Source organism: Ochotona princeps, chromosome 16 (genome assembly GCF_030435755.1).
Source record: "Ochotona princeps isolate mOchPri1 chromosome 16, mOchPri1.hap1, whole genome shotgun sequence".
Lineage (NCBI taxonomy): Eukaryota > Metazoa > Chordata > Mammalia > Lagomorpha > Ochotonidae > Ochotona > Ochotona princeps.
The window spans coordinates 4,288,439-4,861,909 of NC_080847.1; the positions used below are offsets into that span (position 1 = coordinate 4,288,439).

The window sequence follows — 573,471 nt, forward strand, 5'->3', positions numbered from 1 at the left end:
TAGGGGGGTCTAGCCCTGCCTCAGCACTGCAGCAGGTGTCCTTCACTCTGCCAGGCTGTGCCCGCCAATCCCCATGCGCCCTGCCTCCTGCTCAGCCTATGTGTGGCAGGGGCGAGTGGAGGACAGAGGTTGGTGTGCTCAGCTTACAGGGAGGCAGAATCTACATGCCACACAAATCGCTGTGGAAAAGGGTGCTTGCACTCCAGGAGTTCGTTGTAAACTCAGAGATGGGTGGCCACTGCCAAAGTCACTGTCCTTTCATTCTGGTCCCCCTCCCCTCTTCAGGGACATCACTCTTATTCCTGTCACCACCGGGGTTGCACGCTTCTAGAATCACAGTGTGGGCTTCTTGCACCTAGCACAGCATTTCCAGTGCTCCATGAATGAATGTGCCTGAGACCCACTGAGTGGTCACCCAAGGGGTAAAGGACACGCCCTCAAATGGGGTGGAGTTCTGCCCCCACCCACAGCTTAGCCAGCACCCATCTACTGGTCTCCAGCCGGAGGTCAGAATTCCAGGCACACTGGCTGACCCAACTTTATGTGTAGCTGGGTAGGAGGCTGGCCTCATTGCTCCCATCACCTCAGCAGAGCCACTTTCCGGTGTCCACCCTGGCACCTGCCACTCATTGATTCATTCCTGCACCATGTGAGCATGTGTGCTGACGGTCTGGGAATCTTTGCGCTTCTGTCTGTGCAGACATGTCCAGACATTCTTGTCTTCAGCCTCCCAGGAGGATGTGGAGTCATGTGTGCAGAGATTAGTGCCTATGGGACTCCTGGAAACAGTGCCCCGTGCAATAGAGGGAGGACTGTATTTATTTTGAGAAAGTCACACACAGAGTCTGCTGTTTGCCCTATGAACCTGACTTCTTGCTATGCAGTTCACAAGAACCTATCCCTGGGGGTATCTGGTTGGCTTGGGGAACCTGGCTCAGAAATGATGATTCTGTCAGTGGCAAGTGCTGCCTCCCACCTGCCCGCCAGCTGTTCCCACACTCCTTACCCTCAGGCCTCTACCTGGCTGCTCCTCAACAGAACTCACGAGCCCACACAGCAGTCACTGGTCATGGTGGCCATCACGGAGCACTTGAAGGGTGGCTCCTCAGAGCTGACAGGTGCAAAATACACACCCAATTCCTTAATTAAAAAAAAAAAAATACCGATTGGGCCCGGCATGGTAGACTAGTGTCTAAAGTCTTCACCTGGCATGTGCCAGGATCCCACATGGGCATTCGCTTGTGTCCCAGCTGCTCCACTTCCCTTCCAGCTCCCTGCTTGTGGCCTGGGAAAGCAGTAGAGGACGGCCCAATGCCTTGGACCCTGCACCAGCGTGGGAGATCTGGAAGAAGTGCCTGGCTCCTGACTTCAGATTGGCTCAGCTCCGCTGTTGTGGTTGCCTGGGAGTGAACCAGCAGACAGAAGATCTTTCTGTCTCTCCTCTCTGTAAATCTGCCTTTCCAATAAAAGTCTTTTAGAAAAAATTGATCACATGTTGAAATAATGACCTTGGATGTGTTAGACTCATGAAAATACATTATTTTACCTGCTGGTTACTAGAACATTTTCCATGCATGATATGTGTGGACAGGGCAGATGGTGCCCAGCCCCACACCTGTGAGGGCTGGAACTCAGGGAGAGGGTGTTGTGAATGTTTCCCTGCTGTCTACAAAACAGCCTGCAGGGAAGTCTGACTCCACCCCTGCCCAGCAGACCCCCAACAGCCAGTGGTGGGAGAGGGGCAGGCAGAGAGTGGACACTTCTGGTCCAATCCTGGCCCCAGGAGACAGCTGGGTTCCTAGCACCTCATCCCTTGAGCTTCTTTCCCACCAGATCTGATGGCCCCTTCTCCCATGGCAAATCAGAGAGGAGTACGAGCCTGGTGTCTGGAGGACAACCCGTTGTTCTTACCGTCACTTTGAAGAGGAGTGACAGCAGTCAAGAGGTCTGTTGGCAGCTTCTGCAGTTGCAGCTCCCATCCCAGCCTCCTGCTGGCTCCGTGGGGATGACTCCTCTGCTCTGGGCTGGGTCTCCTCTGTGCAGGTGGCTGTGAAGACCAGGTATCCATTGCCAGATGGGCATCTTCCAAGCAAATTGGAGGGTGTGAGCCCAGGCCGGGGAGCTCCCCCGGGCCACATGTAAGGGTACCTGCTTAGCTCACACTCTGCTGAGGCTGCCTTGAAGCTCAGAATGGCTTTTGCACAAGGAGCCTGCATTTTTCCCTTACACTGGACCCTGGGAAATGACCATGTCAGCTATGCACCTGGGGCATCTTCAGGTTAAACGCAGAGAGGAATCACCTGCAGATCTTGTTGGACTGCGACTGCCTTAAAGGGGCAGGGGCCTGCTTTGAGGTCCAGGGTTTCTAGAATGCTCTCAGCCATTCGTGCGCTGTGTATTCTGGGCAGTATCCTGCCCAGGGCTGTCAACCCTGACTGGGTTCAATTTCCCAAAGAGCTGGTTAAAGTCACAAGTCCCCAGGGCCAGTGCCTTGGAGTAGTGAGTAAAGCTGCTTTCCGTTGGGTGCCAGGTGAAATGGCAGCTGCTCCACTTCCCACCCAGCTCCCTGCTGATGGCCTGGGAAAGCAGTGGCGGATAGCCCAAGTCCTTGGGCTCCTGCACCTACATGGGAGACCTGGAAGAAGCTCCTGACTCCCTGCTTTGGACTGGCTCAGCTTTAGTCATTGTGGCCATTTAGGGAGTGGACCAGTGGGTGGAATCGTCTCTCTAATTCTACCTTTCAAATAAATAAATCTTTAAAAAAATAAGAGGAGTTACATGTCCGGGCAGCAACCCAGACCCACTTACTCAGACTTCTGACGGGAGTGGTTTACAAGCGCTCCAGGTGACCCCACTACATAGTCACGGGCTCGAGGATGGCGCTGCTCACGCACCACCTGGGAAGCTTGTTTAAGAACAGCACCTGATTCGCTGCCTCTCTGGGACAGGCATGGCTATAGACCACGCTGATACTGAGTGCACAGGGATCACACTCGGGGATAGCAGTGTTCCAGACTCCATCATTTCCCATCAGCATTAGAGCAGGGACAGAAAGAACAGCCAAAACCAGGGGTCTTGGGACCTTATGCAAATCAGGTGGGACCAACGTTACAAGAGGGAACAGCATCTAAGTCTGTGCACACGTCTGGCTGGACAGCTACATGGACAAGTTCCAGCAGAGGGCAGTAGAGTGTTTTAAGGAAGGGACACGTTCACCTAAAGACTTCATACAGATGGACAATTATTCTCTGCCAGGTCAGTGTGGTACATTACCAGCCCAGACCCAGACCCAGCAGAGAGAAGGGCAGCCATCTTGGTATTACTCTCTCTCTCTTTCTCTCTCTCTCTCTCTCTCACACACACACACACACACACACACACTGAAATCCATGAACACAACCACTACAAAGTATCAATTTCAGGGGCAGAGTATTGACAGCCTTGTGTTACTGCCATCTCTGGTTCCAAAACATTCCAGTACCCCAGTGAAGCTCCATTCCCAGTAAGTAGATCTTGATACTCCTCCCCCAGGCAGTCCCTGCAAACATGCAGGTGCCCAGCTCTCTGCAGGTGGCCACTCTGGACATTTAACACACATGGATCCTGTAGGGTGGCAGGTCTTCTGTGCGTAGCCTCTTCCACTCAGCATCATGTTTCAGGCCGTCCTCTGCTGCTGTACCGGGTGCATTAGCAAGGAGCTGAATCAGAAACGGAGCAGTCAGGAATTGAACCACTACCTCATGGGAAGCTGGGATTGTAGGCAGTGGGGCTTAAGCCATTGTGTCACAAAATGCAACCTCTAGCATCATGTTTTTGAGGTTTGTCTGTTGCAGACTGGGTCAGTACTTCCCTCTTTTTACTGATCAGGTAATATTCCAGTGCCTCTCTATAGTGCACTGATGTACACATTCCCTGGGTAGCAACATTTGAGTTGTTTCCAATTCTAAAGTTGCTGTGTAACCAGCCATGCAAATCCTACTTGCGAAGTCCCATGAAGGCGGGACCCTCCCTGTGAACACAGGAGGCATGCATTGCCTTCACCTCAGATTCCCCTCCCAGGCTTCCCCTGTGAACAGCAACCACTGGCTGACCTTGCTGATCACAGATGACTGGTGCCTGTTTGTGAACTTCCTATAAACGCAGTCACCCAAGTGCATCCTCATTTGTGTCTGGCGCCTTCCATAAACACACTATCCACCCCACTCCTCCGTGACTGTGTATGTGTGTGTGTGAGATCTGCTGCTGCTTCTCTGGTCTGCAGAATTTCGTCATGCGATTTGTCAATATTTATTCCTGCTGTGGACAGAGATGTGTGTGGTTCCACTGGATGGCCAGCCCACAGTTTGTTTATTCATTGTCCGTGGACATGTGGGTCGCTTCCACTTCTTGGCTAACATAAACAGCACTGCTTGTCAGCACCCCTGTTTGTGTCTGTTGGCAGATGCCAGGGCTCAGTTCTCTTGGGCACACACCCAGCAGAGTGGCCAGGACATAAGGTAGGATGTGTGAGTCAGGAGAGGCACTTTCCCAAGGGGGTCAACCTGTGTACATTGTCAGCAGCTACCAGCCCTGACTCTGAAAAATGCCTGCTGACTCCAAGCCGCCCCTCTGCCACTATGGGGCCTGGCAGTTGGAGCAGGTGGCCACAGAGTCCCTTTGCCAAGTTTTCCCTTCAAAAGGTCTCTCCCTTGAGCCAGCTCACTCCCAGTCTGTCCTTAGCTGAGGGCTGTGGCCTATCCTCAGGGGCAAGCTGAGGAATCCAGCAGGCATTGACAGCACCCCTCCTTCCACACCCATCACCATGTGACCTGAGCACAGGCCCGCCGACTTCCGTTCACCAGTGCAGCAACACCCACAGTGACCCAGGGCCCTGCTCACTGCATGACCCAGCCTCCCCAACCTCTCCTTCTCGAAGCATGGGGCCCTGTTAACACTTGCAGACTCCAGGAGAAGGCCATGAGCTCAGGTCTACAAACCCTTGTGACTGTGGCTGGCACAGGGTAGGGGCTACACCTGCTTTGTTTTAAAAATGAGCAAGATAATGGCTACTTTCCCCACTATTCCTATCCCTGAGGATAAACCCTAGAGAGCAGAGGGGGACTGACAACACTCGGTGCCCCACAGCATGTTCTGTGTGGAGCCCACCCACCCAGGGAACCCTGGAAGCCACCTCCACCGGCATACAGTTTCTTGCAGGTGTGAACAAGGGTCTGAAATGAGACCACCGTGCACGTCTGGAGTCAGAGGGGCAGTGGTGCTGCCAGAAGCCAAGGAGCACCAGGAGAGGATGCAGCCCACCTTCAGACCTCACAGTCCATGGGGGACTTGGGACGGCCGCCCTGGGAGATAAGACTCACTCTGAACCCACAGTCTACGGCCTCCCACCGAAAAACCTCTTATTATCACTCTGTAAGGGGTGGGAAAGATGGCGGAGTAGGGAGGAAGCAGACTGAAGAGGCTGAGTCATAAATACCCCTAATGAAGTGGCTTAAAATAATACAGTCCGCAGGCTGAACGCTCCAGGCCCAGGTGTCAGCTGAGTGGGTCCCCTCTGGGGGCCGTGCGGGAGGCCTGCTCTGTGCCCTTCTCCAGCTCCAGGGGCTCACCAGTCAGCTTGGCTGCTGGCCCCATCTTCCCCACCTCCTGCCCCGCCCCGTGGGGCTCCTCTCTGCCTGCCTGCCCATGCCGTTTCCCTTCTGTCTCTGGGGCCAAATCTGTTTGCAGGACACTAATGACCTGGGACAAAGTGACCTCCTGTGACCTTCCCCCGGTGAAAACCCTGGCTGCCAATGAAGTCACATGCCAAGCTATGGGGACTCCACCCCCACAGACAACCTCAACCTCTTTGTAATTTGTCTCTATCAAGACCACAGCCGGGCCCAGCTCTCTGCTCAGTTCCCACATGGATGATCCTCTCTCGTGCTCTCCTTGCCCGAGCTCTCATCGCATTCTCAGCCTCGGCTGCTGCCTCCTCCAGGAGACCTCCTCTGCCTGCTGCCGGCCTGGGCACCCACTACCGTGTGCTGGCACAGTGCTCACCACACGCGGAGCCTGACAGACACACCAGCTTGCTCAGAGTCCTGGCCAGCAAGTGCTGCCACTCCTGCTTTTACCAACCGCTCTCTCGAGGCAGTGAGTGGGCACCTGGGTCCCCTCCATGGTCTATCTGGTGAGCACACCCAGGCCTCCTCCCCCTCTCCCCCCACCCCTGCAAAGGGAGGAACAGAGGTAGAACAGGTTGAAGGGTCTCAACCATGCATGTACACGCCTGGCACAGCCAGCCCTGCAGTGGCCATCATGCAGCCGAAGCCATCTGGCCTGAGGCTTGTGCTCCTGGAGCCTGCCCAGCATCTGCCAGTCCAGGGCCAAACACCTCTGCTCCATGTGCCTGCAGAGTGGGGTGATGGTGGCCAGAGGCCAGGGGTGCCATGTAAGCATCGAATTCAAACTGGATTGCCCCCTGCTGCCCCAACCTCAATGGGCAACAGCGTTGTGGGAGAGCCAAGGTACCACCTCCAGCCTGCGCCCCCTGCCCCGCACCCCTCAAGCCACACAGAGAGGCAGACGGTGATGAGTCACTTACAGTTTATTTTTGCCTGAAAGTATTTCACATCTCTTTGTACACAGCTACGCGACAGTAGTATTAACCACCAGGAAAAGCAACAGTGCGGGGGAAGGTGGCATGTCTCGCTTCTTCTTCTTCTTCTTCTTTTTTTTTTTAAGATTTTTTGTTTTGTTTTTTGTTTTTTTTTTGTTTGTTTGTTTTGTTTTTGCTTCTGCTTCTTCCTGCACCAGAGTGCTGTAAAGTATGGGACTAGAAGGAGGAAAAACAAAACCAAACAACAAAAAACAACAACAACGCAGAACAAAACACGAAACAGACACACTCACACACACACGAAATAAAACCTGGCACAGAAAAGGAATTAAGACTGAATCCCAATTTCTTTTTTTTCCTTTTTTAAAAAAATGAAGGCATAGTAGGGGGGTAATAAAGTCTACCTAGCAAAGTATAAAACGACAAAAGCATGGTTTCCATCGAATAGGATTAAATAGATATAAAACAATTACGTCGACAGTGGGCGAGGCTTGGAGGTGCTGGGGTGTGGGGGGCAGGAAGGAGGGACATATTTGTGCTAAACCAACAGAAAAAGGGCTGGGGGAAAGAGAACCCCAAAGAAACCATCAAGGGGACTGTTCTGTACAGTAAGGGCTCATTAAGAAAAAGCCGACTGTTTTATAAAAGAAACGGAGGTTGGCTTGTCTCGGCGCAGGGGTGGGGCGGGGCGGAGGGCGTCTGGGGAGCAGTGGTCACATTTACAGGGGAGGCTGGGCGGTCAAGGCTGTTCTCTCTCTTCTCCCAAGAGACCATGCAGAGAGGCGGGCATGCATGAGGGGGCCACGGGGCACACACGATGGCGGGGAAGGGGACAGCGGAGAGCTCTCTGGGGGGAGACCGTGGGGTGCAGGTGGGAAACCCCCTGCTTCCAAACCTGTAAAGGGGCCGAGGCAGAGGTCGGCTGGGAGGCGGCCACCCGACCCTGGGGGTACACAGACGGACGGAGGAGAGCACATTAGAATCCATTATGAAAAAGCAAGTCAGTGTCCAAGGAGGGTCATCTTCCCTTTTTTTTTTCATGTTTTGTCTTTGTTGTGTGTGTCTGTTTCCTTTAAGAAAAAAATAACAATAACAACTACCACTAACCCAACAGCTGGATGGTTTGTACAGTACTACATGGGGGGGGGGGGGGCGGGGGGGGCCAAAGACTTCATAAATAAGAGGTGGGTCCCAGACCCACAATTTGTCAATGTTTCTTAAATAGGTGCATTATTTAAATCTTATGTACAACAAGAACCACTTTGCATAGCAATGGTGAGTACACAGGACAGGTGTGATGGTATGACGAGGTCTTAGCCCACGCTTGGCAGCGGGCGCTCAGCTCGGAGCCTCTGGGGAGAAAGCGCCCCTCGTCCCGCCTGTGGTGGTGGCTTTGGAGGTGAAGTTCCCCGCACGGCGTTAAAACACAAAGGCAAAGAAAATCCACGAAGGGGCCCTCCCCCCACCCCTCCCCGACCCGCTGATGCTCCTCTCGTTGCTACAAAGTCCGCTTTAGATCAGGTCAAAAGGTTCCGATGATGAAGCTAAAAGAATTAGGCGGGGGCTGGGCGTGCTTGTGGCCCCCTTCCCACCCCCACCCCCCTCTGCCCCAGAAAGACTCCCCCATCATCTATCTTGCAGCCAGGGCTCTGGGCAGGACCCCAGGACTGGCTGCTCTACGGCTATGTGTCGAGAGCCGTTGGTCGCGGTGGCGAACGTCCTCTTGCCGCCGGCAGCGTCACCAGGCCTCCGTGTAGCGGACATCCACCTCTTTCAAGTTGGGAAGTTTGGCCTGTGGGCGGCATGAAGGGGCCTCATCACGTGGGCTCTTCTCCTCTGGAGCCTGAGAGCTTGGCTGCACGGACCTGAGGTTCGGGGCTCAGCCAACTCCTGCTATGGTGGTACCCTGGGTTTTCTGGGGCTGTCACTCCGCAGAGGTCTGGAGTAGGGGTGCAGGGGTCCATGCTCCTGCCTCAGGCAAGATCTTGGGACCTTGGGCAGACCACCCAGCATCTCCAAGCCTCAGTTACCCCATTTGGGGGGTGGAGCTGAGTCCAGTCCCTGGCTCAAAGGATGGTACCAACTACCAGTGCCCAGCATCTGCAAGGTGCTGTTCTCATGTCTGCTGCTGGGAATGCCCTCCCACATCTCCCCACACAGGCTGCCCCATGTCAGCCAGAAGCAGACTGCACCTGCCATTTCCCAGTGCTGCTTCTTGCTTCCTGCTCCTGCTATGCACAATGCACTTCGACCCTTGTAAGTAGCTGCCTTGGTTCTCAACAAGTGCTCACTGTTGACAGGCATCTGTCTCTCACTGGTCCTTCCCCCACCATCCTGCACCCTGGACAGCACTCCTCAGACACACACGCATGCAGTTCCTCACTGCTCTTCTCCTGAGCCCCACAACCCTCTGCTGCTCCCCACGGCAGTGCCACGCCGTGAAGTGTATTCAAGCTGATCTTTCTAAATCAGGAGACTTAGGGGGGAATCTAAATTTGTAAGTTCTCTTGAAAAACTAGAAGATCTGGCCAGAAAGGGCAGTGCGTGGTACAATGTTGCCAGACACCGAGCAGAGTCCTGTCCAAGGCCAGCAGCGTCATCTGTGTGTCTCTCTCAAAAGTGTAAGAACAATTAGTCAACTGGCCATGACTTTTCTTCCTAACCAGCCCCCCATCTCCTTTTCCTGTTTGGTCTCCACAGTCTCTGAAGTTTTGGTGCTCCGAACTCAGGTACCCCACAGTGGTGCTTCCCAAACTTGCATGTGCACAGCAATCATTCGGATTTAGCAGGTCCAGGACAGCCCTGGATTCTGCATCTCTGCCCAGCCCTGAGGGAAGCTACTGGCACTGCCCAGGGCCCACACTCTGAGGGTCCCTGCCTGCAGTCTGCAGCCCCTCTCCCCGTGCTCTCTGAGGAGTACTGTCTGTTCTCGGCTCACTGGCCTTGATGAGCCCTGCACCTGCCAGGACTCAGTGTCCCCCGGGCAGGCTGAGGGGCAGCTGCACAGTGATGTCCCATTGCCAGCATGGTCTGGCCCACAGCAGGTGCTCTGGGAGCGTCTGGAGGCCTGAGCCAGTGCAGAGCTGGCTGTGGGAGGCCCGGCCAGGCAAGAAGTGACAGCCTCAGGGGCTGCCCAGATTCCCTGCTCCAGTGGGCCCTGGCCCAGGGCTCCCGAGGACTTCCTCTCAGTGGCTTCCAAGGCGTGAAGGTGCCAGGGCAGCTCCCAGGCGCCATCTGTGCCCTCCAGCCTTTGGGCCCAGCCCTTCCTTCCTTCCAGGAGGCTGACTCTGCTGGCCTCGCCTGCCCGTCTGGAGCAGCCGGCGTAGGCTGGGAGGACAGCCCAGCTCGGTCCCCTCCCGGATGTGCTGTGAACAAACCAAGTGTCCCTGTCTGTGTCCTTCAGACCCTCCTGCAGTGTCTCTGCCAGTCTGGCCTCAGCTCTGGCTGTACCAATCCTGTCAACTCTCTCCCTGTTTCTACTCTTGCCCTTTGCAGAAGTGCCCATTTTCCCCAACAGCATGGAACAGGCTTTTACATGGGTGCTCACCACCTGTTCAGAAGGCACCAGGCTGGCAGGGGAGAACCCTGATGTCTGAGGCTCCTTGCATCCCCAGCTGAGCCACAAATCTTGTGCTCCCCACACCCCTGCCTGCTTGGCCTCTGTTTACAAACGGAGGCATGGATTCCTCATGGCTACCTTCACCTCCCCTTGGTTCTACGAGTGGGTGTCTGTGGAGTGAGCCCACTTTGGTCAGAGGGAGCTCCCCAGGGGCTGGCACTGCCCTGGGGCTGTGGGAGGGATGGGAAACATTACCTTCAGGTCCTCATAGGTGTCCGCTGAGAGCTTGGTGCTGTTCATGTTCAGGCTGCAGAGACTCTTCATGGCTGTACATGGGCAGGTAAGGCCATTAGGCAGAGAGACGTGGGTGGCCCACCTGGGGACCCAGGGAGTAGCAGGGTGGGGTGGCACGGGCAGGGGTCTGCTTCAGGCTCTTGCTGGTGGGCATGGGTCTCCTGTTCTCTCTGTGAGTCAAGCTGCCCACCCTGCATGCAGACCTGGCCTCGCACCCAAGGCTCCCTGCAAGCTCTCCCTGTGCCTGGGGTTCCTGCTTGCTGATGGAGGACCTCAAGCTTAAGTTTGCCTGGGGGCCACACAGGCATTGAATCAAGACACTGTCCACGCCCAGGGAGAGGAGGCCAGGGGATCTGCACCCGTCCCCTCCCTACTGGGTAGCTCCAAGGAGCATGGCTGCAGGGCTTGCCCCAAAATGTCTTCCCCTGGTCCCATGAGCTGCCATCCATACCTCCCCCCAGGCCACCGGGACCTGGCTGAGGACTTCACCTCACTAGAGTTGGCACCAACTCCCTATACACCTTGACCCAGGGTCACGTCATCTAAGCTGTTGGGCCTGACCAGGCAGGGAACCAATCACATGCAGATTCCCTGGCCTAGTGGCTCCCAGACCCCAGCTCAGCTTAGGCTCAGGGCCCAGGACCAGCATCCCCAGGCTGCCTGAATGCCCTGTGGCTCCTGTAGCACAGTAACCTGTCTCAGCCTGCAAAGGGCACCAGAACAACCTGGGCATCAGGCCAGAATAAGGCTTCTGAGGCAGGAGGTGTGGGGTGGGGCCCAAGAATCTGCATTTTAGGCTAGGTAGGGTTGGGCAGTGGGGAGTCACTTTCCATGTACTTGGTGGCCACAGAGAGGGCTGTGAGTTGAGAGGGCAGAGAGGGACCCCGGCCTTTGATTCTTTTCCCTCTAGAATGTAAGCTCCATCACGGCAGGGCCATTCTCCCACCGCACTCTGCTGGCAGCTGGGGGCTCAGATATGATTCCCTGAGAGCACGTTGGTCCCCTGTCCCACGCAGCGCCCCAGACACTCACAGCTGAGGGCCAGCAGGCCGGCGTCGGTGACGGGGGTCTCGCACAGGTTGAGCACCTGGAGCATGGTGAGGTGTTCCGACAGGAGCCGCAGGCCAGCGTCTCCGAACTGTGGGACACACACACATAACGCTGTCAGCCCTCTGCCAGCCACCCCCCGCGAGGTGATCCTGAGGCTGGTCTGGGGCAGAGTCCCAAGACTCCGAGCCTGGGCACTTGGGCTGTTCTCTCTGCCTCTCCTGACTCAGGGCCGAATGTAGCTCCTGCCCTGAGCCAGGGCCCAGCCTGGGAGTCAGTGTGGCCACCTGCTAGGCAGGCCTCTGGACTTGGCGACCTCCAAGTCAGCTCAGTGGACACTGAGCACATCTTGGGTGCTTTTCGGGACAGTGGGAAGGCCCATGAGCTACTGGTACCCTCTGTGTGTGTGTTGGGGGTAGAGGGACCAATGGCACCTGCTCCACTGCTCAACCTTTTGAGACAGCAGGGCCAGTGCCTGCCTGGGCCTCAGTGTTCCCATCTGTGAAATGGGCTCTGGGGACTTCACAAGATCCTCCGTGTCCTCTGGCCTGGGGCAGGGTGAGGGAAGTGGGCCGTAGCGTGGGGATGAGGAGGCTAGGCCCCGAGGTTCCACACAGAAAGGCCATGGTGCAGGCCTTTTCCCTCTAGAATGGTACCTGAGTGGACCACAGGTTGAGCTGCTTGAGAGAAGGCAGTTTGATGAGGTGCTCCGCGCAGGCACTGGTGACGTTGGTGAAGGCCAGACTGAGGTTCTCCAGGTTGCCAAAGGAGCCAGAGCTCAGCAGACGCGCCAGGTCAGCGTCCTGCAGACGGGAAGGCAGGGCGCTAGGGTGGGGCCAGGGCTGTGGGAGCCCTGAGCCCATCCCCGGAGTAGCAGGGACAGAGAGGGCTTGGGCTGCCCCCTCCATTCCCGTGGATATAGGGGCTGGGCGGGGGAGAATGCCTCCGGGACTGTGACTCACCCTGAGTCACCAGGCGCCAAGCACTGGGTGTTCCAAGGCCACGTTCCTCCCACAAGCCTGTGTGCCTGACCCACTGCCCGCCTCTCCCAGGCAGTGGCATGTGCCCACACACAAACCCCAAGGCCACCTCAGCTCTGCTGCTGGAGGAGCTTGTGGCCTGCCAGAGTACTGGACAGCAAGGTCCCCAAGGGCAGTGTTTCCTTCCCATCCTAGAGTGTCAGCTGCCACCTGCCTGCCTGGGATGGAGGCTCATTTCCCAGGCTCCCTTGCAGCTAAGTATGGCCACAATGAGGGTAAGTGGACTTGTCCAGCAAATTTTTAGAACGTTTCTTCAAGAGAAGGGGCATATTTTTGACATTTCTTTTTCTCTGCTTGCTGGCATGGAAACAAGATGGCTGGAGCTTAAACAACCTTCTTGGTTTCTGAGGTGGGAGCCACAGGTAAAGGACAGTGGGGTGGCAGGAGAGAAGATGGCATTCCCTGAGACCTTGTGAAGCAGGAACAGTGACATCCATGAATCCCATAGGGTTGTTGCAAAGTCAAATGGACAGCACAGTATCAAGTGTGTGATAGGAGGGCCCAGTGCACAGGAGCTATCATTACTATGAGCACCAGCAACAGCTGGAATGTGACACCTGAGTTTCCCTGATCGTCTTTATCATAAGACGTTCACTCGGTTTGGTTTTCAGCTTTCTCCTCCATACCCTCTATCTCCTGGAAGAACAGCCTGTCAAATGCGGGGGGGAGAGGTGGGGTCCTGTTCCCCTCCTTCTAGCAGCACATGCTGCTGGGCAGGGAGGATGGACCAACCCTCTGCCCTGGCCCCCAGAGAGAATCACACCAACTCACCGTGGACTTGGAGGGCAGTGTTAGCCTGGTGGGCCCACCTTTCCTTTGCTGTAATGGAAACCAGACAGGTTATGACCCATTCTCTCCTTTTCCCTCCCTGCACTAGCCTCTGGCAACACGACTACTCTCAGAGCCATCGCCTTGGTGGCAGAAGGCAACATTGGTCTTAGATTCAGGACAGACTCCTGGACAAGGCTAGAGCCTAGGGAGTTTCTGACAGGCAATCCCAAGGAGAACCAGTAAAGGAGTGGGCCCATTGGGGATCCCTAAGGGACAGGGAACCTGGTAAATCCAGCTGTTACTGGGAGGTGGCTGGTGCCAAGTTCCCTGGCAGTGAAATACATTTCAGTGGTACCCCACCTCAGGGAGGGAGCTGGGACCCTCACAGAGCTCTCCCAGGAGTCCGTAGATGAGGGCTGCCCCAGGAGATCCGGAGGCGTGGGCATGGGCATGGCTGGTCAGACAACCCTTTGGCAGAGAAGGGCAGGTGCTGGCACGGGACGTGGGATCGTGGGCTCTAAGGGACATGAGGGACGGGGCTGGACGCCAGTGGCAGCGGGGACCCACCAGCTCCTTCAGCTCCCGCTGCCGGTCACACAGCTGCTCGTACATGCGCTTGCCCACATCCGTGCTCTCCAGGGTTGAGATGATCTGCAGCTGGGTGTCGTTGTTGTCGATGATGTTGTATTCCAGCATCAAGCATAGGATCTGCCAGGAGCCACAGGGGTTACGTTCAGCCCATGACCCCAGCAACAAGTCGTGGCTCAAAGGCGCATGGCTTGACTCCACGCAGCAGGCCCCCATAACCCTCAAGAGGAGCAAGATGCACTGTGCACCCCCAAACTAGCAGCACTGTTCCCCCTTTCTATACCCCTGGCTGTGTGACCTTCCCATCCATACAACGGGAACAGCAGTGCATGCAACCAAGTACAGAGTGGACCCTTAGAGACGCATGCGGGAACCAGGCCTACTACGTCTCCAAGGTCAGGCAGAAAGTCCCGAAGACCCTTCCCCTTTCTCCCATCCTTCTGCTCTTCTCCACTGCCTGGTCCAGGAAACTCGCTGATGGAACTGCAGCCCTGGGCCACAGCTACGTGTGTGTTTCCGAGAAGGCCTGGGTGCTGTCCTGCTTGGGGTCCCCATGCCCAAGTGCCCTGGCCAGCTCCTCACCTCCACCATGGTCTGGTTTCCCCTCAGTGCCAGGAGCATGCAGGGACCCAGCTTATTTTCCGCCAGGGAGAGCAAGAATTTTTTGGTCTTGTAACAGGAGCCCATGAGGATGTGCACCTGTAAGGGAGAGATGGCCCAAGTGAAGGGAGAGGCTCCTGGGGAGCCCCTGCCCCAGGTGCCAGCATCCCACAGGCTGGGAGGAGCAGGCAGCCAGGTATTGTGAAAGGACCTGTCCCCAGCCGTGTCTGGACAGCGGGGTTGTCAGTGGTTACCTGGCACTCCGCCCCACCCCACCTGCCTGGAAGCTTGTATTTCTGGGAAACGGTAGCCCCAGCAGGCCAGGAATAGGCCAGCTTGTCCCACTCTCTATCTGGAGTGAAAGTGAGTTCCCGTGGGCAAGGGTCCCTGATCAACAAAGTTGAGGAGCCCCCAACACCCCTATTTCTCCTCTGTACCACACACAACAACAAAGATTCTAGAGGTTGAAGCCTGCAGCTGAATCAGTACCAAGGCCTGGCCTGCGTCTCCATGGGAACGATGTATTTCCATGTCAGGAGCTGCCTGCCTCCCCTCCTGCCCGTCTTCCCTGACTCCATCATTAACAAGTCTGGCGTACAAACGGGGTTTCTCTGGCTGGGAGGCTGCCAGCGCACAGGGAGTTGGGGGAGGGGCACTGAGCATTGCCATGGTGACGTGGTGACGTCAGAGGAAGCCCAAGAAGTAATGGCAAGTGGGAGAGAAGGGGCGGGGGGGTTCAGCCAGGCAGGGCTGGGCACATTTCTGGGGTGCACGGAGCACTCAAAAGGGAGCCCAACGGCAGTAGGTAGGGTAGGCCAGAGACTGCGTAAGGATGGGGACCTAAAAATAAGTCCCTTTCAAGTGGGTTCTAGAGGCTGTGCTTTGGTTTGTCGTCATCGTGCTACTGCCCCTGCTCAGCCTGCGGTGCTGAGCCACTGGCCCGCTGCCAGGTGAAGATGAGAAGAGCCCAGCTGTCCGGTCCATGCCTGGCTAGGCAACTTGCAGCTACTGTCGCAGATAATCACCATGGTAACCTCGAGAGGCTAAGGACCAGGCTTGTTTTACAGTCCAGGAACCGGAACCTCAGAGAGGCAAAGAACCAGCTCAGGTCAAAGGCCACCTCGCAGCTCTGCCTGGCCCATGTCCATTGCTTCCCTCCCAGCCTCTTGGGGCCTGTTTTAACAGAGGTGTGAGTAGCAACTGCCTAGAAAGGGGACTACCTGGGATGTGACCAACAGAATACTCAGCACCAAGAAGGTACTGGAAGTCACCAGGGTACGCTTATCTGCTGGCTGACCCAGCCCCTCCTCAGAGAAGGAAAGACCACGCTGAACTTGACTCTCACTGCAAGGAGAAGTGAGTCACTGGACTTGGTGGTGTCTTCTGGAATTCCCGGCACTTAGTTGGACACTCAACCCGTTATTGTCAATGCTGTGCCATGATAACTGACTGCCTGGACCTGGGCAGCGAGCGCCTTGGTCTTCAGCTGCCTCACCTGTAGGATGAGGTCACTGGCAGCATGGTCTCCTTCCGCTGCTGTGCTCAGAGCCTGGTCCCCAGCAACAGTGCCCTCCCCAAGACCTGCACCATGTTGGCCTGGATAGTGTGGGGCACACCTGTGGTGGCTGGGTCGGCTGTCTGACTAGTTGGGAGAGGCACATGCAGCTGGGGCTGGCATACCATGCTGGCGAAGAGCTCCCCGTCGTCGTCACAGGCCACCCCTCCAGGGCTGTAGAGCTGGAACCAGCCATCCTTGCCGGCCCGCACACTCAGCAGGCATGAGTGCACCTGCGGACAGAGAGGGCACACGCTCAGTTCCATGTCAGCCTGGGGACCGCAGAGATCTCGGGCACACGAACACAAGGCTCTGCAGAAGTCCTGCAGCCGGGAAAGCTGTCTGCTGGGCTCAGCGGTTCTCAGCCTCCTCCCAAGGTCCATGAAAAACTTGTGGGTGCCACGGGGCTCCGCTTGCCCCAGGAACCCCAACAACTCCCAGGTTGTGGCTGTGCCAGGGCAGATGCCCAAGCCCCAGACTCCAACCCTGCTTTGGCCCTGTTCCTCCTCCTGGGAGGGGCGGTCCCTTTGGCTCCCCTCGAGCCAGTCTTGGTCCATCTCTCCCATCTCTCCCCATCCTTACTCTTGTGGACTGCTCCCTTTCTCTGTGTCTCGGCTTGTCTCTCTCTGGGGTTCCCGTTCCCTCTCATAGTATCCGTGCCCATTCCCTCTTGCAGCTGGCAAGGGCAGTCTTTCTCGCAACATCCTCTGTGACCTGCAACCCTCTGTGCCATCTCCTCCTCTGAGTCTTGTGTGTGTGCATGCGCGCGTGTGTAGAACCCCACATCCACCGCAGCTCCCCCACCCCTACCTGGCCATGTTGTTACAGAAAAGGCAACAGGCAGAGTGAGGGGTCATTGGCTATTGGGAGGCCCTAACTCACAGACGGGAAGTCAGTCACTACCACTCACAAGAGGGCAGAAAGGGACGGCGGCAGCCGGGAGAATACCCTCATACACAGTAACCTATCTGCTTCACAGCCAACCTAATGTTCCTCAATGAGGACAGCACAGAATCAAAGAGCAGGCAGCTCTGGTGGAAGAAACGAGGCGTGGGGAGGGAAAACAAGCAGCAAAGAGGGAGAGAAAGACCAGAGTAAAGGAATGAAAGAAAGGGGCGAATGCGGCACAGGGCCACGGACCCTCTGCGGGGGCACTGCTCCCTCACAGCCTCCCATGGCCTCCCTCACACGGGGTCATCACGCCTGGAAATTCCCTCCCAGCAGCTGGTTCTGTCTGTTCTGCCTTGGCGGCTACTGTTGCAGTGTCCAAGCCAGTGTTTGGAATAAAGGCTGCCTTCCCCAGGGAGTTCTGAGAGCTCATCTCCCAACATCACGGAACAGCTTAGGTGTGAGGACATTCACTGCGGCTGGGCCTGTTCAAGGCTCCCCTGGTGTTTCTACTCTTGCCCAACCCACCTGCGGGCCATCTTGGGAAGCAGATCTTTCTAATTCCTTCGGAACTACATATACAGCGTGGCCTGGGGATGCTTGTTCAGAGTGCAGGTTCCAGCCACCTGCAGCCAGCAGCCAGAGCCGTGCGGGGTGCAGCGGGGAGTCTGTATTCTGTACAAGGTCCTCGGATAATCAGGTTTGAGAACTACAGCTGTAGTACCTGCAAGCTGAGAGGATGACCAGCCGGGCTCTGAGACAGGGTGGGGCCTGGGTATTCATGTGTCCCCAAATCCCCGTGAAGCCCTGGTTTTCCAGACCCAGGTCAGCTTTCCCAGCCTCATGTACAGCTTAGTTTAACCAGCGAAGTTCTACCTCCTCTGGGAAGCCTTCCTGGGTGTTTCCATTGAGCACCAACCTGCTCTCTCCACTGCCCATCATCTCCCTCAGCTGCCAGGTGTCCAGGGCTAGCCCTGGTTGGGGAGCAAGGCTTGCATCACACCCCACAGTCCATGCACACAGGGAAGCAGGCCAGCAGTCCTGGAGCCAGACTTGCTGGGCTTGAATCCTGCACTAGCCGTGCTTCACTCGTGGACTCTGGGTGATGGTGCCATGGCTTGAGGACCAGGACAAGGCTGCATGGCCTGACTCGGGGAGCAGCTCAAGAAGCTAGTGCTGATGCACAGAGGAGAAAGGTGGTGGGAGGGTACTAGCCCCATTCTTGCTGGGGCACATGGGCTTCAGCACCCCACGGTACCCTGCTTCTGTGATGGGCAGTGCGCCCCTCTCAGAGAGGCCCTGCTTCTTCATTTGGCTGACTCACAGCACAGCAGCACCACAAAGGATCTAAATAGCTCAGTCTGGTGCAGAGCCCCTTGGGCCAGCCCGCAGACGGCAGCTCAGGTTCTCCAGCATCCCCCCCACCCTCGACTCTGGCATCACAGGCAGCAGCACCCAGCACGCTGGTGCTAGTGGCCAGATTTAGGCATGGGCCAGGAGTCTCAGTCCCCCATTCTGGACTCCCCTGGGCGCCATGCAGAGAGAAAGCCTCACCTCTTGCCGTGGGTCCTCGGCAAACCTCTGAATCACGTACTTCAGCTCCCTGTAAGATAGCAGCCATGGGCCCAGTCACTCTTGGGTCTGAAGGGAGGGACGCAGCAGGTGGAATGGGCTGGGAAGGGGTTTCATATCACTGAAGGAACAGGGCTCTGGGGGAGTGTTTTCGCCTTCATGGGGGGCTGCCAGGAGGCTAGCAGCAGAGGGCTGCCTGGAGAAGGTAGTCAGGGAGTTGCCCAAAATACTCACTTGGTGAACTTCTCGTGTGCAAGGGCTCTGTGAAAAAACAAAGGGAAGGGGCAGTTAGGCGGGCACTGGGAGGAGGCCCAGTGTTCCTCTGGGGACGTCTAGACTGCGCGTCTGATTCTAAGAATGGAGGGGAAGTTAAGAGGGAAATGCTAACATTTCTGCCCCTGCCCCAGGCTCCTAAACAAAGGGCTCTTTACAGGGGACCAGCAAGTGTCCCCCACCCTGGCTTCCCACACAGGCACCACGGGGCCATGCCTGCAAACAGGACTTGGCGCTGCCCAGTGCACAGGCTCGTGCGGGCATGCGAGGGCTCCAGAGACCCAGGTGTGTTCATTAATTGTGCCACAATTCAGGCGCGGCTGCACTAATTACTGCCACACAGCAGCGTTGCCATCGGGACCATTCTCCAAGTGAATTGCATCATGGGCTGCTGTCAAATCCGTCCCGGGGGCCTGCGGGGGTAGGGCTGTGGCCAATGACGCCAGGGCAGTTCCCAGGAGTTGGATTTCTCCAGTCCCCAGTTCTGGGGACCCCATGGGGAACAGCCAGGCCAGCAAATGGGGCTATTACCAGGTGTAATGCGTCCCGTAGAGAGGCCTGGTTCATAAACATAGGCTTGGTAATAGGCTCCTGAGAGCCCGGTGCCTCCGGAGGCCTAGCTGCTCCAAATTCATCAAAACACAGGCCTGCTGGCATCCGCAGGGCTGCTTATTTGGACCCAACTCTCTCTGGGTCATTATCCACCCACAGCATGCTCCCTGTTGTCCTGCAATAAACTGGATCCTAGGAGAAACGTCCACAGGCAAGACATGAAGGAACCACATGTGGCAAGTTCACTGTGCAGCACGAGCCAATGACCACTATGGGTGTGACAGGTGCACCTGGTAAATTGCCATGTGGCCTGTGGGCGGCTCCTCACTGTGTGCCTGAACTAGTTGCCTTCCCTTGGTGCTGGTCCATCTGGGGCTAACCAGGCTGTGCACAAGGTGCTGCGGGCAGGACTTGACTCTCCAGGCCCCTGGATCCTGGGAACTCTGCATGTACCCCCAGAGAGTAGGCCGAGACTGGGCCTCTTCTGGGCCCACAGCTGGCAACCCAATTATTAGTTGTTAGTCCGTGATGACTCAGTGTGTCCCTGCATGCGGCCATTTGGCTGGGGTTATTCTTGTAGGTGTGAGGCTCCCAAGGGCAGTGAGGGACTTACTCTTTGGGGAACGGAATGGGTTGAAGCAAGCTGGCCAGCGACGGCCTCCAGTCATCGTAGTCCGACCTAGGGTGAGAAGGGGCAGCAGTCAGGCCGTGTCAGGGAAGGGAGGCCTTAGGTGGTGTTGTCCCAGTGGGAGACCCACAGTGCCTGATGGCCTCGCCATGGCATCTGAAGGGCAGCAGCTCCCTCCCCATCTCTCAGATGGCCCTGACTCTGAGCTAAAACTGCCTTCTCAACCGTTTGTCCCTCCTGTTCAGAGTTCAGGGTCTCACAGACTTCATTCCACCGTCCCACCCTTGCACACTTGCACACTGGCAGACGTCAGCATCGAGGGAGGTTTCATCACCACAGGACAAACGTTCCCTTGGCAGCCCCCTCTGTGGTTCAGGTAAGCCCAGCACGAGGGCTGCCCCAGCCCACCTTCCTCCACAGAAACCCCATGCGTGTGTGGTGGGGGGCACCCTCGAGACCCAGACTGTGCCCTGGAGGTGCCTGAGGCAAGGCTCAGAGGCCAGACACATGGGAAGGAACCATAAAGGCGTGCAGGCCTGAGATAAGCCAAGATACCCATGTCAGAATGCAACTGCAACTTTCTGGGCTCTCTCTAACACTCAGCGGCCTGACCTTCCCACACTCTTCCTCAGCCTCCACTGGCTTGCTGGTGTCCTGAATGTGGTGATGCCTGGCATGTGCCACCTGCTCTTCTGGGCAGGTCTCCTGGCAGCCTGGTTAGTGGGTACTCCCCATTCTAAAGACAGTAAAACTGAGGCCCAAGGAGGATAAGCCGTGGCCCATGTGTCTCCGGTGGGTGGCCCCGCTCACACCCACAGACTGTCTCCCCAGATGGAAAGTTTATGTCCTGGTGCTTCTCTCCCTAGGTTTCAGATACATTCAAAGTGAGCATCCCATTTAACACAAATCCCTCACAGTCACAGCAAACTCAGGAGGCAGAAGAGCTGGGCTCCTGCAGGTGACATGGGCCTCACAAGGCTGGGTCGCTGGTCCTCTGTGGGCACTCAGTCCTGAGGTGCAGGGCCTCCCACTTAGCTCCTGGGGTACAGGCTGGCTTGCAAGGCTCCCAGGCAGGAGCTGAGCTTCTGGTCAACTCCTTCATGGGCAATACCTGCAGGTCCAAAGGAGTGGCAGGTTTACAGAAAGAGGAAGAGGATGAAGGCTTCCTTCCTCGCCCTGGCCCAGCCCTGCCTGAAAGTCTGTGGTCAAGCAGCTGGCCCCACCGCAGTCTGAGCTGTCTGGAGGCACCGTGCTGTGCTGGTCCCAGGCCGGGTGCTCATTGGCCAGACCCTGAAGGTGGGTCTTTGCCTCACTGGCCCTGGCCCTGGCTCCATTGGCCAGAGTTCCTCCATGAGTGCTGGGACAGCAGTACCTAGTCAAGGGCAGCAAGCACGGCTGCTTCTGCCCTCTGGGCCACTCTCCCTTTTGCTAAGGCTCGCCTAGGACAGGCGGTGGGGGGTGGGGTGGGGAGGCAGGTGTGGCTGGCAGGCAGGGTCTAAGGGGTCTGACCGTTACTGGAAGGAGGACAGAGCAGTCCCTAGCTTGGGAAAGCCTACACAATGCAAGGCAGGCAGGCAGGCCCAGCTAGTGCCCAGGCTTCAGGCCTCCAGATGATGGGGCCCTGTTAGCTTTGGAACCCCACTTCACAGTTGCAAAGCAGAGGCATCAAAGATCCTAGAGCTAAGGACAGAACTGAGCCCTTGTGGCCTACAGACAAAACGCTTCCTTCCGGCCATATCCCCGACTCTCAGATCTTGTGCACCTGCCTTGTGCCTATCCACACTTGAGAGGTACCAGGCCTGGAGGCCTAAGTTTGGGACACATTTTGGTCTACGATGTCCCTGCCATGCAGGCAGCAGGCAAGAACTGATCAGGAAAGGGCACAAATGCACCTTGCTACAAGGAACCCCACAGTGTGCCAGTGGCTCCCTGCCGCCTTCCCCAATCCTCCCCCACTCCTCCCCCCATGCTACTGTTCTGGGCACCGGCAGTTCTCACATACTGCATGGTTGCAGCAGCATTCCACATAGGACTGGCCACATGTGGGTGGTGCAATCATTGTTGGATTGAAGAACAGATACACAGGTGGACGAGGGACGGGAGGACGCAGGCACCCAGCAGCTGCAGTGGCTCCTGTGGTCCGGGCCTCCCGTCACACCACAGTCTCACTGCCCAGGACAGCACTTCTCAACCTCAGCCTTCAGAAGTCTTCCTTCTTGAGGGGCTCCAAGGAACTACAGAGCCTTAGGCTACTGTGCAAAGGTGTCCACCAGCTCTGATGGTGCCACTGGGAACTCCTGTGCATCCTCTAGGAGCTGGCAGTCTCCCCCACCCCTCACTGGCTGTGGGTGGGTTGAGCTGGCCCAGGACTCTAGGACTTCTGCAGCAACCAAGCCCTCTAACACCCTTGAGTGCCACACCAAATCACCTCTTTTTCTCTTCATGTACTACTGCTATGTGGGTAGCCTCTCCATAGTGACAATGGCAGGTCATCGAATAAGAGCCAGAGACTGGGCCAGCTTGGGAAATTTTCCACATTCCTACAATAGTCCTCCAAGGAGAGAAACCAGGGCTTGCAGCAGCCAGCAATGCTATGCACTGGTCACAGCAGACAAGCCACAGGACTTCACCAGCCAGTGCTCAAATGCAAGCTTCCTACATACAAATCCACACTGAACGCCACCGCTGCTTTTTCTTCCTCTCAAAGCACTGTTACTATATCAAAGATGCACACTCTTCTCAACAGTATCTTTTCAAAAAGAGCCAACACTACACACTTGTAACCTGTGATGTGTCCATTTTCCCAGGTGTCCACCTCACGGAGCTGTGTGCTCTGTAGTGGGAGCTCAGAGCAGACGTGTAACCATGTCCCAAGCCAATACATGGCACACTCAGACTTTGAACTCCAGCTTTCCTCCCTCATCACATGCAGGCTCATCGGAGTTCTGGGTTGTTTGAATGCGACATCTCTGAGGTCCCCAACAAGCCAGTGACCTGAGCAGCCAGCCAGCTTAGCAAAGCAATGTTAGAAAAACAAAGTTATCTGGCCAACACTGTTCTGAGCTCTCCCAATGCTTCTGGGAGTCTGAGCCCTGCTTTTTAGAGACCTCAGCTGAGTGTGAATTGGTGTTCTGAGCAGGAGACTGCTGACCCCACCGCCCAGCCCTGAGGACACCTCCCAGTGGCCCTGGCCCCATCCACGCTCTTGCAGCTGGGCTGCATGGGCAGGCAAGAGGTCTGAAAGCAGATTAGGGAGAATAGGCTCCTCATCCATGAGTGTGTTTATGAAGAAGGAGAAAAGATGTGTGTACACAGCATGATGAAACTGAAACCCCCAGCGCTGCAGAACTTTGAGTCAGAGGCCTGGGGGCTCTCAGTGCTGCAGCAAACGGCTGCCATCGGGGGGCTGAGGTGTGGGCACAGGGCCAGGCTCAACCACAACAGGGAGCCCCTCTCGAATGCACCTGTGTGTCCCATTCCCTGAGGGCTGTCTTGATCTGTCTCTGCCAGGGCCAGTGAGTAGCTGAAGGTGGCTATACCCTCACCTGCCCCTGCTGCTGCTGGCACACAGGGCAAGAGTGGTATCATCCCTAGGTAGCCCTGGCCCTTTCCTCTCCAGAGCCAAGGCAAGGGCAGAGGAAGCTGCCTGGGATGCTGCCTACTCCGTGTCCTCTTTCCAATCAAGGAAGCTGCTGCATGACTGTGGGATGCAGGTGCATGTGTGTGAGTGTGCGCGCACGGGGCATTCCCAGGCCCCTCCTGGCTGCTGTCACCTGGGCCTTGGAAGCAACCTTCCACCCCTCAGTGCTCTGAACACACTCTGACAGCAATATGGCCATGAGAAGGATGAACAACATTATTGCAGCAGCTGCACGGTGACAGCCATACAGGGGCTAAGCAAGGCAACACAGCCTCACAACACCCCAGTGGCCAGGCTCTCAAGTCCCCCTCATCAGGCAGGGCCTCTGGCTCTCTACAGGCTCCAGTATCAGTTAAATTTGACAACACAACCAGCCCAGACCCTCAGAAAAGTCAAGCAACCACCACTGACCACCTCTGGAAACCAAACTTCCAGAGCTATGGTTCCCAAGAGTGGACTGAGCTCCATCTTGCACGCAGGGGTTTGCAGGGGCACGGAGGGGCAGGGGGCCCCATGAGGGTCCCCAGTCCTTGGCTCACCCGTGGAGCTGGAGCTCTATGTTAAACATGGACTGCCACACAACCCAGGCTGGGTCAGGCCTCAACTGCTCAGTAGCAGTGGCCCTGCCCAGAGTAGACCACGGGCCCCGTCTCCTGGCTCCCTCTCCATAGCTTTTCTGCCAGCCCAACGAGTACCCTGCAACCCAGCACAGCCCAGTAGGGCAGTTTTCCAATGAGATATTCCTGCTAGGTAAGGCTCCTATATGCAGGCACACACATGATCCCCAGTAGATACACACATGCACGTGCTGCTCACATAATGCGGAAACACAGATGGCATCTCACATGTACACGTATGCATAACAAATCCTGTGCACACGTGGTCACACTCACAAAAGTACACAGCCACTCATGCACAAAACCAACACAAATGCCTAGAGACACCCACACCTGTGCATCTGACACACCCAGAACAACAAAAAAAGAGGTAGGCTGCTTTTGAGAAATCCACCCTTGTGTCTGTATCCAGTTCCTACACACACACACACACAGACACACATGGGCAGCCCCATGCTCCTGCTGTATGCAAACACTGTGTAAACACACACACTTATGTCTGCACCCTATACATGTACCAGGTGCTCAAGCATACATGTACACACATGACCAGGTATGCACCCACAAATGCATGTACACAGCACTTAGTCATAGAAATACACACACTCTCGAATGCCCTTACATACTCATATCCCTGCATCCTGCACAGCCACTACCTCAGCTTTTTCACTTCCCAGCTCCCCAACTCAAGCATGTACATCCACACACACATCCTCAACCCGCCCACAGACCTCCCGCACCTCAGCCCCAAGGTAGGTGGTGGGCTCTCAGAGAGGGGACACTCACAGCAGCTTGAGGATTTCCACGTAGCAGCCGAGGGTGCGGTCAGCCTGGGGGCCCAGCTCGATGCTCATGGTGCTGCAAGCAGGGCTAACCATGAGGCAGTCGATGAGGTTGGGCTCGCTGTCGTTGCCCGCGCTGGCCGTCAGCGCTGGCTTGGCAGTGCTGGTGCGCTCCACCTCCACGTGGATCTCACTGGAGGCCACGACCACCGACTTGAGCCGTGTCTCAGACAGCGTGGCTTCCTGAGACACCAGGTCCGGGCTGGGGTGCAGAAGGCGCAGAGGTAAAGTGGGCTTCCGGTCGCAGGGCTGCTGGCAGCCGTTGCGGATCTCTTTCAGGCTGGGGGAGTTGTCGCGGCTGCAGGCAGAGGTAGGAGAGGACCCTTGAGTAGAGGCAGAGGTCCAAGGCGCTGGCCAGCAGAGTGTCACGGAGGCCGAGAGCTATGGCTTCCTGAGCTCACGCTGCGCTAGGCATGGCTGTGCTGGGTGCTTCCCTGGATTCCCAGCTCCATCCTATTGGCTTGTCCTGGGGAAGCAGCTTGCTCTAGCTGGCATACAGGCAAAGGCTGCCTGCTTGCAGAGCCCAAGAGGCTACCTGGCACACAGCAGGTTCTCAGGGCCTGGGGTGTGGGTGGTGGGACACATGAGTGCCACTCACTTGGCATCCACCTCTGCTGGCTGTCTTCCTGTCATGCCCAGGAGACCTCCAAGGACACTTCTAGCTGCTTCCTGAGGTCCGGATACTCCTCCGCGCTGACCCTGAGGCCCAGGGTCACCCAGGCAACAGGCCCAGCCCCTAGCCATTTGAGGAAGTAAAACCTGCTTTGGTGGGATCCCAAATTCCGGGGTACTGGTTTGTTCTGGAGCCTACAGGGCCCTCTTGTTTGCAGCTGCCAGGGGTCTATGACCTTCCTGTGAGTGGACTGGGTTGGCATTTTAAACCAGATTTCAAGTGAAGCCCATGGGTGCCCCTGAGGGCCACTTCAGAGACACTTGCTTACAGCCTTGAGTTCTTCCTGGCCCTAAGTCCTTCTAAAGCAGCGAGTCCCCTGGGGCTCTTGTGGCTACACTGAAGCCAATTTTAGATTTCTGGGAAGAGCTGGATTTATGGGGTGGGGTCTCTCCTGTGTAAGGGCTGTCACTGCGCACAGAGAAACGATTACAAACAGCCTAGCCTACCCTGAACGTGCCACATGCTGGTGCCCTGTGCCTGCCGGGAGAAACATGCAGAGAGGTCCAAGCCATGCGTCTCGCACTCTACAGCGCTGAGGAGACGCACACACGAGGGCCCACGTTGATCACGGTGCATGTCACGAGCTGGGCAGAGCTGAGCCCACCAAGGGTGCTTCACACACAATGAGTTGCAAAGAGGCAACCCATTGGTTCAAGCCCGAGAAGTTTGGTGGATGGAAAATCGTGTGTGGTCTGTGGGGGGAGGGCGGCCTGCCTCCCTCCTCTGCTTTAGCTCTCATATGCTCCTCAAGTTCTCAACCTGTCACTCATCTTTGTTTGCCTTCCGCTGGGATTCAGGAACGGATTTTTCAAGGCTGTTTGGCTCTGATGGGTGATTTTCCAGAGAGCCATGCTAACCTGGGTCAAGCTGTCTGTTCTCTACAGTGTGAGTACATCCTGTGCCCACCGGAGCACGGAGGACGGCTTGGGGGAACGTCACGGCCTTTATCTTGCAGGGACTGAGCAGTGGGGGCGGAAGGGACCTGGGCTAAGAGATACCTCAGCAGCCCAGCTGACAGGCTGGAAGAGCTCGGGGCATCAGCTGGGCCTGCCAGGTCAACCCCCACCTAGCTCCTTGCCAGGCAGGCACCTCTCCCCAGTGAGGCCCGCCCCACAATCCAGCAGTCTCGGGTATAGGAAGACCTCCCCTGCAAGGGCCCTCCAGCTTCAGCAGGTTACAGAACCACCCTGAGTCTGTTACAAATACAGATTCCTGAGCCTTTGCCCAGAAATGCGGTATCCAGGAATTTGCATTTTGGCAGCAGCAGCCCAGGGTATTCTGAGGCAGGTATTTAATAGGCGACAGGAGTCCTACCTGGCCTCTGCGCACATCTTCTCTCTGCCTGGTCTCAGCTCAGGGGGGTCTCAGCCTAAACATCACTGCCCTGAAGGATACTTCCTTAGCTGCGGTCCCCGCCCTGGCAGCATGCTGCTGGGTGTCTAACAGCCAGCTCCTCCTGATTCTGAAGGTGAGGCTGTGAGTCGGGAGCAGGTACATTTTCAGAGCAAAGTGCCATTGCAGTTTACCCGGGTGTGACTTAAATAAATACAGGGACAAGCCTAACTCCTAGGGTGGGGCAGGGCCAAGCGTTACACCAACCCCAGTGTCATGACTACCAGGCCGGGTTCTTTGTGTGGGCTTCACGCACATTTGGGGTCAGGGTGGTTGGTGGCTGTTTAGAAGCTTCCCTGCCTTCTACCCCACTGGATGCCAGCAGTGTTGCGTGGTGACCAAGAATGCCTCCCGATATTGCCAAATCTCCTCCGGGAGGAGCTCTGATGCAAAGCAAGATGACAAACGCTTCCAGGAACCCAGAGGTTTCTTGCAGCCCTCCCCCTAGGTGGCCCCTCTTCCGGTCTCTGTCACCACAGCTAGCCATGTCCAGTCTTGAAGCTTCACTCAGCACGTACTTGCCAGCCCTTCCCATCAGGGTCATGGGTTTGAGACTTACTTATGGCTTGCCTGTTGTTCTACTTTACTCACTCCTGCTGCCACAGACTACTCCTAGGGTGAGTGGGTCATGGGGACAGCCAATTTGTGGGCACTGCATTCCTAGGTCCTTCCCACCATGCTGGGAGCAAGCACAAAGCCACTGCCCTAAGTAAGACTGAGCAGAAGCACAAATGCTAGAGCTGTGGCTTCACACTGTGGTTTGTAAAAATCCTGCCCAGGGGACCCCAGCACGCCACCACAGCAGAGATTCCCATGTGGACATGGTAATTTCGTTCTGGGTCCCTCCTTCATTATCCAGATCAAAGTGCATGGCAGTGGTAGGCCATAATGGACCTCCAGCCTGTGGTTCTGGCAGGGCAGAAGCTGAGCTGGTTGCCTCCCCTCTGCATCTTTGGCACCTGCTGCCCTTGGGTCTCTAACTGGGTATACAGAGAAGACCAGCACTGCAGCTGCTTGGCCTGTGCCATGTGGGCAGTTTGTAGCCCAGGGCCCCTCCACCAGGCTCCCTGTTCCCAGTGCAGGGCTGTTGCATCACACATGGAGCTCAATGGCATGTCCTACCCTTGCTCCTGTCTGCAGTCCCAGCTAAGGGTCAGGAGAGTGGCTTGGGAAGGGAAAGGAGGTGGAGGAAAGAAGACTAGCCAGCGGTGTCCTTATTGTGTGTCTGTGCATATGTGTTGGCCCTCAGGGGTCTGTGTGCATTTTCCTGTCTCTGTATGTTCATGTATATCTCAGTGTCGGTGTGTGATGTAGCCGTCACTGAGGAAAGTTCTAGACAAGTTCCTGGCATCTGCATTGCAGGGGTGGGGCCTCACACAACCAGGTCTGAGAGCTGGCAGGAGCCTGTCCCATATCACGTCCCCAGGCAACACTCTGAGTGACAGGGCAGGGTGGGGTGGTCCCAAGGGAGCAGTACAGCTGCCCATGGGGCTTACCTGCTCACTAATTCCCACCTGGTGGCTCTGTCTCCTTTTCAGCGCTTCCTAGGAGCACCTATTTCCCCAGTAAGCTATCTCCACCTGAATCCTGGACTACAGTTTGCTTTGGGGGAACTCAAGCCCAGGCAGACCTTCTGGTCATGTGCTACCTACGTTACTATTTAAACTGCACTTCCTACCAAGTGACACTATCCTGCAGGCTTGCTTATGAGCGATGGCCCTCCTCCTCCCTTTCCATGGAAGTGAGGCTCCTGAGGGCAGGAACTAATAGAGCTCTCTAACCAATGCCAGATGCTGTGTTCTGAGACAAGACAAGAGGGGCAAGCTGCCCTGCCCAGCCCCTGTGCCCATCACACAGGCACATGCATGTATGTGTACATGCATAGCCATTCTCATGTGTACACCCACTCATACTACTCATGTATACACACACACACACACACACACACACACACACACATACACATACACACACACACACACACAGAGTCCCTACCTGCGCAGAACATACTTCCCAAGGAAAGAAATCTTCAGCACCCAGCACAGTCCTCATGGCCTTGCACTGCTGGTGCTGGGTCAGAGACCCACACCAATGGGTCCAGGTATGTGACCAACAGAAGCCACTTCCCTGTCCCAGCCCAGCCACTGTGGCCACCTGTTCCCACAACAGGGGTGGCATGGACCCCTCCCAGGCCCTCCTGGGGCAGCTGACCTGTTGATGAATTCTTCGTAGCAGGAGTAGATGGCAGCCAGGCACACAGCCACCAGGTTGGGCAGGACCCGGGGGTGAGGGCAGTGCCCTGTGGGGCCGTGCATACTGGAAGAGAGCAGAAGTGCTGGTGAGCGGGTTCCATGGGTAGATGGGGTGTTGGACATTACCTAGGCATGAGGCTGCCCCCTATTTCCATGTATAGCTCAGTTGGGCCTTGGGAACTGTGGCTGTGCAACTAGAGACACCAGGGTCCTGGCAGTGCCACATGCAGGTAGTGGGGAGCCACACTCTGGGCCATGGACTCCAGACCCAGAGTGCCTGGGTTCGAATCTAGCCAAGGGCCTTGCAAGCTCATGTCTCTCCCTCGGTCTCTTTAGTTATAGGGGACAATGAAGACCAAGTTCACAACAGGGTTTCATGCACAGTGGCCATTGTCCAAGGGCATCTTGTTGGTACCTGGTACTTCTGGAGTTAATTATTCCTAACACCCCACTGCATTCTCAAGATTACCTTGTTTCAGAAGAAAAAATGTTGTGTCCATCGTGGCTTAGCATGGAATCTGGGAGTGTCACTAAATTCCCAGCAAGGGCTTGCCATGGAGATGGCCAGGCCTCAGTGTTACCATTTGTAAGATGGGCTGTGAGTCTGGGGCTCACACCTGTAACACTCCTGGAAAACTGCCATTGTGGCTGCTGTCACTAAGAGGCTTCACCTGAAAAGACTGTGTCGACTATGATGGGTGCTGTGAGAGAGCCTAAGTCCTCCGGGCTCTGGCACAAAGGCATGCTGGGTGGACATAAGGGCATACTTTGGAAATCCATGGCTTCAGACCTAGTTTAAACTGATATTTTGATATTCTTAGAAAATTGAGAAGAACAATAATGACAGCCAATTCCTATACCATATTCTGCCATGTTCTCAGTATTGACCCAGGTCAGTCGCTGGTTCCCACACTGTCTAGACCAAGTCCTTTTTCGTAGATGAGGACATGAGGCACAGAGCAAGAATCTAAATACAAAAAGCAAAGCAAAAAAGAGTCTATCGGAAAGAGTCAGAACAAAACCATAAGGCTGCAGGGCTGGGTGTTGATCACAGCAGTTAAGTTGCCCCTGGAGACATCACACCTTGTACCGTGCCTGGCTCAAGTCCTGCCTACTCAGCTTCCCATCCAGATTCCTGTCATGTGCACGCTTGGAGGCAGCAGAGGATCGTTCAAGTCTCTGCCATCCATGTGGGAGTTCTAGACTGAGTTCCAAGCTCTTGGCTTCAGGCTGGTCCAGTCTCAGCTATTGGGGGAAGCTGACGGGAGATCTCTGCCCTCCAAACAAAAAGGAAAATAAATACACATTTTAAAAGATCTAGTTTCCTGGGGCCAGTGCTATGGTGTAGTACGTTAAGTGTCCACCAGTAGTACTGATATCTCTTATGGGAGCCAATTCAAATCCTGGCTGCTCCACTTTCCATCCAGCTCCTTGCTAATGTACCTGGCAAAGCAGCAGACAATGGCCCAATTGCTTGGGCCCCTGCACTCGTGTGGGAGACCTGGATGGAACTCTTGGCTCCTGGCTTTGGACTGGCCCAGCCCTGGCCACTGTGGCCATTTGGGGGGATGGGGGGTGGTATGAAATAACATGGAAGAGCTTTCTCTCTCTCCCCTCTTTCTTTTTTTTTTTTTTTTTAAAGATTTATTTTATTTTTATTACAAAGTCAGATATACTGAGAGGAGGAGAGATAGAGAGGAAGTGGAGCTGCTGGGATTAGAATCAGCGGCCATATGGGATCCCGGCGCATTCAAGGCGAGGACCTTAGCCACTAGGCCACGCCGCCGGCCCTCTCCCCTCTTTCTTACAAATAAGTAAAACAAATCTAAAAAGATACTGCTAATGTTAAAAAAAAAAAATCTGACGTCCTTTTAGTCAAGTTTGGGGGGTAGCTGTTCAGGTCCCTAGGGAGAGCTCTCTGGGGGCACCTGGACAGGCACCGCCGTCTCCCTTGCCTAGCACCCCTTGGTCCAACAGCTGAAGCACCTACAGCTATGCTGGCACTACCAAGGGTCTTCAGAGCATCTCAAGTTCCCATTCTGCAGTGTGCCAGGCAGTTCTTCCACAGCAGCTCGCTTAACTGCACAGAGACCCCCGGGAACCGCTGAACATGGCTGGAGCTCCACTGGTGCCAGGTGGCAAGTGGGATGCAGAGGACATGGCAGCAGGCAGGGAGGGGAGAGGCAGGAGACTCACCTCTGGATAAACTTCTTCACCACCTCCATCCCTGCATTGAGCTCGTTCAAGGCGAGGATGTACTCCTGAGTGAACAGCCTCAGTCGCGGGCACTTCCCAAAGTCCTGCAGGGGCAGCAGAGGACAGTAGCTGGGATGAGGGGAGGGGTGTGCTGGCAATGCTGCTGTGAGCCAGGGCAGTGGATGTACAGAAAGGAGAGGGTGGCGAGGCAGCTCTGCCCGGAGCCATGGCAGAGGCAGAGGAGACAGCTGCTACGTACCAAGCTTGTTGTGCCCAAGCTTGATTTGTGCCCAAATCACTACAGAGCTTTCAGCCCCACACCCTCACTTCCATCTCTTAGCAGCTGTCCCCGGAAGCTGGAAACAGCCTGACCAGGAGGCCTCTAGACACCCACCAGTCTGGACCCCAGAGTGCACACACAAGAGTCAAGGGTAACCTCTTTTCTGCAAATGTCTAGCAAGTTCCGACAACTCCTAGGGATATTGAAACTCATCACTTGAGGCCCCCTGAGAGTTCCCAGGTCCCCTGCTTTCTGAGGACCACTCTCCGGGACTAGAGGGGTGCTGACATGGGGTTACTACCATGGTGGGGGGCACAGAAGAGGGAAAGGCATTGCTGGATGGACGAAGCCCCCAGGCCCCAGCCACCAGTGCTTAGGTGGGGCAGTCACAGGTCTTTTCCCAAGAGAGGTCAGAATGGGTGGAAAAGGGCCTGATGTAGGTTTCTTGGGGCTCCTGTTGAGCTGGCTGACCCACACCGCCCACCTGTGGGCTCCAGCTAAACACAGGAATGTGTGAGGATCATGAACTTTAGTAAAAGGTACCCTGAAAAGGCACTGGGGCTACAGAAAGGCAGAGGAGAAAGCAGGACACAATCTGAAAGGCTGGCTGGCCAAGAGAGAGGAGGGGGTGTGCAAGGATGAGACCATGTACTTGGGCGCCCAGAAATAGGTGATGCAGGACACAGAGCCGACACCAGGAATGGACCCTCGCAATCTATCCAGTGGCACTCGCTCTACCATCATAGTTCAGGCTAGGAAGGGGTGGGGGCCTGAGAGGCTTGGAGCTCAGCCTGTGTCATGCCCCGGGCATCAGCACTGCGGAGGTGTGGCCTAGTCTTGCCCTCTGTGTCTAGGGAGATGATGGGTTGACCAGTAGGGAGACAGGGGAACACACACGCCTCTGAATATCCTGTGTTCCCTCCCTGCTCCTAACTCAGACTCACAGAGAGGCCACTTTCCCTTTAGTGTCCACCACACCCACAGCTGGTTCATTGCAGCAGGTCAGTTCTGCTTCCACAGTAAGGCCTCGTGTTGACGCCTTCAAGGGCTATGTCTCCACACGGAGGGCAGCAGAACTGGAACACACATGTACATGCAGAGTACATGTATGCACGTGCTTGCACACATGTGGAGCACTGGGCTAGAAAATTAGGCTCCTGCATCAACAGAAGATTGAGAGGTCAGTAGCAATGCTTGCAAATTAAGGAGGATGTAGAGTCCCCAGTCTCCTGAAAAGGGAAAGGGAATCAGTGTGGTGGCTCTGGGACCCCCACCGTCCCTTCCACCATAAGGGTTTCATAATTCTAACAATGCAGCTTCAACAGTGCCTTGTCAAAGCTAACCCTGGCTACCTTTGCTATCATGCGTCTAGATATTCAAGGTTGTTTCCTTGAAATAAACACTACAGAGAAGTCTGATCTTTGAAAAAGTCACATATGCTCCCCTGAGAACATGAGGGTCCTCGGGGAACTACAGCCTCATCTCTGTGTCTCCTCTTGCTAGAAGGACATCTAAGGAATGGCAGATGGGCTTAGGGACACATGTTCACAAAGCTGCTTGGATGGAATCTTGCGTCTTAAGCTCCAGTTTAGCCTGGTGAGAAATGCTCGTTGAGACTCTCCAGGCTTTGCTCCGTTCATCCATGAAATGGGGCATGTGCCATTTTTGCAAGAGAGGCATTCAGGACAGGAGATGCCTACCCCTCACCTCCCAAATTAAGACCACCACTGCAGGGTCTGACCTCCTCATTTCTCAAATGTTCCCGAGAGATGTTGCTGTTTACATCAACATACACATGGCTGACAGCAGGTGAGGTTCACTCTCAAGCCTGTGACTCAACCTCCCTATAATAATCAAGAGTGCCACAGCCCCAGCCAGCTGCTAAGCACGAGGGGACGTCTGCTGTGCCAGGGCCCGTGTCTTGTCTCCTGGAGCCTGGCAGGGCTACCATGACACAGAACAGTCTGCTCTTCCGCAGGTGGAGCTTGCCTGCCGTGCACAACCAGGAGACAGGACCGCAAGGAATGTGTAAACTGCAGATGCCCACTGCAGCTGCTGCCATCAAAGCCCACCGCAGACTTCTGTAAAGTTAGCGAAGGCCCTGTTTTTATTCAGCTTCTCTCAGTGGTGTTCACACTTTAGGGTCCCCATCCAGGCTCCCACCTGGCATTTGGTCCCCACATCTTTTCAGGCTCCTTGGGGCTGGGGCAATTTCTCAGATTAGACTGGAGCTGTGGCTTACTGTGAGGAAGACTGAAGATGAACGTCATATCTATCACGACACATCAAAGAGGTGAACAGCCTGGAACGTGGCTCATCATATGGCGTGACTTTGTCCACTGGGACAAGGTGTGAGGGCCAGGTCTCTGCCTACGGAGTTCATTCAGGCTCCCCAGTCCGCACTGTGTTCTCTGGGCAGATTCATGGTGCACAGTCCGTGCTGCCTGCCCACAGGAGTCCTTCCCATGCCCCAGAGCCAGAGCATCCCCACAGGCTGGGCCTCTATGCTGGAGATCTAACCACCTCTCCCCAAACCACGTGCCTTTGCCATTCTGACCACTGTGGATGTGCTAAGATGGGAGCCCGGGCTGTATCAAGCTCCCCAAATCATCCAACAAACCTCCAACCTGTCCCCACATCTGGAAAGGTGAAGGCAGGTGCCTGGGCGCAGGAGACTCACCATGTTGTGCTTGAGGATTCTCTGGACCACGGGGGTGAACACCTCGATGACCACCATGGACCGGGGCCGCTCTCTGCAGTGCTGCGAAGAGAAGGGCGATCAATGAGGGCTGGGGGCTTCCAGCAGAGCCAGGGATAATGCAATGTTTGGTAGCAGTGGGGGCAGGGGGTCGAGTCCCATGGTATAGGTGGTTACAAAGCTTCTTAAAAATACACTTATTCCCAAATAAATAAGTTCACAGCAGAGAGTGAGAGAAAGGGGAGCTCTCCTGGGTGTGCCCTGCTATGCCTCCTCCACACTGCAGCACGGTGACTGCTGCACCTGGCCGAGCCCACAGTGGACAGCAGCAGTCCCTCATGGTCCTGGATATGGGTGTGCCACTGCAGGGTCACGGAGAGTTGTTTCAGGGCCCTAAAAGCATTGGGTCTATCAACCTTCATCCCCCTAGCCCTCAACAATCACTAGTCATTTACTCTCTAACAAAATTATTATAAACATTTTATTTGAAAGGCAGAGACTCAGACAGAAACACAGAGAACTAGTTTACTCCTCAAACGCTTACAATATCCAGGTCTGGACCGGGCAAAGTCAGGAGCTACAAACCTCCTCTGAGTCTTGCTTGCAGGTGACAGCAATCCAAGGACCTCAGTCACCACCTGTCACTGTCCAGAATGCACCTCAGTAGGAAGTTGGATTGCAAGCAGAGCTGGGATTTGAACCAGGAACTCTGATATGAGACGCAAGTGTTCCAAGGAGGGTCAACCACTATGTCAAAAAATGTGCCTTCTTGTTTTGTTTTTTTGAAAGGCAGGGGGACAAAGAGATATCCCATCTGCTGGTTCATTCCCCAAGTACCTGCTGAAGCTGGACCAGACCAAAGGCTGGAACCAGGAACTCAATCTGGGTGTCCTATGTGAGTGGAAGAGATCTAAGTACGGGGCCATTACCTGCCGTCTCCCTGGTGTGCATCAGCAGGAAGGTGGAGTCAGAAACCATGCTGGGAGTTGAACCCCTGGTTGATTTAGAATGCAGATGCCCACTGTGCCAAATGCCAGCCCTGACCACTGATCCTGCTCTGTCTCCACATCTTTGCCTTTTCCAGAAAGTCCCACCATGGGACCTCAGGAGAGTAGGCTTTAAGTCCTCTTGGTGTGGCCTATTTCACTTAGTAACGTGTGTCTATGGCACCTCCTTTTCTTTTCAATATGACTATTTCATGATCCATTCACCTACTGATAGGCACCTTGGTCGTAAACAAAGTTGCCAAAAACATCTGTGTGGGGGCCAGTGGTGGCCAGTTAGGTCACCACCTGAAATGCAGGTATCCCATTTGAGCCCTGGTTCAAGTCGTGGCTGTTCCACTTCTCACTAGTTCCTGCTACTGTGTGCCTGGGAAAGCAGTAAAAAATGGCTCAAGCACTTTGGCCCCAGCCACCCACACGGGAGACCTAGATGCAGTTCCAGGCCTGCAGTAGCTCTGACTGTTGGTGCCATTTGAGGAATGAAGCAGTAGATGGAAGATCTCTATATATAACTATTTCAAATAAATAAATAAACCTAAAAAAAAAAGAAAGAAAGAAAAAGAAAATCTGTATGCTGGTTTCCATGTGGACATAGGTTTTTCACTCTTTTGGCAAAATCCCCCAAAGCATGGCAGAGCTTTTTAACTTTCTTTGGTGGTAGTGGGGCATGGGGGATATAACAGAGGACAGAGAGGGATACTGCACTTTTTCTGGTCTGCAAGTTTAAGACAGTTTGGGATGGTTCACACGGGCATCTGGTCTGAGACAATCCCTGTCTGACTTATGATGAGACATGCCCAGCTGTACTATGGCAGGCCTGGTTTGAGGGGCGTGCTGACATCGCTGGTTCTCCATGACTGTCTGTGGCAGCCTGTGGTCTCGCACACACTTATGGCCTGCCTGGCCACTGAAGCGCTGGGATCCTAGCCTCTGGCCGAGGACAGTCCTCCTGGGAGGAGAAAATCAGGACTTCCCTGGGAGATTCAAATACAACAGCTTTGTCCAAACCTTGGGGTACCAGGCTCCCAAGTCCACAGGGGGCATCTTCCGGGCCCAGAGAACTGACTCTGAGTAGGCCCATGGGCTCTGACCCTAGTGGGAAAGCAGACTATAGCTCAGGGCTCTTGACACTCAATCTCTACTCCCAGAAGCTCCCAGAAGCCCATTGTTCTAGAACAGAAGCCTGGAAACCACATGAAGGAGCAATAGCCTGAGAAGAAGGCATGGGCAGATCTGGACTACAGCTTGCAGAACCTCAGATCCTTCCCCAGGAGTCCCATGTCTGGGCTATCTGACTTAGTGCTGCTAGGACGGGTCCCTCTCCAATGCTGGGACAAAGAGGTCCTTGGTGTGCCGCGATATGTCCGCTTGCCTGTGCACATACTGCATGCACTCACCAAGAAGGAGTCGGGGAGAGGCAGCCCGCATGGGCACTTAGGGTGGCAGGTGTATGGGCTGCAGTTTCCTGATGCCAAGACAGGGCCAAAAAAGCTACTACAATCCTACATCTCTTTTGGAACTCCTGACCCCCACAAGGCACTCTGAGCAAGACCAGGGTTTGTGGGGCGGGGCAGGTACATCACAGGTGAGCTCTCCCCTCCAAGAGAGCTTCTATTGCTGGTGGACACAGCCTGCACCTTCCACAAACAAGCACGGGCCTCACAAGCTGCTGTCCATGGAAACAGAAAAGGGGAGGGGCCAACGCAGGCGGTGTTTCTTTCCAAGAACATCAAATCCCAACATCAAAAATCCCACATGACAAAGAACAAAACGGATTTGCACACTGCCTCTGACCCTAGTCTGCTGAGGCCTCTGCCATGCCCTGGGCATGGACAGGGTGAAATTCGTGGAGAGGTCAGTGCCAGGTCCCTGGGAGCGGTGTCTGGCTTCTGTGCTCCTGCACAGCTATGCTCCTTTCTGTCCCCCCACTCCCCCCCCCACCCCCAGGCCCTGGCTGGGGAAAGCCCCATGGCTGTGCCTCTGCTACGGGACAGCTGGTGCCAGAGCAGCCCGGGCTAATAATAACCCAGCCTGACGTCAGAAACCGAGGAACCTGCTACAAACGACCTAAGATAGCCATGAAGTCACTGCACAGGAAAGCCAGGTGCTTCCCACATACCCACACCCCTGGACCCAGGCGGAGACCCTTGGTCTTAGCCCCTGCCTGCCTAGCATGACTTCCCCCTGTGCCCGGGACTCTGATACAAACAGAGGACTGGGTTTCCTGCCTTGGCATGCACACAGAAGCACCTGCATGCAGACCCACAGCAGCAATGCCATACCTTGCAGAAGAATTCACAGAGATCTGGTGGTGGATGGTTGTTCTCCAGCAATGGGGCGATTGCCTGGAAGACAGGGAGCAAATGTGAGTGACAGGAACTAGGTGCTGGGCTGAGGAGAGCTGGGCTGACTTTTGGGGTATGTGGGGGAAGGCAGGTGGGGAGGGGGCATAAATGCAGGCTGGCTGCAGACCAGGGTACGCCCTCCAAACCCAGGAGCTGATTCAAGCTCCAGGTTGCTCCCCAAAGCAGAACCACACAAGAATGCATTTAATGCCAGGGCTTTCATGATGTGTGCATGTCCATCCAGATACATTCAGATCAACAGCCCTAACAGAGAGTAGAGACATCCGAGAGGGCACCAAGCACAGCTGACCCTGAAAACCCTTGATTTTTCTATTTGGGGAGTGAACCAACCACACAGAGAAAATATAACAACAGCAACAACTTCCAGAACGCCCAGATTGCCACCAATCCCTGTGCTCTTACACATTTCATGATCAATTCCTCTCCCTGTTCTGTTATCTGGTCAACTCCTATTGACTCTCTGAAGCCCAGCTTGGACCCTGCTGCCCCTACCAGGCTCTAAAACCCCATCCCCTAGTGCACAACTCTATTTTTGCAGGGTTCACCCCTGTCTGCCTACAACACCCAAACGACTCGGCACTGCTGGGGTCATCTGCAGAGTCAGACACATGGCCAGAGCTTGGCACCCTGGTGTGAGAGGTGCATTCCAGGGTCTAAGATCACCCCGAGGTATATTTTACCCTGATGAAGCCAACATCATAGTGGACTCTAAGAACACATCCTCTTACATTCTGCATTGTAGGGAACAAAACCCATCTTCCATTTGGGGATTAATTATGAGACAAGTCCTGGGGCAAAAAATGAGACTATTGGTCTTCCACCTTTGCTCATATTACACAGTCTTGCCCAGCTCCCTGTTGCAGACCCAGGGAGGGGAGTCATTGCAGCCGCACTTGCTGTAAATCTGAGATACAGATCATAACGACCGTCTACCTACTCACTGGCAGCCACCATGGGCCACACTGTGTGCACTGGCAGGGGCGACCTGTGTGGCTGGACAAAAGAGACAAGGCCAAGCAAGGAGCAGTGGCCAGGAGAGGGACGCGGGGTGCATGGAGCACGCAGTGGCCAGGAGAGGGACGTGGGGTGCATGGAGCACGCAGTGGCCAGGAGAGGGACGCGGGGTGCATGGAGCACACAGTGGCCAGGAGAGGGACGCGGGGTGCATGGAGCACGCAGTGGCCAGGAGAGGGACGCGGGGTGCATGGAGCACGCAGAGGCACTTACCACAATGATGTTTTCATGCTCCTGCGTAGTCAAGTTCGTGTTCTAAAATAGGGAAGGGAGAATGCAGGAAGAAACACAAGAAAACGCAGTTCAGGAGAACACTAGGACTCCCAGGGTTCAGAGAGTCTCCAGCCCTGCTGCCCAGGACCCAGCGTGGCCAGCCTCACCCTGGTGCCTGTTCCACTGCCACCTGTGAGTGAGGATACTAGGGCTGAGGGCTCAGGGGTTCAGCTTCTGCTCTGGCCCAGGGGGCCCCTACTCCACACTGGGATGCCAGAGGCAGAGGGGGCTGGGCCCTGGGCCATACAAAGTGACTTGGAAGCCACAGCCTGGCCTGTGATGCATACATACATCCTAGAGTGTGTGGGGTTGGCTGCCTTTGAGATTCTCTGACGCCCATCTGCTGCCCTGGCCACTGTCCTGACGACATGCCTGGCTACTGATGGGGGAAAGGTGGCCTGGCTTGGTGGGGCTGAAAGGGTGGACAATGTTGTCTTCCAGCGGCATAGTGGCAGCCCTATGGGTGAGTTCCAAGCCTACTACGGCCTGCCAGCCCCTCAACACTACAGAGGTTGGGCATGAAGCCCTTGGCCCAGCAATTCCAGGTTTTTCCCCTGATGTATCTCACAGTCTCGGTTTTCCTCTTGGGTGGATTGAGGTTAGTCTCCAGCTAGGGAGGACACAGCTTTTGTCACAGCCTGCTGTAGTTGCCACTGCCACCTATTTCCACTTCTGGTGCAACACCTCCAGGGCTGAGGCAGCCTCTCTGTTCAGCTATCATGCAGGGTCTGGGCCAGGTTCTTGGACCAAGCAGGAGTAGCTAACCTGGGCCCATGGGAAGGTCAGTGCTCTGTGTGGAGCTGCAAGCAGCAAGTGGGAGCTCCCCAGGAACTGGGCACAGCTTTCAGGGGAGTGGGAAAGCACCACGCTAGTGGCCATGCCTGGTTTAAAGCAGGAGCTGCAGAAGTTGATGGCCCCAGAGGCAGCTTAGGCACATAATATTTGCGAAGTGCTAAGAATAGTGCCTGGAGCAGGATAAACAGAAAGAAGTATGCTTCTGAGGCACCTGTGGTCTTGGAACTCACTGCAGCCCGACTCCCGGAGGGAACTTCTTGTTTACCACCTACACCCTCCTGGAGGGCAGGGGGTTCATCTGTCTGCTAATGCCCCAGCCAATGCTGGACATGCTGCCCACACACCCACGTGGGCCCTCCTAGCAAGAGTTCATGGCGTAGGCCCATAGTGGTTGGTGCTTGGTGGTGCTAGCTACACACTGTTTGAAAGACAACCTGGACTCCCCGCCAATGCTGTGAAATTGCCTATGCAAGTTAAAGGATATGGATCCACTGGCTGCTTTGGGTGACCTGGGACTATGGGGGCTCAAAAGTGCCAGTTTTAGGACAGGGAGGTAGAAAGCAGGGGGGACCCAAACGGGTCACCTGCCCTAATCACCACAGGGCAGGTAGGAGGGGCCGTGTTAGGATCAAACTGGACAGTTTTGAAGGTGGCACTGTGACCCAGGGGCCCAGGACCAGTGACTGCTACTCCCACATCTGCTAAGATTCCCCACCTCCCTGAAGGCAGCTCTGTCATGGGCATCACACAAGCCTCACTCTCAAACTCCCAAGCACGCTGCAGGTTGGGGAACGGCTCACTTCCTCCAGCCCTGGTGAGGCCCCTCCAGGGCCAGGGTCCACATATTGTGGAGGGAAGTGTAGGTGCCGGGGGCGAAGCAGGGGCGGCTCACCTCTGAGAGCAATTTGGAGACGATTTCCAGTGGGGCCTGGTTGATGGAGTCATCCTGCAGCGGGGATGTAAGGGCCATGTCCACCAGAGTCCGGATCTCTTTCAAGACCACTTCCCAGCGACTGGGGTTGCTCAGGACTTTCTTGTACTTGTAAATCTTTTTCTGGTCAGGAGAGAGAGACACATAGAATGACATCACTGCGCGAACAAGGGCAGATGGTCCGAGACGATCCCATAATCAGACATGCCAGGTGAACGAGGCTGCGAGGGACAGCCCCTGCAGATCCCTCCCAGGCAGGGGAACTGACACACGCGGTGGGCTTGGGGAGGAGCAGCACTGCCCAGAGCCACCAGGCCTCAGCCAGGCTTGTACACGCAGTGGGAGAAACCTGCCGCTGCTTCCAGCAACTCGCTCTCCGAGCCTGCCTTCTGCCAGAAAGGAAACCTTCCCATTCATGGCCCACCCAGGGGGGCTCTGTGCCAGCATGGACTGTTCCCAGGAGTCCCTGGGAGAGCGGCATTCATCAGAGCAATGTGATAGGCAGCAGCAGCCCAGGAACTGAGCTCCTTTCAGCCCAGCGGGGACGGAGCCTGGAAGGGTCCTACCTCCCCTCAAAAACCCAGAGCTGTCTCAGCACTACCCAGCACCGCCTCACCTCTGCTGAGGTGCTGCATTGGGAGTCAGAGGGTGGATGGGTAGGGGCTGCCACCTCCCCCGACTACAGGCCCAGCTGTTCCGCCTCTCTGACATCATGGAAACAAGGGCCTCAGAAGGCGGGTCCCTGCCAAATGCTCCCTCCCAGTTCCCCCACTGGCTGGATACACTCCTTCATTAACTGCTCTGCTCCTCGGGGAAAGCCTGATTTTAGTGTCACAGTGCCAGCAGTCAGCTGGGATGACATGTCACAACCTCTGAGCCAAAGTCTGGACAAGGGCTGAAGCAGGGACCCCCTGACGGCTGGTGAGAAGCCCTGGAGAGGTAGGGGGCTGGTGCTGGCATAGGAGTTGGCTTTGCCTACTAAGTGCCCATGCCCTGGGCCCCAGACTCCCCTCTTGGAACTGAGGCACCAGCTCGCACCGGCTCTCATGGTGTGTAACTCACCAGGGTCCTGCACCACAGCCAAAGGTGGAACAGAGCTCCCCTCAGAAACACAGCCACTGAAGGGGAACACTGGCATTTCAGTGGTCACTTTAGGAAAACTCTAAAAGGGATGAAACGCTCCATGTGAATGGACCGCCGGCCTCCCCTCTCCCCATCTCACACCCTACGCTCTTCTGGGGCTTCTTAGGGCGACTGGGGCACCCATTGCCACAGCACAGCCCTGGGGGACATGCATCATGAGCAGCTCCCACTTTCCCCTCAGCGTTTCTTTCTCTCCTGTCCCTCCATATTTCTCCCTGCCTGTGTTCCCTGCCCATCATCTGTGTTCTGCAGTACACAACAGGAAGCCAGCTGCAGGGGTGGACACATTAGTTTACATCAGGCAGCAGGAAGGTGAGGATGGGACCCACGGATGGCTCAATGTGCTTAGATCCTTAAGGACTGGCAGGTCCGGTCTGGGTGGACGTCCGGTGATGAGGCTGAACTCACGGTTGTTGCACTAAGTATACCCTGCAGTTGCCACCAACACCTTGGCAGGTTCCCAAAACTGAAGCTACCCTGCCTGGAGTTGTGAGCAGGTGGCTAATGCTGCCCTCTCTACACACCTGTGTCCATGCACAACACAGTGGAGACGCAGGGACCAAAGAGGGACCCTGCTCCAGGAGAGGAAGGCCCCTTTGAACCGTGGAGTGTGTGGCTTCCGTGTGAACTCAGACAACAGCTGACTTTTCCCATGGCCATGAAATGGTCACACAAAGTTCATTCTGCCTGAAGCCCTAGAGCAGAGTGCAACAACACACACACTGCCTCCTGCAGCTGACTCCAGACTTGGCCTGGGTTGAGCACTCGGGGCCCTCTTGGATCAGTTGTAAGCAACTTCCTTTCCAAAGGATAATGGGCTTCATTCTTTTGGTTCAGATGATGTAGGCTCATTGTGAGAAATCCAAACCACACCGAAAAGCACAGAGTGGGGTAGTTTTAAAAAGGTCTCATAAATCCTGCCACCAGAATCAAACACTTTCATACAGTTACTCTCCTCCGGCCGCTCCCCACTTACACTCTGCAAAAAGCAAGTTGCCTGTCTCTCCTACTTGCCACACTGAGGTGCACAGGCAACGTGTCCCTGTCACTTGTGATCCCCAGTCCTGGTGGTGCCCATCACCCCCTCTCCTAGCTGTCTTCCCCTGGATGCCCCAAGTTCTGGTGTCAGAGGCATCTGCAAGAGCAGGCTCACAGACACTGCATTCAAAAGCAGAAGGAGCCAGTGGCTATGACAAGGGTAATATTTAGTGAGCACACTGTGTGAGCTCACAATGCTGAGCATGGACAGATACGGCCTCACCTCACCTAGTCTCATAGCGACCCTATCAGCTGGGCACTTACTGCTTCAGCAAACCAGAAAGTAGACCTAACACAAGGAACTAACCCAGGATGTGATTGGAGGAGAGTGTGGCGAAGACTGCCAATAAACAAGACACTGCAAGTGTGTGGCAAGGCCAAGCAGCAGCAGCATCTATTGTGAGCAAAGGTGACACAGTGCTGCAGGATACTCTCAGAGACAGGGAGGGCATGCACCCAAGAAACAAGGGACCTGGGCACCTGCCACCCATTCCCTCGACTCCCCATAACTTTTCGCTGTCCTGTGCCCAGGATATGAAACCCTACAGCCAGTGACCCAGGAGCTTGGGCACAGGCATAGGTGTCAGGAGCCTGAAGTCTATGGCCTTGCATAAGGCCAGTGGGGTTAATATCACTATCCTCTATTTATGTATGAGGCAGCCACAGCCCACAGTGGGGATTTGACCTGCTCAAAGTCAAGTGGCCAGGAAGGAGCAAGTCAGCGGTCAAAACTGGCTCCTGTAGATGCCAAAGTTCTCATTCTTGCCATTAGTTGGCCAGTGGAGCTCGTAGGAGAGAGGCCGCAGATTTGTCAGGAGACACTGAAGGAGGCAGGGTCTGAGGGTCATGGACAAACCCACGAGGCTCTGTGAGTTGGAGGACAGGTGAAAAGAAGGTGGAGGAGCTGCAGGAGCAGGAGGCGGAATAGAGCCTATGAGACCATGAACATGGGGTGTGGGCAGTAAGCAGGGGGGTGGAGAAGGCCTGTCTAGGGCCTGGCTCCTCTTCCTCAGTGGACAACCTGGAGTGTCTCATCCCAGGAATTCGGCTGAGTTCATCAGCAATGAATCATGCAGGGGCTGGGATCAGAACACTTCCAGAACCCCGACTCCAGTCTCCCCAGGGCTGGGGCCCCGCTGTGCTAGGAGCCTCCTGCTGGGCCCTGTCTGCCACAGAGGGTAGGTGGCCTAGTAGTTTGTTCCATGTAGACTCCACGGGCAATGGATTCCCTCAAGTGGGGGTAGACAGGGCCTGGGAAGTGTCTTGTGGCCGGGCACGTAGCTGGTGTAGTGTGAGACAGGTCTTAAGACCACCAAGCCCAAAAATGGCCTCGCTCCCTGCAAGGTGTGCAGCCACGGGCCTGGCTTCAGGATGCAGAGCTGCTGCAGTCACCTTGGGAGAGGTCTGCATGGTTTCTGGCCATGTCAGACATGCATTCCTCACACAACTCAGCTGTCCTGCCCGTCAGAAGAGGAAGGAAACTGTGCTCCATACAAAGACAGGCATGTGGATACCCAGAGGGGCATCCTTTGAGAAGGGATGTGAACAGCAAATAGTCCGAACGCCCACTGTCGAGGAATGGACACGCAGAACCAAATACAGCCAGACATTGGCGCAGTGTTAGGCGGTCGAGAGACCTAAGCTACTCACATACACAACTGGGTAGACTACTCCACCACATGCTGAGCAGAAAACAGAGAGGCTAGGCACGGGAGATGCATTACATGGTCTAGAAAAGGCAATGTGGGAGCTGGCACTGTGGCACAGAAGGTAAAGCCACCACCCGCGAGGCCGGCATCCATATGGGCAATGGTTCAGGTCCTGGCTGCTCCACTTCTGATTCAGCTCCCTGCTAACACACCTAGAGAAGCAGCAGAGAATGGCTCAAATGCTTGGGCCCCTGCCGCTCATGTCCCAGGTTTGGTCACTGGGATCATCTGGGGAGTAAACCACAGATAAATTTCTTTGTCTGTCCCACTCAGTGATCCTGACTTTCAAATAATAAATCTTTAAGAAAGAAAAAAAGTTAAGGCTGTAGGCAAAGACAGTACAAGTGTCACCGCAGGAGCTGGGAAGTGGTGACAGGAATGACCACTACCAAGCACAGGTGCATATCCAGAGTTGGCAGAAATGTTCCAACAGATGATCACAGTGACAGCTATATGATCACACATGCACAGAAGCCACTTAGCTGCACACTTGCAATCAGTCAGTCTCACGGTATGCAGAACAGTCTTCAATGAAGCTGTGTTGGCACAATGTCATCCTAGGGAGGTCCGTCACAGCACAACAAAGATGGCACAGCTCAGCGGTACAAGTGCAGCTTTTACAACATGCAGACTTCAGCACAAACGGGACCTCCACTCACACTCCCACATATCTTCTGCACCATCCATCATCCACTCACCCCTCTATCTGCCCGCCCATCAGTCTAATGACCCACAGCCACGACTGGGAACCATCTGTTACCCTGTACCACCCATGGTGCTAAGTAATCGAGCCCTGGTGCTCCTGGAACTCAGAGTGGATGCTCCATGCCTCAGTTTCTCCACTTGCAAAGCAAAGAAAGAGCAAACACCACCAAACACTGGCTCTGACTACTACGTAAGATAACGTCACATGGAAATCAGCAGCAATCACGATCATCATCACCTACCAAGTCCTGGGTGCCAGTGGCCAGGGCAGGCAGGCAGGCAGGTTCAGGAGGGTTCCCAGCCCCTGCGGCTGAGCCCCACAGCTACCAGCCGACAGAGCCAGCACAGTCTCTGTTTCCCATCTGGCACAGTTGCCACTTCATCGACACCCTCGCTCTCTGCTTGTCAGGGAGCATCGTTACCTGGGCAACATCCGCCATCTCTCCGGTAACCGCTCTCTCAGCAGAGGCAGGCACAGACACTAGGGTCCTCAGGCCTCTTGGCTGCACCACAGGAGACGAGCTGTCACCGGGAATGTGCCCCTGGCAAGGAGAGGCGTGGCTTGGAATGTACTGGAAGCCTCAAGAGGCTGGGACCGCGGCTTTGTTGCCTGCTGCAGCTACCGAGGCTCACGCAGACAGAGGACGCATGCTCCCTACCACCTGTCATAGGCAGCAGAGTCGCAGAGAGGAGGAGGACCCCACAGAGACAAATGGGCCTGGCAGGATGCGGACTGGCTCGGACAAGTTTGCAGCAGCTCCTGGGGTGGAGCTTCCTGGTCTGAAGGCTTCTGGCCCCAGGTGGCTGCTTACGCTGAGCTTAATTAAGACTCAGTTCCTTGGTCATGCTGTCACGGCAGTTGCTAGTGGGTACCATGGTGATGGCTCAGAGGGCGCCCTCATATTGCAAAAAGTTCTAACAGCACTGCTGCCCCTTCTATCACCTGCCCCAAGGCTCCGCAGCATGCTCCCCACCTCACTGGGGACCCCACCACCACGTGAGTCATGATGGCTAGATGCTTGCCACCCTGACCCATGGCTGCAGGACTGGGCTGTGTGCGAGACGACTGCCAGTTCTGCCACAGGAGTGGCTTCTGCGGCCCAGAATGCCTGCTGGGATCTGGGGACCAGGAGAGGGCTCCTCGCTAACTCTGCGGAATGGCTTCCTCACAGAAGTCATTTTGCCTTCAGATACAACATAGGCCCAGTGACTGTCCCATGACTGTCCCCTTTTCTCCCCTAGAGCAACATGTCAGTTCCTGACCTCCCAGCCCTTGCTCATGACTGCACAGGGAAGGCAGATGCAGCATCGTCGCCCTGTTCCCACTCAGCAGGTGACATGACTCCAGCACCTGTACAACTGAAGGGCTCACATGTGTCCATGTACAGGGCTTAAACCCACCAGAAGATGCTCAGCTCAACTAGAAATAACATCTTCTATTATTTTCTTAAAAGGAATTAATTTATTTGTAAGACAAAGTGCCCAGGGTTGGTGCTGTGGGGCAATAGGTTAAGATTCTGAGTGCAGTGTCAGCATCCCACATGGGTGCAGGTTTGTGTCCCAGCTGCTCCTCTTATTATCAAGCTTCGTGCTAATGGCTTGGGAGGGCGGTGCAGGATGGCTCAAAGTCCTTGGAACACTGTAACCATGTGGAAAACCTGGAAACTCCCAGTTCCTAGCTTTGACTGGCTCAGCTCTGGCTGTGGCAGCCATCTGTGGAATGAACCAGAGAATGGAATATCTCTGACCCTCTCTCCTTTTCTGTCACTCTGCATTTCACATTTAAAAACAGACAGACAATCAAATAAATAAAGGCAGAGTGACAGAGAGAGGAAGGGAAAGGCAGACATACAAAGATCTTCAGGCACTGGTTCACTTTCTGAATGCCTAGGTCAAGGAACTCTTACCTAGGTGTGTCATATGGGTGGGGTTCAAATACTTGGATGAGTTAGCGGGCAGCTGGATCGCTGGATCAGAAGGGAACAGCCAGGACTCAAATTGGCACTCATATGGATGCCAGCGTCATAGGCATCAACCTGTTCTACCACAACACTGGCTTGGTCCTTCATTTTAAAAGAAATACTGTAAATGTACACTTGTGCCTGGTATAGAACAGGACTTTGCGGCGTGAGCTTCTGTGATGGCATTGGCTACTGTTTCTTTCTCCAATATGAATTCTTCCCTGGCTTCAGGCTTGTTGGGGGCAGCCCAAAAGTGCCTCGGAGACAGTGGTCAGAGAACTAGGCTCTGCATGGGACCAGGCTGTGTTATTGCTACACACACAGACATCTGCACACATTTGTTCCCAGCCACTGGAAGGAAGGGCTCATTCTAAATGTGGGAGGCTTGTGGTGCCAACAATCCTGCCGTCTAGTTCCAGGAGGTTCCATTAGCCCAAAGGACGCCCTGGACGCATCCAGCAGGTTCCTCCTCTACGCCCCTCCTCACGCCCCTGGGTGTACCCATCTGTTTCCTGTCTCTATTTTGGACATTTCATACAAAGTGAATCACACGACGTATGGCTCCAGTATATAGCTTTCCCACTGAGCACCAGGTCCTTGCAGTGACTGGATCAGGATGCAGGCTGCTATTGCTTTCTGTATCCAATAGCTGGATGTTTGCTCCCTGCCCCATGTTCCATCCCGCACCACTGGGTTCAGTGGATCTTTCAGGAGACTCTAGCCTAGCCAGGACCATCCCTGTTCCCTGTTACTGACAGGCAAACTGATCAACAAAGACCCTCTGGGAGATTCATGACTAAAGACAAGTGGATAGACATCCATTCTGAATGGGGCACTGGCTCTAAGAGGGGTAGGGAGCGGAGGAGACAGCCCTGCTCCCACCACTGCACACCCACATCTGCCTGGGGACCCAGGTCCAGCACAAATCATTCTAGAAACAAAGCTACTAGAGACGATGACAACACTGCCTGATACACGACGGAACAGGTGACCTGACAGCAGTGCGAAGACCATGCACTAGAGGAGCCTGCACCACATGCAACTCCAATACCACTCAGGGAGGTGCATGATACAAAGAAGCTCACTTTACAGATGAGAACAACTGAGGATGGGTGTGGCAAAGCCACACAACTGGGGAGGCACAGGCAGGATAGGCACCTAGGTATTTTGGGGGATCTCGAGCCCCAGCCATCATACCACTCCCGAGGAACAAAGGAGTATCCCTGTACCTGTTGGAGGCTGTGGCCTCGTGCCCAGGGACATCTGCTGGGGGGCTGTGGCTAGGTGCCCTGTCCGCTGCCTGAAATTGGCTCTAGTGGGTTGGGGTTGGCAGCGTGTCTGGAGGAAGAACAGAACCTGGGCACTCTGCCCCTGAGTGTCCACCGGAGGGAGCCTCTAGGCACCCATCACCGCTGCCAGGGAAACGGACTCAGTGGGTGTCCCACTCCAGCGCCTGTGGGGCACGGGCTGGTTGCCTAGGCAACCGTGGGTATGGCTGGCTGGCTGGCTGGCTGGCTGGCGAGGAGATGAGCTGGCTGCCATGTCAAGCTCCCATGTGGGAACCACCCTCTCTACCCTAGGCCATGGCATCATTACTATTCCAGCGCATTCAGAGATGGCGCGTAGTGTGTTTCTCATCAGGCTACACAGAGCTGCTTGGCCACAGGGACAGTGTTTCGGTGGTGACCACAGCTGGGAAGGGTGTGTTTTTAGAAAAAGGTGGGGCAGGCAGAATGGAGAGCAGTGATCAGGAATGTGCCTTGGCATTTCAGCATCCAGTTCTGCACCCTCAAAGCATCCAGCCTGCCTCACACTTTCATGGGAGTCTGGTTAAAATGCAGACTGTGTCACTAGAGCTGGGCGGGGCTTGGGAATGTGCATTCAGCAGCTTCCAGGAGGACTGGTGTGCCTGAACTCCCCCGTACCCTGCTGACTCAGCAAAGCCCACTGAATTGTCTCCAAGGTGGCCTTGCCTGTCCTACCTCATTCCTATGATGTGGGGGAGATGGCATCAGAGAGGGGGACTGCCTTGCCTAGGGTCACACAGGCTGGTCTGTGGGGTCTCTCCAGAATGTAGGACCAAGATCTAATCTCTGGGATCCTGTCATGACCTCATTTGGAATCAAGGTTTTTAAACATGGAATACAGTCAACACAAGGTCATACTGGCTTCTTATGGGCCTCATCTTCATCACGAGGCAGGCCAGCATTGTGAAGCAGTGGCTTCAGCTGCTGCATGTGATGCTGGTACCCCACACTGCAGTGCTGGTTCGAGTCCCAGCCGATCCACTTGCAGTCTAGCTCCCTGCTAGCATGCCTGGGAAAGCAGCAGAAGAAAACCCTGACAGCCACAAGGAGACCTGGAAAGAGTTTTGGGCTCCAGGCTCTGGCCAGGAGTAGCCACAGCTCTTGCAGCCATTTAGGAAAGTGAACCAGCAGATGGAAGATTTGCCTGTCTCTCTCTGTAACTCTTTCAAATACATAAAAAAAAATTTTTAATAAAGGCCTTTTGGAGACACATATACACACATACATGCACACAAATATGCACATCTGAAAGAAAGGCAAGTGAAAATGAAGGCAGAGATGGCAGAGTGGCATTTTCCAGCCACGTGGGCCTGGCACATTGGAATGCATGAGCCGGGAAACCCACCTGAGCATCCTAGAGGGCATGCAGCCCCAGGCACAGCTGATGTGGGACTCCTGGTGCCTGGGAGAGAGCAAATTCCTGTTGTATGAAGTCACCCAGTGGGTGCTGCTTTGTAACAGCAGCCATAGGAAACACACACAAGGGGGAAGCAGGGACAAGGACCAAGTTGGAGGGCCAGGCTGTTTGTTCTGTAAAGATGTGGTGGGTGCTGGCTGGCCCCTTTGGGTGCACCTGAGGAGGCATCAGCTCTCGGGCTAAGCTGGGTTTGGACACAGCTAGATCCCTCGCCCTGGTTGGAGGAGGGGGAAGTGAACTAACATCTGGTCCCTTCCTGTTCTCTCAGGGGACATTTGCCCTCACAACCCTCTGTCCCAGCTTGTAAGCTAATTGCATAAGCAGGACGCAGGCACAGCTAGGCACCTGCATCGCCAGTGACGTTAGAAGGAGCCACCTGGAGACCCAGGAGGTTGCAAGGAGCTGCCAGGAGAATCCAGGCAGGGAGGGGAGTGTGCAGCTGACGCAGAGTCCTTGACAGAGAGGAGCCATGGGGAGGCCTCTGGCTCACAGCTCATTTTCCAAGAAGGCTGCCCATCAGCCTCTGTGGGCTGACAACCTGGGCCTCACTTGGGCCAGGCACTGTGCCCAGGCTCACCAGACAACCTGCTTAGGTTTCTTGGTCCTAGACACATATCTGGACAACACCCTCACTCCCTTTACGGAGTTTCAACAAAATTCCTTACCCGAGTCCAAGCTCGGGTCCCCATTATATGGGGGGGCAGTTGCACGCAGGCCTCAGTCCATTTAAAAGCACATTCGCACAACCACATTCATAGTAGCATTATTCCCCAAGGCCAAGAGGAGGAAGCAACCAGTGTGCAGTGCATGCCCCGGGGATGTGCCCAGCCTCTGACAGGAAGCCAATCCTGACACCTGTTTCAGCACACCTAAACCTTGCGGGCGGTACAGCAAGCATGACAAACTGCCATGGAAGCACAAGCCCCGCACAATTTCAGAGTGGGCATACCCATACAGAAATGGGGCCGGGGGAGCCGCACAGGGACTTAGGGTTTAATGGGGGATAGAGTTTCATCTGGGGAAGAAGGTTCTGGAGGCAGATGGTGGTGAAGACGGCCCAACTGGAACAAAACATGGGGAAAATAATAAGTCATGACATTTACAGCTTATTTAAATGGCCGTGAGTCTGTGTGGCCAGGATCAGCAAGGGGTGGCTCAAGACACAGGAAGCAGCACGCACAGGTCAAGGGTGACATGCTGGGTCAAAGAGGCTCCAGCTGTCTGAGAACCTCTCTCAGGGCTGCCTCTCTGTCCTGGACCCTCAGCTCTGAGCCGGGTACACAGGTGCAGGCCTGAACATGCTCCGGCAGAGGCTAAGAGGCTCTGGCACCTGCACAAGCTCCTAACCACACAGAGTACCATTTTTCTGGGAAACCTGTCAGCTTTCCATAGCACCCTACAGGTGTGCATGGCAGTGGGCATTCCTCCCACAGCCTGCTCGCCTCTAAGCAGTCCTCCCAGAGCCCTGTGCACAGGTGGCCTGCTCTGGTTCCCAGCAGCTGAGCCTGGTAGGACAGCTTCAGGTCACTCAGCAGGCAGTTCTCACAAAAGGGCAGGTGATACAGCTGGGCAGGTTTCCTGTCTCACTTTGCCCCCTGGTTTACCAGGTCACCCCTCCTCCACATTTTTCCTGCTTCTCTAGGTCTTGGACTGTGAACCTCTAAACTGTGAGTGGAAATAAACCCCCCTTGCTGAGATGCTCCTCCTGGGGCCAGCAGCATTGTGTTTATAGTGGGTTGAACTGCAATCTTTCATATGGGAGTTGCTCCAAGTACCAGCTGGATCGTTTCTAGCCCAGCTCCCTGCTAATGTGCCTAGGGAAGCAGCAGAAGATAGCCCAAGTACACAGATCCTTCCCATCCATGTGAGACACGTGGATCAAGTGTCAGGCTCCAGGCTTTGGCCTAGCCCAGCCCTGCTCACTGCAGCCACTGGGGAAGGCCGTTAGCTCACATGTGTGCTATTCTCTCTAATTTTGCCTTTCAGATAAATAAACCTTGAAAAACAAAGAAGCCTTCCTCAGGTACTTCAGTGAAGGGAATGAAAAGCTGATGAACCCAGAGAGCTCTGCCCCTCCTAGCACAACAGGACTTGTGGGGAGAACGCTGGCTTGGGTCCAGGAAGCAGGCCCTTGCAGGACAGCGAGCCTGCCTCGTTCTTGAACTTCAGCTGCCAGGATGGGGGGTGGAGTGGGGTGTGTGTATCTCCGGGGTCTGTTCCAACAGCCCAGGACACTGACGCAGCTGTGACATCCCAGGCCTCCTGTGGGCCCTGACCCTCCACACCTGGCAGGCCCCCTAGCCCTCACACTTTCCATGTTCCTTGCTCATTCAGAGATTTTTGGGCTACAGCTTAGAGGCTTGGGCATGGCTATTTGCCCTTGGGCATCTGCAAGCTTTACAAGGGACACATCTAGGTGGGGGCTTGTTTTCTGCAACCTTTTTTTTTTTTTCCCTGAGTTAGGCAGCCTCAGGCTGGTTATAGCTTCTCTCTCTTATCTCAGTTTCCTATTCTGCAATCTCCCACACACAGACTGGGGCTCTGGGAGGCACCCACTGCAACCCGGGGGCTCAGCAGTATCTAAAATGTGTCTGCTAAGCTATATCCATGTGCTGCACACTTAAGAAAAATGAAGGGGAAAAGTCTCCCCATAATTTCAGAAACTGGGGTGAATCTATCTATCATCTATCTGCATCTCTCTGCCCTCCCTCCTCTACTCTGATATACCATAACCTCACCAGGTGTGCGTCAGGTGCAAAGAACACTTTCCCAAGGAACAGGGAACAGCTATGACTTCAGGGCTCTGCAGGCCACTCCACAACCTCGCTCAACATCTATGCTGTTGTAGCATGAACAGGTGGGGCTGTGTTTCCCACTGATACAGACAGGTGGTGGCCCGGTACCTGACAGACCCCTGGAGGGTGTCACTTCATCTGTCTCCAGGCTCTGATGTCATCAAATACAAACAGAAGGTTCTTTCAGGTGCCCCTCTGTCTGACAAACATGGCATCCCATTATACCTACAGCTGTGCACCTGGCGGGCATTGCTATAAGCCACCTGCTATCAATCCCCAGTTGGGGATGCGTTATAAGGCTCCTCCAGAAGCCACCAGGCAGAGGGGTAGATGTGCTGAAGAAATGACAAAGAAGCTCACAGAATCCCACCCATCTGACTCAGTGCAGAGTGCCTGTCCTCTCAGAGGTCCTGCGGGCAGAGCCCCCGGCTCCAGCTCAGGCACTGCCACGACCCCAGAGTGCCTTGCACCCCAAATCCAAGACTGCACTGGAGACCGCCTGCTCCTCATTAACCTCACATGACATTTTCTGAGAAAATATTCCTGGTTAGTAGCAACTCACAAAATCCATAAGCAACTGTGAATGCTATCCCAGAGGGCAGTGCCTTCTGTGTCTGCTCAGCTTCCCGGCCTGCAATCACAAGCAGCAGCCGGGCGCTCTGCTTCCTTCAAGCCTGATAAAGCAAACTCTGTCCCGAATAAGGACTTTCCTTAGTCAGTCTCAAGATGGTAGCATCTCTGCAGGGGCCTCAGCTGTTTATTTTACTAAGAACTTATCAAGCACACAGCACTTCAGCAGTGAGCATTTGGTCTGCTCACTGCTCCGCCTGCAAGACTCCATTCCTAGCCAGGCTGCCTCCTCAGGCTGCAGTCAGCACTCCAACAACACAGGGCCTTAATTTATGAGAACAATGCAATGGGATCCAGATCCCCAACAAAGGAATTCTCATCTGGTTCCTAAAGTGAACCTCAATACGAGCCATGCAGTCATGCTTGGACGAGGCGTACTCCATGCTTCCAAGCTTCCAAGCCCGGAGCTGCCACACGAAGGGCCTGCGTTCTCTAGCAGGAGTCTCTTGATGGCCACGCTGAGGGCTCTATTCACATGGGGGGTATTGTCTAGTCTGACAGTCGGTTTTCCTGTCTGTAAAACGAGGAAGCAATGCTCACCACTTGGAGACACTTGAGCAGCCCAGGCGTGGTAACAGGATGAAGAGGATCATAAACAGCAGGAACTCAATAAATACTCATTGTGTCCTCCTCTCTCAAGCTGCTACAGTGGTTCTCCAAGTGTGGGCGGGTGTCAGACTTGCCCAGGGGGGTGGGAATAACGCATCAGGTTTATACAACAGGATACCTACACTATCTGGAAAGTTCTCAGGGGACAGAAGTGTAGCTGGTCTACAAGCCCCATTTTGAAAATCACGGAGTGACTTGTTCTAAAACCTCTGGGTATATGCAGAGGTCCAGGGGCTAGGACAAAAGCAGAGCCTCCCAGATGGGAATGCAGTGTGGAATTGGACAAGTACCCTAGGACTGAGAACCAGGAATGTACTGCTTGGTCTTCCCTTGATTTCTGGGGGTGCACTGAAGGTCATCTGCAGCCCTAGACATTGTCCTGGCTGAGGGCCCCAAGTCAGCCCAGCCTTCCAAAGGCCCTCACCTCCCATTTTTCCAACCCCACCAGATGGCAAAACAAACTTGCCTTCTGTTGCCCCACACAGTGAGTATCATTAGCAGCAGTCTCATGTGCCCCCAAAGTGGGTCCTATGCATCTTAAGGCTTCTGGCAAAATTGGCTGCTGGTCCTCAGGGTACACTGAGGCTCCCTGGGGAGTAGGACATGGGGCCATGGCCACCTGGGCCTCACAGTTTAGGCATCGCCTCCCATACATACCAGACTCCTTGGCTCTTGGGTGAGGCTTGGACCTAATTCCTCTGTGGGCAAAGCGTTGCTCTTTTCAGCCTCTGTTTGGCCCTGTCGCCAAGGTGACAGGCACTGGCACAGCGGGCAGCCCTGCCCTCCCACGGGTCCTCCCCCATTGTGGATCTGCAACCTGCTGTGGGGGTTCCATGGCTCTCAAATGGCTGGGATGGGGAAAGATCGACTCTGGGCTCCCATGGCACAGGTCTCGTTGACCAACAGAGCCACTGCTTCCCATTTATGTTTAAGCTCGTGTTTCAAGAGGGAGAAAGAAAATTCCACCTTAAAGGGCAGAAAACAAGGTCACCCCTAAGTCATTCATGTGCAGAACTTCCTTGTGTGGCTCAGTGAGTCATCGGCCCCCATGAGTGTGTGCTGGATGATACATGGAAGCCTGGTGCCCACCTCACCGTCTGGAGAAAAAAAACTAGCAGCCCACAAACATGATTTCTTCCTTGGGCACTGGGAGAACCACTGCAGTCCTTCCTGAGGCCTGAGGGCTGGCACACAGATGGCGCTGGTGGGCATGTCTTTGTCATTAGCGTTCAAAAATGTTCACTCTATATGAAAGGCAGCAGAGAGACACAGATAGAGAGAGATCTTCCGGCTGCTGCTTCACTTCTTAAGTACCTGCAACAGCTGGGGCTGAGGCAGGCCAAAGCAGGAACCTTAACTTTATCAGGGTTTCCCACATGGGTAGCATGGACTCAGCTATTTGTGCAAGAGCGGGAAGCTAGACTGGAAGCAAAGCCAGGACTGAAACTAGACACTCCGATCTGGAATGCAGGGCGATCCAAGGCCCAATTCTGGCTGCTGGAGTGCAAGGAGCCTGGCAGGGGTGGGGGAAAAGTAGAGTCTGGTGACCTGGACACATGTTGTAAACCAGCACTGGCCTCTGGCTGGCAGGGTGAAGACTGGGCAGCTAAGTGCCTTACTCTGCCTCCAGCCTGTAGACAGACAGAGAGCAGCTAACACTGTCCTCTCCCTCCTTTGCGGGACTGTATGACTTCATTTAGATAAAGTTCAAGTCCATGAGAAATGACCATGCTGCCTGTGGGTGGGATGCGGTCACCACCCAGGAGGTGGATTGCTTCTCAATCCTGTACTGGGTCAATTTGAGAGAACTCATACTGTTTCTTTGTGCACTCTCTTGTATGTTTATTATCCTTTTAGGAAAGGTTCACTGTAGAAAGGGACCAAGAATTGTTCCCAAGAGTACTACAGATAAGGACATATGGTGCCCTCTGAGTTCAAGGACTAACCAACCTGCACCCTCACTCTTTAAGTACATGACAAGGCCAAATCCAAAGTTGTAAGACCCAACAACCCCTCCACCCAGGCCTGTTGCCCCCATGCTAGCTTCAAAACTCAGCTGTTTCCAGGTGAGTGACGCTGACCCTGTCCCTCAGGTTCCAGTGGACCTCAATAGGGGCCTGTGATGGGTGCATCAAGTTAATGCACTACTTGCAATGCAGGCATGCCCAGTGAATGCCAGTTTGAGTCTCAGCTTCTCTACTTCAAGTCCATCTCCCTGTTGATGCATTTGGAAGGCAATGGGAATGGCATAAATACTTGGAACGCTGACACCATGCATGAGACCTGGATGGAGTTTCCAGCTCTGGCTGCTCAGGCCCTTTAGGGGAGTGAACCAACACACGGATGAAGGTGCACATTCTCACCCTTACCCTCTCCAACTCTGCTTTCAAATCAACAGATCTGAAAAACAATGAAGTCTTGTCAACAACAGCAGGGATCTCAGGCAGACAGCAGTGGGTGGCCAGCAACTCTCTCTCTCTCTCTCTCTCTCTCTCTCTCTCTCTCCTTCTTTCGCAGGGAAAGCTGGGGAGAACAGGAGCTCTCCTCCCGAAAGGCCACCCAGCCCTCTGCCACTTGCTAATTTCAATCCCTGAAGTTCCCCTTGTCATTAGCTACAGGGTCCCCAGTGGCCCAGTGAGGGGCCCAGGCTGTTCTGGGAGCCGCTGCCGACTGCTGCCTTTGCAGGGAACCAACAGCTGGGGCCCCACTGAGCACCTGGCAGGGAGAAGCCCCTGGCTGGACCTCTCTGACCTCTGTGTCTCAGTTGAGGACCCTCCTGAGGGCTTGTGGGTAAGCCCCTTCTTTCCCAGCTCTCAGTGAATGCCCTCTGATCCCCTTAAAAGGTCACAAAGCCTTCCCTGACCAAGTGCCAACAACTAATCTGTTCGGAATTCTTGCCTATCAGCCTATCACCTGGGAAGCCAGAGGCCAAGGCCTGGCTGGCCATACCCCATGGTCTGGCTAGCCATACCCCGTGGCCTGGCTTGCCATACCCTGTGGCCTGGCTTCATCTGTCTTTCTCACCCAGCAGGTGCTTGCAGCACTCCCGTGGCCCCATGCAGGGCAACTTGGGCCCAGTGCACCGACCTGGATACTCTGCAAGGCTGGCACAGGTCACAGCCAATAGCATTGGACCTGGATTCCAGCAACACTTAAGGCTGCATGGGCCTGGGGGCACTACAACAGGTAGTGGGGACATGTCACTCCCTGTCAACTGAGGCAGTGATAATTCTGAATCAGGGGAAAATGTGCAGTGACTGGTGAGCGATGCCTGCTGTGGTCACTGGTGGTCGGTAGCAGGTGTGCTGAGTATGTCTCCTGTACCTGCCTTCTGTTCTCTAGAGTCTGCTGTTCCCCTTTTAATTGTGTAAAGATTTTTATTGACAAAGAGAGAGAGAGAAATCTTCCATCTGCTAGTTCAGTCTCTAAATGGCAGCAGTGGCCAGAGCTGTGGGCCAGGCTCAAGCCAGGAGCCAGGAGCTTCTTCCAGGTCTTCCCCACGGTGGCAGGGACCCAGTATTGGGACATCTTCTGTATTGGGACATTTTCCCAGGTGCATTAGCATGGATCTACACTGGAAATGTAATGACTGGGACTTGAACTGGTGCTCACATAGGATGCCAGCATGGCAGGTGGTGTCTTAACTCACTATAACCCATTGCCAGCCCTTAGAGCTTTCTCTTCTAAAATCCTCTATGCAAAGGGAAATCAGGTTCCTGCTCATCACAGAAGATGAAGAATAAACATGTCCTGGGGGGTCATCACTTCACAGGTGCTGCTCAGATTCTTCACAGCTATCAGCCTACTCAATCCTCAAGAGGACTTAAGTGGACTTGGTTTTGGAATGAATCCATCTTATTCAGGACAGGCAATCCAAAGAGGACAATAACTGGTCCAGGGTCACACAGCCAGCAGGTTGTTGAGCCAGGACTGAGAGTTCAAGGCAGGTAGCCCTGACTGCCAAGCAAAAAACCAAACTATTCCTTTGGAGACAAATTATCCAAAGACACAGACACACACTCCACCCCCAACTATTAATCTGGAAACTGACTGCAGTAATTTAAAACAAATAAAAGCCTAGCTAGGGAGCCTGGCGTGATAGCGTAGTGGTTAAGTTCCTTGCCTTGAATGCACCGGGATGCCATACATATTCCGGCAGCCCTGCTTCCCATCCAGCTCCCTGCCTGTGGCCTGGGAAAGCAGTCGAGGATGGCCCAAAGACTTGGGACCCTGCACCCATGTGGGAGACCCAGAAGAAGCTCCTGTCTCCTGGCTTCGGAATGGCTTAGCTCCAGCCATTGCAGCCACTTGGGGAGTGAACTATCAGAAGATCTTCCTCTCTGTCTCTCCTTCTCTCTATATCCACCTTTCCAATAAAAATAAATAATTAAAAAAAAAAGCCTGGCTAGGGGATCCTCATGATGGCTCCATGTATCATTGGAGAACATGGGGAATGACACCAATGGCCACCAGCAGAGAGGCCCCTGGTGAGTGAAGCATCAGGCATTAGGAAAGCCTGCACCACTGCACTCTGGACACCTGCTGAAGGTCACACAGGAAGGCCCAGCGCTAATGGCAGCTAGCAGAACTGTTGGCGTGCCCTGGTCAACAGCTGCCAAAATGTCCGGGTCTGGTGGAGGTTAGGGTGGAAGGCGGTGTGTAGGAGTCAGGAGTTCTGTCATTGCTACGATTGTAACTAGAGAGACAAGGAGAGAAAGGGTGGCCCTGAAGTGCTTAAGACATGGAACCATGGGGGTCAACATGCCATGGGAGGTGGCAATGTCCAGGGCCAGGAGCAAGGCAAGGCACCCAGAGTGGAACACGGGGGCACCCACACAGGGTACTGCATTTGGGGTCCAGGTGGAAGCAGCCTGGTCCTTGACCTTCTGGCCAGGGAGAGGTGACTGACAGCAATTGGACGGTGCTGACAGAGCAGGACAGGATAAGCCACTGGTCCCTGCTCATGAGAAACAGGACCACGCCAAGCCAAAGGTTAAATCACAGTGACGTCTGTGAGACCTAGAGAAATATGTAAAGCTCTCATGCAAGACCCTGTGGTGTAAAACTCCCAGGGCACTGCTGAGGAGTGAGAACTGCAAAGGGGTGGGGTGTGGGCAGGCACTGACAAATACACTTCTGCACCAGGAGCCACAGTCTACGCGCTTACAGCCCCAGGTGGTTGACAAAGACTAGGGCTCAAATCCCACCTCTGCTGCTTAAGCACAGTGTGGCCTTGAGTCCGTTATTACATCTGTAAAATGGAGGACCTGCCCTTACCCCCCAAGGTTGTGCAGAATCCCAGAGGTGAAGTGAGATCCAGGCACCTGACTGGCATGGAGCAAGTGCCTCATTGCCGTAGTGAGGATCACGTGCTCTGGGTGCTGGGGCTCATCGAGAGGATTTGCAGTCTGGTGCAGAGGGGGAATCTTGGCCCTGGGTCTGCCCCAGGAAGGCCCCCGTGCCCAGGAATGAGGAGGAGGTGGGTCAGAGCCAGAGATGGTGCCACTGGCAGGTCTGGGCTACAACCACTCCCCTCCCGGCAGTGACTTCCTGCTCGGCCCTCACAGCCCTTGGTTGTGCTGATCTGGAGCCCAAGCCAGAGCCTTTCTCCATGCACGGGGTGGAGTGGGAGTGAGAGGATCTTACCTTCCAGAGGGCATGACCAAGAGGGGAAAGGAGAAGCTGGGCACCGCCCCTGGCCCCGTGGGGGACACTCTCACCCCCACAGGGGCTGCCCCCAGTGGTGGCTCTGAACATGCAGTGAGCACGTGATCCCTGCTGTGCTGCAGCTGATCAAGAGGAAGAGTGGCTGTGACCTTCACAGGAAGGAGCTGGTGGACTCAGGCCACTGACTCAATAGGGGGCAAACAAGTGGCTCGAGGGTGCAGATGTCACTCAGGGCATGGGGCCACTTTGGGCTCCTGGGAATGGCCTTTGTCATGCGGGCTACCCTCCTGGACTCTTCTGGGACACTTAGGCCAGGGTTGGGATAGGACTGCAAGGGGGAGAGGGGCCTGAGCCAGCTCACTCCCTGCCTCTGACCCTTCCCCCTACCCCCACAAGGCTCTGGTTCCTTGCAGGATCACCTGCTCCACAAACAGCAAGGCCACTGCACCTCACGCAGAAGCAGTGTGTGAGGAGCCACCTCTATCCCCAGTTCACAGATGAGAAACTGAAGCCCAAACACAGCTGTAACAACTCCACAGCCCACGCTCAATACTCACTCACCACTCGGACACACACGTACTCATACACTCATCCTTACATCTGTTCACACTCACTTTATCTCATACAGTCTCTCACTCACACTCATATATTTTCACTTATAGGCACACATGTTCACAGCCTCACACACTTTCACACACTCATATCCTCCCCATCACTGTAACACATCCACATTCTCCCCCAGTCTCATTTACACTTTGTTACTCTCATATGCTCTCATACACACACACACACAATTTTCCACACCCCCCCCCCACTGGTCACAGGAGGAACAGAGGCCTGCACAGGGTGATGACGAGGCTACGGCTGCCCCAGAATGTTGGGAAACCCTGCTGGGGAGAAGGCAGGGCTAGGGTGGATGGCCAGCCAGGATGCCAGTCCAGGGCTGGGATCTCCCTAGAGCCAAGCACCTCGGCCTACAGCAGCCTGCTCCCGGGCCCAGCTTCTTCTGGGGTGAAATGGCCACTCATACTGCCTGGGCCTGCCCCTCACAGCCTTGCCCAGGCAAAGACCTGTCTCCACAGGACCCAGCCTCTGCAGGCAGGGCTGGCATGCACCCGAGGAGAACGAGGCCTCATGAGTCAGGGGTGACTTGTTGCACTCCTAGTCACTCCAAAGTGAGCCCCCCAAATAAACTGGGCAGCCTCTCCAGGGAGCCCTCAGGACTGGGGCTCTGCTCTAGAGGATGCTGGGAGGGCTGTCCCTGTCTGTCTTGGCTGCCCAGAGCCTTCCAGGGCATGGAGTACCACCTTCCTGTTGCAGGGCCTCCTGACCACCAACTAAGAAGTGGCTGGCAAAGGGTTCAGTCACCACCTACAATGCCAGCAATTCCATACTGGAATGCCAGTCCACGCCTGGCTGTCCTGCTTTTGATTCAACACTCTCCCTACTAAGGTGCCTGGGAAAGCAGTTCAAGATGGCCCAGGTACTATCTGGAGTACTAGCTTCTAGCTTCAGATGGGCGATTTCTCTCTTTCTGCCTTTTGTACAAATGAAAATAGATCTTTAAAAAAGAAGAAGAAGGCCGGAAGGAAACACAGTGGCAGGGACGTGGTGGGTCAGGGGTCACATCCCATCCCATCCCATCCTTGGGCAAGTGACTCACACACGGCACTTAAATTCCCTGTGAGCAGATGTGGGGAATGGTAGAGTCTATTCATGGGGACAACAAGGTCACCTCCAGAGCGCAGTGGCCAGGGAGTTGTGGGGACACCAGGACACACGCTGCTTTGAGCTGAGGCCAGGGGGCAACGGCGAGAGCCATGGTGACGATTCCCAAGCCGAAGGGCACATTCTGCGTGTGCTGCAGCTCCAACAGACCAATACCAACTGGTGCAGGGGAAGGCAGGACAAGATGAACATTGGTTCAGAGAAGTCAAGGTCTCGAGCTGAGGCTGTGTGATTCTCGGTGTCCTGAGTGCTGACATTTCACGGTGTTTTCTTCCATTAGAGAAGGAAAGGGAACAAGGGGAGAGGAAGACAAACCCAAAGCAGTTGATGGCAGCAACAGAGGAGGGAGAGAGTGGCTGAGCCAGGGTCTTGGGGGCTGAAGGGCCCCCATCTGAGAGGCAGACTCAGTTTGATAGGGGAGGAAGCCAGGTAGCTCCCTGGAACTGGACTGCACTGGCTGTGCACCAATGAGACAAACCCTTGCCTATTCTGGGCCTTGACTCCTTTGTTTGCTGACTGACAGTGAATCAGAAAGCCCTTAGCCAGGCAGGCCTGGCATACTGTGGGGACTCAGTAACTGTCCTGAAATAAATGTGTGCTTGCTGTAATCTACATAGACCACAGGACCACAGAGCAACAGACTAGGGATTCAAACCTACTTCTCCAAGCTCACTGCCCGGCAAACGGTCACCGGACTCAATCAGGGTGCACTACTAAGATACCACTGCCACCTGGTGGCAGCATACCTAAGTTATTGCAGGGGGGTGCTGAGGGCATCTGCCAAAGGGATAAACAGCCAGTGTGGCATGTGTACCAAAGATACAGCCCACGCTTAAACAGGGACCATAAAGCTTACCTTCCTCTGCCAGGCAAAATGGCTGGCAGGCCACTGGGCATCTGACAATTGCTGAGCATCCCTGGCTTAGGTTCCCTTGCTCCTTTTGTTCTGTTTTGTTTAACTGATAAATTTGCCAACTACCAATAGAGCCGGATGCTGTCATAACTGAGTGCAGGTGTCCAGATCTGCTTGAGACAATTCTGACTTCTGATTGCTGCAAGTCTGTCCAGTGTCCCCTGAAACTCTGCTTTCCGTGCCCAGGCCTGTCATCCCTGTGGCCAGGTGACAAGTCAAGACTGCACGGGTATGGCCTACTGGCCGTTGCTGTGGAGAACGTTCACCAGGGCCATGCAGAGAGCAGAGCCCTGTAGATGCCACAGAAGACAGCCTCCCCCACAGCCTTGAACTTGACCCGGTTTAGATGAGGCATTCTCCCCAGTTTGCCAGGGAGATGGTGTCTCTCTACGTCCATTCTGCCCTGTTGTGAGCTATGGAAGTCAGGCTGTCACTGACCAAGAGAAACAGATGGCCAATGGAAGATTCTCCGAGGAGGTCCAGGGGGTCATTTGGCCCCCATCTACCAACACCAGCTATGTTTCTTGCTCTTGATTTCTCTGGCTTCTAACTGCCACACACCACCAGCAGATCCTGACCTGTGCCTGTCTATCCTGGGGCATTCCTGTACCTGGGCACACTGAGAACTAGTCACTGGGGATGTTCCTCCCATGGAAATGAACTCTCAGCAGCACCTGCTGAGCTCATGAATATGTATGCTTCCCAAGCCTTTTTGTGCTTTCCTACTCAACTGCACCCAGGACAGACAGGTGCTGGGAAGATGGATGTGAGCTGCGCCTTGGTTCCTTACTATCCCCAAGGGGTCTGGACTCCATCTGCCTCGTCTTTCCCATGTGTAAAATGGGAGCAACAGTGGCAATGGAGCTCACGAGGTTGTAGAGCTAGCGAGATGGATACGAGGGGCCTGGCATGGACCCTGGCATGTTGCAGAAGCTCATAAGAGGTAGTTTCTTTTCCTTTGCAGCTAAACTGGAGATGCCTACTCAACTTCTGGGGTTTTCCCAACGGATCCGAAATGAGAGCATGGGCAGCTGACTGGGAAGCAGGGGAGAGGCCCCTCTTGGGCTGGGCGTCACAGTTCCCCAGGGTTGTATCTCTGCATCCTGCCTGCTGAGGTGAGAGTCCCTGCATAGGCATGAGAGAAACCCTGAGCCTGCCCGTGGCCCTCCCATGTCCATGTAGGCCGGCCGGCCATCTTCCATGGCTCTATGAGGACAACAGCTTTGGATGGCTACCAATCATCCTGGTCACGCCTGTTGGCTTCCTGGGGCCACAGTAGCTTGTCAGAGCTTGTGTCTAGAACCATCAAGAGGTAGAAAGGGACAGGGAGACAAGGCAAGGCTGAGCAGCGGGCCCTAGAGTGGAATCCAAGGCCAGGTGTTCAGGGACCCTGCTGGAGACATCTGCCCATGGCACTCCCTGTGCCAGGGATCCCGCCAGACAACCAAACAGAAGGGAAGCCCAGGGAAAGAGGGAGTGGGCGAGCACACAAGTGTGCAGTTTTCAGAAGTTACGTCCAACCAGGCACCTGGAGCCCCTGAAGTCTGGGCTTCCATGGTCATCTCACTACAGGAGGGAGCAGTCCCACGACCCTTCAAGAGGCCGGCAAATAACTGCTGGGCTCCTGGATATCAGGCCAGCAGGCACCAGGACAGGGTCAGTATGCAGAGCCAGAGGAGGAAGTGGCTGGCATAACACACCTGGCTGAACTATCCTCCTCCCAGTAGTGGATCACACAGGACTCACACCCTCCCAGCCATGCCACAGCTGAGCAGCTGGTGCAGAACTTACCTTCCACTGCAGAGAATGGAACCACTGGTCTCGCAGGTAGCTGTTGGCAGCCTGCAATGACAAAAACAGGATGGCAAGGTGGTTACCAGCTTATAGCATCTCAGAGTATCTCGTAGGCCCAGCAAGCAAGCCCCAGTCTGCCCTGCCCTGTGACCCTAGCGAGCTTTTGGGAGATGTGTGTGCTCACCGTGGACTTGGTTGAACATGAGACCTGGCCGCTGTTTGTGTGTTCTGTGTCTGCTTCCACCCTGCTGGCTGGATGGTGCTATCCGGGCAACACAGGAGGAGCTGGGGTGAACTGGCTTCAAGCTAGGTGGTAGCGATGCTGGGAACTGGGGCCTTCCATGTACCAGGCTTGCCTTAGGGCCTGGCCTCTGGCATCTACCTATGCTCTTATCAGTCTCAATGATGCCTTGCTGGGGGTGTCTATGGCTATACCGGGTTGAACCCATGGCAGCCTGGCTTCTGAGCCTGTGTTTCTCACCAAGGCAGGGTCCTGCCAACAGCAGGAGGCCACCATGGAAAGCACCCAGCCCTCACTTGGGCAGATGCAGGTGAAAGCCAACAGGACAGGAATGAAACCTGATTCTCAGCCTGGCGCCCTGAGCAGCTCAGACTGCATTCTCCCACCAGCACAACATGGTTAACCTCACCTTTGCAAGGATTCTCTGAGTGGTGGGAATGAGTCCTCCAGAGGACATGGAGTGGCATTCAGCCACCTCTGCCATTACCACCCTTGCCATTGTCAAGTTTACTCAAACACGATGTAGCCTGAGGGAGCTGCAGCCTGCCCGCTGCCTGCAGTGCTTCCACCTTCCCTGCTAGCAGCCCTGCTAACAACAGTGATGTTGGCAGCTTTAGCTACATCAGATGCAGTGCCCACCTCATGTTTATCCTTATAGCCCTGAGAAGTGATTACTGCCGTGTCAGGCTGACCCCTTCCCAGTGGGCTCACGGGCACTGAACCCAGCTGGGCCAAAGCATGCTGCAGTTCCACTGTCGCCATGTCCCACAGAAGCACAGTCTTCACTGCCCACCAGACCCCTGGACTTGGCATTCTGCTCACAGGGATCTTAACCAGTCTACCTCCAGTCCACACAGATTCAGCCACCTATACTCACAGACATCTGGGTCTTGCCACAAATGACCCCTCCTGTCCCCCAATCATCTTAAACAAACAAGCCAGCTGGGTGGAAGGTGCAGCTAAGACTGATTGCAAACCCCACAGAGGCTCACCCCATACTCTTGGTGGCCTTCAATGACACAAGCTGAGGCTATCTGTCAGGTCAGAGAGGAGAAGCTGCCCAGGCGGGGGAGGGGGGATGGTTGCTGGGCTCCCACCCATCAACACTGACCAAGTGTTGGGTCTCATGACACTTCTTGTTCATTCAGATGACAAACTACATAGCAAATAATAAACTGGTCCAGGGAAGGTGCTCACGGGACACAGCACCTGTGACACATGCAGATGCTGGACGAACAGTGGCTGTCTGGGGCAGTCATGGCCAGTGTGTGCTGATCAATGCTTAACAATAGACCCCCGGCCTGGGCTGATTCCACACCAAGGGGGTGTCCTTGGGCCAGAGCTGGGGGGAGATGCACAGGGTTCCTTGCCCATAGCTGGCCCCAGCACCTCTGGCCTACAAGCTGTCCTTTTCCTAGTGAGCTGTGAATGAGCTCCCTGATATGGCAAGGAACCGTGGAGGTGGGGTGACGGGGAGAGGGAGGTTATGGATCTTTAGGATGGGCAGTTTGGCTGGACTATCCAGGGCTAGAGGCAAGCAGAGGGTGGCCAAGAGAGGAGGCCGCAAGTCAGACAGTTGCACAGGCTAAACACGGCAAGGAGAGGTCCTCTTTCAGAGCTTCCGAAGAAACCAGCCGGGCCCGGCGGCATGGCCTAGTGGCTAAGGTCCTCGCCTTGAACGCACTGGGATCCCATAAGGGTGTTGGTTCTAATCCCAGCGGCTCCACTTCCCATCCAGCTCCCTGCCTGTGGCCTGGGAAAGCAGTTGAGAACGGCCCAAGGCTTTGGGATCCTGCATCCATGTGGGAGACCTAGAGGAAGTTCCTGGCTCCTGGCTTCGGATTGGCACAGCACCGGCCGTTGTGCTCTCTTGGGGAGTGAACCATCGGACGGAAGATCTCCCTCTCTATCTCTCCTCCTCTTGGTATATCTGACTTTGTAATAAAAATAAAATAAATCTTTAAAAAAGAAAGAAGAAGAAGAAATCAGCCCACTGACACCTTGGTTTCAGCCAGTTTAGACGTGTTCTGGACTTCTGACCACCGTGACTGTGCTGTGCATGATTTTAAGCACCGAGTCATGCTCATCTATCTCAGCAGCAGAGGACACAGGAGGTATGGCCTCCTGTGGACGTGACCCTGAGGATGCACAGTGGGCCCCGGGAGTGGCGCTGGATGGAATGGCCAAGTCTCACAGGGGCAGGAGACAGAGGAGGCCATGCTCCTTCTCTGCATCCACTGATCACACCACAGGGAGGGGACCAAGCACATTCTACCTTCCACTGTCTCCATGGGGCCTGAGAGAATGAGTGGTGGGCTAGCAGTCCCTTGGAGATGCTGATAAACAGTGCCTGCTTCTGCCAGGGAGGGGGTCCTGGGAGTGCAGGAGACATGAAGAAAGAAGCAGAAAAGCCTCAAGGGCAGCAGGTGGCAGATGGTGACCAGGAGACTCCCTAGCCTGCTGGGGCAGCCAGATCCACACAGACACAGCCTCCCTGATAGCTGAGCCCAGCTCTTCCCAGTCTAGCACCTCTGACTTTGGAATCTTCACTGGGCTGGACAGCCTACACCCAGCAGCCAACAGCATGGGCCAGGCCACCAGGGCTGGGTCAGTGACTTTGGCTATGGGACAAGTGATATACAGATAGGCAGGGGTGAGTGCATCCTGGCAAGCACTGTGGGCTGCCCACACCTGTCCCATTGCACACCAGTGATGCGGAGGGGCTGTGAGGATCTCCCGGCCCAGGGTCTCAGTTTCTGACTTTAGAAAACCCCTCTGAGAACCTGAGACAAGCTATGGATGCCCACCACACTAACAGACCCCCACATGTATACACTCCACACAAACCCACATACACAGGCTCACACATACAGGTACACACCCACAGACCCCCACACATTCCACAGACTCAGGCTCACATACCCAAAGAAGCCCCCACAACTCTACACACACCCCTCAGACACAGAGTCACTACACACACACACATATCACACATACCTGGCACAGACTCACAAATACCCACAGACTACCCTCCAAAACACTCCACACAGACCAACATACATAGATACACACAGAAACACACATGCATCCCACACTGCAGACACTGTGTGGGCAGGTGTGGGCCACACCATGGATGACAGGCCAAGCATCCAGTTCCAACCCAGCCTGATGAACTAAGACTGACTGCAGCTCATCACCAGTGCTGGCCCATCTTTCCCCTGGTAACACAGGTGTGTGGTATGCATGGCCACGTGACCTGCTTAGGCCACTATAAGGTGAGCTGAAGTGATCCTGCCATGACCTGGCCCCTCTGGGCAAAAGCCTGAAGGGACCAGAGTACGTTCTCTGCCCTGGTAGCCAGAAACGTCCCATAGCAGGCAGCATACGAGTAGGGCTCAGCAGAGCACAGCAGACCATGGCATAAGGGCAACATGCTGCTTTTGCCATGTGGAATCTGGGCTTCTGCTGGCTCCTCCTTCAAGGGACTATGACCTTGTGCTGACCCCCTGCAGCAGTCACCCGAGATGCCACTTCTCCAGATGACTGCTTGGGGTTGCCGTCCCCTCCTCCACCATGATCCTCACTTCCATCATCCATATCCTGGACTCATTTGTCTTGTGGTTTTCCTTCCTGAGACGGGGGAGGTCAAAGGTCAAGTGGGACTTCTGCACTACCACATTCAGGGAACCTGGAGGAAGGCTTGAGGAGGCAAGCCTGGCTGACATGTGAAAGGGATGAATGACAGGCTATGTGGCCACAGGGGTACATAGATACAGAGGTATGTGGGAGGATGCATGATAAGCAGACAGATGGGCACATGAGAGGGAAGGACCAATGGACCACGGAGCGCCACTGCCTCCACTCTGCTCACTGAACCAGCCCTGTGAGACCCCAACACCCTCTCTTCCCTAACTCAAATCTAAGGTTCTAGATGCAATCATGGCAATGCTTTCTCAGACATGCACCATGCAGTAAATGTGGTGCTAAATGTTCACACAGACCCTGTCCCCACAATACCCAACAAGACAACCACTGGGTCCAACCACAGCTAGACGAGGCCCAGGGTCAGTGAGAGGCACAACACCAGCATCACATGGAGGCGCTGGTTCGGTCTGGCTGCTCAGCCCAGCCCTGCCCTTTACAGCCATGTGCAGACTGGACCAGCAGATGGAAGAGCTCTTCGGGTGCCTTTCCCTCTGTCACTCTTTCAAATTAATCAATAATAAAGAAAAACAAAAAGGAATATGAGGTTCCCAGAAGTTCTTCCTGCCTTCTGGGGTGACATAGCCATGGTGGTGCTGAGGTATAGTGGATTGGAGCTGGAACTCAGGCCAGTCTGAGTCCCAACCTGCTCTCTCCAATGCCACTCCTGAGGTCCTACGACTCAGGCTGAAAGTCACAGGGCGTTATTCCCACATTGTCCCATCAGGTGACTGCCCTGTGAAGGAAGTAGCAGAGGAGGGATTTGTCTCGCTTCCCTGAAAATAAGGGAATTGCCTTCAGCATCTCCAACAAGAGGGGGCTGTGGCTTATGGAACCAGACAGATCACGCTTAGGTGGTTAACTGGCTGCTTCTCCCACCAGCTCAACCAGTTTCAACGAGGGAGAGAGACTGCAGGGTGGTGGCACTCTGGAGCAGCTTCAGCTGTGGGGAAAGCTGACTGGACCGTGTGCAGGCTGGGTCTAGCTCCACATCGTCCAGCTGGTGGCTGACCCAGGGCAGCCCAGTTTGGCAGGAACACCAGGCACAGCTGCGCACCCGGGGTCACCTGGAGGAGGACTCATTTACTCATCTGTGGAACAGGCCGCCACACTAGGACAAGTGTCAGGCCAGCTCAGGCCCTCTCTCCATTGCTCCTGGTGATCAACCTCTCAGATACGAAAAGGGCCTGTCTGCAAGCAATCTGTCTCATTTCCTCTTTGAAAGTTGCCAAGTTCTCGTTCATTGTGCATTGTATGGGGAAGGGAGGAAAACAGTCAAGGGAGCAAGGTGGGGAACTGTCCCAAAGTCCCAGGTTCCCTTCTCCAGCCCAGCTTCTCATGGGGACAACAGTGCTGCTGGCTGATCGGAAAAGTCTCTCTCCGCAGCTTCTAGGAAGCAAGGGATCCACCCTGTCACTGCCCTGCTGCCAATGGGCGAGATAAAGAGTTGCCTGGCCAGCCTCCCACGGGGCTTCTGGGAACATGGCCAACAAGCAGGGGCCAGATATGCAGAGGGCCCAGAAAGCAGCAGGTGCTCCTGGGGAAGGTGGGGTCTCCTACTCCCACTTCATCTGAGCCCTTCCTGGTGGAGCAGCAGGCTTTGGCCATCCTCCCCTGACTGGTGGGAAAATAAACTGCCAGGCCCAGTGCTGGGAAGACATTTGCACTCCCTGTTCCCCTGTGCTGAGAGCCCGCAGGCAGCAGTCCCAGGACGCCCCTGTTACAGTGCTGCACTCATGCAGTGAGATGCTAGCAGAAAGGGTGTTGGGGAGACAGGAGGTTGTACAGGCCCTTCCTTCAGGCACAGCGTCTAGTAACTGGCCTTGGAGGAGCCCCTGCTGGGAACACGGGGCTTCCAGAAACAGTGGCTAGATCCTGTGCAGACACACTTCTCAGGGTCTCCAAGCTGGGGAGAAGGCATGAGTGCGGGAAACCCTCTTTGAACCTGTCCTGAACTAGCAGGTCAGGCCTCTGGGCAGCACAGGCTCAAGCACTAACCAAACAGCGGTTTTGTCAGGAGGTCCTGGAGAAACCGAGAGAAGAGGTGAATGGGGAGTGAGATGGGACTCAGGTGGGGGTGCTCTGATGTGGAGAAAGGCCTGAGGAAGACACTAACGGGGAATGGGATGCAGGGGAATGGGGAGGGGGAGTGAAAGGAGGGATGCTGCGATGGAGTAGCAGGAAAACACCAGGCCAGCTGGGCCGGGGAGGGGACACAGGGCCCCTCCCTGGGGCATCCAGAACCCCCTGCACGCCCCTAGGGAGTGAACACCCAGGGCCCTGTACTTTGGGTGCTACCCTCACCCCCACTTGGCCTAGGCCTCTTCAAGACCACACCACCTCCCAGCCTGCAGTCCGTCTCCAGAGTATAGAACAGGAAGGCCACACAGCTCCCTGAGAAGTGGTGGGGGGATGAGAAAGCAAGGCAGGAGCTGAGCCCTCAGCCTTCACCTGAGGACAGTAGCAGCCAGAGAGAGACCCTCAGCCAGCAGGGGCCACTCCCACCTGGACTTGCCTGGGAGGTGGTGTCTGCTTCCGTCGCTCTGCCTGAGCGCAGCTCTGGGGCTGAGGAGCTGCTGGCTGTTGCTGTTGCTGCTGCCTCCTCTTCCCCTCCTGCTCCTGTTTCTGGTGGTGCCAACCACAGGAGCCAGGGGACAGTGAGTCCCCCTGCCCGCCGACCCACCTGGTACATCCACAGTGGCAACTCTGACACGAAGCCACTGCCTGCCACAGACCCTGCCAGGCCTGGCAGGGCAAGCTGTCACCTTCTGCCCTGCAGCTGTGACTCAGGTTAAAGGAAAGCCCCCATACCCACCAGGAAGCTGTGACCACCAGGCCCAGGGAGGGGGCTCAGGCACCTCCTTCCAATCTGCTTTGATCACAGACACATCCCGCACAACCACTCCTCCCTTCAGTGCCCACCCCTGCACCTTAACAGCTTTCAGCGGCTCAAACAAGGCATGCAAAATGAGGCCGCCCTCCCCAGTATCCCAGGTTGTGTACACAGCCCTGAATCTGGCCCTCCAACCACAGCAAACACCCACACACTCAGGCCTGCCAAGAGGCCCCAGAGAGCTCCCACAGCTCTCCGCCCCAAGTGCTCCCCATACCGCTCAACCCCACTGCATGCTCCTACACACCCCTACATGGCCAGTGCTCAATGCCTACCCTGGGCAGCCTGCTCTGGTGAGACGGTGATTCAGCCCCAGCACCACGGCACGATCCACTGCCGCTTCTAATGTCGCTTCAGGGGCATCTCTCTGGGCCAAGGGCAAGTTTCCCTGGAGAGATGCAGGATTTGAAAGCAAATGCTTCTGCAAGGCAGGCTGCGGCAGCTCTGGGTCCTGCTGGCAGGAGCAGGGGCGCCGGCACACTTGCAGGGGTGCGGAGTCTTTACTCGCTGACATGTCTTGCTGCACGTCTCCTAGATGCACCACAGTCACCCTTCGCTTTGCTTTACCACCTCCTGCAGGGCTGACCCACACCTCCTGACTGTGGAACCGGCAAGGAGGCTGGTCAGAGCACACAGCTGCCTGGCCAAGGCGGGTGGGCACTCCAGGACAGGGCCTTCTCCAGGCATGGAGATCCCTCCCTAGGATTCTATCCCGGGTACTAGAAGTAAAGGGGGTGTTCATGCTTTAAGGATGTGAGTGGGGACTGACACAGTGAGAGCCCACCTGACAGCCACAGAGCCAGGAACAGCAGCAACTGCTGCTGAGTATCAGCAAGATTATTTGACCCCTGGGTCCAGCTAAGCCTGAAGATGACATTGGGACTTCCCTGATTCTCGGACAGTCATGGTGTTGCACACTGTTTCAGCCTCACAACGCTGAGTAATGCTTGTGTCACTTCCAGCCATGAGCCTGACCAGACCACACACTCACAGGAAGTGCGTTTGCTTCTGAGAAGACAGCGTATGATTCCTTTGGACTCCAAACACCGAGCTCAAGGAGGAGGAAGAAACTGCACTCCTCGCAAACAGCAGCCCGTTGCTCCCACTTTTTTCACAGCCCTCGAAGGCCTGGCAGCTGGCCGGTGTGCCTTCGTTCCCCGACGTGAGAAATGGAGGTCATCTACAAGGTCACGAAGGGAGCTCAGCGAAGAACACATAAAGCCCCTGGGCTGTGCATGCATGCAGCAAGCGCCTGACTCATGCACACTCTGGTCTCTTCGTCTCCAGCTGAGGGCGTTCTACCTCAAAACTCAAACACCTGGGTTCATCCCACTGCCACATGTGCTTCCTGACAGCTGGTCCTGTCCCTTGCAAGATGGGGGGGGTAGCATAGTGACATGTGTGTTCACATGCTCCAGGACCTACCTGCAGTAAGACGGTCCCCCCAGGAATCGTGAGCTGCAAACAGTACTTCGGGGCATTCTCCCAGGACAGCAGCTGCACGTCTTCGATCGCGCTATAGGAGACGGAGTTCTCCATGTACCCGGTTGGCTACGGCAGAGAAAGAAAAGAGATCCCCGTGGTTAGGAGGGCAGGCACAATGTCCCTAGCTTGTGAGAGGGGCCCTGTGACCATCCCCACCCTGGCGACAAGCAGGTGAGACTGGGGTAGCAACTCGGCTATCCCAGGGGACCAGGGGCTGCAGGGGATGTGTAACTGAAAGTGCAGTGTTGGGATGGGCTGAGCAGCGCCTGAGACCACCGAGCCAGGGTTTAGCTCCAATCCGCAGGGAACAGCTGGCAGCCCACAGGTCAGAAAGCAGCAACAGCTGCCCCCTCCCCGGCCCGGGGGAGGGAGGAAGGGTTCCCTCCTTCCTCCTGTTTGCCAGCCACACATTTCCCATTCAGCATCCACACCCTTGTTTGCAGAAGACAAACTCCACACTCCCACTCTCACGCACGATGCCCTTCAATGGCTCTCAGCAGCCCAGCCAAAAATTCCATGCCGGGGCTCCCCACACCAACCTACTGACACCTAAAACTCAACCCATTCCTGGTCCCCCAAAAGGCCATGTCACCACCCTGGCATCTCCTATTTTGCCATCACCCCTGGGGTGAGGAGCCCACTTCCCCCAGATCCCATCACCCAGCCTGGCTGCAGCCTTCCCCAGGCCTGCCCTTGGGTGCTCATTACCACCCAGCACAGGGGCCACCTGCACTGCACCTTTAAGGCTGAGGTTCAGGCAGTTCTTCCTCTGAGTGCAACCCAGTCAGGACTGGGCACAGTGTCCTGCTTGCTACGCTGTGCCACAGGGGAGGGCAATGCTGCTTGAAGCCCATGGCCTGACGTGGGGCTTTCACCCTCAGACTAAGGCCCTCCACTTCAGTGTCCGCCTACCCAAGTTGACTATGGTGGTGGCCAGGGAAAGGCCGAGAGCAGACTCCTGAAAATATCTCAATTCTCCTCATGTGATCAGGCACTGGGTTCAAGAAGGAAGAGTGACCAGTTTTTTTCTTTTTCCATTCATTCTTTCATTCACTCAACAGGTATTTACCTAATATCTATCACACTGTGTAAGCTGTGAGTGGTCAGGACTGGCTGAGCCACTTGCAGAGGCTAGCAGGCCGGTGTGACGGAGCCTGCAGCTCCAGCTGCGGCCTAGGTGTCACAGGGCTATCACTGAGTGCTGCAGGAAAACAGACCTGGGAGAAGGGCAGCAGAAGGGAGATGGCCTGCAGGTTCCCACCTGGCTGCAAGTGGGCAAGAGGGCTGCTTAGGCCTTGGGGGCAGGCAGGGAGGTGGAGGCAGCAGTCCACTGTATCCTATCCCTTCTCCCCAGTGTATCGACAAGAGGTGTCCAGGCCACCATCCCAGTGGCTGCTGCGACCCATGACACACTGCTCCCCAAAGTCAAGTTCATGGGTCTGTCCTTCCTCTTTCTGCCCATCCCAGTGCCCTGTGAGTGTGCTGCCACGCTGTCAGTGCCCAGCAATCAATGACTCAGCGCTAACGGCACGACCTTTCCTGGGCACTATCAGCGAACACCAGGGCTCAGTGGTTGGCTCCACACTTATGTCCCTAACCACCATGTTCAAATATTGATCATCTGTCTCCCACGCTAGAGGCTCAGTCCATCGAGCAGAGACCTTCACCTGCTCCGTTTTCTGTGCCTACACAGCTGGTGCCCGCCACTTAGGAGATGATTGCTGTACTAACAAGTCGATGTGCATGGTACTAAATAAACTGAGGCAAGTGGGCATCTCTGTATTACAACCAACTGATGCCAACACTCTCAGGAAGATTTCTTGCTACTCTCTAAAAATTAAATGTAAAAGGACCAGTGTTGTGGTGGAGAAGGCTGAGTTGCTTCCCACAACACCAGCACCCCATATCGAAGCACGGGCTTGAATCCCAGCTGCCTTACTTCTGCTCCATGTCCCTGGTGATGTGCCTGGGAGTGCAGCAGAGGACAACCCAAGTGCTTGGGTTCCCGCCATCCAAGTTAGACCATGGATGAAACTCAGGGCTCCTGGCTTCAGCATAGACCAGCCCCGGCTGATGTGGGCATTTGGGGAGGGCTCTCCTTCCTCTCCACATAAATCCATCTGTCTTGAAAAATTTAAATGGAAAATCCTATTTTAGGAAGCAATGGCAGCTGCCCAGAGTCTCAGGAGGCACCAATGGCCTTGCCTTGGTGCTGCTGGGGAATCCCATGAGAATCTGAGAGGTGGCCATGAGCAGGTGTGGAGAAGTCACCAGACTACAGGGACACAGATGTAAGATGGCACTGCATGCCCCTGCCAGCAACCGTGGGCACTGCCATGGTGCCATGGAGCACAGGATGTGCACAGCGCAGTGGAAAGGGGAAACATGCTGGATTACCTAGCCCATGCAGACACTGGACCCGCTACCCTGGGTACCACGCAGTGCGCCTAGGGGCTTTTACTGGCCATCACAGCCTCCTGGGAGAGGCTGAGATATGTGACCTGCAGGCGCCAAGCTCATGACCACACACTCCAGGACATGAATGCGAGCTCCAGTCGCCTGTGCTGTTTCACGGGAGCGAGCTCCAGGCCACTGCTCCTGTCTGCTTCTTTCCTGTGACCCTATCTGAACTGCAATCAAGGCTTTTGGGGGAAAGGCTGGGTATAAATACACATGGCTGTAAAAAGGTGCATGCATGACATCCCCATTGTTCGGAGTGGGGCTGGGTCACTAGTGGAGCTTTCTTAGGGTCCGATAAGACCTGTGTTTGGGCCAACTGCTGTGTGTCGTCAGGCAAGTTGTGCACCTATCTGAGCCATCTTCCTCCATCGGTAAGATGAATACTTGACTGACAAATTTACTGGGAGCATTAAAGGACAAACCATTTGCCAAGAGCTTAGTCCACTTGGAACTCTGACACGCTCTATAAAGTGAGCAATAGTGAAAAAGACCAAGTCTTCCTCTCATTCATGCCCGCCTTCAACCATGAGAAAACCACCAAACTCTAGCTGAGGGTCTTCCCTCCAAATATCTGGGTGGTACTCAGCAAAACAAGGCAAACCCAAGCCATTGTCCCTGTCATGGGGTCCACGACAGGAAAGATACGCACTCAGGTCTGGGGACACTGAAAGCAGCCCTGGCTTCAGTGACAGCGGCATCCAAAGTAGGGGTGAGGTGTACGCACCAGAGCTAAGTTGTGAGCACCTGGGAACGCCACACCAACTTGCCCCCTCCTCCCCACACCCAACACTGCTCTACAATAAAACGCTGATCAGGAAAAATTAACTGCTGCCACCGCCCTTGTTCTTCTTACTGGGTGGGGACTCAGGAGGCTTGGAGGGAAATGGGGAGGTCCAGGAGTCAAGGTCTTTGAGCCATGCTGCTCTCTGGAACAGGTGTGGCCAACAGGGAACAAGCAGCCCTGCTGCCCTGGGTACTTTCACACCATGGGGACAGTTTCACAGGTGACGGATAATCCCCTGGTATTCTGAACAGGACTGCTATAGCGGCAGTGGGGAGATTCCCACATGGGGCAGGAGCTGTCACTAGACAGGCAAAGAAAGAAATTCTCCCCCACCGAGGGAAGAAGCTGGGAAACCCAGTGCTAAGCAGTGTGTCGTAGAGAGCAACAAGCATATGAAAACCCTTTTCTAAATGCAAGAGGAGTTCAAGGTGTACAGGAGGAGGCCTTTCATAGAATATACAGGGTCACTTCAGAAAGTCCACAGAGAAATGGGCATTGTGGTGCACTAGGTAATGCCACTGTGCGATGCCCACAGCCAATACTGGAGTGCCTAGGATTTAGCTCCACCTCCACTTCCCATCCACCGCCCTGCTAGTGCACCTGGGAGGCAGCAGGTGAGTAGGTGATGGCTAAAGTACTCGGGTCCCTGTCACGAGCATGGATGCTACTGGCTGGGGAGTGAACCAGCAGTTGGGAACCTTTCAGACACATAATAATTTTTTTTAAGCCCAAGGAAAACAGAATTAAAAAGTAAACTTATTTTGATACACAAAACATTTGATAATGATGCATGTCTGATAGCCTTCAGAAAGGCTCTGGAAAAATGTGTATTGTGAGAAAACTTCATATAGGGGCTGGCAATGGGGCACTGCTGTTGCTTGTGACTCTGGCAACCCATACTGGAGCTCGGGTTTGACCTGGCTGCTCTGCTCCCTGCTGCTGTGCCTGAGAAGGCCCAAGTGCTGGGCTCTCTGCCAGGCTTCTGGCTTCATCCCAGCCCTGCCACTATAGGCTCTGGGGTTGCAAACCAGTGCTTCCTATAGCCCTCCTTAAAAATAAAGGAAACAATCTGTGGATTTCCATTTTTTATATCCGAATAAACTTATCAGTAAATTCCAGTTTTCCATAAGCTTTTTGAAGTATCTTTATATGAAGTAAAACAATAAACAGACCAAAGAACTGTTTATAATAGAAACCATATTGTAGTGCAGTGGGGTTAATCCATCGCCTGTGACACTGACATCTCCTATGAGCACCAGTTCAAATCCCAGCTGCTCCACTGCTGACCTAGTTCCCTCACAACGCACCTGGGAGAGCAGTGGGAAATGACCCGAGGGCTCCTGCCTCCCACACAGGACCCAGACAGAGCTCCAGGTCCACTGGCTTGCGCCTGGCCCAGCCCTAGCCCTTGTAGCTATTTGGAGAGTGAACCAGCAGATTTAGAAGGTCTTTTTCTCTCTCTTTCTCTGCAACTCTGCTTTCAAATGAAACACAACAGAACTAATTAAATAAATGTCTTTAAAACAGGTGTGCTTTTTCCCCCTAAATATAAGAGCAGAACAAGACATCCTGTGTGCTGTGTTTATAGGACACTGTGGTTGCCAGTACACAGGTGGGTGAGGAGTATCATAGGAGCAACTGATTCTCTGTCTTGTCTGTAGGGAAAGGGGTCAATGGTGCACATGTGTCCCAACACCCAGATCTGGACACCTTTTAATAGGAAGAAACATCTGCACATCCAAACTCAGAAGTGGCCAACCAAAACCACTCCTGGGCACCTCTGGGATTGCCTGGCTGATCATCTCCAGGCATTTGTAAGGGGGGGATGGCAGACAGTACAGCTGTTCTCACAAGGCCTTTCTCAGCATTCCATCTTGAGGTGTCCCATGTCCCTGCAGAGTGCCCTGCACAGCCATTGCTGCAGAGCCCTCCACGAGGGCTCCCCCAGCGCACAGCACACAGCACTGTCATCTCAGTTCACTCGACTATAAACAACTCCACTGTGAACATCCTAGTGAAGCACATTTTTCTGCCCTATATTTAGGATTATTTCCTTAGGCCAGATCCCCAGAAGTGGAATTACCAGGACAAAGGCTAAGAGCATATTTTACACCGTTGCCAAATTGCCCTCATTAGAGACATATTAAAGAGAACCGGGGAGCCCTGGGCGAGAATGAGGGGGGCCTGTGTGCTGGGCCCTACTAGGCAGGACGTTCTAACCTAGGCTAGTTCAGTGTGCCTGTTCAGCAGCCAAGTGCCCGCCGGTGGGTGTTGGACACCAGGAAGCCCAGCAGCCAGGGTGGTCCTGGATCTTGGGGATACTGCCTTCCTGCGGCAGCCAGAAGACACATCAGTGATCTGAATTCCAAGGTTTGATGTGGTCTGGGGTGTTGTGTTTACAAAGAGAGTAATCCTCCCACCTTTATGTCTTCAGGGAGCTTCTGGCCCAATGACCCTAGAACCTGGGGATACTGAGGCCTTCTAGGGTGTCATGCATCCCCAGATGGGTCCCTTGGCCAACTTCCCACTTAGAGCGGGCAGGAAGAGGGTGTTCAGCGCCTTCCCCCACCACACCAAACAGCTGGAGGCCCTCAGCCTCCCTCCCCTGGCTCCCTCCACACCCATACTGCCTGCCCGTGTCCATGGTGATCTCTCCAGGAGCCACCACAAATCAGGACTCTGCTGCCCCTCCAAGGAGGCTACAGGGTGCCTGTGTTTGGCCCAGCAAGGGGAAGGGGGCCAGGCTCTGGGATCCCTGAAAGGAGAAATGCTCCAGAAAATCCTGCCAGGGGTTTGGCCTTGGGAGCCATGGCAACCTCAGGCAGCAGTTCGGCAAGGGCTGTCCCAAGGGTGTACAAGTCCTGATAGCAGCGATGGCACCATGCAGTGCAGCCCAGGGAAGCCCACAAGTCAGACACAAGAATTTGCTGTGGGTGTGAGCACCCACAGGTCAGATGGAGGGGCGCCTTCCAGCCTGGTCTTGCCCTAACAGGAATGAGCATGACCCAACCTTGTACTCAGTGGGCTCATGGACTCAGTCTGGAGGGGAGTGGCTTCAGGCCTCCTCTCCTGTGGCTGCACATGAACGAGACCACTAGCCATGGTAGAGTGTGTCATTTCTGGCACATTCACAGTGCTGTGCACACCTTCTCCTATCACCCGAAGGAAGTCAGCTCTCTGCCACAGGCACTCACCGCCCAGCCACCCCTGGCCTCCACAAGCCTGCTCTGTGTCTGTAGGCTTGTCTGCGTGAAGCATTATGTAGACCAAGGGCCTACAGCACACCATCCGTTGCATCTGGCTCACTTTATCTAGTGGATTTTTTAAACCCATGTATTTCTTTAAATTATTTAAATACTTATTTAAAAAGCAGAGAGAAATGTTTCTTTCATTGGCTGCCTTATTCCCCAAATGCCTGCAACAGCCAGGAGCCAAAACTCCACCTGCAGGTAGCAGGGACCCAAGGACTTGGGTCACCACCTGTTGCCTCCCAGGGTGCGCCATCAGCAGGAAGCTTGGAGAGGCAGCAGAGCCAGGATATGGGGCATTCCCAGGAGCCTTTAAACTGTGGCACCCAAGGCCTGCTCCTTACACAGTGTTCCTAAGGTTGCTATAACCTGTAGTTAGAATCAGAACAATACTCCTTCAGACAGAAGAATAAATGTCACCAACGGAGAGGCCGTGCTTTGCTCATCCTCTCACAGACACCTGGCTGTGTTTCTGCCTTTGGACTACCTCAAGCAGCCCACTACATGGCCTCTCAGTGACCATGGGAGCATAGCTTGATGTATGCTCTACCCTCACTAAGTCTTGCCAACTCAGCAATGCACAGATACCCCTGACCACATCCAGGGAACAGCTCCCTGTGGCCAGTGCGATGCCAAGAGCTTGCACAGATGAACTCATCTTCATAGCAATGCTGGGGCAGGGGGCAGCGTCCTTCCCCGTTGCTCACATGCTGTAGAAGAAATAGAGGCATGGAGAAGAGATGCCATGTCACAGGCACCCTGTGGGATTCAACGACAAGGACCCAAGACGGTGACCAGCTAGAAGCAAATTTCAGCCTCCATGTACATACACACATGCCACACACAAGGGACACAACGGAGCTGAACAGGCACAGCAGGGCCTCAGAATCTGCCCTTGCACAGCCACCCAGTCAGGTGGATCCCCAAGACATTCAACACAACCAGAAGGTTAGAAGCCCATAGGAGCTGAACCAGGAAAGGCCGAGGCCGAGCACAACACCACAATGCCTTCCAGACTCCCAGAGGGTAGGGCGCAGAGTCAGGGTCAGGTGGCAAATCCCCATCTGCTGCTGGTCACACCAGTCTGGGATTTCTTTGCAGACCTTGCAAACTACCCCCAACCCTTGCTTCTGCCAACCAAAGATGCCCGCCAAGTGCAGTGCAGTCTTCCCTGGCTGCCCCAGAGTTGCCAGTATTACCACCATCTGTGGCATGCCATATCCCCACCAGCAGAATCTCAAAGTCAAGGTAGACATAACTGCCACTGTGACATGAATACTTAGTTCTCCACCTGCTCTCTCACTATCTGGTGGCTCGTCTCTCCAGCTGCTGTTGCTAGCGTGCCTGCCTGTGCCCCTGCTCTGCGACAGCAGTTACCCCGGGAGGCTGGAATGGCAGGCTGGGAAGAACCATGTGCAAAGGAGAAGATCTCTTGTCACAAGAACGCAGCCCCCTTGCATGCTATTTGGTCAAGCATGAGTAGGAGCTCCCTTCCTGGGTGGCTCTGTCCTGGACAGCACCCTCTGCTGCCCCAGCACATGTCCAGGCAGCTTCAGGAACTCATGTTCCAGCCTTGGGGCCACCCCGGCTGCACAGCCACAGAACTAAGGGGGTCATTTATATTTTCCTCTCTAGGGCCCTCCCTAGGCAAGAGTTGCCTGTCACCTTGAAGTCAGGTGGTCATGTAGTCATTCAACAAGCAGAGGCCTCCCATGTGCAACTCTACACTTAGGCCTGGGGGCAGAGCAGCAACAGAGGGCTGTGGCCCTGCAGCCATCTAGCCGCTGAGCAGCAGAGGAGAAAGATGAGGCACAGAGACAGTGGCTCACCCAGGCAAGAAGCTAAGACCTCACGCCCTGCCATTCACAGCTGAGCAGCATCAACCCACAAGGGACCCGGGAAGGAAGTCTCAGTGAGGGGACTGGCTCTGTCCCCACTCAAGCTCCAGGGTTGGCAGTGCCTTGGATACCAGATATCCCTTCCACAGTCCTACAGCCAGTCCTTCCCAGGTTGGGAGCACCAAGCAACCCAGCCTGTTCTCCTTTCTCACCTCTCCCACCTGCACGGCTGTGCTCACCTTCACCAGCCCTCCAGACCCTACTGCTACCTAGGGAGGCAGGTACTGTCACTGTCCCCAGGGCGGATCAGAAATGGTGCATGACCCGGTCAACCACACACAGAGACCTTCAGAACTTAGGCCCTGCCTTGGTCTACACAGCCTAGTAGTAGGTCACTTTCTGCCAGGTCATTATGGCCCCACAAACTCTCCAGCAGAGCTCCGTGAGGGAAGACGGCAACAGGCACACTGTGGACACCCAACTCCCAGAATGCTCCCCAGCCATCGAGGCAGTGAGCTCCTTAAGCAACTTCTGCAAATGGTACAGAGCAGTCAGTAAAAGCTGTGCACATGGGTCCCCAGTGGTCCAGGGGTTCTTCTCCCACGCAGAGATGCCAACATGCATGCTCCCAAAGACCTGTACATAAACCTGTCCTTCAAAATTGCCCGGGCAAATGGATGGAGCAACTGGGGTGTGCATATCCAGTGGGCATACAAAGACTGAGGGAGGCACCTGCGGCTACATGCAGCACTGAGGTGATCTACCCAGACAACTGTCTGCTGACACAGCTGTAACAGGGGAAGCCGCTGCACATTCCCACTTACACCAAGTTTAACAGCAGGAAGCTGTGCTGGGACAGGCCATGCGCTGGCTGTTCAGGTGGCCACTGTCTTGTCTGCCTGGGGACCAGGGGTCTGGGATATTGGATGTTCAGTCTGACACCTGGCAAATCCAGAGACCCTGTGGGTGCCCCAGAGAGAGGCAGGTCTGACAAAGGGAAAGTGGGTGCTTCCGGGTTCCTGCTCAGGTTGGTGGCTGCCTGGGTTGGGGTCTTTGTATAAACACCACAAAATGCTGCACGTGCTTTTCCATGTGTCCGCTTTAGTCCAAATAAAAATACATCTGCCAGAAAATCAAATATTCTCTCAAGGCCAAAGATGGACTCCACCACAGCTGGCTGTATGATCTCAGGTCTCTGCTGAGCCTCTGCCTTCTTTTTTGTAAAACTGAGACCGCGGCCACCTCCACCAGGTGGGATGTGTGGAGAACCACACAGACAAACCATGTGTCAGAGGAGAGGTGTGCCTGCACCCCTGTGCAACTCAGGTGACTGGATACACCAAACATGCCCGGTCCACATGGTGTGCCAGTACCCAGCCACAAACAGAAGGGAAGCACCAACACCTGCTACAAAGTGAATAAACTTCGTGAATATGGGGCTGAGTGCTTGGAGCCAGACACACAGCCACGCATGTGTGGCTCCACTCGTCCGTGATGTCCAGAACAGCAAGCTGTGGAGTGGGTGCCAACACTGGCGGGAGGGACAGGAAGTTACTGCTGAAGCATGTGCAGTTTCCTTCTCGGGGAAATGGGCTAGAATCAGATGGTAGTGGCAGTTGCACAACCTCGTGGATAGAGTAACAGCCGTTAAATTGTGCAACTTTACACAAGGAGTTTTATGGTATGTCAGCTACATTACAACTGGGGAAAGAGACAAGAGTAGGCCTGCCTTTGGGAGAGTTGGTGGAGCATGATTCCATAGGACTGGGCCTGTACAGCGTGCTCAGTCCTCCCCAAGGACTTGGCAGGAGTCACTATGATCACGCTGTCACCCGGACGCCCCAACAGGATGTGTCGCATGGAGTGATGGTGCTGGGCAGGGAGTCACTGAGGAAGGTGATCATTCTCAAATCTCAGGAGATGGAACAGGGGCAGCTTTGCTCAGGACTTACCCGGTTCCTCCATTCAAAGTGGCTTATGCCAAAATGCTGGCACAGGCAACATGTTCCACTGCCTGCCCAGGAGGGACCACCCAGCTCTGCCAACCAATGTGAGTAGGAGGCATCAGCTGCCAATGGCCTGGGGCCAGACCCCTGATTGTATTGAAAGGGCCCAGATTCCCAGGCTCTCCCATCTTAGCTGTGCCCCTTCTTTGGAGACTGTGGGATCATCTGGATGGCAGAAAGACCCTCCCTGTCCCCCCGATGGCCACCCTATTGCCAAGGCCTCACCAGAGCAGGCCTTAGTGGCTGCCAGGGCAGGGCTTGTCCCAGGCCCCATGGCGATGGCAGGAGGCAGGTTGCAGGCTCATTAATCATGGGTTCGGTTGCAGCAGCTCCCCCCTTTTATGGGCAAATGGCGCAAGAGGTTTAAAATAGAACCAAGGACCGATATTTCCATGTCAGATGCTTCCACCCCCAGCCATCTACATGGGCATAAGAAGACAGACCTGGGTATCCAGTGTGTGATGTGGGCATAAGAAGACAGACCTGGGAACCCAGCATGTGACGTGGGCATAAGAAGACAGACCTGGGTACCCAGCGTATGATGTGGGCATAAGAACACAGACCTGGGTATCCAGTGTGTGACGTGGGCATAAGAAGACAGACCTGGGTACCCAGGGTGTGACGTGGGCATAAGAAGACAGACCTGGGCACCCAGGGTGTGACGTGGGCATAAGAACACAGACCTGGGAACCCAGCATGTGACGTGGGCATAAGAAGACAGACCTGGGCACCCAGGGTGTGATGTGGGCATAAGAAGACAGAACTGGGTACCGGGGTGTGATGTGGGCATAAGAAGACAGACCTGGGTACCCAGCATTTGACGTGGGATATCTCTGGCAGTGAGTTTCTTTGCCAGCAGAGCCGATGACCAAGTGACATAGAGGTACCCTGTGTTGGCACCTGCTCCACACCCAGGTCACACGTTTCTATGGACAATGGCAGCCAGGAGGCAGGGCACATGCCGAAGTGCCAGGCCCTCAGGCACTCCAGGGAAGAATTGCCAGGACGCTCCTCGGCAAAGGAGGGGAGGGACTCAAGCTGTCCTACAGTGAATTGCAGGGTGCAGCTGGTCAGTGGAAAGGCCACGTAGAAGCCAGAACTGCTGACTCGGGGCCACTTCCTTGGCCACTGAACCATGTCCCCGACTGCTTTTCAGGAACAGGCCTGTGGGCCCCTGGCTAGTGAGGGCATGCAGGAGGGGACTTTGTCACAAGGTAGAAAGGCAGATATTTACAGAGGTGATGACAACACAGGTGACAAGCACTGCCCCCCATGGAGTGGGTCCAGAGGCAGAGAGAAGAGGAAAAAACAGAAGTTAGGCAGTCAGAGTGTGTGCGACTGTAGCCTGGAGCACAGCCCAGCTAGGCGCCCAAGGTGGGCTAGACAGGGCACAGCCCTCTACAGCCCAAACCTCTCGATCCTCTGAATTTTCTCATTCCTTCCTTCCTTCTCCTTTTCCATCACCATCTCTTTAAAACAAAGCATGGATGGGAGAGTGTATCAGGTGGTGTATGCACAACCCCCAGACATGCCACAGACATGCACACCCCAACGTGGTCTCCGGCCAGCCTGCGGTATGAGCGCCCCAACACTCCCAGGAAGGAAGCAGGACACAAGCGTCCATAGCAGCACGTGAGCTTGGCCCATTCCGGAACTTCTTACAACCACCCTCCCAGAGGAGCTGTGCTTTTGTATCTGGCTGGCTTGGTTCATCAGTCCCCTTGTGACACTGCTGGTACTGTGGGAAGCTGCAACCCACTCTCCTCACTGCTGAGCGGCTCCCCCTCCTGCACGTCACGTCTGAGCCGTCTGGGCTACAGGGAACATTCTTCTACATAAGACGAGATGGAGACAAGACTATTCTTATAGCAGTAGGACTCCCGGGATAGAGGGCAGGGGGCTTGCGTCTAAGCCCAGTAACACACACTTTCAGGGAAGCTTATCAAGACAAGCTCCTGAGGTGGGCTACCATGCAGCAGTAAGCTCATTGCTTGGGGTGCCTGCATCATATGCCAGAGTTCCTGGTTCAAGTCCTGGATCTACTTACAACGAGAGCTCCCTGCCATGCTCCCTGGGAGGCAGCAGGTGATGGCTCAGCAACCAGGGTCCCTGCCACCCATACGGCTTTTGCCTGGGACAGCACTGGCCCTCAAAGACATCTATGGAATGAACCAGTACAAGGAAGAACTCTTGAAAATAAACACATTTAAGACAAACAAGTCCTCCAATCTCCCCTGCAGTGTTGCCCTTTCTTAGATCTTTAATTAGGCCTTGGGGAAGCTGCAGATTCCGAGTCCAGGGGATACTAGCAGGCCCGGGTCCTGGAGGAGGAGATGACAAGCTACAAACCTTTTCTCCCATGTGCTGATGGGTAGAAAGGGCCCTTTCTGACCCCTCGTCCCTGGCCTCCCACCAACATGTGGCTCATATGGAAAGGGTGAGTGGGCTCCCACGAGGCCAGTGACTATATAACATCACAACTATTTCAACTGTAGTCATCGCAGGAGCCCTGGGAGCAAGCATACCAGTGATGTACCGAGGAATCTACAGAAGACAGGCTTCTAGCTGACACCAGGGCATGTTGTGACTCAGCCAGGGACGCGTGGTTGGTGGTAGCTCTGTAACAGAGGTACCTGGGCTCTGGGACCTCCCGGCACCAGCTGCACCCCCTCCCGTGGAACCCCAACTCCTGGGGCCTGCCCTTCCGCCTACCACCTAGTTCGTGTCCTGGGAATGCTTCCCATGTGTCAGATGCCCTCCCACTGACTCCTTAGGATGGCCCATGTGACGTGGACCAGCAAGATCCCACAGGACAGCTGAGAAAAATGAGAGAAAATGAGCACATTGCTTGGGCCAGACTGCAGGTCAGCCATGAGGCCACGTGGTGTGCTAACCAAAGGCTGGCCAGTGTTTCTGGAAGGAGCTACATGGCACATTTTTAGGCTTTGCTGGTCACACGGTCTCTGCTACTACCCAACTGCTCTAAAGATGCAAGTGTTTGTGTCTGTGTTCCAATAAAACTTTATTTGCAAAGATAAGCAGTGGGCCAGCTTGGCCCTGTCTGTCACGGTTTGCCAATGTCTAATCTCAGTCATTCAAAAGCGAGGACGAATACATAACAGGTTGAGTGGGATATGTGCTTTTTCCCCCAGGAAGCCCACGAGACACTGCAGAGGGTGCATGGGTGAACTTGGAATGTTCTGCGTCTATCAGGACTGAATCTTGCTGACAAGTGCCCAGCCACTTCTGCCTCCCGCTATGCCCCTTCTCAGGGTTGGCCTTGGCCCTAACCCTGCATTCAGTGGAAAAATCAGGCAAGTTCTGCAGAACTCCCCCCAGGGAAAAGCCTGGAGGATAAATCCCTCCAGCCTACATGTGAACAAAACCATATGGCCCACAAGCTGAGGCGCATGGGACTCTCCCAGAGACGCTATGTCCACTTGGGGAACTGAAGCTGGTGGAGGGACCTCAACAGACACCTAATACCCTAGGGCAGAGGCAGAGGAAGGGGGAGACCAACATCTCTCCCTAGTGCCTGATGTGATGGGAATGGATCATCCAGAAACCCCTTGTAGCATAAAGCAAACTGCGGACAGAGCCTTTCAGCAAATACAGGAAGAAGGAAGAGAGCAGGAAGGAAAGCATGATAATGAAGCTTTGAACCAACAATGTGGGAAGGAACCGGAGCTCAGAGAGTGCAACTCCCCAGAGTCAGCCAGTAGCAAGTGGCTGGGATGGTATACACAGGGACTACCTCTCCCAGGTCCTGCTGTCACTCCGAGGGCCCTGAGTGGGCTGGGAATGGGAATGGACTGGAATGTCAGAATCACAAGTACCTGGTCTCACCCTGTAGCAGCTCAGAGATCTGCTGGGTAGATTCACAGGAGTCCAGGGCAAGTGCCAGTCAATGGTCACACATGCCATCACTGGAGGGCCAGTTGAGCGTTTAATGCACAGCTAGCAAAGGCCGCCTTCGCCATCAGGCTGCAGGAGATCCACCTGTCATGCAACTGCATATACGAGCGTTCCCATAGGTGGTACAACTCCGCCCTCAACCCACATAACACACGAGCTCTTCCAAAGCACCGTGTGGCACTGGCTTGATGGCTGTGAGTCTGAGGACACAGATCATGGCCAGAGCTCAAGGAATTTCTTTGATGTCTCTTGCCAGGCATGCTAGCACCACCTGAGCCGGGACCCCACCTGAACCGGCCTGTGCCAGGCTCCGAGTACTGCAGTGTACCTCGGCCCACAGGCGCTGCCTCACACACTCAAGTAACAAAATACTTCCATGGCATTTTACATATTTTCTCCAAGTTTAATGGTGCAGATACAGAGGTTTGGCATTCAGAAAATCTGGCACACTGCCTCCTACAGGCTGTGCTGGCCTGAACTAGACAGCGAGTTAAACCTTTGGAACCTCAGTTTCCTCATCAGTGAAATGGGAACGAGAAGGGGGCCTCACTGACAAGGCCACTGTGAGGACCACACAGGAGGACATGTGGTGTTCACTCAGTGCAGGAGCCGGTACACAGCAAGAGCTCAACAAGAGCAGGCAAACACCGCCGTCCTTGAGACTTCCCCTGCAGAGGCAAGCAAGAAAGAGGAGAGAGAGCTACAGGGATATGAAGGTCTGAGCCACCTCACAGGGGCAGCACGGCCACTGTGCTGGGGAGGGGCCTGGAGCAAGGGGTGGAATCTGCAGAGGCGCCCTCTGAGTCTCTAGGGCAGGCTGCAGGTGATAGACAGGTTCACACAAAAGCACTTGCAGAGGCCTCGTTTGTGACTGGAGAACAGAGACACACACAAAAGCATCCATTCTGAAAGGTGGATTTATGAACTCTTTCTGGCCAGAAGACAAAATCAAAAGACAACATCATAAACCATTTCCCATTCTGCCGCCTCCACACCACACCAGGCTTCAGGGCAGCCGGCCTGTAACACGGAACTCCGGCCAGTCGGTCCAGGAACCTGAGGCTCACCCTCTGCTCTGTTCTCACCAGCCCACTTCACCCACATCTCAGCTGCACAGCCTGGTCCCTACAGGCAGGCAGAAGCCGACCTCAGCAGAATTCAGAACTCAGAATTCGGAACTCGGTGTTTGGAACTCAGAGTTCGGAACTCGGTGTTCAGAACTGAGTTCTGAACTCAGAATTCGGAACTCAGAATTGGGGACTCAGAATTGGGGGCTCAAAATTGGGGACTCAGAATTCGGGATTCAGAATTCAGAACGCAGAATTCAGAACTCAGAGTTCGGAACTCAGAATTTGGAAGTCAGAATTCGGGATTCAAAATTGGGGACTCAGAATTGGCAGCGGCCATCACAGCCAGTGCTGTGGCCTTGCGCAGGGAGGGCTTCGAGTGCACGGGAAATCCTGGGGGTCTAATCGCAGGTCTTGCCCAGGTTGCTGCAGGGCTCCACCTTCCTGGACATGTGACAAGGAGGTTTGAGTCATCTGCAAACTTGTGACCACTTGTGTGAAGACCTGGGGATCTCTTCCAATACAGGCAACTGGGATACTGAGGCCAGAAACGCTTTCTGGGACCTGGCAAGTTCTCACCACCCCGAGGGGATGAGCATTTCCCATAATCACTTTTTTTTTTAGGTGTTCCTGAAGGTAGAGGAATTGGAAGGGCCAGGCCCACGGTGATGCCAGGTGTAGTGTAAGAATGTTCTAGAATGTGTGCTCAGACCATTTGGGTCCCCAGGGGTTACCACCATGCTCAGGTGAGAATGCCCTGCCTACCCTACAGAGTCACTATGAAGGCACTCCAACTCCAGCATTCCCCCATGGTGAGCCTAACTGCTCAGGGACACAAGTTTCCACATGTCCAGGGGACAGTCGGGCCACCTCATCAACCAGCCCAAGGTGCAGCACTGCACGAACTGCACTGCAGTAAGCAGAGGAGATGGTACACTCGTCCGACAGAAGGCAGAGCACAGGAACAGACCAATGGGAGTGGACACTTTCTGTTTTACTTTCTGCTAGCCCTGGCTTGGGCAATGAGCCACACATGTTCCCAAGTGCATGTGCCAAGAGCCCCTCCGTGCCTGCTGCCTGGCATTTCAGATCCACATCACACAACTGGGATTACTCAGTCACATTGAACATATCGCATCCACGACAGAAACCAGAACCCACCCCAGCCCTGTTCTTTTCACTTGCCAAAAAGTGCGAACAGCTTCAGGGTCCAAGCAGACATTATGTGGACACCTGGAGTCTGAGCCAGGATTAGCCTTCTCCCCTCTTTGAGTCTGCCACTTTCTTGCCTTTCTTATAGTCACACATTCACCTTTAAGCATTTACATCAAGGAAAAAACACCTGTCTGGAAGCACCTTCCCTTAATGGCCCTGTAGTGGGGTGGGAGAGTCAACCGTGTCATAGACGCTGAGCACTCCGCACAGGTTTGTGTGCACACAGAGCTTCAGCAGCTCCGGGAAGGGTGGGGGAGCCTTCAGAGCTGGGATCTGAAGGGTGAAGAGGAGCTTAACAGGCACAGGAGCAGACTAAGGGAGAGAAATCAGGAAATCCAGCGCACAAAAAGCAGCAACAGCAGGAGCGATGGCTGAGCTTGCTTGGGACACTCATGTGGACCCAACTCCCCCAGTGCAAGAAGAGCTAGGGCAGAAACCTGTGTGTGTGCGGTCGCCTCCTGAACAGCAGACGTGGGACTGCCCCCAGGACTCCTGTGGCTATGTGTGAGCTTTGAACTAACCACCCTTTCTTATCAATGCTGCTGCCAAAATAGTAACCAGCAGTCATCACCATCAGTTGATGGCAAACACACTGCACTCCCACTGGGTCTTCCCTCTTGGGCACACAAGCCAAGGCCTGATTTCTGCAATGTCCATAAAACACATGGCTGAACCTGGCATTACCAACACATGGCATAAAACCTGCTCTCAGTACTGTACCAGTGAGCTCCCCAAGTCCCATCTCTGCATGAGCCAGAAAGAGCTGGGCCCTGAAGACAGGGCTATGGCAACAGCATGTCCTACAGACCCAAGCACAGCCAAAGCCCTTTCTGGAACAGAACACAGGTGTCTGAATGACTCAAGTGAGAGACTGCCATCCACCTGTTTAATGGATCACTGATTCAATGAACAAACAATTACTGCTGTGCCCCATGTGCCCCATATGCCCCACGTGCTGCTCCTCGGGAACTAACGGAACATGGCGGCTAGGATTAGCATGCATGGGACAAGTGTGAAGAGAATAAGAGAAGGGCACTGACTCGCAGGGTGATAAAGAAAAGGTTAAGACAGCTACGCACTCTGCTCGTGGCTGCCTCGGGAGAAATGTGCAGGAACTGGTTGGGCCAAGGAGGCGGGAAGGCACTGGGGCAAGGACAAGCATATTTGGACCATGGTGGGAAGCTGAGTACATTCTGCAGTGTGGCACACAAGAAGTAGGGGGTTGAGCCACCAGAGCAGAGATGCAAGCTGGGTTGGAAATGGGGAGGCAGCCCCAAGCTCCAGGAGCGGCTTTGTGCCACAGCTGTGTCCAGGCTGAGAAGTCAGTTGGGTGACTGGGCGGGAGAATTGAGGCAGGTCCTCCTGCAGCCCATGCCTCTTCCAGATGCACAGGAACATCTTAAGCTCGGGTAGGAGGGCTGACCCAAGGATGCTGCGATTTCGCGTGAACTTTTGTGCAGAATGACACACGCAATGGTGTAGGTGAAATCTGAAGCTGTGAGGCTAAGCCAGACACAAAGGCCTCAGGATTAACCACTCTGTTTCTGAGAGAGTCCTAGGACTAGAGACAAAATGAATAGTAGTCAAAGGGCTGGCAGGAGGGGTACAGGAGGAGTGGGTAATGGGCATGGGGCTTTCCTTAGAGGTGAGAGAATATTCTGGAACTGGAGATGGAAGTGGTGTTTGACCCCACTGAGAGTGCACTGAAAGTCACTGAATGGTACATGTTCATGTGGCTTTTACAATACATGCATTTACATGTCAATTACAAAAACATTCTAAAGGAATGCAAGAACTCTGAAAACGTCACAAATGCCAGGTGGCTGGCTACAAGACTCTGTCCCTTGTGAACTGAGATAGGCACGGTCAGAGAAGGCTCCCACAGCATTCAGGTCCAGAGGCTGCACTGCAGTGTCCAATGGAACCTCTGTCTTTCCTTTCCTAGACAAAGAGCCAAGGCCTCAGGGGACATCCTCAAAGGCCACTTCCAGAAGGAAGCAGCTTCCACACCTGGACCTAGTTCGGCAGGTACGCAGGGGAGCTCGCCTCCGAGACCACGGGACCTCCCTTGCAGGATGAACCGCAGCAGGTGCCACCATGTGTGCCTACAATAGTTCCATACACAGAAGCTGCCAGCACCATTGGTGGCTTTGTCAATATTCAGGGAAGGCGATGGCCACTGCAGGTAAAGCCAGGGCTGCTCTCTTCTTGGGCACTGCTGGCTCTGCTCCTGTTTGTACAAACAACGCCTCACTCAAAGCTGCACAAAGATCACCAAGAAGTAGCAACTGGACTACTTCCCACACATGGAGCTCACAACCCGACGCCCTGCTCAGTTACAGAGGGCTTCCCGCGTTCCCAGACAGATCCAACAGGCTGAGTGCCTCACCTTCGTTGGGGGAACTCCACTTCAGCAGGTGCTGTACACGCACATGGAACCACCAGGTCCTGCCCTAGGGCCCTCTGGTTACCCACCCAGGCCCTGCCTGTAGTCACCACACCTGGGCTGAGCCGTTTGCTATGCTCCACACACCGATGCTGGAGTCCAGCTGGTCATGAAGTGGCATCCCACACCTTCTGCCCTCTATTCTAGCTCTGGCTCCTCTCATTTTCCTTCTGGAATCTTAGCAGAGCTTCAAGCTGGGAATTTCTGTTTCCAGTCTGATGCACCTCTTCCTTTCTCAATTGTTACCACCAGGGTGTTCTCTTCCTGAAATGTGCCTTGGCCATGTCCATGCCATACCTTAAACAGTCCTACTCCACCAGCCCAGGAAGCCCACCAGGCTTGTCGGGCACTCTAGATCTTCCTGGGGCTGCTAAGGTGTATCCCAAAACCCTCTGCAGAGACTCACAGGGGAGAAAACCCAGCTCCAAAAAGGGACCCCCAAAGCCTCAACTGGGGAGACAGTGAGATGACAGGGGCTCCTTGGCCCCACCCCTCTACCCATTGAGGAAGAATTCCACTGACATGGGCCATTGCCAGCTGGCCCCTTCCTCTGCCCAGGGACAGGGACTCCCAGTGACTTATCTTTGACAAGCAAAGTCAGGCACTAAATCAGAACAAAGAAGGAGAATAGACTGGTGGCTGAGCCTGTCCCGGGGAAAAGAACAGAGCTCCCTTTGCCACCAGCAAGACAGCTGGAGGAGGGGCCACGGCCTGACCTCGGGGGGACGTCCACACAGACGTGAGGCCAGGACTTTCCCAACATGGCTGCTGTCCACGGGCAGACAAAGGGGCAGCCCAGATGCTGTCAGGGGCCCGTCTGTAGCTCAGGGAACAATTCCCTCTTTCACTGCCTGGCTAGGCAGCCAAGGTCAGGGGCAATGCCAGACACAGCTTACCCTCTGAGTGCCAAGGCCCTTCAAAAAGTTTTAGTGATTTTAAACAGAAATGCCCCATCTTTCATTGCTTTGAATCAACCACACAGTATGGCCTTTGACCTTTCCCTGACAGCATCCACTGCTGCACCTGCCACTGCCAGCAGTTTGGATGCACTGCTGTGTGCTTGGGGACATGTCTGTGATTTCCCCTCTACCCAAAGGTTTCAAGGCTGTTGGGCACTCCTGCTCTGAGCACAACGAGCAGTTCATGAAAGTCTCACTGCCCCGTCCTAACTTGCTGCTTCTCGTTGCAAGGTCTTTGGGATCTAAGCAACACATTCGTCAAGACTGTGCCCAGCACCGGGCAAGGACCCCTGGGGCTGAGGCTGGGGCTCAGCATGCGATGACTTCCATTCCCAGGGGACCCTTCTCTCTGGACTTCCAGGATGTATGTGGGACTGGCGTGTTGGCTGGAAAGCAGCCTCAGACCAGGTAGGTGTCCCTGTTCACCAGCAGGAGTTCCTTGACACTGGACAACTGAGCCCTGTGACACCAGGAAGCCATGAACAGCCACGTGTTACCCTGGACTCAGGCCTCCAGGCCCCAGAATTGGCTGTAAAAGCTTTATCTTTTCTTCCTGATTGCTTCTATTGTTAATCCTCATTGCCTTATTATTGTTATTATTATTACTAAATGCATTGCCCTGATCCATTGTATTGTGTGAGACCAGGACAATCTGGCCAGCTAGCCGGGTTCTTCAGGGAGCAAGGCCCAGGGTACTGGGTTGTCCCTGTGAGTGGGGAGAGGACCTCCAAGACAAAAAGCAGGAACTAAAGGGTTCCAGGACAGACTCCCAGGGTTCCAACCACAGCTCTGCCACTTCTGAGGTGTCTGACATGCAGTGAGTGGATTGCTCCATCACGCCATGCCTCAGTTTCCCCATCTACATTTGCTCAGGCACCAGCATGAGGATTCCAGGAGACACTGCTGCCAAGCTGAGAACCAAATACAGGGACTAAACAAACACCTGTGTGAGCACATCCATGGATGCCCCTTCTCAACAGCACAGAGGTGAGAACAACTTGATGTCTTTGACTCACAGCTGGATAAAAAGGTTATACACAGACCACAGAGAGGTGCTTAGCCACAAAACAGAACGCAATGCTGATCTGGACGATGGGGAGGGTGGGGACCCTGAAGACATCACACCCTAGGAAAGACAGAACTGCCAGCACCTGGACAGCAGGTGAACCTGCTGAGACAGAACAGAGCAGGGCAGCCAGGGCCTGGAGAGTAACTGCTGACAGGTTCAGGTTTCCTTCTGGGGAAAATGCCATGAAACTCAGAGGCAACAGATGCACAACATGGCAAATGCACTCATTGCCTGCAACCCATTCACTGTAAAAGTGCAGCTCCAAAGAAATTCATCTTGCCTCAGTGACAAGAAACATGCACAGTAGCTGAGTACCCAGCCCACGGCTCCCTAGGAAGTCTAGAGGGTCGGGAGATCCTGGGTACCTCCTCCATCAGATGCAGTAGCCCTTGCTGGGCCAGGAGGGCAGAACATACAGCAGGTGTGTCCCAAGAAGGTGGCCAAGCGGGGAAACTCCTGGTCCCGCCCCTCCAGAGGCAAGTGCAAACTCAGGAGTTCACAGACAGGCTCCATTCTGCTGCAAACACTGAGCTTTGGAAAGACTGCTGCACTACCCTTATCCTGGCACAACACTTTGTAGACCTCATCCCACTGTGCTGCTGCACAGGCCAAGCCCTGCTTCACGGGACGTCTCCGCCCACAGGGTGAAGGATGCAGTGCTGGTCTCACAGTTACACGGCCTGGGCTTCTCTCCTTACCACACGTCCAAGCACTGATGGGCCCTGTAGCAGGTACTGCTCCTTTCCAGTTTGGCTGTGCGCCCTGCAGCAACTTACTGTACGTCTCCATGGCCTATGTATACCTCATGGCATTTTACTTTCAAGACACGGCTGACTCTCCCTTAAAGCTCACAGGTAATTAAGCTCTGGCCACTCATTCCTTCTTAGAGAACAGGGTGGCCCACCACCACTTTCAGGTCTGAAGGCAAACAGCAGTGCCAGACCCAGGAGGTTGTTACGGGATTCGATGGGATCATACACACTCAGTGCTTGCAGCAGTACTAGCTCCCACACAGGCACAGTAAGAACTTACTCTGAGCAAAGCCTGAGAGTTCAACCAGGCTACAAAACCCCATCAAACACTCATTAGGGGATCAAGGGCTCAGACATGGAGCCAAACCCTGTGTCAGGAAACGCCCCCGCCCCAGTCACAGACACCATCCACTCACTTCCCTGTTAGTTCCTGCAAGGGCCAGAGGCAGCACTGGAACCCAGAGCCCAGCACTGCCCAGCAGCTCACATGGCCGTCTCGGGTGCCAGCCTTGCTGCCACCACCCTGGCAGGAATTCCAGTGTCCCCAAGGGACCCACACAGAGAGGAGTGGGAGGAGCTGCCCCTGAGGCCCGGCGCTGTTTACTCTGCACTAACTGATGAAGTCAGTGTCCATGTGGGATTGGCCCTTGTGGGGCCTGCATCATGGCCCTGGAGAGCAACCAGCTCGACTTGGGCCAGCGTTTTATGTTCCCTGCAGCCCTGCTTGCCCCTGCTCTAAGGCTGCCAGAGAGGGTGGGCAGAGCAGTGTGGGAGCCCACGCCACTGACTGCAGAGGGAGTAGCAGCTGAGGTCGCTCCAACGTCATGGAAACCCAAGTTGGTTGCTCAGGAAGGTTCTGGGCCCAGCAAGGCTCGGAGGCAGCTCCAGCACCCCCATCCCACCACTGTGTGACCTGGGGGTGCTCTCTCCTTGGTTCCCACTGTGAAGTGGTGATGAGAAGACAAGGCTCCCCAGTGGGCTGTCGGGAAAGCTGAAGCCTTGCACTCGGCAAGTGGCTGGCACAGAGCAGGGGTTCAACAAGTCTCAGGCCCTGCACCTCCTTGGTAGTGTCCAGCAGCAGCAGGCACGTCTCTCAGAACCCACTGTGGCAGACGGCCAGCCACCAGAGAAATGGGCATCCTTTCCGTCCCAGACAAAATGAAACAGACACTCACCAGAGCACTGAACAAGCACCTACTGTGTGCAGAGCCTGAGGTCCCTGGGGGCCAGTGCAGTCCTGGCCCATTTTATCTTTTTGAAGACTTGGTGTGAGTGGGTTTAGCAGGTGATCTACTACTTGTGTTCCCTGTTAGTGCATGGAACCTGTGTGTCCAGCAGCACAGAGCCCAGCATAACAAACCTGCTCACAGAAGGATGAGGAAAGTGGAGAAGGCTAGGGACTATCCACACGTTTCAGGCCCAAATAACAGCTTTGTTCATGTGGCAGTCTTTCCCTCCCTTCCTAGCTGGTCTGCTTCGGAAACTTCCAGCAGTTTTAACCAAAGTCACACAGGTACCATCAGCCTGGGGCAGGACCTTGCAGGGCTAGGATCATGGGCTTCGCCTGGTCCACTGAGCCAACAGTACCAACTGCCAAGCCTGGCACCCCAGCCGCATCCTCCTGCCAGCAGTGAGAGGCCTCCTGGGGCTGCAGGACTGCTGATGCCAGGCTTTAAGCATCCCAGGACAAGCCAAAAAGTGGGAGGAGGAAGGGCAGCAGCTGGATGAGAGGGCCACAGGGTTACCAGGAAAGGCCCTCAGCTGGGGACAAACTCACAGCCTAGAAGGGGGGGACAGGACCAGGCAGGCCCTATGTGCTCCGAGCTAGGGACCTCAACAACACTGACCTCCAACACCAATGCCCAGTGGAACTTCTCACAAGAATGGAAATGTCCACATGTGGCCAATAAGCCCATGGAAGGGGTAGGAGCTGAATTATTCCAGGTGTGGCTGGTACTGACAATGCCACAGAACAGGTTCAGACTCTGGAGGTTATCTGGCCCCCAGGATGCAACAGAGGAAGCCAAGCAGGTGGAGCAAGGCCCTCGATCCCCACTCAGGGGTTCGGGTGCTAACAGCTCACGGCCAGGACCCAGGAACCCTGGTTCCACACACTGCCCATGTTAACTCTGAACTGGTTACAACCACTTCCCAAGATGCCCGCTTCACAGAGGAAGAGAATGAGGTCTGGAAAGCTTGAATCCCAGCTTGAGGGACACAGGATGTGGACTTAGCTCTAAGTGCTGCAGCACTTCAGGTAGGTTGCCCCACTCCAGCCCCCACCACTGCCATCTCCCAGGGGTGGTAGTGGTATCCCACTTTCCTCACCAGAAATGGTGATGTGGTTCCGGGGAGGGGGCTGACGGCCAAGGCCTTCAAGAAGAATCCACTTCTCCCCTGTGGTTCTATTCCTCAGCAGGAAATGGCAGCCCTTGCCCAAAGAAAAGAATTAGCCATTTAAATTTGGCTCTTTCCATCAAACAAACTGTGCCTCTCTATCTCCCTGAAACTCTGGGCTCCTGCTGGGTTGGTGGTCTTCTGAAAAGGGAACCCAGGGGTGTTGTCCAGCTGGCCTGATGGTGGTCCCCTCTACCTCCCACCACACCCACACAGGCAAGCTGCTGTTCTCAGTGGTGAAATCTGATCTTGGTCAGACCCAGGTCGCTGACCTTGACCACGGGAGGCTGTCACTCTCCGAGAGAATCCCTGTCCTCGCTGATTCCGGCACTGTGGGCCAGAAGGAAAGGAGGCTGTGCACAAAGGAGCCTGGGTGTGAAGTAAAATCAGACGGGGTTTGGGTGGACCCCAGTCCACTACATGTAGGCCACACACGCTGGGCAAGTAGCTTCTCAGAGCCTGTTTCCTGTCTGCAATACAAGGGCACTGGGGCCCATCTCCCAGGGCTGTGCTGTGTTCAAGGAAATGAAGCACCTGCTCCTCTAGGTCCTTTTTATTATCACTGCAGGCACCAGCAGAGCAAAGTGATTTTTCTGAGTAGCCTCATGCAAATGTTCCAGCAAATGTACAAGGGATGCTGGGAGGGTGGGAAATGCCAAGCCTGCCACACAAGTACAGCAGTTCCCTCTGCTGCCCTAAGCGAGGCACATGGTTCCTCCTTTCCTGCTTCAGTACCTACCCAAGGTAAAGTGTAGGAACCATGTGGCAGGGTGGTCCCAAGGACCGTGGATCACCCATAAGCTCCTGGCTTGTGGGAAGGCTCAGGAAGCTGTGGTGCCCAATGCTGGTGGCCTTGGCCTCTTCCACACTGGCCTTCCCATCACTTGGAAAGTGCTCAGCACATATCACAGTAAGGAAATCAGATCTCAGAACTAGGCAGTGTGTGCCCAAGGCTGTCCACCCATCAGTGGCCCCAGCAACTGCTGCACCTGAAAGAATCAGGCCACTCCCTCCAGATTGACACTGGGGAAATAGGGTGGCTGTCAGAGGGCAGCAGACCCATCACACAGCCAGGCACCCAGGCAACCATGCAAACTGACATTTTCAAGATGAAAAAATTATGGCTGCCCTTGGGTCAATCACAGCAAATGGGGATCTGGCCATTGTGGCTTTGTGGTAAAGTTGTCTCCTGTTTGCTCTGGTCCCACAGGGAAGAGGACAAATGGGAGATTCTACTGCAGGACTGGAGTACAGAATGTCCTTGATGAACACACACTGACGGATTAAGGCATGAGAGAGAGCCACACGGGATGGACAGGTGGATGGCCGGAAAAATGGACAGATGGAAGGAAGGAAGGATAGATTGTGGGTGGGTAGGTAGGAAGTTCGATGTACACAATTACAAAGGTTTCAAACACCTACTACCTTCAGGCACTCAGCACACACTTTGCCTGTTTCAGCCCCACAACCACCCTATAAATATTATTCCCAATGCAGGCATCTGGCATGGTGGCTACGATACAGCTGGGATGTCCACACTTCATATTAGGGTGCCTGGGTTCCTGCTCAGCCTCCAATTCCGCCTTTCTGCTAATGTACTCCAAGGAGGCAATAGGTGATGGCTCAAGTGACCAGGTCTCTGCCACCCAGGAGGGAGACCTGGATGGAGTTCCTGGCTTCTAGGCATTCGGGCATGACACAGAAGAAGGAGGTCTCAGTCTCTCTCTCCTTAACTATACTTCCCAATAAAATAAATAAATCTACATATTGCTCCCACTTTACGGATGAGGAAACTCAGACTCACAAGGGTACCACTGGAGAGTGGTGGAGCTGGGGCAGTGAACACAGCCAGGCCACAGAGGCTCTCCAGAGGAAACTGTGACCACCTCTGCCTGACTGCATTTGGGCTCTCTCTGGCCACCAACAACTGCACATATCCCTAGAAAGCGGGTCCCACAGGACATCACGGAACCAATGAAGGTGGTCTGAGTCTCCCAGGCTGGGGGTCTGTGAGCACTCACAGGGGCGTGTGTGTGTGTGTGTGTGTGTGTGTGTGTGTGTGTGTGTGTGTGTCTGCCCTGGCAGCCTCTGGGACCTCAGAACACCCGCAGTGCTATAATGGGGCTGGGCTGGGGGGTTGGGGAGAGTAGCTTCAAACACACAGGACTATTTGGCCCTAGGAGTGACAGCACCATCAACACACAGCCAAGACGCAGTGGCTGCAGACCCACTACCCGGCAGGACTGCTCCCATGCCCTGGACTTTTATTCTGGGAGCTTGCCCAGCAGCCTGGCATGTGGCTCTGAGGATGCACCAAGCATCTGTGGGACCATTCTTGGGGGCAGGTGGGTGCCAGGAGTTATGAGAGTATGGCCTCTGCAGAAGCATAGAGGGCTGACCTACATGCGTGACCACCACCCAGCACCCCTCGTGCCTTTCCCAGCAACTCCTCCAAGAAGTCATCACCATTCTGGCATCTGCCACTAAGGGCTAGTCTTGCCTGCCCTTGGACTTCACGTGCAGAGGATCACGATGTACTCATTTGAGCCTGTCTTCTATGAGCTGTGAGGTTCACCCAGGTGTATACTATTGTTTACTTCCACACAATATTCTATTGTGCAATGATGCCACCAGTTATTTGATCTGTTCTACCACTGACAGACACATATGGGTTGTCTCAAGCTTTACACTGGCATCACTAAGGGTGCTCTCAACACTCTCGTCATGCCTTCCGATGAGTAGAAGCACTCAATTCTCTTGGCAATGTCTCTGCAAGCAGAATCTCTGGGTCCTAGGAAAAGGAACGACTGCATTAGCTCCTTGCCAAGTCTTGGAGGAAGGATCAGCCTCCTTGTCTACGAGGGAACAGACAGGTCCAGCAGCGGATCCAGATCACACGGCCAGGCCAGCATGCGTGCTCTCAAGCCTGGTGCAGATGGCCACCATGAGTGTGACCAGCTGAGGACGTGCAGAGGCAAGGGTAGAGGGCAGTTGGGGCAGGCGGGGGCGGACATGCTGCTCTGCTGCCTAGAAGCAAGTGAGGACCCGATCTGTCCCCAGGAGGCAGGATGCCAGGGACGGACCTAGCAGGCTGAGCAAACATAGATGCATGAATGAGGCCTAAGTCCACCCAAACCCCAAGCACATAATTTTATCTGGAAGCAAAGCTCTGCCTGGCTGGCGCGCCTTCCTTCTTGAGGAGTGGGCAGCCTCCGATCTGAAGCGCCTTTGTCTTGTCGAGACTGTCCGGGCTGGAATGGCAGGAGCCTCCTTGTCCAAACAAATGACAGGCCTCCCGGGTCCCTGGCAGCCTGCTGTCAGCCTCAAAGAACCAACTATCTGTGCCCATGTTCAGGGTTGTCGCCTGTAGCGTCCCAGGGGACTGTGAGCATCCATAGGAGGCTCTGCAGTTCTGGAACTGACCACAGGACAGGCTGAGGTGACATGTCCCCCCAGGACAGAGGCTGAGAGTCCAGGTGTCCACAAGGCAGTCCCACTCTGCTCCACGGGAAGTCAAATATGAAAACAGCAGGAAAGGAGGCTGCAGACGCAATTCCAGAAGAGACCAGGATTTCGTGTCACTGCTTCCTTGAGTCCCCCTGCCCCACTCACTCTGAGGGGGCTGTGGGATGCATAGCCCAGCCAGTGGCCACAGTGGCAGGTCCAGATCAGCATCTGCTCCCAGCCCTGGAGTGGTGCCCCCTCAGGCATCTAGAAAAGGGGTGTGAGAAAATCAAGGGGCCACCTTCCACAGCTGAGTACTCTGGGGATCATGTTTGGGCAGGAATGGTTTCGGGGTCCAGCCAGCAGCTCTCTCATGGTGCCAAGCTCTGGGAACAGCACCTGCAGGCCATATACTTCCCGGGCACTCCCGGAGGACAAGTGGGCATGCAAAGAATACTCTCCCTGGGATCCCCTTGCATGACCACTGGGGCTGAGGCCCACAGTCCTGTCCTTGGAAATGGCACTTGCAGCTCTGGGGCGCTTTCCTTAAGGGTGTGACCTCCCCTGTGTGATCCTTCTCCCAATCTCCATGAGCCAGGAGTGTTTGAGTGATCCCTCCACATGTGCTCCCAGGGTCACCGGAGAGTTACTGGATGCCCCTGGTCTGTACAGCAGGCTGTTCAATTTCTGGATGCCCAAACCAAGAGTCACCAATTTCACAACCGCTCCCAGGGCCTGTTCACCCAAGATTCAGAGCCACTAGACCCCATGCCCGCTGTCCACAGGAGTCCGTGTTGGTGCACCCTAAGCTTGAGAACCACCACGCAAACCAGCTTTGGCCTTGCTACTTCTTGACCCCAACCCATGCAGCTTCCACCTCCCAAAGCCTGCAGGACGCAGGGAGGAGCTCAAAGCACGTTAAGGAAGTCCAGAGTCCCTCTAATAGCCTCGCAGTTTCATTTCTGCACCAAGGGTATTAAGTACATAACATGCGCATGTGACTTGACACACATATACACACACACATTTTAAACCCGGTCTATGCAGGTCTCTTCACACCTGTTGAGTAGAGGGCTGCAATGCAGACTGGGGGCGGGGCGAGTGGGGATGTGACATCGCCCAGGCCCCACCTCACGTATGAACCAGGGTTCCAATCTTCCCTCCATGATCTTCCCTCCAAGGGGAGACTGACTTGACTGACGATAAAGTGGACCAGAAAAGATATAATGGTACTTGCTTCCCTCCCATCCTCCCACCCACTCCAGGGCGTTCCCAGACCATCTATTCACCTGTCCTAAAGCAGCAAGGCAGAAAGAGAGCAGGAGGCAACCAAGCAGCTCCCACAGGTCAGGGCTCAGGCGCTGCACTGGGGGGCCAGGCTCAAGATACTGGACTTCAGCGCGTGGATAGCAGAGGAAGCTGGCTCTTCCAGGGGTGTGAGTGCCCTGGCAGCGCTGACCCCTGCAAGCGCAGGGCTCACAGGTTGAAGCTCTCCAGGGAGCCTCCACCCTGCAGCACCACAAAGGCCAGAGGAGCAGCAAAGACACACACTCAGAACTGCTACAAGGTGCAGTGTTGCACTGTGTGAATCCGGAGCTATACGGCTTAGTCCATACCGCAACTTCCTGAGTGTGAGTCACCTCAGAGGGGACCGCAGGGTGTGGGGGTGGAGCCTGAGACCGCATTCTGACGAGTGCCCAGGTGAGACTGACGCTGCTGGTGGGTGGACCACGCTTAGGCACAGGCAAGTTCCTAGGGTCCTCATCCCTGTGAGTGATGGAAGCACACACACATACCATGGTTCGGGAGGCAACAAGAGATCTTCCCTCCACTGTCCACTCCTCAATATTCACACAGCAGCCTAGGCAGAGCTAAGTCGAAGCCAGGAAGCCAGAACTGCATCCTGATCTCTGAGAGGCTTGCAGGTGCACTAGTACTGGAGCCATCACCTGATGCTTCCCAAGGGTGCCAATATGCAAGATGCCAGAATTACAGGCAGAGGCAGGACTCAGAAGCCAGGCACTTCGCATTGGGAGGCAGGCACCTCTTCTGCAGTTTGTAACCTGCACAGAGTTCCAGGAAGCAAGAAGAGGCATGGCCAAGATCTGGACAAAGGACTGCCTGCTCCAAAGCACAATGCAGACCCCCGAGCATGAGTCTTCCTCTGCGTGGGCCTGGTGCTGCCAGCTGGGCTGTGGGGAGCCCAGAGGTCACGGATAACGAGTGGGGAGGTTCTGTGGGAAGAACAGGATGCTCTCTACTCTGGAGAACCCACTGGAGCCCTGAGTTCTCAATTCTGACAACCCTGAGTTCAAATCCTGCCTCCACAATTTCACCACCATGTGATCTGACACAGGTAACTAAGCCTCTTGAAGCCTCAGTCTCCACCCTAGAAACACCCAGCTCCTGCAGGGGACTGCTGGAGCTCAGAACAACTCAGAGACCACAGGCGCAGGCATATGGAGAGGAGATGCTGCTGGGAGAAGTGTGCACAGAGTCCCGCGAGGGCATGGTGCCAGGGAGAAGTGTGCATGGAGCCCCACCAGGATTCACAGGAGGGGAAGGTGTGGCTGGGATGCAGCAGAGGAGACAGCAGAGCTGGGGGTGGAGGGCATGGCTGCAGCCCAGGGACCACCACCTGTGCAAAACCTCTGGCCAGAAGCTGCAAGTCTGGCTAGTACTAGAGCTTGGCCTAGAACAGATATGTTCGGTACAGAAGGGTCTAGTGCCCTGTGGGCTATTTCTGAAAGCAGAGGTCTGCCTATCTGGCACCCCCTGTGGTGTATGAGCCAGGGAAGACTTGGGCTCAAATCCTGGCTGTGTGAACCATGAGTTGAGTAAGGCAGGCAGGATGTGGCCACCGTGGAGCCTGAGCTGGCTCCCCTGTGCAATGGAGGCTGAGGATCCAGGGATCAGGCTCGGCACTCAGCCTGTGCCTGGCCTAGGCTGCACTCACATAGCCCAGGTGGCATCCCAGACTGCCCGGCTCTGGCCAGTGGTGCCAGCATGTCTTGCACAGGAACAGGAGGTCCTAGCATACCAGTGCACAGTAGAGGCTCACAGCCCAGTTGCTGGGTAACCCCCAGTCAGTCACAAACACAGGGTAACTCAGCCACCACCAGGAGGGGCCTTGTGTTGACATGGCTGTCTTATCTGCTGGGTTCCACTGGTAGTGTGTGTACCTCGCTTCTCAAAGGACAAAGTTCTGGGGTACAGGAGAACTTATGGCAAAGGGACTCCACGTACCTGTGGGACCGCATCTGCAGTGCCAAGCAGCTTGAAGCCCACCCTGTGGTAACGGGGAAGGTGTACTGTGTTTACTAATTTGAGGGACAGAGAGAGACAGAGGCAGAAAGAGCACACATCCCAACCTCTGGCTTACTCCCCAAACACCCACAATGGCTACAGTTAGGTCAGGCCTTCAGTTGGGAACTCAAGCCAAGTCTCCCACATTGGTGGCAGAGACCTAACTGCTTGAGCCATCACCACTGCCCCTCCCCCGGGTCTGAATTTGCAGGAAGCAGGGCTAGGAGCCAGAGGCAAGTCTCAAACCCAGGCCTTCAAATATAGAAAACATGCACCCTAACCAGTAGCTAAACCACCAGACCAAACACCAGCCTGGGTTAGGGTCTAAATGAACAAAGCAAGAAAGGTGCTTCCATGATGGGGGCACATAAAGGAACACTCTGAAAATCGGAGCTGCTGGCACGGCAGCACCTGTCACTCTTCGGCACGGCAGGCTGCCTGATGGGAATGTCCTTACCTCCCTGCAACCTCATTATGTCTCACCCTCTGCCTCACTCCCTTAATCTGGTGGTTTTCACCTTGGCACTGGGGACTCGTGGGGCTGGGTCATTTTGTGTAGGTGGGGCGGGGAGAGGGTTGGAGTGATAGCCCTGGCCTCCATCCACTGCTGGTCCCCACGAAATAGCTGTGCATCCAGGCTCACAGTGGCTCATACCTCTAGAAGCCAAAAACTGAAAGCACACCAAGTGTCCAATGACAGAGTATGGGAGCAACACACTATGTCTGCACATGGCAGAATATTACTGGGCCAGGAAAAGTAAGGGGATGCTGGCCCAGGTACCTGGCTGGACCCTAAGCATCCTATGCTGGTAAGTGACACACCAAGTCATGAAGGCAAACACTGCATGACTCACGGAGAGTCAGATTCACTGAGACATAGGACATAGCATAGGACAGGGATGGGGCACGGGGAGAGGGTGCTGAGCAGGGGCAGAAAGAGCTCTGAGGTTGGATGGTGGTGACAGTTGGACCAAATGGGAACGGGCCTCATGCCACGCAGCTGCAGGCATAAAATGCTAATGATATGGTAAAAAGCGCCGTAAGGCATGCTGCTTCACAATTTTTAAAGGCTACTGTGCCCCCTCCCAGGGAGCACCTCCCTGATAGGCTGCCCCTGCCTACCCTGTGCCAACTCAGATCACTGTTGGGGAAGCAGCTCCCCCTGAGGGAGCAAGGCAGTCCCCACCGCTGAAACAGCCATCTGGCTCTCAGCTCAAGGAAGATCACTCAAGAAAATGAATGGACTCATGGCAGGGTGGGCAGGAGGGGAGATTAAAAAGGAATCAAATCTGTCTGAACTACCACCCCCCAAGAATAATGGTTTCTCTCTCTCTCTCTCTCTCTCTCTCTCTCTCTCTCTCTCTCTTGCAGAAGCCCAGGTATCTCTCACCTGCCTTCTTCTGCCCCATCCCTGACACACAGGTGTTCTGCTTCCTTCTCTCTTTGCGCTAAAGTGAACATTTTGCAAAAATAGAGGCATTTCATTCACAAAGAAAAAATCCATGCTCAGAGGACTAGTTTTCCGAGGCCAAGAACAGGGCATGCACACTGGAAAACAAACAGAAAAACAAGCTGCGAGCACCAAAAATATTCTCTCGGGTGGAGCAGTAATGAAGGCAACAGGGACTCTGCTTGGCACCGTCTCGAATGCACAGGATGGTGATGAATTCTGAACTGCCTCACTGGCTGTTCCCCCTGCCAGTGCACTCTTCCCTCCCCACTGGACTGGGTAGTCCTCTGCCACCTGCCGGGCCTCAGTCTAACCACCACTTCCTCCCAGAAGCCTTCCTCCACCACTTCCACCTAGACTAGGCTCTTAATACATATCCTATTTTAAAGCAGTTTTTAGATTTATAGTAGAGCTGCAAAGAGAATTCCAGCATGACTGTCGTGTGACTCTCACTCATGTGAATAGTGTGTGTGACCACGACGCCCCCGTCCTAACCGAAGACCCAGCACTGGCACTGGCACCAGCCTTGACATTCTATGTGGGCTTCACCTCATCTCCCTCCACTCTTGTGCAATCTGCATTCCAGGGTCCTTTTTATTTCCTAAACTCTGTCCCCTACCCACAGCCACTGCGACTGCACCACAACAGCTGTGAAGACAGCCACCAGCAAACAGAAAAAAATGCATGCTAAGAAAGACGTGGCAGCGGGAGCCCTCACAGCTGCCTTGGGAGGTTGGAGGCTTCTCTGAAATCCTGGACACCCAGACACACACTCCCAACAGTGGAAGCAGGTCCCCGAAGGGCCACGTGTGCATCTGTGTGCAGAGGAGCATGAGGTGAAAGCCCTGCACACCCTTGATCACAGACAAGCCCTTCTAGTGGCCGGCTCAGCCCCTGCCCAGGCACCCTTCTTGAGGTCTCTGGAGCAGAGCACCCAGTTCATAAGAGGGGCTGTGCTCCCCAAGTAACAATGGCTCCAGACAGGAAAAGGCAGGGTGCATCTGTTGGACACTGCACATGTGTGTCTGTTTAGGAAGCAATTGCTGTAAGCCAACCCTCTGCCTCCCAGCTGGCCCCTCAGCAGACGATTCATTTCAGAGGTGAGGAAGCTGAGGTTTGGCAGATTAATCATCTGCTGAGCACCAGGCTTCCCAGGTTGGGACGCGTGATAACGGGCACCCGGGGATGGCCCGACAAGCTGCAGGCACAGCCACTGTAAGCCACAAGGGTTCACCGGTGACGACGGGCACCCAGGGACCACCTGACAAGCTGCAGGCACAGCCACTGTGAGCCACAAGCTCACAGAGCCTCATTCCCAACTCAGCACTCGCCCCACCCACTCTCTCTACAGTGGGACTTTTCCACAGTCCGAGACATGAAGGGTCCCGGGCCCTCCCAGACCTGCCCAGGTTGTCCCCCACCTCATCCCCTGGGGACCTGGCAATGACGCAGCCAAGTGTGTGTAGCCACCTGGCTGAGCCATGGGTCAGTACTTCCCTGTATTCCCCATCAAGGTGCACTCTGCTCTCCAGAACCAAATCAGGAAGGAGAAAGAGGCCCTGCCTAAGGTGGGAGGGTGAGTAGGGGCCCTGGCGTCCCCAGAGGTGGTGACCCTCCCGGGGTGGGAGGAACTGGGGTGTTTGTTTTCCACAGGGCTCTGTCACGTTTCTCCTCCCAGATGATGCCTGCTGCTTATTATAACGATGACAACAGTGGAAACATGGCTTGTGGCTTTCTTTGGGGAGAGTGGGGGGAGGTGCTGGGTGCTCTCCTCCTTCTGCCTCTGCAGTGACTGCCACACACCTGAAATGAGGCTCACGCATGGGATGGAGAGGTGTGAGCATTTCTGTGGCTGGGAGGAGCAAGTGAGGGGACAGAGCACTCGGGTGCAGGGCTGTGCTGTGAAGGCCACCCTCAGGGGCTGAAGAAGATAAGTGTCCCAAGCCAGGGATTAGGAGAAAAAGATGAACCTGATGATCTGAATCCAATCTGGGATTAGGCAAACTTCTCAAAGGCCTGGGAGTGGCTTCTAGGAGATGCATGGTGAAGGATGCTTCAGGGCATCTGGGCTCATAGGGAAGAGTAGTGATTGATTATTGATGTCTGCATTGAGCACCATCACGGGAAGTATAGAACAGATGCCACATCCACCATTGCACATCATTCTGCATCCTGAAACATCTCATGGATTTCCACAAGGGAGGAATATTTCAGGATATTACTGGGAATCCTCCTGCTCTGTAGCTCCCCGACTTTCACACCACATGCTCAGATGCAGGATAACAGGAAGAGATGACTTTTCCCCAAATACACACCTGGCATTTGTTCATGCACAGACAAAATCCACTTCTCTAAGGAAACACTCACACCCTGGCCTATGCCCCTGGGAGGCCACTGCATACCTGGGGACCAACCAGTGGCCTACCTTGGCTAACTGTAAGCTCAAGCTTCTGCTTTGACTTTTCACACCAAAGAGGAGTCCCAGCCAGGCTGGACAGAGCTTTTGACAACCGTACAGCCCCGAGCGTGGGCAAGAACATGGCGGCCCTGTGCAGCTGGGAAGGCATGTCTGAGGCCACTAGGCAGCCCAGCCTTCCTCTCCAGAGGCCCCCAGCAGCCTCATCCACCACCGGTGCATCATGGGCACCTCCCCTAGGTGCGGCTGGCATCGGGACAGGCAGTAGCAGAGTCTGCTTGGAGATGTGTTTCCCATCCGAGGTATCTGGAACAGTCATACTTTCTGGCCCAAGGAGAGGAAGGCATCCAGGGCCAGCGCTGCCCCCAGTGCAAACAGCCAGACAGGTTCTGCTTTTGCAAATAAGGTCCTGGGTCCTACTTCCCACTGTCCTGTACCCAGCCAAGTCCCGCCATCCTCCTGCAGGTATTGCCTGTTCTAGTGCCCAGACCAGAACACAGAAAAAATATCACCATGCTGCCTTCCAGAACAGAACGCAGGGGGGTAAGGGAGTTAGAGGAGTGGCATGGGAGTTAGAGGAGAGGCCAGCGGGAGGCCAGGACTCTTGATGTTAGCACCCTAGCAGCCAAGCAGCTCATCTTTCTAACTTCTATTCCCCAGTTCCTCTACCTGACTCCTCTTCCTTTCCTAACACCTGTGCCAAGGGTACATAGGCCTCTTGACAAAATACTCCCAGGTATGTGGCCCTTAGAGGTCAGTGTCTCCTGTGGGACACATTAACAGCACCAAGAGGCTGACTCCCCCGTCCCTTGCGTACCCTCCCCCTAGCCCTAGAGCCAACAGAAAACCAAGTGAAGTGAACTCAACTTCTATAAAGGCTAAAGGGACCCCAATGTCATCCAAGAGCCTGGAGGGAAGGGCTTTGCAGACATTGGTCAGTTGGGGGATCGCCCTGGCTCAACCAGACAAGACCAGGGTCACCCAGGGTCCTTGTGAGAGGTGTATATGCAGTCAGAGCAGCTGTAACCACAGAGGTAGAAAGCAGGTGGATAGCAGCAGCCCTGTGGGCCCAGGAGCCAGGGAAAGCAGGCAGCACTTCCTGGGGCCCAGGAAGAACGCTGTCTGGCTGATACCTGCAGGTGGTCCAGAGACCCCATGTTGCGCTCTGGCTCCAGGACTGAGCCATGATGCACACATGCCATTCCAAGCCACTGACTCGGCCAGTTTGTCACTGAAGCCAAGGGAGACATACCCCATCCTGCTGCTTGCAAGACACTCTTAAATCTCCACCTGCCATCGCCAGCCAACAGAGCACATGGCAGGGATGTGGCAGATGCTCCCGCTGATCACTCAGTTTTGGCATCTAATTTTAACAACACACAGGATAAAGATTTCTGCCTCCTACAGCCAGGCCACTGCACCACTGCCTCTGGCCAATTGGAAAGGAGAGGAATAACAGGTGTGATATGCAAGGCCAAAGGATTGTGGGGCCCGGCTTGGCTCCCCAGGCTTCCTGAACCTGCCCACCAGGCCATCCTTGCTCTGTGCCCACCTGGCACTGACTCTGCTGACCAAGCCAAAGGGTCTTTGAGTCAGTAGGAGAACTTCCCCTGTCCCACAGACACCCATAGGGGACCCGACCACGAACGCAGCAGAGCCATCCATACATCGGACACACTGGCCACATACGCTTAACATCCATAGTCCTGAGTGTTTCCACCCGGAGTGCTGGAAGTTCACTAAGTGCTGGGTCCTTAGTCACTGAACGACCGTGGAATGAAATCACTGCTTCCAGACAGTGTGGAAGGAGACAAGGGGGTGGGGAGGTACGGCTCCCACACCACCCACTGCCCACCCTCCAGCCCACATGTGGCCTTGGGGCAGCTACCACGGCCACCCCAATGCCTGCAGCCACTGGGGTCCCTGGGCTGCCGTCTTTGGGCCCCCACTCTTCTACTTCCTTGCTTCTCAGCTCAGCCTCCCAAGTCTGTGGCCAAGATTTTAGGAAGTCATGGATATTTTCAGAGCTTTATTGTCCCATTTGTCACTGGCTAATTAGCTAGGAGTGACTAATCAGAAGACAGTGATGAGGCAGAGGAAAAACTCCTTCTCCTTGGCTTTGGGTTGCCCATGGTTACTCAGATCCCATCGGCTAGACCCAACGGAGTTGGGGGAAGGGCACCCACTGGAGGCTGGATTTTCCTTGCCCTGCCACTGCCAGAGGAGAGAATGACAGTGCCAGTCAAAACAACAGTGCGGTGGCCACCCAATGGATAATAAGTCCTCAATTCAGCCCTCCAGGGCTCTCCACCTCTGACCAGCTGAGCTACGAAGCACCAACAGCCCCACTGGGTTCTGGCCTCTTCTGGCAATGGCAGCCTCACGCCTCAGAGGGTGGAGGCCGTGTAGATGGTAGATGGACTGAGACCTGTCTACACTGCCCTACCTGAGTCTGCCAAGATTTCAGAGTTGAGAGCAGAAGTGTCAGTGGGAGAAGGAAGCAGTGAATGCCTGCTGAGCTCCTGCACCCAAAGGGATGAGCTCCTCTCCCCCAAGTTGGGAGAACGTGCCCGTTACATGACCTTCTCCAAGCTCCCACTCAGCACACACTTCCGATACACCCGCATCATTGCAACTGCTGCGGTTATTCTCCCATTTCACAAATGAGAACACTGAGACTCAGCATGTAGGGCCACGCTCGGAGCATAACGGGCAAAGCTGAATAATAAATCAGGTCTCTGTACCCAACATGTGGGAGAATAAGGAGAGGACAGCTGGTGTTGGCTGTACTGGGCTGGCTGCTGGGGTGAAGTGGAATCACATATCATCTGAACAGTAAGGCTATGCACATGCACGTGCACACAAGTGGCACACATACGGACATGTGTACAAACATAACACATGGTTTCTAAACAAAAGAATAGGGATGCAGGCAGTTGCCTTTCAGGGAGGACCAGAACCCTGAGGGGAAGCTGGGTCCTGTTGCAGGCTCTGACTAGCCAGCCTGCCAGGCTTAGCAAGGCCCAGGTCTGGCCATATCTACCCTCAGAGAAGGCTCCAGCCTCTGCCCTCTAAGGAGCACTGGGGTTTCACTCAGCGGCTTCCACACTCCCGCCCACACAGTCCCAGCAGACTGCTTGCACAGGCAGTTTCCTGAAAGGGGGCATAGGGAGCACCTAGGCTGGCCAGAAAAGAGGGAGGCAAGTACCCAGGAAGAATTTCCCAACTCTGGCTCCTGACCCCCGCCAGTAATAAAAGCGTGATGAAGAAAGAGCAGACATGAGGCCAACACTGGCATCTGCAGGGCTGGCGATTTCAAGGGTAAAGTTCTGACTCTTATGACTGGCCAGCTTGCTTGCTTAATTATTACCTAAGAAGAAACACAGGTGACTGCCAACATCCTCGGACAGTCACCCAGAGGCTGCTATAGGGTGAGCAAGCCAGACGGGCTCGGAAGGCAGGGACCATGCTCCCTCTTTCATCATACTGTGGCACCAACGGTCTGGTTTGGTGAATAGTGACCAGTCACCCCAAAAATTCCCTGTCCCTGGCCACATACTAGCAGCCGGCCTTGGACCTTGCCTCCACACTGACAGTAAAGTAGTTCAGGGCAGAGGCCAGCACCCTCACCTGCAGACCAGCACCTGTGCATGGCTCATTGCAGGAATGGATGGGTCAGTGTGTGTAAAGCAGTGGTTCTCCTTGGGAAGCATCTGGTAATGTCTGGATACATCTGCATGCCACTGGACCCCAGTGACACGTGGAACAGTCCCAGCACAGCGAGCACAGGCAATGATCCAGCCTCAGCTATCCACAAGCCATGGGATTGAGAACTGTGCGTGTCCAGGATATAGTGTAACGCTTGGCTCAAAGTTAAGTGCTTGTTAGCTGCTTCTGTCTTGAAAAGGCTGTATCGGCCCGCGAGCACAACACTGCTGCCCCACACCACAGAGAAGGCAAGGACTGGGAAGACTGAGGCCTTCCTGGCTCCTGGCATTTCTCTGTTCCCTTGGTACCTGGCCCTGGAGCACAGGTGGCCCCAGGCCTGGACCCCACTGTCTTCAGAGAGCCTCAGTTTTCCTCATTGGCCTGAGATGGCACACAGCTGCTCCAAGGCCTCCTGGGCTGTGCAGTTGGGCAGGGGAAGCAGGCCCTTTGCTACTCTGTCTGCCTGGGCACATGCAATGGACATGCCCCAATGTCTGGACCCTGCAGACAACTTCCTTCCGCTTCCTGCTCCCACTGCTGTTGTCTGCCATGCTTTTGCACAGAAGACTGATCTGTCTCTAAGAGCCCCCTTCAAGCAAGACGCCTGGACCTGGAGCTCTGAACCAGTCTTTCCTCCCAGTGGCCTGTCCCCATGAGCCCCCCATCCTGGTACAGCCAGGAATGAAAATGGTCTTGAAATACTCTTTGTGATCCAGCATGGTAAACTCCTTCCATCTCTCCAGGCTCCCGACACTCAGTTCTTCCCCCAACCTGGGAAGCCATCCCTCCTCTTCTGCCCCAACTCTCCACTTCACCAAGCCTGCAGCAAATCTGCCCAGCACTAGGGCCCAGGGCATCTGTGCACCCACACCTGTGCTGTCAGGAAGCACCTGCCAGTCTCCGCTTCGTGCCTGGCCTGGAGGCCTCCCAAGCCCAGTGCCTTGTTAGCAGAACTCCTTGCAAGGCTCACGAGGTTCGTAGCGGTGCTGTTGGCTATGGCAGCTGCCAGGCATGTGCAGCGAGAAGGACCTGAAACGTGGCTCCCGCACACCAATGGCTGCATTTTAAATTTAACTAAACTAGAGAAGCACTCATGGCCAGTGACAACCTGCTGAACAGTGCAGGCAGAAACTGCTCAATACTCACTTGGAGAAGGAACTGCTGAACAGTGCTTTGTTCCTGCCCTCCTTGACCTCCAACCTCCCCCACAAGCCATGACAACCACCTGATAGGAATCTCTTCCTCTAGTCTAGAAGCTTCCCAGGGCAGGACAAATGGCTGGTTCTGCTCATGTGCATCCCCAGGAAAAGGATGTGTCCGTGCACTGGTGAATGAATGAATGGATGGATGTACGGATGGCCTCTGTCCTTTCCTCGCCAAGCCTGTAGAAATCATCAGGAAAACAGTTGCTCTGGGCCAAATGACCACCTGTAGCCAATAGCTACCCCTGCTAAGCCCACCCTGTACCCCTGCACCCCCGCACCCCACTCTGTCCTGGGTGGCATCAGCAAGGAGCTCCTGCTGCCCGCTAGTCACACCTCCTGTGTGCACTCCCTTTTCCCCGAGCTGCCACAGAGCAGCAGGAAGGACAAGGATGCCTCGCTGCTCTGGAGGGGGTGACAGAATCCCCAGGGAACTCCTAGGAAGGAGGGCGAACCTGAGTCTGTCTATTGTACGTCAGATGCCTCTGGTTCCACGACATTGGCATTCATGGCCAGCCATGTCACACCCTTCCCACTTCCTTGCAATGTAGGTCACAGTGACACCTCCATCTCCCTTCTTTGATCAGACATACCTGTGATGAGGGCGCTGACCCTGCGAAAGGCAAGTTCAGGAGTCCTCTTGAGGACACAGGGACTCTGTGTTCTCACGTTCAGCCAACAACCCGATTTGCAACCACATTTGGAAACTCTGTGCAAAGATCCTGAGGCACATGGGAGGGCAGACAGAGTGGCTGCTGTGTCCAAGAGAGTGGATGCACAGGGCCTGAGAGCAACCATCCCAAGGCAATGACGCCCGAAGGTTTGGTTTGTGGCACAGAAGCAGCTCATCAAGTGGCAGCTTGCCGTCATTTTGCAGTGAGTGTCACAGATCCACCACATACTGTGTGACCCAAGCAAGTTCTGTGCCTCTGGAAGCTGTGTCTCCATATACAAGTGGTGGAGGGGGAGTGCCACCTCCCTCACAGTGTGGCACGGTGCCAATGCATCTCTCTTTACCTTTAGAAGGGCTTAGCACAGGGCCAGGCCCAAAGGGAGCACAGTGCTGTGGTCATCACTTACAGAATTCCCTTTGGTGACAACACAAGCACTTCCTACTACAAACACCTCACTCCGCACAGCTGAGATCAAGCCACAGTGGCCTGCAGCTGTTTGCCAGCATCGCAGTGTTTGCAGGATGATGCACACGCTGGATCAAACATGACAGTGTGTACAAGACCCCTGTCTCCAGAAGCTGGAGAAGCTAAGGAACCCAATAGGGAGGACCCACCCCATCTGGCCTAGGAGACAGGAGAGAAGGGCCCCCTGGTCCCAGACCTGGGCCTTCAAAGGTCTACAAGTGCACAAGATCCCAGGCACTTTGGGCAACAGCTAAAGGTCGCTTGTGGCTAGAGCATGGGGTGCTTGGGAAGGAACTGGCAGGAGATGAAAATGGAAAGGCTGAGCTGGGGCCACATTCGGCCCTCTCTGCCAGGAAAAGGAGGAGTTCAACTCCGGCCTGCAGATGACAAATGGGTTTTAAATATCACTCATAAAGTTACTCAGTTCTGCAGAGTGGGAGCACAAACTTCACACAAACACGTGCACATGCATGGCATGTATGTGCATGCACACACCACACACATGCATAAACACAGTGTATACACACTCACATCCTGGATCAACTTGGCACCCTGAACTGGATTCAGAATGGAAATGAGAGCTCTGGGTGTCCAGACACAGCAAATGGGTGGTGCCCTGACAGCCATGTGGAGGACAGGTTCAGGCCAAGTGGAGGAGGCAATGTTTAGACACACACATGTCCATGCACGCACACACACTTGCACACATACATACTCACCCGCGGAAGACAGGCGACCCCTCTGGGTGAAGCACTCTCAAACTTTAAGTCCACCACACACAACACCAAAGAGACTTAATCAGCTCAACTCAACCTTTCTCCCTTGCACTACTCTCTGTGCTGGGTCTCACCTTACAATTACTTTCCTCTCCTCTCCATCACCCACATGCTAAAGTTGTGTATGACCACACACTTAGGGGTCTGTCCACAAACTCAGACCCAATGTGCAGTAGGTGAACTCCACAGGTCAGGAACCCTAAGAATGCTGGAATGTGGGTGAGAGTTGCTGCAGCACGTCAGAGGCCCACGTGGCACTCTCTGTCCTCCTCTTCCTCTTTCCTGGGCTGGGACCAAAGTTTCCAAAGGAGAATGTGTACCCCAAAGAGGCCCACTCACCAAGAGCATTCCTTATAACAGGTGGATGTAAATAAAACTACACAGAAGTTCTTAAAAACAGCTGTGTTCTACTGAGCAGGATAAACCTCCCCCCACCCCATGGCCTGACCCAGCAAGGAACTGAGCCAATCCTCTTCTCAGAGAGGAAGCTGGGAGTGAAGGAAGGGACTTGGGGCCATCGCTAGAGTACTGGGAGTCCAAACTATGAACAAACTGAGTTATTGTTTTGGAACAAATGGCTGCCTGAGACAAGCAAGCCTCTCTCCTTATTCCAGAGAATTAAACAGAGACCAGGCTCTGTTCTCAGACTACAGCTGACTGCATCTCCACCTTCACTGTAGGTGAGGAAACTGAGAAACAACACACAGAAGCAACCTGCCCAGGGCCTCAGAGTGAAAGCCAGGGCCTGAATGCAAGGCTCAGACTCGTACCTCCCCCACCACTTTCTTCCTGTGCTTTCCACACGTCCATCCCACCACTCCGTTGAGATGAGGGGGCCAATCATACCCTGAGCAATGCCCAGCAGGACAGCTGGCCCACACCATGGCTAAGCAGGGCCATGTGCATGTTCTGAATGCTCTCATAAAGCCAACAAGGAAGGCTCTCTGGCTGCCATCAATATGGCATCCCTGACTCATGGCCAAGGTAGCCACCAAGTCTGGCCACAGATATTGCTGTGTGACATTGCAGTAACACACGTCTTTGGGTCTCCTGTCAGAGAGCTCGCCAGGGGAAGTGGTTGCTCCCATGTCACGCAGCTGTAATCAGCAGGACCAGGGACAGGGAGCACACAGATGACAAGACACCACACATGCACCCCGCAGGTCTCACAGGTTACAGAGTGCTAAGACAGAGCAGACTGTTGAACTCTCTTCTCACTCAGCCTTGGACAAAGAATGCACAATCCCCTCAAGAACGAAGCCACAACAGATGCATATACTCCACAACTTGAAGCCTAATTTGACTCGTCTCTCAAGAACAGGCACCTGTGCTCTGAACTCCCCATCCCAGTACTCAACAGGACCCGGCTTGCACAGGGGTTCACGAAATACTGGCTGAGTGAACAGACATTAGCCATGGAGAAGGACTGAGCAGCTGAGAGCTGGCCCCCACCCCAGCCCCATGATAGGCAGAAGATACCGGTTCCTGTCCCAATGGGGCTCCTGGCCTGGCAATCTGCCAGTTCAAAATCAACGCATGCCAGACTCTTAAAATTAAGGATGCCCGTTCCCGGGGATCCTGAGCTCCCACATGTACTCTAAAGCAATCTGCAAACAGGCAGCTCAGATAAGACCAACTGCTTCTGCACTATGCCTAAGAGTGAAAATGAGGAGCCAGCACTATGGTACAGCAGGCTGTCTCCACCTGAGACATCCCATATAGGTTTCTGGTCAGGCCCCAGCTATACCACTTCTGATCCAGCTCCCTGTTAATGTGCCTGGGAAAGCAGCAGAGGGTGGCCCAAGTCCTTGTGCCCCTGCACCTATGTAGGAAACAAGGAAGAAGCTCCTGGCCAGCTTCAGAACAGACCAACTCCAGCCAACACAGCCACCTAGGGAGTGAAGCAGGAGATGGAAGATCTCTCTCATGCTCGCTCGCTCTCTCTCTGTCTCTCTCTCTCTTTCTCTCTCTGTAACTCTGCATTTCAAACAGAAAGTAAACAAACCTCTAAAGAGAGAAACAGAGAGAAAGAGAAAGTAAAAGTGAGCAGGGGCTTTTGTGTCCAACACACTGGGGTAGGGGCACTGTTTCATAGGGTGTGACATGGCAATCAAACAGAACAAGGGAAGCCAATGACTATCAGAAAATGAGTAGGCTGCTAAAGGGGGGACGCTTGAGAAGGAGAGATAATACACGAGCTGCCTCCCAGTTCCTCCAGTCTCTTGTGTGGCCACATGGTTTCCGCTTCTCTGAGGACCTCATGCATGGTTCTCCCATCCACAATAGCCGGCATTTTCCTTCGACTCTCTTATTTGTTTTGCATACTTTCCATATAAGCGGCTCCTCTCCTTTATACATTTGTGCCATCCACAAGGAAATGCTGTGATTATAGTCGCACCTGTCGTCGGTATTATAAAGTCTGGAAACAAGCATAGCCATGCCAGGTAGACCAATAAGCTCCTGGCAAGGGTTTCCTGTGAGCATCTGCAGGGAGAGGGTGGCGGACAGGGCTGTACCAGCCACTCAGTGGGCAACAATTAGGGGGTAGCACACAAGCACAGCCTTTTCTATGGCCCAACCACAGAAGGCTGTAGACTGCACAGTGCCTTTCTTGTTTAAATCATGATACGTAAATAGAGCCACACCGTAGACTCTCTTCTTAAAACCAGAAAAAGAGTTACAGAGAAAGAAAAAGGGAAAGACAGGAAGAGAGATCTTCTATTGGCTCTTCTATTGGCTGGTTCATTCTCTCAATGGCCACAACGGCCAGGGCTGGTTTGGCCTGAAGTCCAGAGCCACAACTTCATCCAGGTCTCCCATGAGGGTTCCAGGAGGCCAAACAGTAGTGCCATCATTGACTGCTTTACCCAGGCACATTAGCAAGAAGCTGGATAGGAAATGGAGCAGCACAACTAGAACCAGTTTCCCCACCCAGCCAGGCAGGTGTCACCCTTGACAAATTCCATCAGAAGGGCCTAAGTGACAGGCTGAGAGTATCCCTGAAATGGGAACGGTTCTCAGCCTTGTCCCCCAGTGAGACAAGCTGTTTGTCCCCCAGTGATGGGTGGATCCGTCCCTCGGCCAGGCAAAGGGTTCAGGGCCAGGGGCACAGCTGGACCCAGGGAGATTGTAACTACATAGGCATTAAGCAATAAAGGGTGGAGAGAGATTTTATGTACTTTGTGCCTGTGCTATGGAATAGCCCATCAAGTAAACCACCCAAAGTCAGCATGTGACATGGAGGGTTTAGCCATCGCCTGTGCTACTGGCATCCCACATGCACACCAGTTCAGCTAATCTACCTGAGAAAGCAGATGATGGCTCAGTGCTTGGGCCCCTGCCACCCACACAGGAGACCGAAATAGAATTCCAGGCTCCTGGCTTCAGCCTGGCCCAACCCCAGTCACTGTAGCCACCTAGGGAGTGAATCAGCAAATGGAAGATCTTTCTCTGTCTCCCCTTCCTTCCATGCCTCCCTTTCTCCCCCCTTCTTCACCCTGTAAATTAAACATATAAATAAATCATGTTTTAAAATACACTACCATTATGGAAAGGGGAGGGTGTCATACAAGGGTGGCGGTGGCAGGTGTGGAACCAAGGATGAGAAGCAGAGAGGGTAAGGAGCTGGGGGCGGGTGGGGCAAGTGCAAGAGGACAGCACACACTCTGGGGCACCTGTGGCCTTGGCGTGATCACACAGAGAACGCAGGGCTGCCCACCGGGACAGGATGATAACTCAGCGGCACAGATCCAGGTAGAAACTGGGAAGTTTCCTGAAAGAAGCGGGGCTATTGCTCAGACTGGCCTTTTTTAAATGATTTATTCATGTAAAAAAGAGTCTAAAAAGCAGAGAAAGAGAAATCTTCGATCTACAGATTCACAATCCAAATGGCTGTGATAGTAGGGATTGAGCCAGGCTCAAATCAGGAGCCAGAAACTCCATCCTGATCTCTCATGCGGGTGGAAGGGGTCAGGAAGCTGGACTGGAAGAGGAGCAGGAATAGCCAGGACTTGAACCTGCATTCTGACACACGATGTGGGCATCCCAAGCAGAGCCTTAACCCAATGTGCCACAACACCTGCTTCCTGACAAAGTTGCATGAGCAGAAGTTGGGTGCTGAAAACAGGGCTCTGGGAGCCTGCGCTTCCAAACAGCCCCCGAGTGCAGCTGCACCTGCAGCCTCCCTGCACCTCCCCTGACCCCGCTCCTCCCTGGGAAGCCCCTTGGCAGCCAGGCACAGAGGCAGCACTGTCAGGGGGCTCTCCTGTGTGGTGCCCCGGCCGCAGGCCTTCCTTCTCTGGAGCAGCTGCACCCGAGCACTCTGCGTCATATGAGGGATATCCCTGGCTCTGATGACACGGGGACACGGGGACACTCGGGGCCCAGCGGTGTGGGCACTTCCTCGGCCTTATCTAATCGAATTTCCTGTGCATGTGAATATAAACACTGTTGTGTGACCCGTGCCGAGCTTGTAAACAGCCTGATTATATCAGCTTTAATAGCTTAGGTTTCCACAAACAGATGGACACTGCTACTTGTATTTTAATTTAAAATGAACACAATTTCCAGTGGATGCAGATAAAATTAATGACCTTAAAAGGAATCAACTTGCCTGAGGGGGGAAAAAAGTCAGATAATCGTATTATTGGCTGAGATTGTAACACAGTCTCGGTTTGAGCTACTGTGCACTGCTCTGCCCTGGATTTTTTTCTGATTTCTTGCATTGAAGCTACTGCAACCCACTATTTGGGGTGAGCTGACTACCAGTTGAACCTGGCTTAAACAGCAGGGAATCAATCATCAACCCCCAAGTTGCAGAAACCAACAGAAATCCCTAGGTTTAAGCCCAGCCCAGGAAAATGGCACAAAATAATTCACCCAACTTCCTACCAAAACCAAGCTCTTCCTAAACTGCAGGTTTCAACTTCCCCAACTTCTGAAGTAAGAACAGGGAGACACTGACCAGCCCTGAGCATCTCCACAGAGAAACAGAAAAGCACAGGAACTCCCAGTACACTCGTGGGTACCGAAGGAACCATGTAGACTCTCATCACTCTCTCCTTCTAAGCCATGCCCCAGAGTCAAACATGGTAGATGGGGCTCTGGCCACACGGGTGGGAGCGGTCAGTGGGTACCTCCATTCATCCGTCTGCATGTGCAGGCCACATGTGTCCCATGCTGTGTGTGCAACCTGGGCTCTGCTCACTCAGTCTTACCACCAGACTGAGAAGAGAGGCTCCTGTAATTATAGGTTAATTCCCTCTCTCAGTCCAGATGGGTCATATCTGCCCAGCTTTCCATATCGGGGTCTTCCAGCACTCCAAGTGACTCTCGCAGTAAATGAGAAAGCTTTAAAGAGACCTCATCATATACAAAGTCTATTAAAAATGTATTATCTGGGGCCCGGCGGCGTGGCCTAGCAGCTAAATCCTCACCTTGAAATCCCCAGGAACCCATATGGGCGCCAGTTCTAATCCCAGTAACCCTACTTCCCATCCAGCACCCTGCTTGTGGCCTGGGAAAGCAGTCGAGGACGGCCCAAGGCTTTGGAACCCTGTACCTACGTGGGAGACCCAGAAGAGGTTCCGGGTTCCTGGCTTCGGATCAGCGCAGCACCGGCCGTTGTGCTCACTCGGGGAGTGAATCATTAGATGGAAGATCTTCCTCTCTGTCTCTCCTGCTCTCTGTATATCTGGCTTTGTAATAAAAATAAATAAATCTTTAAAAAAAAAAAAGTTCTTCCCTGTTTAAAAAAGACAAGGACCCCCAACTAAAAGAAAATGCACTAAAAATCTCACCAATTAAAAAGGACATGTGGGCCCGGCGGCGTGGCCTAGCAGCTAAAGTCCTCGCCTTGAATGCACTGGGATCCCATATGGGCGCCGGTTCTAATCCCGGCAGCTCCACTTCCCATCCAGCTCCCTGCTTGTGGCCTGGGAAGGCAGTTGAGGACAGCCCAAAGCTTTGGGATCCTGCACCCACGTGTGAGACCTGGAAGAGGTTCCTGGTTCCCGGCTTCTGATCGGCATAGCACCGGCCATTGTGCTCACTCAGGGAGTGAATCATCAGACGGAAGATCTTCCTCTCTGTCTCTCCTTCTCTCTGTACATCTGACTTGGTAATAAAAATAAATAAATCTTTAAAAAAACAAAAAGGACATGCAAACAGTTAAGAAAGACTTAGGAGGAGAGGAGCAAATGAGGCTGAGCCAGCACATCCCAAAGGAGGGCCAGGTCCACCTACTTCAAAGGGCTCAGGGTCCACCGCGATCGGCATGTGTGGCCTTGCCCAGGCGGCAGAGAGGTGCATTCCTGAGAGGCCTAACCACGAGACGCAGCCAGCCGCAGGCTGTGGGGGACGTGCTTGGGGGAAGGCGACCCAGCCCAGCTTGCAGGAGACACTCAGAGCTGTGGTGCCACAAGCAGGGGCTCCCTTGGGTTCTGCCCTGTACTGCCTGCAGTTAGGGAGCACTCTACTCCAGGTCTGTACCTCCCACCCCTCACCTCCTGGGCCTCCCACCCCTCACCTCCTGGCCTTCCCATCCCTCACCTCCTGGGCCTCCCCACTGCCACAGGCCACTAGAGGTCACGGCAGGGGAGTCAGTGGGATGGGCTCTGCCGCCACTATCCTCCTGCAGACTGGTGTGCCCTGCTGCCTGCGAGAAAGGCCCCAGCCATACTCCAGAACCTTTGGATGCTGTGCTTTTGTTCTCAAAATAAAGTCCACAATTAGAACATAAATAATAATACAAACAGCATACTTGCAGCAAACTCAGTGGGCGAAGCTGACCCCAATGACCATAGTGAAGCCAGGTGGATCTCATTCATTCAAAACCCACTTCCCTCCCTTCCCACTGGCCAGGCCCCTCCCTCCCCACTCCCAGGCCACAAGAGTGAGAGGAAACAAAGGAAACACCTGCCGAGACGACGACAAGAAGGAACATACACTCTGTTGGGTTGTGCTGTGTGAAAGAGACAAAAAATAAGGCAGTAACAAGAATTAGAAGATTCAGAGGCAGGCATCTGGCCTCACAGTGAGGACCCTGGTAGCAAACACCAGTCTCCCACATTGCAGAGCCTGATGGCCAGTTCTACAGTCGCTCCTCCCGGAAGGCACAAAGGTGGCTCAGCGGGAGGTCCCTGCCACCCACATGGGACACCCGCTTAAAGTCCTGGATCCAGCCTTCACTAGGCTCAGCTGTGGCTGCTGTGGGCATCTGGGGAGTGTGTGTTCTCACTCTCACTCTCTTTCAAGCAAACAAATAAACAACATACTTGAACAGTAGCAAGGGCACCTTCCTCACTGGCCTGCCTTAGCTTGGTCTGATAGGAACAGGTATGGCCACTGTTAGAGTCTGAATGGTGTCCCTTTCCCCTCAAACGACTGTCCAGTCCCTAACCCTGGGAGTGTGGGCAGGCCAGTGAGGAAGGTGCTAAGCTCCAGGGAGCAGGGACACAGGCAGCGAGTGGGCAGGCACTGGCCTTTCCAACCACACACGATAGCACAGGAGGGAAATTTGTTTTTCACGCAGAAGCGGGTGTTCGGATCAAATAAGAGAACCTACATCGATGAGAGCAACTGTCTAGCAAACAAGTGCCACTCAGGGATGCCACCACAGCTGGCATCCGGAGGCGACTCCCGCCTCGCTGTGACACAGAAAGTACGGAGGGAGCAGGCAGCCCCACAGGCCCCCAGCTTAAAGTGAGCAGTGGGAGGGGGTGCGGAGAGGCTGTACTTGGCCTGGGGGTGGGGAGCTGGGTAATGGGGGTGGGGGGGCAGGTTCCCGGAGCAGGAAGCCGGGAGGGAAAGGAGCTGTCAGGAGTGTCAGCTGCTGAGGGTGCTGGGTGAGCCGTGAGTCAGACGTGCTGCGCGGATGCCACAAAAGATGAATCCTCCCACTGCAAGAAATCTGTTTGACTTCAGCAAAGTACAGGTTACAGTGATACTCACTAAACACCCCACCTTCCAGCTCAACAGACGCAGGCAATGAGAATGGGAAATCCACCAAGGTCCCAGAGAACTCCACCTCTTCTGCCAGCCTCACTTTTCCTCAAGACAGTCCTGCGGTCCCGATTCCCACTGCATCACCTGGGGAGATGGATGACCCATGGCACCCCAGGCAAGAATTGGTGCTTCTCTGTGATCTCCAAGGAAGCTGGGTTTTGTCCCTTGACCTTAACTGTAATGCTAACTGATCCACAAAGAAAACTGTTTGCCCCTGCCTGCTGAAGAGAGAAGGACCTCTTCAAGCAGATCTTCAAGCAGTGCCTCACTGTCCCTGATCACAAAGCCACATCCTCCCCCTCTCCAACCCAGACTCTGCCATAGAAATATTCAGTGACCCTTGGCCTGGCCAGGCATCATGTTCCTGTAGCAGGCAGAACAACCAGAACAACTGCCTGTTCTGGGGGGTTACATGCCCAGAGGAGCTCCCCGAGGGTGACCACTGAGACATGCACAGTATGCCCGAACCCCTCCAGAGGCTCCAGGGAGAACTTGAGAGCTCCTCAAGTTTCAGTCAGGCTTCCAGAAGAGCCCACACCCCTGGGCTAGTAACCCCTTCCCATCTTATAAGCCAGCAACCACAGCGCTCCTGTACTGCCTCCACACCCCTCCTTCTCTCTTCCTGACTCTTGCCTCGTTCCTTCCCTTGACAGGGATCTCTGAGCAGTCAGGACATGGTCCCACAACCAAACACAGATGGCATTTGGTCACAGCTGCCTGCTGTGTCGGACCCTGGAGATCAGGACACAGAGATCTGTCTGGGGAGAGGTTGTCTGTGGACCATCTTGCTAACACACCCCGCAGATGCAGAGTCCACACTCCCTAGAAAGCCAACAGCTCTTCCCCGTCTGTCTTACAGGCCCCTCACACTCTGCCTACCCACCCACCTGGGGACCGAAGGTTCATTAGGCTCATCAAGGGTTGGGAACAGGCTGGGCTGGTCCAGACTGTAGCACACGCAGACGCACCCAAGAATTGGGTGTGGGGTGGACCAGTCTGCAACATTCACCAGCACAAGCAAAGGCTGACACTGTTGGGAGCAGACTGTGCTGGACAAAAGCCTACCACCCACTGGCCTAGCACCCACTGGCATGAGATCTAGGTCTGGGATGGGTCTGGTGGGGGAACTTTGGAGAACTCCCCTGGTAGTTCCCGCTGATGAGCATGTGAGCCAGTTGGGTGTTGGTCAGGCTGGGCAGGACTGCTTCACTTGTTGGCAGGTGTGTGGGCTGTTTCTAAGAGGACAGACCAGGCAGGGCCAGGCCAAATCCTAGCACACTGGCATGCACAGGAGCCAGGATGGAGTGTGGGCCATGCTGGGCTGCACTAGGCTAGCTATCACACCTATTGGTTTGCATGAAAGTCATGTTTGGGGGCAGGTTGATCAGGCCTAGGCTGCAGCATCCAAAGGCAAAGGCCAAGCCAGGTGACAGGTTATGCAGGGCTGGGTCGGAGCAACTACCAGCACACACAAGATCTGTGGCTAAGGCAATGCCCTGGCTAGTCTACAGTTCCCACTGGTGAACGTGAGAACTGGAGTGGGGGCAGTAAATGGGGCTAGACATAGCTGCAGCCTCCCTTGGCATGGGTGTTGACTGGGTCTGGGTTGTGCCAGACTGGGCTAGGCTTCAGCACCTGCTGGTGCTTGGGGGAGCCAGGCTGGGTTAGGTCTCTGTACCCACTGGTCTGGAAGTAGACCAAGAAGGATTGGATTGTGGCACCCAACAGTAAGAGCCAGAATGGGTATGACCTGGTCAGGCAAGACTGTTGTACCTGCCAGGGCAGGAGGTAGACCAAGTCAGGCTAGGTCAAGAATCCATTGGTGGGCCCGGCGGCGTGGCCTAGCGGCTAAAGTCCTCACCTTGAAAGCCCCGGGATCCCATATGGGCGCCGGTTCTTATCCCGGCAGCTCCACTTCCCATCCAGCTCCCTGCTTGTGGCCTGGGAAAGCAGTTGAGGACGGCCCAATGCATTGGGACACTGCACCCGCGTGGGAGACCCGGAGGAGGTTCCAGGTTCCCGGCTTCGGATCGGCGCGCATCGGCCCGTTGCGGCTCACTTGGGGAGTGAATCATCGGACGGAAGATCTTCCTCTCTGTCTCTCCTCTGTATATATCTGGCTGTAATAAAATGAATAAATCTTTAAAAAAAAAAAAAAAAAAAAGAATCCATTGGTGAGCGTGAGATCTGTGCCTAGGGGGTGACCTGATAGCGGAGCCTGGAGAACTCCTCTGTCTGGATGCAGGTGAGTGCAAGAACTAACATGGGGAGTAGCCCAGACCAGGCAAGGTTACAGTACCTGCCAGCATACAAGCAGATCAGGTCTGGGGACAGGCCAGGCTGAGCCAATTCATAATACCCACTGGCAGATGTGAGAACCAGGACAGGATGCATGACAGGCCAGGTCAGGACACAGCACCAGCCAGTTCACCTTAGGGCTGGGAGTGGGGGCATACCAGGCTGAGCCAGGCTGCAGCACCCTTGGAAAATGCCAAGATGAGGCAAACCAAGCCAGATTAGGCCGCAACATCCACCAAACATGTAAGACCCAGTACGTGTGTATGGGGGAGGGGGGTGTGAACCAGGCAGGGGGACTGCAAGAACTCTCCTTTTGGGCTACTGCTCCTGCTGGCAAGCATGAGAGCTGGGACTGGGGGAAGACCAGGCTGGGCAGGGTTACAACACTCATTGGCCTGCATGTGAGGCGAGTTAGGGGAAAAGCAAGGTCAGGTTAAGCAACCATACCCATTGGTACATACTTGATCCAGAGTAAGTATAGGCTGGTCAGGCTTTACCGCAGCATCGGCTAGTAGGTGCTGAGACTGGGGAGCCAGTCCTGTCAGATTAGACTGGTAGAACCACCTGAAAAGTGCAAGATCTGGCGCTGGGAGTGGGAAATTATGGGCACCCATCTGATAGGATGCAGCTCCCACTGGTGAGCATGAGAACGAACCAGTGCTGGGGGTGGGCCTGGCTGGACAGGTAGTGGCAGTTCCCAGCATGAGCGTCAGCTGGACAGTGGGGACAGCTGAGCTAAGCTCCAACACCCATTGATGTATATGAGAGCTGAACAGCTTGCGGGACAGACTGGATCAGTTTACTGCACACATTGTCATGCACAAGAACTGGGGCTGGGGGAGACTATTGGGGGTTGCGCCAACTAGCTGCAGTTCCTGCTGGTATGCGTAAGGCTGAATGTGTGGTAAGCAGTGATAGGCTGGTCTGTAGCATCCATTGGTTTGCATATTAGATGGCACTGGGGACACAACCAATCAGATGACTACAACCACCAGTGTGCATGTAGGCTGATTTGGGTGACAGACTGAGCCAGACTCCACATTAGCTAGCACACACAGTAAGGTCTGGAGTCACTGGAGACGAGATTTCTTTGGGGACCCCTCAACTGGACCACTGAACTCAAAACTCCAACTACAGGGAAAATCACAAGATGTACAGTCTGACTGTGGAGTGCATGTGTCAGAACTGGGTCTCTTTGGCTGTTGAAGCCTTTTGCAGCGGACAGCATGCCCTGATGCACAGGGGGAGCATGACAACCAGTTCACTGAGGCCTGCAGAGGATGTCTCGTACCATGAAAGGCAGAATAAACTAGACAGCTCTCCTAGCCAAGCTTTGATAGTGAGTATCTGGGCAAGTAGAGACTCTAAGGTAGACTATATCAACAATGGACCTTGGAAGGAATTCTTCAATCTTGGAACAATGAAATCAACAATAACTCAGAACTATCAAAGCCACCTGAACCTTGGAACATGCTCTACACGGGGATGACATCAGATGGCCATCCCCCATCCCCAGGTACTGATGTGATTCAGCTGCTGGGAGCAGCCTTGTCCCCTTCTCTCCCCACTTTTCCCAGATATGGGAAGAGAAAAGAAGATTAAAAACAGCTGTCTCACAAAAAATAATAATAATAATAAAGAAAGAAAGAAAAGGATAAAAAAGGAAGTGGAATGACTGGAACTTGAAACAGGATGCAGCTGTCTCAAGTGGCCGCTTATGCTGCTGTGCCACAATGCCCACCCGTGTGTAGGAATTTCTTTGGAAGTAGAGTTGCTAGGTTGTAGGGTACACGAACATTAAATGCCAAATTGTTAACAAAAAAAAAGTAAAACAAATTTTTAAAATGAGATGAGAGTCAAAGAAAGATCTTCCATCTGCTGGTTCACTTCCCAAATGACCACAACTGAAAGAGGTAGACCGGGCCCGGCGGCGTGGCCTAGCGGCTAAAGTCCTCACCTTGAAAGCCCCGGGATCCCATATGGGCGCCGGTTCTAATCCCGGCAGCTCCACTTCCCATCCAGTTCCCTGCCTGTGGCCTGGGAAAGCAGTCGAGGACGGCCCAATGCACTGGGACCCTGCACCCGTGTGGGAGACCCGGAAGAGATTCCTGGTTCCCGGCTTCGGATCGGCACAGCACCGGCCCGTTGCGGCTCACTTGGGGAGTGAATCATCGGACGGAAGATCTTCCCCTCTGTCTCTCCTCCTCTGTATATCTGACTTTGTAATAAAATAAATAAATCTTTAAAAAAAAAAAAAAAAAAGAGGTAGACCAGCCCAAGGCTAGGAATCTGGGTCCCCTTCCAGGTCTCCCATGTGGGTGCAGGAGTCCAAGTACTTGGACCATTCTCTACTGCTTTCCCAGGCACAGTAGCAGGGAGAAGGATCAGAAGTGGAGCAGCTAGGATTCAAACCAGCACCTATATGAGGCATCTGCACCGCAGGCAGAAGATTAGCCTGTTATGACATTAGCCATTAGCTCCAGAAGTGTGTGTTTTTTGTTTTTTGGTTTTTTTTACAAATAAACAAAAGCCTGAGTCAGGTCCAGCCATGTCTTCTGCTTCCTAGTTCATCATGGGACTGTCCCTCTGCTCCTACAATCCTCTGTTTTCAACAGAGAACCAACAGGGACTGCCCAATCAAGGATCGAGAACTTCAAGCATTGTGGACCAAAATGAGACTCTCTCCTTCATAAGCAGCTTCTCCAGGGTGTTGTGCTATAACCATGAAAAGCTGAACAATATGGACAGATGAATGGATGGTTGGGTGGATGGAAGGAAGGATGGATGGATGGAATGAGGCGGGGATGGAAGGGATGGGAGGGAGGGATGGGAGGAATGGGAGGGAGGAGGTGAGGGAGGAAAGGATGACAGGAAGAAATAGGAGGGGGGACAGAAGGAAGGAAGGGATGGAAGGAGGGAGGGAAGGAAAGGAAGAAGGAAGGAAGGACAGGTGAGTACCTAATATTAAGCCTATGCCACAAAAGAGTTGTTGAGTGAAAGAGAAGAATGGAGGCAAGAGCATGGAGCAGGCCATCATCCCCGCTGGGAGAAAGCCGAGCAGTGGCCTAGAGAAGCAAGAAGCTCACGGCCAGGGCGCTACCTTGTGCTAAGTCAGAGGGAGCCCCTGTGAGCAGGCAGCTGTGACCTCAAAGCAGTTCTAGGGCAGATGCTGGCAACATGTACCTGGTGGGTTAGAATGAGCCAAGAGCCAATGGAGTGGTTTCCTAGGCTGACTCAAACACATCTCTCTAGGAACAACAAGAAGTATCGGAAGCTCCTCAAGGCCTGGAACCAGCTCTCTGCTCCCTTGCACACAGCACAAGAGCACAGTGCCACACAAGAGCCCACGGCACCTAGGAAGCCGCACAGCAGGGGTAAGGTTATTCTGAGCCAAGAGGGAAGTCTTCCCACCCAGGCCAGCTGTGCCAAGTTCTTCTGTGAAGCTGTCACACTGGTGTGAATGATGTATTTTCCAACATTTTATTATGAAAAATTTCAACATATAGAAAAGTTGAACATCACTATACACCCACCCACGTGGCTAGGATTAAAAAGACTGACAATGGCAGATACGGGCACAAGTGTAAAGCGACAAAAAGTTGTACCTGCTGCTCTCAAACGTGCACACCCTCAGCAGAACGGCATATTCTTACAGATAAAACCTTACTTGGCTGGCAGCAAAAACACGTACCCTTCAGCTATCAACAGACTATGGACAGAGCTCATAAACAGAGCACTGAGCCAGAATGGCCAGACACAGAACATGTGTGGATTCACATTCCATAAAGATACAATCTGGTTAACGGTCAGAAGAGTTGGTTTTGCAGAAAAGCAGCTGGAGTGGTTGTTGGGAGGAGTCAGCAGGGACACCTGGGAGCAAGCCATGTTCCACTGATGGCCTGTGTTCTAGGCACATGGCACAGGGTGTTTGCTGGGCTGTCCATTTAAGTTGGGTGCTTTCTAAAACAACTAATACTTCAATAGGAAGAAAGGGGCGGGGGGAGTTGATAAAAATCTTACAGTGGATACTCACACAGCACTGTTCAGGAGGTGGCTCTTGCTTTTTCTGTGACCTGTCCATACCTTCATCTGGCAGGCACCATCATTAATACAGGTGATGAGTGGTGCTTCTGACAGGCAGGCTAGGAGACCCTTATTTCTCAGCATAGCCTTGACTCATCCAGCCCCACAGGTTCTCTGCCAAGCAGGGTCAGCCACAAACTCAACTCTCCACCACTACCTTTTCCCTGGCACCCCCTTTCAGGGTCATACTTTGAGCAGCTGAGTTGGAAAAGGGAGATTCTGATACAGGCAAAAATCAAGATAACGCATTCCTTCTCATGTGCAGACCTGCTGGGCACATACTTGCTGTCTGGGCTGCAGCGTCCTCCCCAGCACCAGGCCCCAGCTGCAAAGCTCACACCCCAGTGTGCTTACTCTAGAGATGTCCAAAGCCATCGTGGGGATACAGAAAAGAGACCAGTGATTAGAAGTGAGCTCTCTGTTCTGATTTTAGAGCAGCTGGAGAACAGTGCAGGGCTCCCTCCTAGACACTGACCATGGACATGACCCCTTGTGAGTTGACCCCTCTCCCCTGGGATAAAAGCAGTCTGCCACCTCTCCTCTGGGATACAAGTGGTCTGCTTAAGCTTTTTGTGTCTTGGACCCACTATCTGGTGAGGCCTCCAAATCCCCTCTTACAACAAACCTCTTAAATTGAAATAAAAATTAATGAAACAGTAACACTGATATTAATTTAAATTACTCACTATGATATAGCAGGTAAAGATGCCATCTATGGTGCTGACATCCCACACGGGTGCCAGTTCTAGTCCTAGCTGCTCTATTTTCTACCCAGTTCCTGTTAATGCACCTGGGAAAGCAACAGAAGATGGCCCAAGTGCTTGGGCCCCTGCACCCATGTGAGAAACCTGGAAGAAGCTCCTGGCTTCTGGCTTCACCATTTTAGAAAGTAAATTACAGGATGGAATTGGGTAAAGCCAGCAGCTGCCACTGCAGCATCTCATATAGGCACTGGTTCCCACCTACTCCACTTTCCATCCAACTACCTGTAAATGGCCTGGAGAGCAGCAGAAAAGGGCCCATGAACCCACATGGGAGACCAAGAAGTTCCTGGCTCCTGTCTCTGACTTGGCCCAGTCCTGGTTGTTGAACCAGCACATGGATATTCCTCTGTCTCCTGCAGCTCTTTTAGCTGAATAAATGAATGTTTAAAAACAAAGTCCCCCCGGGCCCGGCGGCGTGGCCTAGCGGCTAAAGTCCTCGCCTTGAAAGCACCGGGATCCCATATGGGCGCCGGTTCTAAATCCGGCAGCTCCACTTCCCATCCAGCTCCTTGCTTGTGGCCTGGGAAAGCAGTTGAGGACGGCCCAAAGCTTTGGGACCCTGCACCCGTGTGGGAGACCCGGAAGAGGTTCCTGGTTCCCGGCATCTGATTGGCGCGTACCGGCCCGTTGCGGCTCACTTGGGTAGTGAAACATCAGATGGAAGATCTTCCTCTCTGTCTCTCCTCCTCTCTGTATATCTGGCTTTCCAATAATAATAAAATCTTTAAAAAAAAAAAAAGTCCCCACTGAGATGTGAAGAAGAGGACAGCTTCTTGTGTGGCCTAGGACAGTCACCTGGTGGCTCTGAGCAGGACCCAAGCTGTGGCACACTGCTCCTGCTAGGAGCTGAGCTCTCCCGGGCCTGTCCTGTAACTTCTCTGACATCTGCGGCGCCTGAGAAGTTGGCCAGCGCAGTGACCAGGTGCTCTCTCTCCAAGAAGACTCCCAGACAATGGATGCTGCTGGTGGTCCCACAGCTGTGTGTTACAGATTACTCTGTTAACTGGCCCCAGGGCACTAGACTCCCATGCCTCTGTCCCTCCAAGCTACAGCAGCACAGACCCCACCTCTGCTTCGCGTCCCAAGGGAGCTCCCTGCCCACCCAAGTGGGAAGTACTCAGCAACAGCTGCGAATTTGAGAGTCAAGCTGCCGGACCCAAGGGCTGCGAGGCATCATGGCATCCACTCCCAGTACATGTCGCAAGAAGGCTGCAATGTCACAGGTTACAGTGCTCCCCATAGGACCTATGACAGAGGTGGGGAAAGAGGGAGCCACATGAAAGGGATAAAGAACTACATCCCTCCCAAGGTGTCCACAGATAGGGTGGTCACAGACACACGCCTGGTGCAACGTCTGACTTGGGAGCCTGCAGCTGTGTGCAGCAGGGGCTTGCTTCAGGTTCCAGAGGCCTGAGATCCTCAGAGAGCTGAGACTCCCTATTGGAGGCAGCTGGATTGAGCAAAAGGTCAGGGTTCTCACTGGTGACTCAGCCGGGCTGTGGGACTGCTCCCCCAGCTCCCTCCCAAGGGCTCCTCGGAGAAGGGGGCCCCATGTTCTGCACAGGAAGCACTGTCCTCACACTTCTTTCCTGATGGGTTCTGAGGCCACCATGCCCTTTCAGGGAAGGGGGGTTGGCAGTGACCTAAATGAGGCAAAGAGGGCTGGGCCAGGTGACTGGAGCACTTAGATTCGTCAGACTGGATTAGTCAGTGGCTTGGCCGGGGCCCAAGAAGCTGCCAATGTTGCAAGGAAAGCCTCCAGTGTGGAGGATGGGAAATTTACCAAGCCCACCTGTAGCCATGCAACCTCCGCTCAGAGCATGGTGGTCCCAGCCAGGGCCACCACATGGAGGGGAGCGAGTTCATCAACAGTTCCTCAGTAGCAGGTCAGACCTGTGCAGGACCACAGAGCACTCGCAAGCTCACGGGCACACCACAAGGAGAGAAGGGGCAGTTATAAGCGCAGGTTAAAAACACCCTTGCAGCAATGCTGCACACACTGCACACAGCTACGTATGTGGGTGTGCACTTAAGTACATGAAATGCAGCAGATGATGCACACACACACATAATAAAGGTACCTGGAGGGAGAGAAGTCCTAGAAGTGAAAGTCAAACTCAACTCTTCCTTTCCTGATCAGCTTTTTCTTTTACTTAAAAAGGCAATGCTGAGAGGGCAGAAGACCAGCGAATCGAGTCTGGGAGGCTTTGGTGGATTTTGACCTGAGTTTCTGCTTGCCCGCTGTTCCCTTGCTCCACTGGTTTGCCAGCTAGCCTGCGAGTCCCCCTGACATCAGTGTGCAGCCTGACTGTGTTCCCTAATTCAAAATGCAGGTGTTGCCCACTAAATGGCACCTTCTCAATGAGAATTTGGGGATCAGGTGCCCCAGTTCTGCTAGGACAAGCTGCTCTGGGTTTGGGCTGTCTGGAGGGGAAAAAACAAAGTGCTCAGCCCTGAAGAGCTAATGGAAGCACTGCTCAACACGGCAAAAGGGTCCACATCCAGGGGCCCTCTATCCCTCCTGTTTCAATCCAGGAAAGGCCACCAGGCTGAAGGCTCTAATGACATAGTCCAATCTACCAATCCCAATCCAGCAAACCCAGTGACATCATGGATCACCAATCACAGCTCCCGATCAGCATGAGCAAACCGGTGTTGCCACACTGGGTTGACAGGATTCACCTGATGGCTGCCTCCTCCCAGCAGCAGTCTTAACCAGTGCAACTACACTGACACCGGCCAGCAGCTGGCAGGCACTCACAAGCAGCTCCTTCACTTCCGCGCCCAGACTCGGCCACTGGAACGGTGCCCCAGCAGTCCTGCCGATTCACCTGCCTTTCCCCTTCTCAGATAAGTTAGAAATACTGTGCCTCACTACATCAGACACTCCCCTTCTTAGGCAGAAGATAGCCAAACGGAAAGAAACACTCCCCATATTCTTTCTCTTCCCTGATGTCAGGCCACCCCAAGTGCAGACAAGCGCCCAACTGGGGCCAAGGTGAGATCCGGATGTCAGCTACTAGCAGTTTCTAGAGGCATCTAGTTTCTACTGTCAGCTCATTGGCCCACAGCTGCCTGCAAACCAACAACGGGGGATGGGGCTTCCTAGAGGAGCTCCACAGACCGGTTGCAGTGTGCCGGACCTGGCATAAGTACCAATCTGAAGTGGCCTCCTCCTTTCCTAGGGACTGGGTCCTTCCCAGAGCCATCAGTGGCATTTTGGAGAGGCAGTGACCTTGATGGTCACCACTTACAGAGCAGAGCAAGCAACCATGGGAGGGCAGTTTGTTTGCTGTTCAGAGGGTGGTTAGTGCAGCCACTAGATAACTCAAACCTCTTCTGTCTTCCTGCGGTGGCCGACCATCACCATAGGAACCACATCCTGCTGCTGCCATGGCAACCGTGCAGTACCATTCGCTCAGCAAGCCATGCTGCTGAGGCCACCCAGCAAAGACCGTTGCAGGGCCATGGCAGGGGGAGGGAACTGCAGTCCCCAGTCACGGGGACCAGGGGGTGATGAGTCTGCTGAAGCAAGTTTTCTCCTCCTCCCCTTGCCGGCCTTTTCTGGCTTTTGGAAAAAAACCCTCCTGCCCTTTGAGAATGCCTGTACCTCCAAATCAAATCCCTTCTCAGGTACATCCCTGTTCCTGTGGTGCAGAAATCTGCAGCACAAAATGTGCCAAGTGAGAGCTGGACTCTCCTCTGGACACATGGCTACGGCTGAAGCGGAGAGGACACGGGGCTCAATGTGGACAGTTTCAAACACCAGAGCCACCAGGGTAGGGCCCTGCCAGGAGCAGAGTCTGCACAGAAACTAAACATCCCACTTTCTACCCATGTTTCATAGGGAATAGGGCTCAAAGAGGTGAAGTGACTCGTCTGAGGTCATACAGCAAAACTCCAGGGTCACCTGAGTATCTGACCCACAAGCCCTACGAAACTCCAGTCAACTTACTTAACCACTGATTAACAACATCTCCTGTTGACTTCTAATAAATATTTCAAATAAATGTTCAGAGCCCCTCTACAGGGATTGTTGGCTTTGTGCTAGGCACTGTATCATCATCTGACAGGGGCACCTGTTGTCTCCCAGACCCTGTGAGATGGCAACTGCCACCCAAGAGGAGACTGAGACACAGAGAACGAAGCAACTGCTGAGGGCACACAGCACAGCCAGCGGGTCTCCGGGGCCTGAGCTCCTAGCCATTTGCCTGTGTTTCTGCCTGCTGGACCAGTGGAAACACCAGTTCCCGGCCACTGAGCACAGTCTCTCACCCCTCTGGGATGCTCCTGCCATCCCAGGAAGCTGTTTGAAATGACCCCGCTGGTGTGCATGGGCATGGCTGTGTCACCACCCACTGCTACACCCCAGGGTCCTGGCCACAGCCAGGGTGATGACAGCTTCGGGCCACAGCCATGACTGCACAGACAAGGTGGACCCTCCTAGGCAGTCGCGACAGCCCATGGACAGGAAATGGAGGTGCATCAAGAATCCAGCATTCCTAAAATGTATCCTCGTGGCTGGGCCATGTGACACTACCACTCTGTAGGCTGAGTGGTCACAGGCTGCCAAGTGAGCGTGCTCTACCTTAACATCTGAGCTGCATAGCAACTCCACTCTACAGGAGAGGAAACAGGCTCAGAGAGGCTCAACAACCACCTGGGCCACAGAGAAGCAAAATGGGAGGCCCGAGAGTCAAGCTTCAGTCTGGCTGGCTTCTAGGTATATGGCCCATGTCCCAGGCGGGCAAACACACATTCCCACCTGGCCCAAGCCTCAGCCCAGCCAGGGACCTCCTCAGTGGGAAAAATAGACCAGAGAATCCACTTCCTCTGCTGGGTACCACCTGAGTCACTGAGGACAAGGCTTTGTCAGAGAAGTTTGGTTTCCTGTTTCTTAACACAGATGGACACAGAACACAGGCAGCAGCACAAGAGGGACTTTAAGGACCCAGGCCCCTGGCCTGCTGGTGCAGAGGGAAGAAGGCTCACACAGATGGCACAAGACCAGCTCAGCCAGGAGTCCAGCCCACCCTGGCCTCTCCAGCGGTGCTCAGCACGTGTTCCCTCCCAGCTCACTGCGGGGCTCCGGCCCTCTGCCAACCTGGTATGGGGTGGGGGAAGTAGCCCCAGCCCCTTTACTGCCCAGCAGGGCAGGGCTGTCTGTGCTCTCTGCCCACCACAGAGGCCACTGTTATTACTCACCACCCCTGTGCCTCTCCCCACTTCCCAAACACAGGTGCCAACACGCCCATGCACCGGGTAAACTGGCTTTAGGCAGATGGCAGGTCACATTCACACAATGAGGAATCTTGTAAGCTCAGCTATCTCCTGGAGGAGGTAGGAGACTGAGATGCAACCCCGCCCCAGGTTCAACCTAGGTACTCAAGAGTATCCCAGAGGACAGCACCCCAGTGACTCCACAGCAGCACAAACCATGGTGGGCAGGGGACGAACCTCTCAGGTATTTGTCCTGTGAAGGAATTCCCAAAGTTTACTAGTGTCTGTTTTCCTGGAAGATCCACCCCCTGTGACAGGACCCCGATCCAGTGGCAGGAGGTCAGCACTGGAAATAGTTTTAGTCCCTGCCAACTTGACGCCACGGCTGGACCTTCCAGATTCCAGAAAACAGCAAACTCCACCGAGAGGGCATTCCCCAAGGACAGGCTCATTTCTGAGCCCCCCACCCCTCGGCAGCAACCACTCCCCAGCTCTCCTGGAGAGAGCGCCTCCTGCCTGCAGAGTCAGGCAGGTTCCCAGGATAGGCTCGCTCAAACACAAAGCTTTTGCTTCCTAGTCCATGGCCAACATACAAACACAGCACTGCCACTGAACTCCAACTACACGGAGCTCCCGGGGGGGAAAGCAGCAAGACCTCCTTCTCCTGGGTTCAGGGCATCCCTACTGCCAATATAGGGCACGTTCCTGGAGTCATCTTCCCAGGCACTCATGGAGGCAGTGAAAACACCGGTGCTTTGTGCTTGTGTGTCCTGTGGAACTTCAAGCCACAGCACGTCCTGGACGTCGTCACAGAGCAACGAGTCTGCAGTTTCACTTAATTTCTCATTGATGTGTCGAATTCCATAGAACAAATATATAAAGAACGTTCTGACCCCTTCTCTTATGAATGAACTTGAAAGCCATCTCTAGCTTGTTGTCTTAGGTGTCCTGGAACATCCGCTCTGCATGCGTGTGCACACACACACATACCCCTAGGAGACTTCCTGGATGATGGACACCTGAATGCTGTGATACTCACTGCCAGGCACCTGGCACAGCAGGCAGCAAGCCAGACTGGCTCCATTCCCAGGGGAGCCCACAGTCTGGGTGCAGATGAGTCAATCAGCCACCACGCAGGGAGGCAGAATCCCAGCAGGAACACGAGGGGCTCAAACGTCACTGACATGCTCCAGGAGTGCAGGGACATCCGAACCAGATCCTGGAGCTGGAGCTGGCCAGGGCAATAGGGCTAAGTGTTCAGGGTGCCTGGTGAGCGAGCAGGACAGCCAAGCCTGGACAGGGCAAGCACTGCAAACAGAAGGGAGACAGCAAAGCACAGCACTTTTAGGAAAAAGAGCAGCTTGGGGCTGCCCACAGTCCTACCAGGGAGGACACGGGAGTTCTGGGAAGATGTGGCAGAGGAGTAACATGCACTCTGCATGTCAGAAAGCTCCGGAGGAGCCCAGAGGAGAATTAGGCCAGGATGGAAAACAAACCACAGGGTCTCGGCCAGTGGCAGGTGCAGCCAGAGAGACCTCCAGAGACAGCAAGGAAACAATACCCAGTGCTGGCCAGCCTCTCGAAAACCTGGGGGTTTGGGACACATAGAGGTCAACCCCAGTCACACTCAAGACCACAGGAAGGACAAGGACGACACCCAAGGTCAAAAACCCACCAATCTCCAATGCTGCTCTAGGACACATCAACAAAGCAACTGATACATTCACAGTACCCCAAGCCTCTCAGACCCTGGCTCTGCACTGCCACACACTCCAATCCATCAATCGAGCACTCTCTGAGACAGCCCAGGGGCCACCTAACCATTCTCAAAGCCAAGGTCAGATGTGCCTCTCTCCAGGTCTCCCCAGGCCACTAGATTTCCATGTTTTGAGGTGTGACAGACCCCCAGGGTTCAAAGACAGAAGCCACAAGCTGAGGTGTTTTCTTTTTGCTTCAGTCACCTGGAGGCTTCCAAGGGCAAGGGAGAGGACCCAGCCTCACCTGTGCAGTCAGCCTGCCCCAAGGCACACTCTGGGCACAGTGCGCAGATTCAGGGCCACAGGCCATGTTCTCTGCAGAGCCCCAGACAGGCATCCCTGCCAGGGCCCAGGGAGCTGGCCATCCTCTGGCTCCAGCTCTGAAAACTGAGGGCTGAGGCTTCCCTCTAGGGATGCCCAGGACTCAGCAACCCATCAGGTTCTCCAGTAGCCTAGATGCTCTGGGGAGAGCATCTATGCTGCCTCTCCCAGCCCTGGAGCAGAGGGTCCTATGCTTGACACGTGCAGCAAGGGCTACAATGCTGGCATAAACGGAGCACATCCAGGCGCCAGGAGTCCCTCTGAAGGGGTTGGGTCTGTCATGAAGCTTCCTCTTCACAGCAACTCTGGCAGGTAGGAAACACGGCTATTCCCAATGTACAGATGAGGAGACTGAGGCAACATATCCACTGTCACAGAGCCACAGGCCACCGCTGGGCACTCTGGCTCCTGACCACTGCATGGGGCACCCAGCATGGTGTTCCTACCCCAAGTGCCATCAGCTATACTTGTCCATGGTCACAGAGCCGCAGCTACTGCTGGCACCTGGATGGTCCTGAACTCACACCAACACCCCCTCTCCCAACCAGGCTTAGCTCTGCTCCTCAAGTTCTTCCTCCCTCCCTCCTGCCCCGTGCCATTTCAGGAAGCTTCTCTCACCTCTCTGGAAGAGGTCACTCCTTCCCCCACAGCCACTCTCCTCCCCCTCCTTGCTCCCAGCTGCTGGCTGGGACACCTGTGCTCCTCTCCATCCTCTGACAAGCCCACATGTCGCCAGATTCCAGCCTCCTGCACAGCGAACGCAGTCAGTCTCCATAAACAAGCACCTCATTTCAGGGATGAAGACCCTGGACATCAACGGAGCTGAGCTGGCAGCAGTTGTTCTCTGTTCTATTTTTCTCTGTCGTTGTTGTTGTTTTAACTGCCGGCAGCAACCACAACAGAAACCTCATGGTCCATTTTGGGGCCAAAACATAGAATCTCCCCTCGGTCCCCTCTCCTTTCCCTGGCTGCGCCAAGTGGTGGGGGCCAGCTCACCAGACCAGGGCTAGGGGAAGCACAGCAAATCCTGCATGGGCAAACGTGCCAGTGGCAAGAAGCTGTGAGTTAAGGGAGTGAAAACCAATCCCGGAGGTTCAGGGTGCTGGAATCCGAGCGATTCACACCAGGAAGGAGCCACTGTTCTCTCAGAAGCCAGCCCAAGCCGGGCATGTTCCTTCCGTAAAAAGCTTGGCCTCCCGCCAAGTGTGGAGCCTAAGGCTGTCTGCATAGCAGTGAGACCCTAAGGGACCCAGCACCCCCACACACATTCCACACGATGCTGGTGTTTAACACCAGTTCCAGGCACCCGAGGGCCACGGGGGCACAGTGGCTGGCTCTGTTTGCTAGTTGGCTTCCCAGGGAATCCGAGTGGAAAGTGCCCAATCCGGCCAGGTGGTGTGACGGATCAGCTTTCAGTCCATCCGTTCACTCGACAGCTGTTTCCGGAACACCTACTATACGTGGGACCCGAGCCAGACAGGCTGGCCCGCTCCTCAGCTGCAGCCTCTCACAGGGACCTCTGCAGAACCCGAGATGGAGGTGGCTGGATGGAGTGGGCAGGCAACACAGTGGGGAGGCCCTGGCCTGCGTAATCTCCATCTGGAGCAAGGGCAATCTCCCTGCCAGCCAAGAGGAGGAAAGGACTTGCAGACCCACAAAAGGGCAAGGGGTCACTATAAAGGCTCAGGACTCCCACCCACCCAAACAGTGAATAACTGGAGCATCCAAATAAAGTCTTCATGGCAATGAACTAAAACTCTCCAAACATAAATTCAAACACAGCACCTTGGCTGCCCCTCAGGGACACATGGAATATTCCCACGGCGGAGTAGCAGATGAAGAAGGCCATCTGTAGAATAATCCCACCCAACACAGGAGGGAGAGGGAGGCTGCACTTGACCAACCCCAAGGAAGTGGCACTTCTGGGTACATGCTGGCGCACACAAAAGTTTTATGAGAAGAACCTGTGGGTTTGGTGGCAGTGGATGGGCCTGGCTCATCGATTACACCCACAGCCCTCCAAACCCTTCCCCCAGGACCATGAGGGACCCTGGAACAAGGCGATCAACAATGTTGACACTTGTTCTGCTGGGAATTTTAAACCAGATCTCCAGCTGAGTGCCAGTCCCACAAGTAAAATTGTCTAACCAACAACATTTATAAGAAGTCAAACAGGGCCTAGTGTAATAACTTGGTAGCTAAATTCTCACCTTGCAAGCTCTGGGACCCCATATGGGCACCAGTTCATGTACTGGCTGCTCCACTTCCCATTCGAACTCTGTTTGTGACCTGGGAAAGCACCATAGGATGGCACAAAGCTGAGGGACCCTGCACCCACATGGGAGACCCAGAAAAAGCTCCAGGCTCCTGGTTTCAGATCCGGTCAGCTCCGGCCATTGTGGCCACTTGGGAAGTGAACCAGCAGATGGAAGGTCTTTCTGTCTCTCCTTCTCTCTGTAAGTCTGATCTGCCTTTACAATAAAAATAAATAAAACTTTTTTTTAAGAGTCAAATAGATGGGATGAAGTCAGAGTTGATACATGTTTGGGTAACTCACCAGAGACAGCATGCTATCATTTCAACATATGACCAGTATAGACCATTCTTTGTTAATAATGAGTTTTCCATCAATATTTAGACTACGCACTAGGTACACAGGGTGAGTAGACACAGGCCTGAATAATACAGGTCTGAGACTAACCGGAAACTCACAGGATGTGCATGAAACTCACAGGAAAGACAAGGCCCAGAGGAATGTGTGAAATGCCATCATGAAAAAATGATCAGCTGCACGGGGACACAAGAACTTCTGCAAGACCAATGCCCTGATTCAAAAAGATGAAAACCCCAAAAGACATAGACACTAGTAACAGAATGTGTAGTCTCTATAGTATTGTTACCTGAACCAACAGACAGCAAAAACCACAGGGAGGCAATTGGAGAAAATTCAAGACTGGGAATGGACACTTAGTATTAAGAAATTACTGTCAGCTTCTGACTTTGTTTAACTGTACTAGAGATTCCTAGTGAATGAGATGAAGCCAGGGAGCTGCACACACTTAGTACTAAGGAATTACTGTCAGCTTCTGACTTTGTTTAACTGTACTAGAGATTCCTAGTGAATGAGATGAAGCCAGGGAGCTGCACATGAAAATCCTGCAGTGGACGTGGGAGAGGGGAGGACATAGGGACCACTGTGCCACAGGACAGGGATGGATGGGTACATGGGGCTTGAATTTATTCTTCTATGTTCTCCACGCATACCTTCCGGTCCCAAAATAAATCTACATTTTTTTACTGGAAAAACCAAACAAAGCCCAAAGCTGGATGCTACCCAAGAAGCGTAAGCTTGGCGGGGCTTGAAGAGACCATGCCCCAGAGCTGCAAATGCACCCAGGAGGGAAATCCTGGCCTTGTCCCTGGCCACTTAGGCCACTCCATACGGGTCCCTTTGGCTGCTGAACCTCAGTTCACTCATCTGCTAAGTAGAGCTGAAGATAGTTTGGGACTTTGCATAAACAACCCAAGCCAACTGCCTGGCCAAGGGCACGCGCAGTGATGCCAGGAGGTACTGATGCTATCGTTACTGTCTTTGTTCCTGTTATCACAAGAACGGGTACCAGTGATGAGGGTGCCAATCACAGTCTTGCCCAGGCAGCTCACATGGCTAACCTTCGGCCCGGGCCTTGACACCCGGCCTAGGAAGTCCACAGAGGCTGTGACAAGAGAACAGCTCAGAGTCCTCAACCAGACCTGAGACCTAGAGGTGACATCACAGAGAATGCAGTGTAGTAGTGTGATGTCACCAACACCTTGATATGGGGGTCAAATACAAATTGAATGCCCCATCAGAGATAGAAGAGAAGAACCCTCTGATAAAACTACACTGCAGACATGTCAGAAAGGAGCTCCAAGACAGCCACGCGTGGCTGAAACTCCACTCCTGCAGACAGAACCTGTGCATGGTGAGTGGGATGTCAGGGATGCCAGGCCAAGGAACCCTCATAGTCCCACTGTATCCCAACAAGCTTGCTTTCATTCATCCTCCTTCTGGTCAGGACAGACATGAGACAGAAGCCTGGAGTCTGCAAAGGGATGGGTAGCTGCATTAGGTAGGTCAGATTCTGACCCTGAATTCTGTCAATACCAAGGTCTGGGCCCCCACCCAAGGCTTCAGCAGAGTTCTGCCTGCAGCCACACCGGCTCAACCTGCTCAGGACAACCACAGAGGTCAGCCAGACCTCAGTGCTCACCCACAACAGCACCATCATGAAAGTCACTCCCATGTTCAAACCAACATCTACCAATTGAAAGGTGGAATTAAAGAGAAAGAGATACACACAAAGAGAGAATCTTCTATCTGCTGGTTTAGAAATAATCTTCTATACACAAATGGTTCCAATAGCCAGAGGTCCAGACTGAAGTCAGGGGCCCAGAACTCCATCCAAGTCTCCCACATGGGTGCAGGGGCCCAAGCACTTGGGTCATCTTCCACTACCTTCCCAAGGGCACTAGCGGGGAGGTGGATGGGAAGCGGAAGAGACAGGACTCAAACTGGTGCTCAAGTGGGATGCCCATATCTCAGGCAGCAGTTTAACCCTGTACCACAATGCCCTCCCCAGCCCACTCCTTGTTAAAGTGGACAGAAACTTTGACTCCAGGGAAACTAGGGAGGCAGTGGCAGGAAGCAAGGAGCTGCCTCAAGCTCCTGAGTGCCCACCTCTGAAGGCAGCTTCCCCAGCTCCACAGACATGCTCACAGCTTGTCCCACTGCTGTGTAGTATACAGCTGGGCATCAGGGAGCAGAGCTGACAGCTGACGGAAGCCCACCGCAGTGTGGCTCTGCTGCACGCAGCAAATGTTCTCTCCTGGAAGAGCAGGTCACTATTCTGAGAGAATGATGATCCCCTTCCTGCGGCTCTTGAGGTGAAAGCACCCTGAATTGCACCCAGGAGATCAGTGCTGTGAGGCTTCGCACTGAACCAGAAGGGGGTCCACCATTCAAATATCCAAAGCAATGTGCTGCATGTTCAGACTGGCAGGCGAGGCTGGAGGCCACCCAGGGCCATGACACCTGTTCCCGTAGGCATTTTCTAACCAGCAGTGCACAGCTGACAAGGTACATGTCAGAGCTGCCCGGGGCACGACGAGGATTCCCATCCAGCTATCTGCTCATTCTGCACGTCGCCCCAGGCCCACACGTGTGTCTCCTGAGTCCTTTCCCAGGGAGCACCCTGTTGGATCAGAGGAAGGGGTTCCATGTCAGTATTCACAGGATGCACAACCTCTGCCTCAACCTCTCTACATCTGGGAATTTGTTCCAGAGACATTCCTGCATTGATCTCAAAGATATGTGAACACAATGAACACAGCAGCCGCATCACAAGAACAAAAGACTGGAAGCAAACCTGCCTGGTGAAGAAACAGCCAAATAAATGTCTACAATGGAGCCTGTGGCCGCTGCACGAGGAGTTTGGGAAGGCTGCACCAAGATGGCGATGGCTTACGACTACTCAGATTAAAGCCGCGTTCTGGACCTGAGACTCTGCCCTCTGCTTAAACAAACAAAACAGAAGTTATGAAAGACGTGCGTGCAGTTGCCTGTGTGTACCTGGAATAGCTCTGCCACGAGATAACCCGAAACAAGAGATACCATCGCCTGAGAGGGAGGGGCTGGGGCGGCCAAGCAATGGATGGGAAGGAGATTTTCCATACACTTCCTGTCCACTGTCTGAGATTGGCATCAGACCAACACACTCTTAGGTCAGAAATAAATGCACATATGCATGATTTCAACACAGCTTTAAGCAGGGGTCACAGTACGCGTTTTGCCTCCAGAGCAAGAGCAGGAAGCTCCTGCTCAGCTCTCTGCTGCTTCCCACCAGGAGAGTCACTAAAGCATGGGTCAGGTGCATGGGCTGACATTCACCCTACTGCGCTTGAAGGCTTGGGCAAGAATACCAAGAACAGTGAACATCACCAGGACGACAGGCTACAGGCTGGCAGACCACTCCCTTCCGAGGGCCCAATCCTTTCAGCCCTCACAGCACCCCAAGCACATGGCAGGACAGACACAGAGTGACCCGCAGGTAGCCAACCAGGGATTTCATTCAGGTGCCACGGGATGCTGCGGTTCATCATGATAACCCTCGAGAAGTTCCCATTCATGCGTACCTATGACTGCCTTAATTGCAAAATAATTTTCCAAATGAACCCCTGGTTAAAGAGCTTAACCTTTCCCCCTTCTGAAATGGATCTTCCAGAGAGGGACTGACGTTTGAAATTACATGCAAGTTAAATGACTTAACCTTTCCACCCTTGAGTAAGATGCTCATCCCGAAAGACAAGCCATGCCTTCAATTACATGAGAGTGAAGTCACTTAACCTTCTCCCTCAAGACTGGAAAGGCCACTGTCCACACAAGAACATCCCGCACTGCTGCAGTCTCTGCACCTCCTGGTGCCCAGGAGGCTATGTGTGCCCTCACCTGAGAAGTGGTTTCAGACTCATCATAAGAGAGGGTCCTTAGGACCCTAGGACATCAGGGCTGGGCAAACAGTCTTTCTTTAAATGAACATTTAGGAACAAGCTTTTGCACCACTTGAACCTCAAAGATTCAGCTGCCCTACAGAAATCTTCCCCAAAACTGCTGCTCCTATATCACTGTTAGCATCACTTTGCATAGCAATGTTCATTACAAAAAAGAGAGAATCACAGATGGAACACAATTGAGAAATACAAAAATGCCATGGCAGTGTCAAGTTGCTAGAAGTTTCTGCATGTTTCCTCTTGCTTTCATTCTTGTCTCCTCCAAGAGTGGTAACAAGCAGTCTGCAGCCCAGCCCTGGGTGTGGTGGCACCATCTTGCAGGGCAGCAAAGCAGGCTCAAGCCCCAGCCTGTCATTTTCCAGCACCAGAGAAATGAGAACCTTTCCAAGCCACAATCATCCATTCAGAAAATGAAGGTGAGCAGAGGGCATCTGGTGTGGTACATGACATCACTCCGGGTGCCCATGCCCCACTCTGGGATCCTGAGTTCAAGTTCTGGCTCCTTCTCCTCCCACCCAGCTTCCTGCTAATGTGTCCCTGAGAGGCAACAGGTGATCGCTCCATTAGCTGGGTCCCTACCACCCACAGAGAGACTGAGTTTGTAGTTGCTGGCTTTGACCTGGTTCAACTCTGGCTGTTGTGGGTATTTGAGGAAGCAAACCAGCACATAAAAGACCTCTCTGTGGCTCTCTTTGTCTCTCTGCCTTCCAAACAAAAAAATTAATAAAAATAAAAATTGGGGGAAATTTTAAACAAATAAAGTGTAGGTGAATATTTTCAGGTGAGGGTTAAAAATAAAGCACATTAAAACGCAATGCTGGGGACGGTACAATAGTGTAGCGGCTAAATTCCTTGCCTTGCACACTGGGATCCCATATGAACACCAGTTCTAATCCCGACAGCCCCACTTCCTGTCCAGCTCCCTGCTTGTGGCCTGGGAAAGCAGTAGAGGATGGCCCAAAGCCTTGGGACCCTGCACCCACGTAGGAAACCTGAAAGAAGCTCCTGGCTTTGGGTCAGTGCAGTTCCAGCCATTGCTGCCTCTTGGGGAGTGAACCATCGGACAGAAGCTCTTCCTCTCTGTTTCTCCTCTCTGTATATCTGACTTGCCAATAAAAACAAAATAAATCTTTTTTTAAAAATGTAATGCCAGATAACAAGTGATGCTCAGTAATTGTCAGGTGTCCCCATGCTTTTCTGTCCCCAGGTGACAACAGCTGTATCACAGGCCAGCCTGACTAGCTCCTTGGACTCCAAGTGGCCCCAAAGAATAGGACAGTGGATTGAGACTCAATATTTATGTCCGCCCTGCACTAAGGACATCAGAGATGCAGACTGGCAGACCACAAGATGACACCTACTGCCAGCTAGCATGGGAAAGTGCCAAGAGAATGTTCACAAAGAAACCAGCACTCAGCAGCCCTCACAAGACCCTTCTGGGCTGGCTAAATGGCTGATGTATCACGGTAGCCATGTGAGACAGGAACTGTTAGTCACCTTCTGTGGAATGGGAAGTGGAGGCTGAGTGTCACACAGCAGAGTCATGCATGGAGACCCAGGGTGGCATTTGCTATAAGCAGGGGGACAGGTCACCCTGGCATTCCTGGAATAGATATTTTCACTTTCCTAATGGACACAACCTGAGCAAAGAGGGAAAGACAGGTCACCCGACTGCAGGGCCCATGTGCCATGGCCTGTATGCTGAACTGGGGCATGTCTTTAATAATTAAACATGAGCCGGGAGGCCAAGCAGATCTACCCAGGAAAGCTGCCTCTCACACCATTCTGCCAACACATCAGAGCACACAAGGGCACTCACAGGGTAAACTAAGGACCGCGGGACAGCCCAGATGTCCCCACCAAACGCCTGGGGAGAGCCTACCTAGAGGCTGCTATGCGGACAGTAGCTTCTATCGCCACTCAGGGTGAGACACCTTTCTCTTGTGCATTGTTTCATGTTTTACATTCAAACATCAGATTATCAGAGTATGCTGAGGTATTGGCCATGAGATCAACATCTGCAAGGCAAAGTGATGGTAGCAAGCTCGTAGAGGCCATGCTTTGTATTTCTTGCAAGGGCAGCTCTTGGATCTGCCTTCATTTTCCAGAGCTGCTGGCCATACCTTCTCTCCGTCGCCCCCTTCCCATCTTCCACTCCATACCCCTGCCAGCATGACGCTATAACTGCCGACATGGGTGAGAGACCCCGGAAGGCTTAGGTGAATGAGTTAATTAATGAGGACACTGCCACTTTGCAAGTAAAACCTGCATACCCAGGCAAGGCAGGTCTGGTGTTCTCTGGCCTTGTTACTTGCCTTCCACCCCTCACATGGACCCACAGCCGTCATGCCCTGGGGAGTGTTCTAAGTGCCCATCATTAAGTTGACTGTGTAATCTATCCCTGTGAAGTGGGACACAAACGATCACCTCGCCAGCACTGAAGACACAAACCCATCAGTCTCACCAAGAAAGGAGTGCAGCCCCGTTGGAGCAAAGCCAGGCCTAACATCCAGCTCTGGTCCAAGGAAGTTCCTTAACCTCTCAGTTTCCTCATCTGTACCATGGATCTGGGCAGCAGTTGACCCATGCAGATCACACTGCTTAACAGCTGCAGTGACAAGAGGGTCCCAGGTAACAGCAGGTGCTGTAGATGTGTTTACTGAAAATAGTCATCCTGCCATCCCAGGGACAGTCCTCCCTGGTCACTACTGTTTCAAGGGACTTCAGACCTAAGACTAAGGGCCCCTAGCCACCCAGCCTGGGATCAGCAGAGACCACCTGCCACAGCCCTCTCCCCATTCAGAAAGGTAGGTAAACACAGAGAGCCCGTGTAGGCGGCCCAAGACACTCCCCGAGCTCCCCTGGGACACAAGCTGCTGACTCAGAGGTGGTGCTCGGGTTCCCCGGGCTGCAGGGCACATGCAAACCAGGAGGAGGCTCTGGCCCCGAAACAGGAAGGGCATTGGCCGCCTGTGCGTCACAGCCCGAAGTTCCCTTTCTCGTGTCTTGCCAAGTTACTCGAGCTCAGAAATTCCTTTGCAAAGCAAGAATGAAATGCAGTCTTCAGCTCCAACGGCCTGGTGGGACATCACCAACACCTGTCTCCAAGTTTTCCAAGAAGACAGAGGCAGGGGTAGGTGCACAGGTTCAGGGTGCTGGAGGCTCTTAGAAAGCTCACCACTCAAGAGGCTCCTGGGAGCAGCGGGAAGTGGTTTTCTCTGCTTATTTTCCAAAGGGTAACCACCAGGTTTGCTCGTAAAAACTCCTCGATCCACTAGAAGAGGGCACCTGCATTATCCCCACCATTCTCGTCCATGCCTGGGGCTTCTTATTCTTTTCCGAGTTCCATTTACGGGACCTTCCAAGGAGCTGATCCTCAGGGCTTGGCACAGAAGAGGGAAGGAAGGAAAGGAGCAGGGATCAAGGGACAGAGGGACATTCTGATGAAAATTCATCGGGAGAAAAAGCCACTCACAGCCCATGGCTTCCAAATCAAGGGTGCTCAGCTGGGCCTGCCAGTCTGGTCTGAAGAGACCAGGGGCTTTAAGGGAAGGGGAGAGTGGCAGAAAAGAAGGAGGGGCTGCAGATGACCCAGGCTCCCTGGGCTGAGGAAGTAAAGGTTGGGGTCCTCCAGCGGGGAGCCCTCCAAGCCCCGGAGACACAGGTAAAGCCAAGGACCGCCAGGCCACAGACCTGGAAGCTTCCCACAAGGCCAAAATAGAAGAGTCACCCGGACCAACAAGCCTAGACTTGACTCTGGAAGCAACAGGCACCAAGGTTGGCTGCTGGGCCGACCTGAGCCAGGCTGCCCTGGGCCAAGTCACCCTAGGCCAGGCTACCCTGGACAAAACTGTCCTGGGCTGGGCCAGGTGGGGGAGAGGCTGGTGCCACAGAGAACTGCCAGGGAGCAGGCAACTAAAGGAGGTGTGAGCTTTCCTCCACCACCTCCTGGGAATCACTTTCTGCTCCTGGGATGAGGCTGTCTGCCAGCTCCTGTGACTGCCCAGATCCTTGCAGGGTACGGCCAGGGGCTAGGGTCCTGGACCAGACAAGAAGCCGATGGGAAGGAAGCCAAGTGGAGACCCTGACTCAAGAAAGAGCCAGGAATGCTGGGCAGGCAGACACGAAGGTGAAGTAAGGTAAAGACTGGCTCGGTCAGGGCTACCACCCATCCTGAGGTCATCAGAAGGGAGGAGAGAGGGTGAGCATCACGAGTCAGGTGGGCCAGTCCAGACCTGTGGAGTCACTTTTCTCCCCGAGTGGGAGAAAACAGAGAACAATCTAGAAGGAACTCTGAAAGAGAACTGAAGATGTGGGCAAGGTCTGGAGCACCTATGAGTACATGTGCGTGTGTGCCTCCAAGCTGTGCGTCAGGTGAGAAGTGCGCATGTCTGTGTGAGGCGTGTCCAGCCATGCCTATGCATGGTTACAAGCACACACACCTTCATGGGCAAATGGCTCCATGGCAGGGTCACAAGCCTAGACTAGAACCATGCTACAGATGAACCCTGTCCCTTCCTTGGGCTAGCCAATGACCTTGAGCAAGTGCCCCAAACTTCCTTATACTCCAGTTTCCTCATCTGTTAAAACAGGGGTGGTCAAAGTAACCACCTTCTAGTGCTATTGGCAGGAGAAGGGAGGAATGTGGGTTATACAAACTGTAAAGCACTTCCTTGGCCCCCAGAAAACTATATGTGGCAAGAGGGGAGGGTGTCCATGCACAGGGGCAGGAAGCCTGGGCTGCAGGTGCAAGCAAGAAAGCCACGGCTGCCTCTCCAGAGTCATGTGTATCTGGACACTCACAACACCCAGGGAGGATACGCACACGTGGACAGGTGTGTCATGGAGTGTGTGTGCGTCTGTGGCCACCTTTGCAAAGGTATGCAGGCATGAGCTAAGTGGAAGCGCTCCCTAGGAGTTGATCATGGTGCCCTCCGACCCTATCAGGGATCAGGGCAGCCGGGCAGACCACAAGTGCAGAGTATGAGAGCAGGGAGGTAGGGGAGGGCAGGCAGGGTACAGAGGCGGTCAGACTCCACCCTGCACTGGCCCCAGGCACTGGCCTGAGCACAGGAAGTCTGATAGGAAGGAAGGAAAGAGGGAGGGGTGGCCAAGGGAGGGACATCAACACACACAAGAACTATCAACAGATCAGTGCTGTGCCAGACCTCCCCATGCCTTACTTCATTTAACCCTTGGATGGCGCTGCAGGGAGAATCACCCTTAAGTTTGCAGAAGCCAAAACTGAGTTGAGAAATTAGGGGTCTGCCCAGGGAACTGTAGTGAGCAGTGTACACACCACAGCTCCAGGCAACATTGGGATCCATCCCCTTGGCAACCACGCCGCTATCTGGATGAACAAATCAATCAGTGAGCACCTGCAAGCATGAATGAATGAAAGAACAGAACAAAAGGAAAACCCAACCTCGGTGCTCAAAAAAGGAACAAAACAAGGGAAGTCCTGGGGAAGGTGGAGGCTGCTTCAGAGAAAGCTCACAGCAGAGTGCACCCACACCCCACACGAGGCGGGAGGGCGGAGGATGGGGCCTTTAACACGTCCCCCCAGGGTACCCGTGGGGATCACACTGCCACAGCACACGTCTACCCACTTCACCATAGGACCCAACCTCTTGAGCCTCCTGAGCTCCACTCAGATCCCGTGGGCTTTTAGACTAACAAAATCTAAACTGCCAAGGCCCAGAAACCGTCAGGGAGCAGCCCACCAGGACCAGAATGCCACCCGCAGCGGGAGTAGTCACCCTGAATCCTCGGGGCAGGCAGCACTGCAACAGCCTGTGCGGCTCAAGTCCAGGAGCAGAAGCAGCAGCACTGCCAGCCAGCTCTAGGGGCTCTCCACAGGCAACTGCCCGAAGCATCAGCCTGCTGGGCGTGGCAGGCCTGAGCACCAGCTCTGCAGCGTGCAGTGAACTTGGCAGTGACTCCCGTGTGCTGAGCCCCCAGAACCCTGCAGCTGGGAATGGGCCTAATGAAGGGGCTTACCAGTGGAGAAGGCCCACAAGGAAATCTGACACCAACAGCAGTCAACAAATGCATGTGGGAGCTGTTGGTCTGTTCAGTGCTTCACCCTCAGCACACAGTGCCAAATTCATATTCATCTTAATCACATATATGAAAGGATTACAACGACCACACTCACTATGGGCCAAGCCTTGTCCATATGGTCAACGTACCCTCCTCCCTCAGATGTAGGTCCCACTGTTAGCCCATTTACAGATGTGATAATGGAGGTACTACTGAACTTATGACCCCCAAGTTCACAGCATCTTCACAGCCTGGCACTCAGACATTGGACCCTCACTAGCTCTGTCACCTCCAGCTGCACCCCGACAAAACTCCAAGTGATCTGCTCATAGTCGCGAGCAAATGTAAGGGCAGCAGCCAGGGGTTTGCTCCCGATATGTCTCTGCCTGGCATAGCTACCCCTTCCAAGGAGTCCCTGCTGGCTCTCCCTCTGAGAAGGCCCACTCTGCCCGTGCAGCCTGCTGCTCCCGAGGGCCAGGGTGTAGCCACAACAGCCATGAGGATAATGAGGACTGACACTGAGTGAGAATTAGCCAGAGACAGGCACCTGACAGTTTGTAATTCACAAAATTAATTCACATGTGTCACAAAATCCTGGGGAACACAATTAGGCCAGGGCTACAGAAGAAGGAAAAGGGGTTGAGAGAGGTTATCCACTGGCCCCAAGCTATCCAGCGCCCAAGGACAAGGCTCTGGCAGTCAGTGTCAGCTGGGAATTCTTGTGTGTCACCAGCTCTAGGGTCTGGGCCACTCAGGTAAGTGTCCTGGGCCTCACTGTCCCCAGCCACGAAATGAGACCACAGTGCCCAGCACCAGGCTGACTCAATAACTGGTCATAGTTTTATCTTTCTTACCAACGCAATTCACAACAAAAATGATTGCCTAAAATTAGAGAGCTGGGCGCCCAGGGACACTCGGGCAGCACCAGGAGCCACAGACACATGGGCTTTGATTTTGGCTGCACCTGATCTAATCCAGGCCACCACTTTCTGCCGTGGGACCATGGGCATCACTGCAGAATAAGGGCAGCCCTGGGAGGTCGCTGATCCACATGTCACATGTAGCAGCTGACACAGACACACACAAGGGGGCTATGGAGGCCCTAGGCACGCTCCTAAGCAGGCCGAGCCCTGTCCCCAGACCATGGCCACCCCTACCCACACAATGCCAGCCCTCCCACCCTCTGTGTCCACGAAGCCAGCTCTGGGGACCTGCTCTGTTCTACCCTGGTCATGTCTGACACCACAGCCTGCTATGGGCTGGGAGGGGACAACCTAACCCCACCACAGCCTCCCTGGCTGAGAGTTCAGCAGGTGAGGGTCGCACCTGGAGGGACATTTCCAGAACATTCCTTGCCCAGGTGGATGCAGCTGTTACCTTTGAGCCAAGGACTCTGGCTTCAACCTCCCAGATCACATGCTGAATCACGTTTCCACATACACAAGCAAAAAGAAAAAAAAAAAAAAAAAAAAGCTCATAAAGTCATCTTCCCTAAAACTTTCAGAAAAACACCTGTCCACGGGCGAGGCCTGATCCTTGGATGGGAGAGCAATATCCAGGCCACATGGACTGGACTTGGGAGAGGCAGATGTGCTGGAGCCCCAGTCTGGACCCACTGCCGTGTGAATCTAACAGGTGATTGCACCTCTCTGAGCATCAGGTGACTGTCTAGTCCACTGCTCTGAGGACAAGTGTCCCCACGCCATGTGCCGCAGACCCTGGCCAGGCTGCTCCCACCACCCTCTGGCCTTTGTCATCACTGTACTAACATTCTGATTCCAGGTTATCCCACAGGTCAGGTGGGACCACTGGATCAAATCTCTTCTTATCCAGAAGGTTCCATGAGACAAGCCCAGGGCAGAACTCACACACTGGCTGCCACACTGCTGCCACTGTCTTTGGCACAAGCCACATCACAGCCATTTGTACCACATGCCAGCAGCCTTTGAAAAAGCTTTATGGAACTTCATTTGATTTTCATGATAGGCCAAGAAGATGGATAAGCAGCTCTCAGGGCCCCTAACTGTGGACCAGGCACCCTACACACCAAGTACTATCATCTTGGTTGCCAACAGCAATGTTGGCAGCTGAGTGACAAGGGACAGGGCAGCAGACACTAACAGCTGTGTCAAGGCCAGGGGCTGAGTAATGACACTGAAAATGGAACTATTTTCAAGACATCTAACAAATATAAGAAAATGAAGCACAACAATATCCGAAGCCAGTCTCTATCACCATCATCATCATCACTAGCATCATCATGGAAGGCAAACGACACAGGGTGCCCGGATCTTCCCAGGGGCAGGACCTGGAGAAACAGGCCAAAGACACATGCACCCCAAAGGCTCTTGGTCAGGGACCTAGGGAAGGATGAAGGGGAAGACGACAAAGAACAGTCTCACTCAAGACAGAGGCAAGACTGAGAAAGAATCAGTGTGACCTGCACAGACCCACATGTGTGGAGAGGCGGGCTCCAGAACAGAGATCTCTGTCTGGAGCCCACAACAGACGAGTTCATAGCAATGAAGGTGACCATTCCCAGTCAGTCTGGGTGCAGGGAACGGAGCAGGCAGGAACAAGGGGCTGGAGTGGAGGAGCCTTGGTGAAATCCAGCCCATCTGCCACTCACAGGGGAGATTCCAAACTACGCTGATGCCAGGTTCTTTCTCTCTGCTAAACTCCTTCTAATGTGTCTTTGATACTGGTTTTGCAATTAAATAAAAGAAAAAAAATCCAGAGTTCTCATGTATGAGGCTCTGAGCCAACAATGAGCATGCTCAGCTGCAATCTCACTTGATCTCAGCAAAGGCTCTGGAGGCAGGGACCAGGGGCTCCATAATATCAGACTCATGGGCCAAGGCCGGTCTAAGGCCGGGTCCTGGAGGGCGGTGGCCTCGTGGGTCTGGGTGGTGACAACATTGGCCAGGTTCCTGTACTCCATAGAGTGACACAGTTAAAAACACTCCTGGTGCAGTGGCACTCCTGGTACAGGGTATCACTGAATAAACCTCTCTTGCAGTCTCTCACCACAGTGTCACACTTCCATCCAGGGAAGGAGCATAAGCAGCCTGCCCAGGCTTGGAATGCAGGTAAGCTGTCCTCTTAACCCAGCCAATCCTAGCTCCTCCCCTAGGACCGTGTGGGTGGCTCCTCCAGGAAGTGGTCCCTGACCCCTCAAGTCAGCCTTGGAGAGTCCCAATACCACCCACACCGGTGTATGGTATGGTTCTCAGCTCCTTCATGCTGGATGGGCCTTACACCTGGCTGGAGAGCACAGCCAGGACACAGTGGAAAAAAAGAATCAATAATGACAGAAGAAAGGGGACAGCAACAGAACAAACAAAAAAGCAAACAAATGAAGACCTAAGTGTGAATGAGGCACCCAAGAACAACATGGACTGGTAGAAGGCTCTCCTTCTCCCAGGGCCCATCTGGTGGGCATTCTAGCTCGTGATAGTTCCCAGAGAATGGCATAGCCCCACTGGCGGGCACAGAACCAGAAATGGCTGAGGCTTCTCATCATGAGCTGCAGCTGGATGGGCAAGTGATCACCATAGCAATAACCCATGCCAAGCACTCTAACACGCTATAACCTGCTCTACACACTGCCTCCTTCAACACTGTCAAGAACCCATGAGGTAACAGGACTCAGTCCAGGCCTGGGGTGCTGATACCCAGCGATACCCAGCTAGTACAACTGTGCATTGGTGCATGGGGGAAGAGGAACATGAAGCTGTGCAGAGGGCTTCGGAACTGGTGCTCTCAGCCCCCACAGCCAGTCTCTCACCTCTGTGCAGTAGGGTCATGGAGCCATCAACAACAGCCCTGACAATAACAGCACACTTGACTTTCATGTGGCAAGATCACAGAGCCAGTTACAAATAATCACAGAGGTGGGAGCTGGTTGGACAGTGAGGACGACATGTGGGACGCCACCTCCCACACTGGCGTGCCTGGCCAGAGTCCCATCCCCACTTCAGAGGGGGCAACAGGCGATGGCTCAAGTCCTTGGTCCTAACACCCAAGTCCTACTTCTCTCTCTCTCTCCCCCTGCATTTAAAATACATAAAATTAATTAATTTTAAAAGTAATAGCATGAGTACTCTCAGCTTAGTGTGAAGAAGGCATCCCACGGCCCTTCAGGCTGGCCCAGTTTCAGGCTGGGCAGAGCCACCAGCAGACTCCAAGGTTCAGCTGCCTAGGCTCTGGCTCAGCTTCCTTCACCTTCAGAGGGCAGGAGCTGCCCAGCCTGGCCGATGCCACCAAGCCAGTTCCCTCAGTGCCAAAGCTTTGCTTCAAAGGGATCTGCCTTGCAAGCTTGGGTCTGGGGTCTCAGAGAGCAGAGCAGTCAGCACCATGCTACCCCTGACTACCCAGGTCTGACCCAGGTCACCCAGGACTTCATGAACCAACAAAAGACACCCCTTAGGAAGCCATGGGGGTGAGAGGAAGGCTCCCAGGCAGGCCAGAGAGGCTAAGGGGCTAGGCAGGCACGGATGCTCAGCCTGCCCTGCCTCTGTACGCACCAGGGCCTCCCCTGCTGCAGCCCCAGACTCAGCAGGTGACTGGAGATTCAGCTGTCTCAGATGCACTGTCCTCCAGAATACAGCCATGTCCCGCACAGCCCTCTCCCACCTCACATGTCCAAGCCCCAGGGGGCCAGGGAACACTGGAATGTGTGAGCCCTGAGGTCAGAGCCCCAGTTTGCCTTGAATTGGGTTGAGAAGGGGGAAAATGGCCAAGAACAACTCACTCATTTACTTCATTTTCAGACTTGGCAGCTGCTGGGCCCGGCCTTCCAAACCAAGCCGCTTTGGCCAGGACCTCTGCGGAGGTGCCAGCCGCAAGGCACATCTGGATTCGCTTAAGGAACCAAGAGCCAGCAAGTTCTCTTAAGAAATTAGTTCCTGGGGAACCGGGTCTCTCTGGGGACTGGGCAAGGAGCCGCCTGCTCCAGCCTCACCCAATTTGGGCTAAGGACACTGGGAAATTGCCTGTCAGGGACTGGAGGGGACCTTGAGGTTGACTTGAAGAACCACCACGGACATCCTAGTGCAAGAGGGCTGGAGAAAGCACCCAGGCCTCCAACCACTTGGGGACACTCTATCAGCTGAGCCCTGTGGGAGCCAAATGCTAGGCATCAGCCAACATAAATGAGTAGAGGATCCCAAAACAAATGACCAAGCCTCAGTTTCCTCACGTATCAAATGTGATGATAGGACATGCCTTCCAGAGCTGCCCTGTGATTCAAGGGCAACTGGGAGAACCCAGGATGTACACACTCATCTCCAGAGTTCCTGCAAATTTCGCTTCTGATCATTTTTATGGATATACAATGACTGCACATATAAGACCCACAACCCAAGTCCTGGGAACCTCAACTTCCCCAAGAGTCTTGCCTGCTATAGACCCATACCTTCCTTCCCAAGCCTGCTAACAACAGGCCCTCACACCAGCTCTCTTGGGCCAAGCCAGCAGCAGGCATTCAAAGACCTGTTGATGGCCATGAGGACAGCCTCCATGGACACTCCCCTCAGAATGCCAGGGACCACACAGGACACTGTCCTCTAGCACCAGCAGGTTGGGGCAACAGCTTCATGACTTGCCCCAGGAAATGGTCGAAATGTAGAGGCAAGCCCAGGACCCCTACATTTGTGGCAAGGGGACATGGGAAAGATGCACAAGTCAGTTCCAGCACCGCCATTTGTTAACCATCCTACTTTAAGTGACAGCTCAGCCTCAACGTCTCCCCTCTGGTTCTGCAGCAAAAACAGTACCCAGTCCATACCCAGTCTCCTTATGTAAAAATATACCCACCACGTTAGCCAAATGAGAAGTAATATCCTCAAAGAAAAAAAATCACCTGGCATAAATGCTCTGTAAATTACTCTACTGGTTGTCCAAACACAGGGCTAAACAGCCTGGTCAGGGGATGCCTCTGGGACCCAGAAAGGCACAGGATGGTGGGAGAATCCACACCAGCGTTTTCAGCCTGGCTGTCCTTGAGAACCAGCGAGGGGTGGGAAGCACCATGATGAGCAGCAATTGCCCACCACACGCCACTGGCTAAAGGAGCTTGTCCTAGCACATGCACAAGCCTTTGCTTTCCTTGCAGCTTCCTACTGTAAGAGCTGTAAAACAACTCAGAGACAACACAAGGCAGAAAGAGCTCAGATGGGTGAGTGAGATGAGATACCCGTCATCTTTTTTTCACCCATCTCAAAGTCATTTACAGTATTCCTTGACAGACATGAGCTCACAAGAAGATGGATACAGACACATTATAGGAGGAAAATCTAGTAAGAGCTAAAATGTCTACCAAGAGGAGGCAGGCCTAATCAATTCTGCCTATACAGGCAACAGGATACTCCGAAGCTATTTAAACAGATGGCACCAACCCCATCACACCAAACCCCAACCCTATACCCAGGGTTGTGACTGGGCAGCAGGACACTTCCCAAACTTCCCCCGCAGAACTCTACCATGCAGCTAACAGGGGAAGCTGAGCCCCAAAGGCCTTGATAAAGCCTCAGACAGAACAAAGATGGTGTGGGTTTCCACTGCTGCCATGTGGCAAGGGGGAGGGAGGGAGTAGTGGGGCAGGGACAGAGGACTGAGGAAGACAGCCCCAGCAGACAGAGGAGAAGAAATGGAAATCCTGCTCATGTTCTAGAAGCCACCTGGCACCTTCTAGGGCCTCCAAGGCCAGAACTGCCCAGAAATTCCCTCACTCAGTGGTCTACATGAGTCTCATCGTGGCCCTGACTCAGGGGTCTGTTCGTGCAAACTACAGTGGCCAGACACGGTGACCCAACACTACCACTGACAACCAGAGAGCCCATGTCTGCCTCACGTCCCACACCCACATCCCCATAAAGAGGGGCCATGGCAGGGAGACTATAACTCAGTAATTCCTCTACATTGGAATCAAGATGGAGCTCCAACTGCAACATCCTTCAAGCTAGGGAGGTAGGTTGCCATGACAATCACACCCCCCAAGCCAGACTCATGAGCCATCTCCAGGGCTCCTGCCCCAGCCTCCCACACCTGCTCCCTGGTTGCTATGACCTGTTCATCAGAACTGACACTGCCAGCAGGGACAGAGTCAGACAGGGGCCACTAGGAACCATGACTCTGCCTGGGAACTCCAAATACTGTGACCAAATGGTGACATCTCAGCCTGTGCAAAATCAGCTCTCAGCTCATGGCAGGCAGGTGGCCCAACAGGGAGGAGCATCATTAACCTTGAGATTTGAGTAGGAGTTCTATCTAACCCCCAGTTCTGTCTGCTGCTTTCTTTTCTGCCCTCTGCTGTGGATAAGAATCATTATTCGTCTGGAGAGAGAACGCACTATAGGGTGGATTGTGACATTTTCTAAGTAAAATAGCAAAAGCCACGGGCAACAATGAGAAGAACACCTGGAAGAAGTTAACAACTGAGTAGGTCCTCAGATGGACTGCAAACACGGTGCCTCCCCCCACTCCAAGTACAGCAGGCCCTAGTGCATGCAGCCATAGTCAACAAACCAATGGACAGTGCAGAGAGGGAAGCGGGGGGAGTCAGCAGGAACTGACCTCACACCACCCGCCCCCCCGTCCTTGAGGCTTGCTTTGCTCAGATCCTGGTGTTCTGTGGAAGAGCCAGGAGCGGCTCTGCCCCAGGCCTTTGCACCTGCTGTAGGTAGTTTCTTTTCCTGCTCCAAATCATCGGTTCAGGAACCCTTGCATTCACCTCCTTTGTGCTTCTGCTCAAGTGGTATCCAGACCTTCCCTGCCACTCTATTCAAAGGGCTGTCACTCAGCACACACTCCACTCTATGGTTATACCAATTCTCCTGTCCTTCCTGACCCTGTGCATCTTTATCCATTGCACTGCATCAGCACCTGACCAAAGTCCATGCTTTCTTGCTGATTTTCTTCTTCCCAGGTGGAACAGGAGCCCCAAGAGGGCCAGAACATTATGCACTTTGCCCTGTGCCTAGACTGGTGCCCGGTGCCCAGTGGACAGCCCACCACCACTGGCCCGTGAAGGAGAGCAGCAGCTGTGCACTCACCAGCCCTAGGGCAAAGCAGTCTCGCATCCTATTCTACAGCAGAGATTGGCTCAATGTAAAATGTGGTGGAGTTAAACTGCGGGACCCAAGGCAGGCCCCGGGTCTGTGGTGGAGTTAAACTGCGGGAGTTTCCTCCTGGAGCAGAGCTCTCAGCCCTTGTCTCACTGCCCCAAGTCAGGAGGAAGGGGTTCCCTGGTGGGTGGCTTCTACTCTGAACTCCACACTTCAGGGACACTCAAAGCCCTCACATCCCCGGCCCCACCTCCCCTGCTTACCCAGTCGCCAGCATCCCTGCTGTATCTCCTGCAGGCCTAAGTCACTACCAGCTAGCTCCCTCTCTCCACAGCTGCCAGGGTACCTATTGCCTTGAACATGGGGACACATGACATGACAGGGCAGAGAGACTCCTGGGGTTGCAAAGCTAAGGACCTGGATCAGCAGGCTGGCCTCCACATCATCATGGGGGCCTTTGCTGGCAGGAGGTCAAGGTCAACGGAGGAGGGAGGCAGAGGCGTTGAGGAGCTCTGGGCTCTGCACAAGGCCTCAAGCACCCTGATTGTGCAGTCCCTGATCTGTTTTGGACCTCCGCCGCCTCCGTGCTGTTTAAGCACAGCACTATAGGAAACCTGTGGCTGTCCTGTGCCTCCTTCCCACCCCAAGAGCCTCCCCACCCACCAGGGCCCCTCCCATGCAGACACTCCCAGCACTTCCTTACATGATGATTACAGCTGAGCTCTGAAGTCTGCGACTCAGTTAAATTTTAGTCTGTGCTACTGCAGAGAGACTCCAGGCCCCTCCAAGCCCCTCCCCTTGCCTGTGATGGGGAACCCTGCTGGGACGCAGAGACAGGGGACCCTCGTAGACCACCCGGCTTGCGGGCAGGGAGGGGGCACAATGACTGGGCGGGGAAGGACAAGTCTGTGTCTGTGTTGACTGCGGCACGTCCCTGCGGCCCCGGACAGGCCCAGGATAACAGTGTGCAGGGAACCAACGGATGAGGCATGCAGCATCAGTAACATATAAACACAAATGTGAAAAGCACACTAACTGAGTGAGCCTCAGCGGTGACCGTGAGCCCACACCCTCGGGCATGTGTGGCTTCCCCAGATGGACCCCAGGGCGCAGAAGCTCCCCACTGGACAGAGCAGTACCAGCCACTGTCAAGCCTTACCTCAGAAATGCTCAGTGCAGGTGCACCATACCACAGCCTCCTTCTCCTGTGGCAGCTCAGTCCCCTTCATCAAGACTGTGGGAGAAACTCCCCACCCTGTGTTTCTCTCAAGGCCTGAGTAAATTTAGATCTTTTAAATTTTTTATTTGAAAGTCAGAATTACAGAGCTAGACACATAAAGATCTTCCACTCCTGATGTTCGCAACAGCCAGGAATTTCTTCTGGGTCTACCACACGGGTTGCAGGCCACCCTCCACTGCTTTTCCCAGGCCATTGCAGGGAGCTGATCAGAAGCAGCAGCACCCACATGGGATGCTGGTGCTGCAAACAACTGTTTTACCTGATAAGCCACAGCACTGACCCAGAACAGATCGTACAACAACCTCCTGTTCAGAGTTGCTGAGAGGGAAAAACAGAGACTGTGAATCAAGCACAAATGAGGGGACCTCAAGTCATTAGGGAATGACTTTAAAAGAGTACTTCCTGTTGGCACAAGGGGAAAAGGTTAGACACATGTACAATTCTATATTATACATTTTTCTTGAACCTTCTGAAGACCCTTAAAAATGCAGGGATTAAAAAAAAAAAACTTCTCACTGAAATAAACTTGCCTTTCAACTCCACTTTCTATGACCTCTTGAAAAGCCCTCGCACTGTGTGGCACACAGTGATCCCAAAGCATACAGCCACAGCACTAGGTCCCCTTTAAAAAACATTCCCTGGAACCTAGTGTGGTTGCATGGTAGCCTGTTCTAATCCCAGCAGTCCCACTTTCCACCCAGCTCCCTGCTTGAGGCCTGGGAAAGCAGTGGAGGACGGCCCAAAGCCTTGGAACCTTGCACCCATGTGGGAGACCCGGAAGAGGCTCTGGGCTCCTGTCTTCAGATCAGCTGAGCTCCGGCTTCTGCAGCTGCTTGGGGAGTGAATCAACGGTTGGAGGTTCTTCCTCTCTATCTCTCCTCCTCTCTGTATATTTGACTTGCCAATAAAAATAAATAAATATGAAAGAAAGAAAAGAAAAGAAAAGAGAAGAAAAGAAAAGAAAAGAAAAAGAAAAAGGAGAAAGAAAAGAAAAGAAAAGAAAAGAAAAAGAAAAAGGAGAAAGAAAAGAAAAGAAAAGAAAAGAAAAGAGAAAAGAAAAGAAAAGAAAAGAAAAGAAAAGAAAAGAAAAGAAAAGAAAAGAAAAGAAAAGAAAAAGCAAGCAAGCATACACTGAAGAACCAAGGGAGGAAGGATAGGTCCAGGATTCTGGCCTCAAACAGCTGAAGTTGTGGGAGACCGGTAGGGTACTTAACCTCTCTGAATCTGTTTCCCTACCTATAAAATGGAGACAATATTACAACACAGCCAAGTGACACCTATCAGTCACTGTCAGGCTGCAATCACACAACAAGCTGCTACTTCTAGTCCTGCCTAGATCAAAGCAATCAGCATCTCGGGGCTAGGGATGGTGCGGGGGTATAAGGTGGGTTATGAAGATCGTCCAGAAATATAAAACACCAGGAGGGGCATGGCACAAAGCAGGTGCTCAGGAAACCCAAGCTTTCACGATGGGGGTTGGGGAGAATAGCCCTTCATTTACAGAAATGCACTTGTAGAGGTGTTCCCAGCTCCTACATGGAAGGAGAGACAGAAAGATCCTCCATCTACTGGTTCACTGCCCAAGTGGCCACAACAGCCAGAGTTGAGCCAATCTGAAGCCAGGAGCCAGGAGCTTCTTCTGGGTCTCCCACGTGGGTGCAGGGTCCCAAGACTTTGGGCCGTCCTCAACTGCTTCCCAGGCCACAAGCAAGGAGCTGGAAGGGAAGTGGAGCAGGCAGGATACAAACCAGTGCTCATATGATGCATGCAAGGCAAGGATTTAGCCACTAGGCCATCATGCCAGGCCCAACACACAGCTTTAAAACCCTCTACAGCCAGCCAGGGAGTGGGCAGCAAAGATCGCTGAAGGGCACAGTTTCCTCTCAGGGATGAGGACAGGAAAAGGCACTAGACCCAGGTGGAGGCAGTGGCCATGTGACAGCACTGACATTACTGGCCACTGCTGTGGGATGGCTGGTTCCTCATTAGGAGACTCTTACCTCACTCAGCACAAACCACCCTGTGTAGCCCACACACACAAGAATGACTCCTGTTTGGCTCCCAAACAGTGTCAAAGTCACAGACACAGAAAGCAGGGAGGTGGCTGCAAGCTGGGAGGCTGGACAGTGTAGTGTCTAACTGGGACAGTTCAGCTGGCTGAACTGTGAAAATGAGAAAGTCCTAGAGATGGACAGCAGCGGCACAGCGTGCATCAACTTGGCAGACTACAGGCAGACGTGGGGTTGAAACAGGCTTTGTGTACAACATGCATTTTTCCACTAGAAGAAAAAGATCACGGGCTGACGGTACAAAGACACCAACACCACGCTCAACAGAGAGGCCTGGTACTGCCTAAGCTGTCTGCAGCCCCAGGGGCGCAGGAACAGGCCCAGTTTTTCCAGGCGAACAACCTGGAGTAACTGAACGCCCTCTTGACAAACATGACAGCAGCCACACACTTGTTTTCTCTGCAGGGCTAGGCCAGGTTAAGTAAGGAAAACACAGCCACGCCTCCCCTCCCCCCAGCACAATCTCTGGCCAAGCAATAGCAGAACTAAGGGCTGCCACACACTTTCACTTCCCACTGGTGTCTGCCGCAGACTGGACCCAGGGGTGGCAGGGGCTGCCCTGGTACCCTTCTCCAGGTGAAGCCCTATCTCCACTGGGCACCAGCAGACATGGAGTGGCTGCACCAGCTCCAAGAGCCAACAAATATGGAGGACAAGAAACCTGAAGAGCAGCCTGGGTTCTGGAGCCTGTGTCCTCTGCTATCTTCAGCACGTGCCCCTTGGCCTGTCACTGTGGCCGCAGCCCTGTAAGTGTGAGAACCAGATTCATGCAAGAAAGGTGAGTGAGTTTATCTCCACAGGGACACCAGGAGGGCCCAATGTTGGCTACCGGGGCAAGGGGGGGCAGGGCCGTGACCATGCTCCCTCACTGTCTTTCGCCATCTCTGGATGAGATCCCCTGCAGTTTCATCCCTTGAAGCAGCTTGGTGAGCATCCTGGACCAGCAGTGGGCACCTGGCACCCACCACCCCCACAGACAAAAAGCAGAAACTTCCACCTATGAACTTTCTCAGAGGTCACCAACACCGTTTGGAGCAGGACAGTTCTCAACCCCACCCGAGAGGGTCCCTAGTGCTGAGCAGCTTATGGCAGAGCAGACAGGACTCCTTGTGGGATGCCTACATCCTGTACCCATGGGCCTGGATCAGGGCCCACTTCAGTTCCATACTCCTTTCCTGCTAACACATACCCTGGGAGGTAGCAGGTGGCAGCAGGTGATGGCCCAAGGGCTTGAGTTCCTGCCCCTCCCAGGGGTGATCCAGACTGAGCTCCAGGTATTTAGACAGTGAACCACTAGACAAAAAATCTCTTTATTTCTCTTTCTTTCAAATAAATTAAATAAAAAGGAAAGCCTTGGGTCCTTCCACTGCTGCACACAGGAGCAGACCTGGGTATGTCCACACAAAATGGCCCTAATAACAACACACATGACAGCCCTGGGACTCCAGAGTCTGACGAGGGTTTCAAATGGCTCTTCCTCACTCCATCCCTGTGCAGTGAAAGAAGTCCAGTTTGTAGCAGGTGCACTGTTCCCCTGAAAAGTCTCCACTTCCCAGACTCCCTTGCAGCTGAGGTTGCCATGTGACTTGGTCTGCTCTACAGGACAAAAGCAGAAGTCCCCTTAAGAGGACAGAGGTCCTTCTCCACCTTCCCCTTACTCCTACTTCCTGTTGACTAGAATGTCGATGTGACAATGAAAGCCCACTTCCCACAAATGACAGAAGGTAAAATGGCAAGGACTAAGCAGCTATCTTGGGCCACAAGACAAGATGCTAAGAATGTTGGAGCAGCAGGACAGACCTTTTATAAAAAAAAATTATTTTTATTGGGAAAGCAGATCTATAGGGAGGGCCAGCGAGAGAGAAAAAAAGAAAAACAACCTTCATTCATTGGTTCACTCTCCAAATGGTCACAACAGCTGGGAGTGAGCTGAGCTGATTCAAAGCCAGCAGCCAAGAGCCTCTTCTGGGTCTCACATGGGTGCATGGTCCAAGGCTTTGGGCCATCCTCCACTGCTTTCTCAGGCCACAAGCAGGGAGCTGGATGGCAAGTGAAGTAGCCGGGACATGAACTGGCAGCCGTATGGGATGCCGACGCCTATGGGTGGAGGATTAGCCTGTTAAGCCATGGCGCCAGCCACAGGAAGGAAGATCTTTAGGTCTGCAAGGTAGAGACCGGCCTGACATGACAGCCCACACTATGGTTCCTTTCATATGAGACAAAATAAGCAACTTCTGCTGCACATGAGCTGCTGGAGTTTCTGAGTGTCCTGTGAGCCCTGAACTCAAGTGCAGGGCATGCCCCCTTCCATGCTTCAGTATTTGCCCCTTCAGAATCCTGGGTCACCTCCTAGCTTGATGGACTTTCTCAAAATCAGCAGTAGGTCATGCTGGGTCAGAGATGATGATATGATGAGCCACCACCTGTGCCGCACCTACCATGTGCCACCTTCTGCATGAACTGCCCACACAAGATAAAACAGCTCATGACACAGGAGTTGTATAGAAGGCTGAGCCCCAGAAGGCAGGGTCTCACTCCATGTTCATTCTTAGGTGAGCCCAAGGAAGTGAACTTGTCTGCCCTTAGGAAATGAGCGCGGAGGACATGGATGGGCAGGGTCAGGGTCAGGGAGAAGAATGAGGAGAATGGGGAGAAGCTGCCCTCCCACAAAGGGGCTTGGGTAAAAAGATGCTCATTAGGCTGTGGTTTATAGCAGCACACAACTGGGAACGGCCCACCAGGATGTCCAGAGAGTAAACACACACACCCTGGCTGGTCCACACAGGTTAACCACAGGTACCTGTGGCTCCCTGGACAGACAGCATGCTCTCTCTCTCTTTCTCTCTCTCTCTCTCTCTCTCTCTCTCTCTCTCTCTCTCTCACACACACACACACACACACACACACACATGATCATAAGCAAACAAACAAGGCATGCTGCACAAAGATGCCCACGTTCTAACTTTATTTACACAAAAGTTTCAAACCTGAGAAACAAATGGCGTGCCCTGCAACACCAGCATGCCATAGTAAAAGCACATACAGATGCCTGAGGAGGATATGCATCAAACACAAGGCAGCAGAAAAGGGCGAAAGCAGAAAAGGGCTACCTGCAGCTGGAATGCTTTACTTCTTACACTTGATTGTGCTGTTTAAACATTATATATACGGGTCCTTCTTTGAGGTGCAGTGGGTTAAGCTGCCCCTGGTGATGCCGGCACCCCATATGGGCGCCGATTCATACGCCAGCTGCTCCACTTCTAATCTAGCTCCCTGCCGATGGCCTAGGAAGAGCAGCAGAAGATGGCTCAGGTGTTTAGGTGCCTGCCACCTATACAGGAGTCCCAGATGAAGCTCCTGGCTTCAGCCTGGTTCAGCACTGGCTAATGCGGCCATCTGGGGAGTGGACCAGCAGATGAAAGATCTCTGTAAAAAGTTTTATTTCATGGCTTCTCATTTATGGGAATATATAGAATAGAGTAATAGAGACTACCATACCCAGATGTGGGGATACAATGCAATATGCATCCCTGCTTCCAAATCAAAGATGGACTCCCAATGAAACTCTTGGACATGAGTAGACAATGGAATGCTGGACTATCTAACATTGTCTGCACCAGCAATGTCAGGGCACACTTAAATATCAGACTGATGGAATCATGACTCCTTAGGAAGGATTATACTATTGTAACAACATGGGGAAAATCTGTTAGGAGGTGGGAGCTTGGCGGGGGCGGAATCCCAGTCTCTACAAAATTATACCATAAAATTCAAAAATTCAAAATAAAAATTTAACCAAAAAAAAAGTGCACTATACAGATAAATAGGATGATTTTCCAATGTCTCAAGCTGGAGACTCGACCCTGTGTGAACTTAACTGCTGGTGTTTGTCTCGACTAGAGGCAGTCTGTATTCACCTCTGAAGTAGGTTTCAGTAGGAGAGCTATTCTTAGTTATTAATTTATGTTTTCCTTCAGTGCACAGAAAATATCAATGCCAAACAGAGGCAACATTGGATTACCAGAAAGTTACCAAGGGAAATCAGTCCTGAGTCACAAAGTTGTGTAAGTAAATATATCAGACCACAACTGATCCCTAAGAAAGGCAGGGAATTTATTGAAATATGTTTTAAAACTTATTGTGTCAAAACTTTTGAAGTAAAATGCTTCTTATATTACTTAAAATTTTAAAAAATGAGAAATCAAATTGCACTATTGATTTAGTATTTACTAGCAAGAGGAAGGCATAACTAAGGTTAGGAGAAAGTTAAATTGAGTTAAATGAACCTGTTCTAACAATTATGAATGTTGATTATTAAGCACTCTTTTCCTGCTTTGTCACTATTAAGTTACAAATATGCTCCTGGATAAAAATGTGATTGAATTATTGGAAAGATGGTCTCCCCAAATCAAATTATGCTTACTTTATCACAAATCTTTTTCATGATTGAGCATATATGTTATTCTCCCAAGATTTTGTGGGTAGCACAAATCCACCTGTTCAAAAGAATTTACAGTAACTACAAAACTAGTATGAATCCTGTAGTATGGTGGTTCATATTGGATTTCTAAATAAAGGCTCTTAAAATCTCAAAAATAAACAAATAAACAAAAAGGTATTTTAAATAAATACCATATATGCTGCTTAAGATGGCTGACACGCTTACCATTTTTAGGTTTTTTTCTCCTTGTATCCATGTGAGAGGCAGAGGAACCAGACACCAAAGAAGTTCTCATCCAGCAACTGACTCCAGAGGCGGCCACCAAGGCCAGGCCTGGGCTGGGGCTGATACCAGGGGCCAGGAACTCCATCCAGCTTTCTCACTTGGATGACAGGGCCCCAATTACATGAGCCAACGCCACTGCCACCCCCATTCTGATATCAGCGGGGTGCTAAAGCCCAAAACCAGAACAGGGCAGCAAACCCAGAGAGGAGGAAACACTCAGTGAAGGTCCTCAAGTCAGGCAGCAGCCGCTCGGTCGGGGCCTGCCACCCACCTGGAGCGCAGCAAGCTCAGAGTGGACAAAGTCCACGCCCACACACTGCACAGAGCTAAGGAACCGGATCCCGGGGGGAGGCAAGGCTGCGGTCAGGGGCAGACACCCAGCCCAGCAGGGGCACAGCCAGGGTCTGCCTCAGTTTCCCCAGCTGAAGAATGGGAGCATATACAAACACCCACCCTAAAGACATGTTCCAAGAGTCTGAGGACAGTGCCTGGTAGGTTGTATAAGTGACCAGCAATGTTCATCTTTGTTGTTACTAGAAAATGAAACTCCAGGTTCTTGAAGAGGAATGCTGCTGATTTTCAAATGCAAATGACTTGCTGACTTTTTTTTCTTGTTGTTGGTTTTCTTTTCTTTTCTTTCTTTTTCCTTTTTTTTTTTTTTTTTTTTTTTTTTTGGTAGAGGAAGAAAAAAGAAAGAAAGGAAAAGAAAAAAGCAAATCCACACAACACAACACTGTGCAGGCCAAAGAAAACACACGGGCAGACTGGACTTGGCTCGCGGGTCGCCGGCTCGGCTCGCAGCCTCCACTCAGCGTGTTCCCGGCTTCCCGGCAGTCACTGCGAATCCTACACAGGACCGGAGATCACCCCACTTCCAATGCCAGCTCCTGAGCCCCGGACCTCCGCATGGGAAATCAGTGTTTAAACAACCCAGTGTTTCAACCCCTACCCAACTCCCAGTCCAAAGTACAGGAACTGCTAATCCTCATCTCACCTACCACATCTAAGTCACCAGTTATTTCATACAGGGGAGGGAAAACATCCCATTAAAAAAAGAAGAAGAAAGGAACAAAGCAGCCAAGCGAGGCGAGGCCAACTTGCAAACGCGCCGCTGTTGACTTGGGCAGCAGCCCTCGCTGGTCAGAGGCAAACAGCTCAGCCCTGACAGCCGTCCCAGACATGAAAATTACAGAGCAGCACCCGGGCACCCCCTGCCCACTCTGTGTCACTCACTGGGGAGGAATGCACCTCCACGCCCTCCATGGCAAACAAGAACGAGGACACGTCAGGGACAGCCGCAGCCAGCTCATGTCCTGCAGAAACCAGCGCGCAGGGAACCCACAGCCAGCTCTGCCAAGGATGTAGGGGGAGCAGAGTGGGGGCGTGGCCGAGGGTTCCCAAAAACACACACCCGCTTTACAGATCAGCACCCCAAGAACACAGAGTGGAGAGAGCCATAGAGCCTGGGACCCTTTAGAGCCAAGACAAAGGCTCGCCACGGTTCAAGGCAAGCAGCACAACACACCAGCCCCTACAAGGCTCACTGGGCAGCAACTGCACAGCAATGACCTCCACTGGGACAAGAGAAAGCACCAGGTGTGGAATGCAGCCGGCAATGGCTGCTACAACCAGTCCTCATGCAGGTCCGGCCCCAGGGCCCTTGCACTTGCCATGTTCATTGCCAGAAACATCCCTCTCCCGATGACCCTGCTCCCAGGGTGCCTGCTTAACCACACTCTCCAGGGTCTGCCCCCAATATTGTCTCTTTACACCACTTCACAGCCACTGTCATCCTAACACTACCTGGCTAGTGGCCACCCCAACCCCCGTGAGGGCAGCATGTGGTGGCCTGGGGCTGCCGCTCAGCAGTGCTGAATCAACTCCAGGTTGAGTTCACCACCTACTCAACCCCAGACAACCACAGCAGAGAAGGGCCAAACCTCCACCACGCCAGGGTAGCACCAGGAGGTGGCCCAATGAGACACTGTGAGGAACGCTGGATTCTGGGCCTCATTCTGTGCTCATTCCATTCTCCTCCTTGTCCCTTAGTTCCTACCACAGTCCAGGCTATAAACACTGCTCCTGATCCCACTGTACAGATGAGGAAACCGAGGCACAGAGCTACAAAGCCTGCCCAAAGTCATACACGCACTTAGTAAGTATGACTGCAACAAGCACAATGTCAGAGATGACATTTATAGCCACACAAGCACATATGTGCACGCAGAGGTGAAAGCAAATATGCTGTGTGGCATGTGTGTGCATACATGTGTGGGCTATGTATACATGGCTACTGTGTGTATATATGCACATGCGTGGTTGTAGAAGGGTATGTGTAGATAACTGTATGTGCACGTGGGTATGGTTATGCTTCTGCGTGTGCATGTGCTGGCACACCTGTGAGTGCACAGGTACATGCTGCATGCACCTATGTGCCTATGTAGATGTCTGTGTTCTATATGAAGATTGCATGTGCACACATTTGTGCATGCATGTACGTGGAGCAGCCTCCACATCCCCTTCTCTGTGTGATTCTGTTTTGATTGTAAGAGGCTCAGCCACGGCAGAAAGACAGCCTCTGGAAGGCAGAAGCTGTTTAGTTCCAATCCACTAGGTAACACTATAGGAACTGCATTTAACCGTTTTTTCATTTATAAAAATCTCAATTTCCCAGGCACAGCCAATACCTCCCAAGACCCCTCATCCTCTGTGGAGGCCTGGTAGGCTGGCCGGGGTGAGGGGAAATGGGCCCTCCGCTGGCCTCCACCTTAGCACTTTCTCCAGACAACACAGGGCGAAAAGAAAGCCACTGCGGGGTCCAGCACTGAAACACCCCTCTCAACGCGGCCTACATGTGCAAAAGCCAGCTCACAGGAACAGACCCCAGGCAGGTGCCCGGAAGCCCCGCTTCCCTCAGAAGCACGTGCTACACGGGGACAGCCACTTTCAAGCCCCAGGCCCCTTTCTCACTTGTCCCAGGCACCTCTGTCTGTGGAAGCAGCAGAGGCTGGGGGTCGCTTTACCTATGCAATGCTTGCAGCTCTTTTTCTCAAAACTCTCTCTGAGCTGAAGCTGTCAAAAGTGGTGCCTGATAAATCTGAAGGCTGTGGAGGAAGTGGTTTGTCCTTCCCCTGCTTGCGATCTCTGTACAAGATAACACAGCACAGTACCCGGTGATCAGGGCCAGACCAGGTTCCAGGCAGCGGTTGAAGGAAGCCTGGGTAGAAACCCTGGCCTGCTTCTCGCCTGCTGCCTGGAGGCCAGGGTCAGCACACAGACAGGAGGGGCCAAGGGCCTTCAGGAAATATCCCTCCAACAGGAAACTTGATCTGGCAGCTCCACATCCCCAGAGCAACCTGGGAGTTGAACATTATTATCCCATTTCCCAGGCCGAGTAACTAGGGCAACCGGGCTGTACATAACACGCTCAGTTTCATCTCAGTAACTTGCCCATGGAATACGCAGCTAGAAATTGGCGGAGCCTGAAATTAGGAAAGTCTGATTCCAAGGCCGGATGTCACCTGGAAGGCCCTCTCTGGCCACTCCCTTCCCGGGCTGGGGCAGGTCCCCTCTGTAATTGTGGTGAGGATGGTGACAGCAGTAATAACAAGGGCCCTCTTTCTTGCTCCGATGTCCTTTCTCTGTATCCACACTGGGTGTGCATGACCTCACGGAGCCCATCCCAGAAGCCCACGCAGGAACACCACTGCCCGCCCACTGTGCTGACCAGAAGCAAAGGCTCTGAGGATGATGTCACTCGCCCAAGGTCACACAGTGGGCAGGTGGCAGGGCCTGGGGTAGGACTTCCAGCTCGTTGCTCAGAGCCCCAGCCCAGGGCTGCCCTCCTGTTCACAGACCCACACAGTGCTTTCCACTACTATGGGCCTAGAAGCTTCCATGCCAGAATGACCTCCAGGCCACCAAGCTCACAGGGAGAAGGAGGGAGGCTATTCCTCCACTGACAACCCACCGATTCCCCTTACCACCAGTGTAGCCTTCTCAGGCACTCAGGCCCTGGATAACTCTCTCAGTTTGGACTCAGGCTTTTCAAAGTTGGGGTGGGAAGGCAGGTGCAGTGCTATGGCACAGAATATAAAACCAGTGCCGATTCCAGACCTGGCTGCTCTACTTCTAATCCAGCCCCCTGCAAAATACACCTGGGACAACAGTGAAAGATGGTCCAAGTACTTGGGCCCCTGAACCCACATGGGAGACCTGGAAGGAATTCTGGCTCCTAGCTTTGACCTGACCCAGTCCCAGCTGTTGTGGCCATCTCGGGGGTGAACCAAGAAATGGAGGATGCCTCTCTCTCTCTGTAACTCTGCTTTTCAAACAAATCTTTTCTAAAATAGAAGAAAAAGGGGCTGAGTAGGGCACAACAAGCAGTTCAGAAGCATTCCAGGGACTCACTTCCCATGTTAAGTCCAAGCCCTGAGGCCAGCAGCAGGTCCACTCCCAGGAATCACCCTCTGCAGCTCCAGCTCCACCCCACCCTCACCCCCTCCAGGCCTCGGAAGTCAAGGGGTCCTGTTCTCCCAGGCTGTGCCAATGCCATTCAGCCCAGAAGGCACTTCTCTGCTTCTCCAGCTGACCCTGCCAATGGTGCCAGGATCAGCAGCCTTCTCTTAGGGTACCTCATAATTTGCTCCTGTTGAGAGCCACCCTCCTTGCTGCTGGAATCACATGGGACACGGACTCAAGTGTTTCTGGGTGACCTTTGTATCCTCAAACCTGAGCACAGCACCTGCCACTCAGCATGTGCCCTGTAAGTCTGTGCTTTGGGACAAGCACACAGGGAGACGCAGCAGGTACAGGCTCTAACTAAAGGTCTTGTGTGTCTCTACACTTCGCTCCCAGCTCATCTTGGGCAGGAAACTCCATCTTGGCCTCTACTTTGCCAGTAAGGAGCAGAGGCTCCCAGAGCCAAAGCGCCTGCCCAGGCCATGCTCATGCGAAAGGGCTGGGAAAGCAGGCCTTGCTGAGTCTGTGCTTCCAGGACACGGTCCTGGGTGAGAGCAAGGAACAGAAGTGTGCTGGCACTTCACGGGCAGAAACAGGGTGGCAAGCTGCCTCTCCACACTCTGTCCCCAGTCCACTGAGGCTGGTCTAGCACAGTCTCATTCACTGGGGTCACGGCCCACATGTAAAAAGAGGAAGCAACAAGGAGGAGGTTGTGAAAAGTAAACATCCAATTCCGTTTTTTTCCCCAGGATTGAACATGGAGGAAAAAGGCATTTGGGGGTAGGAGGAGCCCTCCCATCACCTCTTGGTGTACCTGCAGGGAGGTGAGACACTCTCATGGGGAGGTCTATTGTTGAGAAAGGGGGTGCCCGGCAGAAACTGCACAGTGATAAGCCACCACATATTAACAAACTGCAGAGGCTGAGGGACTGGCCCTGGTGCTCCCGAGTGGCAGGGCTAGGAAACAGGTGCAGGTCCAAGTCTCACCCTGGGGCTGGGCCTGCACAGGCTGGGCAGATGGTGGGGGGGCCTTCCTGGGCTACTGCCTGGTGACCAGGGCTTACTGCTTGGGCTCCAGGAATCACTCAACTGAGCACACACGACAGGCAGGGCAGGGGCCACCGCACGTTTACTGTGCTGCATGTTCTATTCATGCCCATCACCAGACTAGAAGAATCAGCCCAAAAGGAAAGTAGAAGAGGGAGGAAGAAGCCTCACTGCCACAGGCCTCCTGGACCAGCCTCAAGGACTGACTCGAGCTTTTCAGATGCAGGGAGGCAGCAGCAGCTGCAATCAAGCCAGACATCAAATTCCATGCAGCAAAGCATCCTGGGGAAGCACATGCCACCACTTGACTCTCTCTAGGCAGCCTGGGCTGCTGGTTTTGTGACTTTAAAACCATGCAACCCTCAGGCTTTACCTCATGCTGGCGGGTAACTATGGAGTAGGAACAGTAGCGGCGAACACTGTCAGAAGGGAAATGCAGGGTGGTGAGCTAAGCGCTCCCGTGCATCTACATTGCTCATTAACCCCAGGACAGACATTCATACTCACAGCTCATTACTGGTAAGGACACTGGGCCTTGCAAAAGCTCAGGACCACTACCCAGATCATCACTAGGAAGTGGTGGGGCTAGGATTCAAACCCAGGAACTGAACAGCCCTGGTCTCTAACCAATCACGAACACAGCCTATTGCATTAGTTTTGTTCTTGTTAAACAGAAGGAAACACCAAAGAATAGAAAAGAGGAAAAGGAAAAGGGCTGCGATACATCTCCTGCCATCAGACAAGCTGTTCTCTGCCATCACCACCCTGCTTGGTGCCAGCAGCCTCACCCCACCTAGAACAGAGGCTGTTCACACATAGCCCAGCCCCAGCCATGCACCGACTCCCTGGAGGCTCTCAGCAGATGCCTGTCAATGGAGGGAATTCACCGCCAGGACCTGCAGCTGAAGCCTGCTTCCCAAACTCAGCCTGTACAGTGAGGAACACCAGTACTCTCGGCCGCCCAGTCCAGCCACCTCCAATATGGAGCCTGCTGTAGGCAGTGGGCACAGTGGTAGGTTCAGGAAGGACCCTGCAACACACAGCTGAGCATTCATTCACTCATTCATTCCATCAATTTACTCACTCAACAAATATTTGCAGCATGCTGATGATGGCAGGGAACTATGCTAGGTGGCCTTCTTGGGACCTGTATGGTCAGCCAGGGGAAAGGCCCCGGGACAGAAGAACAAGCAAAGCAGCCCGGAGCAGTCAGACGGGGGGAGCACAGCACACAGTCAGACACAAATCCAGAGCCCGGCAGCAATGCCTCCCGCCACCCCAGTGCCTCTGGTTGAGGTCTTCCTACTTGTAAATGAAGCTCCAACCTTCACCACCCAGGGACCTGACACACACAACAAAATCCTGGGTGCCGGGAAGCCTGCGCAAGCAAAGGAGCACCCTACAAAACATGCATCACCAGCTCTGCCACTGTCATTCTACAAGCCTCTGTCCTCACATTCTGTCTGTGAGGTCTAATGCATCTACAAAAAGCCTAGGTTATTTCAGTAATGGGCTTGGGGGCGGATCCATTCCTAAGTAAAGTGTATATTTCAATTTGCTTAGGGCAGGCATTTAGACCCATGCTCCTGGTGGCATTAACCTACAAGAGCCAAAGGTCCCTGGAAACAAGGCATGCACACATGGAAGGAGGAGCTAGGGTGAGCGCTGTGGCACAGTAGATTGAGCTGAAGCTTGGGTCACCCGCAGTCCATGTTCAAGTGCTGGCATGAGTCTTGGCTACTCCACACTTTCGACACAACTTACCACTAATGCACCTAGGAGGCAATAATAAAGGCCCAGTACCTTGGGCCACCCATGTGGGAGCCACTGTTGGAGTCCCAGGCTCCTGGTCTCAGCCTGGCCTAACCCTGGCTATTGCAGGTATCTGGGGAAGTGAATCAACAGAGGGAGAGATAGCTGCATCTCTAGCTCGCTCTCTTCCTCCCTCTTGTCCTTTTACTCTGTCAGGCTGCCTTTCAAGTAATATTTTTTCCAAGAATGTGATTTACAAACACACAGGAGAATACAATTCAGATTAAAGTTAGACAACTGTGCCACGTGCTCCACAGTGGGTGCAACTTGAGAACACCAAGCTGCGTGACACAAGCCCAGACAGAGGACAAGCCCTGTGCAACTCTATTTACACGAGGCACCTGGAACAGGCAAACACAGAGACACAAAGCCAAAGAGCAGCTGTCAGGGCACAACGGGACTGTTTGGTGGGCACACAGTTTAGGCTGTGGACAACGAAAAGACTTCAGGTATCGGGGCCAGTGTTGGAGCACAGTGGGTTTGGACGCAGCATCCCTTATGAGCTGCTCCACTTCTGATCACACTCCCTGCTAAGGTACCTGGGAAGGTGAAAAAACACTGGGGGTACAGACAGTGGCAATGCAATGGTTATACAACCCCGAACTGATTCAAAGCCACGGAACTGTACGCTCACAGATAATTAAAGCAAGCATTACACTATGCACACTTTAAAACACAAAAACGTAAGAAAAATCTCCAGAATCACAAATGCCAATGTGAATGAACAAGTGAATGCAAGAACTGGATGTTCCATCTACCCAGAAGAAGGCTCTCCAGCTGCCCGTATGTAGATCCAGTGAGAAAGTCACACCCACAGAGGGCCAGTGTACTGACTGGGATGGCTTCTTTCCCTGTGCCTCAGTTGCCTCAAACGTCAACACCACAACAACAACCTAGACCCTGGGCCCCGGCAGCTGAGCAGCCACTCCAGGGCCAGCCTGGACTTCTGTCTCCTTGGTGTCAGAGCTGATTTGGGGAGAGCACGGGCCAACACAGGTCTCCAGCACAGAAAGCCAACCCGCAGGTAAAGGCCCTGTTGTCACACCTACGCACACCTGTCTCTGGCAGCCGTGCAGTCTCACCCGTGAAACATGGAGACCAACGACAAGCCCGCCTTCTCAGCACCCCCACACCCTTCCGCCCCAGCCAACCCAAAGGTCAGGCACATGGAGTCTCAGTGGCAGTGGCAAGCCAGCAGCACCCTGGCTGGTGACACACTTGGGACTCAGGCAATCCTGGCCATGCCCAAGCTCAGCAGGTAGGCTGAGGGGCTGAGAATGGAAGCAGAACCCTCCTGGGCTATCCACTGTACCATCAGTGCCCGCTTCATCTCCCTCTGAGTGGAAGTTCACGAAGGTGGGCACATAAAGACACCAGAAGAAGCCAGACCTAGACTGGCACTGGAGCTGCAGTGCCCAAGAGCAGGGGGCAGAAGGCCAGGGCCTCCCAGGATCTGCCGGGAGGCTGCTTCAATGAAGTGCCCACACAGTACCTGGCACACACACACCAGCTGCTCAAGCAGGTGAAGTCCAGCCCATGGTGGTAGCACCCAGCCCGGCACACCCTGAGAGCCAATGTGATAAAGGTGGTGGAATAACGAGGCAGCCACAAAGCAAAGGTCAGCTTTCTTTCTTTTCTTTTCTTTTTTTTTTTTTTACTATAGAATCTACAGGGGCCACCACTGTGCCATAGCAGGCTAAACCTCTACCTACAACACCAGAATCCCATAGGAGCACCAGTTCAAATCCTGGCCATTCCAATTCTAATGCAGCTCCCTGCTGGTGCACCTGGGAAAGCAGCAGAGGATGCCCTAAGTGCTTGAGCCCCTGCACACAGTGGGGAGATTCAAAAGGAGAGGATCAGCCTGGCCCAACCCTGGTAATTGCAGCCGCCTGGGGAGTGAACCAGTAGATGAAAGATGTCTCGCTCTCTGTCTCTGCACTGTGACTCTGCCTTTCAAGTAAATTTTAAAATAAATAAATCCCTAAAAAAAATAAAAATACAAGAAGATGAAAATGCAAAAATTAATGGCAAGCAAATCTTGTTCCCTTTAGTCTTTTACATACTGAACATACAAAGACAATGAGGAAATCATGGGCCTTTATAAGGATACCCAGTAGGCCCCACAGAGCGGCAGGGAACCCAGGGAAAATGATGCTTGGGGCTTTCAAACTGTGTGCAGCGTCCCCCAGCCACAAGACAGTCAGCTTACTTCGTCTGCATTTGCCAGGCAGTCTTCCCAACACTCACCATAGCCAATACCACACCCCCTCCCTGCCCTCCATCCATGACACGACACGGGTCCGCGGCTCTGAGTGGCATTCCAGGAGTTCAGATGCAACGCCCACTGCCTCATGTGAATGCTTTCGGGCATATTTTGTCACACTTATCCTTCTTCATTCCTTGTCCATCAAGAGTTAGTGATCACCCTGTCCTTTTGCTTGAAAGGTGAGAGAGATGGGCAGCCCAAGACCACGCCGTGTGCAGGACTAAGCAGTGAACCACTGTCTGACCCACAGATGCGCTGGCCCTATGGAAGAGGGGAGAGTTTGTCCATATCCTAAAGCAAACATCAGAGGGGTAGAAAGTCAACCTTGAAATTCCAGACTAGGATGCAAGAAAAAATATTTCACCATAGCCGAGACAAAACACAGCTCCAACAAGTATGGAAAAGGCTATGCAGACAAACTCTACTCCTGGGCCACAGGGCTGGCCAGGGAGTCAGAATAAAAGCCTGGAACTCGCCTAGCTAATCCAAATTTTGCTCATCTCCATGGTTATTTGCATGCCAAAGACTTCCCTGCTTTTGGCAGGGGGAGACGTGGGAGGCGTGGGGGATGGCTCCCAGACCCCCTTCTATAACCTGGTTTTGTACCCAGAGACTCAGGCACTAACCCTAACCCATGTGACCGACCGTTTCAAAGTCACCTCTCCTTCCAGCGGATTTTCAGGCTGTCACTCACAAAGGTCCAAGTTTAGAACAGTGTCCTAGGTCACTTGTCAATTCTTCTTTCTGCCACCAAGAAGCAGACTCAGGGACCACCCGCCATGACAAGAGGATGGAAAGGAGACCAGAAGCAAAAGAAAAAAGACATCCTCTCCCAAGACGCGTCAGGTGAGGCACACACAGGGACGCAGCAGGAGAGAAGTTCAATGAGGATGACGACGTGACCATTCCGCAGACCCTTGGGCAGAAATGAGCCCTGGGCACAGCCTGCCTCTACACGCACGCTGCTCACACTCAGCACTCGGGGTATCTGCTGAATGTGCAGGGAACACGTCAAACATCCATTCCTCAGGATTCTGGTACTGGGGATTGCAATTTCCAGTTCCACAGTCACATGACCCAGCCAAGCTGAGAGCTGCAGGAGGAAGCACAGGGGCATGACCCCAGATCTACACGCTGCCATACCAAACCCAGGTCCTGTCCTCCTCACCACATTCTTTTTAGATGCCAGCTTTGTAACCTCAAGTCATTTCTTCAGGTCATGTGCCCTGGCATGTGTAAGGCCACGCACCGAGAATCTCTCTTGAGGGTCATTTCACTGCTCCGGGACTTGGGTTCCTAATGCCTGAGTGGGAGAAGCTAGATGACCTCGTGAACGACAAACAGGTATCGCACTGCATGCCAACCATTGATTAGTGGTGGCTGCCTCCTGGGGAAGACTGATTTTCCCAGATTGATTAGCAATGTCTACCACAGGCCAGGCAATGAGGACAGCGGCACGCGTGTCACATATTTACCTCCCAGAGCACCACGACCTGCGTGTTCTCCTCCAACTCTGGACAGCTCTGAATTTAATTATAAAAACAAAAACGGGGGGAGGGACAAACGGAAAAGGAAAATGAGACAAACATTTTCCAACCATGACCATGGCTGAATTTGGATAAGACAAAACCGGCCGCCCAGCTGGTCCCACACACTCCATGCACACAACCCTGCCACATGAGAGGAAGTAGATGACGTCAGACCCCCTGCCGGCATGCCCAGCAATTCCCCCAATCTTGAACGTCCAGGCCATGAGCTGCATCCTGGCTGTGAGATGTCTCCTCGTGAGTGTACGAGCCTCACGGGGAGCTCCACCTGCAATGCAGACCCTGGCCAGGCCTCTTGCCCATTCTGGGCCTTGGCAACAAAAGACCTGCCCCTGCTAAGCCCTTCACCCAAGGAAATCTGCACAGGCGTCACAGCCACCCAAAGTGACAAGACGCCAGAGGCCTCAGCGGCAAACACAGGCGATCACTCACAGCAGCGCTGGCGGCACGCTGCTCTGCAGATGGCTGGGCACAGGAGCGGTCCCTCTGCCCCAGTCTCAGTACCACGCCCACTGGGTCTCCACGCACAGGGAAGGCGGGTTCTCAGCCAACCATGCCATCCCTGCTGTGCTCCTGCCGGATCAGCCCAGGCCCGAGAGAAAGCAGCCAGCAGACACAAAATGGTGTAATTTGAGGAAATTCCAACAGAAGGTCAATTATACCGAGGTGTGGGTGGAGGACAGAGGAAGCACAGGAGACAGTTTTTCTACCTAGGGTGACCAACTGGGCAGCTTTTCCTGGGACATGGGACACACAGCTGCCTTGGGCCCAACAGGACAACTGCTCAGTCTATCTCTGGACCAGGGTCTCAGGACGGTGGTGGGGTGGGGGGAGCTGTCCCAGAAACCTGGTGACAGGACAGGGGATGTGCTGAGTGCCACTGCCCTGCCACTCTCCTCCCACCTCCAGGCCTCCACAGGGGCCCACCCGGGCCTGGGGGCTCTAACACCTGCTCACAAAGCCGCACAGCTCAGAGGGTGGGGTATCTAGGGCAAACACAGGGAAGGAAGAGACAGGACGGGTGCTAATGCTGGGCACCAGGAGAGCCAGCCCTGCCTCCCATGAGGCTCCGTGGACTGCTGACTGCTGGTGCCAGAGAACGAGACCCTGAGCTTCGAGGAGCCTCTGTGTCCTAAGAGTCAGGCAGGTGCTCAGGGCATTACAGACCAGAGCGGGAGGCAAAGATGGGATGGGGAGCGGGGAACCAACTGGCATCCAGGGGGCCGGGGCAGGGCTCCGCCACCAGCCCGCTCAGACCAAGGCAACTGAGTACCTCTACAGTGAGTGTCAGTGGCAATATCATTTAGAAAACAAAAGCAACTTTCAATTCTGTTTTTAAATCATATTTTCTGAGCTCAAAATCTTGTTTCCCAAGCACTGCTGCCGAAAGCTGAAGTGAAAATCACCAATAACACCTTAATCCTTCCAAGTGGCCAGTTTCCATCTGCAGGAGTGAGGGCTGGGGACAGAGCAGCAGCTGGAGGCCACTTCCAGATTCCTAGGGCCAAGGGTCACAGCACGGGGTCACAGTACAGCCCACAGGAGCCTCCTTGGATAGCAAGGTCACCAGCCAAGGTGGGGATTTCCAAGAAAACTGCGACTTTGTGTATCCTGGGAGTTCCCTGCATAGAGCTCCACCATTCACTCAGGGCCAGCCAGGGCTGGCAGTCCCAACCCCTACCTCCAAGTTCACAATCCTGCAGGAAGCAGGTACTAGGGTGGGCAACAAGGCAGGCTGGCAGCCACACCAATGATGGGAGCCAACATTCCCTAGGCACATACTCTGAGACGGCTTTATCCTGGAACAAGAAATTTTGAAATCTATAATTATAATGAAGGGGGTCTTCAAAAAGCCCACAGGAAATGTGTATTATGAAAAGCACATTATACACGGATTTCAAAATGTTTCTGCCCCACAATCAACTTCTCTTTCATTCCATTTTCCATGAACTTTGTGAAGTTCCCTCATACTCCTATCATCTCCTTTATTCTCAGGAAAGAGCTAGATCACACCATGGGTCCCACAGTCTAACCCGTACCATCCTGGTCCAAAGCAGTCTGGTTCGCACCCTTGGTCGACGCATGTGCCTCGTTAGAGAAGGCCTGTCGCAAGCAGTCAGGAGCCGTGAACCTCTGCATCTCTCTAGCAAGGATCCACAAAACAGGGGCTCTCGGGCTAGACTGGGGGCCCTGTGCTCTCTGCTGGTAGGGCCCTGCGAGTCAGCATGTCTGAATTCTCCAGCAGGGTGGATACTCGGAGGAACAAGGCAACAGCGGGGCCAGAGTTGGAAGCCTTGCCTGTCTGGTCTAGCCATAGCCCCTGCAAGGTCCGTGTCTACCCAATGGGAGCCTGCTTACCCCAGGGACCCAAGCAGAGCCCCTGATCATGCTTCTTTGCAACTCCCCATGGCCCTGCCCACAGAACCCACACTCAGCTGCAATCCTTTCCTCCTCAGAACCTGACTAGAATTGAATTGGCTCCAAATAGCAGAGAAACTCCACACACAGGCTTGGGGAACTCGGGCCTCCAAAGAGTCCAGAATCCTAACAACCCTCTCCGCCCCCACTCCCTTTCCATCCACCTCCTCAACCCCCACCCCAAACCCTGCTGCAACTCAGACAGGAGGCAAGAGGCTGGTTTCAAAGCCACCGTGCCTCCACTACAACTTTCTAACGCTCATTCTTTTTTTGTTATTGGCATGATGCAATTCCCTTGTTCACCATCCCATATCTCAGAAGTCCTGAGTCATCAGGGTGAAGGCAGGGACAGCAGGGAGGGATCAAAGGTTGGGGGGGAAGGGCAGGGCAGCACTAACAACTTGGCCAGAAGGAAATCCCAGTATCTAGGGCACGCCTCACTTTGGGCCCCACCTTGTGCCAGGTCCAGGGCCCAGCAGCCCTGAAGCCCCATCCCTGCCCGGTTCCTCATGACTCCGTCCAGGGCCAGGGCAAACACAGTGACTGTGGGTCACAGCCAGGCTGGGCAGTCTGCTCCAGAGAATAGGACCCCACCAGGTGGGATTGATGAAATGAAATAAGTAGGTGGTTGTCAACCAGGAGTGGTGTGAGCCCCACGTGAGACATGTGGCAACGTCTCCACAACATTCTTGGTTGTCAAAACTGTGGGGAGCAATGTACCAGCATCCCATGGGTTCAGGCTGGGGACACACTACTGCAACGAGCAGCAGAGTCCCACCTCAAACAATGACTTGGATGAGGAATCAACCTGGGGGTGACCAGGTAAGTCTTCAGGGTACCGCTGGGAGGTCATGTTGTTGTCCCATTTTGTAGATGAGCAAAATGGAGGCTCAGAGAGGCTCAGTTACCACTTATCCAGCTTGTAACTGTGGAGCCAGGATTGAAACCCAGGTTGTGCAGCTGCAAGGCAGAACCTTGTACTGCTGGTAAGCAAGGTCCTTGGGCTCAAGAGCAGAGTGTCAGAATGATCGAGAATGACCCAAGTATCCACAGTGAAATATGATTCAGCCATTAAAAAAAGAAATGAGGGCCCGGCGGCGTGGCCTAGCGGCTAAAGTCCTCGCCTCGAAAGCCCTGGGATCCCATATGGGCGCCGGTTCTAATCCCGGCAGCTCCACTTCCCATCCAGCTCCCTGCTTGTGGCCTGGGAAAGCAGTTGAGGACGGCCCAATGCATTGGGACACTGCACCCGTGTGGGAGACCCGGAAGAGGTTCCAGGTTCCTGGCTTCGGATCGGCGCGCATCGGCCCGTTGCGGCTCACTTGGGGAGTGAATCATCGGACGGAAGATCTTCCTCTCTGTCTCTCCTCCTCTCTGTATATCTGGCTGTAATAAAAATGAATAAATCTTTAAAAAAAAAAAAGAAATGAAATTATCTCATTTGCAGCAAGATGAATGGAAACAGGGGACACTCAGGCTGAACTGAGCTTCAGCACCCATTGGTGTGTACAGGGACAGGACCAGATCTGTCTGCGGCATCTACTGGCATACACAGGAACTGGGGCTGAGAGCAGACCTGGTGGGGGTTATTGGAAATCGCCCCAATTAGGCTACAGTTCCCACCGACATGTGTGAGGACTCAGTGTGTGGTGAGCAGGGTTAGGATGAGCCACAACGTGCATTGGTTTGCATATGAGACAGGGCTGGGGACTGATCATGTGACTGCCACCACCCGTGTGTGCAGGCTGATGCGTTAGATCCCACACTAGTTGACACACATAGGAGTCAGGTCTGGGGTCACCTCAGGTGAAGTTTCTTTGGGGATCCCCTCAACTGGACCACTGGGCTCAAAACTCCAACCACAGGGGAAATCCTAGGATCTGCGGTCTAACCTTGGAATGCATGTACATAGGAACTAGGCCTCCTTGGTTGCTGATGCCTGTGCAGTGGACAGCATGCCCAGATGCACATATGGGCCATGACAGTCAGCTCATTGAGTCCTGCAGAAGGTGCCTAGTACCATGTCAGAGGATGGAGAACAAAACAAATTGGACAACTCTCCTGGCCAACCTTTAACAAAAGTATCTAGATGAGTAGATACTCTCAGGTGGACTACATCAGCCGAAGGACCTTGGAAGGATTTCCTCACCTTGTTACAACGGAATCAAGAGCATCTCAGAACTACTGAAATCACTTAAGCACTACCCTTGGAATATGTTCCACTTTGGGGATCCTAGGATGACATGAAGTTGCCATCCCCCATCCCTAGGTTCTGAGGCAGTTAGGCTGCTAGGAGCAGCCCTCTCCTCTCCCTACTCCCCCATGTACAGGAAGGAAAAATAATTGGAAGCAACTGTCCTCCCCATAAATCAATCCTCCCCACCTTAATCAGTGGTCCACATGGGCATACATCCTTCCCAACTACGTAAACGATATCAAAAATAAAATAAATTGGCCCCAGCATAATGGCACAATGGCTAAACTTCTTACCTTGCAACCAATAGGATCCCATATGAGCACCAGTTTGTGTCCTGGCTGCTCCACTTCCCTTCCAGCTCCCTGTTTGTGGCCTAGCAAAGCAGCAGAGGATGGTCCAAACCCTTGGGACCCTGTACCCGCATGGGAAATCTGGAAGAAGCTCCTGGCTTTGGATCAGCTCAGCTCTGGCCATCATGGCCACTTGGTGAGTGAGCCAACAGATGAAAGATTTTTCTGTCTCCTCTCTGTAAATCTGCCTTCCTAATAAAAATAAATCTTTAGAATAATAAATTGATTAATAAAAGAAACAGAGGATACCATGTCACATGAAATAAGTCAGACACAGAACAAACAGGGCATGCTGTCACTTGTAAGTGGAAACATAAGCTGGCTCCACCCAAGCAGAGAATCAGAGCTGGAAAGGGTGTGGGGAAGGAGAAGGGGTGGCCAACAAAGAATGGGTGCATCTGGAGAGGAGAGGTGATTCCTAATATTTTCAGCACTGAGGGCAACCTTGGTGACAACCTATTGCCCTGAGTACTGACAGGGCCAGAGTTTGGCATAGCAGAGATTAGGACACTGTATCCTTAATGGAGTGTTCAGGGCTTGAACCTTGGCTCCACTCCTTGTTCCAGCTTCCTGCCAATATGCGCCCCAAGAGACATCAGGTGATGGCTCAGGTACTTGGGTCCCTGTCACACAAGAGGGACACTAGACTGATTTCTTGACTCCTGGTAAATCTTGCCCATCCCCAACTAATGTATTTGGGAAACAAACTGGAGATTAAAATCTCTCTCTCCTTCTCTCCATCCTTACAAACAAAAACATTTATATTGAATTTTTCAAAACAGCAGAGAGGATTTTGAATGTTCCAAAAGTAAACAGGGTTTGCCCGAGGTAACAGACACCACCAGTTACCATGACCTATCAGTAACGACTGTCGGCGTGGACTGAAACATCATAGATGCCACAAACACACGATTACTAAGCATCAAGGCAAAGCACCTGGAGACAAAGCATAACTACTCAGCCATGCATCACACTCAGGAAGGTGATTCACTGATGGACACACCATGATGCCTGAACCCACTGCCACAGTGGTGGATGTGGGTGTCGGGGGCACTAGTGGAGACAGCTCCACCCCAGTGGGATACCATAGGTGACTTCTGGGTGGTGGGATTCTGGAAAAACATCTTCCCCTTTATTAGACAGAGCATCGCCATTCCAATGTAATTAAGTGTGCCTTGTTTTTTGTCATGTGCAGATGCAGACAGACAAACCCCCTCCCCTCACACACACACACACCACCAGTGGGGAAAGGCAGGCCTCGAAGGCCCCCAAGGTAGAGGCAGGTGCTCCAAGCAGGCAGCAACAGAGTGCCAAAGCTCAGAGGTCGGGAAGGGCTGTGGCTAGTGCTGAACGCCAGTGGACTTTGGACTTCATGCTCCAGGTGGCTGCCAGAGCAGTCTTGCAGGGTCAGGTCATCTCAGGTGGGGAAACTGAGGTTCCCAGAGGACCAGGCAATCATGCCACGTTCAAGGAAGAGTAAGGCAGAAGCAAATCTACAAGTGTGCAGGAGGAGGCTAAACCAGAACAGCAGGGTCCCTTGGGGCTGCCGGGACCCACTCCTCCCAGGGCAAGCCCTCCCGCTCTGCCCGTGTGCTCCTGCTGGCACGAGACCCGTCCCTCGGCTCAGAGCCAGCCCTGCGCACCCTGGCTACTCTCAGCCTTTCTGACAATTTGCTGTTGAGCTTTAACCCTGCTTACCAATCACACAATGCAGTTATGCTCTGGAGCCAGAGAGCCTGAGTTCTACTTGAAGTTTCCCCCTTACAAGCTGGGCTAAGTGGCAACAGTCTTCAGGCCTAAATTTGCTCATCTGCAAAATGGCGCAACAGCTTCACCTGGCAAGGGCTCCATGTGGAGCCTGGCATAAACAGCAGGTTCAGCACAAGCACCTCACCTTGGACTTAGCCATTGCTGCCAGAGTTGTTGTGGAACCACCGGGGCAACCAGAGGCCCTAGATTCAAACCATCTACACCCAACTGGGTAACCACAAAGTCCTAGGACTCTTTCCTCCTGCCTCATGTGGCTGCCTTGAGGGTTAATACAGGAACACATCTCAGTTTCACAAACAGCTGGAGACACGGCCACTACTATCCCACAGTCACCTCGACGCCACACTGGACAAGCACACACTCAGCCTCTGGGGGTACTCTGGCATGATACGGATCCTCAAGGCCCATCAGCTATCTATGGCACTGCCCACCCCTGCAGCCAGCCTCAGTCACAGGATCACGAAACATCAACCGGCCACAGTGACAGATGTCAACAAGTTGTTCCCCTTTCCAACAGGCAGCCCAGGCCCCACCACCCCCCATGTCTGCAGGTAATGAACTTGCTGCAGACACAAACATGGCACCAATGGGCATCATCTACAGGTGCCTAGCCATCCTCTGACCCCCTAGGGCAGTGCCGAGTCTCTGCCCCAAGGAAGGGCCGGCTGAAGAGTAGAGGCCTGGGTGCTGGGGCTCAAAGCAGAGGGCAGCCAGGCTGCTGTGGAGAGCCCATTTGAGCTCCCAGGGCTGGCCCAGGGTGGCCTGGCACCGTCCCGCCATTCTTCATGAGCCATGGTGACAGGCCAGGAATCTCTGGGCCTGTGGCCACCCCAAGGCTGGCCACAGTAGCTGCAGTGTGGTAGTAGCCGCAGTAGCACCCAGGGCTGGGCAGTAAGTCAGGTGCACATGACACTTGCTCCACTTCCATCAGGCAGCACCTGGGATGATGGGGGTGAAGGCCAGAGTGGCAGGAGGGCAACAAGCAGTGGCAGCAGAGCTGAAGGCACTTCCCTCCCATATGCCCCTTCTCTTCCAACAGGACACCTGGGGATGTCTGTGGAGAGGCACTGCCTCACTGCCCCACCTGGGACGCAGGAACTGACAGCACCTTCCCAGGTTGCTGTGATGGTCTGTGCAAGCAGCCTGGCTCACGAGGCACTCCCAGGGCTGACTCAATAGAGCAGTTTCCCTGGGTTATTAGCTGGCCGACCATACTTCTGTCACTGCAAATTCAACTGCCACACACCTCACCAGAAGCTGCCCACGACCCTCCCTGTGCTGAGGGCCCCTGGTGAAGGCTCCAGGGACCACTCCTTCCTCTGTGGTTAGCTCCTGCATGTTCTTGGAGTGCCCACCACTCAAGAACCATGGGACATCTCCCCAACACACTGCAGCTACTATGGTCTCCAATTCCCCACCTCCATTCATCTCAATCTGGTCTCCACACATTCAGAGGTGCCTCTCAACCCAGGGCTCCTGAAACCACCCACCCCAGGAGCTGGCATGACCCCTTCCCCGAACAGCATGCCTCTCTGAGAACATGGACTCTGCTCCACAGGATGTCATATTAGTCACTGTGAGCCCCTGGGCAGGGGATATTACGTCTGCCTTGCCAGTGTACTACTTGGGAGCACTTGCTTTGCACACAGGCTATGTGGTATTCAATCTGTAACTTCAGTAGCTGATATTTCTCCTTATCAAACACTTGGCATTCACTTTTTGACACCTATTCCCTGAAGTTACCTGACAAGTGCACACAACAACGTTTGCAAACACCCACCAGACAAGCCCACTCATTTTCAACTAAGACATTTCTGCAGGAGGCAGAGAAAAGGCTGCATGTCCATCAGACACATACACATCCATGGACATCCACACACAAACACAGGTTTACACCTGGCTCTTGACTCTCAACCGCACGTCCTCCCTCCTGACTGGCTATTATATGTGGGAATAATAATACCCACTCCCCCAGGATTGCTCTCAGACTCAAACAAGCACTGTGCTTGTGCAGATGTACAATAAAAAGCACAACCACGAAGAGTCACTTTGCTTCCTACCAAGATCCAAAGAGGAGGAGAGGAGGCAGGAAAGCCATGCAAGCCATGCCTGGATTTACCCAGACCATGAGCCGCTCTGTCTAGCTGCTCAGCTTCACTAAGGGGCCTAACACGAGCCCCAGTGTTGCTGCCCCCTCCACACCTGAGCTGGACCCAGCCGGCCCGGCCCTACTTTCTCCCTTCCCTGCCTGACTCCACTGTATTTCTCTGCCTGGGACTGGAGAATCCAGCTCAGAATTCAACTTCCCTCCAGAAACAGCCTCCCACCCTGCCAAGTTCAGCTGGGCCCCATCACTTCCGCATGACACCAAGGATGCTGCTTGGAGGCAGGGGTCAGAGGCAGGGGTTTTTGGACGACACGCTTCCCCTCCAGCAGAGGGGGAGGTGAATTTGACTCGAGGAACAAAGGGAGCTGGGCTTTGGCACTAAGGCACTCTGAGGCACTGGTAGAGTAGTGCAGTGTGGCTCTCATACACACTGTGCTCTGAGGCACTGCTACAACACTTCCCTCTTTATTTGGACGGAACAGGGCTGGGGGGAGGGAAGGAAGCAAGGTCAGGAAGGCAGGCAGGCCAGCCAGCCGGCATTTAGGTATAGCGGGTAAAACTGCTGCCTGTGGCACCAACATACCAGATGGTTGCCAGTGTGTGTCCTGGCTATTCCACTTCCATTCTAATTTCCTGCTAATAGATGGCCTGAGAAAGCTTCAGAGGATGGCCCAAGTCCTTGGACCCCTACCATCCACATGGGGGACCAACTCTGGCTATTGGCAGCCACCTGGGAAGTAAACCAGTGGATGGAAGACACCCCCACCAGAACCCCCAGTTCTCCCTGTTTTTCTGTAGCTCTACATTTCAAGTTAATTAATTTTATTATTTTTTTAAAGATTTATTTATTTTTATTACAAAGTCAGATATACACAGAGGAGGAGAGACAGAGAGGAAGATCTTCCGTCCGATGATTCACTCCCCAAGAGACCGCAACGGGCCGATGCCATGCCGATCCGAAGCCGGGAACCTGGAACCTCTTCCGGGTCTCCCACGCGGGTGCAGGGTCCCAAAGCTTTGGGCCGTCCTCAACTGCCTTCCCAGGCCACAAGCAGGGAGCTGGATGGGAAGTGGAGCTGCCGGGATTAGAACCGGCGCCCATATGGGATCCCGGTGCGTTCAAGGCGAGGACTTTAGCCGCTAGGCCACGCCGCCGGGCCCAAGTTAATTAATTTTAAAAAGAAGAAAGCACACAACAGAAGCTCTGGAATGGATGCGTCTAGTCAAGGAGCTAGTCAGGAACTCAGAACAGTTGGGGTTGGGGGACACCAGGGAGTGTGCGCCTATCTGCAACGTACTGGTGCTGGCCACGTAGCCTCAGGACCTTGGCAAACATCACACCTCCAACCTGACGTGCTCTCCTCCTGGCCCGCCAACAGGCACCTACCTGCCCACTGCCTGTTGCCTCTACCATGGCCCTGACGGCCAGCTTTTGCATTTGCTTGCTGAGCTGTCCACCGTGTGTTACATGCCACCACCAACATACAAGGGGAGAACCCTGCTTTCTCCCAAGCACCTAGAACAGGGATTATTTATCTGCAGGAAGAAGACACGGAGTGAACTCCCTGCTGTTGCCTCCCTTAACCCTGACATCAATGCTGAAATGAAGTCCCTGTAATCCTCACTCTGCTGATAAGGACAGAGGGCAGATGACCTGCCCAAGGTCAGCAGGTCAGCAGTGGAACCCTGCAGGTACAGGGGTCAGGCTCACCTGGTGGATTCAAAGTCTGTGTGTGCGCTACAACCCTGGCTGGGCCCACTGTATCCTCCTTCCTTTACTTCACGGCCCACTATAGACATTCGTACAAATGCCCCACACATGATGAAGGTCAAGATACAGTCCGGAAGATGAGACCCAACTTCAGCACCAAAAGCAACTTTCTCCACACCTGGGTGCCTCTATCTGTGCCTCAGGCATCGCATACACACACACGTACGTGCACACACACACATGCGTGCTCACATTCCGTTAGCACCTTGCTAATGGGAAAGCAGCTCCCTTTCAAAAAGTACCCAGCCTCCCCCGTGCCTCCTGCACACACAGGGCGCCTCACCTGAAGCCAGCGTTGAGCAGCAGCCCAGAGGCACTCATGGAGAACCTCCACCTGGGACAGAAGGTGGCTTGTCTTTGTCAGAGTGGCCCTCCTGCAAGGAGCAGTGATGCCATCTGAGGCCACCAGGGACAGTGACATCCACCAGGATCAAAGCACAGCTCCAGGCTGTATGGCCTTCCTGCCTCCCAAGGAGAAAAAAAAATTCTCAAGTAAAAGCAACCACACAGAATACAAATGGAAAGTGTTTTTCTGAAAGAAATGACCAGAACTAAGTTATTGAGGGATGGCTGACCCTCAATAAAGAAACACTAGGCAGCAGTGAAGAACTCCAAAATATGCTGCCCAGTGAATCCCAACACTGTGGAACTGTGGGGGCACAGGGAGGTGACACAGGAAACGGGCAAGAGGGGTGGGCATTTTACCTAGCAGCTGTCAGTTAAGACACCACGTGCTGTACCACAGTGCTGGGCTCAACAGGCAGCTCTGGCCCTGACTCCAGTCCCTAGAAAGCAGTAATGGAGCCAAAGGCCAAAGGACCCCTTCCCCAAGTGGGACTGGGACACGACCACTGAATCCCCAGGTATCCATTTCAGCCCTTCTCCAACCTGGCCACTGTACAAAAATGAGGAGTGACCAGCAAACAGGAGCTCATCTTTGTGTGTGTGTGTGTGTTTCCTAAATAAATAAAACATTTCAGATCATCAGAAACAAAACAGGTACCAATACTGGCCTCCAGGGAGCAGAGTACAATGTCTGGGGACACAGAGTCACAGAGAAGCCCCTCTACCTATCTCCCACAACCTTTGACAGGTACACAGTTGCTGCCAGTTTTTAAAAAGAGCCTTCTCCTTGCTTAAGAAACTAGACCATGCCCCCTGGAGAACTGTTCCTAAACTGCCTGGGACAGCCCAGAATGGGAAAGCCACACACCACACATTACACAGCCAAGAAGCTGCAGGCTCAGAATCCAGGCCCCATACCCCCTTGGTGGGCACCCTCCACCAGGCAGCCTCCCTTAATCTCACTTAATCCTTTAATCAAAGGCACAACCAAGCCATGGAAAATGTCAACTCAGACAAAACACCAGGCGGGATTCCTAAGTGTCTAGTCCTAGCTGGCTTGGAGCGGAAGCCAAGCTGCTGTCCCAAAGCCAGCCAGGAGGTGTCCTGGGACAGTTTCATCTTCAGGACAAGGGAACTACCAGGCCTTGCCTGGGCCAGCATCCTGGAAACACCTTTTCCCATCCGTCACGTGAGGTACCAAGGAACACCTGGGAGAGAAGAGCCCGCCAGCAGCAATGCCACCTCCATGGTCAGCTGGGAGAGACGTGCTGGTGGAACACTGAGTGGCACCTTGTACCTGGATTGGCATCAGTTTTCAGGATCCAGGAGGGACACCTCCGGCTGCACAAGGCAGAGGGCAGCACCAAGACACACTCCCTCCTTGCAGGCACTTCCACGCTGGCCGTTCAAACTGTTAACAGGACTGGGACGCTGTCTCCCTCTACCCCTACCCTCCACCATCTCCAATCACACAAATTATCTAAGGAACAAACTCAGTAAGAACTCCCAAAGGTTGTCAAGGCAAACGGCATTGGGAGAAAACACTTCTCAGTTCGCTGCCACAAAAACCATCAAAGAAACCCAACGAGCGGGTGGGGGAGGGGAGAGATGGCAAAAACGAAACAGCCTGAAGACGCGTGCATGCTCGCACGCACTGGTGAGTTCCCGTGGGACACAGGTTCCTCAGGAGGACACACATTTGAATTCTCACACCAAGCGGATGTGGGACTCAGCTCTGCACATGGCACACGGTGGTACCCAGTACACTAAGAAGCCCAGAGGCAGAAGGGACCCGTATGCGGCCAGGGGGCTTTTTCCTGATTCCGGACCAGAGGCCTGGGAACAGTCCCAGCAGGTGGCAGAGGAGTGAAAATGCAACAATGAGCCATGTAAGGAGGAACGTTACTGTCACCTGGTCCCATTCTGGGATATGGTGCGACACATTTGAACAACAGGCAGACAGAAGCAAAGGTGAGCAGCTTGCCTGTACTTCCTTGATGCAGAGGAGACAAAGCCCACAGACAAAGCCCCGCGCCAGCCGACAAACATATCGAGCAGGTGATCCAATTCAGCCCAGGGATGACGACGAGAACAGCAAAATGAATTCTGCTCTTGACGAACAGGATGCGGATGCAGAGCCCCTGGCTGCTGGCTACAAGGCTACGATCCCTGCTGCAGCCTACAGACACACACAAGGACCCTGGGGAGGCCCAGGACCGGGAAGTCCGAATGCAAAAGGGGAACAAGACACCACCCCCAGGCCACAGCCTGGTCAGGCAGGCCCCTCCCCGACAAGGTCTGGTCCTCAGGCCCAGGGAGCGGGCCCAAGCCTCCCCATCTCTGTTCCACCACACAGCTTCCTTCTTTGTTTACCAACTTTCTGGATCCAAAGTCTCCAAGCACAGGGTGCATCAAACCTGGCCGGCTGGCTCTCACCAGCCATGGGAAGCACGCTGTTGGCTCTGCAAGGATTTAATCAGTAACCGGCCCAGGAGACAAGGCACAGGGCAGCTCCCACAGAGGGCAAAGTTTGCAGCCAGGCCAGGCAATGGCCCAGACCCCTTAGAATAGTCAGTCCCCACAGCCCTGGATCCCTGCTTGCAAGAGATCAGACTACAGGACGTACCCAGCTGCAGCCCCCTGCCCGGCAGGCCTGGGAGCCCCCCCTACCCGAGGCTGGCAACCCAGCTGGATGCAGCTTGTTCTGGAAGCCTGGTCTTCCTCGCACATGCTTCAGTTAATTGGATCAGTGTAGACAGACTCTGCAGAGCGTTTGGGCCAAAGAGTGTATTTAGTTTGTTTACTGGTTTGAATCCAGATCAATCACTCTGGGTCTTATTCCTAAAGCCAGCACAGTTAACCAGATAATTACCAGATGGTTTCAAGTTGACTTAAAATATGGACCACATACATTTCACAGAAGGCTACGACCCTATACAAAGCAGCTTAGACACGTGGGCAGCTGGAGGCTGGGCCCAGGGACAGTGCACTTGATGCACCTTTGTTTCTTTCAAGCTAGTATTTCTCAACAGGGTGCCTGGGCCGCACTATAAAATGCAGACAGATTACATAACGCCCAGGCCTCAGGGAAACCCTTAGGGGCTCCCCTGCTGGGAGCCTGGACACTCACCAGGTGGTTCATAACCAGACAGGGTCCTGGGTGGCAGACCCAACCCCACCTCTGCCCCAGAGGCCACAGCTCCAGCTGGGCCTGCCCTGGGCTACCCAACCTGCAAGATGTCGGCCATGGGGCATCCCAGGAGCAAGGGCTACACTTGGAGACAACCCCAGCCCAAGTGGCTCTTCAAGGTTCCTCCTTGCACATTTCCTAAGGCCCTCTGCCAAAACAAATCTTGTTCTATGGACAACCCTCAGTGCCAATACTGGTCCTCCCAGGTCTTCCAGCAGAGGCCCATGCTACAGTATGAGCAAGGTGAGCTGGAGCCAGGGGACCAGTGTCTCTCCAACCCTTTAAGGAGCCAGCTCACACATGGCTTTGACCTCTCTTCCGCTATCCCTCCCTCCTCTTCTCCCCACCAGACACACCTCTAGAGCAATCGGAGGGCAAAGTCAGGGCCCCCCCACCTCCCTGAAAGGGACACAGGAGTGGCAGAGCCCTCTGGATTCCTCCCAGTGGAGGCAGAGGCCAACCTGTCCTTTTGAGAGAGGCCATTCCAGCCATTCTCCCCTGCCCCGACTCCCCTTCATTTGAGGGGTAACAAAGAAAAAGGCCTAAAGTCGGATGGAGTCCTTCCCTCCCCATTCCCCCACTCCCAGCTAGGTAGGAATTCTGAAAACAGATCTGGGGGCTCCAGAACCCTACAATCCCCAGGCCCTCCCTGGGGCGGAGCAGGCAAATCCACCCAGTAGAAAAGCCTGACGCGGAGGCTTGCAGCTCGCTCAGGTTTCAGAATGTGCAGCAGCCTGAACCGGGACTGGGCCACCTCCAGCCAGCTCCCAGAGCCAGGAAGTCCCTGTAGATACAGGCACCCAGGCAAAGGGAGACTGGGGGTTCAGAATTCACAATCCTGAGTCCTCATGTGCCTCCAGGAGGGCTAGAGTCAGGAGAAGGCTCCTTCTGCGAACTTTTCCCCCCCTCCCCATTCCTTGCAGCATGTGTCATGGCCTGTGACACACGGCCAAAGAAACATGGATGCAGGCAAAAGGTCTACACGCACGACACACTTGTGACATGCCGTGGAAGCGACACCCTGTTTCCTGGCTGGGTTTTCTTGGCACAGGTGTGGGCAGGCGGTAGATTCTGCCTGCCCCCTCCCACTGTGCTTAGTAAACAGGATGGCGGTGGGAGGGGAGGGGGAGGGGGAAAGGTGGCGAGCACTCCCAGGAAGATTTACCCCTCTCCCCCAGGAGGAGAGGACCCCCACTGGGAGACTCAGGCCCAAGCCCCTCTAACCCAGCCAGAGCTGCGGTATTTGCAACTGTCCTTGTTTGAAAACACAAAGCATCCCCTTCAGGCTCCCACCCGCCACCCCCACTCGCCTCGACCCCATCATAGCTTGTCTCTCCACGAGGAAAGAAGGCCACCATTTGCGGGCTGGATTTCAGCAGCCGATCAATGGTTTCCGTCTCCACCTCTGCCAGCTGACCCAGTCCGGGCCATACAGTCAAACAATCACAACAACAACACGAAGCCTCCAGCAGCAAAACACACGTATGGCACACATTCACACGCTGGCCACAGACATTCGGGGACCCCAGCCCTCCCGGAGACACACACTCCATTTGCAACCCCCTCCCCAATGTGCCACTGAGATCTTCTAAACGGGAGGCACCCAGTTTCGCCTGCCAGCCAGGGCAGGAGGGGAGAATAAAGGACGGGGAAAGAAAAAAAATAATAATAACCCGGCTTCTGGAAATGCTGGGGGTTGGGGGGATTCTGAGGTTTGGATTTTTGTTTGCTTGTTTTCCTGTTTTTCTTTCTTTTATCACCCCCCCCCCCCGCCTTTTGTAGCTCGGATTCTGACAGCCCAAGGGCTACGCGAAAGGGAACCCCCTACCGCCCTCAGGGACCAGGCCCGGGTCATCCATCCCACCGAGACGCAAGAGCTGGCGGGGGGCGGAGGGGCAAACACGGTCCCCCAAGTACCCAGCCCCACTCTGGGCTGGGCCTCAACAGCCAAGACCCCGGGGTGGCGGGGCAGGGCGCGGAGGGTGTGTGTGCGTGTGTGTGTGTGTGTGTGTGTATGCGCGCGTGCGGTGGGGGTGGGGGTCTCTCCCAGGCTGGGCTTCAGGGTCCACACCCTAGCCCCTGTCCCCTTCCCCGGCCCCGCGCCCCAGGTGCAGCACGGGGAGCAGCCGCAGGAGGACGCCCGGTCCCTCAGGGGCGGCGCAGGCGACTCACCGTGGCGGACGCCAGGCTGTTGTCGGCCAGCGTTAGGTGGTGCGGCTCCCAGCGCCTCAGGAATTTCGAGGTGAGGATCTTGCTGAGAAAGGTCCGCGGGTGCCGGATGACACAGACCTGGATGTCGCCCTCCTGCAGCAGTTTGTACCTCATCCCGTTGCACAGCAGCAGGGCCCGGCGGCACGGCACGGCGCCCATCTTCGTGCCCTCGGGGGCCGACACGTCGCCCCCCAGCAGCGGCTTCGTCTCCTCGATCTGCCGGGGGTCGCCGCCGCCGCCGCCCGAGCTGCTCGTCAGATCCATGGCCGCGCCGGGCCGGGAACGGCGAGGAGCAGGGACGTGGGGAGACTGCTCCTGGGCTTGAGGGGCGGCGGGGGGGCCCCCCGGACCCGGCGGCCCGCACCCCCCCACCCCCCGGGAAGGTGGGGGGGTGTGGGGCTGGGGGCGCCCGCAGGGGAGGGGGCGCTGCCCGCGGACGGGAGGCGGGGGGCGGCGCGTCCGGCGGGCTGGGCCGGCGCTCGGCGCTTCCTGCGGGGCTGCCGGCTTCCTCCTAGCTCGTCGGGTGCATGCTCGCCGCGCTGGACCGGGCTCGGCGGGCGGCGCGCGGGGAGGAGGAGGAGGAGGAGGAGCGGGCAGGGGGAGGGCCGAGGGCGGGCGTGTCTCGGGGGCCCCGCGCCGCCGCGCGTGGGGACGGCGCGAGGGTCCGCGCGTCCGTCCGGCGAGGGCGTCTGCGGGCGGGGGCCGCGGGCCGCGCTACCGGGGCGATTGCGGGAGCCGCGGCGCCCGCGCCATTGGTCCCCGCGGGGTCATGTGCCCGCCCCTCTGACGTCAATGGCGGCAACGGCGCGGCCGCCGCGGCTTCGGCCTCTCGCGGGCGGAGCCGCCGGGCCCCGGGCGGGGACGGGCTGGGGGCGGCCACGGCCCGACGGGAGGGGCGGCCCCTGGGGAGGGCACCGGGGCGGGCGCGCCCCGACAGGCCGGGCCGCGGGGTGTGGAGGGGGCCGCGGGGTGTGGAGGGGGCCGCGGGGGCGGGGCGCGTGACGCCGCGGCAGCCGCGCCCCCGCCGGTGCCCAGGCGGGAGCGGAGGCCCGAGGGGTCGGGCGGCCAGGCGGCTACCGTGGCAGGGAAGGCTGGGGGCCGGGGCTGCGGGACCCCCGACGCCCGTGCGTGGCCCGGCTGCGCCAGTCGAAGGAACTGTGAGTCCTGCGTTTGAAAATGCGCCGCCACCCCGCGCCCTCCTGGCTCCCTGTCTCTGCCTGGCCCCTGGCGGGGGTCTGCAAGGCCCCCCGAGAGGGGCTGACTTCCTGCTCACTGAGACACCTAGAAGTGGAAACGCTAGGATCCCAGAAAACAAAGCTTCACTCCCATCACCCTCCTCCACCTCCCCCTGCAGACCGCGGCCTGGCCGCTGAACTCTGAGTCCCCCGCTCTGCCCTGGCCAGGGACAGGATGGTATTCAAAGGGCCCTTGTGAGATGAACCCGGTGTCACCAGCTCCAGCTTCTGGCAAGCTCTCCTTTCTGCCAGCCTGGGCCAGCCCCAGGCTTCCTCACCTCTGCACACTCCCTCCACCATGTCTGTAGGGAGTGGAGGGACGTGGATTCATGAGCACGTGTGTGCGTGTGTGTAGGCTGTGTTGCATTGCATGGTGCACGACATGCATGTCCCTCACAGCTACCTCCCGAGAGCGAATGTCAATCAATCATGGTAGAACTAGGGGCAGGCACTGGAAGCAGGTCCCAACCAGGCTGCCCCCAGCCCACCCCCAGGGTCCAGGGGTACACAAACCTTGGGTTAGGAAACTAGAAATTCTTTAATGACACACCACTTACTGCCATTTCCTTCCAGTTCTGAATTTCAGAAAACCAGTAAGCAACATGGGAGCAAGACTGAGGCCCCCACGCGGTAATACAGATGTGGCCGTAGGGGGTGGCTGTGGCGGAGAAATCCCCTCTGTATTCAAGGGTGGGATTAGGTCATGTGTTCAAAACCTTGGAGCTTCCACTAAACGCTGGTGACATTCAGGGTCATTACTGTAACAGCCACAGTGACCACGGATGTCCTGTGTACTAAGAACCTTGCAGACACACACCACCATTTTTTTTTTTAAAGATTCATTTATTTTTATTGGAAAGCCAGCTTTACAGAGAAAAGGAAAGACAGAAAAAGATCTTCCATCCATTAGTTCACTCCCCAGGTAACCTCAACAGCCGGAGCGGAGCCAATCCGAAACCAGAAGCCTGGAGCTTCTTCCAGGTCTCCCACGGAAGAAGAGTGCAGGGTCCCAAGGCTTTGGGCCATCCTCTAGTGCTTTCCCAGGCCACAAGCAGGAAGCTAGGTGGGAAGTGGAGCAGCTGGGACACGAACCAGGTCCCAAATGGAATCCCAATGCATGCCAGGTAAGGACTTTAGCCACTAGGCCACTGCACAGGCCCTAGGCACCACCTTTTCACAGCAACCCTGTGATATCCCTGCTGTCATCCTGCTGGTCAGGGCAGGACTTGTCCAAGCTCTCAGCTGGGCAGGACAGGGCCCAGGGTTTTCTAACTCTGAAACCCACAACTTGACCCCAGAGCTCAGAGCCTGGGATGGCATGGAACAGACAACAGCCATGCTGTGATTGCAATTACAGGATCTCTTTTCCTGTTGTCTGGACCAGCAGCAGGTAGGAGTAGTGCCAGGGTGTGTATGGATGTGTGTGTGTGTGTCTTGATTCCAAGAGATGACACAGATGCAGATTGCTGGGAGGTGGGAAAGTCAATGAGAAGACTGTGGCAGGCACCCAGGGGGAAGGAGATAGGGACTGTTTGGAAGTCTGTGTGGGGAGGCTGCCATCCAGAGACATCCAGGGGCCCTCCTGTGCCCAATCAGGGTGCAAGCCTACAGCAAACCAAGGGGTGCTGCCAGGAGGCAAAGCAGCTCACTGCTTCCAGAACCACCCTAGACACCCTCTGCAGTGTCAGGTACATGAAGTGGGAATACCAGGGAAAGAATGACCAGCATCCAGACACCACGTCCTCTTGCTGTGGGCTTTTACATTCCTTCCCACCCGTTTCTCCAGTCCGCCCGGAAGGTGGAAGTTATCATCATCCCCATCTCACAGGTGGGAAAGTTGAGGCTTGGAGAAGGAGAAGGTCAGACCACTCTGGGACATCCAGCCAAGATCTGAACCAGAGATTCCATCCAACTTCGGATCCCTCATCCTTCCTGCCTTGCGGGAACTTCGGAAGATATTCTATCCATTTTTCCCTGTAACATCTTCCTGAATGAAGTCAACATCATCTTTACATTTTCCATTGTAGAAATCAGAGAACTGACAACTCCCAAGACCACCGCAAGAAGCAAAGTGCCTGTGGGCCTTGTCGAGAGCTGGCTCAGCATGGACACATAAAATGCCTGAATAAATGTACTAGCTCTAGTAGTCAAACATGGATGCCGTGGCACTCAAAAAAGTGCCAGGACAGGACCAGCTAAGGGCATTGGGCAGGGTGAGCTGGCAGGGCGTTGGTCCTCAACCTGTGAGGACTTTGATCACTTAGCACAGAGCCCCTGCCTTCACACCATCCTAGATTTCCTCACTTGGAAAGGAATCTGCATGCAGCCATCAGACTGGGTCGGCAGCACCTGCGGCTCCCCACACCTCAGAAGGAGGTACCACATACCCAACTCATCCTCAAAGCTGCAGGCAGAGCTTGAGGGTCAACCCTTCTGACTGTAAACTTGAGAGGTTTGCAGAGCAGCAGGAAGGCAGCGAAGGTCTGAGCCCTTTGGACTCCTGTCAGTGCATCTGAGGAAGCAGCAGGGTCCCCATTGGGAGGAGAGCTGTGGCGCTGGTAGCTGACCTAGCAGAGGGAGTGCTTAGTCCCTGCTTCCAACAGCCTGGCCTGTGGGGTGGACCCTTCCTCCTCCTCCTCAGGGTGGTCTCCAGCGGACATTCCCTACCCTGAGCACACCATGAAAGAATGTGCAAACCCAAACACCTTCCAGCTAGACTCCATATCCTGTGGACTGCTTGTAAGTATTTTAACAGCTTACTAAAGACAGAAAAGACACACTGCCACCATGGCCAATTGCAAGCTGCCGATCTGCATCCCAGAAGGTGGAGTTAGAAAGTGCTGTGCCCGCTCCACCCCCAACCCACGTGCGTGCCTACCTTTGAGTCCCGACTGCACTCCCAATTCCAGCTTGCTGCTGATGCACGCTCAGGGAGGCAACAGGGATTCCTGCCAGCTATGTGGCAAACCTGGATTGAGTCCCTGGCTCCCAGCGTCAGCCTGGCCATTTAGGAAGTGAGTTTGACTAACAGAAGCGCTGGCTTGCTCTCTCTCCCTCCTCTCTACCCCCTGTAACTCTGTCACATGCATGAAGGAGCCCAATCACTTGGGTCACCTGCTGCTGCTTTCCCAGACACAGTAGCAGAGGGGCTGGATTGGAAGTGGAGAAGCCAGGACTCAAAGTAGGATGCGTGCAGTGCAGGTGGCTGCTTAACTCACTGTGCCACAGTACCAGCCCTAAGAAGTCATTATTCTCAACAAAAAACATATTGTGCCATCCAGACAAAATAGACCGGGGTCAGCAAACTGCAGACAAGAAACCAGATAAGCCCATGGACTGCAAAGTCTAAAATATCTATCATCTGCCCATTTACAGAAAAGTTGGGAGAGTCTTATGATAGGTATACTAACTGTGAAAACAGAGATACTAACAACCTAGTATCCTTAGGAAATCATTCACTGTATTACTTTTATTACAATACAACATTCTAAATTTTAAGGATTTTAAGATTTGTTTGCAATGGAAAGTCACATATACAGAGAGGAAGATCTTCTGTCCATTGATTTACTCCCCAAGTGGCCACAATGGCCAGAGCCAAGCTGATCTGAAGCCAGGAACCAGGAGCCTCCTCCAGGCTTCCCATGTGGGTGCAGGGTCCCAAGATTTTGGGCCGTCCTCCACTGCTTTCCCAGGCCACAAGCAGGGAGCTGGATGGGAAGCGGCAATGCCGGGATTAGAACTGGTGCCAATATGGGATCCCAGTGCATGTAAGGCAAGGACTTAAACCGCTAGGCGACCGTGCTGGGCCCTTAAACTTTAAGTTTATATAACTGAGTGACTTTTTTTAATGTTTGTTGGTTTCTGAGAACCAGCTTATGAGACTCCTGAAAGAGTAACACCTGCCCTAAGCCAACACAGGCCAGCTTCCAGCGTCTCCCTAGGCTCTGTGTGCCTGCCTCTCCAACTGTAATGCCAGGACTGTGGTCACTGAGAGAACTGCCCTGCTTCGCTCCTACAGTCTCATTAAATACATTTCTTTCTTTTGTTCAGATTTGTTTATTTACTTGAAAGTCAGTGTTTACAGGGATACAGAGAAATCTCCCACCCCCTGGTTCTCTTCCTGAATGGCTGTGATGGCCAGGGCGGAGCCAGAAATTTCACCCCGGTCCCCCAGGTGGGTGGCAGGCACGCAATCACCTGGGCCATATTCTGCTTCTTTTCCCAAGCCATCAGCAAGAGCGCTGCATTGGAAGTGGAGGACACAGGATACGAACCAGCACTCACATTGGATGCCAGTGTCACAGAGGGAAGCGTTACCGGCTTTGCCACAAAACCTGGCCCAAGCATTTATTTCTTACCACGTATCTGAGGGTCTGGGACTTTGTCGTGTAGGGCCCATCCAGCTCACTCAAGATACAACTCACAGGGCCTGGCGGCGTGGCCTAGCAGCTAAAGTCCTCGCCTTGAAAGCCCCGGGATCCCATATGGGCGCCGGTTCTAATCCCGGCAGCTCCACTTCCCATCCAGCTCCCTGCTTGTGGCCTGGGAAAGCAGTTGAGGACGGCCCAATGCATTGGGACACTGCACCCGCGTGGGAGACCCGGAAGAGGTTCCAGGTTCCCGGCTTCGGATCGGCGCACATCGGCCCGTTGCGGCTCACTTGGGGAGTGAATCATCGGACGGAAGATCTTCCTCTCTGTCTCTCCTCCTCTCTGTATATCTGACTGTAATAAAATAAATAAATCTTTAAAAAAAAAGATACAACTCACAGCCCTGCCCTAAAATACACCGAGAATAAACCAACGCCTTCCTCCTCCCTCTACCTTCTCTGTGTATCCATAGCTGGTTCACTCTAAAGAGCAGCCATCATAGTCCTGCCCTCCTGGGTCAAGAAACTTCAGTGGAAACCAACCTAAAATTTGTAGCTTTTTTCCCAAGCATTCATTATTTCACATCACCGCTGTTACCTGATAGTCCACTTGCATTCAGGTGCTTCCTGGGGTTGGTAAGGAAGTGGAATTGAAATGTTATGTTCAGCCTGGCGGTTAAGACGCCCACATCCTACACTGGAGCATCTGGGTCTGCTACTCGGCTCTGGCTCCTGACTCCAGCTTCCATGGAATGTAAACCCAGAGAGGCAGCAGTGACCACTGAAGGTGTTGGGGTCCTGCCTTGCCCGTGGGGAACCCGATTGAGTTTCAGGTTGCCAGCTTCTGCCCTGGGCCAGCACCTCAGTTTCAGACATATGGAAAGTAAACCAGTATATGAAAATTCTCTCCACATGCACACACATCTACCTGCCTTTCTGTTTTTCTATGTGTGTACACCTCTGCCTCTCAAACATGATTTTTTTAAAAAAGCAGCTTATTTGGGTGCAAAGTTTTGTAATGCATGTGAAGTTTTTCATAATACTCTGTAAACATTTTGAAGACCTTCTTATATGCCTGATTTCTCACACACACACAGAGGCACCAAAGTAAACTGATCTTTGAACACAAATTTCCATGAGCACTTTGAGCTGCCCTGAACATCTCTCCAGGGGTGAAAGCAGAGTGTTCAGTGTGGGCACCTGCAGCTGGCAGGCAGGCTGGATCACCCTTGGTGGTGGGCAGCTGGTGTGTGCTCAGAACATTACAACCTGGTAGGAGCATCCCCAAGTCATGACCACCAACAGTATCACCGGACCTGGCCAAGGGCAACCTGGGAGGCCACATCTCCCATGGTTTTAAGAAAGCTGCTTCCCTCTCACCCCCCACCAACAATGTAAAGAGGCTACTGTGTGCCAGCCATGCTGTGGGCAACAGTCCCACCAGTGGCATCTCACATCATCACCAGGCAGGGAACAAGGTGCAGCCCATTTGCAGCCACGTTTCAGAGCCCATAGAATGACATGAGACCACAATGTCATAAAATGAAATGCAACAAAAAAAAAAATGACATGAGACCAAGTGTGTAATAAAATGCCAAGCACTAAGTGCAGGAAACAAAACTGTTTCTTAGTGGTCTCCATGGCACTACTACCCAGGGCACTGTCACTTTGTGGGGGGTGGGGATTCTCTGAAAGCTCTGGCCCCAGATGACATCAGCCAGGAGAGCAATCTGAAACCGATCATTAACAGGCATCAGACACCGCTGTAATGGAACACACACTCTGTACCAACGGCATTTACTGTGCTGATCAAATAATGAAATGTGCTTATTTATCCTCCCACTATAAGGAAAGGTGTCCTGCTTCCTTCCTGAAGTCCAGGAGCGCATCCTCCCTCCGCTCCCAGCCTGATTGGAGCCAGCTCAGTTTCCAAGGCGGGCTGGGGAGGGAGGAAGGATGGGAGGGAGGGAGAGGAAGCAGGAGAGAGCAGGAGTTGGCAGCCTGTGCTGGGGAAGGTGGGGATGATAACGCCATGCAGCACTTGCATCTGGGCTTCTGGGGACAGCTCTGGGCAAGGGAACACACAGTGCCATGCTAACCCTTCTCACTTCTGCGACATGATTAAATCTGGGGCTAATCAAAGGGGAAAAAAAATGTTACGGAGGGTTGAGCATTTTTGTGGAACTGACATATATTTCTCACAATCAGTCATTCAAGTGATTTAGCTCCGCACGCCGAAGCCTTGGTAGAGATGATCGCTGGGAAGGTGCAACCAGAGTGTTCTCCCTCTCAAATCGGTATCATGCAAGTATAATTTGTAGGTCACAAAGCACACCCCTCACACAGCAACGGGGGCGGGGCAGAGTCGTGATGATTGCGAACGCCCACGTTATCCCTACATCAGTCAAGATGCAAGGATACAACACCCCACAGCCTCACAGCATCTCCCTGAACTCCTGCCCCTGCCCCTGCCCCAAGCAGCCACACATTCCCTTCTGCTACTACTAACACAGTTTCCCTGATCATCCTGCAAGTGAAATCAATAGATGCCTCTTAAACTCTTTCCCCCTAATTCTAACCTTTCAAATAAATAAATCCTTCAAAAAAAATTAACCTGAGCAGTTCACAAGGAACCCTGTACCAATGTCCCTTCTGCTCCCGTACTTGTTGGTAGACAGGTGACAGGGTCCTGGGCCGAGAGTTCAGGCAGGTGATTCATTTGTCCAGGTTGTGTGGCTGAAAATTTTACTTGAAGTTGGATCTACCACAAAGATTAGTTGCATTTTGGAAGCTTTGCCCTAAATTTAGGTGAGAAGACCAACTCTGCCCATTTCTTCATATATACAGACATTATCAATCCACTGCAGACTCAGTGCCTAAGCTCACAGGTCCAGTGTCATCATGCAGCTGGGTAACCTACCACAAGCATCGGAATGCCAGTTGAAGTCCTGCCTCCTCCACTTCCAACCCAGCTCCCTGCTAATGTACCTGGATAGGCAGAGGAAAGTACCCCAAGTACTTGGGCCTCTAACCCATGTGGGGGACCAGGATAGACCTGGCTCAGACCTGGCTATTGCAGCCTTCTGAACTAGCTGACAAATGATCTCTCTCTGTCACTATGCCTGTCAACTAAACAGTAAATACATATTAAAGATTTCAGTCAGGTAAGTGGTGGGAGGATGGGGGAAGGGAGGACAGACCTGGAATTCTGGCCTATATTAATTTTGTGCTTGGATTTGGTGGTTTACACCCTTGTGTGTGCCTGGTGTTGTCCCCTTGAAAGGACCAGTCCATCCACCCAAATCAGGCACCCATTCCCCCAACTCAGCACTGGGAGCTGCCACCACCAGGGCTCTGGGCCATCCCTCTCATTTTGTAAGTTGGGAAGTGGAGGCTTCTAGAAGGGAAGAGCAGGATGCCCTAATACCATACAGAAGGCAGGAGACCAAGACAGGCTTATTTATTTATTGAATCTTGAGTCCCATGTGTAATTGCTTTGGCAAATGATTTCACAGCCTTATGTGGTCCATGGGCTAAATGTTCTGCACCCCTACCCTAAGCACTGCACTTACATTAGTTCATCTGACCCATAAAAAAAAGTAAGAAATGTCCTATAGGCCAAGGCTACAACTTCTCCAATAAACACATGGCCAAGGAAGAGTCATGAGGAAGGGATAATAGTTTGTATAAAAAGAGGCTTAAAGTCTTATTAACAAGGCCAGCATGATGGCTCAGTGGCTAAATCCTCATCTTGCAAGTGTTGGGATTCCATATGGGCACCGGTTTGTATCCTGGCTGCTCCACTTCCCATCTAGCTTCCTGCTTGTGGCCTGAGAGCTGTAGAGGATGTCCCAAAGTCTTGGGACCCTGCACCCATGTGGGAGACCCAAAAGAAGCTCCTGGCTTCTGGCTTCAGATCCAGTCAGCTTTGGCCGTTGTGGCTAGTTGGAGAGTGAACCAGCAGATGGAACAATTTTTGTCTCTCTTTCTCTCTGTAAATCTGATCTGCCCTTCTAACAAAAAAAAAAAAATCTTCAAAAAAAGAAGTCAGATAAATGGGATAAAGTCAGAGTTGATACACGTTTAGGTAACTCACCAGAGCCAGCATGTTATCATTTCAACACATGACCAGTATAAACCATTCTTTGTTAACACTGAGTCTTCCATCAATACTTAGATTATGCATGTCCCAAGTGCTCAATGGGTACATGTGGCAAGTGGCCAGTCCTGGATGACACATGCCCTAGTTACATCAACACAGGACATCCACAACCTCATCTCTACAAGAATGTAGTGGCTTTGTCTTTGTGGGATGCAGAAGTACTGTTGGGTTGAATGCCCAACCCCGCAGAAGGATATATTGGGGTTTATGGTGGGAACTAGGGCGGTGGAAACAGGAGGTATGGGGGCAGAGTGCAGCTGAGAAAATGCAATTGTATTTTCTCTCTCACACATACACACATGCATGCATGCATACACACACACACACACACACACACACACACACATTCCAAGAGGACAAAATGTGAGAAAACAAACTTGAAAATGTTTAGGAGAAAAACTAGGAGGGTAATCCATTACTTTTGGTGCAGCAAAGGATTTCTTCAACAAGATAAGCCTTGATGCTTAAAGCATTTGACCATATCCACAGAAATCTCTGTACATTAAAGAATCCCACTATGAAGCACAGGGACCAATGAAGGACCAGCAGAGAACTCGCAAGGTGGCTTGGTATACAGGGTTTACAGAGAATCCACATGAAAGATCACTTCTCAACTCCAAGTATAAAATAAGTCATGGTGCCAAGAGGGAGTCCCCCAGAGCAGATGCAACAACATGAAAATACTTTCAATGTCACTAAAAATTCTGGAAAGGACAAATTAAATAACAGTGACACACAATGACATGGTCATCAAATGGTCAGACTGTGAAGAAGACTGACATGGCCCAAGACCCCTGAGGATGTGTAAAGTAGGGGGGCGGTCCCTGGGGCTGGCAGCCATGGGTGTGACCAGCATGGTGAGCATGCACCTCCTTTGGTGTGACAGGCTGAAGCGCCACCCCAGCTTCCCATCACCAAAGTATATGTGAGAATCCTAACCCTCGGGACCTGAGAATGGGACTGTCCTCAAACAGACGACTGAAGAGGTAATTAAGGCAGTAAACTGGGGTCACATGGTGGACCCCAATCCAATAGGACTTACAAGGATTAGTGTTCTTAGAAGAAGAGATTAGGAGCCAGACATCCATGGAGGAAGGACCATGGGGAGAATACTGTACCCTTGAGAGAAGCCTCAGAAGCAACCCACCATGCCCACACCAGGATTCAGGGATGAAGCCGCCCAGTCCGTGGTGTTTGGGAGCAGCAGCCATGGCAGACTGTTATGCTTGGTGCTCCCAGGGGTGGGTGCTGCTGTGCAGCAGGTTAAGCCATTGCTTAGGATGCAGTCCTGGCTTCAGATCGTCTTCCAGTGCACTTCCGATGCAGCCCCCTTCAACTGAGCCTGGAAGGCCGCACGCGATGGCCCAAGGACTTAGGTTTCCACAACTCACACAGGAGACCTGATGGAGTTTCTGACTCCTGGCTAAGCCCTGGCTGTTGTAGGCATTTGAGTGAACCAGCAGGTGCAAGAGCCACCCCCCACCCTCTCTCTGCCTTGCAAATAAATAGACAAATCTTTTTTTTTAAAATAGACAAATTTTTAAAACACACACACACACACACACACACACACCCCGAAAGAGAAACCAGTTTAATCTAGACTGAGGTGATACATCCTTGGTGAGCAGAGATAAGACCTGGTTACAATGGAATTCCCTAAACTTGGGGTCTTCTGCATAGAAACAAGGTATACTTCATCTGTTAACATAGTTCCATTGCTGACTGAGTGAGGGGCAGGACTGGCTCCATGCAAACTTGCAGCCACAGGTCCAGTAACTGCTTCTTAATTCATTGTCTTTCTTCAGAGGTACAGAATCAACAGCCCCACTGCTCACTGTAAGCAATTCTCCATAGCCAAGGTAAGTTGCAGACAGCCACAACGAAACCACACTGGTGAGCATGCATGCACACATACACACATGGACACACACACCCTGATTCAAAAAGAACACCACGACGCAGCAATTTCTGAAGTGCATCTTGCACATCGTGGTAATAGACAGGGACCGAGATTACCATGAAAGAAGGCGATAGCAAAATAATACCAGCCCGGTTTCCAGTGATCAAAGCATGCAAATCCCAGAGCCTAGAAACCCAGAGGAAATTCAAAGAGCAAACAAATTCATGGAAAAATGGTCAACCTGTAGACTGGCCAGATTCCCCTGCGCCCAGCGCAGTCACCCCACCCTCCACACACCAGGGTGCTTGTCTTCTGGTGTGAAGAAGCTGAGGCTGGGTTGGACACTGGCCCTTATGGGTGCCAAGAGAGAGGGGAGCTCCTACTGCTAGTGAAAGAAGGCTCCTACAGTGTAACTGGGGACCCTGGGTCAGACACGGGAGGTCAGGAGCTAATATGCAGGCTCCTGGGAGGGCCCAGCAAGCTGAGATGTCAGCCTCATTTTATCCACCATGCAAGCCTTTGAAGGATCCTACCCAGTGCTGGGTAGAGGCAGTGGGACCGGGCAATTCGAATTGAGAGGGAAGTAGGAGCTGCCGGTCTACTCTTTCACTCCTATCTGTTTAGGAAGCACCTACTACTACATGCCAGGCCTGAAGCTAGACACCGGGGAGCACGTGATGGAGGACTCAGGTGTGTGTGTGCATCTGGTGTCTTCACATCTGCATGTGTGTGTGTAGGTCTGGGATGCTTGGTATTTGGATAACTGCTATTTGCTATATGCCCTTGGCAATAGTGGTTCTGGAGGGGCTCATGGTCCATGGGGTTGTTTTGTTTGAATCATTTAATAGGCAGAGAGAGACATAAGACAGAGAGAGATCCTATCTCTTCATTTAACCCTCTACACATGTGCAACAGCCAGGGCTGGACTGGGGCCAGGAGCCAGGAATCCAGTCCCAGGCTCCACACGTGAGTGGCAGGGGCTCAAATCCTTGAGTTTACTCAGGATGCACGCTAGCAGAAGCTACAATCAGGAGCTGGAGCTAGGCCTCAAACGCACATACCCCAGTGAGGGATGTGGGCATCTTAACTCCCGGGGTGCAGACTGGCTACAAAGCTGCCTGGCACAGAATCAGCCCATTTTCTATCTGTAGCAGGTGTCTGCCAGAAGGCTTGCTCTGGCTTGGGCACTAAAGACCCACAGGCTGAGAAGACTCTAATTGGAACAAATGGGGACAGCTGGCTGCCCTGCCCTTCCCAGACAAGGCAACAGGTTTGGAGACTAGACTGAGGCCAGGTCGTCGGGCCAGGGTACAAAACCAGGCCCAGTCCCGTTACAACCTATCATGGGGGAAGACAGAAAGGGTAGAGAGGCCCAGATCAGAACCTCAGCAAGGAAAGCCCAGAGGAGCAGTGGATGCTCCGTGCTGGCTCAGGACCCGTGGGCCCCTGCTTGCTACCCAGCCGACAGCTCCTGCTTGATCCTGTGAAATTGTTCATAGTCTCGACTGCATAATACTATGCTTAGAGCAGCTCTCCAAGCATGCTGGTTGGGAGTTTGTTGCAGCAACCCCAGGAAATGAATGTAGTACCTTTTGGAAAACATTTTTTAAGCTTTATTTATTTTTATTGGGAACTTAGATCCACAGAGAGAAGGAGTGACAGAGAAAAAGATCTCCTTCCCACTAGTTCACTCTCCAAGTGACTGCAACGGCCAGAGTTGAGCTGATCCAAAGCCAGCAGCCAAGAGCCTCTTCCAGGCATCCCACATGGGTGCAGGGTCCCAAGGTTTTGGGCCATCCTGCACTGCTTTACCCAGGCCACAAGCAAGGAGCTGGAAGTGGGAAGTGGGAAGTGGGAGCTGGGAAGTGGAGTAGCCAGGACATGAACTCGTTACCTATACGGGACACGAACTCGTTACCTATACGGGACACTGACACATGCAAGGCAAGGATTTTAGCCATAAGGTTACTGCATTGGGTACTGGAAAACATTTTTAAATTTATTTATTTTCATTTTACTTGAAGGGGAGAGAGCCTCAGAGAGGGAGATCTTCCACTTGCTAGTTGGCTTCCTCAATGCCTACAACAGCCAGAGTTGGGTCAGGCTGAAGCCAGGAGCCCAGAACCCAATCTAAGTCTTTCATAAGCAACAAGGGCTCAAGTGCTTGCTGCCTCCCAGGGTGCACCTTAGCAGGAAACCAGAATCGGAAGCAGAAGAGTCAGACTCAACCCAGATCCTGGTGCAGGATGCAGACCGCCATCAGCGTCCTGACCACTGTGCCGATCGCCCGTCCCACTCAGGAAACGTTGGGAAAGTAACATACAATTACACTAGCTATTACATACATGTTTAACATATGCAAGTTTTATTCATAATTGCCGCATGTTGGAAACAACAAAAGTATCTATTATAGACATTAAAAGGTGCAGTACATTAGTGAGTAGAACACATGAACTTAACAGAAAGAACAAGCAAATTATAGCAAGACGTTAACTAGGAGGGTTTAGGGGGCAGGGAGGTTGGTTGGGGATCAAGTTTAAGCTCTGGAGCTTGTTTTCAGTGGTGATTTCTCAGAGTAAGCATGTAAATCCAGGGAGCTACACACTGAAGGCTCGTTCACTCTAGGGCTTGCATGTCAGTTATATCTTCACTGCTCTATGTTGAAAAGTGGAATATAAAGACCTCACAGTGGGGCAGCATATCCCCTGTCACAAGAGAGACACCTCAAACTGCTTTGATGTGGAATGAAAAAAAACAAACTTGGGCATTCAGCACACAAAGAGGAGTGCAAGGATTCCCTGGAACTTTCCAGGAGGTGATTCCACACTTACTTGTCTGTGTAAGGGATGGACAGTGAGGGCCAAAGAGCTCCAAAGGGCCACCCCAGGCTCTGAACTTGATTTGCGTGCTGCCTGCAAGAGAGGAGATGAGCCGTATCTTCAGAAGACCTGCCCCATCCCAGCCTGCTGGGCAGAAGGCAGGTACCAGCCAGTTGTTCAAACAGCAACAGAGCCTGGAGCAGCAGGCTTCTGAGATAGCAGAGTGTGTGTGTGTGTGCATGCGCGTTTGGTTTGGAAGGAAGAATAGGGACGTGCCTGGCAGGGGGCAGGGGCAGGGGCAGGGAAGGTTTTTTTAGGCAAAGGGAACTGTGTGTGCAAGACACAGAAGCAAGAGAATAAACAGGTGCAGACCCTTCAGGGAGCAGGAAGCTGTGGGCTGTGCACACCACCCTGGCAACCAGCAGAGCCCTGGGTGGCCCACTCAGCATCTGGAAGGCGATGCTTCGTGACCTGCCTACACCTCTGGCAGGTGCTGGGCAACCGGAATGTCTTGTTCACTGCTACCCACTCCCAGACGATTGTTTTTTCTGAGATTGTTGTTGTGATTCTGTTAGTCGGTAAGTACATGCAGAGCATTTGATTCAGAAAATAGTTCATTCATTGATTCAACAGGTATTGAGTACCTATGTGTCTTGGGCCTAGAGCTAGACTCGGAAAGCTGAGGGCACAACAGGGACTGTTCTGCTTAACAGAACAGTTAAGCAGAGGACGCTGGCCATTGGATGGAAGTTTGAATTTGGCACAGGGTGGATTTTTATTCTGTTCTGGAATGCAGTGTACCCTCAGGACACATGGGAAGTGCTCGGCAAATATTTGTTGGATGGATCTTAAAATATACAAGCCACAAGAGGGGTGAGTGCTAAGCAGGCAGCTAAGAGCTACGTCTTGGGGCACCTGCATCCCATGTAGGAGTGCTGGGTTCAAGGTCTGGCCCCGCTTCGAACTCGGCTTCTCACCACCGACGCACACCCTGGGAGGCAGCGTGGCAGCTGCCAACTCGATTCTGTTGCTGGCCTGAGCCCTTCCTGCTTCCCGCAAGCATGTGGGCAGTGACCCAGAGGATGGGAGACCCTTACACATAAAAACAAGCAGGAATTTTAAAATTCTTTTTGAAAGAAGAAACCATAAAGCTCTTAGAGAATCTTCTCCTTCAGTTCACAAGTGGGGAAACTGAGGCTCAGGCTAAATGATTTACCAGACATCGCTGGTTTTTCTTGAGTGATCCAAGATTAAGATGTCTTTGGCAAACATGTACAGAGTGTCTTCTGAATACCAAGGCTGAACTGGAATCTCTAGTTTGGAAACACTCATGGAGTGTCTGCTGTGCTGGGGTTTCTGGGGAACAATGGGGGCTCCTGGCTTCCTGCAGCAAGGGCTGCAAAGTCGGGGAGACACAGTCACCGAGTTCTCAGAGTGCAGTGGGTGGGGCCCCAGGAACGCAAAGAGAAGGGGGTGGATGGTGCTCTGGGAGGATGAGGAGTCCAAGGAGAGAGGGAGAGAGGACTGGGCGGTGTGGGTGGCTGCCCTGCTGGTCCGTTTCTGCCGGGGCTGGACATGTGCCCCCGTCAGGGGGTCATGTGGAGGCTTCCAGCATCAGGAGGGGTGGTGGGCAGGAAGGCCGGATGTCCTGCAAAGTGCTGGACCATTCCATGGGACACAGTGTCTCCCAGAGCTTTGGCGTAGGCACTATCTGGGTCTGGGATCTCGCTCCATTTTACACGCAAGCGCTCTGGTTTCACAGTCGCCGACTTGGCCCCCAAGAGTGTCGCCTCGGTGCAAACTGAGGGGAGGTCTCAGCTTCCCTTGGACCACGAGGTTGGTCACCACTTTGGAAAGTCACGTCCCTGACAGCTTCCCTGCGTGAGGTGACTGAGTCACTGCCCGGGCACACCTTTGGCCACCTGGTTGGGGAGCCTCCCACGGGGCGGGCATCTACCTCCTCTGTCCTGTCTCCCAGCAGGTCTGGTGCCCGCCCCTTAGAGTTTTATGGCAGGAGATTTCCTGGCTGGGAGCCACTGAGGGCTCTGGCGAGAATCAACCCCAAGGGAGGGAAGCAGGAAGCAGATGGAAACTTCACCAGCACCTTTGCCCCAGGGTGGACCCGTCTCTTTCCCCAAAGCTAACTGTGAGTGACAAGGGCTCCAGTGCCCAGAGGAGTGGCGGCCACGCGGAGAAAGGCGGAGGTTGTGGAGGGACAGGAAGACTTTGATCCTGAACCCGTGCAAGGCGCAGTCATCCTGTAGGGAGGGTGGGCGGCTGACGTCAGCTGCCCTCAAGGGCGAGTAGACTTGGAGTGAGAGAGACGTTTGCTGAGGACCCAGCAGGTCATGGAATACCCGACCCGAAGTTCTTGTCCTCACCCTAAGATGGCAAAGTTTGCCTTTCCTGCTCTGAGGAACTGTGTTCCCCCGGTTGGCCAGTGTGCAGGGATCTTGAGGCCAGCAGAGGGCTGTGTGCTGTCCTGCCTGGGACCCCACGATGTGGCAGGAAGGGGCGCTGGGGGTCAGATGGCCAATGGCTCCACACTGGAGTCAGGGAATTTCCTGGGACACCTCCGGGGAGTATGGAGCAGGCAGTTAGATCTCAAATGCTCAGATCTGCATTTGAGAAAAGTCGACCCGGCTCCTAGATGGATCATGGAGTTCAGGGGACAAGATTGAAGTGGGCCAGGGTGGGGCTGAGAGCAGTAGGAGCCTGTGGAGGTCATCGGAAGTTTTTTTTGCGGGGGGACAGCGGAGGCCTGGTCCCCCACAGCACAGACAATGGTACTGTGGACTGTCCAGTGGGCCACGTCAGTGGCCAGATTAATCCAGGGAGGGGTCAGGCTGAGCAAGGTCCTACTCCTCCAGGAGCCAGCGGAGATGACCGCAGTGACTCTGACCTTGGCTAATAAACGGGCAGGGAGGATGCCGTCTGACACCTGTGCCAGGCACAGCTCTGTGACCCGCAGTAGGTCCCTCTGACAGCGTCTCCACCCCTGCAGGCTGGGAGACAGAACCACACCATGGTTGTGCCCACAATTTCCAGCGGCTGCACAGGACCTTGAAGCCCACGTGCTGGCCACTACACCTGCCAGACACCTGTGGCCAAAAGGTTGAGCACCTCACTGCTGAATTCATGCTGGCAAGAACTGCTGCTTACGGCCCAGCATGGTAGCCTAGTGGCCAAAGTCCTCACCTTGCATGCCCAGGATCCCACATGAGCACCAGTTCACGTCCTGGCTGCTCCACTTCCCATCCAGCTCCCTGCTTGTGGCCTGGGTAAAGCAGTGCAGGATGACCAAAGCCTTGGGACCCTGCACCTGCATGGGAGACCTGGAGAAAGCCCTTGGCTCCTGGTTTAGCTGTGGCCATTGTGGCCACTTGGGGAGTGAACCAGTGGGAAGAAAGTCATTCTGTCTCTCTTTCTCTCTGTAAAACTGACTTTTCAAGAAAAATAAATAAATTTTAAAAGAAAAAAAGCTGGTGTCTAAATGTCCGGCCCATGGGTTGCCTCCTCTTCCTTCTGCTCCCTGGGGGCCCCAAGTTCACATTTACCCATGCTTCAGGTCAAGGCGAGGTGGCCATGAAAAAAGAGCCCTCTGGGACCCGGCGGCGTGGCCTAGCAGCTAAAGTCCTCGCCTTGAACGCACCGGGATCCCATATGGGCGCCGGTTCTAATCCCGGCAGCTCCACTTCCCATCCAGCTCTCTGCTTGGGGCCTGGGAAAGCAGTCCAGGACAGCCCAATGCATTGGGACCCTGCACCCATGTGGGAGACCCGGAAGAGGTTCCAGGTTCCCGGCTTCGGATCGGTGCGCACCGGCCATTGTGGCTCACTTGGGGAGTGAATCATTAGATGGAAGATCTTCCTCTCTGTCTCTCCTCCTCTCTGTATATCTGGCTGTAATAAAAAAAAATGAATAAATCTTTAAAAAAAAAAAAAAAGAAAAAAAAGAGCCCTCTGACACAGCTGCCCTGGGGTCAGGGCAAAGACCAAACTGACCTCTGACCTTCAGTCACAGCAGCTCTGAGTCAGGGCCCTGCCCATCGTGCTTCTCCACTGTCTCTCCAGCTCCAGGTCCCTCTGCTCTGGAGCTGGATTGGCAGGTGAATCCAGAAGGGCCGAGAACCGCCTGCCTGGGACCAAGCAGTGATCACTACACAGAACCTCGCTGACCAGCGTGGGTTTACGGCGCCCTCTGCTGGACATTTTCATCGCCTGCGGACTAGGGACAGGCTGGTCCCTGGAATGAGTGTTTCGGATATGGAGTAGGGGAGACAGCCGCGGGAAGACCACGAACCACAGGCTGCGCAGACCCTCCTCCATCCTCACTTCTCAGGCCAGGGCTGATCCCAGGAGTGACCATGCAGAGCGTGTCCCCACCAGGCTGTGCGGGGCGTGTTGTGCTTGTACTCACCCAAAAGGGAGACCGAGGCGTGGAGCTGCGGTGACTTCTCCGACCAGGGCCATGTGGCTGGAAGCAACGAGTGCAGGATCCAGCATAACCCACGCTCTTTCTGTAAGGTCACGTTCGCCCGCTTTTAACTTACGCATAACCTCAGAGCTCCAAGCCTGAGTCCAGCAGCTAGTAAAGTGGCTCTGAGCTCTGCGCCTCGGTTATCCTCATGAAACAGACTATGATGGTGGCACCGAGGGCAGGGAGGGCCGACGAGGAGCCAAGGACGGGTTATGGACGGATTCAGCAAACACGGGCTTTTCCTACTCACGCGAGAAATGTTCAGAAATACGCCCATGCGTTGTGAGCCCAGGTCCTGAAAGGTTTGGGTTTTATTGGCCCCAGGTGAGACAGACACACCAGATGATTCTGATGTTTGAGGTGAGCTGAGCAGGACCAGGCCACAGCCTCAGCCGTCTCCATTGCTGCAGGACTGGTGTCCCGGGTCCCAGGCGAGGCACAGCACCTGGCAGGGTGGGGTTGTGGTGGGGCAGCTGCTCACACACCCTGTCTACACTCTCAGGCTCAGCACTCCGATCGTGTTGCGTTGAGGTTCTGTCCGCCATCAGCTAGGAGTGGGGAGGTCACCCGCTCAGAGGCTGGGATAAAGACAGGCTTTGTCCTATGCGGAGAGTCCTGAAAGCAAAGTATGAAGTCATCCCAGCCCAGCCTCTGCCCAGGGCTGTGGAAGTTTCGCTGCAGTATGCAGCCCAGAAGGGACCGCCTGTTCTTTCCAAATCAAACGCTCCCGGCCGCCTAGGTCTCCACCGCAAGGAGTTGTTCAGGTCCAGCAAGGACAGGGGACTGGGTGGCAGCCACTTGACTCCTGCCTGTCCCTGGTCTGTGCTCACCCCTTCCAAATCACTCCCTCCGCTCCCTGAAAAGATGCACTACTGGCTGCTTGTTACCATTTGTTTTAAAAACACTTAGGACATTACAGAGGTGGGGTGGGGGAGATGCCTTCCAACCACCGGTTCACTCCCCACCAGCATCGGGTGCTTCTTCCAGGTCTCTCACGTGGGTGCACTTGGGCCACCCTCTGCTGCTTTCCCGGGTGCACTAGCAGGGAGCTAGATGGGCAGCGGAGTGGCCAGGCCTTGGTTTACTCAGCTGCACGCAGCCCACAGCTGTGGGTGATCCCTGCAGTCTGATGGCCGTGCTGGCCATTTCATGGGATTGGCCCAGGAGGTACCAGCAGTGCCCTGGTCTGAGCATGTGACCCCAGGATGGGCAGCCATCAGGGCCGAGCCTGTACGGGCTGCCGGGGACTCATGGTCCAGTCTGGCTCTGGGGAGAGAAGTCAAGAAAAGTCAGCCCCCAAGTCAGGTCTTTATTCTTCTCTCCAAAAGGATCACAACTTGGACTTAACCATGGAGAGAGGGGGCGAGCATGCACATTTCCTGAGAGCCTTGTGGTAGCTCTTCTGGTGACGGTTCACGTCTCCCTAAACAGGGGATATGAGTTCTACAGCCCCAATGTGTGTGAGTGGGAAGCCACTCCTAGTCTAGCCCATCTTCTGCCTGCTGCAATGCAACAGGGCCCACCGAGATCTCTCCATATGCTCTCTTTAAAATAGCACGGCACTGGTGTCAGTTTGCACCCCCAAAGGGAAGTTCTTGGGTTCGGGTCCTACCTCTACCACCCATCTGGCTTCCTGTTGATCTGCACCCTGGAAGTTAGCCAGTTACAGCTCACTTGAGGACCCGGGGGGGGGGGGGGGCTCTTGGCTCCTGGCTTCAGCCTGGCCACCCTGTCCACTGCAGGCATTTGGGGTAGGACCAGCAGATAGGAAATCTCTCATAGAAGTAAGTAAATTAGGCATTCCTTTTTTTAAAAAAAAAATATTTATTTTTATTGCAAAATCAGATACACAAAGAGGAGGAGAGACAGAGAGGAAGATCTTCCGTTTGATGATTCACTCCCAAAGCGACCGCAACTGCCGGGGTTGAGCCAATCTGAAGCCAGGATCCAGGAGCCTCTTCCAGGCATCCCACATGGGTGCAGGGTCCCAAGGCTTTGGGCAGTCCTTCACTGCTTTTCCAGGCCCCAAACAGGGAGCTGGATGGGAAGTGGGGTTGCTGGGATTGGAACCGGCGACCATATGGGATACTGGTGCGTTCAAGGGGAGGACTTAGGCTGCTAGGCCTCTGCGTCAGGCCCAAATTAGAATTTCTAACAGCCCCTGGTGAGAAACGAGGAACTAGGCGAGGAGGCTGCTCCATCCCGCCTGCAGAGGCTGGCACTGCCAGTGTTTATTGACGTAACCCTTCATTAGTCACTATTTCAACAAATATTTATTGAACATTATTGGGTATCATGAAAACTGGAAAGTACCGAAGATTGGATGAGAACAAGACGGACAAGTTCTGTGGGATATTGCAGGGAGTGTGTGTGGAGAATGGCGGGCATGGGAGAGACAAAAATACAAACAAACAAACATGATAAAAGATCATTACCTCTTGCTGCATGACCTAGAGCCCAAGGTACATGGCTTAAATCAACAGCTGCTTCCTTCTTGACTCCGCCACGTGGTCAGGCTCTGCGGAGTGTAGTCTGAGTGTTGGGAATCTGAAGGGGTAATAAGACCAGCAGGCTCAGCCCACTCGCACCTCAGCAGAGGTGGCCTGCGTCCTGTTCTAGAGCCACCTTCTGAGATGCTGTCCCCCGTGGCTGCCCTGGCGAAGGAACACTGGCTGAGTTGCTGTGGTCTGCAGCCCAAGAGCCCAGCACGGGCCTCTGGGCACAGCCTCGGAACTGTGGGCGGGGCCCGTTCCTTCTGGACCTCTGGGGCCTCTTGCATTCTTTGGCCTGTGATCTGTATCTGTTGTCACATCCTCTCTACTCTGTGACCATCGCACCCTCTCCTAAGGGCAGCTGTGGCCAAAGTGCGCCTGCCCAGACACTTGGAGTTCACCTCTGATCCTGACTCAGGCCTGCCAAGTCCCTTCTGCTATGACTCACAGTGCTGGTGTGGGACATGGATGGACGTGGGCACGAGGGATGGCATCTACCTACGTGGGGTTACAGTATCTACAAGTTCATCTGCAGAGGCGAGGCAGGGAGACCCTGAGCACATATGGCTGTGCTGGCTACATCCTGGGGGACAAGGGGAAGCCTGGTTAGGGCGGATACACAGGACTAAGGGGGCAGAGGACAGCGTGGACAGATCACAGGTCTAAATTGGGGCTGAATCCCAGCTCCGCCCGAGATGAGCCGTGTCACCTGTTTAGCGAGGCCCTTGAAGACCACTGGGCAAGACTGTGGGTCACACTTAGCCTACAGGAGCCATCCCAGGACCTCAGTGGCTAAGGATGCTGGCTCTGGGCGCCTTTGAGGAGGGGAGGGGAAATGGCCAAGGTGGGCTGACAGCAGGCAATTGACCCCTGCCTCTCCCGCCAGCTGCCTCCTAGCCATGCTGGGCAGTGTGCACAGTGGTGCTGTTGCCCTCTGGCTGTGCTGGCATGCCTCATTTCCCCTTTCCTGGACACAACTGATAAGTACATCCTGCTAGATAAAAATATACCCACCCTTACGGTAAGACGCCCAGGCGTGGAATTCTCTCAGCATTCCCCTTTGAGCTCTAGGGAGCACACAGGGCCTCTATGTAAGCAATTCAGGCGTGGCCACAGCACATGGTGGAGTCCCCACCCAGAGCTCTGACCTGGGGTGGGGCAGCTGGGGAGAGAGGCAAGGATGGCCCTGGTGGGGACGAGGCCAGGGCGGCGGCCAGTGCTGGTGGAGTGGCTCCAGGTCTGAACACCTGCCGTGGCTCTCAACAATGACATAGACGACCATGTTACCTTTCCTCACACCCCCTGCCTCAGGAAACCTGAATCCAACAAGCTAAGGACCCAGCTGGAAGTGCAGGTGGGATTTGAAGTGGAGTTAGATTCCAAGAGCCAGGCGGCTAGCTAAAGGCTGCCCTCTGTGGAGAGAGAGAGAGAGAGAGAGAGAGAGAGAGAGAGAGAGAGAGAGAGAGAGAGAGAGAGTGTGTGTGTGTGTGTGTGTGTGTGTGTGTGGTTTTGAGGTTAAGCAAGTGGTTCAGCAAGGGTCCTCGCCAGTGCCAGATGCCATGGGAGATGGGTGAATGTTGACGGGGACCCTGGTGGGGGTTTGCCCAGGTGGGCCAGCTTGAGAGCCACTGGCCCACTGCAGCCTCCTGCTCCCATGGTCACTACACACGCGAGTGGATTCTCTGCTTCCTCCTTTTACCAATGGACACCAGAGCAGTGCTGGTCGTCCTTGTTACTAGCACCGTTTCTATTCCTCATTTGCCATTAAAAAATACTCACTTGAAAGATTTACTGAGACAGAGAAAGAGAGGATATCTTTCATCCGCTGGTTCACTCTTCACATGGCCATAATGGTTGGGGCTGAGCCAAGATGAAGCCAGGAGCCAGGGGCTTCATCCGGGTCTCCCACAAGGGTGCGGAGGCCCAAACACTTGGGTCACCTTCTGTTGCTTTCCCCAAGCAGCTGGGACATGAACCAGTGCCCATGTGGGATGTTGGTGAAGCAGGCAGCAGCTTTGCTCACCACATCACAAAGCCAGTCCCTTCTTACTTCATTTAAGTTAGGCAAAATTCATTTCATGCTGGCCATTTAAGAATGAACTCACAGTGCCATACAACTGTCGCTCCCTCTCCTTCCAGAACCTTCTCACTGCCCCCATAGGAAACCCTGTCCCCATTAATAGTTCTTGCCCCACCCTCCCTCCAGGGCTTCTGGCTGAGTCTAGCCCGTGGTCACCTGGCATGCTTTTGAGGTCTTCCCATCAGCACCTTGTCCCTGTTTATCCACTCATCCACTGGTGAACGTTCGCGTCAGACCCGGCTCTGAACATCATCACCAGCGCTGCTGTGGACACTCGTGTACGGGCATGACTTTTGCTTTCCATCCTCTTGGTACACACCCAGGAGAAGCATTGCTGGAGCGCAGGCTCACGCTGTTCCTTCACAATTCTTCCCTTCTTTATTTTTCCCTAAGTGAAAGGAAAAGAGAAGCGAGCAGGGAGATACCGTTCCTCTGCTGCTCACTCCACAAATGCACACCAGCCAGGGCTGGGGCCAGGCTGCAGCCAGGAGCCAGGAACTCCATCCGGATGGCATGGCCTGCGGCACATCAGCAGAAAGCTGCCCAGGAAGCCCAGTAGGGGACATGGACATCCCACCTGCCAATGCCACACTCGGCCTGCACAGGAGCCCCGCGTTCTCACATTTCCACAGCAGGGCATGAATCCAGCTGGGTTCCAGCCCCAACCCGTCCTCACCAGAACTGTGGCTCCACTGAAAGCCTTTCCCTGTTCCTCTCCAGGGACAGCTCTCTGCCCCACCTGGAAGGATGCAGCTGGGGAAACGGGTTTTTCAAATCTTGCCTGTGAATGGCCAGGGGGCGGTTGGGAGTGGCTCACCCAGCCCTTTGGAGGAATCCAGTCCTGCCTTGGGCCCCTGTAACAATGGGGATGACCCTAGAGTGAGCTGTGCTGGTGCCCAGATGTCAGGAGCTACGCAGAACCCAACGCATAAGTCCCCTGCACTCCGATTTCTTCTTTTTTTAAATAAAATTTTATTTATTTATTGGAAAGTCAGATATACAGAGAGGAGGAGAGACAAAGATCTTCTGTCCGATGATTCATTTCTCAAGTGGCTGCAATGGCTGGAGCCAAGCTGATCCTAACCAGGAGTCAGGAGCTTCTTCCGGGTCTCCCACGCGGGTGCAGGGTCCCAAGGCTTTGGGCCGTCCTCAACTGCTTTCCCAGGTCACAAGCAGGGAGCTGGATGGGAAGCGGGGTGGCTGACACATGAACTGGTGCCCATATAGGATCCTGGTGAGTGCAAGGGGAGGACTTTAGCCACTAGGCTACAGCACGAGACCCGCCTTCTCTTTCAAATCAGTTTTGGCTGAAAACAAAACTCTTGCCTGCCTGCCTGTTCCCATTACCCACAGGCCATCTTCTCTCAGCTTCCCCAAGTGCCAATGCAGTGTGACTTTCCACCTGAGCAGCCAGGAAGATGCCCTCTCACGATGCCACTATGGGTGTGGATGTCGGTGTCTAGAAGCTCAGCTCTGGTCCATGCTGGGCCTGGGAGTTTGCCAGTGACTGGTTGGTGCCTAGGTTTTCCCAGCTGTGGAATGGAGAAAAGAACCACACCTTCTCCGCAAGGCATCGCAGGGTAAAATGAGTTAACACATGTAACACGTGAAGTGCTTTTGTTCCACAGAGGACTTGCCACCAACTAAGGAGGGGGTGGATACCAGCACGGTGCCCTCTTCCGTTTGTACGGGGCGGTGTGGGATCCTCTGCATGAAAGTCTCAGACTTTATCAGTCACCTTAGAAATAAAGGAACTTGGGTGTATGTGTAGAGGGTAGGGTACAGTGGTTAAGAGGCCATTTGGGCTGCCCACACTCCACATTGGAGTCCCTGGGTTTAGTCCCAGCTACTGTTTCCGATCCACCCACCTGCTACTGCACACCCAGGGATGCAGCTGGGGGAGGCTCCCGTAGTTGGGGTCCCTGCCACCTGCTTGAGACCCTGAGTGAGCTTCCTGCCCTTGGCTTTGGCTGCACCCAGCCCTGGCTGGGGAATGAACCAGCAGATTGCAAATCTCTTGGTCTGCCTCTCTGGCTTGTGCATCAAAGGAGAGTAAGAGGTTAACGAAGCCCTTGGACTTGAGCAGCCATGTGGGACAGGGCTTCCTCCTGGGCTCTGCCACTGTCCTGAGGCTGCAGGGCTTACTGCCCTTACCGCCAGGACAAGGACAGCTCGTGGTTCAGTTTTATTGTAGAGACAAGAGAAGGAGGCTCTGTGAGAGCAGAAGTGAGTGGGCACAGCCAGGTGCATGGCCAGTGTTTCACACAGGGCAAGTCCTGCCACGCCACACCCTCCTCTCTGGGACACTGGTCTCTGGCTGACTTGGCTGACAAAGGACGCGTCACCGGACCACCTGGCCCCTCGGTGGAAGGTGGAAAGCAAGGGACAGCCAATCATGAAAACAGGTGTGTGGAACCTTTCTGTGGGACTCCCGGTGCATCCACAGACAGCCTGCGCGAGTGCCTGTTCTTCCCCAACTTGGATGCCATGGTGGGGTCTCCGAGCTTGGCCCCTCGCCTTCCGTGCACAGAGCTATGTTAGCATTTGATGAGCTCATAGGTCAGGGTCAGGGTCCTGTTGAACAAGCCAAGGATCAGACTTTAAGAATGCATGCAAACGAGCCTGGCGTGGTACTCGTGCTAGAGTCCTTGCCTTGCAAGCACCGGGATCCCACATGGGCGCTGGTTCTAGTCCCGGCAGTCCTGCTTCCCATCCATCTACCTGCTTGCAGACTGGGAGAGCAGCTGAGGATGTCCCAAAGCCTTGGGACCCTGCAACCATGTGGGTGACCCAGAGAAGGTTCCTGGTTCCTAGCTTCAGATTGGTGCAGCTCCAGCTGTTGTGGTCACTTAGAAAGCAAATCATCAGACAGATCTTCCTCTCTGTCTCACTTGTTTCTGTATCATGACGTTTGCTTCTCCCTGGAGCTGCCTTCAGCATGAGCAAAGTAGCACTCCCACCCGTGTGGGTTTTCAGTCTTACCCCGAGAAGAGCAAGGTAGTAGCTGTTCTTCCCTCCCCAGCGTTCAGCGTGAGAGACTAGGAAGAAGTCACCATGCCTCCCCTCTGATGGCGTCTGTTTCATTGCGGGTGGGTTGGACAAGACAGCAATGTTGGTGGGTTTTGACCCCACCCTCTGATTGTTAGCTGCTGTTCTCTGTTCTCTATCCCTTGACCCCCCCAAAAAATTGTGCATAAAAGACCACCAGTTTCTTCTCATTTAAAGGAATGTACAGTAACTGTGTAATACAGACTATCATATCCAGATGTGAAGATACAACGCAGTATGCATCTCTACTTCCAAATCAAAAAGGGACTCCCAATGAAACTGTTGGATGTAGCTTGGCAATAGAATGCTGGACGCTCTGTCATTGTCTGTATGGCATTATCAGGACACACTTAAATAGCAAAATGATGGACTGTTTATGAAAGACTATATTACTGTAATAATATGGGGGAAATAAGAGGAAGGAGTTCGGGGAGGGGGTAACGCAAGTTCCAGAGCCTACGGAAATATATTATAAAATTGAAAATAAGGCCGGCACTGTAGCCTAGTGGCTAAAGTCCTTGCCTTGCACGTGCTGGGATTCCATGTGGGCACTGGTTCCAATCCCAGCAGCCCTGCTTCCCATCCAGCTCCCTGCTTGTGGCCTGGGAAAGCAGTGGAGGACAGCCCAAAGCCTTGGGACCCTGCACTCACATGGAAGAAGCTCCTGGCTCCTGATCGACTTGGCTCCAGCTGTTGAGGATGGAAGACCCTTGTCTCTGTCTCTCCTCTTCTCTGTATATTTGACTTTCCAATAAAAAATAAATAAATCCTATAAAAAAAAAAAAAAAGAGAAAATCTTGATTTTGCTCCCTTCCCGTGCCCTGGCAGCCCCCATCCTGTCATCATGGGAGGAGACCCTGTTCCCATTCCTACCTTGTTGCAATAAAAGAACCTCCTAAAGTTAAAAAAAAAAAAAGACCGCCCGTTTTTCCATTTTAGTTTCCTCTCCTGGAGCCCCTCTCCTGGCTGTTGCAGCAGATTTTCACTTAGATAAATCTTCCTTTGCTCCCCGTTGTGTTTGTATGGAAATTCTTTTCCGTCAGATGAGAAGCGAGGCCATAACGTCTGTAGGCTTCCTGCCTCTGGACACCGGGCCAAGAGGACTGGGAAAAGCCTCGCTCCACAGCTGGACTGCGTCCCACGTCACGCAGCACTCAAGTGCAACGCCTGTTCCCTTTCAGTCTGCTGAGGAAGGCCCATCTGAAGCCGTGTTTTGGGGGAGACAGCACGGAGACTATCTCCAACCGGGCTGGGAGAGACGCATGCAGCCTGTGGCCTGCAGGTCCCCAAGAGTGACACCCAAGCTGTTCAAGTTCACGCACAGACCGAACCAAGCTGTGCTGCAGAGCCCAGTTAGCAGGAATCCCTCTAGCACACGAGAAACAAAGAATACCTTCCCCAGCAAATCGTTTTTATTGGGTTAAACAGCATGAAGACGGTTCATTTTGTTCAGTACCCCTCTAGAAAATATTTCAAGTTTTAAATGAACTTCCAATACAGAAAACAAAATTACTTTACCATACACAAATTTCAGATCAAAATACAACACTCTGTTTTCTGACAGTTATAAAATCCAGTCAATACAAACTACATAAAAAAGATAAAACACTTTCACTGATCCTTGGTACAAGAGAACCGCACAAGGGCACAGGTCTGGGGGCACAGGAGCTGGGCCGGGCAGGGGTTCGACCCGTGGTGACCTACAACTCACGCAATGTGGAAACCACGCACGTGCTACGGAAGCCAGGAGAGGTAACAGATCCTTGTGCATCAACAGGACTGGGGAACCGGGAGCAACTGTGTGTGGAAGGTTACTAACAATGACCTCTGACTGTGCTACATTTCAGACCAGAAAAGGAATTCTAAATTACTCCACAAAGTGCGCCACAACATCTGCACCAGGGAATGTGAGACACCAAGGCAGTAGGCTCTCTGCCATCCTACGACGCCGGGAGAGTACAGCTTTATGAGTTGCAACCTTTCAGGACTTCCGGTATTCTGAACTCAATGACACCGTCTGTTTAGCTTCTGAATTTTCTTCCTTGTTTTCTAGGGATGGGGCTTGCAGACAGCCAGGGCAACTTTCATCACACAGACAACAAAACTTCATCTGCATACAGAGTTAGGCAGATTTCTCAGCATGGGGTTTTACTAGACAATAAAAGCTACAGGGATCAAGGGTTTAAGGTCAGAAGATGTGAATTACAGAGGTCTGTGTTTACTAGCAGGGAGACTAGTATGGGATTCTCATTACAGTATCATGACCATCAAAATGCCAAAAGGGGAGTGTGCACGAGACCAGTGACAGTCACCCATTTAGGGCCTGGTGCACCCAGCACCAGCCCTAGCAATAGGAGAGGTGCTGGCCATCCTGCAACGAGCAGCCTTGAATTTGAGTTGGACCATGTCTACAGGCTTGCTTCCACTGGTCTCTGGGAGAGACCTACAGTGGTGGAAACAAAACAGCATGTCCCCTATTTGTGTTGTGCTACGGTTGGGCCTCACACGGTCAGGTTGCCAGTGAGCCTTGTCTGCCTGAGCCTGCCTGTGTGCCACTGTGCCATCTGCTAGTCGCCCCCCTCCGCCCAGTGCGAATCACTAGCCAACAGCACCTCAGTTCAGGCTGTGGTGGCGGGCCGATGCGTCCGCCGAAGCCAGTGACTTCTCCCACAGCTATCACGGTCCCCAAGTGGCACGTCATGGAATGAAAGGGCGAGTGCTAGATAAATTAGCAGGGGCCCAGGGGTGGGGTGTTGTGGAAGCTGGTTTAGAGTGAGTGCAAATGGAAGCCCCCGTCCCCGCCAGGGGCAGAAAAGGCCACAGTCACTGGGCCAACAGATGTGCTTAGGAGCCAGAGCTACTCCAGCCGAAAGGCCTTGATGCACTTCCCGTGGGTGGGGACCTCCCCGCTGACACTGCAGCAGCTGTTTTCAGGAACACCTCAGACCCTGAGGCAGCACGGGGGTGGGGCACCCACATCTAACCCGAACACGTGCCAGACCCCACAGGATTTGCTTGATAAAGGAGAAGAGTCAAATTCAAAAGACACATGTTAGATTAATACCTACCTAATAAACACATTCTATGGGATTTCTTTTGAAGCAAAAATCCCTTTTTTGACAAACACATGCGTAGGTGGCCTCCCTGTCACTGTCACCCTGCAACTCCAGCTGAATTTCTTTTCAATAGGAGCTGAGTAAGAGGCAGAAATCACCTGGTCATGCTCTATCCAGTGCACACAGAGCCTGTCCAGGGCTTCTGCAGCAACTGGCTCAGTGTTTCACACCCAGGATCACGCCTCGCTGGACAGTGGGCCACACAGTGCCACCCGAGGCATGGAGTTAGTGCGTGGAGATCAGTACCTACCCTCTGCTGGTGCACAGAGGAGTCCTGGGGACCCCCAAGGCAGGCATTGAGCATCTTTTCTCATTTCAGCTGCTCAGTGACCTGGGGTGCAGCAGCCATGACCCCTGAGGCCTGACTCTGGCAGCTAGAGGGGCTGGGTGACAGGTCTGGCTGGCCAAGGTGCAAATGCAGCAGCAGAGGGGTCGCTGGGCAGTTTCTGGAGGCCACTGGGCTGAGTGTTGCATGGTCTGGGGAACCAGAATGCCCATTCCTGCCCCGGCCCGAACCCGGCTGCTGCTCCCGGACACTGTGAGTGCTTCAGCAGCTAGAAAACCAGGCTGGGGGGAGTGTGGCATGGTGTCCCCTACAGAGAGTGGGGTGGGAATGTGACTGTTAGGACAGTCAGACACTAGAGGCCTCCAAAACCCAGGAGAGGCAGCCTCATGCCCCAGAGGCAGTCTGCCGAGCAGCAGACAGATCCCATCTCTCTCAGAGATGCCACTGAGCCGTGTCGGCGTAGCTGGGGAGACAGAGAGAAACCAACACTGCTTCCAACACAAGGCCACGAGGAAGCTGGGGGAGGCAGGCAACTAACTCGGATCGCTTGGGGTGCTGCTCAGGCGACAGATCTCCTGGGACGGAATCTAAAACAAAAGGCGCACGAGCCAAGAAACCACGGCTTGAATGGACAAAATGGTTCTGCACAAACGTGTGGCGATGTATTTCTGGAAGTTCTGCTAGGATCAGAACACACCGACGAAGAAGGCGAAGGGGCTGGGGCTCCGACTGTGGCCAACAGACTGGCATGGGGACAGCCAGAGAGGTGTGGCTAAGCAGGCAGGAGGAATGTGGAGAGAGACACATACAAATAGGTTCTTTCAAAGTACCCCTATTATTTTCCTCTCCATTCCAAAATAAATCATTTATGAATCTGCTTGTCTGCAAGGAGCTTAGGAGACCCTGAGCCACCAGTTCCTTGCCACAGGGTGGGGTTCTCTGGCTGGCACTGCCTGCCTGCAGTCCTGGCTACAGGGAGTCACCCTTGGTGCTTACGCTCAGTGGAGCACTCAGGGGATAGAGGGTATTCACTTGGTCATGGGACAATTTGTTCTGAAAGTTCTAGAAAGGAGACCAGACCCCCAACTCTGGCTTGAAGGAGGCTCTCTGGAGCTCTCACACATCTATTCCCACAGCTTCTGCCAGGCCAGAAGCCCTGAGGCCCTCAGAGGGCCTGGGGGAAGCCCACTGCCTTCCACCTGTGCTGCTGTGGCTGGGGCCTGGACTGGGACATGATAGCCATGGCTGATCGACATAGCACACAGGAGCCTGAAGAGCTCGCCTGCCCAGACCGAGGCTACCCCTCTAAATAGTTGGCTCTTGTTCAGATCACGCATAACCTAAGGTCCCTGCTCCTTTCTCTTTCAGATAGCCACTGTGGCCTCTGAACATAGGCATATGACTTCCTATTCAGCCATAAGTCTGAAAAGCCCTGGAGATCCCAGCTCCCAGTCCACCAGCCTCCCAGGACACACCTGCCTTCAGTGTTGTTATACACGTTACTGACTGTTGAAAGGCACCCTCTGGGATACCCCACTCTAAGCTGACGAGGGTCTGCTCTTACCAGCACTGTCTAGCCATGACTATCCAGCCCATTTTCACACAGAGATACTCACAATGACTTTTTCAAATGCCTGAGATGGGCACAAGCTGGGCATGGCACTCTCTGCCCGCCCCCCTACACATATTAGGAGTGATGCAGAGGCAGGGCTCAGGGTTCGTTGTCTGTGTCACTTTGTGAGCTAACCTCCTTGACTGGAAGGTACAAAAATTCTACACACACACGATCACCTAGTTTATCGGAACAATGTAGACTATTACCTTTGACATCTTAGTTAAAACAATAAAATAAAAAGAGAGAACTTTGACATTGGTAACGAGCTTTGAGTATCAGTAGAGGCCGTGATGAAGCAGAAAGTTATATATAACAACCTCCACGCAGGTAGGGATGCTGCTGCCTAGAGCCACTGGGCGTACAGATGGCAAGGAGCCTGGGCCCGGCATCCCCTGGGGCACAGCTTCATCAGTGAGAAGAGAGCAGTGAGCCAGGCATGCCTGACGATGGGTACCCCCCAAGCTGACAGCTGACAGGAGCGATGGGGTGAGGAGAGCTACCACTGCTGACTGTAAGGCACCACCCCAAGTTTTCAAGGACATCATGTCGGGCGACACACACAGTTCCCCATTAGCAGGTACGAGGCTGAGCCAAGCTTAGGGCCAGAGCGGATATCTCTTCCAGCTCAGAGTCACCCGACAGTCAGGCCTGTGCTTACCAGAAGGGTAAGGCATCCTGCAGACACTGCCCCAGAGCAATTAACAAAGCTGGGGCTTGAGCTAAAGAGGTGGGCCTGGGTTCTTGGGGAAACCACACAGAGGAAATGTCTCTTGTCCCACAGCCACGGCCACAGGTGCTCAGCCACAGCCGTTTCAAGAGCCTGTATCACTCTAGTGTCAGGCATGCTCTTACTCTGAGGAGCACAAGCAGGAAAGCGGGATCTTGGGGATGAACAAGGCCAGTCTGGTCCCTTACTCCAAGTACGGCGAGGTGGGGCTTTCAGGATCAGCCACTGGGACCATTCAAGGCCTCCATTTTAGTCCGCCACTGCACAAACACGGCCCCAAACTGGATCATTCCTGCAAGAGATAACTCACAGAGGGACGGTGTGTCCACCTCGCAGCTCCTCCCCCCCGACACAGTACCAGGGGAGCTGGCTGACGTTAGGGGTGTGGACAAGGCATACCACATCAGAGAAGCTTGTCAGATCCCTCACGTGCTGGGAAACACCTCCAGGATTTCATTTAAAACCTGGGCTAAAAAGAGGGCAGAGGTGTAGTAATGGCTTTCTCTTCTCATCAAGATGAGAGGTTTCTGTGAGATAGCAGCGCATTATTGAACATGAGAACGCAGCAATGGCAAGCATCTCAACTGCCCCCCAGGGACAACTGTCCCGCCAGAACCCACGAAGATGGAAGCGACGCCCGCTCCTACACGGTGGGGGTGAAGTGTCCCACATTTCTTAGGGAGACTTTCAGAGACTCTCAAAGTTCAAGCTTATACTCATTACAATGCGGCTGCTCTGGGGGAACCAGCGACCCTGCCGATGAAAGGTGCTGATTGTGAGTAGTGGCAGAGTGGAAGGTGCGCCTTTGCGAACCATGCCCCTCCAGGAGGCCACCTGCTTGCTTGCAGGCCTTTGCCGGAGGACAGAACGTGCTATATTTTTCTATGTTGGCAGGGTATCAAGCGCAACACTACATAATGAGGTAGCTGAGAACAGTTTTTCCTATAAACACAAAGAACGAGGGAATAAACGCCCGTACTTGTGCTCCAGTTCAACAGGAAACATGATAAAGCCAGCTGTGGAGAACTGTGTTTCCACCAAGCTCACTGGTAATGACGCCCAAGGTCCTAAGGTATGCCTTATTTGTAACTGATGAGTAAAGAATGACGGTAGTAGTCACCGACCATTAGCGAGAGGAACCTGTGCTCAGGATGGCGCGAGTGATCTCAAGTGGCCACTCGGGCCCTGGCCCTCATCGGAGCACTGTGCACAGCCTCGGTGGCTTCCCCTCCCCCACCCTGGCTGATTCACAGCAATCGTGTTGTAGGAAGAAAAGCTCAACAACTTCGTCAGTTATGGGGACCTCGAAATCATATTTATCATCTGGTCAAATTTCAGGGAGTATGTACTTTAAAAGACTTTTTTAAATCTCAAAATAAAAAGAGAAGTTAACAGATGTTTTTTACTGAATAACTACAGAACACAGTTTCATTTGTAGATGTATGAGAAAGGGGAGGAGTTTAAAAGTTCAATCATTAGAGACCATTGACAGAACGGAAGAACAAATGTTCCTAAACTACATGTCGTAGGCTGAAGAAATAGAAGCATAATTTTAATCCTCCTACGTTACATGAATGGAACTACCACAATGAGACAATATTGAGATCTATCTAAAATGAAAGAGAATCACTTTAAAAATACAAAATTTCAAAAACATTTGCTTGCTGACTTGCAAAAACTATAGAAAAAGTCAACAGTTGAAGAACCATAGAGTCATGACTGCCAGCAGGTGTGATGACATTCAGGCCACGGCCACACTCCTCTCCAATATGGGCCAACGGATCATTTATCATCCGAGGCAGCTGCAAAGAATACTTCAGGGCCTATTAAAGAGGCAGGAAACACTTTGCTCAACACTCGAACACACAGCTTCCTCTTCCTGACTGATTACACGGCGAAGAAAAGGGGAACCGAGACGGGGCTTTTCGTCTAACAATAAGTGTGGCTACCCTTGAAACACAAACGCTTATTTCTGTTCTTCACCGATTCTTAAATTTCCTGGAGCTAACCAGCAAAGACCAAGATATTTCAGTTCATATCTGTACAACTTGCAAAGAAATGTTTGGAGTTAGTATGACTTTACAGTTAAAAACACCGCACGCCTCCCCAAATCAAGTTAGCCCAGAAGGCTGAGAAATGAACTGGCAACAAAGACTTGGCTTCTGTTTATATCTGCTACTCACATGTAGAGTTAAGAAACGCAGCTGTACCTGTTGGGCCTCAGAGACTGCTGCTCTCTGGACTGTGGGGAGAGCATGTGAGGACCCGAGTCATGCATTCTGGCAAGGATTTACAGCCCCGTGTAGTGACACGAAAAATCCCACACTAGACACTACGAACATTGGTAGGTGTGCCAGGCCTCAGAAATCCCACAGAGCCTCCGCAGCCCCAGGGTTGTGTGCGATGGCGACATCAGGCACTTGGTATTGTTTATTCTGTTCTGGCTTTCCACTCCAGTTATAAAGCTGGCCCATCTGTGTACAAAGCGTCTCCTCTAAAATCCAGCAAAATTAGTCATTCAGAGAGAACACAATCCAGTGAGAAACATCCCTTGGACCACACGAGTACTTGGAGGGAAAGCTCACAGACAATGCATATATGGAAAAAGCTAGATTTCCACTTTGGTTTGCACCAAAATAATTTCAGTTCCACTTTTCCTTGAACTTTGTGAAGTGCCTACATATATTCACTTGCCAAACACTGCCTGTCGTGTGTAAGCACTGAGGGAAACAGATGACAAACACAGGGTCTCACTCCACCCTGCAGTGCGTTGGCAATGCAGAGAGGGAGGGCACTCTGACATCTGCCTGCTGGTTCAGCTTCCAGAAGCATGGGCACAGGTGCTCACCAGGCACAGGCGCTCAGCATCAGTCTGCCGATGGTCCCAGGGCAGCTCTGCTGCGCTGGGCCGAGCTCCAGGGGCCGACTCCAGACCACGACAGCCTTCCCTTCTGCAGGGTGTTTGAGGGTTCCAGCGCCTGAAATCAGTACAAGGAAACCGCCACCTGGATCTCTCCCCAGCCGATCCAACGTCTCCATCTGACCGCAGGAGGCCTCTTGAGTCAAGAAAGGTCACCACAGCATGTTCAGCACTCCTTGAGAACTTCTGGGATATTGTTGGTTTGGTACGCTAAAGTCGGGGCGTACCAAATTGACACAAGGAATGCATTTCCTACACTGTACCTGGGGACATTTCCACTTATAAATGATAAAAGTGATACTCTTGAGCCATCGACGAAGAGGGCACCATCCCTGAGGCCATCATGCAGTGGAACAGAACACCCAGCACAGCCCTTCATGCTCTTTGCCAGTGGCTGCACAGTCTGAGAAAGCCTGCTACCAGCTCCTGACAGTCACAAAATGTAGACAAGAAACGCAGGAATTTCTCTGGCCAAGTATCTCCCATAGACCAACTGCCAGTTGGTAAACACCATTACAAACCATGCAAACACCAAGTATCTGACTCTGCCTCTCCCTGTCTGTCCCACACAGCAGGATCAACTGCAGGGCAACAGGCTCAAGAACTGCTCGGAAGCACCAGGAGACAGTAACAAGTGTAGTTTGGAACTACAATTCCAAAAGTAAACACGGACAAATGGATTTCTGAAGTCACACGGCACAACACACACGTAAGCATACGCTCACTCACACACCTCACGCTTTTTCTCCTGCCAGAATATAAGCACTACCAAACACGCACCAAATAATTTCATTGTAAATTAAACACTTGTGATTTGGATGTGTTAAAGAAAGAAACAATTTCAGATAGTAGCCTGGAAGAGACCCTTTAAATATTCGCTCACTCTAAACTAAGACAACTCTCCTTCTGTTGGTGGGACAAGGAAAACAAATTGCACTTTCCCTAAAGGTACTTCTAGTTAACACCTAAAGCCCTGCCCTCGGGGACCAATTCTGACACCTACCGGTCAAAGTGCTTCACAGAGTGAGGAGTATCAGGAAGACAGGTGCTTCAAGGCGTAAGTGGAATGTTAAAACGCAAACCTGCATGAAATGAGTTACGATTTATTTCACAATACTGAAATAAGTTAGATACAACCCTATACTTCAACATAGCATTTTAATATTTATATATATTAAAATAACAGTTTGGCACTTAGTAGCTTTTGTTGGTTATTGCATCCCATATTATGTGACAAATTTATTTTATAAACACATTATCTAATTTTTTGCAGCTACAGTGTCAAGGAACTGAACTTTAAAAATAAATAAATAACCATTTTTATAAAATGGATTTACTAAGTCATGCAGGCACTGATAATATTGCAGTAGGAACCCAGTCGTTCCTAAATAATGCATTATCTCCATGGAGAGGCCTGGCACAGACTGCAAAAAAATTTAAATTTCAGAATTAAGGAGAATTGCAGACAACCAGAGCATAAGAGATGTCACTGAGCGTGTGCCTTCATGCTCCCTGGCTGCACCATGGATGCCCAGGTACTGCTCCCAGGGCAAGCCCTTGCAAACAAATACCTAACTGTGAAAAAGAAAGATGTCTTTGCAGGTAGCCACAGATTAAAACACTTCCACACAGTCATGGAGAAAATGTTCAGACAATACCAATGGGAACACAGCTCTGATTACAATTTCAAACTTGAATGGACACCGTGAGGGTGTGGTACAGCGGGCCTGGGGCCTCTGATGAGCAACATGCAAACCTCTCTCCTTTTACCAAGTTTCTTCTGGCATATGGAAAATTAATGTAGCACACACCACATACTTTTGAAAAGCCCTGGGCATGGCCTTTGTCAGCAGCTTGTGTAACACAACTTTTGTAACACTGAATTGACTTCCAGCAGATTTAAGAAAAAAATCACAGATGGATCCTCTTTCTTCAATGCCTGTGGCTGGCAGAACATCTTTCATGTGCATGTTAACAACACACAAACATTCCACACAGAAAGTCTCTAAAAGATAATGCTTGTTCTCAACAGTACAAGGAAAGAATTCACTCACATACTTCTCAATCATTAAGACAAAATGTTGCTTCTCGTAGTGGCATTCTCCGCAAAAAATAAAGCCTTCGAAAACAATTAAAAATAAAGTACTCCATAAATAGTAAATCGATTAGAAATTTAATATTGCATAAAATTTAAATTATAAAGTAATCAAACACTTTGAGGTCCCTGATTTCACACTCAGGTGGTATAGTGTAATTTGAACGGAAAACAAAAATCTTACAGGACAACTTTGACTACTGAGGACTGGTCTGCCTCTGATGGGAGCTGGGCTGAGGGAGAGTCAGGCGAGGAGGAAAACAGGAAGACATCGACTCGTTCTACTATGAACACGATAAAATGAAGTTGAGGTAGTTTGTTCTACCAGCCAAACTTTTACGTAATTTGTCTAAAACTCTTACCAATGCACAGCATTGGGAAAATTCCGACAACACAGATTTGCCTGCGAAGATGAATGAGCAGATCCTCACGGGCAACAGACAAGCCTCACGTGTGCTTTCAGGCAGGTGATATTAAGGAGTGTTTGATCCCTACGCATTTGGTCGGGACTTTTTTTTTTTTTTAATTATTTTAAATACAGTCACAGCAGACCTATATTATTTGTCCAACTCAAGTCTTCCTTTCAGAAAAATCCCCTTCTCCCGACATCCTCATGCTTAAATAATGCTTTTTGAACAAATGAAAAGGAAGAGGGGCACGGGCCGAGCTCCTTCACAACTGCAAAGTAACACCCCAGAAAGGATGGCAGGCTACACCTCACCCAAGTGACACAGCGCCCAGCAACTTCCCGCACGCTCACAGGAGCATCACAACCTCACTACCAACTCATCGCATCCTTACATGACTAAGATAGAATGTTATTAAAGAGAAATCTTATCTTAGCTTCAACCCATCATAATACGGCTTTTAAAAGATTCGTAAGACGTAACACTAGTAATAAATAGAGACTAACTGGCTTATTGTCCAATCTAACATTTTAGGCACAAATCTTAACTCGGGCAGGGTTAGGCATAATAGATCCTTCCCAGTGCAGTAGAAAAGCAATCTGGGTGTGTCTGGATATGTTGACTTGCATATATGGTTTGTTGTTGATTCACCAAAGCCACACACTTGAACCCAGCAGCCAGGCAGCTATGGTTCCCTTCAGGGAATGTACCTGGGTGTCTTAACTGATGTTTTACCTCACACCCACTCCCACTCGCCCCCCTTTCCTCCCCGTGTTGGCTAGCCTCCATTGCCTATGGCCCACCTAACTAGAGGAATGGCTTCCCGTAGGCATTTTTTTCCACAGTGACACTTTCTCCCAAACAAGAGCCGAGGCTCGAGCGTTTGAAGCATTACGAACCACCGAGAAGGTCCCACAGCAATGCCCAGCACGCCCAGCGGGTTTCAGCTGCCACCTCTTCTCCCCGACGTAAAGCTATTTCATGGCGCTCTCGGGGCAGGATCTTGCGTTGCGCTCTGCCTCCTCCTCAAGGTGAATGGACGCGAATACGGAATAGGCCTTGCTGAAGCTGCAGGCGGAAGAGCTTGCAATTTGCAATACGTAAGGCTGCACACCCAGTGCGGCGAAGGTCAGAGGGAAGGAGTGGTTTTGTGTGGTGCCAGGTGCCCGTGCTTCGTTTAAACTCACGCACGTAGTCATAATTGGTACCTACCCAACAAAAACAAGCACAGCTGTGACAAGGCACCTCCGCAGCACCAGCAAACAGTTCCTGCAAAACCACCGCATCCTCACCTGTATCAAGATCTCCGATGACGTAAATACTGGCTCCTATGGGCACGGCCCCGTACACAAAGGAGGAGCTGGCAGGGATGCACAGGTTCTGGTCGTTCAGGTAGATCCACCTGGAAGCAAAGCCGCACACGAAACTGAGAAATCAATGAAAGACCGTGTCAGCAGAACCAGGTGCAATGCCAATCTCGACTTCCAGGTAACCACAGATGTGCTTCCTGACACATACATACCAATTCTACCCGTGTGGGGAGGCCACGCATAGCAAAACACAGAGTGTGTACTCTCCTGTCTGCTTCTCTGAGCCCGAGGCTTCTCAAGGTCTGTCATGTTGCTAGAAAGTATTCCACTGTGGCATGTACCAGAATTTACCGAGTCGCCTGCTGACAAGGGCACTTTCCAGCTTTTCCCATTGTGAACAAAGCTGTTCTAGATACGAGGGGCAAGGCCTTTTGTGCACATATGCTCTGCTGCCCCTGGGTTCCACGGTAAGGATACTGAACACACCAGAACATGGGGCCGTGTCTGTGTCCTTCTAAGAAAACTTCCCTTAACTCAGTTTCCTCCTGAAGTCAGTCTTGTGGAAATTCTACACCTTAAGCTCTTACATTTCAACCTGACACATAAATGCCTGTGTAAGGGATGGGTCAGAGCCTGCTCTGTCCCACACAGCTAGCCACCTTCTCCAGCGCCACTTGCGCATGGCTTTTCTTTCCCTACTCATTGCCTCAGCAACTCTGTTGAAAACCCATTTAGGGGCCCAGCGTGATGGCCTAGCGGCTAAAGTCGTCGTCTTGAAAGCCCCGGGATCCCATATGGGCACCGGTTTTAACCCCGGCTGCCCTGCTTCCCATCCAGCTCCCTGCCTGTGGGCTGGGAAAGCAGTCGAGGACGGCGCAAAGCTTTGGGACCCTGCACCCGCGTGGGAGACCAGGTAGAGGCTCCTGGCTTCGGATTGGCTCAGCTCCAGCTGTTGCGGCCTGGAAGCCGCAACGGATGGAAGATCTTCCTTTCTGTCTCTTCTCTCTGTATATCTGACTTTCCGATAAAAATAAAATAAATCTTAAAAAAAAAAAAAAAGAAAACCCATTTAGTAACCACTAATGGGACCTTGAGCTGCACAAAGAAGTGGCTCATCTAGAGCTGAAGCAAAGACAAGATGAGCTCGTGGCATCTTGGGGTGCCAGAAAGCAGTGCTGAGACAAGGCCAGGGCCACAGTCGCTGATGGGAGGGGCTGCCAAAGCTGGGAAAAACAGAGGAAGAAATTCCAGCACCCATGAAACTATACTAACAAGTAGCTGAAAAAGCCTTAAAATACAGAGAGCACAACGGAATTTTTTCAGAAGAATTTCAACTAACACACACAGAAGGAATATGGAAAATAAACCACCCCTTGGCAAAGAGCGCCATAATAGGCAGCAGAGGCCAACTCTACTGAGGGCTGCAGAAGTCAGCGGGCAAAGCTAAAGGAGAAGCAGCAGTTTTGCATATTCTCAAACTAGCTCCTTTTAGATGTTAATTTCCATGAAAAGAAATCAACTTTTCCAGTGGAGAAATGCAGTAGATAGCATCCCACACGGTTTCCCACATGGGTGCAGGGTCCCAAAGCTTTGGGCCATTCTCTACTGCTTTTCCAGGCCACAAGCAGGGAGCTGGAAGTGAAGTGAAGCAGCTGGGATATGAACTGGCATCCAGTTAGGATCTTGGGCATGCAAGACGAGGACTTTACCCACTAGGCTACCGCTCCGGGCCCAGCAGATAGCACACTTGACCTCACCAGCAAGAAAGCACAGGGACTCGTGCTCCCACCCAGGGTGCAAGGGTGTGACGTCCATCCTGTGCTGTGGCCAGAACATACTACCTCAGCTCATCATGAGAAGTCATGAGATGAACCCAACATAGGAAATGGTCTACAAACAGCTGACACGTAAAACCTTCAAGAGCATGAAGGTCGTGAAGACAAGGAAAGACTGCGGACTGTCACCGACGAACAGCGACCAGGGAAGTGCAGCTGTGGGACGCAGCGGAGGACCCAGCCTGACCACTGGGTCTGCGGGCCTCAGCCCTGCGAGATGGGACTACATAAACATCCTGGCTGTGAGGCTTGTACTCTGAACATGTCAGCACCAGGACAAGCTGAGTGATTAGCTTATGGGAACTCCACTTCTGCAATTTTCCTGCAAGTCTAAAATTACACCCCAATAAAAGTGATTTTGTTTCTTTTCTGCAAGTAAATCTAGGCATGCTATGTAATAATGTTGATGAGCACAAAGTGACCAATTTCCTGTTACTGGCTCATACAAAGGCAGGACACAGCAGATGTCAGAGGGACCTGGGCCCACATCTGCACTGTCCTCTGAGCCACCAACAGCAGCGTATACGTGGGTGTTCATGGACAGGTCTCCGCTCTGACTCCAAGCTGTAAGTCAGCCAGGACACCAACATCCCTGGTTTGCAGCAGCTCAATGACAAGCATAAAATGATGTCGTGAAAAGCACTGCTTTCACGTCATTGAACTCTCCTGCCAGCCTGTTACAAAGCAGCTGCCACATCTTGAGCTCAGAGAGACACAGAAGCACAGCAATTTGCTCAAGATCATGCAAGGGCCCAGAAGGAAACTTGGTGACCACATCCCTAAATCCATTCCCTTCAACAGCTGAGTCATCCAGTGGTTGAGAGCAGATGGGCCTCAGGTGGTCCGCTAGGACCAGCAAGGCAGATTTTAGCCCGTCTTCAAAAATGTCCTTGCTAAAAAGAAGAAAGGAGAAATCTAACATTGAAAATTAAAAATGGAGAGCATGAGCAGATCTTGGAGAAAAACAGCTTGAAAATGTCAAACTGCAATCCTGGCTTACTCACACTTCATGTTTTTAGGACTAAACATAAATAAGGAGGTCTCAGTGTCTGAGCTCTCACAGGCTTTGCATCAAACAACGCTGATGAGCAACTGTGCCTGTTCACAGCAGAGCTGGGACCCAGGCTTCCCCTTACTGCAAGGCACACAGCAACTGGAGCAAACCCCCAAGGCAGCCCTACGCCCACTCACGGGGGTCCTGGCACTGCAGCACTGAGACACACATCACACCACACGATCAGGTTTGGAAATAATTCTGTAGAGCTGAGCATTAAGCATAATTTGTTCCTGGCGAGGGCAGGGGATCACATGACACTGAAGCAGCTGATGTGCGTGATCCATTTAGTCTGGTCTTTAGCAGCTCAAAGCTTCAGGGTTTCACAAATTCAGGAAAATAAGGCCACAGGCTATCTATTGTATGTAATGCGGAGGTTCCAACCTCACCCTCAGAGGCAGCTCCCAGCTCCTCGCTGCAGCCTGATCCAGCCCCATACAACTGCAGCTGTCGAGGAGTGAACCCGCTGGTGGAAGGTCTCTTTTTTGCTCTAATTAAAACAAACAAACAAGAAAAGGATGCAGGACTGAAGCTGACCCCCACTGCTGGTGCAATGGCTCACAGTATGAGTCTGACTGAGTTCATGGATCCAACAACTCTGAGGGCAACACCTCTCAAGCACTGGAAGAAATCCAGGGCCCTCAATGCATTAACCACGCCCAGCATGCACTGCAGAACTACTCAACAGAAGAGTCAGAAGAATGAAAGCCCATTCCCCAGGGAGCAAACATTCAATAGAGGCCACATGCGAGAGGCTGGTAGCATCAGTCAGGGAGCTAAATGCAGCTATCCAGCAAGAGAAGTGACAACATGCTCAAGACAAAAATACAGGTCATTTCAGCACAGACATCTTAAAAATCCTCAAATTTAAAAAAAAAAAAAAAAAAAGGAGCCAGTGCTGTGGTGTTATGGGCAAAATGCTGCTTCTGGTTCCTGTCCCTGCCACTCCACTTCCAGTCCAGCTTCCTGCTGATGCTCCTGGGAAAACCAATGGAAGATGGTCCGAGTGTTTGCATCCCTGCCACCCATTTGGCAGAACCAGAAGAAACTCTTGGCTTTGGCACGGCCCAGCCTTGCCCATCATCGCCATCTGGGGAACGATCAGCGGGTGCAGAGCACTGTCCTCCAACCCTCTCCCTCTCTAATTGTTTCAAAGTAAATAAATCTTAAGGAAGAGAGAGAGAGAACAGCATACGTAGAAGGAAAGAAAGTGAACAATGCTGACTATAGGGCCCTAAGCGGAAGCTAACTGCCATCACCTGCGTGTACGAGGCAGGCACTGGGAACCAGGGGAACATTCTGAGAAGTGGAATGAAATGGCCCAAAGTTTTGTCTGGCATGTATCGTAGAAGCACAGCTGGAGAAGGCATGTGCACAGCCTGATCTCAAGGCGGCAGGCACTGCAAGTGTGAAAGGGCGTGTGCGCCAGGGCCACGGGGCGAGTGAGCAGGGCACGACGCCCTGCACAGGCTGGGCTCTGAGAGGGCCCCTTCTGAGTACAGAGGGCAGGCAGCTCGGCAGTGCTGGGACTGCACAGAGACCCCAGGGCCAAGGCTGGGCTCTGAGAGGGCCCCTTCTGAGTACAGAGGGCAGGCAGCTCGGCAGTGCTGGGACTGCACAGAGACCCCAGGGCCAAGGCTGGGCTCTGAGAGGGCCCCTTCTGAGTACAGAGGGCAGGCAGCTCGGCAGTGCTGGGACTGCACAGAGACCCCAGGGCCAAGGCTGGGCTCTGAGAGGGCCCCTTCTGAGTACAGAGGGCAGGCAGCTCGGCAGTGCTGGGACTGCACAGAGACCCCTGGGCCGAGGCCGAGGCACCAGCGCTCGGAGCACAACACAGCACACCGAGGCCTCATGAAAACATAGGACGATTTCTTTGCTTTTCTTCAAATAGCTTTGTTTTTGCCTTGAAATACAGAAAATAATAAGATATGGCATTTTTCCAGGAAAATTTTAACCTAAAAATAGAGAACAAAGACAGGAAAGACATGAGATTACTTAAACACAATTGAAATGGCCTCCAACCCATCCAGACTGCTAGTCTGACGAAGGGCCCCAAGTATGCATGCACAGTGGTTTTGGGGATGGCCCACCTTGCAATAGATGTACTACTCTAGGACAGTTTACCTAAAGATACTTACAGGAAAGCCAACAGTCTGAAGTCAAGACATGGGGGTACAGGCTGGCACTGTGGCCTGCAGTGCCAGTATCCTACATAGGCACTGGTTCTCATCCCAGCTGCTCCACTTCTGACTCAGGTCCTAGGAGCGGAAGATGGCCCAAGTGCTTGGGCGCCTGCACTCACAGGGGACACGTGGAAGAAGTTCCTGGCTCTGAGCTTCAGACCGGCCCAGCTCTAACTATTGTGGCTATTTAAGGAGTGAACCAGCAGATGGAAGGCCTCTCTGTCTTTCTTCCCCTCTCTCGGTAACTGTGCCATTCGAGTAAATAAATCAACCTTTGGAAAAGAAAGAAAGTGTGATGGTGGAGAAGGAGGCCACTGCAGCCAGACTGCCTGCATCCCACCTGGCCCAGCTGCTGTGCTTCCTGCACCTCTGTGCAAAATGGGAACAGCAGCAGGACCACGCCAGGGCGGGCTGTTCCAAACACGAAGCAGTTTCCATCACTCACCATGCAGATCTATGCATGTGAGAATCCAATAGATTATATGAGCAGCTTTCTCCACTTGGTTTATAAACTAACTTTGGAAAACTCAGAAGTAAGGAAACCAAGGACACGCTGCCTTTATCTGGGAGTGCTTTTAAGCAGAAAGGGAGAAGAAATACTCTCATGTTGAAGACAGGGGCCAAGTGCATCCATTACAAACACGAACCAATTCGATGGAAACAGTAACGTTCCAACGTTTCAGAGCATGCCCAGGGAGACTGTAAGACTTCACCGCCAGACTGGGCCATATTCCCCTAGAGCAAGAACAGAGTGTGCTGACAAGCAGAAGCAAACACTGCTCGAAGAGTTACCAACCCACACTGTCCCCTTAGGAATCCACTCCTCAGCAAAAGGGGCCTCGCAGCGCTGGACCAGAACTCAAATGCTACCTGGGCTTGTTAATGATACTGGACAGACGGCCTGGAGACTCGCTGGGCCAGGAAATGCAAGCCATGCTCCAGCCCCTAGACAGTCAGCCTCAGGGTCACCCCCGAAGGCAAGAGGCACACAGCAGACCCTCTGAACATGTTGCCCCCTCACTGCCCCGATCTTCCGAGGGGCTCTCACACGCGGCATGATACATGTTTCTGAGAGATTGCCCTGACAATCAGAACAAGGCTGGGGATTCAGCCTCCATCTCAAACACAGGGAAAGTCAGGTACCATTTGCATGTGTGTGTAATGTCCTGGTGAAAGTTCCAGTTTGCCTGCATGTAGACTGAACTTAAACTTGACATTATGGCACCCCCTTCTGGTAGCACAAGTGAAATACTCTCACAGGATTACACTCGGCAAATCAGTCTCTCCTTAGGATATGAACATGTATGTTCTCACCAGAGAAATACCGTGCGGAGAGTATAACAATCAAAGGTATGAGCACAGGGGAGAGGAGCTGCAAGACCTGGGAAGGGTGTTCCTTATTCGACAAGATACACAAAGCAGCCCCGCACTCCACCCGCATCACCACCTGGTTCTGTGTCTAACCCAGGACAGCAGCGAAACTCAGAGAGGATACAGAGTTGACAAGTGAGACCCTGCCCTGGAAGTGCTGACAGGTAGCAGTTACAAATTCAGAGACACATAGAGCACTGTGGGAGACGGAGAAGCTGTCTCGTAGGTGCTGACAAACCATGTCGTTTTGGAAGAGGTCAAGTTCACTGTATGAACTACGGTAGGGAAATGCCAAGCCCAAGGGGCCACTCGTGTCTGAGAGGGAAGGCGGCTCACTCTGAGCCGTGCTGTCAGATGGTCTGGGAAAGGCAAAGGACACAGTACAAAAGACCACGCATGAAGAGCTATGGTTTACATTTTTCCCAGAGCTGTAAGGAGACAAAGAACGATTCTAAGCAACTAAATGCCAAGAGCTGCTTGACATTTTTGAGACATTTTCCTGGTTTTCCTGTAAATTTCCAAAACTGTGAAGTTACTGAATGAATACCCACTATACATCACATATACCTCCTGGATAGGTAATTTAAAGAAGTCACTGGGAAATCAAACCAAGCAAAGCTAAAACAGGGCTTGGAAAGCATGAAAAAAAGTTGCTGAAGAGATGAAACCACTCATAATTACCTTTTAAACTCATCGTGGTAGAACTCAGACTTGCAAGTGACCATCTCATTAACTTGGATATCCTCACGACTTCTGACTCCCCCGAACACATACAGCTCCATGGCAACACCACAGGCTACCGCCCCGAATCTGAAAGGCCACAAGGGCACAGCAAGCAGTGAATTTACGACTCAAGCCCTCATTGCCCAACTCCCCTGACGTCTGCTTGAACTCTGCCAGAGCTCTACGGCCCATGAACACGAGCGTCTTTCCATTCCACAAAATGACAGGTCAAGTCAATAGTGACTCTAGAAGGAAGGCGAGGGCCCTCAGGCCCAGGGAGCACGAGGGAAGCCGAGATTCTGTACCCACACTCATTCACCTCCTCTCCTTCAGTGGACAGATAGCAGTCCACTGCTGGGTCCTGGGGTCATAACACTCCACAGACTCAAAAAGTTTTCCATAGGATCCTCCACCCATGGCATAGATTTTTTTCTTCATAGCTGCATAGCAGCCAATCTGAAAGGAGAAAACATTTCTCGTTAGAGAACTTGTCGCAGGGCAATGTACACAGAGTGCTAATCCCACTCCATCTAACACCATTTCCCTAGGTGAGGGAAGGCAACAAGCGCTATTTCTCAGCGAGCTCTCCAGACTCTCGCCGCTGTCTGAAGATCCCAGGATTGACATTCTGTGAAATGAGATGCCAGTTACGTCTTATCAAATACTCTAGCTGGAAGGGTGCATGAAAAGTACACCAGGACTCCGAGACATAAACACCTACGGCACTGGCCAGACGAGGGGACAGGAGGAGCCAGGCCCTGCCCCACACGAGTGCGAGCCGCCTGCCTTCACGCTGTGCAGCACGCCGGGGCGGTTGTCACCCTCTCCAATCCTGCCTGCTCGTTAAGAAACGGGAGGCAGAGAGCTGGCTGCTCCCGAGGCCAGGGTCTCAGGAAGCAACCACCCAGTGTGGAACCCACCCAGAGCAGCATACCCAGGGACCCTGCCAGGATCAGCCCTGGGACATGTCACTTTCCTACCCCAGTGTGTGGCTGACTACAAAGACAGCTTTACAATGGTACCTCTTATAACATTCTCAGATGTACTGAAGGTACTATGGAAAAACTTTAAAATCTAATCTGGAAACAGGCTGGTTATAATGGGTCGTATTCTCACCTTTCTAACCATGGTCAGATTGGGTTGCTTTGTCCAGGTTTTAGAATAAATATCGTAACATTCCATGGAAATCAGCTCTTTGTCACCATCTTCTCCTCCTAAAACGTACAGCATTCCATCGATCTCCACAATACCAAAGTTGTGTCTTGCCTGAAAAGACATGGATGATCTCTGTACACAAAACGCCAGTAGTTGTACTATACCAGGATATTCATACATACAATCAAAATTGTAATCATCATTTTACTCTGGTGTTTCAGCAAGCAAGGACGAAGTTCAAAGCTATTTCACCTAGAATATTTCTGGTTTCCCTAGCAGCTCATTCTTGCATCATGATGTCTTGAGCTACTGAAAGCCAGCAATTTCCCAGAAGAAGGGAGTGAATCACATGGTGGAACCACCTGCAGAACTGTAACTTCTTAACCAATGCTAACTCACGCCCAGAAAAGCAATAACTACTTCCTTCTCCTTCAGTAGGAACAGGATGTTGTGTTTCTGAATTGATGTGTCAAAGTCAGGGGGCAGTCACAGAAGTGTGGGCCATGCGTGGCAGGAACAGGCTCACGTGAAGGCTTTGCGGAGTTACAGGAGCCTGAACCGTTCAGCATTCGTCTATCGGCTACGATTTACTCCACATGCTCTGTGTCAAGTACTCTGTTAGTGCTGTGTCAGTGCAACCCCATCTGCCACCAGCGTTCAGAGTCCACATGGAACACTGTCGACCTGTCATACACAGAACTCAACAGATCCCTGGGGCAAGCGGAGGGAGACCGCAGGGCTGAGGGCAGGACAGGAGGCCCACGTGAGAAATCGCAGAGGCAACGGGGTGGGTAGACATCCTGGCAGCAAGAACAGATGCAGGCTCTGTGCAAGTCCAAGGAGACCAGGAGGACGAGCGAAGGAGGGAGGGAGGAGGCAGGGCAGGCAGCAGAGCACAGGGCAGGGCTCTCCTTGAGCTCACAGCAAACAAAGGGCGAAGGCCAAGAGAACCCCAACAGAAGCTTGTTTACCTCATTCATGGGTGGCAGCGCAGTCCACGTGTTTGCGTCTGGATCATACTTCTCTCCTGAGCTCAGGGTCTGCTTATTTTCATCTTGGCCCCCAAACACAAAGAGAAATCCTTCTGAAAAATCACAGCAGACAAACAGGAAATTGGACGTGGAACCCACCAAGGTGGCAGCACACAGTGGCGTCTGGGGCACTGTCTGACGCCAGCAGTCTCCCTTGGCTTTGGACCTTTAGCACATCTCATCGGAGCCACGTCGGTGAGTCACTCCGACCACCGTGCTATGTGCATCACTCTTGGAGAGCAGGTCCTCACCATTGCCTCAGCGTCAAAAGGAACTGGACGCCCCTCACTCAGTTGCCAAGCAACACAGGGTCACCTCAGTCCCTCTATTCTGTCCAGAGCATCTCAGCCCATGTCTGTTCATTCAGGATGCCAAAAACGCTCAGATCTGGGGCACCTGTGAACACTCAACATTCAAAGCAGGATCTAGGGCTCATGCTGGGCTCCTTCATTTATGGAATGATGGATTAAGCTATTCTTCTGCCAAAAAAACACGGACATTGCCAGACATACCTTTTAAAAAACAATCTTCTGGACCCGGTGTGGTAGCCCGGCAGCTAAAGTTCTCATCTTGAATGTGCCAGGATCCCATATGGGTGCCAGTTCTAATCCTGGTGGTCCTGCTTCCCATCCAGCTCCCTGCTTGTAGCCTGGGAAGGCAGTTGAGGACAGCCCAAAGCCTTGGGACCCCGCACCCACATGGGAGACCGGGAGGAGGCTCCTAGCACCTCACTTTGAATTGGCTCAGCTCCGGCCGGTGTGGCTGCTTGGGGAGTGAATCAACAGACAGAAGATCTTTCTCTCTGTATATCTGACTTTGCAATAAAAATAAACAGATCTTAAAAAAAATAAGTGTTTTTACAAAAGAATATAAATAATAATAACAATCTTCCCAGGGCTGGCAGCATAGGGTAGTAGGCTAGGTCTTAGTCGGTGGCACCAGCATCCCATATAGGAACCGATTTGTGTCCTGGCTGCCCCCCTTCCCTTCCAGCTCTCTGCCTGTGGTATGGGAAGGCAGTGGCAGATGACCCAAGTCCTTGGGACCCTGCACCCAAATCGGAGACCCAGAGGAAGTTCCTGGCTCTCAGCTTTGGACTGGCCCAGCTCTGACCATTGTGGCCATTTGGGGAGTGAACCAGCAGATAAAAACAAAGTAAATATTAAAAGACATGATCTTCCTAGAAGATAAGGGGTTCAGAAGATGATCAGGCAAACAGAAAGCAACCGTGGGGCCAAAGCTGCCCCACATGCAGCAGCCATGTTGCCAGGAAATGGTAAAGTCTTTGTTCCGCATGATAAGCAGAGACTGTAGTTCCGGGTCCAGTCTCTAGCAAGAAGTCCTCCCCAAGGTCCTGCCCAGGATGAGGGCCAACCACGATCAGTACTCAGCAAAATCTCAGGGCTTGTACTTGACGCAGAGTAACACTACATCAGCAGTGTTTGGGGGCAAGTGGAAGAAGAAAATGCTTGGAAGACAGGATCTTGACCTCAGCCTAGTGCTCTGTGGTTCCAAGACTTCACATTCCTCTTTTTTTGTTAAGATTTATTTATTTTTATTGGAAAGGTATATATATATATATATATATATATATATATATATATATATATATATATATGTAGAGAGAGAGAGAGAGAGAGAGACAGAGACAGAGACAGAGAGGAAGATCTTCCAATCACTGTTTTGTTCCCCAAATGGCCACAATGTTCAGAGCTGAGGAGATCTGAAGCCAGGAGCCAGGAGTTTCTTCCAGGTCTCCACATGAGTACAGGGTCCCAAGGACTTCACCCATCCTTTGCTGCTTTCCCATGCCATAAGCAGGGAACTGGAAGGGAAGTGGAGTGGTTGGGACAAGAACCGGTGCCCATATAGAATCCTGGTGCTTGCAAGGTGAGGATTTAGCTGCTGAGCCATCACATTGGGCCCTCACAGCTTCACCTCTGATCCAGCTTCTTTTTTATTGGCTGGGAAAGCAGTGGACGATGGCCGGAGTGCTTGAGCCCATGCCCACCTGGGAGACCCAGAGCAAGCTCCTGGGCTTGCAACGGCTCAGCTCTGGCCATTGGGGCCTTTTAGGGAGAGAAACAGTGGATCGAAGACCTCTCTTTGTTTCTCCCTCTCTGTAACTCTTTCAAGTAAAAATAAAACTTCAAAGAAAATTATAAAAGCTCTATTTATCTGAAAGCCATGACATAGTATAAAATAGTACATATTAATATACTAATATATTAATGCATACTATAGCATAGTGTATAACATAGCATGGATCTGAGCATCTTTAAATCTTTTTTTTTTTTAATTTGAGAGAGACAGAAAGCAAACAGATATCTCTCATCTGCAGATTCACTTTTTAAATGCCCAACAGCTGGGGCTGGGCCAGGCCCAAGTCAGGAGCCAACAACACTCTGGGTCTCCCTCCCACATGGGTGGCAGAGGCCAGTTACCTGAGCTCGAACCTGCTGTCTCCCAAGATGCACGCTGGCAAGAAGCTGCAGGCAGGATCGGAGCTGGGACCTGATCCCAGGCACTCCATTAGGCAAGGCTACTTCAGAGACGTTCAAGGCAACGTAAGGGGAAGGCTGCAGACCACCACTCCCTACAGTTACACGAGAGGCACCTGCTAACTGAGCTGAAAGGGCAGTGCCAAGGGAGAAGCACGGGTTGGGCGCAGCAGCACAGCATGTTGGCCGTCACCTGGGACACTGACATCCCACGTCAGAACCCCAGCTCGAGTCCTGCCTGCTCCACCTCTAATCTGGTTTCCTGTTAAAGCTCCCAGAGAAGCCAGCAGATGATGGCGCCAATGCCTGGGTCCTGCTTCACACATGGAGAACAAGCAACGATTCCTACTTCCTGGCTGCAGCCTTAGTATTTTAGAATGAGCCAGCAGACAGGAAGTCTGTCTCTCTGTTTCTCTCCATCTCTGCCTTTCAAACAAGTAGGTCTAAAAGTAAAGAAAGACAGGAAACAATGCCAGGCAGCAAATACGGCCTTTTCTATCAACGCTTAAAGTGAGGGCGCTGAAGAATGAGAAGCAGTTGTCAAACTTGCAAACGTCAAATAAAACACACCTTCCGGGGCAAAGTAACTGCTTATTTCATGGCTATTTCCAAAGTCTCATTGAATATACCTAGTTTACATAACATATAGCTTATAGACTTGGTCATCGTAATGATAAACAGCATGAATTACAAAGATGGGACTATTGTGCTCAGAGAAAGGCTGTGTCCCTGGGCCAGACACAGAGCCCATGAGTGACTCAAATCAGCGCAGGCCACTCCTCCATCAGTTAATGCTGAACACAGGCTCCTCCACCACCTTCGCACAAACAGCTGAGAATGGCAAGGAGGCACTAAGTTTGCAAGGAATAACTGTGCTTCTCCGAGCCGCAGTTTCAAAAGCCAGAACTACGTGAAAATGTAGCCACGTGGAGCAGATAAAAAGGCACCTTCGCGTCATCCTGCCACAGCCTGAGTGCACAGGCTCCAATGAGGTTGGCCACAGGACAGTACCTGCGGAGAGGACGCCGTGGTTGATTCTGGGCATGCTCAAGGGCGCCAGTTCGATCCACAGCTGCCTGTTGGGGTCATAGAGCGGGCACATGCACCGCATTGCGGCCGTCGGTTTCCGGGACCTGAAGAAAAGCAGCGTGATGAGATGGCACAGGGCCCTGCACAGTCCTACTCACAGTAAAGGTGACGTTTTAGCACTCTAAAGACGGTTAAAACATTAACAAACGGCTGGAATCACGCTCAAGCACTGAAGCACTAGGGATTCGTGTTCACACATAACTACATCTGCAAACAACTCGGCCCGCACTTACACTCTCTCTTCCCCACCGACAGTCACGATGCACTCCGAGTAGCCCCGGGGCTTGAAGTTGGCCAGCATGGCCTCTCCTTGCTGTGGCTGGCTCAGGGGGATATTGCTGCACTCTTTAACAATTTCTCGAACCAGCGGTTCATTCAACATCTGTTCCCGTAAATAACTGGAGTCCAAGCCAGAGACCCAGAGTGCTGACATGACATCCTTCATGTGCACCTGCAGGAGGAGCAGAGAGGATGGGATGAAGAAGCCATGCATGCAACACACACACACACACACACACACACACACACACCCCTTGCGACTCATGAAGAACACACTGCTGGCCATCAGGTTATCCGCAGGCAGGGTCCCCGGGTTACAGGTCCAATTCAGCTTGAGTATGCTTTACTGCCCCCTTAGTTCCTATTCCCATAGCCTCAACGAAGAACAGCTTAACTTTAAATAGATCAGTTTATTTTCTTCTATGTGAGATGCCAGTTTTCTTTATACTCCAAAAGCTTCTATTCCAGTTGATAAACAGAGTAAAGAACAGCTAATCTGCTTTCCTTTGCATATTTGGGGGCACAGGCGTAGCAATGATCTATAGGGCAATAGCTCAATACACTGTGGCAAACTCGAAAAAACATCAACATTAATGTTGTAAGAAAATACAAAGTTCAGTAAACACCTGGAGTGCAATGCAGTTACTTCTGCAGTAATTACTGTTCAAAAGTATTGAAGCTACGTAACGTGTCGCTCAGGCAGCGTAACTGACTAGCATACTCTACCCACATAAGGTGAAACTCTGTAATGAGTCACTTGTTAACTGACATATTCGGGAAAGCTTCCTTGGTGTTCCTCCAGGTCACTGTAAGGTATGCTCTTCTACAGCCAGGAATAAAAGCCAACAGTCCTAGGCATAAAGTCCAGATCGGCCAAAGCACAAAGCACTGCCTCGTTCCCCTAGCAACCAGTGTCCTCAAGTATCCCCACACCTTCAGGCAAGCAGAGGGGAAGAGCAAACCAGCAGCGGGCTGCTGAGGGTGGGCCTGGTGAGTGGCAGCAAGCTGGACGCTTCCAGTCCCTTCTCTCGCTGGGCCCACAAACAGGAAAAAGAACCAAGTGTTCCCTCTAACACAGCCTCCAAATGGGCGTCCTCAAAGGCTTACAGAATTCAGAACATACTAGAGAGCCACCGAAACCTTTAGTGCGTGGCCAATTTGGAATCCACTCCACAACTGACCTGACGCATTTTCCCTCACTGTGGGAACGGCAACTGAAGGCTCTCATTGGGAAGGATAAGACACAAGCACCGTGACCCCGTTCCCCACCCAACAGGAGTCCCAGTTGGAGACTGTAGGCCGACATTTCCTCAGTCTGTCTTTCTCTAAGATTGGGTCACCCTCAAGTCCCTCCTCACACCAACTCTGGCGCCCTCCTGCTGTCTCACTCCAGGTAGAGACCACCCCAGCGCTCCTTGCGCTGCCCTCCTGCCAGGGCCAGAGTCCCAGGGGGGCAGGGTGCTGACAGCGAGGGTGGGATGCCACCTTTCTATAACCTCCACTTCTGCTCCAAATTACTTCTCCAGTGAAGGCAATGTACACAGGATAACATGCTCCTTCCACGTGTCAACATTCCCACTGACAGACTTGGAATTACACAGGTTCTAACAGTCTGGTCTGAAAAACTAAATATTTTAATGACAGATGGGAAGGCATTCAGGTCACAACTCTGTAAGTCTTTCTGAGCGAGGAAGAACCACCAAAGCACCGTAAGGCTAGATTACAAATAAATACCAGATCAAGTTAGAAACCACATGTACCTTTCTGATTTCTGTGTCGTGGGCTATCCACCGGATGACAGCTTCAAATACATATTTTTCATTGCCAACGTTCAACTTCTCAAGAGAAATCACTTCTTTGAGCTTCTGAGGACTCAGTTCGAGGAATTCTTCGGTGCTGCTGACATCTCGGAAATGCGTCTCCAGGTATTCTGTGGCCAGGTAGTGGACGTGATGCAGGCAGTAATGCAGCGCAAAATCCCGGATCCCGATGCAGTTCTCGGCAGCAATGCAGCCTTCCAAGAACTCACAGCACAGGGTCTTGAGGTCCGTCAGCAGCAGCAGGTCGGCAGCCTGGACGACGTCCTGGATCGTGTCTTCATTTAGCCTGATCTGGAAGAAGATCATAGTCATTTTATAGTGACATGCACAGATCTGTAACAGAAACACTGATCTTTCAGGCTGAACCATAAGAAATTTATATTTTTGTAGGTTGAAAATCATCAAATATTGGCAATTTCATGTAGATTTCACTTAGCACTTTTTGAGCAGTGTGAGGGCACCAAGGAAGCTTCTACCAATGCAAGTAAACAGAAGCTTGGTTAGCTTTGCACAACTGTCATGTTTTAGGGAGAATTTGACCTGCACAACTTGGAGAAAACTCTGGATGCTGCCACACCCAGGAGATGGGAAGAGCTGCCTTCTGCAGTACGCTGAGGGCACTCAGCAGGTCTGCCAAGTGCAAAGGCAAACAGAACGGGGCTCCTACAGGACACCCTGGAAGCCCCATGCTGTGGTGTCCACAGCAGCTTGGTCCAACGCTTTCCCCTTCATCAGGAATGTCTGCTTTCCCTCCAGCTCCCTCAGTGCTTGGCTTGCACTTGCTCCTTGGCTTGTTTATGGCTTTCTGTGCAGCACAGGTGGTGTAAAGAAACAGGTTCTGAAATACCGCCCAGTCACAGCCGACTCCCCGAGGCTAGATCTTCCACTGCCGCTCAGCAAGAGAGGAGCGGAGCCAGACAGAGCAGAAACATTTTACCACATTTCACACGTGGAGTATGACAGATTAAACAACAACTAGATGCACACAGCTGTCAACTGTCTCAGGAACTAGGTAAAACAACCGGAGAGCTGTGCAAGTGGGACATTGTCACGCACATGATCTGTTCATTGAGTCTCATTATAGCAGACTATTCAAACACAGACGTGCAAAAACAACTGCCACTGCAAGAGTTTAAGCTACAACTAAGGCATTACACTTAAATCGGAAACCAATCACAAAGCAACTGTAAATGAGGCTTCCAGCTCTGAGACCCAGCCTGGTGTGACAGGCTCTGCCGACTGCTGGGCCATCTCCGCAGGTGAGCCAAGAGGTTGCTCTCGAGCCTGGCTCTTGGAAGACACACAAGAGATCCAGCGTTGTAAGAGCAGGCCCCAAACTATTTAAATCCCCTCATCTTTTGAGCAGTTACAGAAACCACCACCACCTTGAGCTTATAGAAAAGATAAGGTAGGGGCAACACCGTGAAACCAAATCAGACACGTTGAAAAGGATGAGAGTCACTGCATTTAACTTGGGACAGGAGAAGCATGTTCAGAGAGAGCAAGAAGTACACCCAGAAAATACAGAGGAGAGACAGTCCTTCCAGGAGGGGAAAGTAAGGCAGCAGTGATGAAAAAGGATGCCGGAGGCTGCGGGTAAGTTCCAAGAAGGAAGAAAGAATGCGATGCCACATGGCTGTGGATCATGTCCACGGACCTCCTCCTCCATCAGTCAGCACCAGCTCACACCTCCTGCTTCTCCGCAGGCCTTCGTGTACACTGTCCATCACCAAATAGGGGTGGGGGGTGGACGGAGGACAAAGGAACAGAAAGAAACTTCCTCAGTCTGCAGACATACAATGGGGTGCAGGGAGTAAAGGGAAACGTGGGGGGGTGGGGCAAAGACGCAGGCAGGTGCCTCTACGGCAGCAGGACCACAGAGCCACAATTAGAGTAAGGGATGCTTGCGTGACTCCCCTTTCACAGGAATCAAACCTAAGGGACTCATCTTTTCTACAAAATAAGCTCCAGTACCCAGGAAGCCACAGACACAGGCCAAGCTCCCCGCAAGGTGGGCACAGGGCAAGTTTAGATTCAAGATTCAAAAACAAAAACCCAAAAAGCAGCACAGCATCCTGTGTTCTCACCTCTCACACCGGCAGGTGCGGTTCAGAGTGGCAAAAACACACACTTGGATTGGGGTCTGGGATGTTGCTTTGTCTGCTGCTCTTTCAGGAGCTGAGCCCTAGAAGAACACACATGGGGTGTCGTGACCAGGAGGGGCCAGGAGTGGAAGCACACAATGACAGAGGGTGAAGATGACAGTGTCCCTTGGCCGAATAATGGATGACCCTCAGCCTGAGCTTAAGAAGCCTCTGCTTAGGTCTTCCCTCTGACTCATCGTACCTGCCCACTGAAGATGTAGTCCAGGATCTCTCTCATAACCATTACCGATATCCCTTCAAGTTCAATCTTATAAGTTGATCCATCATCTTTTGGAGGATTATAGTTTAACTTTGTCCTAAGAAAGGGAGAAAAATGTAAAATTTCTATGAAAACACAAAAACAGCTGCAAATACTTACACACTAAATACTCTACAAAGAATACGACACTTATCAGCATGTGAAGCCACACCTAGAAAATTCAGTTTTAGTTAAATCAACATATTTTTTATAACTTTCACCTAAAAACATTGGTCCTTCTTAAAGAACAAAGGACTCAGATCCCTACAGGCATGAATCTTCATTTTTCCTTGGGAATCCCAGTCCTGAAAGCCGATTTATGCCGTTAATGATCTCATTCTTTTTAGTAATGTAATGACACACAGATCTGCCACCCCAAACCAAAGCTCAGACCCTGACAACAGCCTGCTCTCTGCCTGATAGAAGTATCCTCTTCATTCTTGATGATCAATTGCTCCCTGCTGCTTCTTTATTATCAGACTTATCTACATTTCAAGCCGTTTGCAATTTTATCGAGGCGTACGTGTTGTCCTGGGTCTTTTGTTCTTTCTGCTGGATGACATTTCACCATTGTCAGCCTCTGGGTTGCTTCCAAGTGCCTGGTACTACGAGCCGAGCCGGCAGTGTTGCTGGACTGTAATCGTACGCATCTGTTTTGCTACAGTGGTCAAGCATCCCCCTTGGGCACACCCCTGGCAGAAGTGGGAGCAGTTCACCACCTCTTACAATTGCACATGGATCTATAAACGCTCATCGTCCTCCCACCCCAAGTTCTGCGTTTGCCTCCATGCCCAGGTGCCAGCTTTGCAGGGCTCTGCTGCTCATTTCTTCCTCTGTGCCGTGAAACACCTGCTTGGGCGATGTCTCTTGCTCATTCTAATTAGCTGCCCTGTACAGACACAGGAATTCTTTAAACATTCTTGGTATCAATTCTTTGGTAGGCTTTTAAAAAAAAGATTTATTTTTTAATTTTATTGAAAAGTCAGATATACAGAGAGGAGGAGAGACAGAAAGATCTTTTGTTCGATGGTTCACTCCCCAAGTGGCTACAACAGCCGGAGCTGAGCTGATCCGAAGCCAGGAGCCAGGAACTTCCTCCAGGTCTTCCACACAGGTGCAGGGTCTCAAGGCTTTGGGCTGTCCTCGACTGCTTTCCCAGGCCATGAGCAGGGAGTATGATGGGAAGTGGGGCTGCCAGAATTAGAACCGGCGCCCATATGGGATCCCAGTGCATGCAAGGTGAGGAATTTAGCCACTAGGCTACTGCGCTGGGCCTGATTTTTAAAAATATACACTACAAAAGATGAAAAACAGCTGAAGAATATTTTTTTCATTATCAACAGTTTTATGCGCCTTGTTAAAAAACTTGTTTCTTAGCTAAGATGAAAAGATATCACTGGTACTCTTTTTCAAGAAAATTTAAGGTTTCTAAACACATATATTGAAGTGAATTTTACAGTTACTTTGTAACACGCAGCTGAAAGGCAGCTCTGCTAAATCTTGGGATGGTGTAGATATGTGTCACTTAATCACCTAACTCCCTAACAAAAGTACCTCTTCAAATATTGGGATCCAAGTAGCAATAACCCTTAAACCCATTATTGGTATTCAGACTTCTATGATACTATAATGAAGACAACGAGGAAGACACTTTTGGAACACAGAAAACAAAGTGAAGAAAGTAACAGTGACTCCAAAATAATTTTTTTCAAATTGACAATAGCATTTGAGTATTTCAAGTGCCATCATCTGAAAGACTTCTCTTTCCAGTTAATCTATGGTGGGAGCACCCAAACTGAAAGGACCAATGGTCAGTGCTTCCCAAACTTGAGCTCACCCAAATCAGTGGGAGATTCTGCCAAACAAGCCTGTCTTGATGTGGGGGCCTGCAACATGCTCTGGGGAGGAGCAGCAAGGGGTTAAACAAGGCTTCTTAAATCTGGTTTTGTGTTTCTAATACATTCTTGCTGAATATTTTGTAAAATGTGTTAACATCAATTACTAGAAAAATGAAAATTTAAAAAGACATTTAAAAATTCAGGCCCCAGTGATTTATAACAGACACCAACTGCACTGTCCAATTGTTGAGTTTCTAATTCACACTCCCTGGGGCTGTGCTCAAAACCCCATGGTGGGTGACAGTATGCAGACCCCACCAGTCTGCAGCGACAACCATCTGCCTGCCAAGAGCAGGGAGCGTGGGAGAGCAGGTTCCAGTCCTTTTGACCATGGAGCCACTCACACGCACTTCCAATGGCGAGCTTCGTGGCGTCATCTCCAGCCGCCGCCTCCCTCCTTCCGTGGGAAGCAGCAGTAGCCTGCGCACTTGCTGCACTCTCCCTTTGTCTTCAGTTTCTCCAAACCCACAGTTTAACTCTCTCACACTCTACCTTCTGTTTCCCATTTCTTTCCTTCAGTATACTCTAATTGTTCTAGTTTTTACTAATGAATTGTCCTCCCTTCTTTAGCTCCATTTTCTCCACGAATTTTCCTTTAATCTAGCATTTTCTCAGCTTGCACAATGCTTCTACCTCTGTACTGAATAAGCCAATGAATAACAACACAACAGCTAAGAGAAGGGGCTGGCAACCGAGCACCCACACTGTGGAGCTGGCTACAAGTCAGCCGCTCTTGGTGCTGCTCCCCCACCCCAGGAAGCCACCGAGTTCTCCACAGACCTGCTGGAAGCCACAATTCACTTGACCTCTTAGGTGATGTCACTTTACAGAGCTGGCTTAGACAATGCAGCAGTCTTAAAATACCACTTGGAGAATCTCCCCTTGAATACCACCCAGAAATAAGTGGGAGCACTACAGAATGGGCTGTCTGTCCCTGGTACACTCCTCCTGGATGGTCCGTGTCCCAGGACAAGACCCTCTCTCTTAGTCCTTCTCATTCATAAATGGAAGACAGTACACAGGCGACCCCAGGCCTCTTCCCTTCCTGGGCTCCTAACAACACTGACAATTGAAAAAAAAAGTCTTAAAAGAAAATGCTGCTGGTTGCCATGCTAATGAAGCTAGTTTCACATTCATGAACGTGATCTGTAACTTTTTAGGAACCATAATACAACCAAAGTGATGTGAAGGGTATGCCCAGCCTGACGCTGGTCAGTACATCCAGATACCACAACAACTGCCCAGAGAAGCCAGGCTGGTCCTCTTCTTCCAAGAATCATTTTAGACACATTTCTATATGGGGTTGATGGGACAATGACAGAGAGTAAACCTAAGTGACTTTTCCTCCCCTCTGATGCAAAACTGGTCACCAATAGAAGCAAGGCAATGTCCTCCAATAGGTTGCAAGCCCAGTTATGTCCAAGAAGTCAAGTTGCGGAGAGAAGCTGGGCTAACTCATGAATATGACACAGCCCTTGCAGTTGTGTAGCAGTCAAGCCCAGACTCTTAGGGTGCGTGGTGAGGAGTTTGGGCTAGTCCTGTCACTGTCCCCGTAAGCAGACGAAGGCCCAGCGCGGTGGTGTTTACACATGTCCCCTACCATTCCTTTTTGACTTCATGAGCTCCTAAAGGGCACATCAAAATGGATCTTTAGGTTACAAGATTTCTGGGTAGTGAAACATCTGTATAGGGTACGACAGCGATCAATACATGCCATCATCCATTAGCTCACAGCCATGATGTCCAACTCTAAGAGACGCTCACCTATATGGAGGTCTCCGGGTGACAGCACTGTCATCCCAACACGCACACTCTGATCAAGCAGGGGGCTGTGCATGGGTGGGGTCACAGGTAGGAGAAAAATTTCTGAACCTTCTGCTCAGTTTTGTCATAAGCCTAAAGTGGTTATAAAAAGAAGACTTTTTTGTTTATAGCCTGGCGTGATAGCGTAGTGGCTGAAGCCCTCGTCTTGCATACACTGGGATCCCATGTGGGTGCTGGTTAATGTCCCAGCTGCTCCGCTTCCCTTCAAGCTCCCTGCTTGTGGCTTGCGAAAGTAGTAGATGATGGCCCAAAGCTTTGGGATCCTACACCCACGTGGGAGACCCAGAAGAAGCTCCTGGCTTCAGATCGGCTCAGCTCCAGTGATTGTGGTCATGTTGGAGTGAACCATCAGACGGATCTTTCTCTCTGTCTCTCTTCTCTGTATATCTGCCTTTCCATTAAGAACAAATATTTAGGGCCCGGCGGCGTGGCCTAGCTGCTAAAGTCCTCGCCTTGGAGGCCCCGGGATCCCATATGGGCGACGGTTCTAATCCCGGCAGCTCCACTTCCCATCCAGCTCCCTGCTTGTGGCCTGGGAGGGCAGTTGAGGATGGCCCAATGCATTGGGACCCTGCACCCGTGTGGGAGACCCGGAAGAGGTTCCAGGTTCCCGGCTTCGGATCGGCGCGCACCAGCCCGTTGCGGCTCACTTGGGGAGTGAATCATCAGATGGAGGACCTTCCTCTCTGTCTCTCCTCCTCTGTGTATATCTGGCTGTAATAAAAAAAAAATGAATAAATCTTTAAAAAAAAAAAGAACAAATATTAAAAAAAAAAACACTTGTTTTTGTTTGTTTTTAAAAATATTTTTAAGGATCTTCTTGGTCCCAATTCAATTTCCTGAAAGATGAGTTTAGAGTTAAGATCTCCACACAGTCCTCTCCTGGCACAGCTTTGTGGGCAGAGCAGTACCCTGCCTAGCTCATAGTTCCTATCATCCAGATTTCCATATGTCTGGAAGAAAAGCACCTACACAGATGCCCACCCCGTGACCGTAGTTTGGGGCAGATGCACTGGAATTGTGCTGGGTGCCCGGGACCTGCAGCAAACTCCTCTCTTCACAGCACCATGAAGTGCCACAAGCTAATGGAGCATCAACATGTTCTTCCCGCATAACAAAGCCAGGTCAGGGAGTACTGAGGAAGGCCAAGAAACACCAAGACAGGGCAGGGATGGACTGTGACCTGCCAGGGGCTGCACCAGCCCGCACTGGTGCACCTGCAACACATGGAAAACGGGAATGGGCCCTGCGCTCCTTGTTGCTCTTGCTACCCTAGAGCCGCACTGCCGCAGGAGTGGGACTCCGCACTATTCCTTTATTTAATCTCATCTGCCTTCCTTCCATTCACATCTCTCGGCCTCCAATTCTTTGTACCCAGAGAGGTTAAGGTTTCTACTTACTCACCAGAAAGATGTTTTCCTCTTACACAGAGCCTGGAAATGACTCATCCATGGAATGGATTTTAAGCAGATTTCCAGATGCCATCCAACCCAGACCAATTCGGTCAAGTCTAAGACTGTACATGTATAAAGTTCTCTAGTTTATCCCATCTTCCCACAGGTTACTTCTTTATGGGACAAAGGGCTCTGCTACAATAACAGAGATCCACAGCGCAGCCCAGTGACCCAGCTTAAGGCAAAGCCTTGCTCCATTTCCCTGCTTTAACTTTCTTCATGGAACCTATCACTAGCTAATAAATCATGTTTGCTGAATGTCAAGATCCATGAAAACAGGAACTTAACTTTTTTTTTCTGGTTCCACTCCCTCACCTATTAAGTCTGATACCAAATGAGCACTTGACAAATATTTATTGAGCTGATAAGGAACACTGCCAGGATAGGGAACCTATGAATTTGAACCCTGCAAATGTCACGTACTATTTGCATTTGACTGAAATCAAAGGATCTCATGACTGCTCTGCAATGACATCATGGAGTGGGTACTCAGTACAGTGCTAGAGGCACTGAGTGGGGACCAGTGCAGTGGCTAGGCAGGTAAAGCTGCTGCCTGTGTGGCTGGCATCCCATACATGAACTAGGTCACTTCCTGGCTGTTCCGCTTCCAAGCCTGCTCCCTGCTAATACATCTGGAAAAGCAGCAGAGGATGGTCTAAGTACTCTGACCCCTGCTGCTCATGTGGGAGACTGGGATTAAGCTCCTGGCGCTGGCTTGGCCCGCCCTGGCTACTGCAGCCACCTAGGGAAGGAACAAGATGGGAGCTTTCTCTCCCTTTCATCTCTCCTCCTCTTTCTGTAACTCTTTCAAAGAAATAGACAAATCTAAAGAAAAAAATAATAAACATACTACGTGGGATACCTATATTGCATATCAGCGTGCCTGGTTTTGAGAGCCTGCATGGCTCCTGGTTCTGACCTACCAATGCCCATCCCAGGAGGCAGTGGGTGATAGCTTAAGCAGTTGGGCTCTTGCCACTCTGGAGGGGAGATGGAAACTGAGTTCCTGGCTCGTGACAATAATTCAGCTGTTGAGGGTATCCGAGAAGTGAACCAGTGGACGAGAAATTTTTTTCCTGCCACTCAAATAAAATGAAGAAAGAAACGGTATCACTGAACATCTCACTGGTCACTCACTGGTCACTCACTTCCTACACATCTCACTGGTCACAAGGCGATGCTTCCTTCTCAAACATCAACCCACGGTGTGACACAAAGTCAGAAATGCAAGGATTGAATGTGCCAATGTTCAACTAGCTTCCAAAGCTAATCAATACTCACATCGCAATAATCTCTGGGCTGAGGCCCAAATAGGAATTGGACTCTGAGGCCGGGTATAGGTTTATGGATTGTGAATAAGCCTACTTGAACTCTGCCTCCTGCGGCTTCACCACTCTATACCCACCATTTACCACTGCCTCTCCTGGGAAAATGAACAGCCCCAATGTAACGGAAAAACACAAGGTCTAGGACAGCTTTTAGGGAAACTAAGGCTTACTCCCCAGCAGCCCCAACACAGGAACGAGGGTGAGCAGACCCACCTTCAAAGCACTGGGTGCACAAACAACTCCTTGTTGCCTCGCCAGTTCCTTTCCGAACACCACCCTTCCCTTGACCAAGCAACACATGAGCACTCACAAAAATGTGCTCCATTGTCCTCTCGATGTCACATCAACCACTTTGAAGATGAAATACAGCCTTGTATATTTAGCTCTGCTTTGCGGAACCATGCCCAATTCCATCAGTATCTGGAGGAAATATGAGAACAGCAATTGTGCACCTCTGAGCATCCCCGGGATTAAGCAAAGGAGAACTTTCTCTTAAAGATTATGTTTTCTGAAAAGAACATAGTTTGTAACTGAGTCACCACTTAAACAGGAGCACCCAAGGAAACTTGTACACACATCTGGGGCATAGCAAGAGGGAAAGGCAACACACCCCGGCGTGGGAGACCTGCGACCACAGGGCAGAAATGAAACACACAAAGTCCAGCCAAACCACTGAAAGTGGCACTAAAGGATACACTGCCCTGCTTTGCAGTACCAGCTGCAGCACTGGCCCAAGCACAAGGTCAAGACTGAAGCATGGATTCTGAAGGCAGAGCTCACCCAGCCATAGCCCTCACTCATGAGGAACCAACAACCACCATTTCTAAACACACGCCTCCAGAAAAGTCTGTGGAAACCATATTACAAGAAAACTAAGAATGAATTTCAATTTTTTTGGAGTGCTAAAATAAGCTCATCTTTGAATCTTACCTTTCAGTGTACGGTAGAGTTAATACTAGCAAAATGAAATGTTACAGCTCATTTCCAGGAGTTTAAGTCACCCATGGCAAGCCTCTAGCATCACGCCTCACTACATGAAGTTTCTATAACGCTCCATGAATACCCCATTCCCTTCCTCCTCTCCCAGTTTTCACTAACTTGTACCACCCACCTGCTCAAGTCTAAACTTTCAGAGTCTAACATGGAATATAGATATAAATAGGTGATTAAATTAATGAATGCCAGTTGATGAGAAATGGACTGTTCATCATCTCAAATTTTCACTCTATAAATTCCTTATTAATACCCAAAGAGTAAAATAGTGTATTAAATCTAGAGGATGCTTCTGTAACCATGTGTCCAAACTGAACAGCACTGTGCAGGGACAGAACAGGGGCCACCTGACAGGACGCTGTGACACACACACAGCCTCAACCTCATCATCAGAAACCCAGCAACCAGAGTCAGGAGGTGTTCTATGAACTGCTCCATGCTGTGACACATGGCAAAAGGCTGAGGGACGGCCACCGCCTACAGGAGACCAAATGGTCACCATGAACATGACAAGCAGGTGCTCACAGGCACACAGTGGGAGGGCGGTCCTTCCATTCCAGGCATGAGATGCAAGGCTGTGGCAAGGCCAAACAGCAGGAGGCAAAGCTGCATGTGTGTGTGGGGGTAGAGGAAGCCAGCCCTGAGGACCTGTGCATCACACACAGGACATGACTCTACCCTGAGAGCAACGGAGCCTCTGCTACCAGGAGTATGCGGTTTCTAACAGTCACTTTGAATCAAGTTCAGACATAAAGAAGGTTTTTTGTGTGTATTTTTTAAGACTATATAAAATGGGGCCCGGCGGCGTGGCCTAGCTGCTAAAGTCCTCACCTTGAACGTGCCGGGATCCCATATGGACGCCGGTTCTAATCCCGGCAGCTCCACTTCCCATCCAGCTCCCTGCCTGTGGCCTGGGAAAGCAGTTGAGGACGGCATAGTGCATTGGGACACTGCACCTGCGTGGGAGACCCCGGAAGAGGTTCCTGGTTCCCAGCTTCGGATCGGCGCAGCACCGGCAGTTGTGGCTCACTTGGGGAGTGAAACATCGGACAGAAGATCTTCCTCTGTCTCTCCTCCTCTCTGTATATCTGACTTTGTAATAAAATAAATAAATCTTTAAAAAAAAAAACTATATAAAATGCCTGTACACCCTTCATTCACCAAGTAGCAAATAAATGGCACCCAGAGGGTCTTGTCTTTCACGACCTCAACACTTTGAAAGGTTCTGGTCAATGGTTATGTACAACATTCTTCAATTTGAGTTTGTTTTATTTCTTCTTCTATTTTTTCTTTTTTTTAAGACTATTTATTTGAAAGGTAGACTTACAGAGATGCAAAAAGAGACAACAAAAGACAGAAAATCTTCAATCTGCTGGTTCACTTTCCAGATGGTGGCACAGCTAGGGCTGGGCAAGGCCAAAGCCAAGAGCCAGGGCTTCTTCTGGACTTCCCACAGGGGTGGCAGGGACCCAAACACTTGGGCCATCCCACCCGCTCCCCTAGGTCATTACCAGGAAGGTAGCTGGGAAGTGGAGCAGCTGAGACCTGAACTGATGCCCATGTGGGATACTGGCATTGAGGAGGTAGCTTTGCCCATAAACCACAATGCCAGCACCTGTTTCATTTCCTGGAATACACTGAGGCTGTGCGCCATGGCAGGAACATCACCCTTTTCTGCACATCTCATCGCCTCCTGCTGACAGGAGGGCTTGGCCGGTATCTGCTGGAGTTTCTCTACTATAAAAGTATTATTTTGCCCTGTGTAATCAGGGAATATACCAGAGGAGCTAATCTGAGAGTAGGCAAATGTCCTTTTTCTCCTGAAACTTTGTCCACTAATTTTAGTGTCCACTGGTGGATCTCGCATGTAGTAATTACTACCGTGCTATTCCAACGATGCTTTCCTAGTCTTTTTCTTCTACATACAACAATTGAAGTTCTATAAAACTTGTCTCCTCTCCTTCATTTAGTGATTTATTCATCATCCACACACTAATTGACTCGTTCGTAGACACATGATGCTCACGATTATGACAAAATGTCAGCATTACTTATTTTCTTGCAGTTGGGTCACTGGACTCCTCTCAGGCTGGTGCCAGGGTCCTCTCAGGCAGCCAGTGTGCTTGAGCCCATCTTACTTCTCTGGCACAAGGCACTCCAGGCTCTTGGCTATTTTTCCTGCCCTGGAGCTGAGTCAAACCTGTCTCCAAAGACATGAGCTTTAAACATTATCCCATTACATCCTAGAATCTTGTTCCTCGCAGCAGCTGCATGGCAGACTGCTGGGGGCTGAGCATGGAGGCAAACGGGCCAGTAAGGGGCCCTGCCACAATTCAACACAAATGGAAGCTGGCACTTGGCAGGGGCAGTGGCGACAGTGAAGGCAAGACAAAGAGCTCAGAGATCCACTGCGAGCTGGGGAAGGAGGGAGTGGCATCTCAGATGACTGCCAGCGTTCTCCTGGGCAACCTGGCATCACAGATCAGCCAGCATAGCCAACAAAGGACAGGCTACCTGGGGGAAGAGCGAGCTGGGCTCCAGCAGGCAGGTGTAAGGTGGCCAGGCAGCCGGCTGTTGAACCTAAAGGCGTGGGGTTTGGGAGGAGGGTGGGTGAGGCTGTGTGTCTTTGGAGCAATGGCATTGCCATGGGAGATGCACTGGCTGAGGACAGAATCTCACGCCTCATCAGGCTGGAGGCAGACTGTCAGGAAAACGGGACAAAGGTGTCACAGAAGCCAAGAGACAGCGAGAGTCAACAAAATCCCCAACAGCGGTAAACAAGTACAGCGGACAGGTCGACGAAGAGAAATACTTAGAGACTCCCTCATGTTATTTGGCATTACAATTTGCAAATTTTTAAGGAAGGACTTGAATTATTTTAATGGAGCAATGAGACAAGCCTAATGGCAGAATCAAGACCAAAAGAGAAGGTGAGGCTGCATACACACACAAGCACATGAGCTACAAAGTCAAGGGACCATGCACCTGTTGGAGAGGACCGAACAGACGCCTTCATCCCACAGCCGCACATCAGCAATAGGCCAGGCACTGGGAAAAGGACACATATCTTCATGCTAGAGGAAAGGACCCAGGAGAGAAGGGAAAAGATTTAAAAAATGCAGGAGAAGTACGAGGATACACACAGAACAACACAATGGGAGAAACACGAGATTAGAGCTGGGGCAGCAAGAGGCGAGAAACTGGCAGGACGAGCCTTGGCTCTCAGCTCTGCAGGAGACGGGCACAGGGACAGCCAGCAGAATGTGTGCAGCACTCAAAGGGATCTGCAGAGCTCAAAGCTTTTCTGTCCAAGTTTCTATAACTCTTCAGATGACAACAGAAGAAAAGTTGACAAATTATAGTTTGTTGCTTTTGTTATCGGTTTGTGTCAAAACTGGTTTAAGATTTCATTTATTTGAACAGTAAAATCACATAAGAAGGGCAGACACACAAGATACTGCATCATTTGTTCACTCCCCAAATGACTTCAACAGTGTGGGCTGAGTTGGACTCCAGGCAGGTTCATCCAGATTGCCCACAGGGGCACAGGGTCCCAAAGCACTCGGGCTATCTTCTGCTATGGTCCCAGGCGCATCAGTAGGGAGTTGGAATGGAAGTAGAACAGCAGGAATTGCAGTGCTCATATGGGATGCCAGTGTTGCACATAGCAGCTTATCCCATTTTTCCACAACATCATTCCCCTACAAGTGGTTTATTTACTTTAACATGAAACATATAGGTGACAGGGTTCTCATGTGTGCTGCAAGCCTAAAATATTCCTGACCTTCCTAGAGAAAGTTTGCCCAGCCCTGCTCTGAATATTTTTATGAGAACTTACATTTAGTAAGCCAGTCAAACAGATGTACGAAATAAAAACTTTGAGCAATTATTACCAAAAGTGACAAAGCAATGGTAAGAGATGTTAAGAAGGAATCGGAGACACGCTGTGAGGTCACTGTACAGTAATACAGCCTTCCTGGATGGTAGCCCGGCTTCAGAACACAAGAATTACAAATCTGCATCTGTTTTCTGACCGGGGAGGCAGATCTATGTGGGCTCACCCTTACCCCCAAAAAACACAAAGAAAGAGGAGCCCAAGTGGTTTTTACTGATTTACTTATACTGTCAATGTTCAAAAGAAAAAGAAAAACCCCTAAAGTTAAAATGTCAAGTGGGACAATGATAAAGCAAACTACAAACAGTGAAATGATGTAATAACACAAAGCTATTAAAACGGCGCTGATGAGCATCACATTAAGCTGTGGGTACACGGTGTGAAGTGACTCCAAGTGAGAAGAGGGAACATGGTAGCCTGTGCACAGAACCGTAACTGCGTCAGCAGGCAGCACACCGCGGAGAACCAGGAGCCACAGGGACACACCGCACACAACTCTCGGGTGTGACTTCCTATTTTCTACATGACACAGATTTAGAGAACTTAAATGTAGTTCTTACAGTTCTGAAAGTGAAGCAGTCAATAAAATGAACCTCTTAGAAGACAAGGTTTGGAAATGTACGTTCAACTTCTGAAGTGAGTTCAGAGACAGAACCATGATGCAGCAGCTTGTGAAGCCAAAAAATTCCTCTGGAATGAAACAAGCCCGACTCCTTGTTCTGGTCACGCCCTGACCCTCTGGGAACACACATAAAAGAAAGGCATTCATGCCGCGCCCTGCCAGACAGCTCCACGTCCTCCTTCCCGGACGGCACGCTCCGGAGGCTTTGTCTCTACCCTTGCACCCCATGCAAACACCAGCTCTGACTGGGGCACTCAGACAGCTTCCCTCTTGAAAGAGAAACACCACAGAAGCAGGTTCCCATTTCCACTCTTTTCCACCTTCTCCATCCCAATGTGGGCCAAGAGAAGGAAGGTTTATGCCCTTTTAAAATTTACCCAAAGCCAGAAGCCAAGAGCCTCTTCTTGGTCTCCCACGCAGGTAGAGTCCCAAGGCTTTAGGCTGTCCTTGACTGCTTTCCCAGGCCACAAGCATGGAGCAGCTGGATTAGATTTGGCCACCCCTATGGGATCCTGGTGCGTGCAAGGCGGCGAGGACTTTAGCTGCCAGGCTACTGTGCTGGGCCCAGTTTATGTACTTTCTAAGAAAGCTGACCTGCCAAACAAATTCAAACAGGAAGTAAGAATGTCTGTTCCTCCTTTCAACCAATCACAACCAAAGCAACAAGGGAATGCTAAGAAAACGGCCTTTTAAATTTTCTTTCCCCCTTTTTAAAAAGGAGTTGGTGGGAGCAGGAACGTCACAAGGCCAGCCCTGAACACACCCTGGAGACAGCCCTTCACAAGGGGGCTCAGCAACAGCTGTGCTTCAGCACTCTGGACCACAGTCCCAACCCACCTTTCCACTCCGGCTCTTCCTGCATTTAGGATCCACTGCCATAGACTTCTTCCAACACCCTGGAGCTGAAAATGCCTTCCAGAATGTTGTCAAGGGAATGAGTGCTTCTTACAAACTCAGCAGTCCTGTTTCTGAGTACAGAAAGGAGGTCCGTTCTCGGGTTCCAGGGCGCCAGGCATGGGATCCACTAATGCTGATCTTGCCACACCGACAGCAGAGTGAAGGCTCATAGGTGAGACTGGTGGGAGGCAGTCCCTCCCGCTGCCCCAGCACATAGGTAGCCGCGCAGGAAAACGCTACCACAGAATGCCTCCTCTCCTTCGGAGGTGGCATACACCTGACCCATCCTGGGTTCAGATGCATCCTGACCTCCCAATCCTGGGTTTTTCTTCACCTGCACTTACGGACCACAAGCCACTTGATTCTCCTGTGTGTACACGTGATGCTCCGAGGGATGCGGTGCCTCGGGCCCTGGAGATAAAGGGCGATGGGCGTTCAAAGCTTCCAGGCCACCTGTCTGTTCTGTTCTCCCCACTAAGTAAGACACTGATGTGTCTGCGTTCAGGCCAGTGGCAGGGCGAGATTATCAGGCACAGTTGGAAAAACATTACAGAGAAAGGGATGTTTGAACCAGGTCTCGAGGGAGGAATGTGAATTTGTCTGCCAAAAAGCTGAAGTCAAGAAAGGCAAAGACAAAGAAATGTGCGAAAATAAAGTCACAAATGCATCGCTCGAGGCATGCTCTGCGTTGCTACAAAGTGGAAGAGCACAATTAAGGTGTTTATGGAGCAGTGCTATCTCAAATCTGGCAAATCGAGAACAAAATTAAACAGCCAGGTTCAAAACCTGTTTTATTCTCTTTTCATGCCTGTATCACTCATTCAGTTAAAAATCAGTTGATCTGGGACTGGCGTGGTGGTGTGGTGGTCTAGCGGCTAAAGTCCTCATCTTGAATGCACTGGGGTCCCATATGGGCGGCGGTTCTAATCCCGGCAGCCCCGCTTCCCATCCAGCTCCCTGCTTGTGGCCTGGGAAAGCAGTCGAGGACGGCCCAAAGCCTTGGGACCCTGCACCCTCCTGGAAGCCTGGAGGAAGTTCCTGGCTCCTGGCTTCGGACTGGCGCAGCACTGGCCGTTGCGCTCACTTGGGGAGTGAATCATCAGACAGAAGATCTTCCTGTCTCTCCTCCTTTCTGCATTGTATATCCGACTTTGTAATAAAAATAAAAAATAAATCTTAAATAAAAAAGAAATCGGTTGATCTGTTCCCAACCTGACTGTTGCCTCAATGTGCTCCTGTCAGCCAGTCCAGCTCAAGTCTCACCCCTTCCTACCACAGACAACCACTCACTCACCTGGGGGAAGGCCCCTGGCATCACATCCTCGCCAGCTGATGATTGCATGCGAGGCTGGCCCGAGGCACCCGCTGGCCCGAGGCACCCTGCAGTCCAGGGCACGCCTCTTTCCTGCCCAGGTCCCCGCATGTCCACTGGAGCCCCCCGTCCAGCTGAATCTATTGACTCAGTATGAATGCAAATCTGGGGGTTCCACATTTAAACCTGGAATTTCCCTGAGGGAGACCCTACTTCTTTCTCTGCACATGCCACTCAATCCAACAAATTCTTTTTCCTCCACATGTGATCACTTAAGAAGTCTGTGCCCTCAGAACTCCATGACAATGGCTTTGAGGGGGCTGTGTGGGAGATGTTGTACAATGAGTTAAAGCCTCCACATCCCTGTGTTTGTATCCTGGATACTCAATTTTCCCTTCTTTTCTTTTCTTTTCTTTTTTCTTTTCTTCCTTCCTTTCCTTTCTTTCCCTTCTTCATTCATTCTCTCTTTTTTAAAGGCAGGTTCAGGCCCAGCACAGTAGCCTAGTGCCTAAAGTCCTCACCTTGCACACACCAGGATCCTATATGGGTGCCAGTTCATGTCCCAGCTGCTCCACTTCCCATCCAGCTCCCTGCCTGAGGCCTGGGAAAGCAGTCAAGGATAGCCCAAGGACTTGGGACCCTGCACCTGCATGGGAGACCCAGAAGAAGCTCCTGGCTCCTGGCTCCTAGCTTAGGGTTGGCTCAGCTCCGGCCGTTGCTGCTACTTGGGGAGTGAATCATCAGAAGGATCGCAAATGGGATCCCAGTGCATGCAAGGTGAGGATTTAGTCGCAGCAGCCCCATGCTAATGGTCTGAGAAAGCAGTGGCAGAGGGCTCAAGTGTGTGGGCCCCTGCATTTTATGAGGGAGACCTGGAATCTAGGCTTTGGCCTAGCTCAGACCTAGATGTCTGCAGCCACTTGGGGAGTAAACCAGTGGATGGAAGACCTCTCCTCCTCTGTTTCTTTAATGAAATTCTGACTTCCAAATAAATACATTATTTTTAAAAATGGCTTTTGGCCCACGCTTCAAGAAACTCAGACAGTGACAGGATGCCTACCTCCACTTCAAAGTGCTGGACTCCAGCCCTGGTCTGACTCCTGAATCTAACTCCTCGCTAATGCACACCCGGGCAGCAAATAGTGATGCCCCAAGGACTCCAGGCCCCGCCTCCCCAACAGGAGGTCCACCCTGAGCTCCCCACTCAGTTCCTGGGTTCTTGCTGGCCCAACTGGGTATGTTGCAGGCATCCGGGGCGTGACCCAGTGGATGGGAGCTCTGTCACTCAAACAGGTAAATCAACAACTCTAAAAACAAAACACATTTTCACAACTAAGTTATAAAATGTGAGAGTAGATTCTTTCCTTAATCTAATCTGCACACGAAGTGGGGAGGGGCACTGATCACTGGGCATAGCAAGCAGCAGCAGTGGGCCTGGGAGCCACACAACTCTCTCCAGCAAGTTCCAGGGCTGAATATCCGTAACGCGGCCACTTCACCCCCATTCTCCCAGAAACTCCAACTCCAGGCCACCCCCCATTTCCTGTCTGAACAATCGCAGCAGCTTCAGAAATGCCCCTCCTCCTACTCAACTTTCCTTTTCATAACTCACTTTCTTCCCTTTTTTTTTTTTTGAAAGGCAGATTTACAGAGAAAAGGAGAGACAAAAAAAAAATTTTTTTTCCATCTGCTGGCTCACTCCTCGATGGCCACAGATGCTAGAGCTGAGCTGACCTAAAGCCAGGAGCCAGGAGCTTCTTCCAGGTCTCCCATGTGGGTGCAGGGTCCAAGGCTTTGGGTCTTCCTCTGTTGTTTTCCCAGGCCACAAGCAGGGAGCTGGATGGGAAGTGGAGCAGCTGGCACACCAACTGGTGCCCACTTGGTATGCTGGTACTTGCAGGAAGAGGATTAGCCAGTTGAGCCATTGCATGGGCCTCCCATAACATTACTCAGCTTCAAGACTGCAGCTTCAATACATACAGTATTCAGGGATGGATATTTGCTGCAGCAGGAAGGCTCTGCTTGGGAACTCCACATCCTGTACCAGCGCCTGGGTTGGAGTGCGGGCTCAGCTTCTGTGCCCGGCTCCCTGGTGGTGCACATCCTGGAAAGAGCAGCAGGCTCCAGGACTCGGTCCCTGCCACACATGAGAAACCCAGAGGCAGCTCTTAGCTCCTGACTTCGGCCGGGCCCAGACCTGGCCATTGCAGCCATCTGGGGAGTGAACAAGTACATGGAGGATCTCTCTGTCTCCCCCTTTGTGTCACTGCCCTTTAAGTAAATAAAACAAATGTAAAAAATAAAAACAAAACCAACTAAACCCACTGCTGCTCAGGCATAATCCTTAAAAGGAAACCTAAGGACCCAGCAGCATGGCCTAGCAGCTAAAGTCCTCGCCTTGAACACGCCAGGATCCCATATGGGCGCCGGTTCTAATCCCGGCAGCTCCACTTCCCATCCAGTTCCCCGCTTGTGGCCTGGGAAAGCAGTCAAGGACGGCCCAAAGCTTTGGGACCCTGCACCCGCGTGGGAGACCCGGAAGAGGTTCCAGGTTCCTGGCTTCGGATCGGCACAGCACTGGTTGTTGCGCTCACTTGGGGAGTGAATCATCGGACGGAAGATCTTCCTCTCTGTCTCTCCTCTGTGTATATCTGACTTTGTAATAAAAATAAATAAATCTTTAAAAAAAAAAAAAGAAATGTACCTACAAAAGGAAACCTAAATTCCAGTTCAAACTAAGCTGTGCCATAAAATTCGTTTTCTGTCCCTTTTCCCCACACCTCCACGTAGTTAGCCGCTCAGGGAAATGTTAGGGGGAAGATCTGATCTCATTTGGAAGCAGTGCAAACGTCAGCTGGAGCAGAGAGAGCACAGTGCTGTGCTTACCTCCTTCACAGTCCCAGGGAGAATAAAGTCAGGCACCGACAGAGGCCTACATGCGTGCAGGCTGAGGGCACTCTGCGTGTGGGCACCACCAGGTGCACACTGCAACAGCACTCAGCACCCGAGCACGTGGCACCTGGGAGGACAGCCCACCCTGCCAATGACCGGAATGTAGACCCCTGGCACCCACACTGTGGTTCACCGCCATCTCTAGCAGCTGCCCGCAGCTACCTCCGCACTGTGTTTGCTACATGAATGACTAAACCTCTAGGCAACCCCCCAAACAACTGGCACCAGTTACAGACAAGGTCCCCGTGTTGTGACGAAATAATCCACGGTATGCTTCAGCAACTTTACACCAGGCTCGCTCCTGAACCATGAGCTGTCACTGGTGCAGAGGAGCCCGAACCATGCGAGTCGGGGCTCTGAGGACATCTCCAAAGCATGTCCCAGCAGCCGTGACAGTGCGTGAGCTTTTCCCGTCAGTTCCAAAGAGCAGCGTAGGGGAAACCTAGCAACCACCTGGACTCTGGGACCACACAGGTTCAGCCAGGACATGGCTCCCTCCCTGCTGACGGCAAGGTTAGTTTCCAGGCAGCTTTGCTCACTGGCAACGGCAGCTGCCAAAGAGGGGAGGCAGAGTACCACCAGCTCCCATCTCGGACCGCCACGGGAAGCTTTGAAATCCCACACTGACCCTCACTCAGGAAGACGGGCTGCAAGTCCCGTGGAAAACCGTTCCCTTTTCTAACCAAATAGAAGACCACATGGGAGATGGTGGGTCCTGCACGCCTGGGAAGAGAACGGCACTGTGGTGACTTGGGACATTCCTTTCAAAGGGAAATACATCCTGGCCAACCATTTTGTTAGATGACACAGAGGTAGCCTGCAAAGAGTGAAGCTCTCCTCCTAAGGCATCCAGTGCTCCTGAAGAACCAACTGTTTGCAACTTGTGCCTTATTTCCGGAGAGCGCGTGCAGGTGTTGCAGGAAACAGACCACCCCACACCCTCTGTGTGAGGCATCCGTCCAGCTCAGGCACTAAACACAAACAACCTAAGTGACAGAAGTCTGCAAGTATTGTGAACTCAATAATACTTCCAATTTATCATGGGCAGCTGGTTGCTGACTTGGCTGGAAAACTGTGTTTCCAGGTTACCATAAAAGTCATAAGTACCAGTGTTCTTTACAACTGTTTTTTTTCGGGGGGGGGGGGGGGGCGGTTGGTATAGTAGCATGGTAGGCTAAGCCTCTGTCTGTGGCTGGCATCCAAAATGGGCACTAGTTCATGTCCCATCTGTCCTACTTCTGATTCAACTCCCTGTGTATGGCCTGAGAAAGAAGTGGAGAATGCCTCAAGTCCTTGGAAAGTCAGATTTACAGAGACGAGAGACAGAGAGAAAGAGTTGTCTCCTGGTTCACTCCCCACATGGCCACAATGGTTAGGGCTTAGTTGATCTGAAGCCAGAAGCTTCTTCCAAGTCCCTCTGGGTGCAGGATCCCAAGGCTTTGGGCCATCCTCGACTGCTTTCCCAGGCCGCAAGCAGGGAACTGGAAGGGATGTGAAGCAGCTAGGATACAAATCGGTGCCCATATGGGATCATGGCACATTCAAGGCAAGGACTTTAGCCACTAGGCTATCACACTGGGCCCAAAAATAAATCTTTAAAACACACATACACTTGAATTTCTATGTCCATGGATGATAATGGTGCACATTAACTTAAAAAGGAAAATAAATGAGATGCTATTGGTCTATATTCCATTATTCAACAGCTGGACTTCTAAACTTTCATCTTCCATTTTCAATATCTGCCACCTCTCAAAGGTTAATTGCTTGACTGCTGTGCTTGTTTTATCTAACAAAATAAGTTGCCAAGATCTTATTTTCCTTAACTATCTCATTTTAAAAATGTTTAACAGATTAAAAAAATCCTCCCACCTCATTAGTCAAAGCCAAAATGCTATATATTCACATTTCAAATTATTCCCATAATGCTTTTGTGGTGAGGCACGGCACTCGCTAGAGAGGGAACGTGTATTTGGTGTAACAATTAAGATGTTGCTTAGGATACCCAAGGCCCATATCGGAGTGTCTAGGTCCAAGGCTTGGCTCTGTCCCAATCCCAGCTTTCCTGTCAACACGCATCCTGGGAGGCAGCAGAGACGGGTCCAAGATTTTCGGTCCCTGCCACCCATGTGGGAGAGCTGCCGTCTTCTGCTTTTAGCTTGGCTCAGTCTCGGCTGCCACAGGCATTCGGGGGAGCGGACCAGCAGATGGAAGACCTCTTTCTCTGTGCTTCACTCTCTCTGCCTTTCAGAAAAATGAAGTAAATTCACAGAGTATTCCCACAAAGCATTGGTGGCAGAAACCTGAGCAGCCTTCTACAGCTAAGGCACTCTGCAGCAAGAAGCACCAGCAAAGATGATTCAACTGCTCTTCTGCGCACAGGGGCAGGGCTGCAGCTGAGCGGCGAACCTTCTGGAGGGACACTTGGCCTGCACCTGCCGCTCGGCCAGCACGTCACCTTCACCGAGCCTTTGATTTCCTTCCTCCTTTGGACTCACAAAGGAGCCAGAGAAAAGTCAACACTGCAACCACAAGCTGCGGCCTGTCACACCCCACTCCTCCGCATCTCCACCCTTAACCCAGAATCCCCACTTACAAATTATTCATTTATATTACAGCTCTCATACGCAAAATGATAGCCCTATGTGGTCCTTCAGAAGGCTGATGTGGCTCCTGGAGGACACATGGCTTGGTGCCCATCACCAAATGACTCCTTCTTTGTCCTAATTATGTTTTCTTTATGGCTCATAAACAAATTTCAAGTCCTACCTTGATACCATGAGAACTGAATAACACTTTAAACAATGAATGAAGTGGCTTTGAAACGTGGATGCTGGTTCAATACCACCCAAATCCGAATCCCGAAGAATCCGAGTAGTGGCGTGGAAAAGCGTTTTCCTCAGATCTCTAATTTGAATAACAAAAACAATCTCACCAACAATGCAAGAAACTTACAGGGGAAGCACTAAATAGCCGGCAGTGTAGACTTCTGAATGAGACAGCGGTACTGCTGGGCCCGGCTCTCCCATCCCACCCCTCCCTGCCGCTCAGGATAACCACCCCTGGGGAAGTGCGGTGAAGCAGAGCGCTCCGCTCCATTTGCGTCCCTCGTTGGTCCGACAAGGCGTTTATTGATTCGTTTCGTCATTTGAAACCATCCAAAAACCTTCTAGATTTAGAGGCTATATGGCTAGAAGCACAGCACCCACTGTGATGTGAACGTACGGATACCTGTCAACTGAGAGAACACCGGGCTCAGAGGGCAGGCTGACAAGGGTTTGACTTGCAGAGAAGCCTGAACCGACACTTCTCTGATCACCTGAGAGGAACAGTCTTCATTATTCTGGAAAAACTTCCCTAAGTATGAGGCTTAATCAAACAAGACTGAAAAATACAGAAGGGGAAAGAAAAAGACAGGAAAAGTAGTTTTAAAACTTTCATTTTAACCAGTGAGGCCTCTGGGGGCAGATTTCATTTTCTATGCAGTTGCTGGGGAGGTGTTACTACAGGCAGATGAAAACAAACGGGGCTTAGATCCAATGAAAACACGTGCAGACCCAACTTCGTCCCATCACCAGAGTCCAACAGGAGACGGGAGAGCTGATTTCATGATCTTAACAGTCGTGTTTCAGGAAAACACTAGGCCTGGAGTTTCTAATTGAACTCCTGCCCACTGAGAAACTCAGGTTAATCCACTGCTCACGATCCCACGACAATCACTCAGGAACTGCTTACAGACAAGCGAGACACTGAGCTTGAAGCTCAAGGGAAGGAAAAGAAGATTAACAAACGGACCGAGAGCAGGCAGAAACGCTGCTGAGCACTGCTCTGGGATGCCAGCACCTCACCGGTCACCTCTGCCACGGGGCACGAGGAGAGGGGACTGTCCCTGCACGTTGTCAAGGAAGCATTACTCAGTGTTCATAGATATCAGTCATGAGAAAGAATCTGGGAAATAACAACCTTTGCCATACACAGCAGACAGCATCAACAAATTTCCAATAGCCAATGGGAAGAAAACAGCAATTCCACATCATGGGGGGGTGGGGCTCCCATGGAGAGAATACCAATCTCTGCAGGCACTTCTCAATTCTAGGTTCAAATGGCAAAACCACATCATCAATAAAGAGGCCTTGGAACATAGCCAGATTAACAACATTCAAAAAAGAGCTTGTAGGCCCGGCAGCGTGGCCTAGGGGCTAAAGTCCTCCCCTTGAACGCACCAGGATCCCATATGGGTGCCGGTTCGAATCCTGACAGCTCCACTTCCCATCCAGTTCCCTGCTTGTGGCCTGGGAAAGCAGTCAAGGATGGCCCAATGCTTTGGGACCCTGCACCCGTGTAGAAGACCTGGAGGAAGCTCCTGGCTCCTGGCTTCGGATCCGCACAGCACCGGCCTTTGCGGTCACTTGGGGAGTGAATCATCGGACGGAAGATCTTCCTCTCTATTTCTCCTCTCTGTATATCTGACTTTGTAATAAAAATAAATACATCTTAAAAAAAAAGTGCTTGGGCCCGGCGGCGTGGCCTAGCAGCTAAAGTCCTCGCCTTGAATGCCCTGGGATCCCATATGGACGCCAGTTCTAATCCCGGCAGCTCCACTTCCCATCCAGTTCCCTGCTTGTGGCCTAGGAAAGCAGTCGAGGACGGCCCAATGCATTGGGACCCTGCACCCGTGTGGGAGACCCGGAAGAGGTTCCAGGTTCCCGGCTTCGGATCAGCGCGCACCGGCTGTTGCGGCTCACTTCGGGAGTGAATCATCGGACAGAAGATCTTCCTCTCTGTCTCTCCTCCTCTGTATATCTGACTTTGTAATCAAATAAATAAATCTTTTAAAAAAAAAGTGCTTGCTTCCACACAATGTCACGAACAAGGCCTTACACAGCCAAATACCTACGAAAGCCCTGCGTGGCCGGGAAAAGGGACACACTGGCCCAGTGCAAACACACTTTAAGTGACACAAGAAAGCACCGCGACAGACCCCATGAAGCCAACCAAAACAGCAGGGAGCTTCGAGGGGATTGGCTTTGCATGCAGCCTAACCAAGTTCACGTCTCAGAAGAGGAAGCAAGGGCCCAGAACAGATGTGCAAGGTGACCCAGGTTGGACTGGACAAATAGCTAACTACTCTCACTAGATCCGCTCTCTCTAAACAACAAGAAAATTGTAAGAATAAGTCACTGACATTGTGAGCTGACTCGTCAAAGGAATGAAAAATCCTACAAGTCTTTCTTTCCCTGCACCATCCAGGACAGAAAGTCAAGTAAGCTAACTTGGTAGCAGGTCCCCAAAAATACCAAACACAGGACCAAGAACCTGGAGAGAACCCCTGCAGCACATGGGACTCCCTTCCCAACCCCAGGGATCACAGCTCGTGAGAGATCAGGGGCTGAGCCCGTCAGCTCAGTGCGACTGGGCCGGCTGAAGAGCCTCAGCAAAGCCGACTCTGCCACCTGTGAGAGAAGGGCGTCCCTCGCAGCACATGGCTCACCAGCTGCATCCTTCACCTGCTGGCTCCCGCATCCCACACAGGCATCAGTTTATATCCTGGTTGCCAGTTCGTGTCCTGGTTGCGGCTCTTTGGGGAGTGACCCGGTGGATGGAAGACCCTCCTTTCCTTTGTTCCTTCCATTCTTTCTTTCTCTATCCTTCCTCCTTTCTCTTCTTCCCTCCTTTCATTCCCTCTTTCCTTCCAGACCTATTTACTTTTATTGGAAAGGCAGATTCACAGAGATGAGAGATAGAAAATCTTCCGTCCACTGGTTCACTCTCGAAGTAGCTGCAACAGTCAGCACGGAGTTGATCCAAAGTCAGGAGTCAGGAGATCCAAAGTCAGGAGTCAGGAGCTTCTTCCAGGTCTTCCACGTGGATACAGAGACCCAAGGTTTGGCCCATCTTCTGCCGCTTTCCCAGGCCACAAGCAGGGAGCTGGAAGGGAAGTGGAGCAGCTGGGACACAAACTGGTTCCCATTTGGGATCCTAGCACATGCAAAGTGAGGATTAGGCACTAGGCTATTGCACCAGGCCCAAGACCTTCTCTTTTGATCTTACCTTCTCTCCACAAATCTGCCTTCCCATCCAGCTCCAAGGACGGCCCAAAGCCTTGGGACCCTGCATCCATGTTGCAAACTCAAGAGAAACTCAGGCCTCAGGGGGCTTGGTCCCAGCCCTCACGGTTGCTAAGAACAAACCTCAGTTGGTCTTTGCCATATCTATGCATTCAGCATCAATGTTCTTAAAGGTCAATAGCTCCAGAAAGATTCAGTTTCCCAATAAGCCAAAGAGAAGATATCATCTAGGGGTCAGGATAAGCAAGTAGGAGAATGCAGAGTTGACCAATGACTCGGTGGGCTCTGCCTGGCTTTCCAGACTGTGTAGACACACCACCTCCTACCCCCCACCTCCTGCAGGACACAGACTGGCAACCCAGAGCTGTCGGACCTTGTTCAGTTCTCATCAGGACTTTGCTACTGAGTCTTCTGGTGCCTTCTGAACTATTTCCGATGTGGTGCTGTTGCCTAAGGCTGAACAACAAATGCTGAAGCTGAAGCACAGTGAGTTAGGTTAAAGGCGTTTCTACAGTAAGGAGAAAGCACCCCCCAAAATGGTTCAATTCCTAGTGCGGCAAACTTGGATTAGCTTCCTTTCTTAAGCTGACAGCAAGCATATGTAACATGGTTTCTTTTTTTTCTTTTAAGAACTTAGTTATTTTTATTGGAAATGAAAAGTTATAAAGAGAAGGAGAGACAGTGAGAAAGATCTTCCATTTGCTGGTTCACTGCCCAGTGATTGGATCAGCTAGAGATGAGCCAGGAGCCAGGAGCTTCTCCTGGGTCTGCCACATGGATGCAGGGTCCCAAGGCTTTGGGCCATCCTGGGAGCTGGATGGGAAGTGGAGCAGCTGGGACATGAGCCGGTGCCCATATGGAATCCTGGCACTTACATAAGGGGAGGGTTAGCTTGTAACATGGCTTCTAAACCATACAATTTACAACATTCAGCAATCAGGCTAACCTAGTTTTTTTTTTTTTTTATCAAACTTCAGAGACTACCAAACTTCTGAATATACAATTTATATATTAATGAAGTCATGGCTAAATGCTTAAGCTTCAAAGGGAAAGATAAGAAACAAGTTCTAGAACACAAAAATTCATCTTGTTTCACTACATTCTCTAAAGTACCATGTAAACTGCTTATTTGCAGCTAAGTATTTAAACAGATGTTTCCAATTGCTTTAAAATAGCCTTGAAAGGGATTATTTAGAAGAACCACAATAACATTCTACCATTCCAACAGCAAGGCAAACTGGAGGCAATTAATCTGTCATTGAAAAATCACATATTGACAAAAATACCTGCCCAATCAATGACAAGAGATGGTTGAAAGAAAAAATCAAAATGAGTCAGTGTATCAAAGTGCTGGCTAAGCATTTACATTGTAACGTCCTGAAAGCCAGTGTTGGAGTTCACAAAGAGCCGTGAAATACAAGTAATGGCACAACTGGGTATGGACAAAGGCGAGGAGGCAGCAGAAGCCCGGAGTCTAATCCTAGTTCAACCACTAAATTACAGTAAGCTCCCAGCTGAGCCCCCACTTGGCAGAGCCGGATGCCAGGAGAGCTAATCCAGCAGGAACTACTTCGTAGATCCTGTGCAGGGCATCAGAGACTAAGCGAGACGAAGATGAGCTTTACTCATCAGTGTCAGACTAGTGAGCAGCCCATCACCTACCCACAGCTCATGAGCACAAGCTGGACCCCGCGAGCAGGTGCGTCCACCGAGTCCAGCGCTCTGGTCACATGGGGGAAAGAGGCTGTCTAACTGGATGGCAAAGCCAACGCCCTAGGGGCCAGCAAAGGAAGGGAGTCACTCAGTGTGAGGACGAAGTACCACAGCCAACAGGAGGAGACATCCCCGGCCTCACGGAGCTAGGCTCAGTGTCTGAGAAAGACCAACCAAGCCCAGGAGTGAACTGTAGGTATCTTACAGTAGAGTGGGGACTGAGAGTGTGCGCGTGGAAAGCTGCACTCTCCATCTTGTAAACCAACCCGTGCCATTTAGAAGAGCTCCACCACAACGCAGCCACAGGAGCTTTCCTGGGCATTTCTCCCAAGATGCAGATGCCCCGAATGGCTATAGGCTGTCAGACACACGGGCAGCCCGAATTCCATACCATAAAAGACTTCTCCTCCCTCTTAAACCCACACGGGGAGGAATTCATCTGAGAGCCAGCAAAAGCGCCCAGTTCCAGGAGCTCTTGGAATGCTTCTAAGTTAGCACCGACCTACTGAGTCTACCGACCCAAGGCTGAAAGCCAGTCCGAGTGCTGACTTCTGCCTGGACAGGGCACCATGAGTAAGGCACACATCCTTCTGCTTCTTCTGACCTGTCCATTCTAGAGCCATTCTCGACCACTCGTCTATATTTAAGCAGCTGAATGGGCAGTCTGGCTACTCCCCTTTGTTAAAAGAGCAACCCAGTTTGCAGGGTCGCGGCTCAGAGGTATAGCAGCCTCCTGCAAGATCGACTACACTGCGATCAGCGTCCGTCCATTAGCCATTTTTATTAATCCGGTGAGTCGAGCTGTCAAGTCGCGTTCAGCCGGTCGTCACGCGGGAGTTTTAAAGCGCCGAGGCTTGCAGCCAGGTGGGGGGGTCGAGAACCCCGAGAGCTCGCCCCGAGGTGCTCGGGCCGGGGGACGATACAGCCCGGCCCCACCGCGCGTCCGGGCAAACTTGAGCGGGGGGACTCGTCGGCTGGGCCCCGGGCTCGGGGCCGGCTCCGCCCGGCTCGTAGGGGCCTCGGAGGCCCGGCCGGGGCGTTGGGCGGCAGCGACACGCCTCACCTGATGTAGGGGCTGGCGGCCGCCAGGATGTTCTTCTGCACCGGGATCTCCTCGCCGTCGAGCACCAGGTGCGCGTCGCAGAAACGGGACTCCTCGCGGAAAGAGCTGAGCGCTCGCAGCAGACGCGCGGCGTGCTGCGGGTCCGACACGGCGCTGCCCTCGGCCATCGCTCCCGGCCCGCCCAGACCCCGCACGCACGCCCCGGCCGCACACTCCCCGCGCGCGCGCCCGCACGCCCGGCCCGGCTCCCGGTGCTCCAAGAACCAGCTCCCGGAACGCGCCTGCGCCATCCCGGAGGCCCGGAGCCGGCGCCTTTAAGGAGCCGCGGCGTGGCGTCATTTCTCCGCGACGCCCCCGCCCTGTCGCCAGAAGCGGCCAATCAGAAGCCTCCTTTCTTCTACGGAAGGTTGGATGTGAATATAGGCACTTAATAAATACTTTCTGAGTCATATTCGTGTGTGTGTGTGTGTGTGTGTGTGTGTGTGTGTGTGTGTGTGTCTGTCTGTCTGTCTGTCTGTCTGTCTGGTGTTTCACGTGTGGATCGTTGTTGGGGTACATAAACGATGGGAAGTTCACTACAAAAGGTAGCTACTGCTTGCTGATCGTGGAGTGCTGGTCTCATTTTCAAGTATGGGAAGTTCCAAAATGGAGAAACTCCAAAGGTCAGAATTGTGGCCAGATACTCAGTTATCTCAGTGTGGGAGGGCTGCTTTGCTGAAGTCACTGGAGCTGAGTGGGAATTAGTCAGTCTCTTCCGTTACCCTGATGAAGGAAACACTGAGATGACCGGCCCCCAGGCTCGCGGCGCATCTGTCAGAATAAAGCTGAGAGGCTCATGGGGGACAGGTAGCTCACCTTCCCTTTCACTGCCACCGCCACTGTCTCCCACATCGTCCACCACTCCGTCTGCATGAATTCCTAGCCATCCTTCAAAAGCCAGCTTGAACGTGCTCCTGAAGACATCGTGGCCACTTTCCCAGGACGCCAGGCCGTGCTTGCCATGCTGTACCGCCTGTTGCGGGTTGAAAAGCCTGGGCCCCTGCTGGCTGGGAGTGCGGATGGAGCTGTGACCCCAGGAGCTGGTGCGGTCACTGGTATTTAGTGTATGCATCCTAAAGGCTTCACATAATTAGCTAGTGTCATCAGTAAATGAGCTGCCAGATTTGGGATGAGGTGGGTTCTGGGGAGCTAAGCAAACAAATGTCCCCTCAGCTCGAGCTGGCTGCCCTGCGGGGTAAGGGCGCGTGATACCAGATGTGGCAGTTGAAGAACTGCCAGAGATTCTGCAAGTACTCAAGTTTTTTCAACACCAGCAAAGTTCCATTTGGAGAATGAGAAAGTGAGTGATAGGATCCAGCTTCAGTTCATTCAGAGGCCAGGAGGAAGCCATGTTGCTTTGCCAAAACAAAGCGTGGCACTGGATCTGGGTGCCAAGCAGGGCTCTCCCGGAGGGCTTGGCTGTGGGAGAGGGAAGTTAGGAGGTGGAGCCTGCCTCCCACTGCTGGCAGGAGCCTCGGACTGCTTGGAAGTCTTTGTTGATATTGCTCAAACCCTGGACATTACTTACCATCATCAGAGTGGTGAATATAATGTTATTGTTCCCCCACATTCCATACGTATCAGAGATCAACTACCGTTGTTGTGAAACATGTCATCTAAGATTTGATAACATCCTGGTAGTTTCGTCTCAGACTTTTTTTTTCCCTTTTGTGATCTGAAGCCCAAAGAACATGAAAAGTAACCACTCATTCAACAAGTGTTGTTTAGACACCTGCTGTGTGATGATGCCGTAGGTACAGGAAGGTGAGAGCAGTTATCACAATGTGATTGGCATTGCAGAAATTTACACTCCCTACACTTTCCCCCACTGCACGGGTCATGTAGCCTTTTTGTAGTCAGGGGAGAAGAAAACAAGTAAGCCATTTTCATTCGGAAAAAAAAAAAGTTCTTTTACTTTGAAAAATGAGTCAAGAGACAAATGCCCTAGGGGATTTAGGCTTTTATAATAACTGTAAGAAAGTCCAAGAAAAAGAAAGCCTGCATTGCAAGGAAGACAATAGCTTGACAACTTTTTGGAACTCTAATTTCCAATCCATTTTAGTGAAACCTGAGGTCAAGGCCATATACTGGACCCAGCAGGACCAAAGCTGACCCTGGCCCAAATCTCCAGTCTTCCTGTGCAATAAACTTTTCCATGGCACCAACTTGGCTCTTCATAAACATTCATTTGGTGGAGACAATCTCTTCTGATTCATTTTGAGGTAGTCTTTAAGCACTTTATTGGGCCAGTCTGTCATGTGTCCAAATCTAAAGATAGTTCTTTCTGAAAAACCCAGTTGCTTCCAAATTGCTGAGTCAGAGAATGCCTCAGTATTTATAGCATGCGCCAGTTGGTTCTGTGTATGTACATCGCCGTCAGAGAAGCGTCTGGGAACCCAGGGCACTAATCGAATTGTCACAATGCTCCTTGGAGCGAGCAGCCCTCTCTCGGTCCAGTGCCCGACACTCACAAGGTGGGGTCAGGAAGTACCTGCTGCATGCATGCTAATGGGAAGAAACAATCTCCTGTCTGCTGTCCTCAACTCCCGTGGACTCCGCAGCAGGTGTGTCTGCAAGGCAGCCTCCTAATGTCCCCAGCTAGGAGTCTGTAGACACCAAGAAATGACCTCCTGTCTTCATCCCTGATGCCCGTGTGCTCCCCCCTGTTAAATGGCAGCACCAGCATTCTCCCAGGTGCAGGAGCAGCCCTTTATCCTGTTCAGCAAATCCTCCGAATCCAGCTACTTCCAGAACCCTCCACCAGAGGCACCTTTCCCCTCTCCTGCAGTAGCCTTTGGGGTCCTCCCCCACCTTTCCTCTTTCTCCCTTAGAAATTCTTTCTCCCTCTAAGGTAATCAGCTAAGCCACTTGCAAGTTCAAAACCGTCCATCAAAACTGGGGGGAGGGGGTAGAGAAGGCACAGCCCTCACTGTGGCCTACAGAGGCCCATGGAATGTGCCTTCTGAGGCCTCATTTCCCATCATGTCCCTCCAAAGCTAGCCTTGTTGCTCTTCCTTGAACAGATCTACCTTGTACTCATCGGAACGCCTTTGCATTGGTTGGTGTCTCCTTAAAATCTCTTTCCTCACATCTCTGCTTGCTCTCTCACTGTAGTTACATTTGAGCTCAGAGGGTCTTTACTCTCCTTCCCTTACAATGCTGCCCCAAGGTTGCCTCTCCTTTGTTACATGTTGCCACTATCTGGATTATATATGCTTATTTGGGGACTCTGTGTGTCTCCTCCAATTCTAGCACAGGTTTCAAGAGGCCTGTCTATGAAAATTCAGTATATAAATAAAAGCTTTCCAGTCTCACCCATTTAAAACAAAGCTGATAGGCGAGGGGGAAAACATACTCAGATCACAAATACCTATTCCAGTAGCTGCCCCTTGGGCTATTCCCACCAAACCACCTGCTGTATCTTAAAGCTTCTGTGGGGTTTTTTGTTTGTTTGTTTGTTTTGTTTTCTAAGCAGCACTGCCAATATGGCTTTCAGACTAGCTTTATATAGTAGGCTTGGCTGCTCACCAATCAGAGCTTGCCAGGCCCCTAAACACCAGAAGTGCCAATTAACTTGCTATCTCACAACTTGCCTGGATTTTCCTGTCTTTGCTTTCCAGGCCTCCCGACCACCATAACCAACGTGCAGGCAAGTCCTGGGCTACAATCCTGCTCTGCCATCCCAAGGAAAATCTCCTTTGCTTTGACCTTATTTGGCTTTGACAGTAGTGTTCTGTTTTATTTATCACAATGAGGCCTGGCACATAGTAAGTGCCCAGTGAATAGGAGGGTACTTTAAAAAGCTCATTAAAAAATGGAACTAAAAGGTAGGTCTATTTTTGGTGCCCCTAAAAAAACTCCCTGAAGTTTTATATGTGATCATCAATTTTTTGGAAAATGCATGTAAAACAATGATATGAATTACATTTTTTTTTTTTGCCACCAAGATAAATTCGTTTTTTGGTACCATTTTCCTTGAACATGGGGAAAGAAACAAATGTCTTGCTTAAGATTTCTTCTGCTGCCTACGTGTCATTTCCAACTGGGAGGAAGATGAATTATTCCGAGTGATCTCGCAGGACCTGCAAAGGGACCTCTGAACTGTTGATGAGGTAACAGGGCCTGCCATTGGCTGCCCCGGGAACTGCCTTCAGTCTAGGTCCTAGGCCAAAAACCTTCACTCTCCCCTACCCAGGCGCGCTGCTTAGCACTTCTCACCATCTACATTTAGTTTGACTGTTGTATATCATCTCAGATGAACTTAAAAAGTTTATTCTCCCCCTTGAATACAGGCAAATCTACTGGATGTTTGAGCTTGTTTGTTTCCTGTAGGATTTATGCCCTGTGAGTAATTTACCTGACCCTCAGACCTGTTTCAGTGTGTGTGAGGTCATCCGATTCCTTTAATTCACTGGATTTCTGAACAGCCTTCTGCAGGCCTCATGGCCACAGCCCTGGAAGCTGGACCAGGAGACAGAATATCTTTAGTTTGTGCTCTTGAAGACTGGGGTAATCCTAGCAGTTTCCATAGAGTGAGCGGCTGTGGAGACAGAATGAGATTATGCTGAGGAAGTGCCCACGTGGCCTTTGGCACTCAGCAGGTGCCCAGGAAATGCTGTACATTGACATCGTTGTTATTGTCAGGATCACCACTGCCATCGTGGGCCCTGCTCTTGGTGGCACCCTTGCCCAGCTCCCACTTGACTTTCAAGTACAAATCTAGTTTCTCCAGCTCTGCAGCCTGTGCCCCTTGATCCTCACCCTCCCGTCCTGGATCAGCCACCTCCCTTGCTGTTTGCCTCCAATGCTAGTGCTGGGCTTAGGTGAGTGGCATCTGTTCCCTTACCATATCTGATGCTTCCATTTCCCACCCCATGCTAACCCATGCTACTTCCTGCATCAGGGCTGCAATTGATTTTTTTAAAAAACATTGAAATCCATTCCTCTGTGTGTGGTTTTTCTTTCTGAAAGACACCAGATCTCTTCTTTAACCGGCAAGTTTTGAAAATAAACTTTAATACATTTATTATATCTTAAAAAGATCTAGATTGAGCTGCAGTACACACCAAGCATACTAACTGTAGTAAGTGCATTGCTCAGTGGGTTTGTCCACTTGGCTCCAGCTGTAAAATGACCATCCTTGCTAGGATGCAGGACATTTCCTGTGACGTCGAAGTCTCCCTCCGGTCAACTTCTGGTCAGAATTACCTAGAGGATCCACTGCTCTGATTTGATTTGATCTGCTTTTCTATTCTCAGACCTCTGTATTTGGCTTCTTTCACTCAATGTATTATGTGTGAAATTCTCCCCCTTTCTTATTACAGCAATAGTTATTTCTTTATACCTGTGTGTATCCCATTGTGTGACTACCCTACAATTTTAAAAAGTTCCCGAAAGGCAGAATGACACAGAGAAAAACAGAAAGACAGGCAGACAGCTTCTACCTGCTGATTCAGTCCCCCAGAGTCTGCAACAGTCCGGGACGGGCAGGCCAGGTGGAGCCAGGCTCTCCCAGGTGGGTGGCCGGGGAGCCGTCACCCGCTGCCTCCCAGGATGCACATTAGCAGGCAGCTGCGACTAGAAGCAGAGCCAGGCCTCCAACCAGGCACCGCGAGGGGCTGTAGGTGCTCCTGGCAGCGTTTTCACTGCTGCACTGATGATCTCCCCCACCACACTATCAGTCTTTCATCCATGTTCTTATTGACGGATATTTGGATGTTTCCGGTCCTTACAATAAAGCTGTGAAAAACATTCTTCATGGGCTCGGCGCGGTGGCCTAGAGGCTAACGTCCTCACCTTGAACGCACTGGGATCCCATATGGGCGCCGGTTCTAATCCTGGCAACTCCACTTCCAATCCAGCTCCCTGCTTGTGGCCTGGGAAAGCAGTCGAGGACGGCCCAAGGCTTTGGGACCCTGCACCCATGTGGGACACCCAGAAGAGGTTCCTGGTTCCTGGCTTCGGATGGGCACAGAACTGGCCGCTACGCTCACTTGGGGAGTGAATCATCGGACAGAAGAGCTTCCTCTCTATCTCCCCTCCTCTCTGTGTATCTGACTCTGTAATAAAAATAAAATAAATCTTAAAAAAAAATTCTTCAATAAATCCTTGAATGGATACATATTACATTGCTCTCCTGTTTGGCTTGAGTCAGTCCTGACAGGTTTTCCTGGTGGTTGTTGCGAACGATACTTCTGTCAGTAATGTTCAAGGACGAGCGTCCTGCAGCATCTGATCCCATGTCTTTTAGTCACACCCATTTTGGTGATGTGTACTGATAGCACATTGTTGGGTTTTTTTTTTTGTATTTTTTTTTATTGGAAAGGCAGATATACAGAGAGGAGGATAGACAGAGAGGAAGACCTTCCGTCTGATGGTTCACCCCCCAAGTGAATGCAATGACTGGAGCTGAGCCAATCCGAAGCCAGGAGCCTGGAGCTCCTCCAGGTCTCCCACACAGATGCAGGGTCCTAAGGCTTTGGGCTGTCCTCAACTGCTTTCCCAGGCCACAAGCAGGGAGCTGGATGGGAAGTGGAGCTACCGGGATTAGAACCGGCGCCCATATGGGATCCGGTGCGTTCAAGGTGAGGACTTTAGCCGCTAGGCTATGCCGCCGGGCCCTCAACCCTGTTTTTTGAAGTGTTTTTATTTTATTTGAAATGCACAGAGATGGAGAAGAAGGAAGAGAGAGAATAGACAGTGACAGAGAAAGATGTTCCCCCTGCTAGTTCACTCCCGCAAAAGCCACAGCAGCTAAGACGGGGCCTGGCTGAAGCCAGGAGCCTAAGACTCTACCTGGTGGCAGGGACCCAGATACTTGAGCAACCACCTTCTCCCTTCCAGGATCACATTAGCAGGAAGTTGAATTCAGAGCAGAGCAGCCAGGATGCGGATGCAAAATGCGGGCATCCCCAGTGGAGGCGGACGCACTGCCCTAAATGCCCAACCCCAACCCCTTCTTGAGTGCCTAACACTTTCCATGTTCTACCTAGGAAATCCTTGCAAACATGACGGCATTCATCCACACTTGCTTCCAGAAGCTTTACCTGTTTTCCCTTTCACATTTAGGTCCGTGAGTCACCCCACATATACGTGTTTTCTTAAGTGCAGCTCAAAATGCAATTCTTCAGACACTCATAAACTGAGATGTGAAATTCACTTGCGCTCTGAATCACTCACGCACTTAAAGGTTTTGAGCATGGGCACGGTGGGAGGCTAAAAGCAGCTAAGGTAAGCACTGAATTGTAGGACCTCGTTGGCTAGCAGGGGAGGTGGTAAGGCGTGCATGGACGTGATGTCTAGGAGGTACCACTGCAATGTGGCCTGATCATGCCTGCTCCGAGTCTTTAGCATCCTTCCCTGGGAATTCAGTGCCTTCAGGTGAAGGTCTACGTGCTTTGCTGTGTCTCACTCCCTGCCCCTCCCTCCCTGCCTTGTCTCCTAGTACCACCGACCCAGAGCCCTGCCACCCCGTCCCCCACCCTTTGCACAGACACCTGGAACTCCTGCACAGAATGAGCTGCTGTATCCCCTGTGTGTTATGCCTCCACTCTTCCCTCCTGCCTGGCCTCCAAATCCTGTGCTTTAGGTACCTAAAATACCCCTCTCTCTTCCGCAGCATCACTCGCTCCTGCACAGCCTCACCTGGCTCCTCTCTGTCTCGTGGTTGGTGTCGTGAAATCCACATCCAATCCTGCCTCTGTCACTTCCCAGAGCTCTGTGATGCTGGCTGGACATCGTCCACTGTCCAAGCCTCAGGCTCCCCAGGGGGAGAATGTGACGACTGCTGCTGTACTCCCTGTTGGGCTGGGCAAGTGAGATGATCCAGGCACAGTGGCCTGCTGCATTGTCAGGCACATGGCAAGTGTTCAGTAAATGTTAGTTTTAAAAACAGTCCTGCCCATGGTGCTCATGGCACTTCCGGCTAGCATGTTGGACCTTTCAGCAGACTCGGAGTTTCTTGACATCAGAGATCATTTCCTGTGTTCCCCACTTTTCACTAGTGCGCATTTGTGGAGTTCTCCCTCAGTGCAGGGAGCCTTCTGCAAGCCGAGGGGCAGGCTCTCCGAGTTATGGATTCAAAGACCAAGGCTCATGGATGTGAAAGCTTTTCCCTGCCAGCATGCTCAGCTAATTCACGGAACAGCCAGGATTGGGAATTCTTGCTTTATTGCAAGGTCTCTGGTCTCTCGTCTCTCTCCCCTTCTCCCTCCCTCCCTGGCACTGTGAGCTGGGTAAATATTTGATGAATGAATGAAACTGAAAAGCCCAGAACTTTCCCTCCCAAGTGTGTGGCAAAGGAGCCTGGGTTGGCTTCAGCTGCTACAGGTCTCAGCGTGACCCTCACATCTGATCGATCATGGCCTGAAACTCTCCGACAAAGCTGATAAACATCTATGGCAGGTGGCTGTGTTTTCAACTTTTCCCTCTTGGGAAACGGTGGTTTCAACATCAATAATTTGTACTTTGCGACTTCAAGGTGTGCTCTTTAATCAACACAATGCTGCCTTTCCAGAGAAACAGGTTGTTGCTTTTCACAAAATTTGCCCTATTTTATGAACCTTTGTGTTTGGCAGTTAATGACCTACCGTTTCTCTATAGCTCTATGGCGGGTCCTGAGCTTTGAACACAGTGTATCGAGAGTCTAAGGCATGATCCTGTCTTGCAGATTCTAGAAGGTTGGCCTCTCCAGCTCAACAGAAAATGTCTTGAGAGCAGGGACCACATTTGTTAACCACCTGAATTTCTGACTTGAGCAGAGATCACTAACAAATCTTGCCAAATTCATTAACTGTGTGCTATTTTCATGATATGAACCGAGGGCCCAGCCTTGGAAGGAAGGAAGAAAGCTCTTGTCCTCCACAGCTTCTGATCCCACTCAGGAGCTGAGACTCAAACCCAGTGAACATCTGAGTTGGAGCAATGGTGCATGCCAGAGAGCAATGCTAGGCACATGGCACATGCTTTGCCCAAGCATCACCCCCTCCCCCTTTTTCTTTACAGATTGGTGGGAAATTCTTTCAAAAAGCTTGGGTATTCCATGGCATTGCCTGAAACACGTGTGTGCCTGTTGAGGTACAGCACAGTGTTTTGACAGACTGTAACTGGTCGACTTGTCCACCTGAATGGCTGCCCTCTTGCCTGCCCTATGTAGGGCTCAGGTGGCTGGACTGCACCAACAGTGCCGCTGGCTTCCAATCCAAGCTCTGCACCCTCACTTTCTGGCTATGTGAGTTTCATGCTGGTGCCTGAGCTCTTTGAACCCCAGTTTATCTATGATTTTTTGTGATGATCAGTATTTTACATAAGTCCCATGCATGGTAGCTTTGGCACTTACTGTGAGGAGATGCATGTTTTGGGGGAGAACGGTTCACCAGATGCGAGGCAAGTGGTGTAGAAGGATACATTGAAACTAGACAGTGAGGCAGCCTGTCACCACAAAGCAAAAGACCCAGATGCTAATCTCGGGAGCCTGTGAATGCTCCCTTATTGCAGCAAAAAGGAGAATACCAACACGATCCACCCAGGATCTTGAGACAGGAAGAAAGATGTGCGGATGTGAAGAGGGAAGCTGATGGGAGAGGGTGGAGGAATGCGGAGCCACAACCCAAGGAATGAGGAAGTTGGGAAAATGCAGGAACTGACCTCTAGAGGGTGGTGACCCTGCCCGCACCTTGTTTTAATGCTCATAACACCCATTTTAAACTACTGACCTCCAGAACCCTAACAGCATACAGTGGTGCTATTCTGAAGCATGTTGAAGCCAGGGGCTAATTTGTTACCACAGCAGCAGAAATCCTTGCCCACCTGAAGTGTTCAGCACAGTGTGCCTTATCAACATGCATCCAACTGTTACTGTTTTTTGTCGAGGTCCCTGCCCTTGCTTAAAGAGGAAGTACTAAAAATGTGCAAGTCACCGTCCCTCCCACGTGACTCTCAACAGCAAAATAAAGAATGCCAGACCAGTCTAGGGCCTGTTGCTTGTCCACACCCAATGGCAGACAGAAGACAAAATCAGATCAATCAAGATTGCCTTCCAACAGCCCACAGGCTGTGCAGATCCTGAAGCCACACTCCGGCTCTCCCCACTCAGGAACAGCAATCTCCTTCACCCTGCCTGCCCTGAGACAAGCAGGATCCGGGCAATCCCACCCGCACGTGCGACTCTGAACTGAACACAGCAATGCTGGGCATACCTGAACTTCACCAGGCTCTGGCAGGGAAGACAGAGGCAGCCACTCGAATCTCCATTGGATAGCGTGCCACAGGAAGCACCGCCCATGAAAGTGTCCACCTTGGTATCCTGACCTTGAACCAAAGCTTGGCCGGGGACCCCAGAGAGTACTTCCTCACAAAAACATTTTCTGGAGAATGATGCAAAGAGAAGGGCTGCATGTTATTTTTTAACCTGGAAAATTTATCAAGACCAAAAGCTGACTTTTATACCAGGCCAACTGAATACCATAAGCCAAAGAATGGAGTGGCTCCCCTACCTCATACCACATATAAAAATTAGCTCAAAATGATCTTAGAACTAAGTAGAAGTACCTAATTGTAAGATTTGTAGGAGGAAACACAGGAGTAATCCTCTGTGTCCCTGGTTTAAGCACCGATTCCTTAGACCACCAAAAGTAGAAAAGGCACACACACACACAAAATCAGATAAACTGCATTTTATAAAAAGATTTTTAAAGATTTTTGTATCTTGGAACCATCAAAAGAGTAAAAAAAAAAAAAAAGGGCCCGGCGGCGTGGCCTAGCGGCTAACGTCCTCGCCTTGAATGCACCGGGATCCCATATGGGCGCTGGTTCTAATCCTGGCAGCTCCACTTCCCATCCAGCTCCCTGCTTGTGGCCTGGGAAAGCAGAGCAGGATGGCCCAAAGCTTTGGGACCCTGCACCCGCGTGGGAGACCCGGAAGAGGTTCCTGGTTCCCGGCATCGAATCGGCGCGCACCGGCCATTGCGGCTCACTTGGGGAGTGAATCATCGGACGGAAGATCTTCCTCTCTATTTCTCCTCCTCTCTGTATATCCGGCTTTCCAATAACAATAAAAATCTTTAAAAAAAAAAAAAAAACAGAGTAAAAAAAAAAAAAAGACCACTTTCAGAATTGGAGAAAATATTTGAAAATCATATAGTTGATAATGGATGTACATCCATATTATGTTAAAAGCTTTTGCATGGGCCCTGGGCAGTAGCTTAATGGCTAAAGTCCTCACCTTGTTCGTGCCAGGATCCCATATGGGCACCGGTTCATGTCCCGGCTACCTCGCTTCCCATCTAGCCCCTGCTTGTGTCCTGGGAAAGCAGTCGAGGATGGCCCAAAGCCTTGGGACCCTGTACCTGTGCAGCAGAAGTGAAAGAAGCTCCTGGCTTCTGGCTTTGGATCAGCTCAGCTTCGACCATTGCAGACACTTGGAGAGCGAATCAGCACACGGAAGAACCTTCTCTCTGTTCTCTTCCTCATCTCTGTATATCTGAATTTCTAATTAAAAATAAAACAAATCTTTAAAAAAAGCTTTTATACTTCAATAATGAAGACAAATACTCCAGCTTAAAAATGGCAAAGAATTTGAGCATATGTTTCTCCAATGAAGAAAATAATTACCAGAACACACATGAAAGATGCTTAGCAACATTGGTCATCAGGGAAATTCGAATCATAAACACTTTTAGAAATGATTTCCTACCCAGTAGACTAAAATTAAGAAGGCAGATAATAGCAAGTGTTTAGGACTATGTGGACACATCAAAACTCTCGTAAACTGTCAGTGGCAGCCACTTCGAAATATACTTGGGCAGTCTCTCAAAATGTTTAACCCAGAGCTACCATGTGACCTAGTAACTCCTCTTCCAGATGTACACCAAAGAGAAATTAGAATGCTTGTCTAAAAATTTGTATATGAATATTTCTAGCAGCATTACTCAGCTTAGCCAAGAAGAGGGAACCAGCCAACTGCTTACCAACGGATGACTGGGTAGGAAACATATGGTGTATTCCTTCAAGAGGTATCAGCCACAACAAGTACTGAAGTCGTATTACATGCTACAATATGGATGAACCTTGAAAACATTCTGCTAATTGAAAGAAGCCTGCCATAAAAGACCAAATCCCATGTATATGAAATGTTCCAAATAGGCAAAACCAAAGAGAGAATGGATTTGTGGTTACCTAGCTCTGAGGCCCAGCAAACAGGCGTGTGGAATGGGGCGTGATGCTAATAGGTTTAGCATTTCTTTTGGGAGTGTTTAAAAATGTTCTAAATGAACTATTGATGATAGTTGCACAACTCTCAACATACCAAAAATTGTTGAATTGTATATTTTAAACAAGTGAATTTTATATGTAAATAGGTCTTGAAAAGGAGGGATTTGAAATGTCAGCCCTTGACTGTTCTTGACTGAAGACAATGCTAGTCTCCCTTCTCACCTGGGTGCTGATGCTCTGGGGGTCCATCTGAAAGGCAGCTCTTGGCTCTGCTCCCCCCCTCCTCACTCTGCCCTCCTCTGCCTGACTCCATGTAACTGCATGACCCTTTTCTATGCTTCGACTGCCCTTTTCATCCAGCCTCCTACTACTATACTCCACATGCCAGCTACTCAGGATGTTATTTGTAAACACTGGAAACAACCTAAATATTCAAGAGGAGGATAGTAGACATTACGATGTTGTGCTCCACACAGTAAGATTCACCCACTTGAGAGAAATTAACAACCTGGAAAGATACCTACCTCATATGCTAAGTAAAAAAAAAAGTTTAAAAAGTGGTGAGTGGGTTATAAACTGACCACTAACACGTAGATGTGGACTGGGAAGAAAACTGGATAAAAATAGTGCACAGTGATCTCCAGTCTTCCTGGGGCAGTGGGACTCTGAATGTCCTTCTGTATCTTTAAGTTATCCAATTGCTCTGCAGAGAACATACATGCCACTGACAATCAGAAAATAAGTCTCTCACTCTGCCCACTGCCCTTTATTTGGGAAGTTCCCTCTGCACCTGCTTTGTTCTGTCAACTCACACCTGCTGCCAAACCCTCACCCCCAGCTGCATGATCAGCCTTGCCAGGTGCTCCCTCTGGCCAGTCAGGCAGGTCTGGAAGTCTCACCCCTCCAGAAAGCCTTTCCTGATTACCAGGCAGAACAAAGCCTTGCTCATCTCCACCCTTCCCAAACCCAGGGCCCCTTCATCTCTGTGGGTCATGACCAAGAAAACACTCACCTCTTTTTGCTGGGACTGGACCTCAAAGGATGTTTCCTGGTGTGGTTCAGGAGCTGGTGTGAGTGGCCCTGGATGATTCTATACATGAACTCTGAGTCTAAATGCCCAGAAGGAAACTGAAGCTTCGAACCGCCTGTCTCATCAGTGTTGAATGATGAAGATGGTGGTGATAACTTTTTGGCAGGTGTGTCCTGATTTACCATTCCTGGTCATTCAAAAACCACTCCAATGCTCCTGAAACAGCTTAAAAAGTGATCCAAGGACTTCACAGTCACCCTGGACCAGCAGCCTTTCCAAAGCAGTTAGCCTGACTTTAGGAACTTTGGGTGAAGAAATATTGCAACTGAAGGCTTAAAGGCACTTAGATTTTTCACAGGTTAATCTGCTCATGTACACAGCCAGTTTACTGGGACCAAATCAGAGAGATCTACGGTGGAAAAAGTTGGTGAACCAGCAAACTCTTGAGCGCCTACTGTGTGGAACTTTTTTTTTTTCCTGTGTGCAGCTTGTGTGAAATTGACACACAAGTGCCCCAATGCTTGGGAAGTGTGGGGACTTTATCAAGGCAGTAGCAAATCCAGAGTGATTTTTTTTTCCCTCTAGAAAACCCTGGTCCTCTAGAGAAGCCTGCCTCTAGGAATAATGCAACTCAGGAAATAAGATAGACTGTCTTGTTGTTCCCTCAAGAAAGGAGCATTTGTCACAATTCTTGGATATTGCAACTACTTTCCCTGGTCTGTGGATGTAGAAAACAATATGGAATAGAGTGTCCAGATAGATCAAGTATCCTGGCATCAACTTCTGGTGTGTTTGAAGCCAGCCTCCCTCATCAGTCATTGCACCTGTCATCTTAAAACAGGTCAAGAAAATGTGGACATAGTTTTCTTCCCCACAGATTAGGTCAGGTCTTGTTTGTTAACTGAATCCAGTAGAATGGTGGTAGGGAGGCAGCTTTTTACTCCACCCACTTCTCAAGTATTTAAAGTAGGTGACTGACTGTCAGTCATTTTTTTCTTTTCTTTTCTTTTTTATAAAGATTCACTTACGTTTATTGGAAAGTCAGATTTGGAGAGAGGAGAGACAGAGAAAAATACCTTTCATCTAGTGGATCACTCCCCAAGTGGCTACAACAGTCAGAGCTGAGCTGACCTCAAGCTGGAGCCAGGAGCTTCCTTCGGATCTCCCACAAGGGTGTAGGGTCCCAAAGTTTTGGGCAATCCTCTGTGCTTTCCAAGGCAACAGGTAGGGAGCTGGATGGGAAGCAGGGCAGCTGGGACACAAACTGGTGTCCCATATGGGATCCTGCTGTGTGCAAAGTGAGGATTTAGCCACTAGCTTATCACACCAAGCCCACTCTCATCAACCTTTTTCCATTCCTGCCACCCCGACGTAGGCCTGGATCATGCTTTCCCTGGGTCACTGTCACCAACATCTCCCCCAGGTCCATCCAATCAAGGCTGGGAAACTGACAGTCCTCGAGGAAGCCCTTAGGAAGTTGGTGATCTTCATTCTGCTCTTCCCCTGGGGTGTGTTTTTGTTGTGACACGTGTTTTTGTTGAATGGAGTATGTAAGTTGAGGGGGGTATGGAAACACTGCTGTTTTATTTTTTTAGAAGATTTATTTTATTTTTACTTGAAAGTCAGATATATGGAGAGGAGGGGAGACAGAAACGAAGATCTTCCATCTGATCTTCCATCCCCAAGTGGCCACAATGGCCGGCGCTGTGCTGATCCGAAGCCAGGAGCCCAGACCCTCTTCCTGGTCTTCCACATGGGTGCAGGATCCCAAGGCTTTGGGCTGTCCTTGACTGCTTTCCCAGGACACAAGCAAGGAGCTGGATGGGAAGTGGGGCTGCCGGGAACACGAACCAGTGCCCATATGGGATCCTGGTGCATGCAAGGTAAGGACTTTAGCCACTAGGCTACTGTGCTAGGCCCAACACTGCTGTCTTTGAGAGACTAGGAGGGGAGGGAAGATAGGAGAGCTCAAGGATTACAGGGCAGTGCAACCTTAACAGGGAAATATGTCTGCTGCCCTTGGAGTCCACGTGAACCGGCTTCCCTATTCTCCCAGAAGGCCTGTTAATGCTGCCTGCTAGGGGAAACCCCTGCTTCCTCAACCAGCATTCACTGAGTGCCGGCATTACACCAGCCAGTGTTACAGGTGCCAACCATGAGGTTGTGAATCAATCATGCCCAACCCTCAACAACATGGATAAACACACAACACCTGGATGAACACCCAATAAATTCTGCGGAAAAGGCCGTACTACGACTGGAAGGTAAATGTGATTGTGGTTGTGGAATGTTTGGGAACAACACGTTTAATAGCCAGTGGTTTTCAAAAGCTAAGGATGGGATCTGGGATTAGAAGGTGGCAGGTGCAGCAACAAAACAAAACAAAACAAAACAAAACAAAACATAAAACACCTGTTCTGATGTTTAGGATCTTGACCATGGTGGTGAATTCAGGAACCGACATAAAACTGTCTAGTGTACGTACACACACACACTGAAATGAGGACAAATGAAACTGCCAAATCTGAGTCAGAAGGGTAGATGGGACATGTGGAAGTCCTGGTTGCAGTGGTGTGCCATACTGGGCAGCATGATGCTGACATTTGGAGCAAAACCAGCAAAGTTTGCATGAGACCTTTCTGTGTGTTTTCTCAGGACTATATAGGTATGTGCAGTTACCCCAATAAAACACACACACACAAGTCCCTGGCCCACAGAGCCTACATTCTAATGGAAATGAAGCCTGATTTTGTGGTGGTCACAAGGCAAAGCCAAGCTCGTCCTGACTCAGGCCTGCTCCCTCTGGGGTAGTACGCACACGGCCACCAGTCACTCCTTCCCATCCCTGAGACATGTGACTTGGTGGAATTTACATTAAGTGCAGAACAAAGGTGTGAATCCCAGCTACCCTGACACCCCCTTCCTCCACCCCCCAACTTGTGTACGTAGGAATGGTCCGACCTGCCTCTGGTTATTTTAACCGCACTCCAAACATCTGTGATAAAGGGGAACCTTATATGTTCACAGGGCCCCCAGTAAGTGTGTGGAGCCCTGCTGGGTTCATATCCAACTCTCCCCTTCCCCTGATCCACAGCACTTCCTGTATCAAAAACTATCAGCCAACTGTTTCTCTGTCCTGAACACCTGGTCTACCCTGACAGTGCCCATGAGTGTAGTATTTCCTCCACACACGGGCCCGAGCCAGCCTTGCTGCTCTACTTCTGCTCATGCCAGTCCTGGCTCCTGACTCCATCCTAGACTCTAGTCCCCAGCCATGCGTAGCGAGGTCAATGTCCAGCACTGTAACCTGGCCCTGCAAGGGAGGCCCTGGGTCAGGCTGCCCCACTGACTGTGCAGAGGCATCTAGAGGCTATCCATAGGGAGAAGCCATGGAAAAATAAAGAGATTTTAAAGTTTTTATTATTTTCCAGTATGGTAGGTCTTGTATGGAATGATCACAAAGAAGCATATCCTCCTGGTCATGTGATTCACTGACAGTCAGAACTCCCACAGCGACAACTCAGTCTGTTCGAAAGGAGGACAGGAGGCAGAGAGGGGATAAGAGGGAGGGAGACAGGTGCATGTCTTAGTCTTCCCTAACGTGTGATCTGTTGCTTAGTCTAATCACAAACATAGTGTGATTTAGTACAACATCTGATTCATGGTCCAAGTGTTTATCCTAAGGAAATGGCCTTTCTTAGAGGTGCTGGAGCTAATCAGTAAACAATTGACTTTAAATAGGGTTTTCATGGCTGAAATGCGGGAAGAATCTGACACACTCTGTCTCCAAACCTGCATGGAAGCATCCAGAAAAAGCCAAGCAGGGACCTCCCCTCTGAACAGGTATCAGCCTGGAGTCCTGCGGGTCCTGTGGCCTGAGTCACCCGCCAGCGCCCACATGCCAACGCCATCAAGTCTCGGGGCCCTCCCGGCGATCTGGATCCCTGTGCTGCTCCCCCTGGGAGGGTGCCTGCTGCCTCGCAACCCAGTCTGTGTCCGGGATGAATACCCCATGGAGGTCCAAGTGAATCTCCACGTCAACCGAGGCGCGAGCCAGTTCCGTAAAGCTTTTGGCATCCAGAATAAGGAGAAAAGGAGGCTTTTGGGGATCAGTGGAGACGATGGCAGATAAGATAACTCCTTTGGGAGAAACAAAAAGAGATACTTCATGAAGTGCACCTGGGAACCTCCTCCAGCTGGGGGCAGGGGTCACACTTTCCAGCTGTGTCTCACAATCCTCTTTAGATTTTAGGCATCTGAGGCTACTTCCCCACTACCTAAACACTTGCAGAGAGTTAACTTTGGGGGTGACACTGAGGCCAACAGGTGTCACTGCACTCACATGGCACACCATGAGCCCAACCCATCCCTTCTGCACTCAGCAGCACTGACAACCTATGCTTTCCCATTTGCAAGCTGGGACCACTTCAGCACTCACTCTCAAGGGACAGTGGGTGGAAGGCAACAGTGCACAGGCACTCGCAGGCAAACACCCAGGGGCAGCACACATGACTGACCTGGATTCAAACTCTTCCTCTGCACAACCTGGGCGTGTGAACTTGGGGAGGCTATCTCCCTCTTTGAGCCACCCCTTGGTAAAACAAAGATGCCACTCCCTGCCCTCTGAGAGAATGTACAGGGAGCACCTGTCCAGCCGGAAGAAGCTGCCAATACCTCCAACCTGGGGGACGCTGGCAACACCGGGTCCCTGACCTGGTGTGCCACGCCACAATCAGGAGTAAGACAAGGACCAGATGGAAAATCACTCCCTCCTCACCTAAGGGAAGAGGCTGGCAGGCTCAGTGGGACAGCCCATCCTTCCCTGCAGGTGTGGGTGTCCCCACCCACGATTCTTGCCACCTTCCTTGGCATGCCCAGCGCATGGGTGGGGGCATTTCTAAGACCAAGGCAGAATCTAAGAACGGAAAAGACTACCTGCTCACATGGAAACCTCAAAAAGGAGATGGGCCAAAAACAAAAATAAAAAACAAAACAAAACAACAAGGAGGATATTTCTCAGAGCCCCACGAACAATTTATACACTTTTACATGGAAACTTGAACCACAGCCATCATCATAGATTTAAAAGCGAGATTCTGCACCAGCAGATACACCCAGCAGAAAGGACATGGGCTCTGCCCACACAGAGGTCTCGCTTCAGTCCTTGGCTCTTGGGTGGTCTCCCCTAAGCCACTGCAATGTCCTGCTTGACATGAGGGTCTTTGTTGAGCTGGGGCCTAACTACATAGTCTCTACAGTGTGATCTGAAGGAGGGTACTTGGGCCATGAGGTGTCAGCCATGTGGACAGCCATGTGGCTGAGCCCTGGGAGAGAGAGGCTGTGCAGACTCGTGCTTGGGAAACTTCCCTGACTGGCAGTGTCAGCACACGCTGTCGCATGCAGTCAGCAGGAGACACTGGAGCTGTCCTTGGCTCATCTGCTCCCTCCTGGACCCTGTCCCATTCACCTCTTCCCTTAGGTGACTGTAACCCATAAACTCTTGGCTGCAATCACCCATAACCACAGGAAACAGTGTGATCAGTGAATCCTGTTCACGAATGACTCAACCTGAAGGTGGTCTTGGGGACCCATGACCTTGGAGTTGGTGTCAGATATGCTATGGTCCTGGGGACTCCTAAGCCTGTAACTCAGACTCAGACACACATGGATGGCACAGCGTTCTCAGCTGTCGGAACTGGGACTCAGCTGCCTGGAGCGACATCTGGGTCTGACATGTGCTCAGAGAACAGTTGTCACATGCAGTGAGAGGCAGCCTGCTCAGTCTTACCGTCATCTTCATCCTTCGCCTTTGGGGCAGGCACAAACAGGGGCTCTGCCGGCCAGCAGCCCTCCTCCTCCCATTTTAAGGATGACTTCGTGAGAATGTCATATTTTAGAATCTGCAGACAGAAGAGAAATTTGTAGGCATGGCTTGTTTGAGAGCAGGCTTTTTCCCTCTGTAAATAAGGAGGCATCAAGACCACCAGAAAAAGATCAAGTTCCCCAGATGTAGAGTTTTTAAAATGTTTGTTTACTTATTTGGAAAAGAGAGGAGAAAAATAGAGAAATATTGCATCAATTAATTTACTTTTTAAATGTCTGCAGCAGCTAGGAACTCCACCTGAGCCTCCCACAAGGGTGGCAGGGACCCAAGGCCTCCCAGGGTGTTCATTAGTAGGAAGGTGGACTGCAAGCGGAGGTGGAACTTGAACCTGGGTACTCCCAAATGGAATGAGGCATCCCAAACAGGGGCTGAATCTGTTTCCCCAAAACAGCCTCCCTCAAGCTTAGACATTTGAAGTCTTCTCCAGTCATCACAGCAGAGCTAGAAGAATCAGACTTTCCTCCTCTAACTTCAAATATGAACCATTATATAGCTGGTACTGTGGGACAGTCTTTTTAAATGGTAAAAATCCTAACGTTGGCACTGACTTAAAACTGCATCTGCATTGTCAATTAATACAATCCACGCAGACACTAAAAGCATAACACAATTTCTGTGTTGCTTCAATAAGTACAAGTCCCCAAACCAGTCATTACCCTCACAGGCCTATTTCCCTTGATGGCATGGGATTGGAGGGGAGTGGCTTGGGCTGTGGTGTGTTTTGGGGGGAAACCCTAACTTTTTGGCTTTGCATGTCTCTGTCCTTTTTTGTTGTTGTTGTTTAAATGTTTTTCATATCAAGCACTTAGCCTAGTGGTTAAGATGTCTGTTTAGGGGTACACACTCAACTCCTGCTCCTAACTCCAGCTTGCTGTTCATGCAGATCCTGGGAGGCAGAGTTGTAGGCTCAAATACGTGGGTCCCTGCCGCCCAACATGAGTGACGTGGCGTGAGAAGCCTGCACCCAGTTTTGGCTTGGCCCAACTCCAGGTGTGGCAGGAATCTGGGGAGTACACCAGCAGAAAGGAGTTGTCTCTCCCTTGCTCACACTCACAAAATCAAATAAGTATAAATTTTCCATTTTATTATTTAAAAATAAAGCTGGTCAAGAAAAGCAGAGTCTGCCATCCCTCGGCCAAAACACAGGACGGCTTTGACAAATAGAAGCTTTAAAAACAAAACCAGCCCTCCTGGTTTCAGCTATGCCCTCTTGTGTACGAGGGGGTGCAGGGTCTGGGATGTCCCTGCACTCAGGTCCTGTTGCATTGTGGCACTCAGCTGGTGTCAGCACACGGGTATGAGAATGGACAGCAGCTGGTAAATTGCAGCCCTGAGCTGTACTGTGTTCAGCATAGCTTCCTTCCTCGGAGGGTCCCTCACAACTTCAAGTGCATCTTGTTCCAAGTTGGCTTTGCTCTCCTGGCCTCAAAGCCTATGGGGCTCCATACCTTGGTTGGGATTGGGCTCCACTGCACATTGGCAGCATAGATGTATCGGTACGGCTTCCCGTTGTGGGCATAATTGATTCGAGGCAGCTCTAAGCCTGGGGAGAAACAAGATGGCTGTTGAGGCCTTGCTGGGCTTCCTTCCCACAAAAGCAATTCCCTAGCAGAGACCCCCACACTTGATTCCCACCCTGGACCGCATCAAAGGCGGTCGAAGGCAGGGGAGGGAACCCCTAATAATTACATCGGGAGAGTCAGGATCCAGAGACCCAGATTTCGAGATGCATAAACAGCCCTCATTATCCAAGATAGAAATCAGAGAATTGCTTGATTAAAATCAGAGGCTACTGCAATTTTTGAAAAACTTAAAAAAAAAAAAGCCAGCACTAATGTATGTGGGAGTGAAGCGAAACTTTGGACGTCATGCGAAGGACTGCCAAGGGGCAACAGTGATTTGCATCTGGGAAATTCTCAACTAATAAGGAAAAATAATGCTTAGTGTGTGGGCATACTATCACTATTATTGGTAACATGATAAATATTGCAGGGTTAAGGGGAAAAGGTTGGAGCCAAGGACAAGCCACACTTCATTAGAAACCAGAAGCGCTTCTGAAGCCGTGTTGGGATAACGGCTGCTTTCCTATGATGAGTTCTGAGGTTTCTCATTATGTATCTTTTTCTCTGTGCTTATTACATCCATAACAAAAATATCACATCCTTCTACCCCCATCCATGTAAAGATAATATGGCTTCATGGGCGGCTGGTGTCTTAAACAGAATTTTTAAGTCTGGATACTGAACTAAATGCGTGCTCTCCTCCCCTCTTAGGGAATATTCCAGGTAATACAGCCAATTGCTAGTGAGGATTGAAGGTTTGAGAACAAATGCAACAGAGGAAGAAATGCTGACCACAGGAAGGCTCAGGGGAAGGACTCCAGGGTGTGAGTGGTCACTGGTTGCCCTCCAGGGTGAATGGAGGTGATGTTGAGATGGGAGGGACTGCCCAATCCCACGTGTGAGTAATACAGAACCTCCCGAAGAGCAGGTCAGAGGCAATGTGAGAAAGGGGCCGCTCACCGTGCCACGAAGAACAAGGTGCCCACAGCTGGCCTCAGAGCAGTCTACAATGCTCCCAGGCCCCTCTCAAAGCTGACTGGGCTCCCTGTGTCCCTGCAAATGGTCACCCCTGGGCAGGCAGGGGTTCACTGAAGTCTGACTGCCTCTGCAGAGTCTCTGTCACTCTCGAAGGGGCTTCAGCATGTGGGAAAAAGCTCAAGTTGAAGTACACTAACGGAGAGCAGCAGCTTTGCAACATTCTAGATGCTATGGTGTGCTCGGCCAAAGTGTAAATGCAGAGCCTGGGGGCTGTGGAGTCAGAGGGATCCGGGTGCTGATCCCAGCTCCGGGCCCACCTTGCGGCTCTCCGCTTTGCCATCTGCAGCCTGTCCTGGCACCTGTCCCTACAATGGTACCATTTGCTAGATCCCACCACTGGCCAGGCCTAGGCTAAAGCCTGGATGCCTGTGAGCGCCTTGAATGTCAGCAATAACAGCAAACCCTTGGGGAGGTGAAATGGTAGGATATCTGAGAAGTAGTGGTGAGGGCCTGGCACAGAAGCACCTGTGAAGACAAGACAGGACGGCTGTTCCCAAGGGGGGGCTGGGGCACAGTGGAAGAATTAGGAGCAACTATCTTTGCTTAGATGTTTCAGTATCATACAACATTGCCACATTAAACAATGGTAACGACAATAGAAAAATAATGTCTCTACCCTAATCAACTAAATAAGATTACTTAAAAATAATAATAAAAAAAAAATGTCTCAAGTCACCAGATCTTCCCCAGATGGGCTAGGGAAGCGGGCAGGGAGGCAAGGCCTTAAGAGCTGGGGGACAAGTCTACACTTGCATGTTCACTTCCACACAGACCAAGGCAGAGATGCGACACAGCTGGATGCATGGGCTACTGTTCATACAAGTGGCTCCTCTTGGCAAACCTGAGGTCACTCTAGGAGAGTCTCCAGGAGAGTTAGCCTTCCAGATGCCTGGCCCCAGTCTGGGGCAGGATTTAAACTCAGCCATATTCTGAGTTTAAATCCACTCTGCCACGTCTAGCAGTGTGCTTGAGCGTGCCTGCTCAGTTAGTAATTTTATGTTTGATTGATTAGTTGATTGGTTGAGAGAACATGAACTCCCATTGGCTGGCTCACCTCCCAAATGCCCACAACAACTGAGACTGGGCCTGGCCAAAGCAGGGAACCAATCCAGATCTCCCATGTGGGCAGCGTGGATCCAAACACTTGAGCTGACGCCTCTGCCCCCATGCTCTGCATGAATTGGAAGCTGGAGTCAGCAGCAGAGTCAGGACTCAAAGCTAGGCACTTGGACATAGAATGTGGACATCCCAAACAGCACCCTGACTATGAGGCCAAACCCTCACCCCAACTCTGCCCTTGGAAGTCCAGGCACTGCACCCTCCGTGCCACATCTGTCTCGTCTTAGGTGCTGCTGAGACTCCCCAGAAACACCATCCCTGCTCTAATGGCCTTACTTTTGGAGCAGGGGCACCTGTTACTGGATATTAGCAACATCTGGAGACATTTTTGGGTTGTTGTAATTCAGGGTAGGGTTCGTCCCCTGCATCCAGTGGGTGAAGGAGATCAGGGATGCCGCTCAACATGCTACAGACCCAGAGTCAAGCATGAGTCATTCAGGGACATATTGACGCTCAGGTTGACAAGCACTGCTCCTGTATGGAGTGGCTGTCTTGAGGCTCCTCTTCTCCATGCAACTCTGTCTCTCTCAGGTCCCCTTTGTAAGGTGGCACCCACAACACCTATTCTGCAGGTACTGAGACGGTGCAGACACACAAACGCGACTGCTTTACTCTGCTCAGCAAGCCAGTGGTCAGGAAGTCACAGCATCTGTGGAAGGCCCCCATGGCTGTGGTTTAAGACATAGGAAAGAGGAATGTCCCCCGCATGGGAGCATGGCAGGAGCTTCTGCTTTTCATCTGTGACAGGTTTGACAAGGAGAGGCCCTGGGGTCTCCACAGCAAGGAGCCCCTCCCTACAGGCACGTCAGAGATGCACTTTACCTTCATAAAGCAATTCTGGCTGGCAGTAGACTTGGTCATCTTTCCCCTTCAGGGCTGTTGCCGTAGTGGATGTCAGTTTGATTAAATTGGAGCCCACTTCTGCATTCTGAAAAGAATCAACAACAAACAAAAAGAACTTGTTGTCCAGAGTAAAGCCATGTACAGTTTAAAACTGCATTAATGTATGTTGTCATGCTTGGCCTCAAAGGCCAGAGGAAGTAGCTGTTTTATCATTGTTAATTTTTTAAAATCAGGACTGGCAGGTTGCAGTGGCTGCCTCAGCATCATGAAGCTGGTGGGCGGCAGGAGCCAGGCTCTTAGAGCCATGGCTTGCTGCTCTCACTTTGTGCAGCTTTCACCTCCCAGGGAAAATTGCTGTGCTTCTGAGAGTCGCTTCTTAGTTAAACATGGGATGATTCACCTGTAAAAGGTTGCATCAGCCATGAAGAGGCTGTTTATAAAGAGTTTACAATGATAGAAGAAATGCTTATGATATAACAGTGGCGGGGGGAAGCATACAGATAAATTTCACAGGCAGTCTGAACTGAGCCACATTAAAAATGACATTGAAATGAAAGAAGAGGCTGCTTCAAAAGTTCATGGCAAATGGAATTAAAAAGATGAGTTTATTTTGTTGCAAAATGTCTCTGAAGTCCAAGCCTGTGATGGGTCTTCAGAAAGCTCACAGCAAGCATATGTTGTGAGATCTTGCACACAGCGGGACTGTGGAGTCTTTAATTTCTTTTCTTGTGTTTCAGTTATTTCTCTAATGAAAAGGTATAATTGCTGAAATGACAATAAAGAGGTCATACTGGGCCTGGGTCACCTGGCCTGGGTCCTAGGGCCCCGCCTGCTAAAACTCGTCCTCATTGGAAAAGACAGAACAGTGGACGGCAGGCCTGGATACACATGGAGGATATGGCAGTCCATTGGAGCCTACAGAGACATCTGCTACCATAGCAGAGGAAGTAGAACAGAGCAAATTGGACAACTACTCCAGCCAAATGATGACAGCAAACATTTTAGTAAATGGAGACATTAAGGTAGACTATGTCAGCCAATGGATATCAAAAATGTTTCCTCATCCTTGGATTGGCGAGATCGACAGCATTTCAGAACTACTGAATCCACCTGGGCAGTACCTTCAGAGTGAGTATCACATTAGGACCCTGGGTAAGTATCAGGTAGCCATTCTCCATCCCCAGATACTGGGGCAGTTGGGAGGCTGGGTGTGGCTTCTCCCCTTATCTTACCCCATCCTCCAGATACAGGAAGAAGAAACAAAGATCACATCCACTTCTCCCTAACCCTCTATCCTTCCCACCCTGATCAACTCTCACTCTAACCATGGGCTACCCTGAAGTTCTGCTGCCTTTTTTGCATAATGTGGATAATGATGGAGGTATGCCTTTCCCAGCATTCCAGCAGAGTGAAAGAGACCATCCACACCAACAGCTTATGGAGAGTGGCTGGTTAATAGGAAGTGCTAGAAACATGTGAACTGCTTTGGTGGATGATATCGTCTTTGTTATCCAGTCCCCCACACTCCGATCCCCATCCATGGGAGATGGATAATGCCCACAGGAATGCCAGAAACCACCGACAATAACTGCATTGACAAGCACTGATAACCACATTCCTAGGTGACGGCAGCAGGCAGGTAGCACGCAGTGTGGCTGCACAGAGGAGGCTCTTGCACTGTGCAGGGAGATGCGCTTTTACATCATGCTGCTCAGACAGCATGTGATATAACACCCACGGAGGTTCCCCCTGAATAATTTTGGACCATGGATGGTTGAAAGTAACTGAAGCTGCAGGTAAGGAGAACTGTTGTATTATTTTTAGCAATGCCATTAGGATTCTAGTAATTATTACATGGCAGCCATGCTAAGAGGGTGGGTGAAACCCTAGAAGATACTGAGGGACAAAATCATAGAAGATCATGATTAAGGTTGATTTCTCATTTGCGTCTTCCTCTTCAAAATCTTCAAAATGGCTTTTCTCATTTGACCCAGGCTATTTGAATCATCACAACTTTCTGCTGGGAAGGGGTAAAGTTTATCACCTCCATGCAGTCCAAGGAAGGAATTCTTAGAGATCTGCTTTAGTCCAGGCCCTCAGTTGATACAGAGGAGACAGAGGCCTCAGAGAGAGAAGGTGACTTGCCCAAAGCCAGACAGAGAGAAGCAGTGCCTGGGGCCAGCCCCACACAATGCAATTCCCCTGTCCAGAAGCAAGAGGCCAAAGCTGGTGAGAGGCTCTCAGGGGCTCCATGCCAGCAAGCCTCAGCTCATGCTATGCCTAACACCTCAATCTAAATCTGCATGGTCTCTCAGGCATTTGTCCTGGTCTGCAATTATTCCCTTTGCAAAGCTGTTTCCCTTTCTTAGGCCTGTCTTCCCCACAAAATCAGGGGTCAGATTTTGCTCAGCCAGCCCATGGCATACAGCACCAGCAAAGAGAGAATGAAAGAATGCGTGACCCCATGAGCGTCTCCACTGAGCATCAGGGGGCCCAACACACGTTCAGCAGGTTGGGAGTGAGGGGCAGAGGAGATGAGGAGCACCGATGGAGCCTCCCAGTCCTCAGGACATCCCAGGAACGGAAGCTCCAACACCTGCACCTGCACGGCGCCTGCCTGCAGTCAGCTGGAGGCCTTCCTACTGCTTTGCTGGGCCTGCCCAGGCCTTGATGCCAGTGTCTACAGCCTGAAAGTGGTCAGACTGGTTGAGGGAGACGCCCAAATGTTTCCACACCTAGCAGCCACCACCATGACTCGGCTGCTTGCATAGGCCAAGGTGTACACCTTTGGGAATAAATCACTTTGCAGTCAGGATTCAACAAGACACTGCAGGCTGCTAAGGCAATGGCTTAGGGATGTGGTACACCCAGAGCCTCAGCCTGGATATACAGTCTGACAGTGGGTGTGGCTGGGCCTGCTCCCCCATCCTTCACTGGCCTGGTGCTGAGCGTAAGTCATATTGCTTTGCCCTGCACCTGAGTATTATGGCTAGGATTCAATTCAATAATGGCTATGAACGTCCCCAGGCCAGGGCTGGCTAGACTCACCCTCATCCCTGGGAGGAAGAACAACTTGTGACCAACCTCAGCTCAAACACCACACAGACAATTCTTCTAGGCTGGGCGGGTTACTGTGTCATTTGTGGCTATGAGGATAACAAATATTTCTGAGGGTAGGGATGTGGGTTAGCAAAGCATCTACTGGGCCCTCGGATGTGTGGGACCCAGGATGAGAGCACAGCTAGAGGTTCACCAACAAGATGTTATCAATACAACCTTGCCAAGCAAAGAGGCAGACTGTCCTCTCCCCAGCTGTTCCAACACATAGACCTTGGCAATGCTGGGGGAACCCCAGGGCCCAACAGGGTAACACCAGCCATAGGTTCCTGTTCGAATCTTTTAACTGAGAATAAAAAAAATAGAAAATTCAGTTCCTTGGCTGAAGCGCTCATCAGCGCACATTGGCAGCGGTGACCACAGTGGACAGAGGTTCTGTCCCAGCAACAAAGCCTGCATAGTGCACAAAGGTAGTCAGGAAGCAGGAGTGAACATGAAATCTCAGGACACCTTGGGAGTGAGGTGCAATAGGATAGTGTGGTGGCAGCCCCTGTCTTCCTCCCCAGCCCACTCCAGGCTCCATCCCCAACTCTAGGGATCTTCCAGCCCACACAGCCTAGTTTCCAGCCAGCCCTGGCTGCTGCCTGGACCTGGAGTGGGCACTCCAGTGGCTCAGTCTGATCCTGGGAGGGCAGAAGCAGATGTCAAAGCAGGATTGGGGTTCAAGGTATGCGAGTGTATTTGGAGTGGGGCATGTTTCTGGTTGGGCAGAAGTGTAGGCTCTGGGGACTGTCACTTACATAGGATAGGCTGTACTAGAGACAGAAAGGGCACAGCAAGGGCTCCTGCATGCCCAGCTCAGGGCAGGGGCCCTCTCTCTCCAGGGTCTGAGAGTAGAACAGGCATGGAACACAGGGCCTGACACACTGTGTGCTCTTGATAAGCTGTAGCTTCTCAAATGAGCACATCTTTAATTTTGCATTTGGAGACAAAGCCCAAACCTACTGATGCAGGCACTGAAGTCCAAGGTGAGCCCTCTCCTGGCCCCAGGCTCTAAGGCAGCCCCAATGCCCTTCAGGATGAGGGCAGCAGCTGTCCCCCACTGCCTGCACATTTCCTGTCTTCCAGCCACACCTGCTCCCCTGCCAAGCCCCGCCCTAGACACTGTCAGCTCTACAAAAACAGGCCCGGTGCTGCCCTGCCTGTCCGTGACCCCAGCTGGCCCAGAGACCATGGAATCTGGGGCAGTCTGGGTCCTCAAATCCAATTCACTGCTGCCTGTTCTACTGGATGACTCTTACTGGGCACAGGAGGACTTTGTGCCCATGATTGATTAATTTGAAGGTCAGTTATAGAGAGAGACAAAGATCTTCATCTGCTGGTTCATTGCCCAGTTGACTACAATGCCCAGCACTGAGCCAGGCCAAAGTCAGAAGCCAGGAGCTTCATTCAGGTCTCCCACATAGGTGTAGAGGTCCAAGCACTGGGACCATCCTTCACTGCTTTCCCCAGGCCATTAGCAGGGAGCTGGATCAGCAATGGAGCAGCCAGGACATGAGTAGGTACCCATATGCAGCTTTCGCTGCTTTGACACAGCACTGGCTCTTTTTGTGCCATTTTAGAGACTCTGCTTCACCCTCTTCATTCATGATATTTGAGAGCTTAACAAGTGTCCTCCAGTACGGGGGATAGAGCTACAAGACAAAGAGAATCGTGCCTTCCAGGGTACTGAACCCTTGTAGTGCTTCACTCTACAGAGACAGGCAAAGCAAGAGCATGCATTCATCCCAGGGGAGCAAGGAGAGCTGAGCAAGACCCTGCTAGACCCACAGGTACTGAGATGCAGGCCACCCCAGCAGAGGGCACCGCAGGTGCAGCTCTGGTTGGAGCCAGAGTCATGGCTTCGCATATGAACTGTTTTGCCTGCCTTTGCAGGTGCAGCAACTTGAAAGTGAAGACGACACATTTAAGGACCCATAAACAGCCATCAAACAGTGTGGTCAGCCCGGGGCTTGCTGACCTCTGCTATTTCACAGCCACACACAACATGCACGGCAGCTTTTATAAATACACACGCTAACCTTTTTCGCGTGGCCCCATGGAAGCCATCTGCCTCTTGAAGCGGTGAAGGTGATACAATCTCGTGGTGTGCAGGCCAAAGGAGGCAGCAGGCTCCACCCTGCACGATACTGCACAGGGCTGACATCAGCCTTGGGAATGTTCCCCTGCTTCCTCCTGCACCGCAATGCCTCCTGGGTAAGGGCAGCAGGGCCTGAGCCTTGTGTGTGGCCACATAGAGAGAAAGTGAGCCCATTTTCTCTCTCCATCTTTCTGAACGGCCAAGGAGACGGTTTTGGATGCCACAAAGACTTTATTTTCATCAAGGGTTGCGTCTTGGCCAGTAACAACCCCTAACCTCAAGCTGAAGACACCTGCTATTCCTCATCTGATTGTCACACTCAGCTTCTCTGTGCAGCCAGCAGGGTTGCTGTCTCCTAAGTAGACACACTTCCTCTTGCCTGCGTCTAGGGATCAGTGAGTAGCTGGCAGCACAGAGGTGGATCTGGAAGTGTTAAGCAGGGGTGGTCTGAGACACGGCCAACAGTGAGGCAGCTGAGGAGGTGCTGCGGACACAGCAGAGCAGCCAGCTGCACAGCAGACGAACCTGGGGTGCTGCTCGCTGCTGGGAATCTAGCCAAACCCTGCTCCATGGACAAGGAGGGGGGACACTGTTCCGGGGAATGTTCTACAGGCCTATAGAACTTGGGGTTCCATCCAGGACAGCAGCAGCCTTTTCATCCACTGTGAGCACTAGGATCTCACATGGGCACCGGTTCATGTTCCAGATGCTCCACTTCCAATCCAGCTCCCCGTTTATGGCCTGGGAAAAGCAATGGCGGACGGCCCAGATCCTTGGGGGACTAGGAAGAAGCTCCTGCCTCCTGACTTTGCATCAGCTCAGCTCCAGCTGTTGTGGCCATTTGGGCAGTGAGTCAGTGGATGAAACATCTTTCTGTTTCTTCTTCACTCTGTAAATTTGCCTTTCCAATAAAAATAAATAAATCTTGAAACAAAACAAAACAAAAACCCCCTGCAGATTTAAAGATGGCTCCCAGCTTGGTTGTGCCTCGTAGGGCTGTGTGACCTGTGGCATGCTCCGTACTCTCTCCGAACTGCCAACCTTTGATCTCTAAGATGAGGTTACTCTAGGGACCTCTCCCACAGGTGGCTGCGATCATGAAAGTGAGGTAAGGAAAGGAAAATGCTTAGCAAAGTACCTGGCACATGGAGTTCAGTTGGTAAATGTGGGCTATCAAAACGTAATTGAATTAAATTTGGTTTCATTTAAATTAATTAAAGCATGAAGTCAGTAGCATCTGGAGCCTCCCATGGAGCCCTGAGCCTCAGCAGAGCTTCCACCCTGACCACACGGAGGACCACACAGCTGCTTGGAATCAGGAGACCACGGTGCAGACAGTGACGGGTTCCTGCCACAGGCTGCTAGGAGGGCACTTAAAAAGAGGCTGGTGAAGAATGCAGCCTGTCAGGGAGAGACATGCAGTCAATATATGGGGCAGAACAGTGGAACCCAAAATACTGAGCATCCAGTCAGCATCACAGAGACTCACTACAGTGCCAAGTGACCTCCCAAACATGATGGAAGCTACAAAATTGCCTCCCAAGGCCTTTCAGGAATGTGGCAGAGCGTGGACGTGAAAGACACTGTATTTATGTTTGAAAAGTTGCATGTGTTCACTTGAAAGGCAGAGACTGAGTGAGGGAGAGCAAGCACTCCGTTCCACTGGCTTACTTTCCAAATGCCCCAGGTCAGGGCTGAAGCCAGGACTCCGTCGGGGATGGGGTGGCGGTCGCCGGCTCACTTGGGCTATCACAGCGCCTCCCAGGGTCTTTATGAGCAATAAGCTGGAGTCAGGGGCCAGGGGTGGGGGCTGAACCCGGGGACCCTGGTGTTGGATGTGAGCCTCTTAGCTGCTAGGTTAAACGTCTCTCCCAATAAGTTTGGTTAATGCAAAAAGCTTTGACACCCAGGCATAGTTTTCTCGTTAGAACATTTTACACAAGAATTACTGACGCAGAAGGTGCAGGCAGGCAAATCCTCTGGGGCAGAATGCAGACTTGGAGTTGTCTGGGTGGTGCTGGGGGAGCCGGGCAGTGGAGAGACAGTGAGAGGCGGGGCTAAGGGGTGTGCAATTCTTGTTTTGACTGAAGAAAATGTCCTACAGTTGTTGTGGAGGGGCATTTGGCCCAGCAGTTAAGACGCTGCCAGGGATCCCATGTCATGCCATGGGGCATGGGTTTGAGTCCTAGCTCTGCTTCTGAGTCTAGCTTCCCACTAATGCACCCTTGGGAGGCAGTAGGGAGGGCTCAAGTGCTTGGGTCTCTGCTACCTTGCTCCTATGTGGAGGTCCCAACTTGTGGCTTACTGCCAGATCCCAGCTTTTGTGGGATTTGGCAGATGGAACTGATAATTTTTAAAAATATGACTGATTGTGGTGACAGCTGCACAGCTCTGGGAATTTCACTTGGTCCCTTGTGTTCACTTTCTAAAGATGCTGCTACTTATCTAGATCACTTCTGGAAGCATCATGAAGGACAGGCTTGTCATTAAGCATGTGTCACTCTGTTTTCACTGTCAATCAAGTAAGCGACTGTGTGACTTCCTGCCTGGACTCAGGTCCCCAGGAGGAAAATGGGGCATAACGGGAGCCATTACCTTGTCCACGTGGAGTGGCACAGCAAACCTCCGCAGGGTGGGGACCGAGGTGAGCCTGGAGTTCTCCTCAAAGTTCTGGTTCAGGTTGGCCAGGTAGAAGAGCTGGTAGAGGCTGCTGTCCTCATAGGCAATGACATCAAACACGACACAGCCGTCCTCCTCGTAGGCGTTGACATGATGGAAGACCACCAGGGGGTCAGTGTAGAACTTGGTGGGCAGCGGCTTCCGCGTCCTCTGGTCGATGATGTGGATGTAGGTCTAGGAAGGAGACGTGCACCTGACAGGGCTGGCACTGTGCTCTGGAGGCCAGACAGACCTCGCCTGTCAGGAGCTGGGCTCGGCTGTAGTTCAGCCTCCCAGCCCTCCCAGGAGAAACCTACCACAGCAGGTGCATCAGGCGCTTCTGTGAGAACCTGGGAAGACCCCCTGCTCTCACAGGGCTGACATGCTAGTAGGGGTGGGGCCAACAATAAATAGCAGATGTGTAATCTGTAGGGCCTACGGGTGCGCCTGTGAGATGAAGCAGAATTGGGGGGTGGTGGAGAAAGCCGAGGGCATGATCTATGACACATAGGTTTGTCACAGAAGGCCTCAGCCCCGGATCAAATGAGGGAGAAAGCCATGGAGGATGGAAGGTGCAAAGGCCTGGGGCAGGCTGGCATCTTCCCAGATGGAGCTGGAGGAGACCCAGGAGGCGGAACGACCAGGGAAGGAGTGGCTGGGACACAGGTGGGGACATGGAGGCTGAATGTTGTTCCAAGGAAGAAGGGGTTCTAAGCAGACAGAGAGACTGATCCAACACCTTCCCTGCCTCAGCTACCTCCTTCTCCTTCCTGAGGACTGGCCAGAGCAGGGCAAGCGTGTGTGTATGTCACAGGACATGTCAATGCACAGAGAGCATGGGGGATGTCCACTGGGCACCCTCCAGAGAGGGGCGTGGGTAGGGCAGGGAGCTGGGGAGGAGACTTGATATCCTCATGTATTATTTGAATGGAAGATGGTACTCCAAAGGTAAAACAGCAAATAGAGTCAACCTGAGCATGCACACACTTACACATCAGTGCATACACACACAGACCTAGAGCCCTCAGCGCACTTGCTGGACCATCTGGGGGGACATTCTATCATTACAGTGCCTCAGGAGCCTCTGGCTCACCTCCTCTCGTCTCTCGACCCCACATCACTCAATGGTAGCAGAGATGCCAGACGCACCTTGGCAATGGGTGGTGGAGGGTGTGAGCAGCTCGGCAAGCCCTGGGCACTGAGGCCTTGCTCCCTTTGTTGGGGGCTACCTCCACCCTCCCTGAATCTCCCTCCCTCCTAGGACACACCTTGTCCTCTGGGTGGAAAGCCATGCAGGAGGCCCAGCTCACGCCCCTGACATACGCAGTTGCCATCTTGACAATGTCCAGCTTGAAAGGCTGCTCCAGGAACACAATGTAGTTCTCGGTGAGGCCGAAGCTGTGGTAGTAGCTCGGGGAGAGCAGGGAGCGGGAGGGGATGGAGCAGAAGACCTCGGCGTCCCTCAGGGGGCTCTTCTTCCCCTTCTCCTTGGCCTCTGTGGGAAAGCAAGGCCTGGGAATTGGGCAGGGGCCAGAGTTTGACACCATCCCTTCAGGCCCAGCCCCTGGGGGCCGGGGGGGAGGTGGGTAGGGTTGGGGGAGCGGGGAGGGGAGATGACACAGCCTGGGAGCTCAGCCCAGCAATCACCTGCTTTTGTAAATAAAGCTTTATTCAGGCCTTATTGCTGCTTACATTGCCTGCACCTGCTTTTGCTTTCCAGTTCCAAGGTCCAGCTTGAGCCCCCAGAAACCATGCATTTTGCAGAGCCCTAAGCCGGCCCTTTGTTGGAAAAGACATGAGAACCAAGTGGGGATGGGAGAGAGGTTTGACTCCATGTGCTGGGATGAGACCTGGAATTCTGCATGTCAGGCTTGTTTCCGAGGCTTCACCTCTGGGCTTGTGCCAGAACCATCATCCAATATGTTTTTGAGAGCCTTTCCAATAGATTCTCTTGACACCGTCCATTCTGACACAACTCAGCACAGGACCAAGAGGCCAACTGTGACGGGGTACGTTCACGGGGATCATGAGAAAGTAAGCAAGGGTGGAGGATGTCCCTGTGCTTAACAGGGAGCTGAGGCACGGGCCGCCCAGCACAGCGGGCAAAGTCATGGGATTACACGTGGAAGACCCCGCCACTCTTCTGGTGGTGAAGGCTGGGAACAGAATGAGAGCATGCTGAACGGTGAGCTGCTCACCCGGCACCCAGCCACCAGCGGGGCTCAGCACACGTGGGTTTTCTGAGTCCTCTGCAAGGATGAGTCAAGCCCTGGCCAAAAGGACTCCACACCCAGGCCCAGGGCGGCTGGGTGGTGCTGAGCCGTCTGCAAACAGCCCCACCCCTCTGGAGGCCACCTGTGCACACTGCAACCAGCTGGCTGGTGGGAGGGCCGCTGTGGGGCTGTGGGCTGATTCCTTTCTTCACAAAACAAATGGAGTACAATGTATGCTGAAATGAAAAGTACCCTGCCCGGGGAGCGGGCACCTGGCCGTGAACTCTGCTGCCCCAGCATGCAGCTGGTGCTCACAGCTGCTGCCTGGTGATGTCTGTGGCTCATGGATGCTTGTCACCATGGCCATGCCCCCTCGGTATCCCCCTTGCACCCCTTGGTCCTCCTCTGTAATGTGAAAAACTCAAATGCCCAGATGAGCCCCCAGTCTGACCTTCTAGGATTCTGAACTTGACCCTCTATCGTTTTATTGGCTTACCACCAGGGAGGTTCCATTTAGCAAGAACATTTATTGTACCTTCTGATCTCAGGGGCTCACATCTCCTGACAGAGCCTGGCAACTGGCAAGGGAGTTTCCACAGGAGTGGCAGGAATGACAGATGGAGACAGCTGTCCTAAACCAGAAGGGTGAGTCGAGCACTCCGGTTCCTCTCTGCCTCCTGAGGCCAGCACGGCTGCCCTCAGAGCCTGCTCTCCTGGGTGTGGTTCCCAGGAGGGTCCTGGACAAACATGGGCTGGGAACCTCACCCTCTGCCCCCTCAGGGACATACACTCTCAGCCGGCCTGGGCTGTGCTCCAGAACCTTGGCCCTCAACAGAGAAGGCTCAGAAAGCCCCGAGAGCAGGGTGGGGCTCTGGCACGGCTCCCAGCAGGCTAAGTTCTCTGATCAACCCCAGAAGACTGGCCGCAGGGACTGGGGAGCAAGCAGGTGGCAAACCGTGGTGCTGATAGGTGTGTCTGCAGGTAAAGACCAGGGAGAAGGAGGAGTGATGAAAATACAAATGCAGTAAAGTACTCGGGCCTGAAGACAAAGGTAGAAAAGATGGATGGGTGGGTAGGTGGGTGGGTGGGTGAATGAACAGGTGGACAGGTGGATGGATGAGTGGTGAATGGGTGAGTGAATGGATAAATAGGTGGGTGGATGAATGGGTGGATAAATAAATGTGTAGATGATGGATGGGTTGGTGGGCAGATGGGTAGATAGGTGGGTGGATGGGTGAATAAACGGGTGGATGGATGGGTAGCAGAAAAGGTGGATGAATATGTGGGTGGGTGGCTGATGGATGAATGGGTGGGTAGGTGGGTGAATGAATGGTAGATGGGTAGGTGGATGGGTCATCTAACAGATAAATAAACTGGGGCCTAAAGAAAAGGTTAGAATTCCACAAAGAATCCCAGCAGTTCTTCCTTTCTCCTGTAGAAGCAAACTGAGTTTGTGGTCATCTGAACCACTTGTCAGGGTAGCATCATCCCAAGCTCAACAGTCAAGGGCATTAGGAAGAGCCACGCCGGGCTCTTCCACTTCATGACAACCTACCTGGTACTGTGGCCGGAATCTTAAACACCACGTATTTTGTCTTCCCCTTGTCCACGATGGATGTGCCCATGTTGAGAACATTTCCAGCTGTGTCATAGTGAGGATGCGCTGTTGCCAGGTTCACTGCCACATACTTACGATAATCAACCTGCAGAACACAGTGGCCACCCAGTTTTAAACGAAGGAGAAGGCAAAATCCAACTCCTTCCAGATTCAGAGAGGGAAGGTTTTGTTTTTGTTTTTGTTTTCCATGCATTCCCTGATCAGACACTAAGGCAGAACTTGCATCTCAGTTGTTCTGGAGGCTTGATGGGACCCGACAGGAGCTCACATGGGGTTGGGCGGAAGCTCCAAGAACAACCAGGTTGCAGGAAGCTGGAGAGTTGGACTGTTATCTGTGGCTACTGTCCTGGCCTGTCACCTGTCTTTGACCCGAAACTGTAAAGAGCTCTGAGCACTGACCTGGGCAGAGACCACCAGAGAGCAGGTCATTTAATCAAAGAAACTCCAGGAACAAGAGACCTAATGAGCCCCTCTCCCAGAACCATAAGGTGGCCAGAAACTAACTGCCAGCACTTCCTTCCTCTCCCCAGAGCAGCTCCAGCCAAGAGTCAGTTGCTCCCAAGCCCTGTCTCCTGTGTGGAAAGCATGCATCAGTCAGACCCATGTCCCTCATATTACAAGGAGCTGGGCATCTTTTCCCAGCTAAGAAAGGTATTCGCTTTGCCAGCCCACTCAAGTGCACTGCCGAGACATCAGGCTTTGAGCAATCGGCTGGAAGAAGTCCTAAGTGGGTCTATTGATTGCCATGAAATGTTGACTGGATCTGCTGGGGCACTTGCTTTTGTGGCTCCCTGCTAATGCCTCCCTCTTCAAGGAAGGGCTGCCGGACATTGCAGGTGCTCCAGCTCCCTCACTCCTCCAAACACCAGCTGAGCTCCTGCAGGGCCGAGAATATAGTTACGGGAGAACCGTGAATTCCAAAGAGATAATGTTGAGATCCTAACCCTGGGACTCAGGAACGTGGACCCAGTTAGAAACGCAGGCTTTAACATGTAAGCTAGAGGAGGTCACAGGCCAGTGCTGTGGTACAGAGGGTTAAGTGCTGCCTGAGACCATGCCAGCCCATATCAGAGTGTGGGTTCAAGCCCATCTCCCTGTTAATGTGTCTGGGAAAGCAGCAGAGGGAAGTTCAAGACCAGGATGAAGTTCTAGCCTTCTGGCTTTGGCCTGGCCCAGCCCTGAGCTGCTGCAGCCATTTGAGGAATGAATCAGCAGATGGAAAATATTTCTCTCTCTAATTCTGCCTTCCAAACAAATAAAATTAGCATGTTTGTAAAAGATGATGTCACAATGCATTAGGGTGTGCCCTCACCCAACACTGTGTGCCATTACAAAAGTGGCATATTTAGACGCACAGGGACACAGGAAGAATGTCACATGGCAATGGGGGCAGAGCCTGGAATGGCATGTCTCCATGTCCAGTCCAAGGGGACTGGTAACACCAGAAACCAGAAGAGACAAGGAGGGACCCTCTTTAGGCCTTCAGACACTCAGGTTTTAGGCTTTGGGCCTCTTCATGGGTGAGGCAGTAAATTCTGTGGCTTCAAATCACCCAGCATATGGTGTAGACATGCCTTGCTTGAGCACGCATTCTGTGAAAGGTCTCCTTAGGTGGTTTTGTCACCATGTGAACACCATGAAGGCACCCACGCATGCTAAGACGTCACCGTGGCTGCCATCTCGAGGGACCCGGCGTAGCTTCAGGCTACCATCAGCTGAAAGATGGTTAACCGGTGCAGCTTTGTCACAACAGCCACAAGCCAACAGTCACAGGGATGAAAACGGCTCACTTCATGTCCTCAGGGAGCTTTGCGGACAAGGTTGTGTTGGGGGAACTGCCTTGGAGGGGGACCCTAAGGAGCTCCTTGCAGGCAACTTTCCACCCCACCTATCCTACAGGAGGCCCCTTTCTTGTGTGGTGCTCTTTACAGATTAGCCCATACCTTCTCCAAGGTCTCCAGGGTCTGTGGGTTGATTTTCCTGATGTAATTGGTCTCTGTGGCCGCATAAAAGTCTTCTCCACACCTCATGATGTTGATCAAGCAGTTGTCCGTGAAGTCGGGGATGGTGTGGGACAAGTAGGAGAAGGCCCTGGGAAGAAGGCAGATTGGTAGCTGTCTCTCCAGAAAGTTCCACCCTGGAGTTGACTCCACTCAAAGTCCTGAGTCTCAATGGGCCACTCTGGGAATTCTGGGAACTCAGGTATACAGGTTCCCCAAAGACACCCCCACACTGAGTCCTCAGGACACATGGGGACCAACTGACCCCTCCCGGACTCACACACAGATCTGAATTTCTCCCAGCCCAAAGCCCGCAGGTACAGGGGGTGGCTTTGAAGAAGCTCTTCAGAAACCTACCAGGTGCCCCTCACAGCCCCCCAAGTCCGGAAAACTCCCAGGCCCCACTTGGACAGGAATGTGATTTCATCCTGGTTATCACACATTTCTCCAGAATTCAGTTCTTTCCAAAAACAAACAAATTAATACCCAGGAATGAGTACTTTCATGTAACCAGAGGTAGAATCAGCCTAAGAGGAAAGAAAACTCAAGGCTTCGGAGAAAATCCTCAGGCAGGCGGTGTACACTGCGCAGTGCTCCCCCTACTGACCAATTCTGTAACTGCAAGGACCCTGCCCGCCTTTCTCTCACAGGCTGCTCCCCTGAGTTCAGGCCTGGGCATGTGCCCGCCCTGGGCCAGATGCCGGAATGGGAGAGATGATGTCAGTTCTGGAAAAGCAGGAGCAGTCTCCCATCTCTGGTCCAGCCTCTTCCTAATCCTTTCATACGTATTAACAGTAGCAGAAAGGACATGTTGCAGAAGTCCCTTCCTGGAAACTGAATTGTTGAATCATACCCCAGCTGATTTACAGCAGACACGGTAGAAAACATCCCCTCTCCTGTCCTGCCAGTTCCCCCTCCCTGAGTGCTTCAGAATTTCTTTGTACCTCTGTGAGCAAATACAAGTCTGAATTTGGTCTTGCATAAAATAAAGCTCCTGTGTGCTCCTTCCGTACCTCACTCTTCTCCATGCTTCATCCTTCATCTGGGAAATATTTGCAGACAGCACAGACAGCACCCTAGCCCCTCGTCCCTCCCGCATGGCAAATTTCTTGCTCAGTCCTATTGTTACTATGAAACCACTCTCCTGTGGATGAAGTTGGGTTGTTCCTGGTTTCTTTCTACAACCATTGGTGCAGCCAGCAGTACCTGCTGCATTCTTGTCATTTCAGACACGAGTGACTGTCTCTCTAGACCAATGGGAATATGCATCTGTAATTGTGCTAGAAACTTCCAACCAGTTAGCCTCACGGGAGGGTATCTGATAATCTGTCAAATGCCCTTTGCCCCTCTGGCTATCAGCCATCAAGTGCCATCTAACAGGAGTGGTCAGAGGCCAGTCACGTGGTGTTCAGCGCCAGAAGAGCTGACCCTAGCTATTTTGACCCTTGTGGATAAAAGAAAGCACGGGACATAGTTTCAAAGGGAACAATTACTTGGAAAATATGTTTTTGCAGGGGTCTGGGTAAGCCATCGTCCCAAACTCTGACACCACGATCCTGTTTGCTTCGATGTTGGCATTGTAGGTGTCACTCCTCAGGTATCTGCTCCGGTAACAGACCTCCCCTGAAAAGGAAGCAGCTCATTAGCCCCAGCCTGACACATTGCTTTCTTGCTCACATGCATGCCTGCTACACCGGCGTTTGGAATGCGATGTTATTCGCTCCTGTTCTCACTCAAGGAGATTGTGCCCAGCTTAGCCCCACTTCCATATAGGAGAACCAAAGCTCAGAAATATTCCATCAGCTCTCCCATCCAGGCTTGCCCATGCCATCATCGACACCGGCTGCCATGCTGGCATCCCTCAAGGGAAGGCCTGGACTAACAGGACTGGTCCAGAGGCTGCCTATGCGGTCTGGGCCCCTGTGGGATCCCATTTAGTTCTGCAGGAGCCCTGCTCTCTGCAACCCCACCGACAGTGCCAGCTGCTGGAGGAGCACTGATACCTCCATACTGAGCCCAGAGCTGGTCTGTGACGGAAGCCCCATGCGGCCAGGCTCTGCAAGGCTGCAACACACTGCATGGTTGGATCTGGATCTGCCATTTGCATCTGCCATTTGCCATTTGAGACAGGGTGTCCCGCTCATTCACCCTAGGATGTGCGTGAGCAAAGGCCCAGAGCTGAGACAGCACAGGCCATGCCCTATGAGAGCAAAGCCAGCCCCCAGCAGAGGTGGAAGACTGGAGGCAGCAGGCCTGAGCTGAGACCAGGGCGCCTTCTGCATGTGCTGGGCTGTTCAGTGGTTGTTTGAATCCAGGAGATGGGCTGCTATCTCATTTTGTTGATAATTAGCAAATGATATTAAGCTGATCCCCTCCCCCCCAAAAAGATTTATTTACTTGAAAGAGAGAGAGAGAAAGAGGGAGAGATCTGCCAGCTGATTCATTCCCCTAAATGGCTGCAATAGCTGGAGCCAGGGCAAGTTAACAGAAGAAATCTGCAACTCCATCTGGGTCTCCCCCATGTGTGTAGGGCCCAAGCCCTTGGATTATTTTCTGTTGTTTTCTCAGGCACATCAGCAGGGAGCTGAATCAGCAGTGGAGTAGCCAGGACTTGAACCAGCACCTACATGGGATGCTGTTATTGCAGGCAGTGGTTTAACTTGCAATACCACAACATCAGCTCTGTTAGTCGATGTTTTACCCTTACAGAACATGCTTTCCTGTGTGTGTGTCTGGACATTCTGATGCTTCATCCTGGAGTGTTTTAAGAGAACTGGGTACAGAAATTCCCACCCCATCCTGTTGGGTGTAGCATTCACTCCCAGCTGATCTTTGTCCAGTACCTCCTTGCTATTTTTTTTAAAGATTTATTATTTTTATTACAAAGTCAGATATACAGAGAGGAGGAGAGAGAGGAAGATCTTTCGTCCGATGATTCACTACCCAAGTGAGCCGCAACAGGCCGGTGCGTGCTGATCCGAAGCCGGGAACCAGGAACCTCCTCCAGGTCTCCGATGTGGGTGCAGTGTCCCAAGGCATTGGGCCATCCTCGACTGCTTTCCCAGGCCACAAGCAGGGAGCTGGATGGGAAGTGGAGCAGCCTGGATTAGGACCGGCGCCCATATGGGATCTTGGCGTGTTCAAGGCGAGGACTTTAGCCACTAGGCCACGCCGCCGGGCCCACCTCCTTGCTATTTTAAGACAAAGAAGCTGGTACTGCCAGCTCGTGCTGATGGGGTACGGGTGTGTTGGACACATGTTGGGCACTTCCTGCGGATTATCTGGTTTGATGTCCACAACACAGGAAGCGGGTAGGGTACTCCAAGCAGAGAAAAAAGCCAGCACAACAGGAAAATAAAACAAAACCTGAACAATGCCCGAAGGCTTCAAATTTCCTACCAACTGAAGCACAAAGTGTACACTCACGGGCCTTGCGACCCATTTCTGACCTAACAACTCAAGATTCAGAGACATCAAGTACCTTATCTTGGGCCACACAGCCAGCAAGCAATAATCTAGATCCAAAAGCCAGCATCTAGGGCCCAGCGTGGTAGCCTAGAGGCTAAAGTCCTCACCTTAAAGGCACCAGGATCCCATATGGACGCCGGTTCTAATTCCAGCAACCCCACTTCCCATCCAGCTCCCTGCTTGTGGCCTGGGAAAGCAGTCGAGGACAGTCCAAAGTCTTGGGACCCTGCACCCACATGGGAGACCTGGAAGAGTCTCCTGGCTCCTGGATTTGGATTGGCACAGCACCAGCCATTGCGGCCACTCGGGGAGTGAATCAATGGATGGAAGATCTTCTCTGTCTCTCCTCCTCTCTGTATATCTGACTTTGCAGTAAAAATAAAAACAAATCTAAAAAAGAAAAAAGCCAGCATCTAAAGTTGGCCCTTTTCCTTGGCAAAAGCAAGCTGTTTGCCACTTCTGTGTGATCCAGAAACATGCTAGCATCTCCTTACAGCCGGGTGACATTTCCCAAACTGAACAGAACTGCAGAAACTACACTGTGACCAAGAAGCAGAACCTGGCAGGGGCGGAACAGTGTACATTTGGTGCAGCTGCTAAAACTGCACTTGGGGCGGGGCTGGCACTGCGGCAGAGGATTGAGCCACTGTCCGCAGCACTGGCATCCCATATGGATGCCACCTTGAGGCCCGCTTGTTCCGCTTTTGTCCCAGCTCCCTGCTGATGTATCTGGGAAAGCAGGGCATGAGGATCCACTGTACCCGTGTAAGAGACCTCGATGGAGTTCCTGGCTTATCAACTGAAAAATCAACACCTACTACGGATTTATGAGATTTCAAGTCCTGTTTGTGGTTGCCTTGGCAGGGCCAGTCCAGATGATTCTGCCATCCCCACATAGGCATGGGCTGACATTCCCACCCAGCCCTGCTGGAATCACCTACCAGCAGCGCTCACCGTCCCTGCCCAGGACTCCACAGGAGGAGCGTGTGCTTCAGGGGTCCTGACACACACCCCGTCCCCACGCACTTCAGGGCAAACAGCCAAGAGTGGGCTCCTAACAAAACTGGAGCAGACACAGAAGTCCCACTAGCTCCTCCTCCAGGCTGTGAGGTGACCGGTGTGTTCTTAGGAGGCTGACATCTTTACATGTCACCGAGACATTTCTATCTCCTTGAACTCCGCGTCTCCTTTGTGATACTGGGGTTCTCTCCCTCCCTTCCCAGGGCAGGCAGAGGAAGTGGTGGTTGGCATATGGCCTCCTGGGATGCAGTGTGCCCCTGGTGAATGACAGGCCCGCTGGGCCTGTTGTGCTCTGAACCAAAAAAATTCAGAGATGGAAAGACTTGCCTGCAGTGGTTGAGTCTATACATGCTACACGCTGGGTCCCAGGTACACGCTGCACCCAAGAGCAGACACGTCAGGGCCACCCTAGCCTTCTCCGTCCTCGCTACCATCCCTTCCTCCTGACCCCACCCAGCCCCTGAGCTGGCCTGCCTCCTGGAGACCACCCTTCCCGGGAGTCATCACTCCGAAAGCACTGGTTAAGGTGCTTGGTCCCAATACCGAATTCTCTTCCCTTGAAGAGTAAAACGTGCAGTCCAGGTTGGTTGGTTCCCCCTAAAATGCAGCTTGTCCCACAGCCCCTTCAGTGGGCCTGGAGAGGGGGAGGGACAGGTCTCAGGAAACTCGCTCATGGCCTACATGAGGGCTGTGAGACAGATTACGGAAGGGGCCACCATGCCTTCTGCACTGCCTGCTTCTGTGAGAGTCCAACTAGCCTCATTCCTTCAGCAGGGACAGAATAAACAGGCAAGTGCCTGCCTGGGGCAGGAGGGGAGCTTGCTGGAGAACTGGGCCAAGTGCATGGTTTGGGGGCAGGGCAGCGAGCCGGATGCACACATGTGTTGGTGTCTGTGCTTTCAGACCCTGTCTGGTTGGTGACGTCGTCTGTTAGTAGCAACACTCGGGCATGGCTGAGGGTGATCCCTGTACTTTGTTATCTGCAGGCCTACTGGAAGGAGAGCTTGGCTGTTCTGGAAACCTTCTAGAGTCACAGACCGGAGCATTCTCTCTTCCCTCAGCTCCCTCCCTTACAGAGGCTTTTGTTTCCCCCTGGTTTTCTGCCTGTGGGCTATCGTGCCCCAAGTCTTCCTCTAGGTTTGGAGGAAGTTTTCCACCAGGGCCATGAGCTGGACTCACCAGGAAGCCCGAAAGACAGAAGCCCATAGCCTGGCCCTATGCTCCATATCCCAGTCTTATCACTGCCGGGGTTTACAACGTCCCCAGTGGAGGAGGATTAAGCCCATTTTACTGAGGAAGAAAACTGAGGCCAACTCAACCATGGTTCCTTCCTGCCGGGGCATGGGAGTTAGAGGAAAAGAAAAAAAATGTACTGAGCCTATGGCATCCAGAATGAAACTCTCCCATACAACCAGCCCTGTTGTAGTTGCCTACAAATCCACCCAACTTCCTTAAGAACCTTCTCCAGGCAAGTCACAAGAGTGCCAGAGCCAGCCTAGTACAGCAGCATTTATGGTCCATCTCCTAAGACAGAATTTTGTTTTATTTGTGGTCCTGCGTTCTGTCCTAGAGCCAGCCTTTCCGCTCCTTGCCCTAGTCACCCAGGCAGTTACTGCTGGTGGGACACAGCCTGCCCGTACCAGGAATAGATACACTCAGCTTGGCTCTTCAGCTCTGGATTACGCTCTCTGCTTTGACCTTGGCCAATTCCACAATCCAAGGGCTGCCACCTGCTCTTGTCTGGCTTACGGAGGATGCACATGAACTCCCTGAAAAGCAGTTGTGGCCATCTCGACATGTACCTCCTCTTCCGCAACCCCAGAGATGCCCATGTCCTCACCCCGGGAACCTGTCACCTGGCATGGCAAAGTGACTCGGTAGGCCTTGAGAAGGGAGATGATTCTGGCTTGTTAATATTACCACCTGGTCCTGGTGGGAGGAAAGCAAGAGGGCCCGGTTCAGAGCAGGATGCGGGAGCTGTGCTGTTGGCCTTGGGGACAGAAGTGAGCCACCAGCCAAGGAATGCAGGCGACTGGGGAAAGCCAGAGAAGATGTGGAAGCAGATTATCCCTGGAACCTCCAGAGGGAAACTAACCCTGCCAGGGCTTGGTCAAGATCCTGTCTTAGACCTGCGACTTCTGTAACAGTGAGAGAAGAAACCAGTGTCGTGGGAGCCCTGGAAGTGCATGGCTGTGGGCTCCAGTGGCCTCAGCAGACCCACCCTGCGCTCTCACCGTCTCTGATGGCAAAACTGTGCAGGAGGGCCAGGCCGTCGAACCAGTGGTTGTATCTGCTCTCCCCAACCGTGTGCATCCCAGGCCCGTTGCGTAGCAGTGTCCCTTGCAGCCACGGGGGAATCTGGCCTGTTGGGAGAAAGGTCAGATGCCAGAATGGGAAGAAAGTGTTGTGGATAGCACTGGGGCTGCAGAGCCCCAGTACCGCATGCTGCACCTGCCCCTCCATTCTGGATTGTTTTTACAAGATGCATGGAATGTCTGGCATTTCGCCAGTACTAAGGATACCAAGATGTGTAGTCATCATCTCATTAAAGAGAAGAAAACGAGCCCCCAGTGCATACTGTGACAGAAGCCACACTCCAGACCCAGCAAAGGAGCCAGAGAAAACAGAACCTCACTCGGGTGTGGGCTCACAGCCAGAAGATACTGCAACTTCCAGGGGAGCAGCTCTGGCTAAGCCTTGAAGGACAGAGGGTGCTTGTCTCACAACGACAGTCCAGAACCATGCCACCCAGTGTGGCAGCTGGCAGTTCCACGTGGTCACTGAGCACCTGCAATGTGGCTGCCAGGCCAGGCTGGGAAGAGCATTCAAGCACAGAGCACATTTCCAAGACTGAGTAGGAAAAACTAAAAGATCTCATGAGCAGTGTTTAATATCGATCATCTTCTGGATGCATGGTATTAACAGACACATGTGTGTGAATCATTTTGCCTGTTTCTTCCTCTGTGTTTGAATGTGTCTAGCAGAAAATTCTACTTCCTGCTAATGTAGACCCTGGAAGGCAGCAGTGGCCAACATCCACATGGGACACCTGGGTTGAGTTCTAGGCTCCTGGCTTTGGCCTGGGCCAACTGCAGGATACATCAGCAGATGGGAGCATCTCACCCCCTCTCTCCAATAGAACAGACTCTAAGCACACATGTGGCACACACTGTATTTCTGTTGGGACAGTGCTGCCCTGAGATGGGGCTGGAGCCACTACCAGGATGTCCCACCGAGTCTCCTCGGAACTCCTGTGCAGCCAGGACACAGGAGCTGCCAGGGAGACCCAGCAGCAGGCCACAAGGTCCGGGGCATCCCAGAGCGTAAGGGGCAGCTGTGTGGGCTCCCCTTTCTGAATTAAAGTGCAACGAGAACGTATGATGTTAGCTTTTAGAAACAAACATCTACACAGTACCCAATGCATCTGTCTTAAAACCTTAAAGGAAACAGACCAGGTAATACAAGCGCTAGAGATGGAAAAGTAGCTGTCTTCTGTGTTCTCGTCTGTACTTTCAAATTTCATCAATCACATCTCACACACACCTACGTGGAGCTAACAGAGGCAGTGCATTCCTTACCTTTGTAATTAGGAACTGACTGCTCCAAGTCCCTGAAAACCTCCATCTCCCCACTTTACAAGTGCACCCATGGCAGGCTTCTCCTCCTGAGAATCACGCAGTCTGTGTCTAAAATCAAACCCCCTGTGGGCCAGAGCAGACTCCTGAGCTATCCTCAGGATGGGGAGTGCCACTCAGGGGACCCGAGGACGCGAGACCCGAGAAAGAGGCCACCCAGAGGGCAGAAAGCAAAAGAAGTGGACTTGGGGCCATGCCACCGACTGGCAGGTGTTCACAGCTGGGGGTACCTGATGCATTGTGCAAGTGTGCACCTGCACGTCATTTGGACATCATCTTAGGGTGTCTACATGCGCACAAATACATCATACAGTCAAAGGGGTCGCCCTGCAGACAATTTCCTTGTCCACGAGGTCCCAGTTGTGACATGCACGATCCTCTCCTCCCATGAACAGGAACCACTGTCTCCTCCATGAATAGAGTTGTAGTGTGACAGTCTGGGCCATGCAACACTGACCCCATGTGTTGTTGCCTAGACTATTCCAAAATCCTTCACCTGAAGTGTCGCTTCTGAACACGGAGGAAGCGCCCGCTATCGACATCAAGTGCTCACCTGTGACCGTGGCCTTCACGGGCTCCAACTGTTCCTTCTTATTTCTGCCAAACAGGACATCCATTGTTGGCACGTGGAGTGACACCGGCAGCAGCCACAATCTCACTCTGCCTTCTCAGGAGCTGCCTCTTGCCCTGCTCTGCCCTTCACATCTGCAGCCCCCTGGTCCCTTGGCTTTCCCTGTCGGAACTGAGGAACTGAGGTCTCCGCACGGCCAGGAAAGCCACTCTGGCATTCTGTCTCAGACGGCTCAAAGGGCAATTTCTGGGACTCGGGTCCTGGCTAATCTATAATCCTCTGTGCTCTCAGCTTTCACTTTGGGCTCGGCCAAGCAAAGCTCGTTCCACTCATTTCTAAATGTGCCGTCTGCTTGGGCGTCTGTTTCAGGCACTGAAGATGCTCATGAGCAGAGAGAACCATGCAGGGAGCCGGGGTCCGGGGCGCCTGGAGCTCACACTCCTGTAAGGGCTGATGCAAGTGTTCGGGCACAGCATCTGCAAGGCCAGGGAATGGTTCATGTTTTGTTCCTAACAAAGTAGCTTGAGTCTGACTCCTAAATATCAGATTTCAAAAGAGAAAATGGATTCATTATTTTCTTTCTTCATTTTCCCCCAATTTCCTTGCTTCTTCTCTCCCTTATTTTTCTTTCTTTCTTTTGTAGCATGAGAGAGAGAGAGAGAGAGAGAGAGAGAGAGAGAGAGATTATCCATCCACTGATTCACTTTCCAGACAGTTGCAACAGCCAGCACTGAGCCAGGCTGAAGCCAGGAGCCAGGAACTTCTCCCGGATCTCTCAGGTGCGTGGAAGGAGCCCAAGCACTTATGGCCATCTGCTGCTGCTTTTCCAGGCACATTAGCAGGAAGCTGAATTTGCAGTCAAGTAACTGGAACAGGAACACGACACCAGCCCCTTTTGGTGAGAAGGAAACAGAAAACGTTGTGTATCCATTTGAAAAGCAGAGAGAAGTGTGGGCACTTGGTGCCACCTGGGACAATCACAACCCTTAGCAGACTGCGTCTGAGTGCTGGATTTCAGCTTCCTGTCAGGCTCCCCTTGGCCGGCAGGAGGTGACTCAGGCATCTGTGTTCCTGGCACCCGCACAGGAGGTTACTGAGTTCTAGGCTCCTGCCCGCGTCTGACCCAGCCCTCGCTGCTGCAGGCATTTGAGGAGTGAACCAGGTGATGAAAGATCTCTTTTTCTGCCTTTCTGATATATAAAAAATAAATACAGAGCAAGAACTAAAGCTTTTCTTAGGAACTATGAAGAGTAATGAAAAGCAAACTTTGGTCCAACTTGTTGCCCCATCAAGAGAGCAAAACAGTGGCTGCCTCTGATGAGAGGGCTCTCCGGGACTCCCAGGTGAGGTGAGCTCGTCACTGGAGACCCACATTTATGCTGCCCAGGGGGGTGAGGGCTGGTAAAGTCACACTGTGGGAAGACAGCAGCAGCTTTTCTCTTGTGGTGAAGCAGGGAAACGATGAGAAGGACGGCGGTCAGGTCCGGGCTGTGCCAACATTCCAGGAGCAGAGCTGCTTGGCCCCAAGCAGGCTTTGCACCCACCCACTCCCTGCACCTTTGAGTCACCTGCTGGGAGTCCCATTCCAGACCCACCAGCTCCAAAACTCAGATAATGGAGTTGGGCCATCTGTGTCTCCAGAAGATTCTACTGTGGGCAAGAAGCCTTGATACAGGGCAAAAAAAAAACCAAAAAAACAAAACAAAAAAAAAACCAAAAAAACCTCCATGTTTGGGTTGATTCCAGCTTCAACTTCCAACTTGTCCTTCCTCTGTGGCTGCCCTGCCTGCATTATCCTCTCTGAGCTTCCCCTTCCAAATCTATCAAGTGGGAACAGCAAAATCAGACTCTCCAGGCTACGGCAATGCAGGCGAAGGCACCTGGCTCCTGACGATCACCCATCCAAGGCACCTCCTCTCCTCCCATTTCTGTAGGGGGCACCTCCTTCTGACCCACCTTTCCTGGAAGCTTTCACTCCCACACCCCCGCCCTCAATTGCTTGTGAGTTTACCCGTTGTCTGGTGTAAGCATGTGTATTTTTACCAGGACTATTTATTCATGGCTGTGAAAGCTGTGTTGTTGTCAGGATTAAATAAGAAAGTCTGGCAAAAATAAGGGAAATAAAGAAAAAAGAAAGAAAGAGAGCGAGAGAAAGAAAGAGAGAGAGAGAGAGAGAGAGAAAGAAAGAAAGAAAGAAAGAAAGAAAGAAAGAAAGAAAGAAAGAAAGAAAGAAAGAAAGAAGCCAATACAAAATGAAAGAAAGAAAGAAGCCAATACAAAATGATTTTACCTGCAGTGGAAGAGAGAGCTCAGGGCTTAGAGATCAGAGACCTGGCTTTGGCCCCCAGCCTGAGTTAACAATTCTGACTCTCTTAACCATCTCAGTGGTGACACATGATCGGTGGAGAGTGGGATGAAGTGTCTGTCCCCAGTAGGAGCTGTCTCCTGGCCCGTGCTTCATCAATCTCTGAAAAATGATTCTCATGGGACCAGTTTCGTGGCACGTGGGTTAAGCTACTGCCTGTGATGCCAGCATCCCATATCAGAGCAAGTCCTGGCTGCTCCACTTCTGATCCAGCTTCCTGCTGCTATGCCTGGGAAGGCAGCAGTACATGGTTCCGGAGCCTGGGCCTTTGCCAGCCACACAGGAGACAGGGTGGAGTTCTTGGCTTCTGGCTTGAAGCTTGGCCCAGACCTGGATGCTGTACATCATTTGGGGGAATGAACCATTGAGCAGAAAATCTTCCTCTCTCTCCCTCCCTCTCTCCCCTCCCCCACTTTTCTGTTGTTCTTCCTTCAACATACAATAATCTTTTGAAATGAACCCACTGCTCACAGCAGCTTGGCCTGTGCTCCATGCCACTGTCAGCAGCAAGCGGCCCAAGGACTGGAACCTTTGCCAGCAACGAGGGAGACCTGCAAGAAGCTCACGGTTCTTGGCTTCAGCCTGGCCTAGTGCTGGCCATTGTGGCCATGTGGGAAATGAACCAGCAGCCGGAAGACCTCCCTCTGTGTCTCCCTTTCTGTGTAACTCTTTCTTTTTTTTTTTTTTTAAGATTTATTATTATTGGAAAGCCGTATATACAGAGAGGAGGAGAGACAGAGAGGAAGATCTTCCGTCCGATGATTCACTCCCCAAGTGAGCCGCAACAGGCCGGTGAGCGCCGATCCGATGCCGAGAACCAGGAACCTTTTCCGGGTCTCCCACGCGGGTGCAGGGTCCCAAAGCTTTGGGCAGTCCTCGACTGCTTTCCCAGGCCACAAGCAGGGAGCTGGATGGGAAGTGGAGCAGCCGGGATTAGAACCGGCGCCCATATGGGATCCCGGGGCGTTCAAGGCGAGGACTTTAGCCGCTAGGCCACACCGCCGGGCCCCCTGTGTAACTCTTTCAAACACATAAATAAACAAATCTAAACAAACAAAAACCCAGCTATGAATCTAAGAAGAGCTTAAAAAGGACTTTTTTATGCTAGGAGAGAAGAAAAAAAGAGAGGTGGCTGTTTGGCACAGTGGTTACGTCACCACTTGGGCCACGCTCATCCCATATGAGAGTGCCTGCTCGCAGTTCCAGGCATTCGGCTTCCAATCCAACTTCTCGCTGATGTACATCTGAGGGGAGGCAGCAGGTGTTGGCTCTAGACTTGCGTTCCTGTCATCATAGGGAATTCTCAGATGAGTTCTGGGCACCTGGCCCGGGCCTGGTTGCTGTGGGCATTTGGGGAGTGAACCAGTGGGTATGTCTCTCTGTCTTTCAAAGAAAATGAAAATGAATGCAGATTTAAAAAACCCAACAGCCTTATTTTGCAATTCTTTAAGTACCATTACCAAGTTATTGCCTAAGATAATATTTTCCTTTTGGAGATAATGTTATCCTATCTAAATTAGTTTGCAATTTTCCAATTAAGCTAGCTTCTAAACTGGTGCCTCTAATTAGCCTAGGTGATAAGGGGTTAAAGGGTGGGGACAGCAGATAAGGTTGAAATCTCTGCTAACAGGGTTCAAGGTGATGGGCAAAGTCTCCACGGCTGGTGAGGGAGGGCGACAGCCACCCCTGCTGAGTGAACAGGTCGGAGGCCAGACAGCCTCACCCACTGTGGTTCCTGGAGGGCGAGTGTCATGTGATTGCCGTCGCTGGATAAGGGCTCCCAGCTGCAACAAGGGTGTCTACCCAAGACAGCAAATGCGTGAGCATAGCACTGACGCCATGAGCTCAGAGGCTCCTGGGAGAGCTGTGAGGGCAGACACTGATTGCTTGTGCTGGGCTGGACAGTCTAGGCTACACTTAGCAAGTACAAGTGTCAAGGCTGAGAGCCAGGGCCTTCCTGGAAATCTTCTAACAGACTTCAAATTGCTACCACAGCCTTTACGGCCCAGTCGGTGATGCTTGAAAAAAACAAATTCCATTGGAAAAAACATCTTAGTAGTAATCCTGACATCTCTCCCTCCTAAACTGGTTTCTTGATTGGGCCAGCTTCCCAGCCTCAGTAGTGGTTATTTTATTATTATCATTTAAAATTTCCCATTTTTTAAAGATCTGTTTATTTTCATTGGAAAGACAGATCAAATTTGTGGAGAGAAGGAGCTATATAGAGAAAGATCTTCCATCCATTGGTTCACTCCTGAAATGGCCGCATTGGCCAGAGCTGAGCTGATCCAAAGCCAGAAACCAGGAGCTTCTTCCGGGTCTCCCATGTGGGCACAGGGTCCCAAGGCTTTGGGCCGTTCTCTACTGCTTTCCCAGGCCAAAAGCATGGAGCTGGATGGGAAGTGGAGCAGCTGGGACACAAACAGGTGCCTTTAGGGGATCCTGGCGCTTGCATGGTGAGGATTTAGCCACTGAGGCACCTGGGAGCAGCCTCCTGTGGACCTCTGGTCCTCTGGTCCCATGTCTTCCAGCCACCTTACCCCGCTGCTGCCTCCAGCTGACTTGGTTGAAACCCAACCCTGTGGTCGAGGTGTTTGGTCATTTCAGCAGTGTCTGGCAAAAGCAGACATTGAAAAATACCAGCTGAATGAATGAGCGAATGAACAGCAGGTGATCTGATTGTATTGTTGTATTAGTGTCCCAGGGCTGTCCTAAAAAAGTGTCCCGTGCTGGATGGTTTGAAACAACAGAAATGCACTCTCAGGAGTTCACATCCACTGTCAGCAGGAGCCCGGCAACAACTCCTGGAGGCTCTAGGGAAGGAGCTCCCAGCTGTTGCCTGCCATCCTTGCTAACCCCTGGCTCATACAAGAATCACCCCAATCACTCCCTCATCGTGTGACATCCTTCCTTCTGTGTCTCCGTGCCTCTCTTCTTATATAGACAGCACAAATGGGGGCACACCTCCTCTAGCAATCACCTCACCTTTACTTGACTGCACTAATAAAAACCCCATTTCCAAGTATGACCACAATCGGGGGCACCAAGGGTGGGGGCTTCAGTCCACCTCTCAGAGGGACACCATTCAACCCACCGTGGTCATTAGGCAAGGCCAGTTTAGAAATGGGGACGGAAAAAGATTCGTTTTTACAACCAAGTGCTTATGGCTTCTCTTGTGCTCTTACTCTCTTTGGAAAGCTTGCAGGAACCTTTAAATGATGCTGGACCAGAAGTAAACAGAACTGCTGTGGGGACACACAGGACACCAGAGGATCAACCCGTGAACGTTTCAGGAAGAGGTTCGCATCAGAGCTATGGATGAACAAATGTGAACACAGTATACAAGAATCAGAGAGAAAGCACTCCCTGGGGAGGAAACAGCATGTGAGAAGCACGGAGGTGTGACCAGGCCGGCAGGCCACTCAGCAGAGGACAGTAAGAATGTGAAGATGGAATTTAGCCTGCAGGCTTGTGTTCTCAGTATCCAATATCTTCAAGCACGTCCCACACAGGACATAAAGAAGCCTTTAACCGGGAGATAGCTTATCACGGGTGCACCTTACATACAGCTTTCTGATGGACACCACGAGGGTAACAGCCCTGTTCTGCCCAGCCCGTGAGTCAGTGTCCCGCACCAGGCTCTTCTATCAGACCAGGGTTCTGAGCAACTTCCAGGAGCAGGAGAGAGGCCACAGGTTCAGCCCCAGGCCCGGGAGTGGCCACCGAGCTGGCTAACACTGCGGAGACCTGCTACGAACACAAGGGCGACAGAGCTTGAGATGCTGCACCTCTCCCTACCCTGAGACTCCGAGTAAAACAACCCAAGTGTCCACGTGATGACAAATATGTCTAGCCATCTGACAGGATATTATTTGGCCACAAAAAATAAAACATACACTGTAACATGAGTGGACTTTGAAAACCATGGCTCAGGAAAGCAAGCCTGCTGCAAACAACAAAAACTCAACAATACTAGGATTATCATCAGCAACATCCAGGACAGATAAATCCATAGAGAGAGAAGACAGATCGATGGGCTGGGGTGTGAAGATGGGTACACACCTGGAAAACAGTGACCGTGCCAGAGGGAGCTAGCCAATCAAAACCCAATACTGCACGTCTGTGCTCTCTGGCCAATCTACCCGATACTTTTTTTTTTCAGTCCTTATTTGAAATACAACATTACAGGAGAGAAGAGAGAAAATAGAGATCTTCCACCTGTTGGTTCATTCCCTAAATGGCTGAAACGACTGTGCCTGAGCCAAGGCCAGGTCAAAGCCAGGAGCCCGGAGCCCGGAGCCCCATCTACGTCTCCCACGTGGGTGCAGGGGCACAAGCATTTGGGCCATCTTCTTCTGCTTCTGCCAGGTACATTAGCAGGGCGCTGGATAGGAAGTGGAGCAGCTGAGACTTGAATCAGCGCTCACATGGAATATAGCATTGCAGGCAGTGGCTTAACCCACTGTGCCACAATGCCCATCCATTATCTCATACTTTTTCTTACCTGATATTTAAAAGAATATTTTGATTTAGCAGTGCGGTAGACTTAGAAAAGAAGAGACAGAGAGAAAGCTCTTCCATTAACTGATTCACTCCCCAAATGGCTGCAATGGCCAGAGCTGACCTGACCTGAAGCCAGGAGCCAGTAAATTCTTCCAGGTCCCTCTCGCAGGCACAGGTTCTCAAGACTTTGGGCCATCCTGCTCTGCTTCCCCAGGCCACAGGCAGATTGCTGGATGGGAAGTGAAACATCCGGGATAGAAACTGGAGGCCACAGGGAATCCTAGTGCTTACAGGTAGAGGATTAGCCAGTTGAACCAAACCAACATGTTTTATCAACACCCAGCACAACACATGGGATCCAACCTCAAGAAGATGCTAACTTTTTTTTTTCTTTACAAAACTTTCAAATTTTTATTTGAAATACAAAGAGACAGAGAAAGAAATCTTGTTTCTGCTAGTTCACTTCCCAAGTGCCTGCAGCAGCCAGGGCAGGAGTGGGTGAGAGTCAGGAGCTCAGGACTCAGCATAGGTCCCCCATTGGGGTGACATGGATGCAAGCACTTGAGGCGCCACCTGCTGCCTCCTAGGGTGTGTTAGCAGGAAGCTGGAGTCAGAAGCAGAACACGTACTGAGACCAGGGACTTGGACATGGGATGCGGGTGTCCCTAGAGGTCACAACCACTATCCCAAACACCTGCCCACATGCCAACTTCTCAATCACCATGTCATCAGCTCTGGGACTCAACAATACAAGACACATTCAGTGTCTGCACTAACCCAGTTGAAACGAGCCACAGAGCTATCTTTCTTTTTAACGGGAACACTAGTGCAGAAAGTAAAAGGATTTTCTCCTCACCATTAAAGTAACAGACTAAAATCTAATTAATTTTAGAATATGTCATGGACAACATTTTCAAGCTGGCAAAGATGTAAGGTGGGCACATGTTTGTTTTCTAAAACCCTTTGACTTCAGTCCATGAGCTCTTAGTAACGGCCCCGCAGGAAGCAAAGCAAGCTCTGACTCCGGATGACCCGGATGGAGCCTGCAGACATGGCGCTGACTGTAGGAGGGCATGTGCATTACACGAAAGGGTCAGGAGAGGTTAATTCCTGAAACACAGTGCACAAACGGTTGTGAGGGAAGGGAAGCCCTTCACAGGTGCAGGAGAGGTTAATTCCGGAAACACAGTGCACAAACGGTTGTGAGGGTAGGGAAGCCCTTCACAGGTACACTGTGATCAGAACCTTGTAGAAGCCAAGTGGTGATGACTGCAGAACCGTGAAAACATACTAAAAGCTACTAGACACTTTGCAACACTGACTTCCACGATAGTAAGTCATAATCTCAATCAAGCTATTATTTACCAAAAAGAAGGAACCCAGGAGGACAGAGGCCTGTTACACAGAACAGGTTCTGCAACCTTTACCGAAAAGTGGCATTTGAGTCTCACTGGACATGGAGGGGGTCTGGAAGAGCCAGACAGGGTGATGTTCTCCACAGAGCAGACACCCAGACAAGGGCAAGAGGTGATGAAAAGTTACAGCTCGGGGTGGCTGGCGCCAGGAGGAGCTGAGACAATGAGGGAACCATGGGATCTTTCTCAAAGGATTTTATGAATTGCTGAGCAGATAATGGATTCACATGATACAAAAGAGGAGAATTGCACAAGCGAATCCAACCAAACCCAAGTGCCCTCCTTCCTCCGTGTCCCAGTTACCTTGTGCCCCTCCCAACCCCTCGTGCCAGGTTCCTGGAGGCTCTTGATGGGTTAGATTGGACACACACAAAGAAACATTTGTATGTGTTTTATGCAGATGGGACAGACTGTACGTTTAACAACAGCAAAAATCTCAGCAATCTTTCCAAGTCTGTAGAGGAACAATCTGTTGGTTTCTGAATGAGCAGGTGGGTTGCACACATACTGCTAACTAGATTCCTATCAGTGGATACAGGGGTTGTTTCTAATGTTTCCCTATCATGAAATTCTGTCAGTGGATACTCTGAGCTATAGAACATTCCATACAAGTATGAATATATCTGCCAGTGACTTGTCTACACTGTATTGCTTTGTATTTTCAAGATTTTTACAAATGTCATACTGTCCACATGAGAGGTTGTACCATTTTATACTGTCACCTGCAGGGGGTAAGACAGACTGTTTCCCAAATTTGGGAGGTGCATTTGTAAGTGCTGTTGGGAGCTAAATCACATAGAATCTGAACTGGAACCACAGACCAGAAAAACCCAGGGGTTTAGGGAGTGGATAAAGATGAGCAGGTTTGAATTTTGAGTGAAGTTTCTTTGATGATGACATCACATCAATTTTATAGGGAAGTTTTGTTTTCCAGCAGACACGAAGAACAATGTGCTGCATCAATGAGGGGACCAGATGTCCACGAGGATCCCAGCCAGGCTGGGGACGGAGTGTTTATCACCGGGCCATGGCTGCCAACTCCATTGTGTGGGATTGGATATGCATGGAGCTCAGTCTCTAACTTTCCTGCCCATGTTGGTCTTATCACACCCTTCCCAGGTGCTGGTGACTTCTCATGAAACATTTCAGCCTCAGGGTAATGACATAAAATTAATAAGGACTTTTAATCAGCCTCCAACAGTTGACCAGAAGACAAGCAGATGGGTGATATGGCAACTTTATCTCTTCCGGGAAGACCAAGTCGTGAATTAATTGGTTTTGGAACTGGCAGTGAACAAAGAGCTTGATGAAGCAAATATACAGACAATTCTCCCTGAGCCTTCCGCCTCTTCGACAAAAGGGGGTTGCCGTCACTTCCTGCATAGAGAGAATGGAAGATGGATGGATGGATGGATGATGGACGGACGGACGGATGTGAGGGCACCAGCTACATAGGTGCCGAGAGCAAGCTCCCTCCAGAAGCTCAGCTGTGCTTCAGGGATGAACGCAGTGAGGTTTGTACTCTTGGGGCTCTCCCTGAGGCTTGGGGCCACCATTGCTAAGCCAGAAAAGGCCAGTTTTTGCTCTAAGAGCCAGGTGGCCTTCAGGGATGCTTGCTATGAATTTGTGCCAATTGGACACACCTTTCACGATGCCCAGAGCTGGTGTGAGGGACAGGGCGGCCATCTGGCCTTCATTCGCGATGAAGCCACCCAGCAGTTTCTGCAGAAGCACATCTCCCAGGAGAGGGAATGGTGGATCGGACTCACAGGGAGCTCGGGACAGAACGATACCTCGGGAGGTAGGTGCTGGGACACGGTGCAGGGCTTATGGAAGCTCATGGCTGGAGTTTGTACCCAGAGCTCTGCAGAACAAATTCATATATCTCAAGCTTTACAGCAATGATGCCTTCTGCTTTTTTTTTTTAAGATTTAGTTATTTTTATTCGAAAGCCAGATATACAGAAAGGAGAGACAAAGAAAGATCTTCTATCTGCTGGTTTACTCTTCAAGCAACTGTAATGGCTGAAGGTGAGCTGATCCAAAGCCAAGCACCAGGAGTTTGCTCCAGGTCTCCCACATGGGTGCAGAGTCCCAAGGCTTTGGGCTATCCTCTACTGCTTTCCCAAGGCCACAAGCAGGGAACTGGATCGTAGGAGAAGCAGCAGGGACACAAACAGGTGCCTATATGGGATCCTGGCTGTTGCAAGCTGAAACTTTAGCCACCAGGCTATCATGCTGGGCCCCTCTGCTTTGTTTTGTGAATCAAACAAAATTGCTCCTGTACAGTCCCCCAGCATATAACCTGGTACACAGCTGGCACTTGAGAAATGTCCATTGCTTTGCCTGTACTCAATAGCAATACCAGCTGGGGTTTCTTTGATTCTTGTTGGAATAGGGCCAAGTGCCATCCTGAGTGTCTCTTGGCCGTTATCACGTTCATCCTTACAATAACCAGCAAGAAAACGGAATCTCACCAGATTGTAACTAAAACTGCGATAAAGCCTGTCCCATCTCTAGGGGACAGCCATAGCCCCAGGCAGTTTTGTTCCACTGGTACCCGAATACACTGGAGAACAGACAACATTTGTATTTCACTCAACTCCAAGCTCATAAGGTAGGGCTTATTTTATGGATGAAAAAAAGGCTTGCTCAGGATGACATGACTGAGCAAGTGCAGTGAGCTTTCACAGCCACAGAGGACAACGTCCGAGACTGGCACCTGCTACACCACAAAGGCTGCCACGGGTTCTCACTGTCTCCTTAGGAGCTATCTGTAACTAGACGCGCATGGAGCCTCCCAGGAATCTACTAAATGGGGATGTCTTAATTCACAAGCAATCAGGGAAGTGCAACCAAGGCAATTCACAGCAAAGGGAGTTTGACTTCTTACGATGTCTCTTCAAGCACTGCTTGTTGTATGGTTTCCTGGCTTGTTACAACAGCAACTTGAAAATTTCAGCATATTGAACATCTGCCTGTGTGAGGCCAAAGGAGTCTGGTCTATCAAAATCTCCCCACGGGTGCTGCACAGCTGTCACAGAAAATGAGACAGATCTAACCAGACTGATATGCAGCAAGCTCTGCTATTTAATGGTTTGTAGGAAGCAAAGACCAGAACAGGATTTAATACCACAGCCTTTGTGACAATTGGCTTCAGACATTCATAAATTATGATGTATGTGGTGGAGCAGGAGTGGGGAGGGACAGGGGCAGAGATGTTGTGATACAGCAGGTGAAGTGGGCCTTTAAGATGCTCATGCCCATATCAGAATGCTGATTTAAATCCCAGCTACTTCACTTCTAATCCAGCTCCATGCTAATGCATTCTGGGAGGTAGCAAAAGATGGCCCAAGTGCTCAGACACCTGCCACCCATCTGGGAGACCCAGATGGAGTTCTTGGCTCCTGGCTTTGGCCTGGCCCAGCCCTGGCTGCCGTGGGCATTTGGGGTGCGTGAAGCAACAGACAGAAAGATTTCTTTCAAGTTCTCTCTCAGGTTTTCAAGTCCATGAAAACAAACAGATGAAAAGCATGTTTTAAAATGCTGGTATGCACTTAAAAGCCAGCCTGGAACAAGGGACAAGAAATACAACACCAAGAGGAGTGGCTCATAGCTGGGGGAAGTTCGGAAGAGGCTTTCACTCTATCCCTTTGTGTCATCTGAATTAAAAAAAAAACACATAGGTTTCTTTAAAAAGTCAAGCAATATTTTCAATCTTCATTGCAAAATGTTATGTCAGGTGTTTTCTTTCTAGTATCTCTGAAATGCTACACACAGGTGCACACTCACACACAGAGGTACACACACAGGTGCACACTCACACACAGAGGTACACACACAGGTGCACACTCACACACAGAGGTGTACGCTCACACACACAGATGCACACTCACACAGAGGTACACACAGGTGCACACTCACAGAGGTGTACGCTCACACACACAGGTGCACACTCACACACAGAGGTGTACACTCACACACACAGGTGCACACTCACACACAGAGGTGTACGCTCACACACACAGGTGCACACTCACACACAGAGGTACACACACAGGTGCACACTCACAGAGGTGTACGCTCACACACACAGATGCACACTCACACACAGAGGTACACACACACGGGTGCACACTCACACACACATGCATACTCATGTCCTCTCTCTACCTCTTCTCAAGTTACATCTGGGATTTCAGAGTCCTGAAGGGACCTGGAGTGAGGGGCAGGGCTTGTGTCTCAGCCCCCCACTGGCCCCAAGTGTTCGATAAGAAACCCTCTTCCTGGGAAAAGCCTTCCAGCAGCCCGTGAGTCACTCTGAAATCTTAGATTACAGGTGGAGCCAGCTGCAAGCATTGTTTCTTTGATGCAGTCACCCTTTAAGGGCTTGGCAGGTAAGAGTGATGGCCTTTCCAGTGGGGCATCTGAAGACCCCAGTGGGGAAAGGCTCCTCTGTGGGCACGGGAAAGAGAGGGCTTCGGCTCCTCCACACCGACAAAGCACCTGCTGCACATCAGCAGCTGAGTGCAGCACAGCCCCGATCTGGAGAAGGGGCTGAGAGGGGCCATGTCCCGGCTTGTGTTCCCACCCCAGGCCCAGGGACCTGGTTGGACACCTCAAATGTGAGTTACAGCAACTGGCGCAGAGGGCAGGTGGCCCCTGGCCCCAACACCTGTGGCTACATCAGGAGAGGTTCTGATTCCCAGTGGGCCACCTCGGTGGACTGCACACAGGCCTTCGCCTTCATCTGCGAGTTCGGTGAGCCGACCCGTACTGGGGCCTGCATCTCCCTCCCCAGCCTTGCCTCTCACCTCCCCCTACTTCCCTCCCTCTCTCCCCATTTCTCCTGTCTACCTCCTCTCCGTGCTTCTCCCCCCGCCCCATCTGTCTCCACCTGTCGGAATCTTCCTCCTGAATGCCTGCCTGTGTTTTGCCCATATCCCTCTGTCTGGGACTCCCACTGCCTCTTTCGTTCTCTCTCCATCTCCAGCCGCGTCCCTCCCTTACCATGTGACATGTTGTGTCTCTGGCTCCCTCTCCCACTTCCATACACACTCTCCTGTCAGGTTCTCAGCCTTGACTCCCTGTGGCCACTCTGCTTCCCACCAATCAGGTACCTGCCCAGCCATACCTGTGAGTCTCCTAAGGGTTGCTTTCCCTTGTCCCCAGGGGTCGGCTGGCGCCTGGCCTGCAGGGGCCTCAACGCCACCCTGCACTGTGGCTCAGGGTATGTTATCCAGCTCCAGGATGCCATCTACGGCCGCCAGACACCCCACTACTGTGTCCAGGGCACTGGGCAGCCCTCGCACTTGGAGGAGGAATGCACCTGGGTCAACGTTAAGGATGAAGTGGCAGGTGGGGTCCCCGTGTACCACGTCTCTGTCTGGGGTGAGAGGGTAGTTGTTACAATGCTGGGCTCACAGAAGGTTCTGGAAGCCCCTAACCATCTTCATATCTGACTGTCCTCCAGCATATAAGGAAACTGGCCAGGTTCTACCCACAGTACTACTAAGGAATACAGGGGGCAGGGCCCACCACGCCACAACATCAAATCATCCTGGGCTCAGGGCCTTCTGCTTCCTTGCCCTGCTTGGATGTAGAAAACATTGTTTTTTGTTTTTTTTCAAAAACAGTTTTTAAAAAACATGAAATATTTCAAACATAGAGACAGTGGTAAAATCACTACAACAAGCTCCCACAGAGCCACTGCTTAGCTTGGTCCAATCTTCATGGTATGTCGCATTTGCTTAAAGATCTCTCATTCTAAAAAACAAGCCTCCCCCCGACCCCTGACAGCTCTCTGGGTCACATGCTTGGCTCTGCTGCTGCTCCGGCCCCGCGTGCAGCCCTGAGCATGGTGCAGGGTGGTCTCACAGGGTTTGCACGTGGGTGACACTGGTCAGGCACACGGCTCAACCGCAGCATGCCTTCCTTCCTCCCCGTTGGGCTGTTGGTGGGTGTGTTTTGTGTCATACACTGCTTCTGAGACACGTGATTCATTCACCTTGACACACACTGTTCTAGCTCATCTGTCACGGGCTCCTCTCTGGCTGGAGGATGAATGGTTGTTCCTTAATCCTCACTGCCTGAACGATACTGGGGCAAGACAGAGTTGCTGCTAGCTCCTGCTCACAGAGGAAGACTTTCTCTAGGACTTTGCTGCTCTAAATCAGACCAGATCTGCCCCCACCTGTGAACGCTCTTTTGGCAGGGATGGGTTATTGTTATGGAGCACAGAGCAGGAGCACACAATTGAGAAACAATGCAGTTTCATGCAGGGGACTGGTTTCCTAAGTCCCGGAAGGGCTGAGGAATCCAATCAGGGTACAGCTGCCACCCTGAGAGTGGCAGCGAGAGAGTCTTCAGTGCATCCCCAAGCACTGGGCAAACAGCCCAAAAAACCAGCAGCCAGGGCCTACCTGCAGTGCTAGAACCACAGCAGAGGTGGCTCTGCGAGACACAGGACCAAGGAGGAAGAGCCTGCCCGGGGGAAGCGGCAGCTGCAGAGGAGCTGCCGTGGGCAACTCTGGCTTCCAGACCCACGTCCCCCGAGCTCTCTGGACCCCCAGTACCCATACTAACACAGCACAAGGCCATCTTCACGTGGCGCAGCAACTGCTAGCCGATTAGCTTTACAACAGGGAGAGTATCTGGGATGCTCTCTCTGGACCCAACCTAAACAACGATCTCCTCACCGCTTTCTCTGGCTGCAAGTAGAAGCGATGTGGGAAGTGGAGTCAGAGAGTCCAAGTGTGGGACAGGTTCCACGTGCTGTGGCTGGTTCTGAGGCCTGGGAGCTGAGGGCTCCATTCAGCCAGAGCCTCCAGGACAGAGGGCAGAGTTGGGCCCAGGTCACCGAGCAGGTGCTGCCTTCCCAGTGGTTCTCACAGGGAGGGTTGCTGGGAGCTTGTGGGAGACAGACTCTCAGCTGTTCTAAATGCCTCCTCATGGGTCTCACCAGGATGCGCGGGGTGCCCCAGGTCTTCACAAGTGCTCCAGGGGAGCTGGTGTGTGCTGGGGTTTGAGAGCGAAGCACTAGGGCCTGAGCTGCTTCAGGGCAGAAGTCTCACATCCCAAGCCCTGGCTTCAGTGGACACCAGCAGACACGTGCTGGGTGGACAGTGGGAACGAGGGCGAGGACTCCTCTCTGGGTAGCTGTGTTGAATGTGTCCTCTTTTGTCCCTGCTTCTGCTGGCATGTTTCCCCAGGCCAGTGCCAGGGGCTGCAAGCGTGCCAGGTGGCAGCAGATGGGAGCTACTTTGGAGACAAGTGCCCAACTCAAGGCAGCTACCTGTGGGTGCAGTACCAGTGCCAGGAAGGTGAGTCCCCGGCTTGCTCGGGTGTTGGAGTTGTCCTGTTGCTTCTGGGGTATGTCAGCCTTCCCCGGGACCAGGGGTGGCAGCCTCCCACCTGCCCCATCTGTTGTGTGCTGGGGCTCCCTGCAGCCTGGCCTCGCTGCCGGGTCAAGCGTTTGAAGTTCCTACCGCAGAGGTTTAGCCAGAGCACACAAAGGGAATATTTTTAACTGCAGAACCCTTCAAATTACATTTCATGGGGGTAACCCAATCCACATAACAGCAACAGCTAGCTCACTTGACTGAAACACAAGACCTCTCTCTCCAGGACACACAGGGACTTTTAAGTACCCCAAGTACTTGTATAGGACGTGGGCACAGCAGCAGGAAGCTGGATCCAAAGTGAAACAGCCGAGATTCAAATGGGGCCATATGGGATGCTGGCAACACAGGAGGTGCCTTAACCTGCTCCACCACAATGCCAGCCCTACACTTCAAACTGATGCTCTCACTTTAAATCCCTAAAAAATGTAGATTATGAAAAGTCCCTTCCTCCAGTTCTACAATTCTATTATCCAGAAGGAAATACTATGAATTTAGAATGAGTTCTTCCCCGATTTTTGGAAATGTTCACATAGACAGGACCCTGTGTGAATATTTTTATTTACAAAATAACATCAAACAAGAGAGCCTACATCTGAACTTCCTTGTCCCTTATGAATTTATCCTGCACATCTTTCCAAGACGCTGTCTTACACCTCAACATATGCCCTGTTAAAAATCATCCCCAAATCGATTTAACCAGTTCCCTCAGGAGGCTTCTGGTCATTCCACACCTTTAAGACTCTCCAAATCCTGAACCATGGACATCATGTGTTAACTGTGAATGAAAAATGAAATTCAAAGGACTTTCAAAAGCCAAAATAAAGTTTAAAAAGCATAAAAACAATGGCCCAGGAGATGGACAGCAGAGTATGGATTTTTCACAGAAAGCGCTGTTTTCCTTCTCTAGGCATACAACTATTTGTGTTTTGGTCCACAGGCCTGCAGCTGGCAGTGTCCAGGGACAACGTCATCTTTGACAACGTCACCATCTCCCTGACGTGGCTCCTCACGCCCTATGTGGGAAACCTGTCCTGTGTCATCAGCATGGGTGACGGCCACACTTTGGATCCCTACGACCCCCCCAGGTGAGAGGACTCTCCGAGGCCGAAACAGATAATAGCTGTGCTTGCCAATTAGCAAGACACCCCAAAGTAAACTGGGTGATTCATGTAACAGATCTAGCTCTTCACAGTTCTTTGGGGAGCAGAGTGGCCTCCCTCCCCTGGGGCTGGCTGGCCTAGGAAGGTTCAAGGACTTGGCTGGCTGGGAGCTGGGGACATCATGCCACTCAACACCCAACAGGCTAGCCTAGACTCGTTCCCATGGCGACAGAAGGGTTTCCAGCACAAGAGTGAGGCCCACACACAAGTGTTGATCCCATATCTTTCTGCATCCTGTTTTCTAATCCTTGTCTACAACCAAAGGCAAGAGGTACAGGAGACTCCACCTGTAGATAGAGGCAGCCTGGAGCCCCGAGGCCCAAGAACGCAGCCAGAAGGAGCGAACCTGCTGGTTTTGCAAATACTCCATACACAGTCTGTCTCCTTACCGAGACCCTAAGGAGAATCAGAGACAAAAGCGGGGTCCCCTTGACTTGGCTCTGATGTAACCACAGCTCAGGGGGGCTGCTCCCTACCGAGGCAAGAATGAGGCAAAGGTGGCACTCATCAGGTGTGGGGGATTTTTTGTTGGTGAGAATAAAAACGTGAGTGGTGAGATTCGTATCTGTGCTACTAGGCAGTATGCACACGCAAGTTCCCTGAGCCAACAGGACCCCGAGAGGTTGGGCTCCCACAAGGAGGCCAGAGCCTGGGCCTCTGGTCCCCAGGGCTGCTGGCAGGACAGGAATCCCTGGAGTAGCCCTGGCTTGTCTGCTTCTCTTACACCTGTCACACCTGGAGTGAGAATGGCCTTGACTGCTTCCTACAGTCAACAGAGAAAGGATGAGGGAGGGAGGGACAGCTGAGTGACCCAGACAGGCCCAGCATTGCTGCACAGGTTCTCACTGTCTCCATTTTGAAAAGGAAACAATGGAGGCAAAGAAGCACCATCTTGTAGCCCCAACATACCTCACACAACTTCAAGTTGGCATCAATCAAAACTAGGTGTGTCCAGCCTTGCCTTAGTGACATCAGGACTTTCCAATGGCCTACGCTGGAGACAAATGGAAGCCAATGCTAACATTTACCCATTCTGGATTGAATCACTGCCTGGAATCCTCTCTGTGGTTAATCTCTAGGGAAACAAGAGGCAAAGCCTTGCAGTTTGAAAGTTTCTGGCATGTACCTTAAGCAAAATCTACTATTGGTTTTATTTCCCTGTTTCAGAGAAACCTCCCCAGTTACCTTACCCAAATCACTCAATTTTATTTAATGAGGAGATATGATTCGGTATGCTTTCATTGTGAAGAAATGTTAAACACATAAAGGATAAGTGCATTCACCCTTATTGGACAGAACTCAATGCATCATGTAATGCATTATCACAGTTTCCATAAACATGCACTATTTTTGCATATCTGTTAATTCCTTACAAAAAAAAGGCCTTGTTGAACCTTGAAAGGTCTGCCTGACTTGTCTAGTATGGTGTGTCTGACAACAGGAGCCGTTTCTGATGCTTCCCTCCTAATCCCAGCAGTCTCAGCACTCAATTTGCAATACTGCAAACAGCATGGGTTATTTTTGCATATCTCTTCATTAGCCTAAGAGGTAGGGTTTTTTAGAATAGGATCCTCCACGTCTGTAATAGATAAATATCAGAAGCTGATGGGAAGCTCCTTCTCACCTTGCATCCACCAGGCCTTGTTGAGAGGTGAGCTGGTTTGTCTGGCAAACTTTCCTATAGGATGGTTTGCATAGAGTAGAGCTTGTCCAAAGTCAGTGTTGGGTGACTTAGCGCCCTCTCCTGGTAGATCTGGGAACTGGTGTCTCTGTTGCATCATTCAAAGCTGCTTCTGCCGTCCTGGGGGCCAGGCTTGCTGGACACCTGCGCTTTCACCCAACAATGTAAACTCCCCCTGTGAGCCTGACACCCACAAGCGCAGGGAGAGAACTGCAACAGGGCAGGAGCCTGGTGCTGCACACAGCTGGGCGCATCTGCAGTTCAGATCCATGTGGGAAAACGAGAGTGGCTGAGGAGCTCAGCCAGTGAAAGGAGGAGACTGCTCTTGGGAGAGTTGTCCTAGTGGGGGCTGGGACAGGCTCTGAAGGCAGAGGGAGAAGTGGAAGAGGGTGAGAAGTCACTCAGACCCCCACACCCACCCTGAACTATCCCGAGAGTGGGAGCTTGGGAGCCAGATTGCTGCAGGACAGACTGGATTTTGCTCTTTCCTTAGAGAGATACCGTTTCCTTATTCTGAAATCTACATGGTCTGATGGGACTGTGCCCACTCCAACTTTCTTTGGTTGCTGTTTGCTAACGTAGCTTTCACTCTAGCTATACCACCATGTCTAAAGCGGAGCCTTTGTAGGGTTTGAGTCATTTCAATGCAGTTTGATGCAATCACTATGTGACTTGTTCACTGTCTCTTCTTGCTTACTTTTCCTCCACATCCCCCATTCCTGCCTCCTTTCAGCTACTTTGAGTATCTTTAATCTTCCCTTTAAACGATCTGTTGGTTTGTGCTACATCCCTGCGCATGCCTTCTTAGGGGTTGCTGCCTGAGTTAGGATGCACACACTCAGCCGCTCACTCTACGCGGAGGCAGTGCTGTCCCACTTTAGGTAAGATGCAGATGCCAGTCCTACAGGCAGGTTCCTGTGCCACCTCTTTGTATTGCACCTGTCCCGTGTTTGACATCCATGTGCCTAGAAAAGCCCTTTGAAAAGTCACACACGTCTTAAAGGCTCCAACAATAGGCCCCTGACCTATGCAAAGACCAGAACAGCTCCCCTTCCCAAGCCCTTCCATACCTTCCCAAGTTTAAGACTAGCAGCTCAACTAGCAGTGAGCTTGCTGGGCTATGGCACTGACATCTCAAAGAATAAAATTTGAGATACTGTGTTCTTCATTTCTAAAATGCCCATTCTTTTTTATATAGTTCCCCTACCCCACCCCAGAGAGAACGTCTACCCACTTCGTCCATTTTAAGAGGGTTTGTTTTGATTTCATGGAGCACGGCTACAACTGAAAGTCTCTGATAATTCATCTCAAGGCTGAAGTCTATCAATTATAGTTTCCTTTGAATTTTGGTCACATTTTTCTCATTCTTTGTCAAGAAATGTGGATGGTGATAAGGATATCTTGAACTACATGTTCTGAGGCCCTGGACCCTGCTAGAATCGGCTGCAAAGCGTGGGTTTTCAATGCATTAACTCTTTTAACTAGCCACCATCGGGTTTGCAGCATGTATTCTGACTTGCCTTCTGTGGGCAGAGGCTCCGACATCATTTCAGGTTTCAGAGCTGTTTGTGTGCCATCCAGAGTCACAACGTGTGTGGTGGTTTATTTAGCAAAGCCTTTGCCATGTTGCTTTGGGTCTACTCTGCACATGTGCGATGTAGGGGGGAGCTTGTGGCTGCATGCTTTCGTGCACAGAATTTGGGGATCCCCTCAGCTGGAGTTTTCCTCTAGGATTCCCCCCGACACACACTCTGCAATAGCTGGAGTCCTCTCTGCACGGTTGCTGTAAATGGAAATATTGGCTTTCTCTGGGGGACCTGATACTGTCAGTGCTGAACTGAGATGGGCTAGCTTGAGGCAGGCTAGGGGAGAAACGAAAGAGACAAAAGTGATCCCATTTTACAGATAAGGAAGTAAGGCTGGGGAATAGGGCACTGCACAGATGAACCAGAAGATCCAAGGACAGGTTGGGCATGTGGCATCTTCAGCTTTATATGGCCAGGGAGGTGTGAGGTGTGAGATGTGTGTATGTCCCTCATGCTGTCAACGCTTCTCCCTGTGGTCCGCAGTGTGTCCAGCAGCGTGACCCACCAGTTCACGTCACCTGGGGAATTCATCGTGTTTGCCGAGTGCACGACCAGTGAGTGGCATGTGACGGCTGAGCAGCGGGTGGTCGTGCGGGACCAGGTAGAGCGGCTCAGAGTCATCAGGTGCTCCGGCCTGTCTATGCCAGGAGCCACCCCACTCTGCCAGGCTGCCTTCGGGGACCCTCTGTGGATCCAGGTAGAGCTCGAGGGAGGTGAGTCTGCAGGAATGGGCAACCTGCTACTCTGATTTCCTCTGGATCTGCCCATGAAACGCCCACGTTTAATCAGCAATGATAGTGACTACTTATTGGGTTGATTTTTTTTAGCTAAGATTGGTTTATTTGTTCAGTATCTAGTGAGTTTTAGGCCCCTGATAAGTTTGAAGGCTGGTGATGTGGCAGAGCAGGTAAAGCTGCTGCCTTTGATGTCCACATTACACATGGGCACTGGTTTGTGTTCTGGCTGCAGCCTTCTTGTGGATAAACTTTGTTTTTCCCTCTCTCTGTATAGCTCTTTGAAAAATATGTAAAGATAAGTTGCCAATGCTGTGGCCAGTGGGTTAGGCTGTGGCTTGTAATGCCAGTATTCTTTACTGACGTGGCAGTTCAAGTCCTGGCTACTTTGCTTCCAATCCAACTTCCCGGTATTGCACCTGGGAAGGCAGCACAAGCTAGCCCGCGTGACGGCATTGCTGCCACCCCTCGGAGAAACCTGGGTGCGGTTTGCGGCTCCTGGCTTCAGCCTGGCCCAGAGAGCGCTGCTGTAGTCCTTCAGGCAGGAGCTAGAAACTCAATCTATGTCTCCCACTCGGGTGGCAGGAACACAATCGTTTGAGTCTCCGTAACCCACACCAGCAGGAAGCTACAGTCAGAAGTGAGGTGTCAGATTCAAAACCCAAGCACCCCGATACAGAACACAGGCAGCACAACTAGCAGGCCAAACACTCACCTTCTACATAAACTTTTGGAGGAACCCTTTGTATGCATGGATTTCAAATATTTTTGTGACTAAATAAATGTATCCTTTTAAATTCCACCTTCCCTGACCTTTTGGGGACACGCTTGCACCAGTTCCCACTGATGAAGACCTGGAGGCACAATGAGGTTCAGGAGTATTCTCTGAGTTGCAAAGTCAGGAGTTTCTAATGGGACCTCCTACCCTTCCCAGGTCCTCTGCACGTCTGACATTCCATCTCAAGGATCTGCCGGTGGCGGACCTGGAGTAGAGGGAGGCCCAGGAGTGCTAGCAGTGAGGCCAGAACCTGCTCTGGAACAGCTACAGCCAACCAGCTTGGCACAGGCAGGGCTGAGATTCAGCCACACACGCTGCTATCGCTGCACCAAACGTTACGGCTAGAGGCCATTCTGACTGACCACGGTGTCCCTTCTGATTTATGATGAATCATGGCATCTATTCTGACAGGTTGGGGCCCATTCTGATTGGTCACAGTGGCCATTCTGACTCATTAGAACATCCATTCTGATCGGTTGGTGCTCTGCCATTTCCACTGGGCTAAGAGCCATCCTCCCGATGGACTGCATCATCCAGGGAGGCCCCTGTCCAGTTTGGAATCCGGACAGGAGCCTGTTGGTGGAAACTAGAATGTGACTCATTGTGACCTCACTCACCATGGGGAGTGTCACTCGGGTACTAACCTAATGGAGCCCTAATTGCGCTTTCATCTCGTGCCCATGGATCTGTTTTCTGTTCTCACAGGCTGTCATGTGTATCTGGGGTAACCTAAAATTTTCCTCCAGTTATTTATTCTTTCTGCAAATGCAGCTGAGTGCCTACTCCTTGCCCAATGAAGGGCAGCAACATTAGCAAACATGAAAGTCAGGGTTCCTGGCCTCAGGGAGCTAACACCATCGTCATCATCACCCCTGTCACCATCACCACCATCATATCATAATCCAAACAAACAACATGGACATATTTCAGAGTCCTTAACTGTTGGTGTAACTGAAACATCAGGCGTCAGCGACAAGAGTCAGCCTCCAATCAGAGCAGCCATTTCCACCTCTAAGGGAGGCCCCTCATCCCCAAGTGGATGGCGAATGGGGAGAACCTGTGCTCATGCAAGCAGTGTTGGTGGCACGGGCGGAGGGAGAAGGTGGCTCCCCTCTGCAGCCACCTGAAAGGAGGTGGGAATTACTTCCAGGCATAACGTGAGTCCCCACCCCTGTCCACAGTGAGGCACCTTTTTCAACTCCCCCTTTACCCTCCACCCCCACCTCAGGATATCCTTGTTAACCAAACGCTTTGCGTTGTTGTTGTTGTTTTAATCACAAAAATAGCCACTCATTAACTGCATACTTGGAGATAATCACTGTCCACGTTTGAGGTGGGACCCAGGTCAATGCTCACTTACTGCCTTCAATCTGCATCCACAGCCATCTAACACTAGAATTTGCACTGGAATCGTAAGGTCCAGGACTGTTATCTCTGTTTTTCTGTCTTTCTCAGCCAACCTAGGCACAGAGGTGACTTTTCGCATACTCCTGGGTAATGAGACACTGGCCGAATCCAGTGTCCCCAGCAGCTCATTGCTCTGCAACCTGACCCTGGAGTGGGGCGCCCAGGCCCAGCTGGGCCCTGGCGAGCACCACCTGGAGATTCAAGCCTGCAGCAATGCCACCGCCTCCATACCCCCTAGAAACTTAACCGTCCGTCTCCTGGAGCTGCTGTCGGGGCTGCGGGCCTCCTGGCAGTCTGACCACCTACAGCTCGGGCAGGACCTGGTGATCAATGTCTCCGTGGCCCATGGCACCCCTGAGGAGCTGATTTTCAAGGTGGCTGGCCCCAGTGCAACCTTCTCTCACAAGGAAGAGAGCTGTAAGGAGCTGTTTGGCACTTACCGTGTGGCGGTTCCTGCTGCAGGTACTTGGGGTTGGCAGCTTCCCTTCCACACCTCCCGGTCTTCCTGTTTAGACCTGGCAGCTGTCCATTTCCCAGTGTGCTCGGCACACACATGCAGCTCATGGCATCCAACCTGGGTTACAAAAGAAATGGCAGAGTCAGCGTTCTTTCCCCCACATAGGGCTGATAGTGTTAGCGATTCTCAGCTCACCTATTAGATGCCAGTAGTCCCAGTGCCCCAAGTCAGGACAACTCAAATGTCTCCAGACCTTGTTTATTACCCTTGGAGGGCAAAATCACCCAGGGAGGACCAGGGCAAGTGGGCAGGTGTATTCTGATCTCCCCCAACATTTCTACGGGAGAGTGTGGGCTGGGAACTGCAGTCCTTAACCTGAGGGAAGAAGAGGGGTGACGACTGGAGGGTGGGCAGGACAGAGAAAGTCCTGAGGGTGCTGGTGGGGGAGGAGGAGCACAGTAGGGTTAGACCCACGGATTAGCATGTGGGAAGGCGACAAGGGTCCCCTTGCATATCAGAGGTATGTCAACCAGGAAATAAGACAATGCAGGTGTGGGGTTCCTGTGCTCTCAAAACGAGACAGCAGCAGGGATAACAGATCTGGGAAGAAATTCTTGGGAAATCTGCCAAGAACCGATGGTCTAGCTTGGGACAGGAAGAATACAGAGGTTATCAAAACTAGAGAAATACACAAAATCTGGAATCCATAATCCACGTGTGCACAGCTTGGCGTCCCACTGCTCCAACAACAGCTGTCTCACAGCGGATGTGTGGGGAGGCCACTGTTAATGGGCTTCTTGGCTCACTCATCGGTGAGCAGCAGCCTTTCCTCTCCCTCGAGAAGCAGAGATCTGTATTATTCCAGGGGTCAAGGGAGTAGAGGGGAGGAAAGGAACTGACAGGCAGGGCGGGAATATTTGCATTTGGTGTGTTGGCCCAGTCCTGGCTGGCCTGGCTCTTGGGGTCAGCAGGTGTTTGAGACGCCTTCCTATGGCAGCTTGGGTATGTTCTGGGCCCCCTGGGACCATAGCCCTTGGTCTAATGTGGCATCTGTCACTCAGCTGCCCTTGTCCTCCCAGTTGCTACCCCTCCTTGACCACCACCCACTCTTTTAAAGATTTATTTTTATTACAAAGTCAGATACACAGAGAGGAGGAGAGACAGAGAGGAAGATCTTCCGTCCGATGATTCACTCCCCAAGTGAGCCGCAACGGGCCGGTACGCGCCGATCCAAAGCCAGGAACCTGGAACCTCTTCCAGGTCTCCCATGCGGGTGCAGGGTCCCAATGCATTGGGCCGTTCTCGACTGCTTTCCCAGACCACAAGCAGGGAGCTGGATAGGAAGTGGAGCAGCCGGGATTAGAATCGGCGCCCATATGGGATCCCCGCGCGTTCATGGCGAGGACTTTAGCCGCTAGGCCACACCGCCGGGCCCCAACCACCACCCACTCTTGCCACGGGAGTCCCACTCCCAAGCAGTTTGACTACCATAGTTCAGCATTTACTATCCTAGGCATCCATGTGTGCCTACTGAACAAGGCCCTGGAGACAGTGTTCATCTCCCAAGGCTTGCCCTCTGTGTGCCTGGGCAGTTCAGACGCTGCCATCAGGGAACTGTCTTGGGGCAGGTAAGAGCAAGGCCCCTAACTGTCTGCTCTTTGTCCTGCAGGCACCTTCCTGGTCACTGTGCTGGTGAGGAATGCGTTTTCGAACTTGAGTTTGGAAGTCGGGAACATCACAGTCACAGGCAAGGCATTCCTACAAGGGCACAAAACCCGCCCATGGGGTTCCACGGCATTGCTCTCGCCCAGGACTAGCAGGGGGCCTACCAAACAGAGCTCTGGAGATGCGTCTCACTGTATAGGTGTTGAGAATTCCCTGATTGTTCTGTAAAGAGGAACGCAGTGTAAAAATCTCTGACACCCAACTCTAAGACAGGAGAACCTGCATTAGGATGCTTTATGCTGCAAGTAACAGAAGGTCCAACCTAAAAGGCTTAAAACCCAGGACTTCTTTTGCCTTGCATACACAGACACAAGCAGGTAACCAGCTCCAGAACTTGCTCCATGGCTCAGTGATGCCCAGCAAAGACCACTGGCCAGGGTAGGTTCCTGGGCCCATGACACAAGATGCTGGAAAGCACAGGCCGTGCCTCTGCAGGAGATGAGATTCTGCCACCAGGACTGGAGGACAGGCTGCTAGGAGCCCACCACCGAGGGCCAGCACAGATATTCGGGGTCACCTTGAATGTGTTTTCCAGGACTTCTAGAGCCACAGGCAGCTGGGAAGCTGCTCCCAAGAGCTTGAGTCCAAGGAAATGTTTATTTACTCAGATATGAAAAGTCCAGGGGTGCAACAGGCTTCGGGTGCCTGCTTGCATCACTCCAGCAGGGTCTGCTGAAGCCTGCCCCTTCCTCTCTTGGTTCTGGGCTGGCTTCATTCTGAATCTCTCCTCCGAAGTGGTGAAACCAGTCCCAGGAGTTGCTTCCTAACCCCCGGAGAGAAAGTGCCTCTTGTCGGGTATTACCAGCAGAAGTCCCTAGGCTGCCTCCCACTGGCCCGAGCTGGGTTTGTGTCCCTTCCTACAGACCAGCTCCTGAGATGAGGCAGAACAGGTGGTCAGCTGGCAGATGGCCAATGCCTGTTGGTGGCCAGTAGCCTCTCCCTGCTGGAGCAGGGGCATGGTATGAGTACAAGAAGGCTCCAAAGAACCACATGAAAAGCCAGTAGATGGGAGCTCCCTCATTCCGTCTCCTCCTCCCAAACAAGTAAGAATAAAAACACATGGAAGAAAACAATTTCTTATATACTGACAAGGATATTTCCAGATTGCAGTCCTTTTGAACAGTGAGAGTTAGAGCCTTCTGGGACCACATCTCATCACCCCAGGCTCACAGGCCCAAGCTTATGGGTCAGCTACATTTGTACCAAGACTGAGATGGGCTGGGGAGGGGCATTAATAAGCATAGGGGAAGGAGACATCCACAGATGTCCACCCTACTGCTCGCAGCCCTCCTTATCTGTGTGTGGGATGGGAGGCCAGAGAGGCCAGGGCTAACCAGATAATTCCCATGAGTGGCAATGGTGATTTCTCTTGGTTTCTTTATGTGGGTTTTTTTTAAAAATATATTTTTAAAGATTTACTTATTTTTATGTGACAGGAATATTTACAGAGAGAAGGAGAGACAGAAAGATAGATCTTCTGTTTGCTGGTTCACTCCCCAAGTGGCTCAACAGCTGGAGCTAAGCTGATCCAAAGCCAGGAGCTTCTTCTAGGTCTCCCATGCGGGGGTGCAGCGTCCCATGGCCCTGAGCTGTCATCCTCTACTGCTTTCCCAGACCACAGCAGGGAGCTGGATGGGAAGCTGGGACACAAACTGGCACCCATATGGGATCCCGGCGGTTGCAAGGAAAGGACATTAGCCATTAGGCTACCACATCGAGCCTTATCTGGGAACCTTGAATCAGTTTTCCTTCTTTTGGTGGCGAAGCTCTCTGGCCCCCTGGGCTGAAGGCACCTGACTATATTGGCTTTCTGCAGCCATCAGCCTCAAATGACTTAGAAATACCTGAGATGAGCTTCTTAGGGAAGAGCACGGGGCCCTACAGAGTAGAGGTCGGAGGCTCACAACCTAAGGTCAGGGTTCCCCACTAGGCTGAGGGCACAGTACGTGCAGAAGGTGGTTTTGGGGCACCCCAGGAGGCACAGGGCTCTCCTCTGCAACCCCCACCCCCACCACCAAGCACCATCTTCTCAGGGGAAGATCCCAGTGACCTCAAGACTGCACCCCTGGCCACACTTCCCAAGGCCCACATTTACTGGGACATAGGATTTGGAGTTTGTCTGGAAGAGCTTGGACAGTCAAATCCTACTAGAACTGTCACACCTGCTAAATGACAGTTGAGAATGGTGAGACTTTACTGGGAGAACACTCTTGAAAAGTCCATGGTGTCCATACCTTAACATATCCAATTCCCTAAGCCCTAGTGATTCATGTGGAGTAACTCCAAGGGCCTGGTTCATCACCACCTTTAATTAGACACTGATCATACAACAGATCTCTTCAGAGCACATCAACAGAGAGTGCCTTTCCCTTGAGTTTTTACTTGGCACATTACCGTTATTTACAGGGTATGCTTTACAGAGCAATAGTATAAACAGCTCAGTGCTAGCTGGTCCCAGAGTCCTGAGACAGACTGCCTTCTATCTTTGTTATAGATGAGGAAATTGGCACTCAGTAAGAATAACTTACTCTCACTCTTGTCATTCTACATTCAGTTGAGGAGGTAGTTTGCTATCTACCTTGGTGGGAATATTTATACCATGGGAATTTTTCTTAACTGCTAACGAGGTACCTTTAGCCCCAGGAATGGACATTGTGGTTTTGCATCTGACTTATTCTCCTGTGACCTAAATATGCACTGTCATTTCCAAAGACAGGCGGCATGACTTTGGGCTCGGCCTGTTGACAGCTGCTCTAGCTTGTCCACCATAGATAAATGTTCATTCTCACTGTGTTCACAGTTCCGTCCAATCTCCAAGAACCATTTGGAATGAATATTGAAGAACAGAGCGTGAGTATCTTTCTTATACATTTGTCTTTACAAGAGCGAGATGTGCAAGCATTCCCGTTTAGTTCTGAGTTCTGGTTTGTCAGTATTGATAGCCAGAGCTCTAGGGACCCCCAATCCTTCTTCTACTCGAAAAAAGGCCTAGAGGACTCAAATCCAACAAAGCATGTTCTCCAACTACGACATAACTATAAGTCAATAACAAGCCCTAGGATGTGTAATGACTACTTAGTTAACACAGAAATTAAACAGCATGATTCCTAAAAATCAATGAGTTGAGAGGAAATTACAGGAGAATCCAGAAAATACTTCTAACTGAATGTTAAGGACAGTACTATCTACCCACACACATAACATGCATCTCAATCGGCGCTGAGATGGACATGTGCAGCTATTGATGCTCATTATGGGAAACTTCCATTTTGATAATAAAACTGAGTCCTTAACACTTTGACATTGAAATGATCCATGCATGCATTATTCAGTGACAGAGGCCTATTTGCATCTACAGCGCTCACGGCTTGGTCTTGGGAATACAATGGTAAATACCCACATGTGGTTGTTTCATGGATCCCAGTGGGTGAGGTTTAACAAACAACTTAGCATAAAAATCAGCACAAATGATTAGTGTCTGACAGGAACCAAGAGGGGGCAGAAATGCCAGCTAGCAGAGGGTGGTCTGACCAGCATTCTGTGGCCGAGCGGCATGTGTGCATGGGGTCTCACCAGCGGCTAATTTTTCTGCAGAAAGGCAAGGAGGGTGTGGAGGTGTCTGTCGACCCCAGTGAATACGTGGATCCTTTTACCATCGTGACCATGGGCTGGCCAGACCATAACGAGGATTTACACTTCCAGTGGTCATGCGGTAGGTGTGTGGGAGCTCTCTGCCATTTCTGTTTTCTTCATCTGGTACTTGGTGTAGTTCACACCTGGCAGAGGTGGAATCGCCATGGAAACAGGAGGGAACCAACCATAGGGGAGAGTGGTCCCGAATTCAGGAAACAAGGGGATAGAAAAAAAACTTAAAACAATAACAAAGCCTTGAAAATTGCTTGACTATTACCATAATGTGCTGGCAATTCCAAAGCTGCCAGCTATCAAATGGTCCCTTTTCTCTCTTTCTCTCCCCTTCTCACCCTCCCTATCTTTGCTTTCAAGTAATTAAAAATGTAAGTTTTTTTTTTAAAAAGCTGTTTTTAGGTGATTGAGCTGAGGAGTATGACTCGACTCCCGAACATAACCTGGAGGTAGCAGGGAGTGGGGTCTTGCTGGATAAACATCAACCAACGGGGTTGTGCAGCCTGCCCCTGCCCTGCCTAACATCCTCTCCCAGCACCACCTAGAACAGAGTTCAAAACCAGACATCTCCCTCTATAGCTTCTGTTGGTGTTTCTGGCCCCTTTCCTCTTCACTCCCAAACCAGAAAGTGTCTGTGTGTGTAAAACTGCATTTTGATAAAAAATGGTGCTTGCCCATCTCTGTTCCAGGGCGCTGCTGGGCCCAGTGGAACGACTGTGTGGAGAGGCACCTGCTCCGTACCGACCAGAGGGAGCTGGTGGTCCCGCCATCCTGCCTGCCCCCACCCAGCTCAGCTGTCACCATGCGCCTGGCCATCACGAAGGGACAGGAACTGGACCACAAGGCAGAGCAGTGCCTCTATGTGTCTGCTGCCAGGGAGCTTAAGCCTCAGATCAGGTAGGACATGTCACAGCCCTCTGGAGTCACTGTCAGTTGTAGGTAAGGGTGTACAGGGTGATCAAACAAGACCCATCTCCATGACCCAAGGCCTCCTCCCCGGTGAGCAGTGAGGGGAGAGAGCTCACTTCTGGATCGGTGTTCCAGAGAAGGTGCCCCTCCAGCACTGGGCTCAGGAATGCTTGAACGGGCAGGAAGGAGGAGACACAGCAATGTGGCACAGTAACCAGGAAGGGACATCTCTTGGGGGAAAGGTGGCGAGAGGGACAGAGGAGCCAGAAGAGTGGGCAGGCCAGGCACAACAGGCTAAGCCAGACACCCACCTAACACCCACCTGGACGAAGTCATCCAAGAGTTTGAAGCAGATGGTGACACGTTCATATCTTGCTCTCTAGCTGAGTGGACAGTGGAGACAGAGGGGGAGAGGGGATGCAGGGAGATGGCCTCCACAGCTGCAGGAGCTCAAGGTAGCTCAGCCTATCAGCCAGGTCCCTGCAGGAAGCAGGTGGCTCACCCCAACCAGGCACTGACCAGAGATGCAGCAAGGGTCTCTCACAGGTATGGCCAGGGGTAAGAGGACAAACTAGGGGCAACAAGGCAGGATGGCAGTAGGGGGAAGACACAGCCACTCCCAGGACTGCAGAGGTCAGGGTCAGTGATATGGCAGCCTTGGGACCTGAGCTCTGGACCAGCAGCCTCGCAACATCAGCCATGCCCTTGGCTGGGAAGGAGCAGGGCCAGGGCTGAGTTCACAGCCCAGCCTCTCTCCTCACACCCTCAACCACCAGCCATGCCGCAACTGAAAGCAGGAGATGCAGGGGCTCGGGCTCTTTGGGAAAGATCGTATAAGCTCTCGGGACCCGTGCCAGCCTCCCAGGGTTGTCATGAGCGTCAGAAGTGCCGGCACCAACAAAGTCACTTATGCACGGCGCATGTGCAACCAAACTACAGCATCACTTAGTAGTATCAGAATGAAAATGAGAACCACAGAAGCTGTTTGTCCTCAGTCCCTCACTCCGTAAGTGGGGAAACCGAGGCTAGAGAGGTTCAACGAGTCGTGCAGGTGACTGAGGGCAGGGTCCTGTGAGCCTGTGTGCACCTGTGTCACTCCCTGTGCAGTGAATGAAAGGAGAATGCAGTCCGCCTTCCCCTTGGGCCCTGCCCTCCCATAGTCCCCCTTCCCCTTGGGTCCTGCCCTCCCATAGACTTCGAAGAATGGGTAGATGGAAAGTCCTTCCTCACTCTGTTCCCTGGCTCCCGTTCAGCTGTGAGCACAACTGTGGACCAGTGAACCTCCATGACAGCGTCCTGCTCAGGGTCATAGTGGGAAACGCCTCCTCAGCTGCCATGTTCAGCTGGTATTTGGACCACACCTCGCCAGAGAAGGTGAGGACAGGGACAGCCACCCCAAATCAGATACCTGCTCTCCTCGATGGACTCAGCGTGCCCACTGGAGCCAGAGAAAGAGGAGCTGAGCAGGGAGTCAGCAGGGACGGGCAAGGGGTGGAAGGGCTTGGAGGGACACTGCAGCCAACGCTGTTGGTGAACCAGTTGTCTCCCAAGCACCGGTGGACATTGGGGTCTTGCCCAGGCACCTTTTCCCAAGGCAAGTTCTGTGGTGTGACTTCTGCTGCAGGTCTCCCTGCGGGGCCAGGCTTAAAGCTGGACACCCCTGGAACCCACTTCTCGGGCCTTCCCTCCCGCCGCTAATAACCCCCCCACCCCCCGCCCCAGACACACACCTTAACGACGGGCTGTTTCCATGGGGCGGGGACGCCGGCCTGCCGTCTGTCTGTTGGGGGTCGGTCCAGCAGGCTCCTGAGTGCTGCTCCCTCGGGGCTCTGAGCCGTGTTCTCCCCCAGGCCGAACCCCTGCCGGCAGCCTGCAGACTCCAAGGATTCTGGCCGAGGTCCTTAACCCTCCTTCAGAGCAACGCCTCCACGCTGCTGCTCAACAGCTCTGTGCTGCGCGCCTGGGGGGAGGTGATCCGGATCCGAGTCACAGGTGCGGGGGCGTGGGGGGACGACGGAGGCGGAGCAGAAGGTAGGGCCCTGGTAGCCACTCCCATCCCTTCCCCTCTCCTTGGGAGACTTCAGGCTCGGGGTTTGTGCTCTCCGTACCTCAGTTTCCTCACACGGGATCCACCAATCACGCCAGCGGCAGAATCGTCATTATACAAGATGAGAAACACCGGGGCAGGGGCGGGTGCTCCAGGCTCCTAGCACCCGAGCCGGGGGCTCTCTCCCTGACAACAAGCCTCCAAGCAAGGCCTGGGAGGATTTTTCTTTGGGGGGAAAGGACTGCTTTGACTCTATTCCCCAAAGTGGCCCTAGACCACCCTCAGCAGGGTAACCTAGACGGGTCCACGCCCTCTTTGGGCGTCTATGCCACACAATCAGTTGCCATTGATGGGGCTTCTCTTTACTCCCAACTCTTCCAGGCTCACGCGCGAGACACAGACACACACACAGGCGTGTGCCTAAGTTATTGTTTGGGTCACCTGTGGCCTCCCTCCAAGATGGGAGGGGCCTAAAAAGATGAGTTGACTTTGGTGCCAAAAAAAATGTTTGAAACCCACACATAAGAGGGGTTCTTCAGAGAAGATGTTTGTGAAAAATATGATTTAAAACAAAACTATGCATCCAGGAGTTTTTTTTTTTTCATCAAATTAAACTTTTGATTCCACTTTCTACAACCATTGTTGAAGTACCCAGTGTTTCCCCCTTGGGAAGTGGGTCTTAGCCCCTTTGTTACTGAGTCTCAAATGTCCAAGGTGAATGGCAGAACTGGGCTCCAGGCCGCACTGACTCTCTGTTTCTCTCAGCCCAGTTTCTCCAAGCAAGACCCTGACAGTCCCCTCCCTCAGAGGGTCCCCTGACTCGGGGGGTGCTGTTGAATTTGCACATCTGTGCCTGCCTCCAGGGCTGGAGAAGGGCTTGTCTAGTCAGCTTTGTGACCCTCACAGCCTTCCTGCCTGACCTGCCTTCTCGCCCCAGCTCTGACCAGCAGCGCCTATGGGGAGGACACCTACGTGATCAGCACCCTGCCTGCCCCTGGGGTGACAGCCTGTGCCATTGTCCCGGAGGTGGGCACCATTCTGACAAGTTTCGCCATCCTGTGCAACACCTCCTCCACCCGGGGCCGTCTGGAGCACTGCTTCTGCTTGGAATCAGGTACAAGCTGAGGACTGCTTGGCTCCGGGCCTCAGCCTCCCCCTCTCTGGAGCCGTGCGGTGTGTCCTGGGCATGGGCAAGGTTCTAGGTCAAGGACTCCCCATACCGTGATCCCCCACCCACCCATGGACCGTAAGGCACAGACCCAGCCCTCACAGCCAAGAGCCAGGACAGTTGGGTGCAGCAGCTGCCCCACAGCTGGAAGCCAGGGGACGTGGTAAGGGTAAAACACAGCAGGATCATGTGTGGTCGTTACAGGGTGGCCAGCCCCACATACTACTTGGAGTGACTGTGACCCTCAGAAGTCTGAAGCTACTCAGAGAGATGGAGATAGGTCTGGTTCACAGGGTCTTGGATATTTTATGGGCTCTGCTTTGCAGGCAGCAGCAGGGAGTGGGCAGCGACACAAGTGACAAACATGCACGTAGCAGAAATCCTGCAGTCCCTGCCTCGCCCATTATTGCAACAAGCTGTAGCCCAGGAGAGCAGTGAGGGCACTGGTAAGAAATGGGGCAGCACACGTGGTATTTATCCTGCTGAATGGCTGCAGTCAGAGCTGCAGGGCTCACGGGAGTCCATCCCTCCTCCTGCGGCTTTGGGCAGGCTGTGACTCCCCAGGGGCTCTGACGTGGTTCCAGCTGGACTGGAACTCGGCCGCCCAGGTCTGAGGATCCAGCCTCAGGTGCCATCATGATGCACACTGTGCACCTTGACTGGGACGAGGAGGGCAAAGCTACTCTGAGGTCCGAGAGGGTGTAGTTTCCATGCAGTGTCCTGAGAAAGGGACTGGGAAACCCAGGATGGAGTCTGGGGCATGGCCTGGAAGGCGAAGACTGAGGCAAAGCAAGCAGCTTCCACCTCAAACCTGAGTCCTCCCAAAGGGAGAAGCCAGAGTGGCTGCCCCAGCTCCTACTGACCATTGCCTTGCAGTAATGTGCCCAAGGCCAGCAGAAAGGGGGAGGTGTGGCCACAGCAAACTCCGTTCTCCATGGCAGACAGTCACTACAGGACCGTGTGCACCCTGCACAATGAGTGGCTACAGCACTCAATGGCTTCTGTTTACAAAGAACGTTCCTTCCTTCCCACAAGGGTGCACTGAATGTGGGCTTTTTCCTCTGTGCCAGACCCACGAAACAGAGAAATTCCATGACACCATACCAGCTAGTGGCAGAGACAACTGGTAAACCAAGAGGAGTCAGGGCTGTGATTTAGATGGAGTGGCCTAGGGAGGGCTTTGCAAAGTCTATATTTGGAGTGACATTTTCAGTTGTTTTGTTGTTGCCTTGGTTAGTTACTTTCTCTCCTCCTCTGGCTTCTTCTTTTTAAATCTGTAATGGGGAGGGAGGAGAGGATTGTTTCTGCAGTGTTCCATGAACTTTAGAAAAATGATTCTGAAGTTCAGCCATGCCAACTACTTTTCTGAGTGTGAGATGACTGTCTTCTCACTGAGTGTGGCATGCCCCAGTGGTTGACGGGCTTGAAGGGCTGTGGCTTCTGCGTCGTGACAACCTCCCTCTTTGTAGGTTGCAACATTCCCAGGGTTTAGAGATGTCCGCTTATTGTTCCATTTCCATTTTTGCCAGGTTCCTGCCTCCACTGTGGCCCTGAGCCTGCCCTCCCATCAGTGTATCTACCACCTGGAAAAGAAGACAATGACTTCATGCTGACAGTGGTCATTTCTGTCACCAACCAGGCAGGGGACAGATGGCAGACACAGGCTACAGCTAAGGTTGGTGGTGACAGCGGCCACTATTTCCTGGCTTCTCAACACTTGAACTTCACCCAAAGGACGCCTGAATGGAAGGCAAGCCAAGCCATAGTCAAGTGCATCAGCGATTCATTCAACAGACACTTGGAGAGCAAGCCATGTGGCTAGTCCTGGGTCTACAGTGGGGCACAGGGGATATTGTATTTTACCTTCAGATCTTGTGACTTTAGCAGCTACAACAGGTACAGAGCAGGAGGACTGCGCCTTGAGTGAGGCCACAGCTTCAGGGAACCCAGAGAAATGAGGACCAAAGTGAGCCAAGAATAACATCAGGCAGAACCTAGACAGAACCTCACACACCTGTCAAGGGGCAGAAGCCAAGCAGAAGCGGGAGGCATGGAGAGTGAAGGAAGCACAGTGAAAGGGGAGGCCACAGAATGCCCACAGCCTGGTTTTGGTGACATGAGCCGCGCAGAAATGTCCAGCTTTACCCTAGGCCCAGGACATCCTGGAAAAACATTGTGAGCTTCTAGGCCCTTCTGGTTCCCCTCAAGAAGATCTGTGAGTTCAGGCGCCAGGTTCTCAATGACCTCTGAGCACATTTCTGGCTTCCCCAACAGGTGCATATCCAAGACACACCCATTGAAGACATGGCTTTCCCAGCTGCCATGTTGGAGAGACTCACCACCACCCTCCAAGATGAGGGCAGCCCTGAGCAGCTTCTGCAGCTGGCCAGGTCCGTGTCTTCTGCACTGAACCAAGAGGGCCAGGGTGCTGGGCAGCTGCTGAGACAGGATGCCAGACAGAAGGTACTGCGCGCGCTCACTTCATGCTCCTCCCCTGTGACCCCGGAGTCTGTGTGGGGTCAGAGTGAGAGCTGGCAGAAAAGCCTTCAGTGTTTCCCATGTGCTCAATATCATCATCCCTTGTGGTCACTCCCAGTGACCTGCTTCCTTTGCTTACCCTCACAGAGTCACAGGCTTCTGAGACCAGAAGGAGTTTAGACAATGTCAGTGTAACCTCTTCCTAGTTAAAAAACATTGATTGATTTGAAGGGGAGCATGAGAGAGAGAAAGATTACCTTTTGGCTGGTTCACTCCACAAAGGTCACAATGGCCAGGGCTGACCCAGACTGAAGCCAAGAGCCTGGAACTCCATCCAGGTCTCCCATGTGGGTTGCAGGGAGCCAAGCACTTGAGTCATCTCCTGCTGCTTTCCCAGGCACATTAGCAGGTAGCTGGATCACAAGTGGAACAGTGAGGGTTGAGCCCACACTCCAATATGAGATGTCTACATTGAAGATGGCAGCTTGGCTCACTGTGCCAAAACATCAACCCCTGACCTCTTCCTATCAAAGATGATGAAACTGAAGCCCAGAGGAGAAAAAGGACATGGCCTAGGTCAAGGTTGCCTGGGCAGAGCTGTGACTTGCTGAAAGCTCCAGGGGTGGGAGGGATGCATTCCCTGCTTCTCTAGCTCCTAGGGGCCACCTGTACTCTTTGGTTCATGGTCCCTCACTTCATCCTCTCTTCCCAGCCTTCCTCCATCTCTCCCGTCTCTACCTGTATCCTCACGTATCAACCTCTGGTCTGACCCTCCTACCTCACTTTTACAAAGGTCCTTGTGATTATATAGAGGTTACATGGGCCTCGCTGCTTAATCCAGGGTAGTCTATCCCCCCGCTCCCCACCCAGATCCTTAACACAACCAAATCTCCAAAGTGATTTTTCCACGCAAGGTAACATTATCACAGTTTTGGGAGATTTAAGGACAGGCCATGAGCGTGCCTGCTATATATCCTACTGAAGCAAATGGGTATCTACAGGGCATTGGAGAATCCCAGAAGAACCCAGGCACTCTTCTGACCCCAATCTTTCTACAACGACTTCGTGGAACCACTAGAATGACATTTCCTTTCCCTCCCTCTCTCCCCCTCTGCCAAGGTCAGAGAGCATGTGCTAAAGTCACTGTCCACAGTCATGGCCAGCCTGGAAGACATGCAGAGGGTGCAGGGCCTGGCTGAGGCACTGAGAGAGGTGACCCACCGCAGCGAGGAGCTCACATCTGCCGCCCAGGTGAATGATTCCCACATGCTGAGCAGTTCTCAATGGGTGGGTAACACCCCAGCGGTCCCATAGTCACATTCCTGTACCATCTTATTTCCAAGGATCCTGAATGGGTGGGGTCCCATGGCTCTTGCTGAATATAACAACCTCTGTGCCCACACTCCTATCTCCCCCAATCCCTGGCAAGCAACTCCAGAGAGGAACTATGTCTAATTAATCCTTGGGTAGTCCAGTGTGTCCAGACCTGCCCATGCATGTCCTCTCCCCTGCCCCTCCCCCCAGCCGTCCTGAGCTGATGCCAGCCTGATGTTCAGTGGCCACTTCCTGCCTTTGTTTCTCTGAGAGTCTTCCCTGAACCCACTGAGGGCTGTTCTACCTGCCCACACAGCAGGGGCTTGATTTGATGTCAGGGACAAATGGAGCTGGAGTACGCATGGCTAGCTCCCACGCAGGACTGAGCCCTAGACGAGGGTTTAATTTTTGTCGCTATGTTGGCTTCTTACCCTTCCCTTATTCGCTTTTCCGCTCTTTTCCAACCTTTCCTGTTCTCACCTGCAAATAAACAAGTTGAGATCACATTCTTAACGTTAAGAGCTGCTTCTTGGAGAACTCTAGCATTTCATGTTCCCAAGATTATGGCAATGCATTTTTGTTTTGTTCGTTTGTTTTTTAAGCCATAATGACAGGAGGGGAGAACTACTCCCTCTCTTTGAACCCACCCCCAGTCTGGCCCTAGAATCCTCCCATCTGTAGCTGAGGGCCATATGCTGTTGGTGACACCTCTCACTTGCATGCCCACTCGCTCACCTGTTTCATTTGCAGGCATATATGCATGTACCTGCACACACCCTTACCTCAGTCCTTCTGTTTGATCCTGTTTTTATTCATTCACTCAACACATGTTTCCTGCATGTGTTGTATGTGCCAGTGGCTACGCAGCTCATTGCAAAGTCAGCAGCCAACTGCATAGACCGTTTTTGTCTTCTGGGCACTTTTAAACAACTGAGGCAGTACATGTTAGACAGATAATGTCACAAATATACACATACTTACAAAACCAGAGTAAGTGCTGAGTCCATTCACCCACCCATTGAACTCTGCATCCATTTGTATTAGTTAACTTTTCATTACTCTAACAACTACTAGAGAGAAACTACTTAGGAAGGAAGAAAATATCTATTTCCACTCATGATTTTGGAGATTCATAGTCCTAGGTGGAGGGTGGCAGAGCGTGGGTGGGGAAGGATCAGGGAGATGACACAGGAAGCACAGTCCTCTCTGTGGTACCTCCTGGTGAAGCCAACCTGAGTTGGTCATAGGGCTCCACCCTAGCACCCTAATCTGGTCTAATCACTTCCCTGGAATTATACTTTCTTATGTCATAGTTTAAGTGCATTTCCATGCTCCCAGTACCATTAACGTAAGACACTGGAGTTTAAACATCTATAGGAGTTGGGGAGCTAAAGCATGTTCAAAGTGTAGCATCCTTCATCCGTCCTCCTCCCACCCACCCCTCTAGGGTCCATTCACTCACCCACTATCCACCTACCCACCCATCCATCCATTCATCCAGTCATGCACTCACCCACCCATCTGCCTGCCCATCCCTCCAGTCAGCAAGTGCTATCAAATGCCCACTAGATGCAGGACACTGTGCAAAGCACTCTGGAACGGATTCAGAGATGCCAGCTTGCTTCCTGGGAGGCAAATGGAGCCTTGTAATGAGGGAGGGTCTGAGGTCAAGCCAGGGACACAGGCAGCCTGTGCGATGGCTTTGGCTCAGTTCTTCCATGGCAGGTGTTCCTGCCCTGTGGCCATTGTTCCTCGACTGGCACAGGGGATGCTCTGTGCCGGGCAGGGGATCACAATGTTCTCCTTTGGCTGAACCCAGCGGGTGGCCAGCTGGGCCCTGCAGCAGGCCAGTGAGGCCCTGTTGATGATGAGTGCCAAGACCCACCCCGAGGACCAGAGGCGCCAGTCAGCCAGCCAGAACCTGTTGCAAGCAGCGGGCAACGTGCTGGAAGCTTCTCTGAGCAACAGCTCTGAAGAGCCTTCAGGGTTCAGCGGTAGCCAGGTGGGTGTTCCAGAGGCACACTCCACCCCGGCCCCACGTTCCTAGTTCCCACCTGGGTTCCCAGGTGGCTCTTTCCCTCATCTTGTCGGTGGGGAAACTGAGGCATGGGGGTTAGACTGTTGCTGAGAGCAGAGACCAGGAGGCAGTGTGGTAGAGCAGACAGCTCATGCTCTGAGACAAGGAAGCCTGAGTTCCAACCCTGCCTCTGTCACTCGCAAGCCTGTGACATGGGCAGGCCTTGTGGTTTCCCTAAGCCTCAGTTCCTGATTTGCCAGTGGGTACTTCCTGCCTCATCCAAGGTCAGCCATGAGTTGAGAAGTCACACATGCACACTTACGTTCTTACACACACTCAGTCACTCACATGCACACACATGCAGTGTGAGCTCTTTCCACTCCCTCCAGGGCTGTCCTCCCCTCTCTTGCCTCCCTGGTCTTCTCTGAAGGCCCCACACTGGCCTGATGACCATGTCCTCAGGGAGGTCTCTTGCCTCCCTCTCTAGGCTGCCCCAGTGGCCCAGTTGCTCCGAGTTGTGGAACAAGTGCAGACTGCCCTCCTGCTTGGGATGCTGCCTGGGGGCCCTCCTGCCATGCTGCAAACCCCCTCCATCTCCATATACACAAACAGGTAACCCAAGAACGCTCATCCCCCAGGCTCGCTCATCCATACCCCATGACCCTGCGAAAGGCAGAGCCCAGCTGAATACCAAGTCCAGGGTCAGAGCGTGTGATGCCCAGCTGAATGAGTGGAACCTGCCCCCTGCTAGCTGTGCCAGAGGTGTGTCTGACCAGTCCATTGCTCCATGTATTTGAGGACTCAAGACACACTGGAGCCCACAGCGAGCACCTGACGCTGTCAGAGCTGCTTCTGCTAAAGGAGTTGTGGCTCTGGTCTTTCAGGGACTTTGCAGGACAGCTGCCCACCCTGAGGGCAGCGCCAGGACTCCCTGAATACATGGTATGGGGCCTCTTTCTTCAAATCCAACTTCCTTCTCTTGTTCCCACCCTACGGTCAGAATACAGCCACAGACTTGGCGAGGATGTTCTGTGTGCATCGCTGCTGCTGGATCAGCGACCTTCACTCTGCCTGCCGCCTCCCTTGGTTCATCAGAGGACAGCCGCGAGCCTGTGGACATCAGGGTAACAGCAGTGGGGACAGCCCTAGACAGTTTGCAAAACTGTCTTCTTGTATATCTGCTCATTTCTGTTGATCACACACCCTGCCGATCACATAGTTTTAGTGGGTCCATTTTACAAGTCAGGTTCACTGACTCGGCCAGAGCTGTGGTGAGTGGAACTCCCCGTGTCCGAATCCATCCTCCTCTTAGAGATTACAGCCTGTCCTCCGTGTGCTTGGAGGGGGATGGGTCCAGGCCTCCTCACAGCCCACAGGTTTTCAGTGGTTACACAGAACCACACACACCCTCCTGTGAACACTACGGCCCATCCACATCCTCACGATGCCTGATGCAGTGTGCAGGACGTGCAGATACTAGCTACACGCTTGTCTTTATGGAACAATGAGAAGAAAAAGAAAAGAAGTGCACCCACCTTCAGTACAGAGGTACTTCTGTCATGTTCTCCATCAGCTGTTTGAAGCCACCAACGTGGAACCTGTGAGCCAAGCACAGCTCACTGGGCAGGCACTTGCTTCATTTCATTTCCCTGTAGGTGCTTAGCTGAAGCAAGGTTGTCTCGGGCTTTCCAGGGCTTGCCGTCTGAGGCCTGAAGGGCAGAAAGGTGCCAGGAAAGCCAGCACCTGCTGAGAACTGGTCCCTGTGGTCCCTTGCCAGCCTCCTCTTAGGACCTGTCATTCACCCAGGCACCAGTCCACCCCCAGCTCCTAGGGATCCAGGCCGACACTCCCTGCTCTTGTCACAGATGGCAAGCTTCCCCACGAGCCCTTTCCCAGCCAGGGGCCGCTTTGATGTCACTGGGACCGTCGCTGGCCTCCGTCTTACCCATCCTGGTGGACAGCTTATCCCCGTGAAGAACCTGCCGGAACACATTGAGGTAGTAACTGGTGTTGTCAGAACTAGGGGCCGGGGGGTTGGCGCTTCTGACTTCTTTTCCCACTTGGCCCAACAGTTGATAAGTCATTAAAAAAGTAGAGAAAAGTCGCTTGAAATATCCTTAGCTTGCTTTACACATGGCATATGACTTAGAACCATAAATGTAGATTCTTTCTCCAATCCCTGGGTGCCTGATTGAGAAGCTTTCCTGGGTCTACAAATCTGTTGCCTGAACTTTTAATCATCTTCCTTGTATAAACCAACCCATGATGTAGCCTCCAAAATATCCAGTTAAATTATATATATATATATATATATATATATATATATATATGAGAGAGTGAGAGAGTGAGAGAAAGAGAGAGAGAGAGAGAGAGAGAGAGAGAGAGAGAGAGAGAGAGAGAGAGAGAGAGGCATGTTCATCTCTTGGCTTACTCCCCACATGGCCACAACAGCTTGGGCTGGATCAGGCCAAAGCCAGGAGCCTGCAGCTCTAGCCTGGTCTCCCATGTGGGTGGCAGGGAGCCAAATGCTTGTCACCTGATGCCTTCCCAGGTACATTAATGGGGAGCTGGATATGCAGGAGACCAGGAGGAAGCTCCCTCCCAGCTCCAGCCCTCGCCGCTGAGGTCATTTGGGGAGTGAACCGGCAGGTGGAAGATCTCTCTTCTTCCACAGATTAATAACTTCTTCCATAAATAAATAACTCCTCAAAAAAAGTAGGGGCCTAGGGTGACCCCAAAAGAAGCAAAGATGATGTGATGGTAGGAACAAGTGAGAATACTGTGAGGAAAGGGCTGTGCACGACACAAAGGATTCGGGCTGCCTCCAAACAGGAAAAGGCGAGGAGGTAGGTTCTCCCGGGGGGCCTCCAGAAGAAACCATCACAGCTGGTGTGAGCGCTGCGACCCGCCCTGGCCTCCTGGCTGCCATAGCCACCCAGGGAGAGGTCATCCACTCCAGGAAAGCAGTGCAGGAACACTCAGCACCCAGCACATACCTTGCACAGCTCTAGGCAACAGGCGACACTCCCTGGGGGCACCTGCTCCTGCACACCTCCCCTAACTTGACCATTCTGATGACAGATCCTGCTGCCCCAGCCTCCCCAAGGACACCATGAGCTGACTGAGTTGAGCCTGACTGGTCCAGGAGCTCTGCGAGTGAACGTGACCTCAGGGCAGGCGGCCTTGGGCATCCAGCTGCACTGGCGTCCCAGCATCCCACTCATACTCAGCCTAGGCTCTGGCTTCCACCCCAACTCCACAAACTACGACATCCAAATCCGCCTCCCGCCGGCGGCTGCTCCAGGTAGCTCTGGCCAAGGGCTCTCTCCTGAGCTGCTTCCTGGGGTGTGTGACCCACTTTAGAAATAAGAATTAGACACCACAGGGGGAAAAATCAAGGAGAAAACCCACCTGCCACATGCAGCCACTTCTTTGTGTGGGCATGGTTAGCATGAGTATTTGCCAACATGAGGTTAACATCTGCTCATGATAGCCCACAGTGATAGCAACTGTTGAGATGTGAGAACAGAGAGGTTAAGTAACAGCCTGAGATCACACAGTCAGTGAGGGGCAGAATCCTCAGGCTGACCAGCTAATGGCACTTCTGTGCTCCTGGGCACACCTAGGACATCGGGAGACCCCAGGGTGTGCTCCCCTGCCAAGTCACCCTAGACCCCTTCTCCCAGGATGTTAGCTCCCTCCCAACAAGACTTCCAGCTGACCTAGAGCCTGCCCCCTGCAGAAGAGCTGTTCACGTGGCTCCTGGCCCCCGAGGACCTGCGCTTCGGAGAAGGTGTCTACTACCTGACCGTGGCCCCTGAGTCTGACCTGGAGCTGGCCCCCCGCGGGAATCTCACCGTCGGCGTCACCACCTTCCTGTCCCACTGTGTGTTCTGGGATGAAGTGCAGGAAATTTGGGACAACTCTGGGTGCCAGGTATGGAGAAAACAGGAATCAAGAAGTCAGGGCAGCTTGGTCAGTTGTGTCTGGGTCCCCTCTTAGTGTCCCTGGGCCAGCATCCTGTGTCCCTTGCAGGGCTTTTGCACATGCTGTTCCCTGTACCTGGAAAACTGACCATACCCCACATCCCCCCAGATTCCCAGTTGCAAACCTCTGGGCATTCACACTTCCTCCACGGCATTTGTCCACAGATCATTTCAATGATGACTGTCCCTGGGCCCACCACGAGCTCTTCCGGGCCAAGACAGTGTACTCTGTTCGCTGCTGGAGCACATGATCCTCAACACAAGTGGTTGAGTGGCTGGGATGCCCTGCTGCTCTAGTGGCCGAGGGAGCCCAGGGCATCATTGCTGGGGCAGTGAACTCACCATGACCCTTTTGCTCTGTGCTGGGTACAGCAGTATTCTATGCTGAATCTGAGCTATCTTAACAAACCTTCACCATGGTCTCCAAGGTAGTTGGTTCCAAACCTCCCCCCGCCCTCATTTTACAGAGGCTCAGGAAACTCAACTAACTTGTCCCAATTTCCCCCCGCCCTGCCCACCATCTGGTAAGTGGGGGAGCTGGGACCTGAAGCCAGAACATGAGCATGATGCTAGCTGGCTGCTTCTACAGAGCCTGGCACTATACCCGTGAGCCCTGAGATACTCTTGGCTCTGCCTCATGGCAGTCAGATCCATCTCAGGTCAGCTTAGCTGTGCCCCCAAGGAGCTGGGGCAGCATCCTACAGGCAAACACATCGGCTTGAGGACATCAGATCTCTCTCTGGGGCACCACTGTCTCTTCTCCTTCCACGCCTTTGTCAAGCACCAGAATCTATGGTTAGTCCCACCTCATGCACTAGATACTCATTATAGACCCAGGTGTCCAAGGCAGGGGCAGCTAGTGCCACAGACACAAGGAGATCGTGGGGAATCATACACCAGCAAATACAGTCATGCAGCCTAGAGAGAAAACCACACTCCATTCCCACACAGCCAAAACAATCTCAGGTCTCTGGATGGTACATGCTGGTCAAAGAGTAAAGTCAGCATTAGTGAAAGGCGAAGCCCATTCACAGCTATACAGAGATGTCCCCTGAGAATGACAGATACAATGTTGGCTACAAACAAAACATCCTCTGCATTTTAAAATTCATGTTTACTTAAATGAAAAAGGTCAAAGGGGTTGGCTTCAAGGTCCACACCCCAGTACAGCCAGCCACACAGCAGTTACTCTAAATCCTTCTCCTGGGCTCTGGGAGCTGGGACAAACCCCAGAGCATTTATGCCTCTGGCCTCTTCCGGGATTGCAGGTGGGGCCTCGGACCACGCCCTCCCAGACGCACTGCCTCTGCAACCACCTCACCTTCTTTGGAAGCTCATTCCTGGTGCTGCCCAACACTGTGGACGTCAGCCAGACGGCAGAGCTCTTTGCCACCTTCGAGGACAACCCTGTGGTGGTGACCACTGTGGGCTGCCTATGTGTGATCTATGTGTTGGTGGTGATCTGGGCCAGGAGGAAGGATGTGCAGGACCAAGACAAGGTGAGCTGAAGAACACGGGATGTTTCCTGCCAGGGGTTGTGGTGATGAGAGCCAGGGTTGGGAGCAGAGAAGCCAGCTGCTAGTTCAGGCTAATTCAGTCGAACATTGAAATCCGCCTAAGCCTAAGACAGGTCTGAAATGATATCAGACAATTGCCTGCCACGACAAAATGTTTGTATTTCTGAGACACGTCCATGGCGGACACACAGTAGGTCTTCCGCAAGTGTCTAGGAAGATGGGAAGGAAATGCACACACAAGTGCCAGGTTGCATAGGTACACAGACTGACACCCTCTTCCTCCCTCACCCAGCATGTCAACACAGGTGAAGACGCAGGAGCCTTGAGATTTACACTGACACCCTGAATACTGAGGCAGCCTCACAGGGTGTGGGGCACAGGGGATGTTCACTGAGGGCCCTGGGGAAGAAGAGGGCACAGAATAGGCAGATCATCACCCAACTGATCCTGTGAAGCTCCACAGCTGTCCCAAGTTCAGATGTTCAGGTCCTGGTCAGGTCCATAAGCTCCACCAGTGGTCACTGGATGTCAGCTTCCTCCCCAAGGGTCCATTCTCAACAGGCATGTAGCCTTGCACCCCTGGCAATGGCACCCCAGCAACCAGCACCCACGCCTTCCATTGAGGGGTTCTGAGCCACCCAGACCCCTGACCCACTTCTGCTCACTGACATTATCGTAGCATTTCATTCCTTCCAGAATCCCCCATTAGCACAGTCCAGTTATGGATGTTATGAGATATAATACATCAACAGCATTTGCGTGGCTTATCAGCTCCATCACCTAACACTTTGGGCTTAACATCAAGTTCAGATCCAACTGGGCAGTGGAGTCATACTCAATGGAGAATGCACTTGTGCTTGTAGCTATAGTTTTTTAACCCAAAATCCTGCTTTTGTCAAGAACAGTTCACATCAATGAAATGAGTAGTGTAGCATACATAATCTTGCTTTCGCCTTTTTATTGTCCTTAGTGCCCAGCACGTTTGTGGCTGGTGTAATGGCTGAGTTCACCCAGCAGGGCCCTCCTAATGTCGTCTCTCTGTCCAGGTGAAGCTCACGGTGCTGGAGGATAACGATCCCTTTGCCCAGTACCACTACCTGGTGACAGTCTACACGGGACATCGGCGAGGGGCAGCCACATCCTCAAAGGTACCCGTCTGGGCAGCGTGCTCTGGTTGATCAGCGCAACACTGGCTCTGCCACTGTAAGCTCTGCCGCTGTAGGCTCACTTCAGTGGATTCTGGGTCTTTTATTTTTCTTTGGCCTTCTGTGTTCTAGAGGTGAGAACCTTTTCATCAGACGAAAGATGACTATTATCCCAGCATTAAAGGGGCAGAGGGGGAATGGTTCAAACAGGTTCACTTTGGTTCTCCTTGGAAGACCAAGGGTAGGTGGCCCTGGGGGTGTCAAGAAGTTTGTAGGAAGAAGTAGCTAAAGGATAAGTTTTATCTTAGTGAAAAAATATCTGAAACTTACACACACTTTTCATCGTATGCATTTTTCCATGCCCTTTTGGGAAGTCTCTAGCATTCTTCTTCTTTTCTTTTTTTTTTTAAAGATTTATTTATTTTTACTGGAAAGGCAGAAATACGGAGAGAAAGAGAGACAGAGAGAAAGATATGCCCACTGATTCACTTCCCAAATGGCCACAATGGCCAGAGCTGAGAGTTGAACCAATCTGACACCAGGAGCCAAGAACTTCCTCCAATTCTCCCACATGGGTGCAGGGTCCCAAGGCTTTGGGCCGTCCTCCATTGCTGAATGGGAAGTGGAGCGGCCGGGACACAAACCAGCACCTAGATGGCATCCTGGCACATGCAATGCAAGGCTATTGTGCCGGGCCCATCCCTAGCATTTTTCAAAGGTGATGAGTGTTTATTATTCATTTCACAGTGCCAAGGATTGCCACAAGGCAGAATGGATCGTTAGTGGGGAATGTACATGACAGGAAAAAATAACGCAGCACATCCAGGATGGGAGGGGACAAAAGGGCCACGATGTTTCTGGCCCCTTTTGGTGAAGTAAGGTTGGCAGATTCAGCTGGCCACTCGTGATGTCTGGACTGCAGGTGACCATCACTCTGTATGGGTCAGATGGCGAGAGTGAACCCCACCACCTGTCAGACCGCAGCAGCCCGGTTTTCCAGCGAGGAGGAGTGGATGTCTTCCTGCTCTCCACCCTGTTCCCCCTGGGGGAGCTGCGGAGCCTCCGGCTGTGGCATGACAACTCCGGTGACCGGCCATCCTGGTGAGTCGAGGGCCAGGCCCAAGCCTGGACACTGCAATGCTCTAATTCCAGGTCCTCACGGCCTCTGCAAGGTGCATGGGCTGGATCTCCATTTCTCAGATGAGCTAACCAAGCATCAGAGAGGCCCCCCAGGTTCAAGGTCTATACAGACTGGGCCAGTAGCTTGGAGGACTGGTGGTCATAACCATGGATCCAGGGCCAGCCCCACATCTGATCCTTTGGAGCATTGGTCTCTGACTTGCCAAGGGTCATGCAGCTGGCCAGTTCAGAGCCAGGACCTCTCTGCATTGTGTCCGAGTCCTAAACTAGTGGCCAAATGAGTGATGTCCAGACTGGTCACTCATGAGCAGCTGGCAGCCTTAGAAAACTCACAGCATTTTTGTGCATCTTCAATTCACTAGGAATTGGACTTTAGTACTGTAAGTGCTGCAGATACAGACTGTGCCCAGGAAGCTTAGTGGGATGGCAGGAAGCATACAAGGGTTGACTGTGATGTGGCAGGGTCAGCCCCTGCAAACGTAGGCAGAGAGGGAAGCAGAAGTAGATACTGAGCCAGGACACCACCCCAAGTGCTGGCCCTAGGGGAGCTCTGGGATTGTCCTGGCTTGGCCCAAGCTATCTGGGTCTTGATCACGTCGGTCACCTAGGAGGGCATGTGACCTTGACCAGGCTGCCCTCTTGGAAATGCGACCATGCTCATTAAGAGCATTCCCGCTTGACAGCCCGGTAAATGCCTGGCATGGTAAATGCTCAGTGCCAAGCAGCTGTCAATACCATGAGTGTTGTCATTGGCCATGCAGTGATGAGTCTGTCATCCCAGCCTGCGAGGCTGGCATCCCATGAGCATCATGCCAGCTGTTGCTTCAAAACATCGGCCCAGAGCTGGCTTTCCAACGAGCTAAACTCCTCTGTAGGAGACCAACCTTGACCAGGGTCCTGAGAACAATGAAAAAAAAAATACTCCTGGAAGTCTCTTTCCGGGGAGCAGTTGTTCTTGGGGTTCAGGTTTGCAAAGATGTCACTCCTCTGTGTGCAAGACTCTCCTCTCCCTCGGCTTCAGGAGCATGGTCCCTTCCCCAGGTACGTAAGCCGCGTGCTGGTCTACGAGCCGGCGGTGGACCGCAAGTGGCATTTTCTCTGCAACTCGTGGCTGTCAGTCGATGTTGCAGACTGTGTCCTCGACAAGGTGTTTCCAGTGGCCACAGAGCAGGACAGGAAACAATTCAGGTGCTTTTTTTCCCTTTTTCCCCTTTTTAAGCAAATTCTTTTTCAAAAGTATGTGTATGTTCTCTCTCTGTCTCTCTCTCTCTGTCTCTCTCTCTCTTTTTAAAAGAATTTATCTCTTTATTTGAAAGGCAGTTACAAAGAAGGAGAGGCAGAGAGAGGGATTTTCACTCCCCAAATGGCCACAGTGGCCAGGACTAAGCCAAGTCACAGTCAAGAGCCAGGAGCTTCTTCTAGGTCCCCCATATGGTGTCCATTTGGGTTGCAGGTGTCACAGACAGCAGCTAGGCCACCTCTTGCCCCAATCAAATGTTTTTGACTTTATTCTCTGTGCTATGACAATCCTGAGTCTAGCCAGCAGGCCTGGACAGCCCTGACCAATCACTTTGTCCTGTTAGGACTGAGGGCCTAGGCTGCTGGGACATGAATTTTAAGGCCAGAATTGTCTTCTGGGGAGTGAGGATGCTGGGAGGTCACTCCATTTCTTTGCAGATGTTGCAGAAGAGCCTTTTGCTTGTTTATTGGTGAGCAGATTGACTTAGAGGAGGTTTGACCTCTGGCCTTGGGTCTCCTTTCCATGTTGTTTTAGCTTCAAGGGTTCTCCAGTGGACACACTTCCCTGCCCTTCGCTCCCTTGCCCACCCTTGCCTGTTGAATGATTTCCTTCTACACTGCCCTGCAAACATGTATGAGCAGGCACGGTGTGCACATGCAGGCACAATCACAGGCCCACATTCACACACATGCATACTTACCCTCTCAACACTACAGAGGCTTGTATCTTTTTAAATGGAAAGCTACTACTCAACTCATGGGTTGATTTTTTTGCATTTTGATTTTTTCTGAGAGGCAGAGTGAGAGATTACTTCCATCTGTTGCTTCTCCCCCACTTGCATACAACAACAGCCCAGGCTGGGCCACTCCGAAACCAGGAACCTAGAACTCCATCTGGGTCTCCCACACAGGTGACAGGGACCCACACTTGAGCCATTACCTGCTGTCTCCTGGAATGTGTGCTAGCAGGACGCTGGACTGGGAGCAGATGTGCAGCTTGAAGCCAGGCAGTCTGATTTGGGGTATAGACATCACAAGTAGCAACCTAACCACCACACCACAATGCCTGTCCTGCCTCTACCACACGTATCTTTTGGGAGCATGGGTCCAGTCGTTCCTTGCTGGCTTTGTAATACTGCATAGAATGGACCGCCCACAATGAGTCCAACCATCCTCCTCCTGATGGGCATCAGGCCTGTTTCCAGCCCATTTATTCAGGAGGTCCATCCTCCCAGCGATCCAACTAGGCTTCCACGAAGGTTAAAATCTGGATCAGAGAGACACGGACCCTACAAAAGGCCTAACATTATCCCTAGCACCTGGCATTGACTTGCTTGGACTGTCACAGGCTCAGCTGAAAATGAATTATTTAGTGCCCCCTGCACCTCCATGGCACTAGAGCAAACTCCACGAAATGATGTCTATAATGCTCTCGGCAGGGGACATGGCTCAGTGTCAACATCAAATATTGTCAGGCAGGGAGCTTCCTGCGGTCCTCCCCTGGCATCCCTGGTGCCCAGCAGAGCATAGGGTATGAGAAGGGCAATGTGGAACGTCACGGTTACTGACAACTGCTCCCTCTTTGACCTTTACCAGAACCAGGGCCAGCTGGGAACCTTAGCTATGCAAGCTCTCTGGAAAATCAGGGCTCTTATTAAAATGACATTAATATTACATTATATTAGCATATTAAAATCTACGACTAAGTAATCACTAAAGTTGTCGCCAGGAAAGAGTGGTGTTTTGCCTTGCACTTAAGAGGCCGCTATCCCACACTGGAGTGCCAAGGTCTGATTCCCAGCTTTGGCTCCTGTCTCCAGCATCATGCTGATACAGATCCTGGGAGGCACCAGGAATGGCCCAAATGACTGGGCTCCTGCCACCCATTGTGAAAAAGCTGGCCTGTGGTCATCACTGCCAGCTGTGGCCCAGCCTGGCTATGATGGGCACCAGAAGCTTGAACCAGCTGGACTGTGGTCATCGCTGCCAGTTCTGGCCCGGCCTGGCTATAACGGGCATCAGCAGCATGAATCAGCAGACAGCCGCTCACTTAGGCTTTCTTATATCTTCTCTCTCTGCCTCTCACATCAATAATGACGTCATGTTAACAACTATTGACTATTAACACCTATTGCCAGTTCCCACCCTCAGATGCTTTACAAACACTACCATCTTAAATCATCTCAACAATCCAATGGGATAGCCCCATTTTACAGATAAGTAAATCAAGGTGTAAAGAATAAAATCACTCGCCTGAGGTTTCAGTGCTAGGAAAAAGGCGATCTAGTGTCACAACCCAGCTCTCCCCAGGGTCACTATCTGCACAGGTGCCATGATACAGTGCTTCTTCTGCAACATTAAAAATACATATGAATCCTGAGGAGCAAGTTCTCTCTCCTCCTCCCTCCCAAGCCATTCCTGAAGAATCCAGGCTCTCCCCAGTCCCGTATCCCTCAATGCCTGTCCCCCTCCACCTGCTCGCCCACAGCCACCTGTTTTTCATGAAGACCTCTGCGGGCTTCCACGAGGGACACCTCTGGTACTCCATCTTCAGCTGCTCGGCCCGGAGCCACTTCACCCGCGTGCAGCGAGTGTCCTGCTGCTTCTCCCTGCTCCTGTGCACCATGCTCACCAGCATCATGTTCTGGGGCATCCCCAAGGACCCAGCAGAGCAGAAGATGGACTTGGGTAATTCTCCGGGTCGGGACTGCTGCCTGGCGGCACTGCTGTAATTCCAGAGTCCCAAGACCACCCTTGTGGATGACCCACTAGAAGAACTCATAGAACTAAGACCGTCATGGTACTCACAGCCCTGGATTATCGCTGCCCAAGGATGCAGGTGGAAATCAGCCAAAGGAGGAGGTTCATGGGGCAGGACCAACTGGGACCAGGCATGGAGCTTCCTGCTCTTGTCTCCCAGATCAGCCAGCAACAGTGCTAACTGTTCCTGCCAACTGGGTGGAGGCAGTGAATGCTAAGCACTGCCAGCCAGGGAAGCCTGCCCAGGCCTTGGCTTCCAGGGTAGGCATGGCTGACTACACACCTGGCTGGTCTTCAGCTCCAGCCACTGAAGAGGTCACACTCACACCCTGCACCATCACAAGGCACGCAGGTCAGCAGAGATCATGTGTGGGACCCATGGCCCCAGATAAACAGATACTCTTATCATACAGCATATTGGAGGGTTCAGAGATGAGCTCTTGGGGGCTGGGCCAAGGTTGCCCTTCACTGCCTAGCTACCTTCCAGGAGCAGTGGTGGGGATGGGGCCCTGAGCAGCTGCCTCTCCCCTTGACCTGTTGCTACTGGCCTTTCCTAGGCAAGGTTGAATTCACGTGGCAGGAGGTGATGATTGGGTTGGAGAGCTCCATTCTCATGTTCCCCATCAACCTGCTGATCGTCCAGATCTTCCGGCACTCCCGTCCTCGGGTCACGCAGGAGCCAAAGCCTGGCAGATGGGACAACAGGACCCCAGATCTGACTTCTGCATCCCAACCTGTGGACCTGGGCCTCCTGACACCTGAAATGGTGACCAAGGTATGTCCTCTACCTCTGTCCACGAGGACGTGGCTGCAGCCAAACAGACAGGGATGCACAACCTGGGGCTTGGGGCCCTAACAGCGTCAGTCACCAAGATGCATGAACTGAATCTAATCCTACATTTATATACATCCATGTACAAGCACACTTTTTGAGTACCTGTTATATGCAAAATAGTCCACCCTCACTTTAATCTTGCAGACTATATTCCCTCATAGAAAAGACTTTTTCCTCTGCATTCATAAAAGCTACAAGCTTTTATTGAGCACCTGTTATGATCCATGCTCCAAAGAACACAGTCTGGAATGAGTCCATTCAAATCCTAGAAGAGGGATTTCAGAGGCAATAGAACAAACCCTTAGAAGTTCCAGATCATGTCTCAGTGGACAGAGCTGGGCTTCCAAGGCAGTGTACCCAGTGCAGGGTACGTGTTCTTGACCCCTAAATGCCCATTACCTGTGGTTCATGCTGTTTCTGGCTGGGGTTACCTTGCAGGAGCTGCGGAAATTGGTCTGCTCCCTGTTCAAAGCATTGAGGGTGCTGCCCACAGCCTCCAGCTGTGACTCCACGAGCTTGATGGACATCAACACTCTCCTGGCCCTGATGGAGGAGCTCATATGTCCGCAGAACGTGGCAGGCCAGGGGTTTGGGGAGGAAGCTGAAAAGCCATTTGCTTTTGGGTCTGTACAGGTCAAAGGTAAGTCCTTGATATTTTGGAACTGTTCTAGAGCCAGGTGGGAACAGGACATGTCGGTATTGTTAGGGGGTCAAGAGGCCGTGCTGGGGTCTCCCTCATTAGCCTCTGCCTGGGCCACTCACCACCAGCCCCTCTCTATACCATGCACACTCAACTTCTCACTGCTATACTGAGATCTTCATGGCATGCCCTGCAGACCAGGGATCTTGTCTCTCACTCTGCCACACCTGCTCTGAAGGATGTGCCCCAGGGTGCTGGGTGTTTACTGTCCATAAAGGTCATTCAAGGGACTGCCCCACTGTACACTCACTACTGCACCTGCTAGCCACGGGCCGAGAGCCAGGAACAGCTGTGCGACTTCAGGTCAAGTTGCTCAACCTCTCTGAGACTTGGTTTCCTCCTCCATTGATCCACCTAGCCCTATGGCTTATTATGAGGACTGATGAGATCATAACACACACACACACACACACACATGATGCTGCAGCACTTGCCTGACACAAAGAAGATATTCAGTAGTAGTGTTATGACTGGCAATAACAGATTCTTGCAGAAGTATGAACAAAAAGCTTTGCAACACAAGGCATGCTGATGCTAAGATCTTTAGTGGAGGGAGGCACAAGTTGCGGGGGGCGGGGTGAGGGAGGAAGATGCCAGTCAGAGGGAGGTGGCGGGGGTGATGCTGCCCCACAGGCTTACCCTGCCTCCTTGCCTGGCCTGAAAAGCGGCAGTGATGCCACAGCCTCAGCCTTCTCGCAGTGTAAGTGGTGTTTCCTCACTCTGATGACCAGGGAGAGAGCACAGGGCAGAGGGACTCCACTTTGCCATCTCATATACCCAGCTGCACACTCCATGAGGAGATGGGCAGACACCTGAAGTCAGGAGAATGTGTCCCTGGGTATGGCCACCTCCCAGATCAGGTGCAAGGACTGAGGCCTGGCTCTTCCTCCTCCTCCTCCATAGGCCAAGTTTCTCTAAGAAAGATACAGGGAGGGACTGGCATTGTGGCACAGCATGTTAAACACCGCTTGCAATGCCAGTATCCCATATAGGTATCCATTCGAGTTCTGGCTGATCTACTTCCGATTCAGCTCCTTGCTAATACACTTGGAAAACGGTAGAGAAAGGTGCAAGTCCCCTAGCCCCTACTCCCATGGGAGACCAGCATGGAGTTCCCCCAGCTCCTACACCCATGGGAGACCAGCATGGAGCTGCAGGCTCCTGGCTTCAGCCCAGCCCAGCCCTGCCAGTGTGGCCATTTGGGGAGTGAATCAGGAGATGGAAAATCTCCCTCTCTCTGAAACTCTGCCTTTCAAATAAATAAATGTTTTTTTAAAAAGGCATAGGGAATGATGGAAATGTTTAAATTTGTTTTCTTACAACAAACATGTATTATCTCTATAATTGAAGATAAAAAATGTTTTAAGTTTTTTTTTTCAGAAATCTGAAATTTGAACAAACCAAATACAGAAAAACATCCAGAATGTACCCAAAGGGAACTCGACCACTGATAAGATGTTTAATGCTGTGAAGAGGTTACTCATTAATCTCTCATCATCAATTAGTATTATTCATTTTAAAGACCAATAATGGGTGCTACCTGCAACACAGCATTTCATATTCGATTGCTAGTTAGAGTTCTGACTGCTATGCCTCCAGTCCAACTCCCTGCTGCAGGCTCTTGGCCACAGCATGGACCATCCGTCGCTGCTGTGGCCATTTGGGGAGTGAACCAAAAGACAGAAGATAAATAGCTCTCTCTCTTTCAAATAAATGAGAAAGTCTTTTTGTTTTAAATAACAAGCCTGATAATGTTGTCAGTTAGTGTCTTAAAACAAAAAAAAATCCTTATCTTCTATAGAAATCTACTCCTTTCTCCTTCTCAATTAAACATTGAAGTTCACTTCAAAATGATCCACCTGGAGAGAGTGGGCAGGCACTGGCAAAGCAACAAAAGCTGCTGGGTTTGAAGCCAGACCGTGAGTGTGCGACATGCCATCTCATCACCCCATCTTCTGCTGTGTTTGACAGTACTCATGACTTACAGAGAGCTCAAATCCCGAGATGCCATCTTTAGCATGAGGCTAAGCAGGGTTAGCTTAGGTGTGTCATCACTTGCCACCAGCTAATGACTTTCCACTGGTCCCCTAGGGAGTAGGCAGCACCCCAAGCCAGGGGTGGCCCCAAATGGACTTTGGAAGGATGGCATCTATGGGCAGTGTCTCTACCTTCAGCTGGAGCGCATGGAGCAAGCACTGAGTCTGATTGGGCCCCAGGACTTCCCTCAGCGTCACAGCCACGCGCGGGCACTCAGGCAGCTGCAGACCCTGAAAGGCCACCTGGATGGACAGCGGGGCCTCCAGGCCCCAGCATGCATTAGGTAGGCTGCTCGCCTGGGGGCTGTGGGAGGGCATCCACACGAGCCTCCATGAACAGAAATGACTTGAGATTCCTGCACATCCTTGAAGGTGGGGTTTGGATAGATCTACCTGCTCACAGATGCTGACAGCCCTTGGTACAGTACCTTACAATTCCTAACTGCTTCCATGTGGGCTTACTCCTAGCTGTGTACCTTCCAACCAGGGGGAGTTCTCACGAACTTGTATTAAATATGATGAACAAGAAAGAAAACTCAGGAAGAAAGTGATCATCTGAGGCATGCATTCTCAAGTCACTCCGAATGACTCGTGATGCATTTGGAATTTATTTTTAAAGATTCCAGCCCACCCCTTCACCCCTGCTCCTGAAAAGCAGCGTGGGGATAAATGGCATAAATGTGACATGGTAATGATGGCTGTTGAAGTCTGGGGGTGGGTGAGTGTCTGGGGGTTGCTTCTGCTCACTAGGAAACGTTTTCATAATAGAAATTTAAAAATCCATGCCGAGCCAGGCTTCCCAGCTTGCTGGAAGGAATAATGGAGCCAGTTTGTGTGGTTAGCACAGCAGGTGGGTGTGACCTAAGTGAGTTAGAAAATAAGACAGCCCTGGGAATGACAAAGAGAATGTCAAAGAGAAAATGGAGCGGCTGAGAGCTCAAGATCATGCAGGTGGCGGGCTTGGGTTTGAGCTTTTCTGTGTTCACTTCCCTTGGCAGCACCCTGCGGGCCAGCAGGCTCCCACGTGGCCTGCCCTGGTGGTGCGTCCTGGTGGGCTGGCTCCTGGTGGCAGCCACCAGTGGTGTGGCAGCCTTCTTCACCATGCTCTACGGCCTGCACTACGGGAGGGCCACCTCCCTCCGCTGGCTCCTGTCCATGGTGGTCTCCTTCGTGGAGAGCGTGTTCGTCACACAGCCCTTGAAGGTCAGCCCCTCCACCTCAACAGCCGCACCCCTCCCCATGCTTACTCTCACCATCCTCAGGCTTCAGGCTTCCTTTATTCACTCAACAAACACTCAGGAAGCACCCCCTGGACGCAGGACCTGGGGCAGGAGGGAGAATGAGAGAAATTACCCAAACAGCCCTGGCTATTGGATGCTCACTCTGGGCCAGGCTCCGTGCTGTCTGGTGTTCGTGTTTGCTTGTCACACTCACCCCTGTGTGGGTTCTCACCTTCCATTTTGCAAGTGAGAATGCTGAGGCGAAGATGTTCAAGTCACAAACAAGTACAGGCACTCCAAAAGGTTCCTAGAAAGATAGACTTGAAAGATGTTTCTTTATGGTGGAAAAAGTTTTTACAAAAATCCATGCATAGCTTTTCCATACTCCACACTTTTCACAGTCCTTTTGAACATCCCTGATGTGGATAAAAGTGAACAACATTCAAGTTGTGATTGACAAGCCATGTGTGCAGCAATGAAAAGCTGCACATGAAATCACATGAAGAACAGGGTATAGCACACACCTGCTGAGCTCAGTCCTGGAGCTTCCGCTGGGAGGCACCGGGTGGGAATCCCTGGGGGTCCCCCAGAAGAGGGAACACTGTACGGGAAATCACAGGCAGGAGGGGACATTCAAAGTGAATCTTGATTCCTAAGACAAGACCTCCAAATCCTCCAGGCTACTCCTTTGGGGTTCCCCCATTTCACCAAAAAACAGCCTTTAGCACACGAGCAAAACAGAACTTCCAACCTGCTCCAGACCAGGCTCAGGGACTGCCAGGAACAGACTTACGGCTCCAGCCCTTTTGTTCACAACCTGACCGTAGATGCCTGCTGCAAGCATGTGCAGTAGGCACAGGGAGGAGGACATGGCGTGTTTTACTTAGTCTGGTGGGACAGCAGGTGTGGGGAGGGGCAGAGCTGTAAGGCAGGAAGGAGTGTGTGCCCAGCAGGTGAGAAGGCTCAGGGAGTTCAGGCACTCCCTCTGCTCGCTGGCCCTCACTCCTGCTAACTGCCACTCTCCTGTAGAAGAGACAGTGACCACCTGACTACCAGGGCTCCTGTACCCGCCACACTCAGAAATGTGACCCAGTTCTGCTGCACAGTCCCAGGGCCAGCATGTGTTTCTTCCAGGTGCTGGGCTTCGCTGCTTTCTTTGCACTGGTCCTGAAGAGAGAGGAGGAGGAGGAGGCTGTGCCTCCGCTACTGGGACATCTGGATGGTCCAGGTAATGAGGCCTTAGCGGGTAGAGGTGGGGGCCTGGTACTCTGGTGGTCCCAGGGAACTGAGCATGGCCTGCAGAGCTGAGGTGTGGTGTGTTTGTGTGTGGTGTGGGGCTCTCCAAGCCCTCCACCCGCAAGCACCCCTCCAGTCTTCTAGCCGACCTGTGGGCACTTCTCTCTAGCTTCTCCCCAGAAGAGGCACGGTAGGGCCAGCTCTTGCCTGGCTGTCCTTCTCTGTGTAATTGGAACAAGTGTCCAAGTAGCTTCCTTCTCCTGGGCTCATATTCCTGAGTGTGAGAACAAAACCAAAAATAAATAGATAAATAAATAAATCAGAAATAGATAAATGCAGCAGCAGCGTGCTGGCAGGCTGAAGAACATAGCTATAGATTAAACCTCTAGTACACATGTACAAACCCCAGCAGATGAGTGGGTCTAGCATGCCACATGTATTTACAAATAAAGTTTTATTGGAACACCATTGTGCTGACCTTTGATGTAGACGGCCACTGTCCAAGCCCTTCCTACAGAACCGAGTTCACATTCCCCAACCCAAACTCCTGAGGGTATTGACAGTAACAGGATCAAACAAACAAAAAATGAGCAAGCCAACCTGGCTGAACCAAGCCACTACTGCTGCCATAGAACTCTTGACTGTCACAGAAAATAACAGGCGAGTAAACAGAGCCAGCCCCTGGCCAGGCATCGTGGTGCAGCATGGCTACTGTGCGCTGGGCCTCGAGCTTCCATTCCGGGAGAGGGCTTTGGCTTTGAGATCCAAGAAGTCCGTTAAAACATCTTCTCCAGACAAAAAGAGGGATTCTTCTCCAAAGAGATGCCAGCCTCCAGGGCCATTAAGCACTCGTTCACTCACTCCCCTGGCAGTTCCCTAAGCAGGCAGACCCTGAGCCAGGCCCTGACAGCTATGGAATGTGAATGATGTTAAATCCACCTACTGAAAGAGTGTTGATGATAATAATGGTAACCATCCCGGCAGTCCAGACACAAGCACCACCCAACATCATTCCCCTCTGCCCATCTGAACTCAGCCTCAGATCCCACTCCTAGCCAACATGGCCCCTGAATGGGTCACTAGCTGCCCCTGGAATGAACAGCCCATTTGCAGAAATGACAGTATATAGTGAACACACAAACAGATATGCGGTGTCACCTGGGGATAGAACAAGAGAGTGGTACCCAAGCTTTCTCCTGTAGGATGGGAGGAAGTGACTGCACACTGGACATGTGTGAAGGCCTTGCAGTAGGACAGAACATATTGTTTTATGGCAACTATTGAGAGTGGACAGAGCACGATGAACTGGGGGTTGAGAAGGGCAGTAAAGAGAGGGGTTGGAAGTGGAAAATCCTGCTGGCATTTGGGGTGGGAGCTTTGCCTGAGAGAGTGACACAGTCTTTCTTGTGATTTTAGGCAGATCCCTGTGGTGGCTCTTAGGGACTGACAGTGCTGGGTCAAAGGCGGAAACAGGGAGGCCAGTAGGGATGCCTGTAGGGTGGGCAGAAGGAGCAGATCAGAATGATGGCTGGGTCAGGGGGTACCAGCCAGAATGGCCCCAAGGAAAACGTGTGATAACACCTGGTGAGACGGGTTCCCTCAGTATTCTTGTTTCCCCAGGTCCCTACACCTTGTTCCGGGGGCGAAGGCGCAGCAGTGGGGCGGTCTACCACCCGCCTCCTGCTACCACCATCATGAAGCTGAGGACCAGCCGCCTCCAGGAACAGAAGGCGTTTGCCCTCGTCAGAGAGATATTGGGTAGGCAGCCTCGCCCGGCTGGTTCTCTGCACTGACACTTGAGCACATTGTGCTGCCTTGGCCATGTACCACTGGAGGTCAACTCACCTCGCTTTCCCTACATTTAAAATCCTCTGGGGACAAAGTGTTAACTGCCTTGGGGCATCTTCCACCCCACTGCCCTCTCTGGGCTCCTTGTGCCCTTGAGCTCAAGCTGGGACCTCTGCTGCTCCTGAGCACCCATGTCCTCTCCTGACCTCGGACCAGACTGCGGACCCCTTCTTCCTGCCCCGCTTCTGACCCTACCTCTCACTTGCAATTTCATCACCGTGTGTGTGGAGAAGGATGCCCTGCCCAGCCTCAGTGTGTGTCCTCGTTGGGGTTCCCCAGAGGCACAGCTGAGAGCAGGGTAGCTAATCTGGGAGAGTCTGGGTAGGACCCATAGGGAGAAAGCGGACTAGACAAGGAAGGGAGCTGGCGGTTAGCTCCAATTTGAAACCCTGACATCTCAAATGCTCCCAAACTGAAAAACCGTGCCCCACACATAATTCCTAAAAGCACTGTCAGGGGTGACTGCAGGTTCTGTATAGTTATCTACACATTGATACAGCCCTACATGCATCTCACTACATACGTACAAATATCCTCATGTCCAAGTAATCCCAAATCCGAAACACTCTGGGTCCCACACACCTCAAATGACTAGGTGCTCAGCCTGCAGAAAGTGTGCAACAAGTGGGTTCCCTGTAGGCAGCTCAGGCTGTCTCAGGAGGGACCTGGGGAGAGCATGCAGTCTGCAGCCCCATGCTGGCCTGGCCACTGGCTGCAGCGCCCATCATCACTGTGTCCTCTTGCAGGGAGGCTCTTGGAATGCAGATGCCCAGGCCATACAGCTCCGGTTTAGTATGATTTATCTGCACCCACCACAGGACTGTGATGTGAAAGCTCCTAAAGGAAGTCCTTGCACTCACAGGGTCCCTCTGGCACATGCACCTGTTGGCAGTTGGACAGGTGCAGGCTCTCAGGGCCAGGAACATAGGTGTCGTCTTCACTGTCACAGCAGCAGCTTCCCTTGGGAAACTGCTTTTTAATGGAATCATATAATAGCACCAGCTCTGCATAGACACTATTGTGCTTCCTAAATATCAGTGGGTGCCCGCTTCATGAGCCAGTGCCGTAGAATTCTTACCCCCATCTCCTAGAGGAGGAGAATGAGCCAGGGAGGGCTGGAGTCACTCCAAAGGGCACAGCAGTAGGAAGCTGCAGAGCTGCGAAGTGAGCCCAGCCAGGAGGCCCCACGTGCTAGGAACGGCGCTTCTCAATGCTTGCTAGAGCTGTAAGGGCTGGTTCCACTATCCCACAGGGGCGAGGGGCTGGGCTTAGACTTCCACTGTTCCAGGCTATCTGGCACTGTCCCAGCCCCTGCCCTGGGCTTGGTGGGAGTTGGGGACCCTGCCTGACCCAGGGCCATGCCTCCCCTCCCAGCATACGTGGGCTTCTTATGGATGCTACTGCTGGCTGCCTATGGCCAGAGGGACCCCAGCGCCTACCACTTCAACAGACACCTCGAGCACAGCTTCACCCAAGGCTTTTCAGCCGTGCTGAGCTTCCAAGAATTCTTCGAGTGGGCCAACACCACCCTCATGAGCAACCTGTTCAGTCATCCTCCAGGTACAGTTCCAGGCCCCAGGTATGTGCCTGTGTCTCTAAAGAGGTTTAGACCACAGTCATCAACAGCCTCTGAAGAAATCTGAGAACCATAGGATCAAGTGCTTTGAAGAGGAGACCCTCAGACAGCCTGCATGCACAAGAGGGTGACCCCCAACCTCGCCTGATGCAGGCAACAGGATTCTCCAAGTCACAATGTCTGTTACTGACAATGGCAATTGGGCAACGGCAGCATACCAGGCTCAAGAAACAGTGTGAGAGAAGCCTGGCACTCCTAGGCATGTGTACCAAGAACTATGAAGCACTGGGCAGGCTATGCTACAGGGTGGAGGAGCAGAACAGGGTATATGTGATGAGGGGGTTCCCAAGTTCAGATCCTAGAGACAATGGGGCACCTTGGGAGCTTCCACTTGAGAGAGGGCTGTATCTCTGTGATTGAAGAAAGCCCACCCTGGAGACTGGAGTGGAGGGTAAGTTAGAGGCAAGGTAGGATGCTGGGAGGGAGAGGTTGGAGGCTGATGCAGGCATGGAGGATAGCAGGAGGCAGGGAAAGGGCACATATGGAGAAAGCACAAAGAGGTAAGACAGATGGGATGTGAGGCCCTTAGGAAACAAAAGCACATGGAATGTGTCCAGGTGAGTAAGTGTTGTGTGCCACTCCCCCAAGTGCAAACAACGTGTGGAAGAGAGCAGTTTGTGAGGTTAGAGAGACAGGGAGGCCATCTGGATGGCAGTGGCCTGCAGTTATCCAGAACCTTCTCTTGGCCATCTCTATAATGGGTATGTGGAAGTCCACATTAGCATGGGGTGTGGGCAGCTTGGAACACGTGATGATGATGTCCACTTGGTTTTTCCATCTTCAGGCTTCATCACGGATGGGAACTCCAAGCTGGTTGGCAGTGCCCAAATCCGCCAAGTGAGGGTCCGTGACGGTTCCTGCCCCGTTGCTCAGCAGCTGCAGGCTTCTCTCTATGGATGCCATGTGCCATACTCCCTGCAGGTGGAAGACCTGGCAGACTATGGGGAAGGCTGGAATGCCTCTGCCCTCAATAACAGCAACAATTTTCACCAGGCCTGGCAGTACCAGAGCCAGAGCCAACGTCAAGGATATCACACATGGGGGAAAATCGCTATGTATGGAGGAGGAGGCTATGTGATCTCCTTAGGCACTGATCGCCAGAATGCATCAAGGTAAGGCTCACTGGACTCCTTTATGAGTAAGCAAAGCTGTCTGCTGGAGTCTGGGACTAACTGGAGAATGCTATGTTCATCCATGTCATTGTGGGAGGAGCTGGGGGACTCAGAATTAGGTTGTATTTTCAGATGCTTGGAAACTGTGCCACCTCAAAGTCAGGAGGGAAGCCCTCCAGCTTTCTCAGCCTGGTGATCTGAGCTTGGCCAGTCCAGGGATAGGGTGCTCACTACCACACTAGGAAACCTATCACCAGGCAAGAGGGAACACCATGTAAGAGCCGAAGTTCAGCCTTCCTGTGAGCAACAAGCTAGCCCAGGATGCTCTTGGAAGACATGGGAACCTGGCTCTTGTTAGAGCAAAAACAGCCACAGAATATCGCATCAATTTGAGTCAGCTCCCTGCCAAAGGCCGTAATAGATGCTGGCCGATGCCTGCAACACTGAGCTTGCATTCCCTGCTTTTAGAGCTGTGCAAACACGTCTACCCTTCAGGGTTGGGGGAAGATACCACTGCCAACAGCCCTGAGAAACGGCCCTGGTGTTGGGTCCCCAGAGCACAGCAAGAACATGCAGGGATACTCCAGGTCCCTGCAGCCTGTCACTGCCAACATACCCTGGTGCCAGAGGGGCTTGAGTTTGCAACTCCAGTGTGTGAGTCCCAAGAGAGTGTGCCCACAGGGGCCTCAGTTTCCTCCATTGTAAAACCCCAATGCCAAGGATCCAGTTGGAGCCTGCCCCTGGCTACATGAACAGCCAGCAACCCCCAGAGGAGAGCAAGTGGAAGGGGATCCCTGTAGTCCAGCAGCCTGGCCTGTGGCTCACAGTAAAGGGTATTTTTCCTGCCATGTGGGATGACTGAGACACTCTCACTCTGCTTTTAAGAACAGGTAGGATGCAGGTCCACTGGGGACACTGCTTGCTTTAAAGCAGGTACATCTTTATTCACAGAAGTGCTAACACTCTCATGACTACACGTATACATGCTCACACTATTCCACTTTCCCCTCTCAAGGATCCAGAGGTACTGGGTCCTTGTAAAGAAGGGAATCAAAGCTAGAGAAGTTACAAGCAGCCAGGATGGAAGCTAGGTCCCTGCACCACCTCCCAAGCACACACTGTTTCCACCACACCAGGCTGGCAGAATCCCAGGAGCTGATTTCCCATGAACTGCCAGCCCACAAGGACCTTGGCAGCTGTATCTGCTGCCCATCTAAGCCCCAAATGACTTATGATGCTCTGATGACACCACAGCCATCAGACATAATAAAAACATCAGGCACCCTTGGCCCCGGCCCCTGAGTTTCTGATTCAGAAGGTCTGGAGCCTGAAAATCTGCATTTCCAACAAGTTACTGGATGATGTTGCTACTGTTGGTATGGTAACTTACTCCCTTCTCGTGCCCGCCTCCCCAGCAGACACCCTTTGTAACGTCTGGAAAACTGTGAGTGCCAAGATGCTGGCCTGAGGGCTAACAGGGTGACCCCTCCACAGGCCCGCCATGGTGGCCCATGACAGAAGGCAGAGCAGAGGCAGGGGAAGATCAGCGAGGAAGCCCTGACCTCACCTGGGAATGGAACAGATGCTGCAAGATAGCCCCTCTTTTTCACAGAGTTCTCCAATATCTCTTTGACAACACCTGGCTGGACACGCTAACCAGAGCCGTGTTCGTAGAGTTCACTGTCTACAATGCCAATGTCAACCTGTTCTGCCTTGTCACACTGACCCTGGAGACCAGCGCCCTGGGTATGCAACCCCGCCTATGAACCTCTTCTGGGGCTGAGGCTCCTGATCCGGCTGGGCCCAGTGGAGCTGGGAAATCAAGGATTGGGTCTTTGTTCTCCCTGCGGCTGCACATCCATCATCTCCCAAATGATGGGGAAGCCACCGCTTGGGGTCTGAAGGCAGCCCATCCATTCAGCGGGGTCCTGGGTGGCAGTGGGCAGGGAGGGGCTAGAGAGGGTGACTTGGTCATGACTGATGTCACCTGAAGGAAGAGTTCATAACTTGTACATGAACCCCGAGCATGAAGCACATTTTACATCCTAAATAAACACACACACACACACACACACACACACACACACAACTGAGGTAAGTTTCACAGACACCACTAACCTTAACCACATAGAATAAACCCCATGCTTTGTGTTCTATTTTTTCCCATTCTCACTACTACTTAGCTTAATCCCAACCTACTGAATAGCACCGACCAAAACCCTGTTCCACTAATGATCAGTGTACCTGAAACTTGATCTCCTCTCCATTAGAAACATTTAAAGTATTACACTTCATAGTCAGTTATAGAAATACGTTTTTGTGCTTTCTTTTCAAACTTTAGAGCTACGTTAAGTCTCCATTTTCATTCCTTACTGTCAATAGTATCAGGTTCTGTTTTGAGGCTTATTTGTGTGTCTTTGGTTGCATTTCCTCTTGTCATTTTTTTTTAAGGACCTCTTGAGTAACTTACCCAAATGTGCCTGAGTGAATTGGGTCTTTCCACATGTTAAGAATGTGGGGCCAGGAGCTTCAGGCCTGGGTGCCTCAGCAGCTGCCTGTAGTGGTCAAGGACTTGGAAGGCCTTTCTCTCTCCTCATTCTGCATCCCTGGGGCTGACTTTGTAGGTAGAACACTTACCAGTCGAACACTCACTCAAACACCATTATGGCACAAAAACAAAATAGAAAACAACTCAGAAGAATGATGAGGGGTGGGTCAGAATGCTGAGTGAATGCCTGTGACCCACAGTCAGGTGGCCAGGCACAATGCCCAGCTCAGGCACATGACCCCAGCTACCTGTGATGCCCAGGTGGTGGGGTCCCTGCCCCTTGCCCCCCATGGAAAACCTGGACTGAGTTCTTGGCCACTGGCTTGTCCTGGCCCAATCCAGTTGTTGTAGCATTTGGAGAGGGAACCAGGGACTGGGCTGTGTATCTGCCTCTCACATAAATACATCTTTAAAAACAAGCTTAGGTGTCAGGTGGCTTGAACTCTGGTGCTCCACGAGTGGGCTTAGAGCTGGCTGAGGTTCAGTGGGTGACTGTGCTGTGACTGGAGGGGGCTGTAACCCCAGGGCCCACAGCATCAGCAGAGCAGGGGCTGGGTATGTCCTTGCCTTGGGGCTCCACAGGAGCTCTGGCACCTGCCCTGCCCTGCCCTGCCCTGCCCTGCCAGTCCTCAGAAGGGTCTGAGTGGACAGGTGTGTACCTGCCCTGAGCCAGCTGTGTTGTGCTTTTCAGGAGTCTTCTTCACACACGTGACCCTGCAGAGCCTCCGCCTGTACCCCTTCACAGATGGCTGGCACCCCTTTGTGGTGGTCGCGGAGCTCATCTACTTCCTCTTCCTCCTCTACTATATGACCGTGCAGGTGAGACGGGGGGCTGCAGACCCCGGAGCGTGGATGGGGTGGGGGAAGTCAGGATGGGGATTGTTCAGCCACAATCCCTGTACAGGGGTCAGCCCTTCACCCCTGCCTAGGAAGCTCCTGGGCTCCCCAGCTCCTGCTAGGTTCAGCCCCCAACGGGCAGGGAATGGCAGTCATGGGCACAGCCTTTTGCAGAACATTGCTCTCCTTTGCCAGGGCAAGCTCATGAGGAGGCAGAAGTGGGGCTATTTCCGCAGCAAGTGGAACCTTCTGGAGCTGGCCATCATCCTGGTGAGCTGGAGCGCCCTGGCGGTGTTTGTGAAGAGGGCTATCCTGGCCAAGCGTGACCTCCGCCGCTGCCAGAAGCACAGGGAGCAGTAAGTGGCCATGGTGGGAGGAGGTCTGGGGTCCAGGGAAGGCTTTAGGAATCAGGTCAGAGTATGATCCCAGAAGGAGCACCGGCCATCTAGGTTCAGGACACAGACACTTGGAGAGGACTCTTCAAGGCAAAACATAATTATTTCTTACTTTTGCAAGTCTCAAGAAAAATGGAGGGCCCAGGGCAGCTTGCTTAGCTCCCCAGGGCCTTGGCCTCTGTCAGCAACAAGCTGCGTTACCTCTGCCCAAGTATCCCCAGCATGCCAGGCACCCAGTGAGTCCTTCTGGAACAGGAAAGGTGCAGGTCACCCTCACCTCAGGGATGAGATGTGGCTTCCTCAAGGCCACACAGCAGAGATGGCAGGGACAAGTCATTGAAACCCAGCTGGTGTGGCTACAGGATCCTCTCCTTTCCTGGGAAGGCTTGGTGTTGCTTGCTGCAAAGACAAAAACCAACACTGAGTGTGTTACTGCTGACCATCATGAACAGTCTTAGAACATCCCTTTTTTTGTTGACGATTTTAAAAGTTTTTCTTTGGAAGGAAACTTTACAGAGAGAGAAGGAAAGACTGAGGGAAAGATCTTCCATCTGCTGGTTTACCCACAAATAACTGCAGAGGCCAGAGCTGAGCCCCTCTGAAGCCAGGAGCCAGGACATTCTTCAGGTCTCCCCTGTGGGTACAGGAGCCCAGGGACTTGGGCCATCCTCTACTGCTTTTCCTAGGCCACAAGCAGGGAGCTGGATGAGAAGTGGGGCAGCTGGGACACAAACTGACACCATATGTCTTGTTCTCATCCAACAATCTTCCAGCAGAGTTCTCTTTGCACACCAGATGCCAGAAACAAAAAAGAGATCTGCCACTTTTGATTGACCTCCAAGGATAGTTTCAACTTCACTTGAGACTCTGTTGAATTTGATGAATCAATTCATCAACATACTGGGTTTGTTTTAGAAACTTGGAAATCATTTTAAAATAGAGAAGGCATTTTGACAGCCAGAGACTGCATGTCACAATTGCCTTCTAAGCCCAAATGACTTAGCTCACAGCCTCTTTCTTCCAGGGGTTCCTAGCATAGGGAGATTGGGGTAGGCCTCAAAGGCAGGAAGGCCCAGGGAGACACTCCCTGTGGTCCTTCCCAGCCCTCACCCCAGACCTACAAAGCTGGTACCAGACACCAGTAGTTGTCCAGCTGAAGCTGAAAACCAGGCTTAATTAGTGCTGACAGCCTTTACAAAGGAGGGCTTCCATGCTGTTGTTTCCACCCATATGAGCAACTGAATGGACAGCATACTTTTAAGGAGACAGGAAAAAAGGGCTTCAGGACCCAAAGAGGAAAAGCCACCAGCCATCCCAGCAGCTCCAAAGTCGAACAAAGTTTTAGAAGGCAAAAGGTTTGGGTAGCAAGGTAATCCTCATTGGGGCCTGGCCAGGACCCATGGTGCCAAGTCCAGACCATGCTAATGCCTCTTTGGAACAGCCCTGCATAGAGATAACCTCATGGGTTTCTAAGATGAGTTCTTAAGCCTGGTGGCCTTTGGGGAAAGTATTCTGTTCTTGGACCTGCTCAGAAATGCTTCTTCCTACAAAATCAGCTGAAAGATGCACTTCACCAATTGTCAATTCACCAGAAGCATGTCTGTGCACAGCTTTGTAGATTAGAAGAAACCCCGAAGTCCAGTATCTATTCCAGAGAAAAGAATCCTGGTGGGTGTTTGTAATTACTGTGGTCTTGTTCAGCTTTGTGTCACTAGAACGGAATGCCCGGGGCATTCAAACTTGGTGCCTGGTTCTGCAGGTCCCCAACCTGACACCAGGCAGGTCCCTGTTGGTTCAGCCTCGGTGTGGACAGCCGATGGCATCGGCAGAGCACATAGAGGAAACATCACACAGTGAGCTGGGAAGCAGAGAGTAGGGGGCCCTGACAAGACTTTGGTAACAACTGTCCTGCAAAAGCTCTTTTGGGCAGAATGCCCCAAGTAACCTAACATCTCCTCCTAAAGGTTCCGTCTTCTGGTCGGGCTACTCTGGGGAACATGTTTTGAACAAATAGGCTTTTGGGGGACATTCAAATTCCAAATTGGCATCCACATCATAGCAATGCTATAACTAATTCTATTTCATATACTTACATTTATATATTTATCTTAGAGATTTATTTATTTTTATTGGAGAGGCAGATTACAGGGAGAAGCATAGATAAAGATCCTCCATCTGCTGGTTCACTTCTTACATGGCAGCAATGGCTGGAGCTGCACTGATCCAAAGCCAGGAGTCAGGAATTTCCTCCAGGTCTCCCACACAGAGCAGGATCCAAGGCTTTGGGTCATCCTATTGCTTTCTCAGGCCACAAGCAGGGAGCTGGATGGGAAATGGAGCAGCTGGGACACAAACTGGAGCCCATAGGAGATGCCAACAACTGCAGGCAGAGGATTAGCTAGTTGAACCATCCCAATGGTCCTATGTTTATATTATTTGCATATCTCTATAACACATTTTTACACTGTGTCGGATGCTGGTATTGCCATTTATAAGGATATATGCTGACATCTGGGATGTGATGGTGGGCAGAGACTAGACTTTGAACTCACATGCACCTGGATTCCAATCCTTAGTCGATCGTGGTTTCTGTCACTACCCACGTGATTTTGTGCCACTCTGTCCTTATCTGCATGAAACGGAGCTGGCAAGATGCCTCGGCTGGAAGCTCAAAGGAGACAGTGCAAATGAGGCTCCCACTGAAGCAAGACCTTCCATTCTCCTTTCAAATATGAGGGATTTCAAAAGTTCCTGGAGAATATAAGAGGAATTAAAAGATAAGTTAATTTGTCACCAAAAATTTGAAATGCATGTATAACTTTTCCATAACTCTTGTGTTTATGAAGCATTTGAAGCACCTGCACATTGGGCAGCATGGGACATAGAGGCAGTCAAATGTGCTAGAGGATTCAGTATCCAGTGACTCCAGCTCAGGAAGGGGAAGGACCACAGAAGGCCCCGGCCCTATCACGTTGATCCAGAGAGGACTGCTTCCTTCTGTCCATAGCTCAGCAGCCATCAGTCAGGAGTGCTAGTTAACAGTCCCACCAGCTTTGCCACTGTCACCTTCACCTTACCATCCCCATCCTCATGGTCACCCAGCTGTGGGGATCAGGGCACCTGGATGTGATGGCCTCTGACATGCTCCCGAGTCAGCCTGCATCTGCAGTGCCCATTGGACAGCCCACAGTCAGTCCTTGACACCCAGTCAGCCTGTTTCCGTCCCCCCAGGGCCATCAGCTTCAGTGAGACGGCAGCAGCCGACGCTGCCCTGGGCTACATCATCGCCTTCCTGGTCCTCCTGTCCACAGTGAAGCTCTGGCACCTGCTCAGACTCAACCCCAAGCTGAAGCTGATCACCATGGCCCTGCGCCGAGCCTGGGGTGACATTTCTGGTTTCGTCCTCGTCGTCCTGCTCATGCTCCTGGCTTATTCCTTTGCTGTGAGTGGCTTGTTCGGGAAAGCCTTCAGGGTGGGGTTCTGTGGACCCCAAGGTCACTTGGGTAAGGCAGACTCTGGGAGCCCAGGATGGGAGAGAGGTTTCTGAGTCTGGGGTCTTTCAGCAGGAAGTTCACCCCAAAGGGTAGAAGCAGGGACCTCAGTAGGACAGGAATGAGGAGGTCCTGCTCAGAGGCCTGGGGTCTGCTTCCAGACGTGCACTGAGCCAGGAGGTGAACTGGGCCACCCCTGTTTCTGAGCTGGGGCAGAGGAGATGTGAGAGTGGGTGAGCCCATAGGCCAGCGCTTGGTGACCGAGATATGATGCGTGGTTCACTCACTCAGTCCCTCCCCAGGCAGCACTTTTTGACAATCACATCTCTTGTGACCTGGGTTAGTGGCGGGGGGGATTCTAAGCTATCAATTTTCAACTCTCATTATCAAGCATCATGAAGAACCAGGACCCTCCTCCACATGACCCATCTGCCGTGTCTCAAGCTCCATTCATATAGATGCTCAACAAGTTTATGCTTCCCAAGAACTTTGGACTCCACTCATCTCTGCTCTCTCCCCATCCCATCCCCAAGCGCATCATAGCCCCCTCTAGTCTCTTACTCCCCTCACTCCTGGATCACACTGACATCTCATACCCAGTCATCTCTACCCCAACCTTCACCCCTTCCCTCACCCTCTCACCTCAGTGCTGACTCCCTTCCATCTCTAGCCATTCTGACCCTACTCTCCCCCTCCGTGGAGTGCACGGATGGAGAGGGTGGGATGTTCTGATATCATGTGGATCCATTGTCTCTATCTGCGGTGAATGGGCTAAGAGGCCAGGGCGGTGTCTTCCAGCAGAAATCACCTGCTCAGAACCAAGAGTGCTGAGTCTGCTTGTCATACTACATTTCCCTGGGAAATTGTGGGAGGCTCCTGCCAGGCAGAAGCAGCTCATTGTCCATCTGATCCAACCACTCCAGAACATAGAGGCTGTAGCCTCAGGCACCTGTTTGTTACTACAGCTTGGAGCTACAGAAGTGCCATGAGGCCCACTCCCCTCTCCTTGTGCTGCTCGATGCAGAGGTGGGCACTGACAGAAGCTGGGGCTCAGCCAAGGACCTGCACAATGTTCCTTGAGCCAGGCACTTTCCAAGCACACACAACACACACGTATGTGCAGATGCTGATGGCCACAGGAGTACACAGAAGGAAACAGAAGCAGACAGGCTAGGCCTAAACACACACACACACACACACACATGCGCGCTTGTATGCACACCATCAACTATACAGTCCAACAGCAGGCTGTGTGGTTCTTCATGGCTGGTTCTATTGTTCACAAGGACTCTCTCCCCAACAGTCGAACTTACTCTTTGGTTGGCAACTCCGTTCCTACAAAACCCTCTTGGACGCGGCGGAGACAATGATCAGCCTTCAGCTAGGAATATTCAACTACGAGGAGGTGACGGGGCAGGGCAGGGTCATGGCCACCTCCATCAAGCCTTTAGGAAAACTAAAAATGCAGCCTACCCCTTACCTGAGCCTGGAAAGCACTGGGCAGCTTTGAGCAAGTTCCCCTTCCTCCAGGCACACTGCCTCAGTCATGTCAGTGCCTGCACCTGGCCTGAGGGCAGGCCGGGGAGGGCATCTCCAGGCCCTAGCCAGAAAATGGCGCCCATCTTTTGAGGGAGTCGTATTGGAGAGCCCAGAAGCTGGCCATTCCCTCTCCAGCTCTGCTAGGCAGAGGGGGCCCTCAAGGCTCTGGGTTCTGCCCAGTTCTGCAGGGCAGTCACCTTGACACAGGATCCCAGGGATGGATCTGGACCTCCTCCCACAGGTCCTGGACAACAGCCCTGTGTTCGGCTCCTTTCTAATTGGCTCCTGCATTGTGTTTATGACGTTCGTGGTGCTGAATCTGTTCATCTCAGTCATCCTGGTGGCCTTTGGCGAGGAGCAAAAGTGCAGTCAGGTGAGTCCCGCTGGCCTATTCGCTGACCCTGAACCATGGAGAGGTTGGCTGACTAGCCTTACATTTCAAGAGCATTTACTGGCACTGGCAACCTTCTGCCCTGGTGTAGAAGAACATTGTGATTACACTGTGATTCTAGAAGGTCAGGGAGCACAGGATTACAATTGATAGGATAACATCTGTATGAGTACAACTGAATGGATACCATTTGTATGCATATCATTTGTATGAGACAACTGAGTGGGTACCATTTGTATAATTAAATGGGTATCATTTGAATCAGAAATCTTGGGATATACAGAACAAAAGAGTATGGACAAGCATATGGAAACAATTGATGGGTCCTGTAGATAAGCTTAAATACCTCCTCCCTTATCCTGTGTGGTCCTCGGTCTATAAAAGTCTGATGCCACTAATAAACTTTGGCTATTGACCATCAGTCAATAGTCCATGCGTGTTATTATCATCTGTGTGCACCAAGTACATCGCTGCAGGACAGCAAACACCCTGGAAAGACAGTCTGTCCACCATGTGTTAATGCAGGCTCTGCATTAATAACCACCCTCATCATTGGCAGAATGATTTCCACAGAGCACTTTTTGGGCTAAAGATGTCATACATTTTCTTTGATTTAATCCTGGAATGGGTATCCTGAACTGTGGCTCAGAGCTGTGGACCACAGAGATAAAGCAGGAATAGCAGGATTTGAACCCAAGCTCACCCGATGTGGATTGGTATGTTTTCCCAGTCCTTGTAAAGCTACGGTTGTGTTAAGGGTGGGCCTTTAGGCACCACATCCAACTCTTCTGGGTTAGAAGATTCCTTAAAATCCTACCCAAGCTGAATGCCTAACAAAGGAACCCTATGATGCTGGGTTTTTTTTTTTTTAATTTCCCTTGTTTTCTGACCTCCAAAGTAGTATTTTGTGATTGTTTTTGTCAATTTCAAAGCAAGACATAAATTACATCCCACCATGGTAAAAGTTGTTTTTTGTTTTGTTTTTTTTTTGTTTGTTTAATCTGTTTGAGGGAGGGGCACTCCTGGAAGGCAGGAACGTACTGGTCACAGGGTGAAGGGGGGTGGGGAGTGCCAGCCCCACCTGCTGCTGTCTGGGCCCAGCACATTTGATGATGTGTGTGTGTCCCAGATGCATCTATAAAGGAGGAAACAAACATCTATGTCCTACAAGATTCTCTCGCTCAACACAGAAGATTTCTGGGACCGCATACAACAACAATCAATTCTGCCATGGACAGACTGGGAATCTTGTGACTTAGTCCTCATTCTGGAGACCATGCCCAACCCCAGGCTTGCCCTCATCCCAGATACCAGCTGCAGATCAGGGGTTATTGCCGTTATTTTCACCCCCACAACTACCTCCTTAAACTTGATTGATTTATCAACACAACTCCAAGATTTGGGGGAAACACCTGTTGACGCCGTAAAATCCACCAACTGAACCTAACCAATGCAGTATTTCCATATATCTGCAGAGCTGTGCAACCATCACCAGTATCTAATTCTACAACATTTCCATCACTCCAAAAAGAAACCTTGTACCCAATCATAAGCACTCTTCACAGTCCAAATCTTCAGCCTCCACAAACCACTACTTTCTGTTTCTTTTGGTTTTCCTTCTGGACATTTGATAGAAATGAGATCATGCACTATTTGGCCTTTGGTCCCTGCTCATGCCACTTAACATCACATGTTCAGGGTCATCCATGTCACAGCATGTATTAATGCATCTTCCCTTTTTATGGCTAATATCCCATTGGGTGTAGAAAACACAATGGATTGTTTCCATAGTTATTATGAATGATAATGGACATTCAGGTGCAGAATTTTGTGTGGACGGAGGGTTTCATTGCTGTAAGCATGTTCCTAGGAGTGAAGTTTCTGGCTCATAAGGGAACTAGGTCTCATAGTCTCAGGAACTGCCCAATTGCTATCCTGAGAATTGCACCATGTTTCACTCCCAGCAACACTGCCAAGGCACCATGCTTCAAGAGCAGGTGCTCCCTAGAAGTGAAGCCAATGACTTAGCAGATAAGGATTTGGGGAAAGGAGGGGCTAATGTTTATATTCAGGATGCCGGCAGCCAGGGAAGTGGCAGCCTAATGCCTCCACACCCAACTTCTCTCCAAACGGGGAGAGGGTTAGGTCTATGTAGAAAAACGCAGATTTAGCCACCTGCCTACAGTCAAACAAGGGTATTCCTAGTGAGGGAAGTCTTCCACAGATCCCACTGCTAGCTGGGTCTCTATCTTGGGATTGATGTGGTCAGCACCCTGGCTTTAGGGAACTGCAAACAAAATCATCTGTGAAAGCATGGGTAGCTGCAGCTTTTCACTCCTCCCATGTAAAGTAAATAGAGCAAGCGGAAATCAGAAAGAACACAGAGTCACTTTCAAAACTGCCCTAGGGGGTAACAGGTGAGAGCTCAGAAGAAGCTAATCAGGAGCCCAGGTCATTCCAACCCCCGCAGGCTGGAACTAAACCACATGATTTACCGTGCTTCCTTTTGGAAAGAAAAAGCCCCAGAAAGGTTGGTTTCATGTATATCACTCTGTTCTTTTTTCCCTTGCAGCCCTCTGAGGAAAGAGAGATTATGGATTTGCTGTTGATGAAAATACTCAGTTTCCTGGGCATGAAATGCAAAAACAAGGATGGGACTTAGAGCAGCCCAGAGCTGCCCTCACCACCGCCCAAGGCTCTGGCCTCTGACCAGCACCTGCTTCACTCAAGGTTTAAGCTGTTCCACCACACAGCTGGGCCAGCACTGTGGGCTGTGCTTTTCAAGCATGCTGTAGTCTCGCCAGCGTATGGTTCGTGTGCATAGCAAAGCTACTTAGTCCAGCAAATAAAACAAAGCAAAACAACTGCCACGACCGTGAAAACCTGTGTGTTCAAATATATCACCTCTGAGAAACAGAACAAATACTGAATGAAGATTAGTTAAAACCTTTCAGTAGTTGTTGCCTTGGAATGATTCAGGTTTGAGGCTTTCACACTGGGCCCGAGATGCTAACGGGCACTGTGTTGGTGTTGCTGGGTCGGCTGGTGGCTCAGTAGCAGGTAGGCACTGTTCTGGCTCCCGCCCTGTCACGTGTTCACTGCTCTGTCTCTCTCGTCTTATCAGGACACCAGGCAGAGTGGATTAGGGGAGCCTACACCGGTATGACCTCCTCTTAACTAGTTATATCTGTAATGATCCTATTTTCCAATATGACCACATTCCGAAGGACTGGGAATACCATTTTCACATATCTTTTTAGGAAACATAATCTGATCTATTACTGGCATGACACCTACTCCTCCATTCCCCCGCCAAAGAATAATTTATGGGTCAAATGGATAAAACGCCAGGTTATGAACTATTATGCTGCTTTTGAAATAGTATTTATTTGAAAGGCAGAGTTACGTGGCCAGCGCCATGGAGTAGCAAGCTAAGCTTCCTGTGCAGTGGCAACATCCCATATGAATGTTGGTTCCAGTCTGGGCTGCTCCATTGCTAATCCAGCTCTCTGTTGATTTGCCTGAGAAAGCAGTGGAAGATGATTCAAGTGCTTAGGTGCCTGCCACCCACGCGGGAACTCCAGACGGAGTCCTAGGCTGCTGGTTTAGCTTGGTCCAGCCTTGGCTGCTGAAAGTCATCTGAGAAGAGAACCAGTGAGTGGAAGACCTCCCCTTCTCTTTGTAATTCTGCCATTCAAATAAATAAATACATCTTTTAAAAATGGAAGTTTGTGGATATTGAATTAAGAGATAAGTGTGGCATACATAATTTTTTAAAGGTCTATTTATTTCTGTTGCAAAGTCAGATTTACAGAGCGAAGGAGAGACAGAGAGAAAGACCAACCATCTGCTGGTTCACTTCCCAAGTGGCTGCAATGGTCAGAGCTGTGCTGCTCTGAAGCCAGGAGCCAGGAGCCTCTTTCAGGTCTCCCACATGGGTGCAGGGTCCCAAGGCTTTGGGCCATCCTATACTGCTTTTCCAGGCCACAAGCAGGGAGTTGAAAGGGAAGTGGAGCAGTCAAGACATGAACTGGTGCTGGGATCCCAGCACATGCAAGGTGAAAACTTTAGCCACTAGGCTACTGCACTGGGCCCGGCACAGATAACTTTAAAGGGAAAAACAGAAACAGAACAGCCACGTAACAAGCTCTACACATGTGGCTTGCAGAATAGCTGTCCATTCTCAGCGCACCAGGTCTGCAGAAGTTCGCCTGAGTGCACAATGTGTCATCTGCCAACAGGAAAAATCCTCATATCTGGAGAAGCTTATTCTTCCTCATAACCTGTAGCCTAGTGCCCGCTTCTCCATGATTGTAAGTATCAAACTGGCAACACTTCAGCTGTGTAAGAGGAAAACAGCCATAAGAAACCAAGCCGAGAGATGAGTGGCCCCTCTGAGACACCAGGGCAGAATGGCCACCTGCAATTTCCAGGGGTTTGTAGCAAAATACACCTTGGGAAAGCCTATGAGATCTGCACCAGGGGCTGTGACAAAGATGATCAGGTTGAAGAGAAAAAAATTTAAAGTATAATTTGGAAGCAGGAGGGAAGAAGAGAGGGTGCAGACACCTAGGGCTGGGCTGAGACACAGAGAGAGAGAAAGAGAGAGAGAGAGAGAGAGAATCATCCTTTCACTCATTGTTTACTCCCAAAATGCCCGTAAAAGTTGGGGCGGTGTCAAGCTAAAACCAGGAGTGCCCCAAGTGGATGGCAGGGTCCCCAAGCACTGGAACCCTAACCTGCTAACCCCATGCTCCATTCCAGCTCTGAGCACTGAGGCTGGATTGGAAGCTCAGCTGCCCAGGGTCAACAACAGCCTTGACGGCAGGTCCACTGCTGCCACCTGACTGCCATGAGTCAACCTGAGTGCCCAGGGCCTCATCTGGGAATGCAGAAGACCAGGAACACAGTGTTTACCCAGTGCCAGGCCCTGGTAGGGGCATGGTGGGTGGTGGCTTACTCAGAGGGAGGGGGAGCACGGTAACTCTGGGGCAATTACCCGGATGGGCAGACAGCGGGTTTATAGGTCAGGCAAAGCAAAAGTCCGTGCAACCCCGGGAGGGGAGGGGGTGGTCCAAACACACACACCCACCTGTAAGGGGCTGTGGAATTGGAGGCATTTTGCATACCAGCGTTTCTTTGCTGACTCACACCCCTAACTCCATAAATCAGCATTGGATATGAGGTCTCTATTTGATCAGAAAGACGACTTGGGCGTTTCTTGGAAGGCCTCCATCATAGGGTTGATGACCTTGTCCACACAGGGTCTTGACTCCCTCCGCCTTAGGGGCGCTCCTGCCACCTGTGAATGTCTCGCTCTGGTCCCATCTCCTGCCCACAGTGACACCCGGGATGGTCCTCGCTGTGGCTTCTCGGCTGTGTCTGTCCTGTGTGGCGACATCACTCAACAGTGGGGAAAGTAGAACTCATGCCCTGCTGCTTAGTATTTCATTTAGTCACTGGAACTGCAATTGTGTCCGCCTCCACTTAACCGAAACTCACCAGCCGGGGCGCGGGAGCGGATTCTGGCGAGGGCTAGCTGTGCACCCGCCTCTGGGCAACTCTGACCCGCAAGGGCCCGGAGCGCCGGACGCAAGGACGCCAGCCCTGCCCGAACACGCCGTTCTGGCGACGGCCACTAAGCTTCGCTCCGGCGCCTCCCGGAGCGCCGAGCCCGCCTTCCGCCCGCCCCTCGCCCTCGCCGCCTCCACCGCGCACCTGCCCGTGGTCCTATCCGAGCTCGCTCCTGGCCCGGGAGTCGCCACCCCCGAGCGCTGCCCAATCAGGCCCTGGCCCGCCCCTCGCCCGGGCCCCAGCCGCGCGTGTGCAGCCAGCTCCGGTCCGCGCCTCCCGGATCCGCCTCTCCCCGCCCGGTCCTTCCCGCCGGCCTCGGTGGCCCCGGCGCCGCGACCCCCCACCCTAGCACCGCTGCGAACATGGCGCTACGAGTGGCGCGGAGCGTGCGGGCCGCGGCCTGCAACCTGCTCGCCTCCTCGGTGCCCGCCGCTCCCTGTCCGCCTCTGCCCTGGCGGCTGCGGCCGGGCGGTGTGCGGACGCTGCGCACCGGACCGGCTCTGCTCTCGGGTAAGCGAGATGGGCACGTGGTGAGTCTGGGCCTGCTCTCTGCTGCCGCGCGTCGCCGGAACCCCTCCACCTCGTCCTGCCGCCGCTTCTGCCTGCTCGGCGGGCCTTGCGGAGCCGCTGCCGGGCCGCTGCGGGGCTGGGTAGAGTGGTCCGCCCACCCCGCCCGGGGTTGGCCGCCACCTGCGGCGCTGTGGGCCCTCAGCCGGTCGCGCGTTCTGAGGACCGGGTACTCGGTGGACTTGTGTCTGGACACCGCGAAGTAACGTTAGCGCCGCGCCTGCCGGACCTAGTCCAAGACCAAGAGGACCTCGCAGACGCAGCTCCTTCCTGGAATGGCTAAGATGAAATCCCCTGCCCTGAGCCCCTGCAGTAGTTGGGACACTGGGTGCCCCTGGGGAGACTTAGGCTTGCCTCTGTGGCTGCGAGCTTAACTCCGAACCCATTGTTTTTAAAATCTGATCGGATCAAAACGGAGAAGTTTTATCCCAGTTAGCTTCTCTTTCTCTCTCTGCTTAGGATAGATAACAGTGAATTGGCCATCTGAACAACAAAGAAAGGCTAACTGAGAGTCCTTTGGTTAAATGTTGCCTAAAATACAAATGCCCAGTGATCTTTGTTTAAGGCTTCTGTTTTTATTATATTGCTACTACTTTTTTTTTTAAAGATTTATTTTATTTTTATTACAAAGCCAGATACACCGAGAGGAGGAGAGACAGAGAGGAAGTGGAGCTGCCGGGATTAGAACCAGCGGCCATATGGGATCAAGGCGAGGACCTTAGCCACTAGGCCACGCCGCCAAGCCCGCTACTACTTTTTTTTGTAATCAGCACACATGCTATTTTATGGGGTACATACAGTGCACAGTTCTTATTCCGTTCCTAACTTCCCTAAGTTTGGTGCCTTCCTAGAAAATTGGAGATAATACACCTCCCACCTTACAGAATTGTTAGGAGAAAAAAATGGAACATCGTAACTGCTGCCCACATATATGCGTAGCCTGACCTCAACGATCAATAAGCGTTACTTGTTAATGCGTAACAGCAGATAAGTGGTGTAGGAAAAGCAGGCCAGTGTCGCTATGAAATTGTTTTGTCTGGTTGCTGACTTTGAAGGAGGAAAACACAACATTTTTTGTTAATTACAACACAAGTTTCCAGGGCCCCCTACCCTGTAGGAAAGTACTGATTTACCTCCTCTGTCTGCTTCTTTGTGTAGGTGTAAGGTCAAGGGTTAAAGGAGAAGGGGATTCCTGGTGTCTGGCAGACCCCAGCCCGGGGCCCTTTCCTCAGCTTGGTCATGCTGCTGCCTGCTCTAACCTGTGGTTACCCCTGCGATGGCCAGGGGAGGGACAGTGGTGTCCTCAGGGGTCATGTGCTTTCCAAAGGGGCATGCATCTTGATGCAGATGCGTTACAGTGTGGAGGAGTTTGGTGCTTGCTGTTGCAGGCTGTGTGTGCACAGCCTGCCTGGGCGTGAGCTCTGCAGGACGGCCTGGAAGCCCAGAGGCAGGGAGCAGAAGTGCATGGAAGGGTGGGGGGAGTGTTTTCTGTTAGAATCTATTGTGTACAAATCCTTCACCTTGCTTAGGTAAATGTCAGCTTGACCTGATGCACTCAGTTGTTGGAGGTGGGATGAAGCAAAGTTGAGCTCCCTGGCGACAGATTTTGCAACTTCTTCCACTGACTTAGCATTCAGTGTTGGGTAATGACTAGGGGGACAGGAAGCGCCAAGGGACCCATGTTGGCTCCATTCTGGTGAGTGGCACTGCCTTCTGGGTCAGGAATAAGGCACACTGGAAAGTGGCATCTCAATTAGTAAATGTTTTCTCAATCTGTTGGTCTGTTTTTAGAAAAGTGCTTGGCTTTTAGAATGTGATACACATTTCAGAAAATGGTATATGCTTTTTCAAAAGCAGTGTTAAGGGAGAATCTGACATCTTTGCAGGGTTGGGCAGGATCCTGAGGCAGGAATGCTGTGCACAGCCCTACTGGTACCAGTGAAAGGCGCTGTTCTGAGCTGCCTGCTGAGTTCTCTTCTTGAGTGAATGATTTTCTTCGGGAGAAGCTTAGATTTGATTAAGGTGGAACTCTAAGAATTCAATCCAGTTGCTTTCAGGGGGTCAGATTCCTTGTAAAATTTCACTTTGTATCAGAGTCGCCATAAAGACCTCATGGGCCAGCTCTGCCCAAGGAGACTGTACATACACATTGAACTAAATTGTTGTTTTCTCTGTGCACTCTTTAAACTGAGTCTTAGAGTCTCACCAGCGCCTGTCTGTTCTCAGAGGAACAGACCCTCTTCTGCCAAGCAAGTAGTTGTAGTTAGTACATTTGATCACTTCTTGGCCTTTGACCCAGTCAAGTGAAGAACACATTTGAAATGTGCTCCTTTTTTTTTTTCAGTGATCGGGTGAGTATTGAGGCAGGTCATCCAGCCTCCAAGAGGTGCAGCAGGTGTTGGGTGTAGCAGAGGCCGTAAGTGAGGCATAGCTGTTCCTGATGCAGCGATTTAAAAAGTGCTTGTCCAGGAGTGATGCCACTGCTCCTCTGAGATGCCACTCTTTGTTTCAGTGCGTAAATTCACAGAGAAACATGAATGGATCATGACGGAAAATGGCATCGGAACTGTGGGAATCAGCCATTTTGCACAGGTACTGTATCGCCTTGAAACTTTTGACCCTTTGCTCTCAGTCATTTGGATTGTCTCTCCCTTTTGGAAATAGCTTCCTTAAAAACCCTTAGAAGAAAATCAATCAGAGGTTAACCAAGTAAAACATTAGTTAGGGCAGTGTGGCAATTTGGAGAGACACTGAAATGTTAGTGCTTCCAAGTAGGAAACGCAGGCTGGCTTGACCTTGACCTAGTCCTTGACCTGTAGCAGCAGGATCCCCTATGGGCACCAGTGTGAGTCCTGGCTGCTCCACTTCTACTCCAGCTCACTGCTTGTGGCCTGGGAGAGCAGCAGAGGGTGGCCCAGATCCTTGGGACCCTGCACCCATGTGCGAGACTTGGAAGAAGCTCCTGTCTTTGGAGCAGCTTATTTCTGGCTGTGGCCACTGTTTGGGTCTGAAACAGTGGATGAAAGATCTCTCTGTAAATCTGCATTTCAAATAAAAATGAAAATTTGAGAACAATGAAAGTAGGAAACATCTTACTGAAGGCAGAAATGTTTTTTCTTGTGTAGTTAGAGGAGACAGAATGAGTCAGACATGGGCCAGAGGGTTGCCTGTGTTCTGTGCCTTCAGTGAAACACTCAGGTCCAGGGACAGGAAAGGGGAACCCAAATAGGAACAGTTTGCACACAGGCAAGCCTTTCCTTTCATTCAGCCTACACTTTCTGTTTCAATTCCCACCATGCCACTGATCCCACATGGAAATATTTTTGCAAAAACGCAAAGCTCAATTTAGCAAGGATCAGTGGCTCTTCAGCTAGACCTGTATGCTGACTGAGACAGTGGGGCTAAAGGGATGTTAATCTTTGGGAAGAAGTAATGGCTTTCAGAAATGGTGGATTCTCAGGGGTTCCTGTGAGGTCCCGTCCTGGGCATCCATGAAACATCCGGCCTGCTGGATACCCCTTCTGTGAAGGGGTCACCTCTAGGGATGCAGTACACATTACAGAATTGATTGGGGAGTGTTTGCACAGGAGGTTGGAATTCACTTGCCTCACGGGAAGAAGCCCAGGGCTTCAGGGGCTGCCGGGTAAGAGGGCCATGGTTTGTAGGACCAAGGAGTAGGAGTTACAGCAAATGCATCAGGAGTCAGTGCACAGGTGAACTGCACGAAGCGGGTCTGTGCTGAGGAGCTGGGAACCCAATGGGACACAGTGTGACAGTGCGGTGGCTCATCATGGCTAAGGGGCCACAGCTGGCCAGTGGCCTATTTCTTGTAGTTTCTGAGTTATGAATGGTTTTATTGTTCCTGGTGGGTTTTTTTGTTTTTACATTTTTAAAGGATTAGAAGGAAAACCAGAGTGTGGCCTGTTGAGTATAAAATATGTAAAAATATGTGCTGCTTGAATTGGGGGATTTGCTGTTTTGGCTTGTTCCTGTTTACTGGAAGGGCTTGACTTAAGGAGCTTTTCGTTTTTGTTTAGGAAGCTTTGGGGGATGTTGTTTATTGTAGCCTGCCTGAAGTTGGGACGAAGTTGAAAAAACAAGGTAAGAGTTTTTGTGCCGTGAGCCCTCATTACCTGCCCTTTGCCTTGAGTAATAGTCTGGGGTCAGTAGGAGTGCTCTTGACTCAAGTAAGAGAATATTCACATGAACGTAGTTGAACAATACAGGTGTGTGGTTCTTCAGGATAGGTAAGTAAAGGCTGACTAGCAAAGTCACCAAGGGAACAGCCTGTTTTTCTCTTTGCTGTCTTTGGGCTGCAAAATGTTTACATTCTCAGTGACAAAAGTAGGTGTCCAGAAGTGGGAATGGAGGGTCCAGCCTCACCTTAGCAGGGAGCACCTACCAGAAATGGAGGCCATTTCTTACATGGTCTTCCGCCCCTTAAACGTACCCAGCCCAAACTCCTTTATCCCATATATCCCATGTGCCTGGTTTTGAGACCTGGTTTCTGACCCCGGCTTCCTGCTGATAGAGACCCTCAGGCGGTGGAGAAGACCCAAATGACTGGGCTTGTGCTGTCCACATGGGAGGCCTGGGGTGAGTTTCCGACTCCCAGTTGTGGCCTCAGCCTAGCCACCATGCAGGCATTTGGGGTAGGAACCAGCCATGCGGATACTCCCGTCAGTCGCTACAAATAGAAACTCTCCCCTCTCTAACAAAACACAGAACTCCTCAGGAGACACCCTGCTGATTTCTACACCATAGACGGGTGAGGGGGCACATTGTTTAAATTACTGTAAATCAATCAGTTTGTTGCCTTTGTCCAGTATTGTCATTTTGAGACCCATTCACATTGAATGCTCAGTGGTTTATTCTTATTATTGTGTGATAGTCTATTGTATGGATTAACCATATTTTTTTAATCACTCAGTTGATTTTTTTGTTATTTATAGCTTTTTGCAATCTTGAATAAAACAGCTATAAACGTGCTTGTAAATGTATGCCTTCTTTTCTGTCGAGTAAACAAAGGGAGCTTCAAAAAGCGTATAAATTTCTCATGGGCCTGGCATGGCAGCCTAGCAGCTAAAGTGCTTGCCTTGCACACGCCGGAATCCCACATGAGCGCTGGTTCATATTCCGGTGGCCTGGGAAGGCAGTAGAAGATGGCCCAAGGCCTGGGGACCCTGCACCTGCATGGGAGACCCAGAAGAAGCTCCTGGCTCCTGGCTTTGGATTAGCTCAGTTCCAGCTGTTGCGGCCACTTGGGAAGTGAACCAGCGGATGGAAGAACTTCCTGTCTCCTCTCTATATGTCTGACTTTCCGGTAAAAATAAATAAATCTAGAAGCATGTAAATTTCTCAGCATAAGCTTCACCAGGTTCAAGAAGTAGTCAGAAGGCAGCAAATCGGGATGCCTGTTATAATCCATTAAGCCTCTCAGAGCTGCCCTTGTTGGAGGTGAGAACTGAGCAGGAATATTGTATTGCTGCAGCAGGGCACTAGGGAAGAAGCATCCCTAGAATTTTTCTGTTAAATCTTCAGCTTTCTCAAAACTCTTAATAATAAGCAGAAGTGACTGGTACTCGACCCTGTCAAAAGTGAACAAGCAAAATGGCTCGAGCATCCCCAGAAACCTGAGTGGTGACTGCTTGAACCACTTGTGCCGCTGGGTGGTCACTTCTCTTAGCTTTGTCTTTAGGATCACGCTGGGAAAGCCATGTTCTTTTCCTCTTACAGTTCTTCCCAAGAAGTGCTGCTGCTTCTCTTGTTTAAAATCTCCAGTGAGAGCTCTGTCTTGACTCTTCCAGGTCTCACATATGGGATGCTGGTACTTGAAGGCAGAATATTAGCCAGTTGAGCCATTGTGTCTAATAGTTGCTTAACTGTTAAAGATATTATACTTTCTAGTTCTGGGGTATCCATTCATAAAATTCCTCTGTACAGGCATTATCCCAATATCCGAGAGATCTCCTATCTGCTGTTCACCCTCCAAATGGCTGCAACAGCCAGAGTTGGGCCTGTCGGAAGCTGGGAGCCAGCAGCTTCTTCTGGGGCTCCCACTTGGGTGCAGGGGTTCAGGGAATCGGGCTATCCTTTAGTGCCCTCTGAGATGGAGCAGCTGGGACTTGAGCCAGCACCCACATGGGATGCCGGCATTGTTGGCAAAGGATTAGTTGATTGTGCCATGGTATCTGCCCAGGTGGCCCCCTGTAATAGGATTTCAGCCCTAAATTTCCACTCTCTTTGGTAGTCCTACACTCCATCCTCTGACTCCTCAGGCAAGGGAGACTTTGTGTTCTTCAGGTGGAAGAAAGTTCCCAGGAGAGAAATGGTTTAAATAAAGCTCTTACTCGGATCACCACTGCCATCACTCCCCTTGCCCCTGGTTTAAATTGAATTATTGATTTAGTAGTAATATTTAAATTTTTCATTTTCTTTGAAAGGCAGAGAAAGGAAACTATCATCCACTGGTTTACTTCCCAAATGGCCACAACAGCCAGGCTGGGCACCTGGAAGCCAGCAGCCCAGAACTCAGTCTGGGTATCTCACTGGGTGGTGGGGACCCAAGCGCTTGAGCTGGCATCTGCTCCTCTTCAGGGCGCATGTTAGCACACGTGGGGGCTGATACCCACACACTTTAGTATTGTTGCCAGCACATCACGACAGTCGCACCAAACCCCCCAACCCCCTTTTTGTCAATCTGCAACACCATCATATAATTGTTTCTTGTATTTGTTCAGATTTTATCTTTGTTATCTGCAGGAAGATGGTCTGATATGAGGTACATCACCATTACTGGAACCTACTAAAGTTTTCATTTTTTTCTGAGCCACAGTAAGTTGAAAGTTGAGTTTCACTGAACGTAAACATAATGTGGTATATTCAGGGACATCACCACTTGTTCGCTGTGTCCACAGCAGACAGGGCCGCATTGCTAAGGGTAGTTTGTGCTTCTCGTGAGTATGAACATGACAGAACCTGTGGATTTATTTTTAGAGAAAATCAGATTTTTTTTTTAAATGATAATGAGAAATGCTCACTTTTCCATAATTTATATTTTTTACTCATTGGTGTTTATATTTTCTTTAATTTTTTTCCATTTAGATGAATTTGGTGCTTTGGAAAGTGTGAAGGCTGCTAGTGAACTCTACTCTCCTCTGTCAGGAGAAGTGACGGAAATCAATGAAGCCCTTGCAGAAAACCCAGGACTTATTAACACGTCTTGTTATGAAAATGGTAAGTGGCTGCCAGGAATTGTTCGAGGGGTTACTGCTGCTGCTAACATTTAATCCAGATTCCAAGCAAGCCTTAACTAATTGTGACTTTAGCCTTTGCTGCTTAGTTATTGGACATAATTTTCCTTTAAAAAGCAAAATAGAGGGCCCTTCATGGTGGCCTAGCAGCTAAAATCCTCACCTTGAACGTGCTGGGATCCCATGTGGGCGCCGGTTCTAATCCTGGCAGCTCCACTTCCCATCCAGCTCCCTGCTTGTGACCTGGGAAAGCAGTGGAGGATTGCCCAAAGCTTTGGGACCATGCACCTATGTGGAAGACCTGGAAGAGGCTCTGGATTCCTGGCTTCAGATTGGCTCAGCTCCGGCCGTTGCAGCCGCTTGTGAGGAGTGAACCATCGGATGGAAGATCTTCCTCTCTATCTCTCTTCCTATCTGTATATCTGCCTTTCCAATAAAAATAAATATAAATCTTAAAAAAAAATCAAGCAAAACAAAGATTAACTATGTACATAAGCTTATGGTAAAGATTTCTGACGCTAAAAGCTTTGATTTACTGTGCAAAATTCATAATGCCGTATTTATGGGTTCCTTAGTTGTTACTCAAAAAATAAGATGATTTTTTGGTTGCAGGTTGGCTGATCAAGATGGCACTGAGTAACCCTTCAGAACTAGATGAGCTAATGAGTGAAGAAGCCTATGAGAAATACATCAAATCTATTGAGGAGTGAAAGTGGAGCTCTGACGTGAACTACTCTTGGAGTAACTGAATCCAGCACTGCTACTTTAAGTTAGTGGTGGACAGAGGACTCACAGTAGCAACCTTTAGCAATAGTGATGGCAAGAGAGACTTCTTTCGACTCTGCTCCTGGGAGAACATGTCCCCTAACTTTATAATGACCACAGATGAACACAATATGCACCTTTTTCACACCTCATGACTGTTACACTAGGCTCTAGGCACTAGTATTCAGAATGCATGAAATTAGTAAAAACTAATTATATAAATAATTCAGGATGACATTGTTATCTTAAGCCTTATATAATATCACTTGCTCATACCCAACCATGAATTGGGGGGCCGAAATGCAGTGGCCTTTCCATTGGAACCAACGAGGAATAGAGAACAGGTTTTGGTAACTGTACAATGCCAGATAAAGACCACCACCACCATAAATTTGTAATATACTGCATTTGCTGGTGCTATTTTATACAGTGAAGCAGCAGCTGCGCAGCAAAATTCAATAAACAATACAGTTTTCAACTTCCTCATTAATATTTTTTATGTTCATATTTAATATAGTGATTTGCTTAGTATCTATGAAGATAATTTTAACTCATAGGAAATTATTTTTTAAAACAAATCTTAAGCCATAGCAATTAAAGGTTACCAGATATGTTTCCTTTTGGTTCCAAATCGTGTTCTTTTTGAGTAAAGATGTAATCACTAGGTAGAATTTAGTATTCACTTTTGTCATTAATGTAAACCAAAAGAAATCGCTTTGTTTTCATCCTGCTAGATGGGAGGACGGGGAAAACAGTGAATGGTCAAGGTTCCTTTCTTCCTGTATCACACAGCACATGATGTTGACATGTTCAGCTGCATCCAGCTGGCTTTCCACAGAACGATGGGAATAGAAGCAGCCATAGCGTGGGGCTCTGTGAGGTCCAGCATCAACTCAGACTCTGGGTGCTCATCTAGGGTCAAATGGTGTTTTTAATTGGCTAGCACAAGGAATAAACTAAAGGAGTCAGCTGTGATAGTTTGGGGGCTTACTGAATAAATATACAAATTAGGACTGATCAAAATCTTGGATCATTTTCCCAGTTACTGTAAGAAAAGGGAGCTATTCTGGGCCCGGCGCAGTAGCGTAGTGGTTAAAGTTCTCACCTTGAACGCGCCAGGATCCCATATGGGCGCAAGTTCTAATCCCGGCGGCCCACTTCCCATTCAGCTCCCTGCTTGCAGCCTGGGAAAGCTGTCAAGGGCGGACCAAAGCCTTGGGACCCTGCGCCTGCATGGGAGACCCAGAAGAAACTCCTGGCTCCTGGCTTTGGATTGGCTCAGCTCTGGCTGTAGCAGCCACTTGGGGAGTGAACCATCGGACAGAAGATCTTCCTCTGTCTCTGCTCTCTGTGTATCTGCCTTTCCAATAAAAATAATTTTTTAAAGGGAGCTATTCCAATTCTGCCACCTTGTGGTGGTGAACATACAGCAACTATGAAAACTTGGAAGTGGGTGGGTAAATGACCTGCAGGTCTTCAGCAGAAGAGAGCATTTGTACAGGCCTGTCCCTCGTCCCCCCACTCGCAATGGCCGTGTCCCTGTAGACTCCATCTTTGCATCCTGAACAGCAGAGTACCCCTGATACCTGCCTCCCTGTTCGCTGTGATTTATTAGGATACATAATCTGGCTCTGCTTTGGGACTACACACAGAAGCCATACATTATCCACTCCCCAGATCGGCACAGATTTACCTTTTTGTTTTGAAGGTGTTCTTTTCTGTTCACTTTCTTTGCCCAAGCTAGGTAAAATATCAGTCACTACCACCATTTCTCAGGTAAGAATGGTGCTGGAAACAGTGGGTACTACAACAGCTGTGTTGAATGTGGAGTGCCAGGGTTTCACTCCAGCTACCAGTCCTAGCTCCCTGTTCTTGAAGATCCTGAAGGGAGCAGGGACGACCACGTAGGAGACCTGATGGCTTCCTGGCCATTATGGGCATTTCAGGATTAAACCAGCGGTTGGGCAATTGCTGTGTGTCTTCAATATGTAATTTAAAATTTAAAAACAAATGACAGGATGAAAAGTAGTTCTTTTTAAAAAGTACTGAAGTTGGGGTTTGGTGTTGGCACAGTGGGAAAAGTTACTGCTTATGCTGCCAGCATCCCGTTCTGGCTGCTGTTGTGTGTCCTGACTGCTCCACTTCCAACACAGCTTCCCACCAATGGCCCAAGAAAGCAGCAGAGGATGGCCTGAATCCGTGTGGGGGTTGCAGGAAAGGGTCCTGCTCCTGGTTTTTCTGGCTCCGCTCCAGCTGTTGTGGCCATCTGGGGAGTGAACCAGAGGATGGAAGGTCTCTGTGTCTCCCTCTCTGACACTGACTCTCACATAATTGGAAATTTTGTTGGGGAAGCAGCAAGAACTTGTGGCTGAGAGCACAACAGGGCGTGGAGGCTGAACAACTCAGGCAGTTTTTCATTCTCTCCCCAGAGCCACTTCGCTCTGGCAGAGAGGGCAGCTGGTGCCAACTAGCTCTGTGTACTATTCAGGGCATGAAGCCGATTCCACTGTCATTTCTGCCTAGAGTGCTGCCCAGTGCATGGCTGTGATTAAATTGGTAGCATTTCTCTGTCCTGTGCCTTTTGCATTTTTAAATGGCCTTAATAGAGTTGCTTAATCAAACTTGTGAAAATGTTTCTAGTAAGAGACTAGAGATGTGAGTCACGTTGAAAGTGAAAACCATCGTTGCCACCTGGCAGGTAGTTGAGGGAAGTTGATAGCCTTGACGTACAAGGATAAAAAATGAGGGTGATGTCCTCATATCAACTAAGCAAGTCAGAATTTATTACTTTTCCAAATTTCTGTAGTTTTCCTGGGGCTTATGAAGACAATACCAAGGCTGTCCTACCAAACCTCCCGCCAGTCTCTGTTCACGTTAAGTGGAGTTTATTACCCATTTGCCATGGGAATCCAGCTCTGTATACTTGTGGGTTGGCTCTGACTCCATCCGTGAGTGAATCGTGAACATCGCTGGCAGGTGTGAGGGGAGGACCAAGCGGCGTTTTGTGAGGTCTGGTGGGGCCTGTTGGTCCAGGGACGTGGAGCTGTTTTTCTCTACTTGCATAAAACATGCAGCAACCACGTCACAGGGATGGCCATGACAGAAACTAGCAGGCGCCCCCAACGCCGAGGGGGCAAGGCTGTGCAGCTTTGTCCCGGCAGCTGCAGCTGTAGTTGTGTGGGTCCGCAATAAACCGGGCTCCCTTTGGGCCCACAGCTGGGGCGGCGGTGTACCTGGGACAGGTGCACCGGTGCCCTTGTGCCCTGGCGGGAGGTGTGTATCCAGTCTTCTCCTGGACGCCAACTGTGTGGCTGGAGACAGCTCGCGAGAATACCAGCGGTCCCTACCCCGCCACGTGTCCGTAACCCGCGGTAACGGTCTGCCAGCGGCTGTCTGTGCCGCCTTGACCAGCTGGCTGGGATCCCGCTGAGCCCCTCCAGAGGGTGTAAGCGGCCGCTTCCTCACCAGGTAAGGCCCCATCCCGCTCCTCACAAAAGGAAGTGACACTGGGGGGGGGGGGCAGAGGAAGTGAGGACCCGAAAGCCGGGCAGGACGAGGGAGTTGTGGCCACCACCAGAGGAAGGCGGGCAGGCGGATGTCGGGTGGACCAGAGGAGCTCCTCCAGACAGGGCTACCATGGGAGAAGGGGAGAACCACGGGACTGAAGGAGCCGGGTCGCTGGAGGAAAGGTGGGCCGTGCCTGGTCTTCAGCAGGGACAGGTGGCGTGTCACATTTGGGCAAGAGAAAGCTTGCTCTGGTAAGCAGTCCAATACCCTTGGGAGCTTGATCTTACATGCTATCCACTGCTTTTCATCATTGTCTTTTGGAAGGCTACATTAGTAGAAGCCTTACCAGAAGCCACTGCCTACCTGATTTCTTCTTGTCTTTGCATTCCCTGGTTGTGTGAGATAATTTAAGTGGCTCCTGGAGTGTGTGTACACCAAGAGAATACCTTTGTCCCATTAGTACGCACACAAGTTCAAGGATTAATTTTGATTGAGCCACCTTAGATTAGTTATGAACCTTTTTTTTGTACTGTTTTAGTTATCTTAAAGATATCACTCAGTGACCATTTTTAGCATAAGCAACTGTTATCATTTATTCCAGAACATTTTCATTTCATGGCTGTCTGGTCCCCACTCGTCACTGCTCTAGAAATCCTAATTTCTATGACTCCATGAACTTGGCTGTTTTGGGATGTTTCCTGTGGTTTCAGGTAGTATTGTGGCCTTTTGTGCCCAGCTGCTTTCATTTGCATTCTGTTTTCAAGGTTAATCCCTATAGCATATACCAGAACATTACTGGTTTGCATGGCTCTGGCTCATTTTGTCCATTTACCCATTGGTTGATATTTTGACTTTTTTCCCCTACTTTGGGGCAATTCTGAAAAATGCTGTCTGAACATATATTTGAGTAGCTGTCTTCATTTCTCGTGGGTACATATCTAGGGCAGAATTACTCAGTTATGTGGACATTCTCTTACTTTTTGAGGAGCTGTCAAACTGTTTTCCAAAAATGCACTAAATTCCTGCTTTCAATCGATCTACTGTAGTGTTTGTTCTTAGTTTATTTCTGAATGTGTCTTACAAATATTTCACTGGACTTACTGAATTTCCTTCTGACAACAATCAATATATAAAGCTATGTTCAATCTGCATTTTAAAAAAAACTTCAGAAAGAAGATGTTAAAAACTACAAGTGGCCTTCCTGGTAATGGATCTCTGTCAGAAGAATGAGACGTCAGGCAGCAATGGCCCCCACGGCACCGAAGACGCGGAACTAACCTGCTGTCCGGACGAGAGGACTGAGAGGAGTCAGGTGTGCTGTCTTCTCAGTATCAGTGACTTGACGCTGGAACAAGATGGAGAAGCCAACGAGTTTGTCATTGGAACTGGCTGGGAAGAAGCAGTGAGTATCTTTCTGAGTTAGATCTTGTACATCGGAGTGGGATTGCAAGTTTTTCCCCCTGGAACGGTGAGTATTACAAAAAAAAAAAAAAAAAGTGCAGTCAGTGAAAAAGAGAAATGCCCGCCTTTGAGGTGAATGTCTCTGATAACACAGCAGTGCCCATTGGTGTGGCCCCTGGAAAAGTGAACAGCATAGAACTAGTTGCTTTAATCTCTTATCAGCCTTTTGGTCACCATCTGAAACAGCTGAATTAATAAGCAACCTCACTTCCTCAGTGAGGCACCCAGAGAGGATATATATAATGTATATAACTGAGTCAGAGGAACAGAGCTAAGGGTAAACAGATGTGTACTGATGAGGGCTCCTGCAGTTCAGCGTCTGCGAAGTCTCAGGCCAGAGATCCTGGCATGCCTGTGTCACGGCTTTGCCCGAGGCCACGGCCTTCAAAGACGGGTCTGAGAGGTTGCAGGTGGGAGGCCTGGAGCTCCAACATCCAAGGATAGGAGCAAGAGGATAGCGGCAAGCACACCGATCCTTCTGCCTCTGTTCTCTCTGGAAGGTGTCTGCCTAAAGCGACGTCCCACACACTCCCAGCCCACCAGTTGATAGCACACCCATGGGGGATGTTTGGGGGTTGCTGCTGCGGTAAGTTAGAGCCACTAGCCACAGTGCCAGCATCCCATGTGAGCCTTGGTTGAAGTCCCGACTGCTCACATCTGTTCCCGCTCCCTGGGCAAGCAGCAGCAGATGGCCCATGGCACTTACATGGGAGACTCGGATGGCATTCCAGGTTCCTGACTTTGGCCTGGCGCTGGTCTGGCTGTTATGGCCATTTGGAAAGTAAACCAGCAGATGGAAGATTGTCTCTGTCACTATCTCTCTCTAACTCTGCCTTTCAAATAAATAAATCCTTTTTAAAAATATATATTTATTTTTATTAGAAAGTTAGATTCAGAGAGGAGAGATTTAGAGAGGAAGATCTTCTGTCCACTGATTCACTCCCCAAGTGGCCAGAATGACCGGCACTGAGCTGATCCGAAGCCAGGAGCCAGGAGCCTCTTCCAGGTCTCCCTCACAGGTGAAAGGTCCCAAGGCTTTGGGGCGTCCTTGACTGCTTTCCCAGGCCACAAGCAGGGAGCTAGATGGGAAGCAGAGCTGCAGGGATTAGAACTGGCGCCCATATGGGAATCCCGCACGTACAAAGTAATGACTTTAGCCTCTAGGCTACTGTACTGGGCCCAATAAATAAATCTTAAGGAAAAAAAAAAAGTAGTTGTTGGCCAGTTCTCCAAATCATCTTTAGTCAGGTCAGGCAGACATGGGGAATAACGCCTCACCACTGGTGACCCAGGCCTCTGACTGGGGAGCCGCCCACCCAGCGGTGGGGCCAAGGCCTCCAGAGAACAGGTTCCCTCCTGGTGAGGCAGAGCCCTGTGGATTCGTTCTCGTTTGCTTTCTTTTTTTTTTTTTTTTTCCCATTATTTGGAAAATATTTTATTCTCTAATCAAAGCCATGTAGATAAGACCTTACATATTTAATACATTGCATTACTTCTGTACAAATGGGAGGAAGAGTGAACATTTCTAGAGCAATATGGTTGCTAACTTCTGTGCAATGCCAATTCAACAGCGTGAACTGGGATACCCTGGGATATATATACAGATATAATGACACACATGTAAATATATATTATACATACACCACTATAGACTGATGTATATATTATACATAAGTGTATGCAATACTTACATATATGTGCAAATATATTATTATGTATACTATTATGTCTATAATATATATCATATATACTAGTATCAGCAGTATGTTATATATCAATAACAGCAATAGCTTTTCTAGGTTCTGTAACCATGAACAAAATTATGAAGCCATCTATCACAGTCCATTTTTTAAAAGATAAAAATAGTGCAACTTCCTGCCACCAAAACAAAACAAAGTTCTGTCACTGTTGTGGTACCTGGCACCATTTTTTAATATTTACTTCTTTGTCCTAGAAAGCATTCTAGGACGACATCATTAAAAGTACTGTGATAAAGCATGGACATTACTGTGTATCCTACAGCAGGTGCGAGATGTACTCACAGGTATGCAGCCTTGCTGTCCTGCACCTGTAGCACTCAGAGTACACCATGAAAAAGACCTGAGTGTCAGAGGACACCTGCTTAGGTAAGATCTCCTTTCATTAGCAACACAGACCTAGATACTCACTGTTCTTCATGAACGTCAGCTAAAGAGCCATGAAAACAACAACAACAACAACACGATTCTTACAAAGATTTATCCTGACTAAATGAGGGCTTAAACTATCCTTAGAATCAATGATAAGATCCTAGCTGTAATGCTCGAGGGGCTCTTGGTCTAATCCAGTGATTAAATGTAGGGTTACTAGATTGAGTCAAGAATAGGCTTCCTGGTAAGTGTGGGTTTCAGATGAACAGCATCTAATTTATTTAGTAGATCTCAAATGAGATCGTGCATTCTCAGGTGCCAACCCTGTTTTACCGGTGACCTCAGTGGCTAAGTCGGCCAGGGGACTGAGTGCGGGTGGGTGTTCCATGTGCCTTGGGACGCAGGACTCCTGGGTCCAGGGACATTGCTTCTGCTCATTGCTTCTCTCCAGATCCTGCAAGCCACAGCTGTCCTCATGCATGGGCACCAGACTGGCAGGACAAGGAACCCTTGGGTGGTGAGACAAAGTGTGAAGAGTTTTGATTTTCACAGTTCTGAACTGAATGTGTATCTTGAAAGAAATATGAGCCAGCACATGAGTGACCATTTATACATAGTTTTGCTCAGTATATTACTTAATAAATACTGTTGCTAGTACATAGGGTTGACAAATACTAGTTAATATGATGCTAAAATAAGTATTAAAAGTTGTTAAAGGCCAGTAGGTTTTCAGAGAAATGCTACTTTGGCTAGGACTGCCCAGGTGTAGCTGTGTGCTGAAAAGGGCAGTACTGGTGTGAGGGTAACTTGCTGCTTTCTTTGCAGGTCCAAGGCTGGGGAAAGATTTCTCCAACTGCTTGCATCTGGCCCCGGAAGAAACTAAAAAAGGCGAGGGTAGGAGAAAGTGCCCACAGCAGCTGTCTGCTCTGTCTGCACCTCCCCCAAGGAAGCCCTGAGGCCAGACCTGCAGGACCCAGGAAATTGGAGGCTGGGGCTGCAGCTGAGGTAGGCTCAGAGAAGGATCAGAGCAGCCCCTCCCAGAGTCAGGGCCCCCCCCAGGGCTCCAACACTGCTTCCAGGGATATTAGCAAAATCTACTTTCCCACCTACATACATGGAGAAAAAAAAAGCCTGCAAATCAAGGAGTTTATTTGGTGCATGGAAGACTGGGCCATCCCCAAGACTGGTAGGGGCAAGGCACTCAGGAGTCCCGGCGAAGGTGCCAACCGAGGGCTCTCCATCTCAGACTCCCTCACTTCCAAGGCTCTCTTGGTTCTGCCTCCCCTGAAAGCTTCACCCCCAAACGGCTTGGATAAGAGTAAGAACTTTTTGTTGCAGTTGGGAAAGAAGGTGCCGAATGTGGAAAAGGATGAGTGTGTGGTTCGTGCATATGGGTTCAAAACAGAGTTGGCGGGTGAGGTACAAGAGTCCCGGTAAGCTGGCCAAACACCTGAAGGTCAGTGACACGCTGCCTTTTCTGTCCCCAGGGGCCCCGACGTCCCTGCTGTCCGATCCCGAGCCGTGTTCCCTGCCTGAAAACAAGCAGATGTGCCTGCCCAACCCCAGCAGCGCTCACTACCTCACCACCCTGAAGCTTTTGCAGAAACAGGGAGTGCCAAACTACAAGGCCAGATTCCGAGCCAGGATCCCAAAACCTCCCGTGAGCACTCATAAGCACATGGGCATAGGGTCTGGGGAGGAAGACAGGTCCCAAAGGCTGGACACCAAAGTCTTCCCCAGGTCTCTCCTGCCGTCCCTCACAGTGAGCAGACTGGTCATCCCCATCTCGACTCATAGGTTCCTCTGAGCTGTCACAACAGAATGTTCCAGGAATGAGCGTGGCTGGCATTCATTCTCCTTTTCCTCTCCCGTATGGATTCTCTCTTGCCCAGTCTGCACCCCATCCTCTCCTCCCTTCTCCCCTCTTCCTGTTTTCATAGTAGAAATTGAACCTCTGTGGATTACTTTGGATTTTTCCTCTAAAACACCTTGTTTATGTGATGCCTACTTTTGCCATGTACAGCATGCACACCAGTCACCCAAATCTGTCTTCTGCAACTTCAGCCCAGTCAGACTAGGCGGAAGAAGGGGAGTTGCAGGGCCTGTCTCCGCACTGCCTGCCTCCCTCCAGGGCAGGGCTGACAGAGGCTCACTCTTTCACCCCTAGTGCCTTAGCTAAGCAAGTAGCTTGTTTGCTCATTCTTGTATCAGGCAGGGAACTCATTTTCTCTTGCAATGAAGGTATGAAACACTGCTTTTATAAAAATTTCAATCTTTATTTGAGAGACAGAGAGGGAAAGATGGAGGTATGGATATGTAGAGACAGACTGTTGTAGCCACTAATTTATTCCTTAGATGCAGCAGCTGGAGCTGGGTGAGGGCTGAAGCCAGGAGCCAGGAACTGTCTGGGGCTCCCATATGTGTGTGGGTTCCAGGAACCCAACTCTCAGATTCACTGCTATTGTTGGGGCTCAAACCCCACTCCGGTATGAAATGTGGGGGGTCCGAAGTCACTAACTGTCCAGTCCCTGATATGTCACTTTAATGGAAAACTCAAGTCAGGGTCCAGGTAAATGTGCTTCGTCTCCTGGGGCGATGTCTGAGGGGACAGAGTACCACATCTGCAGTCTCACACCAACCTCTGTGTCTGGAGGTTAAAGCCGCAGCTTTACAAAATCCACCCCGAGAAGCAGGTTGAGACTAAAAAGCTGTTTGGGAAAATGGAGTCCTGTGATTACTGCCGCCTGATGCACCCTTCCATCCTCACCTTGCCCGATACTGGGACGCCCTCAGCCCCGGGCACTTACAGAATGGGACTCCCTTCTGTTATCCCAGTGCATATTTGTTAGGGTTGTATGTAGATTAAACATTTACAGGTATTTTTAAATCCCAAGAGATGTTTTTATATAGACAAATGCTCTGTCATGCTACTTTGACATACTAGTAACCACTAAGTCATTTTTGATTGCATCATTTGAATTTGCCTAAAGTGGCTTATACTTGGATTCTGGATTTGCAATCCTGACTTGATGGGATAGACAGAATTTGAGTGTAAGCAATTGCTTTCCATACTTGGTCTTTGTCATATCCTGTCGGTCCAGGTCTTTTGCTCTGTTGGTTGTGTCCTCAAAGCACCAGAAAGGCCGAATGATATGCTAGGACAGTCGTTAGAGCATGATTTGCACCGTTTGGTGTTGGACCCGAGGCACTGTGGGAGGACCTGCAGGCTCTGGCAGTTGGCCACCTGAGCCAGTGGTTTTTGAAGGTAACCTTTATTATTACTACTATTATTATTTTAAAGATAACTTATTTTTTATTGGAAAGTCAGATATACAGAGAGAAGAGACAGAAAGATCTTCCATCCTCTGGCCTGCTCCCCAAGTGGCTGCAACCACCTGGAAGCTCCACCCTCCTCCAGGTCTCCCATATGGGTGCAGGGTCTCAAGGCTCTGGGTCGTCCTTGCTTGCTTTCCCTGGCCACAAAGCAGGGAGCTGGATGGGAAGCAGGACCACCGGCATTTGAACCAGCGCCCGGGATCCTGGCATGTGCAAGGAGAGGAGTTTAGCCACTAGGCTACTGCACCAGGCCCAACCTTTATAAATATATAGCAAAGTCGAACTTATAGAGAGGAAGTATAGAAAGATCTTCCAGCCACTGGTTCACTCCTCAAGTGACCACAATGACCGAAGCTAGGAGCCAGGAGCTTCTTTTGGGTCTCCCACATGGGTGTGGGGTCCCAACACGTTGTGCCATCCTCCACTGCTTTCCCAGTCCACAAGCATGGAGCTGGATGGGAAGTAGAGTAGCCAGGACATGAACTGGCCGCCCATATGGGATCCTGGCACATGCTATGTGAGGATTTAGCCACTAGGCTACCGTGCCAGGCCCTGAAAGCAATCTCTTAAAGCAGCAGATTAATGATGTAATGGTCTGTCCAAAGTGCTTGAGAGTGAGAGTGTCTACTAATTGGAGTGAAGGCCAGACCCTGCTTGGCCTGGAGAATTTATCTTTGAGAACTCAACGAAGCTTTAAAAACACTGAGCTAAAGTCCAGTGGATTTCCTCCTGTTGTTCAGAGGTTGTATATTCTACAGATTCAGGTATAAACACATAATCATGTAGAATTGAGGGCAGAGGGTGTCAGGTTCCATAAAGAAGACCTAGATACACTGAAGATTTGTAGTTTTTAGTCAGATTGATTTATAAAGAACATCACATGATAATAAAATACCATGTATGGTAATTAAACATGCTGACAGAGTGTCCCCAGAGGTGCATCCTGTGGCATGCGCTGCGGCAGTCGGGGGACAGAGTGTCCCCAGAGGTGCATCCTGTGGCATGCGCTGCGGCAGTCGGGGGACAGAGTATCCCCAGAGGTGCATCCTGTGGCATGCGCTGCGGCAGTCGGGGGACAGAGTGTCCCCAGAGGTGCATCCTGTGGCATGCGCTGCGGCAGTCGGGGGACAGAGTGTCCCCAGAGGTGCATCCTGTGGCATGCGCTGCGGCAGTCGGGGGAGGGTGTCTGCAATGCAGTCCCTCCCAGTTCCAGCCCAGCTCCTTGGTTCCTTGGTGAGGTCGCAGGCGATGGACCAAATGCTTGAGTTTCTGCCTCCTGTTGGGTAGCCTGGGATGGAGTTCTGGACTCCTGGCTTTGTCCTGGCCTGTTATTGCCAGCATGTGGGCAGTGAAACGTCCTTTGGATGATCTCTCTTGCTCTGCTTTGCAAATTAAAGACTTTTTAAAAAGAAGTGTCATCTTGGACATTTTTATGGGGCAGAGAGACTTTAAAAAACTAGTAATTATGAAATTCGATTTCAGTCAGCATTGAAAATAAACAGTATTTATGGCAAATAACCTAAATAAAGCTTCAGTAAATTTTAGTTAGTATTAAAAAATAGTCTATATATTTGTTAAAATCGGGGAATGAAAAAAGTAAACTTCAAAAAGGATTTTGAGCAAATGATTTGGCTAACAATGTAATGTATCTGCTAGAAATACCCTCTGTGGGGCCTGGCATGGCAGCCTACTGGCTAGTCTTCACCTTGCATGTGCCAGGATCCCATATGAGTGCCAGTTTGTATCCTAGCTGCTCCACTCACCTTCCAGCTCTCTGCCTGGGAAAGCAGTAGAGGACAGCCCAAGGCCCTGGGATCCTGCACCTATGTGGGAGACCTGGAACAAGCTACTGATTCCTGGCTTCAGTTTGGCTTGAGCTGTTGCGGCCACCTGAGGAGCGAACCAGCACACACAAGATCTGTTTTTCCTCCTCTCTGTAAATCTGACTTTCCAATAAAAATATTTTAAAAAATGTCCTGTGTGGATGGATGAAGGCAGTCTTTCTGGGCCTCTCTTCAGTCCTCCAGGCCATGGCGTTGGGGAGAAGGGATGTGCAGGCAGTGGGCCGTGCATGTCAAGGCCCAGAAAATCATTTGGTCTGTCCTGATCAAGGGATAAATCCCACAACTTGGTTCCTAAAGCCCTCAAATACTTGCTTCTTCCTCTCTAAGTCTGAGAAGCACACTTTACATGGAACAGTTACATGCCCTTCGGATTTGTATGAGGTGGATTTTTGTGTGCAGGTTTGGGTTAGACTCAACCTAAACATTCTGAAATTGAGGCCAAAAAGGACTAAGTAAAAACATAATCATTTGCTAGTATTAAAAGAAGTTATATCGAAACAAATTCATCTTCTTCAGCTCAAAAGTACCTTCAGGGCCCGGCATGATAGCATAGTGGTTAAAGTCCTCATCTTGAACACATCGGGATCCCATATGGGCACCAGTTCTAATCCCGGCGGCCCACTTCCCATCCAGCTCCCTGCTTGTGGCCTGGGAAAGCAGTTTGGGAAAGCAGTGGAGGATGGCCCAAAGTCTTGGGACCCTGCACCTGTGTGGGAGACCTGGAAGAGGCTATTGCTTCGGATTGGCACAGCTCCAGCCGTTGTGGCCGCTTGGGGAGTGAATCAACGGATGGAAGATCTTCCTGTCTCTCCTCCTCTCTGTATATCTGCCTTTCCAATAAAAATAAATCTTTAAAAAAAAAGTACCTTCAAATCCATGTAAACCTAACAATTTTTCATTAGCTCTCCCTTTGTCTAAGACAATCAGAGGGGCCGGTGGGGTGGCTCAACCGATGAATACTGTTGCTGCCAAGCACCAGCATCCCATAAGGGTGCAGGTTTGTGTCCCACCTGCTGCACTTCTAAAACCTATGAAAGCTCAAGTCTTTGGGCCCCTGTACACATGTGGGCGACCTGGAGCTCTTAGCTACTGGCTTTGGATAGGCCCAGCTCTGACTGTTGCAGCCATTTGGGGAGTGAACCAGCAGAGAGATCCTTCTTTTTCTCCTTTTCTCTGTAAAATCTGCCTTTCCAGTAAAAATAAATGTTAAAAACAAAAACATGGATCTCATTTTCCTGAAAAGCAATGCTCAAAGAACAAGTGACGCGAGGATATTTCAAACAGTACGTAGAAACCATAGAATTCAAAGTTTAATTTGGTGCAGAAATTTTATTTTCATTTTATCTTACAGGCAGACACACACACAGATACTGGTCCATCTGCTGGTTCATGTCCCCAGTGCTAGCCTCCACCAGAACAGGGACTCAACTCCCTAAGCCATTCATCGCCTGCTGCCTCTCAGAGGTATGCCTCAGCAGGGAGCTCAGTCAGAAGCAGAGCTGTCCCTCCAACCCAGGCTCTGATACAGGCGTGGGCATCCCACACATCTCAACTACTGTACCAAGTACCCATCCTAGCGCAAAAAATATCTGAAACCCATACAGTTTTCCCCCCCAAATTTCCCACAGCTTTTTGAATATCCCTTGTAGTCTAGCTGACTTCCTTTTGCTCTTAAGCCAGAATCACATGATTTACGGAGATGCATAACACATTAAAAAACAGTAGCATCGGGTAGATGCGTGAACTGGGGCAGGGGTGAGGATCATCTAGCCCGTTGGTTGCACAGAACCTGCAAAATCATTTATTCTGGTCCTGCCGTGGTGACTGCAGGCAGGCCTCTAAATTCAGCCAATCTAGAGCAGGCCAACCTTTAGGTTGATAATTCTGTACAGTCATGAATTATAAATATTCAAATAGCCCTTGGTAGATAAAAACTTTCCTTTTTCTAAATTGGGAGTAAAGTCAGTAATACTTTGATTTTGAAACATTAAATCCCAAGGGGTATATATAGTTTTTTTCTTTATCAAATGAAAACTTGGGTAATTGTCTTCTCTACAACAACTGTCAGTTTATTTCCTCCAAACAGTAATGACAATAATTGGACATAATGATTCCACCACTGGACTCTGGAAGACAATGAGTTTGTGAAGAGGTAAGGCAACAAAATGTTGTTTTATGCGGAGGCTGAAGAACTCACAAACAAAGGTAGAATTCTAGCTTTTCTTTAATCACTGAATTTGTCTTTACAAATAATCTCAGGACAATTCAGTTACTGTCCATCAACTGTGACATGCTCTTTTTTTCTGTATGTAGCAGATTGGCTGGAATAGCAAACACAACCATTTTTAAACAGTAGATCACTGCATTTCTATTTACAAAAAGCCATAAACAAACATGCGTTTCTCCATTTCCTGGAAGGACTTTTAGATGTGTGAACATTAAGGCAGTGATGATTCTAAACCATAAATGAAATTCTACATTAAGGCTTTCTATTTTTTTCTGAAACTTAAAATTTCATAGGCAACTGTGCCCGAAGCAAACTTGCACCCTTAGGTTGAATTCATCTGCCCAGAGTGTGTCACTAATCCATTACTGACAATTCTGTAGCTGATGTAGGGGACAATGCTGCCTGATGGATGGATCGTTCGCTCCCTTGGTAGCATGAGGCTGTGCCACAGAAAGGACAGAGTGTTTGTGTCTCTGTTGTTGTTGTAAACTGGAGAACCTTCAGGCTGCGCTGAGTCCCGGTTGCCTGGAAGTTGGTGAACAAAGAAGTCACAGCATGCTCCGTCTCAAAACACAGAAAACGTTCTTGGTTCTGGAGGCAAGACACCTTCACCGTCTCTGTGTTCTTTGGAGAAGTCAGTTTGGTATCACTCTTTAAAAAAATAAAAATAAATAAAGCAACAAAATGCAGGATAAGCATGTTTTAGGTAGTTCTGTATTTGCCAGCCTCAAGGCACAAAATAAGATACTTGCTAGACCAATGAGTTTCCTTCTTTGAGGAAAAGATGAGTGTGGATGAAAGGAAAAGTCACTTGAAATGATTGGAGATCGCATTCTTGCCTGGGGCCGAGGATGCCCTTTGCTCTCCTGGCCTTTCCCTTCAGGGGACACAGCTCCGACCCAGCCTGTGCATGCTCTCTGGGAAGCAGCTGCAAAGCTCTGTGGTGGCCGGCAGGGAACAGCAGGAAGCCCCTCGCTGGGATGTAGTTGGTCTTCTGGTATACAGTTCTTAAGTTCCTTGGACTTCCCAGAGTGATGGGTCTTACGTGCTGAGTACTTCAGTGGTTGGCAGCCTCCAAGTAGTTTCAGGAAGGGGACTAGTCCCAAGAAAGACTAGAGGGTTGGGTCTTTGCAGCTCCATCTGCCGTAACCTCCACGGAGGGAAGAGAAGATGAAGGGTAAGTTGACTGCTGGTGGCTAGTGCTCTAATCTACTGTGCCTGCGAATAAAGTCTCTGTAAAAACTCAAAGCTCTTCATCTGAATTTTCTAGAACATCCTTTATATTAAACCAGTAAACCCATATATCTCTGGGTTCTGTTAGCTGCTCTATCAAATTAAGTTCAAGAAGGGAGTTATGGGGAGCCCAACTTCCAGCAGGTCAGTTAGAAGCTCTGGAGACCCAATGCTGGGCAGTCCTGGGGGATGGAACCCTCAGCCTGAGGCTACCTCCAGTGGACTCTGTTACAGAGGAGCGAGTAAGAGGACACCCAGCTCATGTCGGCTGCAGAACTGCCTGCTCGCTGGAGACAAACTCGTACACATTTGGTCACAGAAGCCTTCTGTGTTGATTGTGGTGTGGGCATAGAAGACAACTTGTCTGCACAGCAGGGTACACCCCAGGATAAATGAATGGGTTGTGACCACAACCCCACATTCCTGAGGCGGGATGATTTACCTCACTGGTACAAGGATTGCTGTAGGCATTAACTGCTTGCTCTTCTTTAGGCGAGTTTTGACAGTAACAGACCTTTTGTAAGGGAGGTGCTGCGCACTCGGTTGTTATCGGTAACAGCTCACATACAGCGGGGATGACACCGACTGACTACAAGAAATCTGCTTCAAAAGTGAATGACAGCTGTAGTTTTCCTTGTTGTCTTCAGAGACGAGATGTTAAAGCAGATGGAGGTTCAAGGCAGAGGAGTCACAAACCACGGAAGCATCATCAACAATCTTTTCAGGAGCAATATCAGTGAACTTTGGCTGAGTTTGAAGCTTTGAGAAGTTTGTTGCTGGAAAGCTTGGCTTCAGCTAAAGGACTGTAGAGGTTTTGTAGGTGTGAAATACATTTTCCTTTCAGAAGATGAAAAGACTAGTTGTGAAAGAGCACATGTAGACAGCACCAAAGCAGACTTTTGAGGTCAACATCTTAGTTCATAATACACTCACATTTATACACAATTTTCATGTTTACACATACAAAAGGCAAAGAGCCACACACAAAGAACCAAACAACTGAATCAACACTGTACTCGACAGAGTTAACACTGTCGCCCCGTGCCCAGCTTTGAAGCCCCAGGGGCAAATGGCACAGGCAAACCCCACTACGCAAACCCCACTACTAGAAGTTGGAGACTGCGTGTGGCTCAGTACATGTTTGGGTCTCTACAGAGCTGAACTGAGACTCCATCGTGTTCCAGGCCAAATCAGCCAGAAGAAAGTCATCCATTGCTGTCTGAGTTTCGTTGCTGGTGAAGAACAAGCTCCCCAGGGTTTCAAAACCAGAGCTCATGGTCTGTGTCTCTGCACTGTTCAACTCGACCTTGCCTTCCAGGGCAGGTGAGTTCTTGGTGGCGCAGCTGCCCTCAGTCTGGGTCTCTGTATCCGACGAGTCGGTGCTCATGGAGAAGCTGGAGTGCTTCAGGATGGAGGACAGGGGCAGGTGAGGGCCACTGTCCAGGAAGAAGTTGAAGTCTGTCTGTGTCTGCGTGTCAAACATCTCAAGGCCTAAGAAGTTAGCATTGGCCCTGCAGCTGTAGGACGCGGCAGACGTGTCTGCGAGGAAGAAGTCCGTTTGTGTCTCGATGTCTAGTGACTCTAAGACAGGCTCAGGGTTCATGGTGCTCAGCCCACTCTCTTCGGTTTGTGTCTGGATGTTTGAGGCTGAGAAGAACTCTTCAATATCAAAATCTATTCCAGGGTTCTGGCTTGGGCCAGATGGGAGCTGGGGGTCAGGCCCTGGATTCGTGTCAGGCAGAAGACTGCGATTATCCAATGTCTGACCAGGCAGGTTACTTGACAAGATGTTTTCCAAGTCACTTAACAGATCTATGGTTTGGGTCTGATTATCTGTGGTGTTCTGTGTGCTGAAGTTTAACATTGGTGTTGATTTCTCAATCTCTGGATTTAAAGCTTTGGGCAGCAAACCCTGAGTCACTGACTCTGCCTCCAGACTGCTGCTCATCATGGTGTCTGCGGAGACACTGTAGGACGAATGGACGCTCTCAAAGATGTCTCCACACATCCCGGCGTGGCTCACAGGCACGCAGTCCTCTGTGGGAGCTGACATCCTGCTGGTCTGAGTTTCTCGGGAGACCCCACCTGACTGAAAGCAAGGCTCCAGGAGCACGTCTGTCTGGGCAGCTATGGATGAGGTCATCTTGGAGCTGGGCACAAATGTCTGGGTGTGGACACTGATGGGAAGGGACACCTGAGCATCAAATGACAAGTCAGTCTGAGAACAGGAGGACACGGCAGAGTCAGGGCCAGCCCACTGTGCCGAAGGCAGGACACCGTGGGAGGCGTAAGACAGGTCTGTCTGCACATTGGTTGAACACAGGCTGCTCTTCTGACCTGTGCCCCCCTGTGCTTGTACAAGACTGGATGGACCTTTGCCCAAGTTCACTTGTACACCTGTACTGATTGGCTCTACAGCAACAGGGTTTATGATTTTTGAAAGCGGGAGGCTGTCTTTAAGAGAGCAGGCCTCCGAGTCCAGGCCGAGGATCAGGGTTCCCACGGGCAGGGGCACTAAGTGCACAGCCCCTGTGCCAGAGCCCTGATCCACACCTAACATCACAGGCTGGGCCGAGGGGTCGGCCGTAGGCACAAAGACGGGCACAGAGGAAAACTGCATCACAGGGAGCTTAACCAGAGCCACTTTGGGCTTCGGTAAGAGCAACTTCTGAGAGTATCTTGGAGAAGTCAGAGTCTGCTTTTTGGCACTGGAGCCACAGGAGTCTTCCACAGTGGCTCCGAGCTTGCTTTCTGATGTTTCTAGTTCTTGAGAGTCTAGTGTGGGGGTGTGTTGGTTGCCCAGTGATTCAATGGTCTTATTGGACAACTTCTGGTTTTGTAAGCAGTTTTCCATTTTCCTTTTCTTACTAGGTGGATCCCTGAAAACAGTGATAGAGCAAAAGGGGGGAGAATACAATTTTAAAACGCAGCTGTCTTTGACCATGACACTGTATTTTCACTTCTTCTCAAACACTATTTTCCCAATCTATAGCAGAGGCCAGAGTCAACCCAAGGAAAAGGAATCTCCTCTTCTGCAACTGTGAACACCAGGCCTGATTCTGGCAGGCAGACGTTCAGCAACACAGGGAAGGAAGTAGCATGCTTCTTTTTAAAAACTAAGTTTTAAACATGAGAGCTCAACCTCAGGTATAAGGAAGCCGACTGATATTATATATTATGTATGTTTTATTATTTTGAAAGCAGGAGGCTATTAGACCATATATAAACCTGATCTTTAAGATGAAAGTTTCATGGGGAAAACAAAACCAAAAAACCTTACTTTTCAGTAATTTGATATCCCTTTCACAGAAAATACTAGAAGCTGCAATCTTCAAATTGAAACTGAAACCCTCAAAGGGGGTTGAAGACAGTGGAGCAACAACTGGGTCAGGAGCCCAGGCCCAGGCATACTCCTGGTATTTCCAGGAGCTCCCTGTCCTATGGCATACATGCTCTCGCCCTAACTGCCCCTGCCACCCCCGTCCCGTTGCGCTTCCCCTCACCTGTGCTCTGCAGGGATCTCGTGGCCAGTCCGGTAGATGTGGGACTGCAGCGCTGTCCTGCTGGCGTAGGGACAGCCACACGTGCACTGGAATGTCTTCCCACAGTCCTCTGCATGTCTCTTCAGGTCCCACTCAGTGCCGTACGAATTGCTGCACTTACTGCATTTATGCTTCTTTTCAGCATGCATCTTCATGAAGTGCTGGCAAGAAGACAGAAGGGACCGGGCTTACCACGTGCTGCTGCTCCTTACTGCCTCCGCTGGTGCAGTGAGGTGGCTGGGACTGTTTGGGCCCATGGGTTGCAGGGCAGGAAAACTATCTTTGGCATGAGATACAGGGGCAAACATTCCAGATGCTAATCTCCTCCTGTCCCCAGCTCCGCCTCCTAGGAGGCAGCTTCCAGAATGCACAGCCTCCTGGCAGAACGGCACGGTGTGCTCTCGCCTGTCTCCAGAGCCTCACAGACTGACACGAGAGATGTGCGGGCACACACTTGTTCATTCCTTGCTTGCTCATCACCTCTGCAAACCCTTTTCTGGACGTTTTCCCCGCAGAACAAGCCTGGTTTCTCTCTACGGCATCATATGCATACTTGTGTGGCCACCAGCTAGAGACCTGGCCATATGCTCTCAAAAGAGCTCTCTGCTCAGATCTCTGGCTTCAGCTCCTCAGTGAGTAGAGTGCACACTGGGCTGAGATCACCTTTCATTCTCAGAGAAGCACACTGAAGTAGAATACCTGTTTCACGAGGGAGAACTGAGAAAACGGTCTGTCGGGGCCTCTAGGGCATCCTTCAATTGGACAGCAGTAGAATTTCGGCACAGTTTTCAAATCTTTTCTTACTGTTGGATTTACTATGCCATCCTGCAAAAGGAAAGTGAAATAATTTTCATAAAAACCAACAGAACAGGCTGATTGTGGGAAAGAGGGATCATGAAAATGGGCCCAGGGGATCTCAGGAACCATACTAAAATGGGGCTGTTCTGGTGATCATACAACTCCACAAGCTAAAAAGTAACTGATTACATGCAAAAGGTGAATTTTACGGCAAATTAAGCTCAACAAAGCACAAAAAAGATCAAAAAACCTACTAAATTTTAAAAAGATTTATTTATTTTATTACAAAGGCAGAATCATAGTGAGGAGAGACAGAATCCTCCCCTGTACTGCCTCACTCTCCAAACAGCCACAAAGGCTGGAACTGAGGTGATCTGAAGCTAGGTGCCAGAACTCCGGGTCCCCCACGTGGATGCAGGGGCCAAAAGACTCCTCTGCTTTCCCAGTCCAAAAGCAGGATGCTGAATGGGAAGTGGAGTAGCTGGGACTAGAACCAGCACCCATATGGGATGCTGGTGCTTGAAGATGGAAGATTACCTGCAGTGCAATGGTGCCAGGCCCTAAACTATGGCATTTTTTTTTTCAAATTTGTTTCTATCTGTAAAGCTTCTCCTTCCAGGGCCAGTGTTGTGGCACACTGGGTTGGGCTGCTGCCTGCGATGTGAGCATTTCCTCCTGTGAGCACCAGTTCCGGTCCTTCCACACCAGCTCCTACCAATGGCTCCTGGAAGGCAGGAGAAGGTGGCCTGAGTCTTGGGCCCTTGCCACCCACATTGGCAACCCTGATGGGAGTTTCTGGAACTCTGGCCACTGTGGCCATCTAGGGAGTAAATATCAAATGAAAGATTTTCTGTCTTTTTCTCTCTGTAGCTCTTAAAAAAATGGGTCTGGCGCGGTAGCCTAGTGGATAAAGTTCTTGCCAGGATCCCATATGGGCGCTGGTTCTAATCCTGGCAGCCCTGCTTCCCATCCTTCCTGCTTGCAGCCTGGGAAAGCACTCCACTAGCCACTTGGAGTGTGAATCATTGGACAGAGGATCTTCTTCTCTGTTTCTCCTCCTATCTGTATATTTGACTTTCCAGTAAAAGTAAAATCTTTAAAAAAATGTATTTATTTTTATTGGAAAGACAGATCAGATGTATGGAGAGAAGAGACAGAAAAATTTTCCATCTGCTGGTTTATTCCCCAAGTGGCTGGAATGACCAGTCTTGAGCTGATCTGAAGCTAGGAAGCAGGAGCTTCTTCCAGGTCTCCCATGTGGGTGTAGGATCCCAAGGCTTTGGGCCGTCCTTGATTGCTTTCCCAGGCCACAAGCAGGGAGCTGAATGGGAAGCGGAGTAGCTGGGACATGTGGAATCTTGGTGCTTGCAAGGCAATGAACCATTGTGCCGGGCTCTGTGGCTCTGCCCTATAAATAAATAAATAAATCTATAAAAGTTACTTGGTCTCAACATCTGGGCATTATCTGTGGTCTAGGGAATTATAGAGATTATTCTACCTAAGTGCATCTTAGTTTGAGCTCCTGGAAACCTTGGGCCTTCCTAACTAATAGCAACTGTACCCTCTGATCATAGCTAGTCAGCTGGCGTAAATTTTAGATGGCAGTCCTACACGCTACATTTCAAATCCAACAATCATTATACTGTCTGGCCCTAAGCACAGCTTTTACTATATTCCAGGCATTGTTCTAGCTCTTTATGCATATTAACTCAATTTTAATAACTTTGCAACTAAGTATTTCAGCTGACTTTTTTTAGCTGGGAGTTTTAAAATCCCAGGTAAGTCAACTGGGCGTGGGATGGATGCCGCTGTTGCCTCTGGTGGCCAGCCATGCTCAGTGAGAGGCCCCTGTCCTTCCCGCTGGCCCTGAAGGAGGGGTCGCCAGAAGCCTTGGGGCACGTGGCAGTCCCAGCTGCTGTGCAGGACTCCGGGATGCACGCAGTGCTCCAGGGTGAGAAATCACTGACACCCTCTTCGGAGCCCTTCGCGTGTCCTTCCCAGCAGCTCTCAGGAGCACGCCGACTTCGCCAAGTCTGCGGCTGCTCACTCCGAGGGGAAAGCAGGAACATCTCCTTTTGGAACTGCATAACTTGTCTTGGCTCATCTCACATTTTGTCAGGTATCCATTCACGTTTTCAACGCTGAGCCATCTTTCTGTCATTCAACTACATTATAACTACTATTTCACGTTAACTTAGATTACTTTAATGGTCTACAAAAACAAAGAACAACTTTCCCTTTCTCTTCTAACGGTATAAAAATATTGACATGCCAGAAAAAAAGTGTTAGTAAGTCACTGCCCAACCCAGACTCCTTGTTACAGCCTCAACCTCCCAATACACCCACATCTCCACTCCCTTTGCAAACCAGCCCCACGTGGCAGAGTGCCTGTGTGGCCTCCAGTCCTGGCCCTGCGTCCATCTGGGCTGACTCTCCTGAAGGCCTTCCAGGCTCCCTTCAGAGAGAAGGAAGTGGCAGACAGCTTGGGTGTGCGTTGGTTTTACTACTGATCAGTGGTGTGACCTCACACAAGGTATTCCACCTCTCTGAGCCAGTTCATTCACTTGCAAAACTCTTGTCAGGATTACCTGGCAGTTTAAGAGAGACCACTGGTGTTTGCATTAGCACGGAGCCCAAGTCGATCACACACTCAATAAACATTTGCTTACCACATCCTAAACTAAAGGCTGACTCTTGTCTGAATCCAAAATAGTATCTCCCTCAAGCCACCGAGAATGCTGTCATTCTATAGTTCCTGTATCAACAACATTTCTCAAAGACAGAAACTATTTGCTAGACTTCTGTGTACTGCCTTCCTGCCTAAAGAGAGCAAGTCAAACCTTAGGAACAGAGCGGGTCAGTGGCCCAGGGGTTTGGGGTTCACCTGAGGCACTTAACATCAATGGTTACAGGGTCTGAGTCCCCGCTGCTCTCCTTTCTGCTCTGACTCCTGGCTAATGCTCCTGGGATACCAGAGAGGATAGCTGGAAATAGCAGTCACCGGATCGGCTGGCATCTGCTTTCCAAATAAACACCTTAAACAAAGAGTGAACATTCAGGGCTGGACCCAACCCCCACTATCCTGACACTACCGCCCTTCCACATTTGGCTTTCAAATCTCCCCATGATGCATAATGGAAGTGTGGTGGAAATTAGCATGTTCATAGGTGGAAACAGAGAAGTATGTTCCCACACATACAGTACAAGGTGGACTCCCAGCAAAAGGCTGATAAACTCCTACACTGTTGGGAGACACCTCAGTGGCAGAAAGAGGGACTTGGGTCCCAATTCACAAAAGACACCCATTGTAAGACAGGAGCAGAGAACAGGGGAGGGCAGGGAACTTGGGGAGGGGAAGGGAGATCCCAGTGCCTACTAAGCTGTGTCATTTAAAAAAAAAATCTCCCCAGGCAATCCTATTATGTAGCCCTAAGACCCAGTTGTTTTTATTTAAAAAAAAATTTTTTTTAAAGATTTATTCATTTTATTACAGCCAGATATACATAGAGGAGGAGAGACAGAGAGGAAGATCTTCCGTCCGATGTTTCACTCCCCAGGTGAGCCGCAACCGGTGGCCACAAGCAGGGAGCTGGATGGGAAGTGGAGCTGCCGGGATTAGAACCAGCACCCATATGGGATCCCGGGGCTTTCAAGGGAGGACTTTAGCTGCTGGGCCACGCCGCTGGGTAAAAAAATTTTTTTAAAAATTTATTTGAAAAGCTGAATTACAGAAAGGCAGAGGGGTCTTCCATCCACTGTTTTTTTTTTTTTTTTTTTTTTTTTTAAGATTTTATTTTCATTGGAAAGAAGGATCTGCAAAGAGAAGGTGACAAAGATCTGTCCACTGGTTCACTCCCCAGGTGGCTGCAATGGCTGGAGCTGAGCTGATCCAAAGTCAGGAGGCAGGAGCCTCTTCCAGGTCTCCCACGTGGCTGCAGGGTCCCAAGGCTTTGGGCCATCCTTGACTGCTTTCCCAGGCCACAAATGGGGAGCTGAATGGGAAATGGAGCAGGCAGGATTAGAACCAGCACTCATAGGGATCCCAGAGCATGTAAGGTGAGGATTTAGTCACTAGGTTATTGCGCTGGGCCCCTCCATCCACTGTTTACTCCCAAAATGGCCACAAGACCAGGGGCATGGATTGGATGGGAAGCGGAGTGGCAGGGTCTCAACCTGGTGCCCATACAGGAGGCCAGCATTGCAGTTGGCAGTTGAAGTTGCTACACCACAGCACCAACTGCAAACTAGCTGTTAAACATGTGGGCTTTGAGACTGGACTGCAGTGGTTTGAATCCCCACTCTGTCACTTTGGCCAAGTTCATCTAACTTCTCTTGGCTTCCTCATTTGTAAAGTAGCCATGATAACCATGCCTATATTAGGGTATTGTGGGCATTCAGTTAATATTTACAGGGGGCTTGTAGGTGAGTGTTGATTACACAGTGTCTGCTATTTGCTGTGGAAGTTCTGCTTCTTCCTTTGCTTTTGGACAGCACTTCAGTGCTCCTTAGCGAGCCTGAGTGGACACTGCACCTGCCAGCTCTTGGGTCTGCTGACCAGTCCCTCACCCAACCTCATCTTAGTGGCCACTTCACCTAGCAGACAGACTAGTACACAGGAGTCTCCAATCCCTCCAGCGTCTGTGTTCGATTCCAGGGAGCCTTCTTCCTTACCCACTGCGGCATAAACCGCACCATGACAAACTCCCGGCTCACCTGCATCTCGCACATCCTTGGCGGTGCCCTCACCCATGTCCCCTCGGCCTCCTGTGGGGCCTGCTCACTGCTTCCGCAATGCTCCTGACTGTGCTCTCTGCTGCTAACCTCCTAAGCAATTTTCCACCGCTTTCCATCAACACTCTGCCTGCGTTGCCAGTTTCAGCTTTGGTCACATCATCACCTCACTCGGGCACTTTCAAAACCAACTTCAAGAGTATCAAGTCCAAGACTCAGCCAGGGACTGCTACACTCCCTCACTACACAGCTTCACTCTGCCTTCCTGTTCCCTCGTAATTCTGTGATGCTTACAGAACTCGGGGGTGAGCATCCCTCAATGCTTGGGATGGAGTCTTCTGGATTATAAACTTCACTTACTGAGCAGAACCCAAACACCCAAAGTGCTTGCTGGGAGTTCCGATGATGGGATCAGAGATACTCAGCACACACTTGTAGATTCACTCTAACTTCACGGACAGAGATTCACTGGTGTCCTCTGCTGCATTTGGAAGTATTCTGAGCAGAGTAAGTGTTCAAGAAAATCTTAACACATTACACTGAGCATGTTTAAATGGTCAGCTAAGCAACAACGTATCATCATGTGTGGAAAGAGACCATGGAAGACAAACTGCATGTTCACACCTTTGAGTGCTTGCTTGAGGGCCACCTCATCATTGCAGCGGAGTCCAGCCCAGTTACCCAGTTTCTGGGCCTTTTTCCCATGCTTGTCCCGAGACAATACACCCGGGAGCAGGCTGGGAGGTAAGAAATGCCAGTGGAATAACACAACATCAACTGCATGGGGGGATGGTGGGGCAAAGCCAACACATTGGCTCAAGTGACTAGCACTAGCATCACCTATGGGTGCTGGTGTGTTCTGGCTACCCACCCAGCTCCCTGCTTGTGGCCTGGGGGAGCAGTGGAGGATGACCTAAAACCTTGGGATTCTGAACTTGTATGGGAGACCTGGAAGAAGCTCCTGGCTTTGGACTGGCTCAGCTCTGGCTGATACAGCCATCTGGGGACTGAAACAGTGTATGGAAGATCTTTCTCTCATCTTTCCGCCTTCTCAATAAAAACAATAAATAGATCTTGCACAAAAACCCACATGAATTTGTAGTGTCAAACTGGTTTTGTTTGGTTTAAAAGTATTTGAAAGAGGAAAGAGAGGGAGAGAGAGAGAGAAACACTCTTCAGATGGCTGCGATAGTCCACCCAGAGCTGAAGCCAGCAACTCCATCCAGGTCATCTATGTGGGTGGCCTGGACTCAACCCTTTGACCCATTGTCTGTGCTGGAGCAGGTAGGGTCTTGGAGGCAGGAGCTGAACCCAGGTTCTCCCATCTGGGACATGGTTGGTCAAATGCCTAGAAACTGGAGTCTTGTTCTAAGTTCATATTCATGAACAAAATTTACTACTTATGTTCTGAGTCACTGTGTATACGAGGAATTCCAAGAAGGAAAATGATTTGCTTTGCTATCAGGACTCTGCACCACCATGCCTGCAGGGCAACTTGGAGCCTTTTCTTTTTAAAAGAATGTTTTGGCAAACTATTAAAGGCAACCCTTGGCTTTTTTACGTAACACAAAATCCTCTAAGCTACATTTTCAAAATGCCAATGTTGTGTGGCTCTTTTAAGTGCCCGCCTGCCCCCTCTGCGGCTTTCCCAGGTGAGGAAGCAAGGGCCTCCAGCCATCAGGGACTGCCCACACACTCTCCTCTTGCCCGCTTCACCAGCCTGCATCTCAGCACAGCTGTCCCTTCTCCACAGTGTCCTGCAGGCCAGGCTGGGCCCGGAGATTTCCGCATTTCCAAGAGGACATGGGACTACGCACACACAGAACCCCATATCAATGCAAAAGCCCACACACGCTCTGCAGTTCACAGTCAACTCTCGCTTCGAGCCATAGCCTTCAGAAGGGTCTTTCTTCTCCCTCTTTTCAAGACCCAACTTTACACCTTTATACTACAGCATGCTGTGAACACTGACGTGCAACTTCTGGATAAAGACAAAAAAGTCTGTCTTACTAGAAACAAGAGCCACCATTCACTTAGTCTCTGAACATTATTTGCACTTTAATTTTCATCACTTGACAAAGCTTTTGCAAAATCACCTGTAGACGAGTTTGGACAAGGGCACCTACAGGTGGCTGGGACTGCCCTGTGGTGTTGAACGGGTCTGGACTTCACTAGCCTGACTTGCATCAGCACTAAGGCAGCAGCGGAGGGTGATGTGCCTTCTCTAGGCTGCACAGTGGGAACCACCAAGTATGGTGGAGCCTGCAGCCCTTCCCAAAGCCACGACCCTTGTGGCCTGCAGATGTCAGCCCACGTAGCTCCCTGCACCTGTGGACTGGCCAGGTCATCCCCTGGCGTGAGGACTGCCTCACTAACAGAGCCCTGTGACAGCATTCAGCTCATTCCTTGGCAACAGACCGGCAGCATCACGCAAGCCTCAGCTGGCTGACACTGTGATGGACGGGCTGCACCCTTAGCAACTGTGTACTCGTGGCCACCCTGGCACATGAATCCTAACCGTGACATGACTTTGCTTGGCCTGCACCTTCTTGGACCAGGGTGCCAAGCAGCAGTACTGCCAGCAGTGGCCTCCGGAGAAAAGCGTGTCAGATCCGACTGCTCGTTTCTCTGCAGCTGCTGGGTACATGCACACATGCCCATACCTCTGACGGCTGCCGGCAGAGGGGAAGAAAGGACTTTAGATTTGTTAATCATTTACATTAAGAAGGGCAAATCTGGTCCTGGTGAGGTGAGTGTGGGCAAAGCTCAGCACCGGGCAAGAATCATGCAGTAACTAACGGGAAAGAGAACACACAACTCTTGCAGTCTGGCAACTACAAAATCAGGGAAAGAAACCAGTTTCCCAAGTTAGTTGTACCCAGGGCAAGGAGGTTTCTACTGACTGACGAAAACCGGCCAAGCAGACACACTCAGCAGCACCAGGACAGGAGATGTGCACACAAATGCCTAAGCCTGTAGCCAGCCCAGCTGGCTCACCACAGCACTCATGGCCGGCACCCAGCCAGCTCACCACAGCATTCGTGGCCGGCACCCAGCCAGCTCACCACAGCACTCATGGCCGGCACCCAGCCAGCTCACCACAGCATTCGTGGCCGGCACCCAGCCAGCTCACCACAGCACTCATGGCCGGCACCCAGCCTGCACCACAGCACTCATGGCCGGCACCCGGCCAGCTCACCACAGAGCCCATGGACAGCATCTGGCTAACACCAGACCCTATGGCCAGCTCACCACAGAGCCCATGGCTGGTACCCGGCCTGCAACAGAGAGCCCATGGCCGGCTCACCACAGAGCCCGTGGCCAGCACCTAAGGGGGCTTTCCAGGCATGCCTGCTCCCTGTACCTTCCTCTCAGCCCTCCTTTCTTCCTAAACACTGGGAACACCAAGTGCCAGGAGAAAGATGTGAACTAAAAAGCTGTGGTGCAGGTGAAGGGTACTGCCACACAGGGACCTGCCACACAGGGACACCACCGGATGGACACAGCTCTTTAGTCACATGGGCCACGTTCCTCGCACCCCTAGACTGTGGCTGCTCAGTGGCTGCCCAGTCCCAGGCTTTGACAGGCAGGAACAAGCGAGTCTGCTTGACAAGAAAACAAAACAAAAACTCCCACAATGGGGGCTTGGGGTGAGGTTTCTCTGATTCCTGCTCAGAGCAGGGGCCCCAGGGACTGAGAGGGGCAAGCGTCAGAAAGCAACCGGGGGTGCCGTGCTGCCGTCTTTAGAGGACAGAAGGCTGAAGGGAATCGACCCGACAGGGAGAGTGGCTCAGGAAAGAAGAACCTGGGGCTCTGAAGGCCAAGGGAAGATGGCTCGTGCAATCCGCACTTGCTCAGACATCATCTCCCTCAGGCCTCATACACACGGTAGGTTTTATGGGTAGCCTGCACATTCCTGAACTTCAGAGGTTTAACAAAGACACACTCAGAAGTCAATCCATTGCTGTCGGATCACAACAGCCTGGAGGACTGACAGTACGAAGGAGGATGGAGTTCCTCACAGCAATTCCGGAGGAAAGCACCACACGATGTGCGTGGCCCACCCAACCCAGGGCAGAGACGGAAAAGCCTTAAGCCAACTGGGGAGGGATGAGAGTAGGGCTGCAGTCTATGAGGCACAAAGGCACCGTTCTCCTAGGAAACAGAATGACCCCTGCCCCATAAACCTCTACTCCGCAGTCACAGCTCCTGGCTCGGCAAACTCTTATCAGAAGCCCGACCCTAAGGACAAACCGAGAGCACCCAAAACCCCTGAGTCACAGCGGACGGGGCCAAGGCTGCGCAGAGCTGCCCTGGGTGACTTCCCAATTCTGTCCCTGCTGCCTGCTGGCACAGGGAACCCCGCGGGCCGCGGAGGCCACTTCCTAAGGTCAGGACTGCGAAATCCTGACTGCACGGTTCTGCACTGACGTGCGAACGCGTCCTCTTCCACACCTGGACGGGGCGGCTCCCTTGGGGTGCAGCCCCCCGAGCGCGGCGGACCTGACCACCGCTGGGAGCCGCGTGCAGCCCACCGTGCCGCTGCCTCTGGCCCGACGCGCAGGGCCCGGCGGGGACGCTGGTTCGGGGCTGGGGGCTCCGGAACGCGGAATGCCGACACCGCCTTACGAGCTGCCTCTCCTATGTCTCAGAAGGGTTCTCAGTCCGGACCCCCGGCAAAGGACACGCAGGGCCGCCCCCGTCCCGCAGGCGCGCCCCGGGGCCCGGGACCTGCCCCCAGCGCGTCGTGGTGCCAGGCCGCGTCCGCGCCCCCTCACCTGCAGCCGGTGGCTCTTGACGAGGTGCATGTTGAGCGCCGGGCTGTTGGGCAGGATCTTGCCGCAGCCGCGCACGGTGCACAGGATGTTGGTCCGCACCGCCCGGGACAGCTCGCTGACCGACGGCTGGATGAGCTCCCGGGCCGGCGGCGCGGGGGCCGCGGGCGGCTGCCTGGACGCTGAGGGCCGCGGGCGACTCCCCCTCAGCCGGGGCCCCGGGAGGCCCCACGGGCCCGAGGCGGCGGCGGCGGCTCCCCTCGCGGCCGCCGGCACGGCCGGACCGCCCGCCGCCAGAGCCGCGGGCCCCGCCGCCGCCGCCGCCTCCGAGGCCGCCATAGCTCCAGCACCGCCGCGCAGCCTCGCTCGCAAGCACCGCCTCCGCCGCAGCCACTTCCGGAAGGGGCGGGACCGGCCGCCGCAGCTCCCCCTGCCGGCCGCCGCGAGCGCCAGGCGAGAACAGGTGGACTACGGGGTTCCAAGGTCCATGGGTTCCTTGCTCTGACTCAGGCAACGGATGGATGGATGAAGGAACGATGCTTCCCTCAAATTAGAAACAATCCCAGTGTTCAATGTGAAGAAGAGGCAATGGTACACTGATTTTTGCAACCATTTGTTGAAGGCTTGCGATGGACGAAGCAATCCTAGTAACCCTGGGATTGCACTGGCACCATCCAGGCAATCCCAGGATCCCAGGACAACGCAAAGGCCTTTGCCTTGTAGAAGGTGATCATGACGTGGACATATTTGTAGAGGTGAGAGCTAGCTATTCTGCCTACCGCACAGGAGTTCATTCTGATTAAAAAAGTACCATGGGACCTGCTGTAGGATGGCTTCCATGAGCTCTTCTTTTTAAGATTTTTAAAAAATGTTATTTTTGATGATGTCTACATAGTTGATTACAGTGGGAAGGGTTGAGGATCGGGGGAAGTGGGTGAGACCATTGTTTCCACATTTTCTTTTTCTTCTTCATGTATTTGGGAGAAGAGGGAAGATAAAGGGAGAAGCCATACCTTACCTCCCAACTGCCCCAGTACCCGGGGATGGAGAATGGCTACCCGGTGTCATCTCAAGGTCCCCGATGTGTAGCATGAGCATGCCCCAACGGTTTTGCTTAAGTGGTTTCAATGGTTCCAAAATGCTGTTGATCTCACAGATCCAAAGATGGGGAAATCCTGCCAAGGTCCCTCGGCTGACACAGTCCACCTCTGAGATCTCTGAGTTTTCATTCACCAGAAGTTTCTGTCATTTCTTTTGCCCTCCTTCCTCTGCTATGATACTAGATGTCCTCTGCAAGCTTCAACAGTCTGACATTTTCTCCATGGGCTTTTGGGTGTGCTATCCATGCTCTGACCAGGCCGTTGAGGCCCAGCTTTGACACGCACTCCATTGTCAGACCACAAGGTGATCTCAGGCCTCTCTCTCTTGTGTGTGTGCGCCCATCTGTACAGGATCTGGCTCATTCTGTCACCCACATCAGCCTATGTCCACATTGGTAGTTGGAATTGCTACGTCAGATCTACCTCCAGCCCCATTTCCTATGCAAACCAATGGGTGCTGCAGCCCAGCCCAACCCTGCCGTCCACACAGTGGGCCCTCACCCACATTATTGGGAGCTGCAGCCCAGTCAAAGGGAACCACAATAACCCTCACTGGGCTGGCCGCAGCCCTGGTTTCTGTGCCTGCCAGCTGTGTAGTGGACTGGCCCAGTCTGTCCCACATCCTATTCAGCTCTTGTACACATACTTGGGTTTTGAAGCCTGACTCATCCCCATCGACTCCACCCTCCAGCCCATTCATGCCAGTGAGTGTCACTGCCTGTCTAGCCAGGCCCACCCCCAGTCGTGGTTCTCATGCTCACCAGTGGAAGTTGCAGCCCATCAAATAGGTGCTTAGTTTCCTTACTGGACCCACTCCCTGCCCCAGATATTACACTCTCCAGTCTAGCTTGACAGGACTTACCCCCAGTCCCAGCCCTTGCCAGCTGGTGCTGTGGCAAAGCATGGGCTAAGTACTCTTAGTTCAGCATGGTGCCTACAGGATAGGCTCCAGAACCTGACTGCCTATGAGTAATGAGGCTCAGTCACTTACTAGCCTAAGCGTTGGTATCCACTGCAGTAAACTACAAACAACAACAACAAAGAAACACTAGCAATGCTAGTAAGATTGTTGGGAAAATAAGATAACACAGATGGGCCTGGCACAGTAGCCTAGTGGATAGTTCTCGCCTTGAACATGCCAGGATCCCATATGGGTGCTGGTTTTAATCCGGGAAGCTCCACTTCCCATCCAGCTCCCTGCTTGTGGCCTGGGAAACCAGTCAAGGACAGCTCAAAGCCTTGGGACCCTGCACCCACGTGGGAGACTTGGAAGAGGCTCTAGGCTCCTGGCTTTGGATCGGCGCAGCTCCAGCCATTGTGCCTGCTTGGGGAGTGGATCAATGGGTAAAAGATTTTCCTGTTTCTCCTCTCTGTATATGTGACTTTCAAATAAAAATAAAATAAATCTTAAAAAAAAAAAAAGATAATACAGATTAAATATTTAGCATGGTGTCTGCCGCACAGTGAATTCTCAATAAACATTAGCTAAAATGTATTCCTGGAGACTTTACTGTATATGCAGCAAATTTCTTGGTTTTATATATATATATATTTGAAAGGCAGAGACAATGAGATCTCCCATTTGCCAGACGGAAGGCAGGAACCTGGATTCCATCTGGGTTTCCCAGCGGGTGGCATGGGCCCTTGAGCCGTCACCACTGCCTCCTCCAGGGACTCAGGTGCAGAACGCTGAACTGAGGCACAGGGCCAGGAATGGATTCAGATACTCCAGTGTGTGATGTGGGCTTACTGACCATGCCGCAATACCACGCCAGCAAATTCCTTAGCTCTGCTGTTATTTCTGCATCTGTCCCCACAGTGCACTTAAATGTGAACATTAAGTTAAGAACAGAGAGGCACTCTGAGTCCTCCGGCAAGCCTCTCAGTCTCTGAGCAGCAGCCTTTGTCTTGGGGGCCACAGGAGGCGTCCCAAGTGGCCCCACTACAGGCTGGATAATAAGGCCAGTGTCTTTGTTGTTCCAACTCCAGCTGTGCATTCCTGCCAGGCAACAGGGAAGGCTGGGAAGCCATGAGAAATCACCCCAGGAAGCTGCAGGGCCTTTCTGCAGACCTGGTGTGGGCACTCGGGGAAGGGCAGAATGCTAGGTGTGCACATGGGAAACGTGCCTGAACCGTGACTACGGGCAAAAGGAAACTGGCACCAGGAAGCCATTACAAGTCAGTGCTTCCCTCTGGAAGAAATGAAATGTCTGACATTTCCAAACTAAACAAAGTCTAAAAACATATTTTTTCCTAAGATTTACTATAACCTGTGGACATTCATCATTGCATTGCTTCCTTTTCAGACTGTATTTAGGAAGTCTGTATATTAAAGCTCTTTTTGATTTGCATCAAAAGTGACTGATGCATCAGTTGTTAACTATTTTTTTTTTCTTCAAAGTCAGATATACACAGAGGAGGAGAGACAGAGAGGAAGATCTTCCATCCGATGATTCACTCCCCAAGTGACTGCAACGGCCCGTGCTGCGCTGATCCGAAGCCGAAGCCAGGAACCTGGAACCTCTTCCGGGTCTCCCACATGGGTGGAGGGTCCCAAAGCTTTAGGCCGTCCTTGACTGCTTTCCCAGGCCACAAGCAGGGAGCTGGATGGGAAGTGGAGCTGCCGGGATTTAAAACCGGTGGCCATACGGGATCCTGGGGCATTCAAGGCGAGGACTTTAGCCACTAGGCCATGGCGCCGGGTCCTCTTAACTATTTTTAATTCACAAATTTTTTTCTCTAGCTTTGGCTACTAAGAAACACCATGTTAACTTTTTTTCAGCTTCTAGCTAAACTAGAGAAGCACTTGCTCATTTTAAAAAAATTTACTTGATTTTTTTTATTCGGCAGGAAGAAATACGTCTCTCCCACCTGCTGGGTCACGTCCCAAATGCCTGTGATGGCTGGGGGCTGAAGCCAGGAGCCAGAGGTTCAATGTAGTCCTCCCACTGTCAACACAGGGGCTAAACCACTGAGGCTGTCACTGGGTATGCCTCAGCAGGAAGCTGGAGCTGGATGCTGCGTGTTCTCCCTCATTTCACTCCTTCCTTCCTCCCTCCCTCCTTCCCTTCCCTCCCTCCCTCCCTCCTTCCCTTCCTTTCTTCATTTTCTTCCTTTCCTTTCCTTTTCACCTCCTATCAGTACAGACCCTTTCTTCATGTTTTAACATTTTCACTGTAACCTATGTTTATATAACACCACAATCTTCTCTGGAATAAGACACGGAACCGATTTTGAAACATTGCTTAGTGGTGATCACTGAAGGGTTTTCACCAATGGGGCTTAATGTAGTAAGTTTTCAGTATCTTTATTCACAAACAACAGTATAACAGTGATGAGTCTGAATGTTACATGCAATAAAACAGATGTTGAAAAGCATATATTTACAACAAAACAGGGAGTCACTGTAGCTGAATCCTCCCTTAATACAGCCTCCTGCAATAACCACCTCGTGGGCCCAACTCTTCTTTCCAAATGGACTAGTGTTACAATTCGTTTGGAAGTTTTGAGTCTGGTAGTTTCTTCCTGTGACCCAAAGCTTACAAAAAAGAGTCTCCGGAAGATGGCCATTGGAACTTGATTACCCTAAGATGGAGGAGAGGCATGAATGGGAAAAGGGCCATCAGACATGACGTCCAGCAGGACCGGGCACAGGGCTTCCTCGAGCAGCCTGGCTTGCCAGCTCCCATCTGGAGCTGTATGTACTCACATCCGCTCAAATGCACATGAGTGCTGTCCATGGCAGGATGTGGGGGAGGAAAGAATCAGCCCCGAACAGTATTTAAACATGGCTAAATTTTCAATTTAAGAGTTACTCTATTGTAGAAAGAAGCCATCCACCTAGGCATTGACTGATACGAAAGCAACACTTGTAGTCAAAGAACTGCTGGACTTACAAAAACCTCACATATCTTACTTATCTCTAATTCTAAAATAATTCATTCCCTTGTTGGGTATGCAAGTTAGCAAAGGAGAAAGCGGTGCATCTGCAATTCCTAAAATTAAAAAGAAAAAAAAAATCAAAACAATCACAGGGCAAGGATTTAAGTTCATTAACAAAATGTGCAAGATGAGTGGATGGGTCAATAAACAGGAGCAGAACGTGCAGACATGGGTGTAACGGGGAGAGCAAGCTGCAGTCAGCGAGCGCTGAGGCCATCAGGACGGGACACAGCACTGACCAGAGGTATGCGGCTCAACTGTCAGTGTGCACAGTACACGGACCACTCACCGGCCGGTGCTAAGGATCTCAGTGCTTCCAAGAGGTGTGGGCTGGAGAACCGGATGAGACACCGCAGTGGTTCCTCCCTCTCAGCCAGGATCCCCCCATTTACGTCACTTCTGAACTTTGTTTCAAGCTGTCAACAGATATTGACAAGTGACGATTAAATATAGCAGATTGGTAAAGGACACTGGAATCAGATTAATGGGAACAGGGGCTGTTTAAGGTGCTAAATGAAGGCAGCAACATCAATCAGTCTATGAAACGATGTTCCTCCGAGTGCTAGCTTCCCGGATGACTGACACACAGGAGAGCTCGGTGTCACTTTGGCCCTAAAGTGCATTTTCTGGTCTGCCTTCTAATGGAAAAATAGCACACTATCTCTCCTCATCTGCCAATTCAGTGTGAAAATGTTGCATCTTTTGAGTGAATACTTAGATTTCTTTTTTACTCATTGTGGAAGATTCCAAGCCTATACAAAAGCAAGCATCACCAGGAGGTGGCATGTGTGCAGCCCCAGCTGATGCAGGTATCAGCTCGGGGCCATTCTGGTTTCATGTGCTAACCACCTGCAGGCCCTCCTGTCCACTCTCACTACATTATTTAAAGCAAATCCAAGACACATAGCATTCGCTCTGCAAACATTTTAACATGTGTCTAAGAGAGACCTGAAAAAATTCACCCTCTGAAATACTAGTACAGCTCATAGCCAGTTATACACAACTGAACTGATACCCCAAATGAAATCAAAAGGCAAATTCACAATTTCAGAGGGTCTCCTTTGCCAATAGGGGAACTTACAGACATTATAAAGAGATGTGTTACACTCATAAACTGATGATACAAAATTGAAGTGGTAAATAAACAGTGAACAATCTCTTGGATACCTTTCCCAGTCATAAAACAGCAATACTGAAAACAAAAACAAAACCCAAACTGCAATAACTTGCAGGTAACATGTATTAACATCCTACCTTATATTGTGCAAATTCTAGCTGTGGTTGAGGATACTCTCCAAAAGTTTCTTGAGTTATTTTCTGCACTTTGTATTTTTCTACTGCATTTTCATGAATGATCCTTGAATCTGCTATAGGTGGACGATTTCAAGGGAAACACTGGTTAGGGATATATATCTTATCCTTCAAGTGTCCTGTTTTTATTCCTAACTTTTCAAATTTTTTAATTAAAAAACATTTTTCTTATTATAGCAAAGTTAATAAGAGAAAATAAAAAGGAATTGTAATTCCACCACTCATTTAAATATATTTTATCGGGCCTGGCGCAATAGTGCAGCAGTTAAAGTCCTTGCCTTGTACACACCAGGATCCCATATGGCCACCGGTTTTAATCCCGGCAGCCCCGCTTCCCATCCAGCTTCCTGCTTGTGGCCTGGGAAAGCAGTATGGGAAAGCAGTTGAGGATGGCCCAAAGCCTTGGGACCCTGTACCTGCCCCCACCCCCGTGGGAGACCCAGAAGAGCTCCTGGCTCGTGGGTTCGGATTTGCTCAGCTCCAGCCATTGCGGCCACTTAGGTAGTGAACCGTCGGACAGAAGATCTTCCTCTCTGTCTCTCCTGCTCTCTGTATATCTGCCTTTCCAATAAAAACAAATAAATCTTTAAAAGTATATTTTATCGGGCCCGGCGGCGTGGCCTAGCGGCTAAAGTCCTCGCCTTGAAAGCCCCGGGATCCCATATGGGTGCCGGTTCTAATCCCGGCAGCTCCACTTCCCATCCAGCTCCCTGCTTGTGGCCTGGGAAAGCAGTTGAGGACGGCCCAATGCATTGGGACCCTGCACCCGCGTGGGAGACCCGGAGGAGGTTCCAGGTTCCCGGCTTCGGATCGGCGCGCATCGGCCCATTGCGGCTCACTTGGGGAGTGAATCATCGGACGGAAGATCTTCCTCTCTGTCTCTCCTCCTCTGTGTATATCTGACTGTAAAAAAAAAAAATAAATAAATAAATAAATCTTTAAAAAAAAAAAGTATATTTTATCTAGCTGTGAACATTTTAATACATTTTTATCCAGCTGTTCTTACAGTGAGTAATGATATATACATATACTTTCATGTTTTTAGAGTGGAATTGCAAAATATGCACAATTTTGTATTCTGCTTTCTTAACATGAAGTCAACAGCTGTTCCCACGCCACTGGAAAGTTGTGAAAATGTGTGGGTCATAACAGCTGTACCATGCCCTTTTGTACTCAAAGCACTGCTAAGAGGGAAGTTTTTACTATTTAAATTGATTTATGTAGTGCCCCCCTACTACTCTGATCCATGCAGAGGTAGCACGAGGCTGCGGTTTGAGTGCTATGTCGTCTTAGAGCAGTAACATGCTCACAATTCTGATGACTCCAGGGGCAATCCAACGGCGTCGAGAACACAGGCTCCAGATTCCAATATGCCCACCCAGATTTTACTTCTGGCCACTTCCTTGTTGTTAGACTTTTCCCAGAATTGTCAAATCTCTCGGAAACTCACTTTCCTGTTAAACACTGATAATTCATGGGACTTAGGCGAAGATTACAGCAAAAAATACATAAAGACACATTTGTATCATGCGTGGCTTAAAAATGTTATTAACTTTTGCTGTAGTTGTTAGATACCATTCTAGAAAATTGTAAAGTAGATTTATGGTAGCTTAGGTTTGCCCCTTCATGGGATATTACTTTTCAGTCTCTCTGAAGGCAGTCAATAGTTCTGAATCAGAATTCGATGGCATAGGTATTCTACTGAGGGACAGAAATTGCGGCTTTATCTTGAAACACACGTACTGTTTATATCTAGCCCGAGGCTCCTTTCCTGTAGAGATGTTGTAGAATTGTGGATTTCAAAGTTCTAGAGAAAAAAACAGAAAGACTGTTCTTCTGTTTTCAACACCTTGAAACAGACATTGATTTCAATATGTGAAAGTATAAGCCAAATTGTTCTCTTTTTCCAACAAAAGGAGAGTAAAGGTCATGTCCTGGCTGAACTGAGCCTCTTCCCCAGAACACAAAGTTGACAGGAATTCAGAGGCCTGTGACAGGCCCCATGTTCAAACAACTCTGTACACAGTTATCATAAAGATGGATCTGCAGCTGCCGGCTCCTGGCTTGGGGAAGCAGCAGAGGATGGCCCAAGCTCCTGCTTCCCTGCCATCCACACAGGAGACCCAGAGAAAGCTCCAGGCTCCTGGCGTTGGCCAGGTTCAGCCCCAGCCATTGTGGGCAGCTGGGGAGCGGACCACTAAATGGGAGCTCTCTCTCTCTCTCTCTGTCTTTCCTTCTTTCTCTAACTGCCTTTCAAATAAATAAAATAAATCTAAAAAAAAAAAGAGAGAGAGAGAGAGAGAGAGAGATTGGAGCAACGGCCTAGTGGCTAAATCCTCACCAATAATGTGCTGGGATCCCATATGGGTGCCAGTTCATACTACCTTGACTGCCCCACTTCCCATCCAGCTCCATGATTGTGGCCTGGGAAAGGAGTAGAGGACAGCCCAAAGCCTTGGCACCTTGCATTTGCATGGGAGGCCTGGAAAAAGCTGCTGGCTTCAGATTGAAGCAGAAGATGAAGATCTTTCTGTCTCTCCTTCTCTGTATATCTGCCTTTCCAATAAAACAAACAAACAAACAAACAAATAGATAGATCAAGGAGCCCATATTGGAAAGGTTTTGAAAGCAGTCTCCTCTTGTTGGGCTAACTCTCCTGCCTGCCTGCTCAGTAGCCTAACTGCTCGTCGTCAGTGTCTGATTAGCTCACCTGATTGTACTGCTTGAAAACAATCGCTTTCAGAGAGTCCAGGTATCTGCTCCTCAGGTCCATTTTCACAATCTTGTGGTTTTTGCTGGCAATCGTCAGCGCCTTAAAGCGAAAAATCGGCGGACCATTAGGATGATGTGCCTGTGTTTGTAAGAGTTGTCAAAATAAAACACAGGCGCTACAGCTGGTGACTGACTCCCACTTAACAGTGAAAAGAAATCCAGAAACATTTCATCTCCTGGCTTGTTACTCAGCTTAAAAAACAAAAACAGCAGGTAATGTCATTAAAAGTTTCAAAAATGCAGTCTTTCATGTCATTTTTAGAAGGCGGATTCTGTTTAAAGTTGGGAGCATAACAAGATCAGGATCACACCAGAAAGAAACAATTCTCAAGAGTTGTAGAATACCAGTCATCTACTACTACAATGCCACTTTCACACAAAGATGAAAATATGTATGCTTCAGGGCACACAGAATAGAGTGAATTAAATGCAACTTAGAAGAAGCCTCCTGTCATTTGGGAAACAAGTGAGAAGACGGGAACAGAACAGCAGAATAACATATTTACCTGGAACCGGAAGGTGCAGATGGCAAAGGAACAGCAGCCTCGGAGGTGCGGTGTCAACCACCTGTGCCCGTGTGCTTAGAACAACCACGAGGCACCACGGAGGGAGACCCCAAAAGGAAAGAAGTGTTAAAGGAAAAGAGGAAAAAACACTCTTCCTGCCATTTCCAAAAACAACCCAGGAACCTGAATGAGAAGCACGAGCCTCCGGTGGGATCCTGGCTTGCTTGGTCCACCACGGGGACCAGCTCCACCTGACACAGGCAGGCACAGTCAGGAGGCAGGTGCTCACCTGCTCCCATCTGACAGCTATCCACTGCAGCTGCGAATACTATGACAAGAAGTGACGGTCACCAGGCCACTTAAGGGGTGGCTGGTTTGGAGGAAAGATGCTATGAAGCCCTTAACACCTGAAGAACCATGAAGAGAAGGAAAAGTTGTATCTTATGTTAAAGCAGTCTTCTGGCATCTACTACACAGGAAAAGCAGCTGCAAAGGAAAATAGTGGCCAGAAAAAACACTATACGGAACCACATGGAAATGTTCTGTTAAGGTAAAAAGAAGGCACATTGTAGAAACACAGGCACCATCCCAGTTGTTGTGAGATGTTTGATCAAGCATCTCCAAAAAGGAAATGGCAGGGTGTGTGTGTGTGTGTGTGTGTGTGTGTACCAGTGGAATAGAGAAAAGGGTGTGAAGCTTTAAAGACTTTTTATTCTTTTTATTCTTTCAGCGACTTACGTATTTGTTGCATTTTTCACATTAAGCACACATCATATCACTTCTAGATTAAAAGATGATAAAGAAAAGTTCCAAACTAGTATTATACGCCACCCTCCCACTCTTGGCTCCTTCTAGGTCAGATGCTTACCGAGCAGTTTAAACAACAAACACTGTAAAGGTAAGGCTTATGAAGTATTACGACCGCTGATAACTGGTTCCATACCTGAGCCAGCAGGGGGAGAGTGCTCTTCAGCTTGGAGGGAGAGGTGAAGGCATAGGGGGTCTGGGAGTAGTACACCACGTACGTAGGTTTGTACTGGTTTGGCTTGGTATACTGTGTGCCCCAGGCAATTCGAATCCAGACTGCGTTCTCCTCAGCATCTTTGAAGCTGACCGTCACCTTATTTAAAAGAAGATTGAAGTTTTCTCGTTGTGCCACCTGTTGCAGGTGCTTTTTCATTGGCAAATGGCATTGCTATAGTCTCACTGCACTAGCAGATTGAGATACGGTAGTCTTTTTTCCTATTTTTTTGTGACAGGAAACAGCTACAATTTTTACACAGCTAAACACACCTTGAACACTGTTTTGGAAAGAATTTTTTTTAAAATTACATTTAATTTATTTGGAAGGTAGAGTGACAGAGAAATAGAAAGATCTTCTATCCAGTGGCTCACTCCCCAAATGCCTTTAACAGCTGGGGCTGGTCCAGGCCTACAGCCAGGGCCTGGAACTCCATCTGGGTCTGCAGGTGGGTGGCAAGAACTCACGTACTTGGGTCACTGTGTGTAGCATTCGCCAACACATCAGCAGGGAGATGAGGTGGAACCGGCACGCTGATCCCAACATTCTAAGCTATAGCTCAATGCCCACCCCAGAAGGAAACATTAATCACTTTATAAAGTATTTCTTCATTTGAAAGGCAGAACAGCAGAGAGAAAGAGAGAGAGAGGAAAGTGACAGAGAGAGGAGAGAAAGAGATCCATTCGCTGTTGCTCACTCCCCAGTGGCCACCATGGCTGGGCTGGGCCAGGTCAGTCTCCCACATGGGTAACAGGGGCCATCATCTACTGCCTTCCCAGGAGCATTAGCAGCCAGCTAGATCAGAAGTGGAACAGACAGGATTTGAACCGGCACTCCAGTACGGGATGCTGCTCGACTTGCTGTGCTACAACACTTGTATCAGGGCCCAGCGGCGTGGCCTAGTGGCTAAGGTCCTCGCCTTGAATGGACTGGGATCCCATATGGGCGCCGGTTCTAATCCCGGCAGCTCCACTTCCTCTCTCTCTCTCCTCCTCTCTGTATATCTGACTTTGTAATAAAAATAAAATAAATCTTTAAAAAAAAAAAACAAAACACTTGTATCAGAAAATTTTTTTTGAAAAGCTGCAGTCAGTCAAGTTATGAAACAATACTTTTCAGTGACTTCTTGGGCTTGTCCTGAAAACCATATTTCTCTACATGCAAAAGTTTACACAGGAAAACAGTCTTACTTAACATCTGTTTCATAATGAAGCTTTCTGAGCCATTAGCACATATTTAGTATAAACTACAAGGCTTCAGTTTAATGCGCTCACAAATGCACTAACCCTAAGTCTTCTAAACATTTAACTCAGATGTTAAAACTGAAGAAAAAAGATGTTAAAACTGAGAAACTAGGATGTCTCACTTGGTTTCCACTTCAAGGACAAGATCTAGGCCTTTCTTCACGAGTCAATGTGCTTCTCAGTTTGTCTGCGCCTCAACAATCAGCGTACCCCCGATGCAGCCTCCTACCCGAGATAGGTGTCCTTAACTTCTTCCCTCCCAGATGTGATTCCAGCTCTGCCTCCCTATCTAGCTGCTTTTCCAAGGCACTCTCCCAGGGTGGGCTGTTGAGGGCAGAAGAGCCCAGAGCTGGGCACAGAGCAGGCACCAGGGGGCTTGAATGGAGACAGGTCCTGCTCTGGGTACTTTTTGAATCCCCCTACACAGGCAGAAACACCAGTGAGACCTAGGGCGCTCTTACGCTGCACTCATTACCACCAGCGGCTGCAAAGGCATGGGGCTGTCCGAATTAAATTCATGGACCTAAAACAGGATTCAGGATTCAGTTTCCGTCTCAAACTGGCCACGCCTCAGCGCTTAGCAGCTGCACGTGAGTGCCAGCCAGGCCTTTGGCCAAGGCTGACAGAGGATGCCACGTCACTGAAGACAGCGCTGCTGGAGGTACTGCTCTAGGGAGAGAAGCTTCTTAGGTCCTGGACAGACAGGCGAGAGGAGAGGCACGCTTCGATAACGTTCAGTCTGCCGTTCACACGGACTATTGAGGGTAAGGATTATTACTAATTGAAATTTCTTACCAAAAAATAAAATAAAAAAAAAAGCGCAACAAATTTTAAGTGCACACATTTCATTAAATTGAATTTCATAGAAAGGAGAATTTTATTCTTACGTTTTTTAATGCTCTCTGAAGAATTTTCTTAAATGAACTTTTGAACTGTTCTATGTCAAAAAGATCAAGGTCTTCACCTGTTCAAGATGAAAACAAAAATAAAATAAGAGAACTGCAATATCTTTAATAATCATTAATTTTGAAAGCAAGAGACAGCAGAGGAACATACTCATTTTTACAAGTCTCAAATAACAAATAAGAACACTGAATAACAATGGAAACAAACATTACCTGGTTCTTTACTCATCTGATAAACATCCCAGATTTTCTGGTGCTGCAGGACTTGAGTACCTGAGGGCGGGGGCAAGGCAGGGCTGTACCACGGAGCTCTCAAGTCACATGCTCCGAACTATGTCAACTTTGAGAATGAAAATTCACTGGGGACAAGACCAGCACCTGCACAAATTAGCTTACACAATTTTTTGCTCAAAATACAAACTTGATGTGTATTAAATTTACTCAGATAAATCAAACACATTACAATCAGTCTACTCCCCCCAGCCACCCGAACAACGTACAATTCACTTTGAACATCTCTTCTTCCTTCAGCCAGAACACGTCCTGTGTTTCTGCATAGACTGCTGCCCTTGCCTGGCCTGGCAGGGACGTGAGGCCCTGACTGATGTTCCTGAGGCTCTTCCCAGACCCGTACCCTCGCCTCTCAGCTCCTCATAACCTCCCTTTTCCCTCACTCTGCTCTCCACTCAGTGGCCCACACCGACCATTCTGATCCAGCTCCCTGCTAATGGCCTGGGAAAAGCAGTGGAAGATGCCAAGTGTTTGGGGGAAGATCAGGATGAAGCACCTAGCTTTGGCCTGGCCCAGCACTGGCCGACGCCGTCACCTAGGGGAGTGAACCAGGAGATGGAAGAGCTCTTTCTCTGTTTTTCCCTGTCTATGTCTTTAAAAATAAAAATGTAAGTTCATGAGGGGTGATCACGCTAGCACAAGTTAAGTTTCTGCTGGCAACACCAACATTTCACAGGAGCACCAGTTTATAACCCAGCTGCTCCAATTCCAATCCTGCTCCTTGCTAATGAGGCTGGGAAAGTAGCAGAGGATGAACTAACCACTTCAGTTCCTGCCAAGTTCTGGGTTCCTGGCTTCGTCCTGGCATCATCTGAGGGAGTGAATCACCAAATGGAAAAACTTATAAAGTTAGCACTACCATTATCTCAATTTTCTTTTTTTTTTAATTTATTTTTCTTTGAATGCCAGATTTTACAGAGAAGCAGAGACAGGGAGAGATCTTCCATCTGCCGGTTCACTTGCCAAACAGCCACTACGGCCCAAGATGAGCTTATCTGAAGCCAGAAGCCAGGAGCCTCTTCTGGGTCTCCCACATGGATGTAGGGGTCCTGGGGTGTCCTTGGCTGCATTCTCAGGTCACAGAGAGCTGGATCAGAAGGGGCCAACCAGCAGCCCTATGGGATGCCAGCACTGCAGGCAGAGGATTGTTGTGATACACCACCACACCAGCCCCATATTATCTCCATTTTCTTTCTTCCTTTTTTTTTTTAAGACTTATTTTATTTTTATTGGAAAGTCAAATATACAGAGTAGAGAGACAGAGAGCAAGATCTTTCGTCTGCTGACTCACTTCCCAAGTAGCTGCAACCACCAGAGCTGCAATGATCTGAAGCCAGGAGCCAGGAGCCTCTTCTGGGTCTCCCATGCGAGTGCAGGGTCCCAAGGCCTTGGGTTGTCCTTGACTCTTTCCCAGGCCACAAGCAGGGAGCTGGATGGGAAACAGGGTGCCGGGACACAAACTGGCGCCTATATGGGATCCCAGTACGTGCAAGGTGAGGACTTTAGCCGCTAGCTACCGTGCAGGACCCTATCAGCATTTTGTTAGATTTGAAGTTTAAAGAAGACACAACTTGGCAGAGGATCTAAGACTGTAAGAGACGGGCATCAAGTTTCCTCACAGACAAAAATGTCTCTGAGAAAACAGGTTGGCTAAGTGTAAGCAATCACCCAAACAGGGGTCAACATTGTGATGTAGTGGGTAAAGCTTCCCCTTGCGACATCAGCATTTCCCTGGTGGGGCTCGAGTCCTGGCCACTCCACTTGTCTTTCAATTCCCTGCTAAGGGCCTGGGAAAAGCTGTGAAAAATGGCCCAAATGTCTGGGAGACCTGGAAAGAAGCTCCTGGCTTCGGCCTGGCCCAGGCCAGGCTTCTGTGGCCATCTGGGAAGATAACCAGTGGCTGGAATACTGACCTCATTCTTTCTCTGTGACCCTTTCAGACACAAAAGTAAAACAAAAAGGGGAAAAAAAATCACCAAAACTTACAAACGATGTCTAACATGGCCGCATCGTTGAGACTGGCACGCTTCTCCTACAAGAGAAGATAAACTATTGAGGACACGTGGAAGTGGAGATGGGCCTCAGGTTACAGCAGGCTTTCAGATGTTCCCAGTGCTTGCTCCGTCTAGTCTCAATCCGTCCACACTCTCCCCAGGCCAACAGCTTCTGGTTCTCGTCTCAGCCTAGGTGCTCACAAATCTCTCACAATTTATTCCTCATTCAGTATCTTCAAATTTATTTAAAAGAAAAAAATCTAAATAGGCAACAGTTAACATGTAGGAGGACATTGTGACCCTGGAAGGTCAGTGAGCACAGGATTACAGTTGGTTGGATAATATTTGGAGGAGAATAACCAAATGGCTACCTTTTGTGTACCTTATTGGATATCATTTGCATAAGAACAGTTGAGTGGAGAGTATGTATATGAGAACACCTGGTGGAATATACAAGACAAAAGGGTTCCAAACAAAAGCATTGATGGTTTTGTTGATGAGCTCAATACTTCCTCCCTTGTCCTGTATGGCCCTCAGTGTATAAAGTTTGATGCCACTAATAAACTGCGGCTTTTGACCATCAGTCAGGGTCCACGTGTTATTATCGGCTCCGTGCACCAAGTCCATCGCTGCGGGACAGCGACATTAACATACACTAAACTACAGACATTTCAAGTGGACAATTTGTTGTGTTGCCTTGTGACCATCCCCATGAAACCAGGCCTGTTAGCCAGGCAGCGGACACACCTCCCAAGCTCTCTGCCTCTCTTGTTGCCTCTTTACTATCCTCCCTTCTCCCATTCTGGATCCGCATTTCATCCCCTCCCACTCCTGGTTCTGAGGCATCCACTGGTCTAGTTTTAATCACTACAGATCTGCTTGATATATATATATAAATAAATTATATATATAATATACAATCATGTTATATAATTATATGATATAGTCATATAATTGTATAATAAAATATATAATTATATAATATATAAATTATAATTATACAAGTATAATACACATTATATCTATAATATGTTATTATACATTTTAATATAAAATATATCCACATAAAACAATGAGTGCTAATATATGTCCATATTCTTCCTTTGGGAAGTGGTCTGTTTTTCTTTTCTTAGTAAAACAGAGAGGAAGATCTTCCGTCTGCTGATTCACTCCCCAAGTGGCCACGATGGCCAGAGCTGAACTGATCCGAAGCCAGGAGACACGGGTTTATTCCAGGTCTCCCACATGCATGCAGAATCCCAAGGCTTTGGGCTGTCCTTGACTGCTTTCCCAGGTCACAAACATGGAGCTGGATGGGAAGTGGAGCAGCCAGAACAAGAACCAGCACCCATATGGGATCCCAGTGCTTGCAAGGTGAAGATTAAGCCGTCAGGCTATTGCTCCAGGCCCACTACGTTGTTTTCTTATTAACTTTTCAGAATTAAATACATGTGTAAATAGATACATTTTTCCCCTAGACACAAGTTCTTCATCATATAATGAAGTGAAAATAAGTTCTACTTGTCTGTTTTTGTCTTGTCACTTTTTAACAATATCTTAGCAAAAAATCACTTACTAATCTTTTTGGTTTTTGTTGTTGTTGTTGTTAAGATGTATTTATTTGAGAGTCAGTTATAGAGGGAGAGACAGAGAGATCTTCCACCTGCTGGTTCACTTTCCTCTAGATGACCACGATGGTCAGCACTGGGCCAGGCCAGAGCCAGGACCCAGCAGCTTCAAGTGCAAGGGCAAGAGCACGTGAACCATCTTCAGCTGCTTTCCCAAGTGCCTTTGCAGGGAGCTGGATCACAAGTGGAACAGCTGGGACTGGAACCTGCGACCATTTGGAATGCTGATGCCAAGGTGGCAGGCACCTCTACTGGCAATGCCAGAGCACCAGCACTGGAACTTACTCATCTTATTCAAGTTCAACTTGTTAGCCATTTATCTCCTATGAATGTTTCCAGTTTTCAGTCTAAGAAACTTTCACCTTGTTCAAGGCCACAAAAGTGTTCTTTTGTTTCTTCATATGTGTTTCATATTTTCAGATATTACATTTGGGTTTTGATTTTTGTTTTTTAAGATTTATTTTATGTTTGATTTGAAAGGTCAATTTATAGAGAGGAGTCAGAGAGATATTTCATTCACTGGTTCACTCCCCAATTGGCCTGTTACGAGTACTGGACAGCCAGAACTGAGCCTATCTAAAGCCAAGAGCCAGGAGCTTCCTCCAGGTCTCCTACGTGAGTGCAGGTCCCCAAGGACCAGGGCCATCTTCCGCTGCTTTCCCAGGCTATTAGCAGGGAGCTGGATTGAAGTAGAGTGCTGAGGCTTGAAACAGCACCCATACAGAATGCTGATGCTGCAGGCAGACACCTAGCCTACTACACCAGGGTGTTGGCCCTTGAAGCTATTTTGAGCTAATGGACTACGTATGGTGTAGAGGATGACGTTTATTTTTTGTTAATATATATGGGTATCCAATTATTGCAATACCATTTTTTGAAAAGATTCTTTTTCCGTCACAGAACTGCTCCTGGTACTTTGTCCATAAATAACCACACAAGTTTGGAATGCACACACATATCTGGGACACATTCTACTGCTTCAGTCTATCTGGTTCACTCCTTAAATGGCTGTATTAGCCAGAACTGATCCAGCCTGAAGCCAGGAGCTTCTTCTGCATCTCCCACATGGGTGCGTGCCCCACGGAATTGGGCCATCCTCCACTGCTTTTCCAACCAATAAGCAGGAAGCTGGATCAGGAAGTGGAGTAGCCAAGATTTGAACAAGTGCCAATAAGGGATGCTGGTGCTGCAGACAGATTAACCTATTGAGCTACCACACCACGACTGCCCCACCCCCTTTCATGTTTAAGTTATTATATTTTGAACTAGGAATTCAACTTCTGGTAATCTATACTAAAAGTAGTCTTTTAAAAAGGAGCTATATAGGGCCTGGCACAGTAGCCTAGTGGCTAAAGTCCTCACCTTACACGCACTGGCATCCCATATGGCCACTGGTTCTAATCATGGCAGCCCTGCTTCCCATCAAGCTCCCTGCTTGTGGGCTGGGAAAGAAGTCGAGGACACACCAAGGCCTTGGGACCCTGCACCTGCGTGGGGGACCAGGAAGAAGCTCCTGGCACAGTAGCCTAGCAGCTAAAGTTTTCACCTTGCACTCACCAGGACCCTATCTGGGTGCTGGTTCGTGTCCTGGCAGCCCCGCTTCCCATCCAGCTCCTGCTTGCAGTGTTTCCTTCTCTCTGTAAATCTGCCTTTCTAATGACAATAAACCTTAAAAAAGAAAAAAAGTGAATCGAAAATTATATGGCAGAACACAGAAATTTTCGTCACTGGGAACTTTGTTGAGTCCAAAATAATTTTACAACAAAGTTGGTAAATAACCAATTAAGAGTAACTCTTTCCTTACAACTTTGTCAACATGCTTCAATGGCACTATCTTTAAGTCTGATAAGTAGGTGAAAAAAAATGCACAAAAAACCACTACTTGTTATTTTACCTTGTTCTGAAATCTCCCTCCATGGCATTCCTTTGTTTTTTTCTCATTGATCTAGAAGTGTTCCTCCATTTTTTACAGGCTGAAAAGCCAACTAACAAGTGGTTTCTAGTGTACTTAATGGAACCCAGTTCTCATCCCTCCGGCTGAGAGGCTGCCTCAACCTGCTCCTGGACTAAGCACAGCCAGGGCAGCAGAGCCGCGGGCGCAGGCAGGGCACCCTGAGCCTGGTTACCTCACACTGCAGAACCACGCTCTGGGCGATAGACTCCTTCCTCTGCCGCGGGTTCAACGCCTGCAGTTCATCTTCAGAGAGGAAGTCCCAGGCTTTGAGGACGTTCATCACCGCAGACACGGGGACTCTCAAGATGGTCCTCCGGATGAGCTCGGCAACCGTCTCCTCCATCCCGGCGGCACTTCAACAGACCCAGACAGTGCGAAGGGCGTGAGCAGGATCCACAGGGCACACCAACTGTGCAAAAGCCTGTTTCAACAGCGTTTTGCAGGCCAAACATTGAAATGCTGACCTTTTGTTCCAGCCTCTGTCCAAACAGTGCTTGGACACGAGGATTTGATCTCCTCCTTAAGCTGTATATTTATGTGTTTCAGAGTGCTATTTCTCCTTTCTTGGCTAGAACGGCGACATGTAAATCATTCATCCATTTATTGATTCGTGCAACTCCTCACAAACTAGCCATGTGTGCATCCAAGGCACGTTTTAACCCCAACGACAAACACCCCTGACAGTACGGGGGCACCCATTCTGTGAGGGGCCAGAGACAACAGGAACATCAGAAAATAAGTTAAAACTGATTAATGCTCTACAGGCTGCTCCCAAATCAGCAGGAGGCCATGGATCCGAGTTTGCGCCACGGCCTAGTCCTGTGGACACTGGGTCAGTTCCTGCTGAGAAAGATGCCAGGTGCTGGGGCCCCTGCCACCCACATGGGACTCCAAACGGAGTGCCGGGCTCCTGGCTGCAGTCGTGCCCAGCCCCAGCTGCTGCTGCCGCCGTAGGGAGAGCCAACAAGTGGCTGGACGACCTCTGTCTCTCTTTTATATCAGTACATAGACCCCAGAGAGAGAGAGAAAAAAAGCAAGGAGTCACGTGACAACGCGGCCCTGGCGGACATGACGCGGCCGCCAAGCGCCACCGCCCTCCCCATCTCAGCCTCCAGCGTGGTCCCCTCGGACCCCCGGGCTGGGAACCCGTCGCGAGGGGGCCGCCCAGGGGGCTGCGACCAGCCCCTCGCCCCACTGGGGCCGCGAACCCCCGCCGCCCGGGCCCGTCTTACCGTCCCACATTTCCAGCCGCGATCTCTCGTCGCAGTCGCTGTTCCCGCTCCGGGTGCCTTCAAAACCCACCAATGACAGCGTGCGCCGCTCCCAAGCCCCGCCCCCGGGGGCGTGGCTCGCACTTGGGATCGTGCTTGGATTCCGTGGGGGGGACAGTGCGTGTGGCAGGAGTGGAATTTTCAGCTCCGGCGCTGTTTATCTTTGTAGAGAAGATGGTGTAAGCAATCCTATGCTCCGCTGCCAAGTCTAGTTTGTTGGTTCGTTTGTCTGGTAAGGCGGCACGCGTCTCAGTGGATTCGCTCGCTCTGCTCCCCCACCACAGTAGCCGTCCAGAGTGGGCTGGTCCACGCAGGGTGGCGCATGCGCCTCTGCGGGGCGGCTAGTGGGTCTGGGTCAGCTGTGGAGGTCGCTGGACTCGGCGGCCCGTGGGGTGAAGCTCTCGACTGGGACCCCGCCATTTCGGCGCTCTGCGTGTGGCCGCGAGTCGGGTGAGTCTCAGGAGGCCGGGGCGTTGTGAGGATCGTTTTCTTTTTTCCTGGGATCCGAGCGGGCCAGCCGGACCTGGTCACGGTCAGCGGTGCCTTGACCTGTGGGGACCTCCCTCCGGCCGCGGGCGCGCTCTAGGGGATGTGCGGGGTCTGCTGGAGGGGGTCCTGGGGCTCCTGGCCGGGGCGTCCGACGCTGGGTGGCCGGGCCGGGACGGAGAGGGGCGCACAGGAGGCCGCGTCCTGGTCACCTGCTCTGGATGACCTGCGGTTCGCTCGTGCTAACAGTTCCCAACGCCTGTGGAAGCGAGTGGACATTCCATTTGGTCTGAAGATGATCGATCCTGCTTTCACCTTAGGAGGTCTTTTTGGAGGGTGGTGGGGAGGGAGGAGCGTTCGTCTTAAATAAGTCGAAATTTGGGAAACCCTTATTTCAATTTGCCTTGGACAAAGAGTCGTGTCGTGGTTGTCATGATCTGTGAGGTCGAAGGGAGTAAACAGTGAGGTCCCCCAAACTCGGTGGAACTTTGTATTGCCTCTGCCATCACCTGTGGGAGCTTCCCGGCAGGGACATCCCAAGACGGGGTTCCGTGCAGCCTGCCCGATTTCCCCTTAAAACCGTCAACATCCCTTAGTTTGTTTAAATCCCACGGACACAAATGTTACTTCAGACCCTGCCATACTCTCCTTGGAAAGCCAAGTCTTGTCTTCTTTGACCCACTGCTGTCTCCTCGCCTTCTTCGACCCAACATTTTAGCGACAAAACCCCAGAATGTAGTCCTAAAGCATTGGGTCTGGGTTCCTATAGCATGCATCAGCTCTCTTCCGACCTCGCCTGCCGGAGTGTGTATGTTGTAATGTTCTCCACTGCACCTGGAGAAAAGCTGTGAAAACCTGTGGCTCGTTTCTTACCCTGCGTCTTACAGGAAATGAAAATGCTGCCCCTGGAGACAGGGAACGACCTTGGGAACCCCACAGCTTTGATGAGCTGTCTCTCCACAGACCTTTTCAAATATATGCAGTCACGGAGGCTCTAACTCCAGGCTCCTGAAAAGAGCTCCAAAAGCTGGAAGACAGCCCCAGAACCCTGGAAACAACCTTGTAAAAGCTGCCTTCAGAGGCGGCTAAGGCTCAGCAGCTAGGCAGAGATCAGCTAGGTACCCGCCACTTTCCCTCTGCACTTAAAGGGGGCCGAAAAAAGACCTCATGATTGACACCCTTCACGCCTGCCAGCCAGGCTTCAAGTAGGGCACCTGCCGGCCAGGCTTCAGGCAGGGTGGGGAAGGACCTGGCTCCAACCTCCCTGAGGTCCTGCCTGGTGGGCGGGGTCGGGGATCCTGGAACCTCCCTGGACTTGCTGCTGGGGAGTGACTGGCTGGAAGGCCCCCACCAGCACCATCAGCTACGTGGCCTCTAGGGTTTGTCTCAGGGTGACTGGTAAGCTCCTCTGCGCCCTGCTGGATCCAAGAGCAGCTTACTCAGTCTTGTTTGACCACACAGGACTTCTGGTCCCTTCTGGTCTGTTATGGGGTCAATGCCTAGAGTCTTGCATCTGCTCATTAGGTTGGCCCAGCCATTCCTGTTATGGTTATTTGGGAAGTGAACCAGTGGATGGAAGACCTCCTTATAAATGGCGAAGTAGTGTTAAAATATAGGGTTCCTTCTGGGACTGGGGCTCTGAACTGCATCTTGAGACCCCTTGGCACTTTTCCTAGAGTTACTAAGTCATTTGTTCTTGATTTGTTTATTGTCTGAGTTTGTGGCCTGCCAGAGGGCAGTCAGAATTTTATGTCCTCAGTGACAATACCCTGTTGCTCTGCCCTCCCAGCCTACTCAGAAGAGTCAGTTGCTCTGTTGGAGGCATGTTGGCCAGCTAGCACAGCCTCATGTCAGGAGCACTGTCGCCTGTTCTGTGTCACTATGGGCATGCTATGGGAGTGGGTGGGGAGGCGGGTGGAGCCCTAGCCAGTTTGCTCGTGTTTTCTGAATACCAGTGCAGAGTTGAGTTTGTGAAAAAAAAATTTTTTTTAACTTATGACAGTGTTATAGGAATAGGCTTTTAAATGACTACTGGTGGGACCAAGGTTTGTGGTTCATGACAATTTAGAGGATTTTTTTTTCTCTTCCCCAGCAAACAGTTTGCTTTCCTAATTGCCTTGGCACTACCTTTGGAAATCGTTATCTGTGTTAGCAGTGGCAAGTGTTTATTGTCTGAGTGTGCATTTTTTTACTTTTATTATTATTATTTTATGATACATTTTTCTTTTTTTTTTTTTAAGATTTATTCATTTTATTACAGCCAGATATACACAGAGGAGGAGAGACAGAGAGGAAGATCTTCCGTCCGATGATTCACTCCCCAAGTGACCGCAACAGGCCGATGCGCGTCGATCCGAAGCCGGGAACCTGGAACCTGTTCCGGGTCTCCCACGCGGGTGCAGTGTCCCAAGGTTTTGGGCCATCCTCGACTGCTTTCCCAGGCCATAAGCAGGGAGCTGGATGGGAAGTGGAGCTGCCGGGATTAGAACCGGCGCCCATCTGGGATCCCGGGGTGTTCAAGGCGAGGACTTTAGCCGCTAGGCCACGCCGCCGGGCCCTATAATACATTTTCATAGGTCCTGGGATTTTTCTTACCCCCTCTCCATGTCCCCTCCCCCTACTGAGTTCCCCTATACTATTATTATAGTATAGTTCTTCATAAACAGTCATATGTCCGTCATTGCGGGCTTGGACAATGGCAGAGTCCAGCATCCTATTGTCAGGATACAGTAAACAGTTTCATTGGGAGTCCATCTTTGTCTGGAAGTAGAGATGCATACTGCATTGTATTCTCACATCTGGATATGACAGTCTCCATTACACAGTTACTCTACGTGGTGTCTCTCTCTCCCTCCTCTTTTGAGAGGCACCCCACCTCCTGGCTTTCTCTCGGGTGGTGCTTCCCCTTCCTCTCCCTTCCCTGCTCACCTGGTCCCTTCGTAAATAAACTTTTCTGTCTGTAAAACAACAACAACAACAACAACAACCAAAAGCAGTTACTATACATCCCCTTAAATGAAAAGCCACAATACAAAATCAACAACAGGAAGAAAAATAGGAATTTATAATGCCATGAAGTTCTCAAGAGGTTTTGATAGTTCAACAGTCCTGAATTGTTGATCCCACCACTCCAATCACGATGAGATCTCTCCAGAATGCACTAGCTGCTAAGGTCCAACGTAGAGTCTCTGTCTGCCCAGATATTCACTGCCAACGCTTGGTTGGAGTAGTTGATCAATTTGTTGTGTCCTCCACCCTCTGCCATGGTACCAGGCGTCCTCTGCAGGCTCCAGTGGACTGCCATGTCCTCCATGTGCACCTGGATATGCTGTCCACTGCTCTGACTGAGCATCTGAGGAGGCCCAGCTCTGACACACGCAGTCCACAGTCAGATCATGGAACCTGCAATTCTCTTCATGGTTCAGTCCAGTGGTTCAATTGGTAGGAAATCACCAAAGAAACCTCATCTGAGGCCATCCCAGACCTGATTCTAGTGTGTGTTTGTCAATATAGGGTCCGGAACAGTCCATCATCCAAATCAGCCTACACACACACAATGATAGTTGCAATTGCTGGGCCAGTTCTGTCTCCAGTCCTATGTTTTACGCAAACCAAAGGGTATTGGAGTCCAGCCCGATCCTGCCCACCACATACTTGGCCTTCACACAAACCAGTGGAAGCTGTAGCCTAGTCAGAGCGACCCGCAATAACCCCCACCAGGCCCACCCCCTGCCCTTGTTCCTGTGCTTGCCAGTATGTACAGCTGACTGGTCCCGTCTGTCCCATATCCCATCTGGCTCTCAAATATGTCAATGGGCATTGAAGCCCAGTTCAATCCAACTAGCCCCATTATCCAGTCCACATTGGTGCCAGTGGGTGCCACCATCTGTCTAGCCATGCCTGTGCCTGACAGAATTTGCTCCCTGTGCCAGCATCTGCCAGCTGATGCTGCGGCAAAGCCCAACCCACCCGTACCCACTCTGGCTTATGCATGTGCAGGAGGTACAGTCAGCCCAGCCTGGTCTTTCCCTGGTCTAGCTCATATGTAGGCCCTCAGATGTTGTGGCCCTGCCCGTCCTGGTCTGCCCCCATCCCAGCGCTCATGCTCACCAATGGGAATAGTGGCCAAACCACTATAGTTCCTGGGAGCCCCTGCAGCCCCCGACGGGATCCGTCCCCACCAACCCCCAGGTTCCACATGTGCTGGTTGGGTGTTGCGGCCCAGTCTGGCACAGCCTGCCCCACCTCAGCATTTGCCAGTGGGTGCTGTAGCCTGGTCAGGCCAGGCCCATCCCCAATTCCAGCTCATGTTGGTAGGGGCTACAGACTAGCCCAGTCGTGCCAGCCCCCATTCCCGGCCCTAATGTGGACTGGCTGGTATTGCGTCCTGTCCTGGCCTGACCCACACTCCATTCTGGTGCTCGGATTCTCTAGTGGGTGATGTGAACTGACCCAGCCTGGGCTGCCCCCAAACTGTGCCAAATGCCTGCTTGTGGGTACCGTATTTTGGCCTGGTCTGGGCTGTCCTCTGTCTTGGTTCTTGCATTCACCTTCAGGGAGTGTGTCCTGACAGAGGAGTTACCCAAGCTGCTCCATCAGGATCTCTCCCAATGCCAGATCTCACGCACACTGGTGGGTCCATGGGCCAGCCCTAATTAGTTCATCTCCTGTCCCACAGTTACAGTGGCCTTTCCTGACCGACCCTCACCCATTCTGGTTTTTATTGTTGGGTGCTACAGCCTAGCAAAGCCTGATCCACATCTGGGTGTGCATTTTGCTTTGGTGAAAAGTTTGAGATCATCTAATTGTGAGCCTGAATTTGAGAAGCACCTTGAATGTGCATACAGGAGTGTGTGTCACTTTTAGTCGATGCAGACGGTCTCTGGGGAGCGGGCAGCAAGTAACCTGGGGCTTCCCCCGGCGCCTGGCTCCTGCTGGACAGCTCCATGAAATGCTATCTGCCCTTCTGTTGTCTGTTCTCAGACCCATCGTAATCATTCAGATCAGCCTTTCCGTTGGTATGACCGAGATTTTAGCTACTCACATAGTACTTTACATAACGTCTCCTCGGTGTTTGCTGTTTCAGATTACCCCCCTCCCGTTGTGTTCCTAATGACACAGCATAAACCCTCATGAACTTCTCCGGCATTTGTAATTCTAGCCAAAACAGAGGTTCTCTGGGAAATAGGTTTTTTCCCAGTGAATTTATGTCATTCACAAACTGATGCAAAGACACGTCTTTTCTCTTTCGAACATGGGGGAAATGAGATTCTGTTGGCTAGTAGCTCTGTCACCTGCTGTGTTTCCTGGGGCTTGGTTTCTGAGTGAAAATGTGGATATTGCGTATTTTTAAAAAGATTTATTTTTATTAGAAAGTCAAACATACAGAGAGGAGGAGAGACAGAGAGGAAAATCTTCCATCTGCTGATTCACTCCCCAGGTGGCTGCAATGGCTAGAGCTGCGCCAATCCAAAGCCAGGAGTCTGGAGCCTCTTCCAGGTCTGCCACATGGGTGCAGGGTCCCAAGGCTTTGGGCCGTCCTCAACTGCTTTCCCAGGCCACAAGTAGGGAGCTGGATGGGAAGTGGGCTGCCGGGTTTAGAACCAGTGCCCATATGCGATCCCGGCACATGTAAGGCAAGGACTTCAGCCAGTAGGCTATGGTGCTGGGCCCGGTAATGCATATTTTGCCCTAAAAAGGCAAGCTGTTATGGTTCAACTGCATTTAAAACAGTGTTCCCACCTCATAGGACTTCTACTGAATTTCTTGTGTTCAGAAAATTATTTTCTAATCTAATAATTTTAATGCTGTTTTATGGCTTTGAAGAAATATTTAAAAAGATTGCTGTCTGCATATTTACCTTTTCTTTGGTTTTAAAAGATGCTTAGAATTATAATGCATTACTGGAATAGAAAGCTGGCTAGAGAAAAGCAGCGTGGATGGACTTAAATGCTGCTGTTTACGATCGTCGTTTCTGTGTTGCTGCTGGGGCATAGCAGCTTCTCCATGCACACAGTAATATTTAGGCAAAACTAGATGCCACAGGTGGGTGGAAGGCAGCACGGGTGATGGACTAACAGAGTGAACAGGAATGGAGGAAGGGAATTTCTAGTTAGAAATACATAGAGGAAAGAAAGTAGTAGTTGATAAGGAAAGGAGTGTGTTTAGAGCTTTAGGTGAAATAGCAGCTTCTTACCAGGAACAATGTAGGAAAAAGAAACTAAGCCATTTTATTCTCTGAAGTAGTCATTTAGGATAAGAAATTAGAAGATGGATATAAACATGTAAATTATTATTTGTTAATTTAGAGTGAGTTAGACGGGAAGGCTTGTTGATTTAAAGAGGAGCATTTTTGTTATGCAGGAGGAAAATAGACGTCATGACATATATTTGTTTATGTATAATGTACATGTGTGTATTATCTCTGAAACCACGTATCAAGTTCAGATGTTCCTTGACTTTTTTTTTTTAAGATTTATTTATTTTATTACAAAGTCAGATATACAGAGAGACGAGGAGAGACAGAGAGGAAGATCTTCCGTCCGATGATTCACTCCCCAAGTGACCGCAATGGGCCAGTGCTGCGCTGATCTGATGCCGGGAACCAGGAACCTCTTCCAGGTCTCCCACACGTGGGTGCAGGGTCCCAAGGCTTTGGGCCGTCCTCGACTGCTTTCCCAGGCCACAAGCAGGGAGCTGAATGGGAAGTGGAGCTGCTGGGATTAGAACCGGCGCCCATCTGGGATCCCAGGGCATTCAAGGCGAGGACTTTAGCCGCTAGGCCACGCCGCCGGGCCCGTTCCTTGACTTTTGATCAAGTGCTGTCCGGATAAATCCATCATAAATTGATAATCTCATGAGTGGAAATAAATAAGCCCGACCTGCCAAGCATCAAAGCTTAGCCCTCTCCACCCTAAACACGCCCAGGACCTTACATAACCTACTGGTGGGTGAAATCATCCAACACAGGACCTATTTTATAACAAAGAATTGAGTGTCTCATGAACACACAGAGATGGGCATTTTTCAGGTGTGATGGGGTGCACTTTGTGGGGCACGCCTCAAGCTGTTTGTCCTGGCGGTTCCTTGGCGCGGGTAGGACCCGCTGCTCACGGCTGCCGCCCAGCGTCGAAAGAATCATACTGCACAGTGCTGGGCCAGGCTAAGGTCGGAAATGAAGGCAGTTTCTACTTGTGTTGCCGCTGCGCCACTGCAAACGTGCAGCACTGCGGGAGGAACCTTCTGGGCAGGGATCCCGTGCATGTCCTTTGCCGATTCGAGAGATTGTTTCTGTACATCATGAGCTATTGCTGAGCTACGAAGGCATAGATTTGAGGGCTGATTGGTAAAAACCATGTCAAAATATTTTTCAAATACATTTGCAAAATAGAATGCTAAAGATGTTTTCTAGATGCATAAATCACAGTATGTCTTTCAGAAAAACATAAGTGAGGCAAAACAGATGGCTTGTATACATAAATGTAGATACATAATATTGGCACAATATTAAATGGCAAATTGCTGAAATATGTGAAATTTCATTTTTTTGTGGAGGCTAAAAAAATTGTATTATTGAAAGGACCTTGTAGTCAGTGACAGGCAATCAAAGTTAGGACTTGCTGCATTTCTGTTTTTAATTTTAAAGAAGTACTGTGCTGGGTGAAAAGGCTGGTTTGTAACCTGTGGCTTTGGTGTGTTTTTATGTGTGTTGCAGTAGTTACTTAATGTAACGGTGATCTTATAAAAGTTGACATCTGAAACAGCAGCTATGCCCTAATTTTCTGTATTTATTTATTCAAATCCTTTTGTTTGTTTTGTCGGACTGGAATGGGACAGTTTTGAGTTCCCTGGGACTTGTAAACAGTCGCGCTGGAGGCAGCTTACATACAATGAAATTCACAGTTGTAAGTGAACGCACTGGTGCTAGTATTTTTGTGGAATTGTGCAACTCTTACCACGGTTTTTAACTCTTAACGCATCTTTGTCATCTAAAAAAAATTTTTTTGTTTCCAGTCACAGAGCAGTCCCCTTTGTTACGCCTGGTCTTAGGCATCCACTTGTCTGCCTCTTTCCTCACATCCTAACCAACGCTTGATATAGTCTGACTGATTACAGACCACCCCGAACTTAAAACGGCTCATCTTAAGAGCTCTCAACTTTACAATGTGAAAGTGATACACGTTCCGTAGGAACCCTACGTCCCACTGTAATCTTTCCCTGGGCTAGTGAAGTGTGGGACAGTGCCGTGTTGGTGCTGGGCAGCGGCAATGGGCCATGCCATCATGGGGGGAAGCAGCTGATACCCCACAGTGGATTGTGCTGCCAGCCTTTTGGGATATTGTGTCTTGTATTTTTGTATACCATGATGTCTTCAAAATGTTCGTTTCTGTCTTCTGCTTCTGGTGCAAAGAAGAGGAAGGCTATTGTCCTTGAGGTGAAACTCAAGATACCTGCTCAGCATGAAGGTGGCAAGCAGTGATGGTCGTGGCATGTGGTTAGGACTGTCACAGTCCAGGCTCTCCACCATCTGCAAGGACAAGCAGCGAATCAGTGATGCAGAAAAGTCAAGAGCAGGCCGATTGTTATGAAGGAGAAGTTGCTTGTTGCCTGGCTGGAAAAGCAGATCCAGCAGCGCATTCCACTTAGCCTGCTGACAATCCGGACAAGGAGGAAGTCTCTTCAAGAGCTCAGAGAGCGTGCGGAGGATCCTCATACACACAGATGTTCACAGCAAGTCACGGGTGGTTCCAGCGCTTGACAAAGCATCATAATTTTCACACTGAAGGTCAGTTGAGCCAGCGAATGCTGATATCGAATGTGCTGAAGCTCTTAAGGACAGCTGAATATGATAATTATGGAGAAATATTTACCGGAACAGTGGGCACGGCATGATATCCTAGTGGCTAAAATCCTCACCTTGCACTCACAGGGAACCCACATGGGTGCTGGTTTGTCTCCCCGCTGCTCCACTTCCCATCCAGCTTGGGCCCGTCGAGGACAGCCCAAGACCTTGGGCCCCTGCACGCATGTGGGAGATCTGGAGGAAGCTCCTGGCTCCTGGCTTTAGATTGGCGTAGCTCCGGCCGTGAGTTCACTTCAGGAGTGAATCAGCAGACGGAAGATCTTCTTCTCTGTCTCTCCTCCTCTCTGTATATCTGACTTTTCAATGAAAATAAAAAAAGTAAATCTTTAAAAAAACTATTTATCAGAACAAGTATTTAATGCTGATGAACCAAGCCTGTTCTGGAAGCGTATTCTGGAGTGTGTGTACATCCATCAGGAGTCTAAGACAGAACCAGGATTTAGACTGTGTGACTCTGCTTCTGGGCAGAAACGTTGCAGGCTTTAAGTTAAAGCCTTTCTCATCTACACTCGGAGAACACCAGGGTGTTCAGGAATGTGAGCCAGCACATGGTTCCTCTGGTCACCGCCGTCACAGGAGCGCGCGCTGACAGCAGCACTGCGGGAGGAATGGCGTTGGAATTGTTTCATTCTGCAAGCAAGAGAATATTACAGGCAAAACAGCATCCCCTTCAGGATTCTTCTCTTCTGAATTAACTGCAAGGCAGTTAATTAATTCTTTGATAATGTTGTTGGAGTTAGAATAAGTAAAAAAAATTTTTTTTGTCTAGCACTGCTTAAAATGTTTTTCCTTTGACCTTGACTGTTGATTTTCTCCTTTGTTAATGACTTCAGAGATTTCAGCCTCCTGTTCTCACTGTGACAGTTTGATCGATATATGTGGTACACTTGGCAAAAGAAGGTTTTTACATGTTCTTATTTCACTTCATTTTTTAGTTAGATTTTCTCAAACAGATCTTCGAATTGCACTAATTCACACTAATAGGAGCCTGACTAATGGCCCTTCAGAACTCTGAAACATGAGTCCTCAGAATAGAGGTATGAGTTTGTTTAGATGCAGTTCTTTAAGAATCTGTACATAGCTGTTATGACACACATTTTCCATGTATTATTGAAGCAATTTTTCCAGCAAAAGAAACTCATACTTTTAATTCCCTTTCTTTGAGTTTTTTTGAACTTGCCTCATACATTTTAAAAGAATTAGTAATCCAATTTGTTTAACTAATAAAATTCCATCTGAACAAAATGACTTGTACTGAGTGTCTGAGGGAAAGCGTTTTTGAAGTCCGGCTTGCTAACACAGGCAGTCTGTCTCTGGCTGAGCTCACACTCCCAGGGCTGGCTCGTGTCTGAACTGGAGGCTGTCCAATCACTACCGATGTGCTGAGTATGCTCAATCCTTGAATGAGCAGCCAGAAGTTCCAGTTTAATAATTTGCCTGAAGTCACATGGTGGCTAATGGCTAAGGTTGAATTCTCATACTTTCAGGTGGTGTAAATATCTGCCTGATACACCATGCTGCGCGACACTTGGACTTAGCGGTTGCATTGCTTGTTTTCTCAGGCTGCGCTGCTGAGATCCAGCGACTTCGCCTCAAGATGCATCCTGATTTGTCTCCACACCTGCACACTGAAGAATGCAACGTCTTGATTAACTTGCTTAAGGAATGTCACAAAAATGTAAGAGTGCAGAAAGGTGATCGGACAACACACTGGTGTGTTAAAGGAAGGGAGTGGTGACTTCTCAGGAATGGGGCTGAGCTTAGCAAAGGGTCGCAGCTGATATGTGTGTGTGGTTTTCCAGAAGTCAGTGTTTATAATTATTAAAAATCAAGAATCCTAGTTAGGGGACTTGAGAAATGATGTGTAATCATTGGAACACACGTTCTTGTGATAGGTTGTTCTCTCTTTCCTAACCCTAGGGTGCCGAGAGCCGTTACGTTCAGCTCTGACTCCTAAGCAATGCGACTGATTCTAAGCTTGCTCCTTGCTGCCGTTTTGTATTTATTGGTGATTGAAACGATTTCTGCAGTTAGACATTAGCTAATTTAATTTATGATTGGCCTGATCTGGTGGGTTTATTTGTTCATGTAATAGAAATAAAATTCCATGGTTAAAATAGAAAAGGAGCTCATAGTTGAAATGCATTAAATCAAGCTGGTATTTTTTTTAAAAATTTATTTTATTACAAAGTCAGATATACAGAGAGGAGGAGAGACAGAGAGGAAGATCTTCTGTCCGATGATTCACTCCCCAAGTGAGCCGCAACGGGCCGATGCACACCGATCTGATGCCGGGAACCTGGAACTTCTTCCAGGTCTCCCACGCGGGTGCAGTGTCCCAATGCATTGGGCCGTCCTCGACTGCTTTCCCAGGCCACAAGCAGGGAGCTGGATGGGAACTGGAGCTGCCGGGATTAGAACCGGCGCCCATATGGGATCCCAGGGCTTTCAAGGCGAGGACTTCAGCCGCTAGGCCACGCCGCCGGGCCCCAAGCTGGTATTTTTATAGAAGTTGAATATTTGGCTTTTTTGTGTGTGTGTGGTGCATGACACATTGTTGTTAGCAGCATTTGTGCTGTTATTTCTTTGTTAACCTTGCATGCTACATTATTTTCCTCGTGGTATTCATGAACTATGGCACTATCAAGATATATAAATATCATTTAAATGGATAAAATTTAAAGACTAAAAGTAAGGTAGTAAATGATGCTTACATTCTGTGAGTCAGATACTCTTACTAGTTCAAAGAAGATTATTGATGACATATGTGGTACTGTAAGAAGTTCATGGAAAATGAAATTAAAAGATTTTATTTTGGTATAAAAAAATTGTGAAATTAATACATGTGGAGGTCTTCAAAAAGTTCATGGAAATGCATATCTCGTGAAATCCATGCATATGTTTCAAATTTTATTGGCACCAAAAATAAACTTACCTTTTAGTTTCATTTTCCACAAACTTTTTGAAGCCCCCTTGTATACTTCGGATCAATTGTGTCTCCGTATAGTTAGGTTAAAAATTGAGCATTGTTCCCACATGCCCGTTCTGATTGAATGTGTGAATAAAACACAACTTCAAATATTTTCAAGTAAAAAGCCAGTTTATTTTTCAGAGAATAGCAGCTGATTATTTGCATTTTTCAGTTCTGTATATGGTCAGAAGTGTATTCTGTTTTTCATATCACTAGATATAAGGATATTGTCTTTCCATATTTATTTCCTGTTACATTAAAGGTCAGCATTTCTCAATCTTTGCTTTTGAGTGATCTTTGTTGTTTGTATGTGTTTGTATATTGCTTTCTGATCTATGACTTTCTGAATTGGAATAAAATGAAACATTGTTTTTTCCCTTTCAAAAGGATTTCTCATCATAAAGATGAATTCTCACATCACTGGAACTTGTGAAAAGTAGTTAATGAAGTATAGTTTACATTTAATAAAATGCAGCTCTCTGTAGTGTGTGCTTTGATGAGCTTTTCACAGTTAAGCTTTAATACATTTCTCTTCAAACGGTTCTTAGTGCGCCTTGGCCTTCTGCTCCCAGCCTTCCCCTCTTGGTTCTGGTGACCGCTGGACTACTGTTTGTGAATGCAGAAGGATGCATTTTTGCATTTTGTTGATGTAGATGAGCTTTGCTGTTCTAGAATTCGTTACACGTGTGCCGGGCGTTGTGCATTCTTGTGTTTTGCTGCATACATGTCACGAGCATGTTTTCATCTCATTGGTCTTCTGTTCGTATGCTCTAGCCCCACTTCTCTGCCTGTTGACGCGCACTAAGGTGACTGCAGTGGGGCGCCTTTGAATACAGCTGCCGCAGACATTTATGTGCAAGTCTTTGTGTGGACATCTTTCTAGTTCTCTAGGAATGAAATGTCTAGGTCGTAGGGTAGGCAGATGTTGAGCTTCCGAAGGAACTGCCCAACTGTGTTCTGTCCTGTACTATTTATTGTACTTCCTACCGGCTTCCCATCCTCACCAGTTGTTAATATCGAATCTCTTAAATGTTAATTATTCTGTGGGTTTGCATTGGAAGTGCTATCTCATTTCTTGTTTTGCATTTATTTCCCTGGTTACTAATGATTTTGAACATCTCTCTCATGCTTAATGGCTGGAGTCTTTCTGTGTTTACGAATTGGCTTGTTTGTGGTATGATTGAGTAATGGGAATTTGTTTTTATTGTTTGGTACACATATTCTTTGGTAATTGTATTGTGACTATTTTCTCTTGGTTTGTGTTTCCTTTTTTAGTTTCAAAGAGTAGCTGATAAATTTGATGAGATTCCTTTTATTTCCCTTTTAGGTTTATATGTTACCTGTTCACAAAGATTTTCTTTGGTGTTTTCCACCAGTATATGTTTTAGCTTTCATATGTAGGTCTTTGGGTTATCTCAGGTTAATTTCTGGGTATGTGAGTGGGATGAATTGAGATTCACATTCCTTGCCTGTGGGTGTCTAGTTGTTTTAACCCATTTGGTTAAAGGCCTACCCTTCCCTCACTGACTTACCTTGGTTCTTTTGTCAAAAATCCACCCACTGCATGTGGGTGGCCATGTCTCTAGACTCTCCAGTCTGTCCCATCAGATTATATACGTCTGTTGTTAACGTCTGTTGTTAACACTACTGCTTTTGTCTAACATTGTTACTTTTTAGTAAGACTTCCTAGAGTCAGTGTAGCCTAGTTTCTGAAGTGTGATTCTTCTAGGTTCTCTGACTTGAGTATTCAGATTTTTCCTTCTAACAACTCCTTTCACTTTCAACCATATTTGAATTCTTTCAGGTTATAACTACTGTAGTTCTTCTTTGTAAATTGCTTGACTTTTTGAAGTTTGATTTGACACCTGTGCAGGTGAATACTTAATGATTCAAAGCAGCTCCATGTACATTTTTCTTTTAAAGGTTTTGGGTTTTTTTTGTTTGTTTGTTTCTTTAAGGCAGAGTTAGAGGAAGAGGCAGCAAGAGAGAGAGGTCTTCTGCCTACGGGTTTTCTCCCAGGATGGCGGCCAGGGCAGAGTCTGGGCCAGGCCAAAACCAGGAGCTGGAAATTCATCCAGGTCTCCCACATGGGTGCAGGGCCTAAGCTCTTGGCTTACAATGTCTGCTGCTTGCTTGACACATTAGCAGGGAGCTGTGTTGGAAATACAACAGCCAAAACTCAAACTGGCACCCGTCTGGGATGTCAGTGTTGCAAATGGCAGTGCATTCGGCTGTGCTACATCACCAGCCCTGATTGTCTTGCTTTGCGTCTCTGTCCACAAATTTCTGTTAACCCTGATGAGTGTTAACACTGTTCTTTTCTGGAGTTCTGTTCCCTGCTCTGTGGTTTGGAAATCGCTTCTGTAGGAAGCTGCTTTGTTTCTTTCACTTAGGTATCATAATCTGACACAGTGTGTTATCCCATCATCTGAAAATAGTTCCTTCAAGTATTCTGTCCAACGTTCTTAATTGGAGTGTGTGTGGGTTGTGGAGAGGGGGCTGATTCTTTATAGTTACTCCTACCTGGTCTGAAGCAGAAGATGTGAAGGTCGATTTTAAAATAAATGACAGTAGGATAACTAAATATAGGCCTGGCACGGTAGCCTAGTAGCCAAAGTCCTCCCCTTGCACGTGCCTGGATCCCATGTGGGCACCGGTTCATGTCCTGGGAGCCCTGCTTCCCATCCAGCTGCCTGCTTGTGGCCTGGGAAGGCAGTAGAGGATGGCCGAAGGCCTGGGGACCCTGCACCCACATGGGAGACCCGGAAGAAGCTCCTGGACCTTGGCTTTGGATCGGCTCAGCTCTGGTCGTTGTGGCTGCTTGGGGAGGGAATCATCAGACAGAAGATTTTCCTCTCTGTTTTTCCTCCTATCTGTATATCTGGCTTTCCAATGAAAGTGAAAATTAAATCTTAAGGGGAAAAAAAAGAATAATTAAATAGCTACTTGAAAATGTTAAAATGAAAAAAAAAAAAAAAAGAAAATGTTAAAATGGTGTCTATACCTTATACCATGGATAAGAATCAACTTAATCAGTTGCTAATGGGTCAGACATCTAAATGCTAAGAAAACATGAGTGAATTTCTATATAGGCTAAGTGTAGGGAAAAACAACCTAGTGAGAACACAAAAGTGATGTTTGATTGCAGAAAAAGAAAAATGCAGAGGCCAGCCTTTGAAGTGGCAGACAGTGGCAGTAATATGTAACAGGGTTTGGGAAAATAGCTGTCTAGATAATGAGCTAGAACCTTTAAGAACTGAGGGGTAGAAGAGGTCAAAAATCAGGGAAGAGGGAGCCCGAGTGACAATTTACAAAGAAAAGATGGCCTTCGTGCCTATGAGAAGATGTTCAGTCTCATTCACACACAAAGTAAATACCATTCCTTATCCTCAGATTAATGAGCGTAAACAGGATGAAGTGGATTCCACCGGCTAAGCCATGGGAGACGCTTGCAGCTTGGACATTGATGGTGGAGCGGCATGCTGGCACAGCCTTCACAGAGGAGTTTGTCTGTGCCTCCATAATCTCACTTCTTGGAATTTGGCTTAACGTAACTCCCAGCAGTTTGAAAATACATCTGCACAAAGTTATTAACTAATTGTAGCTTTGTTTGCAAATGTTAAATGTTGGAAGCAGCCTTTCCCAGCACGAAGTGCTAAGTAACCTAGGGCACGTCCACACAAGGTAGCGTATTTTTAAGTAGACTTCATTTTATTAAGAACAGTTTTAGGTGTGTAGATTGTGATGATAGTACACTTCCTGCATACCCCACACTCCTGTCCCCTATTATTAACACCGACATCAGTAAACATTGATTGTACCTAATGAACCAATATTAACACATTGTCATAACTAACTAGCTAAAGTTCATGCTGTATTCAGCTTAGGTGTTTCCTTAAGGTCCCACCTCTGTTACAGGATTCTGTCCTGGTTACTATATTACACTTCATTGTCCAGGATCCTCTTAGATACTTAAAACTCAGTGAGATCCCTGATCTCTTGAGTTCCCTTCCCTGCCCTGTGGATTGTGCATTGCCTCAGCAGAAAGCTCCTGGATACAGGGCTCAACTTTTGTCTTTGTTTTTGTTGACTCTGGTAGTTTAGGACCTTATGGCTCAGGTATTTGTAGACTGCCCCTTCTCTGAATTTGTCTAGGTTTTCTTGTACTGTGTTTTGGAGGGAAGATCATAGCAGTAAAACACCATATCCAGTACCTCATATCAAGGCTGTACACTGTCAACATGATTTATCAGTGTTGGATGTGGCCTTGGTCATCTTGATGGGGGTGTATTTATCAGGTTTTCTGTTTTAAAGTTACCCAGATAGTTCTGTGGAGATGTATGTCTTCCTCTTTTATTTAGTTGTATCATTATGGTCTCATGAATTTTTGTTTTGTACTATGGGTTATAATCCAACACTTTGTTGCTTAAATTGCTCCAGTAAGGCCATTGAAAGTTTTGGTTGGCTCATTTGTACAGCTGTTTAAAGTAGAGAGTTTCTTTTTTCAATTAATTAATTTATTTTTTAAATTATATTTTTGACAATCTTTACATAGTTAATTACGGTAAAAAGGTTCAAGGGCTATAGGGAAGTGGATAAGACTATTATTTCCATATTGTTTCCTTCATGTATCTGAGGTAAAGGGGGATATTGAGGGAGAAGCCCCACCCAGTTTCCCACCCCAAGTCGCGGATGTGGGGCATGCTCTGAAAGTAGAGAGTTTCTATGATCTGACAGAATGACTTTCAGGGTACAGTTAGTGAAAATAATCAAAATGCAAAAGAGTATTTATTATACTCTAGCATCTCTGTAAAAGAATAAGAAGAGATAAGCAAAACCTACTTGTGTCTGTTTGTACAAAAAGAAACAAGATAAAAAATGAATGAGCCACATTAACCTCTGGGCCAAGAATGGGAGCTGGGGTAGTGGCACTTCTCCATTACATCTGTGTAGTGCTTCCGGTTTGAACACTGTTCATGTGTCCCATGTCCGAGAAAATGATGGGAAGAAAATTCAGAGATGGAATACAAACTAAACTAAATTAACATAACCATGTCCAATGAGTTATCTAATCACAGTAATGGAAAGAATGAACTAGCTCCAGTAATTCACATAGGCCAAAGACAAAAAGAGCTGTTGGAATTTGAGTTTGTAACAGTGTGGGTTAGCAGTTTTGCCTTTCCTTCTGTTGAGCATTACACAGTTGAGCAAATAAGTATGTGTTATAGATGATGAAGGCTTCTCACTAGTAAAAATATGGAAGAGGAAAGACGAGGTTAATTCCTCTGGCATTAGAATTGACGGTGTCTTTGAGAAATGATGGTTTTTAATATAAGGTATAGAATGTGTTCAATAGAGTATGTATGTGTTCAAAAAGTTCTTGGGAAAAACATTGAAAAACCTGTGAATTTAAAAAACGTTGCACCAGAGTAAGCTTAATTCCATTTTCCACAAACTTGTTGAATATGTATGTATTTGTGTGTGTCTGCTTTCTCCAGTAGTAATGGGCAACCCTATTCCCCACACTTTGATTTTTCTCCAGTGAATATAAGCAGGGATCCTTGGAGAAAGAGTAGAACATAGGACTAGAGCGAGAAAGAATACAGACCTGCAGCATCTTGAAGCAGAACATAAGACATCATTTAATGATAGGGAGTCTCAGTAAGACAGGGACTGGCTGGAAGGGACTGATTCCTGCCGGCCCAGAACAGGTCCGAGCTTCGAAGGCGTGAAGATAACATCAATGGAACCAAAGTCTCTGAGTTCAAACTCATATAAACACATAAGTGGATGAAATGGGAGATTTTTTTCTTTAAGATCTACTTATTTTTATTGGAAATATTTACACTGAGAAGGAGATGCAGAAAGAAAGTTTGCTGGTTCACTCTCCAAACAGCTGCAACAGCCAGAGCTGAGCCAGTCTGAAGCCAGGAGCCCTAAGCTTCCTCCGGTTCTCTCACACGGGTGTAGGGTCCCAAGGCTCTGGGCTGTCCTCAGTTGCTTTCCCAGGCCACAGGCAGGGAGCTGGATGGGAAATAGAGCAGCCAGGATATGAACCAGCATCCACGTGGGATCCTAGCATGTTGAAGGTGAGGATTTAGCCACTGAGCCATTGTGTCGGACTGAGGAGATTTTTCTTTACAATAAATGCCAATTAATACATATAAAAGGAATACAAGAATTAGAACACCATTCACTATTATGTATAATCACTATGATATTAATTCAAGAATCACTAGTGTATCTTGCTACTCATGAATGAAACTTTTAAGGAATAATAGGATAGTTTTATGCTCTCAGTTGCATAACAATTACAGAGGGAGAAGTAATACCTGTGCAGTGGAGGGTCTTGGCAGTGGCTCCTAACCCAGCCAGTCATCGCAGCACAAACAGCAGATCACCATGTCCGCTCCTGATCTGATACACTGAGGCGACATGGTGGGTGTACAAGTCAGACTGCCAGAAATGACGAAACCACACCAACCCAGATGAACATTCTGCATGCTGACTGACCTGTACTCCTAAAATGTAAAGATACTCTGCTTAAAGAAGATTAAAATATAGGACTTAGAATGGCTGTTTTCTCAAAGCTGTTCAAAGTTCTTATATATGTGTTCTGGTTTATAAATTAATGCTCAGCATTGTAGATGATGTAAAATCCTGGGCAAGAATAATGCAAACAAAAAATACCTTTTATTCTGTCTCCCAGAGATAAACTCATTCACAGTTGAGTTTTTCCAGTGTTTTTTCTATCTTCATATTTTTCCCTTGTTTTTCTCCTACTGATAACATTGTTAAATGTCCGCATCTCTTCTCTGCTGAGAAAATGAATCCCTAAAATCCCTTCCCATGAGCCCAGCCTTGTTTGGGTCTCTTTCAGAGCAAACTACTGAAGGAATACTTGCTTTCTCCTCTTTTCCATTTGGCCCCTATCAGTGTGGCCCTGGAATGGCTGGTGGGGATGGGCGTGTGGCATAGCAGTGGAGATGCCGGTTGAGATGCCAGCATCACACATTGAAGTGCCTGGGTTCAGGTCCCCGCTCTGCTCCTGTTTCTGGCTCCCTGGGAGGTGGCAGGGGACCCTGCTGCCCCGGCTTTGGGCTGCTTAATCTCCAGCTGTTGACGATATTTGACAGTGAACCAGCAGATGGGAAGTCTGTTCTCTCTCCCCACCCACCCAGCCTCTCAGCTTTTCATAAATGTTGGCGTCACTGTGACTGCACGATTGGTAAGTTTGCTGGGCACTCCCAGTCGTTTCCCTTTTCTCCCAGACAGCTTTTGATTTCTATCTCCAAATAGACTTCCACAGGCTTCTGCTGTAACTTTCTCTTTCCTGGTTTTCTTGGCCACTCATTTGCCTCCTAAGCCTGTTTCTTAGGCTCCAGTTCCTGGAAAAAATGTGTTCCCTCCTATGGTGGTTTCAGTAATTCAGATCTCCATATCTCTGGTTCAGATTTTTGAGTTCTAAGTCTGTTTATCTCAACTTTTCAACAAGTAAATTCAGTCTGTCTGTCTAACCGAGAGAGATGGTTAGAGAGAGAACAGGGTCGCATCTGCTGGCTTCCCAGATGCTTGCAGCTCAGGCTGAAGCCTGGAGAGGAGCTCATTGCAGGCCCTACACAGGACCCCAGCCACGTGAACCATCACTGCTGCCCCAGGGTCTGTAACAGCTGGAAGCTGGAACCCTGTATTCAGCAGGTATCAAATCCAGGCCCCATGATATGGAATGCAAGTCTTAACTGTTAGGCCAAATGCCCACCCTTTGCTTTTTTAAGAAACCTCTTTCTGGGTTAAACAAATGAAGTATCTTAGGGTTTGACCTGTTTATTTTTTGTTTTAATGCAAAGAAGCTCAGATTTCTTTTGGTGTTTTGTATGTTATACATTGTTTTTTAAAAATATTTATTTTTTATTGCAAAGTCAGATATATATATATATATATATATATATATATATATATATATATATAGAGAGAGAGAGAGAGAGAGAGAGAGAGAGAGAGGAGGAGAAACAGAGATAAATACCTTCCATCTGACGATTCAATCCCCAAGTGACTGCAACGGCTGGAGCTGCACCAATCCGAAGCCAGGAGCCTCTTCCAGGTCTCCCAGGCAGGTGTAGGGTCCCAAGGCTTTGGGCCGTCCTCGACTGTTTTCCCCAACAACAAGCAGGGAGCTGGATGGGAAGTAGGGCTGCCGGGATACGAACTGGTGCCCATATGGGATCCTGGCGCATTCAAAGCTAGGACTTTAACTTCTAGGCCATAGCACAGGGCCATGTGCTATACACTGTAAAAGATTTAATGAGCCTGTTCCCAAAGGCTTGTCTTCATGACAGATGTCAGGATTCCTAGGCTTCCAATATATTGAACTACCAAACTGTGCAATGTGTCAACCACTAGCAACAGGTGTCTACTGAGTATGTGAAATGTGGCCAGTCTGAATTGAGAATTACTAAGTACAAAATACACTCTAATTTTGAAGACTTACCATAAAATAGTGTAATATACAATAACACAATAATTCCATGTTGAAACAAGCACAAGTCAATCAGCAGCAAAGACCCTCCCAACAGAGACAAATCTGTATCTAACACCATGCTCAACGGGAAAAGCTGAAAACTTTTCTTTCAAGATGCAGAACAAGACAGAGGTGCCCACTCCTAAATTGCGTCCAACCTGAGCCCAGCACATTGGCTTAGTGGCTAACCTTCTTGCCTTGCACGTAACGGGATCCCACATGGGCACCAGTTCGTGTCCTAGCTGTTTCACTTCCCATCCAGCTCCCTACTTGTGGCCTGGGAGAGTAGTCGAGGATGGCCCAGAGCCTTGGGACCCTGCACCCACGTGGGAGACCTGGGAGAGGCTCTGGGCTCCTGGCTTTGGTTCAGCTCAACTCCAGCTGTTGCAGCTATTTGGGGAGTGAACCAGTAGACAGAAGGTCTTCTCTCCTCTGTCTAAATCTGACTTTCCAATAAAAAATAAAACAGACAAACAAAAAATCTCTTGTCTTAATGAATGAAATGTACTTGTCCAAGCTAGAGACTAATGTCATCTTTAATTCCTGTCGCATGTGAGCATTCACCAGAGGCCGGCCTCTCTCAGCTTATCACTCCATTGCCAGTGCCCCGTGTGGTCCTGGCCAACAGTACCTGACTGGCATCACCTGTCCATGACTTCCATCTGGTCTCTTGACCACTTCTCCTTTGCCCAGATTCACTGTGCACACTGCATCTAGAGTCATCTTTGAAAAACAAGTTTCATCAATCACTGGTCCTCTTAAATGACCTTCTTTGGCCTATAGGGAGAAAAAAAAATCTAAAAATTTACTTATTTGAAAAGCAGAGTGATAGAGTTGTATCTTCTATCCACTGGTTCACTTCCCAAGCCCCTGCAGTCGCTAACTGCCAGGCAGAGGCCAGAAGTCAGTAACTCCATGTGGGTCTCCTGCCAACGTGGAAGGAACCCTGTTTGGTTCCTGGGCCATTATTTGCTGGCTGCCAGATGCATTGGCAGGAAGCTGGGAGAGAAAGAAAGGCCAGGCTGCATGCCAGGTCATTCCCTGTGGGAGTTGGGCGAGCCACATGTTGGCCTAACGTGCTGTGCCACAGCATCCATCCAGAGAAAAATCTGAATTTCTTGTCTGGTGCTTCAGAGTCTTCCAGAAGCTGGAGCCCCTTAGGCTTTGCTGCTCCCCCAAAGTCCCTCCCCTCTGCCCTGTGTGCTCTTCTGTGTTTATACTGAGGGACACTATTTCTGTCTTCTGTGCATAACTTAGAACATTTCTCATTATATCCTCTTACTGTTTGTGTCTTCCTTCCCTGAGATTTCCTTCAGCTGGATTGGCCACTTCCTCTCTCCTGGCTCATCTTTATCTTAGCCCAGTCACTCTCCTCCACAGCCCCAAGCATGATACATTTTCTACTCCAGCCCAGTTTGTGCCACTCATTGTGGTTTCAGGACTGCTTTACTCCCTTAAGCTTTGCTCAGGATTCAAAGAACTTTTGTTTATGTAGGTGACAGATACCAATATTTGGTAAATTATAAATGAAATCTGAGCAGTTTTAAAAATTAATGCATTTTAATTAACATCAGCATTTTTCATAAAAGTTTATTCCTTGAAATGGAAAAACTGAATAAACATGACATAGCATTTGCATCTTGGTAGTTCTCTTTTATGTCCAAATAAACAGAACACACTGTGCTCTCACAGCTGTCTCCTTGCAGTCTGTTGTGATATTATACTTCATGTAGCCTCTGGGAAAGCTCACTGTACTCATGTTAGAGGGTGAATTAAACTCAACAGTTAAGGTCTTTGAATTTTTGTGAAGGTCGTTTTGACTGTGAGCATCCCGTGGAAAGGTGTTGGAGAGTGTTGGAGTGTCCTTGTTCCTCGGCCACTGCTTCATGCAGTTGCTTCCTTCGTGTGCCCTCTGACTGCCGTAAGAGCGAAGCCCAGGCCTGCTCTGTGCGTGTTGCTTTCCTGGTGCCTGGGACATTGTCCTCCATGGGAAGAGTTCTCAGATCTTTGAATGTAGTGATCAGTTGCACAGTTGGTTTTATTTCCTAAACAGTAGGCACTGTGTGTTTAAGAGAATTGCAAAGGTGTGACCCATAGGAGTTTTTGGCCCCAGTGTATTTCACTGGGGCATTCTGAGTTTAGCGTTTCACATAATGGCGCAGTTAGTTTAGGTGTGTGGATGGAGGTTTGTATGAATAAAGGTAAACCATGAAATACCGTCACACATCCTAAAAACCTAATCTATGTTATTTCTGCTTGATTAGAAGGAGTGAAAACTGTGTTGTCTCTATTTGTTTTAAAGGAAGTAGTTGAGGAAAAATACATAGGGAATATTCATTTTCTGCAAAAAAAGTTAGGTTACAAATAAGAGATCTTTATCTGTCATGCCAGGAAAACTGTCCATTTGTCTAACGTGAACCTGAAAGATGCTTTAAAGTGACAGTGAAGTGGGAAAAGAAGTAGCAGGAGACATAGTTTACTGGTTATGTATTTTCTGGTTTTCACAAAAACTATAATTATGAAAGGAAAACTATGTTTATTATGAGTTCAGCATTTGTCATTTTTAGATCACCTTGCTGTTCTATTTCCCTTAAAAGTCATGTTCCTGCTGAAATTATGTTCTGGCTCCAACTGAACCTGCTTTAGGGCATTCACTCTTTCTGCCATGATGATAATCATTGCTCTTGAAACCACTGGGAGACTTGGTTTTGCTTTTCCACCAAAGCCAACTTGAACGTCAGACACAGATTTTCCCGTATGGTAAACTAGTGGCCTGCACAGACCATCTAACAGGAGTGCTGTGTGTCTGCTCTGTTTTGAGCATGTTTTGAATGGAGGCATATGAGAAAATGACCCTGGTTCCCAAGAGCCTCATTAAATAACTTTTTTACAGGATCAAGTGTTTGCCAGTGAAGTGAATTTGTCTTTCTACATGTCAATGAGGCCACTTCACAGCTTGATTCAACTGGATAAAATAGCAAATGGGCTGTGATTTCAACATGCTCTCTTTTTCCATGTCTCTGTGACACGTTCATGGATTGAAAGCTTCCATTTTATCCAGGCAAAGGTCTTTATTTCTTTATTTTTGTTTCTACCTGTAGAGCATTATTCCTCATTAATAGGGAGGGCCAGGCTAAGACTATTTGTATGCTTTATACATGTGATTTAATTGTTATTTGCTTATTAACAAAGTACCACAGTAAACTCATTTTCATAAGTACTTAAACTCTGTGTGCCAGAGGCCTTGGCGTAAGATGGGATGACGTATTTTGCACCTTTTCTTCCTTTTAGCACAACATTCTGAAGTTTTTTGGTCACTGCAACACTCTTGACCGGGAGATGAGAAAATGCTTGAGGAATGAGGTAAGCAAGCTTCGAAGGATGGAAATGGTTGAACAGTAGAACAGAACATTTTTGAATGTTACATGTTGTTGACTGCATGTCTGTATCTACATCCACTCTCCCTCCAAAGCCAGTTGCAGAACATTGCTGTTCTTTGACCTTGTGCACAAATCATAAACGCTTCCCTGTTATAGTCATGGTAGCTCATGTGGGTGAATTTTAAGGTTTGGAAAGTTGAACCTCTGGTCACCACTTAACGTGTGTAAGTCATTAGGTGATTGGCAGGTGACAAACTCTCCAGGAGTCAGTTCCCTTATAGAAATAGGGGGCTAGGCTTAGGTCGTCCCTGCTGTAGCAGCTGCAGTGTGTCTGTGGTTCTGCTGTGGGCCAGTCGTGGGGCTACTGTTTTATTGTTTGGGGAGACCGTCAGCTCCTGGACCTGGCTGTAGGCCATGGCTTGGAACCGGCCACGGGCCTTGTTCTTTTTCCAGGTGTTGTTAACCAAATAGAGTGTGTGTTAAGGCTTTGTAAAAAAATAGAATTTCATTTTTTCTTTTTTTACATTAGATATTTTAGGTCCAAAACCTTTAAAAATGTGTAGACTCAAAAGAGAACAACAAAAATACTTAAAATATATAATGCGCAAAAAATTTCTCTTCCACCGTTCTTTTCATGTATTGTTGAATTTTTGCTGTTATTGTTAGTCTCTGAAAAGCGTAATGTGGTGTTTGACGCTGCCCAGAAGCGCCCCTTGCTTCGTGTATCTCCAGTTTGGGGCTTGCCTTTGTGCCCTGGAATCCCTTCCCTGTGTGAGCCTTACCTTTACTCTTTGATGGGCTGTTTGGAGTTCTGTTAAATGTGTACAGGCATTATATGCCTTTAAAAATCTGCTCTTCACATGTGAAGGCTGGCTTGTATAAAAAGTAAACCTAGGGCTCTATTCCTGTTTGGATGTTAAGCTTGTGGAAAAAATACAACCCATACTATTTTGTTTGGCAGAGCTGTTTGTTTATTGGTTTTCCACATGCGTTTGGCTAAATAAGATAGCTTTTTTCTTACATTGAGATTTTTCTCCCTGTCTAGTTCAGTAATTTTGCCATTGTTTCTGTGATTAGATCCTCCTAGGAAATCTTTCTCTGCAGCTGCTCCCAAGCTGAGCTATTGACTGTTTGGTACAGTATTGTAGATATTTTTATTTTGTCTGAGTTTGTTTTCATACAGTTTGCGTGTTTTCTCCGTGACTCATTTTCCAGGCCCTCCGTGTAGTTTTTTATTGCTTCGTTATCTCTAAGTGTTTTCCTTTCTGTTCTTCCATGCTCTAATCCTCTGGACCTGTGATTCAGATGGATTCAAATAAGCGACTATTTCCCCTCCATTCTTAAATGCTTGCTTCTAATATTTTCCTCTCGCCTTGCCCTGCCCCTGTCATCTGAACCCTTCATTCCATGAAGCTTGTTATTTTTGGAAAAGGATCTGGCCACGTCTTTCCCAAGCTCCTGCCTGAGCCGTAGCCCTTCTTTTGTTCTTTGTGTGGAACTGGCCACTAGTGTGCCTTTTTACAACATACTTTCTTTTCCTCTTAGTTTATTTGTTTTTGGTTAATTTACCTTCCATTGATGGCAGTTTGTCAGTGACTTCATAATCAGCTTTTTTTCTTTCTTTTTTAAATTCAGGGACTTTTTGGCTTCCTTTGGAGATGACGTCACATATTTTTTAATCTAGACTATATTTCAATTTTGCTGTTGTCCATTTTGTTGGACAATGAAGTATTATCTTTAGAGGACATACCTTTAACAACTCCAGGATAGGCGATTGCAATTAGAAATAAAATGATCTGAGTCTGGCACAATGGCTCAGTGCCTAAATCCTCAACTTGCATGTGCTAGGATCCCAGATGGATGCCAGCTTTTGTCCCAGCTGCTCCATTTCCCATCCAGCTCCATGCTTGTGGCCTGGGAAAGCAGTAGAGGATGGCCTAAAGTCTTGGGTCCTTGCAGCTGTGTGGGAGAAGCAGAAGAAGCTTCTGGCTCCTGGCTTCAGACTGGCTGTTGCAGCCCTTTGGGGAGTGAACCACTGGATGAAAGAACTTCCTCTCTGTATCTCCTCCCTATAAATCTGTTTTTCCAATAGAAATAAATAAATCTTGGGGAAAAAAATCAAATGGTCTTCTCAGCTCATGCATCTCTCCACATTCCAGGCTAGCATTTCAGGTTCCCCCTCCCAAGAAGCTTACGAGTACATTTAATATATGACAGACACAGAAAATGACTTGTGCTGAAGAAACTTGATGCTTCATCTGTAATTTGAAGTTGTGTTTTGATGAGAAAGGGAAACAAGTTTGAAAATCCCCATTCCAAAAGATTTATGGGGTGAGACCTAGAAAACTATTTAGCCCAGCTGCTTATCCGAAGTTCCTGGCTGAGACGATTGGAAAAGCTCAGACTCACATTTCTGCATAGTTGTGTCTCAGGAACAGGGAAAGCAGTTCCCATCGGCTTCCTACGACTGAGTTTTCCTTTCTGTGGCTTCTCTTTCTCTGTCTTCTGAAAGATGTTATGTCCAAATACTCATATACAAGTGGCTGCTTTTATTTGAACTCTAAAAAGATTTCTTTATTTGAAAAGCGTGTATTTTAAAGATTTAATTGAAAGGTAGAGTTAGAGAGACAGAGAGATCTTCCATCCCCTGGGTCACTCCCCAAATGGCTTCAATGACTGGGGCTGGGGCAGGCTGAAGCCAGGAGCCAGGAGTTTTCCAGTTCTCCCACATGGGTGCAGGAGCCCAAGTGCTTTTCCAGGCACATTAGGGGGCTGCACTGAAAATGAAGCAGCTCAAACTGGAACCTCCACCCATAACGGACACAGTCATCACTGGTGGGCTTTACCCACTTTGCCACAATGCTGGATCCTCCATTTGAATATAGTGTTAGTTTCTCCCCCACTTCCCCTATCCACTCTGTCCAGGGGAAAACTCATTCACCTTAAAATCTGTATTGGTGTCCATATTGTCAGCATATAAATATGTCCATTAAAAAAGACATTTGAATTTCTCTGTTGCAAGCATAGATTAATTTATTATCAGTTGAGAAAATAGGAGTGATTTTTCTGAGTGCCGGGCTCTGTATTCCTTATTATTTATGTCCCCTGGCCAGCTCAGAGTATCGGACTGCAAACCTCTACACTGCCTTTAGAACCAGCTGGATACAGAAACCTAGGATTGAGGAAACATTGGGCTTGAGGTCTGTTCTGCTAAAACAGTCCTGGGAAGTTCAACTGGCTCTGCAATTCCCTGGGAGCTGAGGGTTATGTGGTTGGTAAGAGCCGGTTGTTCTCACAAATGTATAGAAATGTAAGTGTGCTCAGGTTATGGGATCTAGCACAATGTAGTCCATGTTGGAGGCTGTGTCACTGCATTTCATTGTCATTTTTTTTTAAATATGTGGGACATAAAACTGCTTTTTAAAATAAAAACCTTTTTTTTAGATAAGCTATTGAAAGACAAGCTGTGCTCTGTGGAACAGTGACAGAGACCATCAGCATTCTGCCTGGGAAACTGGACAAGAAGAGATGTACAGGGAAACACTTTTTGGTTCAACATGAATGTAGGAACAAGAGTCGTCCCACAGTCTGACGGGCTGCCTGCTGTGGTAGCGTGCCCCTTGTCGCTGAAAGTACTAGCCAGAGCCCAGAGGCTCGCTCATCTATCTTAGATAGTCATTGGATTGGTATTTTGGGAAGAAACTGATTCATTGATTCAATAAATCTTTGTCTGCCTATTGGGATGCAGGTGCTGCACTCCACGAGATGAAATGGTACTAGGGTTCTAGCTGGTAAGATCAGAGTTTGCTGTCTTAACTGCCATGAAAGAAAAGGCGATATTATTTAACTTAGCTGATGTAATGGTGACGTGGTCTACTGACTCTTCTCTCCCCCTTTCTTCCTTCCAGTACACGCAAAAGAGGATTAAAAGCAGGGAGCATGGCAATGCAATGAGAAAGAGACTGTTTAATCCTCCAGAGGAATCTGAAAAATGAGCTGTGTTCTCACCGGATGCCTTGGCTGAGAGAAGATATGGAGACTGGGTCGACAGCCACAACAATCCCATGTCATTTGGTTTCCAGAATCCTTGGACTGAAGTGACCCATGAGAAGCTGAGCCGTGGAGAAACACGAAAATCTGGATTCTGGATATTTGGGGGCAGTCTTTAGTAACGCCTCTTCTCTGTCGACAAACCCGGATTCCACCGTGTTGCTTCCCTTTGTCTACAGCCAGTTAATATTTGAATACGTTATCTCTTTCAGTAAAATATTTTCTGCAAAGCATCATCTCGGCTTCATCTCAGACTCTCTGGGAATTCAGGCAAAAAATGTGACAAAGCTCAAACACTAAAGACACCAGCTAGGGCAAAAGGAGTTTGGGTGGTGATCCTAGCCACATTGATTCTATGAAAATGTTCCAGTGTTATTATTTTTAAAGAAAATATATTATTTTGTTTTATGATTTAGTTCCATAGGTTCTGGGGTTGCCCATGCCCTTCCCAAAGGACCCTTCCTCACCTCCCACCCCATTGATTTCCCCTCTGGTTTTACAATGGATGTCCTTCATGAACAGTCATGAGTTCATTTTTTTAAAAACATCAAATGCTCATGATTAATGTTAATAAAATTGTAATCATTAGTATTTAAGTCTTGGCCAACTTTGCTTCCCGGTGTGGCTGAGTGTGCCCACCCTGGGTGCCAGTGAACTTCCAGGCACCAAGCAAAGGCCTGTGGGGCTCCTCTTCCTCTTACAGCTCTGGCAGTTCTCTTGCCAGGGTTCCTCTGTCAGATGCTTCCAAAATCTGTGACCATCTGGAAGCCAGGAATTCAGGGCCTTGTGTCATCAGCTCAGATGTCACAGTTGGACTCCTGTTGTAACGTCCAGCCGGAGACCTTGCTGGTGTTAAATAAACAGTAATCTTGTTGAACATAGATAGTGGTGTTCTTCTAGGAAGCAAGTCATTCACTTTGCAAGTCAGTCAAAGCAGGTGACAACAGACACTTGACAAAGGGAGGGGAGGTCCAGGTTTGATTCTGAAGTCCCTTCCAACACTGCGTCTCCCTGAAGGGCACACAGTGTAGGTACACAAATGAGACATTTTACCTCTAGAATTTTTTGGCAAACTTTCAGATTGACTGTTGGGTAGTCAACCATAATTGTGGAAGTGCCAGGATGAGGGAGGTGTCGTGGAGAACACAGAGCCGTTGTGCATGCCCAGCCCTTGGGGAGGAGTCCTTCCCAGAAAGCAGCCTGACAAGGGGAGGCCTCTGGGGAATTTCAGGCCCTCTAGTGACAGGGCTACAGGAGCTGATGGAAGGATGATCAGCAGCAGTTTTGGATCCTACTGGAATCCTATCAAATGCTGTGATGAGCTGTTGCAGATTTTAAAGTGATGATTAGGGATTTAGGGGGAAGGCTGAGTTGGAAGGGTGATGATATTTCAATTTATGTTTTAGTAAGATTTTTCTGGTTGGTGGTTGGTTGACAAATTGGAGGGGAAGGAGGGTTACACCTCATGAAGATCAGTTCCGTTTTTATCCTAACTTAGGTGATAAGTGACGCCTGAGTGGAAGAAGTGGCTTTGGGGATCCGGAGGAATGACTAAATTTGGGGGTAATTTAAGTGTAGAGTCAGCATAGTGGGCTGAAGGTAGCATTTCAAGATGGATCTAGGATGTCTCCATTGACATGGGCCCTCGAGGGGCAGGGAGGAGGGAATTGTGTGCATGAGATTCAGGTGGAGGTTACTTTCTGGGTGCAGGGTGCTGCAATCCACAGGTCAGAGAGTTGCATGGGATGGAGCAGAGCTGGGAGATGTTAGCATGCAGGCAGCAGACTGGCCTTAATAGCCCACTGCGGGAGTTATTTTGTATAGCAGAGACCTTGGGGAACACTTCGTGTTCTTAGAATTATGTAAGTCATATGTGAATGCCTTTATGGAACATCCACAGGGTTTACAGAACAAAAGGTTAGTATCATTCTTATCCCTGCACCACCTGACTCCTCAGAAGTATCAACAGCTGGTAGTTCAGTGGGCCCTCCGTGCATTTACACACAATGATGGGGGAAGAAGTAGGCATAGCAGAAAGTGTACCGCAGGCCATTGTCCCACAGACATCACCAGTGTCAAGAATCGAAGGAAGGACTGAAGTGCCAGTTGATGGTTCCTCTGCCATCTTCTGATGTCAGGAGCGGAGATGAAGGGAGTTGGAAGGGATTGGCTCATTTGGAAAGCTTGTCTGTAGGGAGGGGTAGTGTCAGGTGACGAGGGTCTTGTCAAGTAAGTGGGTGACACGTAGGAACGGGTTATGTCCAAAAACTGCTAGGAAAGGGTGTGGGGGTTAACATAGCTGAGGCTGCAGAAGGTTGCGAGGTTCACAGCCCATGATTTACTCTACTCAGAAAACCAACAGGAAACTGGAGGCACCATGGAAAATGCCATCTCCTTTTTAGACAGCAGCAGATGTTTATGTGGGACGCTATGCTCTTCTTCCACAACAAAGTCAGCACAGTCTCAGATACTTGTCTGGAGACCACACTCAGGCACATTAACGTATTTACCTGTGCCCAACTGGTGGACCAACTGTGTTGACTCGCAAGCAAAATCACTTAAAAAATTGCATTTTCCACAGAGTGATAGGTTTCACAGGACCAGCCTGACGTCACTGAAGGTGATAGGAAGTTAAAACATCATGTCAATGGATTTCCCACCTCAGCCCTTTGTCCATTGAAAGTCATGGTCACACTGCAGCGAGACCCCTGTGAGAGAGCAGGTCAGGTCCAGGCCACTGGTTTCTACCAGGCGTGTGGCTGCCATGAAGGCCTAGGAACGAAGTGAGACCTGCCAACGCCGTGTTGGCTGGGTTTGAGCCCTGGAGCAGAGCACAGGAGTTCAGAGCCTACTTGGCCCCATCCTTGTTCTCCATAACCATCCCACTGCGGTAAGCCACCTGCAGGACTGTTTGAGACAGCCCAGACAGGCTATCTGTGTGACTGCTGACAGGGTGCCCAGCCTTTCTGGACTGGAACTCTATGTCTTACATGGGCTCAATTACTTGGTTAAGTCATTACTAGGAGCTCATGTTTGGCCATGAAGGCTAGGGGTTTTGGTGGTTCTGTGCTGTTTTCCAACCCGTTTGGATCGCAGCCTCCTGTCCTTACATCTCCAGTCCTGGTTATAGGAAGTCTAACAGAAATATATTAAATTGACTGTTGAGATCAGGTTCAATTGAGGGTCTGAGTGCTGGGACTGGTCTACACTATCTTAGTTCCCTCCCCAGACGACACTCACCTGCCAGGACACCTCTCCAACACTTCTGCCTTGAATTTTCTATTCTTTCTTCTTCCCTCTCCTCCTCTTTTCCTCCCACCCTCCCTCTTCCTTCTTTGCTTTTTCTTTCTCCCTCCCTTTCTTCTTTCCTTTCCTTCCTTCCTTCCTTCCTTCCTTCCTTCCTTCCTTCCTTCCTTGTTCCAGGTGTATTTATTTTACTTCTGCTTTCCAGTGTCTATCAGTCGCCAGGTACCCCTTTGCTGTGGTTCTGTCCTCTCCTATTTCCTGCAATGTGCCTTCTCTGCTTCACATTGGCTATTATTTCTCCGTCTGTTTAAACTCTATTCCACCATCTTGATTCTCTGATTTATTTATTTTACTTCAAAGAGTTATACAGAGAGGGACAGGGGAGCCGCAGCAGAAATAGAGCAGCTGAGACTTGAACTAGTGTCAATAATGGATCCCAGGTCTCTAGTTGGAGGATTAGCTAGCCAAGCCACTGCACTGGTTCCATCTTGCTGCCTTTCATGTGAGGTCTTACTTTTAGCATTCCCCGCTATTCTTGATCCTTACAGAACAACCAATGCCTGTGAGCTCCATCTACCACTCCCATTCCCTCTAGGAAAGGAGTGTGAGACAGAAAGATTGTGGGGGGGCCATTGGGGAATGAATTAGCAGACAGAAGAAGGCACTTGTTCCTGGCTCCCTGCACATCCCAGAGCAGCTGTTGCCCCTTCATCCTCAGGATACCTCTCCTGTCCCACTGACTTCTCCTGCTCTACTGGGGTTTCAGGATTCCCGGTCTCTAGAGCAAGCAAACTTTCTGCCTGAGCTTCTCCAGCTTGCAGTAGAAGCCTCAGAAACTGGCAAGAACCTGTCCAAGCAGAGCGGAGGTCCTGACTTCTGAACTCCATCAGGTGTCTGGCACGATACTGGGTGCTGGTGAGAGGTAAATGAGCCAAATGTGGCGATACAGGTGAGGGAAGGCACACTTGAGACCTTCAGAGAGCTGGGCTTTCTTCGTAGGCAGTGGGAAGGCCTCTGTAGGAACCAGAGTGAGGGACCAGACTGACTTTGTGTGTCAACTTCAGTACCTTTGCATCCTAAGGCATCACATCTTGGAAGTTCCAGCAGCCCAGGCCAAGGATTTTCTAAGAATTCGAATTTTGCAAAAATGCTGGAAACCCTGGCCGCTCTGGTCACAGCAAATTCATGAATGCTTTCTTGTAAGCAGTGCTACATGATTTCACTTAAGAGTGCAGCTAGGAAGCCGCGCTAGTTCTGACCTTTCATAAATGGAGTCTAAAAATCACTTTCATCTCCATGGAGTGTTTAAACTCAAAGCACAGAGTCAGTTTTCCGAAGAAAGAGCTTGGGTTGAACCATGTAAGAAACCATGCCAGTGCTTTGCCTGATGGGTGCAGCAGAGACCACGCTGTGCTGAGCAAAACCGCAGGGCCCAAGGTCCCAAGGGAGCTATGTTCTCTCTCTGAAATTGAAACTGGTGACGTTGAGTTTGTCATGGGGTTGTGGTATGCCTGAATCCTATGCATCTCAGTGAAGTCCTTTAAGGGGATTCAGGGGAACAGAAGGAAGGAGAGGCTCTGTGGGGAGTGGCCCCCTGACTCAGAGCTATCAGCGATGGAGTCGGAGGTCGGACTGTGGGCCAGCAGGGCTTTTCTTCCCGGGAGCTCAATCTGAGCTCCCAGCAGCTGGTCCCGTGGCAAGACAGAAGCCTGACAAGGAGGCTGATGACAGCAGGCCAGTCTGAGCAGCACCCTCGGACAGGGTAGAGGCGGGCTCCGCATGTACCACAACCGAGAAAAGACCCAGGAGCAGAGAGCCCACCTGGGCAAAGTCCTGCCTCTGTGCTAAAGTCAGCCTTCTTTGGAGAAACTCACGTTTTATAGAAAGACACACACATATGAACACTGTCCTGCCTGCTCTCCAGCTTTACTAGCGTTTTGCCTTGCTTATCTCAGCTTTTCTCTCTCTTTTTTCAAGAACTAACACACCACAAACAGAGGTGACCGCTCCTGTGTCCCTCACCCAGAGCCCGTATCCTTTCCTCCATTTGCCGATGTAACTGTGACCCCGACGGTGACACATTCTGTTCCCAAGCACGATTTCAGGCTTCTCGTATCTACGCCAGGATCCAGAAGCAACATGTTATTTTACACGTTCAAACATTTGCTGAGAGGCCTCATGACGTGTGTGGTCTTCTGTCGTTTCCTTTTTTTCCACGGAGTCATGCGATAAAAGAAGCATGTGTTTATTTGTTCTGATCACAGTATAATAGCCCGTGGCATGGCTGTCCCGGAGTTTCTTTATTTTGTTTTTCTTTTGATGGGGTCACGCAAATATCCAGTTTTTGCTTTGTTTTTAATCATTTACTTGTCAGAGCAATGACGGGGAATACAGACTGTGTATAAGTGCCTCTGTGATGACTGTGTCTAGGTCAGTCCAGAGTCGGAATTTCCATCCTGATCCCCCACCTAAGTGCTCGGGGGCCCAAGGACTTGCGTGGTTGTCTGCTGCCTCTCAGGCACATCAGCAGAAGCTGGGTCAGAAGGGAGCAGCCAGGACTTGAACCGAAGCTCTGGGCTGGGATGTCAACATTACGAAGGGAGCTTAGCCCACTGTGCCACGGCACTGGCCCCGACTGCAGTTTCTGCGGTTGTAAGCCGCTTCTCGGAATGGTTTTCACACACCTTGCATAAACTGGGAGATAATCTCTAAGGAATAAGCCTAGAATTTTAGTTGTCTGGCTTTAAGTATGCATCTTTAAGCTTACTAGAAGTTGGTAGGCCACACCTCATGATTGTAGGTTAACACTTGTTAATGATGTTATTCTTTTCTATCTATATAATGTATTTTTCAAGTTATTTAGAGGTCTTTCATGTTTTGAAATAAAATTTTACGATCTTAAAATAATGATCTTGGGCCAGCATGCTGGCATAGCGGGCTAAAGGCTCTACCTGCAGTGGGCGCTGGTTCAAGTTGCAGCTCTTCCATTTCTGATCCAGCTCCCTGCTTATGTCCTGGGAAAGCAATGGAGGATGGCCCAAGTCCTTAGGCCCAAACACCCATGTGAGAGACCTGGAACAAACTCCAGGCTCCCGGCTTCAGATCAACCCAGCTTTAGACATTGCGGCCATTTGGGAAGTGAACCAGCAGGTGCGAGACCTCATCTCTGTCTCGCCTTCTCTTACTCTGCCTTTCTTTTTTTATATAACTAAAAATTAATTAATTAATTAATTTCCCCTGCCCAGTCCCCAACCCCCCCCCCCAAATTCCCCTATATCATTTCTATAGCATAGCTCTTCACAGTCACATGTTCATCATTGAACCTGTGATGGTATGGACAATGGCAGTAACTCTGCCTTTCTAATAAAACCAAAAACATCTTTAAAAAAGGAAAGTTTTTAAGAAATGACCTTAAAGTTCTTTTGTTAGATTTATCTCTACGTGGTGTTTTAAAATTACACATCTTAAGTTTTTATTGCCAATGTGTAGCAATGTGCTGTACATGATGTTCTATCTGGAAAGCCTGCCTAAACTTCTTATGAATTTTGATAGTCTACAGATTATTTCAGATTTTTTTCTTCCATGCCACTGTTGAATATTAGCAGTATTGAGTTGCTTGTTCCTTTTCAATGCCTGTGCTTCCTATTTAAAAATTGTGTTTAGTTGGGACATGCAGTGTAACTTGAAGAGAAGTCTCAGGTGACAAGCTTGGGGGACTGGGGAGAGGGGCTAGAAAGACACCTGGCTTGGTCGCTGTCGTTGCTTTCCCTGGCAGATTTTGTGTATCAACTCTGCCTTGGTCCTGCTTCCTCCCGGCTAGCAGCAGCTGAGCAGCTAAACCCTGCAGTTCCCCGCCTCCGCGGCAGACTTGAACTGGCGCCCTCTAGACAGTCAAGTCGGAATTAGGAACTGACTGTTGAGGGAGAGGCAGGCCGGATTGCATCTCTTCTGTTGCTGCCACAGCAGTGGCCGAGGCTGGGCTGCGCTAAAACTAACACCCGCAGCTGCGGTTTCCCCAAATGTTTGGCAGAATGGCTTAAGGACCCCTTTCTGGACTTTTCCCCACCCTCCTGGTGATTGGGTAAGTTATTAAATATGCCAGTAAAAAGCCTTCTGCCACTGCACACTCCCCCTCCCATCTTGATGACACAACCAGTGAATACTCTGAACGCTTCCCTCCGCTCTGACCCCCCAGCAAAGGCCTCAGGAGGGGCTTGGAGAAGCAGTATTTCCTGGACTTTGCGTGTTGACAGCAGCCTAAGCACGTCGCATCTAGCTTCTGGAGCTCGGATGAGAAGCCCCCACGCAGACACATCCTAAGCTTTGCACAGGTTACCTCTTTCCCACTGCGTTGGAGCCATCCATTCTGAGATGGGTCTGGATTTGTCGTCCCCTTCCTACTATGAAATGCAACCTCCGCTTTCCCTGCCTCTCCCGTTCCTATAGGACTACCCCAGTTCCTCCTCAGGAGAGGAGCTGCTGTCCCGAGCAGGAACCCCAGAGCGTAGGTGTTAAGAGCTTCTGGGGCCGGGAGGGGTGAGACTGGGCTCCAGCCCCTTGAGACCTGCCTGTGTGGGAACCCTGTTACGCCCCCGCTGTGGAGGTGGGCAGGCCCTTGATGGTTCTCCACGGTGAGTCTCCCAGGGCTCCACAGGGACTTCCAGGCCTGCCAGTCGTTGTCAGGTTCCCGTGGCTTCCCTGAGCTGCTTTCCAAAGTCAGGCTGACACCTCTCATGTCTCATGGCTGTTGCTTCGTCCTGGTAGCCTTGTGTTTGGGATTTGTAGGATTTCACGTATAGTTTTGTTACAAATATGTTCCACAGTTTTTTTTTTCTATTTAGTTTCTCATGTAAAAATTCATACCTTATTTTTTTAAAAAAGATGATTTGTTTATTTATTTGAAAGGTGGAGTTACAGAGAGAGGCAAGAGAGAGAATATTACATCTGTTGTTTCATTCCCAAATAGCTGCAACAGCCAGGCCTGGACCAGACTGAAGCCAGGAGCCAGGAGCTGCTTCTGTGTCTCCCATGTGGGTACAGGGACCCAGGCACTTTGGGTCACCTTCTGCTGCCTCCCCAGGCACATTAGCAGGGAGCTGGATCAGAAGTGGAGTGGCTGGGATTCAAACCAGTGCCACATGGGATGCCAGCGCTGCAAGGAGAGGTTTGGCTTCCTATGCCACAACACAGCCCCAATTTCTCGTGTTTTAGTGGGGATTTGGAAAGATCCCAAATGTGTGTTTCCACAGCCATACTCATGTTTCTAGAATTTTCTCACTGTTGCCTTTTTGACACGTACACTTGACGTAATCACTGGAGGGTGTAAGTATCTCTTCCCTCCGTCTGAGTGCTTGAATTTTCTTTTCACACTTTATCATTTTGTGTTTCAGGAATTCTCTCTCCTTTGTAACCTATGCCCTGCACTAGTGGGTTTGCTTGTTTGTTTGTTTCATCGTTTCAGTGTGTTTGCAGGGTTGCCCTGGGCTGCTCATCATTCCTTCCCTACGAGGTTTAATCACTCTGTTTCTGGAAAACAAAAATAACTTGGTGGTCATTTTTCTCAAGTTCTAGTTAATACAAACTTTCAGAATTCATCTGAAAATATTCAATTCTGTCCTACCCTGGAGTGTTGTTTTAGCCATCTCTGTGGAAGTCTAGGCTGCCATATTCTCTCTCCGTGGTGAAGAAGTGCTCGACTCATGGGGAGGTCTGTTATCAGTCTCTCTGCTCCTTCTATTTGTTGGTAACCCTCCTTGTGCCTCGTGACCCTGTGTCCCTCTGGCATAAGTGCTCTGAGGTGGCATCGCCTTTCAACATGGTTCCCAGCCACTCCCATCCTCTCTAACTCCTCGCCCCAGCCACCCCGGATCTAGGGCCCACCCTCTGTATGGCTGCCCACTGTGGACATTTTATGGACATGAAAGCACACAGTAGGATTTTTTTTCAGTCAAGTGTGTGTCAAAATGATGAGAAAGATGGGTATGGGTGTGAAAGCCCAGTTTTGGGGGCCTTTCCAAATCCCCACATACAAACAGAAACTATCCAACAAAATGGAAAAAAAAAAAGAGACAACTCCTGTAGACAATATCTGTAATGAAAGTAAAGCTTTCTCAAGGAGTGTGGTATATGTGAGGTTCATCTGTGCTGCAGCATGAATCAGCATTTTACTCGCCTTTATTGCTGAGTAGTAGAGAAAATTCTTCTAGAGTTGGAGAAGCCCAGTTTTTTTTTTTTCATTTCCAAAACAATTTCTTTCTTTTTTTTTATTCATTAATTACATTGTATTATGTGACACAGTTTCATAGGTCCTGGGATTCTCCCCTCCCCTTCCCAAACCCTCCCACCATGGTGGATTCCTCCACCTTGTTGCATAACCACAGTTCAAGTTCAGTTGAGATTCCCTCATTGCAAGCATATACCAAACATAGAGTCCAGCATCTTATTGTCCAGTCAAGTTCAACGGCTTCTTAGGTAGACCCTCTCTGGTTTGAAGACAGATCCAGCAGAGTATCAATTAAAAGCTCCAACATACCATCAGCAAAAATGTACATCATTATGGAATTAACAGAAGGTGGTTAAGAACTCGCATTTATTTTTTACATATTGGTTACTCATTACTATGATAAGCCCAGTTTTATACCCTTTCACACAATAATACGTCAGTGATGTCGATTATCAGTGGGTGTGTAACCATCAGGTGAAAGCGAAAAGTTGATGAGGAAGCTACAGAGTGGATGGATCAGACCACTGAACCCTGAGCCCATTGGTCCATCTTAAAATTCTTCAGTCATTACCAGTGAGAAGACTGCATGTCACTGGTCCTCCACGAACCAAACGAGTCCCATAGAGACTGCTTATATTTTCCAGAATCTAGTCAAGTCTAGCATGAGCTAGTTGATGGGAACCCAAGCGAGGAACCGGTGGTACACCCACCAGAGAAATCCAAATGTGTGATCTCTAAGGACAAATGACCCAACTGCCTTAGCAGATAGAAGACACAGAAAAGATGAGGGCTCGGAGGGCGCTGCTTTAGGTGGAGAGATGAGAGAAACAAGGCCAAGTGCCCTGTGTGAGTCTCATGTGGATTCTGAGCGGAACCAGCCAACTGCAGCGATGGAGAAATTTGGGGATGACTGGGTTTTGGAGACTGTTGAGCAATGATGGTACTTTGGTGAAGTGTGACAGTGGCATCATGATTATGTTTCAAAGAATGTCCTTCTCAGTTAAAGAGGCAGTAAAATACTTACAGAGAAATGATGGGTGTGTGGGATTTATCCCTGCAAACCAAGTGGGCATCGGGGGATTTGATGAAACAAAATGGCCCATGAGGTGGCAACTGTTGGAAATGCACGATAAATACTTTCCCATTTATTATGACCTCTCTCTCTCTTCTTTAGCGAACGCTTGACAATTTCTACATTTTGTTAAAGTATCTTAGATCCTTAGAGTCAAAAAGAAGCCTCATGTAGAAATATAACTTGGCAGAGATATGTGCTTTTCTAGAAAAAGACCCAGACTGCTGATTCTTCTTTTCCAAAGTGATGAAAGATTTATGACAGAATTCTGGGATTGTCTGCTAAAGACAAACGAAACTTTGCCAAGAAGGCAAATGTTGGCCATGGGACTGCCAGGAGCAGAGCAGACATATGCTCAGAACATGAAATATACATGTTCCCACAGAGATAGTCCAGGAGTGGCACAGCAGCACGGTCAAGAGATGAAGCGGGGGCTGGGATTATGGTCAGTGGGTAAAGCTGCCGCCTGTGATGCTGACATCCCATATGGACACCAGTTCGCGTCCCAGCTGCTCCACCGCTGCTCCACTCCTTACTGAAGGTGTAGGAAAAGCATTGCACAAAGGCCCAAGTGTTTGGGTCCCTGTCACCCATATGGGAAACCTGGATGAAGCTCCTGGCTTTGGCCTGACTCAGCCCTGGCCATTGCAACCATCTGGGGGAGTGAACCAGTGGGCAGAAGTTCTCTTTCTGTCTCTCCCTCTTTATTTTTGTTACTTTAATCTCAACTAACTAAGTAATCTTGCACTTACCCCCATTCCACAAAAGGATGAAGTTTATTTACCCCTTACAGGCGCACTCTTATAAAAAAAGGATTTATTTGTTTTTATTGGAAAGGCAGATATACAGAGAGAAGAAGAGACAGAGAAAGAGAGAGCTATTCTGTCTGCTGGTTCACTCCCCAAGTGGCCACAATGGCTGGAGCTTAGCTGATGCAAAGCCAGGAGCCAGGGGCTTCTTCTGGGTCTCCCACGTGGGTGCAGGGTCCCAAGGTTCTGGGCCATCCTCGACTGCTTTCCCAGGCCAGAAGAGGGAGCTGAATGGGAAGTGAAGCAGCTGGGCTACAAACTGGCACCTGTATGGGTGCAGATTTAGCCACTAGGTTATTGCATCGGGACCTCTACAAGTGTACTTTTAAAGAATTTTTTCTCCCCAGGACTTCATTTCCATACAAATTTCTGTGACTCTAAACGGCTTACACTTTTTTTTTTTTTTTTTGAAACTAAGAATATTGCTGTGGTTAGGAGGTTAGAATTAGACCCATGGGGAAAAAAAATTAGACCCATGTTTACATCCCAATTCTGTCACCCATAAACTGCCATGATGGAGGGCAAATTTACCTCTGAAACCAAAATTTCTTCAACTGTGAAATGGGAGCAATTATGCATTACTACTTCACAGAGTTGTGGTGAGGATGGGATGATCACGTTTTGCATATGGGAAGGTTTAAATTGTCATGTGCTGTAACAACTGTGAGTATCCATTGCATCCTAGTGGCTATGTGAACGGAACACCGGAAACCCTGGCACATGGCCACCTGAGGACAAATGCCTTTTGTCTGCCTGAAAAACCCCAATCAACAAATCTCCATAGCCTCCTGTTGTACCACATACGACTGTTCCCCTGCAGTGTGTATGTACAGCATTCCTATTTTCTGCAGGTGCCCGCTCAGAGGTACAGTTCCAAATAGATGTGTTTTCCTTCCGGGGACTGCATTGGTCTGTTCCTCCTCCAGCCAAGGGACGACAGTGGGATGTGAGAACCAGGCCACAGGTCTTCGGATTGGGGGAGCAAGGCACTGCCAGACGTGAGCTGGGCCACACAGGTGGGAAGGTCCTGCCACGCTGCGCATCCCTGCGTACATCATGAGCAAATGAGGAAGAACAGGCGGAGGTGTGAAAGGCACACTTTAAAGTTAGAGCTTTTCATTGGCATCCTGCTGTGTCTTTGGAATGTCGTCTGGCTTCCTGGAACCTCAGTGTTCTCATCCGGAATGTGGAGGCCTGGCTCTCCCAGTTGTGCAGGTCAGAGGAGACTATGGTATTGCTTTCAAACTACAAAATAGCCTGTAAATCTTGGTGGATGTGTTCTGGAGAGAGTGTGTGACACTTCTCTTGGCGTCCCAAGAGGCCAAGCTGAAAGTGGTCCCTGAAGTGTTGCAAGTACCAAGTGGCTTTGGGAGATTGTGAAGTTTCCTAAACATGAGCTGGGTCTTCATAAGGGTGCTTGCCTCTGTATCTTTATAACCGCTTATTTGAAAGGTGACATGACTGTGGGGAGGGGGATCTTCCACCTGCTGGTTCACTCCCCTTCTGCCATTGAGTTGGGAGAAGCCCAGCTCTGCTGCCTGAGAGGAGACAGTGTCTGGCTGGGAATCATTAATTCGAGAATACAAAGCTTGGCCCTGAACCAGTTCAGGAACAGCCCATGACTGACTCAAGGTGTTGTGCTTGACTCTTGCAGATTTGGTAAGCATTTCTCTGAAACATGTATATTTCAGGGGAGACCAATTGACCACTGTTGGCATCACTATCAGTGTTTATGGTGTAAAACGCAATCTGCGTTGGTGGAGCAAAACTCCAACAGTGTCCTGGAGCTGGTAAGAGAGCAGAGATTTGGGGAGAAGCATCCTTGTAAAACTGGGATGATGGGGGGTTGAGGGTCATAGGTTGCCTGGAAGACCATCATAATGCCAGAGGCCTAAGAAGGAAACATTTCTCATCAGATACAGAAACAGGATTTAATTTACCAGGTGCATCAGGATTGCTGTCTTACTCAACCAGGGAACCCAGTGACTTAGAAGCAGAATAAAATTACTTCATTTGTATCTCTTAAGAACATGATGTTTCTGTGCCTATCCTTGATTAAATGGCCAAGCCTCTATTCGGTTCCCCTGGGTGGTCAGTGGCTTTCTTGCAGGCCATTTGTTCAGGGGCTACTTTTCAAAGAAGTTAATAATGTGATCACAATATGTGTGGACTATACTACTGTACTGTGCTTCATATTCTTGTCTTGGTCTAGCCTAATGTTACCCCACAGGGTAAGCATCATTATCCTTATTTGATAGATGGGGAAGCTGAGGTTTGGAGAAATTTTGCCACCTGCCCAAAGTCACTCAGCTACAGACAACAGAACTGAGGTTTGAAGCCAGAGCCCAGCTCTTGGTCACTGGGGCACTCCACTTGCTGTCTCTGAAAAACCTGTGTTGATAACTGCTCTGGTGACTTTTGTCCTGTCCTATTTGTGTGGTCATTAGACAGGGATTAATGTGCATAAAGTTGGGGGCTGTGAGTTGGTCTGTGCCAGGGCCTATGCTGGTGTTGGGGAGACACCTGTAAGTACAGCTGACCCCCAGAGCCCACAGAGTTTCTCACAAAGCTCTCCTAGCATAGTGTTTTCACTCAGCTGATGGGACTTGTTGTTCCTAAGCTTCCAACTGAAATAAGCCTACCTTCTTCCTGTGTGGTTGCTCTCGGGTTGTTCATCATAGTGGTGAAAATCTGTCTAGTGCACCAATCACTGGGCCAGGAACCTAGATGCAGATGTATCATTTTGGGTTACTGTCATCCAACCAGCCACTACTCAGTTATTCTTGGTTGTGTTTTTTCCCCTTTTCGTACAATTCTTGCTTTGGACATATATTTCCCTGTGATCTCGGGGCAAGCAATGTGCTTTCTTGAGACTCTCCTACATCACAGGATATCTGTACATGCCCACACATGTTTAGCTCATAACAATAGGGGTGACAAAGCATGCCTCTTAGGATTGTTCCAGGGATACACTCATGTTTCCTCTGTGAGAATACCTTGTCCACAATGTGCCACCAGATTTGTACCTTACCCAGCAAGCTCAAGGGAAGATCACATGCAGTGACAAGATGTGTGAGTGGGGACAGAGTTTGGAAGTTGAGTCCTACCAAGATAGAGGGACTTGAGAAGTATGTTGGGCTTTCCCAGGTGGGGAGTTAGAGCATTAGGGAGGAGTGTGAGGGGGCACTAGAAACATCCTCAGGATTGACAGGTTGGAGACACCTATACTGTGTTACCATAATTCTTTCAGGGACTTCTGTCACTCTAAGGCTTCAACTGGAAATAGGAAGGTCAACATAAATAAACCGGGGGACCACTGTTATGGTATAACTAATAAAGCCACTGTTTATGATGTCAGCACCTCATACAGGTGCTGGGTTGAGGTCCAGCTGTTCCACTTATGACCCAGTTCCCTGCTTATGGTGTGGGAAAAGCAGCAGAAGATGGCCCAAGTACTTGGTCCCCTGCCACCTATGAGGGGTGAATTCGGCTCCTGCCTCTTGACTGCAGCCCACCTCAGTCTCAGCCACTATACCTACCCGGGCAGTGAACAGAGGGTGAAAGATCTCTATGTTTCTCCCTCTCTCTATACTTCTGATTTTCAAATGATAAACGTTCATTGCTAGCCATGGTGGAAGAGCTGAGGTGCCTGACGTCTCCCAGTGCACATACTAGAAAGCTGGACCCATGGAGAAGGAAGGGCACAGCTAAGGTCCCTGAGGAGATCCATGGGTGATTCCCATAACTCTTCCGCTCCCTGCTGGGGGCAGCGTTCCAGCTGCAGCACCAAGAACCGTCACCTGAGTTGAGGATGATGATTCCACTGACAGAGGCCGCGGAAAGGCTGAAGATACTAGACTCTGTGGGTAGGATGTTGGATAGGAGGACCTCTTGGAGTCTGTGGTTGAGAGATGCTTGTGCCTCAGAATAACCTGGGGTGGAGAGCAGGGTGTAGTTGTAGAGGATGGGCAGTGCTGGGGCACCTGAGTTTTTAGCCCCACAAGAGCAGCGAGATGTTGCGATTGGCTCTAATCCTCCTGGTATCCAGATGGGATGCCCGAGGCATCTGACCCTTGACACTAAGAACAGTACCCTCTGGCAGGATTTCCTGGTACTTCCGAGATTTGGGGAAGTCTGTTCCATGAGGCTGTCCTCTGCATTGTGAAATTTAGCATTTTAAAAAAGATATCTATTTTTATTTGAAAGGCAGAATTACACAGACAGAAGGAAACACAAACACACACACACAGAAAATTTTGCATCTGCTGGTTCACTTCCAAAAATTCTAGAAGTGAAAAGTAAAATCTCGGCAGCCTTTACTTGCAGAAAAGAAGATCCAGCCATGTTTCCTTCGTTCCATTCCCAGTGCTTATTACAGATGCTGAGTGGATTACCTGAAATCTTTCTCCTGTCCAGCAGTCTACACAAATGCTTAGATCTCTGGCTAATGTTACTCAAAGCCTTGGACACAGTACAGACCAACTGAGCGAGCACTGCAGTGGTAGCAATGGTAGCAGCAGCAAAACACAATTGTGTAACTAAAAGTAAAAATAATTTCCAGCCTCATAGACAGTCCTTTAATGATGCTAAAGGGAATGCACATACCACCCACAGCCCTCCACACCCCTACCTTCCCTGCTAAAGTCTGAGTGGTGTGTCTATACTCTCTTCTTCCAGAGCTGTACACGGCTCCCTTGCCCTTCTCTGTAGCTGGACCTGCTAATGACAGTGTGGTGGGAGTGGCAGCGCCACATTTCCAAGACTGAGTCCTCCTCACCCGCCTCTCTCGGCTCACCTGCTCTGGGGAAGCCACCGTCCTGTGGAGTCCCTCTGTGGAGAGGAATGTAGGCCTGGTAGCGTCCACGTGTATGAGCCCTCCAGTCCATCGGGTTCCCACATGACATCAGTCCTGGCTGGCATTTAAATTTTTTTTTTAATTAAAAAACCCTTTTGATGATGTTTACACAGTTGAGAGGGAAGCATGCCTATGTGATCTACCAGTTAGGCTGGAGAGAGTAGCCAAGTGGCTAAAGTCCTTGCTTTGCACGTGCCAGGATCCCATATGGGCGCTGGTTCATATTGCGGTGGCTTTGCTTCCCACTCAGCTCCTTGCTGGTGGCCTAGGAGGGCAGTGGAGGCTAATCCAAGGCCTTAGGACCCCATTCCCACGTGGGAGACCTGGGGAGGCTTTTGGCTGCAGATCGGCTCGGCTCTGGGCTGTTGTGGCCACTTGGGTGGAGAGGAATTAGAAGATGTAAGATCTTCTCTAGCTCTCCTCTCTGTATATCGGACTTTCCAATAAAAATAAATACTTAAAAACCCTTATTTTTATAGTGATGAAAGGAGCATTATAGGAAGCAGAAGGAGGAAATTACTCATAACCTCCTGCCCTGAGACAACAGTGGTTCTTAGGGCACGCGCATCACTTGTCTGCTGAGGCTGCTGTAGTCTGCCCTTTATTAGGCCTCTGGTCTCCAGCCCTAGCTCTTGGCACTGTTTATGCCAATGCAATCTGGCCTGTCTGCAACGGAGACCCTGTCTTTGTCCAGGTCAAAAGTTGGGGAGCTCCCCCTCCCTTCCTGGATGTTCCCCACATTAACAGCTCTCAACTGGAACATCCCCACCTCCCTCAACACCCCCCACCAGCAGCTCTTTGAATTCCCTCCCTGAAGATCAGCCAGTGGACTGCCAGGTGGTCAGCGGCTAGTGACCTGCCCGTGGCACTCCTAGCTTTCCTGGGGGAAGAGGAGGAGAGAAGGGGAGATTTCTCAGCTTGGATGCCTGAGGCACTCATCCTTGGCCTCAGCGATTCCTGACCTAGCTGGCAACGGCTTTGTAACTGCTTATTATTGTTATTTACACTGATAATCCATGGCACGGTTCTTTAGGTAAGTGGGCAGAGGGCCAAGCTATTTCACAGGAATGATTTTCTCCACACAGGCCTGCCTGGCATCAGCAAGCACGGTGCCTTCAATCACTCCCGGCTGGGTTTGGGTGTGGCTAGAGGGGTTTGGCTGGCGTATGCGGCCATGCGTGCTGCCCTTGCCAAGCGACTAACTCACATGAATACTCTGTTCTCACTGTGTGCACTCATGTGCCACCTGCTGTGCTGCCTTATTTATAATTCTGAGATGTAGATGACTTCAAGTTTGTTTGTTTTTTTTTAAATGAGAAAAAATGGGGCTTCTAAGGTGGCAAGTGGCTTGCCAGGGGCCAAAGGGTGGAGAGTGGCTGGGCTGGGCTGGGCTGGCCACCTGTGTCTGTCTCCGCGGTGCCCCTTTCCACCTGGCCATGGGTCAGGAAGGAGAGGCAGTGGCAGAGCGCGCCAGGCTCTGCAGCCCCACCCAGGACCACCGGGCCCTCGGGCCTGCAGCGCCTGCGGGGGTCGCTCCACCTGGGACTGCTGCCGCTTCCTGGGAAGCGCCGGATCCCGGCCAGCCACAGAGCCGCCCGCGAGCTGTCCAGGAAGCCCGGCCCGGGCCAGCCCAGAGACTGAGGAGGGATTTGCTCCCTGGCTTTTCCGTGGTGGGGGAAGCCGCCAGCGCAGGGCGCGCCCCGGACGCCGGTGGCGGGGTGACCGCCTGGCCTCGCCTTGCAGGCCGCTCGGAGGCCCCCTTGAGGCCCTTGGGCTTGTCCACGCAGCAGCTCTGGCGCCAAGCAGAGGGCCCAGCCGAAGCAGGTGAGCGCGCGGCGGCTCCCGCGAGGCGGCGCTGCAGGCCGCTGCTGCCCGGGCCTCACTCGGCCTCGGCCTCCTGGCGCAGTCCGGTGCGCAGCGGCTGCCTCGGCCTGTCCCCTGTCTCTGACAAGAGGTAAGTGCTAGCTCTAAGGAACTCGGAATGTGCAGAGAAGTTCCTACACGGAAAACAACACCACATTCCACCACTGGCCCGACCCTGCTTAGCTACATTTTCCCCCGTATAGAGTGAAAACACAGAGCCAAGCGTTAAAAAACGAGACTGAAAAATAGACGCTTTTTCCATTTAAAATGTTCACTTCAGTACCTTTTTTGAAGTCAGTTTAAAAAAAAACTAGTGAAATACAGAGAATTGTTGAACTTTGGTTTTTGCTAAGAGATAAACAATGAAAGAAAGGTTTAAGCAGGGAGGAGTGGAGAGAGCAGAGTTAGAGTTAAAGCATTGGAGATTTCTTTCTCCCTCTCTTTTCTCAAAAGATTAGCTTATTTGAAAGGCAGGGTTACAGAGAGAGAGAGAGAAAAATCTTCCATTCACTGGTTCCCACCACAGATGTTATCAAAGGTAAAAACAAAGAGCTTCTTCTAGGTCTCCTGTATGGATGCCAGGGCGTAAGCACTTTACCATCTTAGCAAGGAGCTGGATCAGAAATGGAGCAGCTAGGAGTTGAACTGGCACCCTAAGAAAAAGCTGTTGCTACTGGCAGAGACTTTAACCACTATGCCACAGCCCCTGCCCCCTGGACATTTTCAATCTTAGATAGTTCCTGGTAAGACAAGTGGGAGTATTAACACACATTCCATCTTAGCAGTTCTTTTGTTTTATGATTTTAAAAGTGATGTCTTGAGGCTGGTGCCATGGCTCACCAGGCTTATCCTCCACCTTCAAGTGCCAGCATCTCATATGAGCACCAGTTTGTGTCCCAGCTGCTCCATTCCTATTCAGCTCCCTGTTTATGTCCTGGGAAAGCAGGGGAGGATGGCTTCTTGGGACCCGGTAGCTGTATTGCAGACCTGTAAGACGCTCCTGGCTGCTGGCTTTGAATCAGCCAAGCTCTGGCCATTGTGGCCATTTGGGGAGTGAATCAGCATATGGGAAGATCTTTCCCTGTCTGTCTGGACTTCATCCTGTAAAACTGTCTTTTGAATAAAAGTAAACAAACTAAAAAAAAAAGTGATGTCGTAGTTAATTATTTTCAGTTTTACAGCATTCGTATTTATCAGTTATAAAAATGTGGCTCCCATAGTTTTTCTTTGGTGGCTCTGCATTTAAGCAGACTCAAGGTTCAGTGACACCCCTTCCTTCTGCAGGACTTTGGTGTTTCTGAGCTACCTAGTGTTGTGTATATAAGGTCTTCTCGATTGTCTGTGTTCCATTTTGAAGTTATTCTTTGAGTCGCTGAGCAGGGGCCCAGTGGTTAAGCTGCTGGTTGGAATACTGCCTGCTCCTCTTCTGACCTCGCCCACTGCTGCTGCTTTTCACCCTGAAGGGAGTTCCTGTCTCCTGCTGTTAGCCTGACCCAGCCGTGGTTGGTGGTTGACGTGGGCGTTCCGGGAGGGAACCAGAAGGCTCTTTCTCTCTGCCACTCTGCCTTTTACATGAATAAAACAATGAATGAATAAATAAATCGGGAGCTCTGTGTTCCTTGAACAGCATCATGATAGATTTAATTCTTTCGTTTAACATTTTGTGGACATTGGTTTATTGTCATATCTTTCTCCATTTCAGGAAAACTATATTATGTCTTCAAGTACACTTCTGATCAATTTTTGGATTATCTATTAAAAAAAAACCAATATCTATACATTTTTGTCTTCCAACTCTATTAACTTCTCTTTAGCAGTTTTTTTTAAAAACTTATTTACTTTTTCAAAGATTTATTTTACTTGGAAGGCAGAGTTATGGAAAGAGGGGAGGTTCAGGTGTTCTGTTTGCTGGTTCATTCCCCAAATGGCCACAATGATAAATGCTGGGCTACATCAAAGCCAGGAGCCCCAAACTCCTTCTGGGTCTCCTGTGTGGATGACAGGGGCCGTGTGCATCAGCAGGTAGCTGGATTGGAAGTGAAGCAGGCAGGAATCAACTCTGGCATCCCAGCTACACCATGAAGACACCCCTGTACCCAAATACCAGTCCCTTACATTATAATGCAAGCCTTTTCTTTACTTTCAGCCCAGTATCCATCTTTAAAATCGCTGTCTTGAGTTATTTATTACTTCCACAGCAGTGTTGTTGGGTTAAGTTGTTCCCTTAGTTCTACAGTCTCCATTTAGGGAAAAAAAATCTTATTGTATCATTTTATGATCTCAGATTGGGAGTTCTTGTTTCTTTGAGATTCTCTTTTTACATGTTGTACCTAGGATTTCCAGGGGATTTCCTTTTCTTTCTTTGTCCAGATCTCTTCTTGGTTTTACATTTGTGTGTCATCTTCCTTCCTCTCTATTTTGTATCTGTGGACTTTGCATTGTCATGTTGTTCCTTCTTTGGCAGGCTATGAGCACTCTGTAATTACATGCGCTGGTGACTTTTTGCCTCTTTTCGTAGACTGTTTGAGACCATACTGTTTTCCTCTACAGGCTGTGTCTTGGGTATGTATTTTGTGTTCCACCCTCTGGTCTGCCGACTGGGACAACGAGGGAGCTGCAGGGCCCGCCGCCTCTTAGAGTTGGCTGGCATCAAGCTGTCTTCTATGGTTAAGAGAAACTTCCTGGCTGACCGTCTATGCTACCCAACTGGGGGGATATATGCCCTGGGTGTTGGGGGCAGGGGTGTCCTCATGGTCTGTGTTCCAGCCACCATCCAGGTGTAGCACCGTGCTTTCCGGCTGTTCATCTGTGTTTACTTCTACGGGAAGACAGTGACTGAGCAGTGGGAGCATGTCTCTGGGTCTCCTTGGTTTCTGTGTAGGCCTTCTAGGGCGGAAGGTTGGTGGAGAGCTCCTGTGTGCTGCTTCCTGCTGTCGTCGGAAATCCTCACTGCTTTGCCCGGTTACTCTTGGTTAGTTTGCACCTTTGGTCGTCTTTGATTGCTTTGATAGATTTTTTTCTTTAATTTCAACTGATTGAACTTTTTCTTTCAGTGTCTGGTATTGAGGTTGAGCAATTTGGAGATGCGATTTCCATCACCTTCCTGACCTCTTCACCTAGTATTTCTGAAATTGTAACCTTTCCATGAAGCCCAAGGCCCAGTGCTGTCTTACTTCATCCTGCCTGACCTTTGTCCTTTTCTGTCTGTACCATCATTCAGTCATTCATGTGGCAAACTTTGTATTCAAGACACTGTAATCATTTGCTTCCAAATGGCACGTATTGCGTATCCCCTTTTCAAATTATTCCGAGCAATTAAATGAATTTGAATTGTTAAAAGGTAGCTCAGGAAGTAAATTATATCCTAAATATATTGTTTCAATTAAGAGGCCTTCCAGCAATGTCACTTTAGAACCAGCTGATCAATAGATCTCTCTCCCCGTTTCCCATGCAAACACAAACACCCTGAAAATCCCCTGAACTTGTTTAAAACCGCATGTAATCAGCCTGCTAATCAGTCTTCAAACTTCCTTTGGAGTTCTTCCTTTAAACTTCTGCTGTTTCATGCAGATGGCGACATTTTGCTTGTTTGGCACATTATTGTTTAGAAGACATTTGCCTGGGGCCAGTTAAGCAAGCCGTCACCTGTAACGCCCGCAAGCCGTACCAGAGTGTAGGTTCAAGTTTTGGCTATTCCTGTTCTGCTTCAACGTTCTTGCTGCTGCACCTGGAAAAGCAGCAGCAGATGGCCGAAGTATGTGGGCCCCTGCTGTACATGTATGAGACCAGATGGGGTTCCTGCCTGCTGGCTTCAGCTTGGCTCAGACCGGTTGTTGCAGCCACTTGGGAAGTGAACTGGGAGATAGAAGATCTCTCTCCTTCTCTCTCCCTCTTTCCAATGAACAAATAATATGGTATAATATAACATAATATATACCATGAAGATGAATAACACATGGATCCAAAGTGTTTCCCCTTTCTGCCCTATTTATCTCCGTTTACAAATACAGGGGTATTGCTTTTGTGGGAATAGGGAATCTTCTTTTTCTGCCAGAGACCGTTTGGATGTGTACGTTCTTATTCATGAATTGCACACAATTATCAACTGAAAAATTAGCTTGCTATGGATTTATTGAGTTTTGAGTCTTGCCTGTGGTTGCCTTGGCAGGGCCAGGCCAAATGCACCTTCTGAGTGAGATGCCCCCGCTCTTGCAGGGAGGAGAAAGTGAAAAGGGATTTGGCAGCACCTCTACTTGTTTTTCACATGCTAGGAGCTTCTGCTATCCTGAAATATAGGAGGTATTTTTATTTACAGGAAATACGGTTCTTGCTTATGATCATAATTGCACTTAAAATTCTTTTAGCTTCTTTTAAACTCAATAATAGGTCATTAGCATTTTAAAAAACAATTTCCTCAGTCTTTCAGATACTAGTTTTTATGAGTATGTCATGATTTATAATGCAATACTCCTCATGTTGAACATAGAGTTTCTGTTTTTTTTTTTTTTTCCTGTGAATAGCTGGCAGTGTCATAAACCTATGTTACATACAGGAAGCATTTCCTTAGGATGCGTTTCCAGGAGTGACATTACTGGGAATGTTCTATAATATTGCTTTCCAAGGAGGTCACTTTAATTTATGATAGGACCTGAGGGCCTTATTTCACTCCAGCTTGGCTCACATTAAGCTATTGTTTATTGGGGAGAAATTTTGCCAAATGGAGCAGATTCAAAATGATCTGTTAGGATTGCTTTAGCCTGCATTAAAATCCAACCGCATGCACTTTAACCTTTGCTTTCTCTTTCCTTTTTACCATTTTTATTGGCTTGTACAAATGATCTGTTTCTATCCTTCCCTATCTATTTTTGAGTATTGAAGTATTCCTATAAATCTGAATTATCTCAAGGTTAGAAACACTGAATCGAAATACTTCATTCTGTCTCTTTTGCACTTAAGGTTTTTAAAGCTGGAAATACAATTAGCATACAACAGGCATTCACTTTTTAAAAAAAGATTTATTTTTATTGGAAAGGCAGATATACAGTGAGAATGAGAGACAGAGAGGAATGCCTTCCATCCATTGATTCACTCCCCAAGAGGCAGCAATGGCTGGAGCTGCGCTGATCCAAAGCCAGGAGCCCGGAGCCTCTTCTGGGTCTCCCACATGGGTGCAGGGTCCCAAGATTTTGGGCCATTCTTGACTGCTTTCCCAGGCCACAAGCAGGGAGCTGGATGGGAAGTGGGGCTGCCAGGATTAGAACTGGTGACCATTTGGGATCCTGGTGTGTATAAGGCGAGGACTTTAGCCACTAGGCTACTGTGCCAGGCCCCCACATTCACTCTTTTAATGGGTTTTAACAAATGCACACAGTCATGTCACACCAACATGGTTGGTTGATTAGGGACCACTCTGTCCCCCTGACCTCACTCCTGGTTGTTACTTCCCCAATGAAGTGACCTTCATCCCTGAGCCACACTGTAGTGTCCACTGGTCTGCTCTGCTGTGTTGGCTTGCTCTGCTAGTGTCCTTTGAGTCCTACTGCCTTCCCTACGTGGGCTGCGTGCTTTGTTCAGCCTCTGGGCTTCTCATTGCTGAGCTGTAGTTCATTGCGTGGCTATAGCCCAGTGTGTTTAATCCCCTTTTCTGCCTCAACCTTTCTATTTTTAGTGTTGTGATATCTCCTCTTCTTAGTTTTAGTTTTTAAATATTTATGTTTGCCAGGCCAGTATTTTCCTTTGCAATCATTTTCTGTTGAGATTTTACTTAGGCAATTCCTGTTGAAAATAGAGGCCTTCTGAGGAGTAGGTTCGGCCATGGTCCATTGCAGAGTGGCTGAAATTTGGTAACACCCCATCTTCTGTCACTGTAGGCCAACTTCTGGGTGCCTTGTGTCAGTGTGGCAGGAGTGAGAGCCCCCTTGCTGGGAGTGTTGATCTTAATGGAATTTTAATTAGTAGTGGCAGAAATGAAGATGCTGAAAATAAATGTGTTGTCCTAGAGGCAAAGATGAATGCCAGGTTCGGCAGGGGTGCAGTGAGTACTTCTGAGTGGGGAGGGGGGAGCGAGGTGGCATCTCAGGGGTGTGGAGACTGTGCAGTAAACAATGCTGTCAGTTCAAGTAAGGAGTTGGTTGTTATACCCACAATAGTTGAATGTTCCATCATCCAGACATTCTCTTTGGCAACCTCTGTTTTAAGAAGTATTTTTTTGTATTTATTTGAAAGGCAGAGAGCAAGAGCAAGAGAAGGAAGCAGACAGTGATGTTCCATCCACTAATTCATTCCTGAAATGAGTGCAGGAACTGGGACTGGGCCAGGCCGAATCCAGGAACCAGGAACTCAATCCAGGCCTCCCACATGGGTGGAAGGGGTCTAATTACTTGAGCTGTCACCTGCTGGTCCCCAGGCTGTGCATTAGCAGAAAGCTGGACTCGAACATGAACCCCTGCACCCCTGTGCAGCATGTGAATGTCCCAAGTGGCTTTTGAACTGGCTGCCTGTTCCTTTGACAAGTTGTTATAGTGGCTGAGGGACAGTTTTCATCTCAGTCCACTCTGAGAACTGAGCTTGCCTAGCTCCCTTGAAGATCTGTGGGACAAGAGAAGGGTCCTTGAGACCCGAATGGCACAGGCATTTTTAAAGAATTTATATTTCGGGCCTGGCGGCGTGGCCTAGCGGCTAAAGTCCTCGCCTTGAAAGCCCTGGGATCCCATATGGGTGCCGGTTCTAATCCCGGCAGCTCCACTTCCCATCCAGCTCCCTGCTTGTGGCCTGGGAAAGCAGTTGAGGACGGCCCAAGGCATTGGGACCCTGCACCCGCGTGGGAGACCCGGAAGAGGTTCCTGGTTCCCGGCATCGGATTGGTGCGCATCGACCCGTTGCGGCTCACTTGGGGAGTGAATCATAGGACGGAAGATCTTCCTCTCTGTCTCTCCTCCTCTGTGTACATCTGGCTGTAATAAAATGAATAAATCTTTAAAAAAAAAAAAAAGAATTTATATTTGATGATGATTACATAGTTGAAAAGGGTGCATGCCCATGTAGACCACTGCTTAGGGTGGAAAGGGTTGAGAAATTGGGGAATGTGGATGAGACCCTCGTTTCCAATTTTGTTTTTCTTCTTCCTGTATCTGGGGGAAGGGAGAAGGGAAGAAGCCAAAGCCAGCATCCTAACCACATCAGTACCGGGAGATGGAGGACAATGCCCCAATGCCATCCCAGGGTCCCCGATGTGGAGCATGCTAGGAGGACTCTGCATAAGTGCTTTCGAGAGTTCTGAAATGCTGTCAATCTTGCCGCTGCAAGGACAGGAAATCCTTTCAAGGTCCCTTGTTAAAGAGTCTCCATTTGCCCAGATACTTGCTGTCAAAGCTTGGCCAGGAGAGCTGTCCAATTTGTTCTGCCCTCCACCCTCTGCTGTGGTACTAGATGTCGGCACAGGAATTCTCCTACTTTCCAGGAAGGGAGCATGTGACACAGAATCTGGGAAGGGCTTTCCAGGTCCTGGCAGTTTATCTTGGTTTGAAGCATTTGTCTTTTTTCATGGTGTAGCTTTTTCACCATGCTCCATTTTAAGCTACCAGCTCGACATCGCTGAACAGAATTGCAGAGAGGTGCATGTGGTCACCTCTGGCTAGAGCAGGAGTAGGCTAGAGCACACCTCTGAGCCCACTCTCCAAAGCTTTCTTCTCCATATTGTAGCAACTGACAAAGCTTCCCCCAGAACCTTCTCTTGCCGTCCCCATTGCCGTGAAAGTGCACGTAAGGAAAAGCACAGGGAGAGGGTCCATTTCCGGTGTGTATGGGAGTCTGGTCTCAGTCTTCAGTTCTTCATTCAAATAAGGTTTCTTAAGTATCAGCGGTGTGGCAGGCACAGTTGGACTTGCCGCAGTTTCAGCAGGATAACCAATGGTTTGCCCTCTCCAAATTAGTTAAGACTAGGATTCTCCTGAATTGGATGGGTTTCTATATTCTAGATTAATTAGCTGCCGACAGTGGAGAAGTCTTTATGTAAATATAGGGCCATTCATAGTCCTCTGGTTTGAGATTACAGAGATAGCTGGCAGAGAATGCAGAAGAAATTCATCTTTTCTTCTCCTGAATTCATTCAGTGCTGCTGTTTCCATTTTGATTGAAAGATTGAGAAGGGAGGGAGGGAGGGAGGGAAACAGAGAGAGAGAGAAACAGAGTGAGACTGAACTTCCATTCTCTGGTTCATGTCCCAAATGCCCAGAACAGCAGAGGCTGGGTCCCGTCTCAGATGGGAGCTAGGAACTCAGTCAGGTTCTCCACTTGGGAGACAGAGACCATCACGCCTACATCTCACCGTGCACACTGGGAGGAAGCTGAAGTCAGAGCCAAGCCAAGACCCAAACCCAGGCACTGCAGTGCAAGATGTGGACATGTGGATGACTGGGAAGGTGGATGCTTCAGCTTCCCCTGAAATTTTCCCTAGTCTGAGGTACACCTGAGTGGGCAGAGGCAGGTTCTCAGCCCCATGCACTTCTGTGTCCCAAGCTGCATGTGCCCAGGCTAGCACCTGAGAGCCTTGGGCTCAGGAATGTTTCTTTGTGGAGATGCAGTGGCCAGTCCAAAACAAGGTGGTTGGAGGGGTTCGAGGGCTTGGATCACAGGCAGACAAGTGGTCTTGATGGCCCAGGCCTTAGCTACAGGAAACGGGCTGACATGCTGACATGCAGGCTCACCAGCCATGCACAAGCCCAGCTTCCATTTCTGACAGGTGGCGTGGGTGAGTGGCCCATGGCCTAGAGCGCAGGTGGAGTGGGTGAGCAGCCCATGGCCTAGAGCACAGTTCTACATGAGCACAGCTACATTAGGATATCCCCATTCTTGAGAAATGAGAGGAATAATGGAAATTTCTGAAAGACTAGAAGCTGGTACCATCATTCACTTGAGCTATTTATACAAAAACATTTGGTTGGAATGCTGAAGATAGTGGTTGGTAGAATGTGGCTTTCAAGATGAACACGTTGTTTGTGACCTGAGAATGCTTTTTTAGGCTCACAAAGGGCAGTTGGATCTAGAAAAACTCTGAGAAAGCAGAAACAAAAATAGGCCGTGCAAGCTGAGGGCCATGAAGGGCTGCTCAGAAAGGCAGCTAGTGGGACTGGACATTATGCTTTTTCTATGCCTCAAACTCTTGTTCTGGATTTTGTTTATCTAAGTAAAAAGTGATTTTGTTTATTTTGATGTGAAAAAATCCTGCAGAGCTTAGCATTCTAACTGGCGTCTTTCTGTCCTTTTGTTCAAGCACACTCCTTTCTCTGTCACTCCAACTTCCAGGTGGTTCAGATCCTGGGGGGCAGCTGTGATGGCTCAACTAGTTGATTCCTGCCTCTCACATAGGAACCTGGATTGATTTCCCAGTTCCCAGCTTTGGCTTGGCCAAGCTCTGGCAATTGTGGCATTTGCGGAGTGATCCAGGAGATGAGAATTCTGTTATCTGTTGCTCTTATATATATGTAATTTGTTGCTCTTATAAATGAATGAATGAAAACATCACAGAAAGAAGGCTAAATGTGTGTCCACTTGGTGTGTGTGAGGCTTTGCTTTACTAAGCAAATACCACACCTCAAAGAAAGGTGGTGGATATATCTTAAAAGGTGAGCTTTATTTTTCTTTATTTAGTGAAATACATTTATTTAATGGAACAAAAGAAAGTATTTTTTTTGTGTCATTGCACAGGGGCTGTGCTAATCTCGGTATCATTCTAATTTTAGTATATGTGCTGTGGAAGCGAACACAGTGAAGTATTTTTCATTATTTAATGGAAGAAATTTTAATGGAATGGAAAACTTAGTGTGAATTATATTACAACTGTCTCTGTCGGGTCAGGTGATGTGGCGTGTGAGCTTAGCCACTGCCTGGAACATGTGTATCCTTTGTTGCAATGTCTGGGATTCAGTCTTGTTTTTGTTGTCATCCTCTCTTTTATTTTCTTTTCAAAGATTTTATTCAGTTGAAATGCATAATTACAGGGAGAGAGAGAGAGAGAGAGAGAGAGAGAGAGAGACATAGAGAGGAGAGAAGTTTTCCATCTGCTGGTTCTCTTCCTGAATGACTGCTACAGCCAGGGCTGGGCCAGACTGAAGCTGCAGGCTTCATCTGGGTCTTGCACATAGATTCAGGTGCCTAAGCACCTGGGCCATTTCCTGCTGTTTTCCCATGTGCACCAACAGGGAGCTGGATCAAAGCAGAGCAGCCAGGACTCAAACCGGTGTCCAGATGGGGCGCAGGCACTGCAGACAGTGCCAGCCCCTTAAACAATTTTATTTAACCCATCCTATTGTAGCACTGGGCTGGGTGGAGAAGATGCTGCCAGCCTGCCTTCTAATTTAGCTTTATGCCAATGCACATGATGGCTTGAGTGCTTGAATTTCTTTCCCATGGCAGACATGGATGGAGTTCCTAGTTCCTAACTTTGGCGTGGCCCATCCCTGACTATTGCAGGCACTTGGGGGAGTGACTCAACAGATGAAAAGTTCTTTCTCTCAAAGAAATATAGATGAACAAATAAACTATCTCTCTCGTTTAAGCCAAGATCTCCCATTGCCTCATACTAGTGTGAATCATCTGAGAGCAAGATAAAAAAATGCAGATGCTTGGCTTTTACTACTGGAGATTTTGATTTAGTGACCCTTGGCTGAGGCCATGGACTCTTGAGAGTCTGCTGGGTTGGGAGCTGCAGGCTTGCTGTGTTAACACTGTCCAGGTGGCGCATTACTCTAGGGCAGGATGCAGTAGTGTCCTGCAGGCAGAGACCACAGCTTCCTGGACTTCAGCACAGGGGCCATATTGGGAAGATGTTAGGAGTGTTCCGGATGGAGAGGGGAGCAGTTGGAAGGGAAGAGTGTGATGATCCTGGGGCTGCGGTGGGCCCAGAGGGCTGGCAGAGCAGTGTGTCTAGGTGTGTCTGTGAGGGCATCTCCGGAAAAGTTGAGGACGTGTCAGCAGATGGCTTGCAGAGGAGCTGTCCTCTCCAAGGCCGGAGGCATCTTTCAATCCTCCTGAGGCTTAGAACAGACAGACAGAGGGAGGCAGTTCTCTCTTTTTCTCAAAAACTTTGAAGGTCAGAGTTGTAGAGAGACAGAAATCTTTCTTCTGCTAGTTCCCTCTCCAGTTGCCCAGAATCCAGAGCTGGGCCAGGAACTGCAGCCAAGTCTCACACATGGGTGGCAGGGACAACTGCTTGGGCCGTAAGAGACTGCCTCCCATGTGTATTAGCAGGAGGCTGGATCAGAGCGAGGAGCAACCTGGACTCGAATCTGGCACTCTGATGTGACCCAAGTCATGGCTTCACCTGCTGTGCCATACAGCTGTCTCTATCTCTTCTTGAGCTGGCATGTCTATCTCCCCCTGCTCCTAGACACTAAGGACTCTGGGTCTCAAGTCCCCAGTGCTGAGATGTACCCTGGTACACCCTCGTGCCCCCCACCCCCACCAGCTCCCAGGCCTTTGTCTACAAGTCACATCATTGGCTCCCCTGGTTCCCAGGCCTTTGGGTGCTGGTTGCAGATTGTGGGCCTTCTTGGCCTTTCTGATCACGTGAGCTGGTTCTCACAGTGAATCTCTTTTTCTGTTCCTCCAGTGAGCCCTGCCTAGGGCAAGTACCTTCTGGGAGATGCTACGTGACCTGCAGATGGTCCGGATAGAGCCAACAGGCACGTAGGAATGGACGCCTGGAGGTTTGGGAGTCTTGAGCTCACGAATGATGCTGTGTGATAAAGTGAGAGGCTGATCCATCAGGGGCCAGATTGCGTAAGGAGAAGAGGGATGCAGATGGGGGAAGCAGGTGAAATTCCTTTTCCCAGATGCAAGAGATCTTGGAGGAGCGCCCACAAGCAATGACAGAGACTGAGACAGGAGTCCTGAGCGCCTATCAAAGGGGAAACTTGAAACACTTTCAGGGACAAGAATCCATATTGCAAGAGACAGAGTCAAAGTGCTCTAGCTGGGAATGCAGATCACTGCCTAGGATAAGGCCGGGGGAAATTCTGCCGCTTTCTGAGGGTGTTGAAAGAAGGCCACTGTGGAATGGTGGAAGGCTGATCTAGCTCGCAGGGATGATGGACAGTTGAGCTAGTTGCAGGGATGGTGGAAGGCTGAGCGAGTTTCTAGACACGGTGGAAAGAAGGCTGAGCAAGTTCATAGGTAGAGGGAAGGAGAGGCAACTGGGATGGAGGACAGTGTTTTCAAGGTGATTTAAATTAGGACTGTAGTGGGAAATAATCTAATTTAAACAAGTTAACGCATTTAAATACCGGAAGTGTTCTTGGATTTGCGGTTAGGGGTGAGAGGATCAAGCAGTGATGTGGAGACCCCTAGAGACTAGCAGTAGCTGGAAGCTGCTCCACGGTTGTGTCAGAAAGAACAGAAGGTACATGCCCCAGCAAGTCGAACAAGCTGGGATTGCAGATCGGGCTGGGAAGAGCGAAGGTCCTGGAGGAGTGCAGCCGCAGACAGGTTCAGTGAGGGATGGTGCAGACTATAGGGCAGCTGCCAGCCACGACGGGACAGAGAAGGTTGAAGGAACCATTTGTTTCTTGCATTCCCAGACCAGGGGTTTCGATAGGGCTCATCTCTTTTCCTCCAACAACAGGTGTGAGATCTAGACCTGCTGTCAATCAGCACAGTTCTATCCTTCCAGCCACATGCTTGGCTGAAGGATAACAATGGAACCCAGGTTGATCCAATCAGGATAGAACCCAGGGCTTTCCCAGGGGCTACTTGGAAGAGGATCTTTTTCTCTTTTTTGCTGGAGTTGATACTGGGGTGGGGGAAAGACTGTCATAGCTGCAGCTAATGCAGCAGAAGAAAGAGGCAGAGAGAAGCTGGTGACATTATTTAAGCTCCAGAGTCCAGCCATGCCTCCATCTACTGGAGCTCTGGTCTTTTCTGTTCCATGTCAAGAAATCATCCTCTTGGCTTAGCCATTTTGAGGGAAGGCCTTTGCTGAGGACCAGCCCTCCCCGACACCAGCCTCTTTTGATTCCATTGTGCACTGAACATTGGCTTGCCAGTCCCTTTAATACTTTTGTAATTTATCAAAGAGTACTATAGACACAGGTGACAGGTCATTCACGACAGGTTTCCTGAGTGACAAAAACTGTCCTGAAAATAGGACACTTTGTGTTCTTCCATTTGAAATTCCTCACTGTTAAGTCATATAGGGAAACTTTGGTCCCTACATTTGTTAAGGGCATGACATTGTACCAAAGACTCAAGAAGAAATTTTCATTTTTTTGAGTGAATAAATATAGAGCTATCCACCATCAGAAACCAGTGTGCTGGATAAATGTACACTTCTAAGAAAATGAGTTTCCATACAATTATACCAAGACAACTAGCGTTTTATAATCCTTTGCTCTCTGCAGAGATTTTAAAATATATCATATGTTGAACCAACTCAGATGTCCCCATTTGTGCATTTGAAAGTCCAGGAGGTTAAAATGATTTGTTCTGTAGCCAGTGAGGGTCAGAGATGGAAGTTGGAACTCGAGTCTCTGATTTCAAAATTCCACACAGTTTCCATCATATGACAACACAGTGGCAGAATGAGAGAGTTGTGTCAATGTTCAGTGGATTTTGGCTCAGCATCTGCTTTATGCTGGCTATTGCCAAGGCCATCTCTGTGTGTTCCTGAGTCTGTTGAATAAAGGCCGTAGACAAAGCAGAGTGTCCTTAATGGAAAGCAGCCTCGATAATTAAGGAGTCACAACATGATTGGCTTCCCTTTGAGAATCAGAAGGAAGTATGTCACTGTACCCTCCCCCAGGCCTTGCCTCTAAAATTCTTCCATGGCTAACAACCCTAAATCACTTCTGTAGCAAAGCTGCTACCCAGAACTTAAGCTGGATGAAAATATGCAACAACCCATGACTTCTTATAATATCTTGTAATAAAACTAATATGGCCAGCACTCCAATTCCCAGCCTGCACCTGAAACATGACACTTCTCCATCTTTTTACAAGGGCCAGAAATTGTGCAGTGACCAGATTGGTGGCGATCCTCACCCTTTCTTGGAACATTCCACTCAAAGCACTACCTTCTGTGCCTCCAGATCACCACGTCAAGGGATGGCTTCAGACCTTGCAGGTCACAGCTCACTAGGGAACTTGCTGCTGTTCCTGGGGTGAGTGTGTGCTTTTGCTTTGTTCATAGATCTTATTCCTCTGCTTGCTTTTTTCTCCGTCTCACCCTTGAGTTCCTTCCTGTGCTGGAGACCTGAACCTACACTCCTTAGCCTCCCTTCTGTTCTGCTTCCTGCATAGCTCTCTGATCCATTTGTTTTGCTTCTTCTCCAAGTTCCCTTTCTTGTTTGCCAGAACCAAGGCTGTTCTCCTCCTCCTGGGTCTCCCTGTGTCTACTTTGGTCAACTCCAGCCAATTCTCCATGGTGTACTTGGGTGAAGAAGCTATGTCAGATTATGCCTTTTTCTATTCAAGACATTTCAGGGATCCAGCTTCTCTCAGGTTACAAGGCTTTGGAGGCTGTTGGTGAGTTGGCCCCTCTGCCCTGAGGGAAGGGGCTGACGTAGAGCTGTGCTGTGCTCAGTAGCTGGATACAGTAGTCTGGGTTAGAGAAATGTGTTTAAAGTGTGTCAAGAGAATGAGTAGGTCTGTGTATCTTTCTGTTCTATGAAGCGCAGGTTTTGGGATGAAGACTGCTGAGCAAAGGGTAGAGAGTTTTGGATTTGCAGGGTGAGTCAGTGCTGGAGATCTAAGATCCAGTAAGAATGAGTGTGGTTAATAATGTTGCAATGTGTACTTGAAGTTGGCTAGGAATCAATCTCAAATTCTCTTACCACATGCAGGCTAGTTGAATGGTGTAAGAAGATGGAGACATTAATTAGCTCAATGGTGGTAATCATTTCCCAATGAGTATCTATAGCAAAATATCATGTCATGTATCTTATAATATATACAGTTTTTATTTGTCAGTCATACTTCAGTAGACCTGGGGGAATGGAGGAAAGAAATGAAAACAAGGGGATAAAATATCAAATTATCCTAACAAAATAAGAGTGAGAAACAAAGAAAATGAGTTTTGAAGAGATCCCCAGCCTGGGACTCCTGCTGGTGTTGATCAGCACAGGGGTTGGAGTACCCTGGCTGGGCCAAGGAAGAAGTCCCCAGGAGTGCGGTTCTGAACAAGGGCTGGGCCACTGCCATCTGCTCCCCCGCTTCTAGTAGACTGTGTGGCCACTGGGAAGATTAACACTGTGTGAATCCTAGGACAGGAGGGTTCTTGTAGTTCCAAGGCTGAACCAGCCTAATGCAGAGAGGGCAGGTTATTAAATGATCCCAGATGGCAGAGTGCACAAGACAGAGAGCCCTTGGTAGGACACTGTGGAATCTCATTTGTTGGATCCATGATCTGAATTAGGAACAATTTGAGAAGACCCCTACCAGATGGAAATGAAAGACCTGAGTGTTTGCCATCTTCCTTGCTTCTGCTTGTCTGTGTGGTAGGCATTGTGAAGGCCTCACCTAACTTCCCTCATCTCCAGAATCATTTAATTAAATTTAATTAGTTCTTCTAGACCCCAGAAAGAGAAGAAGGGAGTTGGCATTTACTGTGTGTGAGGCACTACTTTACACATTTTAATCCTAGAAGCCACACACAGTAGTTGAGCTTCTCATTTAATCCTCCCAGCAGTGCGACACAGATGTTATCATTTACATCCTATATACAGAAGCTGAGCAACACCCTGTAAGAACTGTAGTTCCTTGGTGTGTCCATTTGTCCATGCATTCACTGCCTGTTAGAATAATCGTGTATTGATTCTGTTTCATGCGCCACTGCTGGACACTGGGTAACACTGAGGTGGGAGACACTTGGCCTTGTGCTCCCTTGGAGTTCATGTATAGTGGGATGGATGTTCAGATCTCCCTGGATGTCTTGAGTCTTGAGTAGGGTGTCCCAGGGAACTTCTCATCCAGAACCCTGCTTCTGGGTCCCCCATACAGCCTTGATCTGGACTTGCATGCCTGGGAAAAGTTGGTGCTTCTAAGTACTGCGTGAGCTACCTTTAGCTCTCCAAAGGGACCTTGTTTTAGGTTCGGTAGCTGTTTCATTTGCCAGAGGGATCTCCCATGTCATAGACTTTTAGTGCTAACACCAGAGTGTCCTGAACAAACTAGAGCAACTTGCTTCCATAGTTCAGTAACTTTTAAGGAAATTTATTTATTTACTTTCATTCCACCCAAAGGGATGAGAGAGAAAGAGAAAGAGAAAGAAAGAGTTTTTGTTTTCCATTCCATTTTGTTCCCTTTTTAAATTTCCACAATAGCTGTGCTAGGCTAGGTTGAAACTAGGAGCCTGGAACCTAATCTGAATCTCCCACATGGGTGGCTGGGACGCAAGTGCTTAGTCAGATACAAGTCGCCTTAGCAGGGTCTTCATTAACAGGATGCTGGATTGGAGGTGGAGTAGTCAGGACTTGAACCAGGCACTCAATATGGGATGTCGACATCCCAAGTAGTCAATTAACCATTGTGCTGGATGCCCACTCCAATTCATTGATTTTTTAAAAATATTTATTTCATTTTTATTTGAGAGACAGATTTACCGAGGGGAGATAAAAAAAGAGGTCTTCCATTCATTAATTTACTTTCTTAATGGCTGTGATGGCCGGAGTTGAGCTGATCTAAAGCCAGGAGCCAGGAACCAGGAGCTCCCACATGGGTACAGGGCTTGAGGATTTGAGTCATTCTCTATTGCTTTCCAAGTCCACCAGCAGGAAGCTGGATTGAAAGTGGACATGAACTGGTGCCCATATGGGATGCTGGTGCTGTAGGTGGAGGGTTAGCTTGTTGAGCCACCATGCTGGCCCCCAGTTCATTGATTCTTTTTTTTAAAAAAGATTTATTTATTTATTTATTTATTTATTTATTTATTTATGTATTTATTTATCAGATATACAGAGAGGAGGAAAGACAGAGAGGAAGATTTTCCGATCTGAAGCCAGGAACCAGGAGCCTCCTCTGTGTCTCCCATGTGGGCACAGGGTGCCAAAGCTTTGGGCCATCCTGGATTGCTTTCCCAGGCCACAAGCAGGGAGCTGGATGGGAAACAGGGCTACCAGGATTAGAACTGACACCCATATGGAACTCTGATGTGCCCAAAGCGAGGACTATAGCCACTAGGCCACTGCGTAGGGCCCAGTTCATTGATTCTTAATGATCAAGTTATTTTGCTCGCCCACTTCCATCCCCAGGGACATTCAGCAGTGGCTGGAGGTGGGGCTGGTGGGGAGGGGAGACTTCTGTCACTTCGAGGGAAGGGACCAAGAATGCTGCTGAACCTCCTAAAGCACCCAAGGCCATCTCCACCACAAGCAGCATCCAATCTGAAATGTCAGTGGTGCTAAAGAGAGAAATTGTGCTTGTTCAGTGGTAACTCCACCACTCAGTGGATCCAGACACTGGGATTGCTTTTGTTACTGGTCAGGTCCTCACAGCGTTGCCCATAAGTTGCTTCAGCCATAGGAGATTAATTGGCTGTGTGTTCAGTGAAGTCAACCTGAGCAGATGTTCATGTGGCTTGAAGGATTTCTGGAAGGATTATGAGTTTCTGGGCAATGGACAATTTTTATAGCCATGTCAGTTTGTTGGGAAGGAACTGAAGAACATTTTGCTGTTGGTGTGAAGTCGAGTATTTAAATTCTGATTTAGTAATTCTGCTCCTAGAAATGTATCCTGAGAACATACTTAGAGACAAAGATTTATACACCAGTGCATTTTCCAAAAAGTTAATGCATTCCTTATATACGTGTTCTGTGTTTGTACAGTGACAGGTGTGAGTGTGCAGTGCTGATCTAAAAGGCTGTAGAGCTATGGTCTTGGGGCAGTGCTCTCATTGGTGACACTGCGATTGGCATAGAGCAGCACAACTGTGTGTAAGAAGAACTAGGATTAGACAATCGAAAAGTCTACTGAAGTGGAGAACCAACCCAACTGCATCTTGGCAAGCCTAGGTGTTGGTTCTCAGGGCAGGCTCAGTGGGCACCGTCAGAGTGAGTCACAGAAGGGAGGAGAACATTGGTCATCCTGGAGAGTGGCTAGGTGGGTACAAGTCTACATGTGAAGTGTGTGCCCTCAGTGCTCTGCGTGTGCCGCTTGGCCTCCTGGCTCTGATACATGCTACTGCCAAGTCCATGCCTCTGTCTCAAAGGTCCGCTCCAGCCCAGGCACAGGGGCATTGGGGCTCCAAGTGCTCCAGGTGCTGGGAGCAGCCTTCAGCTGCTAGCAAGTGTGAGTTGGAAGGCACCCTGGCTTCCTTGCCTCTTGGGTGAGAAACTCTTAACATGTCTATTTTACATCACGTCTCAGGTTTTCCCAGTGGAATTGAGTCCCAGTCACCTGTGAGAATGCCTACTTAGTAACATTGGCTGTTTTCAGTTCCCTGGCTCATTTCCCCATACCCCTACTGAGGCTCCTTCAAAACTGCTTTATGCTCTAATTCTTAAAGTTGATTTCCAGTGGAATGCAGTTACCTTTAGAAAAATCAGTCATGTTCAGTTTTATTCAAAAGGCAACAGTGGGATGTCCACTTGGAATCTCTACCCTTCTCCACATTTCAGGCCTCCAAACTAAGTGTTGGGGTTCCATTGTGTATGATCAAATATACATACTGTGAGTGCCTCCGAATACCTGCCAAGGTTTCATACAGAAGCTGCTGCTGCTGCATGAACCTGTGGTTTTACTTGTGTCCACAAGATGGACTTCAGTAATGAAGTGGGGGTGTTCATGTGGTCATGGGAAGGGAGAGGAGAAACAGCCAGGCTGGGCTGGGATTCCTTTGGCCTTAACTTCTTGACAGAGAGGACCCTTTTCTGTTGAACTTGTGGTTGCACGTTGAGGAATTTTGTAGCATCTGTGAGAGTTGGAAGGGAGGAGTGGGTAAGACTCAAGGCCTAGAGTCACGGGAAAGAATGCAAATCTGAGTTGATATGTACTAGCTCTTTGATCTTGCATGATTTAATCACTCCAGCCATGTGATTGTCATATAAATGAAATGATAAAATGCATGTAGAATGGTACATCCTGAACATGGCATGCCACATAGTGTACAAGGGTACTTCAAAAAGTTTCTGGAAAAATAGAATTATAAGAGAAGTCTAAATTGGATGCAAAACAAAGCTTGGCATCTATATGTTTTCATAATAACACATTTTTCCAAGAACTTTTAAAGACCTCCAGTAAGTGTAAATATACCAAGTATAATGTTTGAGTGTGTGTGTGTGTGTGTGTGTGTATCAAATACACAATTTTGTAGTTTGCGTTTTATGACAGAGCTGGGAGATTGTGCTTTGTCCATTCTCTCAAGTATATGTCTCTGGAGAAGTAAGATCCATGAGTGAATGTGGGAGAAAAAACCTGTTTTCTTTAAAATCTATGTTCAATATGGCAATTTGCAAGCATGTATAAAGAACAATAATACAAAGGGGCCTGACACGGTAGCTTAATGACTAAAGTCCTCGCTTTGTACACACCAGGGTCCCATATGGGCACTGGGTCTAATCCTATGGCCCACTACCCATCCAGCTCCCTGCTTGTGGCCTGGGAAAGCAGTCGAGGATGGCCCAAAGCCTTAGGACCTTGCACCCGTGTGGGAGACCCAGAAGAGGCTCTGGGCTCCTGGCTTCAGATCAGCTTAGCTCAACCTGTTGCAGCCGCTTGGGGAGTGAATCATTGGAAGAAAAATCTTCCCCTCTGTCTTTTCTCCTCTCTGTATATCTGACTTTCCAATAAAAATAAGTAAATCTTTTAAAGAATAACACGGAGAACCCTGAAGTGTGCATCATGTGGCTCTAGCAGTTAGTTATCAATATCTTGCTGTCCTGCCCGGCCCCCAACATTTATTCTGTTTTGTTTTTTGTCCCTGGAGTGTTTTGGCATATTCTAGGCAACAGGTCACCTCTGCTGTTACCCCTGTCACGGAACTGACCTTGTTGATCACGCAGGGCAGAGAACAGGGAGCCTCATCTGCGTGGCCACGGGATTATGTGTGTCCCTGCTGCCACCCAGGCATCAGTGTCCTCGCCTCCGTGAGACACATTTACAGTGGCTGTGTCGAGGTTGGATCTCATTTCTATATAGGTGCCTGCACCGCCTCTCTGGGCTTATCCGGCGTAATTCATGCCAAGTGCCTGTCTCGTCTCGAGGAAGTCGCTGCTGCCTCCACAATTCACAATAAATATCTTTTTAAACAGCCTGGCATTCAGGCTCATTTCTCATTTCCAAGGAGTCTTTTGACTGATGACCCAAAGAATTGCTTCCCCGTGACTGACAGGGCAAAGCAGCATCACGCAGCCTTGCCTGTTCGCTCTAGGAGGCCAGACCATAGCTGTGACTGCAAGTGCCATGGCTGTTCCCAGCCCAGGCTCTGAGCCCCAACCACTGCCTGTCTCCCTGTACCTTGCTTATGGCAGCAAGTCAGACCCATCATGGAGATGCTATACCAGGATGCATTTTCTCAGCCATCGGTGACAAAGGTGTCCCGAGGAAAGGTGAATGAAGGCTCAGTGAATGCCCTGGTAGCTGTCTGCAGGCAGCCATCAAAGTGCACTCTCACGGACTGGAAAGTACTTCTTCCTGTGTGATTTGCGATTCTCAGATGTGAGTCTTGAGTTGCAGGTGACTAGAATGTAGCTGACATTCTGCAGACATTTAATTCTACATTTGTGAGGCCTACACTCCAAGTTACATCCTAAAATTTTATAGACATTGAGCTGCACGTCCACATGCAAGTCATGATTTTCATGAATTGGCCATGATTTTCCAGTCTGAGTTCAATGCATAGGCCTGTGGCAAGCTTCCCAGCCCCGGCTATTCAGTCACACTGACCCAGGACTTTGTCTTGCCACTACCTGGGATCTTCCCTGGGCCAGGCATCCTCACCCCTGTGCAGTTTTAGCTGGCTAAGCATGCTCAGGGAATGCACAGCTTTTATGCAAACAGCAAAAGAACAAAGAGTCCCAGCTTTTTAATCATCTCCTAGTGCTTGCCTTTCACAGAGGGGTCTGGAATTTGTAAGGTAAAGAAACCAGCAGCTTCTGCCCAAGGCCTTGTTTATCATTGCAGAGGTGCTCTGGAGAGTTGTTCACTGGGGGCAGTAATTACTATTTTTTGTCTGCTTAGGATGTCTTCTCTCCCTGTAATCACATATAGCACAAGGATTGAGGGCATGGCCCTGGAGCCAGGCTGCCTGGGTTTTAAGTCCCCATTGTAATGCAGACAGAGGAAGCAGTTAGTGAAAATCCTAAAAGCCAATGAATTGTGTACTTTAAGTGGGTAAATTGTATGGGACATGAATTACAGCTCAACAGTGCAGGGCAAAAAATCCTGTCTCTTCCACTCCTGAGCCACCTGACTTTGAATGAGTTACTGATCGCATTGGCGACTCATTTTTTCCTCTTTAAAAAGGAAGATAATAACCACAGAAGCCATTAGTGTCCTGGGGCTGTCCTGAAGGTTGACTTGGATGACAGGGTGGCTTGGAACCAGACAGTTGTAGGGGCTGGAGTTTGGAGTTGCAAGGTCAGAGGGGTCCTGCTCTCCCTCAAAGTCCTCCAACCTCTAGTAGTCACAAACAATTCTTGTCATTCACTGCCTCCCTCAGCACACAGCCTTCTTCCCTGGGCTTGAGTCTCTCCTGGAAAGGATCAAGGTCCTCCTGTAGCCAGTACAGCCCCCATAGTATTTTTATTATGTCAGTGAAGATCCTATAAAAGCCCATTCATGTGACTATGGATGTGAATTTGGGGAGTGAGGGTGCAGTTTACCCAGTGCCCTACTTACAGCTTGCTTCCTCCTATATACTTCTACTATGAGACAAGTGGGTTGATGTGAGATTTCTGTTCACTTGTGTGCAAGAATCTTGACTGAAACAGAAGCAAAGCCACCTTTTATTCACAGGAGCAGAATGGGAGATGGCGTGGTCAGGGTCAGGGTCAGCCTGAGACACCACTGCAGAGCTTGGTGTTGGCTGGGTCAGTGTGGTTTCATCTGTGTGTCTTGTCAAAGTAGATGCTACCTAGGGCTAGAGAAGGGAATGGGCCCCCAATTTGATGTCCACATTATTAGGGGCTCTCTTCTGTCCTACAGCTGTGTCTTGTATCAGCCCTGTGCAGAAGTGCTAAATGACTCAGCTTCACACTGTGTCTTGGGTGGCCCCGGGATAGAAGTAATGACTCTCTTCCGCCAAGTCAACCTGTTTGCTAGGAGCTTTCTAGACTTGGGGCTTGCCTCCATCTTGTGCCTTATGGTAGAGAAAAAGTAGAGGAGGGAGTTCTAATCTATTTCATTGCATGCCATATAGAATGTTCTGGAAACAAAAAGGGACACAGTCAAGCAGAGTGTTGAGATACAAGGGAATATCCCATCAAAGAGACAGAACAGATAGGCTATTCAAAGAAAACAAACTGACAGTGAGGTAAGGAAATAAAGTGTTTGGTTCAATCACTGAGAAATGGGTTGGGCTCAAGGATGGTTGGGTGACAGGGCAGGATTCTCCAGACCCTGATGCTAGGGGCTGGGGAGGGTCCAGGAAGTGGTGGCCATAGAAACTTGGCATTGTCGAGGTAAGATCACTGATGTGCTCTGGGCCTCAAGCCTCACTGCTGTGCGTGCATAACCACATGAAAGAATGAGAAATGGCTCCCTGGGAGAAAACGTGGGAGTGATTTTCTTCTAGAAAGCCAGATATTGACATGATCAGTGAAAGGGCAGGAGCCCAAGCCGATGGTGGCTCTTGTACTCTTCCACCAGACTTCATTCTGTACCATGAAATCAAGCAGGGCTTGAAGTAACTTGAAATGTTCAGTTGTACTTTGCTGTATCTTACAGGGGCCTGCACTGCCCAGGTCAGAGAACAAATTTGTTCTGTGGTAGAACAACCAAGCTTGTGGTTCCAGGTGACCCAATATGGTGGCGAAAGGGTCTTGGTGTCTGGGAAGGCTTTTTCTGTCTTTGTTGACTTTATAGGAGTCCAGTTATGAGTGACCATGTTAATTCCACTTTCCTAATCCGTGTTGTCTCTAACCAACTCTATTCTCAGGAATCAGTCAGTGGAAAATAGGAGTGCCTTACAGAGAGGTGCTTGGAGCACTGTGGCTGAGGCCACAAAGAGGCCCCCAGGAAGCTCTGCCTCCCCCTGCATGATCCATGACTGACTCATCCCTCCAGTGGATGTTCAGTCCTGGCTATGGTGTGTTATGATGGGCTGAAATAAGTCACTCGGAGTTCAAGTGTTGATGTCATATCCCTAGTTCCTTTGAATGTGATTGTATCTGGACCTGGTCTTTAAAAAGGAATTATATGAAAATGAGGTCAGCAGAGTGGGCCCTCCTCCAGTATGACTGGTGTCCTTATTAAGAGGAATTAGGTCACTGACACCATGCAGCACAGAAGGAAGGCCACATGGGAATGTGGGGAGAAAAATATCTTCTGCAAGCCAAGGTAAGGAAACCAACCTTGCTAACAGAAGTCTTGGACCGGGCCCAGAGGTGTGGCCTGGCGGCTAAAGTCCTTGCCTTGAGCATGCCAGGGTCCCATATGGGTGCCGGTTCTAATCCTGACTGCTCCACTTCCCATCCAGCTCCTTGCTGGTGGCCTGGGAAAGCAGTCGAGGATGGCCCAGGGCTTTGGGATCCTGCACCTGTGTGGGGTACCTAGAGGAAGTTCCTGGCTCCTGGCTCCAGATCTGCACAGCACTGGCCGTGGCGGCTCACTTGGGGAGTGAATCATCGGATGGAAGATCTTCCTCTCTGTCTCTCCTCCTCTCTGTGTATCTTAATTTGTAATAAAAATAAATAAGTCTTTAAAAAAAAAAAGAAAAAGTCTTGGACCTCTGGCCTGCAGAATGACCCAAAAGGTTAATTTTTGTGGTTTACACCATTGAATGCATGGTATGTCATCATGGTTACCCCAGCAGATGAACACAGCCCTTGTTCTCATAGTAACCTCTGCCTGAATCTCTTTCCAGGACCCCTCTTCCATTTTATCCTGGTGTTTGCATTCCCCTCCCAGGGGCTGGCATCAGAATTTCATCATGATGGTGGCTTGGTTCTCCGTGTGCACAGTCTTGGAAGTCATGTGTGTACTGGTTGCAGTGTCTTGCTAGAACCACCTGCTATGCTCTTCAAGATGCTATTGTGGGTTTTGTTTATCCATCCTTCTGCAGAGCTTCCCTTCTCCCATTCCATGTGTTTCTAGAAAGGGTGTCTTAACTGTGGCTGCCTTCCTTCCATTGAGCCAAGCATCAGTCTCACTCTAGGTATCATTCTTCTTGACCTAGACACGTTTTGGAAGAAGAATCTGATGGTTTCAATGGTTGACAGAGGGAGAGGGAGTTGAAGACTACCTGGCTGTCTGGCATGGGCATTGGGATGGATGACTGAGACACTAGAACATGGAAGAATGTGTACATTTGAGGGGACAAGGGTGAGCTGTGAGTGTCTACACCAAGGAAGTGAGCTAAGGACAACAGTGTTTTAGGACTGTCATGGGAAGGCTGGAAGCAGGGAGACAAGGGAGATCATTAATGTGGTATGAGGGACAGAAACGGTTTATGAACCAAGCACTCGAACATTCTAAGGGTCATGGCCAAAGCCAAGTTTAGCTGGCATAGGTGTCAGGCATAGACCCAGAGCTGAGTTTGGGAGTAGAAACAGGGGATAATTAATTATTGAAAGACTGAAGGAAAGTAGTTGGACATCCTTAGGATTTATCAGGAAGTGAAGGGGAGGAGGGAGGGTTGGGAGGAGGAGAGCAGCAGGTTAATGGGGGAGGGAGAGCTGGAGGTTCTCAGCTTGGGGATTCTGTGGGTAGTGAAGTGACTGGGTCAGAATTCTGTAGAAGGAGAGGGAAAGACATCTCGCCAAGAAGACAGCAGTGCTTAATTTTAAGCTGTTTGCTTTGCCCCATCCCACCTAAACTTGCAGTGTACCTCCCAAGTATACAGTCTTTGTGCATTTGGTTTTTTTTTCCCCAAAGATTTACTTTTTACTTATTTGAAAGGCAGAGAGAGAGAGAGAGAGAGAGAGAGAGAGAATGAATCTTCTATTCACTGTTTTACTCCTCAAATGACCACAACAGCCAGGGTTGGAATAGGCTGAAGCCAGAGCAAGGAGCCAGAACTTCTGGGTTTCCCATGTGGATGCAGGGGTCCCAGCACTGTCCAGGAATTTACGGCCCATCTTCTGATGCTTTTCAAGCACATTAGCAGAGAGCTGGAATCGAAGCAGAGCAGTTGGGATATGAACCATGGGGTGCCAATGCTGTAGGCAGAAGCTTAATTAGCTGTGGTACAGCACTTCCCCTAATTTTGGTTTTATAAAGAGCTCGAGACAGGATCTGCCTGCAAACCTTGTCCACCCAGCAGTGGCATCCAATATGAGATGTATCCCATACATGGGAAGGTTTCCACTGAGAGATGGGTTTCTCTTGCACCATCCAGTAGCTTCTTCAAGACTGAACTCAGCAATTGGTCATACAGCCTCTCTCTAGAAGATTGCATTCATGGCCTAGCAGAGGAACTCGGCAAGCATTTGTTGATGAACTGATTTTCTCAAAAAAAGTTCTGCTGCAAGAAAAAGTTTCTGGAATATTCCACCTCCCTGTTCAGTCCAGTGGCCAAAAATAGCACAGGACTTGCCCACTGCTAACTTGAAACAGCAGTAAAATTGGCTGCACTCAAAGATGCAAAGTTCACTCAACAGTTTCAAAAGACTTTTTTTTCTATCCTGGCCAAATTTTTGTTTTGCTCGTAGTTCCTACTTGTGATCTAGAGTGGCCAGTGCCCTGGGATACGATGCTGTCTCAACCCCTTCTCATGTACAGCTTCCCTACCTCTCCCATCACTGTCTAGACACCTGAGCTTCGGACAGCTCTCCCTGCACCTCCTCCTACATCCAAACTCGAACCTCATGCTGTGTGATGCAGGCCCAGAGCCTGGGCAGCAGCCAGTCATAGCCGCGCATGTGGGCCCCAGGCTTACCCACACCCAGCTCTCCCCTGTCGGCATGGGTCCAGTCTGCTCTTTCTGTTCTGACTTCTTGTTCTTCTCCGACTCAGGTGACCCCACGTAGAGCTTCTTGGTCCTCACCATGCTTTGGCAGCTGGGGGTTTGCATGCTGAACGCACACTCAGCTCTAAGAATATAGGCCCTGGAAATGCTGTGTAGAACTTAATTTGTCTTTTGCGTGTAGGTTAGTTTGATTTTTTTCTCGTACGCACCCCTTGCTTTAAGTAATTGCAGACTTTTTTTTTCTTGTCTTTGAGTGGAAAGTGACTGTCTGATTGCCCAAATCTGTCTGGGAGCAGGGCCAAGAATCCCCTCTTATGTATCCCACATAGTGACTTATGCCCCTGACTCAGCCTTTTTGTCAAGATCAAGAATGTCCAAAGGATCCTGCAGGCTGCTCACAAAGGGCCTGGCCCTGAGAAAAAGATGATTCCCCTGCCACCCTGCAGCTTGGAGTCTAATGGAGGTGTAAATAAATGAATAGCACAACGGGCTGCTTCAACTGGAAAAGGTGGGGACATGGAAGAAGGGCACCTAACCCAGCCTAAGAATTCCTAAGGGACAGTTCTAGGAATAAATGCCATCACTATAGGACCTACAAAAAGGTGACGTTCAGTAGGGAGCTGGCATCAGCCATGGCCTTGAGCCACATGGCACGTCCGTCATACGGGCAGATGGTGTAACAGCACAAGATGACAGGGAAAGACATTGACTTTGTGGTTCCCACGTTTTCTTGGTATAAAATCTCTTCATTAGCAGCTTTAAAAATGAAATCTCCATGAATCAATTGCAGAGTCTGCGCTTTGTGGTGTTGACATTTCTGGTTCAGCCTCCTAGTGGAGAGCCCCTGCCAGCACCCTGCAAGGTTGGCGTCAGCCACAGGCCCTGGCCTCTGGACACCGGCTGGTAGCATTCTGCAGGGCAGGTGCCTCGAAAATACATGCTGACTGTGGGTGAACAGAGTAAACAGCACCTCTTTTTTCCCACGAACAAGCACAAAGATAAAGTACCTGGCAACTTTGGGAAGTTGAGCTGGAGCTCTTTCAAAAACCTGGTGTTTGCTTAAGGCTTACTCCCTCTTGGGTACTGAGTTCTGGTTACCTACAGCCTCACTTCCTCCTCACACCTTGTGTGGGATTGGATTCCCCAGTGAATAGATGGGCATGGCGAGTTGTAGGCAGCTGGAAGGGAGAACTTGGCATGCCTGGCTCCCAACCACTGTTTGTGCTTTAGCTTTTCGCACAGAATCAAGTCCCTCCCAAGAATCAACTTGGCAGGCTGTTTGGCGTGGAGAACCAGAGTGGGGAAGGAAGGAGTACACAAACAGAGCTCTGAGGCTGGCATGTCATAGCAAGGGAGTCCCCAACCCAGGTTGCCACCCCATTCACACAGGGCCACTTGCAGTGAGAGGGTGGATGGGGCTGAAACACAACAACACCTTCGTGTTCTGCAAAAGCTCCATAAGGGCCAACCCCGTCCTGCATACCTGCACTCTAGGTTGGCAGCCCTCAATTGTCAGAACCTTGAGACAGGGGCAACCTCTGAGGAGCCTGGAATCGGCTGGGACAAAGAGCGTCTCGCTCATCCTCTGAAGCCCCAAACCAACAATGGGATGGATCAAGAAGCCAAAACTGACTGAGAGCTGGGTGTGCAGGGAGCAAGGCTGGGAGGCAGCACAGGTGACTCTGAGAGTAGAGCTCCTGTGTCTGTGTTCACCAACTTGACCGCTTGCCTCCTTGCTTATCTCAGTAATTATTTCTGTACTAGATTGCATCTCCCCCCTTTTTAATATTTATTTAGTTTTATTCAAATGGAGATTTACAGAGGAGAGACAGAGAGCAAGATATTTCCATCTGCTGGTTCACTTACCAAATGGCCACAGCTGCTGGAGCTGAGCTGATGTGAAGCCAAGAGCCTAGAGCTTCTTTCTGCATCTCCCATGCAGCTGCAGGGTCCCAAGGCTTTGGGCCATCCTCCACTGCTTTCCCAGGTTATAAGCAGGGGGCAGGATTGGAAATGGAGCAGCTGAGACAACTGGCACCCATTTGAGATGCCAGTGACACAGGTAGAGGATTAGCCTGTTACGCCTGCATTCCCCTTTAATAGCTAGGACCAAAGCAAATCTAATTAAAATGTGTACCTTGAAAAAAAATTCTCTGAAATTGATCATAATTCGCGATCATGAAGGGATTTCTTGTGCTTGAAAATAACTCAATAGCATGATATGTAAAGAATTAAGAAAACAAAACAATTCTCAAGGGAACTAATTTGTATAACTAGAAAAGGTCTTAAGAGAGTGATTTCTTGTATTGTAAGATACTTGGGAACATAATTCACACAGCTGAATTTGCAACTGGAAATTTTCATAGGATGTAAGGACCCCCCCCCCCCCCCCAGCCTGTGGCCTAACATGTAAGGTTCTTATTTGCCTTACTTCAATTTGTTCCTTTCCCAATGTCTTAATTTAGTAGGTACTCACAGGAGCATTGAAGCACACAGAATACGTTTTGCCAGACAACTTTGAGTTCAGGCTATTGGGCATTTTGGACTGGGTATCTAGTATGTATCAATGTTGCAGGAAATGCCAAAAGACAAAAGCAACTAAAGTTCTTGTCTCATACGGAAGAAGAATTTTCATTTAGATAATTATGGACACAGAGCAGGATTTGTTAAGGATAATAAAAATGGAAACCTCCCTCTCAGCATCATAGAAGGGACTACACATCTTCTTTGTCTCTCCACACCTCTTTCCTGTGAGAAGAAACTACACATAGCTCGTTTTCTCAGTGATTGAGAATCATACTTCTTCATAAGGCTGCCTGCGAATTTTATAGCTGAGTACATTTTAAAAAAAAGTTTTATTTGTTTGAAAGGCAGAGTTGGAGAAACAAACACACACACACACACACACACACACCCCACATCCCAAGCTTCCATCTGCTGATTCATTCCCTACATGATCACAACATCTAGGGCTAGACCAGGTTGAAGCCATAAGCCGGTAACTCCATCTGGTTCTTCCATGTGGGTAGCAGGGCCCAAGCACTTGGGGCGTCATCTGTTCAGTGTCCCAGGAGTGTTAGCAGAGAGATGGATTGGAAGGGGAGCCATGAGGGCTTGAATTGGTCCTCACATGGAATGCTGGCATTGCAGGTGTCAGCTTAACCTATTGCACAAAGTGCAATGAGTCTTCCTCCAATGTGGAGCTTGCTGTGTAACCCAAGGCATGCTGGGAGGGCACACTGTGTCCAATTACCTGTACCGCAGAGGAAAACGATCAAGGAGTGGACAAGAGATGGTCTCTTCCTCTGAGAGGTTCTTCCTGACAGAGTCCAGGGATGACAAAAGGAATGGTTTATCATAATTAGATAATTTTGTCTTCTGCCCTGGGGGGCATGAGAAGAGCAAGTGCCGTGGAAACACAGCCATACACTGAAACACTGAAGTTACCAGATGTGAACGTGCTAGAAAGAAACAGACAATTCCAAAGAAGTGTTTTTCTGTGAACCTGCTTTTCAAGTCAGGATTAAATGAAGCACACCGAAACCTGTATATTTTGCAATATTTCCCCCCTTCATGAAGCAGCCTCCGGGCATTTGTGTACCTGTATTTGCTGCGAAGCTAGTTATGGAGGAGGTATTTTGCCTTTCTTGCTTTCACGTTTCTTACAGTCTTTCTCTATGTTTGGCCATCTGAGAGATGAAAAGTCAGCTTCACACTTGGTCCAAAACGTTCATTGCCTACTCTTTTGTGTCCCTGATATTCATCTTGGAATGTCTTCTCCCCACCCCCCACCTTTTTTTTTTAGTTCCATTCCCATTGTATCCCTTCCCATTTAGTGCCTTGGCTTCTTCAGTCTCTCCATTTGCAACCTGCGTTTATTTTGTTAACCTTGTTCTGAGGGGAAAAAAAATTTTTAAAGTAATTGTGTACTTACTGGTTGGTGTTTAATAGCTATTCTCTGGGAACTTGTCTGAGAAGACTTGAAAAAATTTGTGGAAAATGGAATAAAAGATGAGTTTATGTTGGAACAAGAAATTTTGAAATCCATAATATAAAGATATTAAAAAATTCACAGAAAACATATACTATGAATATGTGAATATGCTTTTAGGTATATGTTTATATACCATTTCCCCATGAGCTGCCATAAAACATGCGCAGCGTAGAATTTACAAATAATGATAAAATATTCAACCCTATCCAATGTCAGTTCCTCAAGTGATTTTCACAGGACACTCTTTCTGATGGAGAGCGAGTCCTTTCTCATTCATTAGTTGGAGAGACAGAGATGCTCCAGCATACAGGTTGTGTTGGCTTTTCCCTTTACGCAAACAAGTGAATTGAAAGTGAAACAGAGGTGTATGTGGGCATGTTTGTTAGTAGTAACCATGACTTTTTTTTTTTTGTCAGATAATACTTTTTGAACACTGAAAGAATATTTCCTTATGTTTTGTGTTATTATAACTAATTGTAATCTGTGTTAACATTTTTCTTCATCACTTTTGCAAGCCTAGAAGATCAACAGAACAATCAGAACAATCAACATTCATGCTGATGTGAAGGTGGCGTGCGGTGTCCCTGAGCATGAGGTCTGGAAGGGCTCCGTGGCTGCTCACCGTAGAATGTCATTTGCACCACACAGATATGAGAGACAGATTTATCTCAAGAGAACAGGTACTAATAGCATATTATAAAATGATTAGGAAGTGTTGAATTTTGAATTTTTATTGCTTTTAACATGTCCAGTTGTAATGCAGTATTTTTGGCTTAATTTTATATTGAGATCATTTATACATCAAGGTTTGTTTTGGGTATAAAAAATGAGGTATAGATATGCCTTCTTTGCTTTTCTTCAATGGTTGGGCGAATTGCTTGGGTACTATGAATTAATCTTTATTCAGTTTCTCAGTTATAATACTTTTCAGACTTGATTGTTAAAATAGACTTCATCATTGTTACATTTCAAGCCGCTTTAGGTTCACTGAATAAAAGGTATGGAGTCTACCATCTGTTTTCACCCCAACACATGCAAAGCCCCCCTCAATCCCACCATCCCCCACCAGAACTGAATATCCGCCATAGCTTATGAAACTACACCAACATGTCATTATCTCCAAGAATCCATAGTTTCCTAAAGGGTTCATGCTTGGTGTTGTGCAGCCAGTGGGCTTGGGCAAATGCATATGCACATTTATCTGCCCTTATCAGCACCAACCAGAATAGTTTCACTGTCCTGAAAGACGAGTGTGTGCTGTGCTAGGTCAGGTGCAATCAGTGGCTGTCACCTGTTAGGATGAAGGAAAGGATGCAGGCGTGGAGCTCAGACTTGCCTTCCATCACACACAAAAACCGAACCCACAACAAATGCCATCTATTTGTTGAACTCCCACACAGCAAATGTGAGTAGTTTTACGAGTAGTTCAGTGGCTTTCAGTTGGGTAGACTGGCAAGTCCAAAAATAGATCATGAATCTAACTGGAACTCAACATGTGAAACAGACGAAAGCAGAACTGAATCCTAACTACTTGGTCATTGTCTGACCCCGGTGGTTCCCCATGTGTTTAACTCTAGAACTATACTGATCGGAAATCTGAGAACCAGTTATTGGATGTTGCCAGCTTTTTTTTTTTTCGGTTGTTGCTATGCCACTACTTTTAATTGCTTCGCATGTGAATCATTGGTCACCTTAGTTTCTTGCACATTTGTAACAGAATTTTTAGAGTCAAAGGATGTGACCTTTTTCTTTTAAAAGCTTTTTTTGTTTTGCCCATTTATTTTTTTCAGTTTGTATCTCACTTTAAAATCTGGGATTGGCATTTTAAAAGCATTTGCAAATTTGATAGGTGAAAAATATTACCTTCTTGTTTTGATTTGCATTTCTTTGATTAGCTGAGTGCTGAACATTTTTTTCCGTATTTTTCAGTTACTTGCATTTTTACCCTACAAACTGAGGAGAATAGTGCATTTTGAGCATACCTTAAAGAGATTAATGAATCTGTTCTACCACCTTCCCCCTTGCCTACAGTTCAGGATACTAGATCTTGAGTTAAAATGAGGTCATGGTCAAGAGAATTTAGAATTCTGTTAGAACTCTCCTGGGTAGCTAAGTTTGTGCTTTTTTTCCTGGACATATTAATATTCTTAATTTGATAAAATATTATTATTTTTTACCAAATATTTAAAAGCATTATTTGAAAATTTACAGGTAATTATTTAAGTATGAGAGAGAGTGAGAAATAGCTTTTCATCGCTCAGCAGAAGTGGCAAAAATGACAGCAGATTTAATGAAGGCACTAGGGGTGTGCTTTGGAGTGAATGTGTCCCACCAAAATTCCTGTGTTGCAGCCTGCATCCCCAGGGTGATGGTCTAGCAGGTGGGGACTTTGGGAAAGGCGAAGTCACCAGGGTAAGCCTTTGCTCAGGGTAGTGTTCTTACAACAGGAGCCACCAACGAATCTCTCTGTCCTCTGCCACCCAGAAACCTGACAAGGGCTTTTCAATGGAGGCCACATGGGCTGGATCCTGAGTTTCTGTTGTTGAAGCCACCCAGGCCCATGACCCCTGGTTACAGAAGCATAAACTGAGACACCAATCCGTATTCATCAGCATCCTCTAGAGAAGCAGAACCAATTTCAGCCACATGTAGGTTCCATCTTACATTGCATTCTATATAGGTTCCAAGGGTAATGGAGGCTGGACGATACTATGATCTGGGATTTCTTAAAGCTGGAGGTCCTGTTCTAATCCAGATGCCTAAGATGCAGAGTGGGTGGAGTGGATTCTTCAGAGCTGGGTCTGAAGGCTGAGAACCTGGAGTGCGGAGGGCCAGAGAGGGCGGATGTTCTGGCTCGTCCTGTTTTGTTCTGTTAATCTCCATCTTGGGGAGAGGGCTTTGCTTTACCCAGTCTGCTGATCCGGAAGCCAGTCTCCTCCACAAAGACCCTCGCAGACACACTCAGAAGCAGCATTCACCCAGCTGTCTGGGTGGCGTGTAGAGCAGTCGTGTTGACCAGCAGACGGCACCCCGGCGCTGGAGGTTACAGGGTGAGCAAAGCTGGGCACTTCAAGTGCTGCTTTGCTTTTCCATTCTGCAAACATGGCACTAGCAGAATCATCACCCACTGGCAAGAACTGGCAAAGGAAGGTCTCCCTAGCCATGTTCTCATTTTCAAACATGTTTGGGTTGCTCCCAGCCTTTCTGCATCAGGCGATTTTAAATTTTCAAATTGGAAAGCAACATTTTATTCCTAAGTTGGCTTTCCTTGTTCAAAGAGTCTTTCTTTTGCATATTTGTATCAGTTTTTTTCTCTTAGTTTTTGATTATTATGAATTTTTTTTGAAAAATACATGAAGTTCAAAAAAATAAACTCACATGAACCTGTTGTCTAGCTTCAATAATTAGTACGTCTTGTCAATCTTTTTCTGTCCCTCACATTCCTATACACACACATACACAAATGCGCGTATGTGTTTGTTGCTGTTGTTCTTTTGGGATTATTTAAAAGTAAATTTCAAATATCAATAATATTTTGGCAGTATTAAATAATATTTTAAGTTATTTATAAAAATTATTACTGTATTTTTATTTCACTGAGTTCTTTACAATAATTTGTTATTTACTGGGAAGGCAAATCTATGCCTTTTTATTATAGGAATACTTGAAATCATAGGGAATTGGAGAGAAAAAGGAAAATCTACCGCTACTACTTACGTTTTGTATCTGTCACTCTCACTTTGTCTTCTATGAATGAATGCCATACATAGCATCATGTATTCTGGTTTTTCTCTAAATTTGTGCTATAATCTGAAATTCTTTTCATATTATTGAATATCCTTTTCTATCATCATTTTAAGGAGTGAAGTATATGGAAAGAAATAATTTATTTCATCGCTTATTATTACATTCTTCTTTTTTAAAATAAAAGATTTATCTATTTCATTGGAAAGTCAGATATACAGAGAGGAGGAGAGACAGAGGAAGATCTTCCTTCCACTGATTCACACACAAGTGGCCGCTACTGCCGGAGCTGAGCCAGTCTGGAGCCAGGAGCCCAGAGCCTCCTCTGGGTCTCCCATGTGGGTACAGAGTCTCAAGGCTTTGGGCTGTCCTCAACTGCTCTTCCAGGCCACAGGCAGGGAGCTGGAAGGGAAGCAGGGCACCTGGGACTAGAACCAGCACCCATATGGGATCCTGGCACATGCAAGGCGAGGACTTTTGCTGCTAGGCAACTGCTAAGGATCCACATTATTCTTTTTAAAAGATTTATTTATTTATTTTAAAGTCAGAGTTATACACACACACACACACACACACACACAGAAAGAGAGAAATCTTCCATTCTCTGGTTCACTCCCCAGATGGCTTTCACAGCCAGGGCTGGGCAAAGCTGAAACCAGAAGCTTCATTCAGGTCTCCCAGGTGGGTACAGGACCCAAACACTTGGGCCATCCACCACTGCTTTCCCATACACTTTAGCAGGAAGCTGGATCGGGAATGGAGGAGTTCGAGACTTCTATTGGCACCCATATGGGATGGTGGTGTTACAGGCCTTGACTTTTACCTGTGATGCCACAACACCAGCTATAGGCATTATTCTTAATTTTTTTTTTGCTGTTGTCTTGTGGTAATAAATATAAGATCCGGACATAGACTTATTTCCATTGACTAAATACCTAGGTTGAACATGTGAGTGATGGTGGTGTTGGCGGTTTTGATGTCTTATTTTGCTTTTCCATTGGCAACTTCAAATTTTCATGTAGGTTTTATATATATATATATATATATGTATATATACGCATATATACACACACATATACACATAAAGTTATGTATATGTATGTACCATAAAATTAAAATGAAAATAAATAAGGTTGCAGCTAAAAGTATATAGTGTAGTAAATACGTAACTCGGAAACATACTCACTCCTTATCAAGTATTACTACTGTCCATGATACTTAAATTCTTTTTTCGTAAAAATTTATTTCAGGAATGAGCATTTAGGTGCAGCAGGTTAAGCTGCTGCTCAGCCTGCATCCCATGTCAGGGTGCTGGTTCGAGTCCTGGCTGCTCTACTTCTGATTCAGCTTCCTGCTCACATGCCTGAGGAGCCTGCTACTGATGGCCAAGCGCCTGGGTTTCCGCACCCTGGATGTGCCGCTAGTTTCAGGTTGTGTGGGTGAATGGGAAGTGAAGCACCAGCCTGGAAGATCTCTCTCTGTCTCTTAGCCTTTCGAAAGTAAATCTTTTTAAAAGTTTACTTCCAACTGAGAAAAAGAGATACGCATTGACAGATAGTGTTCCTACCTGCGCTTTCACCCCCTAAAGGCCATTTGTATTTTTGCAGAAAGGTCTTTTATTACATTAAAATAGTTTTTAATGAATGAGGATTTGTTTATGTGAAACAGAGTCCAGAAAACAGATTTGTGCCTTTGAGATGAAACACTGTTCCTTTGAATAGCTCACTGGAGGTCTAAGAGGCAGTGAACTTGGAAGAGCTTCCTGCTTCCCCAGCTCCTCCCATCGGGTAACAAGAGTGGGGATTGGCTTTGGCTTTCATGACTGGCAGTGTGGCAGGTTTATTTACACAACATGGGAGTTACACGTCGCCCCACAGTGTTGGGACCGGTGCGGTCCCTGGCAATAGTAACTTGTCAGCTGCATAGTCATGTTTGTGTGACCGCTGTCCTGTGTGTCTGACTGTGCTTCCTTCTCATCTGCTCAACGCCACAAATAAGCCTGTGATTCCAAAACCAGACACAGGCTCAGTCTCTGTCCCTCCCTCCTTGTTTCAAACTGGACTCTGTCCAGGGTTTCTGATGATCTAAAGTATACCACCTGTAGCGTCATTGATCATGGCTTGTTCCCGATCTCTCCATCTCGTGCCCACCTGGCAAATCCTAAGCTCTGCTGGTTTCCTCGAGAATTTTTCTTCCTCTCTCCACTCTCCCGTTCTCCTCTCCTTTGCTCCTTCACTCCCTCTCACTTCCTCCTTTCTTGCGTCTCTCTTCCCTGTCCCTTGTACCCTTGTGCTGAAAGTCTAGCTTCAGCACATTTTTAAAATCAATCTTCCCGCTTCCACTTTGAGTTTCCAATCTCCAGCAGGAATGATGTCCCCAAAATGCAGTGTTGGGTCACCATGCCCTCCCCCATCAAGTCCTCTGGTGGCTTCTCATGGCTCTGGGGACAAATAATGAGCTTCAGATCAACCGCCAGGGCCCTTGCGGTACTCCTGCCCCCTTGCTAGTTCTGCCCTCTCAGTCTTGTCTGCACATCTTCTGCCTCAGACCATCTGCCTGTTTAACTTCTGTTTCCCCAACAGTGCCCTCAGATGGCCCAAGTTCCCACCGGTACCCTTGTTCTGTGAATTCCTTGGCCCTGGGCTTCTCTGGCATCCTCACAAAGGTAATTAAATAACCGGTTGAGCAATTCAACCTTTGATATCTGCATTACGGTTGCCATGTCATTTAAGGTAGCAACAGTTGGAGAGCAGAATTGGAAGCAGTTTTATTGGCCACATGCCACACCTCACACTCTTCTTGTCAGGTAACATCTTAGACCAAGGTAGACACACACACACACACACACACACACACACACGGTTGTCTAAGCTGAATGTCTGCTTTCAGTATTATCAAGGGTGGGAAGAGAGGTTATCTCCTGATTGTGACCTTTGCCCCTTTGTTCTGGAAGTTTCCCTCCACCTTCTTGTGAGCATTTGTCCCCTTGTCTTCAGCATTTGCCCACAGTTGCCTCAGCAGCCTTCTCACAATTGATGACCTCCCCGCCCAAGGTTTTTGCAGGGTGATTAGAAGAACACCTGAGTTGACTGTGTCTGAGGGAAAGGGAAAGAGTCCAGGGTGTTCTCCTGCTGGCTGGTTTTTTTTTCAGTGTTAGCTCCATCACATTAAGCCATGATGCCCATCATTGAACCCATCCCAGAAAAAATGAGGCTGCTGAGAATTGACCCATGTCAATGCAGTCTTTTTTTTTTTTTTTAACATTATATAAGTTAAGGAAACCAGGAATTCTTTTCAAGATTTTTCAAGATCAGGAAATGAAAACAGAAATCAGAAGGAATCAAATGAGGGCTGTAAGCTATGTACCTAATGATTTCTCATCCTGACTCTCAGGAAATTGCCCTTGTTTGGGGGAAGTGAAGAGCAGGTGTATGGCTGAGATGGAGAAGGCTTCTGCATCTCTGACCGCAGCTGTGAGCTTTGCTGTTGCCTGGTCCACTTCCCAAACTGGTGTGATAATGAGACCCTTTTGAGGCCCATGTGGGAGTTCATTGTGGTTGTTAAAGACACCTGTGGCCACTTAAAGCACCACTCTTTTCTCAGTCATGGGCCAGGTGGAGGAGCCAGGCTTCTGGTGTCCCCGCAGGAAGTAGAAGCAGCCGTGGAGCACAGCGTGATTTCTGGGCTAACTTCACTTTCCTCACTGCTGATTTTTGCAATCTTCTCGGTTGTTCTCACTCATTTATCATTCCAGGTAAGCCTTATAATTATTGTGTCAAATTCGGTAAGATAAATCCTGCTGGTATTTTGACTAGAGAATGGAATTATATTTAAAGATTAATTTGGAGGACATTTTAGCTCCTTGCAATGTTGAATATTTCATCCAGGAACGTGGTATGCCTTTTACACAAAGCTCAGGCTGTCTTTGAGGTCCTTCAGAAACATTTCCAGCTCCAAATAAGTTCTGTGTTTCTCCCTGTTTTACTTCCCTCTTTCCTTCCCTTTCCTCACTCTCATCTTCTCTATTGTGAATAGATGTTTTCTCCCTAATCACTTTTCAAACCTAGTCATATGTTAAAAAAGTATCTAGCACCTGTAGAACGTCCATTGTATTCCAAGCCATTGATCTTTTTCTATTGTGGTAAAGTATGCATAACATAAAATGTATCATTTTGGCCATTTTAAATGTACAATTAAAAAAACTAAGTACATTTATATGGTTGTATAACCCTCACCACTCTCTGTTTCAGAACTTTTTCATTTTCCAAAACTATAGCTCTGTAGTAAGTTACTCACTTTCAGTAAACAGTGTGACAAGGCACTATTATTTTCTGTAGTTTATGACTGATTTTTTGGTTTGTTTTATAGGTAGATATCTGTGTTGTAGGCAAATAAATATAAATCCATTTCCTCTCCAGCAAGTGCCTTGCTTGTTATTCCTGTGTGACTGCCGTGCTACACAGAACTTCCACTATGATCTTAAATAGCAAAAGTGACGGTTTCCATTGTTGCCTTTTGAGTTATGCTTATTTTAAAGATTTATTTATTTATTGGGAGGCAGAATTGTAGAGACTGTGAGAGAGCACACAAGAAGGATCTTGGAACTGCTGGTATATGCCCCAAATGTTAGCAACAGTTAGAGTTGGATCAGACTGAACCAGGAATTCCAACCAGGTATCCCAGGTAGGTGACAGGAATCCAAGGGTTTGGGCCATCATCTGTGGCATCCCAGGTGCATTAGCAGGAAACAGGATTGAAAGCAGAGTAGCCAGGATTTGAACCAGGCACTCAGCTAACAATAAGCAGGTAGCTCAAGCAGTGGCTTAACTGCCTGTGAGACAATGCCAGTTCTACCATTGACTAGTTTCGTGAGAATGCTTTTAATTTATGTTTTTATTGATAAGTAATTATGTTAAATAACTGGTTTACTATTTTAACATTTTTAAAGAGTTATTCTATTTCAAAATCAGGCAGAGGGAGGGAGGGAGAAAGAGAGAGGATTTTCTATTGGTTAGCTAACTCCTCAAAACTGTTGGAGTTGGGCCAGACTGAAGCCAGGAGCCAGGAACCTCATCTGGGTCTCCCACGTGGGTGCAGGGGCCCAACTTGGGTCATGTTCCACTGCTTTCCTAGGTGCAGTAGCAGGGAGCTAAGTCAGAGTTGAAATAATCAGAATTCCAATTGCTAGCATTGAAGGTGGTGGATTTACTTGCCATGCCTATTGATATTCTTTACTCAATTATAAAAATATAGTTATATTAATAAGACTAACTTTAATCCCTTTTGAGAGTGATGTCACCCCATGGCAATTACCTGTTGCCTTGTCAAGTTTCATACACTTTGGATTGCAACACTGGGAATCCAGTTTGCAAAACATGAAATTCTGGGGCACACTCAAACCATATAAAGCATGGAAAATTGTTGGGAGATTTTTAGTAATCAAGAATGGATGTTGTGCTTTATAAGGTGCTTTCTGTATCAGAATGGACAACTCTTAAATTTCATTCCATTAATATGGGTTATGTTTGCATCCTTAAACTTCATTGTGTGACGGTTTGTATCTGTGGGTACTTTGATGTGCTGCCCACTTAGGCTTCTTTGACTAGTATTTATTTCAAATGTGGTACTTATCTTTCTTTAAAAGGTGAAGCTACAGAAGGGGGAAGAGAAGAACAGAGAAAAAGGGAGGGAGGGAGAAAGAGAAGGAGAGAAAGGAGAGAACCTTCCATCTGCTGGTTCTCTCCCCAAATAGCCACAGCAGCCAGGGCTGGGCCAGGTTGAAGCCAGAGCCAGGAATTTCTTTCAAGTGTTCCACGTGGGTTCAGAGGCCTCCGTACTTGGAGCATCTTCTGTTGCTTCCCAGGCACATTAGCAGGGAGCTGGATTTGGGAGTGATGCAGTTGGGACATGAACTGGTACTCATTTGGAGTGGTGGTGTCACAGGCGGGAGCTTAGCTGCCATACCACAACGCTAGCCCTAAGTAAGCGATAGTTCTAGGGACATGTATTTTTTCACTGTTCAGTCCTAAAGTTTCCTATTTGTGTTTCCTCTTTAATTTTTTGGGGGGGTGGTTATGCTTGCTGAAGTTTAGCCTTTGCTAAATTGTCCATTTCAAAGAAATACTTTAAAATATGTCAGTCCTTCTATATTTCCTATTTTATCTTGATTGTTTACTTTCTTTTCTATGGGCTTATTGTTTGCTGTCTTAAGTGCTTTTTTCCTTATTTTTTCCTAATTATCATGACATTTAACACTTTATTCTTGCAAATACAGCTCTGACTATACTTTGAAAAATGCTAGTCATTGTTTCTGGAACCATTTTGTATAAGTGATTTTAAACATACCTTTGCAATTGCCATTTGACAGAAGAGGTGCATCATAAAGGTTGTTGAAGTGGCAAGAGCACGTGGTCTATATATATGCTATTTTGAAAATCTTTTGAGATTTTCTTTATAGACTAATAGATGATTGGTTTATACTTGCCTACCTACTTTACAAACACAAAGTGTGTTAGTTGGCTTTTTTGTTCCTTAAAATTTTTATAGTATTTCATATATTTGATGCTAGGGCATAAATGGTCTTGTCTGTTGTCTATTTAGAGATCCGCTTTTATCACATAGTTGTATTTTATGTGCAGAGAAGCCAGTGAAGATCTTGCAAATCTGGGACTGGTTTTTTTCATTGGAATACATGTCAAGTGTGTGTGTGTGTGAGGGGATATTCTTAGGGTAGGAACCTTCAGCCACTGGTAGTGGACTTTTGCTATGATGATTTTTTTTTCCCGTATTATTCGTTTTTTTTAATGATTTTTTCCGCTTCTTATGATGTTGTCCTGTGTCTAATTTTGACTTTCGACTTAGTGATTGAGGGTTAAAATTTCAACAGTTTTATTTGTGTTTAATGAACACCCTCATAAATATACAAAGGGTTTAAAGGATAAGTTACTTTTTGTTATAAGCTGTTATTTTTACTGCATTCTATAGTGAAATCATAAATGTCTATGAGAATCATCTAAAGAAGTTCTGGCATGTACCAGGACTGTCAGTCTTAGGAGAATGACTAACAACAGTAGGTATGTTTGTTTTTTGCTACTGTGGGGTCATCATGTGACAATACCATTTATCACCATCATCATCATCATCATCATCATCACCATTCTTATTGTCAGAATCATTATAACAAACATCATGCAATAGCTACACATGCCAGGATGTAGTCTAAGTACTTTAAGTGCAGTAACTTCCTTTATACCCATGATGTCATATGACATGGTTACTGTTGGTCTCACTTCATAGACAAGAAGACCAAGTCACTGAGATGTAGAGCACGTTGTTGACAGTGACACGGATTACAAAAGGCAGAGCTGGAATTTAAACTCTTGGGTCCTGACACTGAAAGTGTCCTTACTCCCATGGAGCCATGCTGTCCTGTTCATACTCACAATTCACTTGACTAGAAAGGTATAATTTTTAAAATGCTGTGATTTGTACTGCTTCCAAGTTTATACATTAACTAAAATATTTTTAAAAGATGTTTTCCCTAAGATTTATTAATTTTACTTGAAAGAGTTAGAGAAAGGGTAAGACAGAGAAAAGAGAGGTCTTCCATCTGCTGGTTCACTCTCCAAGTGGCCACAACAGTCAGAGCTGGACTGATCAGCAGCCAGGAGCTTCTTCTGGGTCTCCCACGTGAGCACAGGTTCCCAAGGCTTTGGGCTGTCCTCTGCTGATTTCCCAGGCTGTAAGAAGGGAGCTAGATTGGAAGTAGCACAGCAGAGACTCGAACCAGTGCCCATATGGGATGCCAGCGCTTCAGTGGAGGAATAGCTGGCTGTATCATGGTGCTGGCCCCTAAAATATTCTTAATATGTTTATTTCCCAGTATTTAATTTACCTAATTCAAAAATTGCACAAAATGTAACTAGACTGAATTGCATTTCAGAAAGTGTGCATGAGTTTATGCCTGAATTATAGCCTTAATACCATTACTTAAGACATATCTTTGTCCACAGAGGGAAATGTAAAATGACCCATCATTTTTTTTGACCCATCATTTTTATTTGAATCTTTTATTGAACTGAGAGTGAATTTCTTGACCTTCAGTGTATTCTCTGTAGATTTTCTGCTAGTGTCAATTGTTTCTGCTGGGGTTTCTAATTCTGCTCTTTGATTTTAGCAAATCATTTCTGTTGCAAAGGTGTCAACGCATGTTTAGAGCAACTTGTGTGTGTGTGTGATTTTCAAAATTTTGTGGTAATGTTTTAGTTTGTCTTTAGCTATGAGTTTTTATTTGGTTTGCGGAGTTTTGCACTTCTGAGTTACCAAGCCAGTTGCTGTTTCTTTTGTAATTCACTATGTTGTGTGTGTTGTGGCTGTGTTTTAGTTGTTTCCTCCTGCTGTTGTTCCTGTTAGAGAGTGGTGACCAGGGGACATCTGGATTGGAAACGAGCCTTGCCTTACCTCTTGCCTGTTATGCTGACATATTTCATCAACATGTCTGCTTAAAAAAAAAAGGTTACATGAGTATTTTATCTATTTGAAAGGGAGCAGGTAGAGTGACAGAAACCGAGATAGAGCAAGGAGCAAGAGTGAACCAGAGAGCAATTGATTCTGTTGGATCACTTTCCAAAAGCTTGCTTGCAGCAGCTAGGACTGGGACAGGCTGAAGCCTGGAGAACACAGCTGCCCCCAGCTCACCCTTGTGTGTGTGTGGCAGGGCCCTGAACGCTTGAGCCACCAGCTGCTTGGTCAGAAGCAGAGCTGCTGAAACCAATCCAGAGACTCTGATATGGATACGAGTGTCCCAAGCAGTGGTTTAGCTTGCTGCACCAAAATGCCTGTCCTTTTGGAAACACCTTTAATGAAATTAACACACACCATTAATGCTGATTCTTGATGACTGGTTTACTTTCACTGATGTCCTGCTTTTGTTTGTTTTAAAGATTCATTATATTTTTATTGGAAAGTGAGATATACAGAGAGGAGGAGAGACAGAGAGGAAGATCTTCCGTCTGTTGATTCACTCCCCAAGTGGCCACAGTGGCCGGAGCTGGGCCGATCCAAAGCCAGGAGCCGGGAGCCTCCTCTATTCAGGTCTCCCACACAGGTCCCAAGGCTTTGGCTGCACCCTACTGCCTTCCCATCCAACTCTCTGCTTGTGGCCGGGGAAGGCAGTAGGGTGCAGCCAAAGCCTTGGGACCTGTGTGGGAGACCTGAATCAAGCAGGGAGTTGGATGGGAAGCAGGGATGGGATCCCGGCGTGTGTAAGGTGAGGACTTTAGCCACTAGGCTACCACGCCAGGCCCCTGCTTCTGGTTTTGGATGGTGCTTTTTTGGGTGGGGGGAGTACTGTTCATTGCACCTCAACATAGCTGTTAGGGTTAGTCTCCCTCCACTACTACTGTTCTTTGATGATCTTACATGTATATCTTTCAAATTTCATTTTAAAAGGCACGTTACACTGAGTACTCCTGTATACTTCTCTGCATTATCTGAAATAGTTTGACGTAGAAAGACAAGAGGCAAGTTACAAAGAGGAGTTAAAAGCTGGGCAGCTGGTGCAGCTGGGCCTACTGAGTTGTTCCCTTCCAGCCCCAAAATAGGTGAGCAGGTTGTTTCACCTCGGTGCATACCTCAGTTTCCTCATCTGTACGCGAGACTAGTGGTGTGTCTTCGTGGTTCTTTGGTTTGTTTGTTTTTGACTATTGACTGGGTTAATACATGCTGAGTTCACAGGCTGTTAGTTTGCACAGGAGCCCTTCTGTGGCACTAGTTATTATACAGGTTCTATCAAGTCTTCCTCCTTTGGGACACTGGTTGGACTCACCTTAAATGTTTTGATCTGGGAAGATTGGCTCCCCCTACTCAGGAACATAGGATGCTTTATTCCAGGCCTTTGACACATTTTTATCAATGAGCATTTGTAGTTTTACCCAGTTATGGTGCTGCAGCTGGATTATTAACAACACTCATTGGGATCTGGGTGAGAAGCAGGGATTCTGGTTATCCCAGGCCCACTCGATGGGACCATTGAACTGGATACTCCATGTCCAGGAGAGGATGAGACCCTTGTTTGGCGGGGGTGTAAGGGATGGGTGAAGAAAGGATAGAGGTTGCCTTCACCTCTCCTCTTCCTGGCAGTTTTAGAGGAAGACTCTCCTTGGGTTGGATGTCCTCCCTGGGTGAGATGTGGCTGATGTGGGCAAAGCCTGACTTGGTGCAGGGGGACTGCTAATAAGCCTGTGTAGAGGAAGGCAAGGGTTGGTCATCACATCCCCTCATGCATGGATCAGCCCTGGATGGAGTCTCCCTTCTCAGCTCCCCCAAGCTGATGAACATGGCCAGCTGTGTGCTGTGACTTCCTCTCCCTCAGCCAGATTCCTCTGTTCTTAACAGCTCTCACGGTCTAGGACAGCGTGGTTTTCTTTCTTATCAAGCACCTGCTGTTCAAGCGTACAGTTGGAACTTATTCTCCCACCCTGCTCTCTCAGAGCTGGATGATTATAAACAGAATGGATTCCATAAACATATGTAGTTTTCACCACAAGCCTCACATGGTTTTCATGTAGTGGTTTTACAGATACTCTGATTCTTTGGTTGTTGTCATGAAGTAGATTACATTTCCCCCAATTTTTCTGATTTGTTAGTAGCATAAAAAGGAAAGTTAGGATTTTTAAAATGTGGATGTGTCAAGAAATCACTTCCTCTTTTTTTTTTCCATCAAAGTTTCTGTTGAATTAAGCTTGCATTCTTATCACTCTCTTGCTATGCATTCTTTTCAGTCTTCTTTTAATGTCTTCCTTAACTTTTTTGGAGGGAGAGATATATTTGATTGAGGGGAAATTTAATTATCTTTGTTCTCTTCCCAAACATACAAAAAACATCTCTGACATATTCTGTGTTTTTTGTCCTGTAATAGTTTCATTTTGTTTACACAAATCATTTTCTTTTTAAATATCTATTCACAAAGATAATACAGACAAGTTCCTACCCCTTTCACCCACTAGCTCATCACAGTTATGTTATGGAATCATAGCACAGTCTCTCAACCAGGAAAGTGACATGGCTACTATGTGTGTGTATAGTTCTGTATTGTTTTATTCCTTGTGTAGATGTGTGTGATCATACTGCAGTCACGACACAAAATTATTCCATAACCACAAAGATGTTGACTCATCCCCACCCAGACTCATCCACTACCCTTGACCCCTAGCATTCCCTCAACAAGATTGTCCTAGAAATGGAACTGTATAGCCGGTGACTATGAAATTGGCTCTGTTCCCAAGCACGGTGCACTTGAGATCCATCCAGCCTGTTGAGTGTGCCAGTATTGCTCATTCCTTCATGTTGCTAAGTTGGCAGTCCCACACCACTTGGTTATTCGCCCTCAACATTTGCTGTTTTGTTATTCTTAGGCTTATTGATGTGTTCCCCATCTTCTCTCCTGCCTGTTGTTTCTTGGGTCACTCTGCTTCTTTCTGAATTTGATTTCTTACTTCTGAAAAGTGCTATAGTCTTTAGTAAATCTTTGAATGGATGTTTGCTAGTGCTCAGGGTTTTTTTTTTTTTTTTTTCTATTTGTTTGAAATAGATTCTAACTATGGATTTATATATTCTTTCTTTCCTTCATAATTAAAAAAAATTATTTGGAAGGCTGAGTGATGGGGAAGAGGGTTGTAAGGGAAGGAGGGAAGGAAGGAGAGAGTGATAGCAAGAGAGAGAGAAATAATCTTCCATCTGCTGTTTATAGCCTGAAGGCTAGGCCAGGTCAAAGCCAGAAGCCAAGGACACTGTGTAGTTCCTCTATGTGGATGGCAGGAAACTAAATATTTAGGTCATCATTTGCTGCTTGCCAGGCACATTAGCAGGAAGCTGAATTGGAACCCCAGGTACCCTGGTTTCAAAGCAGGAATTCTGATATAGGATGTAGTGTCCCAAGTGTCACATTGTCCTGTTGTGCCACAGGTTAATAGGTTCTTAAGCATTTGGGATTGTCAGGTACACTTGATGAGTTGACCCTTTTATCAATATATGATTTTTTTTTTTTAATTCTTGGTGATATTTTTTGAAATGTATTTTGTCACATACTCCAAATGTATTTTACTTAGCATCAGCTTTTTTTTTTTTGCTTTAACCTGTTTATATCTTTATATTTATCTTTATATTTAAAATGATTTTCTTGGGACCAGCATTGTCATGTTATGGGTTAATCTGCAGGCTGCAGTACTGGCATCCTATGTGAATACCAGATCAAGTCTCAACTGTTCCACTTTCCTTCCAGCTCCCTGCTGATGTGCCAGGAAAGCAGTGGAAGACAGCCCAAGTGCTTGGCCCCTGTACCCTCAGAGACCCAGAGGAAGTTCTGGCTCCTATCATGGGCCTGGTCCAGCTCTGGCTATTGCAGCCATTTGGGGAGTGAATCAGTGGATGAAAGACCTCCCTGTAATTCTGTTGTTTAAATAAATGAAATAATTTTTAAAATTTGTTTTCCTGTAGGCAGGATATAGTAGATTCTTCATTTTTGTGGCCTAGTGTGGCAATTTACACCTTTACCTTTTTCAAAACATTATTTGTGTTCATTTTATTTGAAAGGCAGGAAGAGAGAGTGAGAGAGCAAGAGGGAGAGAGAACATGTGTGATTGATTCCATCCATTGGTTTATTCCCTAGATGCCTTCATTAGAGAGTGCTAGGCTGTGTGAAATCCAGCGGTCCAGAACTCAACCCAGGTTTTCCACGTGCATGGCAGGGACTCCAGATTTGAAGCCTTCACTTTACTGTCTCCCAGGATGCACATTTGCAGGAAGCTGGATTCAAAGTGGAGGAGCCAGGACTCCACCTCGGAGCTTGGATACAGGATGTGGGCATATTGTAAGTGGCAACTGCTGTGCCAAATACTCTACCCAGTCTCTGCCTTTTAAGTGGGATGTCTGGACAATTTCTATTTACTGTGATTGTTAATATGTTCATTTAAAATGTATAGTCTATTTCTTTTCTTTTTTGTCTCATTTGTGTTCTGTACCCTTTTTTTTCTGCCTTATTTTGGATTAGTTGAATTTTTTGTCTTTCTATTGTGTCTGCTAGCTTGCTTTATTATAGAGTTTTTATTTTATTATTTTAGTTTTTGCTTTTGGGTTTACAGCATAAGGTTTAATTGACCAAAGTTTAAATGATATACCATGTTTTATAGGAGAACGTTACAATAGACTATTTTTGTTTCTCTTCTTCTGCCTTTATACTATTGTGTTGTATACTTTCAGTTATGTTATAATCCCATAACGTAGTGTCAAATTGTATATAGTCAATTAAGCTTTTTTCCAAAGCAGTATTATTTAGAAATAATTAACCCATTGTATGTTTGTAAGTTAAAGATTCATTTTTCTTGTAAAGATTTTTAGATAAAGATTTATTTATTTTACTTGAAAGAGTTACAGAGTCAGAGAGGGAGAGACAGTGGGATGGGTCACCTATGTGTTGGTTCACTCCCAATGGCTACAATGGCCATAGCTGATTTGGTGCAAAGATGCGATCCAGGACATTCTCACAGGTCTCCCACATACGTGCAGGGGCATCCTCTGCTGCTTTCCCAGATCCCAAGTAGAGAGCTGGATCCAAGGTGGAGCAGCTGGAACTAGAACTGGTGCTTTCATGGGATGCTGGTGCTGCAGATGGAGGAGTAGCATGCTATGTCACCACACCAGCCCTAACTTAATGATTCTTAGAAAATCTGTAGCTTGCACAACCATTAGTATAATTTGTTTCTATCATGCACAGATATTTGCAGTTAATTCCATTGCCAACCTCAGTGCTAGGCAACTGCTGTTATGCTTTCTGTCTTCATAGGTTACATTTGTTTAGAACTACAGCACGTAGTTTTGTATCCTGTCAGTTAACATCATATTTTGAAAGCATCCCCTGATGTTCATTTTGTCACTGAGTAGCAATTCATTCGTTGCATGTACCATAGTTTGCTTGTCTAAGGTTGTTTCAGTTTTAATCTAGTGTAAAGCTGCTACCTATATTCACATCCAGATAAAAAAATTTTTTTAAGTTTCATTTACTTACCTAAGATAGATCTCTAGGAATGTAACTTCCAGAATGTATTCATATGGTGATGTGCATTTAGAAGAGGCTGTCGTATTTTTTTTCCCAGACGATTCTGGTTTATTCCAATATGCATTATGTGAGAGGTACAATTGCTCCAAATCCTTGCTAACACTTTGTATTGTCAGTATTAACTTTAGTTTTCTCATTAGTATCTCATTCTGTTTTTAATTTGTATTTATGTGAAGGCTAGTGAAGTTAACTATTCTTTTCATGTACTTTATATATTCCTGATACATTGGCTTTTTGGTTGTTATGAAATGCCTCCCTTTATTTCTAGAAATATGCCTTGTCCTGAAGTCTGCTTTGCTTCTAATCAGTATAGTCACTCTAGCTTTACTAGGATTAGTGGTTTTCTTGGATGATATTTTTTTTTTTATTTTTTAGAGGTTTAATTTTTTTGAAAAGCAGAATTACAGAGAGAGAAGGAGACACACACACACACAGATCTTCTATTCACTGGTTTACTTCTCAAATGGCTTCAGTGGCTTGAGCTGGGTCAGTCCAAAGCCAGGTGCAGGGGCCCAGGGATCTGTGCCATCTTCCATGGCCTTCTCAGGCACATTAGGATGGAGCTGGATCCAAAGTGGAACAGCTGGGACTCAAATGAACTTCCACATGGGATGACAGCACTTCAGGCAAAGGCTTAACCTACTGTGCCATGGTATTGCCCCTACTTGGTATTATTTTACTTCTAACCTGACTGTGGGCTTGTATTTAATGCTCATTTTTGTAAACATTTTGTGTAGTAGGCAGTTGGGGTTTTTTGCTTCAGTCTGACAGCGGTTTTAATTGGAGTGTTTGGAATGTTTACATTTAGTGTTATTGTTGGTATGATTCTCTTTCAGGCTTTGATTTTAGTGTTTGTTTTTTAGTTTTGTTCTTGCTTCCTTTCTAACTTTTTAGATTAATTGGATTCTACATACTTACCTATTTAGTATTGTATTATATCTTTGCTAGTGGCTTGTACGCTATATCTGTTTACTCTTTTTAAAATGGGGTTGTCTTTTAGATGGATACAAATGTGTATTTATCTCAGAGTAGTTTTAAAGCATCCTACTTACTTGGTGTATAGAGGGAGGGAGGGAGACAGGAAGAAAGGAAAGGAAAGGAGAGAGAGAGAGACAGAGAGAATACTCCCATGCTCCCATCAGCCAGATGGCTTCTAAAATAGCAACAATGGCAAGGAGTTGGCCAAGCCAAAGCTGGGAGCTGGAAGTGCAATCTTCCACATGCTGGCAAGGACCCAATGACTTGAGCAATACCTGCTGCATCCCAGGATGTGCACCACCTGGAAACTGGAATCAGGCATTGAACTGAGAGTCAAATCATTACTTGAAAGGCATATAAGGGGAGAGAAGGAGGGGAGAGGGGAAATGAGGGGGAGAATGCAGATAGAGAAGGAGAGAGAGAGAGAGACCTTGCATCTGTTGGTTCACTCCCCAAATGCCTACAATAGCCAGGTCTGGGGCAGAGTAGCAGCTGGGAGCTATCAGTTCTCCCCTGCTTGAGCCATCACCTGTTGCCTCCCAGGTGTAGACCAGCAGGACGCTGGAATCAGAAATGGAGCCAGCATTCCAATTCAGATGTTCGCATCTGAGATGCTGAATTCTCCAGCAGTGTCTTAGTTGCTCTGCTAAAGGCCCACCCCTGCATATAATGGATGAATTCTTAAGTATATTGTTATAACTTTTGTGTTAAGTGCCTAAATGTATTTTGAAAGAGATTTAACACAACTGATTTTACATTTGCTCACGTAATTAGCATTCCTAGTGCCCTTCATTTCTTTTTGTTAATCTGGCTTTTTATCTGGCATGCATAATTTTCCTTCAGCTTAAAGTACACTTTTACACCTGTCTCATGTTATTGATTTGTGATGGATAAATGTTCTCAATTTTCATATATCTGAAAAACTATTTATCATATATGTGAGATACATATATATACAAATACATAATACATACATATGATGCATTTTTCGAATTAAATACAGATTTTCTGCAAAGTCATTCACTCTGGCTGTTGGAACTTAAAAATCTTCCCATTTGGGGAGTGGTTGTGCCTTGAGAGCCTTCCTCATTCTACCCAACACATCCGTAGTCCAGTATCTATCAGCAGGTGCAGGGGCCCTCAGGCAGGTCTGGCCAGCCCTCCTCTGTGTGGCTTCATCTTCCTGATCTATGTCTTCCAAATTGCCACAGTCTCAGCCTCCCACACCGCAGTCTCTGTCTCCTCAGCACGGTGGGACCACCTCGGTTTCCTCTTCTTGAGCTGCCATCTTCAAACAGCAAGAGGTCCTCAGCCCTCAGGTCCCTTTTAATCGTCCTTCTCGGGGATCATGGCCCATGCTGCTGTTGTTGTGTGGTGTCTGCATACAATGGCCTCATTTTCCAGTTTGTTGCTTGTTTATTGTGGGAGGGCTAGTCCAGTACCCATTACTTCAGTAGGGCTCTGAGTGAACCTGGATAATACCGTTGATCTTCCCTTGCAATATAATATAGCAGCACCACCTCTGAATTTAAGACAGACAAACAAGGCAAAATGCTCCATGTATTTTGTGCCTTTTGTTGTTGTTTTTCTTTTTCCTTTTGTAGGGGAAGAGGTAGTGTGTGTTTGCAGATTGATTTGTTTAAGAAAACTAAATAGACTTAATAATTATAATACCTTTCCCATTAGGAGTAAATACTTTTGTCCATCTTGAGCATAAAACACGAACACGGTATATTGTATTTATTTTAGTTAAGAATATATTTTTTCAGGAAATATTTTTTAAGGTTTACTTATATTTTTGTGAAAGGAATATTTACAGAGAGAAGGACAGATAGAAAGATCAACCATTTGATGGTTCACTCTCTAAATGGTTGCAATGGCCAAAGCTGAGCAGATCTGAATCTAGGAGCCAGGAGCTTCCTCTGGTCTCTCACTTGGGTGCAGGGTCCCAAGGCTTTGAGCCATCCTCGACTGCTTTCCCAGGCCACAAGCAGGGAGCCGGATGGCAAATGGAGCGGCCAGGCCATGAACTGGTACCTGTTTGGGATGCTGGCGCTTGAAGGTGAAGAATTAGCTTGTTGAAACCATGGTGACGGCCCCCAGGAGGATGTTTTAAAGCATAGGCTCAAAATAGTACAATTGAATGGAAGGTTTTCTGAAACCTTTGAAGATGGGAATCTCTTTTTGTTTATTTTAAACATGAATGATGGCTTTAGTTTTATACAGCCTTCCTGCTTTATACATTTAAGGAAGATTCTTGGGAATAGGTTGTTACCTCTTGGGATGCTCTCACTATATTGGTTTGTGGTTTGCCTCTGCTTCCCATCCAGATTCTTGCTGGAGTGCTCAGAGAAAACAACTGATGACCCAAGTGTGTGGCTTCCTTCCACCCACAGGGAGATCTTCATGCAGTTCAGATCCGACTTCTGGCTTCTCCCGGACCCCGCCCTGACTTGTTGTATTTGAGATGTGAGCTAGCAGAAGGATCTTTTCTCTTTTAAATAATTAACAAGGCTAAAAGTAAGTCTTTCTTTCAGAATTTGTGGTTGAAAAATGACAAGGTTGAGGTAGACATGATTTTAATTCCTTTGAAGGTGTGATCGTTTCTTTTGTCCTGCTAGTATACTTGTAGAATTTCCCTCAGTGACTGAGTTTCTAATATTGTCCTCAATTCTTCTACTCACCCAGTTGACATAGAATGCAGCTGGTACTTCCAGCCAACAGTGTCAAATACTTTATGAGTCTGTAACACTTTGTTTTTGAAATGCCCATGATTATGGTTTTCAGGACAGTTGTTCTTTTTTTTGCTTTCCCCAGTGAAACACTGTATTTCAAAGATATCTCTGTGGTTTGTTATATCTTTGTTCATATTTGTAATATACATTAAAATTTTTTCTGTTCTGGGAGTGTGCATGATTACCTGGCGTGCCATGAACATTTAAAAAAGTTGTTTTCAGTAAGATTTTAATTTTTGCTATTTGTATAGCCTTTAAAAATGAGTAAAGTCTTGGGCCCAGCGGCGTGGCCTAGCGGCTAAAGTCCTCGCCTTGAATGCCCCGGGATCCCATATGGGCGCCGGTTCTAATCCCGGCAGCTCCACTTCCCATCCAGCTCCCTGCTTGTGGCCTGGGAAAGCAGTGGAGGACAGCCCAAAGCTTTGGGACCCTGCACTCGCGTGGGAGACCTGGAAGAGGTTCCTGGTTTCCGGCATCGGATTGGCGTGCACCGGCCCGTTGTGGCTCACCTGGGGAGTGAATCATCGGATTGAAGATCTTTCTCTCTGTCTCTCCTCCTCTCTGTATATCCGGCCTTCCAATAATAACGAATCTTTAAAAAAAAATGAGCTAAGTCTTATGTGAGATCTGTAGCTTTTCTAATCTGAGTAGAACCGCACGTTCCTACCTCTGGTGTATAGATTCCTGAAAACAGTCCATGTGCTTTCATGGGGTAACCCTGTATCATGGAGCAGATTTAACGATTTTCCCTACAGTATACTCCAGATCAGATTTCTCTGTGTTACTTTGTATTTATTTTGAGTCCCATTTCTCTTACATCCTCATCTGGAGTGGTGAGTAACATTGGATGAGTGACTCTTGAGAACCCCTTTTATCCCTCCTTTTCATGATTACCCGAGCTTTTGGACAGCAGACTTAGGAGTTCTGAACTCAGAGCATACCTTAGAATGGGAAGTCCCCGCATGGTGCCTGGCACATGCCCATTGCTTTCTCTGAACTTGTAGTCCCATCCGCAGACTCCAGGCAGCACAACATGACTAGTGTATGGAAGACAGGAAAGGGACCCTTTCAGCAGAATCCTTCTGAGACAAAATAGAACGATTCCAGTGTTATTTGCAGAATTGCAAGTTTGGAGACTAAGAGGAATATCTCACTGTAGATCAGGTTCTATGCACTGTACAGGTCGTTTCCCACGCCAAATCAGACCACTGTGCGTGTTCAAGCTAGTTCCCTTCTCCTGTCTAGGGAGTGTGCAGCTGTTAAGATGGGTGAGATGCTTCCTGCTCTCCCTTCCTGATCCCCTGCCTCACCTGTTGGAAGTATGGATCTGGCAACCTTTACCCTTCCCTCACCACTGGTTCAGGCTTTGACTCATTGAACCCTAGCTCTTTAACTGATTTCAAAATTCAGCATTACTTCTCTCAGACAGACTTGCCCAATTTTGTAGTTCTTGCGCTCAAACTCCTCAAATATATACTTACATTATGTCATTATGTGTCACATGATGTCATATGTATAAAGACATGTGTGCCATAATGATATTTGAGTCAACAGCAGTCTGCATATGTGACTATGATCTTGTAAGGCGATCATGGAGCTGAAGATCTCTTGTTGCCTAGTGGTATTACAGTCATGGTAATGTCATAGTACAACACACCACTCATGTGTTTGTGGTTGTGCTTCTGTGGATAAGCCTACTGTAGCACCAGTCACCTAAGAGTATAGCAGTGCAATTATGTCTTAATAGTTGATAATGAGAGTAAATGACTGTTATTATGTATTTAGTACACTATACATTTATTGTTAATTTAGGATGTCCTCCTTCTGTTTACCCAAACAGTTAGTAAACTGTAAAGCAGCTGCTGTGTTGTACCAGCAATGGCTTCACATGGCTTGCATTTAATAGGTCTCTTGATCACATCAGGAGACCTCATGGGATGACCGGCTTGCACCACCTAGGTCTGTGTAGATGCACAGTGGTTACACTGTGATGGAGTCACTTAGCAATTCATTTCTCAGAAAGTGTGCCCATTGTTAAGCACTGTAAGGCTGTGTAACGCTATATCATATTGTTTACATGCATATATAGAAAATTAATGCGTAACTGAATATTTCAGTAATATTGGAGGAGAGATACTTGGATGGTATGTTTCCTCAGTGTTGACTGATTTTCTGCTTCTGTGGTCTTTAACACAGAGAGTGTGATTAAAAATGTTGGACCCACATATCTGTTCCTTTGATGTGAAAATCACTGTTTTATCACCTTAGAACACTGTGTTGTGGCAGAGGAGAAATTTGTGGTAGAACTTATGTTTCTTTCCTTGTATTCTTTTTCCTACGGTTTTCTTTAAGTTATGCTTAATATATATATAATAAGCATCTACTGGTGTCAGATGCTTTTCTGAGACGTGAGGTCTTAGATAATGATAGGTAAAGTGATAACTAAAGCTCTCCTAATGCTTAGACTCAATTGTGAATGACAAATGCTCAATTCAAGCTTTATGAACATTATAGAAATTCAGAGGGCAGTCATGGACATGCAATTAAAATAAATTTAATCCAAACTTTTCTAAGAAAGTAGTAACTCAAATAGAAACTTGGGTGGTAGATCAGTATTGGCTAGGTTGAGAGGTTTGGAGTAGGATGGAAAGGGAAACATATAGACAGTGAGGAAGTTATATGCCAGTGACAGCACCTAAAAGCCAGTACCACAGTGGGGGTGATGGAGAATATTAGGTAAAATGGAGACTGATGCTTATATATACAGGAAGGAGGGTTCTATAAGATTATTTGAATTTTCAGATACTATTTTATCAGATGAACCTAAGTGTAAAGTTTTAGGTAGCAAGGATGACAGATGTGGGTAGGCAACATGCTCAAGTTTTAGAAAGCTTTCTTTGCAGAATGAATAGATTTGGGGCAGGTGCCCAAGATAGTTTGCTAGCCTGGTGAACTGGATGGAGGCTTCTACAGGAGTCCAAATGAAAGTTAATTGTGGCTTGGAATTAGGTGACAGTCATTGAGCATGGAGACAAATAGACAGAGATGAAAAATATTTAATGGATTAAATCAGTAGGACTCGGTTTTTGATATGTGAGAAAAATAGCTTTGAGATTCATAATTATGTCATTGATTTAAATAGGAAATAATGGCGCAGGAGCAGGGTGGCCAAGTGAGGGAAATGTTGAGGTTGGGGAAGGGATGGAGTTGGAAATGTAGCTTTAGAAATTATTGGCAGTGGTAACGGAAGCATTAACAAAAGATGGAGTCGAAGACACAAACTCAGAGCCTAGAAGATAGTCTAATGCTGAAGTTGGAGTAGGATGGTAAAGAAAGATGTCGAGAACAGACAATTCCTGACTCCTGAGTTGAATACAATCAAGGATACTTTTCTTTAAAAGTTAGTGTTTTTCTGCTTTAGTACAAAATGTTTAAATGCTCTTGCTTGAGATATTGTTGGTTATCTCATGTTCAAAAATCAAAGATGCTTAGTTTGTAGCTTTTTTTGTGATGACACTCTGGGCCACGGCTTTGATATATTTGCTCTGTCTTGAAGAAACGTCCACTCAGTTGTTGAGGTTTTATGATCTTTCCAACATATCTGCCAGCTTCTTAAACAGTTTCATTTAGTGTGGCTTTAAAAATTGATTTTTAAGAGATCTGTTGGCTTGTCTCTAATTATGTCAGCATCATTTAATCCGATTTTTGCAGTATTGAGTCCTCCCTTCACCATATTCTAGCTAACTGTTTATTCATTGTAATTGTGTATGGATTGACGGGTCCAGTCCGATAGTTCTTATTTCATAGAAAAAACTCCCCCATGTGTCCTACTGAGCATAATAGGTAGATGTTTTATGAAGCATTCTTTTCATGAAGTTTAGTAAAACATTATTTCTCTGGTAGTCTGAACATAAGATTGTATGCTAGAATTCTTCTATGCTTATTATATGTTTAGTTAAAAAACATTGTCTGCTTTAAAAATCATATATGATACAAGAGCTGGTGAATGATTTTTTGAAATGCATAGTCTATGATGACAATGAGCTCCATTGAGCTGTATATCTGATGGTGAGAGTCATAACAAATGGTTGAAAAATGCATTTCTGTGATTTTTTTAAACTGTGCAATGCTTATGAATTTTGTGGGATAAATGGTTTTATTTTTATTGAATAGGAGGTGATTGACATGTAGAAGCTGAAAGAGAAAGCTGAACAAGAAGAGAAAGAAGCAGATGAAGGCTGTTTGTAGCAGTTCATGGTGCTGTTTCATTTTCTTCAGTTCCTGGGCTTGCTGTTCCATCAAATCCTGTGGGTAAGGAACCTTGGCCATAGCTCCCCTTCCAATCAAAAATAAAGAACTTAAAGAGTAATTTATCGTGTATATTTAAAAAGGAAACAAGTACAAGGCAAATCTCTACATGAGAATTGATAAGTATAATATATTAACTGTACTTCCGATATTCATCCACAGGGTTTTGAATGTGCAAAAGGATGACCTATTTAACACACTCTTTAGTCTGTATGATTCATTTAGGTTAGATGAAAACTCTCTAGGATATGAATGTCTTCAAACATCATTTATTTATTTTTTGCAATCCCATCTAACATTTTTCTTTGTCTTATTGTGATCCTTTGGGATGAAAATATGTAGATCTTAGGACATGTCAGATCATTAATATACTGACTAAATGGTCTTCTTATAAATTACTTCTACAGCAAAGTTTTCTTTGTGCCTTGTGTGACACTTAACTGTTTGGGACCTCAGCAGATTTTTATGGCCTTTGTTGATTTCTTATCATAGAGTCTCCAGGCGGACTGAGCGTTTTTAGCTGTGGCAAAGAGCACACAAGTGGTGAAGAGTCCCATGTCAGGACTGGGGCAGCTGTAGCTGACGTCACCAGCATCACTGGTCCACTCTTACATCTTCCTGGAAGGTAAGTTGTTTTGTCTTCTCATGATATTTTCTTCACATAATGCGCCTTCTGAGCAAGGGAGGTAAGCCAACACGAATGGATTCATTCTTGCAGAATTTAAGCATAAACGTGAAAAAGGATGACAGATTGGTAACATGCTAAGGTTCTCTTCAACTTACAATATTTCCCTTTGGTCCATCTGAAAAGGAGATCGTGTTATTAACTGCAGAAGCTCCTCCGAAACTCCACCATGCTTTCTCCATGTTTCGTTTACTTTCTTTTTTAAAATCTGATCCATAGGCTCAAGTGTTTTTTTAAACATGGCATTAAAAAAAAACTGAGGCCATTGTCTTGATTTCAATTTAGCAATCCGCTCACACTTTGCAATATTGCATTCTAAATGATGCGCCACACGCATCATCATATGCAAAACCTTATGCACAGTCCATGTTCTAATATAATATTTAATGTGATACAAATATCTTCCTGTTTTTGTGCACTATTTCTCAGCATCGATCTGTATGACCCATCAGACACCACATTGATTTTTATTTTCCATCTGCACCTTCTTGCACACACTGTAATATATCAAGATGCAATGTTGAAGAATAATTCATATTGTTCCTAGACCGAAGGATCGGGAACAGACCGTGATGGATAGCACATGCAGCTGTTACTGATGCAAAGCCTATGTTTAATGAAATTTCCCAAACAAGTGAAAAAATACAGGTGGACTCAAAGGCTTTGTAAAATAGAGTTGAAGTTTGCAAAATGAGAAACCATTAGCCCAGTGACTTTTAAAAGATGATTGTGGGACTTACTGAAGCCCTAACTCAAAGATGGCTGAAGGACATGTCAGGTAAGAGAAAGTATGGAAAATGAGGAACTGTGTCTCTCTGGGAGATGACCACTCAAGCATTTTAGTGTTCTTCATTGACTTTGATCAATCATATGGGGTCTCTGCCATATTGCTGTAGGCCAAAAAGTGATGTTTTTACTTGTACCAAAGTGGATTTAATCCAGGAACATGGACCCATATGACAAGGCTCTCAAAAGCTCATGCATAAGATATGTCCCAGGTTATTTGTTTATTATAAGAAACAGTGTTGGAGAGCCAGAGCAGCTACCAAAGCTTGATTATCCCCATTTGTGCAGAAATACTTTATCAAAGTCAAACCATTATTGTAAAGTTGTTGAGAGAGAAAATAAAGTGTAGGTGGTTATGTGGTTGGAGGTCTAGCCCCAGGATGAACCTACCAGATGAATAAGATGTTTGCAGTGAATGAAGGGAATGAAGATGCCCTATGTTTCTTTTCTTCAATCTTGAGCAATCTGTTTGAGTGATCATCATTCTCTCTCCCATCCATCCACGTGTCTGTCTATCCATCTATATATTTCTTTTCATCAGTCTATTTATCTGCCTATCCATCTTGCCCAAAATTAGGTTATATTCTAGGGTCTGAAAGCCACCATGTACTTTTAACTCTTAATTTACAGTTTTACACTGAGAAGACAATGTCAGTTCCTCTGGATATTTGGAGTTTTTTTTAATAATTAAGGGGTGATACTCTGATTGAAGATGTGTTATAAATAGGTGGTGGAATGAGCATAAAGGATTTGATTGGAAAACCACAAAATAAGGATATTAATGCCTCTCAGATGCTAACACTTACTGCCGAGGTTAGAGTTGAACAACATCCTGTCCTTCCAGGAAGATGTAAGAGAACATTTGCAAGAATGGACTTCGGGGATATTCTTAATCCTCCAAACTGTCTCAAAATTTAAGCTATCTCCAGATGTGTCTGTAATGCTGCTTTGAGAACTTACACATGTGATGATGGGTTCTGGGCTGTCTACAAGTGTCCTGAGAAATACTAGAATTAAATAAAGTAACTGTGTTGTGTAGACCAGGAATCAGCAGACTGGACCCAGCCTACTGCTTTTATGAAGCTTTACGGTAACACATGCACCCACATCTGTTTACATGTTGTCCCTAGCTATTCTAATGCTGTAATAGTAGAGCTGAGTGGTAGCAACAGTCAATGTGTGGCCTCCCAAGACAAAACTGTTCCATTTTTCCCTTCAGAGAAAACATTGGCTGAACCCTGCTGTAGAGAAAAGAACTCCATCTGGGTCTTTCACATAGGCAAGAGGGATGTACTTAAGGCATAATCTGCCGTCTATGGTGTGTGTTAGCTGAAAGAAGGGTCAGAGTGGCATAGCCCAGACTCAAACAAACACTTCAGTATGGGATTTGAGTATCCTCTGCTATCTACTTTCAAAACTTCATTGAATCTGTATTTTACTTTCGGTAATATGGATATTTTGATGATGTTGATTCTACCAAAGCAAGAACATGATAAATCTTTCCATCTTTTAATGTCTTTTATTTGTTTTTAAAATGCTGCGTAATTTTCATGATACAGGTCTTCCACTTCTTTTGTTAGATTTATTCCAAGGTATTTAAGGTTCTTCTGTGATATTTTAAAGGGGACTGTACTTACAAGCTCTTCCTCAGCCATGGAGTTGTTTGTGTATACTAAGGTCATTGATTTAAATTTACTGATTCTGTACCCTGTTACCCTGCCAAACTCTCATATGAGTTCCAATAGTCTTTTACTCTTTTCATTCTGCTGTGTATAGAATCATGTTGTCTGCAAACAGAGATAATTTTTTAAACAAGTTAGTATAAGTTTATTTTGGTGCAAAACGTTTGAGATCCATGCACTTTTTCATAATATATATTCTGTGTGAACTTTTGAAGACTTCTTGTATGTATAAGACAACGATATACAATATTCATGGAAAGTTTTTGGTAGGAAAACAATCTTTTAAATATTTTATAAGAATTTTGGGGGTAATCAAGATGGCGGAAAAGGGTAAGGACACGTTTAAACAGATGGAGGATCATTAGCCACGGTGAAACAAAGAGAACACATGCCATGAAGAAAGAATCAGGTGTAAATGGATCAAGAATCTAAATCTGTACCCAGAAACTGAAACTATGAGAGGAACAGAGAGAAAGCAGTCTGTAGGATATAGGCATTGACAAAGGCTTCTTAGAAAAATCACAAAAAAAAAAAAAAAAAAAAAAAGAAAAGAAAAATCACCAATCACCAAAAATGCAGGCAGTCAAAGTCAAAATAAATAAATGGGACTACATCAAACCAAGAAGCTTCTACACAGCAAAGGAAACGAAGTGAAGAAGCAGCCAGCAGAATGGGAGAAAACCTTTGCACATTACACAACAGATAGGGGATTAATAGCCAGGATTTATTAAGAGCTTTAGAAGCTCAATGACAGCAAAACAATGACACATTCAGAAATGGGTGGGACCTAGCAAATAGCCTAGTGGGTAAAGTCCTCACGTTGCATGCACTGAGATCCCACATGAGTGCCAGTTCATATCCTGACTGCTCCACTTCCTATCTCACTTCCTGCTTGTGGCCTGGGAAAGCAGGAGAGGACAGTCCAAGGCTTTGGAACCCTGCACCCACCTGGGAAACCTGGAGGAAGCTATTGTCTTTGGATTGATCTAACTGGAGACTTGAGCTTCATGTATCTAGATGCCCATATTTTTCTCCAAATTTGTGATGTTTTCAGCCATTATTTGTTTAAATAAATGATCTGCCCTTTTCTCCATGTCTTCTCTTTCTGAGATCCCTGCAATGCAAATGTTAAGTTTTATGAATGGTGTCTCATAAATTCCATCTTCTTTCTTTACTATTATTTCTGCTGTGACTGAATATATTCAAATAAACTGTCTTCATGCTCACAGGTCTTTTTCTTCTGCTTAATTGAGTCCTCCATTGGTATGCTATTGTATTTTTTGTTTTATTCATTATATTCTTTAATTTCAAAATTTTTTTGGTTCATTTTTATGATTTCTCTATTAAGCTTCTTGTTTTGCTTCTGTATTTCTTTAAAGATCTGTTTGTTTATTTTATATGAAATCCAGATTTACAGAGAGAAACATCTTCCATCTGTTGGTTCACTCCCAAATGGCGTCAAGGACTGGAACTGAACTGCTCCAAATCCAGGGGCCAGGAACTTCCTCCATGTCTCCCACCTGGGGTTAGGGGCCCAAGGTCTTGAACCAGCTTCTATTGCTTTCCCAGGTCATAAGCATGGATCTGTGTCAGATGTATAGCAGCCAGGACATGAACTGACACCATATGGGATACCAGTGACAATAAGAGGATTAGCTTGCTACACCACAAAATACAGGAATATTTTGGAAAATATTCTTGAGTTGTCTTATATACTTTCTTACAGTTTGCGAGATTCATTAAAACAATCATTTTAGAGCCCAGCATGATAACCTAGTGGCTGAAGTCCTCGCCTTACATGTGCTGGGATCCCATTTGGTGCTTGTTTATATCCTCCTTCTTCCTGTAAATCTGCCTTTCCAGATTTAGAAGTAGATCTTTAAAAAAATAGATCTTTAAAAAAACTCAATTATTTTAAGTCCTTTTCTGAAAATCCACAAATCACCTTATTTTTGGTATTATTGGTTAATAGAATACTGTTGTGTCCTTTTGATGGTGTTTTGTGTCTGATTTTTTTCAGGATTTTTTGATATTTTGTATTGCTTTCTTTGCATTTGAAGTAACTATTAGTTTCTTTGGTCTAACAGACTGTCTTTGGGAGAGAAATGCCTTCACTAAACAGTAATAGTTCATAGGGAATTGTGAGGAGCTCTCAGACTTTTAAAAAAATCTTTATATATATCCCTTGTAAAGTCAAATGTTCAGAGAAAAATAGATAGAGAGGAAAATTTTCCATCCTGTGGTTCACTCCCCAAGCAGCCACAACTACTGAAGCTGAACCAGTCTGAAGCCAGGAGTCAGGAGCTTTATCTGGGTCTCCCACATGGGTACAGGGCCCCAAGGACTTGGGCCATCCTTACTGCTTTCCCAGGCCACAGGCAGGGAACTGGATGGGAAGTGGAGAAGCCAGGACACGGACTGGTGTCCATATGGGATCTCAGTGCATGTAAGGCGAGGACTTTAGCCCACCAGGCTACTGTGCTGGGCCTATGAGCTCTCAGACTTTCTAATGATACATTCACTTTATATCTGTTGTTCCCCTTTGGGGAATTGCTTAAGATTGTATACATTTTCTTGAAAAGCGGGCCAAATGCCTGGAGTTTTCCTTACTATAGTGCCATGAGATACTCAAATGTAGTGTTTTTTGATCTCACAAAGTTGAGCTGAATATGCTTACATTTTCTCTACACAGATGTGGATTTGGGAGACTCACCTGTGATGATACAGTTGAGGCATAAGGGGTATTTAGTATGCTTCTGGGCACAACTAGGAAAGATGTAACAGGAATCCAAAAATGGCTCCTAGGTGAGCTTGCTCTTGGAGTCTGTGGGGTGGCGAGTAGGATCTACCACCCCTCTTTCTAGTTATTGTCTCTCAGCCACTCAACCATGCTGACCACGTCAACACTCTGTGTGGTGGGAAAGAAGTGGGCCTCTTGGGCTGAGTCTTGCATGGCTAGGGGCTTTGTCACACTCTTCCTTTCTTCCATGGAAGAAAGTATTGCCCCAAGGGTCTCTCTTGATACTGAACTGTGCTGCCTTGGGACTAGGGTGACATAGACACAGTGAAATATTCTTGTCTTCTTCAATGTCCCTTTTCTCAGCTTCCAGGGTATGCATGCTGGAATTTCTCTGTTCTATTTCTGGATTCCACAATGATATTCTCATCCTTGGTGATAGACAAGATCAATGTTTCTGTGGAGAGATGGTAATCATAGAAAACCTGTGTTTCCAGCTCTTCAGATCCCTTCTCTGAGCTCTGCTTGTCTGGCTTGTTCCTTGAGCTCCAGGACATCTCTCTGCTTCACTTCTGTCATTAGCTTTCCAAAATCCAGAATTTAGATGGATGTTTGGTGTAACAGCAGAGTTCTGTTTTCAGTTGTTTTAGCTTTGGATCCCATCTTATTTTACACCGCTCCTTGTCTTCTCTGTTATCATATTTTCCATGGCATCTGTTTGCTTATCCCTTATATTAAATTTTTCTCTAGCACAAAATCACATATGCTCAATTCTGTATTTTACACTATTAAAGGTTCACTAATTTCTAATAATTAATTTCCTTTTTCTCATTATCATTCATGGTAGGTCTGCCGGGTCATCTTTTCTTGTGCTTGCCTTCGTCTTTGCCTGTTCCTCACTGAGACTTTTTCCGTGTATTTTCTAGCCACTAAGCCATTTATCTTCCATGACCCTCCTATTTTCATCCTATAAATTACTCAGTGGTGTGGCTACAAGTTGAAGAGAGGAAATCCAATTAAATCTGTTTCTTTCTGCTTTTGCATTCTTTTAAAATTTTTATTACTAAAAAGCGGGCATATTTCATTCATTCTGTAAGTACAGTCCCAAGCTCTGGATTTTAATGCAAGTACATTGAAGTATAGCATGGTACATAATATGCCAAAATCACTCATTGTTTATGTGAAATCACATCTAAGAGGGACACCCTGCCATTTTTTCTTATGAAGTTATTTTCTTACAAAGACATCATTTTTTTCATATGTAGACATTCCTTTTTTCTGCGTTGTTCTCTGCTGCTTGTTCAGGTTGTTCTCTGCTGCTTTTAAGACACAGCTAAGTGTTTTTATTTTCTCATTGGTCTTATTCTTTCTAGTTTCTGATCTTCCATTTAAAAAATGACCAGAGATGTGTCTGATGCAGGACCCTGAGGGGCTTCAGCCTGATGGAAACAGGACAGTGTGGGTGTGTGACAGAGGTGAGTCCCTGGCCAGGAGCCTGAGAGGGAGTCTGCTCGTGTGGAGGTGTCCTTGTGGTCTTCCACCTTCACTGATGCACACGATGAAGTCCACCTTGTCAGTGTCTTTGCATTCCCTCCGGGGCCGGTTATACCATACCTGCTCATGCAGGACTGATTCTGACTTCAGGAAGCTTTGTATCTCTACAAACCATTTTCTTTTTTGAACATCTGTCATTAGTAATTCCCTCTTCTGGATTTTCAAATGATAGTCGTATGGCTGTCACGTAGCTCTGTCATTAGGACCCATTCCCATCAACCTCTAATCCGTCCAAGCAAAGACATGGCTCACATGGAGGGGAGGAAGAGAAGGTGGGCATGAAGGCCTTCAAAGTTCTAAGTTACATGCAGTTTGGTCGTTGATGAAGGATTTGGTAAGATATTAGAAAAAATGATTAGAATCAAAATAATATTGCTGTCAGATGTGTCTTCTTGAAGTCATCTTGAAGTTCTCATTCCATTTTGAGGAAATCAACAATGCAAATCAGAGAAGTCATTTGGAAATGGTCTGATCAGAGAAGCTACTGTCAGTTCCTGTCTTGTGCTGTTAAGTATGACACCCAGGGGGTGCCACACAGGGGTCCTGAGACCTTCTGAGGACAAGTGCAAAGCATTTCCACTTTCCTAGAAACTTCTACTGGGCAACCCTAGGCTCGATGGTCCATTCAGAGAAGTCCTTATCCTCACTGTTGCAAGCATTGGATAGCCAATTGCATCTGTGTATTTATCAGTAAAATGATAGGGTGGATGTGTTTTTGGCTTTAATGATACACCTGAAACTGGAGGACATTACACTAAGTGAGATAATCATGACACAGACACATAGATGCCACATTGCCACTTATGTGTGGAATCTACGAAAGCCAAACTCCTAGAGGTAGAGGGCAGCACAGTGCTTACCAGAGGCTGGGGGTGCGGATAGGGTGGCAATACAGAGGTGTTGAGCAAATTCTAACTCAAAAGGAGGAATACGTTTTTTGAGGTCTATTGCATGTCAAGAATGACTACAGTTAATAATAATGTGTGCCTAAAAATTGCGAAGAGAGTAAATTTCAAATGCCTCATTACAAAAATATTATTAACTGATTGAAGTGATAGACATGTTAATAAATTTAACACTCCAGGCTGTACATCTCATTGTGCCCTGTTACTGTATGTTTCATGATTTGCCTATTAAAATCGTGTTAGTTTTAAAAGTTTTAAATAATCAGCTGTTAGACAATCATCAGAGACTAAGATTCTACTGTGGGTTTAAATTACGATGTGCCTAATAATAATAATAATTATTATTATTAGAAGATCACAGAGGTGAGAGTAGGAGAGCAAACAGTTGATTGAGCCTGTGTTTTCTTTACAAAAAAAATAGGTAATGTTCTACTTAGTAGGAAGTACTTAATTTTGGAATGGACTTGTTTGAAGGATTAACACGTGAGTGCTTTCCCCCCATTATTTGGGCGTGAAGACATTGGTAGCTCTCTCAGCCACCTGACCACATATCGGATGAGGAGGCCAGTCAGGTCTGTTTTGTGGTCTGGCTGCTCCTGCTGGGTACCACTCACAGAACCACACTCTTTTTCCTGCTTACCCCACCCGCCTGGAGTGTCCATGTCATTTGTAGTCACATTTCTTTTTTACTTTTGATTTTCTGCCTCACTCCCCAAGTTCCGTAAGAGTAGTGACCATGAGTGGCTTTGCTTACGTTGGGCTCCGTTGCCCACAGTGTTACACAGTACGTGCCATGTATTTTAGCAAAAAGGCAAGTTCATAATGATCGCAGGTGTGCACCAACTGGCTTCTGCTCCAATGAGGAGTGGAAGCTGGCTGCTGTAGGCAAGAGAACATTGCATTTACGTGTACGTGCTTGACCCTAAAAGAGCCACCCTGTTTTACATCTCATTGACAGCAGGGTCTTGGAATAACTGTAGACTCGTAAATAACCAGGCAAGTTAAGACTGAAGGAAGAAGACAAACAGCTGAAAAAACTGTTTGTTTTAAAAATTTGTTTCATGATGCACTTTCCAAGAGGCAGTTAACTCGATGTCTATCAACATTTAAAGTAAGCATCACTCTCTTGGTTAATCTTATCGTGGAAGTACATGATGTACTGGAATTAGAGTGTGCTAATTTGAGTGGGATACATAAGGAAAGAAAGAACATTAGACAAGAAAAAGATACCTTAATTTTATTTAGTCTCCAATCATAACCAGCATTTGCATAAGAAGCATTCAGAATTTTCAAAAACATTTGCAGTTTTTTATGTTGTTATTGATAGCCCAAATGTGTACCCTAGTAACTGGAACAAGGTGTTGAAGTTCACCTTCAAGGACTTGAAGTAAAAAGCCAAATTACAAAACATGTAATAGGCAGCTCAGTGTAAGTTCTTATCCCAGGACTCTCAAGGTCTTTGTGAGAGAAATGTCAATAAGGAACTTTCTTCTAACACAAATAAGCTGAAGGAAATATCTTGATGTTTAGAACTGATAGGACTTTAAAACAGGAAAATCTTCAAAGCAGATGTATTTTTTCTTTAAAGTACGAAATATTTGACCCTTCCCCTTATTTCTAAGCTTTAAGGATGACTTGGGAGTCAAATTCTCATCCTTATCTTGAGTTACAAAGCAACTGCAAGGCCTTTAACAAAAGTCTTTTTTTTTGAAATTCTCATGTTGAGAATAAAGTAGGCATCTGAATGAGGAATGGCCTTGAGAATTTCACATAGAGTTAAGGAGACCAAAATATCCTGCAACACCCAAGATGGGTTTCCCCACCAACTCTGTGTAATACCTCTTCATGCTCTCATTTTGATACAGCGCCCAAAAGGCACACAACAAATAACTGGTTTCTGGATACAGAGGACATTCTTCTCTTCTTTCCCTTGTATTATCACCATCAGATTGTGCACAATTGTAAATTTGATCCATAAAATCAAAAGCAAAACTGTACTGTTTCAGGCCTAGAGCAGTAGCCTAGAAGCTGAAGTCCTTACCTTGCACATATGGGCACTGGTTCATATGCTGGTGGCCTTACTTCCCATCCAGCTCCCAACCTGTGGCCTGGGAGAGCAGTTGAGGATGGCCCAAAGCCTTGGAACCCTGCACCTGCGTGGGAGACCCAGAAGAGGCTCTGGGCTCCTGGCTTTGGATTGGCGTAGCTCTGGCAGTAGCATCTTCTTGGGGCGTTAATGAAGGGATGGAAGATCTTCCTCTCTGTATCTCCTCCTCTCTGTATATATGACTTTCCAATAAAAAAAAAAATCCTAAAAAAAGAAACACATCACTGAATTCCAGTTTGGTGTCTTTCTTTAGAGACCATAGGGGTTGCTGAAGTGGTCCAGTGATTTAATGGATTTGATTGGGCCTGAGTTTCAGGACAGGAATTGTGGAAGTAACATAGAAATGGAAAGAAACTAAGGGAGTTCCAAGGAAAGAATCCGCGTGCAGTCACTTTCACATTTTTGAAAAAATACCGACTGCTTTGTTTTTTTTTTTTTTTTCAGAAACATTTCAATGTAAAAGAAAATTAGTAAGGTTGGCTTTTAATGAAATAAAAAGGAACAATGGTTTTAATTTCTGCAATGGGCTCGATAGCAAGAGAGGGTGCTGCTATTGAATACTTCCTCATCCCAGTCCACTGGCGTTAGGTGGGGAGGGGAAGGAGAAACTGGTGGGGCAGTTGGATTTGGGGGCTCCTAGGATCAAATTTGAGGCTGCTCCTGATCTTGAAATCTTTGAGGTGAGAGAGGAACCTGGTGGAATCCGTGGCTGTAGTCTAGCAGCCCTGGTACGAGGCAGGAATGGTTGCACTGTGTAGGGTCTACAGTGGTTTGAAAGTCTTTCTCCTAAGTGTTGGAAGCTTAAACGCCAAGGTTATAAGTGAGTGGCATTGGGAAGTGGTACCTTTGGGAGGTACTTGGGCACTTTGTCCATGACTGGACTAATCCACTCTTGGATTAATGGGCTCTTTGACAAGGGAGGGAGTTCTCCCTAGCATTCACCTTGTCTCTCACCACAAGATGCGCTCTGCTGTCACCAGACAGAAGAGAGCTATAGAGAGTTGTTGCTGGAAAGAAGACCCCCTCTGGGTGCAGCCCCTTGACCTTGGGTTTCCCAGTCTCTGGAACAATCAGCTGAATGAGCCTTAATGCCTTGTGCATATCCCTGGCTGTGGTAATCTGTTGTATCAACAACAAACAGGCAAGACAGGCTCTCAGCCACCATATTCCCCTCCTGGGATGTCGCCTACCCTCTGGGCTCTGGTGGCAAGGCAGCCTTTGCAAGTTGGGGCAAAGAAAGAGAGATTGTTTGGGGGATGAGGACGTAGCTCTGCTCTGCATGCTGGAGTGTCTTTGCTGAAGACAAGCAGTCACTGAGGGAGGACTGCAGAGCCAGAGAGGCACTCTGTCTTAATAACAGTATTGAGGATTGTTGAGGATTTGAGCCAAAGACAACAAAATTCTCTGTTTTTATTGTATAGGATAAAGAAGCTTCTATTTATTGCATTCAAACATGTATAGTCCTAACTGTGAGCCCTGAATGTGGAACAATACATGCTCATCCCAGTAGTAGATGAAAATGAAGCCGAATGCATGAGGAGTATTCTCCCTTCTTTTTGTTTTTTAATTCTGGTTTTTAAAGTTTCGCTTTCCATGTGTCATTTTCCCAAAGACACCATTTCTTCCTTTTCCATACACCTTCGTTATGCACTTAATTTTATTCAATAAGTTTTGTATTTGGCTGAATTGTTACTCATCATCCAGACTTCTCTTTCCTCAACACAGCCTAGAATCTATGAAGAAAAAAATCCAAAGCGGCAAAACAATTAGTGGTAATTGTGCAGAAAATTAGAAAGAGCAGGAGACTTCATACTCTAAAAGTAGTGTGAATCGGAAAGTAGAATCTAAGCAGAGCACAGCAGCTCTCACTCTTCGCTCATCTCTGGACATTTTTTTTTCTCAACATTTAGCTCGACAGTTTCACAGCTTCCAGGAGAACTGAGTGGAGATTGGTTGGCAGGCTGCTCAAAGCACGAGCATCATGGCAGGGTAGGAGGAAACAAAAACATTATGTGAAGCAGAAATATGGAGTAATGATGTAGTTGCTCTAAGTCATTTGGTGCAGCTGCGGACACCCTGTCTACGCGAAGATCCAGGGTGATTCCTGTATCACAGCCCAGTGGCACGTTTGGCACTGAAAACCGCCCAGAGATGTACAGGCAAGGATCAGCTCTGTTCTGTGTTCTCTGCCTGAGGCAGAAAAAATATCTTAGCATCTTTGGAACGAGTTCCAAACAATTTTTTTTTTTTTTTTGGAAAACATTTGCTTAAAAACTGTAAGCTTCCCTTATCTGGAACATTCCCCTTTAAATATTTGGGTAAACACATGTTATCTTGTTGCCTTAGACATTTTTCATGTTTAGAGATTGTCTTCTTAAATTCTTCCTAACTCTCGTCACTGCTAGCAACACACCCTATAGAACTATACCATGACAGACATGAATAAAGACCTGTTACTTTGGCTTACTTCACTTATGAACTCTAGTGAGCATTATAACTTCGTTGATTTAAATCTTTCAGCTTTGACCATGTCAAGAGTGTGGAACACACTTGGATGAATTCAGCTATGCCTCCAATTACTCGCAGTAGCTCTGGTTGAGAGGACGATGTTGGAATGTTTTGAACGGCAGAGAAATAAGTTTACATTAGGAGGTGTGGCCTGGCTGGACAGTGAGTCCCCTGGCAGCGGTGGGTTTGTACTGTGGACCCCAAACACGGGCAGTTTTTGGTAGTGAGAGGAACACAGCTCCTGCTTCACCCTTGCCTTAACAAGGCATGAAATGGTGGAGGCCGTGCAACAGGGGAAAGTGGAATTTGAAGATGGAGGATTAGTCAGTTGAGCCATTATGCTGGCCCTGCACAGTTTTCTTATAATACTTATTTTTTTAATGAACTTTCTGTTACTCAAAAGGCAACACAGCCTTTTATAAAACACCCTTAAAATGTATTATGTGTGTAACAAATAATACATTGTTAAAATTCTTGAAAATTCAGGTAAATGAAAATTAGAATTACCTCTATCAATGACTACTGAGCAGTTTCTGTCATTTTAGATGCTAACTTTCAGCCACTCAAAACACGGAAATACACACTCAACTTAAAATGTACATTGATTCTATATGTATATGTATTTTAGACTTTTAGAGTAAGTAATGGAATATAATAAAATATTTGTAAATTATTTTCCCTTTCTTAAATCCTATAAGTATGTTCTTACAACTATACATTTACTGAACCGTCCCTAAAGTCTGTCTCATATTCTATTATATAAATGTATCATACTTTATTTAGCTCTTAAAGATTTTTCTCTATTACAAATGACACTGAGATCTGTGTATGTTTTTCCCATTTGGTGAATTCTAGGAAGTAGGTGTTTGGGGTCACTTGTAAGCCTTGTGATATTTTTGCCTAATTTTTTTTCTGTGGGATTGATACCTATCTATTCCCTACAGAAAATGACAGGAAAATGCTTCTTTCCTTACCACTTTGCTAACATGGGTTCTGGTTCTACATTTTATCTTCCTTGAAAAGGTTTTTACATCTTTATTTGTATTTCTTTGGTGTTTAATGAGATTATATTTAAATTTTGTGACTTTTTTGTGTTCTTTTTTAAGAATTGACTTTTGTTAATGACTTTGAACTCTTAAAACATTTACCTCTTTTTTTTTCACCCTTGTAACGACTTTTTAACAAAACCATATGAATCCTTTGGCATGTATAATATAAATGAATGTTCTCAGTTTTTGTTGAATGTGCATTTTGTAGGATAGAAATTTTAACTTTTCACATAGCCAAAGGTTTCATTAATCTAAGTATCACTCCTCTATGTTATGTTTAAGTAGGCCATAAGATCATATAACTATTCATTAATACTGTCCCCTAGAGATTTTATAGTTTATTTTTTATGTATCTTTTTTTTTCTATTCTTGCTTCTTTATCACTCATCCTTTTTTGTTGTTGTTTTTTAAGAAATGGTCTTGAATTTTAGTGATTGGTAATAATAGCCATTTATTGCTCACTCATTCTACATGTTAGCTGCAGATTAACTGGGCTACTGTACTGGTAGTCAGTACAGTCATTCTGGGAGTCAGACTGAAGGAGTGGCTCTCCCGGAGTGTCCTGACAGAGGGACAAAGGTGGTGATGACACATAGCATCGCACTAAAGCCTCTACCAGGATGTAGACTATGCCACATTTCTTTGGCTGAGTCAGATCATGTGGCATTAATGGCGCATGGGAAACATATTCTTATAGGAAAGGGAGTGTATAATTCAGAACTAAGTACCATCTACTGTGTTTGAAATAGTACCTTACTTTATCCAACTTTCATTGCAATCTGTTAACAATCTGATTGTCCATGGTACTCTGTTCTACCTCACCTTGTGTTCTTTCAGGCCCTTATTTCTATTCTTGGTTTTCTGTTGGTTTTATTGTGTTTTTCTAGCCCTATACCAGAACAAGTTAAAGTCACCTGGGGCAAAACCCACTTTATTTCCCTTAATTAAAGAAATGTGGTTGTTATTCTTTGAAAACTTGCATGATTTCTAAAAAAGAAATCCACTATGTTGGCTAAAATTACATTTTACGTATATTTGGAGGATAATGAATTTCTTTTGTAATATTATCATCTCATCCATGAACATAGTATATAGTTTAATTTGGGTGTATTTTGGTGTCAGATAGAGTTTTATAGCTTGGTAAACGATCTGTCTTAAATGTAAATTTTATGTTTTCAAGAAACTTTATAGCTGTTTATACTCTTGTGAGGTAATTTTCTCTTATGGCTTTCTCCCTTATGTTAAATGGTTTTGAGTAGAATGAAAAGAAGTCATTATCTTGTACATTCTTTTATAGCTTGTTTCCATTCTGATCTAGTTTATTTTAGTATTTTTGTGTGATTTTGTTTCGTTTTTGAAGCCAAATAGGTAGACGTATTATTGTAGTTTATGTTTTATTTCTTTCCCCAATTTACTGCACCAGCCAAAAACTCCAAGAGAGTATTAAAAAGATAATAATTATTTCTTGAATCCTTATCTGTTTATTTTCTAAGGAGAGAGACTCTTGCTGCTGTTGACTCTCCCAATCCTAGTGTAAGAAGGTGATTTAACCAGGATTGCCACTGAATTTAATTGGTGTT

At 50.1% G+C, this 573,471-nt stretch overlaps 9 protein-coding genes, 1 long non-coding RNA gene and 1 pseudogene across 13 annotated transcripts; 4 read left to right on the plus strand and 7 right to left on the minus strand.

Moving 5' to 3' along the window:
• Positions 1-6,568: 6,568 nt before the first annotated feature.
• On the minus strand, positions 6,569-193,639 carry CMIP (c-Maf inducing protein). Its single transcript, XM_058674170.1, has 21 exons — positions 192,868-193,639; positions 72,616-72,741; positions 64,352-64,402; positions 40,900-41,061; positions 39,153-39,194; positions 37,842-37,904; positions 34,538-34,618; positions 31,578-31,681; positions 29,341-29,445; positions 25,009-25,362; positions 19,951-20,016; positions 18,747-18,773; positions 18,495-18,543; positions 16,178-16,285; positions 14,480-14,596; positions 13,877-14,017; positions 13,310-13,357; positions 12,155-12,301; positions 11,484-11,589; positions 10,413-10,483; positions 6,569-8,390 (listed from the first exon to the last, which is right to left on the minus strand). Exons 1-21 carry the CDS (start codon positions 193,168-193,170, stop codon positions 8,337-8,339), a joined length of 2,325 nt encoding a protein of 774 aa, XP_058530153.1. The 5' UTR covers positions 193,171-193,639; the 3' UTR covers positions 6,569-8,336.
• CMC2 (C-X9-C motif containing 2) lies at positions 152,495-484,121 on the plus strand. The gene is made up of 5 exons (XM_004584048.4): positions 152,495-152,502; positions 455,985-456,067; positions 466,529-466,644; positions 479,747-479,818; positions 483,744-484,121. The coding sequence occupies exons 3-5, from the start codon at positions 466,564-466,566 to the stop codon at positions 483,828-483,830; spliced, it is 240 nt and encodes a 79-aa protein (XP_004584105.1). The 5' UTR covers positions 152,495-152,502; positions 455,985-456,067; positions 466,529-466,563; the 3' UTR covers positions 483,831-484,121.
• GAN (gigaxonin) lies at positions 230,784-275,725 on the minus strand. 2 transcript variants are annotated; one of them, XM_004584053.3, is made up of 11 exons: positions 275,430-275,725; positions 249,354-249,468; positions 246,948-247,298; positions 245,142-245,359; positions 244,831-244,952; positions 241,259-241,371; positions 240,249-240,398; positions 239,452-239,588; positions 239,091-239,219; positions 231,949-232,058; positions 230,784-231,864 (listed from the first exon to the last, which is right to left on the minus strand). In XM_004584053.3, exons 1-11 carry the CDS (start codon positions 275,717-275,719, stop codon positions 231,683-231,685), a joined length of 1,917 nt encoding a protein of 638 aa, XP_004584110.2. In that variant the 5' UTR covers positions 275,720-275,725; the 3' UTR covers positions 230,784-231,682. The 2 variants fall into 2 exon arrangements, with proteins under 2 accessions (XP_004584110.2, XP_058530154.1); XM_058674171.1 differs by lacking the exon at positions 249,354-249,468 and having other exon boundaries at positions 275,430-275,716.
• BCO1 (beta-carotene oxygenase 1) lies at positions 292,229-321,655 on the minus strand. Its single transcript, XM_058674172.1, has 11 exons — positions 321,517-321,655; positions 319,563-319,691; positions 314,334-314,463; positions 312,784-312,931; positions 310,778-310,925; positions 308,278-308,504; positions 306,947-307,204; positions 299,134-299,239; positions 296,041-296,135; positions 294,497-294,608; positions 292,229-292,848 (listed from the first exon to the last, which is right to left on the minus strand). The coding sequence occupies exons 1-11, from the start codon at positions 321,578-321,580 to the stop codon at positions 292,619-292,621; spliced, it is 1,647 nt and encodes a 548-aa protein (XP_058530155.1). The 5' UTR covers positions 321,581-321,655; the 3' UTR covers positions 292,229-292,618.
• On the plus strand, positions 331,318-394,809 carry LOC101525663 (polycystin-1-like protein 2). Its single transcript, XM_058674178.1, is given in 43 exon segments — positions 331,318-331,618; positions 334,413-334,577; positions 334,989-335,174; positions 337,028-337,138; positions 338,157-338,304; positions 342,139-342,359; positions 344,623-345,027; positions 346,692-346,769; positions 349,548-349,597; positions 350,342-350,459; positions 351,082-351,289; positions 352,555-352,675; positions 353,152-353,293; positions 354,286-354,462; positions 356,046-356,191; positions 356,791-356,979; positions 358,114-358,245; positions 360,128-360,310; positions 360,813-360,937; positions 361,326-361,449; positions 362,191-362,322; positions 363,407-363,629; positions 364,068-364,261; positions 365,580-365,810; positions 366,875-366,976; positions 367,896-368,074; positions 369,155-369,301; positions 371,841-372,040; positions 372,670-372,887; positions 373,386-373,587; positions 375,739-375,967; positions 376,682-376,886; positions 378,038-378,131; positions 379,760-379,897; positions 381,362-381,547; positions 382,408-382,735; positions 384,348-384,481; positions 385,975-386,102; positions 386,316-386,476; positions 389,747-389,957; positions 391,310-391,411; positions 391,787-391,918; positions 394,509-394,809. Coding segments are annotated over 43 exon segments (7,458 nt in total). The 3' UTR covers positions 394,761-394,809.
• LOC131482193 (uncharacterized) lies at positions 378,301-389,260 on the minus strand. Its single transcript, XR_009246797.1, has 3 exons — positions 389,074-389,260; positions 386,793-386,914; positions 378,301-378,413 (listed from the first exon to the last, which is right to left on the minus strand). It is a non-coding gene; the product is annotated as an uncharacterized LOC131482193 (long non-coding RNA).
• Positions 397,747-406,776, plus strand: GCSH (glycine cleavage system protein H). The gene is made up of 5 exons (XM_004584052.3): positions 397,747-398,020; positions 400,590-400,669; positions 402,115-402,178; positions 405,182-405,313; positions 405,943-406,776. The coding sequence occupies exons 1-5, from the start codon at positions 397,873-397,875 to the stop codon at positions 406,038-406,040; spliced, it is 522 nt and encodes a 173-aa protein (XP_004584109.2). The 5' UTR covers positions 397,747-397,872; the 3' UTR covers positions 406,041-406,776.
• C16H16orf46 (chromosome 16 C16orf46 homolog) lies at positions 409,699-415,029 on the plus strand. Its single transcript, XM_058674175.1, is given in 4 exon segments — positions 409,699-409,853; positions 410,772-411,004; positions 414,018-414,611; positions 414,613-415,029. Coding segments are annotated over 3 exon segments (1,176 nt in total). The 5' UTR covers positions 409,699-409,853; positions 410,772-410,809; the 3' UTR covers positions 415,000-415,029.
• ATMIN (ATM interactor) lies at positions 422,931-436,038 on the minus strand. The gene is made up of 4 exons (XM_004584207.3): positions 435,682-436,038; positions 426,074-426,199; positions 425,336-425,535; positions 422,931-424,711 (listed from the first exon to the last, which is right to left on the minus strand). Exons 1-4 carry the CDS (start codon positions 436,015-436,017, stop codon positions 422,938-422,940), a joined length of 2,436 nt encoding a protein of 811 aa, XP_004584264.3. The 5' UTR covers positions 436,018-436,038; the 3' UTR covers positions 422,931-422,937.
• Positions 440,514-455,823, minus strand: CENPN (centromere protein N). Of its 3 annotated transcripts, none has more exons than XM_058674177.1 (11): positions 455,579-455,823; positions 454,519-454,767; positions 450,757-450,802; positions 448,693-448,752; positions 448,462-448,538; positions 446,253-446,429; positions 444,742-444,843; positions 443,775-443,838; positions 441,975-442,084; positions 441,010-441,136; positions 440,514-440,773 (listed from the first exon to the last, which is right to left on the minus strand). In XM_058674177.1, the coding sequence occupies exons 2-11, from the start codon at positions 454,687-454,689 to the stop codon at positions 440,691-440,693; spliced, it is 1,017 nt and encodes a 338-aa protein (XP_058530160.1). In that variant the 5' UTR covers positions 454,690-454,767; positions 455,579-455,823; the 3' UTR covers positions 440,514-440,690. The 3 variants fall into 3 exon arrangements, with proteins under 3 accessions (XP_058530160.1, XP_004584106.2, XP_058530159.1); XM_004584049.4 differs by having other exon boundaries at positions 441,975-442,087; positions 454,519-454,699; positions 455,579-455,821; XM_058674176.1 differs by having other exon boundaries at positions 441,975-442,087; positions 455,579-455,820.
• A 27,501-nt stretch (positions 484,122-511,622) lies between the features above and the next one.
• On the minus strand, positions 511,623-511,717 carry LOC118757755 (U6 spliceosomal RNA; annotated as a pseudogene).
• Positions 511,718-573,471: the final 61,754 nt, after the last annotated feature.

Coding starts and splice junctions, on each gene's coding strand:
- CENPN (XM_004584049.4), bottom strand. CDS start 454,689: ATGGAGGAGACGGTTGCCGAGCTCATCCGGAGGACCATCTTGAGAGTC. Junction 446,430..448,461: donor TTCAGAGAGCATTAAAAAAC/GTAAGAATAAAA, acceptor CTTTTAAATAAG/GTGACGGTCAGCTTCAAAGA. Junction 441,137..441,974: donor TAGAATTTGCACAATATAAG/GTAGGATGTTAA, acceptor ATCTGTTGACAG/CTTGAAACAAAGTTCAGAAG.
- ATMIN (XM_004584207.3), bottom strand. CDS start 436,017: ATGGCGGCCTCGGAGGCGGCGGCGGCGGCGGGGCCCGCGGCTCTGGCG. Junction 426,200..435,681: donor TCAAGAGCCACCGGCTGCAG/GTGAGGGGGCGC, acceptor TTCCTTTTGCAG/GATGGCATAGTAAATCCAAC. Junction 424,712..425,335: donor GAGATCCCTGCAGAGCACAG/GTGAGGGGAAGC, acceptor CACTGTTTTCAG/GGATCCACCTAGTAAGAAAA.
- CMIP (XM_058674170.1), bottom strand. CDS start 193,170: ATGGATCTGACGAGCAGCTCGGGCGGCGGCGGCGGCGACCCCCGGCAG. Junction 16,286..18,494: donor CCGAGGACCCACGGCAAGAG/GTGAGGCTTTCT, acceptor CTCTGTCCGCAG/GTGCACTCATGCCTGCTGAG. Junction 10,484..11,483: donor CGGCCTGCTGGCCCTCAGCT/GTGAGTGTCTGG, acceptor GCCCATGTACAG/CCATGAAGAGTCTCTGCAGC.
- BCO1 (XM_058674172.1), bottom strand. CDS start 321,580: ATGGATGTCCTGTTTGGCAGAAATAAGAAGGAACAGTTGGAGCCCGTG. Junction 308,505..310,777: donor GATTCCGGCCACAGTACCAG/GTAGGTTGTCAT, acceptor GCTTTCCCACAG/AGGCCAAGGAGAAGGGGAAG. Junction 307,205..308,277: donor CTTTCCACCCAGAGGACAAG/GTGTGTCCTAGG, acceptor TCTCCTTCCTAG/ACCTACATCCACATCATCGA.
- CMC2 (XM_004584048.4), top strand. CDS start 466,564: ATGCATCCTGATTTGTCTCCACACCTGCACACTGAAGAATGCAACGTC. Junction 466,645..479,746: donor TTAAGGAATGTCACAAAAAT/GTAAGAGTGCAG, acceptor TCTTCCTTTTAG/CACAACATTCTGAAGTTTTT. Junction 479,819..483,743: donor GAAAATGCTTGAGGAATGAG/GTAAGCAAGCTT, acceptor TCTTCCTTCCAG/TACACGCAAAAGAGGATTAA.
- GAN (XM_004584053.3), bottom strand. CDS start 275,719: ATGGCGCAGGCGCGTTCCGGGAGCTGGTTCTTGGAGCACCGGGAGCCG. Junction 249,469..275,429: donor GCCGCCAGCCCCTACATCAG/GTGAGGCGTGTC, acceptor TCCCTTTCTTAG/GACAAAGTTAAACTATAATC. Junction 239,589..240,248: donor ATCTGACCATGGTTAGAAAG/GTGAGAATACGA, acceptor TTCTCCTTTCAG/ATTGGCTGCTATGCAGCTAT.
- GCSH (XM_004584052.3), top strand. CDS start 397,873: ATGGCGCTACGAGTGGCGCGGAGCGTGCGGGCCGCGGCCTGCAACCTG. Junction 398,021..400,589: donor CGGACCGGCTCTGCTCTCGG/GTAAGCGAGATG, acceptor TCTTTGTTTCAG/TGCGTAAATTCACAGAGAAA. Junction 400,670..402,114: donor GAATCAGCCATTTTGCACAG/GTACTGTATCGC, acceptor GTTTTTGTTTAG/GAAGCTTTGGGGGATGTTGT.